We start from the raw sequence: 536432 nt of genomic DNA on the forward strand, positions 1-536432 counted from the left end.
GTTGATTTGTAACATATCAATGGATCTAAATTTAATTTGTATATTACGACAGGGGAATATTTCGAAAAGCGTATAACTGTAGTATTTTACTACATGTATAAGAATAAGTTCGGGATACTTTATAAAAAAAGTATGGACACAAGAGCAAACCGTTGTGGTGATTTGAATATGAAAAAGGAACAATGATTTTTTGGGTTTTTTTTTTAAATGTGATTATAAAAATTGTTAGCACGTGCTTACAGTGCTACGCAACTTGGGTTGTTCTAATGAAAACTGTGTTCAGTTCAGATCAGATTTCTTATGGGTTTTACAAATTAATACACAGTACGTACATGTAGTTACTTACACAAAAATGCTTTCTCTGGAGATTCATTCGGGATATGATGGTATCCCGAATGAATCACCAAAGAAAGCATTTTATTGTTCATAAAAAACTTTACATAATGAATAAAAATATGATGAAGGGATTTTAAATCACACAGAATAACTGATACATAATTATGTTGGAAGGAAACCGCGCAGTCCTACCGTGCGTTGAAAAGCGGAATGGCCAAGTTACCTCAATAAGTTGAGGTACGTACAACACTATGAAATAACTTTGAATCTTTCTTTTTAACTTCTTCGACGTCTAATAGCGCAGCAATCTGATTAAAATCAGATCCTCGATCCGCATTTTTTTTTTATTAATTGTCGCTACACAAGGATCTGATCATCAGTACTGCGAAGAGTAAAAAAGATTTTTAGTAAAAAGATTTTTTTTCTGAAACATTGCATGGGGCTTAAACATGAGAAGTATGAGAACTTACAGTGGAAGCAACTTTTAAGCTATAACATGTAATTCAAGTTCGTTTAAACCATGATTCGTGATCGAGCAAGTGCCAGCTAGAGTTCAACGAGATTTGTCATAGTTGCGGAGGGGGTTAGGTTGATTTTTATATAGAAAATTTAATTTGTCTCATTTTAAGGTCGTTACACCACTGTTTCTACAACTTTTCTTTTTATTTCCGCGTCATGTATTGTCGGTCGATAAACTCGTCAGAATTTTTTTAAATTTCAAAGCGAAAGTGACAGCACGAGGTACGCATTTCTACTTAATTGGGGTTTTCCAATCTGTGCTAAAAAAAAAAAAAGCTCAGAAAATTCCCAGCCAGACTTCAACAGAACAGCAAAAATGTAAGTTTGTTTGATTAATTCATATTTTCTTTGGCTCAGATTAAAAAAAGAAATACAGAGTCAAACAATAACATCTTTCATTTTCATTAGGTTGTCTGTTCAGAAGATATCTGAGTCAGTGTATGTTGGAATGTGTCTCAAGATAGGGACCCCACAACAGGTGGCCTCTAGGAGAGATACAGTGGACATTACAGAGATGTTGAGAAACAACGAAATGTTAAAGACACGGGAAACAGTGATGCTGAGTGGGAGTCAAAGAGAAGGACTCAGATTGAGTGAATCAGACAGAGACTACATGCGTTGGCCAAATGACCACCGAGTGATCTGGGACTTCTCTCAGTGTCAGTTTTACAACACACAAGAACACGCACTGATTCTCTGTGACAGTTCTGAGAGTCCACCAGGATTCATTTTACTATGGGTACCATTAGAAAACGCGAACGGAACCGTGATGTTAGCGTGTGTAAGGATGAATGGAATGCTTTATATATCAAGTTCAAAGTACAGAGAGGTCACGCGTCCTTTGATTAAGCCTGATTCTACCATTCATGGACCATGTAGTAGTGGATTACATGGCATATTAGAATACGATAACGCCCATTGTTTTGTCAGTGATTTCTGGCCTCCCTTTGCCATCTCGTGGGTAAACAGGTGTTCCGATTGGCCCCCACCTCATGTTGTCAGCGACATCGTCAGAAATGGATGTCACTTTGTAGCGATAGGACACAAACTAGGAAATCATACAGACAATGAATGGAGAATTTCTTTCTCTAGGGCGGAATACAAACTTGCGTACTCAATGAATCACACACAGTTTTTAACGTATGGAGTGCTGAAATTGTTCTTAAAAGAAATAATCAACAATGGATTAAGAGATGAAGATAAGCTACTGTGTTCCTATCACATAAAAACGGCTGTTTTCTGGGCTATTCAACAGAATGCTTTACCTCACTGGCATCCAAAAAATCTCCTGGAAGGTTTCTGGGTCTGCTTTAAACTTGTACTTAAATGGGTGTACGAGGGTGTGTGTCCAAACTTTTTTATTCCAGAAAACAACATGTTTTTGAGCAATATCTATGGTGAAGCACAAAAGAATTTATTCAAGCGACTGTATAAGTTATACGAGAAGGGTATAGCATTACTCTTTCACAGTCCCTCCATCAGGTCCTACATCATTAATGTTCTGTGTAATCCCAGACTCACAATTTGTACTAATGAACACACTCTGATCTCTGAGGTCGAATTTGATAAAGGAATATTTTGCCAGATTCGTGAATATGATTCACCAGCCACACTAGACCCACGGAAAGTTAATACATGCCTTCATGCGGTAGAACAGTTGATAGGTTTACCCCTGACACAGTATCACATTGTCATGTTACAGAAACTTTCAGCCACCATCCTTCAGCATACTTCATTTATATTACACAACATGCACACTAACACAAATTTTAACAAACAGTTGTATATTGTAGACAAAATATCCTGTCACTGGCTGAGGTTTGCAACCAAGATTGGATTTGTGTCTGACAAATTGTACTTTGCAATGTATTATTACAAGACATTCAGATACTGGGAAGCTTTGTCTGTTATAGATATCACAAAGGTCAAGTTAGCACAGCCATATCTGATGTATCAGATACGTGTAGACAGAGAGAGGTATACTGAGGCTGTAGGGGGGCAGTCCTTGTCTACAAAGATGAGACAAGCTGTAGCACAGAATATCGTACTTAACAATAATATCTTTTATATCGATGCATTAATACCAGAACAACAGTCTTGTAAACAAAACAGTTGGTTTTATTTGCACATTCCACCCCTCGTACTTTTGTATATGATAGAGTTATTGTGCTCTAGACACGTTGATACAATGAGAGCACAGAGAGCTTTAGATGATCTACAGGTCCTAGTCCACCATGATCAGGTGGGGTCAATACTCAGAGACATCTCTTGGGAGATCCTTGGAATCTGTCAACAGATCACAGGGAACCTCCAGGCTGCCCTGTACTCGTACCACCAGTCACTCAGACAATTTCCATACAATAAAATACGAACTGCTACCTTACAGAGAATTCAGGATCTACATTTATGAACTTACTAACACGTACATGTATACAGAGGCTGTATGGGGACAGTCCTTGTCTACAAAGATGAGACAAGCTGTAGCACAGAATATCAGACTTAACAATAATATCTTTTATATCGATGCATTAATACCAGAACAACATTCTAGTAAACAAAACAGTTGGTTTTATTTGAGCATTCCACCCCTCGTACTTTTGTATATGATAGAGTTATTGTGCTCTAGACACGTTGATACAATGAGAGCACAGAGAGCTTTAGATGATCTACAGGTCCTAGTCCACCATGATCAGGGGGAGTCAATACTCAGAGACATCTCTTGGGAGATCCTTGGAATCTGTCAACAGATCACAGGGAACCTCCAGGCTGCCCTGTACTCGTACCACCAGTCACTCAGACAATTTCCATGCAATAAAATACGAACTGCTACCTTACAGAGAATTCAGGATCTACATTTATGAACTTACTAACACGTACATGTATGAAAAGGAGTATGAAAGTCCTGCATGTCAAACACTGACATTGTTAATTGTGTTTGTTCTGGTTGGTTTTCTGTCGGTAAAGATTGTCATGTGTATGTGTAGGTGAGGGACTTTCCTTATGATTTGCATGACTTGTAGATATACGTGTATATTTATCTAAATTAAGTCAAATTTTATTTGTTATTTTAGTCAATATTGTGAATCTAACATCCCGGTTTTACAAAAAGGTGATCTGTACATGTTAAGTTTTTTTTTCAAAGTCGTTAAAATAAAAAGAATACTAGTATACGATATGAATATTTATTAAAATTCACGCTATATTTTAATTTTTTTTAGTTAATCTTGCATTTATTTCCTTTAAGTTCTGCTCTGACATCTGTGACTGCCCTAATCTACAAGTAAATTGATTTGCTCTAATGACAACTGTGTTCATGCAGGGCAGTTCTAAAGGTTCTACAAATGATTACACGGTAGCTTCAAATTTATAACTAAGTTACATATAACGTTATGAATTTTAAAAGAAATGCTTAAAGAATATCATAACACGAAAACAATTGGAAGGAAACCGCACAGTTTTACCATTATCGAGTTGTAAGGATAAATCGCCGGGTGACGTCAATATTTTGTCGAATTTTTTCGAAATAAACATTGAAAATAAAACTTTAAATCATATTCTCTCTTTAACCACCTCGATGTCTAATAGAGTAGTGCAATTATGTAAGTTAGGGTTTTAAACTCATGAAGCGACTGAAAATAAGGCATTGCCTTTTTTGTAATTTAGTAGCACATTTTTTGACAAAAAAAAATTTCCGTCATAAAAATTGCTACTTTAGAGATTTAAGACTTAGAGGATAATTTTATGGCTGTCGTAATGGTAAATTTAACACAAATAATTTTACAACCAATATAAATTGGTGACAAATTTTTTTAATTTTGTCTTTTCAAGACGATAATTATAATACCAAATTTTAAAAGATAAAATGTTTTGGTTTTTCTTTACTATGAATAATAGTGATAGTTTAACAAGGCATATTTTTAACTTTAGGGAGATCTAAAATAAAGTTGTGTGAAAATATTGGAAATAATTGAAAACGGAGCTTGTTACCCTGCCTTCCTTTTATGTCGAAACTCGTGAGTGAAAGAATTTTTTAGTCTAACAATTTTAACTTGTAGTTCACAACATTATCTGTGTTTGTAAAACAATGATTTTTGATAGGTAGCTTCTAATGATGTAAAAAAGGTTAAACAACAAGAAACAACTTTTTTACATTGCTCCCAAAAAACTTCAGGAGGCTGAATGGTCAACAAATTAACCATCTTCCTTAATTATGCATACTTCAATTAGCTAGTAAGGAACATTTTTTTTTCTTTTTACAAAAAGATAAGTTTTGCTAAACGTTGTTTTAAAGTGTACATTGACAAGCTGAATGAAAAAGAATGTAAATCGAATCGTGTATTTTAATTTACTGATTTCAAAGATAGTCGGGACTATTATAGCATGCCAAATTAACAAAAATGAGCTAATCATAGTTTCACAGTCGATAAACTCGGTTAAACGGATGTAAACTATAGTTTACGGACTGAAAACTAAAGTTAACGACAATATCTATATTTCACACCGGTAAACCATATTTGACGCAATCACCTATGTTTCAGAGGTGTAAACCTGTAATTAACACTGAGGATGCCATACATGGTTTATCTGGTAATATAGTTTCACAATTGTGAAATCATGATTAATAACTCTTAACCATAGTTAACGAATGTAAATTATAATTTACAGATGTGAATTTATATCTATTAGCAAAATCTATTGTTATTTGCCGACAGATAAACTTATATTATCATTCGAAAACTATAGTTAACAGCCGTTAAATATAGTTTTACAGATGAAACCTATAGTTAACGAATTTTTCGTAAACTATAGTTACCAGTCGATAAACCTAATTTATCAAATGTGAATTTATGTTAAGCTCATTTTTGTGAATTTGGCGTGCCATAGGCTATAAGCAGAAAACTTTTCTCCAAAGGCGTTATTAACCAATGGTATTTAGGGAAACAAAAATGATTTAATAAAAAGAGTGATGTTTATTCAGCTATCTTTAATGTTAATTATTAATAATAATGCTCAATTTTGTATTTTTTAAAAAGCAACACCGATTTACAACTGACGATGGATTACTTATGTGATGTAAAAAAAGTATATGGGCCAGGATCCAGGATCACGAAGCGGTCTTAAACTTAAGTCAAAACTTGTGCACTGTCTGATTGTCTAATGATTAATTACTTCGAAAAAAATAAAATAAAATTTAACTCTATATTACGTTAATTATAACAAATTTTAAGCGTAATAATAAACATAGTATTATGTTTAATTATGATTTTATGAATGATTGAAATTCGGAATCAAATCATAGAGTGCCAAATAGATAACATGGCAACAGGAAGTTCGAGACATCAGATTGAAGTATAAATGCAAGGAATACATGTACATATACCAGGTTAATATATATGATAATTATATTATAATGACCTATATTACATTTTTACTGTACTGAATGAAGATTCGTGACTATTACACCAAATAGAGCAACATATTTTAATTTCCCTATTGGCGAGGAGAACACCCTGTTATAGAAATACGAATAAAGAAGCACAACATGATTATATATCGTAAATAGTAGAAAGTTTTTGAAGGGCCATGCTACTGACATTACAAGGAAGATGTGAACCCCTATTGAAAACCAAATGGATATCCACGTACCTAGAAGTGCATATCTGTGAAAATATCACTTGGAAACAGGATGTAAAATAAATTCTTAAAGTTATTTATAGAAAGCAAGCCTCGATTTCTAATTTTTCTTCATCGACAAAGCAATTGAAACCAAGTTAATTAAAATTGATTATTTGAAAACAAAAGTTCCAAGGGACAGCATTCCAAAAAATGTAACATTTAAAAATTAATTCGGAGTTGGGAATAAATAAATGTATGTGAAAAATTATCAATATTCAAACTAGGTCAACTCTGCTTCCTGTACAATCTAATTAAAATTAGAACTTCCATCCGCTCCCCGGTTTTCGATATGTCGCGTGGAAGCGACATATCGAAAACCGGGGAGCGGATGGAAGTTCTAATTCTAATTAGATTGCTTCCTGTATATATATATGATTATTGAATAGCTGCAAAATGGCATTTCAATTGTTATATTCAAAGATATATCTACATAATCAAGAGACGTGAATTTTCAAATATCGATATCTGTGCATTAAGTCATGAAATTGAAATTGGTGATTTTGCTGGATGTATTCCCCGATTTACGGTACAACTGAAACGAATGGCATTGAATTGGATTCCATAAAATTATGTAACGTAATATTTTCAAACAACAAAGTATATGTAATACCCAAGCCTAAGCTTAAAAATCGATGTGAGAGAGAGGGGGAGAGAGACAGAGAGATTAATGCAGAGAGACAGACAGAATTGATTGCAAGTGCTGAACAATCATATGCCGTAATTTTTCCTTGCATGCTTGAAATAATCATAAACAAAAATTGTTCACAGAGTGACGTCAAATAAACATTTGATCTTAACAAAAGAAATTAAGTGCCTCAGTCTTTACAATGCGGTAAGATTTCAACAACATACGTGACATTTTTAAGCTACTCGCATCTTTTCCCTTTTGGTTTAAACTTATTTCAATGGTGACAAATTTAAAAAAAACCCAGCATTTTACTATTGTATTTTAGCAATATTGACTCATATGAAATGGAATAAACTGGAATAATGTGTACAGCGTATGTATAAACGATGAAGGAGTGTTTTTAAAATCAGTCAGGGTTATTTGAGGTTATTGGTACATTGGATAAACTAGAATCTATCATAGGATACAGTACATACGAGTAAATTTGGGAAAAGTTAAATAGTTCCTATTATACAAGATCTCACGATATATCCTGTTTGGGGTTCATCTTAAAATCAGCCAATGAAATTTTAGGTGATAATTCTGGCATGCGTATCGTTTTCACAGACTTAGATCGGGGTATGGTAAACGATTTCAAGACTAATGACTATCCTTGGTATTATGTTGTTTCCATGAATATGAAAGATATCTGATTTCAGAAACTTAAACAACAATTTTTGCAGGTAAAACTTAAATTAAATTAAAAAAAATTTTCATGCCTTGTACAAAGAACCTTGAAGAAAAAAATGACAATAACAAACCGTCAACCTTCTCAAAAATCCATAAAACGAAATACAAATTCAAAGCAGAGCAACACGGACCTCCAAAAAGATACAGGTAGGATCAGGTGCCTAGGAGGAGTGAGCATCCTCTGCTGACCGGTCACACCCACCGTGTGCTCTTTGTCGTAATCGGGAAAAAACGGAAAAGTTCATAGATAATTATTATACATCTATTCATGCTTGAAAGAAAAATTGCTTTAAATATTTTTATGATTCAATAGATCGCATTTTTACAAATTTATACGAAAAAATTACCATCTTAACAAACAATATTGTAGACTTTTTATTGTTGGTATTAATTGTTGAATATTTGTAATAGTTGGACAGGAAATGTTTTGTAAGGTTATATGATCGTCAATTTGATCATTTCTGAAAAATAAAGGCTGAATGACCAGCCAATCGTAGTTCACTATATGTAGGAGAAACAAGGTAAAAAGCTTATCAAAGGGAAAAAACCAAACGATTTAAGGCTAATATTTGGTATATAAAACAAATTACAAAAAACAAAATGGCAAAAGAGCCTCTTTACATGCGGAATAAATACAATTTAGTGGTACCAAAAAAGTAGATGGTTTGGAATTTTTTTAGTAATTGATAGTAATTGCACTATGTCTGACTAGGATTATTTCTTTACTGCATACTGTGGTTTCATCAATATTCGTTGAATACCAATTTTCGTGGATTTCGTTATTAAGTTGATCCATGAAATCAAATGTTCATTGAAATGCAATTTCTATTAACATTTTGTATTGCTGGGGTCATTGGCCACGGATCTACGTATCCTTGAAACTGTGATTTTCACTTTATCCACGATAATTGATACCCTTGAATATTAATGAAACTACAGTATGTCATATACAATTCATAATTGAAAATATAACATGTTTTAAAAATAATTTATGCAATAACACAATTCTAATAGAAATCTTTTTGCATCTTTTATTTTCAGTTTAAGATGGCTGTTCAGAAGATATCAGAGTCAGCGTATGTGGGAATGTGTCTCAAGATAGGGACATCGCTTCAGGTGGCCTCCAGGAGAGATATGGTAGACATAAAGGAGATGTTGAATAACAACGAAATGTTAAAACATAGTTCCAAGCTGATGATAAGTGGAAGTGAAAGAGAAAGTTTCAGACTAAATTCAGATATAGACATCATGCGCTGGCCAAATAACCACCGAGTGATCAGGGACTTCTCTGAGTGGCAGTTTTACAACACACAAGAGCTGGCAGTGATTCTCTGTGACAATTCTGAGAGTCCACCTGGGTTCACTTTACTTTGGCTACCATTAGAAAGAACTAGTCATGAAGTGATGTCAGCGTGTGTAAGGATGAATGGAGGTCTCTATATATTAAGTTCGAAGTACAGAGAGATAAGATGTTCTTTATCAAATATCGGTTCTACAATTCATGGACAATGTAGCAGTGGAATATTAGGTGGAACGGAATATGATATTGCCCATTGCTTTGTCAGTGATTTCTGGCCTCCGTCTGCCTCCTCGTGGATAGAGAGATGTCCCTCATGGCCCCACCTCATGTTGTCAACGACATTGTCAGAAACGGATGTCACTTTGTAGCAATAGGACACAAACTTGGAAACCATGCAGACAACGAATGGAGAATTTCTTTCTCTAGGGCAGAATACAAACTTGCCTACTCAATGAATCACACACAATTCTTAACGTATGGATTGCTGAAACTGTTCTTAAAAGAAATAATTAACAATAGATTAAGAGATGAAGATAAGCTCTTATGTTCCTATCACATGAAAACAGCTGTTTTCTGGGCGATTCAACAAAATGCACTGCCTCACTGGCGTCCACAGAATCTTTTGGTCGGTTTCTGGGTCTGTTTTAAACTTTTAATCAAATGGGTGTATGAGGGTGTGTGTCCTAATTTTGTTCATCCCAGAGAACAATATGTTTCTGAATAACATTTTTGGTGGAGCACAAACGACATTATTCAGACGACTATATAGAATGTATGAGAATGGCCTTACATTGTTGCTACTTAGTCCCTCCATCAGGTCCCATGTCATCAAAGCTCTTTGTAATACCAGGGTCAGAGTTTGTACTAATGAACATGCTCTAGTCTCTAAAGTTGAATTTGATAAGGAAATTTATATTGAAATACGGCATCATATTGCTCTAGACCCACATGGCCTTCATGAATGTATAAAGTACATACACACGATAGAACAACTTGTACGTTCACCTCTGACACAGTACCACACGGTTGTGTTACAGAAACTAACATCCCATATCCTTCGGAGTACTGCGTTTTCATTGCACAACATGCATACTCACTTAGATTATGAAAAACAGTTGTATATTGCAGACAAAATATGTTGTCACATTTTGAAATTAGCAGCTAAGTTTGGATTTGCTTCAGATACGCTATACTTTGCAATGTACCTTTACAAGACCCTCAGATTCATCGAAGCATTGTCTGTTGTAGATATGACAAAAGTCAAGCTTGCGCAGCCATACCTGTTTTATAATGAGGGTTTTGTAGAAAACAAAGAGAAGTATACTGAGGCTGTAGGGGGACAATCGTTGTCGTCAAAGTTGAGACAGGCTGTAGCAGGTGACATCAGACTCATCAACGGATTCTTTTATTTTCAAGAATTAATGCCAGAACAAAAGTCTAGTAAACAAGCCAATTGGGATACATTATATATCCCACCTTTCATATTGTTACTTTTGCTAGATTTTCTTTGCTCTAGACATGTCGAAACGATGAGAGCACAGAGAGCATTAGAAGATTTACAGGTCCTAGTGCACCATGATCAGGGGAGGGTAATATCTGTCAACAGATCTCGGGGGACCTCCAGGCTGCCCTATACTCCTTCCAACAGTCACTTACCCAATACCCACAAAATAGAATAGAAACTGCTACCAGAGAGAGAATTCGGGATTTACACTTGTCAACCTAAGTACTCAATGAAACTTGAAACGTCATGTTGGCATTTGCAAAAATCAATATTTAACTTTATTTTACCCATACTTTTTAAATTGTTGTCTCCCTGTTCCATCCACCCTGTCTTCTTTTCATATTGCTTTCAACAAAGTGTCCCTTGGAATTTCCAATTATGTAGATTTACAGAAGAGTTCAAACAATGTACCATAAATGTCATTATATGATCGCGATTATTTCTTTTTATTTACTTATACAGTACATATACATTTAACTGAAGACTATTTAGACTGATATACTTTACTTTAACAGTTAAATAGTACACAAGTAGCACGTTGTGGCTTATTTTGTAATTATGTGAATAAAATTATCTACCATTATAGCAACGACTATTCTCCGTCAACTATAAGGTACACGAAGTGAGAAAAATCAGACAATGACCTTGTGTTATGTGGGTCTTTGAAGACTTTGACCTTGATAAACATGTACATTGCTTGGTGCAATGTTGGAAGGAAGTGTCCAATTTCTTTTTTCAAAGTTCTTAAAACATTGCCTAAAACATGATCAATTGTAATCATTTTAACCGTCATTTGAACGTTTTTCCTCTGTTTTTGTTCTGAATATACCTTTGTAAGTCAAAAGGGCCGACAATTTGTCAGAAATAAAGTATTAACTTAGTAATTGCTTTTGAAGTTCGATTCTTAAATGTGTTGATATGTGTGAAACAGTCTAATATAGAATATCATGAATGAAACAATCTGATCTCAATTGTAATATCAGACTGATTTATAAGTTAATAATGTTCAAACTAGCCAAGGTAAACTTTAAGACTGCAATACCCAAGAAATAACACAACAGTGGTTAAAAAGTACATATGCTTGAACGAGTACAAGATCTTGAAGGTTGGACACCAAGGTAAGCGTTCAAAGCCACGCGTATTTACACATCATTTTCCCCAGTTTTATGTGATTAACAATAGATATTGTAATACTTTCATGTTAAATACTGAAATCTGATTGGTTTAGACGCAGTTCATAATCCGTTCTATTACCCACAGCGTTAGCAACGCACTAAGCAACGGGTAAAATGTTACATGCGCGAAAATTATGTCAATTTCAACTGTCACCCCTCCCCCCCAAACAGGCACTATTTATATAATGTTTCGTGGTTCAATTAAAAACGATAAAAATCAAAACGTAGAATTCGTCAACGAAGTATAGCTATGGAATTCCGCAATACTACCATTGTGGCCCTCGATAGCATGCGAGTCGTGTAATATAATTTAAGTCGCTATGGTAAAAAAAAAGTGAGAAACTAATCTTGTTATATAAGCTTATTACATGATATATCTTGTAATGAATAATCAGTACTGATACATGTGTTTTGTTCGGACTAGGTTAGACAGCATCTGGAAGTTGGGCGTTGTCGCTTTTCGGGCTATGGTTTACTAGTATATCAACCGATTGAGCTGATACCGACGAGATGAAAACATAAGAGTGATATGTTCAAGATACGTGTCACCGGCATGTTACATCTTGAAAACATTAGAATGATACTTTTTGTGTATCATCAGCATGTTACATATTGACGATATATATATGACATACCAGGGACGATATGTTTAGGGCGAGAAAATATATACCGTTTTAACCCCTATCCCCACCCCATGGCCACTACTAGCAACAGAAAAAGGGAGAGTGAGGTGCCCTGCGCTTAGTGTAGAAGAAGATTAATTTGCAAATTGCAATGCAACGTAGATTAAAATTTCCTTGAATCTTATATATGTAGTTGTTTTTTTTATCACGTCTTAATCATCGATTAACACCATTATATGTTCATGTATTTGCAAGGTATTATATTTTAAATTTTCCTCAAGGAAGTTCTTCAGATAGATGACAGGTACGTGCACCATAGGTGCGCCTTTACAAATTTGACTTTTCACTACTTATCTATAGTAAGATGACGAAGGAAGAAATATACGTGTCCTGAAATCACAGTATACACGCATCTCGAGAGTCAAATCCAGGTAGTGGTAAAATACATTTTAAAGGTAAGAAGTTTTTGAAAAATTGATCCTTTTTCGTTATTTTTTAAAAAAACCTTTAATATTGCATTGAAAGTCTTCTTTACATCATTTTGATGATCACTTATTACGTATGAGAACAATTTTTTTAAAACATTAAACCTTTCTAATGTATCAGTGATCGACGTTTCAGAGAACTATTTATTAAACTTTTTCTTTCCATTTATTGGGGCGAATCACTTGCTCGGCCCTTTGCATATTTGTATTGACAAGATAAACATTTTAATAAAAAACATTGTCTGAACTGAAAAAAACACCGGTAAACCACGCTATACAAACTAATGCTAATTTTCCGCCACTTTTTCTTTTTAAAGGTTTTATCAATGACTTAAGGGAGTCAATGCAATAAACGTAATTTTAGAAACAGATTAGGTTGGCAATCATCACTTCCTGGAGAGATTTTATTCGTACAAAATGGCCGAATAACCACGGTTGTAGCGAGTAACTAAATACCTTAATGATTTATTAATACTCACAAGGATATAATTTGAATTCAAAACACTTTACATCTAAGCATGGATGATTTTTCAGCTCATGGAAGAAAAACCAGTTCCGAAACCCAGAACCAAAGAGCAGATGGCGGGAGGGAGAGCAAAGAGAGTGATGCCGGAAGCAATGGTCTTTTCTCACAACTGGTCCTCTTTTCATGGTCGATCCCATCGGCGCAGGTCCTCTGAACCTTCCATCAAAAAAGAACACCTTCACGGAATCCGAAAATCCCAACTCCATACTCTTCCATCTTGTCCAGAGCACCCTAGTTACAGGTATGACCAGTACTGTCAGCAGTGTGAGGTACCGGCATGCCCCGGTTGTGTCACTTCCGGTTTACATAGAGGCCACGATGTGCAAAATATCTCCAACGTGTTCGATCTAATGAGAGAGATTGTGCAGAAGGACACACAGGAACTAGATATGTTCATCTCGCCGTTTTACGACACAGTTATGTCTGATATTGAAACGACGCACAAAATCGTGGTAGCCAAACACCAGGAGAGGAAGAAAATGATCGTAGAGGTAGGAAAAAATCTGCATAAAATCGTCGACAATATCACGCAGAGATACTTGAAAGATGAGAACGAAATGGAGGCGGATGACTTAAAGCAAATACAATCTTTGGAGATGAGGTTTCTAAGGCTGCGAAACCAAGTGCGCATGACCGTAGATGAAAACCACCAGATACTTACTAATAATGACTTTACTAAATTCATCGGCCAACTTCTCAATTACACGTCCAAAAACCAGCATTTCCGAGATGTTCCGGAAAGGTTTGAAATGGTTGTCGCGGATTTCAATCCATCAATCCCAGAAGAAGGCGAACTGTGTGAAATAATTGGAAGTCTGGGTATCACCAAGACGAAATCAATTGACCGATATCGATTACCAATTCTAAGGAAAATTACCGACAAGAGTCACAAAACTGCAAGCAGTTCACATTCTTACCATCTACTAGGAAAGATACGGACTGGATTCACCCGCACTGCACGAGTTTCGTGTTCTCAGGATGGAGACCAACTGTATGTGTGCGGCGATAGTAAAGTTATCAAACATTTTAGTAAGGAGAAATTCGAGCTTATCGAAGAAGTTCAAACCTTAACGGGAAACGAACCATTTGATATAACAGTCACGAAAGATGGAGTGCTGGTGTACACTGATTGGGAGGATGGTAGTATAAATATCGTGAAAGGTGGTAAGGTGGAGGGCCTGGTTAAACTGACAGAATGGAAACCCCAGGCCATCTGCTGCACCTACACCAACGAATTACTTGTCGCAATAAAAATGGCGGATCACACTCAGAGTAAGATTGTCCGTTACCATGACTGCAAAGTGACACAAGAAATCCAATACAACGATAGCAGAACCCCTCTGTACGCCAACCCAGCTTTTGTTGAGGAAAACAAAAACTGTGATATCATCGTTAGTGATTGGACTAATCAGGTGGTTGTCGTGGTAACGAGATTGGGCAAATTCCGGTTTTCTTATACCGGCAACTTACAGACCAGCAAAAATAAAAAGTTTAATCCGTTTGGTCTTGCCACCGATAGTCAGAGTCACATTTTGATCTCGGACTGTGATAATTTTGTGGTGCACCTTATAGATAAAAACGGTCAGTTTTTGCATTATATTGAGGGTTGTCATTTGCAATATCCATGGGGACTTTGTATTGACAAATCCGATGTATTGTTCGTGGCGGAATGCTACTCGAATGACGTCAAACGAATCCAGTCTCAGAAATAATGCTACGTTTGATTTCAATATAGATGATCTCTGGAATTTTGCAGCAACAGTGGTTAGCAGTATTTAGATTTCAAAAGCAATTACGTATGGATGTATGGTAAAATCAAAATGCGAAGACGTGCACGTGACCTTATGACTTCAAAAAATATCATATTTGATACATGTATATTAAATCCTTAAAAATTATTATAATGTGTTATGTTAGTCTTATATTAAACACTGCATAAAAACAGAAATGCCAATGCAAACAAAAACTAAGCCTTTATGTCATTTTGTTCATACAAAATTTAATTTGTATATGTTATCAAAGTCCCGTAATTGTCTTTGCCAGTTATCAAAATATTTTCTTACTATATTTATGTCCTAATGACTCATGAGGTTAAAATTATCTCAGACAGTTTGTGCAATTTTATCATTTTCGATTGAGTTGATGTGATTAAGTTTAGCAGCCATAAGGACCGGTCCGTAAATGATATTTTTTTTTAAAAACCAATGCAATGTGGTGCCTTGACCCGGATCATTTAACCGGAGGGATCACTTTTCCATATTCACAATCTAAGTTATTTTGATACTTAATATTTAATTGAAATTAAGGACGAATTTTATTTAATAATTGTAAAGAAACCGGGAAATATATAAAATCTAGACAAACACTGATCAAATGTTAGTAAAACAAACACGGAAATTATCAAGAAATATATTGCGAATGTTTATCAGGTGCCACTCAGCCATATTGAATTATGTTTTAACACACGATTCTCCACTCGCATACACACACTATTTTCATTGCGGGTTAGGTGTACTGCACTGGTACACTCGTATAACTGATTAATTAATTCAGTATGTTATAGATCTATAGTACTCTATTATTCATACATATGACGTCAATGTATTTAAAAAAAATACTGTACACCAATTTTTATTCGCGGCGACTTTATTTCGCAATTAACTGCCAATAAACTGGTTCGCGGCGACTAATGTTCGCGACCAAGCCTTATCCAGACCTGTAATGTTATAAAAACTATAGATAAAGGGTTGGTTCGCGGCGATAGATAGTCGCGAAGACATGGCTCTAGCTAATCTCGCGAAAATTTATCGCACGCGAATTAAAGTTTGTTTACAGCATAGTGTTGTTGTTTTGCTGGTAATGAGTAGGCCTACACATCAGATTGAGTTTCATCTTGTAGAAATTCGTCGAGCACACGAGCATATCCAGGTAGCAGGCTTACGTAAAGCCAATGTTAGACAAACGTGATCGCGATTTAATTGGACCAACGTCGGCAAATAACTTTAGCCGAATGCAATTTTGCTCATCGGTCCAACGTTGGTCCCACATGTTGGGCCAACATTTGCAAATTGTTACATTTTCCATTTTCTGACATTGGCCCAACGTACATATATGTTGCATACATGAACAAAATTTGTCCAATGTTGGTCAAATGTTGTAAATAATTGAATATATTGCAGGCACGCAGCCCCCCCCCCCCCTCCCACTTTTTTGCGCAGCAAAGATTTTTCTTAAATTTGGATACAAAAAAATGAATTAACATGGAGTTGCCCCCTCCCCCCCCACTTTTCTGTGACCATGTGAAAATTAAATTGGAAAGAATGAAATATAAACAGTGAAATTGGAGTGAAAAGAAGTATTCCTTTCTCCCCCGTTCCCACCCACGGATTAGGATTTTCAGGATTTTGGAAAGTGAAAGTAACCTTTCCCTTCATCTTTTTTTGTTGGCTTTTGTCTAGATTTTTTGGATGAGCCCCCCCCCCCCCCCCCCCCCCACACACACACTTTCAAAAACGATGCTACGTGCCTGTATTGTGAGTATACCATTTACATGTATACTGAAGCTTTAAAATGCTAGTAGTCTTGTTCTAAACAATAAGAATCTATCAAATTCAAAAATTCCCACATGTATAAACTAGATTTATGCAAAAATATCAATATCCGACAGAGAAACGAACGACAACTCTATATGGTATAGTTTCTTAGTTAATATTTTTATTAACTTTGAAACAACCCCTAAGGTGCAGCGAAACAAACTGCAACAGTCGTACGTCTTCGAGTTGAAGCTTTCGTACAAAATATTTGTCAAAGCACATCTAAACTTATCTGGTTTAAACTGCCTCAAATGGATGACTTGTGTAGAATAGGAGCTTTTACTATTCAACTTTTGCTGGTATATACGCAACAAACCCAAATCAAAACAAAAAACAGCTAGCGAAACATCGAACGACTTACTTTAAGGTTGTGTTGACCTTCGAACCTAAAGTTTACGTTGGTTAGGTGAGCTCACGCCACTACATTGAGAAATCAGGCGAGAAACATGTTTTTTTAGAACTGTGTACACGCTTAAGGTAAGCATTCGACGTATTAGGTGTTATGATTGTTAAATGATAGTAGAAAAGAACAATTAAGGCGGTTGTCTTGAGTTGACAGAGTTAGGTTAGTGCCATCAACAGAGGACGAGTGAGTTAACTGAGTGAATTAACGATACCGGGTACATTATCTGCATTTGTATGATATAAGACGATTATGTGTAAAATTACGTCGACTTAATTCATTTTTTAATCATTTGCACAAGTCTGTTAGTTGGTTCAAGTCTGTGTACTATCCAGCTATCGTTGGACTGGAATTGACGTAATGCGTACATGTAAATTCCACTCGCATGTACTTCATTAAAGTTTATATTCCATTCGCAATCAATTTTAAATGTATTTTTTTTATATAAAAATTTGTTAATGCGATGGGGAAGCGCAATAATGCATACTAAGTTTTCGGACCTTACAAAATAACTTTGACTCAGTTTGAGTGATCATTAATCAGCTGTTTATCATTTCAAAGATAAATGTATGGCATGACCCTCAGTCCATTAGGCTCGGTGTACTTAGGTCTATATAATAAAAATTAGATCTTAAATCCTCTCCAATAGAAACGAATAGAAGATCTAATTTTTATTGAAGCTGATCTAATATTGATTACATTGATGCTGACATGCCATTCTTTCAAAAAATCACCATCTTATAGTGATAGGCTAATTTATGAAATCAGTATCTTTATATCGCACATCTGCCACTCAAAATTCTGAATCTCTTATTATAAAATATTCATGTGCAGAAATTGTCATGAGTAAAGAAAAAAAGAGTGGAGAAGTGAGTTTTTTGCTGGGGGACACAAACGGGGAGGAAGTAGAAGAGGGCACCAGTCCAGAGGATGACCCACAGAGTGGTCCACTCGAGGACCACCATGAGGAGAGGCATGATAGCGTGCCCTCCATGATCAGTGCCAGCTCCTCCAGGGAGGACAGTAGTCAGGAACCAAAGCTCAAGTAAGTAACCGTTGTAGTCACTTTATTGTAAGTCACCGTTGTAGTCATTTCATTGTACTTAGAGATACTGTGTATAAATGCCAGAAAGTCCCTTACCTCAGTTGTTGTAGTTAGTACTGATTAATATATAAATGCAAGAAAATCGTGTAAAATAACCTTTGTACAATGTAGTTACTGATGTAAAAATAGAATTAAATCCCTTACTGCAGTCGTAATTACTGACCAAGTACTGTTATATAAACAAGTAAGTCCCTTAATTACTGCAGTCATATACTTATCAAGTACTGTTATATATATACTGTAAGTCCTTTACTGATACTGTTGTATATGTACAGAGTGTCTTACTGAGGTAGATTCTATGTATTAAATTTAGTAACCAAGAAATGTTATAGGTTCTATATACGAAAGTAAGTCTTTAACTGCAGTAGTAGTAGCAAGTAATGAAATACAGTTGAACTTTGGTATCTCGAACACCGATATCTCGAATACAATGGATATGTCAAAGTGATTTTATTTAGTCCCAAACACTTCAACTTTAAGTATTTTACTTTTGATATCTCGAATACTTGGATATATTGAAGTTTTTAACCAGTCCCATCTAGTTCGAGATAACGAGGTTTGACTGTACTGTAATTAACTAGATACTGTGTTGTATATACACACATATTCATTAGTTCATTTTATAAGTGGATAAAGAAAAAAAATCATTCCCTGCAGCAATTGATTGCTTAAGTTTGTTCATGTGTTATATTATCTAGTTTTTTTTTTTAGCAAACTAATATTGTAGATATTTGTCATTTGTGCATTAAGGAGTGTGTTTAAACTCCATGCACACTTTTTGTACATGCACAGCAAAAACTGAAGTTTCTGCTTTTTTCCTGAAAATGAAAGTAACTGTAGCTGTGTGTTCAATCTTTTGGGGAAAAAAATAGACAACAAATCAAAACATATGTTTGCTTCTTTTAAATCTTATTGCATCTGCTTTTATTAAGAAGTTAATATAATCATTGTGTTTGTAGCAAACATTTGATTTCAAGCTTGAGCTGTCTGACAGTGTGTTTGAAAGTTTATTTAACTCTGACATTGGTAGTCAACTTAGTTTACCGCTATTTTAGGATTATAGTAAACCAACAGCCAGTCTCTTTTAGGCTTATTAACTGTGGGCCAACTTAAAACAATTTTCTCATTTCCACAAAAATTTATCATTGTCAATCCACAAATCTAAAGTTGTTACAAGAATGGATATCAAGATCATATCAAGAAAACACGAATATAAAGCATCAGTGCAACTAGGGAGATTTCCCTCACAAAAGTGTGAAGGAGTGAATCATATTAAAGTGTGAATTATTTAAGAGAACAAGAAAAATTCAGTGAGTGTGCCAGCCAGGGCTCTTGGGAAGTAAATGTGTGAGATACATTAGGCAGTTGTTTACAGATGCATGCAAAAGCATGGCTTTGATTGGTGAGATTAATCCTTCATGAAAATGTGAAGAAACCAATCAAAATGGGGAATGCGTTATTGAGTTGGCCCCTGACCACGAAGCTTTTGTGAGACTTGATGGGGGGGGGGGGGGGGGGGGGTTTGCTCTGATATTTTTATTTCCCAAACATGTCAAAAAGTTCTTGCTTTTTTAAACATTTTTTTGGAATTAAGTTCTAGTTGTGATCTCACCATTAATTAATGCTTGTAGTTAACTATTTTACAGCATCAGGTATTGCTAATTTTGTTTTGCATTTGAATTTTGTGATAGTTTGACTCTGATATTCTACAGAATACAATATCATATTTTAAATAGGACAAGGTTTAAAGATGGCAATGTACTTGATACAATATATGCTACAGATATTTATGACATTAAGGTGAATCAAATAATTAATATCTGAATGATTTAATCAAACTCACCCCCTACACCCTAAAAATCTGCAAATATATTATTGAATTTTTGTTCTGGTTTTTGTTAATTTTAATTCATAGGATTTCATTTGTCAGATTTTGAAAATTTTCAAAATTATTGAAAATCTTATTCATTAACATGTATGCCAGATTTATTGATTTGTGAACATGAAATGATCATAATGATGCTTAATACTGCAAACTAAAATTTTTAATGAAGAAATTTTGTCTTAAATTTCTGATTTTTTTCCCTCTCAATCTGCTTCGAATGCCTTCATTTTAAGAAAGAAAAAAATTTGTGTTCTTTATTTTGAACTGTAGGGATACACAAAGTGACAATGACCCCCAACTTTTTTTTTTACCTTATCACTGATTCAATAAAGATTCCTATCGTATAGTCCATAATGATATGCACTCAGATTATTGAGTATAACCTTCACCCAGTAACTCAAACAAAAATACCCTGTATAATCTCTGGCATGTACGATGCATGTAATATCAAACTTTTTAAAACTTTATTCAGAGATAAGGGAATTAAAGCTCATTTCATATTTACAACTATTGATTTGATTTTGAAATCTTTGTCCTTCAACTTTTAGATCCCAGTACTTTACATGCATGCATGCATGCAATACTTGAAACTTTTTATTCATTGATAATAATTAAAACCACAGGTAAGCAGTTAATTGTGTTAATGGCAGGGGTAAGAGGTTGTTGGATGGGTGGGTGGTTATAATTTTAATCTTAAATACAGTAAAACACGCTTATAACAAAGTCCCAGGGACGGGCAATTTAACTTCGTTATAAGCGTAATTTGTTATAACCGTCAAGTTCACAACATGAAATAGAGACTTGGGGAATGAAATTCACTTCGCTGTAAGCGTAAATTCATTATAAGCCTGTTCGCTATTACCATGTTTTACTGTAAAGTTTTGGTATGTACAGGTAGCTAGATGTTTGTACCTGCAAATATTGAGGGGAAGGGGGATGGAATTTATCCTGACGAAATTGTATTCTGTAGAATGTTGAGTGAACCCTCACAATAGTCTGTTTTTTAAATAGATTTTTGTGTACTGAAAGTTGGACTGCACTGTCCCTTATGTGATGTTTTACTATTGCTTATAATCTTGATCCATTCTAACCAATCTATTATGATATAGGACCACACGTCTGAGTTTCAGTGAAATTTTACGCGGAGTTTCCTCCTTTGGAATCGATCCCTTAAAGTAAGAGTCCGAAACCATGTTTTCCCGGTTCTTGAGTTAAATTCTGTTATTAACTGGTTAAATTGGAGGAGGATTTTTTTATGTTGAGAGTTGTTACATGTTTACATAACAAAGTTGAAGAAATTTAAGGAATATGTGTGTTTCATTCCCACGTCATAAGCAAATATAGGCCAAGTTATGTGTGTAACGCAGTTATTATAGACATCTTGAGATGAAGCTGATAAAAAATTATATGACATCATAATTGATTTCAGTTTTTTTATTTCGCTGGTTTTTTTTAGTTTCAATGAAAAAAATAAGAGTACACAAGCATTTTATCAATTTCCACGAAAACGAAATCCGCATCATATGGTTTTGAATAGTGTTTTAGAAACATCAGATTACACAGATTCTAAGATACGTTTTTCCTGAAATCGGTGCACTTGGAAAGGTTTCAAATAAGATGTTTTCGTTTACATAATAGTTGTCCAAAATTTAGACTTTTGTTGCATTTTATTCTATTTTTAGATAGTTCATCAGCAATTAATAAAAGTGAATCATGATATTAATAGTGATTTTATTTTCGAACATTTTAAGCATAAATAACCGTAAATAACCCCCATAATAGTCACATATAAAATGTACATATTTTCACGAAATTGTTTACATTTCATCAAAATAAAAATTGGAAATCATGAACTTTGACCTTTTGTAGTTATAAAACGGGACGGGCAAAATTCATTTGAATTTCATGAGAAAAAAGACTTTTATTTAGTATAGTGAACAAAATGGTATGTAACTTTGGTACAACCTCTAAAAAATGCAAGCCGCAAACCTTACCTTAAGACATTTAATATGGTATCTTTTTACACTGTCTTTCTAAGACAGAACATTTTTGAAAATTAGGGTATTTGAATGATACTCGGGTAAACATCTGACATTTAGTTATATTCCTGGTTAAAAACTCTTGATGGTTAGAAGCACACTTGTTTCTATTTTGTTTGTTTTTGTGTAATATTCTTTGTTGACATTTCAACTCACATGTAAAACAAGTATTATTTAGATATACGCATGATGGCAATTTACAGATGGATTTTGGACCCATGCAATCCTATCTATACAATATAATTTCGACCCTGGGCCAAGGGCAGTTTTCTATTAATAATATTGATAAGTATAAAATAAACTAGAATTTTCTCACTTCTAGCCTTTCATCTATTGCCTTCAACACAACATATGTATTGAGTTTAAATACATGTATCTTACATGTGTACATAATAATATTATCATTAAACTATTAACATGATTTAAAAACTTTACTGTATTGATGGTATTTATGATAAATTGAAGGTATTTAATTAATGGATAATTAAAGATCCATTTATTTATTTTACAGCTATAATTTGAGTTACATATTAATTTGTTAGAATTCTAATGGTGACTCCTAACTTCAGTTATATGATGACTGTTTTTAATTAGAAATAAGGATATTCAATTCATTCAATAATAGACCATTTTGATTTATGTAAGAATTACCTGTACAAGGTATGCTCATAACAATTTTTTTTTTGTTAATTCTGATAATCATGATAATGTGATGTAATGTGAATAATATAATAGATCAATTTGTTATATTCAGTTGTATATTCTTACTGTATAACTTAATAGAATAATAGTCAAAAATAGTACCGGTAATATTAGCTAGTCCAACAAAAATGACAGCTAGGTCAATATTTTTTTTTAATATTGCCTGGCTAGGAATAATATCTAGAGACTCTCTCTAGTCTTTATAATCTATCAAAATAACATTAACAGCTAGAATGAATGCATTTTTATCATTTTCTCTGTCTGCCAAGTTTCTTTTCAAAGCATGGACATTTTATGTTTGGATGAGGGAATTTAGAAAATTTGGGGAGTGAGGGAACATAATCTGGGATATATATCTGACGTTACATATATATTCATTTTAATTTCTTTTTAGTCTCTCTGCATGACAGATTTTTGTTGACAACATTATATTCTCAACAATATAGATATAAGAATTTCATCTAGAAAATATTTTTGTATTTATCTTTCTCAGTAGACCTGATGAAATAGATCGAATTACATGTACAAGTTATTGCTTATCTACTTCGATCTCACATTCAGGAACTTAGGAATATGTTTATTAAATAGAAATATTCATGATTGTACCGATAATTAATGTTTCTGTAATTCTGTAATTAATGATTTTTGAATAAATAATAAAGTCATGTGTAAATAATTTTCATCAGGTATCAGCCCAGCAACTTTTCCCATGGAAAGCAAATTGGGCACAGGTAAACAATAAAAAATAAAACTCTATTTCGATTACCAAATTATATGACACAAAGTCAGCGTTTTATGTGCAATTTGTAAGTATTTTGATCATTCCATGCAGAGCAAGCCATATATAGAAAATGTATAAAATTAATGTAGTATTTCCTCTACTAACACTGAAATGTATGTGTGTTTGTATTTAATAAAGAGCATTTTAGATTATATGTTTTAGAATTATACTGCTTGTTGGAAATTACCCAAAAAATTAAATAACTTAATAAAATTATTAATTACCCCTGAAAACCCCCCTGAGGGTCTGGGATTGTGGCTTTACATGTTTGTATTTCAAGGTGATTGTTTCTGAATTGTTTTCATTTAAGGGTGTTATTTACTCAGGGTTTGAGTTCTCAAATTCCGATTGTTAAAAAGTTCAATGTAATGAGTAAAATTTGTTCTAAACACAAAAAGTATTTATGAAATAAATTATTATTGACAAAACATTCAATAGTTTTACTTTATTATGGAATTATGCTCAAACAAAAATTGACTTTTAGCCAAACAGAGGAAATTCGGACTAAATTTTGCAGATTTTGTTTTCTGCTAAAAGTTTTTTGGCAGTAGTCTAATATTAAAAGTTAGGATTTTATATTCAAGTCTACGTAATTTTACATATTTTCCGTTGGTTTTACCTCACTTATTCATTAAAATAATCTTATGGCACGAATAATAAAAATATTGAAAAATGCTTAAAATTAAACGATAAAAGTCATCATATCTCAAAATTTTGATCATTGACCTCATATAAATTGTATGCCAACAGAATAAGGTCAATATAAGTAGTTCAATATCATAAATGTTTTTGTTTTATCATCATTCAATTTTTTGTAAAATAGAATCAAAAAATGGGTAGGGATTGAAAACTGTTAGAGGAAATTCGGACTGAATTATTTTTTGAAATTGATGCTGAAATCTTAATGTTGTGTACTTATTTAGTGTCACTACCATTCATAAACTGTATCTTATTTTTAAAAGTGTTTAATTATTTGTAATATTTTTATATAATTAAGAAAATCTCAATCGTAGTGTAAAATTTTATGGGATTTTTCTTGATTTTTCAATAAATATTCAATGGCCATTAACTCAAAAAGTAGGTCATTGACCTACTTTTCTGAAAGTGAAAAATAACAATACAAGCAAAGGTCTATAACACACAATAGATGGTTTTTCATTATCATCAGTGGATTTTTTTTTCATTCTGAGTAAATGTCATCCTTAAACCAACATTTAAACAAATTAATAGATTCAAATGAATTTTTAATAAATTATTTCATTTGAATGGATTGTATAATGTCATACTGATAGTATAATTAAAGAAATACTCTATACATTGTTAATAAGAATATTAAATTATAAAAATAAATTTATACCAAAAATATTTTTTTTAAATGTATTCTAATAACATTAAAAAAACATAATATGTACATGTACTAACTATGCATGATTAAATAAGATTCATATTTAAGAAGTAAATGAAATAAAATAAAATTAAGTTTTTGAATATAAAATTTTTACATGCTAGCTAGCACTACATATAAATATAGATAACGAATAACTTTTAATTGATAATTTATACTAATTGGTGTGAGGGATGTAGTATGCTATTTTAAAATGTCAAAAAATCTGCAAAAATTAAAAATACTATGTGCTGTGAGGGAATTAATTTGCTTTTTTAATATGTCAAAAAATCTGTAAAAATTCAAAAACTTGAAAGCTTAATTTTAGATGCACACTAAGATATATTTTTTTTTAAATTTGATGGATTTAACCAATTTATTCCTCAAACATTATGCACGCATGGTTATAGAATTGATGGATATTATATACTCTTGATTTAGTGAATTATTGATATTCCCCTTTTTCTGTTTTGCTGTGATTACGGTACTTTAAAGCTATAAGGCTATATACTTTTTCTTATTATAAGTATATCAAAAAAATAATCTAAATTAATAGATTCATTTGATAATTTCCAATGTCTGAGCTGTTTTTTAAAGATGCTAGTCATAAGTGTAGGAAGATATATTACTGAATAAATTAAGCATAAAAAAAAAAAAAATGAAAAATTAGTATTTAAATAAATGTAATATTGATCCATACACAGGTCAAATATGTACGTACTCCAAAGGTAGGAATGATATATATTAGCAAATTAATATATATTTATTTTGCTTTTTGTGTGTCACAAAATTCATTCATGGAGGTGTATCATACTCTATCACATTCTTTATACATCGAATGTAATTAAGTAAAAAGTTGAGTCTAAACACCCCCCCCCACCCCCACCCCCCACCCCCACCCCCTCTTTTTTTGGATTTTTAAAGATTCCAACTTATACTAGAAATAATTGAATTTTTTATAAGCTTTGAAATCAATTCCTGAAAAACATAAATTTTTTTGGCATGGTTGCATGAAAGGATTTTTTTTTGGATGTCTTAGGATATGCACCTTTTAAAATTTTTGTCGTAAATTTTCCTGTCCTGACTCAAATGTTTAAAACTTAAAGTGATAGGTATATATAGGTTTATAGTATATAGTTTACTATTTTTTGAAGACTCCTAATAAAAACTATAGATTCGAACCTTTGAAATAATAGAAAAAAAAATTAACTAGACAGTAGTATTTATTTAAATTAATAAAGAAAAAAATGCCCTGCGAGCTACATAGTGACTCATTTTCTAGGTATATAGATGTAATGCTTGACTCTCACAATAGAAAAATGCATTGTATACTGTGATTTTCAAATTCACATAAACCAAAAAAGGGAGAACTGTTTAGATTTTGAGCATGGGATGTGTTTGTACTAACAGGACTATGTGTTTGGAAATGCTGTGAAAGATTATATAGCATTTGTTCATTTTGCTTGGCATGATTTGCATGGCAGAGTTTAATTTGCATGGCAATTGAGTCTGTAGTATTCTCACTTCATATGTGGTCTATTGTTTTACTTTAAATTTGAAATTTTTTAAAACTTGAATTATATATTTTGGAATTTTGGATATAACCCATTCTTGTTTTGATTTTCTAAAATTTTCTTATCATTTATAGATATAACCTATTAATAATTTATACTTTAAGTAGTCTATAAAAAGGATGTGATGAACAAACTATTAAATAACTGTTACAGCAGATCAATATTGTTTGGTTATAGATAATTTTACAAAAACTCAAATGGAGAAATTCATTCTAAATTTGGCATACTTTTTGATTGCAGACATTCCATGTCGGGGGCTAGTAACTTGGACAGCAGGGGACGGAGGATGAGCTACCACCCCAAGGATTTTTCGGTGGCCACCCCCGAGGAGTTTGTTAAGCGGTTCGGGGGCAAGAGTGTCATCAACAAAGTAAGACTGAGGGCGGCCCCACATATCACTGAAATAATATTTATTGCGCAATTGCTAAATGAGCCATAAATTTATAGTATCCTTTTTAAGGCCTGTATAAGGGCCATATGAGACAACGAACAGAAACAAGTTTTCAATTACTGAGTTGAAAGAAGGTTATCTATCTATATAAGGATGATAAATGTTGGAGATCTGAGGTATATTGAAGCACCTGTTACTGATTTATTGGATAAAGAATAAACAAAACTAAGAGAGGTTTGATACAAATCATGCAGTGGGGTTGAATATATACAGAATGCATCAATAGATAGCAACCCACTTCTTGTAAGATAAAATTTAAAACTATATACAGGTATTGATAAGAGTTCATTGACCATGATGATAAAGTGACATTTTGTCAAAAAATAAATAAGATCTGTAACTCCACCCTCTTGAGTTACAAACACACTACATTATTAACTGGTGTGAGCTTTTTTTTAAACTTAATAAATTAAATAAATAAATGATAAAATTACTTTTGATAGGTAGAAGATTTGTTCAGGCACCAATACATTTATGGTAGTTTTTCAAAAAGTGATGCATTTTAATTTACAATTTAATCCAGATACCATTCTAAACACCAAATGAACTAAGCCCCAAATGAACTAAATAATGCGGCACAATGATTTTGATTTACCTTCTACATTTCAATAGCTTTTGACATCTTCCTTACTTTTAAGGTATAACATATATGAAAGCAGCGAACAGATTTCCAGAAATAGAACAATGTGAAAAAATGCTTTATACAGATTAAATGTTTTAAATTTAGTAATGTTAATTAACATACAAGGTGAAAAATGGCATACGTATGTGACATATGATGTCTTTTTATTGACTCTTAGAAAAAAATCAAAACTCTATGTATGAATTTGTTAATTTAATTTGATAATTGTTAAATTATTATTTAATATACAACTATTTATACAGGTGCTGATTGCCAACAATGGAATTGCAGCCGTCAAATGCATGCGCTCGGTCAGACGATGGGCATATGAGATGTTCAGGAATGAGCGCGCCATTCGATTCGTCGTCATGGTGACACCAGAGGATCTCAAGGCTAATGCAGGTATATTATGTAGTGCTGTATATTATGCAGCTACTGCAGTGGATGTATTAAGATCTAGCTTAGTTAATACATGTACTTTAAACCAATCATTATAGTATTACGTGTCATTTTTGTGTTTTAGAATACATTCGACTGGCTGACCAGTATGTTCCAGTTCAGGGCGGTACTAACAATAACAACTACGCCAATGTAGAACTGATTCTAGATATCGCTAAAAGAACGCAAGTACAGGTACGGGATGATATGCACAATAGGCAATCAAGACACAAATTTTAATAAATATGGCCAAAATGATCTTCATGTAGTTTACTCATTGTCATAATATAAGGGATATATAAATCTGATTCTTGCTCAAAAACCTCTGTTAATTTGAGTCTTATTGAAATTGCACATTTGAAATCTGAAAAAAGAAATCAGCAGACTCTGAGAAAAAATATTATGAAGTTATAAATATAAGGATGTGTATTCATTTGATAAGATGTTGGTATATCAAGTTAAACTTTATAAAAATCAAAAACTCAGGTTCAATATTCAATGGCTCAATTGTTGATTAGGGATTTTTTTTTTTTACAGGCTGTATGGGCAGGCTGGGGCCATGCCTCAGAAAATCCCAAGTTACCAGAACTCCTACACAAGAATGGAATCATCTTTATTGGTAGGTCCATACTTATGACACAGAAATCTAGAATTTTGAATCAAATATTTTCCCTACCTTGAGTTGAGATGAAATGTTTCATTCAAGTTGTTCTTTGGCAGTGTGTATCAGCTGAGGATGAATTATCTCCCTTTTTATTATAACAGGTCCACCAGAGGGAGCTATGTGGGCCCTTGGAGACAAGATTGCATCCTCCATTGTGGCTCAGACTGCAGGAGTTCCCACAATGCCTTGGAGTGGATCAGGTATTTTAACTAGAATATTACCTTGTTTGAAAGACACATTAAGGAATAAAAGTAGAAACCACATACAATTATTCTGAATCATCATATCATATTGATACCAAAAATTAATATCTTTTAAATATGAAAAGCTGCAAATGCCTTCTACTTAATGCATGTAATGGTGAATAATTTTGATAACACAAATTCTTATCCATGTCATGAGATTAAAGTCAGACAATGTGATGATTTCACCCTAAAGATTTGAAGGATGCAATTTTTTTTTTGCACATGTAAAACTCAAAAATACTCATTCAAAAGATGTAGTTAATATATATTAACTGATAAGTACCAAGCATTACATTTTGCTCTGTGTGTATTTGGGAGGTGAACTTATTAAACTCATTTAATCGAGTTCAAATATGTGTTATTTTTAGGCCTGACCTTGAAGTATAACAAGGAGGACAATAAGCCACTGAGCGTGCCCTCTGACCTCTACAGGAAGGGCTGCGTGGAGGACGTAGACGAGGGACTGAAGTCAGCCAACAAGATCGGCTTCCCCGTCATGATCAAAGCCTCGGAGGGAGGCGGAGGGAAGGGCATCAGGAAGGCGGAGAATGCCGACGACTTCCTCAACCTCTTTAGACAGGTACATAAAGGCACAAAGCAGGGAGTCTTTATATTTATAGTTTTAAAGCAGATTTTCATTCGATTTGACTTTGAGCTTGAAATATTGCATAGTTACAAAGAAATGTAGAAAAATTATTGTAGTCCTCACAAATTAAAAAAAATTGATATTGATCAATTTTGGATGAATTTCCTAGCCTCTCCTGTCAGCTACATAATTATGTACAATACGTAGGTTATTAGATGAACCAGCATGTCTGGATTTATTTTGTTAGAGATTTCTACGACTTGAACTGGATTTGACCTTGATCTGAGTCTGCAATATTGTGTCAAAAGACAGTGAAGGAAAAAAAATATTTCTGATCAACATTTATTAGGCTGATGATGCCAAGTGACAATTATTAATTTTCTCTGAGTATGAAATTATTTACTAAAACCAATCTCGACCTTTGCAAGATTAATTAAACAACATGAAAAGTTTTTCCTGAATATTTGGATTCTTTTACTTGCTAGGTACAAGCTGAGGTGCCAGGGTCTCCCATCTTCATAATGAAGCTGGCCACACACGCCAGGCACTTGGAGGTCCAGATATTGGCGGATAACTACGGGAACGCCATCTCTCTGTTTGGGAGGGACTGCTCCATACAGAGGCGTCACCAGAAGATCATCGAGGAGGCGCCCGCCTCTGTAGCCACATCAGTGGTGTTTGACAAGATGGAACAGGTAAATCTGGCATAGCCACCTCACTGGTGAATGTGGCATAACCACCGCAAAGTTAAATGTGGTTTAGCCACCACAGTGGTGAATGTGGTTTAGCCACCGCAGCAGTGAATGTGGTTTAGCCACTTAGTTGTAATTGTGGTATAACCACTTCAGACTCCGAGTTAAATTTGGTTTAGCCACCTCGGTGGTAAATGTGGTTTAGCCACTTCAAAAGTAAATGTGGTATAAGCACTTCAGAGGTAAATGCGGTTAAGCCTTCTCACAGGTAAATGCGGTTAAGCCACCTAAATGGAGTTTGATAAGATGGTTTTGGTATTCACTATATATTTATTACATATGTTTGAATAGTGAATATCCTTTTGCTGAAACTTGAATATAAACAGGTATGTGATTACCTATTACACTTACATGTACTATGATATATTAACCATTATGATGAAGTAATCTAATAATAAAAAATATTTATTACCTTCATCCTAATGTGACGAATTTCATAGTAACAAAAATTCATAATAACAGTTCTTCATTTCTCAAAAAATTCCTCTTTCCCCAAAATAACTGTTACCAAAAGTATTTTTGTATTTGCAGATCTACTTGCATAATAAATATATTACATTTGTCCAGTAAATGGTCAGGAATCATTAAGATATAAAAAAAAAAGTAACTGCTAACATGTTGAATAATGAACTCCTCCACCAGGCTGCAGTGACCTTGGCTAAGATGGTGTGTTATGTCAGCGCCGGGACGGTGGAGTATCTCTACAACGAGGAGACGGAGACCTTTCACTTCCTGGAGCTCAATCCACGTCTCCAGGTGGAGCATCCGTGTACGGAGATGGTGGCCGATATCAATCTTCCTGCGGCTCAGCTCCAGGTAATGTTAACAGTTAAAAAACTTGATGTGTATAGCACTGGACAGATTCAATTTCAACTATTCAATATTTTGATATTCAAATGGTTCATACATGTTTTTAGAATAAATTCAAGTTCTTTTTAATGATTAATACATAAGAATTGTTTGATGTGAAAATCTGTATTTATCATTGCAGATTGCAATGGGTCTGCCCCTGTATCGCCTGAAGGACATCAGACAACTGTATGATGTGGACACCTGGGGCGACACGCCTATAGACTTCTCCAACCCGTCCATGCACCCACGCCCCCGGGGTCACGTTATAGCAGCCAGAATTACCAGCGAAAACCCTGATGAGGTCAGAATCTCTCTATGGAAGCTATATTTTCAAAATCAACAAAAAAAATGTTTAGTTTCTTCCTGAAAGACAAAACAAATGAAGATTTACCAGTCTATATACACATGTATTGCATAAGGCAGTCAGGAATTTTCTTTTTATTTCAGATCTCGCAAAGAGAAATATCTCAATATTATCATTCTGTATTTAACTTAAAATTTACTACTTTAAATTAATATTTTCGTTATCAATTCTGTGTTGGTGTAGTAGATGTAGTATAGATCATGATAGATATTAATATGCATGATGTTTTGAAGGGGAATTAATTTAGGTAAAGTTGCTCTCTGCCAAAACCACTAAAAAGAAGACACATTTAATGTGAAAAGTATTTTATTAAAACCATGTTTATAGTAAATGAATTGCCTTTCAGGGATTTAAGCCCAGTTCAGGCACAGTCCAGGAGTTGAACTTCCGTAGCAGTAAGAATGTGTGGGGCTACTTCAGTGTGGCTGCTACCGGGGGTCTACACGAGTACGCCGACTCTCAGTTTGGTCACTGCTTCTCCTGGGGCGAGGACAGAGAAGATGCTAGAGAGTGAGTACTAGAGCTCAAGACACAGAGTTGATCAAAATTATCGAAAATTCCTTATTTTACACGTCAAGTACTTAATTCCGCGATTCTGTTGTTTTAAATTAAGTTGTGAGAATAGAAAATTGCGATCACCAAATTTTGTTATAATTTTATGTATTTCAAAACTACCTGAAAAATAAAAGACTTCGGAATGCCTCTTGCGATTTTATGTGAATATTTATTCCTCACATTTGGTAAGGAATGGATATTAAAATAATGTAAACCAATTTACCCTTGTATGCTCAGAAGGACATTATTATGTTATTTGCTTGTAAGGAAACAGCGTGCAACAATTCATTTTCAAAATCAAATACTGTAGATAATGCAAAAAACAAAGATAAAAACAAAAACATTTAAGGACAGGTTCACTACAAGAAATATTGAGGTCGAAGGTATTTTAGAGAACCTCATAAATTTTACTCTCATGCAAAGTTAGTTAATAGTCCTTCTGGGTGTATGACATACTCAGTGGGGAATAAGAACAACCAACTTTCCGTTATTTGATTCACTTCAGCTCTAAAGGAATAGGAAAGATCCCCCCCCCTTAAAAAAATAAAAATTCACTGTAAGGATATCTGATATTCAACAGAAACTTGGTGGTTGCCCTGAAGGAGTTGTCTATCCGAGGAGACTTCAGGACCACGGTGGAGTACCTAATCAAGCTGTTTGAGACGGAGGAATACCAGAACAACAAGATAACAACTGGCTGGCTGGACAAGCTGATATCTGAAAACGTCCAGGCCGAGAAACCGGACGTCATGCTGGGCGTGATATCCGGCGCACTCCATATCGGAGATTACCAGATCCAGGACTGCTTCCAGACATTCCAGGCATCCCTGGAGAGAGGACAAATCCTGCCGGCCAACTCGCTGAAGAACCATGTGGATGTGGAGTTTATAAGTGAAGGGATCAAGTACAATGTCAAGGTCAGTATCTAGGGAAATGAAATGTTACAGTAAAACTCGTTTAGTACGAACACGGATATAGCGGATTCTCTGATATAGCGAAGTTTTTTTGAGTCCCCGGTAAAATTCTTATCAAATCTTTGCAAAATTTTACTGTTATAAAGAATTTGGATATAACGAATTAGCGGATATAGCAAATGATTTTGAGTCCCGTATAGGTGAATAATAACTAAATTGAACTTATTTATAACGAATTTCTTTACAGTTTAAAAAAGTTTGCACTACCATTAAACAAAATAGACTGTATGAATTTTTTTCGTTTAATTAAATTTACAATCCTATTATTAAAGGTATCAAAGTAATGTATTTTTATTTTAAGTCTCAGTTAGCAAAAATTACAGTCTGACGAAAGAAAACATTACATAGTGAATTCGCTATAAATATTATTACGAATTCATTATACAGATATAACGAATTACGGATATAACGCAGTAATTCCAGTGGTCCCTAGGACTTTGCCATAACCGAGTTTTACAGTTACTGTAATATTTAGAGAAATGAAATGTCAAGGTCAAAACCCAATACAATGTCAGGGAGGGTCGTGTGTCTAGAGAATGTTTACATGTAATGAAGTGTCAAGGTCAGAATTCAAATCAGTATCAAGGTCGTTTCGATATATAAAAATGTTATACAGTGTCAAGGTTAATATTCAGTACTATGTCAAGGTCTATGGGAAATACAAGGTCAGCCTGAATAGCATGTCAAAATTAATTTTGAAACTGAAAATGTTAATTGTCAAGATCATTTCAATGTTAAGATGAAATGAGGTAAAAAATTTCGTGCAAGCACTAAAAATTAATTTGTGAAGGAAAATCATTTTTTAAGGAGACAATTCATTTACAGTTTTGATGCTGATGATTTAACTGTTATATTGTAAGCAAGGAAAAAAGTTGACAGCAAAAAAAAAAAAGGAACTCATTCTGTAACAATGCATTGCAGGTGGTGAAAACAGGACCAAACAACTATTTCATTTGTATGAATGGCTCTATATTGGAAGTAGAGGCCCACAGGTAAGGAAGGAGAAAGATAGCAAAAAAGAGAAAGGAATGAAAGAGAGAAAGGAAAAATGTGTTAGAAAGAGTGTGTTATCACTTTTATTGAACTGTTTTTAACAATATTCATGATGTATCAACATGGATTTTGGATGTTGAAGCTGCAAGCGTTTCTGTACTAAGCTATTGTGTGTTTGGGTATCACAGACTAAGTGACGGGGGTCTCCTGATCTCGTTTGACGGCGCCAGCTACACGACCTACATGAAGGACCAGGTCAGTAGTTACAGGATCACCATCGGCAACAAGACCTGTGTACTCCACAAAGAGAACGACCCCACCAAACTCAGGTAACTTACCCCAAATAAACTCAGATAAATTACCCCAAATAAACTCGGGTAAATTACCCCAAATAAAGGGTAAATTACCCCAAATAAACTCAGGTAATTACCCCAAATAAACTCAGGTGAAACAAAAAAAACATGCATATACTAGGTACTTCCAAACTCGCTACCAAACCCATGTATAGTTCTTCAGGTAAAGTTATTCTCACCAAACTCACATAAAATCTTCGATATAAAGGTGGGAGAAATTCAGACACCCATCTTCAATGAAATGTTAACATGATTGTGCTTTTGCAGAATGCAGACCTGTAACTACTTTGATTAATCATTTCAGTTTGACAGAGAAAGAATTTAGTAGGACATTACTAATCAGCTACCATAAATAACATGCTTTTGTATTTTGGATCTGTAAGCAAATTTACATGTGGTTTGACATTTTGCCGTTTTAGGTCGCCCTCTGCCGGCAAGCTCTTGAACTACATGATTGATGATGGCGGCCATGTTTTTGCTGGAGACGTGTACGCCGAGATAGAGGTGATGAAGATGGTGATGGAACTCAGGGTCACAGAGAACGGATGGTAAAATTTACAGTAACAGTGTATTTCTTTCTTCAGTGTGGAAATAAATGATATGTTTTGGTTGGTTTTTTAAAGAAACTTTTAAAATATACTGTAAATGATTCTATGTGAAAGAAGTCATAGGAATAAAAAAATATGTAAAGTTTGATTTAAAAATATTTTCTTTTTCTGATATTCTTCTACACGTAAATCATATTACATGTATTAAAGAAATTTAAGTTATTTTTGTCAACAACCAAATTTTGAATGGCAAAAACTCTAGACTAGTTTTGAAAAAGCAGTGATAATAGGCACTGTAACAGTAATGCCTTTTGGTAATGGTGGTTTTTTTTCTGTGTATCTTATCTGTATGACTGTATTCTATGTGTTTCAGTGTCCATTACGTGAAGCGGCCAGGCGCGGTTCTGGACGGTGGCAGTGTGGTCGCTCACCTTGACCTTGACGACCCAAGCCGGGTACAGCAAGCCCAGAGCTTCACCGGGACCCTACCTCAGCCCCAGGCCCCACCCACACACGGGGAGAAGCTCCACCAGCTGTTCCAGAGTACCCGGGCTGAGCTAGAGAATATCTTGGCGGGGTATTCACTGCCTGAGCCATACTTCAGACCCAAGCTACAGGAGTCCATAGAGAGGCTGATGAAGTGTTTGAGGGACCCTGCACTCCCACTGCTAGAACTACAGGTATATAATTATACATGTATCTGCGCAGCTATTAAATCTTTTCTTATCACTGCACTATCTCAGTCAAATATCAATTTTTATTAAATTCCATTTGATTTATGCTTTCTTCTTGTACATATACGTGCATCAATGGGATACTGTAAACGTACTACATTTAGCTGTGTATTCTATTTAGCGCTTTTGGCGGTCTGCGGCTTCCGCTAAATCAAGTACATCGCTAAATGCCATGCACATGTGTTCAAGAATAGTCACATTCAGGAATACGCTAATTCAAATCTACGCCAACTTGTTCAAAAACTAATTTCCGCCAAATATCGTACACGCCAAATACATGTATTATATGTTTACAGTATTCTCTCTCTATTTCTCTTTCATTACCTCCTGCTGATGAAATTTTATGTTTTTTTAAGCTAAATTCTATCTAGTAAATTTAACTTTTTCCATGTTCTGTGCATACTTTAGAATCATTATTGTTTGTGGGAGACCAGTGTTTATAGCTTTCGTTGATAACCCCCTGCCGTTGAATTTACATTCCTATCAAAAAACATTTACAAGCATTTGTTTATTGACAATATTTATTAGGATTTTTTCTTTGTTTACACTACCAACGAAATTACCTCCTCAAGAACCAGGAAAATTTATGATACCCACAGTCTTTGACCCCCGCAAATAAAATTGATTTACAGTATCAGTGATTGAAAAAAAATGATCAATTTGATCATTAATAACTTAAAGATAGAATGGAAAAAAGTCATTAAGTTTGTCACCATAAATTTTGATACATGTAATACAAACTTATTTATGTTAGATGAAGGGTTATGTAAAGCTATAATTATAGCAATGACAAAAAGAAGTAATCAAATTGATGTTGACTAAAAACTGTTGATGTTTCCAGGATCTTGTGGCAATGATCTCGGGTAGAATTCCTTCACAAGTGGAGAAGGCCATCAAGAAGCAGATGCATTCATACGCCAGTAACATCACATCTGTCCTCAGCCAGTTCCCCAGTCAGCAGGTTTGTGCACATATATACTAAGCCATTAATTCAAATACTAAATAAAGTATGATTTTAATCCAATGTTTTAAATGTATTTAAGATGGATTTATAAAAGGAATCTATTCCCATTATATTTTACCTTCCATCGCTGTGGTTTCATCAACTTGAATATTTAATGGTGACAAATATTCTTGGATTTCAATGTGGAGTCATTCCACAAAATCAAATGAACATAACTTTATTAATAAGTATTCATTGACAATTTCAATTCCGTTAAAATGAAAAATTAAAATGTTTATTAAAAACAATAAATTGGATTTTTTGTAGATTGCCAACGTGATAGACAGCCACGCCGCCACACTGACTCGGAGAACAGAGAGAGAAAACTTCTTCATGACGACCCAGGGCATAGTGCAACTAGTTCAAAGGTCAGGGGTCAAAGTGACAATTCACATTTATTATATCCACATTTCTGTTCAAAACCTAATAGACAAACTTTTTAATTTAAGCTTTCTGTGCATTTATTTGCATGATAATAAACCATAGTTAATTTTGCTTTTTGATTAACATTGTTAATGTATAACAAAAGGTTAAATGTTCGACTTGCTTATAATTACATGATTGTTCAATATTGTGAAGATCATGTTTTCTGCACGAGATCTTGTAGAAAGTTTTTCTTTGTCAGTATTTTATTTTTTTTAATATTACCCATTTTTTTTGGTGGAGGGAGTCTTTGAAATGTTTTGGAGTCATTTTCTTTTGTCTGTAAATAAATGCATGTTTCATATTCTCTTCACAGTGGAACTAAGGGGTAATGCTAGTGGGTTGTGAGTAGAAGATTGTAGATTCACAAGACTGCAAGATTTTCATGACATAATTAATAATTACACGTTTTCTGTCACATGAAGATTTTTCTCACTCACAAATCTTTAAAATGACACCAAAAATTCAACTTTATAAACCTGCTCAGTTTTGAACTTTATTTTTTTAAAAACCACCTGATATTTTGCTGTTGATTTTAACTTGATCAGAAAAATAATTTTGATTCAATTATAAATGTTTGCTTACTAGAAAGAGTTCTTTTAATTATGTTATTCTCCATTTTTTTTTTTAAAAGTTAATTTTTTACATATTTGTAACAATTTATTTTTAACATTTAGGATGTTCAGGACCTAGGTCTGTAGGGTTAGGGGGTGGATGGGGATTGTCGAATCTTGCAGACTTGACTAAGAAAACTGTTTTGCACTATTAGTAAAACCTTCTGGCATTAACCCCTTTCTCACATATCTTCCTCTCCATGTGTATGTCGAATCACACTCTGTGATATGTATGTGTTGTGTGTCGTTAAGTATGCTTTTCATGTCACAATGTGATCAGTGTGTGTGAGCTATTTTCATTTCATATTCTACAATATGTGAGTTAGTATGATTGTATGTTTCACTTCATAAATTGATTAGTGTCAATTGGCTTTTGATCTACATTCTTTTTAGCTCACCGAGACGAAGTCAAGGAGAGCTTATGCTATACCCTCGGCGTCGGCGTCGGTGTCGGCGTCCGGACCTGGTTAAAGTTTTTGTTGCAGGTCCTGTATCTAAGCTATTACTTGTCCTGTCTTCACCAAACTTGCATGGATGATGCATCTGGACCTACTTATGGACTTGAAAGACTTGGATGCTGAATCTGGGTCCTAAATTTCAGATGCTGGAGGAGGTTAAGGTTGTTGGACCAGGTTAAAGTTTTTGTTGCAGGTGCCCTTTGATAGCAATAACTTAGTTACTGCTGGTCCGTACTTCACCAAACTTGCATGGATGGTGTGTCTTATGATACTGATGCACCAGACAGGTTTGAGTGCTGAATCTGAGCTCTAGGTTGCGGATGCTGGAGGAGGTTAAGGTTTTTGGAGCAGGTTAAAGTTTTTGTTGCAGGTGCCCATTGATAGCAATATCTAAGTTACTACTGGTCCTAACTTCACCAAACTTGTATGAATGATGCGTCTTATGATATTAATGCACCTGACAAGCTTGAATGCTGAATATGAGCAATAGGTTTCGGATGCTGGAAGAGGTTAAGGTTTTTAGAGCTGGTTAAAGTTTTTGTTGCAGTTGCCCTCTGATGATTATATCTTAGTTACTACTGGTCCTAACTTCACCAAACTTGTATGGATGGTGCGTCTTATGATACTGATGCACGTACCTGACAAGCTTGAATGCTGAATCTGAGCAATAGGTTTCGGATGCTGGAGGAGGTTAAGGTTTTAAAAGCTGGTTAAATAAAGTTTTTGAAACAGGTGCCCTCTGATGATGATATCTTAGTTATTACTTGTCCTTACTTCACCAGACTTCCATGGATGGTGTGTCTTATGATACTGATGCACCTGACAGGCTTGAATGCTGAGTGTGAGCCATAGGTTTCGGATGCTGGATAAAGTTAAGTTTTTTGGAACAGGTCACAAGTTTAATAGATGATAGTACTATTTCAAACTTGCATAGTTGATTTAACTGTAATATCAATGAATCGCAGAGGTAACTTCAGATGCAGAGCTTGATCTCCTTTATCAAGGATGCTAAAAAATAGTTCTTAGTTATTACAGGTCCTAACTTCACCAAACTTGAATGTATGGTGTGTCTTATGATACAGATGCACCTGACAGGCATGGATGCTGAATCTGAGCTATAAGTTACGGATGCTGGAGGAAGTAAAGGTTTTAATTGCTAGTGCCCTCTGATGATGATATCTTAGTTATTACTGGTCCAAACTTCACCAAACTTGCATGGATGATGCTTCTTATGATACCAATGCACCTGATGGGCTTGAATGCTGAATCTCAGCCATAGGTTTCGGATGCTGGATGAGGTTTAGTTTTTTGGAACAGGTCACATGTTTTATAGATGAAAGCTTGCATAGTTGATTTAACTTTATTATAAATTAAACGCAGAGGTTGCTTCAGATGCAGAGCCTGATCTCCATTATCAAGGATGCTAAAGAAATCTCCTACCTCACTCAAACCAGCTTGATAGATAAATGTGTTTGTTGATAAATAATATAACATGATTCCTATGATATTGTATGATATGAAACAATATTGTTTGATATGATATAATATGATATCATATGTTTTATTATAAAAAGTTATACGATATGATATGATATTGTATCAATTTTTTTGATATTTTATGATATGATATTGTATCATGATATTGTTATGTATAGTATTGTATATTATGATACAATATTGTATAATATTATATTGTATTTTTAATATATTATTTTATCACATGGTACAATTACATAAGATATTGCAAAATATTATATTGTATCCTATGATACAATATTGTATATTATATAATATTGTATCATACAATATTGTATAATATGATATTGGTTTCAGTAATATAGAATTACATCACATGAAATTGTATTATATGATATTGTAATATTATATAATATTGTATCATATGATAATGTATGATATGATATTGGTTTATATAATATATTATCATATCACATGAAATTGTATTATATGATATTGTAATATATATTATTGTGTCATATGATACTATATGTATAATATAATAATGTATTTTATAATATTTTACTTTATCACATAATATTGTATCATTTGATAAGATACAATGTTGGAATCAAATTATATTGTATTATATGATATAATATCATATAATGTATAAAATATGTTTCAGTGTCACTCAATACAATATCATACTATATTATACAATATAATATCATGTTTCAATGTTATGATGTATTATGTAATATGATATTGTAATATAATACTATATTGTATTATATTTTATGATATTGTATTATGTGATCAAATACAATTAGGTATAACACAATACAATGTCATCATACGTTACAATATCATATCTCATTATTGTTTATTACGGTATTTTATTGTATTATATGATATATATTATAAATATGACATGATGCAATATTTAATTTTATATCATTGAATTGATTAACATATGAACATATGATTATCATAAAAAAAATTATCAGATGATATACGATATTTTGTCAAAACAGAATCCATGAATATCCAAGATCATAAAGTATGATTTTCATATAAAATGATAAAGGTGGTCTTATGAAGGTGATGTCTCATAAGGGTGATGCTCCGTCTCGGTGAGCTTAGTAATCTATGATTACCTATGTTTTTGAACATGTGTTTTGTGTATGTGTCAACCATTTTGATATTCTGTGTTTTGTGCTTGAATGTGTGTGCCCCTTTTCTTATTTTCAATTGAATTATTTTTCTGAATCATTTTCACTTTTAAACTCCTCTATACTCATGAACAATACCATATGCCATTATACTTGAATGTCTTTCTAGTAAATGAAAACAAACCTTTCAAGTTAAACAAGACTTTGTAGAAAATTGCACAGTCCAGCTTGTTTTTAGCTCACCTGAACCGAAGGTTCAAGTGAGCTTTTCTGATCACCCGTTGTCCGTCCGTCCGTCCGTCCGTCTGTCTGTCTGTCTGTCCGTCCGTCTGTAAACTTTTCACATTTTCAACTTCTTCTCAAAAACCACTGGGCCAAATTTAACCAAATTTGGTACAAAGCATCCTTATGGAAAGGGGGTTATAAATTGTTAAAATAAAGGGCACAGCCCTTTTCAAAAGGGAGATAATTGCGAAACAGTAAGTTTAGGTGCATGTCTTTAAAAATCTTCTTCTCAAGAACCACGGCACCAGAAATGCCAATATTTACATAAAAGCTTGTATATATAGTGAAGATTCTAAATTGTAAAAATGGTGACCCTCGGACCAAAACTGGGGCCCCAGGCGGGGTTCAAAGTTTAACATAGAAATACATAGGAAAATGTTTAAAAAATCTTCTTCTCAAGAACCACTGCACCAGAAATGCCAATATTTACACAAAAGCTTTTATATGTAGTGAAGATTCTAAATTGTAAAAATGGTGACCCTCGGACCAAAACTGGGGCCCCAGGCGGGGTTCAAAGTTTAACATAGAACAACATATGGAAAATGTTTAAAAAATGTTCTTCTCAAGAACCACTGCACCAGAAATGCCAATATTTACACAAAAACTTGTATATATAGTGAAGATTCTAAATTGTAAAAATGGTGACCCTCGGACCAAAACTGGGGCCCCAGGCGGGGTTCAAAGTTTAACATAGAAATACATAGGAAAATGTTTTAAAATCTTCTTCTCAAGAACTATAGTGCAACTGTTTGGGATATTACTATGCATACATGTACATCCTTAAATAATGTAGATTAAAAAAATTGTAACTCCCGGACAATTGATGGGCACCAAGAGGGGTTCAAAATTTAAACATTTTAAAAAAACATAAAGGAAAAGTTTAAAAATTTTCTTCTCAAGAACTAGAATGTTTTAGTTTGTGGAATTTCTATGCATGCATCCTTCGCTTATGTAGATTCCTAATTGGTAAAATCGTGACCCCGGACCAATACTGGGGCCCCAAGATGGGGTCAAAATTTATTAAAGAAATATAAAGGTAACATGTTAAAAAAATCTTCTTCTCGAGAACTACAATGCTTCAATTTGTGAGATTACTATCATGCATACAACCTTGGATAATGAAGGTTCGACAGTTTTAAAATAGTGACCCCTGGACTAATACTAGAGACCCAAGATGGGTTTAAAGTTAAATGTAGAAGTACCGGTATATATGGAAAATGTTTAAAAATCTTTTTTTCGAGAACTACAATGCATCAATTTGTCAGATAACTACGTCAGCACCCTCAAATAGTGTAGATTCGAAATTATAAAAGCCGTGATCTCAATCTAATACTGGGGCCCCAAGAGGTGTTCAAAGTTTAGCATAAAAATATAGAGGGAAAATGTTGAAAAATCTTTTTCTAGGGAACTATAATGCTTCAGCTTGTGAGATAACTAGGCAAGCATCCTTAAATAATGTAGATTCCAAATAATTAAAACTTTAGCACTGGACTAATACTGTGGCCCCAAGAGGGGTTCAAAGTTTAACATAGAAAGATATATTGAAAATGTTTTTAAAAAGTTTTTCTCGAGAACTATAATGCTACAGTTTGTGAGATTACTATGCAAGGATCCTAAAATTGTGTAAACTCTAATGTAGTGGAACCAAGACTTATCTTTCTTGTGTTCTGTACAGTCTGAGAGTTATTCCTCTTGAAGTGGAACTCTGCTATGTTCAGTTTTTCAGGTTGTGTACGTGCGGTCCCACCACAGTGCTTCACATTTTCATTCCTATGTTACTATTTATGTTGTTCAAGCCAACCATAAACCTCGGACCATAACAGGGTCCCCAGAAAGGGGTTCAATGTTTAAAATAGAAAAAGCATATGCTACGAAATGTAATGTTACAAGGAACTGCTGTTCAGGTGAGCGATGTGGCCCATGGGCCTCTTGTTTTGTATATAAGTTTCTACTGTATATAGCGAAATATTCACTCCATTTTATTTTCGCCCTTGCGTCGGCTGTGCGAATTCAAATTTCTCATGATATCTCTCTTTAAATGCAACGAATTCAAGACGGGCGAAACTATTTGCAGTTTAAGAAGGGCGAAAAAATAACATAGGGTGAAAATATCCCCGTATACACCATATGTCTAGGTGGAGGAACTTGTATACAATCATAAACTTGTTTTCAAAACTCACAAGGTTTGACACTGCAAATTCCACTCTCATTTATTAAACGGATAAAATGACATTGCACATTATGCAATGTTCTCAACTTAAATATACGTGAAAATTAATATTTTATTCATCTATGGCAAGTGCTTTTGTTAACTAGACTAAGTATTATCATTAACCAGAATTTTCTCTGATCTCTAGGTATCGCAATGGGATCCGTGGTCACATGAAGAGTGTGGTCCAGGAACTTCTGAAGCAGTATGTCAGGGTAGAGGTCCAGTTCCAACATGGTAAGATGTCGCTGTCAAGCCAGGGATCACACAAATCTACAACTCTGTATAACTGTTAACTCAAGTTGTTAATGCTAAGGTTTATATTTGATCAGTCCCAATTAATGGTACATGTACTGGTGCATTGTAAGATTTGACTGGCCAGTAGTTACAGGGGTCAATATCTAAGCTCTTTAACTGTAAAGTTATATTGTAATCTCATAATTATTTGAAAACTTGATTAGTCGCCTAGCTGTGTTGGTTTAATGTGCACCTGTATATGGTAAGATGTTGATAACTATTTTTCGTTTTGTTTACTTAGGTCATTACGACAAGTGTATAGCACAGCTGATCTCTAAGACCAAGGACATGTCCGCTGTGGCGGGCAGCATCTTCTCCCACCTGGCCGTCCAGAACAAGAACCTGCTGGTCACCATGCTTATTGTAAGGCAACACTCTTTATTATATACCCATCAATTTTCCCTTCTTGATACTATCAATATTACAGATTGTGATCCGATTTTCCGGATCATCATACTGTGGGTTTCTGATTCCGCATCACCACTCCCTGAAACTGATGACATAGTACAAATTAAATAAAATCTGTATTTTAAAAGAGTTTATGAACCGCGAAGCGCCATATAAAAAAGCGTAAACTGTTTCAAACCATTTTAAATCGTATAAAACAAAAAAATATTGAATTCATTGCTTATAATTTATTTTTTTTACTCTTCCTTGTAGATTAAAACGGTTATTTGACCCTTAACATGCTTAAAATGACGTAAAATTGTACAAAATTCAAACGTAACGCCAGGCATATTGATACATTTTTGCCGTTAGTCTTGCTATGATGTTATATGACAATATCAAATTTGTAAACATGATATAATTCAGTGTAAAACCTGTTTCAAAATAAGACTAATTGTTGCATGTATTATACACATTGTGTGTGTTATAACTTGCCAATAGTTATTTCTCTGCAAGGAATGATAATGCTTGCTTATTTGAATTCTGTAGGACCACATGTGTAGGAAGGAAGCGGGTTTGACGGACGAGTTAGCCTCCATTCTGACCGAGCTTACCACACTGAACAATGCAGAGAATGCCAAAGTAGCCCTCAGGGCCAGACAAGTTCGTAGTGATACAAGTTCTTTTATTTCTAAAAAATAATACGACCTGATACTCTTACAGAATGATTTTTTATGAATTTTAACACAATACTTGGAATATAGATTTAAGAGAAAGAAATTGTCAATATTTATGAACGATCTGAAGAGTCTAAGAGTACCTTTAATGTAAAACTATTTCACTTTCCCAGTAATGTTGTCTCACTTCCATTTTTTAAATATTTAAGGTTTTCAACAACACTGTTTTATTAGCAAACCTTACCCCAGGAATCTTTAACATTTATTTATTATTAAGTATTCTTTGAAAACTATCTGTAAATATTTGAGATTCATTTGAATTTAAGTTTTAGTTTTTCTTTACATCAGAAGTTATAATTTTTTTCATTTGAAAGGTATTGACTGGTCTAAAACTTGATACCTATTAATTGCATGTTCTGAAACAAAACAAAAAGTTGATAAAACCATATTTCTTATGAATTTCTTCAATACTATCAGTACTTTGATTATTGAACAAAAGTTCCTTTCAGTACTTTCAGTGCTTTGATTTTCCAGGTGTTGATTGCCGCCCACACACCACCCTATGAACTGAGACACAATCAGATGGAGTCCATTTTCCTGTCTGCCATCGACATGTATGGACCAGAATTCAACCCAGAAAATCTTCAGGTGAATCAAATTTAAAAGATCTCTGTAAAGTGTAAAATATAGATTCACAAATTTGTATGGATTATAAATACTATGTATTTGTTTACGGTAAATTAAAAATAAATTTAAAAAAAATTATGATAAAATACAATATCAAGAATAAATTAAAAAGGGATAAAAACTACAAAATCAAAACTGAATAAGAAACTAATGAATTAAATTACAATATGTCAAGAATAAAGTTTACTTTTGTCAAAGGGAAATTGCTGGAAGTATTGGCAATTTCTTAAATTCAGATTATATTGTGTTTTCTGTATTTTATTGATACATGTTATGTAGATGGAGAAGACATATCTGGATTTCTTGTATGAAGTAATTTATTTTTCTCTAAATTATTCAATTTATTTGATTGTCTTTCCTATTCATATAGTTATGAATATAAAACATAAATTTTGAAATTATTTTGTTATTTGACATTTAGTTTTGCAGTTTTTTTTTTATTCGTATTCTTTTTCCTGTTCTTGTTCTTAATTATTTTAAGTTTGTTTATATATATATTAGATCTTTTTTATACTTCATTAAATATTTTGGGAGTTATTGGCTGATGTGTCTTAAGGTCATGGCAATCATTTGATCAATGCGATATAATTGAGAGATTGAAACTTATCAAATAATGTAAAATGACTTAATATGTGTTAAAGGTCATTTGAGTAAGCAACTGTGTGTTGAAATACAAAATCTGGAGAAATAATACATGTATTTATTATGGGTTTTTTTCCTCTCTCCAGAAAATAATCCATTCTGAGACTGCTATATATGACATCCTGCAGGAATTCTTCTGGCATTCCAATAACCTGGTCAGGTCCGCGGCCCTGGAGGTTAGCAGACTTATTGTAGATTATTTTAACTCTATTCCCCCTGAAGCATTTTACCCTTTACCCCCTAATGCCACGATATGACGCATTGGTCATTTCCCTAATGACGACTTATGACGCGTCCGTATAGAACCCCAATTTTCTTTGTTTATTTTACTTGTCTGAAGCAAAATTTAGTGGCAAATAACACCTAATAGTGTCTACCTTACACAGACGATTATACACAGTCAGGTTATGCAATGGTTTGACAGATATCACGTGATACACACACCTGTGAAGTTTTAAAAAAATGGCGGCATCGGACGATCATGACAGAGATTGGTTTAGATATTCTAGATGATTCTGTGTGTTTAAAATTACCCCCAAGTGGAAATAAACATGACCAATCCACTTCCTTTGAAGTTTATGACAGGAATTTGGTTGATTAGCAGTGAATTAGGGCTAATTCACGACACCTGCATGACAACAACAATGGCGGCCCCCAAACATCGGCACATGTGCATTGCGTCAGCCTGGGCATAATCTAACTTAAATTCAACACATTAACTGTGGATCTTTCCCAGTATTTTGTAGTTATACTGTTCCATAAAAGTATTTAAGAAATAAAACCCAATAGAAACTAATATACAATGCTGTATAATTTATGCTATACATCGGCGAAGGGGGGGGGGGGGTGCCAAAAAACGAAACTTGTCGAAGTCGGTAAATTATTAGCTCATACCTGGGTCTGAACTAAATGTTTTGAAATCCCCCTTTGAATAGTTTAATGTTTTGACTAAATTACAATAACTATTTTGAAATAAATATTGCTTTATACATGTAACTGTGCAGACAATAGATACAATAGTGTACAGGTATTTTTACCTGAATTTCTGTACCTTTACTACAGGTATCTGATATAATTTATATAAAAAATAATTATAAATGCAAAACTTAGAAAAATTCTGATTGCAGTGATACATGAACCATGATAGTTTGATAAAATATTACTCTAGGGATGAATTTCTATACTTTTGATTAAATCTTGATTGTTGGGTATTGGTCTCAATTCGCAAGATAAAACAAGAAACACATTATTCAAAACATGAAAAAATATTTTTGAACAAAAGTTGATCATATGTTAAAATTTCATTCATTAATTTTTATGTTTACAGTAATTTCTTTTAACGTACAGGTAAAATTACCTGAATAAACTCACCTAATTAATTTCTGTTAATTTATTTGTGTACTCTAAAGTTATAATGTTAAAGTTCAATCTTTTCCGATCACAGTGGTATATCATATGGCATGGTCAGACAATAATTCTTGTCAATAACTAGGGTAAAACAAGACCACTCAAACAGTGAAAAAAGCTTCAGGGGGAAGCTAAGAAAACCTTATAGGGAAATGACAAATGCGTCATATGGTGGCATCAGGGGGAAAAGAGTTAAAATTAAGCATTGTCGATTACTTAAGTCCGTAATCTTTCTATCTATGTAATTTCACCAAATTGCAGGCAGGAAATTTTGATTTGAAGCAGTACCTTTCTCTCAATTTTGCATTATTTCATTTTGAATTTAAGAATATTATACATTCCAGTTAATTATACGTATCCGCTTAAATTGCAAAAAAAAAACAAAAAAACCCCCAAATTTACTGACTCAAATTGTGATAAATTGCCAATTTACATTTATCTTGTTTTTAAAATTTGTTTTTAAAAATGCCAGTTTTCCTTAAAGTGATAATTTTTTTTTTTAAATTGTGACACAGAACCCCCCCCCCCCCCCTGAATATATTCATTTGAAAGTTTGACCTTGATGTATCAAGTTATCATTGTAATACCACAGGTGTATGTAAGACGGGCATATATTGCCTATGAAGTGAACTGTCTGCAGCACAGAGAACTGAATGGAGATATGTCCATGGTGGAATTCAAGTTCCTGTTGCCAAGATCACATCCTAACAGGTAAATATGGAACGCAATAGATTGCAAGAGAAGTGAGAAATTGTCAGTTCTCTTCATGTCAAAATGTCTCTTGAATGAAGCAGTGAGTCATGTTCAACATATTTTTGAAAAAGAAACTACTGTAATTTGTAGTCATCATCCTCATGTCTTTATGGTCAATGATACACTTTTTAAAAATCAAATTTTGGCATTAATTTAAAAATAAAGTCAGTCATTTCTTAAGGGATACAAATCTTTGGATTTCATTGTAATAACTGAATGAGAGATATTGAAAGACTTTGGAGATACATGTAGGTTTTGGATTGAATAGCTCATATTGAATAGAATTTTCAACATCCTTCACTCTGGTCTATTTGGTAGCTTTTAAGGACCAAACATCAGATTTAAAGATTATACTTGAAAAAAAGCTTGCTCTTGACCCTGACCTGAAATTATAAGGTCAAGGTTACATCATCAACAGATGACACAGTGTCGATCCCCTTCCGAAAGAGAAAAAAGGGACCAAGTGAAAGGGATTTATCAAATGTTCTCTGATAGTTTTAATGTTGTGTTTTACCTTGACTTCTCTAGCTAAGGTCAGTTAATAAAGGTCAAATCTTCATCAAGGTAGCGTTTATCTCCAAAATAAAGGCCCTGGCCCCGCCGTCACCAAGTTTCCTCAAATGAATACTCAGCTTCAAGTCTGAGTTTTGACCTCAAGTATGTGACTGTACATTTCTTTTGAGAATTTGAGTTGAGGACTGAGTTGAGGGATTGGAAAACTTGATGACGGTGGCACTAGGAGATATTATTCTACCTTTAACAACGGAAGTGTTTTTCATTCCCCAACATATTTGATTTTGACAGGATGATGGTGATGCGATACGACAGTCTTGACAAGATGTCAGGGGTGGTGGACTATGATGCCCACATTGACCAGCTGGATGAACCGCCCACCTGTCAGAGAATGGGCATCATGGCTTCCTTCAACTCAATGGAGGAGTTTGAAATGTGAGTCTAGTTCATCTAGTAATCTTTAGATTTATTTCAATCATAGTGAATATCACTGAGGTTCTCTGATCCTGTTTTGTGAACATGTATTAATTATGTTAACTTATGGTAGTGCTAAATCAATTATATTATTAATCATGGCCATTTTTAATTCCGATATGTCAATTTGGGAACTGATCTTCGCCACTTAATTTTTGCAAGCAATCATTTAGCCTAATACAGAAATTATCTCTGGTATAAACTGCTAGCAAATCATTCTTTAAAAAGTGTTATCAAACTTTATTTACAGTAATTTTGAGCAAATCATGAATTGTTTCACTGTGGACACAGACAGCCCACCCAGCAGTCCCACAATCCTTGCCAAGAGCCCAGCGGGCAATGAGGACTCCATATCTCTCCATGTCAGTTTACATAACAATGCTAACTGCTTTTGAGTATTGATTTATGTTGGCGATCTTGGATATATTACCTTATGTTCTGTACATCCAGCCCCAGTGTTAATTGCTGTATATCTCTCCATTTAATGCTGTATATCTCTCCATTTAATCATTATCGGAAAAGCTGTAAAAGAATTCTTTTCTAGGTTTAAAGTACTGAAGTAGTATTCATGCACACACTGTAAATTATGATGCTGTAAAAATAATACAGTATAAAATCAGTTCCATTATTGATATTTTGATTATTTTGCAAGTTGTCGTTTTTCCGATGTTACAGAGTACCTCAGAGTCGGACGAACCAATTCACATCATTAACGTAGGGATCAAATTCAGTAAGAAAGAAAAATACAGCGACAACGACTTGGCCGTCAGATTCCAGGATTTCTGTAAAGAACGGGTAAGGGCTCTAATCTGCATCTTGTTTGTGCTTATCACTATAATTGATGTTGCCTGTTTGGATATTAACGGAATGTTAATGAACTATTGTTTGTGCCTATTACAGGCCTACATGTAAAAGAGGTCAAATCAAAGTCTATGGAGTGCTTAAAATTTATATAATTATCTGGATCTTGTTTGATGTGCTTATTACTATCATTGATGTACTGTAAATTCCTAATTAAACGTGAGGAATACATATTCGCTAAAATCGCAAGAAGTATCCCTCGAGTATTTTAAAACTTCGCAATTATTTTCTGAGAGTTGATAACTAAAGGAAATATGGATAAATGTTCCACGTTCGCGATTTTATATTCTCGCTATTTGATTCAAACCAGCGGGATCGCGGAATTAAGTACTTGCATAAGATAAGGAACTTACAGTATTGATACTGTTTTGGAAATTTAATTTAATGGAATGTTAATTTACCATGAGATTCTTTACCAATTGTAGGAGGAGTATTTGAATGAAAAAGCTATCAGAAGAATTACATTTTTGGTGTACTGCAGGGTAAGTATTTGCTGCAATAAATTCTGTTGAATTGATAATAACTGTAAGCCAACATTTATTTGCCTGTGAGAAATATTTGCGATGTTTACTATACCCTTATCTTTACGAATATTTCTTACTGCAAACCATTCTTTGATGAATTGTTTAATATGAACACGAGTATGGAGAAGGCTTGGTCGCGAAAAATATTTGTCACGAAACATTTATCTTGAAGTTCGTTAATTGCAAAATAAAGTTGTTGCAAATAAAATTTGGTTTACAGTATTAAAATACAGTAACTGTAAAACCTAAATTGTTTCTTAACTCACGTCTGGAACATTTGCTCTGGTGGATGATCTTCTGTTTTACATGGATGACTATCAACATCCGAATATGTAAAATTTGATAATCATAATTATGGATTGTATTTCTGTTTTCCAGAGAAGTTCACCAAAGTATTTCACTTATCGTGCCAAGTTTAATGTGAGTACAAGACAAATTCTGATTTAAAAGGTTTTTTTTAAGAGTTTAAAAAGATTAAATAACCCTGTATTACGTTAAATTTATCATTAAAATGACCTTTTTAAAATCAGAAATGCACAAGAAATAGATAAATTAATGTTGATTGCACTATTTGAACTACATTTATCAGTAGCAAAAACCATAAGCACACTTCTTATCATAATTACATTCCTCTCAAACATTGTTAAAGTTTTGTTTTGTCGAGGACAGAGTTATAAAAGGATTTAAATCATATTGACCATATTAATATTATGTCTGTTTTAAATGAAAATAGTGTAAGAAATGCTCCGTGGATGTATAACACTGGATGCTTTGTTCCAGTTTGGAGAGGACCGGATTTATCGCCATCTGGAGCCGGCTCTCGCCTTCCAGCTGGAGATCAACCGGCTGAGGAACTTTGACCTGGAGGCCATCCAGACCAACAATTACAAGATGCATCTGTACCTGGGCAAGGCTAAGGTATGCAGTCCTTACTCTATCAGCTGTGTAAAGGAGAAAGTCCCTGCTGTATCAATAATTAACAGATTATCTGCCAGTGGGCAAAGTGAAAGGATCCAGTCCTCCCTCAATACATTTTAAAAAAGAGATTATTCTTTGCACTATGTAATTACCAGATATCTGATGTTCCTCATAAATAAATCTATTCTTCTCATATTTATTCCCTTTGAATCAATGCAATGTACAATGCCTTGACAAGCTAAACAACAAACATGTACTTAGACATCTTGTCCACCTCTGTTAACTGTAATAGGGGTGAAAATGCTTCACACAAAATTTACAACAGTTTGCATGATACAGAAAGGGTTTCTGGCACAGAAGTTGCATGCTTATTTTGTGTAATAGTACGCTGTATGATGTGTACCAGTACAAAACTAACAAAAGAAGTGGTCCTGATGTAGAAATCTGAACTTTAACCTCTACATTTAATAACAGGTAGCTGCCGGACAGGAAGTGACAGATTACAGATTCTTTGTCCGAGTCATCATCCGACACTCGGATCTGGTCACCAAGGTAACATTCTTAACATTTGACCAATGATGAGTGAGATGTGGTTTTTTCTTGTTATATAAAATCTACACTATTTTCCTGTTTTGTGTTGTATAGGAAGCGTCATTTGAGTACTTACAAAATGAGGCTGAGAGAACTCTCCTGGAGGCCCTGGATTCCCTGGAAGTGGCCTTCTCACATCCACTGGTAAGTGTGGCTCATTTATAGTACAGCATTAATTAACCACAATGGAGTAGAGATTTTGGTTGAAAGTTTGGCATATTGGACTCCACAGTTTTTATATTAGGTGTTGTTTGGACATGCATTTACATTTAAATGTAAGGTACATGTATGTACTACATGCCATTGATGTTGAAGAAGTTCCAATAATTCAGAGACTTTCCTATTTTTTAGTCTAAGAAGACAGACTGTAACCACATTTTCCTGAACTTTGCACCAACATTGACCATTCCAGAACCTGGCAAGGTAACAAAAAACAGGTGTACGCTATGCCCAGTCTGTACAATGATTTCATATAGATCTCGCTCCCAATTATTTGAATATAGATTTTTAGCTCACCGAGACGAAGTCAAGGAGAGCTTATGCTATACCCTCGGCGTCGGCGTCGGCGGTGGCGTCGGCGTCGGCGTCGGAGTCCGGACCTGGTTAAAGTTTTTGTTGCAGGTCCTGTATCTAAGCTATTACTTGTCCTATCTTCACCAAACTTGCATGGATGATGCATCTGGACCTACTTATGGACTTGAAAGACTTTGATGCTGAATCTGGGTCCTAAATTTCAGATGCTGGAGGAGGTTAAGGTTGTTGGACCAGGTTAATGTTTTTGTTGCAGGTGCCCTTTGATAGCAATATCTTGGTTACTGCTGGTCCGTACTTCACCAAACTTGCATGGATGATGTGCCTTATGATACTGATGCACCAGACAGGCTTGAGTGCTGAATCTGAGCTATATGTTTCGGATGCTGGAGGAGGTTAAGGTTTTTGGAGCAGGTTAAAGTTTTTGTTGCGGGTGCCCATTGATAGCAATATCTAAGTTACTACTGGTCCTAACTTCACCAAACTTGTATGGATGATGTGTCTTATGATACTGATGCACCTGACAAGCTTGAATGCTGAATCTGAGCAATAGGTTTCGGATGCTGGAAGAGGTTAAGGTTTTTAGAGCTGGTTAAAGTTTTTGATGCAGGTGCCCTCTGATGATTACATCTTAGTTACTATTGGTCCTAACTTCACCAAACTTGTATGGATGGTGCGTCTTATGATACTGATGCACCTGAGAAGCTTGAATGCTGAATCTGAGCAATAGGTTTCGGATGCTGGAGGAGGTTAAGGTTTTAAGAGCTGGTTAAATAAAGTTTTTGAAACAGGTGCCCTCTGATGATGATATCTTAGTTATTACTTGTCCTTACTTCACCAGACTTCCATGGATGGTGTGTCTTATGATACTGATGCACCTGACAGGCTTGAATGCTGAGTCTGGTTTCGGATGCTGGATAAAGTTAAGTTTTTAGGAACAGGTCACATGTTTAATAGATGATAGTACTATTTCAAACTTGCATAGTTGATTTAACTGTAATATGAATGAATCGCAGAGGTAGCTGCAGATGCAGAGCTTGATCTCCATTATCAAGGATGCTAAAAAATAAATCTTAGTTATTACAGGTCCTAACTTCACCAAACTTGAATGGATGGTGTGTCTTATGATACAGATGCACCTGACAGGCATGGATGCTGAATCTGAGCCATAGGTTGCAGATGCTGGAGGAAGTTAAGGTTTTAATTGCTAGTGCCCTCTGATGATGATATCTTAGTTATTACTGGTCCAAACTTCACCAAACTTGCATGGATGATGCGTCTTATGATACGAATGCACCTGATGGGCTTGAATGCTGAATCTGAGCCATAGGTTTCGGATGCTGGATGAGGTTTAGTTTTTTGGAACAGGTCACATGTTTTATAGATGATAGCTTGCATAGTTGATATAACTTTATTATAAATTAAATGCAGAGGTTGCTTCAGAAGCAGAGCCTGATCTCCATTATCAAGGATGCTAAAGGAATCTCCTACCTCACTCAAACCAGCTCGATAGATAGATGTGTTTGTTGATAAATGATATAACATGATTCCTATGATATAGTATTGTATGATATGAAACAATATTGTTTGATATGATACAATATGACATCATATGTTATATTATAAAAAGTTATACGTTACGATATGATATTGTATCAATTTTTTTGATATTTTATGATATGATATTGTATCATGATATTGTTATGTATAGTATTGTATATTATGATACAATATTGTATAATATTATATTGTATTTTTAATATATTATTTTATCACATGATACAATTACATAAGATTTTGCAAAATATTATATTGTATCCTATGATACAATATTGTATATTCTATAATATGGTATCATACAATATTGTATAATATGATATTGGTTTCAGTAATATAGAATTATATCACATTAAATTGTATTATATGATATTGTAATATTATATAATATTGTATCATACGATATTATATGATATGATATTGGTTTATATGATATATTTTTATATCACATGAAATTGTATTATATGATATTGTAATATATATTATTGTGTCATATGATACAATATGTATAATATAATAATGTATTTTATAATATTTTACTTTATCACATAATATTGTATCATTTGATAAGATACAGTGTTGGAATCAAATTATATTGTATTATATGATACAATATCATATAATGTATCAAATATGTTTCAGTGTCATTCAATACAATATCATACTATATTATACAATATAATATCATGTTTCATTGTTATGATGTATTATGTAATATGATATTGTAATATAATACTGTATTGTATTATATTTTATGATATTGTATTATGTGATCAAATACAATAAGGTATAACACAATACAATGTCATATCATACGTTACAATATCATATCTCATTATTGTTTATTACGGTATTTTATTGTATTATATGATATATATTATAAATATGACATGATGCAATATTTAATTTTATATCATTGTATTGATTAACATATGAACATGTTGTTATCATAAAAAAAAATTATCAGATGATATACGATATTTTGTCAAAACGGAATCCATGAATATCCAAGATCATAAAGTATGATTTTCATATAAAATGATAAAGGTGGTCTTATGAAGGTGATGTCTCATAAGGGTGATGCTCCGTCTCGGTGAGCTTAGTAATCTATGATTACCTATGTTTTGCCAATCTTTTCAAACTGATTGAATACATTATACAAAACTTGACAAGTTAACTTTATACAAATACGACTTACATGTCTACCCAAATGATGAAGAAACATTTGCTTCTCTCTTTTTTCACTTTGTCTTTACCTCTTCCCCCTTCTCTCTCTCTCTTTCTCTCTCTCTCTCTCTCTCTCTCTCTCTCTCTCTCTCTCTCTCTCTCTCTCTCTCTCTCTCTCTCTCTCAGAGACTGTATTATGTAACTGTTGGCAGCTGGAAGAAACAGTCAGAGCCATGGTGATGAGGTATGGCAGTCGTCTGATGAAAATGAGAGTGCTCAACGCAGAGCTGAAGTTTACCATCAAGTAAGTCTACAAGTTTCATTAAACTAATTAAAGCTAAACACCACTCATAAGTATAGGTATAAGTATAGGCACTGTCAAACAGATACCTGGTATATAAACCCTTCAATTTTGTTACCCCCGATTGCACACCTGAAACTCGGTGACTTGCGTGGAGTGTTCCTTTCGTTGTTTTTGGTTTTTCTGCATTTGATTCTTATTTTATGTGCATATTCTGTTTGTAAATAATGCGTTGACCTGTTTATTTGTTGTTAGCTCTGTCCTGGCTTGAGATTAGTGTGTAAAACTTGAAAATTTCATCGCGACCGAGTAACACTGCAAAGCAAGATGTAAGCCCACACAGATTATACCTCTACAGTGAAATACTTTAAACTGTTAAGAGGCCTGTGGTTTTATATAGGGGTTGTAGGGAAAGCCGTGCTGAAAGAGAAATATGGCGGACAGTGCCTATTTACAAGTAGTGTTCAGCTTTTAACTTATCCTTAAATTCAATAAATCATTCCTATCTTATGAATTTACTAATGTTTGCTAATTGAATTGCATTCTACATAAAGCTTGTATGAAATTTTCTTTACAGGTTTGCCTCCAGTGATACAAGCATTCCGATTCGTCTGTTTCTGACCAATGAGAGCGGATATTACTTAGACATGAGCATGTACAAAGAGGTCACAGATCAAAACACTGGACAGGTTGGTAACCTTTTACAGATGGTGCTTCTGTGTTGCACCTTATCATAAATGCTTTTACTTCAGTTAGTTTTGGGAAATTGTTGTGTGTTTGGCAAACTAACATTTTCTTTGTTTTTCATTTTTGGAGAAAATATTTCTAATCTTTCGTGCACTGGCACTATTGGTACATAACTTCTATCAAGCATGTTACTTCTTTTAGCTAAGTTTCAATAAAATGATATGAATTTAATCTCTTTTCTTTTTTGGTAAAAGTCTCACGTCCATGGGTCAATTAAAATGGATACAAGTCTTATTCCTACGGAATCCAATGTAAATAATTATAGACTGGAATTCTCTGTTGGCAAATATTGTGTGTTTTTTCTACACTGACAAATTCTCCATTATGTCTTATACAAAACAGGTGATGTTCCAAGCTTATGGTACAAAGCAGGGAGCCCTTCACGGTCTGCTGATCAGCACACCTTATCCCACCAAGGACCACCTCCAACTGAAGCGCTTCCAGGCTCAGTCAAGTGGAACCACATATGTCTACGATTTCCCAGGAATGTTCACTCAGGTACAGAATGCAAGCTAAACAAAAGTAAAATATTAATATACATTTTGAGCAGAAATTTTCAAGGTAGAAAATTAAAAGTTAAAAGTATAAAAATTCTATAATTATTTTAAAATATTTACATTTTTTTGAATGTTTCTGCTTGTGATAACACTATGTAACAATTTTGTACTATAGAGTCCAATAAATTCAAATGATGTATAATTGGGGTGCAAGCAAGGTTTGCTTATTTAAATTGAAATATTTAATTGTTACAATTGCTGAAAATTATATAAATATAAGTAATAAAGAATCATTCTTTTAATTTTAGGAGTTGATTTGGGCATGATCAAATCTATCATAATTATAAAGCCTTTGGACTTTATTGGATGTGAAGAATGATTCCTTATTCCTTAAATTAATTTACAGAAGCCATATTTGCTTTGGTTTTTATAGGCATTACAGAAGTTCTGGAAGGACCACAGAGAGGAGAATAAGATTCCTCCAGATGCCTTCAGCTGTATAGAACTGGTGCTTGACAAAGACAACAACCTGTGTAAACAGAACAGACTGCCAGGGGAAAATGAGGTCAGATTGTAAACTTATTACAGTAACTGTGTTATTACAGGCTGTAAGGGGAGAATGAGGTCAGACTGTAAACTTATTACAGTATCTGTGTTATTACAGGCTGTAAGAGGGGAATGAGGTCAGACCGTAAACTTATTATGAATAAAGGCTATAATAGAAGACAAAATAAAACATAACAGGCTTTGAATGGAGACTGAGGACATGCTGTAAACTCATTTTTGTGTATTATATAACATAGTGCATTTGGAGAATGAGATAATACTGCAAACTGTATATTATACTTTAACATGCTGTAATGGAAAAATTAGGGCATACTAAGTATTAATTCTAGACAGTGTACTTTCAATATTTTTAGCAAATAAAGTTAGGAGACAAATTTTGAGATATACACATATACTCACTTCTGAGTTTTTAGTGATGAAACTTTGACGAATTTTTATAAGCTTTATGTGTGCCTCCATTTTAGATTGGAATGGTAGCCTGGCAGATGACCTTGAAAACACCAGAATGTCCTGAAGGTCGTGACATCATTGTGATATCCAATGACATCACCTACAAGATTGGGTCATTTGGACCAGCAGAGGATCTTCTCTTCAAGGTCAGAAGTTCAATATATATGATTCAGTTTAGTAAAAATAAGAAATTTTCTCAAGGCTATGATCGGGTCATAGAGTGTGACGATTTAGGGTTAAATTATGTTGTTCTGAGACTGTCAATTATTTTTATAAATAATGTAAATGTATTTAGAAACTCACAACTGGATTTTGAAATTGAAAGGTAAATGACAATTGAATTGAAAGTCATTAAAAAAATTCATGGGAAAATTCAAGTAACGATTAGATTTGATATTTGGCCTATTAAGTGTGGCTGCCATTGTGTAGAAAACAATAAGTTTTGAAAAATTGTCATTAATTTTTCTGGCTTCAGAAAGCCTCAGAGAAAGCCAGAAGGGAGGGACTACCTCGTATCTTCGTGTCTGCTAATAGCGGGGCTCGGATTGGGCTGGCTGAGGAAATCAAACACTTGTTTAAAGTCGCCTGGAATGACCCCAGTGACATAGAGAAGGTGAGGGCATCAGAGGTTTAAGATAAGCTTGGTTTAATGTTACCTGAAATTTAGTATGTATTTGATTATTTTCAAAATTTAGGAACCTTTACTTTCTTTGATATAATGAATAACATTGTACATGTATTTACAGTTTTTTTTATTTAATATTATGTTTAGTTATAAAAATGCATTGTTTAAACACAATGTCCTTTAAACATTTGAAATACTTCATTAATTTGATTTTGCATAATGGATGAGTTGTGCTTATTTATTATGATATTGCAGGGTTTCAAATATCTTTACCTTACCCCAGTAGACTTTAAGAAAGTTAGTGCCATGAATTCCGTCCACGCTGAATTAATTGAAGATGAAGGAGAGCCACGATACAAGATCATTGACATAATTGGTAAGTTCTTATAGATGCATTCAGCAGCATTCTACATGAAATATGGACACCAAGACATTTTATGGTTTATTAATAAAATTTATGTATAATTATTTTGTATTCATAAGTGATTATAATAAACAAAAAGGAATTCGTTGTTAAATGTAGATTTTGCTGTTTAAATACATATAGGTCTATAACATACGAGATCTTGAAATTCTCAATCAATTATTATTTTATTAATGGTGTAATGTTTAAAAGCACTTTGGGTAACCATTCATGTATGACACTGATATTCCTTGTTGTTAGGTCGGGAGGAAGGTCTTGGGGTGGAAAATCTGAGAGGGTCTGGAATGATCGCTGGTGAATCGTCTATAGCTTACAACGAGATTGTCACCATCAACCTGGTCAGTAAGATAGTTACTTCCTGGGTCAAAGTTCTTGCAGGCTTGATCAAGAAGTAGGATGACCCTATATCCCATAAAATTCACTGAATGAACTTGAAAGTAAATGAACTGTATGCTTGGCTTTTTTAACTGAAGGAAATTTAGTTTATGTGGTGTTTATGTAGACATAAGTATGAAGTGGCATGTTGTATTTGTTTACATATTGTGTACAGTTTATTTTTGTTTTGTAGGTTACCTGTAGAGCTATAGGTATAGGGGCTTACCTGGTCAGACTTGGGCAGAGGACTATACAAGTAGAAAACTCTCACATCATCCTCACAGGAGCTGGTGCCCTTAATAAGGTAAACTTATAATAGTGATGATGATGATGATGATGATGATGATGATGATGATGGCAATTACAATTATGTAGAGGACATTTTTGTAGATGATTACCGTTTTTCTATTAACCTATGACCTAATGATGATAATCATTATGACATTGATAATCATGATAGCAGTTTTAGCAGTGATTTTGATGATCATGATGAAGATTTAAAATCATACAATAGGGAGGGCACATTGCTTTGCTGCTGTCTGTCTGTCTGTTGGTCAGTCGGTCGGTCCAACAACAGTTTCCTCTCATTTTCTTCACAGAGGAAGAACAAATTGAAATGAATTTTGGTATACAGGTTAATCATGATAATATCTAGCTCAAGTTTGATATTACATACGATTAAGCTATTTTCAACAGAGTTATGCCCCTTGGACATAAGAAAATTCTAGTTATTTTCAGTTTCTGCTCATTTTCTTCGCAAAGGAAGAACATAATGAACTGAAATTTGGTATACAGGTTTAATCAAGATAATATCTAGGTCAAGTTTGATAATACCAGAGACCTAAATAACAGAGATTGGCAACTGATCGAAATCTTGCGGTCCCTATTGTAAAGTATTCCCAGTTTAAATTAGTATATCTTTCTAATAAACAGTTATATCGAATTATAAACAGCATAAACCTATAAATAAAACATTCAAAATATTATATTTTAATGAGTTTATGTCATATAAACAATATTAAAAGAATTCTAGGAGGCAGTTGGCGTCCGAGATTTCGCCAATGTTTTATAGCTGGCCAATATGTTTTCTATAAATCTTATTTTTCCATTTTTTGTTTCAAATATGTCTAAAACCTTTGTACATTTTTCATAAAATAATTATATACTTTTGGTTTAAGGTCATTATCTGAGTTTACTAATATGTAGTTCTCAAAGTAAGATTGGTCCCGTAATATTTTTTCAACATCAAAACAAGCTAATGGCGGAATTGCCAATCTCTGTTATTTATGTCTCTGATATCAAACTATTTTCAACAGAGTAATGCCCCTTGGACGTAGAAAAATTCCAATTATTTGCATTTTCTATTCATTTTCTTTGCAGATGTTTCAATTATTTGCAGTTTCCATTCATTTTCTTCACAGATATTTCAAAAGGAGGGGGCATAAGTGTTTTATCAACACCTCTTGTTTGAACACTAACCACAATGGTATCTTGACACAAAATGCTATTTTGAAAAAAAAACTTTGGGTACTTGAACTGTATTACTTGTAATTTTAGGTGCTAGGGAAGGAGGTATACACCAGTAACAACCAACTGGGAGGCATTCAAATTATGTACACTAATGGAGTCACACATGATGTCACAGCTGATGACTTTGACGGAGTCTACAAGATCATACAGTGGCTGTCTTACATGCCTAAGGTAGGATAATATGTACCATCAGACAGTTAGCTAATTAGACAAGTATAGCTAAAATTAGACAACTACTGTAGTTATTAATGCAAAAGGGAAATATATAAAATTTATACTGTAGTAATGAAGAGGAAGAAATTAATATACTACATTTTCTTATTCAGTGTAAAGGTTCCCCATTACCAATATTGGAAACAGGAGATCCAATAGACAGAGAGGTGGAATTTGTCCCCACAAAGGCCCCTTATGACCCCAGGTGGATGTTGAATGGCAGGCAGAATCCAGGTATAGCAACCTTTTGGTTTTCGGAAATCAAGTTAAAAGCAATAAAATGGGTAATTCTCACTTGATGAATTATGGTATAGAAATATCTAGATTTCATGGTGTTGGAATGTTATGAACTTGTAACTGTAGATGACAAGAATTGCTGGCAGAAAGGTTTCTTTGACCACAAATCTTTCCACGAAATTCTACAACCTTGGGCACAAACTGTGGTCACAGGCAGAGCAAGGTTTGTCTCCCTTGATGGGAATTCTAATAATTATGTAATTTTATTCCAACAGTAAACCACCTGTTACATTAATTTGCGGTAACATTTTATGTACCAAATAGAATGATGACAAGCATAAATCCTGAATGAATTCTTAAAGCTCAAAAAATGAAATATGGATAATTTATGTGAGATTGGACTCGAGTATCGGAACATGTTGTTTGTTTGCTCAGGTTGGGAGGGATTCCTGTGGGTGTGATCTGTGTAGAGACCAGGACTGTGGAAATGACCATACCAGCTGACCCCGCTAACCTGGACTCAGAGACCAAGGTCAGTGTACTAAACTGTGCTAATACTTCAGTGTACTCATTAAGATACCAGGTTCAGTAGACTGGAACCAAATACAATCATATGCTAAATATTTTAGAATACAAAAGAAAACTTTAATTGCCGTGTTACCAGCATTTTTCAGGAATCCATTTACATTAAGTTCCAATGTATTTCAATTTTGGGTGAAAAAATATCAGCAAAAGCTACAATAACTATAGTTGTGTTGTCTGTGTTTAGTCAACAAAAAAAAAAGAAAAATCTTTGACTGTTTTGTGCAGGTGATACAACAGGCGGGCCAGGTGTGGTTCCCAGACTCCGCCTACAAGACGGCACAGGCTATTAAAGACTTCAACAGAGAAGAGCTCCCACTGATGATCTTTGCTAACTGGAGAGGTTTCTCTGGAGGCATGAAGGGTACAGAAATCTGTTTTTGATTTTGTAGACCAGATCTTTAAGTTTTTTGCCAAAATTATAGGTTTCATAGTTCTTTTTTGAAGATTTCAAAAAATTTTGGAAAAAGATTTGGAGGTGGTTGTCATTACAAATTTATAGTTTTTCTACTCCAGAATGAAACCTAATTAAATGCAAATATGAGACTCCTCGACAAGTTTGTGTATGGGTTATATGCTACACAGGTGACTGTTAATTAAAAGCCTATTGGCCTCTTGTTTTTTAAAGTACACTGAATTTAGACTAAGAATGCATGTTTGCCATCTATGAATGACATGATCTATATGCATATTACTGGTAAAATACAATACAATGTCATGTACATAATATTAATATTACTGTATTTTGAATCATTTGTACCTGCTTTTCAGACATGCATGACCAGGTGTTGAAGTTTGGTTCCTACATAGTGGATGCCCTCACAGAGTATAATCAACCAATCATGATTTACATTCCTCCCTATGCTGAGCTGAGGGGTGGGGCTTGGGTAGTTGTAGACCCCACCATTAACCCCACCCATATGGAAATGTATGCCGATGAACTCAGCAGGTATGAGAGTTAATATAATTCAAATATACTATGCTAAGAGGAGTATCGTAAATCCTGTAATTTTTGCAACGATCTAATTTTTCGCTTTTTGTGCGATTTATTGACATCGCAAATTATTGAATACCGGTACACAGAAATTATTTCCTTTTATATTTTCTATAAGAAACTTTTAAATTGCAGAAATTGACTGAGGCTACACATTTTGTCCATTTTCACAAATTTTGTGACGTATAAAATAAATGTATATACAGTTATTTCGGAAATCATTATTTGGAATATGTATGCCCGAATTTTAATAGTGTTCAAACTTCGAAGAGAACCCTAAACATTTTTCTGAATAAATTGACCATTATTAAATAATTTTTAATATATGGGAACAGTATTTAAAGAAAATATATTGATTTGCTATTTCTTTTTAAAAATAGAGATTTTTAATTTTCATTGAAATGTTTTACTTAGGGGAGGAGTCTTGGAACCAGAGGGAACAGTGGAAATAAAGTTCCGACGGAAAGATCTGGAGAAGACCATGCAGCGTCTGGATACAACTTGTATCCAGATAGTGGAAAAACTGACCAGTCCACAGCTGAATCCAGACGAGAAAGCTGAACTCCAGAAAAGATTGGCAGCCCGCCAAGAGAAGTTACTTCCCATGTACCACCAGGTGGCTATCCAGTTTGCAGATCTCCATGACACCCCAGGCCGAATGGAGGAGATGGGTGTTATTACCGTAAGTGTAAAGTCATGTGGAGTAGGGAATACGTTGGTTAATGATCATGAAAATATTAATGTGAGAATTAACTTTTCTTTTGAAGCACATTAGTTTTAAAAATGCCGACACAGAAAGTTGCACATAAAGAAAATTGTTAGTTCATTAATTACCAAGTAATGTCACGAATTTTAATATGAGCTCATATTTCTCTCTTCTTTAATGACATGAAGGACATCCTGAAATGGCATAGTAGCCGAGAGTTTTTCTACTGGCATCTGAAGCGAAGACTTCTGGAGAGGCAGCTGAAGAGGAAGATGAAGCCGGTCACCCACAATGTGGGGGAGGGAGAGCTCAACTCCATGTTACACCGCTGGTTTGTGGAGGATAGGGGCACCGTTAATGTAAGATCATTCTTCACATCACTACACATGTGTTTTTAGCTCACCTGAGCCAAAGGCTCAAGTGAGCTTTTCTGATCACAATTTGTCTGTTGTCTGTCGTCGTTGTCGTCGTCGTAAACTTTTCACATTTTCATCTTCTTCTCAAGAACCACTGGGCAGATTTTAACCAAATTTGGCACAAAGAACCACTAGGTGAAGGGGATTCAAGTTTGTTCAAATGAAGTGCCACACCCTCTTTAAAGGGGAGATAATTGAGAATTATTGAAAATTGGTTGGTATTTTTCAAAAATCTTCTTCTCAAAAACTATTCAGCCGGAAAAGCTTATACTTGTGTGAAGGCATCATCAGGTAGTGTAGATTCAAGTTTGTTCAAATCATGGTCCCCGAGGGTAGGGAGGGGCCACAAGAGGGGGATCAAGTTTTACATAGGAATATATAGAAAAAATCTTTTTCTCAAAAACTATCAGGCCAGAAAAGCTCAAATTAAAATGGGAGCATCCTTAGGTAGTATTGATTTAAGTTTGTTCAAATCATGGTCCCCGGGGGTAGGGTGGGGCCACAATTGGGGGATCAAGTTTTACATAGGAATATATAGAGAAAATCTTTAAAAATCTTCTTCTCAAAAACTATTTGGCCAGAGAAGCTCAAATTAAAATGGAAGTATCCTCAGATAGAGTAGATTCAAGTTTATTAAAATCATGGTCCCCGGGGGTAGGGTGGGGCCACAAGAAGGGGATCAAGTTCTACATAGGAAAATATAGAGAAAATCTTTAAAAATCTTCTTCTCAAAAACTATTAGGCCAGAAAAGCTCAAATTAAAATGGAAGCATCTTCAGGAAGTGTAGATTCAAGTTTGTTCAAATCATGGTCCCCGGGGGTAGGGAGGGGCCACAAGAGGGGGATCAAGTTTAACATAGGAGTATATAGAGAATTTTTTTAAAAAATCTTCTTCTCAAAAACTATTAGGCCAGAAAAGCTCAAACTTGATTGGAGGCATCCTCAGATAGAGTAGATTCAAGTTTATTCAAATCATGGTCCCCAGGGGTAGGGTGGGGCCACAAGAGGGGGATCAAGTTTTACATAGGAATATATAGAGAAAATCTTTAAAAATCTTCTTCTCAAAAACTATTAGGCCAGAAAAGCTCAAATTAAAATGGAAGCATTCTCAGGAAGTGTAGATTCAAGTTTGTTCAAATCATGATCCCCGGGGGTAGGGTGGGGCCACAATTAGGGGATCAAGTTTTACATAGGAATATATAGAGAAAATCTTTAAAAATCTTCTTCTCAAAAACTCTTAGGCCAAGAAAGCTCAAATTTGAGTGGAAGCATCCTCAGATAGTGTAGATTCAAGTTTGTTCAAATCATGGTCCCCGGGGATAGGGTGGGGCCACAATTGGGGGATCAATTTTTACATAGGAAGATATAGAGAAAATCTTTAAAAATATTCTGGGAAAGTTTTTGGTCCAAAACTCAGTACTTAGTGTGAAAGCACAGGTTATGCAGATTTATGTTTGATGAAACCATGATTCCCTAGAGAAAAGTGGGGCCACGAAATGGGAGGGGGGGGGGGTATATAGGAATAGAGAAAAATCTTCTTACAGTTACAACAACAAAAGGGGCTTGGTATTTACCAAAAAATAAGAGGTGGATAAAATTGGCAGATTTTTAATTTTTTTAGCAAGATCTACTGTACTGAATTGTCAGGATATTTTGATACTGTAATGCTAATTTGATCAGAATTAATGCAATTGTTGCTCAGGTGAGCGATGTGGCCCCTGGGCCTCTTGTTCTATTTGTGATATACTTTTTGCCTATTGTGTTCAACAATTACATGAAATGTAAATCTATAAAGTCAACATAAAAGAAACCTCCTTAAATAGGTGATATTTTATAATTGTTGTTTTTCAAATTGAAGTTTTAAAGACAGATGTTGGTTTTCATTTTAAATTTGTATATTTCTAAATGTTTTTATGAACATTTGCTTTAAAATCGAAAAATAAGCTTTTTTAAATATTGATATTAATAATCAAGATACACATTTTTAACTTGTAAGATTTCACTTTACATTTTTTGAAAGTAATGCTTTCTTTGAGGTTATTTGTTTATGTTTTTGCCAAACCATCACTTGTCATTTTGTATTTTAGGCCTACATGTGGGAGGATGATAAAGCCATGGTTCAATGGTTGACGGAACAGATCCGAGAGGACAGTATGGACAATGCCGTGTCAGACAACATCCGGTGTCTACAGAGAGAGCACGTCCTACAACAAGTCAGAAGGTCCGGCACTTTTACCCCAAAATATGTTCTCCTATCATTTATGTAATTTTAATTGCAAAATATGAAATTTCAAGTCGTATCTAAAAATTGTACAATACACATTTTTTTAATGTGCAGACATCATAAAAAAGATCTGTAATTAATCTGGTCTAATTGATAATCTTTCTGTTGACAGCTTGATACAAGACAATCCTGAGGTTGCTATGGACTCCATCGTCCACATAACACAACACATGACCCCGAGTCAAAGGTCAGAGGTAACAAGAATCTTAGCCAACATGGACACGTGATGCCGAGTCAGACCATAGTCATCAAGAACCATAACTCTGGACTTATCCATGAACAAATTTTGAATCATTATTTCTTGAATCCATTATTAACATTGTATATTCTTGTCTGAGACAGTTTCCATGGAAATGAAATCCATCATTGTTGACCATCTCATGAGTTCAAATTGTTGATGTTGTTTTTTTTTCAAATCATTTTAGAAATTAAATCCATTGATGCATAACATTGCATTTGTAGTTCTGTAAAAGACTATTAAGGACTTTTTCTTTAAGGGCATTTATAAGGATATTTATTATTAAATGTTTCAATTTCTACAAGATGCCATACAGGGTATATAAACGTGTATATAAAAAGACACGTATTTATGAAATAAGTGCTCAAGTTTATAATTCATATATTTTTTAACTATTGTTAAAATTTTCTGTAAATTTAAGAAGAAATTAATTAAATTATTGAACTTGTACACAGAGCTAATTTATGTTTTATCACAGTGATAATGTATTATGAGAATGATTATTTTATGTACATGTATATGTCTATATATACTGTATACTGTATTTATTCCATTATTTGATTTATTTTGTATATATATGTACATGAATATAAATCTTATGGAAAACATGAAGTATAGTTTGTGTTTTGAATTAAAATTGATTAGTTTAAGAAATATATTTTATTATTACCATTATTGATCACTTCTACAAGATAATGTACATGATAGTTGATCATTTTATATTTACACTATCCAGTGTCTTTGCCTGTGATAACACTAAGTATCGATTTTGTACTATATAACTCACAATACAAACGACGCCAAATCGAGGCGCCAGCGGGGTTTGTTTATTTATAATGAAATATTTAATCGTACGATGGCTTAAGATTATATAAATATAAGTAATAAGGAATCATTCTTTGAATATTCGGGCTTTATTAGATTTGATCACGCCCCGACAAAAATTATCACCTCATAATACTCCAAGAATGATTCCTTATTCCTTATATATATATGATAGTTAATCATTTAATGATACACTTAATTTAAAAAAAAAAACTACAGCATTTGATTTTGCAACATCCAAGAGACGCTCATCATTTTGGATAAATGAGAGGATCAAGAACAAACTGGGAGGAGTCCATGATGTAAGATTGGTAGGTGCACCTGACCAATGCTTGTAGAATTATTTAGAAAATTACCTTGTGATGAATTTGGCAGCACATTGTAGTCAAAATTGAGACATTAATATATAGTGAATTATGTTTATTATTAAATACTTCAAAATAAATCATAATATATACAAATTATTATTTATTTTCTAAAATTGGAATTTTAGGTTTACAATATTGATTAAATTAACGAATAAATTTGCTCTAAATTAAGATAAATATACACTGATTTACTGGGTAATACAAATCATAAGTGCATCTCCCCTTTAAACATACACAAGACAACTTTAGAGAAAACCAACTAGAACAAACACAATTAACAATGTCAGTGTTAAAATTTGACATACAAGAATTCCATACTGCTTGTCAGTAAGTTCATAAATGTAGATCCCGAATTCTCTGTCTTGTAGCAGTTTGTATTTCATTCTCTGGATCTTGTCTGAGTGACTGTTGGTATGAGAACAGGGCACCCTGGAGGTCCCCTGTGATCTGTTGACAGATCCCCAGGATCTCCCAGGAGATGTCTCTGAGGTGTACAGGTACTAACTGTCCCTGATCATGGTGGACTAGGACCTGTAGATCATCTAAAGCTCTCTGTGCTCTCATTGTGTCGACATGTCTAGAACACAAAAACTCTAGCATATACAACAGTACGTGGGGTGGAATATACAAGATAGGCTGATTGTTTTGGTTATTAGACTGTTGTTCTGGTATTAATTCACTGATATAGAAGATATCATTGTGAAGTTTGATATCCTGTGCTACAGCCTGTCTCATCTTTGTAGATAAGGACTGTCCCCCTACAGCCTCAGTATACCTCTCTCTGTCTACACGTCTCCTATACATCAGATATGGCTGTGCTAGCCTGACCTTTGTGATATCTATAACAGATAAAGCAGCCCTGTACCGGAGTGTCCTGTAATAATACATTGCAATGTATAACATGTCAGACACAAACCCAAACTTGGCTGCTAATTTCATCAAACGACAGGCTACCTTGTCTACAATAAACAACTGTTTGTTAGAACCTGTGTAAGTGTACATGTTGTGTAATATAAATGCAGTACACTGAAAGAAGGTGGCTGTAAATTTCTGTAACATGACAATGTGATACTGTGTCAGCCGCAAACCTAACAACTGTTCTACACTATGTAGATTCTTTTCACATTCATGTAAGCCCGATCTGCTTATTGAATCATATTGAAATATCTCGATGAAAATATCTTTATCAAATTCAACCTCAGAAATCGGAGTGTGTTCACCAGTACAAATTGTAAGTCTAGGATTACACAGAACATTAATGATGTAAGACGCTATGGAGGGACTGTGTAGCAGCAATGTTATGCCCTTCTCATACAATGAATATAGTCGCGTGAATAATGTCTTTTGTGCTTCGCCATAGATATTGCTCAGAAACATGTTGTTCTCTGGAATAAAAAAGTTAGGACACACTCCATCGTACACCCATTTAAGGAGAAGTTTAAAGCAGACCCAGAAACCGGCCAGAAGGTTTTGTGGACACCAGCAAGGTAGAGCAGTTTGTTGAATCGCCCAGAAAACAGTAGTTTTCATGTGATATGAACACAGTAGTTTATCTTCATCTCTCAATCCTTCATTAATTATTTCCTTTAAGAACAATTTCAGCAATCCATAAGTTAAAAATTGTGTGTGATTCATTGAACACACTAGTTTGTATTCCGCCTGTGAAAAAGAAATTCTCCATTCGTTGTCTGTATGATTTCCTAGTTTGTGCCCTATCGCTACAAAGTGACACCCATTTCTAATAATGTCGTTTACAACATGAAATGGGGGCCATGAGTGACACCTGCCTATCCATGAGGAGGCAGACGGAGGCCAGAAATCACTGACAAAGCAATGGGCAGTATCGTATTCCACATTACCTATTGATCCACTACCACATGGTCCGTGAGGTGAAGAACCAGGAAAAACTAAAGAACATGTAACCTCTCTGCACTTTGAACTTGATATATAGAGCATTCCATTCATCCTTACACACGCTGACAACACCATACTGTTCGTTATTTCTAATGGTAACCATAGTAAAGTGAATCCTGGTGGACTCTCAGAACTGTCACAGAGAATCAGTGCATGTTCTTGTGTGTTGTAAAACTGACACTGAGAGAAGTCCCAGATCACCCGGTGGTCATTTAGGCAATGCATGGTGTCTCTGTCTGATCCACTCAGTTTGAACCCTTCTCTATGACTCCCACTCAGCATCAGTGTGGTCGGTAACATCTCGCTGTTAATCAACATCTCTGCAATGTCCTGTATATCTCTCCTGGAGGCCACCTGTTGTGGAGTCCCTATCTTTAGACACATCCCCACATACACTGACTCGGATATCCTCTGAACAGCCATCTTACTGAAATTAAAAAAGACAAGTTTTTTGTACAATTATATATATAATGGTGTCATAATACAATCTTAATTGAAGTGTGCTGTTTAACAACATTTTACTTACTTTTGTTTTGTCCTGCCAAGAGTCCAATGCTGGGGATTTTTGTGTTCTATTTTTAGCCTTGGAAAAACCCGATACAAACCGAATATTTTTTCAAGTGCTCGGCCATTTCCGTCACCGCAAATATCGGAAAAGGGCAAGCGTGATCCGAATGGTTCTGCACCCCCAGGTAATGAGGTTCTTTTACTTTTTTCCATATGGAATAATTTTTCAAAGACACAATCATATAAGTACTATATTTGTAAACTCAAGAACGTAAAACTAATTATATAACCTTTCATAAAAAAAAAATCACAATCTCTGAAACGGGATACTATCAAAGGATTCATAGTATCAGAGAGTGATAACTTTTATTAAAGTATTTACAGTTGAATTTTTAAAAAAATTCGTAAAATACCCCGATATCACTGATAAGAATTTTGATAAAAGATGTGTTCCGCCATGTACTGTGAATGTCTAAATCCCGTGACATACTTTTGCAGGGGATCTCTACATATATACATGTATAAACACTGTTGGTCGTTCGATGTGTACTTCAAAACCTTATATGAAACGCAAAAAGAAATTGCATGGAATCGCTTTAAGAGAAAAAAAAAAGTAATGGTCTAACGGAATATCATTTGTCTGGAAAATCGTCAGTGCTTGTGCATGGACAGGACCGCGCATCACCCCCCCCCCCGCCCCCTTCTCTCTATCAACGCAGGTTATGTATTTTTCCGCAATGTCGCTTTGTTATGCATGGTAAGCTTCATATCCGGCATAAATCACAAAAGAATTTCGAAGCATTAGATGATTTTTAAAAAAATGATATAACTAGGCTTTTTAAAAAATTCATAAAGTTCGCTAACTGCATTACCTATACTCAATATACAGAATAACATTTCAAATGACATTGAAACATAACGTAAACGTCACGTCACCATGGTCAGGGTGAGCTTATTCTTTCTAACATAAATATGGACATGTAGCATGTAGTGTCTTAATATTTTTTTTTTATAAAACATTATGCTTGTATGTATGTGCGTGTACATGGCGTAGCACTCGTCTCTGAACGATATCTAAAAAAGCCAGTAAACTTTCATTAAACTCCCAGATGAAGCAGCTATAAAGTAAACTTGATATCACATCTCCCACAATGACATAGAAATATCCATTGATTTTGGTCAAAAGATAACGTAAAACCCCAGGATGTGCATGTATCTAGCCCGGACTCATTGGTGCTTTATTTAAACTCTGCAACAACAAAAAAAAGCCAAAAACATACAGTAATAATTTAATTGGTAAACATAAAAGTTGTTTATCTGAACTCTTCACATGGATTTTTCTTCATGATTTAAAAATCACTATTCACCAAACTGGAGAACGAGTTGACTAAAACGAACGCACCGGAACCGAATCAATTTGAAAGTAGAATTTCTGAATTCGAATCGTCTTCATGGGAAATCATTTGATTGATATCGCTACAATTAATGATATCATAATTATTATGGATTAAACTAATCTGCGTGTCTCGGTATGTATTAATAATTTTGTGTAGAACCTGTCGGAAAAGGCCCAGAGAGAGCCTGTATCATATCTTTGTGTTGGGTAACTAGAATTACCGAAATACCCGTGATTTACCGAAATGCCCTTCAAAAACACCGAAATGCCTCATTTGAGCACAAATATTTAACATCATAGTTTAAATCTAAGTGTTTAAATGTATTTCCCCAATTTTCAGTTTGATAAGAACGATAACTCTTGCATGAATTGCTTTTCACTCAAATAGAGGTGTGAAATTTTATTCCCAGAGTAAAATAACTAAGAATTAAAAATAACAGTTTATCAGCTTTTATTTTTTAATATCATATAATAATCATCAAAAATCCATATAGAGTGGAAGCAACTATAAAAATAGCAACTATTTTAAAGACGTAATTCCTATCAGAATTGCTCCTTTCTCTTGCACACCTATATAACACAAGTTCAAGTATTATAATGAATATACACTTATTCAAAAAATTAACTTTATATACAATTACTATCTATATAAAATACTAGACATACACTCTTTATGACGTAAAAATGGGCATTTTGGTGTTTTTGAAGGGTATTTCGGTGTTTTCACGGGGTATTTCGGTAAATCGCAGGTATTTCGGTAATTCTATGTACCGCTTTGTGTTGGCCTATGGACTCTAATGGAGGGGTTTGGATCGGGCATGGGGAAGAAATCAAACATCTGTTTAAAGTCACATAGAATGATGACAGCAATATAGAAAAGGTGAGGGCATCAGTGTCGTAGATCGGTTTAAGTTACTGAAAATCACAGATTTATAATAATTAAAACTATTGTGTAAATAGCTTAATCGATTTTAAAATGGAGGAACCCTTAACCCTAAATCTATCAAATGTGTATTTATAACCATCTTCTGTTTTGGTCTGATATTCATTAGCAGTGTATTAAGCTTTGTGTTTACAAGGTAATTTAAGAATATGATATGCTTTAATGATTTAAACTTTTCAATTTATTTTTGAATTTTTTTTTAAATATGGATAAGAAATGCTAATTTTTGCTTTTGTTTGCGGGGTTTTAAATATCTTTACCTGCCCCAAGTAGACTATAATAAAGTTAGTGCCATGAATTCCGTCCTCGTGAACTAATTGAAGATGAAGGAGAGCCACGATACAAGATCATTGATATAATTGGTGAGTTCTGATGGATGTACTCTACATGAAATATGGACAACAAGACATTTTGGACCATACTGGCGTGCGACCAGTTCTCGCCGAGTACCATTTCTTGCCAGTACACTGTGACGTCATTTTTTCGTCTATAATTTTATATGTTGATAAATTGACGTCACAATGTACTGGCGAGAAATGGTACTCGGCGAGAACTGGTTGCACGCCAGTGCTATTCACTGTAATAGGGGTGGAAAGGATTCTCACAAAATTTACTACAGATTCTATGATACGGGTAGGTTTCTGTCACAAAAGTTACATGCATTTTTTTGTGTAATAGTAAGCTTAAGGATGTGTACCAGTACAAAACTAACAGAAGAAGTCGATCTACATGTACTTTTAATAACAGGAAGCTGCTGGGCAGGAAATGGCGGATTACAGATTCTTAGACCGGGTCATCAGCCGACACTTGGATCTGGTCACCAAGGTAACATTCTCAACATTAGACCAATGATGAGTCAGATGTGGTTTTTTCTTGTTGACATGAAATCTATACTATTTTTCCCGTTTTGTGCCGTTTAGGAAGTGTCGTTTAAGTACTTACAAAATGAGGCTGAGAGAACTCTCCTAGAGGCCCTGGATTCCCTGGAAGTGGCCTTCTCACATCCACTGGTAAATGTGGCCCACATACTGTATACCAAATTTTATTCGGACAACTTTATTTTGCGATTAACCAGGAATAAACAGATTCGCGGCAACTAATTTTTGCGACCAAGCTTTATCTACATCCATGTTTATATAAACCCGAACTGTATGGACTTGTTCACTGAGAGAAATATTCATGACAACAATACTCCTCAGAATCTCACAAATTTTAAAGAACTATATATGATAAGAGTTAAATTTGGCCCCCATAATTCGCCATTTTTTAAGTGTTTCGGGTACAATAAAATGTTAACTAATGTTTTAGAAGAGTTGATATAAAATATATTTTTCATCTATTTATTTGATTTATTTGCACTCACTGGCAGTATATGACGTCAGAAGTGATGCCATTTCTATAATTCAATCAAAATCAGCCAAAAATTGACATTTTTCTTATCTATTTACGAATGGGAAATATAGAGCGCATGCTTGAACAAGGAAAATTTTTTTGTCACTTATTAGTCTTGGCTAGATACATCTCTGATTAAAATATGTTATTTGTTCAAGAATGCGCTCTATGTTTTCGAAAGGAAAAACTGCTTGAAAACAAGCTGTTTTACGCTAAAAATGCAAAAATGGCGGGAAAAGGTTGTCTTTACAATGTCATATTTCTAAATTGTGGGCACTTGAACCAAAATGAATATTATTTAAACACATCACATACATATCTGTACTAAGAAAACAAAGAATGATAGTAAAATGATGATGTTCATTTTAGGGGGCCATTTTAGGCCCTTATCATATATAGTCCTTTCTCGCAGGCGAATAGAAGTTGGGTTACTGTATATGACTAGTACACCAATAGTTAACTACACTTGAGTACAGGGATAGTTGAACATTTTGCATGTCCACAGATTTTATATTAGGTATTTTATGGATATGTATTTACATTTAAATGTAAGGTACTATATGTCAAAGATATTTAAGAAGATCTAGTAATTCAGAAACTTTTTTTATTTTTTAGTCTAAATAGACAGATAGTAACCAAATTTTCCTAAAAATTTGCACCAACACTGACCATTCCAGAGGCTCGCAGCCAAGGTAATAAAAAACAGGTGTACGCTATGCCCCGTATGTACAATCATACAGGTCTCACTCCCATATTTTTGTAGACTTTTGCCAATCTTTCGATAGTATGCAAATTACAAAACTGGACAAGTTTATACAAATATGACTTGCATGTCTACCCAAATGATGAAGAAACATTTTCTTCTCTCTTCTTTTAGTTTCTCTGTCTTTACCTTTTTCCATCCCCATGTCTCTCTCTGTCTCTCTCTGTCTCTCTCTCTCTCTCTCTCTCTCTGGTAAAGGGTGGGGTTGCTCTGAAGAGGTTTCACACTGAGTGGTTACGCTCAAGGATTATTTGTAGTTATCGCTCTAAGCAAGCCCAGAATGATTGCTAACGTTGTGTTTTATGGAATAACTTAAATTTATCGTGATTTCACTTTGTTATGTAGGTCCTGTCTTAATTAATGCCTTTTATAAACATTTGTGTAGTAAAGGCATTTTTAGCCAATATTCACATTACTAACAGTGCTTTCTTAACGCCTTTATGAACATTTGTCATGTTGTTAGTTAAATCATTTTTAGCCAATTTTCTTGGTATGGGCTAGGGATGGAAGACAGACTATAGAATTAAATTTTTTTCAAGACATGGCAAATGATCGGCTTCTCCCTCTCATCATTAAGTTTAGTTAAACTGCTCATCGTGAACGTACTGAGATCAAAAGAGTGCCCGACAATCGGAATACTGACAATCGGTGTGTAGTGTAGCGAATCATCGATAGCGAACATGTATTCGGGGCGAAAACTCAGTGCGACAAGTGATTGGAGCGAAACCAATCCTCTCTCTCTCTCTCTCTGAGACTGTATTGTGTTACTGTTGATAGCTGGAAGATCCATGGTGATGAGGTATTATGGCAGTCGTCTGATGAAAATGAGAGTGCTCAATGCAGAACTGAAGTTTACCATCAAGTAAGTCTACAAGTTTCAGTAAACTAGTAAAACTTATCATTAAATTCAATAAATCATTCCTATCTTGTGAATTTACTAATGTTTACCAAATGAATTGCATTCTACTTTAAGCTTGTAATAAAATTTTCTGTTCAGGATTGCCTCCAGTGGTACAAGCATTCCAAGGTGTAACATTAAAATGCACTTGGGTAATTGTTCATGTATGGCACAGTGATATTCCCTGTTGATAGGTCAGGAGGAAGGTCTTGGGGTGGAGAATCTAAGAGGGTCCGGAATGATCACCGGCAAATCGTCCATAGCTTACAACGACATCGTCACCATCAACCTGGTCAGTAAGATATTTACTTCCTGGGTCAAAGTTCTTGCATGCTTGATCAAGAAGTAGGATAACCCTAGATCGTATAAAATTCACTGAAAGAACTTGAAAATAAATGTTTGAAATGTATGCCTGCTTTTTATACCCTGCCCCAAAGGAGAAGGGGGTACTGTGGAATCATTAGATTTCGTGGTGGCTCAATTTTCGTGGAATTCATGGGTACCTCTCATCCACGAATTAACATCCCCCACGAATTAATAAATTAGAGCTATAAAGTCATATACCTCTTTGCATGTATACGAAAATACACGAAATTATGTCCCCCGAACCTGTAAAATTTAAGCAATCCACGAAAATTGGCCCCCACGAATTTTAATGATTCCACAGTGTACTGTTAATGATTCCACAATATACTGTTTTACCCTTGTGTGTCTGTCTGTCTGTAAACTTTTCACATTTTCAACATCCTCTCAAGAACCACTGGGCCAATTTCAACCAAACTTGGCACAAAGCATCCTTAGCATAAGGGGATTCAACGTTGTGAAAATTAAGGACCACACCTTTTTGCAAAGGGAGATAATTAGGAATTTATAAAAAAAATTGAGAAATTTTCAAAAATCTTCTTCTCACGAACCATAAAACCAGGAAAGCTGAAACTTGTGTGGAAGCATCCTCAGGTAGTGAAGATTCAAATTTGTGAAAATCATGACCCCCGGGGGTAGGTTGGCGCCAGAATTGGGGGTCGAAATTTTACATCGGAATATGTAGAGTAAATCTTTTAAAATCTTCTTCTCAGAAACTAATCGGCCAGGAAAGGTGAAACTTGTGTGGAAGCATCCTCATGTAGTATAAATTCAAAGTTGTAAAAATCATGATCCCCAGGAGTAGGGTGGGGCCACAATGGGGGGGGGGTCAAAGTTTAACATAGGAATATATATAGTAAATCTTAAAAAATCTTCTTCTCAGAAACTAATTAGCCAGGAAAGCTGAAACTTGTGTGGAAGCATCCTCAGGTAGTGTAGATTCAAAGTTGTGAAAAGCATGATCCTTGGGGGTAGAGTGGGGCCACAATGGGGAGTCAAAATTTAACATAGGAATATATAGAGTAAATTTTTAAAAATCTTCTTCTCAGAAACTAATCAGCCAGGAAAGCTGAAACTTGTGTGGAAGCATCCTCAGGTAGTGTAGATTCAAAGTTGTGAAAATAATGAAACTCTTGGGTGTAAGTTGGGCCCACAATGGATGGGGGGGGGGGGTTCAAAGTTTTACATAGGGATATGTAGAGTAAATCTTCTCAGAAACTTATCAGCCAGATGATTCTGTATAATTGTTAAGACTTTGGCCCCAGGACAATTCTTCGGCCTCCAAGAAGGTTCAGAGTTTGATGTAGGTTTATATCCCATATATAAACAATTGTTAAGGGTCTTTTTGAGAACTGCAATACTCAACATGTGATATAACTAAATATCATCCTGTTAGAAAAGGGATTAATGATTATCAACATAAGAATATCCAGGGGGAAAAATGGATTTTATTTATACAGGATCTACATGTATTATTGTACATTGTCCAGATAGTTTGTATTATGACTCCATTAAGCTGATTTAATCATACTATTGTTCCTCAGGTGAGCGATGTGGCCCATGGGCCTCTTGTAAACAATAGATTGGATTTTTTAGCTCACCGAGACGAAGTCAAGGGGAGCTTATGCTATACCCTCACCGTCGGCGTCCGGACCTGGTTAAAGTTTTTGTTGCAGATCCTGTATCTAAGCTATTACTTGTCCTACCTTCACCAAACTTGCATGGATGATACATCTGGACCTACTTGTTGACTTGAAAGACTTGGATGCTGAATCTGAGTCCTAAATTTCAGATGCTAGAGGAGGTTAAGGTTGTTGGACCAGGTTAAAGTTTTTGTTGCAGGTGCCCTTTGATAGCAATATGTAAGTTACTGTAGGTCCGTACTTCACCAAACTTGCATAGATGGTGTGTCGTATGATACTGATGCACCAGACAGGCTTGAGTGCTGAATCTGAGCTATAGGTATCGGATGCTGGAGGAGGTTAAGGTTTTTGGAGCAGGTTAAAGTTTTTGTTGCAGGTGCCCGCTGATAGCAATATCTAAGTTACTGCTGGTCCGTACTTCACCTAACTTGCATTGATGGTGTGTCTTATGATACTGATGCACCAGGCAGGCTTGGATGCTGAATTTTAGCTATAGGTTACAGATGCTGAAGGAGGTTAAGGTTTTTAGAGCTGGTAAAAGTTTTTGAAACAGGTACCCTCTGATGATTATATCTTAGTTACTACTTGTCCTAAGTTCACCAGACTTCCATGGATGGTGCATATTATGATACTGAAGCACCAGACAGGCTCACTAGATGAAAAATCAAGTTTCAGCAAAACTGAAACTATATGGAAACCTTGCTGAAACTTGAAGTTGAAGTTTCATGTATAGTTTCCGCAATGCGGAAACCATTATATCGATTCAGCAAGTATCCGTTAGGTTTCAGTCAGCAGAAACTTTAGTCTAAGATTCCTGATGGTTTCCGCAATGCGGAAACTAAATGTGAATCGTGTGAATAGTTGTGTAAATTATTATTATTATTGATATAATCAGTTTCAGAACATTTCCGCTAGGTTTCAGTATGCTGAAACTTTAAGTTAAGATTCCTGATGGTTTCCGCAATGCGGAAACTAAATTTGAATCATGTGAAAAGTTGTGTAAATTATTATGGAAATATCAATCAGTTTCAGAACATTTCTGCTAGGTTTCAGTATGCTGAAACTTTAAGTTAAGATTCCAAATGGTTTACGCATTGCTGAAACTATTACTAAAATTGATTTGAGTTTAATAGTGATATCATTTATTTTCAACAGGTTTAAGTTTAATTCTAGCCTAATGATAATGAATCCGTACATACTAAAATGTATAGTAAGGTTTCAGCGTGACTGAAACTATATGTATACATGTAACTATCTTCAAATGTGGCAAATAAGGCGATTAAGAACCTTAATAAGTAATTAATTGAATTTGAAAAGAAAAACTGATGTCTGATCTTGTTTAATGCATATAATGAAATCATTAATCTTAGGTACTCGGGCACGTGTATACATGTGTATACATTCTTTGTCCAGGTGACCTCCTCTGTGATTTTCCTGTATATTCTGTGTGGATTGCAGGGTTTTTTCTGTCAGGAGTGAACAAAAGACTGTTACATAACATATACACAGTACGAAGCGTGAGTTTATAACTGGAGCCCGGCGGGAATTTTTTTTCAATTTGTGTGTACCTGATCGAGTTAGTAAAACTGATAAGTAAATTATAATTATTTAGTAAAATAAATTAATATACCTATTTTGTAAGACGCCTTCTTAAATCATTTAGTTATCATTTGAATGAACCTTGATGTACAGTAACTAACTAAGCAAGCAAATTAAGGTAAAGTCGTTGTAAATTTTTACAAATCGTACCAAATATTCGTACAACCTGAAGTTTAGAGCTAATTCATTTCTTTTTTAATACCACGCCAACACATGTACACAGGATTTTTTTTTTTAATTCTACAGTTGATAATAACAAGTAAAACCCACTTGGAGTTTGAGTCTAATATAATAATTGTTTAATTATTTACATGCATTTCAGACTTTACTGCATGTATGACTGTATCATGATTCACTGGCGTCGGAAGCAAATTGAAAGTGGGGGGGGGGGGGGCTAGACTAATCCTCAGAAATATTGAGGAAAAACCCTAATTCCCAAAATCATGAAAATCCTAATCCGTGGGGGGGGGGGGGGGTTATACCTATACTATATACTTCCGAAAATAAATTTCCCTACCCAAACGTTTTTCCCCAAAATCATGAAATTCCAAATCCGTGTCGGGGAGGGGGGGGGGAGCTAGTATGCCTATTACTCCAACTTCTCAATCTTTCAAGGTAAATTTAGGAACAATGACATTTCCGGCGAGAAAAAGTGGGGGGAGGCTATATGCCTATTGGTTAAGTCTAACTTTGCACTAAGCCCCTAGCCCCCCCCCCCCCCCCGGTTCGACACTTCATGTATGTATGTGATTCGTGCATTTCTTTACTTTGTATTTACTTTCTGTACTGTAAAGACAGATATTGATACATGTTTATGAAACATGCACATGTTTCTGCTACAAGATATAATAAGCATTATTTATAATTTTACTGAAGTTATACGTTATATTACAAAATCAGTTTAAAATCCAGCACTAGCCATGTGGTGCACGTGATTTTAATCCCATTTTTAAAATTTGATTATACATTCGTATACATTTGATGTAGAAAGTATACCAAATAATTAAAATTATATTTTGTTTATATATCAGTCCGACGTGTACGTCTTACTTCCCGGCTTGTTTAACGCGTTTGTATTTTAATTTCATAAGTATTCTTAACGTACTGTTCATCGTATGACCAATCAGTGCACAGTTGTAAATTTACCGTACGGGTGAACGCTGTTAACCGGACCCCGTTAATTGATCGGCATCTAATTATATTTGTGATTTCTGTGTGTTCATGCAGAACCTGCTCTGTGATGAACATAATATTTTCACACCTCTATATTTTGAATAAGAATTTGACCGTGCTTAGAATCGCGGTGAAAATTGGACAAGTGAAGACTAACTTGTCAGTAAACTATATGTGGCTCTATCATATTTAGTTTGGCAAAATCATCAGTACATGTAAATAAAATATAGTTAAAGACAAAATCTGATACATATGTCTCATTAAAACTTGTTTAATTTCATTAGACATTTGTAAACAAACGGTCGGCCATTTTTTTTGGTTAATCACGTGTTACAAATACAATTGTAACAAACACACGCCAATACTTTGTTGTATTTAACCAGGAAATACTGACTCCGACAGTTCTTATTTAAAATAAATATACATGTAAAAAGTATACTATTCGGTAAGAAATGATAATTTTGATTAAACCTTATTCTTTTTAAACTATCCCAAGATGCACTTTTCCAAGATTTAGCGAGTTCTGATTGGTCAGTATTGGCGCACTTTATGATTCCGAGCGAAGGTTAAAATGGACAAGAAGGTGCTGTTGTAAAATGGAGAATTGAGAAGTATTAATAGCCTCTACAACAAGGAGATAATGCAGGAACGAAGAACTCATGTCAAGGTAACTTAATTCACAATATAGATACTCCCAATAACATTTTCAAGGCTCTAATTTATCTCTCATTTGTAAACGAGATCTCGCGCCATCAAATCAAGATGGCGTCATTTTTTCAAACTTGGTTCGGCGTTTTGATTTTTATTACCGTATCTCTTTTAAATATACGTTTTGACCAAGTTAACCATTAACCAACTTTATATGCATGATAATCGAGATTATCCACGGTATACACATATATAATTATATAAACGTCCCTTATATATGAAATTGAATGCTTGGTTGGTAAACAAGACGAACAATGAATCTTTCGCACATTATACAATTTACAAACTCTAAATGTAACGAAAAAAATTTATTAATTAAATCCGGAAAATGAAATCTTTCACGTTTTTCTTTTTCAGCATTGACAGCATACAAAGTCAATGTTTCCGGTGATTAGTTGCATCCTCTGTTCGGTGATTCGGGTGAATGTTTTGACCAGCTGGACGATGTGAACGCAAGGTATTGCTTTGAAATTGATTATTTTCACCATTAACTTATACATGTGTTGGATGTTTATAATTTACTGTAGTAATTTTTGGGAAATCCAGGTCTAAGTTCTTGAAAAGGAGGTTGATGGGGGGGGGGGGGGTGAAACACACTTATTGTTGATAAGTTTTTCCATTGTTCAACAAACAATAATTGAATCAAAATGAAAATAACATAGCCTCAAACATAAAATGAAACATTTTAGACCAGATACTACTGTAGTCATTATATGACATAGTTTAAACAGCAACTGGCAACTGCATAGTAGCTTCTGTATGCAGAATTTTATTCAGAATGCTTTTATTACATGTTAGGCTGAATGACTTATGTTTATTGTTTAACAATCTAAATGAAACTTTATTATTCTTGTTTAAGATAAATAGAACAGACATAAAGTACAGCCCAGTGAAAGGAACAAGTTCACCGCAAGAAGAAGAATTTTAATGCTACCACTGTCCAGAACTACTATTAAAGTCTGCTGTAGCCATGATGTGATCATATGAGTGCTTCACTGGTCTGGACAATGCTCGAAAGTCCCCCAAAAAGGCCTATTTCCATAAACTACGACTCAGGTTACATCAACAACAGCCAAGGACACTCCTTATTGATTCGAATGGACACATCTCTACGACCCGACTAAACCTCTGCAGAACAAGACTTTTTAACTGTAAAGTATTCTCATTTCAAAAAACCTATAAACTATAAAAGTACTTTTTAATATGATCAAATACCAGTATATTACAATGTCTGTCTGTAAGCTAGAATCTTAGAAAATCACATGGTTTTGACTTATTAAATGATTGATTAAACCTTGCAGATATTAACTTTCATTTTCTTAAATAATTTGTTATATTTGCATATATTGCATAAAATATTAGGCTCCATGTAACATATATCCTCACACCTCCAAGTTGATAAGTGTTAACTACTTTTTTTTCCATTTTCTTTGTTTAAACATTTATTGATAACTTAGTTTTTATTTGCAGCAATATATGAAAAATTAAGAAACCAATCTTAAATGTAAAAACACTGCATTAGGAGATGAATGCATGGGTCATAGAAATGATAAAATACACCAAACAATATTCAATTATGTCGTATATGAAAAAATATAAAGACAACATATACCCCATGTATTACAATTTTTATATAACAAAATTACTTGGATGGAAAGTTGTTTCCATGTGGGTTTTATTTTAATCTGTGTTATGTAACTAATATATAATTGGAATTAGCTTTTATATCATAAGTAAAATGCTGGTATTGATGAGAATTGTAAGGTGAATGATCTGTGTGATACTTTGTATTTTATACATTCATGCTACAAAAAGCAAGTACATGTACATGTAGTAATACTTGTCATATATAAACAATGTATATTTTACTTCATGTCTTGGATTTAAAAATATTAATGTAGGTAAAGTAGTGAAATGTAGGAAGGTAAACCGTGTGTAAAGAAGAATATTCATCAGGAATGAAGTGTGTTGCAATCAGCATAATTAATTAAATGTGTACATCATATTTTTGCACATGATTTGACAGACTGCTCCATTGTTAGCTTTTTATTGGCCAACAAGCTTTTCATATCTCCCTATGGGTCATCTATTAAATACTGACAGGCTTATGATATTAAAATCTGATCAGTTGGTACATCATGGGTGGAAATGAAAAGTTCACTTTGGACTTAATGGATTATCAAAAAAATGATATCAAATCCTGTTCTATTGTAAAACATTAGATTATATTACTAACAAAGAAAAGGTTTATCCCAACTTGTAAGTGGGTCACTTTGACCTCATTTTGGAATTTTTTGACATATTCAAATCAAATCTGGGTCATACCTCTATAGTCAACTACTATCTTGTAGTGTACATTTTTTTTTTAAAGATGGATACTTTAGACTTTTCAAAAATATTTTATGGTGTACATATTCATTGTAGTTCAAAACAAATTGAGACAAGTGTATCATGTTCATGTAACAGTGAAGTTTTCTTTGTTTATTCATGTACTTGCAGTTATTTTGTAAATTGCATTCATATTTTTAAAAAAGTAAGATCTTTGTTGCATTTTTAAAGGGAGATTTGATAGGCATTTAATCGAGATGAAAAAAATACAAATGTAAAGATTTCTATGGGAGTTTTTTTTCTTGTGCAATTTTATCATTTTTTAAATAAAAGTCCCTAATAAGGGAATTGCCATATGGATGTTCCTCCATTATTGTATCTTGGCTGTATTTTATTTATTATTGGAAACAATTTCAGATTTTTAAACAAAATAAATTTGGAACTGTTTGAAATTGTTTTTTTTTTACATAAAGTAGAAACCTTGCTCAGCTTTTGTGAAAGCAAAAATATAAAAAGTTTCAGTAAGTTTCAGTTGCGGAAACCCTTTGTAAACAATATGTTTCCCAATTGTATATGAAGGTTGAAACTATGCAGAAACTTCAAGTTTCAGTAAGTTTCCGTCGCGGAAACCATTTGTAAACAATATGTATCCCAAACGTATATGGAGATTGAAACTATGCAGAAACTTCAAGTTTCAGTAAGTTTCCGTTGCGGAAACCATTTGGATTCATGGACAGCCTAAGTTTCAGCACTGCGGAAACTTAATGAAACTTGAAGTTTCCGTGCTGAAACCTGTCGGAAACTTAAAGTAACCTTAAGTTTCCGCAGAGTTTCCAAAGGGTTTCCGCAGCGCTGAAACCAGATATTTCATCCAGTGGCTTGAATGCACCATCTGAGCCATAGGTTTTGGATGCTGGAGGAGGTTAAGGTTTTTAGAGCTGGTTAAAGTTTTTGAAACAGGTACCCTCTGATTATTATATCGTTAAGTATAGTTTTTACTTGTCCTAACTACACCAGACTTCCATGGATGGTGTGTCTTGTGATACTGATGCACCTGACGGGCTTGAATGCTGAGTCTGAGCCATAGGTTTCAGATGCTGGATATGGTTAAGTTTTTTGAAACAGGTCACATGTTTAATAGATAATAGTACTATTTGAAACTTGCATAGTTGATTAAACTGTAATATGAATGAATCACAGAGGAAGCTTCAGATGCAGAGCTTGATCTCCATTATCAAGGATGCTAAAAATATATCTTAGTTATTACAGGTCCTAACTTCACCAAACTTGAATGGATGGTGTGTCTTATGATACAGATGCACCTGACAGGCATGGATGTTGAATCTTAGCCATAGTTTGCAGATGCTGGAGCAGGTTAAGGTTTTAATTGCTAGTGCCCTCTGATGATGATATCTTAGTTATGACTGGTCTGAACTTCACCAAACTTGCATGGAGATGCGTCTTATGTATACTGATGCACCTGACAGGCTTGAATGCTGAATCTGAGTCATAGGTTTCGGATGCTGGATGAGGTTTAGTTTTTTGGGAACAGGTCACATGTTTTATAGCTGATAGCTTGCATAATTGATTTAACTATAATTTAAATGAAATGCAGAGGTTGCTTCAGATGCAGAGCCTGATCTCCATTATCAAGGATTGTAAAGAAATCTCCTACCTCACTCAAACCTGCTCGATAGATAGATGAGTTTGTTGATAAATGTTATAACATAATTCCTATGATATAGTATTGTATGGTATGAAACAATATTGTTTAATATGATACAATATAATATCATATGTAATATTATAAAAAGTTATATGATACGATATGATTGATACGATATGATATAGTATCAATTTTTTTGATATTTTATGTTATGATATTGTAACATGATATGTATAGAATTGTATATTATGATACAATATTGTTTGATATTATATTGTATTATTAATTTATTATTTTATCATATGATACTCTTACATAAGATATTGCAAAATATAATATTGTATCCTATGATAAAATATTGTATATTCTATAATATTGTATCATACGATATTGTATAATATGATATAAGTTTCTGAATTATAGAATTATATCACATGAAATTGTATAATATGATACTGAAATATTATATAATATCGTATGATACAATATTGTATAATATGATATTGGTTTACAATATGATATATTTATTTATCACATCACATGAAATTGTATGGTATGATATTGTAAAATATATTATTGTATCATATGATACATTGTGTATAATATAAAATTGTATTATATATTTTACAATATCACATAATATTGTATCATTTGATATGATACAATGTTGTATCAAATTATATTGTATCATATGATACAATATCATGTTATGTTTCAAAAATGATACAGTATCATGCCATATCATACTATATTATACAATATTATATCATATGATTCAATGTTATGATGTATTATGTAATATGATATTGTAATATAATACTATATTGTATATATATTATGATATTGTATTATGTGATCAAATACAATAGCGTATAACACAATACAATGTCATATCATACGCTACAATATCATATCTCATTGTTGTTTATTATGGTATTTTATTGTATTAATGATATATGTTGTAAATATGATAGGATGCAATATTTAATTTTATATTATTGTATTAATTTACATATGAACATATGATTATCATACAATTTTTTAACAGATGATATAACGATATTGTGTCAAAACAGAATCCATGAATATCCAAGATAATAAAATATGATTTTCATTTAATATGATAAAGGTGGTCTCATAAAGGTGAAGTCTCATAAGGGTGATGTCTCGTCTCGGTGAGCTTTGTAATCTGTGATTACCTATGTTTGTAGATTGCGAACATGATAGACAGCCACGCGGCCACACTGACTCGGAGAACAGAGAGAGAAAACTTCTTCATGACGACCCAGGGCATAGTGCAACTAGTTCAAAGGTCAGGGGTCAAAGTGACAATTCACGCTTATTATATCCACATTTCTGTTCAAAACCTAATAGACAAACTTTTTAATTTAAGCTTTCTGTGCATTTATTTGCATGATAATAAACCATAGTTAATTTTGCTTTTTGATTATTAATAACTTTGTTAATGCATAACAAAAGGTTAAATGTTTGATGTACTTATAATTACATGAATGTTCAATATTGTGTAGATCATGTTTTCTGCACGAAATCTTGTAGAAAGTTTTTCTCTGTCAGTATTTTATTTTTTTAATACCCATCTTTTTTTGTTGAGGGAGTCTTTGAAATGTTTTGGATGCATTTTCTTTTGTCTGTAAATAAATGCATGTTTCATATTCTCTTCACACTGGAACTAAGGGGTAATGCTAGTGGGTTGTGAGTAGAAGATTGTAGATTCACAAGACTGCAAGATTTTCTTGACATAATGATTACACATTTGCTCTCACATGAAGATTTGTCTCACTCACAGATCTTTAAAATGACACCAAAAATTCAACTTTATTAACCTGCTCAGTTTTGAATTTAATATTTCAAAAAACCACCTGATATTTGCTGTTGATTTTAACTTGACCAGAAAAATAATACTGATTGGGTTATAAATGTTTGTTAAAAAAAAAATCATTATATGATGTATGTTATTCTCCATTTTTAAAATAAATTAATCCATTACATATTTGTAACAATTTATTTTTAACATTTAGGTTGTTCAGGACCTAGGTCTGTAGGGGGTGGATGGGGGTAGTCAAATCTTGCAGACTTGACTGAGAAAACCTTCTGGCATTAACCCCTTTCTCACATATTTTCCTCTCCATGTGTATGTCGAATCACACTCTGTGATATGTATGTGCTGTGTGTCGTTAAGTATGCTTTTTATGTCACAATGTGATCAGTGTATATTATTAAGCTATTTTCATTTCATATTCTACAATAAGTGAGTTAGTATGACTGTATGTTTCACTTCATAAATTGATGAGTGTCAATTGGCTTTTGATCTACATTCTTTTTTTGAACATGTGTTTTGTGTATGTGTCAGCTATTTTGATATTCTGTGTTTTGTGCTTGAATGTGTGTGCCCCTTTTCCTATTTTCAATTGAATTATTTTTTTTGAATCTTTTTCACATTTAAACTCCTTAATACTCATGAACAACACCATGCCATCATACTTGCCTCTCTAGTAAATGCAAAAAAAAACCTCTCAAGTTAAAAAAAACTTTGTAGAAAATTGCACAGTTCAGCTTGCTTTAAATTTCCGCATATAATTTTCTACTGTATATAGGGAAATATTCACCCCTGTTTTATTTTTGCCCCATTTGCCCTGGTTGTCGGCCGTGCGAATTCAAATTTCTCATATCATATCTCAGTCTCTATTTATGCAACTGTGCCTGGGCAATTCAAGATTGGGCAAAACTATTTGCAATTTAGAAGGGCGAAAAATAACATAGGGTGAAAATATCCCCATATACAGCATATGTCTAGGTGGAGGGACTAATATACATGAACTTGTTTTCAAAACTCGCATGGTTTGACACTGCAGTTTCCAGTCTCATTTATTAAACGAATAAAATAGTGACACTGCACATGTATGCAATGTTCTTAACTTAAATAAACATAAATATTTATTCATTTATTGCAAGTGCTTTTGTTAACTAGACTAAGTATTATCATTAACCAGAATTTCCTCTGATCTCTAGGTACCGCAATGGGATCCGTGGTCACATGAAGAGCGTGGTCCAGGAACTTTTGAAGCAGTATGTCAGGGTGGAGGTCCAGTTCCAACATGGTAAGATGTCGCTGTCAAGCCAGGGATCACACAAATCTACAACTCTGTATAACTATTAACTCAACTTGTTAATGCTAAGGTTTATATTTGAACAGTCCCAATTAATGGTACATGTACTGGTGCATTGTAAGATTTGACTGTCCAGGAGTTACAGGGGTCAATATCAAAGCTCTTAAACTGTAAAGTTATATTGTAATCTCATAATTATTTGAAAACTTGAGAAGTCGCCTGTGTTGGTTTAATGTGCACCTGTATATGGTAAGATGTTGATAGCTATTTTTCGTTTTGTTTACTTAGGTCATTACGACAAGTGTATAGCACAGCTGATCTCTAAGACCAAGGACATGTCCGCTGTGGCGGGCAGCATCTTCTCCCACCTGGCCGTCCAGAACAAGAACCTGCTGGTCACCATGCTTATTGTAAGGCAACACTCTTTAATATATACCCATCAATTTTCCCTTCTTGATACTATCAATATTACAGAGTGTGATCCGATTTTCCGGATCATCATACTGTGGGTTTCTGATTCCGCATCACCACTCCCTGAGACTGATGACGTAGTACACATTAAATAAAATCTGTATTTTAAAAGAGTTTATAAACCGCGAAGCGCCATATAAAAAAGCGTTAAGTGTTTCAAACCATTTTATATCGTATAAAACAAATAAATATTGAATTCATTGCTAAGCCTTATAATATAATTTTTTTACTCTTCCTTGTAGATTAAAACGGTTATTTGACCCTTAACATGCTTAAAATGACGTAAAATTGTACAAAATTCAAACGTAACGCCAGGCATATTGATACATTTTTGCCGTTAGTCTTGCTATGAAGTTATATGACAATATCAAATTTGTAAACATGATATAATTCAGTGTAAAACCTGTTTCAAAATAAGACTAATTGTTGCATGTATTATACACATTGTGTGTGTTATAACTTGCCAATACCATATTTTTCGGGGCATATGTCGATGTGGGGCATAGGCCGAATTGCTAATTTTAAGACAAAATTCAAGAAAAATCCTTAGACTAGCCTAATTGGGGGATAAGCCGATTTTCAATCGATGAATACTATAGTGAAAGTATGACCGCTGATTAAGAAAGTCACCATATTAAGTATATACTTTCAGAATATCGATGTAGAAAGTCAAAAGAGTAATTAAAGTTATTAAATTTGCTTAACCCTTAGGCCGCTACGCGCGACTATTGTCACGCCGAAATTTAAGGTCCGCCACTGCTACGCTCGACTATTGTCGTTTTTCCGAGAGCGAGTTATCTAAGGTTTCCCCAAGCCTCGCTTTGAACAAAAACACGATGGCTATTGTTAGGATTGAAATTTGATTGGTCAATTGATGTTTTCGGAAGGTTTCTAGAGTTTTCAAGAGTTTAAAATAAAGGCTATAGAGCGGTAAACTTCCGAGAAATGTTTTGAATTTGTAGCCAAAATGGCGAACGTAGAATGAAGCGACGAGACGAAAGTTTTGAACTTTTTTCACAGTGATAGCAAAGACGTAAATACTTTTGATGGATTTAATCCTGCAGTACATAACTTAGAAGATGTTGAATTATTGATATATGTGTCTTTGATGGACTTTGTGCCAAGAAATGACCAAGAATTTGATGCCGATCTCGAGGTAGGCTGGTCGCGTGTTGATCGACCGCCATGGAATATCCCATTCACCAGAGAGGAAAAATTAAACACTAAAATGGAGGATTACGAACCTTTATCGTTTCTTAATTTTTTTTAATGATATGTTTATGGAAATTCTTATTTGATTGATCAACATCTTTACCGAGAGACGTGAGCAGTCCGAGAAAGTGAATCAGACCAACATTAAAAAACATTGATAAAGTGTTTGATGTATTTCTTTATTTTTCAGTTATTTTGACCTATTAATTGTTTACCCGATGTTCAAAAATGATATGAATAAAAATGAATCTAACAATGTATGACTTATTCATATACTAAGGAACTTTTACAGTCATTTGGGTTCTAAAATATGACAATTGAAGAATGGAACAATAAAAGGCATTGATTTTAATATTTGAACGTACCTAGATTAATAAATACAAGTTAAATGAAGAAAATGAGCATTGCATTGAAATCTTCAACATTTTCTCTTGCATTTAAATATTAGTTTGGTAACTGTAGCATAAATAGTTGCTGAGATATATGATTTTAAAACTCGATGGTCAATTACCATTAATTGTGATTAATTAATTCAGCAGTGGCGGCCATCTTGGCGAAAATTAATGCAGCTGCCTAAGGGTTAATATATATATATATACATAATATATATTTCAAGCAATTTTTAAAAATTAATCTGTGTTTTGTGGCTGTTTGGTCTCTTCCGTATTCGTCGGTGTATCGTTGTGTATCGTAATTTTACATAGACTAAGTGTAAATTTAATTGCAACACCAACCTCCGTGGTTCTGTCTGGTAGAACTAAGTATAATATTTTACCAAACCTTTTATATTTTATTAATACCTTATTGCTAAATCTTATTTAATCAAGTTATACTTTGAAAGCTACTTGTTAATACGGGGAGTGGCGTCCATTAGCTCAACACGTGGTTTCATATTCAAATAGAGTTATCCCCCGTAATCGCTATGAATGAGAAAACGAAATACCAAACATTTGTGTTCTTTCCATTAATTTATTAAGAAGTGACTTGTCGTTATGCAGAGAAGTTGTAATGTTAAAAACACAGTTAATGCAATGAAGTGTAACGGTGTTCACTAGGCTACGTGCCCCCAGGCTGTGTTTTAGTCACGGGTTTCACACCTTTGTATATACACACGACACCAGAATACCGTTATTTCATCCAACAGAAAATTAATTGTAAAAACACATAGCATTTTTATTCTACACCCAAGACCAGTGATTCCTACGAACGCAGACATGAAGAATTCACCAAAATTCTGTCATATTACATTCTACTCGGTTTCGTTTTCTTTTTTACTACGCAATAATAGTTTCCAGGGTTCATACACGAACGTGGGAAAAAAATTCTTTTGATTGGGATTGTAAAGAAATACCTCGTACAGTACTGTACATTTTATTACTCATGATGTCATTACAAAAATTATCAACGGGACAACTATCGAACAATAGTTCAAACGGATGAAAAAAAAACAACCCTCATAATAAATTGCTACAACAGTACAACGGATAAAAACAGTGGATTTTATATTTTACTGTTAATTTTTTTTAACTTTGAGTCTAAGAATAGCCGATCCCGGGGGATAGGCCAGGGCTCGCTCATCGGAGGAAAAAAATACCGGCCTATGCCCCGAAAAATACGGTAGTTATTTCTCTGCAAGGAATGATCATGCTTGCTTATTTGAATTCTGTAGGACCACATGTGTAGGAAGGAAGCGGGTTTGACGGACGAGTTAGCCTCCATTCTGACCGAGCTTACCACACTGAACAATGCAGAGAATGCCAAAGTAGCCCTCAGGGCCAGACAAGTTCGTAGTGATACAAGTTCTTTTATTTCAAAAAAATAAAACGACCTGATACTCTTACACAATGATATTTTATGAATTTTAACACAATACTTGGAATATAGATCTAAGAGAAAGAAATTGTCAATATTTATGAACGATCTGAAGAGTCTAAGAGTACCTTTAATGTAAAACTATTTCACTTTCCCAGTAATGTTGTCTCACTTCCATTCTTTAAATATTTAAAGTTTTCAACAACACTGTTTTATTAGCAAACCTTACCCTAGGAATCTTAAACATTTATTTAAGCATTCTTTGAAAACTATCTGTAAATATTTGAGATTCATTTGAATTTAAGTTTTAGTTTTTATTTACATCAGAAGTTATAATTTTTTTCATTTGAAAGGTATTGACTGGTCTAAAACTTGATACCTATTAATTGCATGTTCTGAAACAAAACAAAAAGTTGATAAAACCATTTATTATTTCTTTTGAATTTCTTCAATACTATCAGTACTTTGATTATTGAACAAAAGTTCCTTTCAGTACTTTCAGTTCTTTGATTTTCCAGGTGTTGATTGCCGCCCACACACCACCCTATGAACTGAGACACAATCAGATGGAGTCCATTTTCCTGTCTGCCATCGACATGTATGGACCAGAATTCAACCCAGAAAATCTTCAGGTGAATCAAATTTAAAAGATCTCTGTAAAGTGTAAATAAAGATTCACAAATTTGTATAGAATATAATTACTATGTATTTGTTTATGGTAAATTAAGAATAAAATTAATTACAAAAAAAAATATGAATTTAAAATACAAAATCAAGAATAAATTTAAAAAAGGATAAAAACTACAAAATCAAAACTGAATAAGAAACTAATGAATTAAATTTCAATATGTCAAGAATAAAGTTTACTTCTGTCAAAGGGAAATTGCTGGAAGTATTGGCAATTTCTTAAATTAAGATTATATTGTGTTTTCTGTATTTTATTGATACATGTTATGTAGATGGAGAAGACATATCTGGATTTCTTGTATGAAGTAATTTATTTTTCTCTAAATTATTCAATTTATTTGATTGTCTTTCCTATTCATACAGTTATGAATATAAAACATAAATTTTGAAATTATTTTGTTATTTGACATTTAGTTTTGCAGTTTTTTTTTTATTCGTATTCTTTTTCCTGTTCTTGTTCTTAATTATTTTAAGTTTGTTCATACAGTGCTGCTATCCTGAAAGTTGACAAGGATAGGATATGATAGAATGCAGGTTGCACGACACAGGATAGAAATATAAAAGTTAAGTTCTATCCTATCCTATCCTATCCTGCATCCTGTAGCCAATCAGATTCGAGTATAAATTTCAGAGTTATTTTGCGAAACGAAAATTGGCTTAACAATGTATTTTCAATGTCAATTTAATACGTTTTGAAAGTTAAACCATTTAAGAATAATTATTATATCAAGAACGCGGTGCATAACATTGATGCGCGCTAAAATGTCGGCGTGACATATTTGTCAATTTGTACGCAAGTACGGAGTTACTGCGAGAATTCGATGCAACATTTGACAACGTCAGAAATAGATTTCTGTATTTACTTCATTTAAAGTCTGCAAAGTAATAAAAGCTTGAATTTATAAACGACCAATGCGGCATTTTAAAAGATAAACATGTATACCAGAAACAGACATTGCTTCACGTTTCATATAATTTCTTCGATGCCCAATAACAGGGACACATATTTCTGTCCGATATTAACCTGAACATATCGAATTAATAAATGTTAGCTTGCTATAAATGTTTAAGAATTTATACTTTAAAAATAACTCCGAGTGGTTTAACTTTAAACGATATAAACTTCCTAAAGGAAATATTTATTTCCAGATCGTGTTTACAATTATCGCCGAACGAATCGCTCGAATAATGATAATTACCCTCAGTTATATGTGATAAGAAAATATTTGGATAAAAATATGTGCCAAAATAGTTCCTCAATAAGTGCATCGAAGTTATTTTCGTTTGTTATGCATAAATATAATAAAATCAAAAATGGAATCGCTTACCTGTTTGTTTACGTTATTTTGTCCATCCCGCGTACGATTTAATTCTACCGTAGCACAGGTAAGTGAGTTATCCCGTTCGAAGAATATTCGGTTTTAAGATTTAATAATTCAATTTGAGTACTACATTAATTGATAAAATCATTTTATTCTTAAATTTTGTTTCATTTAACTTGCATTCCTATATTTTGAGGGTATGGGATAGGATAGGATAGAGCTTATTTGCAGGATAGGATGCAGGATACAGGATATAGGATAGGATAGGATAGTTTTGTCAACTTTCACGATAGCAGCACTGTATATATATTAGATCTTTTTTATACTTCATGAAATATTTTGGGAGTTATTGGCTGATGTGTCTTAAGGTCATGGCAATCATTTGATCAATGCGATATAATTGAGAGATTGAAACTTATCAAATAATGTAAAATGACTTAATATGTGTTAAAGGTCATTTGAGTAAGCAACTGTGTGTTGAAATACAAAATCTGGAGAAATAATACATGGGTCATTATCAAAATATGCAGACTTTTTAAATATGTAAAACATGAGAAAATTATTGGTGAAAAAATTACTTTGATTGCAAAAAACACATTTAACAAACAATGAAGTATAACATCTAAAAATTTGCAAACACTGGAATCTACCATTTGGTTGATAATTAGACTAAAATTAAATGAACTGTGAAAATTTTGTCAGTGGTGTTACAGGCATATAGTATAGGAAAAAATTCTTAAATAAAATAAAATAATTCTTTTAAAATGATGGACATAAAGTTTATATCAACAAACTTCATTTAAAGTTATTAGAATTAGATAACAGAAAATATTTGACACATTTACATAGTGACCAACATAACATTTGAGACAAAGTCTTGATGTTACTCAACAAATTTTTAATTTGAGCATTAAAAAGAACACAACTGGATTTTTCTTTTAATGGAGCATAAAAAAGACATTATTGTAATTGCACTGGTGTTTTCAAATATACATGAATCATTGTCAGTTAATTTTATTTGGAGAAAAATGTGCACGTTACACCACTGATTATTATGTTTTACCACTGACTAAAAGTTACACCACTGACCTAGCGATAATAAATAAGAGATAAGCGTGTTAAATTTTGTAAAATAAACTAATTTCTATTTTTGATTGCATTTAAAACATGATAAATTTGATCTTAAATAAAAGTTTTCTTGCCTCCTTCTTTTATATTCTGAAGATAGACACACTGTTACACCACTTATAATCAGTGTTACACCACTGACACAAAAATGGCATGTAGATGTTTTTTTACATGAATTCACTCATTCTTTGATGTTATATTTTTTACTATTGGCATCCACACACTTTTATCCACTTTGTACCGAGTTCGAACTTTCTTCGGCTCATCAATCTCACAAACAACATCTTCAATACTATACCAGCTCATATCAATCATACACATTGGACAATAAAATTGAAATTTCTTCAATTTTCTCCAAAATCTATGCATACAATGCATATACACTTCCTCTTTGTCTATATATGTTTTTTGAAGCTCAGCTAGCATTTGTTACCTTTAAGTATTTGAAAGATTTTAGTAAAACATAATAGGGAATGTGAAATGTCAGTGGAATAACATATATTATTGTACACTATAAGTCATTAAAAAATTTGATTTTTTAATAAAAATATGATGTGGATAATTTCATTTCTTTATTAGAATAAATTTGTTTTTACTTTTATCTTTTAATCAAGTATTTAAATGGGTAAAACATAATTAGAGCATACAAAATGTCAATGGTGTTTCAAATAATGTCAATGGTGTAACAGGTCTCATTTTCCAGATTAAGAAAACACAATTGCAATTAAATAGTCAAGCTTTCTTTATTGTGACAGTGTCTAACTTGTAAAATTGATAAATAACAATTGTTCAAAATGCTCAAAATATAAATGAAATGGAAGAAAAAGTAAAACTAGATGCTGTCATTAGACAGTAATACCCGCACCATGTGTTTGCCCCTAAATAACACTGTTTTGTACCAGTTTAATTAAAAATGAAGGCTACATGCAAATTCCGGTAATACATTTAAAAATTATAATTTTCATAACTGAAGGATGAGATCCCTGCCCATATGATAATACACATCGTGACATGAGCAGCACTTTATGTGCAATTTGGGGTAAAACTGTTTGCAGTGAATTTTCAGTTAATCATTAATCTTAACATTTTATGTCATAGGAAGTATAATGGTCTATATAATTATTACAAACAAAATTAAAAATAAATTATGCCCCCTCCCCGTGGCGGTTGCCGGTTTTAGATTTGCTTCTGTGTGCCTACATGAACATCATCGTGTGCACAGATTTAGAGAAGGGGTGGGAGTGAGGGGTCCAGACCCCCCTCCCCATGAAAATTCGTGAATTACCAAAAATACACCTTGGACCCCAATGCTCTTACAGACATGTAAACGCTCTAACCCATTGCGCTTCAATGTTAGGTAACATTATTTGGGGGGTAAATATTTAATCAATATTCAACATACTTTATTGTTTATCTCAATAGGAAGTATACATGTACATCACAATATGCAGGTGTCCTGCACCACCTTAAAGCTGTTATTTACCTAATAAAATAGTGCAAGTGGATTTGAAGAATAGGTCATAAAAATACATGCATGTTACAAATGACTGATCTTTGTCTGAAGTTACGTACACAACACAGGTTTGCATGTCTCATTAGCGGGTACTAGTTTTACCCAGCTCTTCGATTAGATGGGTTCACGTGTATACATACATGGGTGTTGCTAAAACGCGGAACGGAAAATGGAACGGAAGGAAAACAGAAAATCTTATCTAATGTTATTTACCTCATAGATTTGTCAAGTATGCTAAAACAATATACTTTATGTACCTTTTTAATTTTTTTTGAAAGATTAGCAATATTAGATTATTTATTCAAGAATATTTATTTCCTCAAAATTAACAGTACATGCATTGACCACTATATTCTGTCCCAAAATATCCTCGATTCACTTTTTGCTGTATATTTATATATACCTCAGGGTTCAAGCGATTCTCTTTTAGAAGCATTAAACATTCTCATTATTCTTTCTTTAAAACGTCCTCTCTAGCTTATCAGCTGGTATAAATACATGGCTAAAAATAAAGAAGTCTACGGGGTTTTGCATTTTAACAGACCCGGATGATAGTGTTGAAAAATTGTGCAAGGTCTTCTGAGTGACTTCCAAATGGAGAAAAGATGTCAACATTTTCCATTATAAATCGTCCAAATGTGCTGCATGAATATTTTGGGATTGACAGACTATAGTCCCAATATATAATCGGAAAATCAAACTAGGCAACGTCTAGAGCTCTCTATTCGGATCATATGTATATAGCTGCTGGAATAATTTATTGTTTAAAACAACTGCATGCTTTGTAATGCAAACGTAAACAAAATTGCATTGCTAAAAATACTAGTTTCACAAATTACTAGTTTCACAAATTACCGGGTATTTTAATGTTTACTGTATTTTAATTTTTTAATGTCGTCAGTCCTACAGTTTTTTTCTTCCATCTCAATGATACTGTATCGTCTATATGATAAAAGATCGTCTAGAACACCGAAAATTCACAATTTTGATGTAAGTATATACATGTACATCATATTTGAAAATAATATAAAAATACTCAAAACACGCATAAAACGCTTTCACTAACTGCGTACGTTACGCTAATATGCCAGCAATACCATATAAGAGAAATAAGTAAAAAGTTATAGCTAATTTTCTCGTTTAATCATGTTAATGTTTCACAATTCGTATACATTTGATTTTTCCGTTTCGTACTCAACTAAAGCCGAATGAATACTGTGGAAGAATTAATTTTCGTGGTGGCCAATTTTCGTGGATTGCTTAAATTTTACAGGTTCGTGGGGACGTAATTTCGTGTATTCTCTTAAACCTACAGAGGAAATATGTCTTTATTTCCCTAATTTATTAATTCGTGGAGGATATTAATTCGTGGATGAGAGGTACCCACGAATTCCACGAAAATTGAGCCACCATGAAATCTAATGATTCCACAGTACAATGCTATAATTAATAGACATTCATATGAATATTAACAAGATAGCAACATGTTGATAATCATTCATTAGATATAAATAAAAGATACAAAGTAAATCGTTTCTGGCCAGTCTATACCCTTTTTAAGCGATAAAAGTGATGATATTTTCCATTCCGTTCCGTTTTCCGTTCCGCGTTTTAGCAACACCCATACATACATGTCTGTGTTTTCCGTATGCAGAAAAGGATTACGGTAGTTAAGATCAGCTAAAGGAATTCATTATTGTGTTTTAATTGGATTATCATTATGATGTTGACCAATTTAGGTAAGCATAATACATATAGTAGCAGTAGCACAATATAATAAGATGCCAGCATGGGATTCCTGCCAGCATACATACACATGTATATAAGTTCTACTTTCACTTTCTAAATGTAATCTCCCTTTGACAGCATACTGTATCATCATCTTTTAATATTTAAATAAGCTTATCATCGTTACCTATCCTATCGCATTTGTAAAGTTTCTGTCATTTTAGTTGCAAAAGTTATTTTTTTCATTTGTCAGACTGCATGCACTGTTGAGTTGACCCCATATTGACCCTGTATAAACAATTTCTTATTAAATTTGTGTATTACATATGTAAGTAAGTGTAGACACTTATATTTTTTATATGAGTAATAATAGGAAGGAAGGAGTATTTCTTTCTTAATGTATTATAATGCATCAAATACAATGTTGGTCATGACCTTATGGGACTGTTCTGACCCCACGAAACAGGAAAATACAAAATATCTTCTAAAGTCATTATGATGCATCAACTGGTGTAAAGTACATTAATGACCCCCGGGTGTTGTCTTTAAACCCCCCCCCCCCCCCCATCCCCCCCGCCTTTATGAAATAGGAAATGATATGATACACTGTATATTTTGTTAACTTCTGAGATCTGAGATCCTCATCCCTAAACCGTTTAATTTATTTTTGCTCTTTGTGTCATTGCGCGTAAAATTGTATTGTAAGATTATGCCCCCTTGGAGACACCCTGACATTTTAGAACTAGAAATAATAATGTATTTTATCTTATTCATATGTTATACAGTAGTGTTTGATCCATGTGGGTAATTCCTAGCCTAATGATGTCACTGCTTTGTTTAGGAGACTTTACAATTGCCCCAAATAGGTGAATACACATGGCAGTGATGCATATAACATTTTGTTTATAAATCTTAAAAATTGAATTAAGCAATTTCCAAAATGTTAATGTGAATCACGAGAGAAAAAGCAATCAAGAAATGATTTAAAATTTGCTACTGTACACATGTAAGAATGTATTAAGAAGACTGAATCTTTATAAGCAGGTTAGATTGCGGGGGGGGGGGGGGGGGATGAATGTGGAGTATAAACATTTATAATTTGAATCATTTATTGTTATTAATTAATTTTAACTTGTCAATGAATACTACTTATTGATCCCAAGGTAGGAATATGACCTCTGATCGTATCTCAATAGATCATTTGTCAATTATGCAAGGTGTAATGTAATTTTTTTTAAGAATAACATTTTTTACCAGTTTATAAAAGTTTTTAGACACCCAAATTATATTTTGATTTTAATAGATTATTCGACAAGGAAGGGGGGGGGGGGGAGAGAACAGTTTATATTTGAGTTTGTTTGGGAGTGGGAATTCCAAGTCATATATTTGACAATTTTTTAATGTAATTTAAAATAAGACTAAGCCATACAACAGTCATGAACATGAATAGTATAGAACAAAACACAAACTAATACATGTACATGTATTTATACATAGGAAGTATTACAAAACAGATGATTGATCTATATCTGGGTTCTTAAATTGCATCATATATCATGTACATATTATATTATTGTTTCTTTGTTCAAGGCATTTAAGATGGTATGTAGGTCATGATCCCAAGTGCTCTTCCTGAAATTATCAAATATCATAAAAACCATTGAGATCCCCACCTTAATCCAAAGATATTATTCCTCCTTAGGTCATGCAGGCGCATCAGATCATTATGGCATGTAAGTCATGACCCTAAGGGGTCATCCTGACCCCCTTAGAATCAGAAATTGTCAATTATCTTTAAATTATTGATGTTTGATGATCCTATCTCTATTTAATCTTTATTAATTATTAAGTCTCCTGAATGAAGTTTGGAGACTTATTGTTTTTGTACGGTTCTTAATACATGTATATATTCTTCATCTTCTTTTTCTTCTTTCCCGCTCTGAACTTGTTTCTCAGAGATGGCTGAACATAATTGTACAAAACTCTAGGATATGATAGGCCTGCAAATCTAGTTGTGCACCCTGGTTTGATTTTTCTCATTTTGGGTTAGACAACCACTTTTCGGGGGAGGGGGAGGGGGGGGAGGGGGGTGTCAAAAGGGTGTGGGGTCTAACATTGAACCTTGTAGGAAGAATCATAGACTCTATTGTAAATGGTAACTTGAATACGGACAAAGATAATAATATAAGGTTTTCATAATCATATATTGGCTGTTACTGGCAATATATAGGGTTTATTAGATCTGACCCCTGGGGTCATCCCCACCCCCAAGGAATTTGAAATTACCATATATCTCAGAAACTGTTATAATCATGACCCCTAAACCATATATATTCATGTTCCTGATGTCAAGGGGCATCAAATGTTATGTAGGTCATGGGCCCTGTGGGTGGTCCTGACGCCCTCAAACAGCAAGTCCCTTAATATCTTTAAAACAGTTGAGATCCCCACCCTTAAACCATATATATTCTCATTCCTTGTGTCAAGGGGCATCAAACGGTATGTAGGTCATGGGCCCCGGGGGTGGTCATGACCCCCCTTGAACAGGAAGTGCACGAATATCTCGAAAACGGTTGAGATCCCCACCCCTTAACCATATATATTCTTGATCCTTAAAGGGCATCAAAAGGTATGTACCGGTAGGTAATGGGCCTCAGGGTTAAATTTAATTTTTCAAAACCGTAATGCACATCTATGGAACAGTGCACATCTAACATTGAACCTTGTAGGAAGAATCATAGACTCTATTGTAAATGGTAACTTGAATACGGACAAAGATAATAATATAAGGTTTTCATAATCATATATTGGCTGTTACTGGCAATATATAGGGTTTATTAGATCTGACCCCTGGGGTCATCCCCACCCCCAAGGAATTTGAAATTACCATATATCTCAGAAACTGTTATAATCATGACCCCTAAACCATATATATTCATGTTCCTGATGTCAAGGGGCATCAAATGTTATGTAGGTCATGGGCCCTGTGGGTGGTCCTGATGCCCTCAAACAGCAAGTCCCTTAATATCTTTAAAACAGTTGAGATCCCCACCCTTAAACCATATATATTCTCATTCCTTGTGTCAAGGGGCATCAAACGGTATGTAGGTCATGGGCCCCGGGGGTGGTCATGACCCCCCTTGAACAGGAAGTGCACGAATATCTCGAAAACGGTTGAGATCCCCACCCCTTAACCATATATATTCTTGATCCTTAAAGGGCATCAAAAGGTATGTACCGGTAGGTAATGGGCCTCAGGGTTAAATTTAATTTTTCAAAACCGTAATGCACATCTATGGAACAGTTCCTTTCATATCCCAAGATATGATGTGTCTATCCATTAAATCATAAAAGGAGTTCTAGGATCTATGGTTTTTTTAAGTGATAAACGTCAATTTTCTGCTACATTTTGTCTCCCTGGATGAAATTTAAATTTTGAAAACCTTACTGCACATCTATAGAACAGTCCCTATCATATCCCAAGATATGATTGTCTATCCATTAAATCATAAGAGGAGCTCTTGGATCAATGTTTGTTTTTTTAGTGATAAACGTCAATTTTCTGCTACTATTTGACTCCCAGGATGAAATTTAAATTTTTAAAACCTTATTGCACATCTATAGGACAGCCCCAATTATATCCCAAGAGATGACGTAGCTACTCCAAAAGTTGTAAGAGGAGTTCTGGGAACCATATTTTTTTGGCCAAAAAACGTCATTTTTTGTTGCCCACTGATCCCCTTAATTAAAAAAAAAATTCTTGAACCTGATCATGCCTCAATATGACACCCCCAATCATATTCTAGAAGATCATTTGGCTACTGCTTAAAAAAATGACGTTTTTTAAACCAGTTTTTTTGTAAAAAAAACGTCATTTTTTAGCCATTAAATGACCCCCAGGACAAAATTGAAAATTCCGAAACCTTATTGCGCATCTATAGGATACCCTAAAACATATTCCAAAAGATGATTTGTCTACTTTTGAAAATGTAGGAGGAGTTCGAGGAAGAAGGTTTTTTGTGAAAAAACGTCATTTTTTACCAATTATTTGACCCCCAGGACTAACAGAGAATTTTTGAAACCTTTTTACAAAACAACATGATACCCAAAATCAAACTCCAAGAGTTCAGTTTGCTGGTTTATAAGATGTAAGAGCAGTTTGAGAAAGTAAAACGTGACAGACGGACGGACGGACAGGCGGACGGACGGACGGACGGACGGAACAGGGTAACAACAATATACCCGAACTTTCTTTAGAAAGTGCGGGTATAATAATTAAATAATGTCATGTGGTGTAACAGTTTTTTCAGTGGTGTAACAACAATTTTTGGTTACACCACTGACCGTTATACCACTGATGTATCCATAGTAAATGTAGCAGTATGACCCAAGAGAACAGATACTACACGAAGCTACATAGCCTATGTTATAATGTGATAAACATTCATCATTTATGTGAAAAACTTTTTTGTTCTTTCATAATAGAAAACCTTAAATAGCACGTTATCCCACTGACACAGTTTACATTGTATTTTTCGGAGCATACTAACATTTTCTGCCATATTTTCTATCACAATGATGTCATCACTGATACATTTATCTTTTTAGTAGCAGGGAATGATGTCACTATGATCTGGGGGATTCCAACTGTAGTACAATATTATTTACTTGATGTATTTTAAGATATTTTTATATAATTTGCCTTGTAACACCAATGACAAAAAATTTTTGTACAAGCATATATCTCATCAAATTCATTGTTTTTAAAAGAGAACTTGTTAAGGAGCATAGCAGAAATTAAAATATGAATGTTGTTTTGAAAATTAACGGCGATATTTGGAATAAAACATCAATATTATTGAAGATATTGTAGGTTAAAGACGTTGGAAAAATTTAATGACAACATAAATTCACTGAAATCTCATAACAAATAATATTTTTTTTATACTTTATTAATAAGCAGTAAAATTGTAGATTTATTTGTTCAACAATATGGGTTTAAGTTTCTAAAATCCAATGGTACTGTATATATTCCCCAGAACATTATTTTTCCCCCTTTAAATTGACACTGACACAAAAGGCTGCATATTTTGATAATGACCCACATGTATTTATTATGGGTTTTTTTCCTCTCTCCAGAAAATAATCCATTCTGAGACTGCTATATATGACATCCTGCAGGAATTCTTCTGGCATTCCAATAACCTGGTCAGGTCCGCGGCCCTGGAGGTAAGCAGACTTATTGTAGATTATTTTAAGCATTGTCAATTACTTAAGTCCGTAATCTTTCTATGTAATTTCACCAAATTGCAGGTAGGAAATTTTGATTTGAAGCACTACCTTTCTCTCAATTTTGCATTGTTTTATATTGAATTTAAGAATATTATACATTCCAGTTTACTATACATATCCGCTTAAATTGCCAAACCCCCCCCCCCCCCCCCCCCAAATTTACTGACTCAAATTGTAATAAATTGCCAATTTACATTTATCTTATAGCTTTTTTTCAATTATTTTTTTTAATAATCCCAGTTTTCCTTAAAGTGATAATTGTTTTTTTTTTTAATTGTGACACAGAACCCCCCCCCCCCCCCCCCCCCCCCCGAATATATTCATTTGAAAGTTTGACCTTGATGTATCAAGTTATCATTGTAATACTACAGGTGTATGTAAGACGGGCCTATATTGCCTATGAAGTGAACTGTCTGCAGCACAGAGAACTGAATGGAGATATGTCCATGGTGGAATTCAAGTTCCTGTTGCCAAGATCACATCCTAACAGGTAAATATGGATCGCGATAGATTGCAAGAGAAGTGAGAAATTGTCAGTTCTCTTCATGTCAAAATGTCTCTTGAATGAAGCAGTGAGTCATGTTCAACATATTTTTGAAAAGGAAACTACTGTAATTTGTACAGTCATCATCTTCATGTCTTTATGGTCAATGATACACTTTTTTAAAAATCAAATTTTGGCATTAATTTAAAAATAAAGTCAGTCATTTCTTAAGGGATACAAATCTTTGGATTTCATTGTAATAACTGAATGAGAGATATTGAAAGACTTTGGAGATACATGTTGGTTTTGGATTGAGTTGCTCGTGTTGAATAGAATTTTCATCATCCCTCACTCTGGTCCATTTGGTAGCTTTTAAGGACCAAACATCAGATTTAAAGATTACACTTGAAAAAAAGCTTGCTCTTGACCCTGACCTGAAATCTTAAGGTCAAGGTTACATCATCAACAGATGACACAGTGTTTATCCCCCTCCGAAAGAGAAAAAAGGGACCAAGTGAAAGGGATTTATCAAATGTTCTCTGTTTTAATGTTGTGTTTTACCTTGACTTCTCTAGCTAAGGTCAGTTAATAAAGGTCAAATCTTCATCAAGGCAGAGTTTATCTCCAAAATAAAGGCCCTGGCCCCGCCTTCACCAAGTTTCCTCAAGTGAATACTCAGCCTCAAGTCTGAGTTTTGACCTCAAGTATGTGACTGTACATTTCTTTTGAGAATTTGAGTTGAGGACTGAGTTGAGGGATTGGAAAATTTGATGAAGGAGGCACCAGGAGATATTATTCTACCTTTAACAACGGAAGTGTTTTTCATACCCCAACATATTTGATTTTGACAGGATGATGGTGATGCGATACGACAGTCTGGACAAGATGTCAGGGGTGGTGGACTATGATGCCCACATTGACCAGCTGGACGAACCGCCCACCTGTCAGAGAATGGGCATCATGGCTTACTTCAACTCAATGGAGGAGTTTGAAATGTGAGTCTAGTTCATCTAGTAATCTTTTGATTTATTTCAATCATAGTGAAAAAAATTACAGACTCGCTGAGGTTCTCTTTGATCCTGTTGTGTGAACATGTATTAATTATGTTTATGGCAGTTGTTAAACCAATTATATAATTATTCATGGTCATTTTTAATTCCGATATGGCAATTTGGGAACTGATCTTCTCCACTTAATTTTGGCAAGCAATCATTTAACCTAATACAGAAAATATCTCTGGTATAAACTGCTAGCAAATCTAATTTAAAAATGAGCAAATCATGAATTGTTTCACTGTGGACACAGACAGCCCACCCAGCAGTCCCACAATCCTTGCCAAGAGCCCGGCGGGCAACGAGGACTCCATATCTCTCCATGTCAGTCTACATAACACTGCTAACTGCTTTTGAGTATTGAATTATTTATGCAATTATCTTTGATGTATTATTTTATATAATTCTGTACATCCAGCCCCTGTGTTATTTGCTGTATACCTCTCCATTTAATCATTGTCGGAAAAGCTGTAAAAGAATTCTTTTTTAGGTTTAAAGTACTGAAGTAGTATTCATGCACACACTGTAAATTATGATGCCGTAAAAATAATACAGTATAAAATCAGTCCCATTGTTGATATTTTGATTATTTTGCAAGTTGTCGTTTTCCGATGTTACAGAGTACCTCAGAGTCGGACGAACCAATTCACATCATTAACGTAGGGATCAAGTTCAGTAAGAAAGAAAAATTACAGCGACAATGACTTGGCCGTCAGATTCCAGGATTTCTGTAAAGAACGGGTAAGGGCTCTAATCGGCATCTTGTTTGTGCCTATTATGGGCCTACATTTAAAAGAGGTCAAATCAAAGTCTATGGAGTGCTTAAAATTTATATAATTATCTGGATCTTGTTTGATGTGCTTATTACTATCATTGATGTATAGTAAATTCCTTATATTTTGCAAGTACTTAATTCCGCAATCCCGCTGGTTTGTATCAAATCGCAAGAATATAAAATCGCGAACATTGATATTTTCTCCTTAGTTCTTATAGTTTTCAACTCTCTAAAAATAATGACGAGATTTGAAAATCCGCGAAGGATGCTTTTGGCGATTTTATGCGGATATTAATTCCTCGCATATAATTAAGAATTTACAGTATACTGTTTTGGATATTTAATTTAATGGAATGTTAATTTACCATGAGATTCTTTAACAATTGTAGGAGGAGTATTTGAATGAAAAAGCTATCAGAAGAATCACATTTTTGGTGTACTGCAGGGTAGGTATTTGCTGTAATAAAATTTGTTGAATTGATAATAACTGTAAGTCAAGTTTTCTTTGCCTGTGAGAAATATTTGCGATGTTTACAATAGCCTTCACGAATTTTTTTTGCTGCAAACCATTCTTTGATGTATTATTCAATGTGAACACGGGTATGGAGAAGGCTTGGTCATGTAAAGTATTTGTCACGAAACGTTTATCTTTGTTTAATTGCAAAATAAAGTTGTCGCAAATAACATTTGGTTTACGCTATTAAATACTGTAAAACCCGAATTGTTTCTTAACTTTAACATTTCTTTTGTTTTACATGGATGACTATCAACATCCGAATATGTGAAATTTTATAATCATAATAATGAATTGTATTTCTGTTTTCCAGAGAAGTTCTCCAAAGTATTTCACTTATCGTGCCAAGTTTAATGTGAGTACATGTACAAGGCAAATTCTGATTTAAAAGGGTTTTTAAAGATGTTTAAAAAGATTAGATAACCCTGTATTATGTTAAATTTAGCAATAGAATGACCTTTTTAAAATCAGAAATGCACAAGAAATAGATAAATTTATGTTGAATGAACCATTTGAACTATCAGTAGCAAAAACCATAAGCAAACTTCTTATAATTACATACCTCTCATTTAATGTTAAATATTTTGTTTTCTCAAAGAGAGTTGAAAAAGGATTATAATTATATAGACCATATTTAATATTTTGTCTGTTTTGAATGAAATTAGTGTAAGAAATGCTCCGTGGATGTATAACACTGGAAGCTTTGTTCCAGTTTGGAGAGGACCGGATCTACCGTCATCTGGAGCCGGCTCTCGCCTTCCAGCTGGAGATCAATCGGCTGAGGAACTTTGACCTGGAGGCAATCCAGACCAACAACTACAAGATGCATCTGTACCTGGGCAAGGCCAAGGTATGCAGTCCTCACTCTATCAGCTGTGTAAAGGAGAAAGTCCCTGCTGTATCAATAAATAACAGATTTTCTGGGCAAAGTGAGAGGATCCAGTCCTCACTCTATATGTTGTAAAAATAAGATAGTCTTTGCCATATATAATTACCAGAATATCTGATTTTCCCCATAAAAAAATCGTTTCTTCTCATATTTATTCTCTTTGAATCAATGCAATGTACAATGCCTTGACAAGCTAAACAACATACATGTACTTAGACATCTTGTCCACCCCTGTTAACTGTAATAGGAATGAAAATGCTTCACACAAAATTTACAACAGTTTGCATGATACGCGAAGGGTTTCTGGCACAGAAGTTGCATGCTTTTTTGTGTAATAGTACGCTTCAGGATGTGTACCAGTATAAAACTAACAAAAGAAGTGGTCCTGATGTAGAAATCTGAACTTTAACCTTTACATTTAATAACAGGTAGCTGCCGGACAGGAAGTGACAGATTACAGATTCTTTGTCCAAGTCATCATCCGACACTCGGATCTGGTCACCAAGGTAACATTCTTAACATTTGACCAATGATGAGTGAGATGTGGTTTTTTCTTGTTATATAAAATCTGTACTATCTTTCCTGTTTTGTGCTGTATAGGAAGCGTCATTTGAGTACTTACAAAATGAGGCTGAGAGAACTCTCCTGGAGGCCCTGGATTCCCTGGAAGTGGCCTTCTCACATCCACTGGTAAGTGGGGCTCATTTCTAGTACAGCATTAGTTAACCACAATGGAGTAGATATTTTGGTTGAAAGTTTGGCATATTGGACTCCACAGTTTTTATATTTGGTGTTGTTTGGACATGCATTTACATTTAAATGTAAGGTACATGTATGTACTACATGCCATTGATGTTGAAGAAGTTCCAATAATTCAGAGACTTTCCTATTTTTTAGTCTAAGAAGACAAACTGTAACCACATTTTCCTGAACTTTGCACCAACATTGACCATTCCAGAACCTGGCAAGGTAACAAAAAACAGGTGTACGCTACGCCTAGTATGTACAATGATTTCATATAGATCTCACTCCCAATTATTTGAATATAGATTTTTTGCCAATCTTTTCAAACTGATTGAATACATTATACAAAACTGGACAAGTTTATACAAATACGACTTACATGTCTACCCAAATGATGAAGAAACATTTGCTTCTCTCTACTTTCACTTTGTCTTTACCTCTTCCCCCTTCCATCTCTCTCTCTCTCTCTTTCTCTCTCTCTCTCTCTCTCTCTCTCTCTCTCTCTCTCTCTCAGAGACTGTATTATGTAACTGTTGGCAGCTGGAAGAAACAGTCAGAGCCATGGTGATGAGGTATGGCAGTCGTCTGATGAAAATGAGAGTGCTCAACGCAGAGCTGAAGTTTACCATCAAGTAAGTCTACAAGTTTCATTAAACTAATTAAAGCTAAACACCACGCATAAGTATATAGGCACTGTCACACAGATACCTGGTATATAAACCCTTCGATTTCGTTACACCCGATTGCACACCTGAAACTCGGTGACTTGTGTGGAGTGTTCCTTTTGTTGTTTTTGGTTTTTCTGCATTTGATTCTTATTTTATGTGCATATTCTGTTTGTAAATAATGCGTTGACCTGTTTATTTGTTGTTAGTACTATCCTAGCTTGAGATTAGTGTGTAAAACTTGATAATTTCGTTGCGACTGAGTAACACGGCAAAGCAAGATGTAAGCCCACACAGATTATACCTCTACAGTGAAATACTTTAAACTATTAAGAGGCCTATGGTTTATATAGGGGTTGTAGGGAAAGCGGTGCTGAAAGAGAAATATGGTGGACAGTGCCCATTTACAAGCGGTGTTCAGCTTTAAACTTATCATTAAATTCAATAAATCATTCCTATCTTACAAATTTACTAATGTTTTCTTAATGAATTGCATTCTACATAAAGCTTGTATGAAATTTTCTTTTCAGGTTTGCCTCCAGTGATACAAGCATTCCAATTCGTCTGTTTCTGACCAATGAGAGTGGATATTACTTAGATATGAGCATGTATAAAGAGGTCACAGATCAAAACACTGGACAGGTTGGTAACCTTTTACAGATGGTGCTTCTGTGTTGCACTTTATCATAAATGCTTTTACTTCAGTAAGTTTTGGGAAATTGTTGTGTGTCAGGCAAACTAACATTTTCTTTGTTTTTCATTTTTGGGGAAAATATTTCTTATCTTTCGTGCACTGGCACTATTGGTACATAACTTCTATCAAGCATGTTACTTCTTTTAGTTAGTTTTCAATAAAATGATATGAATTTAATCTCTTTTCTTTTTTGGTAAAAGTCTCACGTCCATGGGTCAATTAAAATGGATACAAGTCATATTTCTACGGAATCCAATGTAAATAATAGACTGAAATTCTCTATTGGCAAATATTGTGTATTTATTCTACACTGACAAATTCTCCATTACATCTTATATAAAACAGGTGATGTTCCAAGCTTATGGTACAAAGCAGGGAGCCCTTCATGGTCTGCTGATAAGCATGCCTTATCCCACCAAGGACCACCTCCAACTGAAGCGCTTCCAGGCTCAATCAAGTGGAACCACATATGTTTACGATTTCCCAGGAATGTTCACTCAGGTACAGAATGCAAGCAAAAAAAAGTAAAAATATACATTTTAAGCAGAAATTTTCAAGGTAGGAAATTAAAAGTTTAAAGTAAAAAATTCTATAATTATTTTAAAATACTTCCATTTTTTAGCACACCTGAGCTGAAAGCTCAAGTGAGCTATTCTGATCACATTTTGTCTGTCGTCCATCTGTCTGTCCGTCTGTCTGTAAACTTTTCACATTTTCAACATCTTCTCAAGAACCACTGGGCCAATTTCAACCAAACTTGGCACAAAGCATCCTTAGCCTAAGGGGATTTAAAGTTGTGCTCAGGAAGTGTAGATACATCGTTGTGAAAATCATGACCCCCGGGGTAGGGTGGGGCCACAATGGGGGGTTGAAGTTTAGCATATGAATATATAGTAAGAGTAAATCTTTAAAAATCATCTTCTCAGAAACTAATTGGCCAGGAAAGCTGAAACTTGTGTGAAGGCATCCTCAGGTAGTGTAGATACAAAATTGTGAAAATCATGACCCCCGGGGGTAGGGTGGGGCTACAATGGGGGAGGGGGTCGAAATTTTACATAAGAATATACAGAGTAAATCTTTAAAAATCTTCTTCTCAGAAACTAATCAGCCAGCAAAGATGAATCTTGTGTGAAGCATCCTCAGGTAGTGTAGATTCAAAGTTTTGAAAATCATGACCCCTGGGGGTAGGTTTGGGCCACAATGGGGGGTCAAAGTTTAACATAGGAATATATAGAGTAAATCTTTAAAAATCTTCTTCTCAGAAACTAATCAGCCAGGAAAGCTGAAACTTGTGTGAAAGCATCCTCAGGTAGTGTAGATTCAAAGTTGTGAAAATCATGATCCCCAGGGGTAGGGTGGGGCCACAGTGGGGGGGGGGGGGTCAAAGTTTTACAAAGGAATATATAGGGTAAATCTTTAAAAATCTTCTTCTCAGAAACTAATCAGCCAGATGATTCTTTATAATTGTTAAGACTTTGGCCCCAGGACAATTCTTTGGCCTCACAAGAAGGTTCAGAGTTTGATGTACGTTTATATCCCATATATAAACTATTGTTAAGGATATTTTTGAGAACTGCAATACTCAACATATGATATGACTATAAAATCATCCTGTTAGAAAAGGGACTAATGATTATAAACATAAGAATATCCAGGGGGAAAATGGATTTTATTTATACAGGATCTACATGTATTATTGTACATTGTCCAGATAGTTTGTATTATGACTCCATTAAGCTGATTTTATCATACCTATTGTTCCTCAGGTGAGCGATGTGGCCCATGGGCCTCTTGTTTCAATATCTCTGCCTGTGATAACACTATGTAACGATTTTGTACTATAGAGTCTAATAAATTCAAATGACGTACAATTGGGGTGCAAGCAGGGTTTACTAATTATGATTCCTTATTCCTTAAATTAATTTACAGAAGCCGTATTTGCTTTGGTTTTTATAGGCATTACAGAAGTTCTGGAAGGACCACAGAGAGGAGAATAAGATTCCCCCAGATGCCTTCAGCTGTATAGAACTGGTGCTTGACAAAGACAACAACCTGTGTAAACAGAACAGACTGCCAGGGGAAAATGAGGTCAGATTGTAAACTTATTACAGTAACTGTGTTATTACAGGCTGTAAGGGGAGAATGAGGTCAGACTGTAAACGTTTTATGAATAAAGGCTGTAATAGAAATCAAAATAAAACATATAACAGGCTTTGAATGGAGACTGAGGACATGCTGTAAACTCATTTTTGTGTATTATATTACATAGTGTATTTGGAGAATGAGATAATACTGCAAACTGTATATCATACTTTAACATGCTATAATGGAAAAATTAGGGCATACTAAGTATTAATTCTAGACAGTGTACTTTCAATATTTTTAGCAAATAAAGTTAGGAGACAAATTTTGAGATATACACATACATGTATACTCACTTCTGAGTTTTTAATGATGAAACTTTGACAAATTTTTATAAGCTTTATGCGTGCCTCCATTTTAGATTGGAATGGTAGCCTGGCAGATGACCTTGAAAACACCAGAATGTCCTGAAGGTCGTGACATCATTGTGATATCCAATGACATCACCTACAAGATTGGGTCATTTGGACCAGCAGAAGATCTTCTCTTCAAGGTCAGAAGTTCATTATATATGATTCAGTTTAGTAAAAATAAGAAATTTTCTCAAGGCTATGATCGGGTCATAGAGTGTGACAATTTAGGGTTAAATTATGTTGTTCTGAGACTGTCAATTATTTTTATAAATAATGTAAATGTATTTAGAAACTCCCAACTGGATTTTGAAATTGAAAGGTAAATGACAATTGAATTGAAAGTCATTAAAAAAATTCATGGGAAAATTCAAGTAACGATTAGATTTGATACTTGGCCTATATTAAGTGTGGCTGCCATTGTGTAGAAAACAATAAGTTTTGAAAAATTGTCATTAATTTTTCTGGCTTCAGAAAGCCTCATAGAAAGCCAGAAGGGAGGGACTACCTCGAATCTTCGTGTCTGCTAATAGTGGGGCTCGGATCGGGCTGGCTGAGGAAATCAAACACTTGTTTAAAGTCGCCTGGAATGACCCCAGCGACATAGAGAAGGTGAAGGCATCAGAGGTTTAAGATGAGCTTGGTTTAATGTTACCTTAAATTTAGTATGTATTTGATTATTTTCAAAATTTAGGAACCTTTACTTTCTTTGATATAATGGATAACATTGTACATGTATTTGCAGTTTTTTATTTGATATTATGTTTAGTTATAAAAATGCATTGTTTAAACAAAATGTCCTTTAAACATTTGAAATACTTCATTCATTTGATTTTGCATTATGGATGAGTTGTGCTTATTTATTATGATATTGCAGGGTTTCAAATATCTTTACCTGACCCCAGTAGACTTTAAGAAAGTTAGTGCCATGAATTCCGTCCACGCTGAATTAATTGAAGATGAAGGAGAGCCACGATACAAGATCATTGACATAATTGGTAAGTTCTTATAGATGCATTCAGCAGCATTCTACATGAAATATGGACACCAAGACATTTTATGGTTTATTAATAAAATTTATGTATAATTATTTTGTATTCATAAGTGATTATAATAAACAAAAAGGAATTCGTCGTTAAATGTACATTTTGCTGTTTAAATACATTTAGGTCTATAACATACGAGATCTTGAACTTCTCAATCAATTATTATTTTATTAATGGTGTAATGTTTTAAAAGCACTTTGGGTAACCATTCATGTATGACACAGTGATATTCCTTGTTGTTAGGTCGGGAGGAAGGTCTTGGGGTGGAAAGTCTGAGAGGGTCCGGAATGATCGCCGGTGAATCGTCTATAGCTTACAACGAAATTGTCACCATCAACCTGGTCAGTAAGATAGTTACTTCTTGGGTCAAAGTTCTTGCATGCTTGATCAAGAAGTAGGATGACCCTATATCCCATAAAATTCACTGAATGAACTTGAAAGTAAATGAACTGTATGCTTGGTTTTTTTAATTGAAGGAAATTTAATTTTTGTGATGTTTACATGTATGTAGACATAAGTATGAAGTGGCATGTTGTATTTGTTTACATATTGTGTACAGTTAATTTTTGTTTTGTAGGTTACCTGTAGAGCTATAGGTATAGGGGCTTACCTGGTCAGACTTGGGCAGAGGACTATACAAGTAGAAAACTCTCACATCATCCTCACAGGGGCTGGTGCCCTTAATAAGGTAAACTTATAATAGTGATGATGATGATGATGATGGCAATTACAATTATGTAGAGGACATTTTTGTTGATGATGATTACTGTTTTTCTATTAACCTATGACCTAATGATGATAATCATTATAATGATAATTAATAATCATGATAGCAGTTTTAGCAGTGATTTTGATGATCATGATGAAGATTTAAAATCATACAATAGGGAGGGCACATTGATTTGCTGCTGTCTGTCTGTCTGTTGGTCGTTCGGTTGGTCCAACAACAGTTTCCTCTCATTTTCTTCACAGAGGAAGAACATATTGAAATGAATTTTGGTATACAGGTTAATCATGATAATATCTAGGTCAAGTTTGATATTACATACGATCAAGCTATTTTCAACAGAGTTATGCCCCTTGGACATAGAAAAATTCTAGTTATTTTCAGTTTCTGCTCATTTTCTTCGCAAAGGAAGAACAGAATGAACTGAAATTTGGTATACAGGTTAATCAAGATAATATCTAGGTCAAGTTTGATAATACCAGAGACCTAAATAACAGAGATTGGCAACTGATCGAAATCTTGCGGTCCCTATTGTAAAGTATTCCCAGTTTGAATTAGTATATCTTTCTAATAAACAATTATATCGTATTATAAACAGCTTAAACCTATAACTAAAACATTCAAAATATTATATTTTAATGAGTTTATGTCATATAAACAATATTAAAAGAATTTTAGGAGGCAGTTGGCGTCCGAGATTTCGCTGATGTTTTATAGCTGGCCAATATGTTTTCTATAAATCTTATTTTTCCATTTTTTGTTTCAAATATGTCTAAAACCTTTGTACATTTTTCATAAAATAATTATATACTTTTGGTTTAAGGTCATTATCTGAGTTTACTAATATGTAGTTCTCAAAGTAAGATTGGTCCCGTAATATTTTTTCAACATCAAAACAAGTTAATGGCGGAATTGCCAATCTCTGTTATTTATGTCTCTGATATCGAACTATTTTCAACAGAGTAATGCCCCTTGGACGTAGAAAAATTCCAATTATTTGCATTTTCTATTCATTTTCTTTGCAGATGTTTCAATTATTTGCAGTTTCCATTCATTTTCTTCACATATTTCAAAAGGAGGGGGCATAAGTGTTTTATCAACACCTCTTGTTTGAACACTAGCCACAATGGTATCTTGACACAAAATGCTATTTTGAAAAAAAAACTTTGGGTACTTGAACTGTATTACTTGTAATTTTAGGTGCTAGGGAAGGAGGTATACACCAGTAACAACCAACTGGGAGGCATTCAAATTATGTACACTAATGGAGTCACACATGATGTCACAGCTGATGACTTTGACGGAGTCTACAAGATCATACAGTGGCTGTCTTACATGCCTAAGGTAGGATAATATGTACCATCAGACAGTAAGCTAATTAGACAAGTATAGCTAAAATTAGACAACTACTGTAGTTATTAATGCAAAAGGGAAATATATATAATTTATACTGTAGTAATGAAGAGGAAGAAATTAATATACTACATTTTTCTTATTCAGTGTAAAGGTTCCCCATTACCAATATTGGAAACAGGAGATCCTATAGACAGAGAGGTGGAATTTGTCCCCACAAAGGCCCCTTATGACCCCAGGTGGATGTTGAACGGCAGGCAGAATCCAGGTATAGCAACCTTTTGGTTTTCGGAAATAAAGTTAAAAGCAATTAAAAGGGTAATTCTCACTTGATGAATTATGTTTTAGAAATATCTAGATTTCATGGTGTTGGAATATTATGAACTTGTAACTGTAGATGACAAGAATTGCTGGCAGAAAGGTTTCTTTGACCACAAATCTTTCCACGAAATTCTACAACCTTGGGCACAAACTGTGGTTACAGGCAGAGCAAGGTTTGTCTCCCTTGATAGGAAATTTAATAATTATGTAATTTTATTCCCATAGTAAACCACCTGTTACATTAATTTGCGGTAACATTTTATGTACCAAATAGAATGATAACAAGCATAAATCCTGAATAAATTCTTAAAGCTCAAAAAATGAAATATGGATAATTTATGTGAGATTGGACTCGAGTATCGGAACATGTTGTTTGTTTGCTCAGGTTGGGAGGGATTCCTGTGGGTGTGATCTGTGTAGAGACCAGGACTGTGGAAATGACCATACCAGCTGACCCCGCTAACCTGGACTCAGAGACCAAGGTCAGTGTACTAAACTGTGCTAATACTTCAGTGTACTCATTAAGATACCAGGTTCAGTAGACTGGAACCAAATACAATCATATGCTAAATATTTTAGAATACAAAAGAAAACTTTAATTGCCGTGTTACCAGCATTTTTCAGGAATCCATTTACATTAAGTTCCAATGTATTTCAATTTTGGGTGAAAAAATATCAGCAAAAGCTACAATAACTATAGTTGTGTCGTCTGTGTTTAGTCAACAAAAAAAAAAAGAAAAATCTTTGACTGTTTTGTGCAGGTGATACAACAGGCGGGCCAGGTGTGGTTCCCAGATTCCGCCTACAAGACGGCACAGGCTATTAAAGACTTCAACAGAGAAGAGCTCCCACTGATGATCTTTGCTAACTGGAGAGGTTTCTCTGGAGGCATGAAGGGTACAGAAATCTGTTTTTGATTTTGTAGACCAGATCTTTAAGTTTTTTGCCAAAATTATAGGTTTCATAGTTCTTTTCTGAAGATTTCAAAGAATTTTGGAAAAAGATTTGGAGGTGGTTGTCATTACAAATTTATAGTTTTTCTGCTCCAGAATGAAACCTAATTAAATGCAAATATGAGACTCCTCGACAAGTTTGTGTATGGGTTATATGCTACACAGGTGACTGTTAATTAAAAGCCTATTGGCCTCTTGTTTTTTAAAGTACACTGAATTTAGACTAAGAATGCATGTTTGCCATCTATGAATGACATGATCTATATGCATATTACTGGTAAAATACAATACAATGTCATGTACATAATATTAATATTACTGTATTTTGAATCATTTGTACCTGCTTTTCAGACATGCATGACCAGGTGTTGAAGTTTGGTTCCTACATAGTGGATGCCCTCACAGAGTATAATCAACCAATCATGATTTACATTCCTCCCTATGCTGAGCTGAGGGGTGGGGCTTGGGTAGTTGTAGACCCCACCATTAACCCCACCCATATGGAAATGTACGCCGATGAACTCAGCAGGTATGAGAGTTAATATAATTCAAATATACTATGCTAAGAGGAGTATCGTAAATCCTGTAATTTTTGCAACGATCTGATTTTTCGCTTTTTGTACGATTTATTGACATCGCAAATTATTGAATACCGGTACACAGAAATTATTTCCTTTAATATTTTCTATAAGAAACTTTTAAATTGCAGAAATTGACTGAGGCTACACATTTTGTCCATTTTCACAAATTTTGTGACGTAAAAAAATAAATGTATATACAGTTATTTCGGAAATCATTATTTGGAATATGTATGCCCGAATTTTAATAGTGTTCAAACTTCGAAGAGAACCGTAAACATTTTTCTGAATAAATTGACCATTATTAAATAATTTTTAATATATGGGAACAGTATTTAAAGAAAATATATTGATTTGCTATTTCTTTTTAAAAATAGAGATTTTTATTTTTCATTGAAATGTTTTACTTAGGGGAGGAGTCTTGGAACCAGAGGGAACAGTGGAAATAAAGTTCCGACGGAAAGATCTGGAGAAGACCATGCAGCGTCTGGATACAACTTGTATCCAGATAGTGGAGAAACTGACCAGTCCACAGCTGAATCCAGACGAGAAAGCTGAACTCCAGAAAAGATTGGCAGCCCGCCAAGAGAAGTTACTTCCCATGTACCACCAGGTGGCTATCCAGTTTGCAGATCTCCATGACACCCCAGGCCGAATGGAGGAGACTGGTGTTATTACTGTAAGTGTAAAGTCATGTGGAGTAGGGAATACGTTGGTTAATGATCATGAAAATATTAATGTGAGAATTAACTTTTCTTTTGAAGCACATTAGTTTTAAAAATGCCGACACAGAAAGTTGCACATAAAGAAAATTGTTAGTTCATTAATTACCAAGTAATGTCACGAATTGAGCTCATATTTCTCTCTTCTTTAATGACATGAAGGACATCCTGAAATGGCATAGTAGCCGAGAGTTTTTCTACTGGCATCTGAAGCGAAGACTTCTGGAGAGGCAGCTGAAGAGGAAGATGAAGCCGGTCACCCACAATGTGGGGGAGGGAGAGCTCAACTCCATGTTACACGGCTGGTTTGTGGAGGATAGGGGCACGGTTAATGTAAGATCATTCTTCACATCACTACACATGTGTTTTAAGCTCACCTGAGCCAAAGGCTCAAGTGAGCTTTTCTGATCACAATTTGTCTGTTGTCTGTCGTCGTTGTCGTCGTCGTAAACTTTTCACATTTTCATCTTCTTCTCAAGAACCACTGTGCAGATTTTAACCAAATTTGGCACAAAGCACCACTAGGTGAAGGGGATTCAAGTTTGTTCAAATGAAGTGCCACGCCCTCTTTAAAGGGGAGATAATTGAGAATTATTGAAAATTTATTGGTATTTTTCAAAAATCTTCTTCTCAAAAACTATTCGGCCGGAAAAGCTTATACTTGTGTGAAGGCATCATCAGGTAGTGTAGATTCAAGTTTGTTCAAATCATGGTCCCCGAGGGTAGGGAGGGGCCACAAGAGGGGGATCAAGTTTTACATAGGAATATATAGAAAAAATCTTTTTCTCAAAAACTATCAGGCCAGAAAAGCTCAAATTAAAATGGGAGCATCCTCAGGTAGTATTGATTTAAGTTTGTTCAAATCATGGTCCCCGGGGGTAGGGTCGGGCCACAATTGGGGGATCAAGTTTTACATAGGAATATATAGAGAAAATCTTTAAAAATCTTCTTCTCAAAAACTATTTGGCCAGAGAAGCTCAAATTAAAATGGAAGTATCCTCAGATAGAGTAGATTCAAGTTTATTAAAATCATGGTCCCCGGGGGTAGGGTGGGGCCACAAGAAGGGGATCAAGTTCTACATAGGAATATATAGAGAAAATCTTTAAAAATCTTCTTCTCAAAAACTATTAGGCCAGAAAAGCTCAAATTAAAATGGAAGCATCCTCAGGAAGTGTAGATTCAAGTTTGTTCAAATCATGGTCCCCGGGGGTAGGGAGGGGCCACAAGAGGGGGATCAAGTTTAACATAGGAGTATATAGAGAAAATTTTTTAAAAATCTTGTTCTCAAAAACTATTAGGCCAGAAAAGCTCAAACTTCATTGGAGGCATCCTCAGATAGAGTAGATTCAAGTTTATTCAAATCATGGTCCCCAGGGGTAGGGTGGGGCCACAAGAGGGGGATCAAGTTTTACATAGGAATATATAGAGAAACTCTTTAAAAATCTTGTTCTCAAAAACTAATAGGCCAGAAAAGCTCAAATTAAAATGGAAGCATCCTCAGGAAGTGTAGATTCAAGTTTGTTCAAATCATGATCCCCGGGGGTAGGGTGGGGCCACAATTAGGGGATCAATTTTTACATAGGAAGATATAGAGAAAATCTTTAAAAATATTCTGGGAAAGTTTTTGGTCCAAAACTCAGTACTTAGTGTGAAAGCACAGGTTATGCAGATTTATGTTTGATGAAACCATGATTCCCTAGAGAAAAGTGGGGCCACGAAATGGGAGGGGGGGGGGTATATAGGAATAGAGAAAAATCTTCTTACAGTTACAACAACAAAAGGGGCTTGGTATTTACCAAAAAATAAGAGGTGGATAAAATTGGCAGATTTTTAATTTTTTTTAGCAAGATCTACTGTACTGAATTGTCAGGATATTTTGATACTGTAATGCTAATTTGATCAGAATTAATGCAATTGTTGCTCAGGTGAGCGATGTGGCCCCTGGGCCTCTTGTTCTATTTGTGATATACTTTTTGCCTATTGTGTTCAACAATTACATGAAATGTAAATCTATAAAGTCAACATAAAAGAAACCTCCTTAAATAGGTGATATTTTATAATTGTTGTTTTTCAAATTGAAGTTTTAAAGACAGATGTTGGTTTTCATTTTAAATTTGTATATTTCTAAATGTTTTTATGAACATTTGCTTTAAAATCGAAAAATAAGCTTTTTTAAATATTGATATTAATAATCAAGATACACATTTTTAACTTGTAAGATTTCACTTTACATTTTTTGAAAGTAATGCTTTCTTTGAGTTTATTTGTTTATGTTTTTGCCAAACCATCACTTGTCATTTTGTATTTTAGGCCTACATGTGGGAGGATGATAAAGCCATGGTTCAATGGTTGACGGAACAGATCAGAGAGGACAGTATGGACAATGCCGTGTCAGACAACATCCGGTGTCTACAGAGAGAGCACGTCCTACAACAAGTCAGAAGGTCCGGCACTTTTACCCCAAAATATGTTCTCCTATCATTTATGTAATTTTAATTGCAAAATATGAAATTTCAAGTCGTATCTAAAAATTGTACAATACACATTTTTTTAATGTGCAGACATCATGAAAAAGATCTGTAATTAATCTGGTCTAATTGATAATCTTTCTGTTGACAGCTTGATACAAGACAATCCTGAGGTTGCTATGGACTCCATCGTCCACATAACACAACACATGACCCCGAGTCAAAGGTCAGAGGTAACAAGAATCTTAGCCAACATGGACACGTGATGCCGAGTCAGACCATAGTCATCAAGAACCATAACTCTGGACTTATCCATGAACAAATTTCTGAGACAGTTTCCATGGAAATGAAATCCATCATTGTTGACCATCTCATGAGTTCAAATTGTTGATGTTGTTTTTTTTTCAAATCATTTTAGAAATTAAATCCATTGATACATAACATTGCATTTGTAGTTCTGTAAAAGACTATGAAGGACTTTTTCTTTAAGGGCATTTATAAGGATATTTATTATTAAATGTTTCAATTTCTACAAGATGCCATACAGGGTATATAAACGTGTATATAAAAAGACACGTATTTATGAAATAAGTGCTCAAGTTTATAATTCATATATTTTTTAACTATTGTTAAAATTTTCTGTAAATTTAAGAAGAAATTAATTAAATTATTGAACTTGTACACAGAGCTAATTTATGTTTTATCACAGTGATAATGTATTATGAGAATGATTATTTTATGTACATATATATGTCTATATATACTGTATACTGTATTTATTCCATTATTTGATTTATTTTGTATATACATGTACATGAATATAAATCTTATGGAAAACATGAAGTATAGTTTGTGTTTTAAAACAAAATTGATAAGTTTAAGAAATATATTTTATTATTACCATTATTGATCACTTCTACAAAATAATGTACATGATAGTTGATCATTTTATATTTACACTATCCAGTGTCTTTGCCTGTGATAACACTAAGTATCGATTTTGTACTATATAACTCACAATACAAACGACGCCAAATCGAGGCGCCAGCGGGGTTTGTTTATTTATAATGAAATATTTAATCGTACGATGGCTTAAGATTATATAAATATAAGTAATAAGGAATCATTCTTTGAATATTCGGGCTTTATTAGATTTGATCACGCCCCGACAAAAACTAGAACTGTCCTAATGGGACTAATACCCCCGCTAGGCTAATTTCAAATGGGATAAATAATTGAATTGAATAATAATTAAGGTTTGGAACACAACACATACAAAAAAAAAATTCTAGAATTGTAAAAAAAATAGTTAACAAAGAAAAATTAAAATCAAAATTGTCAGAATTTCACTGTAAATACATATCTATAACAGTTATACATTTACAAATGTATGTATTTGATGATATATTTTTTTAATTTAATTGATTTAAAGAAAAACCAACAAAATGACAATAACCCCTCCCTTTGCAGTGAATAGAAATACCGGTAGCCAAGCAATGCTCTTCTGTTGAGAAAACTTTCAATATCTTTCTAATAAGAGTCTTGACAGATGCAATTAGTTGTTTCAAATTTTCCTCACTTTCTCCTATGGCACAATTGAACTCCATATCAGAAAATTGATCCCATAGGACTATGATTTTCTTTGATGAGCTTGTTAAATTTAATAAACTCCCAAAACATTACCATAATTACCATACTATGTAAAAATATGTAAAAAAGAAAATTAATATTACAAACAATTTTAAAATTGCCAAAACACTACAATCATATCAGTAATTTTGAATTTCATTTAAATTAATGCCCAATAGGGTCACTTCATCAAATTACTTGACAAATAAATTTAAACAACCTCTACAAATAGTTTAACTTCTTTATTAATAATTATATTATTTATTTCCTTATAATGATAGACCTTTTGGTTTACATGAAACAGTTTTAAAATAGCCCCAAAACCATCACCCATTTTACAGATTATCAATTTCCCCTAAACACATGCTCCATCTGAACCATGGCTCAGATAATGGCTCCCTTGGGACAAATGAATTCAGCCACACTTGTCTTTGATGTTCTCATTAGCTCCTAAGAATTTATCATTGACAAACAAAATCTTTGCATTGTCAGTTGATAGAATACTTATAAAAAATAATTTTTTTTATTAATTAAGACGTAAAGACAAAAAACTCCATCTGGATGTATTTATATAAATATATTTTAGAGTGTTTTCTATTAATTAATTAATAAAATCTGTAAGGATTACCTCCCTTACTTTTCAACATTAGTGTACAATATATAGAATAAGGAAAATGAAAACTGTCATAAAATCATTAAATCTTGTCTGATCTTAAAAAAAAATTGCAGGTGCACATCTTCAGATGGTGTTCAACATATGTACAAATTTTCAAACTGTTCCATGCAGTAATAAAAAATTCTATAGGGGGGACAAAGTTGCGTCTACAGACAGACGGACAGACGGACAGGGTGAAACCAATATACCCCCCTAAACTTCGTTTGCGGGGGTATAATTATCACCTCATAATACTATCATAGTGTCATTTTGACCCTCAAATATATTTTTCTATTTTTGCTCATTTCAAAATGTATTTTATATTTTTAATTATATTGACCAGATAAGATAAATTATTTGCAAATCGTGTCAACGCAGATTTACATAGAGAAAAAGCCTTAAGCCATTCGACAGTATTTTTCGTAAAAAGTTGTGAAATCAATTAGTGCCATTTTAAGTAATCAAAAGTAAGTTATTTAGTTTCATCTGTCGAAGGATTCCTGTTTTCTTAATTACGTAATAGTCATTGTAATGCAAAGCCCTCGTGTCAATCCGTTTCTTTGATGTCGAGAATGAGTTAATCTTCTCTCACGGCTTTTTAGGAACAATTAATGGCAAGAATAACTCAACACCAGGACAGGGGACGCTATAGGGTTTTTGTCCGATCACTTTTGCGACGGACATCAACCAATAAACATATAATTTTACATTGCCTCCTGTCCTGTGTTTCAGGTATGTAGATTTTATTTGTTCTTTGTATTTTTAATTTTTATCACATTTATAGAAAACTGGTTATGCTGCTGAACTTTTTAGTAATGATTTAATATCATCAAATTGTAACAATCCTTGTTATTGCATGCATTACTCACCTATGGCAAAAATTTCAACGTTCACACAAAACTTCACTTCATTTAGAACTAACAACTGGACCTACTTGTGAACTTTTCACTCTACTAACCCTTCCACTTTGCCCTCACAATTGGAACATTCAGACTCCTGAAGACATTTCATCAGTTCATGTTACCACCTCATATTACATTCTACATTACCTGCACATTCAATGCACTGATTTTACCATCACTAACAAGCACACCAACCGCTCCATTGATGTTCCAACTACCATCTTGATCTCACCATTTACTGCTAGAAAAATTCATAACATCCTTCAGCATCCATACACAGCATATTTCCTGTTGTCGCACCACCAATATTTCCAAATTTTGTAACAGCCATCTAATCTTCCTTGCAACATCTTGGCATGACTTACTTGTGTAGATAAGTGTTTGAGTAATTGCGAATTTTTTTTTCAGTGTTTCAATTTTAGTGTTCATTGTACCTATGTTTTGGGTTTGTGCATTCTTATTTTTGTGGCACTATTGTATTAACTTCTGTTGTACATATTACTTCATTCTTTTTATCCAAGTTTTTTTTTCTCATTACCTGAACAGTGTATATTTCATTTTTATTTTTGAGGACAAAAATTTTTCTGACCAAGAGGGAATTATCATAGTGTCATTTTGACCCTCAAATATATTTTTCTATTTTTGCTCATTTCAAAATGTATTTTATATTTTTAATTATATTGACCAGATAAGATATATTATTTGCAAATCGTGTCAACGCAGATTTACATAGAGAAAAAGCCTTAAGCCATTCGACAGTATTTTTCGTAAAAAGTTGTGAAATCAATTAGTGCCATTTTAAGTAATCAAAAGTAAGTTATTTAGTTTCATCTGTCGAAGGATTCCTGTTTTCTTAATTACGTAATAGTCATTGTAATGCAAAGCCCTCGTGTCAATCCGTTTCTTTGATGTCGAGAATGAGTTAATCTTCTCTCACGGCTTTTTAGGAACAATTAATGGCAAGAATAACTCAACACCAGGACAGGGGACGCTATAGGGTTTTTGTCCGATCACTTTTGCGACGGACATCAACCAATAAACATATAATTTTACATTGCCTCCTGTCCTGTGTTTCAGGTATGTAGATTTTATTTGTTCTTTGTATTTTTAATTTTTATCACATTTATAGAAAACTGGTTATGCTGCTGAACTTTTTAGTAATGATTTAATATCATCAAATTGTGTCATGAGAATTTTGCATTTAGCTGTATTATTTTTAAATTACCAGTAAGGTTTATCTCACTTAGGTAATGTGTAAGAATCAAGTAACAACATTTTTCTATTTAGCTTACTCTATATATTTTTGATTAGAAACTGATTTTTAAGTTTAAGCACTTTTCGGATATTGTATATCCGCCATATACAGGTTTTACATTTAGTTATGTAAACACTACATTTTGTGCAAACGCGCAGTCCATCTTGCTGTTTTTCCTATTTATTCGTTACAAAAAGAAATATGCAGAAAGTATCAATGTAAGTGAACTTGTCCGGTGATACTGAACATCTGATCAGGCTTTACTTGTTTTATGTTGATTGTAAGTTAAGGTATAATTTAGTACTTGTGCACTCATGCTCAATGTTTAGATAATGCGAGTTAAGATAATAGATGTGTTAAGCTTAACCATAGTCAGTGTTTGTATATAGTAGATTAGGTTTTGCAATGATGTTTGTCATCTTTGTTAGCTCCCCCTTTTTGGATAAATCCGGAAGTTAGGGTTTTGTATTGTTGCCCTCTGTAAGCAAGGCCCCCCCCCTTTCTGTGTGAAACCGGAAGTCACTATAATCCGAGTTGTAAACAATCACACGTGCATTTTCTATTTTTGGTCTGTTCCTTTCAAGTCCCTCTCTAGCCAAGCAAATATATTATTAGCTAATTTCCCCCATTAGAATGTAATTACACACTTTGAATTTGATCATTTATTTTTATAATAAAGATGTATAGTAGACATATTATTGTACCTGTGTAATGAATTGTGTGTTTATATAATGATGTTTAATTAACACATGAACATGAATCTGTGGCATTGTTATGCACTTTCATTTTGATTTTACAGTGTACCATTGTTTTTATATCTTTTATTATAATTATATTTGACAACACTTTTGCGACGGACATCAACCAATAAACATATAATTTTACATTGCCTCCTGTCCTGTGTTTCAGGTTGAATATTATTAGTTATCACCAGAGCCCCAATCACACGGTGATAATACTCAAAGAATGATTCCTTATTCCTTATATATATATGATAGTTAATCATTTAATGATACACTTAATTTAAAAAAAAACTACAGCATTTGATTTTGCAACATCCAAGAGACGCTCATCATTTTGGATAAATGAGAGGATCAAGAACAAACTGGGAGGAGTCCATGATGTAAGATTGGTAGGTGCACCTGACCAATGCTTGTAGAATTATTTAGAAAATTACCTTGTGATGAATTTGGCAGCACATTGTAGTCAAAATTGAGACATTAATATATAGTGAATTATGTTTATTATTAAATACTTCAAAATAAATCATAATATATACAAATTATTATTTATTTTCTAAAATTGGAATTTTAGGTTTACAATATTGATTAAATTAACGAATAAATTTGCTCTAAATTAAGATAAATATACACTGATTTACTGGGTAATACAGATCATAAGTGCATCTCCCCTTTATACATACACAAGACAACTTTAGAGAAAACCAACTAGAACAAACACAATTAACAATGTCAGTGTTAAAATTTGACATACAAGAATTCCATACTGCTTGTCAGTAAGTTCATAAATGTAGATCCCGAATTCTCTGTCTGGTAGCAGTTTGTATTTCATTCTCTGGATACTGTCTTAGTGACTGGTGGTATGAGAACAGGGCACCCTGGAGGTCCCCAGTGATCTGTTGACAGATCCCCAGGTTCTCCCAGGAGATGTCTCTGAGAAATACAGGTACTAACTGTCCCTGATCATGGTTGACTAGGACCTGTAGATCATCTAAAGCTCTATGTGCTCTCATTGTGTCGACATGTCTAGAGCACAAAACCTCTAGCATATACAACAGTACGTGGGGTGGGATATACAAGATAGGCTGATTGTTTTGGTTACTAGACTGTTGTTCTGGTATTAATTCATCGATATTATTGATTCTATTGTAAAGTTTGATATACTGTGCTACAGCCTGTCTCATCTTTGTAGACAAGGACTGCCCCCCTACAACCTCAATATACCTCTCTCTGTCTACGTGACTCCTATACATCAGATATGGCTGTGCTAACTTGACCTTTATGATATCTATAGCAGATAAAGCATCCCTGTATCGGAATGTCTTGTAATAATACAATGCAGTGTATAACATGTTAGATACAAACCCAAACTTGGCTGATAATTTCACCAAACGACAGGCTACCTTGTCTACAATATACAACTGTTTGTTAGAACCTGTGTAAGTGTACATGCTGTGTAATATAAATGCAGTACACTGAAGGATGGTGGCTGTAAGATTCTGTAACATGACAATGTGATACTGTGTCAGCGGTAAACCTAACAACTGTTCTACCCTGTGTAGATATATTTCACATGTATGTATGTCCAATGTGCTTATTGAATCATTTTCATATACCTCTCTGAAAATATCTTCATCAACTTCAACCTCAGAGATCAGAGTGTGCTCATCAGTACAAATTGTGAGTCTGGGATTACACAGAACATTAGTGATGTAGGAACTGATGGAGGGACTGTGTAGCAGCAATGCTAGGCCATTCTCATACAATCTATATAGTCGCGTGAATAATGCCTTTTGTGCTTCACCATAGATATTGCTCAAAAACATGTTATTCTCTGGAATAAAAAAATTGGGACACACTCCCTCATACACCCATTTAAGGAGAAGTTTAAAGCAGACCCAGAAACCGTCCATGAGATTTTGTGGACACCAGCGAGGTAGAGCATTTTGTTGAATCGCCCAGAAAACAGTCGTTTTCATGTGATAGGAACACAGTAGTTTATCTTCATCTCGCAATCCTTCATTAATTATTTCCTTTAAGAACAATTTGAGTAATCCATAAGTTAAGAATTGTGTGTGATTCATTGAACACACAAGTTTGTATTCCGCCTGTGAAAAAGAAACTCTCCATTCGTTGTCTGTATGATTTCCTAGTTTGTGTCCTATCGCTACAAAGTGACACCCATTTCTAATAATGTCATTTACAACATGAGGTGGGGGCCATGAGTGACACCTGCCTATCCATGAGGAGGCAGACGGAGGCCAGAAATCACTGACAAAGCAATGGGCAGTATCGTATTCCACATTACCATATGATCCACTACCACATGGTCCGTGAGGCGAAGAACCAGGAAAAACTAAAGAACATGTGACCTCTCTGTACTTTGAACTTGATATATACAGCATTCCATTCATCCTTACACACGCTGACGCCACTCTACTGTTCGTTATTTCTAATGGTAACCATAGTAAAGTGAATCCTGGTGGACTCTCAGAACTGTCACAGAGAATCAGTGCATGTTCTTGTGTGTTGTAAAACTGACACTGAGAGAAGTCCCAGATCACTCGGTGGTTATTTGGCCAATACATGTAGTCTGTGTCTGATCCACTCAGTCTGAACCCTTCTCTACGACTCCCACTCAGCATCGCTGTGATCGGTTTATTTAACATTTCGTTGTTATCCAACATCTCCTTAATGTCCTTTATATCTCTCCTGGAGGCCACCTGTTGTTGGGTCCCTATCTTGAGACAAATCCCCACATACACTGACTCGGATATCCTCTGAACAGCCATCTTACTGAAATGAAAGGACAAGTTACTTGTACAATTCCATATGTCTGTTTTAATCGTGTCATAACACAATTTTAATAATATTAACATAAGTGTTATGTTTAACAATATTTTACTTACTTTTGTTTTGCCCTTCTAGAGTCAATTGCTGGGGATTTTTGTATTTTATTTTTAGCCTTGGAAAAACCCGATACATATTAAATAATTATTAAACAGATTTTACACAAGTACTTGCAATTGGAGACGGGACTGTCCCCTCCCCGGTTCCTATCCCCAGGCTCTTTGACTTTTTTTCCACATGAAATTGTTTTCAAAGACACAATCATGTAAGTATGTTTATATTTGTAAACACAAGAATATAACGTAAAAATACCTTTTATATAAAAAAAAAATCTCACTCTCTGAAACAGGATTTATAGGATACTATTAATAGATTTATAGTATCAGAGAGTGATATCGTTTAAAAAATTATTTTAAGTTGAAATTAAAAAAAAAATCGTAAAATACCCCGATATCACTGATAAAGATATACGTTCCGTCGTGTATTGTAAATGTCTAAATCCCGTGACATACACATATCTTTTTGCAGTGGGTCTCTACGTATGTGCACACTGCATGTTTGTCTTTTGATACAAGGCTTGATATGAAACGCATAAAGAAATCGCATGAAATCGGGTAACAAGAAAAAAATACTGTCTAACGGAATATCGCTGGAAATCGTCAGTGCTTGTGGACTGGACCGTGCACTACCCCCCCCCCCCCCCCACACACACTTTTCTCTCAAATAACGCGGTTTATGTATTTTTTCTACAATGTCGCTACTTTCCTATCCCGCATGAATCACCAAAGATTGAATTTCAAAGCATATTGATATTACTTTTAAATGAAACAGATATACAAAAGATCAAGATAGATTACACATCTTATGTAATATTACTTAAGCATAATGTATGTATTAATACTAATATATATCATTTACTTAATAAAGCACCTATAGTGAATTATTCAGTACTAAGCACAACTTGAATATAACGAACTCGTCTAGGGGGACTAGGGGTTCCATTGCCCGGGGGGGGGGGGGGGGGGGTCATCTCTACTACACAGAGACAGCTATCTTTTTTTTTTTTAAATTTAGATTTTTTGCACATTACAGTAAACTACAAGAGCTCCACATTACTTGTTTTTCGCAAAACATATAAATTGCCTATCAGACATCACACATTACCTGTAACCATGTACATTTGTATACATTATTAAAATTTTCCTCCTTCTCATACTGAATTTTACCTAAAATAAACGTTGCTTTGCTTTTAAAGTATGCAGAGTTAGGATAACTAACTTAAGTGTAAACATAAAGAACGAAATACATGAAATTTCAATAAGTTACACGTTAGAGTAAGCCTTTACAGTGAAATATTTACATCTTTTCCCCTGATTTCTTCCGGAAACTTATAGATATGGAAACAGCCAGACTGAAATCTACATGCCCCGTTATATATCGATTGGTCGAAATCTACAGCGACTTAAGCTGGCAGGACTGAAATTGACACGCCCTCTTTATCGATTGGTCGAAACCTACGGCGACCTAAGAAAAATCACGGACAGCACGAAATAATCCTGATGATGTCAGATTCATAGTCTCATATGAGACAATTCATGTAATTTCATGATGTTAGAGTCAGCGCCGTCCTCTGTCCCCTGTCTCCAGGTACAGAGACTTAGCGGTAAGACAGACGGGAAAAATGATGAAAACTTTGACAATCTGAATACATACTTATAAAAAATATCTTACAAATATCTTTATATAAACTTAACTATGTGGCATATCTCTGCCCCTTGTGTACAAGTTATTTTTCTATCAAATATGTCGACATGCAAGATAATTATGTTGACATGCAAGATAATAATGTCAACAAGCAACATAACTATGTTGACATGCAAGAAAATTGCAATCAGATAAGAATTATACGAAATCTCATAAAATCTCAAATATCGCCCACTTGTGACATCCAAGATGCTAGATTCTACCTTTTTATGTCAACATGCAACTTATTTATGTTAACATGCAAGATAAATATGCTGACATGCAACTTATTTATGTCGACATACCACTTATTTATGTCAACATGATACTTACGTATGTTGACATGCAAGATAAATATGTTGACATGCAACTTAGTTATGTTTACATGCAAGATAAATATGTTGACATGCAACTTATAAGTTGTATGTCAACATAACTAAGTTGCATATCAACATAAATATGTTGCATGTCAACATATTTATCTTTCATGTTAACATAACTAAGATGCATGTCGACATAAATAAGTTGCATGTCGACATAAAGCAGTTGCATGTTAACATAAATAAGTTGCATGTTTACATCAATAGGTAGCGTATCTAGCATCTTGGATGTCTCATATTGGCGATATTTGAGACTTTGTATAATTCTTATTTGATTGCAGTTTTCTTGCATGTCAACATCTTTATCTTGCATGTCGACATAATTGATAGAAAAATAACTTAAACACAAGGGGCAGAGCTATGCCACCATACTTAACACACCATTGTGTGTATGTAAATGTTGTCCGTATTATAAAGGCGTAGTACTGAAACGCTCCCACTGGCATTATTTAGCTATATATAGAGGGTGAACCCTTTAATTCAGTCGGCAGAGCGTTGGTTTTTAAAATGAAGGATCCCGAGTTCAGCCCAGTTTCTGTCATCCCTCCTCTTCTATTCCAAAAAATTGTGGATATTTTTAGATTTCAACAAAGCAGATGGTAGCTACAGACAAGTCTTTCAAATCTTTTCATCATTTTTTAAAATTTTTCCCGCTTTCGCAAAAGTGAGGATAATTAATCTCGGTTTGTCAATCTGTATGTCCGTCTGTCCGTTGTCAGTCCGTCTGTGTGTTTTTAAATTCATTAAAAAAAAACCGCCCCCACGTTTAATTCTGAACAAGAATAAAAAAGGAAGACTTCATTGGCTTCGAGTGGAGCTTTTGCAGTGAACTTTCATAAAACTCTTAGCTAAAGTGAAACTTGATATCATAACTCACAGTCATTGTGAGTTGTGTGATATCAGCAAAATTAACAAGATTGTTTATGCCACTGAATGGAATAGACAGTTCTATTGACTTTGGTCAAACGATAAAACCCGAGATCTCCCCCCCCCCCCACCCCCCCCCAAAAAAAAAACAACTCAAAAAACAAACACACAGACTCATCGGTGCATTATTTAAACTCTACAACAACAAAATCATATAAATTAATTATTTAAAATGAAAGTTCTAATAACTCTTGCCTTCACACTTCATAGGATTTTTCATCATGGTTAAAAAAAAAACCCATTGATTCCTAAGTGATTCACCAAACTGAAGAATGAGTTGACTAAAACGAACGCACCGGAATTAAGTTGAAGTTGAAAGTAAAAGTAGAATCGTCGCATGGGAAATCATTTGATTGAAATCGATATGTCATCATTATAATGGTTTTTAAGCTATAGTTAATAATATGTGTGCGACGGTATGTACTAATGACGATGTATACTTCCCCGAAACCAGTATGCCTTCTTCAGTTTCGTTTTTATGTGTAACGGTTATTTTGCATAGTTACAGTACAGATTATCATTAAAACAAATAACTTATTATCGTTATATTGACAGATGTCATACGGACCCGGTTTAACGATATGTGATGACCAGAGAGAGGCCTGGTCATGGTAAGAATTCTTTCTAACAGATTATGGACATTGACTTCGTATATATTTACCAGTAATGCTGTATATTTTTCATTTAATGCCTGGGTGCTAACTTATTCCCACTTTTAACACACAGAAAGAATAAATGACAAATTCGAATGGTAGCCTGGCAGATGACCTTGAGGAAACCATAATGTCCTGAAGATTATTGCATCACTGTGACATCATTTAGATGTCCAGTGACATCACCTACAAGATCGGGTCATCTGGACTGGCAGAGGATCCTTTCTTCATGGTCAGGTATTTCTTCATACAATGAACATGTAAGTATTCATCTGTTGTTTAGAAGGTGTTTTTTTTTTTTAATTCCGTCAATGCTGAAGTTGCATGCATGCTTTTTTTTTGTAATACTGTGGAATAATCATTGTTCATGGGGGACCAATGTCAGTAGCTTTCGTGGTTAACCCTTGCCCATGAATTTACATCCCCACGAACTTATATACAATCATATGTTTTATATGAACTAAAATTGTCCTGATTATGCTACCAACGAAATTACGTCCCCTTGAACCAGGAAAGTTTTGGCTACTAATGAACATTGACCTCCCACGAATAAAAATGATTCCACAGTAGTATGCTTCAAGATGTGTACTACCAGTACGCGGGTAGGTTAAGGCAAATCCGAGTTAAATGACCGTCGATATTGTGATAAATTTAAACATTGTTTATTTTAATTTATGAAAAATGTGATGAATATTAATATCAAGTGAATGTGTTCGCCATGATATAATTTTTCTACTTCGTAATCCAGTCGATCTTTGAAGCTGTCGTGCCATGGTATCACGTGACAGTTAAAAAAAGATAATTTTTTTACCTTAACAAAAAATCAAAAAGTGTAACACTACCCCGAAGTTCATTTGTATGTTTGTTTAATCAGCAATTAGCTCATTTTTATTAGTTCTACTGCTAGAACCCTATTGTTTATCACATAAAATAAATATTGTCATTATTTATCAGAAGCCTCCTCGACTTAATCAATTTCATTGAAAATACTACATATTTTTTATTAAAAGCAACGAAACACGGGATTCTAGCAGCACTGTTCAAGTAGTTTAAGTCATATGCTTTTGATAATTGTCTCATTCAACTTTCATAATATTCGGGGTAGTGTTACACTTTTGCCTTTTTTGTACACACTGACAGAGGAAAGGCCGGTCAATTTTAGGACAAATAAATGTCTGTCTACTTACCTTATAACACTTGCTAAATAAATAAAATGTCCATGCCCGTATTATCCTGATTATATCCAAACTGACATTCATCTAAATCTTGAGTTACAGTATGATCTAAGTCTTATTTCGGCATTGTTTACACTGCATTCCAATGATTTGTCTCCAGACATGATCTTCTCTATTAAACATACATGCATATGTGACGTCATCAATGATAATTATTTGTAATAAAGAAAAATCAAAGATATATTCAGTAAGTCTAGAAGAGTTTCTAGTGACATTTTACGCCTGTAGTTTTTATGATTTAGATCAGAGAAAAAGTAAAAATTTACATGTTTATAAACTATTATATACATGTACTAATTAAAATATGACATCATACTGCTTATTGTGAAGTCATATCGACCAGAGGAATTTTTTACTCAATCAATCGCTGTGAGCCCGTGATGTGAAAGAAGTCATACAAATAAAAAGTTGTAAAGTTTGATTTAAAAATGTTTTCTTTTTCTGGTATTCTTCTACATGTACATGTAATTCAATGACATATTTTGTGTTAAAGAAATACTCATCAATTTTTGTCAACAACCCAAGCTTGAATGGCCAAAACTCTAGACTAGTTTTTAAAAAAGCAGTGATAATAGTCACTTGTAACACCTTTTGGTAATGGTGGTTTTTACTATTAATACTCAGTATCTTAATATTCTAATGGTGTACATTATGTGTGTTACAGTGTCCATTACGTGAAGCGGCCAGGCGCGGTTCTGGACGGTGGCAGTGTGGTCGCTCACCTTGACGACCCAAGCCGGGTACAGCAAGCCCAGAGCTTTACCGGGACCCTACCACAGCCCCAGGCCCCACCCACACACGGGAGAAGCTCCACCAACTGTTCCAGAGTACCAGGGCCGAGCTAGGGAATATCTTGGCGGGGTATTCACTGCCAGAGCCTTACTTCAGACCCAAGCTACAGGAGTCCATAGAGAGGCTGATGAAGTGTTTGAGGGACCCTGCTCTCCCACTGCTAGAACTACAGGTACACATATCTACCCGGCTATTAAATCTTTTTCTCCTCTCTGCACTGTCCCAATCAAATATCAATATTTTGTTAAATTGCATTTGATTTATGCTTTCTATTTGACAGTGTACAGGTACATGTATCAAAGGGATATTCTCTCTAAGTCTGTATTTTTCTCTCTTTCTTTACCGCCAACCAATCAAATGTTATTATTATTTGGCTAAATTCTATCTAAATTAAACTATTTACATGTACCGTGGATTCTGTTGAGTCATTATTGTTCATGAGGGATCAATGTTTGTGGCTTTCATGGGTAACCCTTACCCAGGAATCTACATCTCCACGAACATATATACAAGCATTTGTTTAATATGCGGAATACACTACCAACAAAAGTACCTCCCCACGAACCAGGAAAATTTTGGCTATCCACAAACTTTGACCCCCATGAATAACAATGACTCCACAGTATCAGTGATGGAAATGACATATGATTTGATTGTTAATTGAAGAAAATATGAATTTTGATATATTTCAAACAGTAAAAGTTAGATGTAGGGTTATGTAATTAAAAGAAATGATTCTAGCAATGACAGAAATAAGTTTAATTAGTAATCATACTGATGTTGACTAAAGAATTGTTGATGTTTTCAGGATCTTGTGGCAATGATCTCGGGTAGAATTCCTCCACAAGTGGAGAAGGCCATCAAGAAAGAGATGCATTCATACGCCAGTAACATCACCTCTGTCCTCAGCCAGTTCCCCAGTCAGCAGGTTAGTACACATACAGTAAAACACGATTATAGTGAACATGCTTTTAATGCATTGACGCTTAGGCTAAATAAAATTGAAATTACGGTTCTCAGGCCCGCGCGCATCCGTTTTGAGGGTGCCGCATTGCAAATTTTATTGCATTTTCAATAAAATAAAAAGTTGATAATGCGGAGAACTATCCGGAAAAAAAAAGTTTCCGCTTTCGTTTGCATATGACTGCCGTCATGAGAAAAGGGCCCTTATCTTTTGACGTCACAATGCTCAGAAAACGACGTCAAAGTTGCGGCTTTGAAAACACAGTTTTTTAATTTTCTGTTTCTATTTTTTTTTCTGCGTCTGTGTTGTGTTTTCTGAATAACTAGAATCTGGCCTTGTTTTAATACCGCGATTAATATTTTTTCAGTCAAATATTACCTGTTGATTTAAAAAATAAATATTTGTGAAATAAAATATACACATGTAACGTCAATATCTACACATTTCGAACGTGTAAATATTGCACAAAAGTTGATGATGAGACGTCATAAAATTGCTATTTTTGCATCCGCTATGAAACTTAAACACCACATTTTACATTCTAGTGTGTGATGAAAATATTCTCTAACTGGGAAATCACTTTTTTATAAATCATTGTTAAAAACCAAAAACCCGTCTCACATACGCTGTTAATTGAATACGCAACTGGTCGTGGAATTCCGATGATAACTTATAAAGTAATCTGAGTAAAATTATATAACTTTAGTTAGCATGAGCAATACATGTATGATTTAATAAATTAAAAAAAATCCTACACTGCACACTCGTTGTTGATAAGAGGTGTTGAAGGCTGAGACATACCGAATCGATGCAGAGCAGTATTGTTCAAATCTAACAGTTATCTGTGCAGTAATTACTGTGAAACAATACAAGTCAAATATTTCAAATCATAAGTTTGGAAGTTCAGCTCACGGGAGACGATTCTACACTTTTTGAATTAGTAGGAAGGTATAGTGCCACTGCCAACATACAAAATAAATTCTCGCATATTCTATTACAATTTAAGAATTTGCAATCAAATTTTGAAATTATTTAACGAATTAAAAAGCTATAATAAACGAATTAGAAGAGTTTGAGAAATATTCTGACACCGTAAAAATCTACTCTGATATATCGCATTTGATTTCATGGAAAAATCTGATTCTTAGTGACATTTTCATGTAAAGTGCCTTTGATGAAACAACATAAAAGTATGTTTACATATACGAATGAAAAAGTTGTTTATTATTTGAGCGCAACATATTTTGTTTTCTTGTGCAATTTAACAACCCAAATCCACATGTTGTGTGTACTTTCTTAGCTAACTAACATGTAAAAAACAAGTCATATAATGCCTGAAAACTCACCACATTTTCATGGAATTATAGCATTTTATATGATTATATTCATCTCAAATCAGTTACGTTCATGATTCAAAATTAAACAGATTTGTAAACGCAATCAATATATTTTCTGTAATACGTTTCATATCAAGTCGATAAAATTGCCGTTTTATAAATTAATTCATGTTATCGATAAATATAAACACTACATGTGCGACATTTATAACATGCATGGCCGTACAATTCACGTTCATAGATAATGGTTTATCATCTTTTCTTTTTTATGCAAGAAACAAATTTCGATAATAGTCAATGTGTATAAATGTGTGTTTGTTACAATGTACAGCAATGAAAATAATCCGAGAATCGCGATATTTCTTAAAACTTTGGAATACCGTATGCAACTGGCATCATTTAATTTGTCATTTTGTTTAAAATCGATAATCACTTGGCCGATATTTTTATTCAATGAGAGAGAGAGAGAGAGAGAGAGAGAGATTCATTAATCGTGTAACATCGATAATAAGAAATTTTGATTTAGTCAATATGTAAAAATGTTCTTACTGAGTATAAACTATGTCTATCGGCACTGTACAATCAATAAATACAAACTAATTGACATAATTTAAGCAGAAGTCTTATAGAAATTTACTTGCAATCTTACATTTTGAAATCAAAAGTGAAAATGCTTAAATATTTCAACGATTATGGTTTTAAAAAAATCGTTTCACAAAAATACAACGGTATGCGTGAACTTACAAAGCGATTGAATAGAAGTGTAGATTCAGCACGTGGGGTGCCTTTTGCATGTATTTTGTTGGTCTGCCGTATTTGATACAATTAATTAAGTATTTTATTGTTTATATTTACATCTTTTATTTAATAAATTAATGAATTGAATTGATCGTAAAAAGTAAGCAAAGATCATTAAATTATTGTTAATGTACACCAGAACGATAGATGAAAGCTGTAGCCAAAGCGTCTTATATGGGAATTTGAGTTTGGCATCATCAGGATTATATACCATATATCAGTTTTTTTTCGAGTGTATCCAACTTCCGCTTTGTTTGCAACAATTTCCGAATCGCAGAAAATATATCAGCGTAAATTTGATACAAAGTTTTGTTCTTATAATTTAGTTCTTTCTTTTCTTATGAAGTAAACAGGTATGTTAAAGTACAATGAACTGTGATCTGTAAGTTTAAGGGTGGATATTGCGGGATCGGAGGACAAGCGCGAGATAACAGGTATATAAGCCTCGTAATTTATTTAATAATCCATTGACAAGCTTATTAAAATGGTCGCTTTTCTTGCGTAAACTGATGTCTAATTATACCTGAGCTACTGGTATATGTTACGGTACATGATCTATTTATTTATGACTGTTTGCGTCTCTGAAAATAGTTATCGGTAATTATTTAACATTAAGGAAATCGAGGAAATGGTTTTATAGTCCAATTTTTTTTTTATTATTAAGAGCGGCAAATGATACTTTTACCCTCCTTCCTCACAAATTTAAACAATCTTGAATATTATAATATTTCCACTATGACTTTGAAATAGTAAAAAAAAGGTTATATACAGTTCTAAGTTCTGAATCGCGGAAAAAACATGACGCGGAAAAAAAACCTGATATACGGTAGTTCGTGCAATCAGTGATTTTTCTTAGGTTTCTGAAAATTTCGACCGATCGGTAAACTGCATGGTTGGGACTGGACCGAGTTGACTTCAGACCTTTCTTTTTCTGTACAGCTGTGAATTACAATCAATTTTCGTATAAGAAATAGAGGGAATCATACTTAGTGGATGTAAATTTTAATCTACAAATATAAGATGCCATTTTTGTTAAAATCTTTTTTTCTCAAATCAACTGTCTACATTCTTGTAGTTGTAATTACTTTTCAGTGAGACAGTCAAAGCCGATTTTTTCCATCGGTAATTTTATAAGAATTAAGTGTTGATAACGAACGTATAAAAAAGAAGAGAAATCATGACAATAATTTAATACCATACCATCCGAGTTTCAAAAACAGCTATAATTGATTTTAAACTTGCTTCAGAACTATGAAGATACTTAAAAAGTAATATCAGTAAATATGTGATAAAAATTTACGTGCCAAAGGTTAATTAAAAAGAATAAATATTTTTCTTTTTGAAAATAAGAAAAAATTCGGGTATGCAATTTTACAATGCCCCGAAATTGGGAAAATAGGCATCGAATTTGACAATCTTTTTGTTTGTTACATGTTTGCTTAATTTGCTTAAATAACTTTGATTTATTTAAAGGTTGGGGAGAAGTTTGATATTTGTTTTCCTTAGATATCCTTTATCTCTATTTATCTTATGTGCGGGGTGGGGGGGGGGGGGGGGGGGGGGGGGTTAGTGTGCAGAACTTTAACTATATCCAGATATTTAAAATTTTTTGATCGACCTCTTTCGCTAAAATTGTAAAAACTGTAGAGTGGTAGAAAATTATAAATTAATTCTACTTCATTTCAAACAATTCAAGACGATAAAAGGAAGTATAGAAGAAAAATATTAGTGCCAAAAAAAATTTGACGTTCGTGACGTCGTGACGTTTTCGACGAGCTACGTCAAAGTCGTGTTAACATATCTTACCAAAATTGTCATATAATGCTTAAAACACACAAGATCTTGGATATCTTAGTATATTTGTATTCAGAAAGAGTTGACTTATCAGAATTTACAAAAAAGTGAGTTCGTGAAATTTTGACCTTAAGGGCCCTTTTCTCGTGACGGCAGTCATATAGTTTTACTTTCGTTTCTAATACGCAGCTTCCGGTTTAGTCTTAATCATTAAGTCGCTTATTTTCGTAAGTAAAAACTTTATGATCCAAACCTCCCGATGATATAGACGATACGAGTGCGGGACGGTTCGCCCCTAAAGACCTTTCGCGCTGAGACGTTTCGCCCCGAGATGTTTCGCGCCTATTAATTATGTGGTAACAGTAAATTGATATCAGCATGGAGAGCCTCCAAATAATGAGTTATAACACCTTAGGGTAATTAGAAATTTGATGAGACACATAATTATGATTGCTTGATTTAGATGTTTTGCGGCTTTTAATTATGTGGTAACAGTAAATTGATATTAACCTACCATTGAGAGCCTCCAAATAAGTTTTAACACCTTTGGCTAATCAAATTATTCTAATATATGATTATAATTATATATATTAACATCGGATTATATAAATAGTCTAGGAGTCAATTTTTTTATGATGAATTACGATATATTTGATATTACTATTTACTCATTATATTTACTCAAATTATAATATTTTGTATAAATGAAATAATATTTCCTTCACAATGATTTAGAGATAACACCTGGATAAAACAACAAAACTAGGCAAAATAAATATTCTGTTTTTATTTCATTGTTTTCAACTGCAAACATGAATACATAACACATACATAAACAATATCGTATACAAACATGAATAAGTAAGTTATCTCAACACAAACACAATGTTTCACAGAATCACAGTACATCACAGTACATCACATCACACCTCAAACGTCGAACACACCAGCGTAGATAGATCCGCAGACCTTCAGGAAATGGGACGCGGTGATGATGTTCTCCATGTATCTGGCTGCCGCATCTTCAATCTTCTTCTGCGTGGTGGTCACTATCTGCCTCACGTTCCTCTCCAGGTCACATGCGGCGATCCTTGTCTTCACCAACTCTGCTTCCCTCAGCAGCAGGGGGATCAGGTGATATAAAGGGGGTATAATAATCTAACGGGAGATTTGTAACTTAAATGAAGATGAATTCCATTCAATTATAAGTTATAATATCTTGAATCATGATTGATTTACGTGTACATTGCAAACAAACATTACACACAAATATTAGCTAATGTACATGGGAAATGATAAAAAAGATATCAATAAATGCATTGAATTTATCACAATATTAATTTAAAGCAATATGAGCTGCAATTTTCACGGTGAAATTTTCCTACCAAAAATGTTATTTTCTAATAAAATGACAAAAATATCTTCGTTTATAAATTTCTGTTAGCCATACTTTTGTGGAAATGCCGAGCAAAATTGAATTATTGTCGCCCTGTACAAAAATTTATCTGCTGTATATTCCTTAGAAGAGAAATCATTCTACTGACAAAAATTAATGATTTATTCAAATCTTATTTATCATAAAAGTTTAAGTTACACACAGACTTATCAAACTAGCAGGTTTTTGCAGCAAAATTAAATTATAAAAAAAAATACAGCTCATATTGCTTTAACAATAACTTATAACAAATTTATATTACTTACCAGACATTCTCAGATGAATCTTTCAACTTCAACACTGAATTGATGATGATGAAAATGGAGAAGGGATCTTCGCATATGTAGCCGCTAGTTCTCATAATTAACACCCGTCTCATAATTAATTTCTCCTCCTTAGCTTGACATGAAGAGCCTCCAAATTAGTTATAATATCTTAATTAGAAAACCGATTCAGACACTTAATAGTGATTGCTAAACAAATATAATTATATTTGAACGTGGATAGGATAATCGCTTTTTACATTATTAAAATTATCAGTGAATGTACCACATTAAACATGATCATTTGTAAAAGTCAATTTTAATTACATGCATATATATATATAATATTTGCCTGAAAACATCGCAATATACATAATAAATAATATAGGTGCGAAACGTCTCAGCGCGAAAGGTCTTTAGGAGCGAAACGTCTCAGTGCGAAACGTCAATAGGGGCGAAACGTCCCGTTCCCGACGATACTAGTAAAAATGGGGTCGATGGAAATTTTGGACTTAAAACAAATCAAAATGTCTGCTGTTTCGATTTGTATCCGCCATGGAACCCTGTTAATTCTACCGTGGACTATAATTGAGAGTTTTTCCGATGGATGTTTTTTTGATAAACCTGTACGAGGGCGTGAAATCGATAAAATTCGATTGGGAAAGTTGGACCTCCCCAGAAAAATTACTTGGTGCCTTCGTTTCTTTGTCAGTTGGCAAACACAAGAACAGTTTGGACGCCGCGATTTTAACCATTATAAACTTGCGGGGTTTAACGATAACTGCTGTGTATTCAGGACTTTCTTCTTAACTGTGAAGAAATGTGGTCCCAGTAACTGTCGGATATGATTGGTTGCATAATGATATCTCTAGCCAGTTACACAACATTCCTGATCCAGTGCCAGGTATTTTAGAGTAAACATCATATATGTCATTTTACTTTTTGTAAAGTGGATTGGTATTTCTTTATTTTTAAATGACTGTCATTTATTAAAGGAGAAGAAGGACACTACAAGGAGTTCAGTGAGGTTTTTGAACCAATACTACAGAGGAACACTGTCTTTCTTTATCATCAAAATGAGCACAATCAACTGCAAGCAGACATGGAATTCCATTTAGTCTATCTGCTCAGACTGCAAAACAGTGAAACAAATGGAAACCTGCATAGATTGCCAGAAACCCAAAGTCTTTTAAGTTATATAGTGCTACTAAACTTGGTGCCCAAGAAAGTACCTTGCTTACAAAAAATCATTGAACTTTATCAGTTTTCATGTTGATCTGAACTTCAGGAATTAAAACCTGATAATCCTGAGAAAGCACCCTCAATATGCGCCCCAATGTAGAAAGATTATATGAGATCAAATTTAGCCTGTGCATCTCCAATTGAGACCCCCTACTACATGTACAGCTCTGGTGTATTTCCCCCAATATGCTATCACTGTTGGACACAAGACACAGATACAGAAGAAGGACAGTATCCAATATGTCAGGATTGTGTTGTTTCACAACGACAGCTTTGTAAAAACGGAAGGATGTTCAAAGCTCCAGAGCAAAGAAGCATAAAAAATGAAAAACAGTTCACTTATAAAAGAATAGATGTTTTTTCATTTGTTCTAAATATTAAATATCATTGTTGTACTTTGAAAGTTGAACTGTATTTTCAATCATACATTGGGGTTTTTATCTGTTAAAATATTTCATAGCTATCATTTTTAAATAATAAAACACCTGCTTGAATAAAGAGAATCTTGTTTTTTTTAATTTTAGGTAGTTAATTTCTTTCCCAAATAAAAAAAAAAGCCTCCCTCATCTGTTTTTTTACCAATAAAAAAGAAAAAAAAAAGCCTCCCTCCCTCATCTAATTTTGGAAAATTTGGCCTGAGAACCAGAGAATTAATTTTATGTGGCCTTATAGGAAAGTGATTTTCATTCCCTGTTGTTCTAAACAGTCATATTGTGTGTCTAAGGGATATAACAAATTATGTTTACAACGAAGCAAAATTGCCCATCCCTGGCACTTCATAAGTTTGTTTTACTGTATATACTAAGGTATAAATTCAAATATTATCTGAAGAAAGAATCCAATGTTTTAAATGTATTGAAGATGGATTTATAGGAATCTATTCCAATTATAGTTTACTTTCAACTGCTGTGGTTAAATCAATATTTTTCTTGGATTTCAATGTGGAGTCATTCCACAAAATCAAATAAACATACATGTAATTTATAAACAATTTAATTTTGACTTTGTTTAAATCAGATTAAACTGTTTATTATAAACAATAAATTGGATTTTTTGTAGATTGCAAACGTGATAGACAGCCATGCCGCCACATTAACTCGGAGAACAGAGAGGGAGAACTTCTTCATGAAGACCCAGGGCATAGTGCAACTAGTTCAAAGGTCAGGGGGTCAAAGTGACAATTCAAGCTTATTATATCCACATTTCTGTTCAAAACCTAAAAGACTAAGTTTTTATTTAAGCTTTCTGTGCATTTATTTGCATGAAAATAAACCAAAGTTAACTTAGCTTTTTGATTAACATTTTTAACTTCCGTTTGTACAACAAACGTTAATTGTTTCGGTGTGTTTACATGTACGATATTGTATAGAACATGTTTTCTGCACGAGATCTTGTAGAAAGTTTTTCTCAGTATTTAAATTTTTTAGTACCCATCTTTTTTGTGGAGGGAATATTTGAAATGTTTTGGACACAATTTGTTTTGTTTGTAAATGAATGCATGTTTCATATTCTCTTCACAGTGGAACTAAGGGGTAATGCTAGTGGGTTGTGAGTAGCAGATTATAGAGGCACAAGACTGCAAGATTTTTTCTGATACTTAACATTTTCTCTCACATTAAGATTTATCTCGCTCACAAATCTTTTAAACTACGCCAAAAATTCAACCTTATTAACATGTTTCAATTTTGAATTTTTTTTCAACCATATGAAATTGTGCAGTTGATTTTAACATGTCGATCAGAAACTTAATTTTGATTTGGTTATAAATCCTTGCATATATAAGAAATTCTGTGTATTAAACTCCAATTTTAAACCACTCACATATTTGTAACATATTATTGTTAACATTTAAGATGTTCAGGAACTAGGTCAATAGGGTTAGGGAGTGGGTGGAGTTGTCAAATCTTGCAGACTTGATTAATGATACTGTTTTGCACTATTGGTAAAACCTTCTGGCATTAACCCCTTTCTCACATATTTTCCTCTCAATGTGTATGTCAATTCACACTCTAGCTATGATGTGCATCATATGTATGTTCTGTGTGTTTCATTACACACTCGTGTGTGTGTTGTTGTGTGTATTTTTGATGTCATTGTGACCAATCTGCGTTTGTAGTTTTCATTACATACCGTACTGTATACAGGGTTATTTTTGCCCTGTGTAATTTTCGCCCTCCTACAGTTGCAAACAGTTTCGCCCCATTTTGAATTTGCCCAGACACAGTATGTTTAAAGAGAAATAATTTGAAACAGTGGAATTCGCCTGCTGACAACAAGGGTGAAAGGGGCGAAAATAAAATGGGGCCGAAAATTTCTCTGTATACAGTTTTCTACAGTAAGTGAGTTTGTGTGTGTCCCAGTCTGTTTCATTTCCTACATTCATTTGATGTGTGTCAATTGGTTTTTCATGTGTGTTCTGTGTATGTGTCAGCAATTTTGATATTCTGTATTTTATTTTAATTTGATGTGTGTCCCTTTTCTCATTTTTTAACTGAGTTATTTTTCTGAATCTTTACTCCTATAAACTCATGCTTCTGTAAAACAATATCAATCGATCCAGACCATCATCCATAGTCCCTCTAGATCAAAACAAACCTCAAGTTGAACACCTTTGTAGAAAATTGCACATTCCAGCTGCTTTTCTGTATATTATTTATCATGGTGGAGGGACTTGTACATGAACTTCGTTGTTTTAAAAACTCATCTGACTTTTATCTTTTTCTCCAACATGGTTTGTCATGGCAAATTGAACTTTCATTTCATTCAAGGAATAAAATAGTGACACTGCACATGTTTGCAATGTTCTGAACTTCAATGTACATGCATATTTATTCATTTATGACAAAGAGCCTTGTAAATAAGTTTTATCATTAACTAGAATTTCCTTTGATCTCTAGATATCGCAATGGGATCCGTGGTCACATGAAGAGTGTGGTCCAGGAACTTCTGAAGCAGTATGTCAGAGTTGAGGTCCAGTTCCAACATGGTAAGATGTCACTATCAATCAAGGGATCACACAAATCTCAAACTCTGTAACTAATTAACTCAAGTTGTTCATGCTAGGGTTTATATTCTTAAACAATCCTCAATGATGGTACATATGTACCGGTACATGATAAGATTTGACTGGCCAGGAATTACAGGAATCAAAATTAAATCTCTGTAACCCCAACCTTATTGTAAATCACATATTTGAAAACTTCATTAGTCGCCTGTGTTCGTATGTGTATATACAGTGTATGTAATGTAAGATTTACAGGATTTACACTAGTCTGCTATAGTACTCTTTAATGCAGTGTTATCTCATATTGGAAAAGTACATCTTTCATCCCAAAGTATAGTTAAAAATTCATGATGATTTCCAATTTAAATTTCTTCTTTAATTTTAGACCATTGCACATTGTTATACATGTATATCAATGGAATCAATAAACATTTATAATTTTTAAAATAATGCATATTAAATATTGTTTGTATGTGCAAAAAGTCTTTGATAGAGATCAAATTGAAGATGTTGAACTAATAGTAACCTGTTCCACTTTAACAGATCATGTATTTGAAATTGTCATGTTTGATTTAATTTCCATGTTTAACTATAATTTTTGCTTTGTTGACACAGGTCACTATGACAAGTGTATAGCACAGCTGATCTCCAAGACCAAGGACATGTCTGCCGTGGCGGGCAGCATCTTCTCTCACCTGGCCGTCCAGAACAAGAACCTGCTGGTCACCATGCTCATTGTAAGGCCACACTCTGTATCTGACTCACTGTTTATACTTCAAGAATAAGGAATCATTCTTTGAGTATTATGAGGTGATAATTTCGGTCAGGGCGTCATCAAATCCAATGAAGCCCAAAGGGCTTTATGAGAGATTTGGTCACGCCCCGATTGAAATTATCGCCTCATAATATTCAATGAATGATTCCTTATTACTTATATTTATATATAATTTTCAGCAATTGTATATTAATTAAATATTTGAATATAAATAAGCAAACTCCGCTTGTGCCCCAATTATACGGCATTTGTATTTACTGGATTGTATAATACAAAATTAATACATAGTGTTATCACAGGCAAAGACACTGACAAATGTAAAATAATACATAATTATAAAACATATTCAGTAGTTGGCTGTATTTTTCAACCACAATTATATCCAATAATAAACAAATATGAATGTTATATTATCTCTTCATGGTAACACTCTGCAATTGATGATAATGCTTTTTAACTTGGTTCCTATAGGACCACATGTGTAGAAAGGAAGCAGGTTTGACGGATGAGTTAGCCTCCATTCTGACCGAGTTGACCACACTGAACAATGCCGAGAACGCCAGAGTGGCCCTCAGGGCCAGACAGGTCTGTAGTGATACGGGTTCTTTTATTTCTAAAAATTAATACCACCGGCTACTCTTATACAATGATTTTAATTTAATTTGACCAGATACTGTGAAATCATCAATTTTATTTTTAACTTATTAATAAGGATCCTCGACACCCCGTGAATTCTACTTTTTATGACAGTACGTCACAACATGGCGATTTTAGCGCATTGTGAAATACATGTAGTTTATATCGCCATAATTTGTTGTCTATCTCGGTGGCGCAATGGGTGTTGTTTCGGTCTACCAACACGCAGGTCCCGAGTTCGAATACAGCAGGGATTTTTAATTTCATGGAGAGCGGTAAAATTTAAAAAGTTGATTTTTCCTAAAAAGAATTGGAAATATTTTTGGTCATTTTCAAGTCGAACACATGCTTAAAGTCCATATCTTTAAGTAATTTAGAAGAATGGACTTGAACTTTCCCCAGGTGTGTGGAGGACTCTTAAGGATCCTGATTGACTTTGAGAGTATATGTGACCTGAAAGTTTATTTCCCCTCAAAATTGGCTGACTTTCATTCTTTTATCTTTTTGATATTCAAGAAAAATGCCTTGTCGGCAAATTTTGTTCATGGGGAATTGGATTTTTTATGAAAATAGATGAATGTCATGAACTAAGATTTATTTGAATAAAATAATAATTCATGTGGGAATATATAGACCAGTCTATTACTTACTCTCTATAAATTGCATGTTATCCAAAAAAAAAAAGAAAACCCATAATATAATTACTTTTTACTTCTTTCAAAACTATCGGTACTTTGATTACTGATCAAAAGTTCCTTTCAGTACTCCTAGTACTTTGATTATTCAGGTGTTGATTGCCGCCCACACACCACCGTATGAATTGAGACACAACCAGATGGAGTCCATTTTCCTGTCCACCATTGATATGTATGGTCCAAAATTCAACCCAGAAAATATACAGGTGAATGAAATTGAAAAGATTCCAATCTCTATATATTATTTAATATATGAAAAATAGATTCATATAATTATGAATAATCAATGATTGTCATGTATTTTTCTACTGTAAATGATCTGTTGCTTTTTAAAAAGATGTGGTCATGATTTTAGTCAAATTTTATTTTTCTAAAATTATTATTGTTTAGTTACAATGCTTTAGTAATGCATTTCTAATGGGTAACCAAAATTTGAGTGTCAGTTGTAGAGTTATAAGCAAGACACAGAGCTCTCAATTCTTTGTCATGTAAACAAGGCTTGTGCCTTGTTATTGTTTACAATAGTTCAATATACCGTTAAAATCTCTTTTTCAAGCTGATTTTTCTATTTGCTAATTCGTTTTCAACATAAATAAACATGCAGTTCCCTGTGGTTGTCACTTTCATTTTAGGTTTTAACCTGGAATTTTCTCTTCAGCTTTCAAAATGTAAACAAAAACATATGACCTGAGCTTTGTTTACATAACAAAGAGTTAGCTATGTATCTCACTTATAACTCAACCACTAACACTCAAATTTTGGTTTTGACTATTAGAAATGCCATACTTCTGAAGCATTGTAAACATTACAAACTGATAACTAACTTTGACCAAATTCGTGACCACGCCCCTTTAGAAGAGTATGTAAAAAGTTTTTATTATGAAAAACTAAAATATATTAATACGAAATTTGTATATAATCAAAAGAATTTGCATGAACCAAATAATTAAAACATAAAGAACATTCAAAGTTAACTTCTGTCAAAGGAAAATTGCAGAACATTTTCTAAATTTACGAACACTTTATAAGGATTATCTTGTGTTTTGCACCTTATTGAATATATGTTATTGTGTAGATGGAGAAAAAATATCTGGATTTCTTGTATGAAGTAATTCATTTTTTCTTTATTCAATTCATTAAATTCTTTCCTACTTAAATATCGTTTATTAATGAAAACAACATTAATTTTTTGAAATTACTGGTATTATTAGCCTTTTTTTAAATTAAGTTTTTGTGTTCTTTTTTCCTGTTCTTGTTCTTAATTATTTTTACATTATATAAATTTTCTTTACATTTTACAACAATTTTGGGGTGATATTGGTTGATTTAGTTTTAAAGTCATAACAATCATATATTATAAAAGTAAATGATTTTAAAGAGGAACTTTACAAACAATGTGAAATATTACTAAATGCTTTTAGAAATGTCATATCATGCAGTTGTAATACAGATAAAGTAATGAAATTGCTTTTTTTTTATATTTCAGAAAATCATCCATTCGGAGACTGCTATATATGACATCCTGCAAGAATTCTTCTGGCATTCCAATAACCTAGTCAGGTCCGCAGCCCTGGAGGTAAGCAGACTTATTGTAGATTCCTTATTTTTAAACGTCAAGTACTTAATTCCACAATCCCATGATTTTTTAGGACCAGATGTGAAGCATAATTCATTTTCTCTCTCTCTTTTTTCTCTCTCCCTCTTTCACCTCTCTCTCTCCCTCTCTTTCACCTCTCTCCCTCTCTTTCACCCTCTCTCTCTCTCTCTCTCTCTCTCTCTCTCTCTCTCTCTCTCTTAGAGACTGTATTATGTTACTGTTGACATAAAGATTGTACTTAATGTACTACATTACAGGTGTATGTTAGGAGAGCCTACATTGCCTATGAAGTGAACTGTCTGCAGCACAGAGAACTGAATGGAGATATGTCTATGGTGGAATTCAACTTCCTGCTGCCTAGATCACATCCCAACAGGTGAAGATACATTTATCTTAGATTACAAAAGAAATGATTTTTTTAAAAATATATATTATGAATTTAAAAATTCTAAGTGTATGGAGATCAAAGATATGGTTATATAATGTTGACTCCACCATCGTTTGATTTTGACAGGATGATGGTGATGCGCTACGACAATCTCGACAAGATGTCGGGGATGGTTGACTATGACGCCCACATAGACCAGCTGGATGAGCCGCCCACCTGTCAGAGGATGGGCATCATGGCCTCCTTCAACTCCATGGAGGAGTTTGAAATGTGAGTTTAGTTCATCTGTTCTTTTGATTTATTCCATTTATTGTGCTAAAAAGTTTTAAAAAACACAGAGGTTTGAATGGATCCGTTTGTTTAATATGTTTATGGTACTGTCAGTCAAGTATAATATGCATCACTTCTTTGATCTGAAATGGCCAGTCGAGAACTGATATGAATAAGATATAATTTCGGTGATGAACAAGTAGTCATTTAGTACTTTATTTTACACATATTAAGTAACCGCTAATCCATGATAATAATATATCCATAAGCTTTTCCAGGTTGCTCGCAAATTTTATATTTTAATCCCATCTGCACTCGTACAATATTGGTATAATATTGGTACTTATTTACAGTACATTAATTATTGTCTTATTATAACAATTTTTAAATTTAAATTTTTATTTTTTTATTTTAGCAATTTTGAACAGATCATGAACTGTTTCAATGTGGACACAGACAGCCCACCCAGCAGTCCCACAATCCTTGCCAAGAGCCCGGCGGGCAACGAGGACTCCATATCTCTCCATGTCAGTATTTAAAACATCGTTTACTGCTCATGAGAACAAAGTACACAATGTATTTTAAAATACAATGTGTAGGATTATAAACTTAAGTGTACAATCAGACTCTGTTTATTTTCTATATCTCTCCAGTTTATCATAATCTTAAAGCTTGAAAACAATTTTTTTTATACATTTTAAGTAGGGAATTATGTAATATATATAGTGTAAAAATAGGATATGGTATAAAATCAGCCATATTGTTAATGTTTTGATAACTTATTAATTTTTTTCATGAAAACGAACAACCAATATATTATTGGAGCCCCTACTAAGAAATAGCAAAAACCTTAATATATGAATTAAATAATAATGGTTGAGATATTGAGTTTGTTGTCATTTGCTGCTGTTACAGAGTACCTCAGAGTCGGACGAACCAATTCACAACATCAACGTAGGGATCAAATTCAGTAAGAAAGAGAAATACAGCGAAAACGACCTGGCCGTCAGATTCCAGGATTTCTGTAAAGAACGGGTAAGGGCTCTAATCTGGATCTTGTTTGTGTTTATTACAGGCCTACATGTGAAAGAGGTCAAATCAAAGTCTATTAAGTGCTTTAAATTTATACAGCAGAGGCTTATTCAGCAGAGCTAGCACTGACTCACAAGTGTGTACCAAAGTTTGTGTAACAGGTATACTACATACTAATCTAGGGAATTTTGGCAGGCACTCATGAGCGCCCTCTCTGCTGAACATGCCTCTGTATTTCACTATATTAATGCGTATATTTACAAAGGGTATATTCAATCGTAGTAGTCTTTGTGTACACTGTATATTACAGTATATTTTTAAGAAATGAACAGCAAGTTGAAAAGTTCACGGGGATATGAACTTGGTTGATCATGTGATTAAATCCTGTGAAGCCTTTAGAGAAAGGCAACTCAGTCCGAATATTTAAAATTACCATGTTTTTATGTTTACAATAATGCAATAGTCAAACGATAAGCATGTGTGGTAATCATTGTGAAGTCATTGAAAAGTTCATACAGAATTGAACGTTTGTCACTTTTCGTTATTCCATAGAGTTATATATGGAAACATATTAATTTTGCAAATGTAAATATTATGAAAATGATTACGAATCTGTGTTTTATGATTTTGATATAAAAGTAAATGTGATTCTTATCAGTGAGAGAAAGAACATTACTAGTATTTATTATTAATTTTATAATTGGATTAAATAGGCATTAAAGGATCTGTCATTGATGGATAATGTTTGGATAATAATTGAATGTAAATAAACCATGAGATTCCTTAATAATTGTAGGAGGAGTATTTGAATGAAAAAGCCATCAGAAAAATCACATTTTTGGTGTACTGCAGGGTAGGTACAGGTATTTGCTGCAATGTGTTGAATTGATAATTATTTTTTAGATGTAACTCAAAGTGTTTCTTAACTTGAATATTTGCTCTGGTGGATAATCTTTTGTTTAACATGGATGACAGTCAACATCAAATATGTTAAATTTGATAATCATAATAATATATTAAGGTTTGTATTTCTATTTCCAGAGAACTTCACCGAAGTATTTCACTTATCGTGCCAAGTTTAATGTGAGTACATGGCAAATTCTGATTAAAAATTTTTTTTCAAGATGTTTAAAAAGATTAAATAACCCTGTATCATTATTATGTCCGTTATGAATGAAAATAGTGTAAGAAATGCTCTTTGGAGTTATAACACTGATTGCTTTATTCCAGTTTGGAGAGGACCGGATCTACCGTCATCTGGAGCCGGCTCTTGCCTTCCAGCTGGAGATCAATCGGCTGAGAAACTTTGACCTGGAGGCCATCCAGACCAACAACTACAAGATGCACCTGTACCTGGGCAAGGCTAAGGTATGCAGTCCTCACTCTATCAGCTGTGTAAAGGAGATAGTCCTTGCTGTATCTATAACAAATTATCTGGGCAGGGCTAAAGTAAGTAGTCCTCACTCTTATTGGCTGTAAAAAGCATAGTCCTTGCTTTATCTAAATACCAGATTATCTGATTTTCCCCATCAAAAATCTACAGTGTAGGTTCTGGATTCTTCTCGTATATTAATTCTCTTTGAATCAGGTCATAATTTTACCAATACAATGCATAATGCCTTGACAAAACTTTAACATCTTGTCCCCCTCCATTCACTGTAATAAGGTGAAAATGGTTTACACAAAATTTACAACAGATGAGTTTGCATGATACACAAAGGGTATCTGGCACAGAAGTTGCATGCTTTTTTCTTTTAATAGTACACTTCAGGATGCGTACCTGTACAAAACGAACAAAAGAAGTGGACCTGATGTAATAATATGAACTTTAATCTCTACTTTTTATAACAGGTAGCTGCCGGACAGGAAGTGACGGATTACAGATTCTTTGTACGGGTCATCATCCGACACTCTGATCTGGTCACCAAGGTAACATTCTCAACATTTGATCAAAGATGAGTTAGACATAGTTCTTTCTTGTTGACGTGAAATCTAAACTTTTTTTCCTGTTTTGTCCTGTTTAGGAAGCGTCGTTTTAGTACTTACAAAATGAGGCAGAGAGAACTCTCCTGGAGGCCCTGGATTCCCTGGAAGTGGCCTTCTCACATCCACTGGTAAGTGGGGCTCATTTATATGACCAGTACGCTGCTCCATTAGTTAACCACAACTGAGTAGAGGTTTAGTGGAAAATTTTGCATATCAACAGTTTTATATTAGGTATAGTAGTATGGATAAGCATTTACATATAAATGTAAGGTACTACATGCCATTGATATTTAAGAAGTTCCAATAATTCAGATACTTTCTTATTGTTTAGTCCAAGAAGACAGATTGTAACCACATTTTCCTGAATTTTGCACCGACACTGACCAGAACCTGGCAAGGTAACAAAACAGGTGTACTCTATGCTAAGTATGTACAATGACATCATACAGGTCTCACTCCCGACCATATAAATGTAGATATTTTGCCAGTCTTTTGAAATTAATAGATTGCATAATACAAATCTGGGCAAGTTTATACAAATATGACTTGCATGCCTCATGAATGTCTACCCAAATGATGATGAAACATATGCTGGTCTCTTCTTTCATTTTCTTTGTCTTGACCCCTCCCCATCTTTTTCTCTCTCTGTCTCTCTGTCTCTCTCTCTCTCTCTCTCTCTCTTTCTCTTTGAGACTGTACTGTTTTACTGTTGACAGCTGGAAGAAACAGTCAGAGCCATGGTGATGAGGTATGGCAGTCGTCTGATGAAAATGAGAGTGCTCAATGCAGAGCTGAAGTTTACCATCAAGTAAGTCTACAAGATTCTTTAAATTCGTTATTAAACTCATCATTAAATTCAATAAATCATTCCTATCTTATGAATTTACTAATGTTTGCTTAATGAATTGCATTCTACATTTAACTCGTTATAAAATTTTCTGTTCAGGTTTGCCTCAAGTGATACAAGCATTCCGATTCGTCTGTATCTGACCAATGAGAGCGGGTATTACTTAGACATGAGCATGTACAAAGAGGTCACTGATCAAAACACAGGACAGGTTGGTAACCTTTTAAAGATGGAGCTTCTGTGTTGCACCTTATCATAAATGCTTTTACTTTTTTTTTAATCAATAAGGTTTGGGAAATTGTTGTGTGCCGGGGAAACTAACATTTTCTGTTTTAAGTTTTTGGGAAAATATTTCTAATCTTTTGTGTACTAGCACTGTTGGTACATAACTACTATCAAGCATGTTACTTCTTGTAGACAAGTTTCAATGAAATGATATAAATCTAATCTCTTTTCTTTTTTGGTAAAAGTCTCACATTCATGGGTCAATTAAAATGGATACAAGTCTTATTCCTTCGGAATCCAATGTAAATAATAGATTGAAATTTTCTATTGTCAAATATTGAGTGTTTATTCTACACTGAGAAATTCTCCATAATGTCTTATATAAAAACAGGTGATGTTCCAAGCTTACGGTACGAAACAGGGAGCCCTTCACGGTCTGCTGATCAGCACGCCTTATCCCACCAAGGACCACCTCCAGCTGAAGCAATTCCAGGCCCAGTCAAGTGGAACCACATATGTCTATGATTTCCCAGGAATGTTCACTCAGGTACAGAATGCAAGCAAAACAAAATTATGAAAGTGTACAACTAATTATAAGAAATGGACTGGAAAAATTAACAAATTCATTATTTTACATTTTTTGCCCTCTTTATCTCTGGATATAGCTGATTTTTAAAAAACCGATTCATTAAACAGGACCTCTGTTGCACTTGTTGGAAAAACATTTTAAGCAGAAATTTTCAGGGAAGGAAATTAAAAGTTTAAAAATAAGAATTCTATTTTAAAATTGATTTACAGAAGCCCTATTTTGCTTTGGTTTTGTAGGCATTACAGAAGTTCTGGAAGGACCACAGAGAGGAGAATAAGATTCCTCCAGATGCCTTCAGCTGTATAGAACTGGTGCTTGACAAAGACAACAATCTGTGTAAACAGAACCGGCTGCCAGGGGAGAATGAGGTCAGACTGTAAACTTATTACTGTGTTATTACAGGCTGTAAGCCAAAGGGGAGATTGAGGTCAGACTGTAAACTTATTACTGTGTTATTACAGGATGTAAGGAGAAAATGAGATCAGACTGTATTAATATATTAATATGTTAAGGCTGTAAGGAGAGAATGAGGTAGCACTGTAAACTTTTTACTCTGTTATTACAGGCTGTAAGGAGAGAATGAGGTCAGACTGTAAACTTATTACTGTGTTATTACAGGCTGCAAGGAGAAACTGAGGTCAGACTGTAAACTTATTATTGTGTTATTACAGGCTGTAAGGGGAGAATGAGGTCAGATTGTATTAATATATTAATATGTAACAGGCTGTAAGGAGAGAAAGAGGTCAGACTGTAAACTTCTTATGAATAACAGGCTGTAATAGAAGACAAAATAAAACATATAACAGGCTGTAAGGAGAGAATGGGGACATTGTGAATTAAACTATAACATGCTGTAATGGGAAAATCAGGTCATACTGAGAATTTATTCTAGACAGTGTACATGTACTATCAACATTTTAACCAAATGTAGTTAGGAGAAAAATTTTGAGAAGGATGGATACTGACTTCAGAGTTTTCAATGATGAAACTTTGACAAATTTTTATAAGCTTTATGTGTGCCTCCATTTCAGATTGGAATGGTAGCCTGGCAGATGACCTTGAAGACACCAGAATGTCCTGAAGGTCGTGACATCATTGTGATATCCAATGACATCACCTACAAGATTGGGTCATTTGGACCAGCAGAGGATCTTCTCTTCAAGGTCAGAAGTTCATCATGGTATCTGATTCAGTTTTGTAGGAATAAGAAATTTTCTCAAGATTTTTAACAGGTCTGAGAATGTCATTAATATTGATAAAATGTCATAGAGTCTGAAGATTTGGGGTTAATGATTTTGGTCTGAGACTATCAATGACTTTTATCTCGTACAGTCATGTGTTTTGAAACTCATGATTTGATTTTGAAATTGAAAGATGAATGACAATAAGATTGAAAGTCATAAAACAAATTAATTGGAAATTCAAATAATGGTTAGATTTGATACTTGGCCTATTAAATGTGGTTACAATTGTGTAGAAAACAATAAGTTAAAAAAATTGTCTTTAATTTATTTTTTTGCTGCAGAAAGCCTCAGAGAAAGCTAGAAGAGAGGGACTGCCTCGTATCTTTGTGTCAGCCAATAGCGGGGCTCGGATCGGGCTTGCCGAGGAAATCAAACACCTGTTTAATGTTGCATGGATCGACCCCAGCGACATAGAGAAGGTGAGGGCATCATTGGCTCAAGATAAGCTTGGTTTAATGTTACCTTAAATTTAGTAACATATTTTTGAAGTGTATTGAATTTTGTGTTTAGTTATAAAAATGCATTTCTTAAACACAGTGTCCTTTAATTTAAAAACATTTGAAATGCATCATGAATTTATTTCTGAATTATGAATGAGTTTTGCTTATTTATTATTGCAGGGTTTCAAATATCTTTACCTTACCCCAGTAGACTTTAAGAAAGTTAGTGCCATGAATTCCGTCCACGCCGAATTAATTGAAGATGAAGGAGAGCCACGATACAAGATCATTGACATAATTGGTAAGTTCTAATGGATGCTTTCTACATGAGATATCGACAATAAGACATTTAATGGTTAACTTTATAAAGAAATGTATATTTTGTGATTATTATACACAAAGGCAATTTGGTGTTACATGTACCTTTTGCTGTTTATAGGTGTATAGCATAATGTATCTCTGTTTATAGGTCGGGAGGAAGGTCTTGGGGTGGAGAATCTGAGAGGGTCTGGAATGATCGCCGGTGAATCCTCCATAGCCTACAACGAGATCGTCACCATCAACCTGGTCAGTAAGATAATTACTTCCTGGGTCAAAGTTCATGCATGCTTGATCCAGAAGTAGGAGGCCCCTATATTCAATAACATTCATTGAATGAACTTGAAAATAAATGTTTGAATTGTATGCTTGCTTTTCATATTAACTGAAGCAAATTTTATATTTTGTTATGTTTATGTATACGTTAGTATGAAATGGCTTTTTGTATTTATTTACATATTGTATACAGTTAATGCCTGTTTTGTAGGTTACCTGTAGAGCTATAGGTATAGGGGCTTACCTGGTCAGACTTGGGCAGAGGACTATACAAGTAGAAAACTCCCACATCATCCTCACAGGGGCAGGTGCTCTCAATAAGGTAAACTAATGATGATGATGATGATGATAATCTTGATAGTTATAACAATGATGATGATGAAAATTATAACAATGATGATGTAGATGACAATTTTGATGATGATGATGATGATTGATGATTACAGTTCTCCTATTAAATTACAACGATGATTATGACATTTGATAATGATAGTATTTTTAATAGTGATTATGTTAATAACAATGTTGTTGTTGTTGTCGTAATTGATGTTGTTGTCATCGTTGTTGACGTTGTTGTTGATGATAGTTATAACAATGATGTAGAAAACAATTTTGTTGCTGATCATCATGATGATGATTACAGTTCTCCTATTAACTAACTAATTAAAATGATGTCATCGTTGTTGTTGTTGTTGTTGTTGTTGTCGTTGTTGTTGTTGATGATGATGATGATGATGATGATGATGATGATGATGATGACATATTTGATGATTCTGAGTTTTGAGAAAGAAGAAAAAGAAAAATTAATGTTTTATTCTCAATATTAAGTTTACATTTACATCTATTTGTCGCAACTCTTTTGCTGTAGAACTGTTGGCCTGGATATAAAGTTCAGCCATTTAATGCTCTGAAGATTTAAGATCATACATGGTTCTTTTCAACAGTAACCACAATGTTATCATGACACAAAATGCTGTTTTGAAAAACACTTTGTGTACTTAAATAAAAGTTGTATTTCTTCTAATTTCAGGTGCTAGGGAAGGAGGTATACACCAGTAACAATCAACTGGGAGGCATTCAAATCATGTACACTAATGGAGTCACGCATGATGTCACAGTTGATGACTTTGATGGGGTCTACAAGATCATACAGTGGCTGTCCTATATGCCTAAGGTAGGATAATATGTGCCACCTGGCAGTAAGCTAATAAAACAACAGTAGCTATTAATGCAAAAGGGAAATGTAATTTATACAGCAGTAATGGCGAGGAAGAAATTAATATACTAGATTTTCTTGTTCAGTGTAAAGGTTCCCCATTACCAATACTGGAAACAGGAGATCCTATAGACAGAGAGGTGGAATTTGTCCCCACCAAGGCCCCTTATGACCCCAGGTGGATGTTGAATGGCAGGCAGAGTCCAGGTATAGCAACCTTTTGGTTTTCAAAAATCAAGTTAAAAGCGATAAAAGGGGTAATACTAATTTGATGAATTATAATGGTTTAGAAATATCTAGATTTCAAGAATTTAGAATGTTGGTGTTGGAATATTATGGACTTGTAATTGTAGATGACAAGAATTGCTGGCAGAAAGGTTTCTTTGACCATAAATCTTTCCATGAAATTCTACAACCTTGGGCTCAAACTGTGGTCACAGGCAGAGCAAGGTTTGTCTCCCTTGATTTGGAAGTTTATGTAATTTTATTACTATAGTAAACCACGTAAATTTGCTGTAACATTTTATGTACCAAATAGAATGATGACTAGCTGAAATTCTTAATGAATTCTTAATAAAGTTGAAAATTTCAAATATGAATATCAATATGAGATTGGACTAGAGTACTGGAACATGTTGTTTGTTGGTCAGGTTGGGAGGAATTCCTGTGGGTGTGATATGTGTAGAGACCACGACGGTGGAAATGACCATACCAGCTGACCCCGCTAACCTGGACTCAGAGACCAAGGTTAGCCTACTAAAACTGTGCTTATACTTTAGTGTACTCATTAAGAGACCAGGTTCCGTAAACCAGAACCAAATACTTACAATCTTATGCTAAATATTGAAGAATCCAAAAGAAAACGTTAATTGCCATGTTACCAGCATTTTTCTGGAATCCATTTAGTTCCAATTTATTTCAATTTTGGGTGAAAAAATATCAGCAAATTACTATAGTTGTGTGGTCTGTGTTTAGTCAACAAAAAGAAAAGAAAATCATTAAATGTTTTTGTGCAGGTGATACAACAGGCAGGCCAGGTGTGGTCCCAGACTCCGCCTACAAGACAGCACAGGCTATTAAGGACTTCAACAGAGAAGAGCTCCCACTGATGATCTTTTCTAACTGGAGAGGTTTCTCTGGAGGAATGAAAGGTATGTGTGCATGGAAATCTGTTTGTTGTTGATTTTTTTAACATGATATTTGATATGATTACACGTATATTGCATTGCTTGCGTATCAAATTTTATAAAAGTACACAGAATTAAGACTAAGAATGCATGTTTGCCATCCATGAATGACATGATCTACATGCACATTACTGGTATAATGCAATATATAATTAATAATACATGTAAAATTTTAAATCATTTGTACCTGCTTTTCAGACATGCATGACCAAGTGTTGAAGTTTGGTTCCTACATAGTGGACGCCCTCACGGAGTATAATCAACCAATCATGATCTACATTCCTCCCTACGCCGAGCTGAGGGGCGGGGCCTGGGTCGTTGTAGACCCCACCATTAACCCCACCCACATGGAAATGTACCATGATGAACTCAGCAGGTAAAAGAGTTTAGATAATTCAAAAATACTATGCTAAGAGGAAGTATAGTATATCCAGTAATTTTCTTGATGATCTAATTTTTCACTTCTTGCTTGATTTCTTTGACATTGCAAATTATTGAATAGTATTATGCAGAAATTATATCCTATATTATTTTCAATAAGAAACTTTTTAAATCGCATAAATTGACTGACGCTTCACATTTTGTCCATTTTCTCAAATTTTGTGACAGGCAAAAAGAAACGGATAATTGGGAAATCATTATTTGGAATATGTATGCCAGAGTTTCAAATAGTGTTCAAACTTTAAAGAAAACCGCAAAAATGCTCTTAATAAATTGACCATTATTACATTAATTTCTAATAGTAGTCTTGGAACCAGAAGGTACAGTGGAAATAAAGTTCCGGCGGAAAGATCTGGAGAAGACCATGCAGCGTCTGTATAAGACCTGTATCCAGATAGTGGAGAAACTGACCAGTCCACAGCTGAATCCAGACGAGAAAGCTGAACTCCAGAAAAGATTGGCAGCCCGCCAAGAGAAGTTACTTCCCATGTACCACCAGGTGGCTATCCAGTTTGCAGATCTCCATGACACCCCAGGCCGAATGGAGGAGATGGGTGTTATTACCGTAAGTGTCAAGTCATTGTAATAAAGAATACATTCAGATTGATAAATGTTAATGTGAATACTTTTCTTTTGAAGCACATTTTGTTTAAAAAATTCTAACATGAAAATTTCCATGTTTAAGGTCACACATAAAAAAAATTGTTACGGTAGTTCATTAAAGTCATGAATTTTGGTATGATATTTTAATATTTCTCTCTTCTTTAATGACAAAAAGGACATCTTGAAATGGCAAAGTAGCCGAGAGTTTTTTTACTGGCATCTGAAGCGAAGACTTCTGGAGAGGCAGATGAAGAGGAAGATGAAGCCGGTCACCCACAATGTGGGGGAGGGGGAGCTCAACTCCATGTTACACCGCTGGTTTGTGGAGGATAGGGGCACTGTTAATGTAAGATAATTCTTCACATCACTACACACGTGTTTTTCTATTAGTTAATATACGTTTTGCCAATTGTGTTCAACATTTAAATAAAATTTATATCTATGAACTTAAAAGAAACCTCCTTAAATACCCCGGTAGGTGATATTTTATAATTGTTGTGTTTCAAATTGAAGTTAAAAGACAGCTGTTGGTTTTCATTTTAATTTTTTTTTATCTATAAATATTGTTTATGATCATTTGCTTTAAAATTGAAAAAATAAACTAGATGCATCTGCGATTGACTTATATGCTTTCTTTGAGTTTTTTGTTAATGTTTTTGCCAAACCATCACTTGCCATTTTGTACTTTAGGCTTACATGTGGGAAGATGATAAAGCCATGGTTCAATGGTTGATGGAACAGATCCGAGAGGACAGTATGGACAATGCCGTGTCAGACAACATCCGGTGTCTACAGAGAGAGCACGTCCTACAACAAGTCAGAAGGTCCGGCACTTTTACCCCAAAATATGTTCTCCTATATTTTATTTATATTCTTGTTGTCTTCCCATTAAAAAATCAGTAATGAACAATTTTTAGATATTTCTTGAAATTTCATCTTTTACATTTATTATAGATCTGTAACTAATGGGCAGGCTTAATAAAGTTTGCAAGATTTGAATTATGTACAGTACGTGTTTCTCAAAATGTTTGCTTTCTCATCATGTTATGAGATGTATTTTTAAAACCCTCTTTTTTGGTATGAAAGAGAAAATATATCATTCTGTGTCTGAATCTTTTGAAGAAAAAAGTGAAGACAGTTTAAATTGAATAAAAAGTAATTTAAGTAAAAATCTTTCTGTTGACAGCTTGATACAAGACAATCCTGAGGTTGCTATGGACTCCATCGTCCACATTACACAACACATGACCCCGAGTCAAAGGTCAGAGGTCACACGAATCCTAGCCAACATGGACACGTGATGCCGAGTCAGACCATAGTCATCAAGAACCATAACTCTTGACATATCCGTGAACAAATTTGAATCATTATATTATTGAATCCATTATTAACATTGTACATGTATATTCTTGTCTAAGGCAGTTTCCATGGAAATGAAATCCATCAATGCGGACCATCTCATGAGTCAAAATTGTAGATAATTTATCAAATCATTGATTATTATTTATTAATACAATAAAGTAATTTTATAAAGGACTTACATATAGGAACATTTTCTGAGGGCATTTAAGGATATTTATTGATAAATGTTTCAATATCTGTATAATGTCATACAGGGTATATTAACATCTATTTAAATACACATGTATTTGTTTAATAAGTGCTCAAGTTCATAGTTCATGCACATGTATTTATTGATTAGTGTTACAGATTGCTGTAAATGAAATTAGAAATTAACTTATTGAATTTGTGTACAGAGCTAATTATTTTTTTTATCACAATGATGGTGTATTTTGAAAATGGTGATTTTATTTACATGTTTATATATACTGCTTTTGTTCCATTATTTTATTTACTCTGCATATACATTTACATTAATATAAACTTTATGAAAACCATGACATATAGTTTGTGTTTTAAATTAATCATTTATTACTTCAAAACATGTATACCAGTATTACGCCATCAATAGTGTAAATGGTTGTTTATGGTAGAGTTAGTTCAAGGAAATTCAACATGTATAAACTGTATTTGATTGTGCATCATTTAGTAGGCGCACAGCGTATTATCTTGATTATGTTGGATAAATGAGAGTGGTCAAGAACAAGTTGACAGAAGTCCTGATTGGCAGACACAGGATTGTGTGTAAAATGATACATTTATACTCTGTCCCAAGATATCCTGGATTCACATTTTGCTTAATTACTCAATATTTATAAATACCTCAGGGTTTAAACGATGTTCATTCAAAAGTATGAAAAATTTCCAAGATTTCTCAGTTGCTTGTCAGGTTTCAATACAAGGCTAAAAAATGTAATGTCTACGGGGATTTTGTATTGCAGTAAGCCCGGATGATAACGTTGAAAAATAGCGCGAGATATTCCGAGTGATTCCGAATGGAGAAAAGATGTAAACATTCCCCATTATAAATTTCCGTAAGAAATCTATTTTCGATCCTGTGATTGTTTTCGAGTGAAAAATGATAATGTGTCAATGAAAATATCTTGGAAAATTTCCCTTTTATCGAATTTAATTGCACTTCTTTCACAGGTATGTATATTTTTATTAAAAATCGATCAAATGTGCTGCATAAATATCTTGGGACAGACTTTAGCAGAAAACTTTATTTCACTATTCATAATTGAGACACTTCATATTGTATCATCTGTTTATTTTTTAAATAATCAAGACATAATTGAAAATGTACAAATTACTTTGTTGTAAAAAAAAGGGGTTTAGGTATAAAGAAAATGTATCACGTTCATGAATTTCAACAAAATCAATTACTAGAATGACAGGTGAAAAACACATTTATCTGCATGTTCAGGGGCAGGTTACCAATATTAACAAAAATAAGAGAAAAATACATGTATCTACATGATAAATACTAATTATAGTTATTGTACCAAAATATACCCCCTTACACTCATCCCCACCACGCACACGAAGACGCCAAGTTCAAAACCTCCATTTCACAAATTTGTCAATGTTAAACACTTTGACATACAAGGGTATTTTTTATATACTTGCCGATAGGATTATAAATGTAGATCCTGAATTCTCTGTAAGGTAGCAGTTTGTATTCTATTGAGTGGATATTGTCTGAGTGACTGTTGGTATGAGTACAGTGCAGCCTGGAGGTTCCCTGTGATTTGTTGACAGATCCCCAGGATCTCCCAGATAATGTCTCCGAGGCCTACATCTATTAACTCCCCCTGATCATTGTGGACTAGGACCTGTAGATCATCTAAAGCTCTCTGTGCTCTCATTGTGTCAACATGTCTAGAGTACAAAAACTCTAACATGTACAACAGTACGAGGGGTGGAATAAACAATGCAGGCAAACTGTAACAGTTGTGTATACTAGACTGTTGTTCCGGTATTAATTCATTGATATAAAAGATATCATTGTCAAGTTTGATATTCTGTGCTACAGTCTGTCTCATCTTTGTAGACAAGGACTGTCCCCCTACAGCCTCAATATACCTCTCTCTGTCTACACTTCTCCCATACATCAAATATGGCTGTGCTAACTTGACCTTTGTGATATCTATACAAAATAAAGCTTCCCTGTATCTGAATGTCTTGTAATAATGCATTGCAATGTACAACATGTCGGACACATACCCAAACTTGGCTGCTATTTTCAGCAAATGGGAGGATAGTTTGTCAACAATATACAACTGTTTGTTAGAGCCTATGTTAGTGTACAAGTTGTGTAATATAAATGCAGTACGCTTAAGGATGGTGACTGTAAGTTTCTGTAACATGACAATGTGATACTGTGTCAGGGGTAAACTTATCAACTGTTCTATCTTCTGTAGGTAGATTGTACACATCCATAGGTCAGGTGGGGCTATTGCATCACTCCCACATATCTCCATAAAAACAGTTTTATCAAATTCAACCTCAGAGATCAGAGTGTGTTCATCAGTACAAATCGTGAGTCTGGGATTACACAGAACATTAATGATGTAGGACCTGATGGAGGGACTGTGTAACAGCAACGCTAGGCCATTCTTATACAATGTATACAGTCGCGTGAATAATGTCTGTTGTGCTTCACCATAGATATTGCTCAAAAACATGTTATTCTCTGGAATAAAAAAGTTAGGACACACTCCCTCGTACACCCATTTAAGGAGAAGTTTAAAGCAGACCCAGAAACCTGCCAGGAGATTTTGTGGACACCAGTGAAGAAGTGTATTTTGTTGAATCGCCCAGAAAACGGTCGTTTTCATGTGATACGAGCACAGAAGTTTATCTTCATCTCTCAATCCTTTGTTAATTATTTCCTTTAAGAACAATTTCAGCAAACCATACGTTAAGAATTGTGTGTGATTCATTGAATACACAAGTTTGTATTCAGCCTGTGAAAAAGAAATTCTCCATTCGTTGTCTGTATGATTTCCTATTTTGGGTCCTATAGCTACAAAGTGACACCCATTTCTAATGATGTCGCTGACAACATGAGGTGAGGGCCATGCGTGACACCTATCTATCCATGAGGAAGCAGACGGAGGCCAGAAATCACTGATAAAGCAAATAGCATGATCGTATTCTAATACACCATTTAATTGGCCACTGCTACATGGTCCGTGTGGTGTAGAACCAGGCAAATCAAAAAGATGCATGACCTCTCTGTACTTTGAACTTGATATATAGAGCATTCCATTCATCCTTACACACGCTGACATCACTCCATGACTAGTTCTTTCTAATGGTAACCATAGTAAAGTGAATCCTGGTGGACTCTCAGAACTGTCACAGAGAATCAGTGTGTGTTCTTGTGTGTTGTAAAACTGTACCTGAGAGAAATCCCAGATCACTCGGTGTTTATTTGGCCAAATCATGTAGTCAAAGTCTGATCCACTCAGCCTGAGTCCTTCTCTACGACTCCCACTCAGCATCATTCTGACCGGATGATTTAACATCTCGTTGTTTCTCAACATCTCGAGAATGTCCTCTATATCTCTCCTGGAGGCCACCTGTTGTGGAGTTCCTATCTTTAGACACATCCCCACATACACTGACTCGGATATCCTCTGAACAGCCATCTTACTGAAATGAAAAGGACAAGTTACTTGTACAATTCCATATGTCTGTTCTAATAGTGTCATAACACAATTTTAATAATATTAACATAAGTGTTCTGTTTAACAATATTTTACTTACTTTTGTTTTGCCCTTCTAGAGTCAATTGCTGGGAATTTTTATACCCGCACTTTCTAAAGAAAGTTCGGGTATATTGTTGTTACCCTGTTCCGTCCGTCCGTCCGTCCGTCCGTCCGTCCGTCCGTCTGTCACGTTTTACTTTCTCAAACTGCTCTTACATCTTATAAACCAGCAAACTGAACTCTTGGAGTTTGATTTGGGGTATCATGTTGTTTTGTAAAAAGGTTTCAAAAATTCTCTGTTAGTCCTGGGGGTCAAATAATTGGTAAAAAATGACTTTTTCACAAAAAAACTTCTTCCTCGAACTCCTCCTACATTTTCAAAAGTAGACAAATCATCTTTTGGAATATGTTTTAGGGTATCCTATAGATGCGCAATAAGGTTTCAGAATTTTCAATTTTGTCCTGGGGGTCATTTAATGGCTAAAAAATGACGTTTTTTTTTTTACAAAAAAACTGGTTTAAAAAACGTCATTATTTTTAAGCAGTAGCCAAATGATCTTCTAGAATATGATTGGGGGTGTCATATTGAGGCATGATCAGGTTCCAGAATTTTTTTTTTAATTAAGGGGATCAGTGGGCAACAAAAAATGACGTTTTTTGGCAATAAAAATATGGTTCCCAGAACTCCTCTTACAACTTTTGGAGTAGCTACGTCATCTCTTTGGATATAATTGGGGCTGTCCTATAGATGTGCAATAAGGTTTTAAAAATTTAAATTTCATCCTGGGAGTCAAATAGTAGCAGAAAATTGACGTTTATCACTAAAAAAACAAACATTGATCCAAGAGCTACTCTTATGATTTAATGGATAGACAATCATATCTTGGGATATGATAGGGACTGTTCTATAGATGTGCAGTAAGGTTTTCAAAATTTAAATTTCATCCAGGGAGTCAAAATGTAGCAGAAAATTGACGTTTATCACTTAAAAAAAACATAGATCCTAGAACTCCTTTTATGATTTAATGGATAGACACATCATATCTTGGGATATGAAAGGAACTGTTCCATAGATGTGCATTACGGTTTTGAAAAATTAAATTTAACCCTGAGGCCCATTACCTACCGGTATATACCTTTTGATGCCCTTTAAGGATCAAGAATATATATGGTTAAGGGGTGGGGATCTCAACCGTTTTCGAGATATTCGTGCACTTCCTGTTCAAGGGGGGTCATGACCACCCCCGGGGCCCATGACCTACATACCGTTTGATGCCCCTTGACACAAGGAACAAGAATATATATGGTTTAAGGGTGGGGATCTCAACTGTTTTGAAGATATTAAGGGACTTGCTGTTTGAGGGCGTCAGGACCACCCACAGGGCCCATGACCTACATAACATTTGATGCCCCTTGACATCAGAAACATGAATATATATGGTTTAGGGGTCATGATTATAACAGTTTCTGAGATATATGGTAATTTCAAATTCCTGGGGGGTGGGGATGACCCCAGGGGTCAGATCTAATAAACCCTATATATTGCCAGTAACAGCCAATATATGATTATGAAAACCCTTTTATTATTATCTTTGTCCATTTTCAAGTTACCATTTACAATAAAGTCTATGATTCTTCCTACAAGGTTCAATGTTAGACCCCACACCCTTTTGACCCCCCCCCCCCCCCCCCCCCCCCCCGAAAAGTGGTTGTCTAACCCAAAATGAGAAAAATCAAACCAGGGTGTACAACTAGATTTGCAGGCCTATCATATCCTAGAGTTTTGTACAATTATGTTCAGCCATCTCTGAGAAACAAGTTCAGAGCGGGAAAGAAGACAAAGAAGATGAAGAATATATACATGTATTAAGAACCGTACAAAAACAATAAGTCTCCAAACTTCATTCAGGAGACTTAATAATTAATAAAGATTAAATAGAGATAGGATCATCAAACATCAATAATTTAAAGATAATTGACAATTTCTGATTCTAAGGGGGTCAGGATGACCCCTTAGGGTCATGACTTAATACATGCCATAATGATCTGATGCGCCTGCATGACCTAAGGAGGAATAATATCTTTGGATTAAGGTGGGGATCTCAATGGTTTTTATGATATTTGATAATTTCAGGAAGAGCACTTGGGATCATGACCTACATACCATCTTAAATGTCTTGAACAAAGAAACAATAATATAATATGTACATGATGATTCAATTTAAGAACCCAGATATAGATCAATCATCTGTTTTGTAATACTTCCTATGTATATATACATGTACATGTATTAGTTTGTGTTTTGTTCTATACTATTCATGTTCATGACTGTAGTATGGCTTAGTCTTATTTTAAATTACATTAAAAAATTGTCAAATATATGACTTGGAACCCCCACTCCCAAACAAACTCAAATATAAACTGTTCTCTCCCCCCCCCCCCCCCTCCTTCCTTGTCGAATAATCTATTAAAATCAAAATATAATTTGGGTGTCTAAAAACTTTTATAAACTGGTAAAAAATGTTATTCTTAAAAAAAATTACATTACACCTTGCATAATTGACAAATGATCTATTGAGATACGATCAGAGGTCATATTTCTACCTTGGGATCAATAAGTAGTATTCATTGACAAGTTAAAATTAATTAATAACAATAAATGATTCAAATTATAAATGTTTATACTCCACATTCATCCCCCCCCAATCTAACCTGCTTATAAAGATTCAGTCTTCTTAATACATTCTTACATGTGTACAGTAGCAAATTTTAAATCATTTCTTGATTGCTTTTTCTCTCGTGATTCACATTAACATTTTGGAAATTGCTTAATTCAATTTTTAAGATTTATAAACAAAATGTTATATGCATCACTGCCATGTGTATTCACCTATTTGGGGCAATTGTAAAGTCTCCTAAACAAAGCAGTGACATCATTAGGCTAGGAATTACCCACATGGATCAAACACTACTGTATAACATATGAATAAGATAAAATACATTATTATTTCTAGTTCTAAAATGTCAGGGTGTCTCCAAGGGGGCATAATCTTACAATACAATTTTACGCGCAATGACACAAAGAGCAAAAATAAATTAAACGGTTTAGGGATGAGGATCTCAGATCTCAGAAGTTAACAAAATATACAGTGTATCATATCATTTCCTATTTCATAAAGGCGGGGGGATGGGGGGGGGGGGGGGTTAAAGACAACACCTGGGGGTCATTAATGTACTTTACACCAGTTGATGCATCATAATGACTTTAGAAGATATTTTGTATTTTCCTGTTTCGTGGGGTCAGAACAGTCCCATAAGGTCATGACCTACATTGTATTTGATGCATTATAATACATTAAGAAAGAAATACTCCTTCCTTCCTATTATTACTCATATAAAAAATATAAGTGTCTACACTTACTTACATATGTAATACACAAATTTAATAAGAAATTGTTTATACAGGGTCAATATGGGGTCAACTCAACAGTGCATGCAGTTTGACAAATGAAAAAAATAACTTTTGCAACTAAAATGACAGAAACTTTACAAATGCGATAGGATAGGTAATGATGATAAGCTTATTTAAATATTAAAAGATGATGATACAGTATGCTGTCAAAGGGAGATTACATTTAGAAAGTGAAAGTAGAACTTAATATATATACATGTGTATGTATGCTGGCAGGAATCCCATGCTGGCATCTTATTATATTGTGCTACTGCTACTACATGTATTATGCTTACCTAAATTGGTCAACATCATAATGATAATCCAATTAAAACACAATAATGAATTCCTTTAGCTGATCTTAACTACCGTAATCCTTTTCTGCATACGGAAAACACAGACATGTATGTATGGGTGTTGCTAAAACGCGGAACGGAAAACGGAACGGAATGGAAAATTTCATCACGTTTATCGCTTAAAAAGGGTATAGACTGGCCAGAAACGATTTACTTTGTATCTTTTATTTATATCTAATGAATGATTATCAACATGTTGCTATCTTATTAATATTCATATGAATGTCTATCAATTATAGCATTGTATTCATTCGGCTTTAGTTGAGTACGAAACGGAAAAATCAAATGTATACGAATTGTGAAACATTAACATGATTAAACGAGCAAATTAGCTATAACTTTTTACTTATTTCTCTTACATGGTATTGCTGGCATATTAGCGTAACGTACGCAGTTAGTGAAAGCGTTTTATGCGTGTTTTGAGTATTTTTATATTATTTTCAAATATGATGTACATGTATATACTTACATCAAAATTGAATTTTCGGTGTTCTAGACGATCTTTTATCATACAGACGATACAGTATCATTGAGATGGAAGAAAAAAACTGTAGGACTGACGACATTAAAAAATTAAAATACAGTAAACATTAAAATACCCGGTAATTTGTGAAACTAGTAATTTGTGAAACTAGTATTTTTAGCAATGCAATTTTGTTTACGTTTGCATTACAAAGCATGCAGTTGTTTATTCCAGCAGCTATATACATATGATCCGAATAGAGAGTTCTAGACGTTGCCTGGTTTGATTTTCCGATTATATATATTGGGACTATAGTCTGTCGATCCCAAAATATTCATGCAGCACATTTGGACGATTTATAATGGAAAATGTTGACATCTTTTCTCCATTTGGAAGTCACTCAGAAGACCTTGCACAATTTTTCAACACTATCATCCGGGTCTGTTAAAATGCAAAACCCCGTAGACTTCTTTATTTTTAGCCGTGTATTTATACCAGCTGATAAGCTAGAGAGGACGTTTTAAAGAAAGAATAATGAGAATGTTTAATGCTTCTAAAAGAGAATCGCTTGAACCCTGAGGTATATATAAATACATGTATACAGCAAAAAGTGAATCGATGATATTTTGGGACAGAATATAGTGGTCAATGCATGTACTGTTAATTTTGAGGAAATAAATATTCTTGAATAAATAATCTAATATTGCTAATCTTTCAAAAAAAATTAAAAAGGTACATAAAGTATATCGTTTTAGCATACTTAACAAATCTATGAGGTAAATAACATTAGATAAGATTTTCCGTTTTCCTTCCGTTCCGTTTTCCGTTCCGCGTTTTAGCAACACCCATGTATGTATACACGTGAACCCATCTAATCGAAGAGCTGGGTAAAACTAGTACCCGCTAATGAGACATGCAAACCTGTGTTCTGTACGTAACTCCAGACAAAGATCAGTCATTTGTAACATGCATGTATTTTTATGACCTATTCTTCAAATCCACTTGCACTATTTTATTAGGTAAATAACAGCTTTAAGGTGGTGCAGGACACCTGCATATTGTGATGTACATGTATACTTCCTATTGAGATAAACAATAAAGTATGTCGAATATTGATTAAATATTTACCCCCCAAATAATGTTACCTAACATTGAAGCGCAATGGGTTAGAGCGTTTACATGTCTGTAAGAGCATTGGGGTCCAAGGTGTATTTTTGGTAATTTACGAATTTTCATGGGGAGGGGGGGGGGGGGGGGGGTCTGGACCCCTCACTCCCACCCCTTCTCTAAATCTGTGCACACGATGATGTTCATGTAGGCACACAGAAGCAAATCTAAAACCGGCAACCGCCACGGGGAGGGGGCATAATTTAATTTTTAATTTTTTTGTAATAATTATATAGACCATTATACTTCCTATGACATAAAATGTTAAGATTATTGATTAACTGAAAATTCACTGCAAACAGTTCTACCCCAAATTGCACATAAAGTGCTGCTCATGTCACGATGTGTATTATCATATGGGCAGGGATCTCATCCTTCAGTTATGAAAATTATAATTTTTAAATGTATTACCGGAGTTTGCATGTAGCCTTCATTTTTAATTAAACTGGTACAAAACAGTGTTATTTAGGGGCAAACACATGGTGCGGGTATTACTGTCTAATGACAGCATCTAGTTGTATTTTATTTTTAGCCTTGGAAAAACCCGATACATATTAAATAATTATTAAACAGATTTTACACAGGTAAACATCACAGGTACTTGCATTTGGAGACAGGACTGTCCCCTCCCCCGTTCCTATCCCCAGGTTCTTTGACTTTTTTCCACATGAAATTGTTTTCAAAGACACATTGACAATCAATGAAAGTATGTCTATATTTGTAAACACAAGAATATAACGTAAAACTAACCTTTTTTTATAAAACAAAATCTCACTCTCTGAAACAGGATTTATAGGATACTATTAAATGATTTATAGTACTGTGGTTTCATTAATTTTCGTGGGTATCAAATTTCGTGGATTTTCTGAAATCCACAGTTTCAAGGATACGTAATTTCGTGGCCAATGCAAATATCAATACAAAATGTTAGTTGAAATTGAACTTCAATGAACATTCAATTTCGTGGATCAACTTAACAACGAAATCCACGACAATTGGTATTCCACGAATATTGATGAAACCACAGTATCAGAGAGTTATAAAAAAAAAATTGTAAAATACCCCGATATCACTGATAAAGATACGTTCCGTCATGTATTATGAATGTCTAAATCCCGTGACATACAAATGCCTTTTTGCAGTGGGTCTCTACATATGTGCACACTGTTTGTCTTCTTATGTGTCATCATGCAAGGCTTGATATGAAATGCAAAAAGAAATCGCATGAAATCGGGTAACGAGAAAAAAAAAATGATCTAACGCAATATCATTTGTCTGGAAATCGTCAGTGATTGTGGACATGACCCCCCCCCCCCCCCCCCCCACAACCACACACAAACACACACACAATAACGCGGTTTGTGTATTTTTCTGCAATGTCGCTAATTTTCTATCCTGCATGAATCACCAAAGATTGAATTTCAAATCATTTTTTATTGTTTAATTGATATTACTTTTAAATGAAAGAGATAATCAAAAGATCAAGATAGACTACTACATATCTTATGTAATATTACTTAAGCATAATGTTTGCTGAATGCAGTACCTATACTCAATATACAGAATAACTTATCAACTGACATTGAAATATTACGTAAAAAATCAAAGCACAGTCACCTGACGTTATATATGTATTAATAAAAATATAAATCATTTACTTAATAAAGTACCTTGTGAATTATTCCGTACTAAGCATAACTCTAATATAACGAACTCGCCTAGGGGGTCTATGTGTTCCATGACCCGAGGGGTCATCTCTACAACACAGAAACAGCTATGTTTTATTTTAATTTGGATTTTATGCACATTACAGTAAACTACATGAGCTCCACATTGCTTGCTTTTCGCAAAACATATACATTGTCTAATCAGACATCACACATTACCTGTAACCATGCATGCATTATTAAAATTTTCCTCCTTCTCATACTGAACCTAAAATTAATAAACGTTGCTATGCTTTAAAAGTATGCAGAATTAAAAAAAACCTAACTTAATTAAGTTTAAACATAAAGAATGAAATACACGAAATTTCAATACGTTACAAGTTAGAGTAAGCCTTTACAATGAAATATTGACATCTTTTCATAGAAACAGCCCCGTTTATCAATTAGACAAAATCTACAGCGGCTGAAACTGACAAGAAACTGACAAGACTGAAATTGACACGCCCTCTTTATCGATTGGTCGAAACCTACGGCGACCTAAGAAAATCACGGACTGCACGAAATAATCATGATGATGTCAGATTCAGGGTCTCATAGGGGACAATTCATGTAATTTCAATTATACATGTTAGAGTCAGCGCCGTCGTCTGTCCCCTGTCTCCACGTACAGAGACTTAGCGGCAAGACAGACGGGAAAAATGATGAAAACTTTGACAATCTAAATACATACGTATTTTAAAAATATCTTACAAGTATCTTTATATAAACTAAATACACCATAGTGTGTATGTAAAGGTTGTCCGTATATAAAGGCGTAGTACTGAAACGCTCCCACTGGCATTAATTAGGTATATAGTGGGTTAACCCTTTAGCTCAGTCGGCAGAGCGTTGGTTTTAAAATGAATTTTAAGGGTCCTGAGTCCGAGCCTAGTTTCTGTCATCCCTCCTCCTTTATTAGAAAACCTTGTAGATATTGTTATGATTTCAACAAAGCAGATAATAGTAGCTACAGACAAGTCTTTCAAATCTTTTCATCATTTTAAAAAAATACATTTTTCCCGCTTTCACAGAAGTGGGGATAATTAATCTCGGTTTGTCCATCTGTATGTCCGTCTGTCCGTTGTTAGTCCGTCTGTGTGTTATTTAATTCATTTAAAAACCGCCCCATCCCACGTTTAATTCTGAACAATAATCTAAAAAGCCTTCATTGGCTTCAAGCGGAGCTTTTGCAGTGAACTTTCATAAAACTGCTCGCTAAAGTGAAACTTGATACCACAACTCACAGTCATTGTGAGTTGTGTGATATCAGCAAAATTAACAAGATTGTTTATGCCATTGAATGGAATAGACAGTTCTATTGACTTAAGCCAAACGATAAAACCCCCTTAAAACACCCAAATATCAAACACACAGACTCCCGGTACATTATTTAAACTCTACAACAACAAAATCATATAGTTATAATTAATTACTCAAAATGAAAGTTGTGTAAACTCTTGCCTTAACACGTCATAGGATTTTTCTTCATGGTTAAAAACCCCCCATTGATTCCTTGCTTCACAAAACTGAAGAATGAGTTGACTAAACGAACTCACCGGAATTAACGAGGCCGGGTCTAATTTGTTCTGCCCTAGATTTTTAAATGAAATTTTTTACATGAATTTCTAATTATATAATTATGTTTTAAGACTAGAGCCGAGCTCGGTGCAAGCAACGAGGAGGTCTTCTGTTATAGCTTCAAGCCAAGATTGGATTGTCAATCAGCCTTAATAAAACCACCCCTTCTCCTTACACTTGTTAGGATCTGACAGGTATTGATAGTAGGTCATCTTACATAGAAGTTATCTTCGCACGACCATAACTTCTGTCCTATCAGGGCTTTAGAAAATGAATTGGAACGCTTCAGAAGTTGATAGACAAGTTAATTCATGCCTGTATTTTTTATGTAACTTCCAACTGCCTATTATTGTAGAGCTAATCCTCTCATAAAACAGATAAAGGCATGTATGTGATAAATTGGGGTTATATTTTGATTGTATGCTAATGAAGAGGTCATGTGAAGATGACCTCTTATGGATTCCTATCAGACCCTGACGAATGTAAGGAGAAGGGGGGTATCTAGCGTTTTAAAACTACAAACATTTTTTTATACCACTGCAGATTGGTAGTAAACTATATACATTAATTTGTGAAACATAAACAAATCGTGTTGAAAACTCTACGTGTGTATTAATATATGATGACTGTATGCATATAAGGAGGAATTTGAATCGGGACAGGTAAGGATACAGTCTTTTATCTGAATTTTTTGGGGGCAGTGATAATAGTTATAGTGAGTTTTAGCTAAAAGACCTAAAAAAAAAAATTTAGAAAAGAGAAACGACTCTGTTCAGTCACAACCTGCTTTGAGAAAAATGAAAGAGTTTGCAGGGTTTTTTTCAGTCATAAAGCTGCAACAATGAGAATAGAGGTCATATACGTGAAGCATTGTATTATATATTTTAAAATGTTTTAAGTGTTAATTCCCTATTATCTAGGTTATGATAACTTAAAAACACACATCATAAATTTATGTGTATTTAATTATTCCGACCAGAAAATCAAAGCGATTAATATGTCTATGTACAACTGATGACAGGATACAAACTAAGCCTTTCTCATAGTGTCATGAACATAAAATCCACTGCAATGATTCATGAAAAACAGTGTTTTTATGTTTCATAAGCATTTCGATTCCCTGTACTCATACTTACACCTGTACTGTTAAGACATGGAATAGTTTATGTAAAATGCAGTGTTAAAATTAAAAGATTGAAACGAACACAAACTGTAAATGAACGTGGACGCCCTCCCCAACCCGAGGATCGTTTTACGAGAGGTGCTCAGTTGGGGGGGGGGGGGGGTAACTCTCCGTATAATGTTTGGCCATGCAGCCACTCAGCGTTATTTTTAAAAGGATGAACATAATTTATAGGAAATCCTGACGAGCAAATAAAAGGAGATTCTCAAATCTTCAAAATCTTAATCCGTGAGGGAGGTACATGTCTTTGTAGTGGTTGTGAAACACAACTCTAACTTCTATTAATTTTAATACAATTTCGCTTTAAATATGCCAATACTTTTTTTTAGCCTTCATCTAAAAAGTGTGTGTGGAGAAGCGGTGTATAATGTCCCAGAATTTAATTTTCTAAATGTAAGTTTTAGGGATATTTTGATTGCAGGATAAGTCGGGGGGGGGGGGGGGGGGGGGGGTCGGAGGGGGAGGAGGGCAGAGCTCCCACTGGATTAAAAATCCTTTTTGCCACTTTATTGCGGCACGAAGATCGACCTATGTTTTAAAATTATTTCTATCATAACACATATACATTTTACTAACTTGTTTTTCATGTACTTGAATGTATATTTGCACTCTCCTCATTGACATGTGTATTTGTATCACTTGATGTTTTCTAAATAAAGATACTGAAATTCTGCAGATCTTAGTTAGAGAGAACAAAGGCACTTTTAATGCAATGAAACAAAAATTTATGGATTCATACACATAAATAAGAAGATGGAGTGAAAGTCACAAATACATTATTTCTCCTGTTCGTTACTATTTCAGAGTGGCTACAATTTTACGATCTCTGATTTTGAAAAAGTCAGATGTAAAATATTCTGCTGGGTTTTAAGTCGATTATGTGTAACTTTGAGAAGTGCATCTTTTTTCGGAGACAAATATGTTGCTAATTTGTTAAGTCAAGTGAATTATGTTGTAAGATGTTTCAAAGAAATAAGGAAACTGTCGACATTTGTAGTATTCTGATGATTTCTATGACAACCAACAGTATTGCAAAACGTATTTTATTAACTTTTAAACATGAGAACAAATACATGTGTAATTATTATAAATTTAAGATCTTTGGCGTAAAAACGTTTAACAGCAATGAGTTCGTTTTTACAATGAAGCAAATGATCATACAGGAAAACCACAAAAGTGATCAAGTGCTAGCTATAGAATCAAAACAAACCTTGTTTAAAAATTCATGTGAAATATTTTTTGAAATGGTCTTTACTATTTTTTTAAACACTTTTTAGCTCACCTGAGCTGAAAGCTCAAGTGAGCTATTCTGATCGCATTTTGTCCGTCCTCCGTCTATCCGTCCGTCTGTCCGTCCGTCCGCCCGTCTGTCCGTCTGTAAACGTTTTTACATTTTGAACTTCTTCTCTAAAACCACTTATCTAATTTCAACCAAATTTGGCCCAAAGCATCCCTATGGTAGCACAAATATAAAATGCTGAAATGAAAGACCTATCTTCATTCAAAGCTGAGAAAACCTCGAAACTGTAGAAAAAGGGGGGTGCATTTTTTAAAATCTTCTTCCCAAGAACTACTGAGGCAAATTCAACGTAATTTAGCATGGATAATCCTTATGGGAAGGAAAATATAAATTGCAAAAATTATGGGTTAATTCTGTTTCAAATCTGAGTTATTGCGAAAATAATAAGAAAGAAAAGGCGTGTTTCAAGCAATTTATAGCATCCATGAGCCTTGGTAAAATGGGTAAGCATGACCAGGCCAGGGCAAAACAAAAGATTGACAGTTATTAATCTGCCAATCAATTAAAATTTCAAGATATTTACTGGCCAGTATATTTGTATACGCTGTAAATATTGCTTCAAAATAATGCGTAATTGGAATTGACGATTGCCGATCTACCCCGGCTTTTATTTTGCCTCGGCCCGGGTTTGCTTACCCATTTTACCAAGACTCGTATTCCATAATTCTAAAACGAGGTTCTTTGTTTAAAGCAGCCATGACACTATATGATAAACGGGTCGATCTGACAATGATGAATTTGTTTGTTGTGCAATAGTTCGTGTACGAAGGGAATCTTTGAAACATGCAAAATACATTGGTGATGGTTTTGTGAGGTAAATTGAGGCTAAATACTGTATTTCAATGCGTTGACAGTTTTCACATATGACGGTGGTGTTAGCTTGTTGTGATTTCGTTTCGTTTTCATTTATGCTTTGCGTTAACCTGGGAACTGTCGCTTTTATTTCCTGATTTTTACGTATCAAATCGAACAGAGACTTCGGTAAATCAAACAGTTTACTGTTTACCTGCGCAAATAAAGCAACATCTGATGTATTAAGAAAGAACTAAAATGCAATTCATTTAGGCTATCGGTAATTCGGTATCATCTTTTGCATAATGGTAAAATAATGCAATATGTTTTGTTGAGATGCTCGGCATTTTCTCGAGTTTATTCAGTTTAAATAGAGTTTAATATCGCTGACGGAAATATGTAGGTATATACATGTATATGATTCATTTTGAAAAATAAATTGTGTTCTTTATTTGTTATAGTGAATGCTTCTTGTGTTTAATTGTTTACAGTTTCTATTTACTTACCATATTTGAGTGTTAAGCTTCGTATTATAAGCAAGATACAGAGATTTGCTCACAATTTTATGTTTGTACACAGAGCTGAGGCCTTTCATTTTTTTTCATTTTAAATGCCGAATACGAAATACCAAGTTAAAAATATTAAGCTGAATGTAATAAACTCATGTGAACAAAATATGACTCAAACCTAGCAAATTTGGAGCTCATCTTGCTTATAATTCTACGATTGACGCTGAAAATTTGGTTGATCATTAGAAATTCTATATGAATTAGAGTATGTTAAATATTTGTACACAAAAAAATTAAATAATGATATGCTGTATATAACTACTTTTGGGGCCCCCTCTTTATACAATGAATAATGTGAAATGTGAGTTAATAAAAACGACATCGTTAAAACAGTTTCCATATTTCTGGCACATTTCTGTTGCGTGGATGAAAAGAATTATCGCTATTCCTAAGAAAATATTACAGCGGAAAATTATCCTGGTTTGTATCCATTTGTTATTTTTGAATAAAAATGAAAATGATGGGTGGGCCATAGTAAATTAGAGTGATGTGCCTGTCGATACGGTAACATTGATTTTGATAGCTCTTTAACATGTCACGTGACAACATTTTTCATTCCAGTGTATTCATCAATCAAGTGTGAGTAAAGTTATAAAAGTCACGAGTTTACGCAGGTAAACAACATTCATATAATTATAATGGAGAAGACAAACTAAATTGTTGAATATGTTTAATTTGAGAAATTGAGCGCATTGAGGTGCAATTTTCTTCTTCACATATATACATGTAGGATTTTTTTGATAAAATACAATAACTATTATATTTAAACAAAAATACAATAACTAGTAAGTAGTTGAGGAAGAAAATGTACCTATATGTTCTCATATATTTTGATCGATTTATTAAGTTGGGGAGGGGGGCAGAACGAAAAAACATAGGTTAGAAGTTATATAACACTGTACCCCTACCAAATATTTAGTTCTATATCTTGCGTAGGATTTTCTTATTCTGTGTAAAAACAGTATTTCATGAAGGTACAATGTCAAAGATTACGTGTATGCAAAAATAAGTATAAAATTCGAATACTTTACTATATTTTTTTTTGTTATTCTACCGAGGGCCATATGGCACAATATCTTTTAAACGCCCATTGTTGCTCAGGTGAGCGATGTGGCCCCATGGGCCTCTTGTTTTATTTACACTCTATCGTTTAATTAAATCAGTTGAAAATGAAGAAACTTTAATGGCATAGAATTAAAACAGTTCTTGTATTTGCGACTAAAATAAAAACATTTTATAAGACGCGAATCGCGCATGTATATATTTGATTTCGGGTAGGGATACATCTTTTCACTCTGTTACATTTATGTAGATTTGTTTTCTAAATCATTTAATATACAGTTGACAAGATAGGAAGTCAAGGTGGTAAATTGTTACACCGGCTTTAAAATATAGATTTCTAAATATACATGTAATAATAAGAAAGGGTCTTTGCTTAAAGGTAACAGCTCATTTGTCCCCGCTGCTTCATGCTAGAAGATAAAACGTATATATGTCACTAAAACCCTCGTCATAAACTGGGGAGCAATCAAGAGCAAAATATTTCTGTTTACAGAATATTTTCGAATCAACACTATCAATTACTGTGTTCTATGAATTACCACCATGAATTTTAATTTTTCTCTATAGTATACGTCAATAGTTATCTTAATACAAAGTCGTTTTTTATTTAACTATTGTATACTGTAAATTGAGAGATGAATCGTATTTAACTAATATAAATGTAATAGTTTATCATTAAAATATTTATCAAGAATTATCAATGTTAGTTTTATATTAATAAAAAGGAAATTTGTGGGTTATTTTAAAATTACTGATTGATATTGCAATATAAGATACCTTTCATTTAATCTGAGTAATATTAATGTTTTTAGAGTATTGTTAGGCTAACTGGGGTGTTTGAGACCTAGTTCAAATTCCTGACTAGAGATCAAAGTCAAAATATATCTTCTTTATTTACTTAGCTTTACCTACGACTATACTATTTAAAATTAGAAAACATGTACATAAAAAAAACTTTAGATACTGGTATTTTTTATCTTATTCCGTCCTTATGAATAATTTAGAACAAAAAAGTGGCAATTTTACTTGCTAAATTAATTGTATTAAATTCGACTATTCGGAGAACGGAAAAGGAAATCAACACTGTTTCCGGTTTGGTGTAAGACGGATTTGAAATATGACCGCGTTATTTCCGAGATCGCTATACTTAGACTGACTGTGATACTGGTGCAGAGATACGGATTTGTTTGAAATCCGAAGTTTATTTCCCTCACAGACCTGTTAAGTATTTATGTATATATCTATAGAAAGAATGGTCACGATTTGAGTTAAATTTGTCAAGTTTTTATTTCAATTTTTAATGCTTATCAAATGATTATCTTCTGATTCCTAAGCTCAATCTAAATTTAAACACCATTGTTTTGTTTCAATAAAAATACAGAAAGCTGTTTCTATATTAACAGCTTCTTGGTCTTGTTTAACAAATCTAGGGAAAATCTCAAATATATATGCATCAATAGGTAAATAAATGATGGAAAAGACGAGTGTTTTTATTCCTTTAAAAAAAATTATCTCGACAAATTAGAATATATTTCGTACAACGTATTTTAGGGCATATCATTCAATTTAATGAATTTGAGTCCAATTTCAGGAGTAAAAAATTGCCATACATTTATATCGTTTCTTAAAATGCGAGGAATTACTATGAAATATAAAAATTGTGTTTTATCAGGTTTATCCTTACTGTATACTGAGAGATACACGGTTAGAAAATGAAAACTCCGAAGAACTAACTTATGATTGTCGAACAAATGTGTGCAAATAAGATGTCAAGTGGTTCAGTGCCATTTTAAATTGTAAGGAGAAAGGCACAAGAGATTAAGCATGATATAAAGATGGCGTATATGTATAAACTGTGCGTGTTTAATCTTGACGTTATGTTTTGAACGTTACCGTGCGCCGTTGTGACAAAACCTGTTGTTTTCAAAAAGGGGTAACAAAAATACCGTTTCATCAAATGGACTAAAACTTCGCATATCAATAACATAAGTGTTGGTGCACAGATTAATCTGTTAATTATGACTTTCATGAAAAATATATGCCGATAGACAGCCACATTGTCTTCGTATTTTTGATTGGCCCTCGTACACCATAGTGTGTATGTTAAGGTTGTCCGTATATAAAGGCTCAGTACTGCCACGCTCCAACTGGCATTAGCTTGTGGGTTAACCCTTTAGCTACGTCGACAGAGCGTTGGTTTTTAAAATGAAGGGTCACGAGTCCGGGCCTAGTTTCTGTCATCTCTCCTCTTCTATTACAAAACCTTGTAGATATTTTTCTGATTTCAACAAAGCAGATGGTACCTACAGACAAGTCTTTCAAATCTTTTCATCATTTTTTTGTATTTGCCCCGCTTTCAGAGAGGTGAGGGTAATTAATCTCGGTTTTTCCATCTGTATGTCTGTCTGTCCGTTGTCTGTTCGTCTGTGTGTTATTTAATTAATTAAAAAACCGCCCCCACGTTTAATTCTGAACAATAATAAAAAAAAAAAGCCTTCAATGGCTTCGAGCGGAACTTTTGCAGTGAAATTTCATAAAACATCTAGCACAGTCATTGTGAGTTGTGTGATATCAGCAAAATTAACAAGATTGTTTATGCCATTGAATGGAATAGACAGTTCTATTGGCTTTGATCAAACGATTAAACCTCAGACACCCCCCCCCCCCAAAAAAAAAAAACCACCCCAAAAAACACACACAGACTCATCGGTACATTATTTAAACTCTACAACAATAAAATCATATAATTCTAATTAATTATTTAAAATGAAAGTTGTCTAAACCCTTGCTTTAACACTTCATTGGATTTTTCTTCATGGTTAAAAAAACCCATTCATTCCTTCCTTCACCAAACTGAGGAATGAGTTTACTAAAACGCTGAAAATATTTACTAAAATGTTTAGGCGGGTTAAGAAAACGTGACAGAGCTTGCTGAACCCTCTTCACGTTTTCAACTCGAGCCCAAATATAGCTTATACTTCGAGACATTTATGTTTATTCCACAATATAATAAAAATTTTACGCATCGAACGAGCTATTTTCAACAAATTTCGCTGAATATCTGCAGTTGAAACTATCACGCCATGGCGTCAACAAACAAAAAGATGACGTCACAATACAAATGAAACGCTGTGTGATAGCGTGCTTACTCGTTCTGTACTCGGCCTCGTTAAGTTGAAGTTGAAAGTAGACCTAGAATCGTCGCATGGGAAATCATTTGAATGAAATCGCTATACTTAACGATGTCATGATTATAATGGTTTTTAAGCTATAATATGTGTATGACGGTATGTACTAATGTGTATTTCCCCGGCACATGCCGTCTTCAGTATCGTTTTGATGTGTAACGGTTATTTTGCATAGAGTGCTATTTCTCGGTATATTATGTATAGTTGCAGTACAGATTATCATTAACCCTTTAACGCCCATAGACGCCTTTTGACGCCTTTTGGTAGTTATTGATAATAAAATGCTGGCGTTTTGTTAATAACTGATCTGTAGCAAAACGGTTTGTATTTTTTGAAAGTAAAATAGAAAATAAACATTTTTTACTCTTATCATTTTTTTGTACGACGTCTAGAAATTACCGAAAACTTGGATTGCATATCGTATTTTCGAACAGAAATCTCAAAAACTCGCTCTGGGTCGACTGATTCTGTGCTAAGTTCCGTCGGTCGTTCTTTTGTTTTAAAACTGTTTATCAAAATTTGAAAGCTTGAAATTTTTGCTACATTTGTCTCTACAAGCATTTCGACATAAAAATAAGTGTTAATGTGTTATTTGTTTATGGGAATTTCGGTGTTTTAGAAGTCGAACAAAAATGACGCCATTTTCCGGTTGACATATACACGCTGTATAAACAATCTACGCATTTTATATTAAATTGACAATAACGCAGATTAATCCAGTAAATGTGATACTACTTTTTAAATTTAGAATATTTGATATAAAAATAAAATATTTAATTTAAAATTCTGTACTAAAATTCATTAAAATTTGCTTTGAGTCAGACCGTGCCTGCGAGTACAAAGCGCGACATTATTCCACCTGAATCAAGTCAAGTTTTTGTTTTTCCTAAATAAAAGCAAGAGATAAAAAAACGATCTTGGGGTTTTTTCTACAAAAAGAATATAGAAGATATTCAGTATATGACTTTGTATGACAATTCATGAAAGTATAGGAATTGCAGGGTAAATCAATATATTGCAGTATATAGTTATATATGTACATTTTTATTTTTGATTTTGGGGATTTGCAATGAAACAAATGGTTCTGCAAAAATGTTTATTTCAAAATTGTTTTTATTAATTCCAATGTTTATAAAAGGAATATCATTTTTGTTTATCAACTGCACAATGACCACATCATTTTACACCTGCCGAGTTGTCCGAATGACTTAGCTCCCTTGGCCTGGTTGCTATGACTTTCATGTAAACAGCGCGAAAATTTATCGACATAATGGACGAAAGCGCGGACAGTGACTCGGACGGTTCCCTCTCTGATGGATCAGACAGCAATGTAAACGTTTCAGATAACGAGGGATTCTCATCTGACACCGACAGTGAATCCGATTCACAGGAAACACAATCATCGCTGTGCACATTGGACAGTCAGTTGAGCGATATTGGTGACGATTTTTGGTCTAGTGACCTTCATGATGTGGAAATAGCGGAGTTTGGAGAAGATCATGACCCATGTCATACTCTTGATCCCAAAGATCACGTGTACCGGTATTTCCAGCTAATGCTGCCATCAGCCATATTCGGGAAGATAGCCGAGGAAACCAACAAATATGCAGCACAGACGGCGGAAAGTACAGGGCAGCCCGACCCTGACTGGGTTCCAACAGATGAAACTGAAGTCAGGGCATACTTTGGTCTATGGATACTTATGGGTATAAACCAATTACCAGATATCCATATGTACTGGTCTGATAACAAATACATTGGTAAGTATTTTAAAAATTATTTACTGAATTGTATAATATGTATTCATAAGTAGATATTATAAGAATGAAATTGACATGTTTGTGATTTAGCTCTCATGTCATAGGAACCGGGGGGGGGGGGGGGGGGGGGGGGGTTGGCATAGCCCCCTCACTTTTTTCAAAGTTAGACATAGCATGATATAGACATAACATAACCATAATTTCATAATTTTTTTTTCTCAAAATTTCTATTATAAGTCTAGTCCCCCCGCCCCTGCATGGAGAGAGAGAAAGAGAGAGCAAGAGAGAGAGAAAGAGGTCAGTCTACATTCTCTGTCCACCTCTCAATTCAGATAATATAAAGAACAAAAGCAAATCAGTTTATGTATATGCACAAACAATCATATTTTATATATATCAACACACTGATATTATAGCGAGCGCAGCTCGCCGGCGCACAGCGCCGGCGAGCAAAGCGAGCTCTAAGAACCAGTGTGCGCGGGAAAAAGAACGAGCTAAACCTACAGTTCATCAAACAAAATTTTTTGTCTACGTCCCATAATGCTCTCTAATGTTTTCACCCGTGGTGCTATGCCAAAAATGGCCGACTTTTAACTCGTAATTTACAGTGACTTAAAGTTTGAAGACACGTTTTGAGTACCGCATATGCTTTGGCGAGACTCACATGCTTCCATACCTCCGTAATGAGTCGAGAAACGTAAACAAAGACGAACAAAGTTATGGATGACGTCACAGTGCACTCGCGCTATATTTCCCGCGATAAATTTAGAGGTGGATCAAACATCTGTAATGCGTGTACTAGCTATTTCAGTACAGACTGCGATACCTGCCTCATTGACGTATGATTTGTTTTTAATTCTTTTTAATATAGAGATTTTATGTATATATATTAGCAAGAGCCATACTTTACTGTCATATCGATCCATTTTTAAGCTAATTGTGCATGAATGAGTAGGGAGGAAATAAACAATAGGACATTTTGAAATAAATCAAAAAGGAATAAAATAAAAAAATAAAAAGTTAAAAAAATTATGTAGATAAGGGATATAGTCAGACCATTAAATCTAAAAGTGGGAAATTACACATCTACAAACAGGTACCGGGCTCGCGCTCTCTCTCTCTCTCTCTCTCTCTCTCTCTCTCTCTCTCTCTCTCTCTCTGGGAAGTGGGTTGCGCTGTATGTATCATAACCATTAAAATTAGTAACTTTGGCATACTTATTGTAGAGCAATATACTCTCTCAAAAATTCTTTGACGTTCGTTGATACCTAAATAAAACTATAAGTTGACAATGATGCAAGGTATGTGTATAATTCTTGCTGCGCTCGCCAGAATGGTAGCACCGTAAAACATATTATTATGAAGATTGTATTCATTATGTTCTAATAGAGTTACCTAGTAAACAAATTTATCTGAATTACTGTGATTTTTCTAATTTGTATAGGAAACCAAGGTTTTAAAGACTGCATGACAAGAAATAGATTTACCATGCTGTCTCGTTATTTACATGTAAATGACAACAGTACACAGGGAGCTCCTGGGTCTCCACAGTATGACAGGTACATACTTTCTTTCAGTTTATGTGATTCTGTTGAGCGAGTGAACTTGGCTTGTTTGAAATCATTCATTTTAGTATGTCAAGCATTCGTTTGAGAACCTTGACCAGATAACAGTGAAAGATTGACTGGACAGGTGTACTACACATACTATATTTTTTACACTCTCATAATAACAGTATTGCAATATCATAATATTATTTGGTTTGTTTTTCTAGACTGCATAAGATTCGACCCCTCATAATGTCAACAAGGGAAGCATTCAAAAAATATTATAAACCAGGAAAATGCCAAAGTATTGATGAGGGAATGGTGAGATACAAGGGTCACCATTTTGCTCGACAATATACTCCATGCAAGCCAATAAAAAGGGGTCTAAAGGTATTGATAATTTGAATTTACACCCAAAGAAATGTTTATATATAATTTATTTACAATTCTTCAGTTTTTTATATTATATGTAAGGCTTATTTTGATTGTCAAATCAAACATGAATTTGAAATTTTAAAATCAGTGTAGCTCTTTATTAGTGTGTGCCTGTTCATAAACCATGCATAATAAGTCAAACAATTAGAATATATGATCAAAAATTATTGAAATTACTAATTTGCAACAATAGTATTAAATACTCTGATTAAGAGTTTGAAATATATCTGATGATTATGTACTCTCTCTCTTTCTCTCTCTCTCTATTATAAGTCTCTCTCTCTCTCTCTCTGTCTCTCTCTCTCTCTCAATAAATAAATAAATAAACCTGATTTCATACTCCATCCAGATACATACATGGAAGACAGTTTTCATATTAAATATATAATTTTTAAAAACTTTTTTCTGTAATTTAATATAATGTTGAATTTCATTAGATATAGATGCGCTGTGAGCCAAATGGCTACACCCATGATTATCGGCTCTACCTTGGAAAATTTGATGAGATGCGAGGACAAAGCTTGGGAGAGAGAGTTGTGAAACATTTGTGCAAGGACATTAAATGGAAAGGTCATCATGTGTTTTTTGACAGGTTTGTATAAATTGTATTACAATACACGTATCCTTTCTTTGTTTGCTTACCAGGATTGATATCTAGCTTTCTTGCAAAAAAATAATTTTGTTTTTGAACTATTTTACAACGTACTATATTACAAATTGCAGATTTTTCACTTCAATTCCTTTGGTCCAGTGCCTGGAAAATTATGGAATATATGCATGTGGGACCATCAAGGCAAACAGGAGGGGATTTCCCACTGAACTGAAAAACCCTAATTTTTAACGTTGGGATGCCAAGCAAGTGCAGCATGAAAACATGGTGATTACTGTGTGGAATGATAATAAACCAGTAAGATTTTGTTTATCCTTGTATATACTGTACCAGTATATTTTTGATCAATTTTTTATCACAATAGGTTATGCAACTGCTTATAATGCAGAGGGTTTTAACACCTTCGTTATATGTATAGGCATGAACTTGATACATCTCTCTGTGTGTTCAACTTGGTAACAATGAGCATTAACTCTGACACAGGTTTCTTGTACTTTATAGGAAAACTGGAATAAAATTATATGACATAAATGCATGCTTTTTCAGGTACATGTCTTGTCCACTACATCAAACCCATTTGGGGATGAACCCGCCATTCGACACAGGAGGGGTGGTGATCTTTTAGTTCTTCAGCGTCCTCCTCCAATACAACATTTCCAGCAGAACTACTCCGGAGTGGACCGCTCCCAACAGTACAGATCAAAGAATCCTGTCGGAAGACCCTCAAAGAAATTCTGGAAGTACTTTATGAATTTCATATTTGAAATCTCTATTATCAACAGCTTCCTTCTGTGGTTGAACACTCCGGGTACAGCAAAGCCTACTATGCACTATTCCTTGAATGACTTCTCCCTGGATATTGCACAATGCTTGATTGGGGACTTCTCAAGTCGTAAAAGATTACGAAAAGTCCAGCCACATGGTCCTTCGGTTTCCAGGGCAGGTATTTCAAGACACGCGAATGTTAAACTTGGTGAAAAAAAGAGGCGATGCAGATGGTGCAGTTCTCAAGGTCAAAGACATGAAACTATATTTGGTTGTAATATTTGCAACATCTACTTGTGTAGAGGTGCCTGTTTTCAAATGTACCACATTCACAATCAATTACCTCATGATTAGTTGTACATGCCTTAGGTTTACATGATTTTGTATAATCACAGTTTTGTATGTGTATTCAGCTATACTTCTGTGTATACACTGTATGTAATTGTAACTAACAGAAACTTGAATGCGCCCCCCCCCCCACTTTTTTGCAAAGTTAGACGTAACCATTGGGCACATAGCATCATAGAGGATTCAGCCCGTGCCCCCCCCCCCCCCCAACTTTTTCTTGGAGGAAAGATAATTGTTTCGAAATTTACCTTGAAAAGATGAGATATTGCCAAATTGGAGTCACAGGTATACTAGCACTAGCTCCCCCCCCCCCAAACGGTTTATTTAGGAATTTCAAGTTATGTGGAGAAAAATTTTTGGTAGGTGAGAATTTTTTTTTTGGAAGTAAATACATGTAAACCCCCCCCCCCCCCCCCAGATTAGGATTTTCATGATTTTGGGAATAAAGTTTTGTTTTTTTTTGCTTGTCAAGATTTCTGAGGATTACTCTAGCCCCCCCCCCCCCGCCCCCCCCCCCCCCCACTTTCAATTTGCTTCGGAAGCCACTGATTTATTTGTACCAAACCTTTCAATGTGTTTCTTTACATCATGTTTTTAGTAATTTATTCAGTAACCATAACAAATAAAATTTATGTTTTGAAGATCCTTTTTGGATAATTTTTCTTGGCTAATTTTACACTAACATTGTAAGTTATTGCTTTACTTTTCACAATCTGATATGCATGTGTGTGTAATGACCATTTTTTGGTTTTATTTATTGTATACAGGGTAATTGTTGTCCCATGTTATTTTTACAATTATTCACTTGCAAACAGTTTCGCTCCATCTTAAATTCGCCCAGACATAATTGTGTTCAAAGAGAGATATTTCAAATATTGGAATTCCCCCAGTTTTAAATTTGACTGCTGACACCAAGGGCGAAAGGGTAGAAAATTGAATAGGAAATATTTCCCTGTATACAGTAGTACTTGGTTTTAGAAATGAAAGTAAAATCTTTAGACAGAAACCCTTTGTGTATCAGTGTACTAAATTAGAATGCAAATAAAAATTATGTAAATTTGTTGACGCAAGTACATATGCAATTTACATGTTTGTCAATGATGATGTCTTTATGACTGTCATTGTGTTATATTCATTTTTCTAAGAATTAAACATTGAAATTTGTACTCTATCAATTATTCATTAACCATGATTACTGATTACAAAATTCTTAAATTTCAAACAGATTGTTGTTTTTTTCATTTAAAATTAAACTGAAACTAGATGCACCATAAGCAAGCTCACAAACAACACCCCACCCCTGCAACAACACAATCTAAAAGTCGTCTTGTAAAATAAAACTGTTACAGTTTCTCCTAAGAAGGATAAAGGCAACACAAACAACTTTTTCTGTCAGTGACCTTGAACTCTATGAAATGGCCTTGAGTCAAAGGTCATGCCACTTTTTGTGATCATAAGCAATCTTTGTGTGAAGTATGAACTACCAATGATTCTCCCTAGCAAAGATATGCCCCTGACTCAAATTATGAATTTGTTTTATTTTGTTAATGACCCTGAACTGTACAAAATGACCTTGAGTCAAGGGTAATGTCACTTATTTGAGTCATAACAATATTTGTGTGAAGTATAATCTACTAGTGATTCTCCTTAGCAAAGATATGCCCCTGACTCAAATTATGAATTTGTTTTATTTTGTTAATGACCCTGAACTGTACAAAATGACCTTGAGTCAAGGGTAATGTCACTTATTTGAGTCATAACAATATTTGTGTGAAGTATAATCTACTAGTGATTCTCAATAGCAAAGATATGCCCCTGACTCAAATTTTGAACTTATTTTGTCAGTGACCTTGAACTGTACACAATGACCTTGAGTCAAGGGTCATGTCACTTATTTTGGTAATAACAATCTCTATGTGAAGTATGAACTTCCAGTGATTTTCCATAGTAAAGATATGTACCTGACACAAATTACGAACTTATATTGTCAGTGACCTTGAACATGACCAAATAACCTTGAGTCAAAGGTCATGTCAAATATTTTTGTCATAACAATATTTGTGTGATGTATAAACTTCCAGTGATTCTTGATAAGAAAGATATTGGCCAGACACGATTGCACAGACAAACAGGCGGACCAGTTGATTTACAAGTAACTCCCTAATCTTTTTTTTTTGGGGGGGGGAGGGGGAGGTGTTCGAATTAAAGTATTACATATGTACCAGATTGAAGTTGTCTTAGTTAAAGTCTAAACTGACTCGTGTAAACAGGGTATAATTAAAATTTCCTACTTTATTAAAGTTATTTTGCAATTTGAATATATTATATGGACACAAGTGAGAAAAAATAGCCTTCGTTTCTATTTAAGCACGTCTTTAGTTGCTATGGCAACGGAGACGTCATGCAACTTTGCATAATTGGATACTTTAACATTTTACCTTTCAGAATATATATATATGTTACATTATGTAAAAGTAACTAGAAAACATAAAAAAATTGACCTGAAAATTAGTTGTCAGTTTTTAATAAAAATTCTTAAATGTCCGGTAGTTAAAGGGTTAAAACAAATAATTAATATCGTTATATTGACAGATGTCCTACGGACCCGGTTTAACAATATGTGATGACCTGAGAGAGGCCTGGCCATGGTAAGATTATTCTTTCGAACAGATTATGGACATTGACTTCATATATATACTAGTGCCACTATATTTTTTTTCATTTAATGCCTGGGTGCTACCTTATCCCCACTTTAAACACACAGAAAGAATAAATGACAAATATGAATGGTAGCCTGGCAGATGAACTTGAGGAAACCATAATGTCCTGAAGGTTATTACATCACTGACATCATTTTGATGTCCAGTGACATCACAAGATCGGGTCATTTAGACTGGCAGAGGATCTTTTCTTCATGGTCAGGTATTTTTTAATACAATGAACATATTAGTATTCATCTGTTTTGAAGGGGGTTTTTTTTTGCCGGAGGGAGTATATGACTTGATTTCGTCAATGCGGGATAATCATTGTTCGTGGGGTACTAATGTTAGTAGCTTTCGTGGGTTACCCTTGCCCATGAATTTACATCCAAACGAACTTATATACAATCATATGTTTTATATGAATTAAAATTGTCCTGATTACGCTACCAACGAAATTTCGTCCCCATGAACCAGGAAAGTTTTGGCTACTAATGAACATTGACCCCACCGAGTAAAAAATGATTCCACAGTAGTCTGCTTAAGGATGTGTACCAGTACAAAACTAAAACAAGGAGTGGATCTACTTTCAATAACAGGTCGCTGCTGGTCAGGAGGTCTTAAGAAATCTCTCAAGTAATCCTCAACTTCTCGTGCATTAATCTCAAAATCTCAAAACGTTCCATATGCCACTTACAGTAAAACCTGCTTATTAAAATTGGTTGTATATTTATTAATGGGGATTTTTATAAAAAGGATAACGTTTGGTATGCAGTGTTCTGCAATGCCACTTTCCTTCATATTCGGATGAACCAATAAGAAAATGTTTTATTACTTTAAATAACCCCATACTTTATTCAATATTTTGTCTCCTTATTTTTGAAATGTGGATTATTTTGCACAGTGGGTTGTAACAGAGAAATGGGAAAACAAACACGATTATATCCATGATAATTTCTTTGAATTTCATGACACGATATAAAAATGAACATGGAAGTTTTTTAACCCTTGAGATTAGGCCCGAAATTATTTAAATTCATTAATACCCATAAAATACACAACAGGATCAAGAGACATTCTAGCGTGTCTGTATTGTCATCTATTGGTGTAAATACATTCGAGTTGTTTTCATTAATTTTGCAAAAAAGGTCCGAGAAGCTGCTATTGTAGAAACAGAGTATTTTACTTGAAAACAGAAGCTGACATTGCAATTTTTAATGATGATTTTCATCAGTAGTAAAGCAATTAAACTATTAGAAATAGAAATGTAAAATTTTGACAGGTTTTGCTCAAATTGTGGCCATCCTCTTTACAAATATAAACATAGAGTATATATCGTGATATTCATACATCGAGTTTTATGAGCATACAATTTTTTTTTTGAAACTAGTATTACAATCAGTCGAAAGAGTTTGGCGAGAGCTACAGATCTACAGCTAGATCGAGGGAAGATCTATCCTCTACCCAGCCCCTCAGGAAATACTAGTTTAAAGCCTCATATCTGATTTCGGGGTAGGGTACATCATTCCACTCCGTTACATATATGTAGATTTGTTTTCTATATCATTTATACAGTTGACAAAGATAGGAAGTCAAGGTGGTACATTGTTACACCGGCTTTAAAATATAAATTTCTATATTTAGTAATAAAAAAGGGTCTTTGCTAAAAGGTAACAGCTTATCTGTCCCCGATACTTCATGCTAGAAGATACATGTATAACGTAAATATTTCACTACAATCCTCGTCATAAACCGGGGAGCAATCAAAAGCAAAATATTTTTGTTTACAGAATATTTTCGAATCAAAACTATCAATTACTGTGTTCTATGAATTACCACTATAAATTTTAATTGTTCTCTATAGTATATGTCAATGGGTTTCTTAATACAAAGTCGTTTTTTATTTAACTATTGTATAGCCTACGGTATGTTGAGAGATGAATCTTTTTTAATTAATATAAATGTAATACTTTATCATCAAAATGTTCATCAAGAATTATCAATGTTAGTTTTATATTAATGTAAAGGAAATTTGTGTTGTTTTTTTTTAAATTACTGATTAATATTGCAATATAAGATACCTCTCATTTAATCTTAGTTATATACATGTTTTGAGGGTCTTGTTAGGCTAATTGGTGTATTTAAGACCTAGCTCAAATTCCTGACTAGAGATCAAAGTCAAAATATATCTTCATTTATTTAGCTTTACCTACGACCACACTATTTAAAATTTTAAAAAAGCAACATGTACATAAAAGCACTTTAGATACTGGTATTTTTTGTTTATCTTATTCCGTCCTTATGATTAATTTAGAACAAAAAGTGGCAGTTTCACTTGCAAAATTAATTGTATTAAATTCGACTATTCAGAGAAACAGAAAAGGATAATAACATTGTTTCCGGCTTAATGTAAGACGGATTTGAAATATGACCGCGTTATTTCCGAGATCGCTATACTTAGACTGACTGTGAAACTGGAGCAGAGATACGGATTTGTATGAAATCCGAAGTTTATTTCCCTGACAGACACGCTATAAAGTATTTATGTATATATTTATAGGAAGAATGGTCACGATTTGAGTTAAAATTGTCAAGTTTTTATTCCAATTTTAAATGCTTATCAAATCATTATCCTCTGAATCTAAAGCTTAATCTAATTTAAACACCAGCTGTTTCGTTTCAATAAAAATACAGAACACTGTTTCTATAGTAACAGCTTTTTGGTCTTGTTTAACAAATCTAGGGGGGGGAAATTCAAATATATATGCATTAAAATTATATAAATGATAGAAAAGTCGAGTGTTTTTTCCTCTAAAAATAACTATCTAGACAAGATAAAATATATTAATCGTACAATGTATTTTAGGGCATATCATTCAATTTAATGAATTTGAGTCCAATTCCACGTGTAAAAAATTGACATATTTTTATATTGTTTCTTAAAAGGCTAGGAATTACTGTGTAATAAAATTGTGTTTGTTTTGCTACTGAACAGACATGCCTGTAATCACGAATTCCCCTTCTTTTTAAGGGATCTCCGTCAGCCACAGGGGCTAAATACTTTTTATAAATAAAAAACATCATATCAATTGCCTGATTTTCCAACTCTTGTGAAAAGAAAAGATACGAGGTCTCTTAAATTTTTTGATTCAAGTTTTCTTAGAAAAGGGGGGGGGGGGACAAATAATCTCGGGTTTGATTTTAAGCACATTTGTATTTTTTATGCACACAGACTCTCGTGCTTTTGTGGATTGCTGTATTCTTTGTTTTGCTACTTAATTGTTTAGCAAGTATTGTTTTGAAGATGTATTTTCCTAAAAGTTTGTTTTAAACTCAAATCCTGCAATTAGTGGTGCGTAATTTTGGTAGTAAAAATCATATCGATACTGGATACAAGAAATCCTATTGGCAGAGAGGTTATATTTGTACCAACAAAGACCCCTAATGGTCCCAGATTGATATTGAATGGCAGGCAGAATCAAGGTATAACAACTTTTTTGTTTTTAAATATCAAGTTAAATTGGGACAAGGAAAATATTAATTTCAGAAACTATTTCAGATTAATCCTATTCTAGTGTTCAAGATTTTAAAATGTTAGTATTAAATTATAATGGACTTGTAATCAAATAATTGCAGATGACAAAAATTTCTGGCAGATAACTTTCTTTGACCACAAATCTTATCACAAAATTCTGCAACGCAAGGCTCAAGCGGTTGCCACAGGCCGTTTATCTCCACTTAGACACAATTTATATTATAATAATACTTTAGTGAAGTAATTGCTACATCAATTGCTATAATTCCATTCTATGTAGAATGTAAATGAATGTCTAACATTAATTTCTGTAATCAATTTTTATGTCTGCAGCAAACTATTAGACAGTGTTATTGAGTTTATTGGCTGTTACATTGTATGATCCATTTAGATCAGATGTGGTTCCTTGACTCCGCCTACAAGACGGTACAAACTATTAACCCCCTTCCCCGCAGTAACGCACTTTAACGCATATACCGTTGCCCCACAATCACGCATTTTGACGCATATACCTTTTCCCCGCAATCACGCACTTTAACGCACTTTTCGTTGTTGACTGTTACGGCTCCGATAACACGTAACTAATTGTTTTATTTATCAAAATATTTTGATGGTATCATTGCAAAAGATAAATATAATAAAGTTATGTCATTAAATATCAAAATCTTTGGTAGATAATCTTTTTTTTAATTCTTGAAATGTCAAAGTTGCCCGATTATTTCGCAAGCTTTGCACGACAAAATGTTTAATGGCGGCAAGTGAAATTATTTTGATTAAATTAAACCTCCCATGTACAAAGTGTCATATTACACAGCGATGGGGTAAACGATGTGCTACCGATACGTTTTTAAAATAAAATGGCGTGGATGCCGGCCGGAAACCCACAGTAATCGGACGGTGACTGAGGTCATCGGTCACATCAGTAGAAGTCATCAGAAGAAAATAAGTTGTATTAAAATTCTGCGATGTATCCACCGATGTTCCATCGCTTCTCATCGGCAATACATCATTAACACATCATTTAAGAATCGGCCGAGGTGTGGCCGATTATTGTCCGGTGCCCTTTGAGTCTGAGGTTAAAGGTGTTTAACAAACATCGGCCGATTATCGACCTAACATTTGCCCATAGTCGGCCGATGTTCTGCTGATATACGAACGATATACGAACGTTGTTCACCAATTTACGAACTATGCTAAATACATTAGCCGATTACAGCTTGAATATCCGTATATGTTTAGCAATGCAGCAATGGACCTTTGTTGTGCTTGTACGAGTTGTTGCTGCAACATGGCTAATCTCAGATGTCACGGTGCCAAAGCAATTATAGTATATTGACCATGAAAGGTTTGGTAATTACTTTATAATTCTTCGGCTGACCATTATCCGGGCATCCTACAATGTATGTAAGATGTATGTAAGATGACTGGATAATTATCGTATTATGTTTGATTTACTGTCCGGCCACCAGTCAAGCAATGTAGGATGATCGGTAAAGACTGTCCGATGTTTGTCCGATTTCCAGCCGGTAATCGGTGTTACGCCGGTCAAAAAATTCCTTTAGACTCACGTTATATTATCGACGGGAGTATGCACGGCCTCTGCACGATGCATGTTGCTGTGACAGATGTGTTCACGACTACTTGTCCGATGAGGACTGATGTTGGGGCATCGCTCACATCACCGATTACCACCAGTCTGCTATAGAGTAATGTGACTGAGGCATAAGACAAATGAGAAACAAATCCTTGAGTTACTTCTCAATAGAGATTGTTAAAGAATATATAAATACAGCCACTAAAAACATAACAATGCAGAGAAAATGTATGGTTTTAGAAGGTTTTACATTTTTATTTTCGATTCAAATTAGCTGTTTTAAGATGGTACTTATAATACTAGCGGGTATGATTAATACACATTGCAGGAAAAAGCGGCATGTGTTAATAATATATATATATATATATAGAGAGAGAGAGAGAGAGAGAGAGAGAGAGAGAGAGAGAGAGAGAGAGAGAGAGAGAGAGAGCTTATCAATTAGTCCATGAAATCGATCAGCGAAGAATCAGTATTCTTGACAATTTTTTTTAAATCATTACTTAAAATATGATTACTGGAACATGATCAATCTGTATATAATTATTATTAATGTTTTGCGTTATTTAAACACATTGAATAAAGGATGATTTTCATATGAGAAAGAAATTTACAATTATTAACAAATTACAATTATAACGTATTACTATTTTTAGAGTATTGGATATCAGTTAATCAGAGAGTTAGGAATTATTCAATCATATAATAAAAACTATTATTTTTTATCATGTAACACAAAAATGGCCCCACTTTTCTTGTTTGTCAATCGTGGAAACTTTTTTAAGCGTGCACAATTTCATTCCAAAAACGACCTTGCCGCTTTCTGTACCTCTCGGTTGGATAGAAATGCTTTGGTCGTCCATCCAATTTATTTTTAGATCGGGATCGGAGTTGCAGACCTGAAGCTTCACTTGATCGACAAACCCCCCCCCCCCCCCCTAGCGCTTTATTTAGGTTTACAATACTGTAATATGGTTTTAATATATTTTTTTGCATGTTTTGTTACCTGCTTTTAAGTTTTAAATTGATAAATTTCAAGAATCGACCTTTCATATGGATTGCTCTCTATGTAAGAAATATAAATAAAATTGTAAAATAAAGTCTAAATATTCATTAAACTCCCATTACTTTTCAAATATAATTGTAGGACTTTACATATTAATGTGATCTAATGTAAACTAAAAATACCTCCGTGTTCTAAACACAAATTTTTTGATAACCTATCTTACACCATCTCTATTTTAGTACTATATGTAATTTGTTTGTTTCGTCAGTTTGTTTCAAAGGGTGGACATAAAAGACATAATAGGCTATAGGAAGGAGAAGTAAACAATGGTCGATATGTCTTTTGACTGTTTCGAATATATTAATTGGTATTACTTTTCTTTAAAAAGAAAAGATAATGTAAATGCAGACGGCATTTTGCCTTAATGTTGCTCAGTAACTATTCGTTTAGGACACAACCAGCGATTGGAATTTATAGTGTTTAAATTTGTTTAACGGCTTTAATTCTACACATTAAAATTATTATTGTAGTGCAGTACTATAGGTTGATAATTTAGAAAAATATTAACTCGAGAATTCTCAGGAAGAATGAAAAATACTTGCATTAAGAAAACCTTGTTTTTGATGGTTATCTTTATTATTCAAGAAATAAACTTCTCCGGGATATGAACTTGGTTGGTCACGTGATCAAAACTTCTGAGAAGGCAAAACTTAAATGGTCATGTGATTAACTGTCATGAAAACCTAGGAGCTTTTCATAAGATTTGACAAAGTACCAAGTTCGTATCCCAGTATATGTTTGAGATAGGCAAATTGTTTAGAATTATCTACACAGCAGTTTTTATCGTATTTTATTGTACACAAAACTCTAACGGTCAAACGATTTTTAAGCTCCTGTGGTTATCATTGTTAAACAAATCATTTTTATAATTACATGTGCATGTATATTGTGTTTATTTATTTTTAATATTTGCATTTCAATTTATCTAAAAGTGTACTAAATGTATCTCTAAGAATACATGTAGTACATGTTTGTTATCTATGTATGACGTAGTTAACATGCAGGATTTGATTACAGAATTTGATTCGCTAATGAGTTGTTCAGTGTGAATTAATTATTAAATTCATCTATATTTACTTTCCAGATATTCATGACTAGGTGTTAAAATGTGGCTCCTATATGCAACGCCCTCACGGAGTATATTCAACCAATTATGATCTACATTCATGCCTATGCTGACTGAGGGGCGGAGCCTGAGCTGTTGCAGAACATACGATTAGCCCCGTCCACATCGAAATGTGCGCCGATAAACTCAATAGTTAATAGAGATCGGTGTCAAAATTCGAATGAATGAAAAATTCTTGGCTATGAGAAAGTAATTTGAGTACCATTTGTATATTAGTAGTCAAAATAACATTCAATTGCAAACTTGAGGAAAATCTTCAATTTTATCTTGAAAGAATGACTATTACTTATTATTATTTCCATGACGGTTGATCAAAATTTTTGTCACAAATTTGTTAATATGCGGTTAATATGTAACATTTTTATTTGTGTCAGTCATTTTTACGATTTTGATAAAATCTAATAGAAAACAATACAGAATATAATTTCAGCGCAATGTATTTTTTACGAATTGCATTTGATCGTGCGTAATTCCAGAAAAAAAATTGTCATGATAATTAACAAATAAACAGTATTTGGAAATAGTATTAAGTGTAAATACCTATGCACCAGGATTTGCTAACTTTTAAATTCCTGTCATGAGGTAGATATTGTTATTTTTCATTGCTATCTTCTAATTCACCCATTGAAACGAACAAAATATATTTATAAACTAAAACTCAAAGCACCGATATAAAGGAACAGCTCGCCAAAGCGAGTGCAACGGTTTTTATCATATCATATACAGTTACAATCAACACATTGTTTTCAAAAATTTAACATACTACAATATAAAAGTATTGCCATCAATATCTCCAGTACAACAAACAGGGTGAATTGGAAGGGGTCTGTTGCATGATATGCAGCGAAATCTCGAATAACTTCTACTACTTTAAGCAAGAATCGAAGGAAACTTTCGATATGCCTGAGTAACTTACATATTAACCAATTGGGGATTAAATATAAATAAGCATTTACCCAGGAAACTTTCGATAAGTAACTTATATAACCAATCGGAGATTGGATATAGATATAAACAACAACATTCAAACACGCGTAACTTGTACTGTTTATATTTTTATAAATCTTTTACTTAGGGGAAGAGTTTTGGAACCAGAAGGAACAGTGAAAATATAGTTCCGACCGAATAAACTTAAAAAAAACCCATGCAGTGTATCTGTATCCAGATAGTGGAGAAACTGACCAGTCCCCAGCTGAATCCAGACAAAAAAATCTGAATACAAGAACATATTACCATCCGCCAAGAGAAGTTACTTCTCATATACCAACAGGTGGCTATTCAGTTCGCAGATCTCCTTGACACCCCAGGCCAAATGCTGGAGATTTGCGTTATTACCGTAAGTCTCAAGTCATGTGGAATAGGTATTGCATTAATTTAACCTTAATGGAAATATTAACGTGAACACTTTTCTTTTGAGGCTCATTCGTTTAAACAATTCGAACACATATATTTCCAAGTGTATGGTCACACAATCATAAAAAAGTTGTTAGTCCATTAAAGTCAGGAATTGTACATGTAATATGAGCTCATTTATTTCTTTTTCAAAAACATAAAGGACATTATGATATGGCATTGTAGCCAAAATATTTTTTTATTTACCGGCATCTAAGACGAATACTTCTGGAGAGGCAGCTTAAAGAGGAAGATGAAGCCGGTCACCCACAATGTGGGTGAGGGGGAGCTCAACTCCATGTTATACCGCTGGTTTGTGGGCGACATAGGCACTGCTTATTTAAGACAATTCTTCACATCAGATTCTAAACATTTGTTTTTCTATTAGTTAATTTACTGTAAATCAACTTTTGATTCGCCGCAAATTTATTTTGCAAACTGTTAGAGATATCTGGTTTGCAGTTACTAAATTCCACGTTCAATCTTCATCCGTGTCGTTAATTACATATATCCCGTATAACAAAGCTCATTGGCGGTGAGAATTATTTGCGACGACGAGGCTCATTGTAAACCTCGTGAACATTTAATGCTCTTGAAAAAAAGTTGGTTAACAGTACTTTTCACCCATTGTGTCCATTGTATAAATTAAATGTGCATGTATAAAATAAGAAAAGATAAACTTCTTAAATATTGGAGGAAGAGATGTGATATCTTATGATCGTATTTGACAAATTGAAGTTGAAAAAAAGCTTTTGATTTTTATTTTATTTCTTTTTATCTTGAAAATACTTTGATGACCAATTGCTTTAAGATTAAAAAAAATAAACTAGATGAATCTACATTTAACTTATATTGGTATTAGTCATCAAGATGCGCATTTTCAACTTATCTAATTTTCCTTTACATTGAATATAATCCTTTCTTTTTTTTGTCTACGTTTTTGTTAAAACATTAATTTTTCAGTTTTGTATTTGAGGCCTACATGTGGGAGGATAAAATAGTCATGGTTCAATGGTTGACGAAACAGATCCGAGAGGACAGTATAGACAATGCTGTGTCAGACAACATCCGGTGTCTACAGAGAGAACGTCCTACAGCAAGACAGAAGGTCAGACACTTCTACCCCAAAAACATATTCTCTTATATTTTAGACATATTCATGTTGTCTGCCAATTTAACATGTGAAGTGTAAAATATTTAGATATAGCCTAAAAAATTAAATGTTTTGCATTCATTATAGATATATAAATAATAAATTATATGAATAAATGTCGCAAGGTCTTGTATGAATAAATAAATCTGGTACTGATTTCAGCTATTCACTGGTTCTTTATTTCGAGGATTGTATATTATTAAATAAAACCTATTAGTACAAACATACTCACACTCACATTCAGTTAAACGCAACATCACACAGTATTTTAGAATATTTGAATAGAATGAATTAAAAGTAATTTACAATTAATATATTTCAATTACAAGGTAAATGGAAGCTTATCAGGTGTCCAGAAGTAAGAGTTTACAAACTATATAAAATATCTTGCACACTTCACTGTTTCTACCATGAAGATAAAAGCCGTGGGGTTGGGGAATTTGCGGGATTTACGCTATTTATAGTGGGTTAGAAAAGTCATGCATATTAATGAATTCAGTCGTAAATTTCTATTGGTCAGCTGTAATATAGTAGTAAAGAATAAACACGTGGTCAACATACACCCGTAAACAAAATTCTCACGTGACTAACCAAAACTCATTCATAAGTTCACTCATTTACCTCTCATACACGCTCGATTGGCAATGCGCGCCAAATATAAATACGCAAAATATAAAACCTTTATATGACAACCGCGACAGTTATAAAGTTTATAAGATTTGTATTGTGTACTGTGTTTCTCATAATGTTTGCGTTGATATCATGTTATCATAAATATTTCTAAAACCTTTTTTTTTGGTATTAAGATAAAAAATATATAATTCAGTGTCACAATGAATCTTTGGATGAAAAAAGTGAGGATTGTTGGAATAAAAAGTAATTAACGAGGTTAAAATCTTGCTTTCGACAGCTTGATACAAGATAATCCTAAGGTTGCTATGGACTCTATCGTGCACGTTACACAACACAGGACCCCGAGTCAAAGGTAAGAGGTTACACGAATCTTAGCCAAGATGGACACGTGATGCAGAGTCGGATTGTAGTCATCGAGAACCACAACTCTTGCCATATTCACCAGCACATTTTGAAGCATCGTTTTAATTAATCCATTATTAATTATGGAGGGTAATCGTGTTCAAAAATCCAGACATGTAAACTTGTAAATCCGAATATGCAATCGTGTTGATGTGTGAGCCTGGGCATGAATATGTGTAATTCTGATCGTGTAACCTATAAAACTCGGGCATAAACACGTGTAAGATTTGACTCAGTTCCTTTGCATGATGCACATTTTGCAACTTTATTGTTTACATTAGTTAATTAAACCTTCAACTCTGCACACTTTCAATCCGTAGTTTCTGCATTTGTAACTTCAGGCTCGGCAATAGCACATCTGACAGGATACAAATTGACAAATGTAAAGTCTACAAGTTTGTCGAATTTTGACATGACCTTATATGGAAACAGTGACGTCACTGATAGAAAAAGGCTAGCTGCAGGTAAAGGCATGCCGTAATCGCCGGAATAGGGACGGAATAAATTAAAAAAAAATATTAGGTAAGCCTATAATCATATTATCTCTGGATAACAACATTTCATAGAGTATTATTTTCGGAAAATTAAATTATGAGATTGGTGTAAATTTTATCAAGAGAATGTATAAAAGATGCGAGTAAAGAATTCGATCGGCTTCAGATATCCTCTTAGAACTGAAAAAAATTACATTTAATGACTTTGTTTGAATACACGTGAATAAAGATATATACGCATTTTTATTCATAGGCGTCTGAACCGAGAGGGTGGGGGGGGGGGGGGCTAGGGGGGACTTAGCCCCCCCCACCCACTTTTTGCCAAGCTAGACCTAACCATTAGGAACATAGCAACAGGGAGGATTCACCCCCCCCCCCACTTTTTCCTCGCAACAAACAAAATTGTTCCTTAAAAGACCTTAAAGAGAATGAAATATTAATAGTGATATTGAAAATTAGAGTCATAGTAGGTATACTAGCACCCCCCACCACCACCACCACCACGGATTAGGAATTTTATGATGGGGGGGGGGGGGGATTGGGCAGGTAAGATTGGAGTTATTGGTATACCCTCCCCCACGGATTAGAATTTTCATGATTATGGGAATTCTTGTCAATATTGTTCATGATTAGTTTAGCCCCCCCCCCCCCTTCAATTTGCTTCCGACGCCACTGTTATTAGAGTACATGCAACAAATTGTTAAAGTATAGGCCTCGGCTGAATTAAGAAAATATCTCCAAATGCATCCTTATTGCTACCACAAAGTTGTGACAAGACCCCCCCCCCCCCCTCCCCCACGCGAAAAATTACACGGGGTCCGTCAGCTGAGTTGCAAAGTTATCGATAAGAAAAACAAACTATTTAAAGACATTGGTTTTGAGATTGTGATTACCCGGTAATATGAGACATAAGAAGCGACACCCTCTTTAAAAAAAATGAATAAAAATTCCAAAGATAAGGTTAACTGTCGTGAAATTAAAATGTGTATAAATTATTTTTGAAATGTTTCTTTGCATTGTCGGCAATACATAGGAAAAAAAGCCTATCATGCAGGTAAAATTTGACATTTTTTAAAAATTATTTTAAGCAATTATTACGGGATTGAGTATGACGTCCTGAATGTCGGTTCAATACAGACTCAATTTTCTGGAGAGCTAGTATAATACAGCTTTACAGCCACTTGTGAATGTTATTGTAAAGAGTGGAAATTAAATGTTAATATAGATAAAACAAAAGTATTAATTTTTTCCAAAGGACGAATGTGTAAAAGAGTTTTTTATTTTAACGATAGAGTTTTAGAAATTGTTAAAGAATTTAAGTACCTTGACATTATATTCTCAAGAACTGGCTCTTTTTTAAAAGCCAAAAAACATTTATGTGACCAAGCCCAAAAAGCAATGTATGGTGTCATTAGAAAAATTAGACAATTAATCTACCAGTTACATGTCAGTTAGAACTCTTTGATAAAATGGTTGTACCTGTATTGCTGTATGGTTGCGAAGTATGGGGTTTTGAAAAACTTGATAGTATTGAACGTGTTCACCTAAAGTTTTTAAAGCACATTTTATGTTTAAAAAGTAGTACTCCAAACTATATGGTTTACGGAGAAACAGGTCGTTTTCCTTTATCTGTAATTGTATTTACTAGAATGGTATCATACTGGTGTAAATTAATTTCTAGGACTTATTCTAGCATTACAAATATAATATACCGGTACTTGTTGAATCAGACTGAAAATACAACCAGTACTAACCCTTGGATTGATTGTATTCGTCATGTTTTTAACTCATGTGGTATATCAAATGTTTGGCAAAGTCAGTTTTTAAATATTGTTAACCAAAAGTGGGTTTCAACGGCAGTTAAACAGAGATTATAAGATCAATTTATTCAAAAGTGACATGCTGATATAAATAATTCATCAAAAGGAGTAATATATAAAATTTTTAAAACAAATTTTGGATATGAAAAATATTTAGATATTTTACCCCTGAAATTCAGAAAAATTCTTGGTAAATTTCGTACTTCAAATCACCATCTACCAGTTGAACTGGGAAGATGGGAGGGTATCCCATTAAATGAAAGATTTTGTCCTCTCTGTAATACAAAACGTATAGCCGATGAATTTCATTATATTTTAGAATGTGATGCAATATCACAAGTCCGGAACAAGTTTATAGACAAAAAATTTTCAGCTAGACCTAATGTGTTAAAATTTTCGTATCTTATGACAACGTTTAACATGAAATTGCTGAGAAAATTGTGCATTTTTATAACAAAGATATACGAGGTAGTCTGTCCTCCATGAGTTTCACTTTGTATAACTTTTCCTAACTCTATAACCTTTATATTAATATATGTTTACCTCTGACCAATTTATATGTAGATTTTAATGATATTTTTGTCCTCATGTACCATATGTTTGAAATGGTTTTGAGCGAATAAATGAACTTGAACTTGAACTTGAACTAGCTGCAGGTCTGTAGCTCCCTGTCTAAAAATACAGATGGACGATCTTTGAGCTACAGTGCCTCCAATAGTAAAACTTCAATTTACGGCGCGCAAAAAATATGCGCTAGTTTTTTTTAATTATTATTGAAGATTGTGTTATTATTTATCTTTCACTTACACAACAACAAAAGGTATATATACATGTAAAGTAACATAAATTTTTCCGCGAAAAATTACCAAATCCTTGCAGGTCGTTTATTCTAACTACATGTAATTCAGAAAAATAACAAGAGTAAAAATTAAATGGGGTACTCTATATGCAATGTTTTTGCCCAAAAATGACTAAGTTCAACAGCTGATATTTTTATAAATTATCAGAAATCAAAATCCTAGCAATTTGCATACTTCTGATATATATGTATAAATGATCTGCAAAATCTTGAAAACTGTTCGAGGAGTTATCGGTACAATAAGGGTACCTTTTGACAGCCACTCACCCGTCTGCAATTTTTACTATTTCAATAATCGGAAACCCGGTTAAAAATTCACTCTCAAAATTCTTAGAATTCAGAAGCAATTGAGTTACATGGGACCTCACGGCGGTCTTCGAACCCCATGCCGCTCAAAATATATTTACCCCCTTAGGGAATTTCTTGATCCGTCTCATTTCTAGAAAAGAGTACGCATTTACTTATATTCCAGTTTAAATTACATGTCAATTTTTTTTAGAGATATAAGATATTAGGCATTGCCTTTTATAATACCATGAGAATTATATTACGGAAATTAGCGCATTCGTCACATCGGCAACGATTTTTTTCTACATGAACCTCTTCCGGTTTGGTCCAGTTTCAATCATACCTCAATTTTTTTTAGCTCACCTGAGCCAAAGGCTCAAGTCAGCTTTTCTGATCACAATTTGTCCGTTGTCTGTCGTCGTTGTCGTTGTCGTTGTCGTCGTCGTCGTTGTAAACTTTTCACATTTTCATCTTCTTCTCAAGAACCACTGGGCAGATTTCAACCAAATTTGGCACAAAGCACCACTAGGTGAAGGGGATTCAAGTTTGTTCAAATGAAGGGCCACGCCCTTTTTAAAGGGAAGATAATTGAGAATTATTGAAAAATTGTTGGTATTTTTCAAAAATCTTCTTCTGAAAAACTATTAGGCCGGTAAAGCTTAAACTTGTGTGGAGGCATCAACAGGTAGTGTAGATTCAAGTTTGTTCAAATCATGGTCCCCGGGGGTAGGGTGGGGCCACAATTGGGGGATCAAGTTTTACATAGGAATATATAGAGAAAATCTTTAAAAATCTTCTTCTCAAAAACTATTAGGCCAGAAAAGCTCAAATTAAAATGGAAGCATCCTCAGGAAGTGTAGATTCAAGTTTGTTCAAATCATGGTCCCCGGGGGTAGGGTGGGGCCACAATTGGGGGATCAAGTTTTACATAGGAATATATAGAGAAAATCTTTAAAAAAATTTCTTTTTAAAAACTATTAGGCCAGAAAAGCTCAAAATAAAATGGAAGCATCCTCAGAAAGTGTTGATTCAAGTTTGTTCAAACCATGGTCCCCGGGGGTAGGGTGGGGCCACAATTGGGGGATCAAGTTTTACATAGGAATATATAGAGAAAATCTTTTAAAATGTTCTTCTCAAAAACTATTAGGCCAGGAAAGCTCAACTTTGAGTGGAGGCATCATCAGGTAAGGTAGATTCAAGTTTGTTCAAATCATGGTCCCCGGGGGTAGGGTGAGGCCACAATTGGGTAATCAAGTTTTACAATCTTTAAAAATATTCTGGGAAAGTTTTCAGTCCAAAACTCAGTACTTAGTGTGAAAGCACAGGTTATGAAATTAAAGGTAGATTTAAGTTTGATGAAACCATGATTCCCTAGAGAATAGTGGGGCCACGAAATGGGGAGGGGGGGGGGTTATAGGAATAGAGAAAAATCTTCTTACAGGTACAACAACAAAAGGGGCTTGGTATTTACCAAAAAATAAAAGGTGGATAAAAATTGGCAGATTTTCAATTTTTTTTAGCAAGATCTACTGTACTCAGTTGTCAAGATATTTTGATACTGTAATGCTAATTTGATCAGAATTAAGGCAATTGTTGCTCAGGTGAGCGATGTGGCCCCTGTGCCTCTTGTTTTCTTTTCTAAAAATAATACCCGTGTTTTCGATAGAAAAGGTGTCGTTCATTAAAAGCTTATTGCAACAGTTTAGCTAAATATTATGTTTATTTTTCTTTCATTCCGGTCCGGCGGTTACGGCATGCCTTTTCCCGCAGCAAGGCAGTTGCCATATAAGGTCATGTCAAAATTCGACAAACTTGTAGACTTTACATTTGTCAATTTGTATCATGTCAGATGTGCTATTGCCGAGCCCGAAGTTACAAACGCAGAAACTACGGATTGAGAGTGTGCAAAGTTGAAGGTTTAATTAACTAATGTAAACAATAAAGTTGCAAAATGTGCATCATGCGAAGGACCTGAGTCAAATCTTACACGTGTTTATGCCCGAGTTTTATAGGTTACACGATCAGAATTACACATATTCATGCTCAGGCTCACACATCAACACGATTGCATATTCGGATTTACAAGTTTACATGTCTGGATTTTTGAACACGATTACCCTCCATAATTAATATTGCATATGCTTGTCTAAGACAATTTTCATGAAAATGAAATCCATCACTGTTGATCGTATGATAAAGAAAAATTGTTGAAGCTTTTTTTAAACTCATTTATAAAAAAAAAATCCATTTGAAAACTTTAGAATTTGTGTTGGCTCAGTTTTAAGGGTTTTTATGGGTAGACTTCCGCCACGAATATACATCCTCGATGACAACAATTCTAAAAAGATGTGTCCTTCGTGCTGAAACTGAAAACTAGGTCATCCATGAAATTACATTCCTACAAATTAGCAAAAAAAAAAAAAAACAGAAAGAAAGAAAGAGAAAACAAACAAAAAACACAACCTATTAAAATCACCCCCCTCCCCAAATATAATTTTTCAGCTTCACACATTATTATGAGCATTAGTAATCTTATGTCTACATATTTTGGATAGACTTGTTACTATTTTTAATTTTTCTTCGTGATTTTTATAAATTACAAAATTGGTCCCACGATATTTGAGACCATGTAAGATAAAGAAAGACAACTCTTAAACATGATCTTTCGTACCAAGATTTTTGCAATAATTCAGAGTTCCCTTTAATTGTTCAATTTCATTCAATTTCTTTTCTTCTTCCCATTAACCAACAAATATTGTTTATATTTCCAGATTTTTGTGTGATTTTGCCCAGCAGTTTGCTTCAAAAGAATTTTTCATGTTTTAGATTCATTTTATGTAGATTCCAATAAAAAATCATACAGACTTCATTCATGATTATTTTATCTATCATTTCCAAAACTTAATAACATTTAACTTTCATAAGAAATTTAAAACAGAAGTATTTAATTTTTTTTTTAAATGGGGTTATCTGGAACCAGACTGATACTTTAAAAATTTTCTAGAAAATTGTATAATGAGGTCATATATTGTTTGAATACTGTGCCTAGTATTAGTAGCAAATGCATGCAACGAAAATCTCCTACACTCATTTGGTGTAGACATCCACCTTAAAGGTAGCTTAAAGACGACCTTTTAGCCACTCTTTAAGCTATATAAACTGCTTCAAGGTGGTTTAAAGCGGGTTTAAAACGGGCTTAAAGAAAGCGTAAAAATTGCATAACGGTTCTCTAAGGCAGCTTAAACACTATTGTAAAGCACTCGTCAACACACTTTTAAGGACAACGTATTGGTCCTTAGCGCCCAAACTTATTTTAGCCACCTGTATGCCATTTAAAAGACTTTTTGTTTAAATATAGTGCTTACTTTACAAACAAAATTTATTAACGTAATGACAATTTAATCAATTGTGATCAGTGGACAAATATGATTTAAGCTGCTCGGTATAATTTTACGTTAAATTTCATGACCCCTTTTAAACGATGATTATGTCAAGCATAGTTATAATAAAAATCATTGCATTAGTTTCCCATGTTAATTAAGCCATATTTCCGTGAAAAAAAAATAATGTAAACAAAATCTTTTGAAAGTAAACGTCACAAAAGGTTATTGCATTACTTCGCCTTATATTAAGATTCGCCCCTGACGTCTAGGCAACTATGATTGTATTACGACAATGGCATCGCTATAAATAAATGTCATAATGTTTTGGCATATCAAAAATAAACCTGTGTACATTTTGTTCGTTGGTGTTTCTGAAGTTTGCTATGTTAACAATCAAGGCATAAACTGCGGGTTAAATAAACCAAATCATTCGGGGGGGGGGGGGGGGCAGACGAGTTCTTTTTTCTAAACATTAACATGATGCAGACTGGTTTGTTTTTTTCTATATTACTAAAAGATAATTTCATTTACTTAGAATATTTTTAAATTTGAAAGGAGACCGATTCTGTTGGTGTAAATATGCGAAGGTCTATAACTCTCTCAGAATTGAATTTATTGACAGTAATTTATTGACAATAATTTGTTACTGTAATAACCAAAAAATTGGACCATGCAGGTTCAAAGGTCTAGACACACTACATAGCGATTCTAACAAGAAATATTTCTTCTACATAAACATGTAAGGTAGTTCAGTAAATAATATATTATGACGAAAGTTTCCATGGTTAGAGAGGTTTAGCAAGCCAACGTGTACGCGTACGTATACATGTGGAAAGGAAATTATGTGCATTACGTCATCAGTTTGTCTAATGGCTAATTTCTACACGTATGTACCCGAAAGACCATACTTGTAAATTGCAAAGTACCCCTAAGGTCGAACTTGTAGCTTCTGTTTGCCTGTTGGCTATTTATTTTAACATATACGTTAACTGTTCTTAAGCCTGAATATTTAGTGGGATTACTGATATCTACACTCAAATATTTTCAATAAAATTGAATATGTCATTGGAGTTTTAATACACGTATCTCTTTCTCCATAACATGCAATGGCTCTGCTATTTTATTAATCTGTGTTTAATTAAAATATACATAATTTATATAAACAATGATGTATAAGATTAACAGATGCAGAATTCTCAATTTTCGACTGTGACCAAAATCTTCAACTTAGTAGGAGAGGATATCTAGAATTATATTAAAACATTTACACGTACAGGTACACTTTACAACTGCTAAACAAGAAAAGTAATGAGAGCTGATAGGCGTAGGTCTAACTTGTAACCTACACGTGCAAGTACACCTACACGTTAGTCTGCTAAACCTCTCTATTCTAAGGCAAAAAAAGTATCAACACGATTTTTGCTCTGAAAAAAAAAATTAAATACCCACGACGAGTATCGAACCTGAAACCCTCCGTTTACTAGCATCAGCTCAAATAGCTTTAACCACAACTTTACGTCTAAAATATCACATATACCGATAATACCAATTGAAATGTATCCGAATTTTTTTTTCTAGACTCTATACACTCCATAACTAATTACAGTACCTGCAACGTTATTTTTTACAAAATAAATAATAGGAGAGTATTCGCGCACGGTAGAATTAACGCACGATAGAATAGTATACACGCACGATACGATAGGATTGATACATTAGGAAAAGATACACGATTTCATGATAAAGGTATAATCACTTTAAACGATAAATCTGATAATTGCAGATTTGAGAAAGAACAAGCACGAATCAAAATGTACGCATGATTTCATGTTATTAATAAATGCCAAGTTGTTAATCATTGGTGCATCATTTATAGAATGTATAAACAATATCAGTTAAAAGTTATTAACATAAATGATGAGATTCGATAATCAATAAATTATCTGTATTGCTAAAATTGTTTCCATTACCAAACACCTAAGGTATTCGCAGAAAACACTTCAGCCAGAGATCAATTCCCACAGAAAAAAGCAGTTTCCAATAAAATGCAACTCTTGTTCTAAATAAGTATAAAATTCATCATCAAGACATTTATTGAGGTACATTATTAACCAATATTTATTAAAAGTTATGACAAACTAGGTTAACGAATTAAGAGGTCAAGCACAGGTTTTTAAAAAGAAAACCAATTGGTTCATGCGATGTTCATTCAACAGTATGAAAAAATATTAAGATTTCCCCGATGAAACGCCACCTCTAGGTTGTAAGTTTTAATTTGCAGCTAAAAATAAATTAAATTTCTTACGCGCTGTCCTTGGTTTTTCTTAGGTTGCTGAACGTTTCAACACTTCGATGAAATGGGCGTGTATGTTTCAGTCTTGTCAGTTTCTGCTGAGCTATGTATTTACTTACACAATAAAATCCTTTCTTTGGGAATTCATTCGGGATATAAAGGTAGCAACATTGGAGAAAAAAATACATCGTGTGAATCATTAAAGAAAGCATTTTATTTTTTATATTAGCATCTTTCTTTTAACTAATTAATAAATTGATTATTAAAAGTTAGTAAAATTCACTAAATTATTGTTAATGTACATGAATACGTTAGCTAAAAGAAACAGCCAAATCGTCCCCTGTGAGACTTTGAGTTTGACATCATCATGATTATTTTGTGCTGTCCGATTTTTTATAGGTCGCCGTTGGCTTCGAGCAATCGATTATCAGGGCGTGTCAATTTCAGTTCTGTCAATTTCTTTTCCGTTTCAGCCGTTGTAGATTTCGCCCAATCGATAAACGGGGTGTGTAAATTTAAGTCTGCCTGTTTCTATAGAGCTACGAATTAACTGTGAGTTTCTATATATAAGAAATAGAGGAAACGATACTTGGTAGATGTAAATATAATCATTTTAAGTAAGAAATAAAGGAAATCATACATGGTGGATGTTAATATATTCATAAGCCAGTGTTAAACAGTTACATATATCCTTGATCGCTTCTTTGTTGATGTAACATTACCTACGGAATCAATCTATACTGTTATCAATGTGATAGCTATCAATGCAATATCGAGTCATTACTAAAGTATGTATTCACGTAAATGACATGTACTGTAGAGAAGTCTAATTTAACTGAAATCGTAAAATACTACTATTTCCCACTCCTCAAACGTGAAACATATTCAAAATGAAAAAAAATACATATCACGCGGTAAACAAACAGACAATCATCGTACACAAGGTGTGCTCCTCCACGCTAATCAAAGAATCGGTGTTTGGTGGATCGGTAAACAATGGTCATTTTATGCGCTTCCTGTTACCTTTTGTTATTTAAGATAAAGTTTTAACGTTATAAATTTAATTTATTTTTCATTATTCTGACCTGACAATAGAGAATGTACGAAGACAGCCTTTAGCTTCAAAGTTTGATTACAATCCGAGCGATATTATATATTTTAGCAGAGTAGTTATAAATTGAAAATAGAAAAGCGATTTATTAGAAAATATGAAATAAAAATAAGTATTTGTGTTATAGTTGATTGATGTGAATTAGTTTAAACGCATCTATATTTTTGACATATTTTTGGTTATTTTTTAATTTCACTTCTTTGGAGACTTGTCTAGAATATATAGTCTACAACAATACAATGAAATTCCCTATGGATAAAAAGGCACTATGAAAAACCCAAAAACTATTTATCATTTTCAAGATGAACATTTTAGTTGTTATAGATTGTTTCTTAATTATCGATTTGTTATAAACAGCAACATATGTTCACACCTAGGGAGATAACGCCTTTTTTATCGTTGCTATTTGACAAAACGGATTTAAGATAGAAATTACTGAACGGTCAATGAAACTTATTTGAAACGGGCTTTTTGAGCTACTGCAGGCAATTTTATATACTTGTACTTGTAATTGAGTAACACTTCAACATATTTTGGGATTTTGATTGTCACATGTATTCTTTTTAATATTCTCTTATTCCAACTGGATTGTTAAATTATACCCGTTTAACAAGCATTCAACGAGTCAACAAATTTAAGCCAATATATAGTAATCTTTTTATTCAAAACATTTTCAAGCATTTCACTTATGAACAATTAGAATAGTTTTAAAAATGAATGTATTTATCAAGAATTCAACTGCGTTGACTTTCATGCATAATTTTATTTAATTTTTTTTTTTTTAATTTTGTCCAGCGATCAGAATGGTTTTAAATTACATGTAATTTACAGTCGATAAGACTTTTACTTATACGGTCAATGACTTTCAGGATACTGGGATGATTTGCTCTGAAGCTGAATAAATGTTACGTCCCCCTCGGGATTGGTTTTGTTGTACTTCTTTAAACCAGCTGTATTTTCCTTCTTTCTTATTCGACTTCGCAAGTATTCTGTTAGATTTCTCTTTTTCTCTTCAATGTCATCTCTATAGTCATCTAGGTCATCTAACAACTGCAATATAGAATAGAATCGCCCATTGTTTTGTTCGTTTGAATCGTTACTATCGTTATCATTTCTTTCGTCTTCTTCTCCGCTAGATTTTTGAGTTATTTTATTGCCTCGTTTAGAAATGTGTTCTTTATTCTTTTTACTGTCTTCCTTATCGTCATCGTTTTTTGTCTTTTCATTGTCGTTATTTGTGATACTGTTTTCTTCTCCTTCCCGCTTATCTTCTTGTATCCAGTGTTTTGCCCAATTCAGAAAGAGAAGTTTTTCTGTTCCTATTTTAACTAAAAATATATCTTCGAACAATTCTATCATTCTTAGTTTGTAATATTTCTGATAAGCGTTTCTATCTTGGTGTACACCAGAAAATGTTTGGGACATAACTGCAACTAAAGCATTGAATAAATGAATGAAAGAAAGAATTACATATATAACAAACAATGTATATGCAAGCCAAGGAATTCTAGACTTGTTTAATATACCGATATCATTCAGACCTACTCCAAGGTTAAACATTGTAAGAAACGAGTTTCCGAATGTCTTAAACTCTTCCACACCCGTGCCACGGTAAAGCATATCCATAATTGCTGTAAAGGAAGTCAACAAAAAAAGAAAAACTAACGCAAAGGGAAGAAAATCTTCAAAAACCCCGGATTTAATCATGTATGTAAAAGAAACGAGACTTTTGTTAAAAGGAGTAAAATAAAGCAAGAAATACCAACCACCTATCAGTGCCAGAACTAAATGATAGTCCCAATGTATTTCAAGATATATAAGAATGGATTCCATGAGTACTCCGATTGCAATGAACAGCAAACAAATAATATAGTCAAGATTATGCCACATTAATCCAATATTAAATCCTTTTTCAGCTGTACATCGTCTAACTAACCTCAATATGCACCAAACAGCGAATATAAAGTATGTTATTCAAACCGCAAAATTTATCGAAACCAATGCCTTTGATGACTCGCCTACTTCACAATGTGATGAAGTGTTTTGTGAACAAAAAAAATAGCCTGGTTTTTTCCATCGTCGATATAGTAAATAAAAGTATAAATATGAAATGTGCTAGCATCCAAACTAGAAGAATTGCTCTGTAAGCCAGCCATTTCCTATGCAAGATAAATTGTACTAGCTGATGATTGAGGATCTGAAATGCTTCTTTATGAGAACATTTTGAGTCAAAGAGACTCTCTAATATTGTTCTTTTCTGTTCGTGGTCATTTGCTTGTTTTTTCGCTTTTTTAAAACTACTTGAGCATATAGAATTGTTTGAAGAGCCATTTTCTGCGTCTAAAGGGTGATTTTGCTTGTCTTCAGAATTCTCTTCTTTCTGTGCAGGGCACATACTTATTCTTGTATAGCTTATCAATCGGTCAAATTCAATTACATCGTATTTTCGAATGTCAAGCAGACCATCTTTGATATTTGTAAAGCGATAAATATTTTGAGTGTTAATAAAAAAAATCAAAAAGCTCACTAACGCCAAGTTTGGCAGATAAATGTAGAGGAGTCAATCCAGAACTGTTTTCCATTTTCTTCCAAAAATAACTATCTACTGGATTTTTGAATGCACGTTGAGATTCACAGATGTAATCTTGAAAGACTTCGGACCAAATATATTCAAAAGTTGGTCTGATGTGTTGCATTTTCTCCGGATAAATATCGGCATATTTGATCAAAGAGTGAAAAACATTGTCACCGTCTCTGTTTCTTTTCCATACATCAACCTCTGTTAGAAGATATTTAATGATTTGAAAGTCTTTGTTTCTGCATGCTAGGGCAGCAACACTAAATGGCAGCTGTCCAATTAAAACTGTATTTTTGAACTTGTTACACACTGCACATGTTTTTAACAGCTTTTTGGAGAATTTATCTTCATTTGCGGTTTTAAGAATTATTTCGACAGCCTTGATGTTTCCTTTTACTATAGCTACATGTAAAAGTGTTTGACCTTTGTATTTTGTTTCTTTTCCTCTCTTTTCCATTATACCTTTAGGATGCTTACTTAAGTATTATTTGATAAATTCGTGGGTATTTTTGAACTTTAACGCTATGTGCAACAATGTTTCTCCTTTGTTTTTCGCTTTGTGCCTTCCATTTAGTTGATCTATTTCAGCCAAATGAATCATCGATATAAGTTCATTCAGATGCTCAACGATTGCATTCTCGTTTTCAAATTTTAGTACATTCTCTAATTTCTTAATTTCCTTTTCAATCTTCTCGTTGAAACCAGTATCTGCATTTAATATTTTTAATTCAACGATATAAACTAGTTAATATTTAGCTGCATCTATGTTAATCCTTCTTCCTTAAATTGTTGTTTATCTACCTTGAATAACCTTGCAGATATATTTAGCGGTTTATTACACATCATAATAAGATAAACACGGATCAGTTTAACTTAAGAAAGGTTCTTCTTTTTGAAAAAAAAAACATTTCTACCTTAAGCATTTGACACGCAAAAGTACTGGCATACCACTAATGCAAATTGGCAATAAATTATCAAATTCGATTAAAATATATATTCGAAAGTCTAATGAGGAACTGGTTCATGACAGTTATTATCTTGTAAACACAAATCCTTCGTAACGACATCAAATATAAACGTACCTATACTCATCCTTTTACGACCATTAGGTAAACAATTAATACAATCCGTAATTAAATCATTTTTGGCAGCTGGTTTTGTATGTTAGCCATGAGATTTTTGTTTACAATCAGCCTCCATTACCTCTATCTCGTTTCTCTGTATTGCTGTTACTAAGGCATATATGTCTGTAATAAATACTTCAGTAAATGTAACGTTTTTGTCTAGTATCATTAACGTAACTATTCTTACTTTTATATGAAAAAAGAGAATCAAACCAAATGTTATTTTTTAATATGAAACGATTTCCGTTAAAATTATGTTCATATATATGTTTAAAACACGCCACAGAGAAATTGTATTATATACTATATGTTATGTTTGCCACATGTAAGTTTTACCTCTAATGCCTGTTTTATTGAGAAATTTTTAAACCAAATTGATGAAATGATCTAAAAATAAAAAGCATGATTTGATTTCATACAATGCCAGATGGTTGTACTGGGTCTACTGTTATTTACACATAAATTAGAAATGGTGTAATCTATGACCCATTATTGTCTGAAAATGTTTTAAACGCAAAATGTAGAACTAATTTAATCAAATTGGTAGAGATAAAAAAAAACGTATTAAACTAACTGATTTTTTTTTCAACTTTGAAGACTGTTTTCTTTGATAATTTTTCTTCTTGCAATCAATTAACCTTATGGCTTTCCGTGCGCTTATTTGCTTGTCATCTCGATACCGTAATTGAACAAAACATATTGTATTGAGCACCGTTCACTTTGGCAATGAAAAAGCCACTGCCAAATTATTAGAGTCTTACTCGTTCATGTGTTTCTATTTCACAAATGGATAACTTTGGCAACAACCATATAAAAAAAATTGCTGAGAAAATGGATTTTATTAATTTAGGTTCATAGACATGCTCCTCGTTTCTTAAGTGATTATCACTATTAATATCAATTCTTTGTTTTTTTTAAACACTACTGTCAAAAACAAAGAAAAAGGTTTTGTACTGTTTTGGGTACGTTAAGGCAGCTAAGGTTTCAAAAAAAGATTTTCTAGATTTGTTAAATTATATTTTTAAAAATAACTCATATTCAATCACTTACCTTTCTGTAGTACGATAAATAGCAATTGTTTTATAAAATAGTTCAAAATAAAATATGTTGACAGGGCTCGTGATTTTCAAACAATTTTAAGAGAACAAAGGTAAACACATTCTTGTCAAAAATTATAAAATGGAAAAATTTCCATCAAAATGCTTCATGAATAATTCATTTCCAACATATACCAAGGTGAATAATGTAGAACATATTTGTAACGGATATTATAGAAAATCTTACATCTGTTTTTCCATTTGAAATTGTTGAAACAAGTATCACACAGCTACAATTCGCGAATGGCGTTTGCATTGCAAAATATTTATAGTCTTTTTAAATGCCATCGTAAGCCTATTTAGTGCGTTTTCAGGTAGATTTCTGTCTATAAATAATTATGGTAAAAGCTATAGCATCGTTTGAATAGGGAAAACAAAGCTACATAAACATATTTGTACAAAATATAAGTATCTGTTTTTATGAGCTCTCTATTCATCTTAAGGATTATCTAGTGTAACTGACAGAAAAAATAAAAAGAAAAGTGATTCAAATTTTGCAGCAATTGTCCTAAACACTACGTCAAAAGATTAATAATTGTCCCAATAAAAAATCCAGGTTTGCGAATTAAACACATACATGTACTTACATCGATTTATACAACTTCTTCATTCGTTTAAAACTTTAGAAAAAACGGGATAAACAGTCAGCATTTTATAAACTCTTATCTGAGAGTTCACCAAAGCGTTTTGTATAACAATGATTACAATTTAAACCATGATGGGAGTCAACGGGTATTGATTATATCCTTAACTCCTTCAGAATTGTTCCCATAAAAAGATACATAAGATATTTTGTTGAATACGCACTGTTTTTGTTCAGCACATTTATCTGAAGATCAACAATTAGCTTCCCTGTTCTATTATTTAAACTCAAATTATGTTTTGTGTAGCGAGTATTAAAAAAAAAGACTGTGCTTTTATCTTATAAACATATATATATTAAGGCATTCTGTTCGTAAGATAAAATGTATTTTGTTTCTCAATTACCAGCCGCCAGAAATAAAAACCCGTTAGGTACATGTTGAAAACTATTTTCATTGTTGAATCACCAACATTTTTTTTTTCAAAGTACACACATAGTTTTCTCGTGCACATGTCCAACATGTCAACCTAGCTCATATAACATGGACTTACATGTGTAACAAGAGACTAACATGGAACTGGCTTACATCAAGATGATATGTTTGGATCTTTATCTTTGGTGACCTTTGGCAAGGAAGTTGTTAAAAAAGACCTAAGCTAATTTACTCTAATAAATATTTGGTTTACACGACCATCAACAAATATATGTATAGCCTTGTCTAATTAGAAAATTTCATTGAATACATTTAAAACAAAAATACAATATAGGCTAGGGGTATCTTAGAACTTTTGATGAATTATCTTGTCATCAACATTTCGACGCTGACATATGTGCAATTAAAAAAAGGTCACTACTACTAAATACTGCTAAAGAATTCCAAATCTGTTCTCTACAAAGACAGATAGTATATAAATCCTAGTGCTTATTACGTTGATTCACACGGTACACAATTAAAACGCGAAAGATTTAAAGCTCATATAGTTGCTTTATGAGCTTTAGTCGAAAGAGCTACTGTATTGCTGTTTCTGAATATGTTTTATTTATTTTGTCGATTTTTAAAAGCTTACGAAAATTAAAATCACGAAATTAAAGTACTTTTATGTTAATTTTGTTTGAAAAACATGTAGTTTTTAAGTATTTTCTTTAATGCAATTTAAAATATGTGAGTATTAAAAGACGGAAAACTAGTACTTGCACACAGTATTGCAGATACAAATGTAAATTTATCCGCAATCAATAAAACATAATGTTAAAGAATAAAAACTAAATATCAATATAATTTAGAACTTTAATTGTTTAAACACCATAACACTTTTTCCTGTTTAAGTGTGTGTAGTTAACCCCAGCGATCGGGGCGTTTGCTTGTATTTAAAAGAGACAGATCTATTTTAACAAGAGCTTGGACTTTGGGTAGTTGTGTCAAACAGTTTTGTGACGTAGGCCTATGCATTTAATTGCTGGCCGCTCAGCCAAGACTCTTTGAAATCAACAAGATTTGTCCGGATTTTAAGCTTAGACTACACAATCTGTGTATATTTCACTCGAAACCAGCGTCATTTTTAACTTGGTTTAACGCAAAATATAAAGAAAATATATAGATAATTATAATTACGTCATACCGAAAGTCCAAGCTCTTCTTAAAATGGATTTATATGATCCATTCTCGCCTCAGGTGCAGATTACTGTTTGGTAATTGGTTTCTTTACTAATAATAAAATTAAAATTGATTGTTAATAGGTATATATACTTTTTTCATGCATATATTAGGTACAATTGAGTTATTTTCATTTGAAAATATTGATGTGTGCGAAGCCAGGATCGGACATCAAATTTTACCCTATTGTAATGGTAACTTAGGATTATTGCTTATTAGCTATTAAAGATTATTTAATGAAGAACAAATTATTCATCAAAACTATATTCGCAAAAAATAATGGTATACCTTGTAGGCCCAAATACATCAAATTTGTGTCCCGCAAAAAAGACGGTTATACGGTATTTAAAAGAATTCTGGCAAGTTGGTCATTAAAATCAGATAACATCACTCATATACTGCATTGTACAATTTACTAACGGTTATGTCTGCTAACATCTTCTGTTTTTCTGAGAGCATGTTAAATGAATGTATGAATAAACACAATACATTGATTTTAAGTCTACTAAATGTAGATCGAAAGATAGAGGATTCGTGAAAAAAGGAAATGATGGATACTCAACATAATGACGAAAGATCAATTTACAAATCAAATACAGATTCAAATTTTTTTTAAAACACGTTTTCAAAGAGCATCAGATAAATAATATGAAAATTTATGGCAAATACAGCGCTATTTTGTTTGTTTTTTTTAATTTACTGTGCAGCAAGTATATGTGACGAATTCTATCGTTTAACCGGGTCTGCAGGACGATAAAACATTCTATTTAGTTTACATTTAATTTTCATTTGATATTGAAATGATTTGGAGTGTACGTAGTATTGCAAAACCATGGGAATGATTACATCTCCAGATTCTACGCTCCATGCATATCCCTCACCCGTATTAATAAATTGGACTATGTAGAGTTAGTATTCAATATAAAATGATCAGTTTTTATCAAGTATCTTTTATTCTCCTTAAAGTAATTTGACCCTTGAAAACTGTGATACTGTGACCATTGGGATGCTATGAACTGACTATGAACTGAATATGGTATGACTGGATTATGCTAGTAAGGTGGGTTTATACACTAAGTCATTTTGTGAAGAATAGTTTTGTGATAATACATTTGAAAAGTATTAGATAATGTTTTGTTGAATATAAAATGTTTAATATACATGTATGTGTCTTCAACGTGATTGAAAACTGTTGTATTGTATACTCAAATGATTTTAAAGTAAACACAGTTTTTAGTTTACATTTAATTTTCATTTGATATTTAAATGATTTGGAGTGTACGTAGTATTGCAAAACCATGGGAATGATTACATCTCCAGATTCTACGCTCCATGCATATCCCTCACCCGTATTAATAAATTGGACTATGTAGAGTTAGTATTCAATATAAAATGATCAGTTTTTATCAAGTATCTTTTATTCTCCTTAAAGTAATTTGACCCTTGAAAACTGTGATACTGTGACCATTGGGATGCTATGAACTGACTATGAACTGAATATGGTATGACTGGATTATGCTAGTAAGGTGGGTTTATACACTAAGTCATTTTGTGAAGAATAGTTTTGTGATAATACATTTGAAAAGTATTAGATAATGTTTTGTTGAATATAAAATGTTTAATATACATGTATGTGTCTTCAACGTGATTGAAAACTGTTGTATTGTATACTCAAATGATTTTAAAGTAAACACAGTTTTTTAGTTTACATTTAATTTTCATTTGATATTGAAATGATTTGGAGTGTACGTAGTATTGCAAAACCATGGGAATGATTACATCTCCAGATTCTACGCTCCATGCATATCCCTCACCCGTATTAATAAATTGGACTATGTAGAGTTAGTATTCAATATAAAATGATCAGTTTTTATCAAGTATCTTTTATTCTCCTTAAAGTAATTTGACCCTTGAAAACTGTGATACTGTGACCATTGGGATGCTATGAACTGACTATGAACTGAATATGGTATGACTGGATTATGCTAGTAAGGTGGGTTTATACACTAAGTCATTTTGTGAAGAATAGTTTTGTGATAATACATTTGAAAAGTATTAGATAATGTTTTGTTGAATATAAAATGTTTAATATACATGTATGTGTCTTCAACGTGATTGAAAACTGTTGTATTGTATACTCAAATGATTTTAAAGTAAACACAGTTTTTTAGGATATAAAAATAATTCTTAAAAAAGTTTACTAAATGATAACAAACAATGTTTACAAAATGTTTCTTTTAAACGTATTGTGATCATCACTTAATTTTTTTTTTAGAAAATGTTATAATGACGTTATAAAACCACACAGATTTCCGCTTTAATAACGTTTTTGAAATTAAAATGGCAACATTTCAATAAATTTACGTTTTAAAACGTTATGAAAACGTTGTGTTATCTCCGGACAGGTGACTATACAGTTTGCAGATCCTAATGACACTCTACAAAGGGGGGATGGGAGCTCAACTTAATGTTACACCGCTAGTTTATGGAGGACAAGGACATTGTCGATGTAAGAGAATCCTAAAATATTATTAGTAATATGCTCGATGTAAGATAATCATCTTAAATATTAGAAATATGTTCTTTTAATAGTTAACCTATCTATTATACCGTGTAAACATACATCTATAAAGTTAAAAAAAAAATGTCTGAAAAAATTGGAAAAAAGAGGTTGCATTTTTTCTAGATGTCTATTAAGCTTAAGTTCACTTGTCAGATTTCAAGCTACATGTACGATAAACTAGTTGTTAAGTTCTCTATGCCTTTTAAATCTACATTTATTCTGAACATCTTTTTTGACTCGGGTCGCTTTAGACCAACACGTGGAAGGCCATGCTTCATTGGTTGACAGAACAGATCCGAGAGGACAGTATAAACAATGCTGTGAAACTATGTTTAGCTCATTTTTGTGAATTTGGCGTGCCATAGATATCACTGATAAAGATACATTCCGTCAGGTATTGTGAATGTCTAAATCCCGTGACATACAACTGTCCTTTTGCAGTGGGTCTCTACGTATGTGCACACTGTTTGTCTTTTGATGTGTCATCATGCAAGGCTTGAGATGAAATGCATAAAGAAATCGCATGAAATCGGGTAACGAGAAAAAAAAAATAATGGTCTAACGCAATATCGTTTGTCTGGAAATCGTCAGTGCTTGTGGACTGGACCGTGCACTACCCCCTCCCTCACCCCCCCCCCCCCCCCCCCCCCACACACACACACACACTTTTCTCTCAAATAACGCGGTTTATGTATTTTTTCTACAATGTCGCTACTTTCCTATCCTGCATGAATCACCAAAGATTGAATTTCAAAGCATTTTTTTTTTTGTTTAATTGATATTACTTTTAAATGAAACAGATATTTAAAAGATCAAAATAGACTACACATCTTATGTAATATTACTTAAGCATAATGTTTGCTGAATGCAGTACCTATACTCAAAACATATAAATTGCTAATCAGACATCACACATTACCTGTAACAATTTTCCTCCTTCTCATACTGAACCTAAAATAAACGTTGCTTTGCTTCAAAAGTATGCAGAGTAAGGATTACATCTTTTCCATTTATTTCTTCCAGAAAATTATAGTTAATTCATTGTTCTATAGAAACAGCAAGACTGAAATCTACACGCTCCGTTTATCGATTGGTCGAAATCTACAACGGCTGAAACTGACAAGAAAATGACAGGACTGAAATTGACACGCCCTGTTTATCGATTGGTTGAAACCTAAGGCAAAAATAATTATGATGATGTCAGATTCAGAGTCTCATAGGAGACAATTCATGTAATTTCAATTATACATGTTGGAGTAAGCCCTGTCTTCACATACAGAGACTTAGCGGTAAGACAGACGGGAAAAATGATGAAAACTTTGACAATCTGAATACATGCGGAGATTTTGCAGTGAACTATCACCATGCAAAATTCACTGTTCAATTATAACTTTATTTTGGACTTTATTTTTAAAATTGAACATCTGTTTTGTAATGTTTTCTCATGGTTTATTTCTTACAAAGTTACTTATTTATTTAGTGATTGACCCTTTTCGGACTCTATGTGATTTCAAAGAGACAGAGTGCCATGTCTCGAGGACTGTTAATATCTTAAAACAACATTGTGTAATTATCATGCAGTTATTTATTTCTTGGACCTCAAAGACTCTGTGAACCTTTCACTTTGCTTACTTATGTCATCACCTGTCAATTTATACTCATTGTTCAGATTCTTATGAATAGTTATGTAAAATTGTCAATCGGCAGTCTGGAATACGGCGGCCAGCCCCGGCCACGTCCGACTCCGAGTGAGTGAGTGAGTGACCCAGAGTCTTGAGTCCGGAGGCCACTACTGGCCATATCCGACTTGTTTGTAAAATGTCTGTCTGTTAAATTGTTATAATGTTGCCATCGTTGAGTCTCGTCCATGTGGAATCCTGCATCAATTGCCTGTTTAATTCTCTGGAACTGTATACTGGTGGACCTTCGGGAATACGGCAAACCTACCCTTCGTTTACGGCCTACAACGCGCCACAACCTGATACCTTATACCCTTTACGCCAACATTCCCTCACCCGGGGTCACAGAACTTTCATAAAACACCGATCTAAAGTGAAACTTAATATCACAATTCACAGACATTGTGTGATATCAGCAAAATTAACAAAATTGTTTATGCCATTAAATGGAATAGACAGTTTTATTGACTTTGGTCAAACGATAAAACCTAAGACTCCCCCCTCCCCCCCCCCCAAAAAAAAAAACAAAAAACACCCTAAAAACAAACACACAGACCCATCGGTGCGTTATTTAAACTCTACATTGCCTTAACACTTCATAGGAGTTTTCTTCATGGTTAAAAACTTGATTCACCAAACTGAAGAATGAGTTGACTAAAACGAACGCACCGGAATTAAGTTGAAGTTGAAAGTAGAACTATCTCTAATCGTCGCATGGGAACTCATTTGATTGAAATCGCTATAATTAACGATGACATGATTATAATGGATATTTGTACGACGGTATGTACTAATGATGATGTGTACTTTCCCGTAACATAAACCTATTTCAGTATCGTTTTGATGGGTAACGGCAGAGACATAAATAATGTTATTTATATCTCTGGTAACGGTTATTTTGCATAGAGCGCTATTTCTCGGTATATTGGGCGCGCTTGATTAAGCTTATTTTGGTGTACACAACGTTATAATCCGGGCTTATTAATGGCTGATGCAATACAAAATCTCTGTAGACTTTCAATTTTGGGATGTGTATTGAAATCTGAAGCGGTAGAGGGGGCGTTTCAAAACAGGTAATCTGGACATTTTTCATTTTAGATGATGAACGTAGTTTGAGCACAAAGGTATTTACTATTATTGAAATATCAAGCAAAAAGTGATGGAAGCAAAAACTTGGGACAGAGTATAACAGATTATGGACATTGACTATATTGTATACACCAGTAATACTATAATTTTTTCATTTAATGCCTGGGTGGTACCTTTATATTCCCACTTTTAACACACAGAAAGAATACAAAACAAATTGGAATGGTAGCCTGGGAGATGACATTGACAAAACCATAATGTCCTGAAGGTTATGACATCACTGTGACATTATTTAGATGTCCAGTGACATCACCTACAAGATCGGGTCACTGGACTGGCAGAGGATCCTTTCTTTCATGGTCAGGTATTTCTTCATACAATAAACATGGAAGTATTCATCTGTTTTTGAGGGGTTTTTTGGGGGGAGGGGGTATATATTCTGTCAATGCTGAAGTTGCATGCTTTTTACATGTAATACTCTGGGATTATCATTGTTTGTGGGGTACCAATGTTAGTAGCTTTCGTGGGTTACCTTTGCCCATGAATTCACATCCTCATGAACTTAAATACATTCATATGTTTTTTAATAATTAAAATTGTCCCGATAATTATGCTACCAACAAAATTACGTTCCCTTGAACCAGAAAAGTTTTGGCTACTAATAATCATTGACCCCCCCCCCCCCCCCCACCCCCACGGATAAAAAATAATTCCACAGTAGTATGCTTCAGGATGTGTACCAGTACAAAACTAACAAAAGAAATGGTCGTACTTTTAATAACAGGTCGCTGCTGGGCAGGAAATGATGGATTACAGATTCTTTGACTGGGTCATCGTCTGATACCCGGATCTGGTCACCAAGGTAACATTCTGAACATTAGACCAATGATGAGTCAAACGTGGTTCTTTCATGTTAACATGAAATCTATACTACTTTTCCTGTTTTGTGCTGTTTAGGAAGCGTCGTTTGAGTACTTAGAAAATGAGGCTGAGAGAACTCTCCTGGAGGCCCTGGATTCCCTGGAAGTGGCCTTCTCACATCCACTGGTAAGTTTTATTTGGGACAACTTTATTTTTCAATTAACCAGGAATGAACAGATTAGCGGCAACTAATTTCGCGACCAAGCTTTATCTACATCCATGTTTATATTAAATACTAACAGTAAGGACTTGTTCACTGAGAGAAATATTCATGACAACAATGCTTACAAGAATCTCGCAAATTTTAAAATTTCTTGCACGCGAATAGACGTTGGGTTACTGTATATGACTAGTACACCATTAGTTAACTACACTTGAGTAGAGGGATAATTGAAAAATTTGCATATCTGCAGTTTTATAATTCATTATTAGGTATTGTGTGGACATGCATTTACATTTCTTAATAAATGTAAGGTACGTACTACCTGTCATTGATATTGAAGAAGTTTCATTAATTCAGAGACTTTTTTTTTGTCTAAGAAGACCTAATGAATTGCATACTATATTAAGCTTGTTATAAAGTTTTCTATTCAGGTTTACCTCCAGTGATACAAGCATTCCCATTCGTCTGTATCTGACCAATGAGAGCGAGTATTAAGTACATGTACTTGGACATGAGCATGTACAAAGAGGTCACAGATCAAAACGCTTGGCAGGTAGGTAAACTTTTACAGATGGAGCTTCTGTGTTGCACCTGATCATGAATGTTTTTACTTTTTTTTTTATCAATAAGATTTAATGAAATTGTTGTTTGCCAGGGAAACTAGCATTTCTTTGTTTTTGGTTTTTCTTGGAAAATATTTCTTATCTTTGTGTACTGGCACTGTTGGTAAATAACTACATGTATCAAGGATGTTACTTTTTGTAGACAAGATTTGATGAAATGATATGAATCCAATCTCTTTTCTTTTTTGGTAAAAGTCTCACATCCATGGGTCAATTAAAATGGATACTAGTGTTATTCCTATGGAATCCAATGTAAATAATAGACTGAAATTCTCTATTGGCAGATATTGTGTGTTTATTCTACTCTGAGACATTCTCCATTATGTCTTATATAAAACAGGTGATGTTCCAAGCTTATGGTACAAAGCAGGGAGCCCTTCACGGTCTGCTGATCAGCACGCCTTATCCCACCAAGGACCACCTCCGACTGAAGCGCTTCCAGGCTTAGTCAAGTGGAACCACATATGTCTACGATTTCCCAGGAATGTTCACTCAGGTACAGAATGCAAGCAAAAGTAAAAATATACATTTTAAGCACAGGTGCTTGTGGACTGGACTGTGCACTACCCTCCCCCCCCCCTTTTCTATTTGTTTTCAGAATTTTTTTTTTTAATTTCTTTTATAAGTTATCATTAACAACCCCTTATATATGTCTCCAGTCGAAAAATAACAGAAATATCACGACTCTGTGGCATTTTATATTCACACTCGTTTCCCCTATATATAAAAAGCAACTCCCGTTTGTTTACATTGAGGTACCACCTGGGAAATTAAAACGATTACTATATAAAAAATTGCTATACCTTTGGCAGGTCTAGGCAATCTCCGTTTTTGGAGGATAGCTCAATTTCAAGATGGCTGCTGATTTTTACCATATATGGAAAGTCACTTTGCATTGTGGGTGAAATTATCCTCCATTTTTGGAGGATAGCATGGGTATATTTCAAAGGCTTCGTGCATATCATTAATGAGAAAATGCAAGCACCAGACCATATGGGAATTAAAGTTAAGGAAATAAACTAATGATTGTATGCGGCGATTTGAAATTCTATGTATAGTATTTTCACAATATGCTTTGAAAGTGTGTACTTCCTGTGTTCAGTTTTACAAATGACATAGACTATTTACATCTGTTTTATTTAATAAAAATCACAAAATAGTGATGTTTATTCCTCATTAAAGCAATTAATATTAGATATCTTGATCTGCTATATTGTACATGTACAAAGTAAATGTTTGCATATACCTTAGGAACTGTGTAGCAAGACTTATTCTAATTAATTCACAGGTTATAAAGTATCATTTAAATTTAATCCCTTCACACAAAAAGACATTGTTGAATTTCATTAATCAAAATGATAACATTTATAGATATCAATTATCCTGAATATTGAAAAAAATGTGAGAGTCTTCACATAAGATATTTTTCTTTAAAATCAGCCCTGCAATTATTTAAACTTAAATATCTATTAAATATTATCAATAAAAATAATTATTGATAGCTAAATAAGGTGATGTTTTTATTGTATAATAATTATATTTCATTCATAGTTAACTCCCTTTGTAAAAACAGAGTTAATTGCCCTTCATCTGAAAAGATCCACTAGGGGGCGCAAACATCTATCCTCCAATTTTGGAGGATAAAATCTATCCTCCAAAAACAGAGGTTGCCTAGACCTGTTTGGTGTCATCTATTTTTCTCACTTCCACACATATCCTTCTATCTGAAAACTGATATAAATTTGCACGCTGAACCGTAATCTATTCAATTAATAAACATTTGTCACTCGCGACCACGATATTTTGAAACGTTCCAAGTAGTAAGTTACACAGCGACACCAATGCTTAGAACGATAACTTTTCCTGGGTTCCGAATGTTATTGACCCAATGGTAACGCACGAGAGGCCCGAAAAAGTTCGGGAAAAAGTTTTGTCTCAAAATATTACAACTTCAAGGCTATGATCGGGTCATAGAGTGTGAAGATTTAGGGTTAAATTATGTTGTTCTGAGACTGTCAATTATTTTCATCTCATTTATATATTAAGAAACTCACAACTGGATTTTGAAATTGAAAGGTAAATGACAATTAAATTGAAAGTCGTCAAAAAATTTCATAGGGAAATTCAAGTAGTGGTTAGATTTGATACTTGGCCTATTAAGTGTGGCTACCTTTGTGTAGAAAACAATAAGTTTTGAAAATTTGTCATTAATTTTTTTTTGGAGTCAGAAAGCCTCAGAGAAAGCCAGAAGGGGGGAACTATCTCGAATCTTCGTGTCTGCTAATAGCAGGGCTCGGATCGGGCTGGCTGAGGAAATTAAACACTTGTTTAAAGTCGCCTAGAATGACCCCAGCGACAAATAGAAGGTGAGGGCATCAGTGGCTCAAGATAAGCTTGGTTTAATGTTATCTTAAATTTAGTATGTACTACATGTATTTGATTATTTTCAAAATTTAGAGCCTTAACTTTCTTTGATATACATGTACATGTCAGTGTATTTAACTTTATGTTTAGTTATAAAAATGCATTGTTTAAACACAATGTCCTTTAAAACATTTGAAATGCTTCATTAATTTAATTTTGCATTATGGATGAGTTGTGCTAATTATTATGATATTGCAGGGTTTCAAATATCTTTACCTTACCCCAGTAGACTTTAAGAAAGTTAGTGCCATGAATTCCGTCCACGCGGAATTAATTGAAGTCGAAGGAGAGCCACGATACAAGATCATCGACATAATTGGTAAGTTCTAATAGATGCATTTAGCAGCATTCTACATGAAATATGGACACCAAGACATTTTATGGTTTATTAATAAAATTTAATATGTATATTTTGTATGCATAACTGATTATTATAAACAAAAGCAATTGTTTAATGCACCTTTTGTTGTTAACACATGTAGTTCTATAACATACGAGATCTTCTCAATCAATTATTTATTAAAGGTGTAACATTTAAAAGCACTATGGGTAACCATTCATGTATGGCACAGTGATATTCCTTGTTGTTAGGTCGGGAGGAAGGTCTTGGGGTGGAAAATCTGAGAGAGTCCGGAATGATTGCCGGCGAATCGTCTATAGCTTACAACGAGATTGTCACCATCAACCTGGTCAGTAAGATAGTTACTTCCTGGGTCAAAGTTCTTGCATGCTTGATCAAGAAGTAGGATGACCCTATATCCCATAAAATTGACTGAATGAACTTGAAAGTAAATGAACTGTATGCTTGGTTTTTTTAACTGAAGGAAATTTAGTTTATGCGATGTTTATGTAGACATAAGTATGAAGTGGCATGTTGTATTTGTTTACATATTCTGTACAGTTAATTTTTGTTTTGTAGGTTACATGTAGAGCTACAGGTATAGGGGCTTACCTGGTCAGACTTGGGCAGAGAACTATACAAGTAGAAAACTCTCACATCATCCTCACAGGGGCTGGTGCCCTTAATAAGGTAAACTTATAATAGTGATGATGATGATGATGATGATGTTGATGATGATGATGATGGCAATTACAATTATGTAGAGGACATTTTGTGATGATGATTACTGTTTTTCTATTAACATAGATGACCTTATGATGATAATCATCATGACAATTGATAATCATAATAGTAGTGTTAGCAGTGATGATGATGATCATGATGAAGATTTAAATTCATACAATAGGGAAGGCAGATTGATTTGCTGCCGTCTGTGTGTCTGTTGGTCCATCAGTTGGTCCACCAACAGTTTCCGCTCATTTTCTTTGCAGAGGATGAACATATTGTAATGAAATTTGGTATACAGGTTTATCATGATAATATCTAGATCAAATTTCATATTGGGTACGATCAAGCAATTTTCGACAGAGTAATGCCCCTTTGAAGTAGAAAAATTCCAATTGTTTGCAGTTTCCTTTCATTTTCTTTGCAGATGTTTCAATTATTTGCAGTTTCTATTCATTTTCTTCACAGATGTTTCGAAAGGAGGGGGCATAAGTGTTTTATCAACATCTTTTGTTTGAACAGTAGTTACAATGATATCCTGACACAAAATGCTGTTTTAAAAAACACTTTAGGTATTTGAATTGTATTTCTTGTAATTTCAGGTGCTAGGGAAGGAGGTATACACCAGTAACAACCAACTGGGAGGCATTCAGATTATGTACACTAATGGGGTCACACATGATGTCACAGCTGATGACTTTGACGGAGTCTACAAGATCATACAGTGGCTGTCTTACTTACATGCCTATTAAAGGTAGGCTAATATGTGCCATCAGACAGTAAGCTAGTAAGTATAGCTAAAATCAGGCAACTACGTACTGTAGTTATTAATGCAAAAGGGAAATGTAATTTATACTGTAGTAATGAAGAAGAAGAAATAAATATCTTACATTTTTTTATTCAGTGTAAAGGTTCCCCATTACCAATACTGGAAACAGGAGATCCTATAGACAGAGAGGTGGAATTTGTCCCCACAAAGGCCCCTTATGACCTCAGGTGGATGTTGAACAGCAGGCAGAATCCAGGTATAGCAACCTTTTGGTTTTCGGAAATCAAGTTAAAAGCGATAAAAAGGGTAATTCTCACTTGATGAGTTATGGTTTAGAAATATATAGATTTCATGGTGTTGGAATATTATGAACTTGTAACTGTAGATGACAAGAATTGCTGGCAGAAAGGTTTCTTTGACCACAAATATTTCCACGAAATTCTACAACTTTGGGCACAAACTGTGGTTACAGGCAGAGCAAGGTTTGTCTCCCTTGATAGGAAATTTAATAATTATGTAATTTTATTCCAACAGTAAACCACCTGTTACAATAATTTGTGGTAACATTTTAAGTAGCAAATAAAATGATGACTAGCAAAAATTTTGAATGAATTCTTAAAGCTCGAAAAATGAATATGAATAATTTATATGAGAATGGACTCGAGTATTGGAACATGTTGTTTGCTTGGTCAGGTTGGGAGGGATTCCTGTGGGTGTGATCTGTGTAGAGACCAGGACGGTGGAAATGACCATACCAGCTGACCCCGCTAACCTGGACTCAGAGACCAAGGTCAGTCTACTAAACTGTGCTAATACTTCAGTGTACTCATTTAGGAGATACCAGGTTCAATAAACTGGAGCCAAATACAATCATATGCTAAATATTCTAGAATACAAAACAAAACTTTAATTGCCATGTTACCAGCATTTTTCAGGAATCCATTTACATGAAGTTCCAATTTATTTTAATTTTGGGTGAAAAAATATCAGCAAAAGCTACAATATCTATAGTTGTGTCATCTGTGTTTAGTCAACAAAAAGAAAGGAAAATCTTTGAATGTTTTGTGCAGGTAATACAACAGGCGGGCGGGCTAGGTGTGGTTCCCAGACTCCGCCTACAAGACAGCACAGGCTATTAAGGACTTCAACAGAGAAGAGCTTCCACTGATGATCTTTGCTAACTGTAGAGGTTTCTCTGGAGGAATGAAGGGTACAGAAATCTGTTTGTTCTTGATTTTTTTTATCATATTCGATATGATTACATGTATATTGCATTGCTTGCATTTCAATTTTTTTTAAAAGTACATTATTGTACACTGAATGCAAGTTTACCATCTATGAATGACAAGATCTATATGCACATTACTGGTATAATGCAATACAAAATAAATAATATTATTTTGAATCATTTGTGCCTGCTTTTCAGACATGCATGACCAGGTGTTGAAGTTTGGTTCCTACATAGTGGATGCTCTCACAGAGTATAATCAACCAATCATGATCGACATTCCTCCCTATGCTGAGCTGAGGGGTGGGGCCTGGGTAGTTGTAGACCCCACCATTAACCCTACCCATATGGAAATGTACGCCGATGAACTCAGCAGTAAGAGAGTTAGTATAATTCAAAAATACTATGCTAAGAGGAGTATCGTATAACCAGTTATTTTTGCAATGAACTAATTTTTCGCTTTTTGTGTAATTGTTTTGACATCGCAAATTATTGAATACACAGAAATTATATCCTATATTATTTTCTGAAAGAAACTTTTTAAATTGCATAAATTGTTTGAGGCTACACAATTTGTCCATTTCCACAAAAAAAGAAATAAATACATAGTTATTCGGAAATCATTATTTTGAATATATGCCAGAGTTTTAGTAGTGTTTAAACTTTGAATAGAATTGCAAACATTTTTCATAATAAATTGACCATTATTCAATATTTTCTAATATTTTGGGAACAGTATATATTGAAAATATATTGATTTGCTATTTCTTAAAATAGAGATTTTTATTTTTCATTGAAATGTTTTACTTAGGGGAGGAGTCTTAGAACCAGAGGAAACAGTGGAAATAAAGTTCCGGCGGAAAGATCTGGAGAAGACCATGCAGCGTCTGGATAAAACCTGTATCCAAATAGTGGAGAAACTGACCAGTCCACAGCTGAATCCAGACGAGAAAGCTGAACTCCAGAAAAGATTGGCAGCCCGCCAAGAGAAGTTACTTCCCATGTACCACCAGGTGGCTATCCAGTTTGCAGATCTCCATGACACCCCAGGCCGAATGGAGGAGATGGGTGTTATTACCGTTAAGTGTAAATTCATGTGGAATAGGGAATATGTTGGTTATTAATAATGAAAATATTTTGAAGCTCATTTGTGTAAAAATTTCTAAAACAGAAATTTCCATGTTTAAAGTCGCACATACATTTTTTTTAGTGCATTAATTAAAGTCATAAATTTTAATATGAGCTCATATTTCTCTCTTCTTTGATGACATAAAGGACATCCTGAAATGGCATAGTAGCCGAGAGTTTTTCTACTGGCATCTGAAGCGAAGACTCCTGGAGAGGCAGCTGAAGAGGAAGATGAAGCCGGTCACCCACAATGTGGGGGAGGGAGAGCTCAACTCCATGTTACACCGCTGGTTTGTGGAGGATAGGGGCACTGTTAATGTAAGATCATTCTTCACATCACTACACTTGTGTTTTTCTATTTGTGATATACTTTGTGCCTATTGTGTTCAACAATTACATGAAATGTAAATCTATGAAGTCAACATAAAACCTCCTTAAATAGGTGATATTTTATAATTGTTGTCTTTCAAATTGAAGTTGAAAGACAGATGTTGGTGTTCATTTTAAATTTGTATATCTCTAAATGTTTTTATGAACATTTGCTTTAAAATTGAAATATAAGCATTTTTAAATATTGATCATCAAGATACACATTTTTAACTTGTAAGATTTCACTTTACATTTTTTAAAAGTAATGCTTTCTTTGAGTTTATTTGTTTGTTTGCCAAACCATCACTTGCCATTTTGTATTTTAGGCCTACATGTGGGAGGATGATAAAGCCATGGTTCAATGGTTGACTGAACAGATCCAAGAGGACAGTATGGACAATGCCGTGTCAGACAACATGCGGTGTCTACAGAGAGAGCACGTCCTACAACAAGTCAGAAGGTCCGGCACTTTTACCGCAAAATATGTTATCATTTACTGTAGATTCCTTATTTTATGCGAGTACTAAATTCCACGATTTAACGATTCTTCATCAAATCGCAAGAACATAAAATCGCGAATGGCGAAATTTTATCATAGTTTCATGTAGTTTACATGTGTCAGAATATTAAAAGCAAGATTTTTGAATTCGTGAGACGAGCTTCTCGCGATTTTACGCTGATATTAGTTACTCGCGTTTAATTAGGAATTTACAGTATGTAATTTTACTTGCTAAATATGAAATTTCAAGTTATATCTAAAAATTGTACAATACACATTTTTTTAATGGTCAGAGAACATAAAAAAAGATCTGTAATTAATCTGGCCAAATTGATCATCTTTCTGTTGACAGCTTGATACAAGACAATCCTGAGGTTGCTATGGACTCCATCGTCCACATTACACAACACATGACCCCAAGTCAAAGGTCAGAGGTCACAAGAATCTTAGCCAACATGGACACGTGATGCCGAGTCGGACCATAGTCATCAAGAACCATAACTCTTGACATATCCATGAACAAATTTTAAATCATTATTTCTTGAATCCATTATTAACATTGTATATTCTTGTCTGAGAAAGTTTCCATGGAAATGAAATCCATCACTGTGGACCATCTCATGAGTTAAAATTGTTGATGTTGTTTTTTTCAAATCATTTTAGAAATCAAATCCATTGATCCATAACATTGCATTTGAAGTTCTGTAAAAGACTAAGGACTTTTTCTTTAAGGGCATTTATAAGGATATTTATTATTAAATGTTTCAATTTCTACAGGATGCCATACAGGGTATATAAACGTGTATATATATAGACACGTATTTATAAAATAAGTGCTCAAGTTTATAATTCATATATTTTTTAACTATTGTTAAAATTTTCTGTAAATTTAAGTAGAAATTAATTTAATTATTGAACTTGTACACAGAGCTAATTTATGTTTTATCGCAGTGATAATGTATTGTGAGAATGGTTATTTTATGTACATGTATATGTCTATATATACTGTATACTGTATTTATTCCATTATTTGATTCATTTTGTATATACATGTACATGAATATAAATCTTATGGAAAACATGAAGTATAGTTTGTGTTTTAAATCAAAATTGATAAGTTTAAGAAATATATTTTATTTACATTCTTGATCACTTCTACAATATATTGTACATGATAGTAATCATTTAATGATGCACTTAATTTAAAAAAAACCCTACAACATTTGATTTTGCATCGTCCAAGAGACGCTCATCTTATGATCTTGAATATGTTGGATAAATGAGAGGATCAAGAACAAACTGGGAAGAATCCAGGATGTAAGATTGGTTGGTGCACCTGACCAATGCTTATAGAATTATTTAAAAAATTACATTGTAATGAATTAGGCCGCACATTGTAGTCAAAATTGAGACTTTAATATTTATATATAGTGAATTATGTTTATTATTAAATACTTCAAAATAAATCATAACATATACAAATTATCCTTTTTTTAAACTGAAATTTTAGGTTTACAATATTGATTAAATTAACAAATAAGTTTGCACAAAGTTTAGATAAATATACACTTATTTACTGGGTTATACGAACCATAAATAACTCCCCTTCCTTACACATAAACAAGTCAAGTTAGTGAAAACGAACGAAACCAAACACAATTAACAATGTCAGTGTTTGACTACAAGAATTCTATACTACTTAATTGTCAGTGAGTTCATAAATGTAGATCCTGAATTCTCTGTCTGGTAGCAGTTTGTATTTTATTGAGTGGATATTGTCTGAGTGACTGTTGGTATGAGAACAGGGCAGCCTGGAGGTCCCCTGTGATCTGTTGACAGATCCCCAGGATCTCCCAGGAGATGTCTCTGAGGTGTACAGGTACTAACTGTCCCTGATCATGGTGGACTAGGACCTTTAGATCATCTAAAGCTCTCTGTGCTTTCATTGTGTCGACATGTCTAGAGCACAGAAACTCTAGCATATACAACAGTACCAGGGGTGGAATATACAAGGAAGGCTTATTGTTTGACTGTACTTGTTCTGGTATTATAAATTCATCGATATAAAAGATATCATTGTCAAGTTTGATATCTTTTGCTACAGCCTGTCTCATCTTCGTAGACAAGGACTGTCCCCCTACAGCCTCAGTATACCTCTCTATGTCTACACTCCTATACATCAGATATGGCTGTGCTAACTTGACTTTTGTTAAATCTATAACTGATAAAGCATCCCTGTACCGGAATGTCTTGTAATAATACATCGCAATGTATAACATATCAGACACAAACCCAAACTTTGCTGATAATTTCATCAAACGACAGGCTACTTTGTTTACAATATACAACTGTTTGTTAGAACCTGTGTAAGTGTACATGCTGTGTAATATAAATGCAGTACGCTGAAGGATGGTGGCTGTTAGTTTCTGTAACGTGACAATGTGATACTGTGTCAGCGGTAAACCTAACAACTGTTCTACCGTATGTAGAGATATTTCACACCTATGTAGGTCCCATTTGCTTAATGCATCATTTGCATATACCTCTTTGAAAATATCTCTATCAACATCAACCTCAGAGATCAGAGTATGTTCATCAGTACAAATTGTAAGTCTAGGATTACAAAGAACATTAATGATGTAGGACCTGATGGAGGGACTGTGTAACAGCAATGGTATGCCATTCTCATACAATCTATATAGTCGTGTGAATAATGCCTTTTGTGCTTCACCATAGATATTGCTCAAAAACATGTTATTCTCTGGAATAAAAAAGTTGGGACACACTCCCTCATACACCCATTTAATGAGAAGTTTAAAGCAGACCCAGAAACCGGTCAGAAGGTTTTGTGGACAACAGCGAGGTAGAACATTTTGTTGAATCGCCCAGAAAACGGTAGTTTTCATGTGATAGGAACACAGTAGTTTATCTTCATCTCTCAATCCTTCATTAATTATTTCCTTTAAAAACAATTTGAGTAATCCATAAGTTAAAAATTGTGTGTGATTCATTGAACACACAAGTTTGTATTCCGCCTGAGAAAAGGAAATTCTCCATTCGTTGTCTGTATGATTTCCTAGTTTGTGTCCTATCGCTACAAAGTGACATCCATTTCTAACAATATCGTTTACAACATGAGGTGGGGGCCATGAGTGACACCTATCTATCCATGAGGAGGCAGACGGGGGCCAGAAATCACTGACAAAGCAATGGGCATTATCGTATTCCACATTACCTATTGATCCACTACCACATGGTCCGTGAGGTGAAGAACCAGGAACAACTAAAGAACATGTCACCTCTCTGTACTTTGAACTTGATATATAAAGCATTCCATTCATCCTTACACACGCTGACGCCACTCTACTGTTCGTTATTTCTAATGGTAACCATAGTAAAGTGAATCCTGGTGGACTCTCAGAACTGTCACAGAGAATCAGTGCATGTTCTTGTGTGTTGTAAAACTGACACTGAGAGAAGTCCCAGATCACTCGGTGGTCATTTGGCCAATGCATGTGGTCCATGTCTGATCCACTCAGTCTGAACCCTTCTCTATGACTCCCACTCAGCACCACTGTAGTCTCGTTATTTAACATTTGGTTGTTTCTCAACATCTCCATAATGTCCACTATATCTCTCCTGTAAGTCACCTGTTGTGGAGTCCCTATCTTTAGACACATCCCCACATACACTGACTCGGATATATTCTGAACAGCCATCTTGAACTGAAATTAAAAGGACAAGTTTTAATTGTCCGATTCTATTTGTCTTTTTTGATCGTGTCATAATACAATCTTAATATAAGTGTTATGTTTAACAACATTTTACTTACTTTTGTTTTGCCCTGTTAAGAGTCCATTGCTGGGGATTTTTGTGTTTTATTTTTAGCCTTGGAAAAACCCGATAGATATCAACAAATTTATAATGAGAGACCCCCCCCCCCTTTCCCAGGTTCCGTACCCTCTGGTTCTTTTACTACTTTTTTTTTCATAAACATAAAGTATATTGCCATATATAACGAACACGACTACAACTAATTTACGGTTGTAACAAAGTAACTTTGCAACCCTGCTGTAAAAATTTAAACGTCTTTTGTTATTCAATAATGTATTAAACAAATATTTTTAATTGAAGATACATGAAATTTTAATATCAATATACTGTCAATTTCATAATTTAAGCAAATTCTTAATTTCGCGATCGACCGTGTTGCATCAAACTGCATATTTATAAATATGAAAAAGCTAATGCCAATTTTTTAAACATAGTTTCGTTTTGTTTTCATCTGTTCGAAAAATTAAAGCAATAATCTAAAATTAGATGAAATTGACGCAAGTTTATGTGGAGAAAAAATTCTCACGTTCGATTAGGAATCTGTTAATAAAATACTAAAATTTAAATATCATACAGAATATTTTTAATACATGTAATTGATCATAATGTGCATCAACAGTTTTATTCGCATATTTTGTAAAATGTTGGCGACATTGATATTTCATCCTTTGATTACTTGAAGTACCATCAGCTGATTGTATAACAAATTTTCTATAAGATTTCTCTCTTATTTGTTATAAACGTATATAATGAATTGTGGATCAAACAAAGTTTGTCAATTGAAATTTGTAAAAAAAACAAGTTTTTCAGCTGATTTTATTTACGAGTAAAATATATAACGTCAGGTGCTAGTGATTCAATTCACTCTTCTTTCAAAGTCGGAACGACATCCATAATTAAAACTGCCAACACTTCAAGAACATACACAAAATGTATATATATATCCCATCAATGAAGAGAAAACAATGTTTGAAAGTCACATACAGGTGGACACATGTTTTATTAAAAATCAATAAAATCATCGAATATCATTTTATCTCAAAATAGCTTGACAAAATTTATTTTCAACATATGACCCTTTATCAGGTGCATGAGCTTTCTTGCGAAGTAAAAAAAAAATACATTGTACATGTACATGTATTACATAGGGCATTAAGAATACCTACTGAGCATGACAAAATAATACATGTAATACTTGTTTTATAAAGAAAGTTTGTTTCTTCATGAAAGCAAAATATTCATGGGTAAATTTCCTCCAGAAAACATTCAAGGGTCTCTCATTTCACATTCTGATTTAATAATAAATCAAACTCCAATCCCCCTACCTTAAAAAAAATACATGAGTAGAACTGAAAATGAAAATGTCTGGTGTAAAAAAAAATCCCCCATGGATAGAATATGTCTTGAAGAACTGGTTTCTGTCAGTCAGAAACAATAACTAATGGAGCACTTTTTCCAGATATTAATTTGAGTCTATATTCCGGCTTGTTCCGTCACTTTATCGGTACGCACTTTAGACTGCTGGCTGTAACGTTCCCTAGCTTGGTCTTCATTACATTGCCCTGCCATTCTGCTATACTTTTCTCATTCACTCTCAAATCCACCTGCAATAGACGTTCAAACTTTAAAAATTACCTAGAATTTTTACATAATTTTTATACAAATATTTACATCTATCAAGTATGATTCCCTCTATTTCTTCCATAAACTAATAGTTAATTCATAGCTTTAGAGAAACACGCCCGTTTATGGATTGGTCGAAATCTACAGCGGCTGAAACTGACAGGAATGAAGTCGACACTCCCTGTTTATCAATTGGTGACGTAAGAAAAATCACGGTTTGCACGAAATAATCATGATGATGTCTGACTCTGTCTCAAAGGAGACAATTTGGCTGTTTCTTTTAGCTAATGTACTTATACAGCAATTTAGTGTATTTTACTTACTTTTTTAAATCAATTTATTAATTGGTTAAAAGATAAACTAAATATAAACAATCGAATGCTTTCTTTGATGATTCATGCGGGTGCTGAAGGTAAAGATCATTGCAAATTAATTCCCATAACTCGCATCTTTTTTCTGCAATGTCGCTACCTTCATGTCCCACATGAATCACCAAAAAACCCATTTTATAGTTTAAATAAATACTGAATGGTTTGACAGATGCACACAATAGACACCCTGCTTCCTCATTACTGGTATATTGTAACACACCTGTAGTTTCTCCCAGATTTTCTTCTTGGGTTTGAGTTCCTCCTCTGGTTTTCCCTGCTTATGTCCCTCAAACATCACTCTGTCCCCTGGAGTGCTACCTTGAGGGGGGTCTAGGGGTTCCACGGCCCGGGGGTCATCTCTACAATGCAGAGACAGAGAACTTTACTCTAAAGTTAAAGCTTATGCACATTACCGTAAACCACATGTGGTTGCACACTTAAGGTGAATTCATGTTAACAGCAAGGTTAGTTTTCTTTTCTCTAGTCTTCAAAGTGGTTAACATATTACAGTAAGTAATTATTCTATATCTTTAATTATACAAGTATCAAATCACTTTTTCTCCTTGCAACTATATACTATAAAAATTCATAATAACCGGAACTCAGGCACATGAAATAGCTCACACTGAGGCACACATGAAATGACTTACACTGACTGAGGCACACATGAAATGACTTACACTGACTGAGGCACACATGAAATGACTTACACTGACTGAGGCACACATGAAATAACTCACACTGACTGAGGCACACATGAAATGACTTACACTGACTGAGGCACACATGAAATGACTTACACTGACTGAGGCACACATGAAATGACTTACACTGACTGAGGCACACATGAAATAACTCACACTGACTGAGGCACACATGAAATGACTTACACTGACTGAGGCACACATGAAATGACTTACACTGAGGCACACATGAGCATGGCCTGTGACACCACACCCCTCATCTTGACAGCTTTCAGGTTACACAGGAACACCCCCATTCTGTTCTGTAGATCCTCCATGGGGTAGAGCCCCGCCAATCCACTGACCACGGTCCGCGGTTCACCCTCCCCCACGTCAACTGTCTCCACGTACAGTGACTCAGCGTCAGGGTGCTACAAAGAAATTAAAAGATTTAGTTAATATTCTTTATTAAGTACATAGGTCATTTTACTTTTAGTTGCTGTTGTAGAATACTTAGTATGTAAACTGGTAAAATCTTAAGGGATGGTTATGAAGCTCTTTAGGAATACGAAATACATGTATATCATGATGATGCAAATTTCTTATGCTTAAGTGTATGCAGTTCTTTGGAGTAATTGAACTGGATTGATGCATTTATTGTTGAGTTATCTGACCAGATTCTTTTTAAAAGCACATCACTGTACAAATTGATTATTTTAAAGAAAACTTCTTTAGCAGTTGCGTGTTAGAGAAATTCAAACTTTCATTAAAAATCTATATCTTTTAAATTAATGTATATAACTGCAAAACTTAAAATTGCTTTACTCCTGCTTGCAATTACAGAAAACACAATCAAAAACATGTTACCTTCAAAATCAAAAATATAAGTAATTGGCATGAACAATACACAACAGATGGCTACCAACAAGTCTTTCATGTTCCTGTAAACCAACTATTATTCGCAACGACTTCATTTCGCGATGTACCTCAAAATGAAGTGGTTTGCGGCGACTAATTTAGCAACCAAGTCTTTTCCACATCTTTTTTTTTTTTCGAACTCGAATTAAGGTTGGTTTACAGTATTTCCTCACCTTTTTGACGTCCAATATTTTGCCGACTCGTAGATCTAACAGAGAGGGAACCAGTTCATCGGAGCCGCCCGCTTCACCTCCCTGCTGACCGGGCTTCTCTAAAATAAGGATAAAGGTAGTATTAGAAACCAGTTTAGAAATCATATGATATCAGCAGTTTTAATAACAATTTTGTATCCCTAGATACTGCACTGATTAAATTATAGATATATTTGAACAGGGATAATATAATTCAGATTTTCTTCATTAAATTGATAATTTTCATGAACTTTTTCATTTTTCTAAGAGGACCAACCAATTCATGATCATTATGAAAAAGAGAAAAAATTCAATCTCTTTCTGTTGTTAAAATTTATTTGGAATTTTTAAACTTAAAAATATGTACTCTTTACATTGTACTTCACTATAAGCATGCGTTTTAAAATAAGTTATTTCCCTTACTTTTCTTCTCCACTGGATAAGCCTGGGCCACTAGTTTTTTGTTCTCTGCCGATTCAAACTCTTTCCTGATTGGTTCCAGCAGCTCATTTAAATATCTCTCCACGGAGGCCTTCAGATCCCCTGGATGTACCTCCTGTTATAAACAACAAAATTTAAAATCCTTATAATTTATCCATGTACATTGTATATACATGCATACATATTACAAAACATTATGCCACCCAGAAAAATCAGCATATGATATCACATGTGCGAAATTCACATTTTAAGGACAGACGACACGTTCCTCAATTTTATATAACTTTTTCCAGGAGTTTGTTGATGGTTTACTACTATTTTGACAAGCTTTCTTGCAAAAAATTAGGGTACCTTTAGTTACCAGGCATTTCTGCAAAATACTAGAGTATGCAATTTCCTATATAATCTTCTTGAAATTACACTTGAATTGCTGATATAAAAATAAATACATATACAGCACAGCAAAATTCACTATATTGGAACTCTATCTCGGCCGGGGCGGGGCTTTGAACTCACAACCTCTAGAACCTATCAGGCTTGGGGTAATGCTAAATGTAATGGTAATGCATTGCAATGCATTACATGTTTTCAAAGTAATGCTAATAATGTGTAATGCCACAAAATTAGCGTTATAAGTATCTACGGTATATTTAGTTTTTAATAACCGCAACGTTATTCCATAATTTGTTTTCTGTTATATATGCATGTACTTCTGTGTGTCTATTTCATACCTGACATTGAACCACGTCAAATGTCTATATATCAATTTACTTATGTAATATGTTCATATAATGCCACAAGATGATTAAATATTGAGCAAATAAAGAATGAATCTTGTATAAGTCATTGAATTTGAACCTGATGCTGAACATGAACCTGTAAATATGTTAAAGAGTGTTTTATATTTGAAACATTTGCAAAAACTCTTTATTAAGCTTTAAGTTTTAAAAACAAAGTAATGGTAACGATAATGCATGACTTAACTCAGTAATGATAATTTAATGCATTACTTCAAGAAAATCAAGTAATGGTAATCATTTATGATAATTTAGTGCCCAAATTCATGAAGTAATGGTTATGCAGTGCATTACTTTACAATGTAATTCACCACAAGCCTGGAACCTATACCGTAATACGCTTCTGGCAGTGAGCGGCCACGGTTCTAACCACTCGGCCATCTAGACAGGTAACCACATCCAATAAAATTGTAATCATTTTAAAAAATAATCATTAAATTAATATTTTTAATTGGAACTCTTTATTACAAGTAGAAACAAAAAAAAATTCTCGAGGAACGTGTCGTCTGACCTTAAATGTTGATATCAATTTAATGAAAATTTTGATGATTCTACACATCAATATAAAGTTGAACACAAATATCTTGAACACAAATATCTTGAATACAATGGATATCTATATTAGCAGTGATTTGTAAGTCCCAGCCACTTATTTTTAAAGTATTTTAACCTCAATATCTCTTATCTCAAATACTCCAATATCTTGAAGATTTTAAACAGTCCCATCAAGTTCAGATAACGAAGTTTAACTTTAGTTTTATAAGTGATAATTTTATTATACACATATCTATGTCTATCATGTCTGCAATAAAGATAATTTGTCAAAAAAAAGAAAAAAGTCTGGTATGTTTTAACTGTTACCTCTTTTGCAAATGCCTGCTCTAGTTCATCATAAGTTGCATACATGGAGTCGCCTCCAAACTCAGGCACTCTCTTTACAAGGAAACCTACAAGAAGTAATGGGATGAAATGGCTTTTTACAGAAAGACGCTAGAAACAACAAAGCAGACTATTTCATAAAATCTTTAAATACTTCTGTTGTTCTTTTACCTAATGTCTGGCTTGCAATTAAATAATGACATAATAAAAACACACTAGGTGATGAATATCTCTCTATTATGAACGTTAGGCATTTTCTTGAGTCTGCAACAAATTAACTGCTGAAAAAATACTCAGTAAATGTTAACACTTACAATGTTAAAGGGAAAGTTTTCAATACCATAAAAAGTGTTTTTTTGAAAAAGATAAGGTTCAAATTTGTTAAAAAAAATATTAGCTTGGTTTATTATTATTCCTATCTACTCTTCCTAACATTATTTTACATTTGTACATTAATTAATCTTTTAGTTTCGTACTTCATGGTTTGTGAGAAATAACACACATGCCTGCAGCTGGCAGTGCTTAAAAAACAAACTGCAAAATATTTATGACCCCCTTACCCTCTTTCCCTCGTAGTGGGAACAGCACGTGCTGACAGAAGGACAGGACGCCATTGTCTTTCACATTGCCAGGCTCACAGAAAGCCTTCTTCAGCTTCTTCTTCAGACCAAGGGGGAATCTAATAAATCAATCTTGGAATCCTCCACCGACGAACTCATTTTGTCTCCAGTCAAACCTGGAACTGTTTAAAAGAATTCAAAATAAACGTCATTCTAAAATATTTCAATTTGTATATTTTTTTTATAAAAAAAAATATCAAAGTCACCTACTGTAGATTTTTGAGTGTGGTGTTTACATGTAAATGACTGAATATATAAAGGGACTTCATCATTTTGAAAATAGGACATATTGTTGACATTTTGAAATATTAACGTTAAATGATGTTTAATATAAAAATATTAAGTTGACTTGTGCTTCCTAGTCTGTGAAAAAGATAAAACTGGTGTTCCAATATCCTTGTTCGTTAATTGGGATTACCATAGTATTTTTAATTTAACATGGAATATTTACCCATGGGGTTCATGAGGTGAATTCTCTTTGTATAACCCAAATGGGGGAGATACTAGAAAGAACAGAAGCAAAGAACATTTTAATATTCATGTATCAGTACAGTGCATCAAGAATTCTTAATTGGGAGTTCTTAACTTTTTTAGATTAATGTCATTTGCCAATAAAATTATAATTTGAGCAAGTTAAAATAAATTTCAAATGATGAAAGAAACATGAAATCTTAACAACAGTATTGGATATAAAATTTTAATATATAGATAATTCTTTGGAAAGTACCTTTTCAGCAAATGTGAAAATTTTTCTCTGATCGACACCACCAAACTGAGCATCCACTTTTAAATATTCTTCATCCAAAGCCTAGAACAAAGAACTAATAATCAGAAAAAGTTAGCTTGCAGATCACCAAATAGCATATCGGCACGTTATCTATCCCCCCCCCCCCAACTCTTAATTGATAAAGTAAAGTATTACTAAATAAAATATTTAAATTCATGTATAGACCAAATTGTTACTTTTCAACTTTTACAACTACATAAAAAATTACATCTTTATTTTAGCTTTAATAAATACACTCAGACTGTACATTTCAGTAAAAAACAGTGTTATGAAAATAGGTAATTCTAAATTCCAAAGTAAGGAGAACATATACATGTATGACCTAAAATACAGAATTTTACTTCACATTCATCATGTTCACATACCCATAAAATATTTATTTGTAAACAGATTTACCAAATTGATATGGATTTAAAAAATGCCCCCCTAACCTAACTAATAATATATATATAACCAAAGGAATCAAATTTTTATTATAGTACATGATTCCCACTCAACTGAAACTGAAATAAATATTTGCAGGTAAATGTAAACCACTATGGTCTGGGGAGATTCATATCAATTGAACAGTCATGTAGATCTGTACAAAGGGGCTGTACCTGAAGTGGTCAGTTAGGAAGAGTACCAGTGCATGTACCTGTATATTGTTACCGTACCTGGAGCCCTGGGTACAGGAGACCACTCAGCAGGGGATTCCCCACCTGCTTGACCACCTCGGCACCCGCTTTCTTGGCATCGTGTTCCGTAACCATTGACGACAGCCGGTAAACATCCAGAGTGTACTCTCTGCCAATCAGAAAAATTCACATTGCAAGTCCCGCCCACTTGTCTATCCATACAGTCTACACGTGCATAACAGTTCTGTTTCTACAGCTCAGAAATACTGATAATCATTACTGAGATATTCCATGCTGAAGTAAAGTACATTTGTACAATACATCACATAGACTTAAAGGTCAGAATCAACAATTCAGGTCAGATTCAGATTGAATCTGAAAAATTTTGAAGATGTGATTAATACTAAACAGAATTTCCAAATATAGTAGACATTTGCTGCTCAACATTATTAAATTGTTTAGTTTTATTGTTCATGACGTATATAAGAGATTTCACTGAGAATTGTTTATAACAAGAAACACAGTAAATCAGAAAACAGGTGTAAATGGCTGCTCTCACTTGCTGAGCTGGTAGTCTGATCCTTTGACAAACTTGAGTTTCTCCAGGGGGACTCCTATAGATTTGAGCATGGCTTTGATCGCTCTCTCGTAATACTGAACTCGCAAAGCCAGGAGGTCCCAGGGGGCCTTCATGTTGTCTAGATAAGCATGTAAATCCGCAAACAGAATGGTCACCTGATGGAAAAGATAAAGGTACCACATGAAGTTGGATATATTTATTGATTACAACAAATCAATGGGGATATACTATCCATGTTTAGATGTGTTGGTCACCATGACCGCTGAGTGTTAATATAAAGGCATTTATCTGAAAGAGATTTTAAAGGACAATTTTTACATTCTACCAAAATGGTGACTGAGAGATAAATCCAACAAAAAACCCTAAAAGATTTTAAAAAGTGAGCGATAAAACTTATCAATGTAGGCAGTGCAAAGGACATTACATGTATCATGCAAATTATGTAGTTCAGACAATACAAAAGACAAAATATAAGTTTTTGGAAAACACCAATTGTTACAATTGAGCTAGATTTCTATGGTAAAGGACCCGAGTTCAAACCCAAGAGAGGCAATATCTGTTTTTGTTAACATTCAATTAGCACCCCTTGGTTCCTTGAATGTACCTTGCATCCTGCCCTGAGGAAGTCGGCTATCTTGGACATGGGAACAAAGTAGGCCAAGTATGGCTTCCCGGTGGTGGCGGTCCCCCAGTACACTTTGACATCCTGTTCCTTCAGAATTGTCTTTAGTTTGTCCTCACCTATTATTTCCTACAATAGAAAAAATAAAATACATTAAAAAAGAGCACCAATAGAGATTTGGTAATGGTTTAAACTTTTTTTTTACAAGTTTTATTGACAAAGACAAAGACAGCAGAAAAAGATACAAATGATACAAGTACACATATCTCACAATGTAATAGCTTGTCTCTCAAAGAAAAAGAACATAATGTAGGCCTATATATTATGCATATAACTCTTTACAAATGTACCTGTATACTACTTAAAAAAGGAACTTAGTGAGAATAAGATAAAAGAAAAGTGTTTATGTGCGAGTTGGGGGGGGGGGGGGGTAGTACATTATATAACCTATTGAATCAGGTAAATATAGCTAGTATACCATAATAATATGTCACATATTTTTTGCCAGTGCCTTTCAAACTCTGATAATCTACAATTTTTAAGCAAAATATATTTCTCCACGGATATTCTGCTTTTCATTATATTATCGAGTGCACCAAAATTCAGCTTTGGAACTTCTTTATATCTACTTACAAATATGTATTGTTTTATTATTAGAATTAAACTTAAAACACTTCATTTTTATCAATTGTTGCAGTCAGTTTGCTATCAAAAGTGAACGTGTGGTTCATGTTGTGATTAACATGTTTATGTATTATTATTGCACTCATATCATCCCGATTGTTGTATGGTTTGTCCCTTTGACATTAACTATGGCTTTCTAGAATCCATTAAAAATGTTTATCCCCTTTGTTTATGCAAAATGTGAATGGAATTAGTTTAATACCATTTAAGCAAGGGTGTATGGGCATTGTATACTTGTATTATCCCAATGCACATGCAGCTGTATATGTTGGTGATGTTTGAAATTCAAGATTTTATGCAGTTTGGATGGGAGTCTTTAGGTTCAAGAATGATTATAGGAGCCAAATAGTTAAAATGATTGATTAACATTACATGTAATGTGATTTGCCTTTGTTATTGTGGTAAAATAAAGTCAACAGTAAAATTCTTCTAACAATTGACATGATGAATTTGTTTGCTTATTTTCTTAAGTTTTGAGATGATCATGACCTTATGATACAGGATTTCAATAGCTGATGTTTTACATTTCTATCAAGCAAATGTATAATCATCAGGGCAAGGCCAACTAATCACACACTAGGAACAGCTCTAAATAAAAATAGGGTACTTTACATAAAACCATTTTAACATGACGTTGGACTTAGGAGGACGTAACTATCTATTTTTTGCGTTAAAGCAAGTAAAAAATTACACTTGTTTCAAGCAAAATATGCACCGATTGCATAGTCCTAACTCAAAAGCCAGGCAGATCTTGTTGATTTCAAAGAGCCATGGATGAGTGGCAGCAATGAAATAGACAGGCCTATTTCAAATTGCTGTTTGACACAGCTACCCAGTTACAAACATAGTTTGTGTACTTTGAAAAAATTATTTTTAAAAAATGATTTCTTAGAATGGTTGGCATGGTAACCACTTTTTGCAGATATCAACCCAAATAATGATACATTTTCATTTTTAAATTTAAATAAATGTAAATGTTTTGCTCCCAAAAGATAAAATAAACAATAAAGTCACCTATGATAGAATTTCTGTATTTGTATCTGAGAAAATTCGGAATTTTTGGTCATTTTTATTCTGACATATCCCTTGTATACTAAAATACACACTTTTAAAATCTATATGATATGAAAGGTAAAAGTATAATTTTTAAGAACATGCAAGTCTTTTTGAAAACCTACCTTGGAATATCTAGATATATCTAACTGAAATTGTTGTAAAATTGGGTATTTTCTTCATTTTGAAAAACCACGAAATTCGACATTTTAAAACTTCAATTTGCTCTTTATACTCGAGGTAATGAAATAATATCTTAACTATTCTTAGTTTTGGGGTATTTTTAAACCATTAAAATTCAATTTAAAAGATAAACACAACTTGTATTAAAATTAAATATGGGTATTAAAAATGCTATGAATTACTGCTTTCAATTTAATTTAAAATTGTTGTATTTAGTATTGGTCAAAAGATATCTATTAAATTCAAATGTTTTACCTTAACTATTGTATATTGTACATTGCAAGATGAATATTATTGAATTAGTATAAATATAAAAGTTTATCATTAAAATGTTTATTAAGAATTATCAATGTTGGATTTATATTAATGTAAAGAAAATTTATTTGTGTGTTTTTTTTACATTACCGATTAATATTGAAATATAAGAAACGTCTCATTTTATCTTAGTTATATAAATGCATTTAGGGTCCTATTAACCAACGATTTTAGGCCAACTAAAATGTTGAAGACGTCGCTCAAATCCCTGACTAGAGATCAAAGTAAAAATATATCTACATTTATTTAGCTTTAATTACGACCATACAATTAATTGAAAAACATGTACCTAAAATAACTTTATTTATTGATATTGTAGTAGATGTGTTTTTAATTAAAAGTTATAAATAAAATATAAATGTAAATAAATAAAAAGTTTATCAAATGAAAATAAAATAAATTCTAATTCTTTCTTCTACTAACAAGGTATTCAGTTAGAGCCTTCCACCCCTTTAGATCCACACACACACTCAAACATTTTACATTCATTGGTTGATACTGAAAATTCTCGGGTTTTATTGGTCAAGAGTTTTCATTGTCTTGTGAACTGTATTCAGGCAGAACACTCTCAGAATTTAAACAGAGAAGTTTATTTTGTCATTCCTTTTATTCTGAAGACTTGAAGACATCCAGACAATGTAAGTTTCTATTTTAACCATTTACTAATATTATAGAAAATTGGAGTTTATATTATGAAATATCAGGATTAAGAATTTAGAAGAAATTACTTTGTAAATATTGTATATATCAGATGTTGTATTTTTTCATTGTGTCAGATGTAGATAAATCTGATGGACAAGCATTTGTAATACAGCTTAATATATAATAGTAAATATTTCTAAGGAAATATTAAAGTGTTTTATATTGTGAATAGGAAATATATGTAAGGAACATGTATTTAGATATATATTTAATATTCAGATCAATTAACATCAGTTATTGAAGATATTGAACGGTTTGGAACCGGACTCAATTCCATAAATTGGTATGCTTTATAATTGTGTATTTTAATATTCTACTGTAAAAGAAAGACAACTTTTGTATGTTAAAATTGATAAGAGTTATTTCCCTTAATTGTGTCTTTCTGATCTTGGACTGAATATATGTATGTGGGAAATATGTATATTTCAATGGAAATGTATTTTTAAAGATAATTCTATTGTAATAATATATTAATGTATTTTATGACTTGATATTATACAATTATGTTATATTTATTTTATCATAATATATTACAGAGTATAAAAATATATAACACCATTAAAGAAATTTGGAGAAAGGATTGTCTTATTATTGCTGGAAAATCCCGTTACAAAAATGGCGCCCAACGTAAAGAACCCGGGAAACAGCTCCTCTACGACATATCCGGAAATATCCGAAGCCAGAGTTTGGCTTACACATCCGGTAAAGCACTTCAGTGACACTGATCAGTGAGTAACCAACTCGAATTTGTTTATACTTTTGTGCACAAACTACCGTTAGCGACCACAGGCCTTCTATATTCTTTGGATAAACAACGTTGGATGTATAGTAAACTTTATTTACTTCAACTGTATTTATTTATCATTTGTTTAAGATAGTAACGTACGTACGGAAAAACAATTGAAGTTGAAAACAGATTGTAAATATCGATCAGCTGATCCATTATTTTTTGCTTTGGTATCATTTATCAATTATCTTGTTTAGTTAGTGTTAGTAGTATCAAAAAAAGTATCATATTTATTTATGTTTCTAATTAACTAATATTTAATTACTTTCACTGACTTTACAGACTTTGACTTACGAGACTTGGTTTAGTTGTACAGTCTGGGTTTGAGGAAATTCAAGTTAAATTAGTTTGGTGTTTGATTTGATTTCTAGTCGTTCCGGCCTTTCCCTCGTTCGGTCCTTGATAAATTCGGACCCTAGTAGGTTCGGCCCCAAGTAGTTTGACCCTTAGTCGTTTCGGCCTGAGTTTAATTATTTGTGTATTAATAAGTGTTTGAATACTTATTACTCTTAGACATTCTTATTTGTATTTAGAGTGTATTAATAAGTCGCTGAAATACTCTTAGACATTCTTAGCCAATTTTTGGAACTCTATTTAGTGTTTGAATATTTATTTATTATTCTTAGACATTCTTAGCCTATTTTCGGAATTTTCATAAATAAAAAATTATAGCAGGTTAAATAATTATGATGTAGACAACTCTCTAAACCCAGGTAAATAATCAAAAGAGAATTAAGTTAATCAAAAACTTTTTTATTTGAATTATGACACTGACGCCAATTATCGTCTCATCATTTACACACGTTTTACCGGTAACGAATATTTGCCAGTATCGAATAATTTTTAGAAAAATCATTGGTGAAAAACGCAGTTAAGATTTTTTAAAATAATCCAAGCTATTTAATTATAATACAGAAATAAATATTCTATCGGTGTGTGGAGTTGTTTGACATTTGCATGATTATTTACCGTATTATTTACAAATTAAAAAGGTGACCCAGATATGAACTGCCGGAAATGCAAGCCAGAAAAAACGAAAGTGTGAAAACAATTAAACCTAACTATGAGAATAAGTTTGTTATTGAACCCTTTTTAGTGGATAATTAGTAATTGTAATCCATTAAATGATATTATGCATCATATCAAAAAATAATTGAAATTTGAATGAAATTACGACTTCAGATAGAACCATGAGTAGTTTTCCTAGTATCGGTTCATTTCGACAGAAGTATTATTTGGCTGGATATATTGATAGATATACGGGAAAAACAAAGGCAAATGGCAACTACTTATCATTAATTACTATTATAAAGTGTTTTCATGAAAATTCAATTTCATAAAGTAACGCAAAATGAAAACTGTTCAAGTCCAATTTCAATTTGACGGGAAAACGGTACGATAAAAATAACGATCATGTTATTTGTTTAAATTACATATTTCCACACTTATTTTTCCTTCTTCATTAATAAGTCTATTGACATGTACCTCTAGTGCAATTTTGAAATTAATCCGCCCCAAAATTTTCGGTCAGAAGTGATAGAGGGCGCTTGATTCGATACTATAGTCTGTCCCAAGATATTAATGCTGCATATTTGAACGATTTTTAATAAAAATACACATACCTGTGACTGAAGTGCAATTAAAATCGATGAAAGGGAAAATTCCCAAGATAACTTCATTCCCACATTATCATTTTTCTCTCGTAAAAATTCACAGGAACGAAAACAGATTTCCTACGGAGATTTATAATGGGGAATGTTGACATCTTTTCTCCATTCGGAAATACTCGGGACACCTCGCGCAATTTTTCAACGTTATCATCCGGGCGTCTTCATCTCCTTGGCAATGGAAAAACCTCGTAGACTTTTTATTTTTAGCCGTGTACTGATACCCGACAAGCTAGAGGGGGCGTTTCAAAGGGGAAATCTTCGGATTTTTTCATACTATTGAATGAACATCGTCTGAACCAAGAGGTATTTATAAATATTGAATAATTTAAGAAAATATGCGGCAAAAATATCTTGGGACAGACTATAGAAAACGTATTCGAAACTACATTGTAGGAAAATGGAGGGGGTGTTGAAATTACTATCTCCGAAATATTTTCGAACTCTGTTGACTCTGATCTGCCTTATTATAATCTCATCATTAAATTTGTACCCTTTGGTAAATGGTCGATTAATTACCTTAATTGACGGAAACTTTGATGTCGAAGATAGGGGACACACACCATTTCCAAAAACATCAACACAGAAATTACTGTGACAAACACATTTATTAAAACAACAGTAATTAATAAGTCAGGCCGAAACGACTAGGTATCTAAGGCCGAATCTCGCTAGGGCCGAATCTTGCTAGGGCCAAACATATTTAGGGCCGAGCGTAGAAAAGGCCGAAACGACTTGCTACCTTTGAGATTTACATTGGTTTATCATTTAGTGGTACATCAAGTGAACATTTAGTGTTTATATATTATTTAAGCACTCAATACAGCAAAAAAAAAACCAAGTACACAGTGTCTGGTCAAACCTTTGTCTGTCTGAGGTGTCCCAATTAGTATATTGTGTATTACTAACAGAGATTTTTCTTAAATACTAGAAACAACCTTAAAAAAAAATATTCTATAAATTAACAATCAAATACTTTCAATTAAAGCGGTATTGAACAACGCGTCGGTTTCATTGCACAGTGCTACGCGACAATTTTCGTGTTGTGTTATTTGTATATTGTCTTATGCTTGTGTTGAGTGAGTTGACAAACTATCTATTTCATGATTTTGTGTTTGATATTATTTGTCATCATGGCTCAGAGTGAATTAGATGACTTGGCACAAACACTAGAGGCATTAGATGTTAAGCCTGATAGTGGTAATCCAGAAGAATTTAAAAAGTGGGTTTTGACATATGCAGAGTCATTGAATAGAGAGTCACACAGGGAGTCTAGAGACCCTAATACTGGACAAATGGTACAAAACCCAGTCCAATCCAATCCCCCTGTCAATCCCTCAGTCCCATCCCATGGCCCATCCCCACCCAATCCTGGTCTATCTACTCATGATTCTACTCACAATTCTCCAACCCCTATTCCCCTTAGTGGTGTTCCAAAACTTGTATTGTTTTCAGGTGATAGAAAGGGTGAGATTTTGTTTGATCAGTGGAGATATGAAGTAGAATGCCTCCAAACGGATGGTTATTCAGAGAATGTTATCTGTTTAGCTATTCGTAGGTCTTTAAGAGGTCCAGCAGGGAGAGTTTTAATGAGACTTGGACCAACTGCAACTGTAGATGAAATCATGTATAAATTAGACAGCATCTATGGTACAGTGGAGGAGAAAGAGACATTAATGGCAAATTGTTATAGTGCAAGACAACAGGAAAGTGAAGACATTTCAGCATGGGGATGTAGTTTAGAGGATCTAGAGGATTTATTGAGTAAGGCAATAATACAAGGATTGGTAAATCCAGATGATGAAAATGACATGCTTAGGAATATGTTTTGGAGTGGAATGAAATCTAGTCTAAAATATATTGCAGGTCATCTGTATGACAAATACACAGATTTTGATGGATTGAGACGAGCAATGAGAATATTAGAGGAAGATAAGGAGAAAAGAAAATCAGATTCTGATAAACCAGTTCCTGCCAAAAGAACCACAGTAGAAAAGGACAAGGAGGAAACTGAGGAACTGAGGACAATTGTAAACAGATTATCCACTGAATTAGAGGAAATGAGGAAAGAAAGAGAATATGGTCAATATAGAGGAAGAACAATGACAAGAGGACACTACAGTCAGAGATACAGAGCCCCAACTAGATTCCGAGGACAATCAAGCAGTTATAGATTCCAAGCACCTCAAAGTACTGGTTTCTATAATTCCAATTCACAGGGTACAAGATTCCATGATCCTAGCCAAACAGCAACTGATGATGTTGTATGTTGGAGATGCGGACAGAAAGGTCACTTGCAGATAGGCTGTAGAGTTAGAGTTGATCATCTGAGAGGAAATTTAAACGGACGTCGACCGTCGGCGAGAGGCAGACGACAGGTCGAAGAATACAGAGCCTCAAATATCAACCAAAACTAATTGGCGAATCAGCAGAAACAGAAGTGATGATTTCAGAAATAAAGGCCAAAGCCCTAAATGATACAGGATCTACTATTTCCACAATATCAGAATCATTCTATGACAACTATCTTCAGGACAAATCAATTCAGCCAATCAAGGATTTCATTAACATAGAATGCGCAGATGGAAATTCACTCACTTATTTGGGTTACATTGAAACAGATATTAAACCAGTTGGAATACCAAACTGTGAAGCTTTACCATGTTTGTTCCTGATAGTACCAGACTCAAACTATAGCAGAACAGTTCCAATACTATTGGGGACAAATATTATCAACCTGTTTCTCAGTAATGCACATCAACAGAATGGAGAGAAATTTTTACAACAAACAGCATTACAAACACCATGGTTTCTAGCTTTTAGGAGTTTGCAGCTTAGGGAGAAAGAACTCATAAAACAGAATTGTAAAATCAGCAGAACAGAGAAAAATTATTATTCCTCCAAATAGTCAAGTAGTAATCAGAGGATATGCAGACAGAGAAATTCCGTATCAATCAACATGTGCACTTCTACAATCAACTAAGTTCTCAAGAATTCCTAGTGATTTGGACATTGAACCATCTGTTGTCATGTTTCGATACAAAGACAAACAGGAAATACCTGTGAACATCAGCAATTTAACAACAAGAACAGTTATAGTCAATCCAACGGAAATACTTTGTGAGCTTCATCCAGTGTCAATTATTGATACTCCTCATACATGTAGCATACAACCAGAAGAGATTGCACACTTGTAAGATGTCAAAATTCCTTATGATGAATTAGATTTTGTACAACAACAAAAAGTCATGACCTTATTGAAAGGGTATCAGGATATATTTTCCAAAGGAGAAACAGATATTGGATTTAATGACTTGGTGAAACACAGAATTGAATTAATAGATGAAACACCATTTAAACAGAGAACTAGAAGAATTCCTGAAGAAATCAGAAATCATTTACAGATGTTATTAGATGCAAACATTATAAGGAGGTCGAGTTCACCATTTTCAAGCAACGTGGTCATAGTGAGGAAAAAGGACAACAAGCTAAGAATGTGCATAGATTATAGACAACTAAATCAAAGAACAAAGAAGGATGCATATGCCTTATCACGTATAGAAGAGATTCTCAACGCATTATCTGGCAACAAATATTTCTCCATACTAGACATGAAATCAGGTTATCACCAAGTTGAATTGTTAGAAGAACATAAGGAGCGTACAGCGTTTACTGTTGGCCCTTTAGGCTTTTACGAGTTTAACAGACTTCCTTTTGGATTATCAAACAGTCCTGCAACCTATCAAAGATTGATGGAGAGTTGTCCAGGAGACTTACATTTCAATATTTGCTTCATATTTCTAGATGATTTGATCATATTTTCCAAATCTTATGATGAACATATGCATAGATTGCAACTTGTGTTTGACAAACTAAGAGAATCAGGACTGAAATTGTCTCCAAAGAAATGCAACTTATTCATGAAAAAGGTTAAGTATGTAGGTCATATTGTTTCGGAAGCGGGTATTGAGACAGACCCGGATAAGGTGCAGAAAGTTATAGATTGGTCTACACCTACTACACCAGAAGAAATCAGAAAATTTGTTGGATTCATTGGGTATTACAGGAGATTTATCCCTAATTTCAGCAAAATATCCAAGCCACTTACAGAAATGATGCCCAAAGTGAGCAGCACTAAAGATAAGAAAAACAAACAGAAAAAAAAAGAATTCAGATGGGATAAAGAGCAACAAGACGCCTTTGAAAACTTAAAGAAACTTCTAACTACACCACCTATTCTATGATTTGCAGACTACGAGCTACCTTTTGAACTGCATACAGATGCTAGTAAGCTAGGACTAGGAGCAGTATTGTACCAAGAACAGCATGGATACAAAAGAGTCATCAGTTATGCAAGCCGCACGTTAAGTCCAACTGAAAAAAATTATCCAGCTCACAAGTTAGAATATTTCTAGCGTTAAAGTGGGCAATTACTGAAAAATTTAATGATTATCTGTATGGACATAAATTTACAGTTTTAACTGACAATAACCCACTAACATATGTTTTGACAACAGCACGACTTGACGCTGCAGGACATAGATGGCTGGCCGCATTATCTGCTTATGATTTCAATATTATTTACAGGCCAGGAAAGCAGAATCAGGACGCGGATAGTTTATCAAGAATACCTGATATTAATAATGATTTTCAATCTATTTGTAGGGATTCCTTTCAAGCTGTATGCCAAGCAGTACATGCAGAATCATTGATCACATCTTTATCCTTAGATTCCAGAATCATAGACCAGAATTTACCCGACCTGAAAATCATCAATCAAGAAATTGATTGGCAACAAGAACAGAGTGCAGATCCAACTCTAAAAACATGGATTCATTATGTAAAATGCAAACAAAAACCTAGACTTGAAGATTTAGCATTTGGGTATGACTCACTAACATTAGTTAAAAATTTCAGTAAACTTCATTCAGTTAAGAATGTTCTTTACAGGGAAGCAACAATTTCAGAAAAAGTGATTAACCAATTAGTCATTCCAAGGAAATATAAGGACAAAGTTTTAACAGAACTTCATGAAAAATTTGGTCATCCTGGACGAGAAAGAACGGCATCTCTGATCAAAGATAGATTCTACTGGGTAGGAATGAACCAAGATATTGACAATTGGATCAAAAACTGTAATCGATGTGTTCACAGAAAATCAACCAATCAGAAAGCTCCATTAGTCAACATTACTTCAATTTATCCATTAGAGTTAGTTTGTATAGATTTCTTGACATTGGAAAAGAGCAAGGGAGGTTACCAGCATGTCTTAGTTATGACAGATCATTATACTCGGTTTGCTCAAGCTATCCCTACTAAAAACATGACAGCAAAAACTACTGCGGAAGCATTATTCAACAATTTTATCAATTATTATGGAATTCCAACAAGAATACATTCGGAACAGGGAGCCAATTTTGAGAGCCAAATTATCAAAGAGCTATGTCTTATTACAGGAATGAGAAAATCTAGGACAACATCATATCACGCAATGGGAAACGGGCAATGCGAAAGATACAATAGAACTTTATTAAACATGTTAGGTACATTAAAACCAGAACAGAAGCAGAATTGGAAATTGCATATCAATCCTCTCGTTCATGCTTATAATTGTACTAGAAATGAATCAACGGGTGTATCACCTTACTTCCTAATGTTTGGGAGAAACCCAAGATTGGCTATTGATGAAGAATTTGGTTTACAAAAGACAGAGTGGAAATCAACATCAAAATACATCAACAACCTGAAAGAGAACATGAAGTCAGCTTATGAGTTAGTGACAAGAAACATGAAGAAATCACAAGAGAAACAGAAAGAAGGGTATGATCAGAGAGTTAGAGGAGCAGAAATAAGAGCAGGTGGTAGAGTATTGGTCAAGATTGTATCATTTGACGGGAAACATAAAATCTCAGATAAATGGGAAGAAGAACCATATTTAGTACTAGACCAACCAGATCCATCAATCCCAGTATTCCAAATCCAAAAAGAAACATCTAAAGGAAAGATCAGAACTTTACACAGAAATTTACTTCTCCCAATAGGACACCTAGAATCAAACAAAACTGTAGAAGAATTAGACACAGAGATTCTAAAACTCAAACCTAAGCCTAAACCGAGGACTAGGAATAGAGTTAGGAATATCAGAGATACTCAGAACGACACACTCAAGAGTATTGATTCAGAAGAAGAAAGTAGCTCCGATGATGATATAGAAATGGTACCATTACAAAGAGTTCCGACACGATACATCACACATGATGTGTTAGAGAAGGAAGATGTAGATGTACACAGATATAATGAGAATATGGAGATAATACAGCATCATGATGCAGATGACAGAGCAGAGAGAGTAGATGACATAGCAGAGAGAGTAGATGACAGAGCAGAGAGAGCAGAGGAACTGGCACAAATTCCTCAACAGCAGCAACAACCACAGGATGCTGCGCCAGAGAGAGAGAATAGTATTATAGAGGAAGAAGAAGAAAGACCATTACCAAGGAGAAGTACAAGGGAGAAGAGAAAGCCGAATTGGATGAAGGAATATGTGCTAACACAGCAACATACAAGTACACAAGACTGGGTGAAAAAGTGTGAATTTCTTCACAATTTGAAAGAATGTCAGGAGATGAAAAAGTATGAGAGTGAAATTGTAAAAACAATGCTTGATGTTTTAAAGAATACTTAACTTGTTTTTATTGACTTATATTTCAGTTGATGTTGCAGTCGTAGAATGCAGATTAACCGTACCTGTATATATGTGTGTAAGTTCCCATTAGTTAAATGACAGGGGCGTCATTTTCTAATTGGGGGGAGTTTGTAGTAGATGTGTTTTTAATTAAAAGTTATAAATAAAAATAAAATATAAATGTAAATAAATAAAAAGTTTATGAAATGAAAATAAAATAAATTCTAATTCTTTCTTCTTCTAACAAGGTATTCAGTTAGAGCCTTCCACCCCTTTAGATCCACACACACACTCAAACATTTTACATTCATTGGTTGATACTGAAAATTCTCGGGTTTTATTGGTCAAAAGTTTTCATTGTCTTGTGAACAATATTCAGGCAGAACACTCTCAGAATTTAAACAGAGAAGTTTATTTTGTCATTCCTTTTATTCTGAAGACTTGAAGACATCCAGACAATGTAAGTTTTTATTTTAACCATTTACTAATATTATAGAAAATTGGAGTTTATATTATGAAATATCAGGATTAAGAATTTAGAAGAAATTACTTTGTAAATATTGTATATATCAGATGTAGATAAATCTGATAAGTAAAGTTGTATTTTTTCATTGTGCCAGATGTAGATAAATCTGATGGACAAGCATTTGTAATACAGCTTAATATATAATAGTAAATATTTCTAAGGAAATATTAAAGTGTTTTATATTGTGAATAGGAAATATATGTAAGGAACATGTATTTAGATATATATTTAATATTCAGATCAATTAACATCAGTTATTGAAGATATTGAACGGTTTGGAACCGGACTCAATTCCATAAATTGGTATGCTTTATAATTGTGTATTTTAATATTCTACTGTAAAAGAAAGACAACTTTTGTATGTTAAAATTGATAAGAGTTATTTCCCTTAATTGTGTCTTTCTGATCTTGAACTGAATATATGTATGTGGGAAATATGTATATTTCAATGGAAATGTATTTTTAAAGATAATTCTATTGTAATAATATATTAATGTATTTTATGACTTGATATTATACAATTATGTTATATTTATTTTATCATAATATATTACAGAGTATAAAAATATATAACACCATTAAAGAAATTTGGAGAAAGGATTGTCTTATTATTGCTGGGAAATCCCGTTACAATATTTTTATCTTATTCTGTCCTTATGAATACTTTTTTGAGCAATAAACGTGACAATTTTACTTATTAAATTAATTGTTTTAAATTCGACTTTCCGAAGAAAAACACAAAAATGTTAACATTGTTTCCCGCTTGGTGTAGGTCGATTCTGAAATACTGCCGCGTTATTTCCGAGATCGCTATACTTAGACTGACTGTGATACTGGTGCAGAGATACTGATCTTCTTGAAATCCGAAGTTTTTTTTCCCTGACAGACATGCTATAAAGTATTCATGTATATATTTATAGGAAGAATGGTCACGATTTGAGTTAAAATTGACATGTTTTTATTTCAATTTTAAATGATTATCAAATGATTATCCTCTGATTCTAAAGCTCAATCCAAATTTAAACACCAGCTGTTTTGTTTCAATTAAACTACAGAACACTGTTTCCATAGTAACAGCTTCTTGGACTTGATTAACAAATCTAGGGTAATATCAAATATATATGCTTCAAAAGGTGAATAAATGATAGAAAATTCGAGTGTTTTTATTCCTCTAAAATAATTATTTAGGCAAGTTAAAATATATTTCGTACAATGTATTTTAGGGCATATCATTCAATTAAATGATTATGAGTCCAATTTCATTAGTAAAAAATTGCCATATATTTATATCGTTTCTTAAAAGGCGAGGTATTAATATGAAATTTAGTTGTGTTTGTTTTCCTCCTTTTATTAGAGAAAAAACAACACATTAATTGCCTGATTTTCCCCCTCTTGTGAAAAAAAAAAATGAGGTCTCTTGAATTTTTGTTTTGAGTTTTTTTTAAAGGGGGGGACGAATTATCCCGGGTTTGATTTTAAACAAGTTTGTAACTTTGATGCACACAGACTCTCGTTCTTTCGTGGATTGTTATGTTTTTTGTTTTGATACTTCATTGTTTAGAAAGTATTGTTTTAAAGGATGAATGAAATTAATGAAATTAACGAATTCTTGAAATGAAATATGAATATGATGTGATCATCATGGATTGAGATATCTGTTTGCTCTGTCAGGTTGGGGGATATGTATGTGGTGTGATGTGTAGAGAACAGGACGGTGGAAATGAAATTTGTATAACAATATATCCTAATCAAAGCTCTGTTACTAATACTTTAATATCTTAGGCAAGTTTTTCTGCTGTTGACTTGATTGAATTCACTTGTTTAACATTTGTTATTGGTCGTGCGTATTATGAACCCCCCCCCCCATTTTATTTTAATTTTTGTTATACAACAGGTGGCCCAGGTATGGTTCCTGTCTCCGCCTACAAGACGGTACAAGCTATTGAGGACTTCGACAGAGAAGAACTCCCACTGACAGTTGCCAACTGGTAAGAATTCTCAGGAAGAATGAAAGATACATACACTAAGAAAACCTTTTTTATGTTTAGCTTTATTATTCAAGAAATAAACTTCTCCTAGACATGAACTTAGTTGGTCACGTGATCAAAATGTCTGAGAAGTCAAAACTTAATGGTCATGTGATTAAATCTAATGAAGACCTAGAGGCTTTTCAAAAGATTTGACGAAGTACCAAGTTCATATCCCAGTATATATTTGAGAAAGGCAAATTGTTCAGAATTATTTACACAGCAGTTTTAACCGTACTTTATTGTACACAAAAATCTAACTTTCAAACGATTTTAAGCTCCTTCGGGTATCATTGTTAAAAATCATTTATATAATTACATGTTTATGCATATTGTATTTATTTATTTTTAATATTTGCATTTTAATGTATATAAAAGTTTACTAGATGCATCACTAAGAATACGTGTAGTACATGTTTTGTATCTATGTATAACATAGTAAACATGGATGATTTGATTGAAGAATTTGATTTGCTAGTGGATTGTTGACTGTGAATGAACTATTTTAATTCATCTATATTTACTTTCCAGATATTCATGACCAGATGTTAAGATGTGGCTCCTATATGCTAGACACCCTCACGGAGAATATTCAACCAATTATGATCTACATTCATGCCTACGCTGACTGAGTGGCGGGGCCTGAGCTTTTGCAGATCCCACAATTAGCCCCATCCACATCGAAATGTGTGCCATAAAAACCCCAGCAGTTAATGGAGATTGGTGTCAAAATTCGAATGAATGAAAAATTCTTTGCTATGAGAAAGTAATTTGAGTACCATTTGTATATTAGTGCTCAAAATAGCATTCAAATTTGAGGAAAATATTCAATCTTATCTTGAAAGAATGACTGTTACTGATTATTATTTCCATTACGGTTGATCCATATTTTTGTCACAAATTTGTAAATATGGGTTTAATATGTAACATTTTTATTTGTGTCAATCATTTTTACGATTTTGATAAATTCTAATAGAAAACAATACAGAATATAATTTCAGCACAACGTATTTTTTACAAATTGCATGTGATCGTGTGTAATTCCACAAAAATGTCCGTCATGAAAATTAACAAATGTACAGTATTTGGAAATAGTATTAAGTGTAAATACATATGCACCATGATTTGCCAACTTTTAAATTCCTGTCATGAGGTAACGATTGTGACTTTTCATTGCTATATTCTAATTCACCCATTGAAACGTACAAAATATATTTATAAACTAAAACTCAAAGCACCGATATAAAGGAACAGCTCGCCAAAGCGAGTGCAACAGTTTTTATCATATCATATACAGTTACACTCAACACTTTGTTTTCAAAAATTTAACATACTACAATATAAAAGTATTGCAATCAATATCTCCAGTACAACAAACAGGGTGAATTGGAAGGGGTCTGTTGCATGATATGCAGCGAAATCTCGAATAACTTCTACTACTTTGAGCAAGAATCGAAGGAAACTTTCGATATGCCTGAGTAACTTATACAAGCAATCGGAGATTGGATATAGATATAAAAAACAACATTCAAACACGCGTAACTTGTACTGTTTATATTTTTATAAATCTTTTACTTAGGGGAAGAGTTTTGGAACCAGAAGGAACAGTGAAAATATAGTTCCGACCGAATAAACTGAAAAAAAAACAATGCAGTGTATCTGTATCCAGATAGTGGAGAAACTGACCAGTCCCCAGCTGAATCCAGATAAAAAATCTGAATACAAGAACATATTACCATCCGCCAAGAGAAATTACTTCTCATATACCAACAGGTGGCTATTCAGTTCGCAGATCTCCTTGACACCCCAGGCCAAATGCTGGAGATGGGCGTTATTACCGTAAGTCTCAAGTCATGTGGAATAGGTATTGCATTAATTTAACCTTAAAGGAAATATTAACGTGAACACTTTTCTTTTGAGGCTCATTCGTTTAAACAATTCGAACACATATATTTCCAAGTGTATGGTCACACAATCATGAAAAAGTTGTTAGTCCATTAAAGTCAGGAATTGTACATGTAATATGAGCTCATCTATTTCTTTTTCAAAAACATAAAGGACATTATGATATGGCATTGTAGCCAAAGTATTTTTTTATTTACCGGCATCTAAGACGAATACTTCTGGAGAGGCAGCTTAAAGAGGAAGATGAAGCCGGTCACCCACAATATGGGTGAGGGGGAGCTCAACTCCATGTTACACCGCTGGTTTGTGGGCGACATAGGCACTGCTTGTTTAAGACAATTCTTCACATCAGATTCTAAACATTTGTTTTTCTATTATTTAATATACTGTAAATCAACTTTTTATTCGCCGAAAATTTATTTTGCAACTGTTAGAAATATCTGGTTTGCAGTTACTAAATTCCACGTTCAATCTTCATCCGTGTCGTTAATTACATATATCCCGTATAACAAAGCTCATTGGCGGTGAGAATTATTTGCGACGACGAGGCTCATTGTAAACCTCGTGAACATTTAATGCACTTAAAAAAAATGGTTAACAGTACTACTTTTCACCCATTGTGTCCATTGTATAAATTAAATGTGCATGTATAAAATAAGAAAAGATAAACTTCTTAAATATTGGAGGAAGAGATGTGATATCTTATACTCGTATTTGACAAATTGAAGTTGAAAAAAAGCTATTGATTTTTATTTTATTTCTTTTTATTTTGAAAGTACTTTGATGACCAATTGCTTTAAGATTAAAAAAAATAAACTAGATGAATCTACATTTAACTTAAATTGGTATTGGTCATCAAGATGCGCATTTTCAACTTATCTAATTTTCCTTTACATTGAATATAATCCTTTCTTTTTTTTTGTCTACGTTTTTGTTAAAACATTAATTTTTCAGTTTTGTATTTGAGGCCTACATGTGGGAGGATAAAATAGTCATGGTTCAATGGTTGACGAAACAGATCTGAGAGGACAGTATAGACAATGCTGTGTCAGACAACATCCGGTGTCTACAGAGAGAGAACGTCCTACAGCAAGACAGAAGGTCAGACACTTCTACCCCAAAACATATTCTCTTATATTTTAGACATATTCATGTTGTCTGCCAATTTAACATGTGAAGTGTAAAATATTTAGATATAGCCTAAAAAGTAAATGTTTTGCATTCATTATAGATATATAAATAATAAATAATATGAATAAATGTCGCAGGGTCTTGTATGAATAAATTAATCTGGTACTGATTTCAGCTATTCACTGGTTCTTTATTTCGAGGATTGTATATTATTAAATAAAACCTATTAGTACAAACATACTCACACTCACATTCAGTTAAACGCAACATCGCACAGTATTTTAGAATATTTGAATAGAATGAATTAAAAGTAATTTACAATTAATATATTTCAATTACAAGGTAAATGGAAGCTTATCAGGTGTCCAGAAGTAAGAGTTTACAAACTATATAAAATATCTTGCACACTTCACTGTTTCTACCATGAAGATAAAAGCCGTGGGGTTGGGGAATTTGCGGGATTTACGCTATTTATAGTGGGTTAGTAAAGTCATGCATATTAATGAATTCAGTCGTAAATTTCTATTGGTCAGCTGTAATATAGTAGTAAAGAATAAACACGTGGTCAACATACACCCGTAAACAAAATTCTCACGTGACTAACCAAAACTCATTCATAAGTTCACTCATTTACCTCTCATACACGCTCGATTGGCAATGCGCGCCAAATATAAATACGCAAAATATAAAACCTTTATATGACAACCGCGACAGTTATAAAGTTTATAAGATTTGTATTGTGTACTGTGTTTCTCATAATGTTTGCGTTGATATCATGTTATCATAAATATTTCTAAAACCTTTTTTTTTTGGTATTAAGATAAAAAATATATAATTCAGTGTCACAATGAATCTTTGGATGAAAAAAGTGAGGATTGTTCGAATAAAAAGTAATTAACGAGGTTAAAATCTTGCTTTCGACAGCTTGATACAAGATAATCCTAAGGTTGCTATGGATTCTATCGTGCACGTTACACAACACAGGACCCCGAGTCAAAGGTAAGAGGTTACACGAATCTTAGCCAAGATGGACACGTGATGCAGAGTCGGATTGTAGTCATCGAGAACCACAACTCTTGCCATATTCACCAGCACATTTTGAAGCATCGTTTTAATTAATCCATTATTAATTATGGAGGGTAATCGTGTTCAAAAATCCAGACATGTAAACTTGTAAATCCGAATATGCAATCGTGTTGATGTGTGAGCCTGGGCATGAATATGTGTAATTCTGATCGTGTAACGTATAAAACTCGGGCATAAACACGTGTAAGATTTGACTCAGTTCCTTTGCATGATGCACATTTTGCAACTTTATTGTTTACATTAGTTAATTAAACCTTCAACTCTGCACACTTTCAATCTGTAGTTTCTGCATTTGTAACTTCAGGCTCGGCAATAGCACATCTGACAGGATACAAATTGACAAATGTAAAGTCTACAAGTTTGTCGAATTTTGACATGACCTTATATGGAAACAGTGACGTCACTGATAGAAAAAGGCTAGCTGCAGGTAAAGGCATGCCGTAATCGCCGGAATAGGGACGGTATAAATAAAAAAAAAATATTAGGTAAGCCTATAATCATATTATCTCTGGATAACAACATTTCATAGAGTATTATTTTCGGAAAATTAAATTATGAGATTGGTGTAAATTTTATCAAGAGAATGTATAAAAGATGCGAGTAAAGAATTCGATCGGCTTCAGATATCCTCTTAGAACTGAAAAAAATTACATTTAATGACTTTGTTTGAATACACGTGAATAAAGATATATACGCATTTTTATTCATAGGCGTCTGAACCGAGAGGGTGGGGGGGGGCTAGGGGGGACTTAGCCCCCCCCCACCCACTTTTTGCCAAGCTAGACCTAACCATTAGGAACATAGCAACAGGGAGGATTCACCCCCCCCCCCACTTTTTCCTCGCAACAAACAAAATTGTTCCTTAAAAGACCTTAAAGAGAATGAAATATTAATAGTGATATTGAAAATTAGAGTCATAGTAGGTATACTAGCACCCCCCACCACCACCACCACGGATTAGGAATTTTATGATGGGGGGGGGGGGATTGGGCAGGTAAGATTGGAGTTATTGGTATACCCTCCCCCACGGATTAGAATTTTCATGATTATGGGAATTCTTGTCAATATTGTTCATGATTAGTTTAGCCCCCCCCCCCTTCAATTTGCTTCCGACGCCACTGTTATTAGAGTACATGCAACAAATTGTTAAAGTATAGGCCTCGGCTGAATTAAGAAAATATCTCCAAATGCATCCTTATTGCTACCACAAAGTTGTGACAAGACCCCCCCCCCCCTCCCCCACGCGAAAAATTACACGGGGTCCGTCAGCTGAGTTGCAAAGTTATCGATAAGAAAAACAAACTATTTAAAGACATTGGTTTTGAGATTGTGATTACCCGGTAATATGAGACATAAGAAGCGACACCCTCTTTAAAAAAAATGAATAAAAATTCCAAAGATAAGGTTAACTGTCGTGAAATTAAAATGTGTATAAATTATTTTTGAAATGTTTCTTTGCACTGTCGGCAATACATAGGAAAAAAAGCCTATCATGCAGGTAAAATTTGACATTTTTTAAAAATTATTTTAAGCAATTATTACGGGATTGAGTATGACGTCCTGAATGTCGGTTCAATACAGACTCAATTTTCTGGAGAGCTAGTATAATACAGCTTTACAGCCACTTGTGAATGTTATTGTAAAGAGTGGAAATTAAATGTTAATATAGATAAAACAAAAGTATTAATTTTTTCCAAAGGACGAATGTGTAAAAGAGTTTTTTATTTTAACGATAGAGTTTTAGAAATTGTTAAAGAATTTAAGTACCTTGGCATTATATTCTCAAGAACTGGCTCTTTTTTAAAAGCCAAAAAACATTTATGTGACCAAGCCCAAAAAGCAATGTATGGTGTCATTAGAAAAATTAGACAATTAATCTACCAGTTACATGTCAGTTAGAACTCTTTGATAAAATGGTTGTACCTGTATTGCTGTATGGTTGCGAAGTATGGGGTTTTGAAAAACTTGATAGTATTGAACGTGTTCACCTAAAGTTTTTAAAGCACATTTTATGTTTAAAAAGTAGTACTCCAAACTATATGGTTTACGGAGAAACAGGTCGTTTTCCTTTATCTGTAATTGTATTTACTAGAATGGTATCATACTGGTGTAAATTAATTTCTAGGACTTATTCTAGCATTACAAATATAATATACCGGTACTTGTTGAATCAGACTGAAAATACAACCAGTACTAACCCTTGGATTGATTGTATTCGTCATGTTTTTAACTCATGTGGTATATCAAATGTTTGGCAAAGTCAGTTTTTAAATATTGTTAACCAAAAATGGGTTTCAACGGCAGTTAAACAGAGATTATAAGATCAATTTATTCAAAAGTGGCATGCTGATATAAATAATTCATCAAAAGGAGTAATATATAAAATTTTTAAAACAAATTTTGGATATGAAAAATATTTAGATATTTTACCCCTGAAATTCAGAAAAATTCTTGGTAAATTTCGTACTTCAAATCACCATCTACCAGTTGAACTGGGAAGATGGGAGGGTATCCCATTAAATGAAAGATTTTGTCCTCTCTGTAATACAAAACGTATAGCCGATGAATTTCATTATATTTTAGAATGTGATGCAATATCACAAGTCCGGAACAAGTTTATAGACAAAAAATTTTCAGCTAGACCTAATGTGTTAAAATTTTCGTATCTTATGACAACGTTTAACATGAAATTGCTGAGAAAATTGTGCATTTTTATAACAAAGATATACGAGGTAGTCTGTCCTCCATGAGTTTCACTTTGTATAACTTTTCCTAACTCTATAACCTTTATATTAATATATGTTTACCTCTGACCAATTTATATGTAGATTTTAATGATATTTTTGTCCTCATGTACCATATGTTTGAAATGGTTTTGAGCGAATAAATGAACTTGAACTTGAACTTGAACTAGCTGCAGGTCTGTAGCTCCCTGTCTAAAAATACAGATGGACGATCTTTGAGCTACAGTGCCTCCAATAGTAAAACTTCAATTTACGGCGCGCAAAAAATATGCGCTAGTTTTTTTTAATTATTATTGAAGATTGTGTTATTATTTATCTTTCACTTACACAACAACAAAAAGTATAAATACATGTAAAGTAACATAAATTTTTCCGCGAAAAATTACCAAATCCTTGCAGGTCGTTTATTCTAACTACATGTAATTCAGAAAAATAACAAGAGTAAAAATTAAATGGGGTACTCTATATGCAATGTTTTTGCCCAAAAATGACTAAGTTCAACAGCTGATATTTTTATAAATTATCAGAAATCAAAATCCTAGCAATTTGCATACTTCTGATATATATGTATAAATGATCTGCAAAATCTTGAAAACTGTTCGAGGAGTTATCGGTACAATAAGGGTACCTTTTGACAGCCACTCGCCCGTCTGCAATTTTTACTATTTCAATAATCGGAAACCCGGTTAAAAATTCACTCTCAAAATTCTTAGAATTCAGAAGCAATTGAGTTACATGGGACCTCACGGCGGTCTTCGAACCCCATGCCGCTCAAAATATATTTACCCACTTAGGGAATTTCTTGATCCGTCTCATTTCTAGAAAAGAGTACGCATTTACTTATATTCCAGTTTAAATTACATGTCAATTTTTTTTAGAGATATAAGATATTAGGCATTGCCTTTTATAATACCATGAGAATTATATTACGGAAATTAGCTCATTCGTCACATCGGCAACGATTTTTTTTCTACATGAACCTCTTCCGGTTTGGTCCAGTTTCAATCATACCTCAATTTTTTTAGCTCACCTGAGCCAAAGGCTCAAGTGAGCTTTTCTGATCACAATTTGTCCGTTGTCTGTCGTCGTTGTCGTTGTCGTTGTCGTCGTTGTAAACTTTTCACATTTTCATCTTCTCAAGAACCACTGGGCAGATTTCAACCAAATTTGGCACAAAGCACCACTAGGTGAAGGGGATTCAAGTTTGTTCAAATGAAGGGCCACGCCCTTTTTAAAGGGGAGATACTTGAGAATTATTGAAAATTTGTTGGTATTTTTCAAAAATCTTCTTCTCAAAAACTATTAGGCCGGTAAAGCTTAAACTTGTGCGGAGGCATCATCAGGTAGTGTAGATTCAAGTTTGTTCAAATCATGGTCCCCGGGGGGTAGGGTGGGGCCACAATTGGGGGATCAAGTTTTACATAGGAATATATAGTGAACATCTTTTAAAACATTTCTTTTAAAAACTATTAGGCCAGGAAAGCTCAACTTTGAGTGGAGGCATTATCAGGTAAGGTAGATTCAAGTTTTACAATCTTTAAAAATATTCTGGGAAAGTGTTCAGTCCAAAACTCAGTACTTAGTGTGAAAGCACAGGTTATGAAATTAAAGGTAGATTTAAGTTTGATGAAACCATGATTCCCTAGAGAATAGTGGGGCCACGAAATGGGGAGGGGGGTTATAGGAATAGAGAAAAATCTTCTTACAGGTACAACAACAAAAGGGGCTTGGTATTTACCAAAAAATAAAAGGTGGATAAAAATTGGCAGATTTTCAATTTTTTTTAGCAAGATCTACTATACTCAGTTGTCAAGATATTTTGATACTGTAATGCTAATTTGATCAGAATTAAGGCAATTGTTGCTCAGGTGAGCGATGTGGACCCTGGGCCTCTTGTTTTCTTTTCTACAAATAATACCCGTGTTTTCGATAGAAAAGGTGTCGTTCATTAAAAGCTTATTGCAACAGTTTAGCTGAATATTATGTTTATTTTTCTTTCATTCCGGTCCGGCGGTTACGGCATGCCTTTTCCCGCAGCAAGGCAGTTGCCATATAAGGTCATGTCAAAATTCGACAAACTTGTAGACTTTACATTTGTCAATTTGTATCATGTCAGATGTGCTATTGCCGAGCCCGAAGTTACAAACGCAGAAACTACGGATTGAGAGTGTGCAAAGTTGAAGGTTTAATTAACTAATGTAAACAAAAAAGTTGCAAAATGTGCATCATGCAAAGGACCTGAGTCAACTCTTACACGTGTTTATGCCCGAGGTTTATAGGTTACACGATCAGAATTACACATATTCATGCTCAGGCTCACACATCAACACGATTGCATATTCGGATTTACAAGTTTACATGTCTGGATTTTTGAACACGATTACCCTCCATAATTAATATTGCATATGCTTGTCTAAGACAATTTTCATGAAAATGAAATCCATCACTGTTGATCGTATGATAAAGAAAAATTGTTGAAGCTTTTTTTAAACTCATTTATAAAAAAAAATCCATTTGAAAACTTTAGATTTTGTGTTGGCTCAGTTTTAAGGGTTTTTATGGGTAGACTTCCGCCACGAATATACATCCTCGATGACAACAATTCTAAAAAGATGTGTCCTTCGTGCTGAAACTGAAAACTAGGTCATCCATGAAATTACATTCCTACAAATTAGCAACACATTACATTCCTACAAATTACAAAAAAAAAAAAACAGAAAGAAAGAAAGAGAAAACAAACAAAAAACACAACCTATAAAAATCATCCCCCTCCCCAAATATAATTTTTCAGCTTCACACATTATTATGAGCATTAGTAATCTTATGTCTACATATTTTGGATAGACTTGTTACTATTTTTAATTTTTCTGCGTGATTTTTATAAATTAAAAAATTGGTCCCACGATATTTGAGACCATGTAAGATAAAGAAAGACAACTCTTAAACATGATCTTTCGTACCAAGATTTTTGCAATAATTCAGAGTTCCCTTTAATTGTTCAATTTCATTCAATTTCTTTTCTTCTTCCCATTAACCAACAAATATTGTTTATATTTCCAGATTTTTGTGTGATTTTGCCCAGCAGTTTGCTTCAAAAGAATTTTTCATATTTTAGATTCATTTTATGTAGATTCCAATAAAAAATCATACAGACTTCATTCATGATTATTTTATCTATCATTTCCAAAACTTAATAACATTTAACTTTCATAAGAAATTTTAAACAGAAGTATTTAATTTTTTTTTTTAAATGGGGTTATCTGGAACCAGACTGATACTTTAAAAATTTTCTAGAAAATTGTATAATGAGGTCATATATTGTTTGAATACTGTGCCTAGTATTAGTAGCAAATGCATGCAACGAAAATCTCCTACACTCATTTGGTGTAGACATCCACCTTAAAGCTTAAAGACGACCTTTTAGCCACTATTTAAGCTATATAAACTGCTTCAAGGTGGCTTAAAGCGGGTTTAAAACGGGCTTAAAGAAAGCGTAAAAATTGCATAACGGTTCTCTAAGGCAGCTTAAACACTATTGTAAAGCACTCGTCAACACACTTTTAAGGACAACGTATTGGTCCTTAGCGCCCAAACTTATTTTAGCCACCTTTATGCCATTTAAAAGACTTTTTGTTTAAATATAGTGCTTACTTTACAAACAAAATTTATTAACGTAATGACAATTTAATCAATTGTGATCAGTGGACAAATATGATTTAAGCTGCTCGGTATAATTTTACGTTAAATTTCATGACCCCTTTTAAACGATGATTATGTCAAGCATAGTTATAATAAAAATCATTGCATTAGTTTCCCCTGTTTATTAAGCCATATTTCCGTGAAAAAAAAAATGTAAAAAAAATCTTTTTAAAGTAAACGTCACAAAAGGTTATTGCATTATTTCGCCTTATATTAAGATTCGCCCCTGACGTCTAGGCAACTATGATTGTATTACGACTATGGCATCGCTATAAATAAATGTCATAATGTTTTGGCATATCAAAAATAAACCTGTGTACATTTTGTTCGTTGGTGTTTCTGAAGTTTGCTATGTTAACAATCAAGGCATAAACTGCGGGTTAAATAAACCAAATCATTCGGGGGGGGGGGGGGGCAGACGAGTTCTTTTTCTAAACATTAACATGATGCAGACTGGTTTGTTTTTTCTATATTAATAAAAGATAATTTCATTTACTTAGAATATTTTTAAATTTGAGAGGAGACCGATTCTGTTGGTGTAAATATGCGAAGGTCTATAACTCTCTCAGAATTGAATTTATTGACAGTAATTTATTGACAATAATTTGTTACTGTAATAACCAAAAAATTGGACCATGCAGGTTCAAAGGTCTAGACACACTACACAGCGATTTTAACAAGAAATATTTCTTCTACATAAACATGTAAGGTAGTTCAGTAAATAATATATTATGACGAAAGTTTCCATGGTTAGAGAGGTTTAGCAAGCCAACGTGTACGCGTACGTATACGTGTGGAAAGGAAATTATGTGCATTACGTCATCAGTTTGTGTAATGGCTAATTTCTACACGTATGTACCCGAAAGAACATACTTGTAAATTGCAAAGTACCCCTAAGGTCGAACTTGTAGCTTCTGTTTCCCTGTTGGCTATTTATTTTAACATATACGTTAACTGTTCTTAAGCCTGAATATTTAGTGGGATTACTGATATCTACACTCAAATATTTTCAATAAAATTGAATATGTCATTGGAGTTTTAATACACGTATCTCTTTCTCCATAACATGCAATGGCTCTGTTATTTTATTAATCTGTGTTTAATTAAAATATACATAATTTATATAAACAATGATGTATAAGATTAACAGATGCAGAATTCTCAATTTTCGACTGTGACCAAAATCTTCAACTTAGTAGGAGAGGATATCTAGAATTATATTAAAACATTTACACGTACAGGTACACTTTACAACTGCTAAACAAGAAAAGTAATGAGAGCTGATAGGCGTAGGTCTAACTTGTAACCTACACGTGCAAGTACACCTACACGTTAGTCTGCTAAACCTCTCTATTCTAAGGCAAAAAAAGTATCAAAACGATTTTTGCTCTGAAAAAAAAAATTAAATACCCACGACGAGTATCGAACCTGAAACCCTCCGTTTACTAGCATCAGCTCAAATAGCTTTAACCACAACTTTACGTCTAATATATCACATATACCGATAATACCAATTGAATAGTATCCGAATTTTTTTTTCTAGACTCTATACACTCCATAACTAATTACAGTACCTGCAACGTTATTTTTTACAAAATAAATAATAGGAGAGTATTCGCGCACGGTAGAATTAACGCACGATAGAACAGTATACACGCACGATACGATAGGATTGATACATAAGGAAAAGATACACGATTTCATGATAAAGGTATAATCACTTTAAACGATAAATCTGATAATTGCAGATTTGGGAAAGAACAAGCACGAATCAAAATGTACGCATGATTTCATGTTATTAATAAATGCCAAGTTGTTAATCATTGGTGCATCATTTATAGAATGTATAAACATTATCAGTTAAAAGTTATTAACATAAATGATGAGATTCGATAATCAATAAATTATCTGTATTGCTAATCGCAGAAAACACTTCAGCCAGAGATCAAATCCCACAGAAAAAAAGCAGTTTCCAATAAAATGCAACTCTTGTTCTAAATAAGTATAAAATTCATCATAAATACATTTAGTGAGGTACATTATTAACCAATATTTATTAAAAGTTATGACAAACTAGGTTAAAGAATTAAGAGGTCAAGCACAGGTTTTTAAAAAGAAAACCAATTGGTTCATGCGATGTTCATTCAACAGTATGAAATAATATTAAGATTTCCCCGATGAAACGCCACCTCTAGGTTGTAAGGTTTTAATTTGCAGCTAAAAATAATTTAAATTTATTACGCGCTGTCCGTGGTTTTTCTTAGGTTGCTGAAGGTTTCAACACTTCGATGAAATGGGCTTGTATGTTTCAGTCTTGTCAGTTTCTGCTGAGCTATGTATTTACTTACACAATAAAATGCTTTCTTTGGGAATTCATTCGGGATATAAAGGTAGCAACATTGCAGAAAAAAATACGTGTAAATCATTAAAGAAAGCATTTTATTTTTTATATTAGCATCTTTCTTTTAACTAATTAATAAATTGATTATTAAAAGTTAGTAAAATTCACTAAATTATTGTTAATGTACATGAGTACGTTAGCTAAAAGAAACAGCCAAATCGTCTCCTGTGAGACTTTGAGTCTGACATTATCATGATTATTTTGTGCTGTCCGATTTTTCTTAGGTCGCCGTTGGCTTCGAGCAATCGATTATCAGGGCGTGTCAATTTCAGTTCTGTCAATTTCTTTTCCGTTTCAGCCGTTGTAGATTTCGACCAATCGATAAACGGGGTGTGTAAATTTAAGTCTGCCTCTTTCTATAGAGCTACGAATTAACTGTGAGTTTCTATATATAAGAAATAGAGGAAACGATACTTGGTAGATGTAAATATAATCATTTTAAGTAAGAAATAAAGGAAATCATACATGGTGGATGTAAATATATTCATAAGCCAGCGTTAAACAGTTACATATATCCTTGATCGCTTCTTTGTTGATGTAACATTACCTACGGAACCAATCTATACTGCTATCAATGTGATAGCTATCGAGTTATTACTAAGTATGTATTCACGTAAATGACATGTACTGTAGAGAAGTCTAATTTAACTGAAATCGTAAAATACTACTATTTCCCACTCCTCAAACGTGAAACAAATTCAAAATGAACAAAAATACATATCACGCGGTAAACAAACAGACAATCATCGTACACAAGGTGTGCTCCTCCACGCTAATCAAAGAATCGGTGTTTGGTGGATCGGTAAACAATGGTCATTTTATGCGCTTCCTGTTACCTTTTGTAATTTAAGATAAAGATTTAACGTTATCAAATTAAAATAAATTTATTTTTCAGTATTCAGACAATAGTGACTGTACAAAGACAGCCGTTAGCTTGAGTTTGAAAGTTTGATTACAATCCAAGCGATATTATATATTTTAGCCGAGTAGTTGAAAATTGAATTAAATTGAAAATAGTAAAGCGATTTATTAGAAAATATGATATAAAAATAAGTATTTGTTTTAAAGTTGATTGATGTGAACTAGTTTAAACGCATCTATATTTTTGACATATTTTTGGTTATTTTTTAATTTCACTTCTTTGGAGACGTGTCTAGAATATATAGTCTACAAAAATATTATGAAATTCCCTATGGATAAAAAGGCACTATGAAAAAACCCAAAAACTATTAATCATTTTCAAGATGAACATTTTAATTGTTATAGATTGTTTCTTAATCATCAATTTGTTATAAACAGCAACATATGTTCAAACCAAGAGATATAACCCATTTCTATCGTTGCTATGTGACAAAACGGATTTAAAATAGAAATTACTGAACGGCCAATGAAACTTATTTGAAACTTGGCTTATGAGCTACTGCAAGCAACTTTATGTACTTGAACTTGTAATCGTGTAACACTACAACATATGTTGGTGTTTTGGATTGTCACATGTATTCTTTTTAATATTTTTCTATTCCGACTGAATAGTTAAAAACCCGTTTAACAAGAATTCAACGAGTCAACAAATGTAAGCCAATTTCTTGTAAGCTTTTTATTCAAAACATTTTCAAGCATTTCACATAAGAAAAATTAAAATAGTTTTAAAAATGAATGTATTTATCAATAAATCAACTGCGTTGACTTCCATGCATAATTTTAAAACAAATGTCCAGCAAACAGAATGGTTTATAATTACATGTAATTTACAGTAGATAAGACGTTTACTAATACAGTTAATGGCTTTCAGGATACTGGGATGATTTGCTCTGAAGCTGAATAAATGTTACGTCCCCCTCGGGATTGGTTTTGTTGTACTTCTTTAAACCAGCTGTATTTTCCTTCTTTCTTATTCGACTAATTCTCTTTTTCTCATCAATGTCATCTCTATAGTCATCTAGGTCATCTAACAACTGCAATATAGAATAGAATCGCCCATTGTATTGTTCGTTTGAATCGTTACTATCGTTATCATTTCTTTCGTCTTCTTCTCCGCTAGATTTTTGAGTTATTTTATTGCCTCGTTTAGAAATGTGTTCTTTTGTCTTTTTACTGTCTTCCTTATCGTCATCGTTTTTCGTCTTTTCATTGTCGTTATTTGTGATACTGTTTTCTTCTCCTTCCCGCTTATCTTCTTGTATCCAGTGTTTTGCCCAATTCAGAAAAAGAAGTTTTTCTGTTCCTCTTTTAACTAAAAATATATCTTCGAACAATTCTATCATTCTTAGTTTGTTATATTTCTGATAAGCGTTTACTATCTTGGTGTACACCAGAAAATGTTTGGGACATAACTGCAACTAAAGCATTGAATAAATGAATGAAAGAAAGAATTACATACATAACAAACAATGTATATGCAAGCCACGGAATTCTAGACTTGTTTAATATACTGATATCATTCAGACCTACTCCAAGGTTAAACATTGTAAGAAACGAGTTCCGAATGTATTAAACTCTTCCACACCCGTGCCACGGTAAAGCATATCCATAATTGCTGTAAATGAAGTCAATAGAAAAAGAAAAACTAACGCAAAGGGAAGAAAATCTTCAAAAAATCCGGATTTAATCATGTATGTAAAAGAAACGAGACTTTTGTTAAAAGGAGTAAAATAAAGCAAGAAATACCAACCACCTATCAGTGCCAGAACTAAATGATAGTCCCAATGTATTTCAAGATATATAAGAATGGATTCCATGAGTACTCCGATTGCAATGAACAGCAAACAAATAATATAGTCAAGATTATGCCACATTAATTCAATATTAAATCCTTTCTCAGCTGTACATCGTCTAACTAACCTCAATATGCACAAAACAGCGAATATAAAGTATGTTATTCCAACCGCAAAATTTATCGAAACCAATGCCTTTGATGACTCGCCTACTTCACAATGTGATGAAGTGTTTTTTGAACAAAAAAATAGCCTGGTTTTTTCCACCGTCGATATAGTAAATAAAAGTATAAATATGAAATGTGCTAGCATCCAAACTAGAAGAATTGCTCTGTAAGCCAGCCATTTCCTATGCAAGATGAATTGTACTAGCTGATGATTAAGGATCTGAAATGCTTCTTTATGAGAACATTTTGAGTCAAAGAGACTCTCTAATATTGTTATTTTCTGTTCGTGGTCATTTGTTTGTTTTTTTGCTTTTTTAAAACTACTTGAGCATATAGAATTGTTTATCTACTTTGAATAACCTTGCAGATATATTTAGCGGTTTATTACACTTCATAATAAGATAAACACGGATCAGTTTAACTTAAGAAAGGTTCTTTTTGAAAAAAAAACATTTCTACCTTAAGCATCCGACACGTAAAAGTACTGACATACCACTAATGAAAATTGGCAATAAATTATCAAATTCTATTAAAATATATATTCGAAAGTCTAATGAGTAACTCGTTCATGACAGTTATTATCATGTAAACACAAATCCTTCGTAACGACATCAAATATAAACGTACCTATATTATCCTTTTACGACCATTAGGTAAACAATTAATACAATCCGTAATTAAATCATTTTGGCAGCTGGTTTTGTATGTTAGCTATGAGAGTTTTTGTTTACAATCAGCCTCCGTTGCCTCCATTCTCGTTTCTCTGTCTTGCTGTTACTAAGGCATATATGTCTGTAATAAATACTTCAGTAAAGGTAACGCTTTGTCTAGTATCATTAACGTAACTATTCTTACTTTTATATGAAAAAAGAGCATCAAACCAAATGTTATTTTTTAATATGAAACGGTTTCCGTTAAAATTATGTTCATATATATGTTTAAAACACGCCACAGAGAAATTGTATTATATACTATATGTTATGTTTGCCACATGTAAGTTTTACCTCTAATGCCTGTTTTATGCAGAAGATTTTTAAACCAAATTGATGAAATGATCTAAAAATAAAAAGCATAATTTGATTTCATACACAATGCCAGATGGTTGTACTGGGTCTACTGTTATTTACACATAAATTAGAAATGGTGTAATCTATGACCCATTATTGTCTGAAAATGTTGAAAACGCAAAATGTAGAACTAATTTAATCAAAGCGATAAATAAAAAGTATAAACTAATTGAATTTTTTTCCAACTTTGAAGACTGTTTTCTTTGTTAATTTTTCGTCATCTAGATACCATATTTGAACAAAACATATTGTATTGAGTACCGTTGACTTTGGCAATGAAAAAAGCCACTGCCAAATTATTAGTGTCTTACTCGTTTATGTGTTTCTATTTCACAAATGGATAAATTTGGCAACAACCATATAAAAAAATGGCTGAGTAAATGGATTTTCTTAATTTAGGTTCATAGATATGCGTCACTGCTCCTCGTACCTTTAAGTAATTATCACTATTAATATCAATTCTTTGTTTTTAAACACTACTGTCAAAAACAAAGAAAAAGGTTTCCTACTGTTTTTGGGTACGTTAAGGCAGCTAAGGTTTCAAAGAAATATTTTCTAGATTTGTTAAATTATATTTTAAAAAATAACTCATATTCAATCACTTACCTTTCTGTAGTACAAAAATCAAATAATTCAATTGATAGATAGCAATATAATATGTTGACAGGGCTCGTTATTTTCAAACAATTTTAAGAGAACAAAGGTAAACACATTCTTGTCAAAAATTATAAAATGGAAAAATTTCCATCAAAATGCTACATGAATAATTCATTTCCAACATATACCAAGGTGAATAATGTAGAACATATTTGTAACGGATATTATAAAAAATCTTACATCTGGTTTTTCCATTTGAAATTTTTGAAACAATTATCACACAACTACAATTCGCGAACTTTTTTGGCGTTTGCATTGCAAAATATTTATAGTCTTTTTAATTGCCATCGTAGGCCTATTTAGTGCGTTTTCAGGTAGATTTCCGTCTATAAATAATTATGGTAAAAGCTAAAGCATCGCTTGAATAGGGAAAACAAAGCTACATAAACATATTTGTACAAAATATAATTATCTGTTTTTATGAGCTCTCTATTCATCTTAAGAATTATCTAGTGTAACTGACAGCAAAAAAGAAAAAGAAAAGTGATACAAATTTTGCAGCAATTGTCCTATACACTACCTCAAAAGATTAATAATTGTTCCAATAAAAAATCCAGGTTTGCGAATTAAACACATACATGTACTTACATCGATTTATACAACTTCTTCATTCGTTTAAAGCTTTAGAAAAAACGGGATAAAAAGTCAGCATTTTATATACTCTTATCTGAGAGCTCACCAAAGCGTTTGGTAAAACAATGATTACAATTTAAACCATGACGGGAGTCAATGGGTATTGATTATATCCTTAACTCCTTCAGACTTGTTCCCATAAAAAGATACATAAGATATTTTGTTGAATACGCACCGTTTTTGTTCAGCACATTTATCTGAAGATCAACAATTAGCTGCCCTGTTCTATTATTTAAACTCAAATGATGTTTTGTGTAGCGAGTATTTAAAAAAAAAGACTGTGCTTTTATGTTATAAACATATATATATATTAAGGCATTCTGTTCGTAAGATAAAATGTATTGTGTTTCTCAGTTACCAGCCGCCAGAAATAAAAACCCGTTAGGTACATGTTGAAAACTATGTTCATTGTTGAATCACCAATTTTTTTTACAAAGTACACACATAGTTTTCTCGTGCACATGCACAATTTAATTTTTTTTTACAATTTTCAAAAGCTTAGATTTATAAATCCTTTACAAAAAGAAATAAAGTTATTGTCTAGCCTAGTATGGAATTCTCTCCCCATAACGTGGATGCCATATGTATTTAACTGGCAGGGTCCCGTATTTTTATATGAAAAGAAATTTGGTTTACGATATCATTAGAATAAATAGTAAACCTTATTCAACCTAGCTCATATAACATGGACTTACATGTGTAACAAGAGACTAACATGGAACTGGCTAACATTAAGATGACCTGGTTTGGATCTTAGTCTTTGGTGACCTTTGGCAAGGAAGTTGTTAAAAAAGATCTAAGCTAATTTACTCTAATAAATATTTGGTTTACACGACCATCAACAAATATATGTATAGCCTTGTCTAATTAGAACATTTCATTGAATACATTTGAAACAAGAACTTTTTATCAATTATCTTGTCGTCAACATTTCGACACTGAAATATGTGCAATTAAAAAGGGTCACTATTTACTGAATACTGCTAAAGAATTCTATATCTGTTCTCAACAAAGGCAGATAGTATATAAATCCTAGTGCTTATTACGTTGATTCACACGGTACGCAATTAAAACGCGAAAGATTTAAAGCTCATATAGTTGCTTTATGAGCTTTAGTCGAAAGAGCTACTGTATTGCTGGTTCTGAATATGTTTTATTTATTTTGTCGATTTTTAAAACCTTACAAGAATTAAAATCACGAAATTAAAGTACTTCTAAGTTAATTTTGTTTAAAAAAACCATGTAGTTTTTAAGTATTTTCTTTAATGCAATTTAAAATATGTGAATATTAAAAGACGGAGAACTGGTACTTGCACACAGTATTACAGATACAAATGTACATTTACCCACAATCAATAAAAAATAATGTTAAAGAATAAAAACTAAATATCAATATAATTTAGAACTTCAATTGTTTAAACACCATAACACTTTTTCCTGTTTAAGTGTGTGTAGTTAACCCCAGCGATCGGGGCGTTTGCTTGTATTTAAAAGAGACAGATCTATTTTAACAAGAGCTTGGACTTTGGGTAGTTGTGTCAAACATTTTTGTTACGTAGGCCTGTGCATTTAATTGCTGGCCACTCAGCTATGGCTCTTTGAAATCAACAAGATTTTTCTGAATTTTAAGTTTAGACTACACAATCTGTGTATATTTCACTCGATATCAGCGTCATTTTTGACTTGGTTTAACGCAAAATATAGAGAAAATATATAGATAATTATAATTACGTCATACCGAAAGTCTAAGTTCTTCTTAAAATTGATTTATGTGATCCATTCTCGCCTCAGGTGCAGATTACTGTTTGGTTATTGGTTTCTTTACTAATAATAAAATTAGAATTGATTGTTAATAGGTATACTTTTTTCATGCATATATTAGGTACTATTGAGTTATTTCTGTTGAAAATATTGATGTGTGCGAAGCCAGGATCGGACATCAAATTTTACCCTATTGTAATGGTAACTTAGGATTATTGCTGATTAGCTATTAAAGATTATTTAATGAAGAAAAAATGGTTCATCAAAACAATATTCGCAAATAATAATGGTATACCTTGTAGGCCCAAATACGTCAAATTTCTGTTCTGCAACAAAGACGGTTATACGGTATTTAAAAGAATTCTGGCAAGTTGGTCATTAAAATCAGATACATGTAACATCACTCATATACTGCATTGTACAATTTACCAACGGTTATGTCTGCTAACATCTTCTGTTTTTCTGAGAGCATGTTAAATGAATGAATGAATAAACACAATAGACTGATTTTAAATCTACTAAGTGTAGATTAAAAGATAGAGAATTCGTGAAAAAATGAAATGATGCATACTCAACAAAATGACAAAATATCAATTCACAAATCCAATATAAAGGACGAGTGCACTTATGGGCCCCGGTAAAAAGTGAAAAAATAAAGAATCAAATTAAGCATACTTTTTCCCCTAACATTATCTATTGATATCTATTCCATAAGAAATAACAAGTTTTAGCGCTGAAAATATTCTTTATAAAAAGCACGAAGCTTTAAAACATCGTAGGGGTCAGCAGACATTCTTGATTTTGTATAGTAAATCGAGGACAGGCAATCATTTAAAAGCCTTTGTTTACTGTCAGCCTAACCGAGTATGACCGTGTGGAAAAGACAAAATACGCATTATATATTTAAAAAACTCCTGTGAAAGTAAAAAGTTTGTACTCGGTTAGGCTGGTACCTAAAAAATGAAAAACGTATGAAAATTGCAAGGTTTTTCCTATAGCAAGCGAAAGCTATTACCTGCGTGACCCAAGTTTGAACTCACGCATGGAATAAATTATTTCAAACAATCACGTGGTTTCTATCCAGGTAAACGTTTGTCAAATGTGCTCACTGTAAAACATTGACACGTTTTAGATTGCTTTCCATCATCTTTGTATGGTCAGGAATGTTTGTTTGTCACTATGGAAATATGCAACTTCAAAGCTTCATTCGATTTTTTTTCAGACGTAAAATAATACATAAAGTATAATTCAGCAAACGCGCCAATCGATCCACCAACAGAGCAATGTTGATTTCAATGTCTCCTCCCTTTTTAAATAGACACAATTCAAGTAGGTTCGGTTCGATTTTTCCGGATTTAGATTATTTATAGGCATTTAAAAATCCTCAATTTTTTACATTGTATGCTAATTTTGGTAAAATTAAGCGTGCATATAAATCAGAAGTATCCATGAGTGTTTAACTATTACGAGAAAAAAGCAATTTGTTGATATTTTCTACATATAAACGGCACTAAAAAAGGGCCCATTCTCTATAGCTTAAGTGCACTTGTTCTTTTAAATTAAAAAAAAAACCACGTTTTAAAAGAGCATCAGATAAATTATATGAAAATTTATGGCAAATAAAGCGGTATTTTTTTTTTTTTTTTATTTACTGTGCAGCAAGTATATGTGACGAATACTATCTTTAAACCGGGTCCGTAGGAGGATGAAACATTCTATTTAGTTTACATCATATTTTTATTTGATGTTTAAATGATTTGGAGTGTACGTAGTATTGCAAAACCATGGGAATGATTACATCTCCATATTCTACGCTCCATGCATTCCCCTCACCCGTATCAATAAATTGGTCTATGTGGAATTAGTATTCAATATAAAATTATCAGTTTTTATCAAGTATCTTTTATTCTCCTCAAAGTATTTTGACGCTTGAAAACTGTGATACTGTGACCATTGGGATGCTATGAACTGACTATGAACTGAATATGATATGACTGGATTATGCTAGTAAGGTGGGTTTATACACTAATTCCTTTTGTGAAGAATAGTTTTCTGATAATACATTTGAAAAGTATTAAAACTGAACTTTATTTATTTTACAACGATTGATAAACAAGTTCTACAACTTATATTAATATCTCTCGTTGGCACGGATGTTAGCGCGAGGGGGTCATTGGAGTGGGAAGATGCCGAAGTACCCGGAGAGAACCCACGTGTCCAAGTGGGCGACCGCCTTACCCTATCACATACAACCACTGTCGATCACGGGGATCGAACTCTGGTCGCAGCGGTGAAAAGCGAGTGCATTGTCCACTACGCTACTTGCTCACCTGAAAAGTATTAGACAATGTTTTGTTGAATATGAAATGTTTAATATACATGTATGTGTCTTCAACATGATATGGAAACTGTTGTATTGTATACTCAAATGATTTTAAAGTAAACACAGTTTTTTAGGATATAAAAATAATTCTAAAAAAAGTTTACTAAATGATAACAAACAATGTTTGCAGAATGTTTCTTTTAAACATATTGTGAACATCTCTTAAAAAATATTTTAGAAAATGTTAGTATGACGTTATAAAACCCCACAGATTTACGCTGTAATAACGTTTTTGGCAACATTTCAATAAGTTTACGTTTTTAAAACGTTATAAAAACGCTTTGTTATATCCGGGCAGGTGGTTAGACAGTTTGTAGATCCTAATGACACTCTACCCACAAAGTGGGGAATGGGAGCTTCACTTCATGTTGCACCGCTGTTTTTATGGAAGATATGGATACTGTCGATTAAAGATAATCCTAAAATATTATTAGTAATATGCTCTTATTGTGTCCAACATGTAAATATTATAGCATTGAATCATGATTTTTTGAAGTATACACTCTCATAACTGCAGCGGTGTGTGCATGCAAATTGAGTAACGCGCGTTAGCGCGTTATGAAAATTTGTATGCACACACCGCTGCAGTTATGAGAGTGTATAATTCAAAAAATCATGATTTAATGCTTATATTTACATTTTTTAACTTCTTGCCTCGTCTGCAAATGTGATTCATACCTTAAAATTCCTATCTTATCCTAAGGGTAAGTTAATATTAATGGAAGAGCCACAGTAACAGCCACCAGCGTGAACTTTGATTTTCGCTTGTGACGTTGCAGTTTACAGCGGTCAACGTTTGTGACGTCATAATAAAATTCGTCAATTTGACCTTTGACTACTTGTTGCATTTAGAGGCATTTGAAGATCACAGAATTTAATGGAAAAACACAGTAGAATGTAAATATACATCTATAAAAAAAATGGGGGAAAAAAAGAGGTGGCATTTTTTTAGATGTCTTTTAAGCTTAAGTCCACTTGTCAGATTTCAAGCTACATGTACGATAAACTAGTTGTTAAGTTATCTATGCCTTTTAAATCTACATTTATTCTGAACATCTTTTTTGACTCGGGTCGCTTTAGACCAACATGTGGAAGGCCATGCTTCATTGGTTGACAGAACAGATCCGAGAGAACAGTATAAACAATGCTGTGAAACTATGTTTAGCTCCTTTTTGTGAATTTGGCGTGCCATAGATATCACTGATAAAGATACATTCCGTCAGGTATTGTGAATGTCTAAATCCCGTGATATACAAATGCCCTTTTGCAGTGAGTCTCTACGTATGTGCACACTGTTTGTCTTTTGATGTGTCATCGTGCAAGGCTTGATATGAAATGCATAAAGAAATCGCATGAAATCGGGTAACGAGAAAAAAAAAATAATGGTCTAACGCAATATTGTTTGTCTGGAAATCGTCAGTGCTTGTGGACTGGACCGTGCACTACCCCCTCCCTCACCCCCCCCCCCCCCACACACACACACTTTTCTCTCAAATAACGCGGTTTATGTATTTTTCTGCAATGTCGCTACTTTCCTATCCTGCATGAATCACCAACGATTGAATTTCAAAGCATTTTTTTATTGTTTAATTGATATTACTTTTAAATGAAACAGATATTTAAAAGATCAAAATAGACTACACATCTTATGTAATATTACTTAATAAGCATAATGTTTGCTGAATGCAGTACCTACATGTATACTCAATATACAGAATAACTTATCAACTGACATTGAAATATTACGTAAACAATCAAAGCACAGCCATAAAAATATATATCATTTACTTAATAATGCACCTTGTGAATTAATAAGTACTAAGCACAACTTGAATATAACGAACTCGTCTAGGGGTCCCATGGCCCGGGGGGTCATCTCTACAACACAGAGACAGCTATCTTTTTTTTAATTCAGATTTTATGCACATTGCAGTAAACAAAATGATTTCCACATTACTTGCTTTTCGCAAAACATATAAATTGCTAATCAGACATCACACATTACCTGTAACCATGTATGCATTATTAAAATTTTCCTCCTTCTCATACTGAACCTGAAATAAACGTTGCTATGCTTCAAAAGTATGCAGAATTAAAATGAAGCGGTTTTATATTATGCACAATGAATATGACTTATTACGTTATTACGTTACGATACATTTCCTAAGAATGATCGAAAGGAATGTAGATCGTGACGTCAAAGTTAACTATGACGTCATATCGTATGAAGTTTCTACATATCGCTGTGAAATATGCATTAATATGTTTTACGGTGCTACCGTTCTGGCGAGCGCAGCAAGAATTACACATAACTTGCATCATTGTCAACTTACAGTTTTATTTAGGTATCAACGAACGTCAAAGAATTTTTGAGAGAATATTGCTCTACAATAAGTATGCCAAAGGTACTAATTACATACAGCGTAACCCCCTACCCAGAGAGAGAGAGAGAGAGAGAGAGAGAGAGAGAGAGAGAGAGAGAGAGAGAGAGAGAGAGAGAGAGAGAGAGGGGGGGACCGGTACCTGTTTGTAGGTGTGTAATTTCCCACTTTTAAATTTAATGGTCTGACTATATGCAATATCTACATTCCTGCCTACTGTACAAGCATGCACAATTAGCTTAAAAATGGATCGATATGACAGTAAAGTATAACTCTTGCTAGTATATATACATAAAATCTCTATATCAAAAAAATAAAAACAAATCATATGTCAATGAGGCAGGTATCGCAGTCTATACTGAAATAGGCAGTACACTCATTACAGATGTTTGATCCACCTCTAAATTTATCGCGGGAAATATAGCGCGAGTGCACTGTGACGTCATCCATGACTTTGTTCGTCTTTGTTTACGTTTCTCGACTCAATACGGAGGTATGGAAGCTTGTAACAATTTTTTTGAGTCTCGCCAAAGCATATGCAGTACTCAAAACGTGTATTCAAACTTTAAGTCACCGTAAATCACGAGTTAAAAGTCGGCCATTTTTGGCATAGCACCACGGGTGAAAACATTAGAGAGCATTATGGGACGTAGACAAAAAATTTTGTTTGATGAACTGTAGGTTTAGCTCGTTCTTTTTCCCGCGCACACTGGTTCTTAGAGCTCGCTGCGCTCGCTATTAAAATTTTCCTCCTTCTCATACTGAACCTAAAATGAACGTTGCTTTGCTTCAAAAGTTTGCAGAGTAAGGATAACTAACTTAAGTTTAAACATAAAGAATGAAATACATGAAATTTCAATAAGTTACATGTTAGAGTAAACCTTTATAATGAAATATTTACATCTTTTATAGCGAGCTCTACCGGCAAGGCGTGTGTGAATAGAAAATTCGGACTATAAAGAATAGTTGCACATTCATTCAACGGATTTTTTTTGCGTCAGTAAATCGGACCTGTAATGCCTTGTTTTAATCGTCCCAGTAATTCCCTGTAAATATGGTTTCCCATTTCACACTCTCACGAGAACAATATAAAAGACTTTGTTTTGCCTCGGACTAGAATGTCGTGACGTCATTGGATGAAACGCGTCACGTGGCTGCCTTACAAATTTCTTTAAAAGGCAAGCGTTAAAATTTATAGGGCAACATGGCGGACGTAACGTTATTTGAACTGATTTTCTACACAAACGTTTGTTTACATATCAAACTTTAGGTACTCGACAAAACAAAACACTTAATATGTTTTACGGTGCGACCGTTGGGGCGAGCACAGCATGTGATCAAACAATGAATTATAATAAATTTAATAAAATAAAATTAACAACGTGAAATTTGAATGCCAAAAAATAAAACATACCTATTTTTCAGTAAATTTTCATTATTCATAGTTTATAAGATTTGTTATAATTTATTTATTTATATGTAGAACAATAGTTTAATCTCAGATACAATGTTGTTAAATAATAAAGGATTTTAATATATAAATATTCATTGCACTGCATCTCCTCTTTTAAAGTGATTGTGATTATGATTGATTGATTGATTTCCCCCCTTTTTTTTTGCAGTAGACATTTTTTCTTAAACTTACATATAAAACTTGACTCATCATAGGGCTCCCCCCATGCTAAATTTTTTTTCATTTTGTCAATTTATACATAGAAAATCGACTTACCATGGATTTGCCCCTCCACTTAAAAAAATAATTAATGTTTAATTTTATTTTTAATTTACGCTTAAAAAATATTTGCTTATCATGTTAAAAGAACATAGTGTTGTCCCCCCCCCCCCCCACCCCCCCCCGCATGTAATAAATGGAAGTGAAAATAAAGAAACCATTGAACTGCTAAAGAGCTGAAGGATTAGAATTTTCATGATTTATTTTTCTTTTTGCTTGCAAAGATTTTTTGGATGAGGCTGCCATCCACCCACCCACCCCCTTTAGAAAAAGGCGCTGCTACGTATAACGTTACGTTTCAGGAAATTACCGTAATTATAGTGAATAAAATATTTGTGAGCATTCATCCAAATTAGTGCAATTTACAACTGTTTCCTGTATCTGAAGAAATGTCCTTATTCGTCAGCTGTTCTTTATCTTAGCCTTTGCAAGATTTTGAGAGGATTTTGGTCATTTCAGCAGATTTACAATAACTTCATTTAGAGTAATTTCCCCTTATCAGTGCTTATTGTGACGTCAAAGCTGACGTTGGTTAAGTGTCGTCTTACTCTTAAAACTCCCCTGAGAAATAAAAGTATGCGAAGTATACTGTTTTATTTACTTAAAAAGCATGATGTTCTTAAAATTACACATCTTATAAGCTTTTCAAAGGTTTTACTTTGATTCTCGGGAGAACGTGATGTTGGAACGTGAGGTTGGAAACCATTGGTACTATGAATTGTGGGTCAAAATTTACTGACTCCGAAAAAATATATCGGATCAATGTGTAAACGTTTGTGACGTCACACGATTATTTTTGATTGAAAGTGTACTGAGGTGAACTTTAGAGGTAACATTGACTGTATGTCGCTTACATCGTTATTGTTTTTACTGTCTAAATTTGTCTTGCTGATTCTCGTGAGAGTGTGAAGTGATAAAAATTGCCATGATTACAGGGAACTACTGGGACGATTAAAACGATGCATTACTGGTCCGATTTACTGACGCCAAAAAAATCCGTTGAATGAATGTGCAACTAGTCCGAATTTTCTATTCACACACGCCTTGCCGGTAGAGCTCGCTTCGCGCCGGCGCTGCGCGCCGGCGAGCTGCGCTCGCTATTAGGTTTGTTACTGACTGTTTAAAGAAATTTGTGGGGTCGGTAAAGTCCATAGAAGGCGAGGCGAAGCCACTGTTTAAAGAAATTTGTGGGTCGGTAAAGTCCATAGAAGGCGAGGCGAAGCCTCGCCCTTCTATGGACTTTACCGACCCCACAAATTTCTTTAAACAGTCAGTAACAAACGCTAATAAGTAATAGTACATCATGCATTGCAAATAAAATAATTCCATTACATAAGACAAACAGAGTGTTGTTCCTTCGAGTGACGTCACAATTGATTTCTTGCACATTGATCCCACAGAATTTTTCGGCGTCAGTAAATTTCGACCCACAATGCAATTTATCAATGTCGGACGTCTCACTAGACTTGATTCCTTCTCGCGAATCAAATTAAAACTTTTGAGAAACAGATAAATTGTGTAATTTCAATAATATCATGCTTTTTAGGTAAAAAAAAAACCCCCAGTATATTTCACTTAGTTTTTTTTCCAGGGATTTCAAAGAGACAGACGACACTTGACCGACCAATCTCTCACCAGACGGCGCGTTCCCGCAAGCCTCACTGTGTTGACAATCGGCAATCCTCGGCTGATTCCGCTACGCTCCATACAAACGTTAATGTCGAGTGCGCGAGACATCCGAGTAGTTCCGAGTGCTGTGTTGAAGCACAGCGTAATACGCCCTGTGGTGAGAGAATGTTGACCGACGTGAACTTTGACGTCACAATAAGGGGAAATTACTCTAAGTAGTTATGTATATCTGCTGAAATATAAATACCAAAATCTTCTCAAAATCTTGCAAAGCTAACGAATGGGGACATCTTTTTTTTTTAATAGGAAACAGTTGTAAGTTGCTCTCATTTGGATAAATGCTCACAATTATTTTATTCACTATATATTTACAGTAATTAATTTCAGGAACTGTTTTAAAAGGGGGCGCGCAGCATGATTCAAAAATCATTTACAAGCAAAATGAAAAAGAAATTCTCAAAATCAGGGAAATTCTAATCCGGGTGAGAAATTGGTGAGTATGTAGTATGCATTTAGCTCTTTAACTGCATGCTCAATGGTATCTTTATTTTCACATTTATTACATCCTCCCGGGGGGGGGGGGGGGGGGGGGGGGGGGGGGGGGGGGGGGGGGGGGGGGGGGGGGGGGGGGGGGGGGGGGGGGGTCAAAAACCGTTTTTCTTATATGAATCAGCAAATTTTTTTATACGTAAATTAAATTGTTTTTTTTATACAGGGGGGGGGGGGGGGGGGGGGGCTCCTATGATAAGTCAATTTTTTTATATGTAAGTTTAAGAAAAATGTCTGCTGCAAGGAAAGAGGAAATATACTGCAATAAACATTCTGTTAAAATCTTTATTATTCAACAACATTGTATCTGAGATAAATTCTATTTAATAAATAAACAATCTTATAAATTATGAATAATGAAAATTTACTTGAAAAAATAGGCATGTTTATATTTATTTTGCATTCAAATTCATTTACGTTACTTTGATACTTTTATTTTCATTGATTTATCATAATTCATTATTTGATCACATGCTGCGCTCGCCCCAACGATCGCACCGTAAAACATATTATTTATTTTTTCCAAAAAATTATAGTTAATTCATAGTTCTATAGAAACAGCCAGACTGAAATCTACACGCTCCATTTATCGATTGGTCGAAATCTACAACGGCTGAAACTGACAAGAAAATGACAGGACTGAAATTGACACCCCTGTTTATCGATTGGTTGAAACCTAAGGCAAAAATAATCCTGATGATGTCGGAGACAATTCATGTAATTTCAATTATACATGTTGGAGTAAGCCCTGTCTTCACATACAGAGACTTAGCGGTAAGACAGACGGGAAAAATGATGAAAACTTTGACAATCTGAATACATGCGGAGATTTTGCAGTGAACTATCACCATGCAAAATTCACTGTTCAATTATAACTTTATTTTGGACATTACTTTTAAAATTGAACATCTGTTTTGTAATGTTTTATCATGGTTTATTTCTTACAAAGTTACTTATTTATTTAGTGATTGACACTTTTCGGACTCTATCTGATTTCAAAGAGACAGAGTGCCATGTCTCAAGGACTGTTAATCTCTTAAAACAACATTGTGTAATTATCATGCAGTTTTTCATTTCTTGGACCTCAGATACTCGTTGAGTTTATTTAATTATTTTATATCTGTGAACCTTCCACTTAGCTTACTTATGTCATCACCTGTCAATTTATACTCATTGTTCAGATTCTTATAAATAGTTGTGTACAATTGTCAATCGGCAGTCTGGAATACGGCGGCCAGCCCCGGCCACGTCCGACTCTCTCAGAGTCTTGAGTCCGGAGGCCACTACTGGCCATATCGGAATTGTTTGTAACATGTCTGTCTGTTAAATTGTTATAATGTTGCCATCGTTGAGTCTCGTCCAATACATGTGGAATTCTGCATCAATTGCCTGTTTAATTCTCTGGAACTGTATACTGGTGGACCTTCGGGAATACGGCAAACCTACCCTTTGTTTTTACCCTACGGCCTACAACGCGCCACAACCTGATACCTTATACCCTTTACGCCAACATTCCCTCACCCGGTTCGTACTGCACACGACCGATGCAGATCCAGAAGATTTCCCTAGCACCATAAAATCTACGCGGTCACAGAACTTTCATAAAACTCCGATCTAAAGTGAAACTTGATATCAAAATTCACAGTCATTGTGTGATATCAGCAAAATTAACAAGATTGTTTATGCCATTCCCCCAAAAAAAAAAAAAAAAAAAAAAAAAAAAACCCACCCTAAAAACAAACACACAGACTTAGCGGTGCATTATTTAAACTCTACAACAACAAAATCATATAATTATAATTAATTGTTTAAAATGAAAGTTGTCTAAACTCTTGGCTTAACACTTCATAGGAGTTTTCAACTTGATTCACCAAACTGAAGAATGAGTTGACTAAAACGAACGCACCGGAATTAAGTTGAAGTTGAAAGTAGAACTATCTCTAATCGTCGCATGGGAACTCATTTGATTGAAATCGCTATAATTAACGACGACATGATTATAATGGATATTTGTACGACGGTATGTACTAATGATGATGTGTACTTTCCCGTAATATATTCCCTTTTCAGTATCGTTTTGATGGATAACGGTTATATTGCATAGAGCGCCATTTCTCGGTATATTGGGCGCGCTTGATTAAGCTTAACTTGGTGTACACCTACATTTTTTGTATTGTATATCAAGTCCACTTCAGTGGTGTAGTGTACATGGTGTAGGGAAGTTAAGAATGAATACGATGGAAAAGGGTGCAGTTTTAACAAGGAATCTGCTATTCTGCTATAATTTAATAAGTTTTTTTGTGATATAAATGCAATAAAATAAACACACATTTTAAATTTAATGGCTTTCATACAAACGACAACTTTTATGCGACTTCTAATCCGTTACATTACTTAAAATCATTTTCCAAGTTTCCATCATTAAACATTCGTCCGCCATATTGGTTTCAGTGCTACACCCAACAACAAATGCCCCTGACTCGGTGTAAAAAAGTATACACCTAAATGCTACACCTTTGCACTTGATTTACAAAAGTGTACAGGGTGTACACCTTTTGGTAAAATCAAGCGCGCCCATTATGTATACAGTACAGATTATCATTAAAACAAATAATTCATTACCGTTATCATGGTTATATTGACAAATGTTCTACGGAACCAGTTTAACGATATGGGATGACATGAGAAAGGCCTGGTCATAGTAAGATTATTCTTTCTACTGGTGTGCGACCAGTTCTCGCCGAGTACCATTTCTCGCCAGTACATTGTGACATCATTTTTTGTCTATAATTTTATGTGTTGATAAAATGACGTCACAATGTACTGGCGAGAAATGGTACTCGACGGAAACAGGTAGCACGCCAGTATAGTCTGTCCCAAGTTATTGCTTCCATCAATTTTTGATGATTTTTAATAAAAATACACATACCTGTGAAAGAAATACAATAGAAATCGATGAAAGGGAGTATATCCAAGATATCTTTGTTGGACAATTATCCCTTTTCACTCATAAAATTTCACAGGAACAAAAACAATTTTCTTACGGAGATTCATAATAAGAAATGTTTACATCTTTTCTCCATTCGGAAATACTCGGGATACCTCGCACAATTTTATAACGTTATCATCCGGGCTTATCAATGGCTGATGCAATGCAAAATCTCCGTAGACTTTCAATTTTGGGATGTGTATTGAAACCTGAAGCGGTAGAGGGGGCGTTTCAAAACAGGTAATCTGGACATTTTTCATTTTAGATGATGAACGTAGTTTGAGCACAAAGGTATTTACTATTATTGAAATATCAAGCAAAAAGTGGTGGAAGCAAAAACCTGGGACAGAGTATAACAGATTATGGACATTGACTGTATTGTATACACCAGTAATACTATAATTTTTCTCATATAATGCCTGGGTGCTACCTTTAAATTCACACTTTTAACTCACAGAAAGAATACCGGTACACAACAAATTGGAATGGTAGCCTGGAAGATGACTTTGACAAAACCATAATGTCCTGAAGGTTATGACATCACTGTGACATTATTTAGATGTCCAGTGACATCACCTACAAGATCGGGTCATCTGGACTGGCAGAGGATCCTTTCTTCATGGTCAGGTATTTCTTCATACAATGAACATGCAAGTATTCATCTGTTTTGGAGGGGTTTTTTTTTGGGGGGGAGGGGGTATATGAGTTAATTCCGTCAATGCTGAAGTTGCATGCTTTTTACATGTAATACTCTGGGATTATCATTTTTCGTGGGGTACCAATGTAAGTAGCTTTCGTGGGTTACCCTTGCCCATGAATTCACATCCTCATGAACTTAAATACATTCATATGGTTTTTAATAATTAAAATTGTCCCGATAATTATGCTACCAACAAAATTACGTTCCCTTGAACCAGAAAAGTTTTGGCTACTAATAAACATTGACCCCCCCCCCCCCCACCCCCCCAGGATAAAAAATGATTCCACAGTAGGATGCTTCAGGATGTGTACCAGTACAAAACTAACAAAAGAAATGGTCGTACTTTTAATAACAGGTCGCTGCTGGGCAGGAAATGATGGATTACAGATTCTTTGACTGGGTCATCGTCCGATAACCGGATCTGGTCACCAAGGTAACATTCTCAACATTGGACTAATGGTTGAGTCAGACGTGGTTCTTTCTTGTTGATGTGAATTCTACACTACTTTTCCTGTTTGTTGCTGTGTAGGAAGCGTTGTTTGAGTACTTTTAAAATGAGGCTGAGAGAACTCTCCTGGAGGCCCTGAAAGTGGCCTTCTCACATCCACTGGTAAGTTTTATTTCATACTGATGACCAGCTTTATTTGCGACAACTTTACTTTTCGATTAACCAGGAATAAACAGATCCGCGGCAACTAATTTTCGCGACCAAGCTTTATCTACATCCATGTTTATATTAAACCTTAACTGTAAGGACTTGTTCACAGTGAGAAATATTCATGACAGCAATGCTCTTTGGAATCTTGCGAAAATTTCTCACCAGGGAATAAAAGTTGGGTTACTGTATATGACTAGTACACCATTAGTTAACTACACTTGAGTAGAGGGATTGTTGAAAAAATTTGCATATCTGCAGATTTTATATTTATAAGTATTGTATAGACATGCATTTACATTTCTTTTAAATAAATGTAAGGTACGTACAGCCTGTCATTGATATTGAAGAAGTTTCATTATTTCAGAGACTTTTTTATCTTATTTTTTGTCTAAGAAGACCTAATGAATTGCATACTATATTAAGCTTATTATAAAGTTTTCTATTCAGGTTTACCTCCAGTGATACAAGCATTCCAATTCGTCTGTTTCTGACCAATGAGAGTGGATATTACTTAGACATGAGCATGTATAAAGAGGTCACAGATCAAAACACCGGACAGGTTGGTAACCTTTTACAGAAGGAGCTTCTGTGTTGCACCTGATCATGAATGTTTTTACTTTTTTTTAATCAATAAGTTTTAATGAAATTGTTGTTTGCCAGGGAAACTAGCATTTCTTTGTTTTTGGTTTTCTGGGAAAATATTTCTTATCTTTGTGTACTGGCACTGTTGGTAAATAACTACTACATGTATCAAGGATGTGACTTTTCTTGTGGACAAGATTTTATGAAATGATATGAATCTAATCTCTTTTCTTTTTTGGTAAAAGTCTCACGTCCATGGGTCAATTAAAATGGATACTAGTGTTATTCCTATGGAATCCAATGTAGATAATGGACTGAAATTCTCTATTGGCAAATATTGTGTGTTTATTCTACTCTGAGACATTCTCCATTATGTCTTATACAAAACAGGTGATGTTCCAAGCTTATGGTACAAAGCAGGGAGCCCTTCACGGTCTGCTCAGATTAGCATGCCTTATCCCACCAAGGACCACCTCTAACTGAAGCGCTTCCAGGCTTAGTCAAGTGGAACCACATATGTCTACGATTTCCCAGGAATGTTCACTCAGGTACAGAATGCAAGCAAAACAAAAGTAAAAATATACATTTTAAGCACAGGTGCTTGTGGACTGGACTGTGCACTACCCCCCCCCCCCCCCCCCCTTTTCTATTTGTTTTCAGAATTTTTTTTTTAATTTCTTTTATTAGTTATCGTTAACAACCCCTTATATATGTCTCCAGGTGAAAAATAACAGAAATGTTACGACTCTTTGGCATTTTATATCCACACTCGTTTTCCCTATATATAAAAAGCAACTCCCGTTTGTTTACATTGAGGTACCACCTGGGAAATTAAAACGATTACTATATAAAAAATCGCTATACCTTTGGTGTCATCTATTTTTCTCACTTCCACACATATCCTTCTATCTGAAAACTGATATAAATTTGCACTCTGAACCGTAATCTATTCAATTAATAAACATTTGTCACTCGCGACCACGATATTTTGAAACATTCCAAGTAGTAAGTTACACAGCGACACCAATGCTAAGAACGATAACTTTTCCTGGGTTCCGAATGTTATTGACTCAATGGTAACGCACGAGAGGCCCGAAAAAGTTCGGGAAAAAGTTTTGTCTCAAAATATTACAACTTCAAGGCTATGATCGGGTCATAGAGTGTGAAGATTTAGGTTAAATTATGTTGTTCTGAGACTGTCAATTATTTTCATCTCATTAATATATTAAGAAACTCACAACTGGATTTTGAAATTGAAAGGTAAATGACAATTAAATTGAAAGTCGTCAAAAAATTTCATAGGGAAATTCAAGTAGTGGTTAGATTTGATACTTGGCCTATTAAGTGTGGCTACCATTGTGTAGAAAACAATAAGTTTTGAAAAATTGTCATTAATTTTTTTTTGGAGTCAGAAAGCCTCAGAGAAAGCCAGAAGGGAGGGACTACCTCGAATCTTCGTGTCTGCTAATAGTGGGGCTCGGATCGGGCTGGCTGAGGAAATCAAACACTTGTTTAAAGTTGCCTAGAATGACCCCAGCGACATAGAGAAGGTGAGGGCATCAGTGGCTCAAGATAAGCTTGGTTTAATGTTATCTTAAATTTAGTATGTACATGTATTTGATTATTTTCAAAATTTAGAGCCTTAACTTTCTTTGATATACATGTACATGTCAGTGTATTTAACTTTATGTTTAGTTATAAAAATGCATTGTTTAAACACAATGTCCTTTAAAACATTTGAAATGCTTCATTAATTTAATTTTGCATTATGGATGTGTTGTGCTTATTTATTATGATATTGCAGGGTTTCAAATATCTTTACCTTACCCCAGTAGACTTTAAGAAAGTTAGTGCCATGAATTCCGTCCACGCGGAATTAATTGAAGTCGAAGGAGAGCCACGATACAAGATCATCGACATAATTGGTAAGTTCTAATAGATGCATTTAGCAGCATTCTACATGAAATATGGACACCAAGACATTTTATGGTTTATTAATAAAATTTGATATGTATATTTTGTATGCATAACTGATTATTATAAACAAATTAAGCAATTGTTTAATGCACCTTTTGTTGTTAATACATGTAGTTCTATAACATACGAGATCTTCTCAATCAATTATTTATTAAAGGTGTATCATTTAAAAGCACTATGGGTAACCATTCATGTATGGCACAGTGATATTCCTTGTTGTTAGGTCGGGAGGAAGGTCTTGGGGTGGAAAATCTGAGAGAGTCCGGAATGATTGCCGGCGAATCGTCTATAGCTTACAACGAGATTGTCACCATCAACCTGGTCAGTAAGATAATTACTTCCTGGGTCAAAGTTCTTGCATGCTTGATCAAGAAGTAGGATGACCCTATATCCCATAAAATTCACTGAATGAACTTGAAAGTAAATGATCTGTATGCTTGGTTTTTAGCTCACCGAGACGAAGTCAAGGAGAGCTTATGCTATACCCTCGGCGTCGGCGGTGGCGTCGGCGTCGGCGCCGGCGTCGGCGTCCGGACCTGGTTAAAGTTTTTGTTGCAGGTCCTGTATCTAAGCTATTACTTGTCCTATCTTCACCAAACTTGAATGGATGATGCATCTGGACCTACGTATGGACTTGAAAGACTTGGATGCTGAATCTGGGTCCTAAATTTCAGATGCTGGAGGAGGTTAAGGTTGTTGGACCAGGTTAATGTTTTTGTTGCAGGTGCCCTTTGATAGCAATATCTTAGTTACTGCTGGTCCGTACTTCACCAAACTTGCATGGATGGTGTGCCTTAGGATACTGATGCACCAGACAGGCTTGAGTGCTGAATCTGAGCTATATGTTTCGGATGCTGGAGGAGGTTAAGGTTTTTGGAGCAGGTTAAAGTTTTTGTTGCGGGTGCCCATTGATAGCAATATCTAAGTTACTACTGGTCCTAACTTCACCAAACTTGTATGGATGATGTGTCTTATGATACTGATGCACCTGACAAGCTTGAATGCTGAATCTGAGCAATAGGTTTCGGATGCTGGAAGAGGTTAAGGTTTTTAGAGCTGGTTAAAGTTTTTGTTGCAGGTGCCCTCTAATGATTATATCTTAGATACTACTGGTCCTAACTTCTCCAAATTTGTATGGATGGTGCGTCTTATGATACTGATGCACCTGACAAGCTTGAATGCTGAACCTGAGCAATAGGTTTCGGATGCTGGAGGAGGTTAAGGTTTTAAGAGCTGGTTAAATAAAGTTTTTGAAACAGGTGCCCTCTGATGATGATATCTTAGTTATTACTTGTCCTTACTTCACCAGACTTCCATGGATGGTGTGTCTTATGATACTGATGCACCTGACAGGCTTGAATGCTGAGTCTGGTTTCGGATGCTGGATAAAGTTAAGTTTTTAGGAACAGGTCACATGTTTAATAGATGATAGTACTATTTCAAACTTGCATAGTTGATTTAACTGTAATATGAATGAATCGCAGAGGTAGCTGCAGATGCAGAGCTTGATCTCCATTATCAAGGATGCTAAAAAATAAATCTTAGTTATTACAGGTCCTAACTTCACCAAACTTGAATGGATGGTGTGTCTTATGATACTGATGCACCTGACACGCATGGATGCTGAATCTGAGCCATAGGTTGCAGATGCTGGAGGAAGTTAAGGTTTTAATTGCTAGTGCCCTCTGATGATGATATCTTAGTTATTACTGGTCCAAACTTCACCAAACTTGCATGGATGATGCGTCTTATGATACCAATGCACCTGATGGGCTTGAATGCTGAATCTGAGCCATAGGTTTCGGATGCTGGATGAGGTTTAGTTTTTTGGAACAGGTCACATGTTTTATAGATGATAGTTTGCATAGTTGATTTAACTTTATTATAAATTAAATGCAGAGGTTGCTTCAGATGCAGAGCCTGATCTCCATTATCAAGGATGCTAAAGGAATCTCCTACCTCACTCAAACCAGCTCGATAGATAGATGTGTTTGTTGATAAATGATATAACATGATTCCTATGATATAGTATTGTATGATATGAAACAATATTGTTTGATATGATACAATATGATATCATATGTTATATTATAAAAAGTTATACGATACGATATGATATTGTATCAATTTTTTTGATATTTTATGATATGATATTGTATCATGATATTGTTATGTATAGTATTGTATATTATGATACAATATTGTACAATATTATATTGTATTTTTAATATATTATTTTATCACATGATACAATTACATAAGATTTTGCAAAATATTATATTGTATCCTATGATACAATATTGTATATTCTATAATATGGTATCATACAATATTGTATAATATGATATTGGTTTCAGTAATATAGAATTATATCACATGAAATTGTATTATATGATATTGTAATATTATATATTGTTATATTCAGTAGTATATTCTCACTATATAACTCTATATAGACGAATAGTCAATAATTGTAATATCAGCTCGTCTGAAAAATATTGACCGGTCAATATTTTTTTAGATATTGACCGGCTAGGAATAATATCTAGAGAACATTCCCTCTATTTCAAATAATCGCCTCTGATTTGTTAGTTCGTAAACGGTGACGTAAATAATTCTTCGCGACTCCAAAACAAGATGACGTCATAATAGACAGTCAGTCAAGGCAAGTAAACAACGAACGCGCAATGCGACGGTTTGTTATCATAACGGATATAAGGATTTGCGAATTACTGTGAAGTAAAATCAGGTAGAACACGTGTCTGATAATTCTTACGGTCGGCGGAATATCACAAGTGACTGTTTGATGCTGAGGATATTTTGGAAATGAACTTTGCACAAAATTGAATTCGTGAATTCTTTGTTGAGCTGAGAAAATTACGGCGATCTGTTTTCAATTAATTTCTTAAATTTTGGTTTGTTTCTTCATATAACAAAACAAATGTTGACTGTGTTTTCGGGCAACATTGATTATATTAGCCCCCTTGGGACGAAAATATTGCCCTCCGCTTCGCGTCGGGCAATATTTCGTCCCTCGCGGGCTAATATAATCAATGTTGCCCTTAACCTCAGTCAATATTTGTATAATATTGTATCATACGATATTATATGATATGATATTGGTTTATATGATATATTTTCATATCACATGAAATTGTATTATATGATATTGTAATATATATTATTGTGTCATATGATACAATATGTATAATATAATAATGTATTTTATAATATTTTACTTTATCACATAATATTGTATCATTTGATAAGATACAGTGTTGGAATCAAATTATATTGTATTATATGATATAATATCATATAATGTATCAAATATGTTTCAGTGTCATTCAATACAATATCATACTATATTATACAATATAATATCATGTTTCAGTGTTATGATGTATTATGTAATATGATATTGTAATATATTACTATATTGTATTATATTTTATGATATTGTATTATGTGATCAAATACAATAAGGTATAACACAATACAATGTCATATCATACGTTACAATATCATATCTCATTATTGTTTATTACGGTATTTTATTGTATTATATGATATATATTATAAATATGACATGATGCAATATTTAATTTTATATCATTGTATTGATTAACATATGAACATATGATTATCATAAAAAAAAATTTATCAGATGATATACGATATTTTGTCAAAACAGAATCCATGAATATCCAAGATCATAAAGTATGATTTTCATATAAAATGATAAAGGTGGTCTTATGAAGGTGATGTCTCATAAGGGTGATGCTCCGTCTCGGTGAGCTTAGTAATCTATGATTACCTATGTTTTTAACTGAAGGAAATTTAGTTTATGCGATGTTTATGTAGTCATAAGTATGAAGTGGCACGTTTTATTTGTTTACATATTCTATACAGTTAATTTTTGTTTTGTATGTTACCTGTAGAGCTATAGGTATAGGGGCTTACCTGGTCAGACTTGGGCAGAGGACTATACAAGTAGAAAACTCTCACATCATCCTCACAGGGGCTGGTGCCCTTAATAAGGTAAACTTATAATAGTGATGATGATGATGGTGATGTTGATGATGATGATGGCAATTACAATTATGTAGAGGACATTTTGTGATGATGATTACTGTTTTTCTATTAACATAGATGACCTTATGATGATAATCATCATGACAATTGATAATCATAATAGTAGTGTTAGCAGTGATGATGATGATCATGATGAAGATTTAAAATCATACAATAGGGAAGGCACATTGATTTGCTGCCGTCTGTCTGTCTGTTGGTCCATCAGTTGGTCCACCAACAGTTTCCGCTCATTTTCTTTGCAGAGGATGAACATATTGTAATGAAATTTGGTATACAGATTTATCATGATAATATCTAGATCAAATTTCATATTGGGTACGATCAAGCAATTTTCGACAGAGTAATGCCCCTTTGAAGTAGAAAAATTCCAATTGTTTGCAGTTTCCTTTCATTTTCTTTGCAGATGTTTCAATTATTTGCAGTTTCTATTCATTTTCTTCACAGATGTTTCAAAAGGAGGGGGCATAAGTGTTTTATCAACATCTTTTGTTTGAACAGTAGTTACAATGATATCCTGACACAAAATGCTGTTTTAAAAAACACTTTAGGTATTTGAATTGTATTTCTTGTAATTTCAGGTGCTAGGGAAGGAGGTATACACCAGTAACAACCAACTGGGAGGCATTCAGATTATGTACTCTAATGGGGTCACACATGATGTCACAGCTGATGACTTTGACGGAGTCTACAAGATCATACAGTGGCTGTCTTACTTACATGCCTAAGGTAGGCTAATATGTGCCATCAGACAGTAAGCTAATGAGTATAGCTAAAATCAGGCAACTACGTACTGTAGTTATTAATGCAAAAGGGCAATGTAATTTATACTGTAGTAATGAAGAAGAAGAAATAAATATCTTACATTTTCTTATTCAGTGTAAAGGTTCCCCATTACCAATATTGGAAACAGGAGATCCTACAGACAGAGAGGTGGAATTTGTCCCCACAAAGGCCCCTTATGACCCCAGGTGGATGTTGAACGGCAGGCAGAATCCAGGTATAGTAACCTTTTGGTTTTTGGAGATCAAGTTAAAAGCAATAAAAGAGGTTATTCTTACTTGATGAATTATGGTTTAGAAATATATAGATTTCATGGTGTTGGAATATTATGAACTTGTAACTGTAGATGACAAGAATTGCTGGCAGAAAGGTTTCTTTGACCACAAATCTGTCCACAAAATTCTACAACCTTGGGCACAAACTGTGGTTACAGGCAGAGCAAGGTTTGTCTCCCTTGATAGGAAATTTAATAATTATGTAATTTTATTCCAACAGTAAACCACCTGTTACAATAATTTGTGGTAACATTTTAAGTAGCAAATAAAATGATGACTAGCAAAAATTTTAAATGAATTCTTAAAGCATCATGAAATATGAATAATTTATATGAGAATGGACTCGAGTATTGGAACATGTTGTTTGCTTGGTCAGGTTGGGAGGGATTCCTGTGGGTGTGATCTGTGTAGAGACCAGGACTGTGGAAATGACCATACCAGCTGACCCCGCTAACCTGGACTCAGAGACCAAGGTCAGTCTACTAAACTGTGCTAATACTTCAGTGTACTCATTAAGATACCAGGTTCAGTAGACTGGAACCAAATACAATCATATGCTAAACATTCTACAATACAAAAGAAAACTTTAATTGCTGTGTTACCAGCATTTTTCAGGAATCCATTTACATGAAGTTCCAATGTATTTCAATTTTGGGTGAAAAAATATCGGCAAAAGCTACAATAACTATAGTTGTGTCGTCTGTGTTTAGTCAACAAAAAGAAAATAAAATCTTTGAATGTTTTGTGCAATGAATACAACAGGTGGGCCATGCGTGGTTCCCAGACTCCGCCTACAAGACGGCACAGGCTATTAAGGACTTCAACGGAGAAGAGCTCCCACTGATGATCTTTGCTAAATGGAGAGGTTTCTCTGGAGGAATGAAGGGTACAGAATCTGTTGTTGATTTTGTAGACCAGGCCCTGAGATTATAAAATTTTCTTGAGTACGATCTCGTACTCCAAATCGTACTCCATGCTCCAAATCATACTCGTACTCAAGGTATTGAGGTTATAAAGTTTTTTCATACTCATACCCGTACTCCGGCTGAGTACAAAACGGCGATTTTCTGAGTAAGCTTCGAAACTTTCTCAGTCGTACTCAAGACATTTAATCTAAATAAAATGCAGTGCAAACATATAATATTGTTCATATTGTAACGTTGCGGTGTTATATGCTATGATTTAATCATATATACATGTATATGAATTAAAATGGAAAGTTTTTACCACTTTATTAATGACACATCTACATGTAGATGTAATGGAGGTGAATTTAAGAGTAAGGGGGAACTGCAACCAAGATTATCAATATAACTTTTAGATAGTTTGCTTCATTAATTAATGTACATATACATGTAAATCTACGTACAAAACACTATCGTTGAATAGCTCGATTTTTTAAGAATTCTTTTTTTAGTCAAATACGACCCATACACCCCATCATTTAAAACAAAGAAATCAATGTACATGTATCGTTATTACGGTAATCAATTTCAATCAGATGTACTTGCCGGGTCCCTTTTTTGATTATAGTGAAAATGTAGGTTAGTTCTAAACATTACAAAGGATGGGGGATGCATAAAAGTCAAACACTTTCTATTACTTACTTATTAATCAATTATCATTTATGTTGCATGCCACAAAACTTGGAAAGGGAAATATTTTATAGAATAAGCGGTAAATCAGTGGCGGAGTAAAGGAGGTTGCACCTGGCGCCCCCCACAGCCCTAAAAAAAATTGACCAAATAAAGTTAAATCATACTCCTTCTGGCAAAGAAAATGTACAACTTGCGAATCTTAATTATCTTTTTTTTAACTTGGGGGATTTCTCTACATTAGACTGATTTCAATGGTGCAATATGAAGAAAAGGCGTGTGTTAAATAGTGTAACTAAAAAAAACCCAGAAAAAAAACATTTTGGTTACGCTGTCCTTGTGTTCAAATATGACCAGTCACCCATATACCCACCTTTAAGTAATTGGTTATACTAACTAGTGTTTTAACGACTCTTCCATTGTTATTATAATATAAGCTGATATATATAGTTATCTTTAATTAAAACTTCATCAATTCACATTGTCCCATTGAACTTGATTTTTAAACTGATTAATTTACAGTCATTCGAAAAAAAAAAAAAAAAAAAAAAAGGATATGTTTCTTGGATTTCTACAAGACAGAGGAATTTGATGACTGTAGGTCTTAAATCTACAAACCTTTAAAAATTGTAAATAATTTTATAACTTTAGGTATACCGGTAATCACAAGAAGAAATATCTCAAACATCTATTTGAAGACTTCTTTTTACCCTACAAAATCTCTAGAATCCTGGAGGACTTTGCCCTGGACCATCTGGAGGCTCCAGACTCCCTGTCTTATACTGACGCCCCGTCTAACTTCAAATTCTGGATCTACCCCTGGAACTAAATATTTTTAAGAGGAGTTGGTGTTGGTGTGTGTGAGTGGAAGGGGGGTCGAATTCTACTTCCTGTGGTTTATCTATACGATTGTTTGTTTGGTTTTTTTTTAAATTTTCATAAAACAGCTACTGTCTGCATGTGAAAAATATTGGCTTAAAAATCGCCTTTCCTCTGTAGTGTCAAAAACGCTGTGAAATTTAGAGTAATTTTGAACAAAGTTTATTTCTTTTTATCTCGAAATATCCAGATCATTATAAAGATGATAAAAACCTATTTTGAAAGTTAAAAAAAAGCAATCTTACTGGGAAATATAGAAAGTAATCAAGAATCAGCAGTAAGTAATTAAAACGCAGGTTAAAGGGCATTAGATGTAAACAAAAACTTTTAAGATAAGATTTCAAATTTTCAAGTTTTGTATTGGCAATATTTTTAGAATTATGAAGTGCATATTTGGCTTCCTAGGTGACCATACATACTACATGTAGCTGTAGGGATCTAGATGTGTTCTTTGTCTAATATAGCCCGCAACTTCTTTTTAATTTTACTGCAGGAAGGTAGAGTATCCATTCCGAACCATCTACCAGTATTTGATTTTTATTTTTCAAATATCAAAGAAATTTTACCATGGAACATCACCTACCTTACAGTCTTTATTATTTAGTCTGAATGAAAACATCTAGAGCATAGACATGTCTAAGTATACGTAAGGTGAAATGCATTGTTTGGCTTAACATTTGATTATAAACGCTCGAATATAAGGATGGTGGGTCCCGGTGACCCCATAGTCTTAAGAATTATATTAGTATCTTTCTACAAATGACTATTTTACAATGACATTTGGTGTTATGACATCAAATTTTGTTCTTAAATACACAGTTATGGAAAAACATTAAGTATGATCGATGTATATATTCTGCTTGAAAATTCGGGTAATTTACAGTTAATTAAAAGCTTGTTTATGTAAAAGAAAAAGATAACACTTAAATTAATCATAACCCGCATGATAGAAGCTAGAATTTATGAGAGAGAGAGAGAGAGAGAGAGAGAGAGAGAGAGAGAGAGAGAGAGAGATTTGAAGGGGATTATTGTTATTCTATGCAATCGATTGAAAATACATGTACTACTTATGATTAAATAGCTTCTTTGCATTTTCATGTGAGAGATTTTTCTCTATATAGCTTAGCTCTGGGAATATTCATCTCTTAAATTGTTTTATTTTATTAGCAAGTAACTATTTAGATAATTCATATAGTTATTCCTTTTTTATCTAAAGTAACCAAATATTTATATGTCAAATATATCAAAATTAACACATGTATTTCAAATTTTAAAGATAAAAAGGAAAAGGCTTGCTCAAAAATATCAATGGAAATAAAAATGACACAGTACGTGTATGTATAAATTCTAAACACACATTTTCAAGCCTTGACTAAGTGAGAAAAACTTGAACCATCAATAAAACCCCACAAAAAAGGGTTACAGCAACTTTAGTAACAGATTCCTTGAACATGTTGTTTCGGTTTAACGTGGTCCTCATATTGGAAATTTCAAAAATATTTCAATTAGTGAATTTTCTTAAACTCTCGTGCACATTCCCAAAAATATTGAAATGAAAAACTTAACATGTGTCCTTGGCTTTTGGCATATGTTCATTGATGCAATTCCAATCCCCACCCCACCCCTTCAAGATATTAATTTTTTTTCTTCTCACAATAATTTTAAAAGGCAAATATAGTATGTTGCAATTAAATTGGAATACCCATGAAATTTCCTTAGTGTATACTATATGAGTGTGAAAATAAACGGATCTTCTCAGTATTTTTTTGTGATTTTCCCAAGTATATGTTTCTATTTTTGAATTAAACTCTTCCCTGTTTTTCCTAATACAGGAACTTCTCACTAAATATCTTAAGAGATATCCACTTGGGGGCAGTGACTTTCCAGTTTTGTATTGGTGTCGTTTATGACCTTTTCCAGCATGTAAAATATCAAAATCTTTTAAAAGCCAGGAAAACTTAAGATATATCGAACTAAATTCTATGTTGAAATACTCTCTTCATATCCGTGTAAATTCTTTCTTTTATATTAATATCGTTCCTTACAACATAACTCTACTTGATCATTACATGCATGAATCACTATCTAAGTCTCATGAGAGAGAGAGAGAGAGAGAGAGAGAGAGAGAGAGAGAGAGAGAGAGAGGAGAGAGAGAGAGAGATTTGACATAAAAGTGACATAAACGCAATTTGTTGATAATTTTACCAATTACACTGGATTTATCGTGTTGTTGCTCAAAAATTCATAAGTTATAGATGCAGACACATCTCCATGCTTGCAGATGAAGAAGGTTTTATGTACATGTAAATGTGTTACATTTTGTTGATAAATAATTAATCTGAATACATGTACAGTTTGCCTACATGCCAGGACTATTTACATGAAGTACCGTTCTCTGTCTTTCCCCAGAGACGTAAAATTTCATCGATCGGCTTTTGGAGCATACTCCAAATAGTACTCAGCAGAGAACGTACTACAAAACGTTTATAACCTCGGTTTTTAGAGTCGTAATAAATGGAGCACATACTCGGAGTACGGAGTATGAGTTGGAGTACGAGTATGGAAAAAGTTTTATAACCTTGGGGCCTGATCTTTAATTTTTTTCACCAGAATTATAGGTTTCATAGTTCTTTTTGAAAGATTTCAGGCAGGGAGGTGGTTGTCATTACAAATTAATAATTTTTCTACTCAGAATGAAACCTAACTAAATGCAAATATGATACTCCTTGACAAATTTGTATATGGTTTATATGCTACTCAGGTGACTGTTAATTAAAAGCCTATTGGCCTCTTGTTTTTTAAAGTACACTGAATTTAGACTAAGAATGCATGTTTGCCATCTATTAATGACATGATCTATATGTATATTACTGGTATAATACAATACTATATAAATAGTGCCTGTTTGGGAGGGTAACAGTTGAAATTGACACCCCAAAAAAACCATTGTCAACCGACGCGAAGCGGAGGTTGACAATGGTTTTCAAGGGGTGTCAATTTCAACTGTTATCCTCCCAAACAGGCACTATTTATTTTGTTATACTGAATGTCTTAATTTTTAAGAAAATTGTACTGCTTTTATATAGGAATAACGTGAATTCTACAGCGAACCGTACGCGCATAATTTTCGCGCATGTAACATTTTTTAATGTTACCCGTTGCTAAGTGCGTTGCTAACGCTGAGGGTAATAGAAAATATTATTAACTGCGTCTTAACCAATCAGATTTCAGTATTTAACATGAAAGTATAACAAAAAATAATATTACATTTGTATCTGCTTTTTAGACATGCATGACCAGGTGTTTAAGTTTGGTTCCTACATAGTGGATGCCCTCACAGAGTATAATCAACCAATCATGATCTACATTCCTCCCTATGTTGAGCTGAGGGGTGGGGCCTGGGTAGTTGTAGACCCCACCATTAACCCCACCCATATGGAAATGTACGCCGATGAACTCAGCAGGTATGGGAGTTAGTATAATTCAAAAATACTATGCTAAGAGGAGTATCGTTAATCCAGTAAATAAATTTTTGCAATGATCTAACTTTTCGCTTTTTGTGCGATTTTTTGACATCACAAATTATTGAATACACAGAAATCATATCCTATATTATTATCTATGGGAAACTTTTTAAATTGCAGAAATTGACTGAGGCTACACATTTTGTCCATTTTCACAAAGAAACATTATACAGTTATTGGGAAATATTTATTTTGAATATGTATGCCAGAGTTTTAATAGTGTTCAAACTTTGAAGAGAACCGTAAACATTTTTCTGAGAATTGACCATTATTAAATAATTTCTAATATTTGGAAACAGTATTTAGTGAAAATATATTGATTTGCTATTTCTTTCTAAAAAAAGAGATTTTTATTTTTAATTGAACTGTTTTACTTAGGGGAGGAGTCTTGGAACCAGAGGGAACAGTGGAAATAAAGTTCCGACGGAAAGATCTGGAAAAGACCATGCAGCGTCTGGATAAGACCTGTATCCAGATAGTGGAGAAACTGACCAGTCCACAGCTGAATCCAGACGAGAAAGCTGAACTCCAGAAAAGATTGGCAGCCCGCCACCAGGTGGCTATCCAGTTTGCAGATCTCCATGACACCCCAGGCCGAATGGAGGAGATGGGTGTTATTACCGTAAGTGTAAATTCATGTGGAGTAGGGAATATGTTGATAGATAATAGTGGAAATATTAATGTGAGAATTAACTTTTCTTTTGAAGCACATTTGTTTTAAAAATGCTGACACAGAAATTTCCATGTTTAAAGTTGCACATAAAGAAAATTGATAGTTCATTAATTACCAGGTAATGTCATGGATTTTAATATGAGCTCATATTTTTCTCTTCTTTAATGACATGAAGGACATCCTGAAATGGCATAGTAGCCAAGAGTTTTTCTACTGGCATCTGAAGCGAAGACTGCTGGAGAGGCAGCTGAAAAGGAAGATGAAACCGGTCACCCACAATGTGGGGGAGGGAGAGCTCAACTCCATGTTACACCGCTGGTTTGTGGAGGATAGGGGCACCGTTAATGTAAGATCATTCTTCACATCACTACACTTGTGTTTTTCTATTAGTGATATACTTTTTGCCTATTGTGATCAACAATTAAATAAAATGTAAATCTATAAAGTCAACATAAAAGAAACCTCCTTAAATAGGTGATATTTTATAATTGTTGTCTTTCAAATTGAAGTTGAAAGACAGATGTTGGTTTTCATTTTAAATTTGTATATCTCTAAATGTTTTTATGAACATTTGCTTTAAAATTGAAAAATAAGCATTTTTAAATATTGATATTAATCATCAAGATACACATTTTTAACTTGTAAGATTTCACTTTACATTTTTTAAAAGTAATGCTTTCTTTGAGTTTATTTGTTTATTTGTTTGCCAAACCATCACTTGCCATTTTGTATTTTAGGCCTACATGTGGGAGGATGATAAAGCCATGGTTCAGTGGTTGACGGAACAGATCCGAGAGGACAGTATGGACAATACCGTGTCAGACAACATCCGGTGTCTACAGAGAGAGCACGCCCTACAACAAGTCAGAAGGTCCGGCACTTTTACCGCAAAATATGTTATCATTTACTGTAGATTCCTTATTTCACGCGAGTACTAAATTCCACGATTTAACGATTCTTCATCAAATCGCAAGAACATAAAATCGCTAATGGCGCAATTTTATCAGAATATTAAAAGCGAGATTTTTGAATTCGTGAGACGAGCTTCTCGCGATTTTACGCTGATATTAGTTACTCGCGTTTAATTAGGAATTTACAGTATGTAATTTTACTTGCTAAATATGAAATTTCAAGTTATATCTAAAAATTGTACAATACACATTTTTTTAATGGTCAGAGAACATAAAAAAAGATCTGTAATTAATCTGGCCAAATTGATCATCTTTCTGTTGACAGCTTGATTCAAGACAATCCTGAGGTAGCTATGGACTCCATCGTCCACATAACACAACACATGACCCCAAGTCAAAGGTCAGAGGTCACAAGAATATTAGCCAACATGGACACGTGATGCCGAGTCGGACCATAGTCATCAAGAACCATAACTCTTGACATATCCATGAACAAATTTTGAATAATTATTTCTTGAATCCATTATTGATATTGTATATTCTTGTCTGAGACAGTTTCCATGGAAATGAAATCCATCACTGTGGACCAACTCATGAGTTCAAATTGTTGATGTTGTTTTTTTCAAATCATTTTAGAAATTAAATCCATTGATCCATAACATTGCATTTGTAGTTCTGTAAAAGACTATGGACTTTTTCTTTAAGGGCATTTATAAGGATATTTATTATTAAATGTTTCAATTTCTACAAGATGTCATACAGGGTATATAAACGTGTATATATATATAGACACGTATTTATAAAATTAGTGCTCAAGTTTATAATTCATATATTTTTTAACTATTGTTAAATTTTTCTGTAAATTTAAGTAGAAATTAATTTAATTATTGAACTTGTACTCAGAGCTAATTTATGTTTTATCACAGTGATAATGTATTGTGAGAATGATTATTTTATGTACATGTATATGTCTATATATACTGTATACTGTATTTATTCCATTATTTGATTCATTTTGTATATACATGTACATGAATATAAATCTTATGAAAAACATGAAGTATAGTTTGTGTTTTAAATCAAAATTGATAAGTTTAAGAAATATATTTTATTATTTACATTGTTGATCACTTCTACAAGATATTGTACATGATAGTTGATTATTTTATGATAACAATTTGGGAAAAGTCCAGGATGTAAGATTGGGAGGCGCACCTGTCCGATGCTTGTAGAATTATTTAAAAAATTACATTGTGATGAATTGGGCCGCACATTGTATTCAAAATTGAGACATTTATATATAGAGAATTATGTTTATTACTAAAAACTATCATAACATATACAAGTTATTTTTTTTTTAAATTGGAATTTAGGTTTACAATATTGATTAAATTAACAAATATTAAATTTGCTTTAAATTTAGATAAATATACACTTATTTACTGGGTTATACAAATCATAAGTGCACCCCCCCCCCCCTTTACACATACACAAGACAACTTTAGAGAAAACCAACCAGAACAAACACAATTAACAATGTCAGTGTTTGACATACAGGAATTTCATACTTCTTAATTGTCAGTGAGTTCATAAATGTAGATCCTGAATCCTCTGTCTAGTAGCGGTTTGTATTTTATTGTGTGGATATTGTCTGAGTGACTGGTGGTATGAGTACAGGGCAGCCTGGAGGTTCCCTGTGATCTGTTGACAGATCCCCAGGATCTCCCAGGAGATGTCTCTGAGCTCTACATCTATTAGCTCTACAGGTACTGACTGTCCCTGATCATGGTGGACTAGGACTTGTAGATCATCTAAAGCTCTCTGTGCTCTCATTGTGTCGACATGTCTAGAGCACAATAACTCTAGCATATACAACAGTACGTGGGGTGGGATATACAATGCAGGCTCATTGTTTTGTTCACTAGACTGTTGTTCTGGTATCAATTCATTGATATAAAAGATTTCATTGTCAAGTTTGATATCCTGTGCTACAGCTTGTCTCATCTTCGTAGACAAGGACTGCCCCCCTACAGCCTCAATATACCTCTCTCTGTCTACGTGACTCCTATACATCAGATATGGCTGTGCTAACTTGACCTTTATGATATCTATAACAGATAAAGCATCCCTGTACCGGAATGTCTTGTAATAATACAATGCAGTGTATAACATGTTAGATACAAACCCAAACTTGGCTGATAATTTCACCAAACGACAGGCTACTTTGTCTACAATATACAACTGTTTGTTAGAACCTGTGTAAGTGTACATGCTGTGTAATATAAATGCAGTACACTGAAGGATGGTGGCTGTAAGTTTCTGTAACATGACAATGTGATACTGTGTCAGCGGTAAACCTAACAACTGTTCTACCCTGTGTAGATATATTTCACATGTATGTAGGTCAATGTTGCCTATTGCATTCTTTTCATATATCTCTCCGAAAATATCTTCATCAACTTCAACCTCAGAGATCAGAGTATGTTCATCAGTACAAATAGTAAGTCTAGGATTACACAGAACATTAGTGATGTAGGAACTGATGGAGGGACTGTGTAGCAGCAATGCTAGGCCATTCTCATACAATCTATATAGTCGCGTGAATAATGCCTTTTGTGCTTCACCATAGATATTGCTCAAAAACATGTTATTCTCTGGAATAAAAAAATTGGGACACACTCCCTCATACACCCATTTAAGGAGAAGTTTAAAGCAGACCCAGAAACCGTCCATGAGATTTTGTGGACACCAGCGAGGTAGAGCATTTTGTTGAATCGCCCAGAAAACAGTCGTTTTCATGTGATAGGAACACAGTAGTTTATCTTCATCTCGCAATCCTTTGTTAATTATTTCCTTTAAGAACAATTTGAGTAATCCATAAGTTAAGAATTGTGTGTGATTCATTGAACACACAAGTTTGTATTCCGCCTGTGAAAAAGAAATTCTCCATTCGTTGTCTGTATGATTTCCTAGTTTGTGTCCTATCGCTACAAAGTGACACCCATTTCTAATAATGTCATTTACAACATGAGGTGGGGGCCATGAGTGACACCTGCCTATCCATGAGGAGGCAGACGGAGGCCAGAAATCACTGACAAAGCAATGGGCAGTATCGTATTCCACATTACCATATGATCCACTACCACATGGTCCGTGAGGCGAAGAACCAGGCATAACTAAAGAACATGTGACCTCTCTGTACTTTGAACTTGATATATAGAACCCTCCATTCATCCTTACACACGCTGACATCACTCCATGACTAGTTCTTTCTAATGGTAACCATAGTAAAGTGAATCCTGGTGGACTCTCAGAACTGTCACAGAGAATCAGTGCGTGTTCTTGTGTGATGTAAAACTGACACTGAGAGAAGTCCCAGATCACTCGGTGGTTATTTGGCCAATACATGTAGTCTGTGTCTGATCCACTCAGTCTGAACCCTTCTCTACGACTCCCACTCAGCATCCCTGTGATCGGTTTATTTAACATCTCGTTGTTAATCAACATCTCCCTACTGTCCACTATATCTCTCCTGGAGGCCACCTGTTGTGGAGTCCCTATCTTTAGACACATCCCCACATACACTGACTCGGATATATTCTGAACAGCCATCTTTAACTGAAATTAAAAGGACAAGTTAATTGTCCGATGCTATTTGTCTTTTTTGATCGTGTCATAATACAATCTTAATATAAGTGTTCTGTTTAACAACATTTTACTTACTTTTGTTTTGCCCTGTTAAGAGTCCATTGCTGGGGATTTTTGTGTTTTATTTTTAGCCTTGGAAAAACCCGATAGATATCAACAAATTTATAATGAGAGACCCCCCCCCCCTTTCCCAGGTTCCGTACCCCCTGGTTCTTTTTTTACATGAAATACTTTTCAAAGACATAAGCATATAGTATTATATTTGTAAACTCCAGAATATAACGTAAAACTAACCTTTCATAATGTATTTTTACACTTTCTGAAACTATGCTTTATAGTATACTATGTTATAATATCAGAGAGTGCTTACTTTTATAAAAGTATTTGAAGTTGAAATTTAAATAAAAAATCGTAAAATGCCCCGGTATCACTGATAAAAAAATATGTTTTTTTCATGTATTGTGAATGTCTTAATCCCCGTGACATACAAATGTCCTTTTGCAGGGGATCTCTACATATGTGCACACTGTCTGTCTTTTTATGTGTCATTCAAAACTTGATATGAAACGCATAAAGAAATTGCATGAAATCGGTTTACGAGAAAAAATATTGCTTCATGCAACGGAATATCATTTGTCTGGAAATCCTCAGTGCTTGTGGACAGGACCGTGCACACCCCCCCCCCCCCACAACACACACACACCCACACGTTTATATCATTTAACGCGGGTTATATATTTTTCCGCATTGTCACTTACTTTGCTAACCCCGAATCACCAAAGAATTTCAAAGCATTTTCTTTTATTGTTTAATGATCTTAGTTTTAAATGAAACAATTATTCAAAAGATCAATTAATCTTATGTAATATGACTTAATGTTTGCAAAATGTACTTATACTCAATATACAGGAAAACTTTTCAACTGACAATGACATATAACATAAGCAATCAAAGCAGACGCACTTGGCGTTATATTTGTATTTTATAAAATAAAAACATATATACTATTTACCAATTAAAGAAACTTGTGAATTTTTAAGTAGAAGAAAAACTCGAATATAACGAACTCGGATGTAGCAAATTTACGGTCATAACGAATTTTCCTTCATATCCCAGCAAAATTCTTGCATAAACATAAAGCAAATTATCATATATAACTATATATTTACATTTTCCAGTGTCTTTGCCTGTGATAACACTACGTATCGATTTTGTACTATAAAACCCATAATACAAATGACACCAAATTGAGGCGCCAGCGGGGTTTGTTTATTTACATTTTTATATTTAATCGTACGATGGCTTAAAACTATAGATATATATTATATATAAAATATAAGTAATAAGGAATTCTTTGAATATTATGAGGTGATAATTTCGGTCGGGGCGTGATCAAATCTATCATAAAGCCCTTCGGGCTTTATTGGATTTGATCACGCCCCGACCGAAATTATCACCTCATAATACTCAAAGAATGATTCCTTATTCCTTATGTATGACTATATATGACTAGAACTAATTTACGGTTGTAACAAAGTAACTTTGCGACCCTGCTGTAAAAATTTAAACGTCTTTCATAATTCAATAATTTATGAAACAAATATTTTTAATTGAAGATACATGAAATTTTAATATCAATATACTGGCAATTTCTCAATTTAAACGAATTCTTAATTTCGCGATCTACCGTGTTGCATCAAACTGCATGAATATGAGTAAGTGAATGCCAATTTTTTTAAACATAATTTCATTTTGTTTACATCTGTTCGAAAAATTAAAGCAATAATCTAAAATTAAATGAAATTGACGCAAGTTTATGTGGAGAAAAATTCTCACGTTCGTTTAGGAATCTGTTAATAAAATACTAAAATTCAAATATCATACAGAATATTTTTAATACATGTAATTGATCATAATGTGCATCAACAGTTTTATTCGCATATTTTGTAAAATGTTGGCGACATTGATATTTCATCCTTTGATTACTTGAAGTACTTTCAGCTGATTGTATAACAAATTTTCTATAAGATTTCTCTCTTATTTGTTATGAACGTATATAATGAATTGTGGGTGAAACAAAGTTTGTCAATTGAAATTTGTAAAAAAAAACAAGTTTTTCAGCTGAATTTATTTACGAGTAAAATATATAACGTCAGGTGCTAGTGATTCAATTCACTCTTCTTTCAAAGTCGGAACGACATCCATAATTAAAACTGCCAACACTTCAAGAACATACACAAGATGTATATATATCCCATTAATGAAGAGAAAACAATGTTTGAACGTCACATACAGGTGGACACATGTTTTATTAAAAATCAATAAAATCATCGAATATCATTTTATCTCAAAATAGCTTGACAAAATTTATTTTCAACGTATGACCCTTTATCAGGTGCATGAACTTTCTTGCGAAGTAAAAAAAAATACATTGTACATGTATTACATAGGGCATTAAAAATACCTACTGAGCATGACAAAATAATACATGTAATACTTGTTTTATAAAGAAAGTTTGTTTCTTCATGAAAGCAAAATATTCATGGGTAAATTTCCTCCAGAAAACATTCAAGGGTCTCTCATTTCACATTCTGATTCAATAATAAATCAAACTCCAATCCCCCTACCTTAAAAGAAATACATGAGTAGAACTGAAAATGAAAATGTCTGGTGTAAAAAAAAATCCCCCATGGATAGAATATGTCTTGAAGAACTGGTTTCTGTCAGTCAGAAACAATAAATAATGGAACACTTTTTCCAGATATTAATTTGAGTCTATATTCAGGCTTGTTCCGTCACTTTATCGGTACGCACTTTAGACTGCTGGCTGTAACGTTCCCTAGCTTGGTCTTCATTACATTGCCCTGCCATTCTGCTATACTTTTCTCATTCACTCTCAAATCCACCTGCAATAGACGTTCAAACTTTAAAAATTACCTAGAATTTTTACATAATTTTTATACAAATATTTACATCTATCAAGTATGATTCCCTCTATTTCTTCCATAAACTAATAGTTAATTCATATCTTTAGAGAAACACGCCCGTTTATGGATTGGTCGAAATCTACAGCGGCTGAAACTGACAGGAATGAAGTCGACACTCCCTGTTTATCAATTGGTGACGTAAGAAAAATCACGGTTTGCACGAAATAATCATGATGATGTCTGACTCTGTCTCAAAGGAGACAATTTGGCTGTTTCTTTTAGCTAATGTACTTATACAGCAATTTAGTGTATTTTACTTACTTTTTAAAATCAATTTATTAATTGGTTAAAAGATAAACTAAATATAAACAATCGAATGCTTTCTTTGATGATTCATGCGGGTGCTGAAGGTAAAGATCACTGCAAATTAATTCCCATAACTCGCATCTTTTTTCTGCAATGTCGCTACCTTCATGTCCCACGTGAATCACCAAAAAAACCATTTTATAGTTTAAATAAATACTAAATGGTTTGACAGATGCACACAATAGACACCCTGCTACCTCATCACTGGTATATTGTAACACACCTGTAGTTTCTCCCAGATTTTCTTCTTGGGTTTGAGTTTCTCCTCTGGTTTTCCCTGCTCATGTCCCTCAAACATCACTCTGTCCCCTGGGGTGCTACCTTGAGGGGGGTCTAGGGGTTCCACGGCCCGGGGGTCATCTCTACAATGCAGAGACAGAAAACTGTATGCTGAAGTTAAAGCTTATGCACATTACAGTAAACCACATGTGGTTGCACACTTAGGTGAATTCACGTTTACAGCAAGGTTAGTTTTCTTTACTCTAGTCTTCAAAGTGGTTAACATATTACAGTAAGTAATTATTCTATATCTTTAGTTATACAAGTATCAAATCACATTTTCTCCTTGCAACTATATATACTATAAAAATTCATAATAACCGGAACTCAGGCACATGAAATAGCTCACACTGAGGCACACATGAAATGACTTACACTGACTGAGGCACACATGAAATGACTTACACTGACTGAGGCACACATGAAATGACTTACACTGACTGAGGCACACATGAAATAACTCACACTGACTGAGGCACACATGAAATGACTTACACTGAGGCACACATGAGCATGGCCTGTGACACCACGCCTCTCATCTTGACAGCCTTCAGGTTACACAGGAACACCCCCATTCTGTTCTGTAGATCCTCCATGGGGTAGAGCCCCGCCAATCCACTGACCACGGTCCGCGGTTCACCCTCCCCCACGTCAACTGTCTCCATGTACAGTGACTCAGCGTCAGGGTGCTACAAAGAAATTAAAAGATTTAGTTAATATTCTTTATTAAGTACATAGGTCATTTTACTTTTAGTTGCTGTTGTAGAATACTTAGTATGTAAATTGGTAAAATCTTAAGGGATGGTTATGAAGCTCTTTAGGAATACGAAATACATGTATATCATGATGATGCAAATTTCTTATGCTTAAGTGTATGCAGTTCTTTGGAGTAATTGAACTGGATTTATGCATTTATTGTTGAGTTATCTGACCAGATTCTTTTTAAAAGCACATCACTGTACAAATTGATTATTTTAAAGAAAACTTCTTTAGCAGTTGCGTGTTAGAGAAATTCAAACTTTCATTAAAAATCTATATCTTTTAAATTAATGTATATAACTGCAAAACTTAAAATTGCTTTACTCCTGCTTGCAATTACAGAAAACACAATCAAAAACATGTTACCTTCAAAATCAAAAATATAAGTAATTGGCATGAACAATACACAACAGATGGCTACCAACGATGTACCTCAAAATGAAGTGGTTTGCGGCGACTAATTTCGCGACCAAGTCTTTTCCACATCTTTTTTTTTCGAACTCGAATTAAGGTTGGTTTACAGTATTTCCTCACCTTTTTGACGTCCAATATTTTGCCGACTCGTAGATCTAACAGAGAGGGAACCTGTTCATCGGAGCCGCCCGCTTCACCTCCCTGCTGACCGGGCTTCTCTAAAATAAGGATAAAGGTAGTATTAGAAACCAGTTTAGAAATCAAATGATATCAGCAATTTTAATAACAATTTTGTATCCCTAGATACTGCACTGATTAAATTATAGATATATTTGAACAGGGATAATATAATTCAGATTTTCTTCATTAAATTGATAATTTTTATGAACTTTTTCATTTTTCTAAGAGGACCAACCAATTCATGATCATTATGAAAAAGAAAAAAAATTCAATCTCTTTCTGTTGTTAAAATTTATTTGGAATTTTTAAACTTAAAAATATGTACTCTTTACATTGTACTTGACTATAAGCATGCGTTTTAAAATAAGTTATTTCCCTTACTTTTCTTCTCCACTGGATAAGCCTGGGCCACTAGTTTTCTGTTCTCTGCCGATTCAAACTCTTTCCTGATTGGTTCTAGCAGCTCATTTAAATATCTCTCCACGGAGGCCTTCAGATCCCCTGGATGTACCTCCTGTTATAAACAACAAAATTTAAAATCCTTATAATTTATCCATGCATACATATTACAAAACATTATGCCACCCAGGAAAATCAGCATATGATATCACATGTGCGAAATTCACATTTTAAGGACAGACGACACGTTCCTCAATTTTATATAACTTTTTCCAGGAGTTTGTTGATGGTTTACTACTATTTTGACAAGCTTTCTTGCAAAAAATTAGGGTACCTTTAGTTACCAGGCATTTCTGCAAAATACTAGAGTATGCAATTTCCTATATAATCGTCTTGAAATTACACTTGAATTGCTGATATAAAAATAAATACATATACAGCACAGCAAAATTCACTATATTGGAACTCTATCTCGACCGGGGCGGGGCTTTGAACTCACAACCTCTAGAACCTATCAGGCTTGGGGTAATGCTAAATGTAATGGTAATGCATTGCAATGCATTACATGTTTTCAAAGTAATGCTAATAATGTGTAATGCCACAAAATTAGCGTTATAAGTATCTACGGTATATTTAGTTTTTAATAACCGCAACGTTATTCCATAATTTGTTTTCTGTTATATATGCATGTACTTCTGTGTGTCTATTTCATACCTGACATTGAACCATGTCAAATGTCTATATATCAATTTACTTATGTAATATGTTCATATAATGCCACAAGATGATTAAATTTTGAGCAAATAAAGAATGAATCTTGTATAAGTCATTGAATTTGAACCTGATGCTGAACATGAACCTGTAAATATGTTAAAGAGTGTTTTATATTTGAAACATTTGCAAAAACTCTTTATTAAGCTTTAATTTTTAAAAACAAAGTAATGGTAACGATAATGCATGACTTAACTCAGTAATGATAATTTAATGCATTACTTCAAGAAAATCAAGTAATGGTAATCATTTATGATAATTTAGTGCCCAAATTCATGAAGTAATGGTTATGCAGTGCATTACTTTACAATGTAATTCACCCCAAGCCTGGAACCTATACCGTAATACGCTTCTGGCAGTGAGCGGCCACGGTTCTAACCACTCGGCCATCTAGACAGGTAACCACATCCAATAAAATTGTAATCATTTTAAAAAATAATCATTAAATTAATATTTTTAATTGGAACTCTTTATTACAAGTAGAAACAAAAAAAAATTCTCGAGGAACGTGTCGTCTGACCTTAAATGTTGATATCAATTTAATGAAAATTTTGATGATTCTACACATCAATATAAAGTTGAACACAAATATCTTGAACACAAATATCTTGAATACAATGGATATCTATATTAGCAGTGATTTGTAAGTCCCAACCACTTATTTTTAAAGTATTTTAACCTCAATATCTCTTATCTCAAATACTCCAATATCTTGAAGATTTTAAACAGTCCCATCAAGTTCAGATAACGAAGTTTAACTTTAGTTTTATAAGTGATAATTTTATTATACACATATCTATGTCTATCATGTCTGCAATAAAGATAATTTGTCAAAAAAAAGAAAAAAGTCTGGTATATTTTAACTGTTACCTCTTTTGCAAATGCCTGCTCTAGTTCATCATAAGTTGCATACATGGAGTCGCCTCCAAACTCAGGCACTCTCTTTACAAGGAAACCTACAAGAAGTAATGGGATGAAGATGGCTTTCTACAGAAAGACGCTAGAAACAACAAAGCAGACTATTTCATAAAATCTTTAAATACTTCTGTTGTTCTTTTACCTAATGTCTGGCTTGCAATTAAATAATGACATAATAAAAACACACTAGGTGATGAATATCTCTCTATTATGAACGTTAGGCATTTTCTTGAGTCCGCAACAAATTAACTGCTGAAAAAATACTCAGTAAATGTTAACACTTACAAACTTAAAGGGAAAGTTTTCAATACCATAAAAAGTGATTTTTTGAAAAAGTTAAGGTTCATATTTGTTAAAAAAAAATATTAGCTTGGTTTATTATTATTCCTATCTACTCTTTCTAACATAATCTTGCATTTGTACATTAATTAATCTTTTAGTTTCGTATTTCATGGTTTTGTCAGAAATAACACACATGCCTGCAGCTGGCAGTGCTTAAAAAACAAACTGCAAAATATCTATGACCCCCTTACCCTCTTTCCCTCGGAGTGGGAACAGCACGTGCTGACAGAAGGACAGGACGCCATTGTCTTTCACATTGCCCGGCTCACAGAAAGCCTTCTTCAGCTTCTTCTTCAGAGCAGAGGGGGAATCTAATAAGTCAATCTTGGAATCCTCCACCGACGAACTCATTTTGTCTCCAGTCAAACCAGGAACTGTTTAAAAGAATTCAAAATAAACGTCATTCTAAAATATTTCAATTTGTACATTTTTTTTATAAAAAAAAAAAAAAAAATCAAAGTCACCTACTGTAGATTTTTGAGTGTGGTGTTTACATGTAAATGACTGAATATATATAAAGGGACTTCATCATTTTGAAAATAGAACAAATGTTTGACATTTTTAAATATTAACTTTAAATGATGTTTAATATAAAAATATTAAGTTGACTTGTGCTTCCTAGTCTGTGAAAAAGATAAAACTGGTGTTCCAATATCCTTGTTCGTTAATTGGAATTACCGTAGTATTTTTAATTTAACATGGAATATTTGCCCATGGGGTTCATGAGGTGAATTCTCTTTGTGTAACCCGAATGGGGGAGATACTACAGAAAAATAGAACCAAAGAACATTTTAATATTCATGTATCAGTACAGTGTATCAAGATTTCTTAATTGGGAATTCTTAACTTTTTTAGATTAATGTCATTTGCCAATAAAATTATAATTCGAGTAAGTAAAAATTTCAAAAGACGAAAGAAACATAGAATCTTAACAACAGTATTGGTTACAGACTACAGCATTTAAAAATGTAATATATATATATATATATATATATATATATATATATATATATATATATATATATATATATATATATATATATATGGAAATTACCTTTTCAACAAATGTGAAAATTTTTTTCTGATCCACACCACCAAACTGAGCATCCACTATCCAAAGCCTAGAATCAAAGTACTGATAATCAGAAAAGTTAGCTTGCAGATCATCAAGTAGCATATTGGCATGATATCCCTCCAACCCAACTCTTAATTGATAAATGAATGTAAATAAATATTTAAACTCATGGTTAGACCAAATTGTTAGTTTTCAGCTTTTACAACTGCATGAAAAATTTCAGCTTTATCTTAGCTTATAGAAATATTTTTCAGTAAGAAACAGTGTTATGAAAATAGGTTATTCTAAATTCCAAAGTAAGGAGAAGATATTATACATGTATGACCTAAAATACAGAATTTTACTCCACATATATCATGTTCATATACCCATAAAATATTTATTTGTAAACAGCAGTGTTTCCAAAATGAAATGGATTTAAAAAATGCCCCCCTAACCTAACTAATAATATATATATATATTAACCAAAGGAATCAAATTTTTATTATAGTACATGATCCCCACTCAACTGAAACTGAAATAAATATTTGCATGTAAATGTAAAAAACTATGGTCAGGGGAGGTCCATATCAATTAAACAGTCATGTAGATCTGTAAAAAGGGGCCGTACCTGAATTGGTCGGTTAGGAAGAGTACCTGTCTATGTACCTGTCTATTGTTACCGTACCTGGAGCCCTGGGTACAGGAGACCACTCAGCAGGGGATTCCCCACCTGCTTGACCACCTCAGCGCCCGCTTTCTTGGCATCGTGTTCCGTAACCATTGACGACAGGCGGTAAACATCCAGAGTGTACTCTCTGCCAATCAGAAAAATTCACATTGCAAGTCCTGCCCACTTGTCTATCCATACAGTCTACATGTGCATAACAATTCTGTTTTTACAACTCAGAAATACTGATAATCATTACTGAAATATTCCATGCTGAAGTAAAGTACAATACATCACATAGACTTAAAGGTCAGAATCAACCATTCAGGTTAGATTCAGATTAAATTTGAAAAATTTCGAAGATTTGATGCATGAAAAACTGATTTTTAAATTATAGTAGACATTTATTGCCTAATATTAATAAATTGCTCATGCGGTTCTATTGTTAATGATGTATCTAAGATATTTAACTGAGAATTGTTTATAACAGTAAATCAGAAAACAGGTGTAAATGGCTGCTCTCACTTGCTGAGCTGGTAGTCTGATCCTTTGACAAACTTGAGTTTCTCCAGGGGAACTCCAATAGATTTGAGCATGGCTTTGATCGCTCTCTCATAATACTGAACTCGCAAAGCCAGGAGGTCCCAGGGGGCCTTCATGTTGTCTAGATAAGCATGTAAATCCACAAACAGAATGGTCACCTGATGAAAAAGATAAAGGTACCACATGAAGTTGGATATATTTATTGATTACAACAAATCAATGGGATATATACTATCCATGTTTAGATGTGTTGGTCACCATGACCACTTAGTGTTAACATAAAGGCATTTATCTGAAAGAGATTTCAAAGGACAATTTTTACATTCTACCAAAATGGTGACTGAGATATAAATCCAACAAAAAACCCTAAAAGATTTTAAAAAGTGAGCGATAAAACTTATCAATGTAGGCAGTGCAAAGGACATTACATGTATCATGCAAATTATGTAGTTCAGACAATACAAGAGACAAAATATAAGTTTTTGGAAAACACCAATTGTTACAATTGAGCTAGATTTCTATGGTAAAGGACCCGAGTTCAAACCCAAGAGAGGCAATATCTGTTTTTGTAAACATTCATTTAGCACCCCTTGGTTCATTGAATGTACCTCGCATCCTGCCCTGAGGAAGTCGGCTATCTTGGACATGGGAACAAGGTAGGCCAAGTATGGCTTCCCGGTGGTGGCGGTCCCCCAGTACACTTTGACATCCTGTTCCTTCAGAATTGTCTTCAGTTTGTCCTCACCTATTATTTCCTACAATATAAAAAATAAAATACATTAAAGAAGAGCACCAATAGAGATTTGGTAATGGTTTAAACTTTTTTTTTACAAGATTTATTGACAAAGACAAAGACAGCAGAAAAAGATACAAATGATACAAGTACACATATCTCACAATGTAATAGCTTGTCTCTCAAAGAAAAAGAACATAATGTAGGCCTATATATTATGCATATAACTTTTTACAAATGTACCTGTATACTACTTAAAAAAGGAAGTTAGTGAGAATAAGATAAAAGAAAAGTGTTTATGCGCGAGTTGGGGTGGGTGGGGGGGGGGGGGGGGGTAGTACATTATATAACCTATTGAATCTGGTAAATATAGCTAGTACACCATAATAATATGTCACATATTTTTTTGCCAGTGCCTTTCAAACTCTGATAATCTACAGTTTTTAAGCAAAATATATTTCTCCACGGATATTCTGTTTTTCATTATATTATCGAGTGCACCAAAATTCAGCTTTGGAACTTCTTTATATCTACTTACAAATATGTATTGTTTTATTATTAGAATTAAACTTAAAACACTTCATTTTTATCAATTGTTGCAGTCAGTTTGCTATCAATAGTGAACGTGTGGTTCATGTTGTGATTAACATGTTTATGTATTATTATTGCACTCATATCATCCCGATTGTTGTATGGTTTGTCCCTTTGACATTAACTATGGCTATCTAGAATCCATTAAAAATGTTTATCCCCTTTGTTTATGCAAAATGTGAATGGAATTAGTTTAATACCATTTAAGCAATTTTATGCAGTTTGGATGGAAGTCTTTAAGTTCAAGAATGATTATAGGAGCCAAATAGTTAAAATGATTGATTAACATTACATGTAATGTGATTTGCCTTTGTTATTGTGGTAAAATAAAGTCAACAGTAAAATTGTTCTAACAATTTACATGATGTATTTGTTTGCTTATTTTCTTAAGTTTTGAGATGATCATGACCTTATGATACAGGATTTCAATAGCTGATATTTTACATTTCTATCAAGCAAATGTATAATCATCAGGGCAAGGCCAACTAATCACACACTAGGAACAGCTCTAAATAAAAATAGGGTACTTTACATAAAACCATTTTAACATGACGTTGGACTTAGGAGGACGTAACTATCTATTTTTTGCGTTAAAGCAAGTAAAAAATTACACTTGTTTCAAGCAAAATATGCACCGATTGCATAGTCCTAACTCAAAAGCCAGGCAGATCTTGTTGATTTCAAAGAGCCATGGATGAGTGGCAGCAATGAAATAGACAGGCCTATTTCAAATTGCTGTTTGACACAGCTACCCAGTTACAAACATAGTTTGTGTACTTTGAAAAAATTATTTTTAAAAAATGATTTCTTAGAATGGTTGGCATGGTAACCACTTTTTGCAGATATCAACCCAAATAATGATACATTTTCATTATTAAATTTAAATAAATGTAAATGTTTTGCTCCCAAAAGATAAAATAAACAATAAATAAGCCACCTATGATATAATTTCTGTATTTGTATCTGAGAAAATTCGGAATTTTGAGTCATTTTCATTCTGACATATCCCTTGTATACTAAAATACACACTTTTAAAATCTATATGATATGAAAGGTAAAAGTATAATTTTTAAGAACATGCAAGTCTTTTTGAAAACCTACCTTGGAATATCTAGATATATTTAACTGAAATTGTTGTAAAATTGGGTTTTTTCTTCATTTTGAAAAACCACGAAATTCGACATTTTAAAACTTCAATTTGCTCTTTATACTCGAGGTAATGAAATAATATCTTAACTATTTTTAGTATTGTGGTATTTTTAAACCATTAAATTCAATTTAAAAGATAAACACAACTTGTATTAAAATTAAATATGGGAGTTAAAAATGCTATGAATTACTGCTTTCAATTTAATTCAAAATTGTTTTATTTAGTATTGGTCAAAAGATATCTATTAAATTCAAATGTTTTACCTTAACTTTTGTATATTGTACATTGCAAGATGAATATTATTGAATTAGTATAGATATAAAAGTTTATCATTAAAATGTTTATTAAGAATTATCAATGTTGGATTTATATTAATGTAAAGAAAATTTAGGTGTGTGGTTTTTTTTTTAAATTACCGATTAATATTGAAATATAAGAAACGTCTCATTTTATCTTAGTTATATAAATGTATTTAGGGTCCTGTTAACCAACGATTTTAGGCCAACTAGAATGTTGAAGACGTCGCTCAAATCCCTGACTAGAGATCAAAGTAAAAATATATCTACATTTATTTAGTTTTAATTACGACCTTACAATTAATTGAAAAACATGTACCTAAAATAACTTTATATATTGATAATTTTATCTTATTCTGTCCTTATGAATACTTTTTTGAGCAATAAACGTGACAATTTTACTTATTAAATTAATTGTTTTAAATTCGACTTTCCGCAGAAAAACACAAAAATGTTAACATTGTTTCCCGCTTGGTGTAGGTCGATTCTGAAAAACTGCCGCGTTGTTTCCGAGATCGCTATACTTAGACTGACTGTGATACTGGTGCAGAGATACTGATCTTCTTGAAATCCGATTTTTTTTTCCCTGACAGACATGCTATAAAGTATTCATATATATATTTATAGGAAGAATGGTCACGATTTGAGTTAAAATTGACATGTTTTTATTTCAATTTTAAATGATTATCAAATGATTATCCTCTGATTCTAAAGCTCAATCCAAATTTAAACACCAGCTGTTTTGTTTCAATTAAACTACAGAACACTGTTTCCATAGTTACAGCTTCTTGGACTTGATTAACAAATCTAGGATAAATCTCAAATATATATGCTTCAAAAGGTGAATAAATGATAGAAAAGTCGAGTGTTTTTATTCCTCTAAAATAATTATTTAGGCAAGTTAAAATCCATTTCGTACAATGTATTTTAGGGCATATCATTCAATTAAATGATTATGAGTCCAATTTCAGGAGTAAAAAATTGCCATATATTTATATCGTTTCTTAAAAGGCGAGGTATTAATATGAAATTTAGTTGTGTTTGTTTTCCTCCTTTTTTTTTAGAGAAAAAACAACACATTAATTGCCTGATTTTCCCCTTCTTGTGAAAAAAAAAATGAGGTCTCTTGAATTTTTGATTTGAGTTTTTTTAAAGGGGGGGGGGGACGAATTATCCCAGGTTTGATTTTAAACAAGTTTGTAACTTTGATGCACACAGACTCTCGTTCTTTCGTGGATTGTTATGTTTTTTGTTTTGATACTTCATTGTTTAGAAAGTATTGTTTTAAAGGATGAATGGAATTAATGAAATTAACGAATTCTTGAAATGAAATATGAATATGATGTGATCATCATGGATTGAGATATCTGTTTGCTCTGTCAGGTTGGGGGATATGTATGTGGTGTGATGTGTAGAGAACAGGACGGTGGAAATGAAATTTGTATAACAATATATCCTAATCAAAGCTCTGTTACTAATACTTTAATATCTTAGGCAAGTTTTTCTGCTGTTGACTTGATTGAATTTACTTGTTTAACATTTGTTATTGATCGTGCGTATTATGACCCCCCCCCCCCCCATTTTATTTTAATTTTTGTTATACAGGTATGGTTCCTGTCTCCGCCTACAAGACGGTACAAGCTATTGAGGACTTCGACAGAGAAGAACTCCCACTGACAGTTGCCAACTGGTAAGAATGAAAGATACATACACTAAGAAAACCTTTTTTATGTTTAGCTTTATTATTCAAGAAATAAACTTCTCCTAGACATGAACTTGGTTGGTCACGTGATCAAAATGTCTGAGAAGTCAAAACTTAATGGTCATGTGATTAAATCTAATGAAGACCTGGAGGCTTTTCAAAAGATTTGACGAAGTACCAAGTTCATATCCCAGTATATATTTGAGAAAGGCAAATTGTTCAGAATTATTTACACAGCAGTTTTAACCGTACTTTATTGTACACAAAAATCTAACGTTCAAACGATTTTAAGCTCCTGCGGGTATCATTGTTAAAAAAACATTTATATAATTACATGTTTATGCATATTGTATTTATTTAAGCATTGAATCATTATTTTTTGAAAGATATAGTCTCATAACTGCAGCGGTGTGTGCATACAAATTGAGTAACGCGCGCTAGTGCTTATATTTACATTTTTTTAACTTCTTGCCTTGTCTGCAAATGTTATTTATAGGTAAAAATTTCTGTTTTATCCTAAGGGTAAGTTCAAATTAATGTAAGAGCCACTGTAACAGCCACAAGCGTGAACTTTGATTCTCGCTTGTGACGTTGCATTTTACAGCGTTCAACGTTTGTGACGTCATAATAAAACTCGTCATTTTAACCTTTGAGTACCTTGTGTGTGTTATGGTCTTATAACTGCAGTACCTTTTCACACACTTTACATGCAAAAAATATTTGGAATGTAAATATTTATTTTTAATATTTGCATTTTAATGTATCTAAAAGTATACTAGATGCATCACTAAGAATACATGTAGTACATGTTTTGTATCTATGTATAACATAGTAAACATGGAGGATTTGATTGAAGAATTTGATTTGCTAGTGGATTGTTGATTGTGAATGAATTATTAAATTAATATATATTTACTTTCTAGATATTCATGACCAGATGTTAAAATGTGGCTCCTATATGCAAGACGCCCTCACGTAGTATGTTTAACCAATTATGATCTACATTCATGCCTACGCTGACTGAGTGGCGGGGCCTGAGCTGTTGCAGATCCCACAATTAGCCCCATCCACATCGAAATGTGCGCCATAAAAACCCCAGCAGTTAATGAAGATTTGTGTCAACATTCGAATGCATGAAAAATTCTTTGCTATGAGAAAATAATTTGAGTAATTTTGGTATATAAGTGCTCAAAATAGCATTCAAATTTGAGGAAAATCTTCAATTTTATTATGAAAGAATGACTATTACTGATTATTATTTCCATGACGGTTGAAACACATTTTTGCACAAATTTGTAAATATGGGCTTAATATGTAATATTTTTATTTGTGTCAGTCATTTTTACGATTAATTCTAAAAGAAAACAATACAGAATATAATTTCAGCACAACGTATTTTTTACAAATTGCATGTGATCGTGCGTAATTCCAGAAAAAATGTCCGTCATGAAAATTAACAAATATACAGTATTTGGAAATAGTATTAACGAATTACATATGCACCATGATTTGCTAACTTTTAAATTCCTGTCATGAGGTAAAGATTATGACTTTTCATTGCTTTATTCTAATTCACCCATTGACACGTACAAAATATATATATATATAAACTAAAACTTAAAACACCAATATAAAGGAACAGCTCGCCAAAGCGAGTGCAACAGTCTTTATCATTTCGTATACATGTACAATCAACCCTTTGTTTTCCAAAATTTAATATTCTAAAATTTAAAAGTATTACCATCAATACCTCCAGTACAACAAACCGGGTGAATTAAAAGGGGTCTGTTGCACGATATGCAGCGAAATCTCGAATAACTTCTACTACTTTAAGCAAGAATCGAAGGAAACTTTCGATATGACTGAGTAACTTACATAACCAATTGGGGATTGAATATAAATATAAACAACAACATTCAACCACGCGTAACTTTTATCGTTTATAACTTTATAAATCTTTTAATTAGAGGAGGAGTCTTGGAACCAGAGGGAACAGTGGAAATAAAGTTCAGGCGGAAAGATCTGGAGAAGACCATGCAGTGTATCTGTATCCAGATAGTGGATGACTGACCAGTTCCCAGCTGAATCCAGACAAAAAATCTGAATTCAAGAAGAGATTACCATCCGCCAAGAGAAGTTACTTCCCATGTACCTTTAGGTGGGTATCCAGTTTGCAGATCTCCATGACACCACAGGCCGAATGCTAGAGATGGGTGTTACATGTATTACCGTAAGTCTCACTTCATGTGGAACAGGGATTGCATTGCTTTAACTTTAATGGAAAAAATAACATTAACACTTTTCGTTTGTGGCTCATTCGTTTAAACAATTCGAACACAGATATGTTTAAAGTGTATGGTCACCAGGGATGGGGTAATGGTAATTTGTAATGGTAATTGAGTGTAATTAATTACAAATTTTGATGTAATTGGAAGTAATGTGTAATTGGCCACATTTTCAATTACATGTAATGGTAATTTAATTAATTACTTTCAAAAAAGGCATGTAATTCCAATTACTTTTCAATTACTTTCAATTACACACTGATGGACATATAAATATTAAGCTGTCCACTTCCAATTTTTCCCCACACAATGGTACATTAGGTCAAGTTCGAAGAGTAGTTAAAAAGCATTGAACTATTATTATATATATATCATACTAAATATTTTTCAAAATGGATTTTTTCAATGATTCAATATCTAATGATAAGTTTCCCAACTTTAATTAAGTACATGTATTTTATGATTTGTTTGATCTCTTTTTTTCTTAAAAAATACTTATTTCCCTTCTTTTTAGAATAATTAGTGTGTCAATTATCATTGAGTTAGTTTAAAACATCACTGTTTAATTTACAAACAAAATCAGTGTTATCGAAATTATAAAAACTATCAAGTCATGCTTTGTAATTAATAGTCTAAAATACACAGAGCTAAATGTATGGCTTCAAATGTGTTTAAGTTTTTGATGCCTTACATGTCCACAGGGTGTGTTCCCTTATTGCTAACATTTTGATAATTAGGTAGAGAACAACAGGTGTTAATTGTATTTTGATAACAATTATAGTCTGCCCTCTACCCGAGATTAACCTATACTTTGGCATTGTATTTACAAAAGAAAAAAAATAGTGTATAAAAATGCAAAGGAGAAAGTTTTTATATATTAGTTTTGCATGCAAGAAATACTTTAGTTGACATGGTAGGTGTAGGTTAAGGGATATGACTTAAATGTTTATTGAATATCAGGGTGTATGGGACACCGCCACAGTGTGACTACCAGTACCTGCGTTTTAAAATTAACAATAAAAACCAGATATATATTTTTTCTCTCCAAAAATTGTAACTAATTATCAGAATAGTTAGCAAATTCTCAAACAGTGAAATTATTTTGATTATGAGTAAATTTTATTCATTTTATAAATGTTTATGTGTTGTATATAAATCATGGTTTTAGTAAATGTTGATGAAAATGTAATTTGTAATTTAATTAATTACATCTGCAAAGTAATTGTAATTTAATTAATTACATTTGAAAACTCTTGTAATGGTAATGGTAATTTAATTGAAGAATTTAAGCAAGTAATTGTAATTTAATTAATTACTTTCCATTGTAATTGACCCCATCCCTGATGGTCACACAATTATAAAAAAGTTGTTAGTCCATTAAAGTCATGAATTGTACATGTAATATGAGCTCATTTATCTCTTTTTTAAAAAAACATTAAGGACATTCTGATATGACATAGTAGCCGAAATATTTTTTATTTACCGGCATCTGAAGCAAATACTTCTGGAGAGGCAGCTTAAAGAGGAAGATGAAGTCGGTCACCCACAATGTGGGGGATGGGGAGCTCAACTCCATATTACACCGCTGGTTTGTGGGCGACAGAGGCACTGCTTATGTAAAATAATTCTTCACAACACATTCTAAACATTTTTGTTTTTATTAGTTAATATACTGTAAACCAACTTTTTATTCGCCGCAAATTTATTTTGCAAACTGTTAGAGATATCTGGTTTGCAGTTACTAAATTCCACGTTCAATCTTCATCCGTGTCGTTAATTACATATATCCCGTATAACAAAGCTCATTGGCGGTGAGAATTATTTGCGACGACGAGGCTCATTGTAAACCTCGTGAACATTTAAAGCACTTGAAAAAAAGTTGGTTAACAGTACTTTTCACCCATTGTGTCCATTGTATAAATTAAATGTGCATGTATAAAATAAGAAAAGATAAACTTCTTAAATATTTGAGGAAGATATGTGATATCTTATACTCGTATTTGACAAATTGAAGTTGAAAAAAAAGCCTTTGATTTTTATTTTATTTCTTTTTATCTTGAAAATACTTTGATGACCAATTGCTTTAAGATTAAAAAAAATAAACTAGATGAATCTACATTTAACTTAAATTGGTATTGGTCATCAAGATGCGCATTTTCAACTGATCTAACTTTCCTTTACATTGAATATAATCCTTTCTTTTTTTGTCTACGTTTTTGTTAAAACATTAATTTTTCAGTTTTGTATTTGAGGCCTACATGTGGGAGGATAAAATAGTCATGGTTCAATGGTTGACGAAACAGATCCGAGAGGACAGTATGGACAATGCTGTGTCAGACAACATCCGGTGTCTACAGAGAGAGAACGTCCTACAGCAAGACAGAAGGTCAGACACTTTTACCCCAAAAACATATTCTCTTATATTTTAGACATATTCATGTTGTCTGCCAATTTAACATGTGTAGTGTAAAATATTTAGATATAGCCTAAAAAATTAAATGTTTTGCATTCATTATATAAATAATAAATAATATGAATAAATATCGCAGGGTCTTGTATGAATAAATAAATCTGGTACTGATTTCAGCTATTCACTGGTTCTTTATTTCGAGGATTGTATATTATTAAATAAAACCTATTAGTACAAACATACACACACTCACATTCAGTTAAACGCAACATCGCACTGTATTTTAGAATATTTGAATAAAATGAATTAAAAGTAATTTACAATTAATATATTTCAATTACAAGGTAAATGGAAGCTTATCAGGTGTCCAGAAGTAAGAGTTTACAAACTATATAAAATATCTTGCACACTTCACTGTTTCTACCATGAAGATAAAAGCCGTGGGGTTGGGGAATTTGCGGGATTTACGCTATTTATAGTGGGTTAGTAAAGTCATGCATATTAATGAATTCAGTCGTAAATTTCTATTGGTCAGCTGTAATATAGTAGTAAAGAATAAACACGTGGTCAACATACACTCGTAAACAAAATCCTCACGTGATTAACCAAAACTCATTCATACGTTCACTCATTCACTTCTCATACACGCTCGATTGGCAATGCGCGCCAAATATAAATACGCAAAATATAAAACCTTTATATGACAACCGCGACAGTTATAAAGTTTATAAGATTTGAATTGTGTACTGTGTTTCTCAGAATGTTTGCGTGGATATCATGTTATCATACATATTTCTAAACCCTTCTTTTTGGTATGAAGATAAAAAATATATAATTCAGTGTCACAATGAATCTTTGGAAGAAAAAAAAGAGGATAGTTCGAATACAAAGTAATTCACTGAGTTAAAATCTTGCTTTCGACAGCATGATACAAGATAATCCTAAGGTTGCTATGGACTCTATCGTCTACGTTACACAACACAATTACCCCGAGGCAAAGGTCAGAGGTTACACGAATCTTAGCCAAGATGGACACGTGATGCAGAGTCGGATTGTAGTCATCGAGAACCACAACTCTTGCCATATTCACCAGCACATTTTGAAGCATCGTTTTTATTAATCCATTATTAATATTGCATATGCTTGTCTAAGACAATTTTCATTAAAATGAAATCCATCACTGTTGATCGTATGATAAAGAAAAATTGTTGAAGCTTTTTTTAAACTCATTTATAAAAAAAAATCCATTTGAAAACTTTAGAATTTGTGTTGGCTCAGTTTTAAGGGTTTTTATGGGTAGACTTCCGCCACGAATAAACATCCTCGATGACAACAATTCTAAAAAGATGTGTCCTTCGTGCTGGAACTGAAAACTAGGTCATCCATGAAATTACATTCCTACAAATTAGCAAAAAAAAACCAGAAAGAAAGAAAGAGAAAACAAACAAAAAACACAACCTATAAAAATCATCCCCCTCCCCAAATATAATTTTTCAGTTTCACACATTATTATGAGCATTAGTAATCTTATGTCTACATATTTTGGATAGACTTGTTCCTATTTTTAATTTTTCTTCGTGATTTTTATAAATTACAAAATTGGTCCCACGATATTTGAGACCATGTAAGATAAAGAAAGACAACTCTTAAACATGATCTTTCGTACCAAGATTTTTGCAATAATTCAGAGTTCCCTTTAATTGTTCAATTTCATTCAATTTCTTTTCTTCTTCCCATTAACCAACAAATATTGTTTATATTTCCAGATTTTTGTGTGATTTTGCCCAGCAGTTTGCTTCAAAAGAATTTTTCATATTTTAGTTTCATTTTTATCTAGATTCCAATAAAAAATCATACAGACTTCATTCATGATTATTTTATCTATCATTTCCAAAACTTAATAACATTTAACTTTCATAAGAAAAATGGGGTTATCTGGAACCAGACTGATACTTTAAAATTTTTCTAGAAAATTGTATAATGAGGTCATATATTATTTGAATACTGTGCCTAGTATTAGTAGCAAATGCATGCAACGAAAATCTCCTACACTCATTTGGTGTAGACATCCACCTTAAAGATAGCTTAAAGACGACCTTTTAGCCACTCTTTAAGCTATATAAACTGCTTCAAGGTGGTTTAAAGCGGGTTTAAAACGGGCTTAAAGAAAGCGTAAAAATTGCATAACGGTTCTCTAAGGCAGCTTAAACACTATTGTAAAGCCCTCGTCAACACACTTTTAAGGACAACGTATTGGTCCTTAGCGCCCAAACTTATTTTAGCCACCTTTATGCCATTTAAAAGACTTTTTGTTTTAATATAGTGCTTACTTTACAAACAAAATTTATTAACGTAATGACAATTTAATCAATTGTGATCAGTGGACAAATATGATTTAAGCTGCTCGGTATAATTTTACGTTAAATTTCTTGACCCCTTTTAAACGATGATTATGTCAAGCATAGTTATAATAAAAATCATCGCATTAGTTTCCCCTGTTAATTAAGCCATATTTCCGTGAAAAAAAAATAATGTAAAAAAAATCTTTTGAAAGTAAACGTCACAAAAGGTTATTGCATTATTTCGCCTTATATTAAGATTCGCCCCTGACGTCTAGGCAACTATGATTGTATTACGACTATGGCATCGCTATAAATAAATGTCATAATGTTTTGGCAAATCAAAAATAAACCTGTGTACATTTTGTTCGTTGGTGTTTCTGAAGTTTGCTATGTTAACAATCAAGGCATAAACTGCGGGTTAAATAAACCAAATCATTCGGGGGGGGGGGGGGGGGGGCAGACGAGTTCTTTTTTTAAACATTAACATGATGCAGACTGGTTTGTTTATTTCTATATTAATAAAAGATAATTTTATTTACTTAGAATATTTCAAATTTGAAAGGAGACCGATTCTATTGGTGTAAATATGCGAAGGTCTATAACTCTCTCAGAATTGAATTTATTGACAGTAATTTATTGACAATCATTTGTTACTGTAATAACCGAAAAATTGGACCATGCATGTTCAAAGGTCTAGACACACTACACAGCGATTTTAACAAGAGATATTTCTTCTGCATAAACATGTAAGGTAGTTCAGTAAATAATATATTATGACGAAAGTTTCCATGGTTAGAGAGGTTTAGCAAGCCAACGTGTACGCGTACGTATACGTGTGGAAAGGAAATTATGTGCATTACGTCATCAGTTTGTCTAATGGCTAATTTCTACACGTATGTACCCGAAAGAACATACTTGTAAATTGCAAAGTACCCCTAAGGTCGAACTTGTAGCTTCTGTTTCCCTTTTGGCTATTTATTTTAACATATACGTTAACTGTTCTTAAGCCTGAATATTAAGTGGGATTACTGATATCTACACTCAAATATTTTCAATAAAATTGAATATGTCATTGGAGTTTTAATACACGTATCTCTTTCTCCATAACATGCAATGGCTCTGTTATTTTATTAATCTGTGTTAAATTAAAATATACATAATTTATATAAACAATGATGTATAAGATTAACAGATGCAGAATTCTCAATTTTCGACTGTGACCAAAATCTTCAACTTAGTAGGAGAGGATATCTATAATTATATTAAAACATTTACACGTACAGGTACACTTTACAACTGCTAAACAAGAAAAGTAATGAGAGCTGATAGGCGTAGGTCTAACTTGTAACCTACACGTGCAAGTACACCTACACGTAAGTCTGCTAAACCTCTCTATTCTAAGGCAAAAAAAGTATCAAAACGATTTTTGCTCTGAAAAAAAAAAATTAAATACCCACGACGAGTATCGAACCTGAAACCCTCCGTTTACTAGCATCAGCTCAAATAGCTTTAACCACAACTTTACGTCTAATATATCACATATACCGATAATACCAATTGAATAGTATCCGAATTTTTTTTTCTAGACTCTATACACTCCATAACTAATTACAGTACCTGCAACGTTATTTTTTACAAAATAACTAATAGGAGAGTATTCGCGCACGGTAGAATTAACGCACGATAGAACAGTATACACGCACGATACGATAGGATTGATACATTAGGAAAAGATACACGATTTCATGATAAAGGTATAATCACTTCAAACGATAAATCTGATAATTGCAGATTTGAGAAAGAACAAGCACGAATCAAAATGTACGCATGATTTCATGTTATTAATAAATGCCAAGTTGTTAATCATTGGTGCATCATTTATAGAATGTATTAACATTATCAGTTAAAAGTTATTAACATAAATGATGAGATTCGATAATCAATAAATTATCTGTATTGCTAAAATTGTTTCCATTACCAAACACCTAAGGTATTCGCAGAAAACACTTCAGCTAGAGATCAAATCCCACAGAAAAAAAGCAGTTTCCAATTAAATGCAACACTTGTTCTAAATAAGTATAAAATTCATCATAAATACATTTAGTGAGGTACATTATTAACCAATATTTATTAAAAGTTATGACAAACTAGGTTAAAGAATTAAGAGGTCAAGCACAGATTTTTAAAAAGAAAACCAATTGGTTCATGCGATGTTCATTCAACAGTATGAAAATATTAAGATTTCCCCGATGAAACGCCACCTCTAGGTTGTAAGGTTTTAATTTGCAGCTAAAAATAAATTAAATTTATTACGCGCTGTCCGTGGTTTTTCTTAGGTTGCTGAAGGTTTCAACACTTCGATGAAATGGGCTTGTATGTTTCAGTCTTGTCAGTTTCTGCTGAGCTATGTATTTACTTATACAATAAAATCCTTTCTTTGGGAATTCATTCGGGATATAAAGGTAGCAACATTGCAGAAAAAAATACATCATGTGAATCATTAAAGAAAGCATTTTATTTTTTATATTAGCATCTTTCTTTTAACTAATTAATAAATTGATTATTAAAAGTTAGTAAAATTCACTAAATTATTGTTAATGTACATGAGTACGTTAGCTAAAAGAAACAGCCAAATCGTCTCCTGTGAGACTTTGAGTCTGACATCATCATGATTATTTTGTGCTGTCCGATTTTTCTTAGGTCGCCGTTGGCTTCGAGCAATCGATTATCAGGGCGTGTCAATTTCAGTTCTGTCAATTTCTTTTCCGTTTCAGCCGTTGTAGATTTCGACCAATCGATAAACGGGGTGTGTAAATTTAAGTCTGCCTGTTTCTATAGAGCTACGAATTAACTGTGAGTTTATATATATAAGAAATAGAGGAAACGATACTTGGTAGATGTAAATATAATCATTTTAAGTAAGAAATAAAGGAAATCATACCTGGTGGATGTAAATATATTCATAAGCCAGTGTTAAACAGTTACATATATCCTTGATCGCTTCTTTGTTGATGGAACATTACCTACGGAACCAATCTATACTGTTATCAATGTGATAGCTATCAATGCAATATCGAGTCATTACTAAAGTATGTATTCACGTAAATGACATGTACTGTAGAGAAGTCTAATTTAACTGAAATCGTAAAATACTACTATTTCCCACTCCTCAAACGTGAAACATATTCAAAATGAAAAAAATACATATCACGCGGTAAACAACCAGACAATCATCGTACACAAGGTGTGCTCCTCCACGCTAATTAAAGAATTGGTGTTTGGTGGATCGGTAAACAATGGTCATTTTATGCGCTTCCTGTTACCTTTTGTAATTTAAGATAAAGATTTAACGTTATAAAATTAAAATAAATTTATTTTTCAGTATTCAGACAAAAGTGACTGTACAAAGACAGCCGTTAGCTTGAGTTTGAAAGTTTGATTACAATCCAAGCGATATTATATATTTTAGCAGAGTAGTTGAAAATTGAATTAAATTGAAAATAGTAAAGCGATTTATTAGAAAATATGATATAAAAATAAGTATTTGTGTTAAAGTTGATTGATGTGAACTAGTTTAAACGCATCTATATTTTTGACATGTTTTTGGTTATTTTTTAATTTCACTTCTTTGGAGACTTGTCTAGTATATATAGTCTATAAAAAATATTATGAAATTCCCTATGGATAAAAAGGCACTATGAAAAAACCCAAAAACTATTAATCATTTTCAAGATGAACATTTTAATTGTTTTAGATTGTTTCTTAATTATCAATTTGTTATAAACAGCAACATATGTTCAAACCAAGAGATATAACCCATTTTCTATCGTTGCTACGTGACAAAACGGATTTAAAATAGAAGTCATTGAACGGTCAATGAAACTTATTTGAAACTTGGCTTATGAGCTACTGCAAGCAACTTTATTTACTTGAACTTGTAATTGTGTAACACTACAACATATGTTGGTGTTTTGGATTGTCACATGTATTCTTTTTAATATTTTTCTATTCCGACTGAATAGTTAAAAACCCGTTTAACAAGAATTCAACGAGTCAACAAATTTAAGCCAATTTCTTATAAGCTTTTTATTCAAAACATTTTCAAGCATTTCACATAAGAAAAATTAAAATAGTTTTAAAAATGAATGTATTTATCAATAAATCAACTGCGTTGACTTTCATGCATAATTTTAAAACAAATGTCCAGCAAACAGAATGGTTTATAATTACATGTAATTTACAGCAGATAAGACGTTTACTAATACAGTCAATGGCTTTCAGGATACTGGGATGATTTGCTCTGAAGCTGAATAAATGTTACGTCCTTCTCGGGATTGGTTTTGTTGTACTTCTTTAAACCAGCTGTATTTTTCTTCTTTCTTATTCGACTTCGCAAATATTCTGTTAGATAACTCACACCGTAGTTGGACTTTTTCTCTTCAATGTCATCTCTATAGTCATCTAGGTCATCTAACAACTGCAATATAGAATAGAATCGCCCATTGTTTTGTTCGTTTGAATCGTTACTATCGTTATCATTTCTTTCGTCTTCTTCTCCGCTAGATTTTTGAGTTATTTTATTGCCTCGTTTAGAAATGTGTTCTTTTTTCTTTTTACTGTCTTCCTTATCGTCATCGTTTTTCGTCTTTTCATTGTCGTTATTTGTGATACTGTTTTCTTCTCCTTCCCGCTTATCTTCTTGTATCCAGTGTTTTGCCCAATTCAGAAAAAGAAGTTTTTCTGTTCCTATTTTAACTTAAAATATATCTTCGAACAATTCTATCATTCTTAGTTTGTTATATTTCTGATAAGCGTTTCTATCTTGGTGTACACCAGAAAATGTTTGGGACATAACTGCAACTAAAGCATTGAATAAATGAATGAAAGAAAGAATTACATATATAACAAACAATGTATATGCAAGCCAAGGAATTCTAGACTTGTTTAAAATACTTATATCATTCAGACCTACTCCAAGGTTAAACATTGTAAGAAACGAGTTTCCGAAAGTATTAAACTCTTCCACACCCGTGCCACGGTAAAGCATATCCATAATTGCTGTAAATGAAGTCAATAGAAAAAGAAAAACTAACGCAAAGGGAAGAAAATCTTCAAAAAATCCGGATTTAATCATGTATGTAAATGAAACGAGACTTTTGTTAAAAGGAGTAAAATAAAGCAAGAAATACCAACCACCTATCAGTGCCAGAACTAAATGATAGTCCCAATGTATTTCAAGATATATAAGAATGGATTCCATGAGTACTCCGATTGCAATGAACAGCAAACAAATAATATAGTCAAGATTATGCCACATTAATCCAATATTAAATCCTTTCTCAGCTGTACATCGTCTAACTAACCTCAATATGCACAAAACAGCGAATATAAAGTATGTAATTCCAACCGCAAAATTTATCGAAACCAATGCCTTTGATGACTCGCCTACTTCACAATGTGATGAAGTGTTTTGTGAACAAAAAATAGCCTGGTTTTTTCCATCGTCGATATAGTAAATAAAAGTATAAATATGAAATGTGCTAGCATCCAAACTAGAAGAATTGCTCTGTAAGCCAGCCATTTCCTATGCAAGATAAATTGTACTAGCTGATGATTAAGGATCTGAAATGCTTCTTTATGAGAACATTTTGAGTCAAAGAGACTCTCTAATATTGTTATTTTCTGTTCGTGGTCATTTGTTTGTTTTTTCGCTTTTTTAAAACTACTTGAGCATATAGAATTGTTTGAAGAGCCATTGTCTGCGTCTAAAGGGTGATTTTGCTTGTCTTCAGAATTCTCTTCTTTCTGTGCAGGGCACATACTTATTCTTGTATAGCTTATCAATCGGTCAAATTCAGTTACATCGTATTTTCGAATGTCAAACAGACCATCTTTGATATTTGGAAAGCGATAAATATTTTGAGTGTTAATAATAAAATCAAAAAGCTCACTAACGCCAAGTTTGGCAGATAAATGTAGAGGAGTCAATCCAGAACTGTTTTCCATTTTCTTCCAAAAATAACTATCTACTGGATTTTTGAATGCACGTTGAGATTCACAGATGTAATCTTGAAAGACTTCCGACCAAATATATTCAAAAGTTGGTCTGATGTGTTGCATTTTCTCCGGATAAATGTCGGCATATTTGATCAAAGAGTGAAAAACAGTGTCACCGTCTCTGTTTCTTTTCCATACATCAACCTCTGTTAGAAGATATTTAATGATTTGAAAGTCTTTGTGTTTGCATGCTAGGGCAGCAACACTAAATGGCAGCTGTCCAATTAAAACTGTATTTTTGAACTTTTTACCCACTGCACATGTTTTTAACAGCTTTTTGGATAATTTATGTTCATTTGCGGTTTTAAGAATTATTTCGACAGCCTTGATGTTTCCTTTTACTATTGCTACATGTAAAGGTGTTTGACCTTTGTATTTTTTTTCTTTTCCTCTCTTTTCCTTTACACCTTTAGGATGCTTACTTAAGTATTCTTTGATAAATTCGTGGGTATTTTTGAATTTTAACGCTATGTGTAACAATGTTTCTCCTTTGTTTTTCGCTTTGAGCCTTCCATTTAGTTGATCTATTTCACCCAAATGAATCATCGATATAAGTTCATTCAGATGCTCAACGATTGCATTCTCGTTTCCAAATTTTAGTACATTCTCTAATTTCTTAATGTCCTTTTCAATCTTCTCGTCGAAACCAGTATCTGCAAAAATATTTTTAATTCAACGATATAAACCAGTTAATATTTAGCTGCATCTATGTAAATCCTTCTTCCTTAAATTGTTGTTTATCTACCTTGAATAACCTTGCAGATATATTTAGCGGTTTATTACATATCATAATAAGATAAACACGGATCAGTTTAACTTAAGAAAGGTTCTTCTTTTTGAAAAAAGACAAAACATTTCTACCTTAAGCATTTGACACGCAAAAGTACTGACATACCACTAATGAAAATTGGCAATAAATTATCAAATTCTATTAAAATATATATTCGAAAGTCTAATGAGGAACTCGTTCATGACAGGTATTCTCATGTAAACACAAATCCTTCGTAACGACATTAAATATAAACGTACCTATACTCATCCTTTTACGACCATTAGGTAAACAATTAATACAATCCGTGATTAAATCATTTTGGCAGCTGGTTTTGTATGTTCGCCATGAGAGTTTTTGTTTACAATCAGCCTCCGTTGCCTCCATTCTCGTTTCTCTGTCTTGCTGTTACTAAGGCATATATGTCTGTAATAAATACTTCAGTAAAGGTAACGCTTTGTCTAGTATCATTAACGTAACTGTTCTTACTTTTATATGAAAAAAGAGAATCAAACCAAATGTTATTTTTTTAATATGAAACGATTTCCGTTAAAATTATGTTCATATATATGTTTAAAACACGCCACAGAGAAATTGTATTATATACTATATGTTATGTTTGCCACATGTAAGTTTTACCTCTAATGCCTGTTTTATGCAGAAGATTTTTAAACCAAATTGATGAAATGATCTAAAAATAAAAAGCATAATTTGATTTCATACACAATGCCAGATGGTTGTACTGGGTCTACTGTTATTTACACATAAATTAGAAATGGTGTAATCTATGACCCATTATTGTCTGAAAATGTTTAAAACGCAAAATGTAGAACTAATTTAATCAAAGCGATAAATAAAAAGTATAAACTAATTGAATTTTTTTTCAACTTTGAAGACTGTTTTCTTTCTTAATTTTTCGTCATCTAGATACCGTAATTGAACAAAACGTATTGTACTGAGCACCGTTCACTTTGGCAATGAAAAAAGCCACTGCCAAATTATTAGAGTCTTACTCGTTCATGTGTTTCTATTTCACAAATGGATAACTTTGGCAACAACCATATAAAAAAATGGCTGAGTAAATAGATTTTATTAATTTAGGTTCATAGATATGCGTCACTGCTCCTCGTACCTTTAAGTGATTATCACTATTAATATCAATTCTTTGTTTTTAAACACTACTGTCAAAAACAAAGAAAAAGGTTTCGTACTGTTTTGGGTACGATAAGGCAGCTAAGGTTTCAAAGAAAGATTCTCTAGATTTGTTAAATTATATTTTAAAAAATAACTCATATTCAATCACTTACCTTTCTGTAGTACAAAAATCAAATAATTCAATTGATAAATAGCAATTGTTTTCTAAAATAGTTCAAAATATAATATGCTGACATGGCTCGTTATTTTCAAACAATTTTAAGAGAACAAAGGTAAACACCTTTTTGTCAAAAATTATAAAATGGAAAAATTTCCATCAAAATGCTTCATGAATAATTCATTTCCAACATATACCAAGGTGAATAATGTAGAACATATTTGTAACGGATATTATAGAAAATCTTACATCTGTTTTTTCCATTTCAAATTTTTGAAACAATTATCACACAACTACAATTCGCGAACTTTTTTGGCGTTTGCATTGCAAAATATTTATAGTCTTTTTAGTTGCCATCGTAGGCCTATTTAGTGCGTTTTCAGGTAGATTTCCGTCTATAAATAATTATGGTAAAAGCTATAGCATCGTTTGAATAGGGAAAACAAAGCTACATAAACATATTTGTACAAAATATAACTATCTGTTTTAATGAGCTCTCTATTCATCTTAAGAATTATCTAGTGTAACTGACAGCAAAAAAAAAAAAGAAAAGTGATTCAAATTTCGCAGCAATTGTCCTATACACTACCTCAAAAGATTAATAATTGTTCCAATAAAAAGTCCAGGTTTGCGAATTAAACACATACATGTACTTACATCGATTTATACAACTTCTTCGTTCGTTTAAAGCTTTAGAAAAAACGGGATAAAAAGTCAGCATTTCATATACTCTAATCCGAGAGCTCACCAAAGCGTTTGGTAAAACAATGATTACAATTTAAACCATGATGGGAGTCAATGGGTATTGATTATATCCTTAACTCCTTCAGAATTGTTCCCATAAAAAGATACATAAGATATTTTGTTGAATACGCACCGTTTTTGTTCAGCACATTTATCTGAAGATCAACAATTAGCTGCCCTGTTCTATTATTTAAACTCAAATGATGTTTTGTGTAGCGAGTATTTAAAAAAAAAGACTGTGCTTTTATGTTATAAACATATATATATTAAGGCATTCTGTTCGTAAGATAAAATGTATTGTGTTTCTCAGTTACCAGCCGCCAGAAATAAAAACCCGTTAGGTATATGTTGAAAACTATGTTCGTTGTTGAATCACCAAATTTTTTTTTACAAAGTACACACATAGTTTTCTCGTGCACATGTCCAATTTAATTTTTTTTTTTTACAATTTTCAAAAGCTTAGATTTATAAATTCTTTATAAAAAGAAGTAAAGTTATTGTCTAGCCTAGTATGGAATTCTCTCCCCATAATGTGGATGCCATATGTATTTAACTGGCAGGGTCCCGTATTTTTATATGAAAAGAAATTTGGTTTACGATTTCATTAGAATAAATAGTAAACCTTATTTAACCTAGCTCATATAACATGGGCTTACATGTGTAACAAGAGACTAACATGGGACTGGCTAACATCAAGGTGACCATGTTTGGATCCTTATCTTTGGCATGACCTTTGGCAAGGAAGTTGGCAAATAAGATCTAAGCTATTTTACTCTAATAAATATTTGGTTTACACGACCTTCAACAAATATATGTATAGCCTTGTCTAATTAGAAAATTTCATTAAATACATTTAAAACAAAAATACAATATAGGCGAGGGGTATCTTAGAACTTTTGATCAATTATCTTGTCATCAACATTTCGACACTGACATATGTGCAATTAAAAAAGGTCACTACTACTAAATACTGCTAAAGAATTCTAAATCTGTTATCTACAAAGGCAGATAGTATATAAATCCTAGTGCTTATTACGTTGATTCACGCGGTACGCAATTAAAACGCAAAAGATTTAAAGCTCATATAGTTGCTTTTTGAGCTTTAGTCGAAAGAGCTACTGTATTGCTGGTTCTGAATATGTTTTATTTAATTATTTTGTCGATTTTTAAAAGCTTACGGAAATTAAAATCACGAAATTAAAGTACTTTTATGTTAATTTTGTTTGAAAAACATGTAGTTTTTAAGTATTTTCTTTAATGCAATTTAAAATATGTGAGTATTAAAAGACGGAAAACTAGTACTTGCACACAGTATTGCAGATACAAATGTAAATTTATCTGCAATCAATAAAACATAATGTTAAAGAATAAAAACTAAATATCAATATAATTTAGAACTTTAATTGTTTAAACACCATAACACTTTTTCCTGTTTAAGTGTGTGTAGTTAACCCCAGCGATCGGGGCGTTTGCTTGTATTTAAAAGAGACAGATCTATTTTAACAAGAGCTTGGACTTTGGGTAGTTGTGTCAAACAGTTTTGTGACGTAGGCCTGTGCATTTAATTGCTGGCCGCTCAGCCAAGACTCTTTGAAATCAACAAGATTTGTCCGGATTTTAAGCTTAGACTACACAATCTGTGTATATTTCACTCGAAACCAGCGTCATTTTTAACTTGGTTTAACGCAAAATATAAAGAAAATATATAGATAATTATAATTACGTCATACCGAAAGTCCAAGCTCTTCTTAAAATGGATTTATATGATCCATTCTCGCCTCAGGTGCAGATTACTGTTTGGTAATTGGTTTCTTTACTAATAATAAAATTAAAATTGATTGTTAATAGGTATATATACTTTTTTCATGCATATATTAGGTACTATTGAGTTATTTTCATTTGAAAATATTGATGTGTGCGAAGCCAGGATCGGACATCAAATTTTACCCTATTGTAATGGTAACTTAGGATTATTGCTTATTAGCTATTAAAGATTATTTAATGAAGAACAAATTATTCATCAAAACTATATTCGCAAAAAATAATGGTATACCTTGTAGGCCCAAATACGTCAAATTTGTGTCCCGCAAAAAAGACGGTTATACGGTATTTAAAAGAATTCTGGCAAGTTGGTCATTAAAATCAGATAACATCACTCATATACTGCATTGTACAATTTACTAACGGTTATGTCTGCTAACATCTTCTGTTTTTCTGAGAGCATGTTAGATGAATGTATGAATAAACACAATACATTGATTTTAAGTCTACTAAATGTAGATCGAAAGATAGAGGATTCGTGAAAAAAGGAAATGATGGATACTCAACATAATGACGAAAGATCAATTTACAAATCAAATACAGATTCAAATTTTTTTAAAACACGTTTTAAAAGAGCATCAGATAAATAATATGAAAATTTATGGCAAATACCGCGCTATTTTGTTTGTTTTTTTTATTTACTGTGCAGCAAGTATATGTGACGAATTCTATCGTTTAACCGGGTCTGCAGGACGATAAAACATTCTATTTAGTTTACATTTAATTTTCATTTGATATTTAAATGATTTGGAGTGTACGTAGTATTGCAAAACCATGGGAATGATTACATCTCCAGATTCTACGCTCCATGCATATCCCTCACCCGTATTAATAAATTGGACTATGTAGAGTTAGTATTCAATATAAAATGATCAGTTTTTATCAAGTATCTTTTATTCTCCTTAAAGTAATTTGACCCTTGAAAACTGTGATACTGTGACCATTGGGATGCTATGAACTGACTATGAACTGAATATGGTATGACTGGATTATGCTAGTAAGGTGGGTTTATACACTAAGTCATTTTGTGAAGAATAGTTTTGTGATAATACATTTGAAAAGTATTAGATAATGTTTTGTTGAATATAAAATGTTTAATATACATGTATGTGTCTTCAACGTGATTGAAAACTGTTGTATTGTATACTCAAATGATTTTAAAGTAAACACAGTTTTTTAGGATATAAAAATAATTCTTAAAAAAGTTTACTAAATGATAACAAACAATGTTTACAAAATGTTTCTTTTAAACGTATTGTGATCATCACTTAATTTTTTTTTTAGAAAATGTTATAATGACGTTATAAAACCACACAGATTTCCGCTTTGATAACGTTTTTGAAATTAAAATGGCAACATTTCAATAAATTTACGTTTTAAAACGTTATGAAAACGTTGTGTTATTTCCGGACAGGTGACTATACAGTTTGCAGATCCTAATGACACTCTACAAAGGGGGGATGGGAGCTCAACTTAATGTTACACCGCTAGTTTATGGAAGACAGGGACATTGTCGATGTAAGATAATCTTCTTAAATATTAGAAATATGTTCTTTTAATAGTTAACCTATCTATTATATCGTGTCCACCGTGTAAACATACATCTATAAAGTTAAAAAAAAATGTCTGAAAAAATTGGGGAAAAGAGGTGGCATTTTTTCTAGATGTCTATTAAGCTTAAGTTCACTTGTCAGATTTCACGCTACGATAAACTTGTTGTTAAGTTCTCTATGCCTTTTAAATCTACATTTATTCTGAACATCTTTTTTGACTCTGGTCGCTTTAGACCAACACGTGGAAGGCCATGCTTCATTGGTTGACAGAACAGATCCGAGAGGACAGTATAAACAATGCTGTGAAACTATGTTTAGCTCCTTTTTGTGAATTTGGCGTGCCATAGATATCACTGATAAATATACGTTCCGTCAGGTATTGTGAATGTCTAAATCTCGTGACATACAAATGTCCTTTGCAGTGGGTCTCTACGTATGTGCACACTGTTTGTCTTTTGATGTGTCATCATGCAAGGCTTGATATGAAATGCATAAAGAAATCGCATGAAATCGGGTAACGAGAAAAAAAAATAATGGTCTAACGCAATATCGTTTGTCTGGAAATCGTCAGTGCTTGTGGACTGGACCGTGCACTACTCCCCCCTCCCCCCCCCCCACACTTTTCTCTCAAATAACGCGGTTTATGTATTTTTCTGCAATGTCGCTACTTTCCTATCCTGCATGAATCACTAACGATTGAATTTCAAAGCATTTTTTTATTGTTTAATTGATATTACTTTTAAATGAAACAAAAAATCAAGATAAACTACACATCTTATGTAATATTACTTAAGCATAATGTTTGCTGAATGCAGTACCTATACTCAATATACAGAATAACTGAGCAAATTTTTTTTATACGTAAATTAAATTCTTTTTTTAAACAGGGGGAGGGGGGGGGACTCTATGATAAGTCGATTTTTTATATGTAAGTTTAAGAAAAATGTCTGCTGCAAGGAAAGAGGAAATAAACTCTCAGATACAATGTTGTAAAAATCTTTATTATTCAACAACATTGTATCTGAGATAAATTCTATTTAAATAAATAAACAATCTTATAAATTAAGAATAATGAAAATTTACTAGAAAAAATAGGCATGTTTATATTTTATTTTGCATTAAAATTCATTTACGTTACTTTTATTTTTATTGATTTATCATAATTCATTATTTGATCACATGCTGCGCTCGCCCAAACGGTCGCACCGTAAAACATATTATTTATTTCTTCCAGAAAATTATAGTTAATTCATAGTTCTATAGAAACAGCAATACTGAAATCTACACGCTCCGTTTATCGATTGGTCGAAATCTACAACGGCTGAAACTGACAAGAAAATGACAGGACTGAAATTGACACGCCCTGTTTATCGATTGGTTGAAACCTAAGGCGACCTAAAAAAAAATCACGGACTGTACGAAATAATCATGATGATGTCAGATTCAGAGTCTCATAGGAGATAATTCATGTAATTTCAATTATACATGTTGGAGTAAGCCCTGTCTTTACATACAGAGACTTAGCGGTAAGACAGACAAATGATGAAAACTTTGACAATCTGAATACATGCGGAGATTTTGCAGTGAACTATCACCATGCAAAATTCACTGTTCAATTATAACTTTATTTTGGACTTTACTTTTAAAATTGAACATCTGTTTTGTAATGTTTTCTCATGGTTTATTTCTTACAAAGTTACTTATTTATTTAGTGATTGACCCTTTTCGGACTCTATGTGATTTCAAAGAAACAGAGTGCCATGTCTCGAGGACTGTTAATCTCTTAAAACAACATTGTGTAATTATCATGCAGTTTTTTATTTCTTGGACCTCAAAGACTCTGTGAACCTTTCACTTTGCTTACTTATGTCATCACCTGTCAATTTATACTCATTGTTCAGATTCTTATGAATAGTTATGTACAATTGTCAATCGGCAGTCTGGAATACGGCGGCCAGCCTCGGCCACGTCCGACTCACCCAGAGTCTTGAGTCCGGAGGCCACTACTGGCCATATCCGTCTTGTTTGTAAAATGTCTGTCTGTTAAATTGTTATAATGTTGCCATCGTTGAGTCTCGTCCATGTGGAATCCTGCATCAATTGCCTGTTTAATTCTCTTGAACTGTATACTGGTGGACCTTCGGGAATACGGCAAACCTACCCTTCGTTTACGGCCTACAACGCGCCACAACCTGATACCTTATACCCTTTACGCCAACATTCCCTCATCCGGTTTGTACTGCACACGACCGATGCAGATCCAGATGATTTCCCTAGCACCGTAAAATCTACGCGGTCACAGAACTTTCATAAAACACCGATCTAAAGTGAAACTTAATATCACAATTCACAGACATTGTGTGATATCAGCAAAATTAACAAAATTGTTTATGCCATTAAATGGAATAGACAGTTTTATTGACTTTGGTCAAACGATAAAACCTAAGACCCCCCCCCAAAAAAAAAACAAAAAAAAAACAAAAAAAAAAACACCCTAAAAACAAACAAACAGACCCATCGGTGCGTTATTTAAACTCTACAACAACAAAATCATATAATTATAATTAATTGTTTAAAATGAAAGTTGTCTAAACTCTTGCCTTAACACTTCATAGGAGTTTTCTTCATGGTTAAAAACTTGATTCCCCAAACTGAAGAATGAGTTGACTAAAACGAACGCACCGGAATTAAGTTGAAGTTGAAAGTAGAACTATCTCTAATCGTCGCATGGGAACTCATTTGATTGAAATCGCTATAATTAACGATGGCATGATTATAATGGATATTTGTACGACGGTATGTACTAATGATGATGTGTACTTTCCCGTAACATAAACCTATTTCAGTATCGTTTTGATGGGTAATGGCAGAGACATAAATAATGTTATTTATATCTCTGGTAACAGTTATTTTGCATAGAGCGCTATTTCTCGGTATATTGGGCGCGCTTGATTAAGCTTAACTTGGTGTACACAACGTTATAATCCGGGCTTATTAATGGCTGATGCAATACAAAATCTCTGTAGACTTTCAATTTTGGGATGTGTATTGAAACCTGAAGCGGTAGAGGGTGCGTTTCAAAACAGGTAATCTGGACATTTTTCATTTTAGATGATGAACGTAGTTTGAGCACAAAGGTATTAACTATTATTGAAATATCAAGCAAAAAGTGATGGAAGCAAAAACTTGGGACAGAGTATAACAGATTATGGACATTGACTATATTGTATACACCAGTAATACTATAATTTTTTCATTTAATGCCTGGGTGGTACCTTTATATTCCCACTTTTAACACACAGAAAGAATACAAAACAAATTGGAATGGTAGCCTGGGAGATGACATTGACAAAACCATAATGTCCTGAAGGTTATGACATCACTGTGACATCATTTAGATGTCCAGTGACAGCACAAGATCGAGTCACTGGACTGGCAGAGGATCCTTTCTTTCATGTACAGGTATTTCTTCATACAATGAACATGTAAGTATTCATCTGTTTTTGAGGGGTTTTTTGGGGGGAGGGGGTATATATTCTGTCAATGCTGAAGTTGCATGCTTTTTACATGTAATACTCTGGGATTATCATTGTTTGTGGGGTACCAATGTTAGTAGCTTTCGTGGGTTACCTTTGCCCATGAATTCACATCCTCATGAACTTAAATACATTCATATGTTTTTTAATAATTAAAATTGTCCCGATAATTATGCTACCAACAAAATTACGTTCCCTTGAACCAGAAAAGTTTTGGCTACTAATAATCATTGACCCCCCCCCCCCGGATAAAAAATGATTCCACAGTAGTATGCTTCAGGATGTGTACCAGTACAAAACTAACAAAAGAAATGGTCGTACTTTTAATAACAGGTCGCTGCTGGGCAGGAAATGATGGATTACAGATTCTTTGACTGGGTCATCGTCTGATACCCGGATCTGGTCACCAAGGTAACATTCTGAACATTAGACCAATGATGAGTCAAACGTGGTTCTTTCATGTTAACATGAAATCTATACTACTTTTCCTGTTTTGTGCTGTTTAGGAAGCGTCGTTTGAGTACTTATACAAAATGAGGCTGAGAGAACTCTCCTGGAGGCCCTGGATTCCCTGGAAGTGGCCTTCTCACATCCACTGGTAAGTTTTATTTGGGACAACTTTATTTTTCAATTAACCAGGAATGAACAGATTAGCGGCAACTAATTTCGCGACCAAGCTTTATCTACATCCATGTTTATATTAAATACTAACAGTAAGGACTTGTTCACTGAGAGAAATATTCATGACAACAATGCTTACAAGAATCTCGCAAATTTTAAAATTTCTTGCACGCGAATAGACGTTGGGTTACTGTATATGACTAGTACACCATTAGTTAACTACACTTGAGTAGAGGGATAATTGAAAAATTTGCATATCTGCAGTTTTATAATTCATTATTAGGTATTGTGTGGACATGCATTTACATTTCTTAATAAATGTAAGGTACGTACAACCTGTCATTGATATTGAAGAAGTTTCATTAATTCAGAGACTTTTTTTTTGTCTAAGAAGATCTAATGAATTGCATACTATATTAAGCTTGTTATAAAGTTTTCTATTCAGGTTTACCTCCAGCAATACAAGCATTCCCATTCGTCTGTATCTGACCAATGAGAGCGAGTATTGATTACTTGGACATGAGCATGTACAAAGAGGTCACAGATCAAAACACTTGGCAAGTAGGTAAACTTGTACATATGGAGCTTCTGTGTTGCACCTGATCATGAATGTTTTTACTTTTTTTTAATCAATAAGTTTTAATGAAATTGTTGTTTGCCAGGGAAACTAGCATTTCTTTGTTTTTGGTTTTCTGGGATAATAGTTCTTATCTTTGTGTACTGGCACTGTTGGTAAATAACTACTACATGTATCAAGGATGTTACTTCTTGTAGACAAGATTAGATGAAATGATCTGAATCCAATCTCTTTTCTTTTTTGGTAAAAGTCTCACATCCATGGGTCAATTAAAATGGATACTAGTGTTATTCCTATGGAATCCAATGTAAATAATAGACTGAAATTCTCTATTGGCAAATATTGTGTGTTTATTCTACTCTGAGACATTCTCCATTATGTCTTATACAAAACAGGTGATGTTCCAAGCTTATGGTACAAAGCAGGGAGCCCTTCAAGGTCTGCTCAGATCAGCATGCCTTATCCCACCAAGGACCACCTCTAACTGAAGCGCTTCCAGGCTTAGTCAAGTGGAACCACATATGTCTACGATTTCCCAGGAATGTTCACTCAGGTACAGAATGCAAGCAAAACAAAAGTAAAAATATACATTTTAAGCACAGGTGCTTATTGACTGGACTGTGCACTACCCCCCCCCCCCCCCACCCCCCTTTCTATTTTTTGTTCAAAATTTTTTTTTTTAATTTCTTTTATTAGGTATCACTAACAACCCCTTATATATGTCTCCAGTCGAAAAATAACAGAAATATCACGACTCTGTGGCATTTTATATTAATTCACACTCGTTTTCCCTATATATAAAAAGAGAGAAGGTAAGCAACTCCCGTTTGTTTACATTGAGGGAAATTAAAACGATTACTATATCAAAAATCGCTATACCTTTGGTGTCATCTATTTTTCTCACTTCCACACATATCCTTTTATCTAAAAACTGATATATAGGGAAAACGTCATAATAGCAATGTTTCACAACATCACATGCACCTTGACGTCGTATTGACTTCTTTTTAATTTCACTGCGGGAAGGTAGAGTATCCATTCCGAACCATCTACCAGTATTTGATTTTTATTTTCCAAATATGAAAGAAATTTTAGCATGGAACATCACCTACCTTACGATCTTTATTATTTATTTTGAATTAAAACATCGAGAGCATAGACATGTCTAAGTATACGTAAGGTGAAATGCATTGTTTGGCTTAACATTTGATTATAAACGCTCGAATATAAGGATGGTGGGTCCCGGTGACCCCATAGTCTTAAGAATTATATTAGTAATCTTTCTACAAATGAATATTTAAAAATAAAATTTGGTGTTATGACATCAAATTTTGTTCTTAAATACACAGTTATGGAAAAACATTAAGTATGATCGACGTATATATTCTGCTTGAGAATTCAGGTAATTTACAGTTAATTAAAAGCTTGTTTATGTAAAAGAAAAAGATAACACTTAAATTAATCATAACCCGCATGATAGATGCTAGAATTTATGAGAGAGAGAGAGAGAGAGAGAGAGAGAGAGAGAGAGAGAGAGAGAGAGATTTGAAGGGGATTATTGATAATATTCTATGCAATGGATTGAAAATACATGTACTACTTGTGATAATTAAAATAGCTTCTTTGCATTTTCATGTGAGAGATTTTTCTCTATATAGCTTAGCTGTGAGAATATTCATCTCTTATATTGTTTTATTTTATTAGCAAGTAACTATTTAGATAATTCAAATAGTTATTCCTTTTTTATCTAAAGTAACCAAATATTTATATAACATTTTTGAATAAGTTTTCTCGTTATGTCACAAATGAGATAATTTTATTACTATGCCCTGAAAATTGCTGAATCACACCGGAAACAGTTATATTGCCCTCCCGGAAACAGTTATATTTCACAGGAAAAAGTTATATTGCCCTCCCGAAACTGTAATATCACCATCGCGTGCAAGAATTCTGCATATTAATTACGTCGGGTTCGAAATTCAACGAGCCAGTTGCTAAGCAAACGTAAACAGATCCGCAAATTTTAAACATGTCAGGCCAACATCTGCGGTTTGTTCATCTTAATTCATATGATCTCGATAGTTTAATTGATTAAAAAAATTCGGCAAATACGACAAAAGTGATAAACTCAAGCGTGAGTGTTTTAAAACATTTGCCTCTGCCTTGTGAATTAAATAAATATGTTGATAACCCGAGTTTGATTTGTTTAAAAATGTTATATAACATATATTACATGTCATCTCGGGCGACAATACCAGAATATGTGTCCCTCGATGACAGGAAAGCCCTGGAGTATTATGTCGCCCTCTGCCTTCGGCAACGGGCGACATAACACTCCAGGGCTTTCCTGTCACCTCGGGTCAAATATTCTGGTATGTCGCCCTCGAAGCCATGTAATATATGTATAATGTCAAATGCATCAAAATTAACATATGTATTTCGAATTTTAAAGATGAAAAGGAAAAGGCTTGCTCACAAATATCAATTGACGTTACTTAAGGTAGTTCTATACTCGGCACTAAATGGGCTCAATCATTAAAAGCTTAGCTTTAAATGATAAATATACATTCAAGCAATACATATACAAAAGAAAATATGTATGTTTACATGCTAGTTTGTTTGTTATCACCTCTCAGACGGGTGTACCCCCTTGCGAAAATTATTGACAATTATGATATTTGACAGATGTCCGTTCTTCCTAAAAATAATTACCAATTTTGGGAATATTAGAACTGAACATACAAAATAGAGTATAAATATTTATTTAAGACATATCTCATCAATAATTTTGCGCAATTTTTTGTAAGTTAGTACGCTTTATGGACCTGATGTATCAAAATAGAATACAAAAAATGCAATGCTAGTATCGCGTTTGGTAATTTTTTTTTACTATTTTATGGACTCAAACTTAAATTCATGGTGTTTATTCTATAGATTGACATCTTAGAAAAAAGATTTGGTAAAATAAATTATATGTTGACGGAACTTGTAGTAAAAGAAAAATTCGAGGGGGGGGGGTCAAAACCAAGAAGATATAAGCATACGTAAAATCCTGGTTAATCAGAAACTTCGTTTTTCATTTTACTTTAACAGAATCGAGTTTCTCAACATAAATCATTTCTATCTCTCATAGAATACACATATTACCATTCTAATTGCTTATTATTGCCATTGTTTACAACAGCGATGTAGAGCAAAATCAATACCGGGTATCAAAAACACTTTGTAAAAGTCGAACCAATATTGTAAAATCCGTATTATGACGTAGTGCGATACTCGGACTACTTTAAGATTAAAAATGACACAGTACGTGTATATATAAATTCTAAACACACATTTTCAAGCCTTGACTAAGTGATTAAAACTTGAACCATCAATAAAACCCCACAAAATGGGTTACAGCAACTTTAGTACACGGTTTCCTCGAACATGTTGTTTCGGTTTAACGTGGTCCTCATATTGGAAATTTCAAAAATATTTCAATTAGTGAATGTTCTTAAACTCTCTTAAACTCTCGTGCACATTCCCAAAAATATTGAAATGAGAAACTTTACATGTGTCCTTGACTTTTGGCATATGTTCATTGATGCAATTCCAACCCCCATGCCATGCCACCCCTTCAAGATATTAGATGTTTTTTTCTCACAAGAATTTTAAAAGGCAAATATAGTATGTTGCAATTAAATTGGAATACCCATATAATTTCCTTAGTGTATACTATATGAGTGTGAAAATAAACGGATCTTCTCAGTATTTTTGTGATTTTCCCAAGTATATGTTTCTATTTTTGAGTTAAACTCTTCCCTGTTTTTCCTAATACAGGAACTGCTCACTAAATATCTTAAGAGATATCCACTTGGGGGCAGTGACTTTCCAGTTTTGTATTGGCGTCGTTTCTGACCTTTTCCTGGCATGTAAAATATCAAAATCGTTAAAAAGCCAGGAAAACTTTAATAAGATATATCGACAAAATTCTATGTTGAAATACTCTCTTCATATCCGTGTAAATTCTTACTTCTTTCTTTTATATTCCTATCGTTCCTTACAACATAATTATACTTAATCATCACATGCATGAGAGAGAGAGAGAGAGAGAGAGAGAGAGAGAGAGAGAGAGAGAGATTTGACAAACACAATTTGTTGATAATTTTACCAATTACACTGGATTTATCGTCTTTGTTGCTCAAAAATTCATAAGTTATAGATGCAGACACATCTCCATGCTTGCAGATGAAGAAGGTAATATGTACATATAAATAATGTGTTACATTTTGTTGATAAATAATTAATCTGAATACATGTACAGTTTGCCTACATGCCAGGACTATTTACATGAATTACCGTTCTCTGTCTTTCCTCGGAGATGTAAAATTTCATCGATCGGTTTTTGGAGCATACTCCAAATAGAACTCAGCAGAGAACGTACTCCAAAACTTTTATAACCTCAGTTTTTAGAGTCGTACTCAGTGGAGCACATACTCGGAGTACTGGGTACGAGTTGGAGTACGAGTATGGAAAAAGTTTTATAACCTCGGGGCCTGATCTTTAATTTTTTTTCACCAAAATTATAGGTTTCATAGTTCTTTTTGAAAGATTTCAGGCAGGGAGGTGGTTGTCATTACAAATTTATAATTTTTCTACTCAGAATGAAACCTAACTAAATGCAAATATGAGACTCCTCGACAAGTTTGTGTATGGTTTATATGCTACTCAGGTGACTGTTAATTAAAAGCCTATTGGCCTCTTGTTTATTAAAGTACACTGAATTTAGACTAAGAATGCATGTTTGCCATCTATGAATGACATGATCTATATGTAAATTACTGGTATAATACAATACAAAATAATATTACAGTATTTTGAATCATTTGTACCTGCTTTTCAGACATGCATGACCAAGTGTTATAATCAACCAATCATGATCTACATTCCTCCCTATGCTGAGCTGAGGGGTGGGGCCTGGGTAGTTGTAGACCCCACCATTAACCCCACCCATATGGAAATGTACGCCGATGAACTCAGCAGGTATGAGAGTTAGTATAATTCAAAAATACTATGGTAAGAGGAGTATCGTAAATCTTGTAATTTTTGCAACGATCTAATTTTTCGCTTTTTGTGTGATTTATTGACATCGCAAATATTTAATATAACACAGAAATTATATTCTTTAATATTTTCTATAAGAAACTTTTTAGATTGCAGAAATTGACTGAGGCTACACATTTTGTCCCTTTTCACAAATTTTGTGACACGCAAAAAGAAATGTATATACAGTTATTGGGAAATCATTATTTCGAATATGTATGCCAGAGTTTTAATAGTGTTCAAACTTCGAAGAGAACCGTAAACTTTTTTCTGAATAAATTGACCATTATTAAATAATTTTTAATATTTGGGAACAGTATTTAGTGAAAATATATTGATTTGCTATTTCTTTTTAAAAATAGAGATTTTTATTTTTCATTGAAATGTTTTACTAAGGGGAGGAGTCTTGGAACCAGAGGGAACAGTGGAAATAAAGTTCCGGCGGAAAGATCCGGAGAAGACCATGCAGCGTCTGGATAAGACCTGTATCCAGATAGTGGAGAAATTGACCAGTCCACAGCTGAATCCAGACGAGAAAGCTGAACTCCAGAAAGATTGGCAGCCCGCCAAGAGAAGTTACTTCCCATGTACCACCAGGTGGCTATCCAGTTTGCAGATCTCCATGACAGCCCAGGCCGAATGGAGGAGACTGGTGTTATTACCGTAAGTGTAAAGTCATGTGGAGTAGGGAATATGTTGATAGATAATAGTGGAAATATTAATGTGAGAACTTTTTTTTGAAGCACATTTGTTTTAAAAATGCTGACACAGAAATGTCCATGTTTAAAGTTGCACATAAAGAAAATTGATAGTTCATTAATTACCAGGTAATGTCATGGATTTTAATATGAGCTCATATTTTTCTCTTCTTTAATGACATGAAGGACATCCTGAAATGGCATAGTAGCCGAGAGTTTTTCTACTGGCATCTGAAGCGAAGACTGCTGGAGAGGCAGCTGAAGAGGAAGATGAAACCGGTCACCCACAATGTGGGGGAGGGAGAGCTCAACTCCATGTTACACCGCTGGTTTGTGGAGGATAGGGGCACCGTTAATGTAAGATCATTCTTCACATCACTACACATGTGTTTTTCTACTAGTGATATACTGTGTGCCTATTGTGTTCAACAATTAAATAAAATGTAAATCTATGAAGTCAACATTAAACCTTCTTAAATAGGTGATATTTTATAATTGTTGTCTTTCAAATTGAGGTTGAAAGACATATGTTGGTTTTCATTTTAAAGGACTAAGTGCGCTTTTATGCATTTTTTGCCCCCAAAATCAAAGTTTTAGAGAGAGCTTTAAATAAAAGGTGAAAGATAGTTAAAATCATATTGGAAATAAAGGTGTAAAAGGTTATCACCACAGTGACGTCATAATTTAGAAATGACGTCATGAAGATTGCATTATTTTGATAAATTGATGTTTTGTAGCAAAATATGGGTGTTTTCCGATGGTTTTTCGACTGGGAAACATCGAGCGCAGGCTTGCTCAAGTACCATTTTTTAGTATATTGTGTATAACTATCTGAATAAAAACATATCTTAAAATCACACTTGAGCAGACCTGCGCTCTATACTTCCGAATGCAAAATATAGAGCAAAAATGAGAATATTTTCATTTGTTTGCAAATTTGAGGGAATTGGGCCATTTAGGTGACGTCATAGATACACAGCAAATGAGCAATGATGACTTAAATCATTATTAAAGTTATAGGCATCCTCTATACAATGATTTGAGAAGATTTTATTTTAATACGATACTATTTAAAAATTGGTTGAAATCGGGGGCAGATATTTGACCATACCGCACATAGTCCTTTGTATATCTCTAAATGTTTTTATGAACATTTGCTTTAAAATTAAAAAATAAGCATTTTTAAATATTGATACATGTATTAATCATCAAGATACACATTTTTAACTTGTAAGATTTCACTTTACATTTTTTATAAGTAATGCTTTCTTTGAGTTTATGTTTTTGCCAAACCATCACTTGCCATTTTGTATTTTAGGCCTACATGTGGGAGGATGATAAAGCCATGGTTCAATGGTTGACGGAACAGATCCGAGAGGACAGTATGGACAATACCGTGTCAGACAACATCCGGTGTCTACAGAGAGAGCACGTCCTACAACAAGTCAGAAGGTCAGACTCTTTTACCCCAAAATATGTTCTCCTATCATTTACTGTAGATTCCTTATTTTACGCGAGTACTTAATTCCACGATTTAACGATTCTTCATCAAATCGCAAGAACATAAAATCGCGAATGGCGAAATTTTATCATACATGTAGTTTCGTGTAGTTTATATGTGTCAGAATATTAAAAGCGAGATTTTTGAATTCGTGAGACGAGCTTCTCGCGATTTTACGCTGATATTAGTTCCTCGCGTTTAATTAGGAATTTACAGTATGTAATTTTACTTGCTAAATATGAAATTTAAAGTTATATCTAAAAATTGTACAATACACATTTTTTTAATGGTCAGACAACATAAAAAAAAATCTGAAATTAATCTGGCCGAATTGATCATCTTTCTGTTGACAGCTTGATACAAGACAATCTTGAGGTTGCTATGGACTCCATCGTCCACATAACACAACACATGACCCCAAGTCAAAGGTCAGAGGTCACAAGAATCTTAGCCAACATGCATACGTGATGCCGAGTCGGACCATAGTCATCAAGAACCATAACTCTTGACATATCCATGAACAAATTTTGAATCATTATTTCTTATATCCATTATTAACATTGTATATTCTTGTCTGAGACAGTTTCCATGGAAATGAAATCCATCACTGTGGACCATCTCATGAGTTAAAATTGTTGATGTTGTTTTTTTTCAAATAATTTTAGAAATTAAATCCATTGATCCATAACATTGCATTTGTAGTTCAGTAAAAGACTAAGGACTTTTTCTTTAAGGGCATTTATAAGGATATTTATTATTAAATGTTTCAATTTCTACAAGATGCCATACAGGGTATATAAACGTGTATATATAAAGACACGTATTTATAAAATAAGTGCTCAAGTTTATAATTCATATATTTTTTAACTATTGTTAAAATTTTCTCTAAATTTAACAAGAAATTAATAAACTTAATATTGAACTTGTACACAAGGCTAATTTATGTTTTATCGCAGTGATAATGTATTGTGAGAATGATTATTTTATGTACATGTATATGTCTATATATACTGTATACTGTATTTATTCCATTATTTGATTTATTTTGTATATACATGTACATGAATATAAATCTTATGAAAACCATGAAGTATGGTTTTGTTTTAAATTTAAAGTTTAGTTTAAGAAACATGTGTTATTATTAAATTTAGAGCCTTAACTTTCTTTGATATACATGTACATGTCAGTGTATTTAACTTTATGTTTAGTTATAAAAATGCATTGTTTAAACACAATGTCCTTTAAAACATTTGAAATGCTTCATTAATTTAATTTTGCATTATGGATGTGTTGTGCTAATTTATTATGATATTGCAGGGTTTCAAATATCTTTACCTTACCCCAGTAGACTTTAAGAAAGTTAATGCCATGAATTCCGTCCACGCGGAATTAATTGAAGTCGAAGGAGAGCCACGATACAAGATCATCGACATAATTGGTAAGTTCTAATAGATGCATTTAGCAGCATTCTACATGAAATATGGACACCAAGACATTTTATGGTTTATTAATAAAATTTGATATGTATATTTTGTATGCATAACTGATTATTATAAACAAATTAAGCAATTGTTTAATGCACCTTTTGTTGTTAATACATGTAGTTCTATAACATACGAGATCTTCTCAATCAATTATTTATTAAAGGTGTATCATTTAAAAGCACTATGGGTAACCATTCATGTATGGCACAGTGATATTCCTTGTTGTTAGGTCGGGAGGAAGGTCTTGGGGTGGAAAATCTGAGAGAGTCCGGAATGATTGCCGGCGAATCGTCTATAGCTTACAACGAGATTGTCACCATCAACCTGGTCAGTAAGATAATTACTTCCTGGGTCAAAGTTCTTGCATGCTTGATCAAGAAGTAGGATGACCCTATATCCCATAAAATTCACTGAATGAACTTGAAAGTAAATGATCTGTATGCTTGGTTTTTAGCTCACCGAGACGAAGTCAAGGAGAGCTTATGCTATACCCTCGGCGTCGGCGGTGGCGTCGGCGTCGGCGCCGGCGTCGGCGTCCGGACCTGGTTAAAGTTTTTGTTGCAGGTCCTGTATCTAAGCTATTACTTGTCCTATCTTCACCAAACTTGCATGGATGATGCATCTGGACCTACGTATGGACTTGAAAGACTTGGATGCTGAATCTGGGTCCTAAATTTCAGATGCTGGAGGAGGTTAAGGTTGTTGGACCAGGTTAATGTTTTTGTTGCAGGTGCCCTTTGATAGCAATATCTTAGTTACTGCTGGTCCGTACTTCACCAAACTTGCATGGATGGTGTGCCTTATGATACTGATGCACCAGACAGGCTTGAGTGCTGAATCTGAGCTATATGTTTCGGATGCTGGAGGAGGTTAAGGTTTTTGGAGCAGGTTAAAGTTTTTGTTGCGGGTGCCCATTGATAGCAATATCTAAGTTTCTACTGGTCCTAACTTCACCAAACTTGTATGGATGATGTGTCTTATGATACTGATGCACCTGACAAGCTTGAATGCTGAATCTGAGCAATAGGTTTCGGATGCTGGAAGAGGTTAAGGTTTTTAGAGCTGGTTAAAGTTTTTGTTGCAGGTGCCCTCTGATGATTATATCTTAGTTACTACTGGTCCTAACTTCACCAAACTTGTATGGATGGTGCGTCTTATGATACTGATGCACCTGACAAGCTTGAATGCTGAACCTGAGCAATAGGTTTCGGATGCTGGAGGAGGTTAAGGTTTTAAGAGCTGGTTAAATAAAGTTTTTGAAACAGGTGCCCTCTGATGATGATATCTTAGTTATTACTTGTCCTTACTTCACCAGACTTCCATGGATGGTGTGTCTTATGATACTGATGCACCTGACAGGCTTGAATGCTGAGTCTTGTTTCGGATGCTGGATAAAGATAAGTTTTTAGGAACAGGTCACATGTTTAATAGATGATAGTACTATTTCAAACTTGCATAGTTGATTTAACTGTAATATGAATGAATCGCAGAGGTAGCTGCAGATGCAGAGCTTGATCTCCATTATCAAGGATGCTAAAAAATAAATCTCAGTTATTACAGGTCCTAACTTCACCAAACTTGAATGGATGGTGTGTCTTATGATACTGATGCACCTGACACGCATGGATGCTGAATCTGAGCCATAGGTTGCAGATGCTGGAGGAAGTTAAGGTTTTAATTGCTAGTGCCCTCTGATGATGATATCTTAGTTATTACTGGTCCAAACTTCACCAAACTTGCATGGATGATGCGTCTTATGATACCAATGCACCTGATGGGCTTGAATGCTGAATCTGAGCCATAGGTTTCGGATGCTGGATGAGGTTTAGTTTTTTGGAACAGGTCACATGTTTTATAGATGATAGCTTGCATAGTTGATTTAACTTTATTATAAATGAAATGCAGAGGTTGCTTCAGATGCAGAGCCTGATCTCCATTATCAAGGATGCTAAAGGAATCTCCTACCTCACTAAAACCAGCTCGATAGATAGATGTGTTTGTTGATGAATGATATAACATGATTCCTATGATATAGTATTGTATGATATGAAACAATATTGTTTGATATGATACAATATGATATCATATGTTATATTATAAAAAGTAATACGATACGATATGATATTGTATCAATTTTTTTGATATTTTATGATATGATATTGTATCATGATATTGTTATGTATAGTATTGTATATTATGATACAATATTGTATAATATTATATTGTATTTTTAATATATTATTTTATCACATGATACAATTACATAAGATTTTGCAAAATATTATATTGTATCCTATGATACAATATTGTATATTCTATAATATGGTATCATACAATATTGTATAATATGATATTGGTTTCAGTAATATAGAATTATATCACATGAAATTGTATTATATGATATTGTTATATTATATAATATTGTATCATACGATATTATATGATATGATATTGGTTTATATGATATATTTTCATATCACATGAAATTGTATTATATGATATTGTAATATATATTATTGTGTCATATGATACAATATGTATAATATAATAATGTATTTTATAATATTTTACTTTATCACATAATATTGTATCATTTGATAAGATACAGTGTTGGAATCAAATTATATTGTATTATATGATATAATATCATATAATGTATCAAATATGTTTCAGTGTCATTCAATACAATATCATGCTATATTATACAATATAATATCATGTTTCAGTGTTATGATGTATTATGTAATATGATATTGTAATATATTACTATATTGTATTACATTTTATGATATTGTATTATGTGATCAAATACAATAAGGTATAACACAATACAATGTCATATCATACGTTACAATATCATATCTCATTATTGTTTATTACGGTATTTTATTGTATTATATGATATATATTATAAATATGACATGATGCAATATTTAATTTTATATCATTGTATTGATTAACATATGAACATATGATTATCATAAAAAAAAATTATCAGATGATATACGATATTTTGTCAAAACAGAATCCATGAATATCCAAGATCATAAAGTATGATTTTCATATAAAATGATAAAGGTGGTCTTATGAAGGTGATGTCTCATAAGGGTGATGCTCCGTCTCGGTGAGCTTAGTAATCTATGATTACCTATGTTTTTAACTGAAGGAAATTTAGTTTATGCGATGTTTATGTAGACATAAGTATGAAGTGGCACGTTTTATTTGTTTACATATTCTATACAGTTAATTTTTGTTTTGTATGTTACCTGTAGAGCTATAGGTATAGGGGCTTACCTGGTCAGACTTGGGCAGAGGACTATACAAGTAGAAAACTCTCACATCATCCTCACAGGGGCTGGTGCCCTTAATAAGGTAAACTTATAATAGTGATGATGATGATGGTGATGTTGATGATGATGATGGCAATTACAATTATGTAGAGGACATTTTTGTGATGATGATTACTGTTTTTCTATTAACATAGATGACCTTATGATGATAATCATCATGACAATTGATAATCATAATAGTAGTGTTAGCAGTGATGATGATGATCATGATGAAGATTTAAAATCATACAATAGGGAAGGCACATTGATTTGCTGCCGTCTGTCTGTCTGTTGGTCCGTCAGTTGGTCCACCAACAGTTTCCGCTCATTTTCTTTGCAGAGGATGAACATATTGTAATGAAATTTGGTATACAGATTTATCATGATAATATCTAGATCAAATTTCATATTGGGTATGATCAAGCAATTTTCGCCAGAGTAATGCCCCTTTGAAGTAGAAAAATTCCAATTGTTTGCAGTTTCCTTTCATTTTCTTTGCAGATGTTTCAATTATTTGCAGTTTCTATTCATTTTCTTCACAGATGTTTCAAAAGGAGGGGGCATAAGTGTTTTATCAACATCTTTTGTTTGAACAGTAGTTACAATGATATCCTGACACAAAATGCTGTTTTAAAAAACACTTTAGGTATTTGAATTGTATTTCTTGTAATTTCAGGTGCTAGGGAAGGAGGTATACACCAGTAACAACCAACTGGGAGGCATTCAGATTATGTACTCTAATGGGGTCACACATGATGTCACAGCTGATGACTTTGACGGAGTCTACAAGATCATACAGTGGCTGTCTTACTTACATGCCTAAGGTAGGGTAATATGTGCCATCAGACAGTAAGCTAATGAGTATAGCTAAAATCAGGCAACTACGTACTGTAGTTATTAATGCAAAAGGGCAATGTAATTTATACTGTAGTAATGAAGAAGAAGAAATAAATATCTTACATTTTCTTATTCAGTGTAAAGGTTCCCCATTACCAATATTGGAAACAGGAGATCCTATAGACAGAGAGGTGGAATTTGTCCCCACAAAGGCCCCTTATGACCCCAGGTGGATGTTGAACGGCAGGCAGAATCCAGGTATAGCAACCTTTTGGTTTTCGGAGATCAAGTTAAAAGCAATAAAAGGGGTAATTCTTACTTGATGAATTATGGTTTAGAAATATATAGATTTCATGGTGTTGGAATATTATGAACTTGTAACTGTAGATGACAAGAATTGCTGGCAGAAAGGTTTCTTTGACCACAAATCTGTCCACAAAATTCTACAACCTTGGGCACAAACTGTGGTTACAGGCAGAGCAAGGTTTGTCTCCCTTGATAGGAAATTTAATAATTATGTAATTTTATTCCAACAGTAAACCACCTGTTACAATAATTTGTGGTAACATTTTAAGTAGCAAATAAAATGATGACTAGCAAAAATTTTGAATGAATTCTTAAAGCATCATGAAATATGAATAATTTATATGAGAATGGACTCGAGTATTGGAACATGTTGTTTGCTTGGTCAGGTTGGGAGGGATTCCTGTGGGTGTGATCTGTGTAGAGACCAGGACTGTGGAAATGACCATACCAGCTGACCCCGCTAACCTGGACTCAGAGACCAAGGTCAGTCTACTAAACTGTGCTAATACTTTAGTGTACTCATTAAGATACCAGGTTCAGTAGACTGGAACCAAATACAATCATATGCTAAACATTCTACAATACAAAAGAAAACTTTAATTGCCGTGTTACCAGCATTTTTCAGGAATCCATTTACATGAAGTTCCAATGTATTTCAATTTTGGGTGAAAAAATATCGGCAAAAGCTACAATAACTATAGTTGTGTCGTCTGTGTTTAGTCAACAAAAAGAAAATAAAATCTTTGAATGTTTTGTGCAATGAATACAACAGGCGGGCCAGGTGTGGTTCCCAGACTCCGCCTACAAGACGGCACAGGCTATGAAGGACTTCAACGGAGAAGAGCTCCCACTGATGATCTTTGCTAAATGGAGAGGTTTCTCTGGAGGAATGAAGGGTACAGAATCTGTTGTTGATTTTGTAGACCAGGCCCTGAGATTATAAAACTTTCTTGAGTACGATCTCGTACTCCAAATCGTACTCCATGCTCCAAATCATACTCGTACTCAAGGTATTGAGGTTATAAAATTTTTTCATACTCATACTCGTACTCCGGCTGAGTACAAAACGGCGATTTTCTGAGTAAGCTTCGAAGCTTTCTCAGTCGTACTCAAGACATTTAATCTAAATAAAATGCAGTGCAAACATATAATATTGTTCATATTGTAACGTTGCGGTGTTATATGTTATGATTTAATCATATATACAATCATGTATATGAATTAAAATGGAAAGTTTTTACCACTTTATTAATGACACATCTACATGTAGATGTAATGGAGGTGAATTTAAGAGTAAGGGGGAACTGCAACCAAGATTATCAATATAACTTTTAGATAGTTTGCTTCATTAATTAATGTACATATACATGTAAATCTACGTACAAAACACTATCGTTGAATAGCTCGATTTTTTAAGAATTCTGTTTTTAGTCTAATACGACCCATACACCCCATCATTTAAAATAAAGAAATCAATGTACATGTATCGTTATTACGGTAATCAATTTCAATCAGATGTACTTGCCGGGTCCCTTTTTTGATTATAGTGAAAATGTAGGTTAGTTTTAAACATTACAAAGGATGGGGGATGCATAAAAGTCTAACACATTCTATTACTTACTTATTAATCAATTATCATTTATGTTGCATGCCACAAAACTTGGAAAGGGAAACATTTTATAGAATAAGCGGTAAATCAGTGGCGGAGTAAAGGAGGTCGCCCCCGGCGCCCCCCACAGCCCTAAAAAAATTGACCAAATAAAGTTAAATCATACTCCTTCTGGCAAAGAAAATGTACAACTTGCGAATCTTAATTATCTTTTTTTTTTTTAACTTGGGGGATTTCTCTACATTAGACTGATTTCAATGGTGCAATATGAAGAAAAGGCGTGTGTTCAATGGTGTAACTAAAAAAAAACCAGAAAAAAAAACATTTTGGTTACGCTGTCCTTGTGTTCAAATATGACCAGTCACCCATATACCCACCTTTAAGTAATTGGTTATACTAACTAGTGTTTTAACGACTCTTCCATTGTTATTATAATATAAGCTGATATATATAGTTATCTTTAATTAAAACTTCATTAATTCACATTGTCCCATTGAACTTGATTTTTAAACTGATTAATTTACAGTCATTCGAAAAAAAAAATATAAAAGGATATGTTTCTTGGATTTCTACAAGACAGAGGAATTTGATGACTGTAGGTCTTAAATCTACAAACCTTTAAAAATTGTAAATAATTTTATAACTTTAGGTATACCGGTAATCACAAGAAGAAATATCTCAAACGTCTATTTGAAGACTTCTTTTTACCCTACAAAATCTCTAGAATCCTGGAGGACTTTGACCTGGACCATCTGGAGGCTCCAGACTTCCTGTCTTATACTGACGCCCCGTCTAACTTCAAATTCTGGATCTACCCCTGGAACTAAATATTTTTAAGAGGAGTTGGTGTTGGTGTGTGTGAGTGGGGGGGGGGGGTCGAATTCTACTTCCTGTGGTTTATCTATACGATTGTTTGTTTGGTTTTTTTTTAATTTCATAGAACAGCTACTGTCTGCATGTGAAAAATATTGGCTTATAAATCGCCTTTCCTCTGTAGTGTCAAAAACGCTGTGAAATTTAGAGTAATTTTGAACAAGGTTTATTTCTTTTTATCTCGAAATATCGAGATCATTATAAAGATGATAAAAACCTATTTTGAAAGTTAAAAAAAAGCAATCTTACTGGGAAATATAGAAAGTAATCAAGAATCAGCAGTAAGTAATTAAACGCAGGTTAAAGGGCATTAGATGTAAACAAAAACTTTTAAGATAAGATTTCAAATTTTCAAGTTTTGTATTGGCAATATTTTTAGAATTATGAAGTGCATATTTGGCTTCCTAGGTGACCATACATACTACATGTAGCTGTAGAGATCTAGATGTGTTCTTTGTCTAATATAGCCCGCAACTTCTTTTTAATTTTACTGCGGGAAGGTAGAGTATCCATTCCGAACCATCTACCAGTATTTGATTTTTATTTTTCAAATATCAAAGAAATTTTACCATGGAACATCACCTACCTTACGGTCTTTATTATTTATTTTGAATTAAAACATCTAGAGCATAGACATGTCTAAGTATACGTAAGGTGAAATGCATTGTTTGGCTTAACATTTGATTATAAACGCTCGAATATAAGGACGGTGGGTCCCGGTGACCCCATAGTCTTAAGAATTATATTAGTATCTTTCTACAAATGACTTTTTTACAATGACATTTGGTGTTATGACATCAAATTTTGTTCTTAAATACACAGTTATGGAAAAACATTAAGTATGATCGATGTATATATTCTGCTTGAAAATTCGGGTAATTTACAGTTAATTAAAAGCTTGTTTATGTAAAAGAAAAAGATAACACTTAAATTAATCATAACCCGCATGATAGAAGCTAGAATTTATGAGAGAGAGAGAGAGAGAAAGAGAGAGAGAGAAAGAGAGAGAGATTTGAAGGGGATTATTGTTATTCTATGCAATCGATTGAAAATACATGTACTACTTGTGATTAAATAGCTTCTTTGCATTTTCATGTGAGAGATTTTTCTCCATATAGCTTAGCTCTGGGAATATTCATCTCTTAAATTGTTTTATTTTATTAGCAAGTAACTATTTAGATAATTCATATAGTTATTCCTTTTTTATCTAAAGTAACCAAATATTTATATGTCAAATGAATCAAAATTAACACATGTATTTCGAATTTTAAAGATAAAAAGGAAAAGGCTTGCTCAAAAATATCAATGGAAATAAAAATGACACAGTACGTGTATGTATAAATTCTAAACACACATTTTCAAGCCTTGACTAAGTGAGAAAAACTTGAACCATCAATAAAACCCCACAAAAAAGGGTTACAGCAACTTTAGTAACAGATTCCTTGAACATGTTGTTTCGGTTTAACGTGGTCCTCGTATTGGAAATTTCAAAAATATTTCAATTAGTTAATTTTCTTAAACTCTCGTGCACATTCCCAAAAATATTGAAATGAAAAACTTGACATGTGTCCTTGGCTTTTGGCATATGTTCATTGATGCAATTCCAATCCCCACCCCACCCCTTCAAGATATTAAATTTTTTTTTCTCACAATAATTTTAAAAGGCAAATATAGTATGTTGCAATTAAATTGGAATACCCATGAAATTTCCTTAGTGTATACTATATGAGTGTGAAAATAAACGGATCTTCTAGGTATTTTTTTGTGATTTTCCCAAGTATATGTTTCTATTTTTGAATTAAACTCTTCCCTGTTTTTCCTAATACAGGAACTTCTCACTAAATATCTTAAGAGATATCCACTTGGGGGCAGTGACTTTCCAGTTTTGTATTGGTGTCGTTTATGACCTTTTCCGGCATGTAAAATATCAAAATTGTTTAAAAGCCAGGAAAACTTAAGATATATCGAACTAAATTCTATGTTGAAATACTCTCTTCATATCCGTGTAAATTCTTTCTTTTATATTAATATCGTTCCTTACAACATAACTATACTTGATCATTACATGCATGAATCACTATCTAAGTCTCATGAGAGAGAGAGAGAGAGAGGAGAGAGAGAGAGAGAGAGATTTGACATAAAAGTGACATAAACGCAATTTGTTGATAATTTTACCAATTACACTGGATTTATCGTGTTGTTGCTAAAAAATTCATAAGTTATAGATGCAGACACATCTCCATGCTTGCAGATGAAGAAGGTTTTATGTACATGTAAATGTGTTACATTTTGTTGATAAATAATTAATCTGAATACATGTACAGTTTGCCTACATGCCAGGACTATTTACATGAAGTACCGTTCTCTGTCTTTCCCCCGAGACGTAAAATTTCATCGATCGGCTTTTGGAGCATACTCCAAATAGTACTCAGCAGAGAACGTACTCCAAAACTTTTATAACCTCGGTTTTTAGAGTCGTAATAAGTGGAGCACATACTCGGAGTACGGAGTATGAGTTGGAGTACGAGTATGGAAAAAGTTTTATAACCTCGGGGCCTGATCTTTAATTTTTTTCACCAGAATTATAGGTTTCATAGTTCTTTTTGAAAGATTTCAGGCAGGGAGGTGGTTGTCATTACAAATTAATAATTTTTCTACTCAGAATGAAACCTAACTAAATGCAAATATGATACTCCTTGACAAGTTTGTGTATGGTTTATATGCTACTCAGGTGACTGTTAATTAAAAGCCTATTGGCCTCTTGTTTTTTAAAGTACACTGAATTTAGACTAAGAATGCATGTTTGCCATCTATGAATGACATGATCTATATGTATATTACTGGTATAATACAATACAAAATAATATTACATTTGTATCTGCTTTTTAGACATGCATGACCAGGTGTTGAAGTTTGGTTCCTACATAGTGGATGCCCTCACAGAGTATAATCAACCAATCATGATCTACATATGTACATTCCTCCCTATGTTGAGCTGAGGGGTGGGGCCTGGGTAGATGTAGACCCCACCATTAACCCCACCCATATGGAAATGTACGCCGATGAACTCAGCAGGTATGAGAGTTAGTATAATTCAAAAATACTATGCTAAGAGGAGTATCGTTAATCCAGTAAATAAATTTTTGCAATGATCTAATTTTTCGCTTTTTGTGCGATTTTTTGACATCACAAATTATTGAATACACAGAAATCATATCCTATATTATTATCTATGGGAAACTTTTTAAATTGCAGAAATTGACTGAGGCTACACATTTTGTCCATTTTCACAAAGAAACATTATACAGTTATTGGGAAATATTTATTTTGAATATGTATGCCAGAGTTTTAATAGTGTTCAAACTTTGAAGAGAACCGTAAACATTTTTCTGAGAATTGACCATTATTAAATAATTTCTAATATTTGGAAACAGTATTTAGTGAAAATATATTGATTTGCTATTTCTTTCTAAAAAAAGAGATTTTTATTTTTAATTGAACTGTTTTACTTAGGGGAGGAGTCTTGGAACCAGAGGGAACAGTGGAAATAAAGTTCCGACGGAAAGATCTGGAAAAGACCATGCAGCGTCTGGATAAGACCTGTAACCAGATAGTGGAGAAACTGACCAGTCCACAGCTAAATCCAGACGAGAAAGCTGAACTCCAGAAAAGATTGGCAGCCCGCCAAGAGAAGTTACTTCCCATGTACCACCAGGTGGCTATCCAGTTTGCAGATCTCCATGACACCCCAGGCCGAATGGAGGAGATGGGTGTTATTACCGTAAGTGTAAAGTCATGTGGAGTAGGGAATACGTTGATAGATAATAATGGAAATATTAATGTGAGAACTTTTCTTTTGAAGCACATTTGTTTTAAAAATGCAGACACAGAAATTTCCATGTTTAAAGTCGCAAATAAAGAAAATTGTTAGTTCATTAATTACCATGTAATGTCATGAATTTTAATATGAGGTCATATTTCTCTCTTCTTTAATGACATGAAGGACATCCTGAAATGGCATAGTAGCCGAGAGTTTTTCTACTGGCATCTGAAGCGAAGACTGCTGGAGAGGCAGCTGAAGAGGAAGATGAAACCGGTCACCCACAATGTGGGGGAGGGAGAGCTCAACTCCATGTTACACCGCTGGTTTGTGGAGGATAGGGGCACCGTTAATGTAAGATCATTCTTCACATCATTACACTTGTGTTTTTCTTTTAGTGATATACTTTTTGCCTATTGTGTTCAACAATTAAATAAAATGTGAATCTATGAAGTTAAGAAACCTCCTTAATTAGCTAGATGATATTTTATAATTGTTGTCTTTCAAATTGAAGTTGAAAGACAGATGTTGGTTTTCATTTTAAATTTGTATATCTCTAAATGTTTTTATGAACATTTGCTTTAAAATTGAAAAATAAGCATTTTTAAATATTGATATTAATCATCAAGATACACATTTTTAACTTGTAAGATTTCACTTTACATTTTTTTAAAGTAATGCTTTCTTTGAGTTTATTTGTTTATGTGTTTGCCAAACCATCACTTCCCATTTTGTATTTTAGGCCTACATGTGGGAGGATGATAAAGCCATGGTTCAATGGTTGACGGAACAGATCCGAGAGGACAGTATGGACAATGCCGTGTCAGACAACATCCGGTGTCTACAGAGAGAGCACGTCCTACAACAAGTCAGAAGGTCCGGCACTTTTACCCCAAAATATGTTCTCCTATCATTTATGTAATATTACTTGCAAAATATGAAATTTCAAGTTGTATCTAAAAATTGTATAATACACTTTTTTTTAAAGGGCAGACAACAAAAAAATAAGATCTGTAATTAACCTGGCCTAATTGATCATCTTTCTGTTGACAGTTTGATACAAGACAATCCTGAGGTTGCTATGGACTCCATCGTCCACATAACACAACACATGACCCGAGTCAAAGGTCAGAGGTCACAAGAATCTTAGCCAACATGGACACGTGATGCTGAGTCGGACTATAGTCATCAAGAACCATAACTCTTGACATATCCATGAACAAATTTTGAATCATTATTTTTTGAATCCATTATTAACATTGTATATTCTTGTCTGAGACAGTTTCCATGGAAATGAAATCCATCACTGTGGACCATCTCATGAGTTAAACTTGTTGATGTTGTTTTATTCAAATCATTTTAGAAATTAAATCCATTGATCCATAACATTGAATTTGTAGTTCAGTAAAAGACTATTAAAGACTTTTTCTTTAAGGGCATTTATAGGGATATTTATTATTAAATGTTTCAATTTCTACAATATGCCATACAGGGTATATAAACGTGTATATATATAGACACGTATTTATAAAATAAGTGCTCAAGTTTATAATTCATATATTTTTAGCTCACCTGAGCTGAAAGCTCAAGTAAGCTTTTCTGATCACCCGTCGTCCGTCTGTCCGTCCGTCCGTCCGTCTGTCTGTCCGTCTGTAAACTTTTTACATTTTGATCTTCTTCTCTAAAACCACTTGGTCAAATTTAACCAAATTTGGCACAAATCATCCTTATAAGAAGGTGAATATTAATTGCAAAAATAAACGGCCAGATTGTATTCAAAGCGGAGAAAACTTCGAAACTGTAAAAAAGGGGGGTGCATTTTAAAAAATCTTCTTCTCAAGAACTAGTGAGGTAAGCTTAACGTAATTTAGCATAAATCATCCTTAGGGAAAGGAAAATATAAATTGCAAAAATTATAGGCGAATTCTGTTCCAAATTTGAGATAATTGCGAAAATACTAATAAAGAATGGCTCGTTATTCCATATATCGTAGACTGGCAATTCATTGCGATAGACTGGTCTTATGACAGGCATCGCCAGTCTACCGCATCTCGAAAACGAGGTTCTTTGTTTGAAGCTGGCAGTTTGTTGTGCAACAGTTCACATGCGAATATAATCTATGAAACATGGAAATAACATTGGTGCTGATTATTGTGAAGTAAATTGAGGTTAGATATTTCAACGCGTTGTCATTTTCACTTGTGAGGGTGGTTTAGCTTGTTTTGATTTTTTCGTTTCATTTTGCTTTTTAACTTGGGAAACAATCGCCTTGTATTTGGAACGTAGACTTCGGTAAATAGGCAGTTGATTGTTTACCTGCGAAAATGATAAAATCTGATGCATTAACAACGTACTAAAGTGCATTTCCCTCTGTTTTTATTGTTTATTAATTTTTAATTGTGTCAACAAGGATCAAACAAGGGAGCAACTTTGGTTGAAATAATCGATTTTTGATCGGTAACTTCGCCGGAATTTCTTTCGAAAGAGAATTTAAAGAAGCCATGTATTCCGAGTTCATAATCGTGTAAATTAAATCCAAAGACAATAAAAAGATGTTTATGAATTTGAAAAGACGTTATCACAGTCTCAGTTAAACCCTGTTGTGATTAATCACCGCGACTGTCTTATGTTTAGAGGTTAAAAATACGGGTGATGCAAACACATATACCGTGCATTGAAAATTACAATCGATAATCATTACATTTCTTGTTGATACTACAATTAGAAGGTTACTTGTAATTATTTAATAAATCTGCCAAATTTATGCAAAACCGTTTGTTTACAGTTATGTTCAAAACTAAAAACTGTTGTAATTGGGTCATAGGGTAGGACTAATTTCTCTAAAATACACAGTGCATAAACTGATTTTGTGTCACCTGGCTAACTCAATTACAAAACATTTTATCTATATAATGTATGAATGCATTAAAAAAATGAAATGAAACAAATTGGATAAGTTTTTAAAAGTTGCCTATCATTCTACGACTGACGCTGAAATGTTTGTTGATCATTGGAATTGTCTTGATAAACATTATATACTTGTGTAGAGAAAAATCAAAAGGATGATGTGCTATAACTGCTTTCTAGGGTCCTTTCTCATTTGATAAATTATTTGAAATCTGCAACAATTTTGGTATTTTTCAAACGAGTAAATAAAAACTTCTTTTAAACAGTTCTGACACATTATAATTATGAGGATATCCGTGCATTATCATTATTTTAAAGAAAATATTGCAGCAGAAAATCTTCTTGGTTTGTAGCCGTTTGTTGTTTTTGAGGGAATATGAAATAATTAATGGGCCTTAGTACAGAACTGATACCTGTATGCCTGACAATACATTAAATTATACATGTATAGCTTTTAAACACATCATGTGACAACATTTTCCAGTCAAGTGTTTTCATCGATCAAGTGAGTAAGGATATAAAACGTCACACAAGTTTACATCAGGTAAACAATTCTTTAAGGAAAGACCAATTAAGTTTTTTACTGTAGCCTTAGCAACTTTTGCCACAGAGTTCTAACACTGCGTACTGCCTTCCAGACTAGCTGGCGATTCTCTGTCTGTCAATCTTTGTTAACTTTCACATATGAGATATCAGCTGTGAAAATGAAATGTATCTTCTCTGCATGGTATATTCATAGAGCTTGGCATCTTAAATAAACACACTAAAAATATTCACTTAGATGTGGAAAATGAGAATTACACTAATTTAAGTTCGATATTTTTTTTCTTAAGTATCAATATACCAAACAAGAAATATTGCAGGTAAATGGTAGTTACCTTTTCCAGTATTTTCATCATATAAAATAAATATGCATTGCATGGCCTCTAAGACAACATATTAATGAAATAAAATATTGGCATCCTTTAATTGTGTAGAATCAAAATGTTCAAATTATGATTACACACAATGAGGTAGGCCTACAATGGGTGCTGATTTTTTAACTGATATACGTCTTAGGAAATGTATGATTTTTTTTATCTTAAATGAGCTAATACTGTTCACATATGTGCAAAAACTGTAGGAAATAATATACTGGTGTTATATATAATTAATATATCACAATACATTTTCACCCCTACCCCTTTATAAAATATTGAGTTTTAGGTCAGAAAATTATCATGGTACTTAACTTTGCTAAATATTAAATTTTACTGTTCTTAATTATTTAAGGACACACGAGACGTTCCTCAATTTTATATAATTTTCCTTGATAAATTATTCCTTATTTATTAAAATTTAAACCTGTTAATTCGCAAATATTCAAGGTTTATTACCAGGCTATTTTTAGAGCTATAATATTTAGAATTTTCCTTAAAATAGCATGCAAAATGCATTTGAATGCTTATAAATAAAGTCATTGTATATATTTTCAATTGAACACTTTATATCTAAATAAAAAAGTATCATATAACAGGAAAATATAATTATGGAATTACTTGGTGGAAATCTTCACATTGAGGAAATAGGAAAAAATAGAAAATAATGGAAGATAGGTCGCGTCTGACCGTAAAGTGTGTTAGGTCAATGTAGTTCGCTATTGTTGCTCAGGTGAGCGATGTGGCCCATGGGCCTCTTGTTTAACTATTGTTAAAATTTTCTGTAAATTTAAGAAGAAATTAATTAAATTATTGAACTTGTACACAGAGCTAATTTATGTTTTATCACAGTGATAATGTATTATGAGAATGATTATTTTATGTTCAATGTATATGTCTATATATACTGTATACTGTATTTATTCCATTATTTGATTCATTTTGTATATACATGTACATGAATATAAATCTTATGGAAAACATGAAGTATAGTTTGTTTTTTAAATCAAAATTGATAAGTTTAAGAAATATATTTTATTTACATTCTTGATCACTTCTACAAGATATTGTACATGATAGTTGGTCATTTTATGATAGACTTAATTCAAAGAAAACCTACAACATTTGATTTTGCATCGTCCAAGAGACGCTCATCTTATGATCATGAATATGTTGGATAAATGAGAGGATCAAGAACAAACTGGGAATAGTCAGGATGTAAGATTGGGAGGGGCACCTGACCAATGCTTGTAGAATTATAATAGAATACATTGTGGTTAGTTAGGCAGCACACTGTATTCAAAATTGAGACATTAATATTTATATATAGTGAATTATGTTTATTATTAAATACTTCAAAATAAATCATAACATATACAAATTAATTTTTTTTTCTAAAATTGGAATTTTAGGTTTACAATATTGATAAAATTAACGAATAAATTTGCTCTAAATTAACTAAAGATAAATATACACTTATCCACTGGTTTATACAAATCATAAGTGCATCTCCCCTTTAAACATACTCAAGACAACTTTAGTGAAAACCAACTAGAAAAAACACAATTAACAATGTCAGTGTTTGACAAACAAGAATTCCATACTGCTTGTCAGTGAGTTCATAAATGTAGATCCTGAATTCTCTGTCTGGTAGCAGTTTGTATTTTATTTTGTGGATATTGTCCGAGTGACTGTTGGTATGAGTACAGGGCAGCCTGGAGGTTCCCTGTGATCTGTTGGCAGATCCCCAGGATCTCCCAGGAGATGTCTCTGAGGTCTACAGGTACTAACTCCCCCATATCATGGTGGACTAGGACCTGTAGATCATCTAAAGTTCTTTGTGCTCTCATTGTGTCGACATGTCTAGAGCACAATAACTCTAGCATATACAACAGTACCAAGGGTGGAATATACAAGATATGCTCATTGTTTTGTTTATTAGACTGTTGTTCTGGTATTAATTCACTGATATAGAAGATATCATTGTGAAGTTTGATATCCTGTGCTACAGCCTGTCTCATCTTTGTAGATAAGGACTGTCCCCCTACAGCCTCAGTATACCTCTCTCTGTCTACACGTCTCCTATACATCAGATATGGCTGTGCTAGCCTGACCTTTGTGATATCTATAACAGATAAAGCATCCCTGTACCGGAGTGTCCTGTAATAATACATTGCAATGTATAACATGTCAGACACAAACCCAAACTTGGCTGCTAATTTCATCAAACGACAGGCTACCTTGTCTACAATAAACAACTGTTTGTTAGAACCTGTGTAAGTGTACATGTTGTGTAATATAAATGCAGTACACTGAAAGAAGGTGGCTGTAAATTTCTGTAACATGACAATGTGATACTGTGTCAGCCGCAAACCTAACAACTGTTCTACACTATGTAGATTCTTTTCACATTCATGTAAGCCCGATCTGCTTATTGAATCATATTGAAATATCTCGATGAAAATATCTTTATCAAATTCAACCTCAGAAATCGGAGTGTGTTCACCAGTACAAATTGTAAGTCTAGGATTACACAGAACATTAATGATGTAAGACGCTATGGAGGGACTGTGTAGCAGCAATGTTATGCCCTTCTCATACAATGAATATAGTCGCGTGAATAATGTCTTTTGTGCTTCGCCATAGATATTGCTCAGAAACATGTTGTTCTCTGGAATAAAAAAGTTAGGACACACTCCATCGTACACCCATTTAAGGAGAAGTTTAAAGCAGACCCAGAAACCGGCCAGAAGGTTTTGTGGACACCAGCAAGGTAGAGCAGTTTGTTGAATCGCCCAGAAAACAGTAGTTTTCATGTGATATGAACACAGTAGTTTATCTTCATCTCTCAATCCTTCATTAATTATTTCCTTTAAGAACAATTTCAGCAATCCATAAGTTAAAAATTGTGTGTGATTCATTGAACACACTAGTTTGTATTCCGCCTGTGAAAAAGAAATTCTCCATTCGTTGTCTGTATGATTTCCTAGTCTGTGCCCTATCGCTACAAAGTGACACCCATTTCTAATAATGTCGTTTACAACATGAAATGGGGGCCATGAGTGACACCTGCCTATCCATGAGGAGGCAGGCGGAGGCCAGAAATCACTGACAAAGCAATGGGCAGTATCGTATTCCACACTACCATATATCCCACTACCACATGGTCCGTGAGGTGAAGAACCAGGAAAAACTAAAGAACATGTGACCTCTCTGCACTTTGAACTTGATATATAGAGCATTCCATTCATCCTTACACACGCTGACAACACCACACTGTTCGCTGTTTCTAATGGTAACCATAGTAAAGTGAATCCTGGTGGACTCTCAGAACTGTCACAGAGAATCAGTGCATGTTCTTGTGTGTTGTAAAACTGACACTGAGAGAAGTCCCAGATCACTCGGTGGTTATTGGGCCAATACATGACGTCTCTGTCTGATCCACTCAGTCTGAACCCTTCTCTTTGACTCCCACTCAGCATCACTGTGAACGGTTTATTTAACATTTCGTTGTTTCTCAACATCTCTACAATGTCCCGTATGTCTCTCCTGTAAGTCACCTCTTGTGGGGTCCCTATCTTGAGACACATCCCCACATACACTGACTCGGATATATTCTGAACAGCCATCTTTAACTGAAATTAAAAGGACAAGTTAATTGTCCGATGCTATTTGTCTTTTTTGATCGTGTCATAATACAATCTTAATATAAGTGTTATGTTTAACAACATTTTACTTACTTTTGTTTTGCCCTGTTAAGAGTCCATTGCTGGGGATTTTTGTGTTTTATTTTTAGCCTTGGAAAAACCCGATAGATATCAACAAATTTATAATGAGAGACCCCCCACCCCCTTTCCCAGGTTCCGTACCCTCTGGTTCTTTTACTACTTTTTTTTTCATAAACATAAAGTATATTGCCATATATAACGAACACGACTACAACTAATTTACGGTTGTAACAAAGTAACTTTGCAACCCTGCTGTAAAAATTTAAACGTCTTTTGTTATTCAATAATGTATTAAACAAATATTTTTAATTGAAGATACATGAAATTTTAATATCAATATACTGTCAATTTCATAACTTAAGCAAATTCTTAATTTCGCGATCGACCGTGTTGCATCAAACTGCATGAATATGAGTAAGTGAATGCCAATTTTTTTAAACATAATTTCATTTTGTTTACATCTGTTCGAAAAATTAAAGCAATAATCTAAAATTAAATGAAATTGACGCAAGTTTATGTGGAGAAAAAATTCTCACGTTCGTTTAGGAATCTGTTAATAAAATACTAAAATTCAAATATCATACAGAATATTTTTAATACATGTAATTGATCATAATGTGCATGAACAGTTTTATTCGCATATTTTGTAAAATGTTGGCGACATTGATATTTCATCCTTTGATTACTTGAAGTACTTTCAGCTGATTGTATAACAAATTTTCTATAAGATTTCTCTCTTATTTGTTATGAACGTATATAATGAATTGTGGGTGAAACAAAGTTTGTCAATTGAAATTTGTAAAAAAAACAAGTTTTTCAGCTGAATTTATTTACGAGTAAAATATATAACGTCAGGTGCTAGTGATTCAATTCACTCTTCTTTCAAAGTCGGAACGACATCCATAATTAAAACTGCCAACACTTCAAGAACATACACAAGATGTATATATATCCCATTAATGAAGAGAAAACAATGTTTGAACGTCACATACAGGTGGACACATGTTTTATTAAAAATCAATAAAATCATCGAATATCATTTTATCTCAAAATAGCTTGACAAAATTTATTTTCAACGTATGACCATTTATCAGGTGCATGAACTTTCTTGCGAAGTAAAAAAAAATACATTGTACATGTATTACATAGGGCATTAAAAATACCTACTGAGCATGACAAAATAATACATGTAATACTTGTTTTATAAAGAAAGTTTGTTTCTTCATGAAAGCAAAATATTCATGGGTAAATTTCCTCCAGAAAACATTCAAGGGTCTCTCATTTCACATTCTGATTCAATAATAAATCAAACTCCAATCCCCCTACCTTAAAAAAAATACATGAGTAGAACTGAAAATGAAAATGTCTGGTGTAAAAAAAAATCCCCCATGGATAGAATATGTCTTGAAGAACTGGTTTCTGTCAGTCAGAAACAATAAATAATGGAGCACTTTTTCCAGATATTAATTTGAGTCTATATTCAGGCTTGTTCCGTCACTTTATCGGTACGCACTTTAGACTGCTGGCTGTAACGTTCCCTAGCTTGGTCTTCATTACATTGCCTTGCCATTCTGCTATACTTTTCTCATTCACTCTCAAATCCACCTGCAATAGACGTTCAAACTTTAAAAATTACCTAGAATTTTTACATAATTTTTATACAAATATTTACATCTATCAAGTATGATTCCCTCTATTTCTTCCATAAACTAATAGTTAATTCATAGCTTTAGAGAAACACGCCCGTTTATGGATTGGTCGAAATCTACAGCGGCTGAAACTGACAGGAATGAAGTCGACACTCCCTGTTTATCAATTGGTGACGTAAGAAAAATCACGGTTTGCACGAAATAATCATGATGATGTCTGACTCTGTCTCAAAGGAGACAATTTGGCTGTTTCTTTTAGCTAATGTACTTATACAGCAATTTAGTGTATTTTACTTACTTTTTAAAATCAATTTATTAATTGGTTAAAAGATAAACTAAATATAAACAATCGAATGCTTTCTTTGATGATTCATGCGGGTGCTGAAGGTAAAGATCACTGCAAATTAATTCCCATAACTCGCATCTTTTTTCTGCAATGTCGCTACCTTCATGTCCCACGTGAATCACCAAAAAAACCATTTTATAGTTTAAATAAATACTAAATGGTTTGACAGATGCACACAATAGACACCCTGCTACCTCATCACTGGTATATTGTAACACACCTGTAGTTTCTCCCAGATTTTCTTCTTGGGTTTGAGTTCCTCCTCTGGTTTTCCCTCCTCATGTCCCTCAAACATCACTCTGTCCCCTGGAGTGCTACCTAGAGGGGGGTCTAGGGGTTCCACGGCCCGGGGGTCATCTCTACAATGCAGAGACAGAGAACTTTACTCTAAAGTTAAAGCTTATGCACATTACAGTAAACCACATGTGGTTGCACACTTAAGGTGAATTCATGTTAACCGGAAGGTTAGTTTTCTTTTCTGTAGTCTTCAAAGTGGTTAACATATAACAATAAGTAATTATTCTATATCTTTAATTATACAGGTATCAAATCACTTTTTCTCCTTGCAACTATATACTAAAAAAATTCATAATAACCGGAACTCAGGCACATGAAATGACTTACACTGACTGAGGCACACATAAAATGACTTACACTGACTGAGGCACACATGAAATAACTCACACTGACTGAGGCACACATGAAATGACTTACACTGAGGCACACATGAGCATGGCCTGTGACACCACGCCCCTCATCTTGACAGCCTTCAGGTTACACAGGAACACCCCCATTCTGTTCTGTAGATCCTCCATGGGGTAGAGCCCCGCCAATCCACTAACCACGGTCCGCGGTTCACCCTCCCCCACGTCAACTGTTTCCACGTACAGTGACTCAGCGTCAGGGTGCTACAAAGAAATTAAAAGATTTAGTTAATATTCTTTATTAAGTACATAGGTCATTTTACTTTTAGTTGCTGTTGTAGAATACTTACTAGTATGTAAACTGGTAAAATCTTAAGGGATGGTTATGAAGCTCTTTAGGAATACGAAATATATCATAATGATGCAAATTTCTTATGCTTAAGTGTATGCAGTTAACGTTCTTTGGAGTAATTGAACTCGATTTATGCATTTATTGTGGAGTAATCTAACCAGATTCTTTTTAAAAACACATCACTGTACAAACTGGTTATTTTAAAGAAAACTTCTTTAGCAGTTGGGTTTTAGAGAAATTCAAACTTTCATTAAAAATCTATATCTTTAATGTATATCACTGCAATTACAGAAAACACAATCAAAAACATGTTACCTTCAAAATCAAAAATATAAGTAATTGGCATGAACAATACACAACAGATGGCTACCAACAAATCTTTCATGTTCCTGTAAACCAACTATTATACGCGATGACTTCATTTCGCGATGTACCTCAAAATGAAGTGGTTTGCGGCGACTAATTTCGCGACCAAGTATTTTTTTTTTCGAACTCGAATTAAGGTTGGTTTACAGTGTTTCCTCACCTTTTTGACGTCCAATATTTTGCCGACTCGTAGATCTAACAGAGAGGGAACCAGTTCATCAGAGCCGCCCGCTTCACCTCCCTGCTGACCGGGCTTCTCTAAAATAAGGATAAAGGTAGTATTAGAAACCAGTTTAGAAATCATATGATATCAGCAGTTTTAATAACAATTTTGTATCCCTAGATACTGCACTGATTAAATTATAGATATATTTGAACAGGGATAATATAATTCAGATTTTCTTCATTAAATTGATAATTTTTATGAACTTTTTCATTTTTCTAAGAGGACCAACCAATTCATGATCATTATGAAAAAGAAAAGAAAAATTCAATCTCTTTCTGTTGTTAAAATTTATTTGGAATTTTTAAACTTAAAAATATGTACTCTTTATATTGTACTTGACTATAAGCATGCGTTTTAAAATAAGTTATTTCCCTTACTTTTCTTCTCCACTGGGTAAGCCTGGGCCACTAGTTTTTTGTTCTCTGCCGATTCAAACTCTTTCCTGATTGGTTCCAGCAGCTCATTTAAATATCTCTCCACGGAGGCCTTAAGATCCCCTGGATGTACCTCCTGTTATAAACAACAAAATTTAAAATTCTTATAATTTATCCATGTACATTGTATATACATGCATACATATTACAAAACATTATGCCACCCAGGAAAATCAGCATATGATATCACATGTGCGAAATTCACATTTTAAGGACAGACGACACGTTCCTCAATTTTATATAACTTTTTCCAGGAGTTTGTTGATGGTTTACTACTATTTTGACAAGCTTTCTTGCAAAAAATTAGGGTACCTTTAGTTACGAGGCATATCTGCAAAATACTAGAGTATGCAATTTCCTGTATAATCTTCTTGAAATTACACTTGAATTGCTGATATAAAAATAAATACATATACAGCACAGCAAAATTCACTATATTGGAACTCTATCTCGGCCGGGGCGGGGCTTTGAACTCACAACCTCTAGAACCTATCAGGCTTGGGGTAATGCTAAATGTAATGGTAATGCATTGCAATGCCTTACATGTTTTCAAAGTAATGCTAATAATGTGTAATGCCACAAAATTAGCGTTATAAGTATCTACGGTATATTTAGTTTTTAATAACCGCAACGTTATTCCATAATTTGTTTTCTGTTATATATGCATGTACTTCTGTGTGTCTATTTCATACCTGACATTGAACCACGTCAAATGTCTATATATCAATTTACTTATGTTATATGTTCATATAATGCCACAAGATGATTAAATATTGAGCAAATAAAGAATGAATCTTGTATAAGTCATTGAATTTGAACCTGATGCTGAACATGAACCTGTAGATATGTTAAAGAGTGTTTTATATTTGAAACATTTGCAAAAACTCTTTATTAAGCTTTAATTTTTAAAAACAAAGTAATGGTAACGATAATGCATGACTTAACTCATGTAATGATAATGTAATGCATTACTTCAAAAAAATTAGGTAATGGTAATCATTTATGATAATTTAGTGCCCAAATTCATGAAGTAATGGTTATGCAGTGCATTACTTTACAATGTAATTCACCCCAAGCCTGGAACCTATACGCTTCTGGCAGTGAGTGGCCACGGTTCTAATCACTCGGCCATCTAGACAGGTAACCACATCCAACCAAATTGTAATCATTTTAAAAAATAATCATAAAATTAATATTTTTAATTGGAACTCTTTATTACAAGTAGAAACAAAAAAAATTCTTGAGGAACGTGTCTTCTGACCTTAAATGTTGAAAATTCTGATGATTCTACACATCAAATTAAAGTTGAACTTCGACTTCTTGAACACAAATATCTTGAATACAATGGATATCTATATTAGCAGTGATTTGTAATTCACAACCACTTATTTTTTAAGTATTTTAACCTCAATATCTCTTATCTCAAATACTCGAATATCTTGAAGATTTTAAACAGTCCCATCAAGTTCAGATAACGAAGTTTAACTTTAGTTTTATAAGTCACTGTGATAATTTTATTATACACATATCTATGTCTATCATGTCTGCAATAAAGATAATTTGTCAAAAAAAAGAAAAAAGTCTGGTATGTTTTAACTGTTACCTCTTTTGCAAATGCCTGCTCTAGTTCATCATAAGTTGCATACATGGAGTCGCCTCCAAACTCAGGCACTCTCTTTACAAGGAAACCTACAAGAAGTAATGGGATTAAGATGGCTTTCTACAGCAAGATACTAGAAACAACAAAGCGGACTATTTCATAATATCAGTAAATACTTCTGTTTTTCTTTCAACCAAATGCTTGGCTTGCAATTAAATAATGACATAATAAAAACACACTAGGTGATGAATATCTCTCTATTATGAACGTTAGGCATTTTCTTGAGTCCGCAACAAATTAACTGCTGAAAAAATACTCAGTAAATGTTAACACTTACAAACTTAAAGGGAAAGTTTTCAATACCATAAAAAGTGATTTTTTGAAAAAGTTAAGGTTCATATTTGTTAAAAAAATATTAGCTTGGTTTATTATTATTCCTATCTACTCTTTCTAACATTATTTTACATTTGTACATTAATTAATCTTTTAGTTTCGTTCTTCATGGTTTGTCAGAAATAACACACATGCCTGCAGCTGGCAGTGCTTAAAAAACAAACTGCAAAATATTTATGACCCCCTTACCCTCTTTCCCTCGGAGTGGGAACAGCACGTGCTGACAGAAGGACAGGACGCCATTGTCTTTCACATTGCCAGGCTCACAGAAAGCCTTCTTCAGCTTCTTCTTCAGAGCAGAGGGGGAATCTAATAAATCAATCTTGGAATCCTCCACCGACGAACTCATTTTGTCTCCAGTCAAACCTGGAACTGTTTAAAAGAATTCAAAATAAACGTCATTCTAAAATATTTCAATTTGTATATTTTTTTTTATAAAAAAAAAAATCAAAGTCACCTACTGTAGATTTTTGAGTGTGGTGTTTACATGTAAATGACTGAATATATAAAGGGACTTCATCATTTTGAAAATAGGACATATTGTTGACATTTTGAAATATTAACGTTAAATGATGTTTAATATAAAAATATTAAGTTGACTTGTGCTTCCTAGTCTGTGAAAAAGATAAAACTGGTGTTCCAATATCCTTGTTCGTTAATTGGAATTACCATAGTATTTTTAATTTAACATGGAATATTTACCCATGGGGTTCATGAGGTGAATTCTCTTTGTATAACCCAAATGGGGGAGATACTAGAAAGAACAGAACCAAAGAACATTTTAATATTCATGTATCAGTACAGTGTATCAAGAATTCTTAATTGGGAGTTCTTAACTTTTTTAGATCAATGTCATTTGCCAATAAAATTATAATTTGAGCAAGTTAAAATAAATTTCAAATGATGAAAGAAACATGAAATCTTAACAACAGTATTGGATATAAAATTTTAATATATAGATAATTCTTTGGAAAGTACCTTTTCAGCAAATGTGAAAATTTTTCTCTGATCGACACCACCAAACTGAGCATCCACTTTTAAATATTCTTCATCCAAAGCCTAGAACAAAGAACTAATAATCAGAAAAAGTTAGCTTGCAGATCACCAAATAGCATATCGGCACGTTATCTATCCCCCCCCCCCCCCCCCCCAACTCTTAATTGATAAAGTAAAGTATTACTAAATAAAATATTTAAATTCATGTATAGACCAAATTGTTACTTTTCAACTTTTACAACTACATAAAAAATTACATCTTTATTTTAGCTTTAATAAATACACTCAGACTGTACATTTCAGTAAAAAACAGTGTTATGAAAATAGGTAATTCTAAATTCCAAAGTAAGGAGAACATATACATGTATGACCTAAAATACAGAATTTTACTTCACATTCATCATGTTCACATACCCATAAAATATTTATTTGTAAACAGATTTACCAAATTGATATGGATTTAAAAAATGCCCCCTAACCTAACTAATAATATATATATAACCAAAGGAATCAAATTTTTATTATAGTACATGATTCCCACTCAACTGAAACTGAAATAAATATTTGCATGTTAATGTAAACCACTATGGTCTGGGGAGATTCATATCAATTGAACAGTCATGTAGATCTGTACAAAGGGGCTGTACCTGAAGTGGTCGGTTAGGAAGAGTACCAGTGCATGTACCTGTATATTGTTACCGTACCTGGAGCCCTGGGTACAGGAGACCACTCAGCAGGGGATTCCCCACCTGCTTGACCACCTCGGCACCCGCTTTCTTGGCATCGTGTTCCGTAACCATTGACGACAGCCGGTAAACATCCAGAGTGTACTCTCTGCCAATCAGAAAAATTCACATTGCAAGTCCCGCCCACTTGTCTATCCATACAGTCTACACGTGCATAACAGTTCTGTTTCTACAGCTCAGAAATACTGATAATCATTACTGAGATATTCCATGCTGAAGTAAAGTACATTTGTACAATACATCACATAGACTTAAAGGTCAGAATCAACAATTCAGGTCAGATTCAGATTGAATCTGAAAAATTTTGAAGATGTGATTAATACTAAACAGAATTTCCAAATATAGTAGACATTTGCTGCTCAACATTATTAAATTGTTTAGTTTTATTGTTCATGATGTATATAAGAGATTTCACTGAGAATTGTTTATAACAAGAAACACAGTAAATCAGAAAACAGGTGTAAATGGCTGCTCTCACTTGCTGAGCTGGTAGTCTGATCCTTTGACAAACTTGAGTTTCTCCAGGGGAACTCCTATAGATTTGAGCATGGCTTTGATCGCTCTCTCGTAATACTGAACTCGCAAAGCCAGGAGGTCCCAGGGGGCCTTCATGTTGTCTAGATAAGCATGTAAATCCGCAAACAGAATGGTCACCTGATGGAAAAGATAAAGGTACCACATGAAGTTGGATATATTTATTGATTACAACAAATCAATGGGGATATACTATCCATGTTTAGATGTGTTGGTCACCAAGACCACTGAGTGTTACATGTAATATAAAGGCATTAATCTGAGAGAGATTTTAAAGGACTGTTTTTACATACTACCAAAATGGTAACTGAGAGATAAATCCAACAAAAAACCCTGAAAGGTTTAAAAAAGTGAGTGAAAAAACTTATCAATGTGGGCAGTGCAAATGACATTACATGTATCATGCTAGTTATGTAATTCAAACAATACAAGAGACAAAATATAAGTTTTTGGAAAACACGAATTGTTACAATTGAGCTAGATTTCTATGGTAAAGGACCTGAGTTCAAACCCAAAAGAGGCAATATCTGTTTCTGTTAACATTCAATTAGCACCTCCTTGGTTCCTTGAATGTACCTCACATCCTGCCCTGAGGAAGTCGGCTATCTTGGACATAGGAACAAAGTAGGCCACATGTGGCTTCCCGGTGGTGGCGGTCCCCCAGTACACCTTGACATCTCGCTCCTTCAGAATTGTCTTTAGTTTGTCCTCACCGATTATTTCCTACAATATAAAAAAATAGAATACATTAAAAAAGAGCACCAAAGGAGATTTGGTAATGGTTTAAACTTGTTAAAGAGTCATTAATCACCTATGCCGATGCGATTTAATTAGACAATATGCAATGTTAGCAAATGCACTTCATGTGACAACAAAGTACACAAGACATCACAAAAATGCATCAAGTATTATGTTTGACATTGTTGTCAATATATGATATAAAATTATTAAGAAATACTCTCAAACTATTTCTTCTTTGATTTAAAGAATATTGTTTTCCAGCCATATTTTTGCTCTGGGACATCTTAACATATTGCAGCATTATTTTCAAATGTTATAGTACCGTACACAAAATTTACATGTTCTTGCAATTCCTTCGTGTTATACAAATTTAATTCTAACATGTCTAACTTCTTCTTAATTCATCATGATAAAAAATCAAAGTATATTTTTTATGGCAAGAAAATTAAGTCCAAATTCGTTCCCCCCTTTTTCGTGTATTCCTACTTCATCCTACCTGAAGGTTCCTCTTTATGAGATTCAGTTTCTCCTCTGGTGAAACAGAGATTGACACAGACTCCATCTTATTTGACAAATCCTTCACATCCATGTCTTACTGCCAAAAAATAAAAAAATAAAATAAAAATTGAGTAAAATCAAACTGAACAGAAACCACACTGACAAACAGGCATCAATTTAAAACCTAAAACATAAGGCGTATATTGAGTGTTTTTTTTTTTTTTAAATACTTTTTAAAAAACTTACTGCTTGGTTTGTTGACTTCAATTATTTTTTTGTTTTTTACAAATCTATATTAAGGAATTTTGTCATCCATTTATCAAAGCTGACATTTTAAAAATCTAATACCAAATATCTATTTCAGCTTACTGGTCTACTAGCTGACTTAATATATTGTAATTTATAAACTTGCTTTTCTTCCTGTTTGTGAAATAATAACAACATGTGCCCCTCAGGGCAAAATGTGTCTGTGCCATCAAATAATGATACGCAATACATGTACTAACAAACATCATCTACGTGCACCTGGACTTATGCATCTACTTACCAGTACATTAATTACAACATACGGTACTAGCATTGTCCATTTACAGTACAATATGACACTTTGTGTATTACTGTTGTATTAGTAATTCATATTAAGTTAATTAGAGTGATGAATTAATTGGCATCAAGTCAATATGACTGCATGGCAGGCATTCAAAATTATTTACATTTACATGCAGTTATAAAATGTATGTACATAATAACATTCATACATTTTGAAATGTAGCATGTAAGGTCTGTACACATATCTATAGCATCAAAATAAATTCTAGATGGTCATCATATTAAACTACTTCCATTAATTGTCATGTATAACACAATAATTATATCAACATTTCCTTGTACATAATATATTGTATTGTCTATTCCAAGATATTTATGCAGCACATTTGGACGATTTTAATAAAATTACACATAATCATGTACACATTAAGAAGTATAAAAGGCTATTAAGTAATAAATAATTCAATGAAACCTCTATTGCATAAAGAGGTATAGCGCCTTTTCCCATTATTTCGCCTACACCTGTGTTTGGACGGAAATTACCTGTTACTAAAAATAGCTTCAGGTACCTCGCTGTCGCAATATGATTTTTGAAACTTGGATACACTGTACTGATTTTATAACGGTGTCTGTAACAATTGATTTGTCTTAAATTTGGGAAACTTTGTGTATAACAGTAGTTGATATTCTGAACCGTGATAAGTTCAAGCAAAGCAATGGATCTAAATGTAAATAGAGTACATGTACAGTGTTAGTGAAGAGAACTGTTTATATTGTACGTGTGTACTTATACATGTCATACTCAGATTGAATTAAACAGAATAATTTTTTTTAAAAACCAGAAGATTAGATACGTGTAACTTAATCTCTCTATTCTGTTTATGTTTCAATTTAAGTAAAAAAAAATTACTACTTAGTGGATTTGCTCCAATGACCACAAAATCAAAAAGACCTACGGCTCCGCGTTACCACTAGGCCACGCATCTAACATTTTCAACAGATGCATTTTCAATATATATGGCTATAAATATGATTGTACATGTATTAGAAAAACATTAATTGAAATATTTGACTAATTTTCAGTACGATGACCATGTTAAACCAAAACTAATTAAATGTAAACATGTACTACAATACCTGTAGAACATAATTCTAATCGGATGTCTTTGGTTTAGAGTGGTTCAAATTGTCAAATATCCAATTTTTTATTGTATACTGACTATTTTCCTGTATCTCCCTAACAAAACCTGAATATTTTAATGATGTCGTGTAAGATAATTAAGACTCTTAGAGCATGTATTTTGCGTTTCTTTGGATATATATTTAAACTAAATATTGTATAATATTGAAAAACGTCTGATGTTTGCAAAAGGCTATATTTCAGGCCAAATTGTATATTAAGTGCGCTATACCTCTTTGGTTCATGTAGATGACCCAGATATATTACTTTGTTTAATTTCTAATATTATAAGTACAATGTAGTTAGTTTATAGTATACTCCCATTTCTTATAAATTGGACTGTTAATAGGGCATTGATTCTAATACTATTATCTTTCCACAAAAAATAAAACAGAAAATGATACCGCAGTGACTAGATATTGATACTCAGAACACTGCAGAAGGCATAGGTTTTTTTTTTTTTACCTCTGGTATCAAAAAGTGAATGGCTGTTCGTTCGCCCTAAAACGCGTTCGCCCTTGACGCCGTTCGCCCTAGTTTTCGTTCGCCCTACGTCCGTTCGCCCTTGACGCCGTTCGCACTGGGTCCGTTCGCCTTAATTTTATATAGGATTAATTTATTTATATATTTCTGTGTATTCTGGTGAATTTAAACATTTTGAAAGATAGATATATAATTAATGAAAACAATACCACCCTTTCCACTTCTACATAATAATCATCATTTGACTGACGGTGACATTATATTGTTACGAAAACTTGTTAATTGAATTATTTTATTTTTTTAATGTTACTATATTTTATGTTGTTTTCCCTTGGACTGAAACGTCACATTTTCATTGGTTTAAACATAGCACGTGATTGCCTCATATATCTCTATATTTGTTCTGTGAGAATTAATATTAGGCAATATGGCCGTCATTGGTCGACGCTTCGCTTACACATTTCGACATTTCATAGTATTTAACTGCAGAGAAAAGGGAGAAATCATTTAAAATTGAATAGCAACAAAACATTGTAAGTAAACATGGGTGAAGCAAAGATTTTTAAAAAGTATTTGAAATGTGAGATTGAAAATTTTGAAGAGTTTAAATGAGTTAAATTGGACGAGATGTTAGGCATCTTGTACATGGCTGTGCCATGATCATCGCTATTTGTGAATAAATATGTCGCTTAATAGTTCTCGGGAAAACAAAACACTTATTAGGTTAGTTACTGACTCACTACGGAAATATATTGGGTTGATCAATCTCATAGACGGCTCGGCTTCGCCTCGCCATCTATGAGATTGATCAACCCAATATATTTCCGTAGTGAGTCAGTAACTAACCTAATAAGTAATATTCCTCTGTTTGTATTTTCTGTTTATTTTGTAATTATTTTCAAATTTACCTCATAATATAACCATATCATAATTATGAAGTAAGATGTCGTCCGGCAACTCTGGTTCAGCGTTTAGTGATCTAAAAAATATACAAGAGCTCGGAATTCTCTAATGAATAAGCTATTGACATTACGTTATGTACACATAATAGATGAACATTTACTGTTATGGGGGGGGGGGGGGATGATTCTTTGACAAATACTCAAAACGCTGAAATTTTCCAAGACGGTACGGAGAGTTGCTTTTAAACTTTCACTACAATCAATAAATAGGCTAGATAAATTGATAAAATAAATAAGTGAATACTCACATACTAACTTATTTAATTTTTTTAATACAAGTTTTCCTACAATTAAAGTTCTCTATGTTAATTTTTTTTGTTATACCTATCCTATCGATTTATCAAGGAATTTTAGTCAAATATAAATATAGTATATTATTAATATGTAACTGTATTTAATTAGAGCATAACATAAGACAGTGGATTTTATTGTGGATTTAACACTTTATAAGTTTATACTGGTACTAGTATCTATTAACAAAACTTAATAATTCCTCTCAGTATTTATTGATTTTTCACTTATTTTTTTTATTTTTTTTGGGGGGGGGGGGGGGTAAGTAATAAATCCTACACAAATAATTTTGATTTACTTTTATATTTCTTACATACCAGTATTGCATAGGCGGTGCTGCCAACCTTCACAAGCATCACAGCATGTTGTTTAGGTCTTACTTCTCTGCAACATGAGATGCACGGGGGGTTGACCTCTGCCATGGTTGACAGTAGTTTGATACAGTTTCATGTTCCATCTCCGTATATATCTCATTTAGAAATCAAAGGATTGTGTTTTAAAAGTAAATTCTTCAAAGATAGAATAGGTGATAATCATCTGCTGAGCTTCTGAATGACCCAATTAAAGTCTCAAATTCTTTAATTGTTTAAAAAAACACCAAGCGAATCATTATAAAAACAAGAAGACGGTTATCGACAATTTACGGCAATAAATCTAACAATTATACCAATTACGTCTTTTTTTTTTATGAAAGAAAAACATAGAATATACGAATAATTAATAAAAGTTAACAAGTTTTAAGTTAAAAGTTAATAAAATAACTTATAATATACTTTATTTATAAACAAGGAGCGAACGAGGTTTAAGGCGAACGAGAATTTGGGCGAACGGTAATAAGAGCGAACGGACGTAGAGCGAACGGACTAAGGCGAACATGTAGATAGGGCGAACGCACCCGATACCTCAAAAAGTCAAATTGAATAAAATACAACATTAATCAAAATAAAATCTTTTGTTCTATATACTTTGGAAGGCCTTAATTGAAAAAATTCAGAACTTTACCTTTGCTGTTTCAAAAATGTTTCAAAGTGCCCAGAAAGTTGAAAATATTACTGAAATATGGTATGTTGACAAGGTTTCATCATCCCGACCCACGTTATTGAGCAAAACCAGATTTCGATATGTCGTAAAAAGCTTTACTCTTACTATAGATTAAATGAAGATCAAATAAATCGAACAATGAATTGTTGTAGATTATATATTCAGAACTTTTAGAAAAGTGCATTTTATTTTAATTTTTACTGTAGTTTAGATTCATGAGTTATTTGATATGTTTTACGACAACCAGAAGTAAACAAGATCGCTTCAAAGTCCAATGCCAAATCCTGGAGGATAAAATTATAGGTAATATTACATGGGCCTTGCATAAAGGATGTTTAGATTTTCGACAAAGCTAGCACATTTTCAAATAAAGAAAAATCTTTAATTTATAGAATTTCCAATAAACGTAAGTGCAATCTTTTTTCGTCTTTTCCATGGATACAGTATGCGATACATGCGTAGTAACGTAAAGAAAGTATAGAAACTGTTTACTCTTATAATGGCTAGACTACGCTCAAATATGTAGAACATAAATTCATAATCAAATAACTATGGACCATTTCATTTATAATAGTTTGTTCAGCTGTGGCGTAGTCATGAGGCTAAGAGAGAAAGGGGAGCATAATAAATATAATTGTACTAAATAGCACACGACTTGAAGGGCCAGGGGTGGGGGTGGCACTAAAGATAAAGCTTTACTGGGGTGCGACTAGTTCTCGCCGAGTACCATATCTCGCCAGTACATTGTGACATCATTTTTCGTCTATAATTTTATGTGTTGTTAAAATGATGTCACAATGTACTGGCGAGATATGGTACTCGGCGAGAACTGGTCGCACGCCAGTATAGTATAAAATAGCAAAAGGAATGCATATTGTAAAATGCGCTATGCGCCTGGCTGGTATTCCAAAAAATGTTAAGGCAATAAAGTTAGCTGGGAAAAAAATTACATCAATTCTTGGCAAGATTCACATTAGGCTGAAATTTTTGTACTGAGTACTTAGTAATGTGAGTCTGATATGTCTCATCTGAATCTTAGATCCATTCCACACATGCATAACGAGAACAAAGATTATACATGTATGCATACTTCTCAAATTTTTTTTTAGCTAGTTGCTATGTGAACAACCTAATTCAGTACTCTTTGAGGGGAGAAATCATGGTTTTTACTATTTAATAAATTTCAATTTATGTTACTATGTAAAAATGCATGAATTCCTATATTTTATGTTTTAATTTCTTCAATCCTTTTATCAATCAATCGTTAATTAATATTCTTTTTAGTGGGACCAAATACAGTTTAATATTAAATAAATTAATGTAGATTTTTGCTGGATTCTCAAATTTGTTTTCTCCCTGAAATATTTGCTGTGTTAATATTTTACAGGGGCTGTACACCATGGAGAACTGGAAGAGCTGGCCTATCTGGTTCCTGTTGTTTGCCTATGTGTTCTTTGTCAGTACGCTCTTCCTGAACTTTCTACAGCTTCTGAGCCTCATCATTTGGCCATTTGACAAAACCCTGTACAGGAAAGTCAACTACTACCTGGCGTATGCCTCGTGGTGTCGTAAGTACATTGGTTACATACATCTAACTTGTGTAGCGCAACCGAGCCTGCGGTCTTGTTTTTCCACTATTGTCTATAAAATATGATCCATTTCTTTTCTCCTTTAATTTTCTTTGGTAGCTTAAAATATAAGTCTATTTACAAATTTATTCTGTTTTCACATATTAACAATTTACACAAACATAGGTCACTTTCTAACTCTGACTCTCGATTTACTCCCTCACTCATGCTTTCACCCATATATACATATACATACATGCTAGTATCCAGCAACTTCTTGGTAGCTGCTGGTCAATGATTACATAATGTACATATACACAATTTTATTGACAAACAAACCACTCTCTACACTTGTTTGAAGTCCCTGCATTGTTCTCAAGGAGATAACATATGAGGATTCAGCTCAATGCAGTATGCACATATGTCAATGCTTCAAACAGGAATTCAGTTTTAGTTTACTATAGATAATAATGTTTTCTTGGTTAAATTTTTCAAATTTTCAGTTTAATTTCATCACAGTTATTTAGTTATAGTGAAAGTTTAATTTAAGTTTGACATACTATGAAAATGTCTCTCTACGGGAACAGTCTACATATATTAACAATATTATTAGTATGATTAATAACTATTAGTACTGAGTTGTAGTGCGAGTAGAGCGAGTGCTAGCGAGCGTTCGCCATTATCCATTTTGCAGACATAAGACATCTTGGCGAGCACTTGCGAGCGGCCGCTCTACTGAACAAGCCGCCGGACTTTTTAAAATATCGTTGGATTTATTTTTGTTGGGTCAGAGTTCACAAGTGTTGGACAATGGTGGGCAGGGTGTGAGTGTGTGTTACACATGGATCCCGAGGAAAGGAGGCACCTGGCCCGAGAACACATGATGGTCATTATGAACCACAAGTACGAGATTGACTGGCTCATGGCCTGGATCCTGGCCGAGAGAATCCGGATGCTGGGGGTGAGGACTAGATTTTGTAATACACTCCATGCATGGCTACTGTGATTATTGATTGCTGCCAATTATGTAATACAATGTGTAATACACTCTGTAGCTATAATCCGGATGCTGGGGGTGAGGACTAGATTTTGTAATACACTCCATGGTTACTGTGATTATTGATTGCTGCCAATCATGTAATACACTGTGTAGGTATAATTGCATTGAATGATGTTATACACTTCATAGTTGTAGTTTTTGGTACCTAATCAATTATGTGATAAATTTGTAATTAAAATTTTGCCATCTTAAGTCAATTTCTGTATGTTGTACTCACAGGGTATAAATGGAAGTTTACTTACAAGATAGATACATACGTGAGAATTGCTAGCTGAGATTGGATGTTTAACAGTCAAATGAATGTACATGTACATAGAAATTTAGCTGGAGATTCAATCACAATTATATCATGATATTTTTTTTTTAAAAATTTCTTTATTTTAGAATTTCTTTTTATTTACAATTCACATTTGGGAAAAGGTATTTATCAAATGATTGCCTCATATGCTCAATTTTTAATCATAAAACCCACAAAACCTGTAAAAAGGCAGATAAAGTTGATTGAGAAATGACTAATCTGTAAGAGTTCTCTTTTGTCATGTGGTTGTTCTCACTTAATTAACCAAGATTTTGAAATGATGTGATTTTAGACAACAAAGATCTATGGGAAGAAAGTCCTCCAGCTGATTCCTCTGATTGGCTGGGCCTGGTGGTTCACAGAGTCGCTGTTCCTGAAGAGGGACTGGACCAAGGATAAACAGATTATCCAGGAGGGAGTCCGGACAGCCGTGGAGTATCCAGACAACTACTGGGTCACTGTAAGAACAACAACTGGGTCACTGTAAGAACTACTACTGGGTCACTAGGTCACTGTAAGAACAACAACTGGGTCACTGTAAGAACAACTACTGGGTCACTGTAAGAGCAACTACTTGGTCACTGTAAGAACAACTACTGGGTCACTGTAAAAACAACAACTGGGTCACTGTAAGAACAACTACTGGGTCATTGTAAGATCAACTACTGGGTCATGTAAAAACTACTACTTGGTCATTGTAAGAACAACTACTAGGTCACTGTAAGAACAACTACTGGGTCACTGTAAGAACATCTACTGGGTCACTGTAAAAACTACTACAGGTTCACTGAGAACTACTACTGGGTCACTAGGTAACTGTAAGAACAACTACTGGGTCACTATAAAAACTACTACTGGTCAGGGTTGGCAAAAAAGCGGGAAATACTCATATTACCCAGGACGGTGGGAAATACTGGTACTGTAAAACGAGAAAATTTGGCGCATACTTATTTTAGCGCAAATGCAAGTGCCAGTAGATTTGCGCAATTATATTTTAGCGCATGCATCTTTTCTTTAAAAAAGAAAACAAAAAATGTTGTTGTTTGATAAAAGATCACGCCCAAAATTTAGTTCTGTGTTCACTCAAGCACGTGAACACAACGACTTTGATTTCTATCTCGCATGCACGGTAAACTGTCGTTGAGAACAATACACTTACTTTTGTGTAAATCGTCAGTAGATAGATATGAAAACTTCATTTATTGGCGATGATGTGTAATTTTTGTTGGTAAACAAATTTGAGTTATCCGACTTTGAATTTAACCTGTCGACTTAGATAACACTAGAAGAGTCCCGAAACTAAAAGTGAAATCAAATGCTACATTTACCATGAGTTTCAATCACCATGAGAGAATCTTTTTCACAGTAATTTTACATAAAAAAACACAAAAATTGGTATCGTCTTGTTATCTTTATATCCACTAATCAGAGATCAATAAAATTATGATCAATCATGTATTGTCAGCGTTAACGAACGCAACGCTTAATCACATTTTCACCTCGAGACGCTAAATGGAAATGGCATGGGGAGAAGCCCAATTTTCAAGGTGCTAATGAGAGATATTAAAAAGCAATTAAAACTGAATTAATCAATCCATGTTTAGGCACTTATTCTGATAACCCTTAACGTTTACCCGTGGAATTGTTTAAACAAACAGAACCGACAGCATCTGATATTTAAATTAACACTTCAATATAGCCTTAAAAATTGACTGACGTTATTGTTTTGCAACTTGAAGAAATTTAATACATATAAAAAATCGTTGGTGCACTATTAATTTTAGCGCTCAGAGGTAGTTGCGCCAAAGGCGCTAAAATTTGTAGTGCGCCATATTTTCTCGTTTTACAGTAATTCCCGGGAATTACTGGTATTTCCCGGGAAATACTGGGACATAAAGTACAACTACATATTATAGTACTTCATACTTAGACATTAGTCTTAATCAAATCTGTAGGGATGTAGACAATAGTACACCTTGTCAGCTTTTTGACATTTTATAATGTTCTTTGATTTTAACAAGTTTGACTGCCCAGTAATGCATTGGTTATCTTCTTATGAATACTCAACATGGTTCATTCATTGACAAGATTGTTATTTGTTTTTAAGACTAGTCAGGTATAGGTGAATCTATACAGTTATCATAAACATAATATGAAAAGTTCCATTTTCTGTTTATTTGGTGAATGTGAAAATGGTGCAAGAAAATTGAATGTGAAAAATAAAGTGTGACTGGGTCACTACCTTAGTATGCAACACACCTAAGAAGAAGCCAATCAGCCCCACTCATAGTATATATCTCCCCAAAACAGGAGCACAAAACTGTCAAGTGTCATTTATTATAACAACATGTGTGATTATTTAATTGTTACTTGTAACACTTACAGTAATTATAACAGTTTATTTTGTGCTTTGAATTATAAATCTGTAACACAGAAAACTTGAAGTTCAAAAAGCTGGACTAAAATTTGTACTTTAGCAGCTATAGAAGTCTTTGGGAATAGGTGATTGGTGAATTTAAGATTCATAAACTGGCAGTGAAATGGGAAAGTGGGATAAATTGGTTTTTGATGCTTATTGTTAATATCTTTTATCATAAACATATGTTTTGCATTGAAAAAATTAAAGAAATAAAGATTATAAATTTGTATTTCCCAGTATTTCCCAGATTAGTGAAAAACAGTAGTATTGACCGTGACGGGAAATACCGGTATTTACCACCGGTAATTCCCAGCACTGGTATTTCCCGGCCAACCCTGCTACTGGTTCACTGAGAACTACTACTGGGTCACTAGGTAACTGTAAGAACAACTACTGGGTCACTGTAAAAACTACTACTGGGTCACTGAGAACTACTACTGGGTCACTAGGTCACTGTAAGAACTACTACTTGGTCACTGTTAGAGCTATTATTGATCTTTACAAAGAAATATAACAAACTTGAAATTATTGATAACATTTGGGTATGAAGTGTTATCTAAATGTTAGAGGACTTATTGGTGTGTTATTGATGTGGAAAGCTTGATGAACCCCATTCTGTTTGAAGTTCTTGATCAATCATAGTTTCATAGATGCAATCACATGTAGAATGAAGTACGTACACTGAATGTAAATGAGGCCAAACATATGATGGTTTTGTTAAACATTGCTTCAATTAGTCAAATGAAGCAGCATTGATCACTTTTATTGTAATATTGAAAAACACTCAATTTGAAGTTTTAGAAAATATGAAATTAAACAGATTTATTTCCCTTTTCAAGTATTGCAATTGAAAAAATGAAATTCCTTTCTGTGTTATACATGTATATTGAAATTGAAACTTTTGGCCATAGAATCGAATGATAAATTTATCCTTGCCTAAAATTATAATTGACCATTTTCTTTTTGCTAGCTTTTACTGTTCCCTGAAGGAACCAGACTGACAAACCAGAAACTGGAAAACAGCCACATTGTGGCCAAAGAGAAAGGCTACCCAATAATGAAGCACCACCTGCTGCCCAGACCAAAGGGGTTTGCCTACTCCATTCAGGAACTCAAAGGAAAATGTAGGAAAATAATACTGTAGATTCCAATTTATTATTAATAAATGCAAGATATATTTCCATGTAAAATTTTGAGAGGCACACCTCATAAATTTTAAAATCTCGCTTTTAATTTTTTTGATAAATGTAAACTACATGAAACATACTATGATAAAAATATGGCATTCGCGATTTTATATTCTCACTATTTTATGGAAAACACGGGAATCGCAATTGCATAAAACAAGGAATATACAGCACATGGAATTTAACAGAATTTTTATTGAATGGGTACAGTATTTCTTTACATGTATAATTCGGGGATGAAGGAAGGGACTATAGAAATCCGTAATCCTTTTATATACCTATCACACTTGATGATTAGATTACTGACGTTTTTTTACCCTTTTTTTATAGTAAATGCGGTGTATGATGCTACAGTTGTGTTTGATGACGGCTACCCCTCTCTGATGGATGTACTTCATGGCAAGAAGATCATGAGTAGAATCCGAGCCAGGTATGTCATACAATTGATCTTCAGATACTGTTGACTCTTTATTATAGGTGATTCAACAGTTTTTTATCAAATCGCAAGAAAATGATATTAACAAAATTAAAATTATTTCTCAGTACATATGTATAACATGAATAAATACAACTGAAGGATTTTAAATTAGTATATCATCTTACATACTTTGGAATTATTAAATTTTGTAGTGGCTCAATTATCATGGAATTCGTGGGTACCTCTAATCCACTAATTAACATCCTCGACGAATTAATAAATTAGGGTAATAAAGTCATATTTCAGTTATAGGTTTAAGAGAATACACAAAATTACGTCCTCACAAATCTGTAAAATTTTAGCAGTCCACGAAAATTGGCCCCTACAAAATTTAATGATTCCACAGTAATATCGACAATTTTTTGCGATATATAACTATACTCATTTTATGTCTAACAGTATTTATCATTGACAAAACCTTTTACCATGATATCATTAGGGAGAGTTTATTCTTGAATCTCTAGTAAATTGAATGTATGTTTCATCAGTTACCTTTGAATTTAAATCGATTAATATCCGTGATCTTCCTGAATGCTGTAGGAGGTATGAGGTCAAAGATTTGCCGGACTCTGAGGAGGAGTTGTCCGAATGGCTGAGGAATTTGTTTAAAGAAAAGGTATTTACATGTACAGTCAAACTTGTATTAAGCAGTCACCTGCCGGAGGCACCCAAAGTGACCTCTTAACAGAGGTGACCTTTGAATAGAGACTTGTGAATTTGCCAACATCAAATCCATTTTTAGAACGATTATTCAGTTTTATTTCAATTATATACTTGATATTTAGCATAATGTATCAAAATGATAGATAAAGTAATTGATTTGATGTTTTTATAGTATCTATTATATTTACAAATAAGTAGAAATACATTAAAATGCATTGTGCCTGCAATTTTTATATTTCTTTAAATTATTCAAAAAAGTCATTACGTGGTAAAACCTTGTCACCGACATTTTCACAACTACAACACTAATACTATTTTCATGAGTACCGTATATATAGAAAACAAACACTTTTAATACAAATCAACAATTACATTTTTAACCGACCGTATCTGAACTCAAAATCATATTATTAAATCAAGCAATTTTCTCTTGCCTCGCCGCGGACATTTTTGACACCTGTATAGCATTCATGTTTATAAAACAAACATATTGTTAATACTTGTTTAAACAATTCACTTGATTCCCATTCGTATCTGATCTGCCAATTATGTATTATAAATACATCGATTAATTTGGTTTCTCTCGCCTCAAGCGTATAATTATTGTTTACATTTATACCCGACATTCGGAAGCCATGTTTAAAATCCCCGGGTGTAAATCATGTGACCGGCCAAGATTGCCGCCTAATGCATGTCGACTGTACAGTTTCGGATCAAAATACGATGACCGCTGACCGCGTGAGACAGGTGACCGCTTTTTAGAGGGCAATTATATAGGATTTTTCATCGGGAGGAAATAAAATAACCGCATACGAAAGGTGACTGCTTAATAGGGGTGACCGCTACGGCAGTTTTGACTGTATATTAATAATAGAATTACTTACAATAATATTATAAAATTATAATTATGAAATTACAAAATGTGTTTTGTCAATGCTAGCATCTCAGACAGTGTTTTCGTAGACAATGTGTAAGTCCTGTGGATGACACCATATCCTCTAGCTTCAAAAAGAAATAAATTCTATTAGAATATTGATATGAAAATAAACCATTTATCCATTTACTTGGTTTGTAGGATGATGTAGTTGAAAAGTTTTACCAAACCAAAGAATTAGACAGACCAGGATTTCGAATACCAAAACGCTACAATGACCTAGTCATGCATATATTCTGGATCATTGTGACTCTTGTGCCATTGCTGTTTTACCTAGTCAATGTTTTATTCTATGGAAGTCTTCTTCATAAAGCTGTGATAGTCTTAGTCTTTGTTTTAGGTAAGTCCTAATAAAAGGAAAGATGTTGCTTTTTTTATTAGTCCCCTACCGGTTTTCACCGGTAGGGGACGTGTATTGCTTATGCAATACTCTCAGAATGCTTGTTTTCATTTGCCATTTTTTTTCTTCAGTTTTTAAAAAAATTTTACCCCAACCAATATGGAAATTTTGGCAATACCTAATATGTTTATTAAAAGAAAAAACATTGCAAAAAACCTAGTAACCATCTAATATATTACTAAAACTTTATATGATAATCCTCAGAGTTGAATCTTGTACATGAAACAGTACATGCATTTGATTTTTGATAGAAAAATTGAAACACGTGATATTCACCTAGTACATGTATGCTTTATTTGTGTAAATTATCACTGGAATTGTTTGTTTTCTTTCAGTAAATTTATTAGCCAAATTTATGATTGGATTCACTCAGCTAGAGAAAGGCTCAGCGTATGGAAAAGTTATCACCAAAAAGAAGGCGGAATAGAGAAGGTGGGAGCCAGCTACGAGAAGAAGAGAGTTCAACACAGGCTACCATGTCCCCCTTTTACATGTTAACCTTTAGAATGGATTATTTTGCTTAGTGCCTCTTATTTATACCAAATACCTGCCAATTTACATACCACAGATACTTGTTAATGCTTTGTTTAGCAGGGTGTTTATTCAAGAATATTCCTCAAACGTACAGTACCAGTTCTACAAATGTACATTACAAATTTTTTTTTTTTTAATTTTATGAATGAAAAGATATAGTTATAAATATCTATATCAAAGGCTGTTTTTAATATTTTTTGTATCTATTGCAGTCACTTTTTATTTTTAGAATATGATATTTAGTTTGGTAGTTTATCCAACATAAAAATCATAATAAATAAACATGACACATGGTTATCCCTGATTTAAGGATCACATTTAATTTAACAGCTACCTTAGTTGATTGAGTATGACGTACGTTTGGGAAAATTTTAATCTGTAAACTCTTTTAACCTAGGTTATATGAGTTTAGAATATCCAGGGTAACTTCAGTTAAATATAGTTATAGCCAAGTCGTTGGGACCAGTGGATTTACATGTACTTCTTTGTATCATTCTGTAATTCGGCATATCCGCTTAACAAATTCATAATACCAGTAATCGATAAACAATAAAGCGAATTTGTTATATTCATGTTATCTTCCAAAGACTACAATTTAATGCTAAATAAAAATACATTCTTTGAATCATTTGATTGTTAACTGAAGGATGTGTGTGGAAATAAATTCATTCAAACTATTTTGTCAATTAGTATTGCTTACTTTAATTTGAAAATATTTAGAAATTTGTTACAAAGGTTTGAAACTGTGCTATTTTTCACCTCTATGGCTGTAACAAGACTCAAAATCAATTTGTTATAACTGTAAATTTTGCTATTTCCGAATTTGTTATAATCTTTAAATTTTGCAAGGATTTGTTAAGAATTTTGCTGGAGACTCAACAAAACTTCACTGTATATCCGATATTTTGCTTTATCTGTGTTCACAGTAATTAAAATTTAAAGAGTTTTAATTACTATATTGAGTATTAAATTCATTTTTTGATTTCAATATTTTTGTCATGTAATCAATGAAATGAAATAATTTGTCCTCAGAACATGAGTAATTAATTATACGTGTATTTGTATTCAGTATAGTAATATTAAGTTGTTGATGCAAATCAATTTTTAAGATAACCAATACATATTATTTTCAATATAAGCTAATTTGTTTGCCAATCAAATAATACATCAAATTGAACTTATTATCACTTCACTGGAGAACTATTAACATGTTAGTTTATATAGGATCCATCAGGAATATATCAATAGTTTATAGAGATTAATTTTAAAAGTGTAACTATTAAGATTATTACTAAAATGTTTTCCTTATTATGTAATGACTTAAAAAAAGTGTGTTGGAAATATCAAATCTTGGTGATTTTTTTTCCAACTTATGTATCCATGTTAATTCCATGTGTATGTATGTCTGTGTGTGATTTTGTATTTAATTTGTGATATTATAATAATACAAATGCTGAGTTGCAAGATTTTACAGTATAGTTTCTTCAATCTCTTATCATATTATAATGTACATATATTGTGGATTCATTAGAATTCGTTGTGACTGAATTTTCGTGGTAATCAAGGGTAGCTTTTATTCTCAATGAAAACAAATTTAGAAAGAGTTATCTTTGTTTCTGAACTTACAATTAAACCTGCAAGAATAAACAACAAACTGCCAAACCCTAAAAATTGGCCCCTGCGAATTTAAATAATTCCACACTATTAGAATGACACGTTCTTTTTCCAAAGCTGTGAGAGCTTTATATAGAGCAATCACTGGTTATGATTTTTACTGAATCAGATATGACAAAAAAAAACTTGCTAAAGTTTGTAGTACATGTATATTAATACATCACATGTATGAAGTAAAACTACCTTGAACTCTTTATTAAAGAAAGAGATACCGGTAATACTCATTCACAGGAATGTTTAGATGACAATTTTTCATTTAATTGTAATGATGATAGCGTTTCCTAATTCTATTTTTTTTTACTGATGTGACACAAGAATTATGTAGTTAACATTAAGACACGAGGTAAAACTACCACAAATGACACCCTTGTTTAAGAGCCACTTGAATGACAAGGGATTATTAAAGATAATTTCTAATGCATATTTTTACAAGTTTGATTCTTTAAAAGCAAATTAAGAATTTGTATTCAAGGAGGCTGGGTGGTCAACAAAATAACCATCTGATCTTACTATTTTAAATTTTATTTGATGATTTTTTGTAAGTATAAGGTTTTGTTACATGAAATAATTAAATTCCATATATTTATTGATAATCTTTTAAATGTGTGTATTTTCCTGTATTTTGATATAAAGAGCTCTCCTTCTTAAGAAGATCAATACAGTTTAAAAGTGGCCACGACCATCGAGCTCTCTTAAATATTCAATGAAATGATGAACATGATCAAAACTACATATATATTCAGATGAATACCTTTATTCAAAATCTAGTTTTGAAAGTAATTGTAAAACGAAATGTTTGCTTAAACTAAGATCATGTTTTCTTGGTCCAATTTTCAGCAATATGTTTTGCCACTCTCATTATGTTTTATCTAAATTCAAATATGTATGGATTTTTTTAACATCAAAAACTTTTGAAAGATGATTATTATAAACCGAGTTTATCCCATTTTCTGTTTAAAATGGAATCGGATAATGCTTTTACATAAACATCTACCATTGTAAAAAAAAAAAACCCAACAAAGTATTACCCTTTTCCACCGTTAAGCTTTGCAAGTTTTAAAGATATAGTCCTCAACATTACATTACTTTATTTTTTTTTAAATAATGCTTTGTTTTGCATTGTCTTATATTTTTACTACAAACTGGTTATGTGACCTTTTACAGGTTTTGTATAACAGCAGATGCTAATCAGTAGGAATTTTTAAAAAAATTGTTTTATCATAGTTTTACATATTCAAGGAGTCTTATCAAAATCGAAATGAATAGATTAAAGGATATGTCGGAAGCCACAGCCAATGTGTACGGTCCTCTCCCATTTGTGAGGTCTTCAGACATGGGCTTGCGATCATGGTTATTTAATGTATGTGAAGAATGAATAAGTTGGAATTTTCCAAGAGAAGGCTGTTAATTACCTTAAGTTTGTACCAAATTGTTGCAGAAATTAGAGACATCCGATATCAGTCAAATGAAAATGGGAATTAACTTGTACATGTATCAGTCTCATTTGTTTTCTTTGGGAATTAAAATAATTTTCGTGGAGATTTCATTTGTTAATTTTATTTGTTCAGTTGACTAAACTTACATGGAAATTGTGATTTTTGGATAAATCCTAGAATCTATATTTAACTAGAGGAAGTAGAGTGATACAACAATCTTTTGGCATTTGTTTAATACAATCAAATAACACCAGTATTTGTTAGCTGGATTTAACGTAAATATGAATCTTAAATCTATGTGATATACATGTAATTAATTCAGTCATTAAACACATGTACAGACAGGAAAATGGAATCAATCCTGTCATACATACAGTCATGCTGTAAAATCAGTTAAACAAATACCATCCATACGTTTCTTTTTTATTAAATACTCTTTGTTTTATTTTGTTCGTGTTACATATTGATGAGATAATTATATTGATTAATTCATTGAATTTCTGTAAAGAGAAAGAACTTTTATTAATAATTATATCAACGGTAATTTTTCATAAAATGGTCAAAGGGAATTTTAAAGATACTTTTTCTCTCAAATGTTGCCTTATGATTATAAGGCAAGATTTAATATATACATGTAGCTTTATTGGTTCTTACAGTTACTGTACACAACAAATTGGTGATACGTTTCAGATTGGCAGCCATCGCTTGCGGTTTTACAGGTAACCTTATAGTTAATTGTCGATGGCCCTCGTCCGCCGACCGATGATAATTTTTTAGTTTTCATTTTTAACCAAGCGAGCCAATCTTGTCTCGATTAAATGTGAAACATCTGTCGGGAATGAGGAATACATGTATATATTGTGAAATCTTTTATTATCCAGTCCCCTGGGAGCTTTGATTTTGATAGCTGCTGGGCCGTAGCTCCCAGTCTAAAAAAAAATGGAATGGACGACCTGGGTCGTCGATCCGAATTTTTGTCAGACCGGAAGCTACAGGCCTGCTTTTGATTATTATTAAAATAAATGTAAATGTTGTTAGTTGGAAATCATTTAAAGTATTTTACTCCTGGGAATCTGCAGCAGATAATCTGAGTGCATTGTTATAATAAGCAACTAGACCCTTTACCAAAAGTGTGACATTTCGGGACCCAGGCTTAGTGGTTCTAGTGTTAGAAAGGTGCCATTTGGTATATAGACTATGCATATATTTCAACTGTGCATCTGTTCTAGCAGACAGCCTGAGTGCAAAGTTAGGATAAATATGGTAGCTTTAAGTTTATCACAAATGTGAAATGTATGTACTTCAATCTGTACACATAAGACAATTTATGGATTAGTAAAGAAACTATACAAAATTATGTGTGCTACATGTATAAACAATGTAACAACATAATGCTACTTAAGTCTTTTAAATAAAGAATTTAGAACGATACATAGATAGCTTAAACTTAGCAGAGTTAAATTCTGCTTGATTATAAGGGGACAAACTTCCGCCAGAGTTCGTTTGTACCAAACTTCCGCCAGAGTTCGTTTGTACCAACCACTCTGTGTGCGGAGACGCAGAGGACTATGGGTAGTATGTATAAGGGGATACCTATTACGGGCTATGAGGACGATAGCAAGTTTATTGTCTCTCGAGACAGCAACCAATTCCCGAGGCGAAGCCAATAGGTGACACATTTTTATTTGTTATACTTTCATGTTAAATACTGAAATCTGATTGGTTTAGACGCAGTTCATAATTTTTTCTATTACCCTCAGCGTTAGCAACGCACTTAGCAAAGGGTAACATTAAAAATTGTTACATGCGCGAAAATTATGCGCGTACGGTTCGCCGTAGAATTCACGTTATTCCTATGTAAAAGCAGTTAAGTTTTCTTTAAAATTAAGACATTCAGTATAACAAAATAAATAGTGCCTGTTTGGGAGGATAACAGTTGAAATTGACACCCCTCGAAAACCATTGTCAACCTTTGCTTCGCGTCGGTTGACAATGGTTTTCTCGGGGTGTCAATTTCAACTGTTACCCTCCCAAACAGGCACTATTTATATAAGGTAGTTTGATAACGATTTTAGGTTGTTTTACTTGTTAACTAGATTTGTTGTGTTTCATCTGAAGCTTATTTTCTGGTAGCGTCAAATATTGTTCTACTATCATATAGTACGTAGTACTTGAATAGTGTCTTTGTTTCTCAAAATATACTCAAAAAGTAATATATTCGAGTAAATAGTCGTCAAAAACCATCAAATTTATCCATGGAAAGAACTAAATCGTCCAAACAAATACTTAGAACTTTTGAATAAATATCTACTACTTCTTCCGAACAAATAATTTTTGCTCGAAGAAATCTATCATTTCGTCCCAGGTAATACAGTGAGGTCGCCTTTACCGAATCACTAAGTAAATTCGCGTTGATAGTACGTAACCAAGCCCGAGTTAAATTCATTATACAACATTGTTTTATTGTACCATACTTGACTCATAACATACAGACGTGCAGCTACCTCCCAAGATGTTCCAGTATATATTTTACTACATTTTGTAAAAATTACATTTATCGGGTCTTATTCTAAATATTGTTAAAGGTCACTGTTTTGTTTCATTATTAATGTTCACTATAAGATCTTTCATTTTTAAGATATTAATAGGGTTGCAACTTTTTTTAAAAAATCTCTTGATGTATATAGATAAGAAAAAAATATTACGGGAGTATGCTTTTTAAGAAAAGACAAAATGTCTATAAGAACAATTAAAAAATAAAGCGTCTTGATAATAACCATAAAGCATCACACGGAAAACAAAACATTAATTAGTCACATGAAATATATTATACATTTATTGCATTTGGCGTACGCGTTGCCCTCGGGAAATATCAGACAGTTTCACGATCCCGTCCGAACCTTGGCTTCATTTTCATATTTATTTTAGTCGATGGAGCTGATTCGTTGAATTATTTACGACTTTGATGAAGTGTGTAAGATTTACAAAGATTTTAAAATATGAACATGTAGGATACATAAAGACTTATTATACAGCTTGAATACAGCGCACTGACGGAGTATTTATTTGCATGCATAAGCTTTGGATTATGGGTAATGGACGGTTAAGAGTTATCTTAAACCGATGGTGAAATATACATTCAAAACACGGAATCAATCTTTGCATACTGCATTTTTTCTGTATGATACTAACTTTAAACCTACATATTTGCTGTAGAATAGTCACACACAGATGAAATTAAAGTATGTGGATGTTATTTTTCAGGTGTGGGCACGCCCGATATGTGTATAAGCAAATGCGGTGGTGGGGGTTAACAATTGTAGAAAAACAATCACAGTAGTTCGAAAAAAATGTGTCTAGAAGCGACCGGAAAGTAAAAATATACACTTAAAAAAATACCTTTTTAAATTATGTGAAATTTATCAATATTGGATGGGGTGAATATCATCCGCTATTTTTCCATAAATTCTGCATAAAGTCGAATGGAATTTTTTTTTGAACAGAACGGGTGGTGTAAAGGGCATGATCCCAGCAGTGGTAGAATTAATTACGTTTTCGGAGTTGATTTTTATCAACTCTCCTATGCAGTTACTCTGGCGAACCGAAAGTGAAACAGTGTTTGGACCTAAGCACAAATCATCACCGCTTACAAGACTTAGATCTTGAAAATAGTAGATGAATTCGGTGTACTGTATGCTGAACAATTAATTTTCAAGGAAACGTATTTATGAATACCTTTAAAATAGTCAGGTTTTGAATAGTACGAACAATATAGATATTTTTTGTAGTCGTATGTATTCCTACGCCAGAGTTCAATTTAGTCTCGTTCAACCAGACGCTCGGCTGTATCCGTAAAGAGTCTCTCTTGGTAATAGGAGATTGAACGAGACTAGGGTTCAATATTGCTTGGATCCAGACATGTGTACAATTTTTAGAGAAATATTTCAATTACTGATTCATAGTTTGATGGAATTAATTCTATCTTTTAATATTGCACAACATGATTCATATGGTGTTGTCTCGAAATTCTTGTCGGAAAAGTTTGAGAATTCATATTTAAAAAATGTGCGTAATTGAAATACAGATTAGAATCTACTTGCCATGCAAAATAACATATCGTTGCTTTTAAAATTAATAATAATCGATAAATTCAACTCCCGTCCGTACTTCAATACTTTGATTTCCTATTGTGTTTATCTGTGAGTATTCAGGTTAAAGTCTAGTTACCGTGGTGAAAACTTCAAAAGAATAGTTCAGTGCTGCTACTATAATTGCATCAATAAGTTGTACAATGGATCATGATTAAACAAAATTGTATGATACGTTACTTCTGATATTGTTTTCAATGTTCATTACTAAACAATGACATATTTAATAATGTCACGAAAATCGCGTAACTTATGTTGTTTAAGAACAAAAGCTACTTATATGTTTTAGCTATTGATTGTTTATATGGAAAAGACAGTGTTTATGTTATTAAAATATGTCCACATAGAATACGTCACTAACTAGTTTCTTGTTGAGATCCTAAAATAAACCGAAACTAAACAACAACCCCCATTTTTTTTTTTGGAATAATCACTTTTCACTGGCAGACAACTGCGCTGACAGTAGAAATAACAACAAACCTTTGTTTCTGAAATAAATGAATAGCATAGGATGCATGCATACAACTATATGCAGCAATGTGAAAAGATACACTGTATTTTACGTTTATTAAACGACTAATTCACAGTAGTAATTGTTGACGTTGCGTATGTGAAACACGACGTCATGATTTTCCTATTGAAAAAGCATCACTGTAAATGGGCAAAAAACTCTACTTAAAATAAGTGTATAGCCATAAAATTTTAGATTTGAGAACTTTAAGATGTGTTTAATTCAATTATGTAAAAATCATATGTAACATTGTAAAACATATGTACCATACGTAACATTCCAAAACAATGCGGCATCCAATGAAACCGCATCAGGTTTTGCGGTACACACTGCTTTTACGCAGCTGTGGCGTTCCATAATAGAATGTGTTTTGATATCCAGTATATACATGTATATAACGTTTGTATATAATCGCTATGAATGTAGATGAAAAATTATGATAGGATAACCCAAGTAAATTACAGTTCGAGATATTCGAACTTTAGCACATGCTCGAAAAGTTAATCAATGAAATAATTTAAAAAAAAATACTAAAAATATGTTATGTTTTAACACAAATACAGAAATAATTTTTGGAGGTACAGTCGACAAAAAGGAATAAACTGTGTTTGAAATGAACACTTATATCACCAGTATGTTAACCTCCTAAGTCGAATGATCCTCTAAATCCGCGCATAAGAGTTTATGATTCGCTGCCCATCTCACGATCAGAAACACTTGACTTGTACAATGATATGACTTTTAACAACTGTGGGATATCAATCTTTCCAGAAATTAAATCCAGAAAAAAAAAGAAACAGAATCTTATAGAAACGGCATATTAAGTATGTATTCATTTAAATCAAATTTTATTTTTAATATAGGTTTGAAGAACCATGCTGTTTAAAATACATCTTAATATATCTCGTTGGGTCCCACCAATATAATTTCTTGTTCGTCGGACATTCAATGAAAAAAGGTACGAGCGGGCGAGCGATTAAATGATTAAATTATTATATTTTTTTTAGCCAAATTTTTTAGGCGGTAAACACAAATGAATTTGTGCAGACGGTTATACTTTTTCTACTTGTTTCTGATTTATAAATAAAAACTGTTGAAAATATGAAAAATAGAGAAGAATAAAAATAGAACAGAAAGCAGCGCAAAATATGATTTTCCTCGGAGGAATAAATCTTCATATCTCCCTCACCATCATGCAATACATTATTTATTATGCCGAACCACAGGTGATAATATAGAATACACTGCACTAGGTTTTAATCGTTTTTCAACTCTAGTTAAAGGCCGAACATTTTTACCAGGTCGGGGAAACTACCTTATATGGATCATGTGGATATTGTTGTCATAGCGCAGAGCGATGCGTACCGTGAACAACTGACCAATCAGGGAATAAAAAGCACCACATGTGATTTACTACATGTTTACGTTTTTACAATAAACACATGGTTTAGACTAATTTACGACTTGATTTCAAATGACTGCGGGAACGTCAATAAAAAAAAAGATTAAATTGTTTTGTAAAAAATGCAAAGATTAGGTATATGTACTAATAAAGGTTTTTCATGCTCACATTAACAAACATTGCCGATTTTCCATGTTAATTAGTACGTTGAAAGTATTCACAAGTCATTATAATTTTATTCCAGTATTTGATTTTCGTAAATTTTGTGTTTTCGCTGTTTGTTAACTAGAATTTAAAACTGAATTCATTTTGTACATGTTTGTTGTTGTATGACATTTATATAACACAATAGTAATAATTAATACGCATGTACATTGATCATTGTACACATGTTGTGCATTTATAAGTAGTATGTTTGTCAAATACTAGCATAAAATAACATGTAACGTACATAGTGAACAATATTTACATGTATTTACATAGTTTAATCTTTGTACATGTACATACTCGCGTAATTCGATAATGTATAATATTGTATTGTACTATATACCTATGACATACACATGTCACTATAATAAAATATTTACTTACTTACTCGCTGTAATGGAATGCTATAAACACGCATCTCGTAACCATTTACACTTGGCCACATAAGGGCTTTTGAATGGCTAACAATGTGCGAACACATCCGAATGCTTAGGACCATGCATGTGAAATTCACCTAAAATCTGTATTTACTGAGAAATCAGCGCTGGCAGTAATGCTTTTGTCAACAAATTGCCTTATACAATGCAGTTTTTTTTAATGATTTTATTTGAAATTACATACAAATTGCTTGAGGTAATACCTCCGCAGAGGCCCTCTTTGTATACCTTACCTGGGGTGCCAGGGGCCCCCTGGATCGGTATTTATGTAGCAAAAAAAAAATAAAAAATGAAGATACCTTATACATATATATTTTTACAAAATAAAGTTAATAAAGTGAAGTAATATAATTATAATCATAGTAGATCATACACATATCTAACTTAACAGTGCGAATTTATCATTTTTTCTTATATAAAGATTTATTGAAAAAAAAATATATGAAAACAATTTTAAGTCATAATTTAAATGCAATTTACGAATATACATGTAATAGGAATTGACAATTGTGAATATAGAAAATATAAAATGCGGTACTATGCGGTAGGACTTGCTTCTGCAGTCACAGTTCTTTTTGTCCTATACCGCATGAAAGTACGAGAGCCAGGTCGCCCTCTAGTTCATTATATTCTAATACTGATAATACAATATTATTTTTTGGTTTTTTTATTATTATATATTGTTATTACTATTTCATATTTTACAATTTACAGCCTTTCAGAAAGAGTTATAAGTATACAGTAATCAAAATTGACAGTTTGTGCTTGCTGCTTTACAAGGAAAAAGCTTGCAAGCGATGACCTTAAAAATAAAATTAGGCCTTCATTTGTGACATTGTCTTCTATCAATTTACATTTCATTTTGTATTTAAAATTTTTACATGCAATGAAGGATATTACATTGTTTAAAACTACATTGCTTTGGTTTCCATTTTAAATAAAACCCGAAACAAGATGCTTCCAAGCAATATTAATTTTAAGTATAGCAGAAACCCTTTTCCAGATGTTTTTTATAAGTATACAGTCGAAAACCATATGTTTTGTATTTTCAATTTCTCGACAATACGTACAATATTTATCAATATTTTTATTCCATTTGCTAAGGTATAGATTATTTGGCAACAGATTGTGCAATAATTTAAAATTAAATTCAGCGATGCTTTTATCATTAATTTTTACAATTTTTTCATCATATATTTTTCTCCAACACAATGAGTTTATGTCGCTAAATTCATTTTTCCATTTACTCTCCATGATAGGTTTTTTGGATTTGTCATCAAGTAGTATTTTGTAGAAGAAACCAGATTTCGTTTTACCGATATCTTTTATTTCTCCTTGTAATTTAAAATGAAATTCGTTTTTGATATTTATATATCTCCTCCTGCTTGTATCATTATGTATTTTAGAGTGAAAAACGTTTTTTAGTGTTAGATATTCACAAAGATAATTTCTTTTCGATTTTAATATAGTAGCTATTTCATTGAGCGATTTAAAACCATTATCATTCACAAGGTCTTTCACATAATGAAAGCCGCTTTCGAACCAGTTCTGAAAATATAAAACTTTTCCCTTGTATTTAAAGTTTACGTTAAACCAAATATTCTGCCGTAATATTTCGTCCACAGTATCAATGCTTTTTGGAGTTTTGGAGTTTTGCATTCATTAAATGCAGTACATACCTCTTTGTAGAATTGTGGAAGTCCTTTCAGACTATTAAAATCAGAAGTGTTTGTTACATTTTATTCTACAATATATTCGATTTTCATCTTATGATTTGCTAAACATGCATTTAAAAATTTACTTAAATTACTCTTATTTTGTGTAAGTTTTGAAATCCAAGCTGCTTTAGTAGCTTTAATTTTGATTTCTGGGTCAATTATTCCTATACCCCCCTCTTTTATCTCGCGAATTAATGTGTGCCTTTTGATGCGGTCACGATTGCCCAATAAATGAAAAATTAGTTTATTTAATTTTTTAATGTAATCATTTCCCGGATTTTCTAAAACCGTTGCAGTGAAAATGATTTTTGATAGAATAATCGAATTTACAATTTGACATTTACCGAAGATAGTAAGCTTTCGACATCTCCACGAATCCAGTATTTTTCCAAATTCCGTTAATTTACATATCCAATTTTTTTCGTTACATATATTTTTGTTCAGTCCAACATATATACCTAAGCATTTTAAAGTATCTTTATTTATTCTTACTTGATATACGTGTGTTTGGCGATCTAATCTTTCTTTAAGAGGTCCTAAAATGATGCATTCCGTTTTAGTCATATTTAAATTTGTGCCCGACATTTTGCCAAAATTTTTTAAAATGTTAAGCGTATTTCCAATGATAATTGATCTTCCAATGTAAATGTACTATCATCAGCATGTTGTATACATTTAATTCCTTTTTCTAGCGAATTAATTTTGAACCCTTTTATATCTCCACAATTCTGTATTTTTAGATTCAATATTTCCATTACGAATAAAAGTAATAAGGCTGATACTGGACAACCCTGTCTTATTCCACGTGTCATTCTACATTTCCGTGACAGCCAGCCATTGTTTTTTACATAAAAACATGGGTTTTTGTAAAGTATTTGTATCCACTTTATAAAGTTCGGCCCGAAATTGAATTTTTGTAGTGTTTTAAATAGGAAATTCCATTCAACCGAATCGAAGGCTTTTTGAAAATCAGCGAAAAATAATATGCCATCTTTGTTATTATTTTCACAGTACTCTAGAATATCTAATATAAGTCTAGAATTATTACCTATAAATCTACTTTTGATATACCCTGTTTGGTTTTCAATTATAAATATTATCCATTACTTTTTGTAGTCTTTTAGCAAAGACACAAGCTATGACCTTGTAATCTATATTAGTTAAACTGATAAGTCTGTAGTTTTCTATTTTTTCTGGAGAACCTTTTTTATATATAAGTAATAAAATTGAGCATTTTTGTGTTGTGGAAAGTTCACCTTCTTTGAAAGAATGTATCAGAGCATTGCAAAAATATATTTTTAAGTGTTTCCAAAACATTTTATAAAATTCTACTGGTATACCGTCATTGCCTGGAGATTTATTTTGTTTCATATTGTAAACTGCCTCGGCACATATATTCTTTTAAAGTGGGAAAAATTTCAATTATTTCGTTTTCTTTATCTGATATTTTGTTTTCAAGATTTATTTCACTTAAGTAGTTTTCAATATGCGCATCTGGGACGCGTCTGCTCGAATAGAGATCATCATAAAATATGTAAAGTTGTTTTAAGATTTCATCTGTTTTAGTGTATATATGTCATTTATTATCTACCTTATTGATTACATTATGAGATTGGTGTTTATTTTCAAGCCTAAGAAAGTAGGACGTATTTCTTTCCTCTTCATCGATCCACTTTGCTCTCGATCTGATCTGTGCGCCTTTCGCTTTATATTTGTATAATTCGTCTAACTCGTTTTCTAATTCTCTCTTCTTTTTGACATTAATTTGTGCATAATCAGAACTTTCAATACAATGCAGTTGATGAAACCAAATTTTTACCATTGTAAAACAAGTGTTTGTAAATGTGTGCATGGAAATAGTAGAAAATGATGTCAATATTGTTTTAAGAGTGCAAAATGCTTGAAAAAATAAATTATGCAGTTCCAAAAGCAATTAGAAAAACTTGCATTTTCTAAACGTAGTTTTTTGATCTCACCTGAACCGAAGGTTCAAGTGAGCTTTTCTGATCGCCTGTTTTTCGTCGTTCGTCCGTCTGTGTGTCTGTCCGTCCGTCTGTCTGTAAACTTTTTACATTTTTGACTTCTTCTCTATAATCACTGGGCCAAATTAACCAAACTTGGTACAAAGCATCTCTATGGGAGGGGAATTCTAAATTGTTAAAAAAAAGGCGTTTTTAAAGGGAGATAATCATGAAACAGTGTAAATAGGGCGGGTGTCTTAAAAAATCTTCTTCTCAAGAACCACTATACCAAAAATGCCAATATTTACACCATAGCTTGTATATATAGTGAAGATTCTAAATTATTAAAATCGTGACCCCCGGACCAATACTGGGGCCCCAAGAGGGGTTCAAAGTTTAACATATAAATATAGAGAAAATGCTTACAAATCTACTTCTCAATAACTACAATGCTACAATTTGTGATATTACTATGCAAACAGCCTCAGGTTGTGTAGATTCTAAATTGTTAAAACAATGACCTCCTGACCAATATTGGGGCCCAAAGATGGGTTCAAACTTTAATATAGAAATATAGAGAAAATGTTTAAAATATTTACTTCTCAAGAACTGCAATGCTACAATTTGTGAAATTACTATAGAAGCATCCTAAGATAGTGTAGATTCTAAATTGTTTAAATCGTGACACCTGAACTAATACTGGGTCCCAAAGAGGGGTTTAAAGTTTAACATAGAATTATATAGAGAAAATGTTTAACAATCTTTTTCTCAAGAACTACAATGCTTCTATTTATGATATTACTTTGCAAGCATCCTCAGGTTGTGTAGATTCCAAATTGTTAATACCGTAAACCCCAGATCAATACTGGGTCCTCAATAGGTGTTCAAATTTCAAAATTCAAACACATATAGAAATTGTTTGAATACAATTTGTGAGATTATCATGCAAGCAATCTAAGATAGTGCACTAGAAGATTCTAAATTGTTAAAACCGTGACCCCCAGACCAATACTGTAGGTCCCCAAGATGGGTCTAAAGTTAAGCATAGAAGTATATAAGTAAAATCTTCTTCTCAAGAAATACAATGCTTAGTTTGGTTATTGTACCTGTATTTAATTAATAGATGTATTAGCATCCTAATATCTTCTTATCCTCATACATGTATCAAGGTCACAGTGACCTTTTTCACTGTCTTAATACGTTGAGGCCTAGGATAATAAGATTCGCCAGTTGATGCATCTTAGATCTTAAAATATCTTAGATATCTAATTATATGATGTCCAAAAAACTAGGTTTTTTTTATTTTTTGAAAATATTGTCAAATTTGGAATATAGAAGGTTAGAGAGTTTTTAAAACTAATTAAAAGTTTCATATTTAAACATTTCGAAAAAGACTGATAAAGAAATATTGTTCAGGTGAGCGATGTGGCCCATGGGCCTCTTGTTTGTAGTAACCCATGATGCATTTTAACTCAGGAATGCCATTCAGCTGGTTGCTCAGTTTGTTCAATACGTCGGTGCCTTATTTAGTATGTAAATTTATTCCGACGTTACAGAAAATAGTTTTCCTGACCTGTTTACCGGGAGGTAAATCTCAGGTGAGGGCGGGGCTTAATTTTTAGAGGTGTGAAAACTTCCAGGGCTTGCAGTCTACCTGTGGTCGTGAGCGCTGCTAATCTCTATAAACAGGAAGCAAATTAATACACAGAAAATGAACAATTGGTTAAAATTGTTCTTAGTTGGATTAACTTATTGTTCTAAATGTTTAGATGAAACCGTTTTATAACAGAAATGAATCTAATCTTACTACATCAAAGTCTTTGTTGTACGAATTTTCTCTATATACACGTGTGTAAAGCACAAGTGAAGATCGAAATGATGTAAATTATCCCTGATTAAATGTTTAAAACTATATATCAGTACATTGTGTTTAGCACTTGACATTCTTTAATATTTACATTTGGTGTATGGTCCCCCTTATGTTTGCCTAATGGAAATCATCAATAAGAATATCAATGTCTATTTTTGGATGTCGTCAAAATGCACATTTACCGTCTATTTGTGTCTTAAGGACTTTGTTGACAGTCATGCAAATGATTTTCAGGTACGTCCTTGAGTTAAATCACGTGCCAACTTATTTTGTTACATAATAATCGCTTTAAACACAATGAGCGATGTTAATGTCAGTGTTAAAGATTTCGCCGTGAGACACAAGGTTTAAAATCATGTTAGCGGTATTTCTCCTGACGCTATTATGGCACCACTCTGAATCTGGTTTAGCGCCTACTTGGGATTCATGTGGATGCTACTGGGAATCATGGAAAGCATGGTCGCAATGTTCAGCATCTTGTGGTGGTGGACACAGGTACAGATCAAGAAGAGTTTGGCACAGGGATGTTCCTGAATGTGATGGTTTTACAAAATGTGCAAGTAATGACATGGGGGGTGATTATGATTATGCTTGCAATGCAATTTGCTATCACGGTACCTATTCAAGTGGAAGCTGCCGCTGTCAAACAGGGTGGAATGGACGTTGTTGTAGCAATCGTATGTATTATATTTAATCTCAATAAGTAGACAGTTTAAGTTCCCCAAGTCAATAAGTATTTTTCATTCTACTTGAAAAAAAAATCATACTTTTTAAAGGAACTTAGACACGATTTGAGATCAACATTTTATTGTATATTTTTTATGTATAAATTGGTTTACTTAATTGCGAATTTTGAATGATTGACTAAAATTTGAATGCTAAAAGTCGAGTTATATGTAGGATAGTCACAAGATACGACTTTTGTGGACTGTTCACGACAGCCTATCATAAAGTTTTCACGATGCTAAATGCTGCTAGCGCCTTTCGTGCAACAGGAATTTTCCCTTTCAATCCCTCAATAATATCTGAAGAGGTGTTTGGACAATCTGCAGTTTCTCATTTACCAACTCAAGAAGGCGACTTTAAACCGAAAGAAACTAAGTCATCTGATCAAGAATCCACCGACATTGATATTGAAGCTAAATCAGATCTGAAGTCTACTTCTGCTTATTGCACAGTTCCGTGCGCATCAGGTGATTTTCTTTCTAGTCTTCTAAAGGTTCCCTCATTTGAAAAGCAGAGAAAGTTACCTACTACATGTAACAAAAAAATCTCGAAGAATCACATCAGCACGTTGTCTTACAACATATGAAGTCATTAAGGAAAACGAGGACAAAGAAAGCAAAAAAGAGCAAAAGAGAATTGAGAAGGAAAATTGTAAGAAATTGCGAGTCATAAAGAAACTGAACAAAAAGTATGGAAAATCAGAGAAGCTAAAAAGGAAAAAGGGAAGGATAAAGCAGAAGCAGAGGAGGAAAAGGAAGTTGATTTTTGTAACTATGTCATAGATATTACTATGATAATGAGTCTGCTCTGACCAGGGGTGTAATGGATGGTTTCATGAGTCTTGAATTTGTTGTTTTGGAAAAAGGGGTCTATGCATTCAAATGTGATGCTCACAAAACTGTTTAATGTCAGAACTTTATTTTTGTTTAACAGAAAAATTTGTATTTAAAAGTTAATTTATCTGGTAACTCAATTATTTTGAATATAATTGAGCATCTTTATTATATACACTTGAAATTTATCGTTGTAATGTAACGTGCAAGGGGGTCACTGCCTGTGATCCCCGCGGGCCCGTACCCGAGATAGAATCGGATAACCCTGATTGCTGCCAATATTTACAAGTGCAGACTTTAATCACCGCTCCTGCACACATATAGGGACTCAACGTTACGCAGGCAGGGATGACCACACACCCACGCAACTGAACAGGTACCAACGTTAACGCAAGCAGGGATGACCGCACACTTGCGCCAACAACGCAACCTAACGCAAGCAGGGAGTGCCGCACACTTGTGCTAGAAAGGCCAGAACACCAGCAGGGATGAGCACACACTACTGCTCCGCCGCAACTACCACCAATACAAGCAGGGATGACCGCACACTTGTATTAATGCGATACAAAGCAGGGATGACCGCACACTCTGTATCGTAGGTTAAATCACACGAAGGTTAGAAAGAGCAGGGATGTCCGCACACTCAATCTAGCCGTACCTGTCTAAGATTAACCACAAACAGTCGTTCCTCTTCACGCAATTGACACTGCCCCTATATATGTGCCGGCCTAGAATAATTTGTGGTATCTAAAAACGCGAAATCAAAAATAAACAAACTAACCCAACCTAATCCAAAACTACATATGCACAACACCTTAGTTACATTAAATATTTATTATTGTATAAAAATAATTAGCAAACTCATTCGTCATTATTAGGAACATTAATTAAATCATCAAAAATCAATAAATCAAAGGGGAATAACTCTTGCTATAAAGAACATTAAGAAGCTGCCCGCTTCAGTAATATCAAAGTGGTCAGCAGAGTTTAGCTAAGTAACCTTCTTAGACCTAAGATACTATCTACAGAATGTACTCTAAGGAGCAATAAAAAAAATTCAAATCTATTTCCCTAAATACTTTGAAAATTATTATATTAAATGTGCCATTTTATGAATAATTACATTAGTTCAAAATAATTTTTATACATTGCATGATTACTTCTTTGGTTGCGATATGATCAATTTTCATTGTCTATAGCCATCGATGACTTCATCCATCTTGTGTCGAAAATGGCCGGTGTACCATACGAAATGCTCATGAAAATGAAAGCTAAAAACCGTAAAAAGGTTGATAATACACCATTTTAAAAACGGATTTGGTATTTTCTACAAATTGCATAGAAGGAAAAGATAACAAATAATTATGATGTTTAATTTTGTAGCAAAGGCATTTAATTTACGTGCATACGATTTTCAAAACTATAAAACCATTAGCACACACATTAGTCATAAAAATCACCTGCATGTGTTGGCGTGACGGCCTAGGTATATTGAATATATTATGTTCAACTCCTTAACAATTATCTTTGACTGCATTAAAAGTGTTCACAAGTCTTAAAAAACAAACATATCAATGACATTCTGTAGTTGAACGGTTGTCCCAGTTACCCCATCATATAGGGGTAACTGGAACAATAAGAAACAAATATAAACTTTATCAATTGAGAACAAATCAAAACTTTACTACCGATTTCTAACAAAAATGCAGAACAGTTTAATTCATTTATGAAATATGAAAATTCATACATCATTTTTGAGTAGTTTGAAATTTCATCGAAAAGTGTCCCACTTACCCCGATTTCCCCTATAAGAGAGATACATAAGTAATTATTCATTGTTATGTAAACAACGTTCGAGTCTTATATTTGTTTACAAATATTTTAAAATATGGAATAACCATTTCTTTGACAAAATGAAACGTGGCAAAAAGATACACTGATTCAATGTGTTTATAAATAATACCGATATTATCAGTAGAATAAGGCAAAATTTTATAGAAACTTATACCAATAAAACAAATGTAAACAATAACACGGCTCAAGCTTTGTTTACAACTTTCAAACTCTGAATTTTGCTTAAAACTCAATATTCGACTTTCAAATTTTTTAAAAGCGCTAAGATTAAGAATAAAATGTTGAGCTAAAATCGTGCATACGTCCCTTTAAGAAATCAACAGCGGTATCATCGCTATGAAGACGAATCATCATATATGTAGAAAAATCCTCTGTAGTTTTGGATTATTTTTATCGCTTTTGAGGGGGTAGGGAGGAGGAGGGCTCCCCTCAACCTTGACAACCTTGACAAATAAATAAAAATATCCCTCGTATCTTAAAATATTTGATCTATTTGTGTATGTAGCTTAAATGGTAACAATATACTCCTGTCAGAGGGCGTTGTTGTTCAGGTGATTGATGCATCCAATCTGTCTCTTGTTGGGAAATTTCTAACTTAAAAGTTGGCAATTCCAACTTTGAAAGTCGAAAATTCCAAACCTAAAGTTTGAAATTATAACTTTTAAGTTGAAAAAAAAATCAACTTTAAAGAAGGAAATTCCAAGATTTAAGTTGGAAATTTCAGACACCGGCAAACACTGCAAGCTCTAAGGACAACGCATGGGCGAAGAGAAAATTAGAACTACTGCTCCCTTTGACATACTGAAAATTCTGTCGTAAGGGGTCTACAATTCCGTGCGAATTGCAAATAGCTACAAATGTCATGTTTTTCTGAGAACAGGTAAAAACGTACTTTAAGAACGTTATACATTTGAGAGATAAATAAACATTCTGCTGATTCTAGTTGTTTTCAGCTTTTTTCAAAGTGTTCGGAGAATTAAACCACATTTTCGTATTTTCTCAAATCTGTTTGTTTGCACTAAAATACGTTTGGTCTAAACGCCGTTCGCCCTTATTTCCGTTCGCCAAGAGTCCATTTGCTAAAAGTTTGTTCACCTAAGATATGTCCATCATGAATTTTCAAATTGAAATTTCAAATTGAAAATGTATTGTGTGTAAATGCAACATCAAATAAATAAAAATAAAACAGCAAGTAATGAATTAACACAATCATAATCGTAAGACAAGACAGATAATTATATAACTAGCATCATGGCCTACTCAAAATATGTTACTGATATTGAGAAAGTTCTTTTAGATAAAATTACGGCTATTAAATTATTTTTTTTCAGATCAAAAGTCATGTTAATTGAGCTCATCTCCTTAATGGGTCTATTTCATATAACGCCCTTTTTTCTTTTCTTTTTTACAAATATCACACGAACATAAAGAAATAAACTATCCATAATTACATCTTTAAAATTAATAATCACAAAGCAGTTACTAAAAATAAACACTTTACCGTACTATCGTTGAATAGAACCGAATTAACTTTTTTAGTGAAACAATTGTACACCGGGTTACTTTTGTTCCGTGTAATTTTCGCCTTTATACATTTGTAAACAGGTTTTTGCCCCGTCTTTATTTGCCCAAAACAGTTGTTTTTGAATGAATAGAGATAATTTGAGCCACACGAATTCGCCCAGTCTTAAGTTCGCTCGCTGACAACGAGGGCGAAAGGGGCGAAACTATAACGGGAGCAAATATTTCCCTGTAAATAGTATTCTGCATTTAATATCCACGGTATAACGTTAACTGTAAAGATGAAAATTATGAAAAGCATTTGAAATAAAAAAAAATGTTCTACATGTAATTTATTCATAAATGCAAACAATACACATGTTTGGATCAAATAAGATATACAAAGGTTGAACGATAAATATTGCGACGAGGATCTGAAAATTCGAGATGATATTAAGGTTTCTGCATCAAGAAATCAACATAGTCCACATCGGTATAACGGCGAATTCAACGAAAACATGAAAGGCTTTGTGTACCATGTTGAGAGACCGGGACAGCTTTTACGGCAAACGAAGTGAAAGATGAAATGAAGGTAGCTGCATGTTTGTCAATTAATGGTCCAACTACATATGGTGCATTGAAAAATTTAGTACAGCCGGACTTACAAAAAAAAACCACGAAGATTTGGCGAGACAGTGCTGTTTGGGCATTACCTGCCTATACCGATGGTTATATCAGAGAGATTTAAATTCAATCAGCGAAACCATAAAGAGGGTAAAAGTGTGAAATCATGAACTTGAGACTGTCAACCCATTGTGAATTTGAAGTGTTTATACCGGAAGCCCTCAGGAATAATATGGTTTGTAGACTGCGATCAGAAACAGTATAAAAAAGTTGTTATATGAAGCGGATCTGGATTTCGACAAATCGGTTCAGACAGCTTATGCTATGGAAACAAAAAAAACCCCCAAAACTCTGACTTTTTTTGAGTTCTGAAACAGTAGTGCATAATATGGAAGCCACAATATCAGTGAACAAATCTAAAAACAGGAAGACTCTAGTCAGGTTCCCAAACCCCTCTGTTTTTATACCCGCACTTTCTAAAGAAAGTTCGGGTATATTGTTGTTACCCTGTTCCGTCCGTCCGTCCGTCCGTCCGTCTGTCACGTTTTACTTTCTCAAACTGCTCTTACATCTAATAAACCAGCAAACTGAACTCTTGGAGTTTGATTTGGGGTATCATGTTGTTTTGTAAAAAGGTTTCAAAAATTTTCTGTTAGTCCTGGGGGTCAAATAATTGGTAAAAAATGACGTTTTTTTTTTCTCACAAAAAACCTTCTTCCTCGAACTCCTCCTACATTTTCAACAGTAGACAAATCATCTTTTTGAATATGTTTAAGAGTATCCTATAGATGCGCAATAAGGTTTCGGATTTTTCAATTTTATCCTAGGGTCATTTAATGGCTGAAAAATGACGTTTTTATTACAAAAAACTGGTTTCAAAAACGTCATTTTTTTTGGCAGTAGCCAAATGATCTTCTAGAATATGATTGGGGGTGTCATATTGAGGTGTGATCAGGTTCCAGAATTTTTTTTTATTAAGGGGATCAGTGGGCAACAAAAAATGACGGTTTTTTTGGCAAAAATAGTATGGTTCCCAGAACTCCTCTTACAAATTTTGGAGTAGCTACGTCATCTCTTGGGATATAATTGGGGCTGTCCTATAGATGTGCAATAAGGTTTTAAAGATTTAAATTTCATCCAGGGAGTCAAAAAGTAGCAGAAAATTGACGTTTATCACTTAAAAAAACCGTTTTCGAGATATTCGTGCACTTCCTGTTCGAGGGGGGGGGTCATGACCACCCCCGGGGCCCATGACCTACATACCGTTTGATGCCCCTTGACACAAGGAACAAGAATATATATGGTTTAAGGGTGGGGATCTCAACTGTTTTGAAGATATTAAGGGACTTGCTGTTTGAGGGGGTCAGGACCATCCACAGGGCCCATGACCTACATAACATTTGATGCCCCTTGACATCAGAAACATGAATATATATGGTTTAGGGGACATGATTATAACAGTTTCTGATATATGGTAATTTCCAATTCCTGGGGGGTGGGATTGACCCCAGGGGTCAGATCTAATAAACCCTATATATTGCCAGTGACAGTCAATATATGATAATAAAAACCCTATATTATTATCTTTGTCCGTTTTCAAGTTACCATTTACAATAGAGTCTACGATTCTTCCTACAAGGTTCAATGTTAGACCCCACACCCTTTTGACACCCCCCACCCCCCCACCCCCCGAAAAGTGGTTGTCTAAACCAATATTAGAAAAATCAAACCAGGGTGCACAACTAACTAGATATGCAGGCCTATCATATCCAAGAGTTTTGTACAATTTTGTTCAGCCATCTCTGAGAAATAAGTTCAGAGCGGGAAAGAAGAGAAAGAAGAAGACGAAGAATAATAATACATGTATTAAGAACCATACAAAAACATTAAGTCTCCAAATTTCATTCGGGAGACTTGATAATAAAGATTAAATAGAGATAGGATCATCAAACATCAATAATTTAAAGATAATTGACAATTTCTGATTCTAAGGGGGTCAGGATGACCCCTTAGGGTCATGACTTACTTGCCATAATGATCTGATGAGCCATGACCTAAGGAGGAATAATATCTTTGGATTAAGGTGGGGATGTCAATGGTTTTTATGATATTTGATAATTTCAGGAAGAACACTTGGGATCATGACCTACATACCATCTGAAATGCCTTGAACAAAGAAACAATAATATAATATGTACATGATATATGATTCAATTTAAGAACCCAGATATAGATCAATCATCTATGCTTTGTAATACTTCCTATGTATACATGTATTAGTTTGTGTTTTGTTCTATACTATTCATGTTCATGATTGTACGTAGTATGGCTTAGTCTTATTTTAATAACATTAAAATATTGTCAAATATATAACTTGGAACCCCCAACCCCAAACAAACTCAAATATAAACTGTTCCCCCCCCCCTTAATTGTCTAATGATCTATTAAAATCAAAATATAATTTGGGTGTCTAAAAACTTTTAAAAATTGGTAAAAAAATGCGCGGGTAGGTAAAGGCAACTCCGAATTTAATGACCGTCAAAATTATGATCAATTTAAAAACTGTTTATTTTATGAAAACAGTGCTGAATATTCATACCAAGTGAATGTGTTCACCAAGATTTTATTTTTCTACGTCGGAATCGACTCGATCTTTGAAGCTGCCGTACCATGGTATCACGTGACAGTTAAAAATAGATTACTTTTTTACCTTAACAAAAAATCAAAAAGTGTAACACTACCCCGAAGTTCATTTGTATGTTTGCTACAATAATTCGATCGGCAATTAGTTCATGTTTATTAGTATTACTGCTAGAATCCTATTGTTAATCGCATAAGATAAATATTGTAAATATTTATCGAAAAACCTCTCAACTTCTATAATTTCATTGAAAATACTACGTACTTTTCGTTTAAAACAACAAGCACAGGATTCTAGCAGCACTTTTCAAGTAGTTTAGGTCATATACCGTTGATATTTACCAAAGTCATTTTTCATAATATCCGGGGTAGTGTTACACTTTTGCCTTTTTTTGTACACACTGGCAGAGGAAAGGCTGGTCAAGCCATATAAATGTCGATCTGCTTACCTTATAACACTCGATGATAAAACAAAATATCCATGCCTGTATTATCCTGATTATATCCTAACTGACACTCATCTAAATCTTAGGTATCTGTATTAACTATGTCTTATTTCGGCATTGTTTACACTGCATTCCGATGATTTGTCTCCCGACATGATCTTCTCTATTAAACATGCTTGTGACGTCATCAATGATAATTATACGTAATAGAGAGAAATCGAAGATATATTCAGTTAGAAGAGTTTCTAGTGATATTTTATGCCTGTAGTTTTTATAATTTAAACTAGAGATAAAGTTAAAATCGACAAGTTTCTGAGTAAAATATGACATCATGGTGCTTATTGTGACGTCATATCGATCAGAGGAATTTGATCGCTGAAAGTTGCCTTATCATACCCGCGTGTTATTCTTAAAAAGATTACATTACACCTTGCATAATTGACAAATGATCTTTTGAGATATGATCAGAGGTCATTTTTCTACCTTGGGATCAATAACTAATTAATAACAATAAATGATTCAAATTATAAATATTTATGCTCCACATTCACCCCCCCCCCCCCCCCCAAATCTAACCTGGTTCTAAAGATTCAGTCTTCTTAATACATTCTTACATGCGTGCTGTAGCAAAATTTTAAATCATTTCTTGATTGCTTTTTCTCTCCTGATGCACATTAACACTTTGGAAATTGCTTAATTCAATTTTTAAGATTAATAAACAAAATGTTATATGCATATGTATTCGCCTATTTGGGGCAATTGTAATTAAAGTCTCCTAGGAATTACCCACATGGATCAAACACTATTGTAACATATGAATAAGATAAAATACTTTATTAGTTCTAGTTCTAGAATGTCAGGGTGTCTCCAAGGAGGCATACTCTATATACAATTTTACACGCAATGACACAAAAAGCAAGAATAAATTATATGGTTAAGGGATGAGGATCTCAGATCTCAGAATTAAGTTAACAAAATATACAGTGTATCATCATTTCCTATTTCATAAAGGCAGGAGGGGTGGGGGTTAAACACAACACCTGGGGGTCATTAATGTTCTTTACACCATTTGATGCATCATAATGACATTAGAAGATATTTTGTATTTTCCTGATCGCTTCATGACCAGAAAAGTCCCATAAGGTCATGACCTACATTGTATTTGATGCATTATAATACATTAAGAAAGAAATACTCCTTCCTTCCTATTATAACTCATATAAAAAAGATAAGTGTCTAGTACACTTACTTACATGTAATACACAAATTTAATACGAAATTGTTTCTACAGGGTCAATATGGGGTCAACTCAATAGTGCAAGTCTGACAAATGAAAAAAATAACTTTTGCAACTAAAATGACAGAAACTTTACAAATGCGATAGGATATGTACCGATGATAAGCTTATTTAAATATCAAAAAATGATGATACAGTATGCTGTCAAAGGGAGATCACATTTAGAAAGTGAAAGTAGAACGTATGTATGCTGGCATCTCAATATATTGTGCTACTGCTACTACATGTATTATGCTTACCTATATTGGTCAGCATCATAATGATAATCCAATTAAACCACAATAATGAATTCCTTTAGCTGATCTTAACTAATCCTTTTCTGCATATAGAAAACACAGACATGTATGTATACACGTGAACCCATCTAATCGAAGAGCTGGGTAAAACTAGCACCCGCTAATGAGACCTGCAGACCTGTGTTGTGTACGTAACAAAAATCAGTTATTTGTAACATGCATGTATTTTTATGACCTATTCTTCAAATCCACTTGCATTTTTTTATTAGGTAAATAACAGCTTTAAGGTGGTGCAGAACACCTGCATATTGTGATGTATACTTCTTATTGAGAAAAACAATAAAGTATATTAAATATTAACTAAATATTTACCCCCCAAATAATGTTACCTAACATTGAAGCGCAATGGGTTAGAGCGTTTACATGTCTGTAAGAACATTGGGGTCCAAGGTGTATTTTTGGTAATTTTACAATTGATATAAATGAATTTTTATTGGGGGGGGGGGTCTGGACCCCTCACTCCCACCCCTTCTCTAAATCTGTGCACACGATGATGTACATGTAGGCACACAGAAGCAAATCTAACACCGGCAACCGCCACGGGGAGGGGGCATAATTTAATTTTGTTTGTAATAATTATATAGACCGTTATACTTTCTATGACATGAAATGTTAAGATTATTGATTAACTGAAAATTCACTGCAAACAGTTCAACCCCAAATTGCACATAAAGTGCTGCTCATGTGTATTATCATATGGGAAGGGATCACATCCTTCAGTTATGAAAATTATAATTTTTATAAATGTATTACAGGAGCTTGCATGTGGCCTTTATTTTTAATTAAACTGGTACAAAATAGTGTTATTTAGGGGCAAACACTTGGTGCAGGTATTACTGTCTAATGACAGCTAGCATCTAGTTATTATTGTATATTACAACACTTTCTACACTGTTAGCACAATGAGAATAACAAGGTATAAGTTCACAGATAAGCGACTTTCCATAACCTGTTGGAAGGAGTGTCATCACATCAGATTTTGTTATAGCACGAAGACACTCAATTTGTTTAGACTTCAAATAGCACACAAAAGTTACAAATTTCATGTTGTAATTAACAACAGCCAACTTTTCTTTTAAGATAAAATCTATTGTGTTCTAAAAGGGAAAAAATTCTAATTATTTCATCGATCATACACATTAATTCTGTTCAACTGTAGATGACGAGCAAATTCGGATAAAAGAAGTCGGATTTTTAATTAAATACGAATGCACTACCAGTTTGCTTGGTACCAATAGAAAGGAAAAATATTAAGCTTTCAAACTCTGCATTGCTAAAAATTAGTTCACACCTAGAACTTTTGTTATCGACCTCGTACTCATCTGGGGGGCTTGCGTCACATATTTGTTTACATGTAAATAATGTACACTTAAAAATGATGAGCGGTTGTCATTTCACTAAATGTTCTTTAATATATTCACTGAACACTAATGGATCGATTGCACCTAATTTTTTTTTTAAATTCAAATTGGTCAAAAATTGAAAATTTTGTCGTACCATGTGAATCTTCGGCTAAACTTACCATGCGTCCATGCGGAATTAAAGATGGCGTCGGCTGCTGCCTGACCCCAATAATAAAAACAGAGGGGTCTCGGGAACCTGACTAGACGCCCTCAGGTCGGAATAAAATGAACGACTTTAATCTATAGATTCATCTAGAAAAATGTTTGGTAACTCCCATAATGCTCTCTAATGCTTTCTCCCGTAGTGCTATGCCAAAAATGGCTGATATTTAACTCGTAAAGTACGGTAACTTGAGGTTTGAAAACACGTTTTGAGTATCGCACAAGCTTTGGTGAGACCCAAGTGATTTTTTACATACTTCTATTCCTTCATATTAAATTGAGATACGTAAACAAATAAATGCAGATTTTAACGCATGGCGTCATAGTGATTTCCCGCTATATTTCCCGCGATAAATTTACAGATGGATCAAACATCTGTAATTTGTGTTCTCGCTTTTTCAGTATAAACTGTGTTACCTGCCTCAGATTATTAGTTTTTAATTTTTGGGGCGCTTAATTAGATTGAGAGAGTATATATATATATATATATATATATATATATATATATATATATATATAGAGAGAGAGAGAGAGAGAGAGAGAGAGAGAGAGAGAGATACACACACAAGAAAGATCTATACTTTACGGCATATCGATCCAGTTTTAGATATTGCGTATTGTCAATTCATTAATTGGGAAATTACACACCTACAAATTGGGTCAGAGGCATGGATACAAAATATGTATTTAGCATGCAAAAATAAACAAAATAAAAAAAATTCCAAAAATTATTGAACCAGTTATTTAATTTGAACCAGGAAAAAAAGTCAGATAAAAACACGATACAAAAGAAAAATAATACTGTATATATCGTTTACACATTTGATCAATTTTAAGGACTGATCAATTCTCTCCAAAAGTAAACTTAAGGTAGCTCCATACTCGTAAAATTCTCTGAGGAAAGTTGAAAAACTGAACTGATTTCGACTTAATAGACTTAAATGTCATCAATTGTTAGAAAAAATATATATGTCATCACACTTTTTGAGATGCCAGATAAACATAAACTAAAGCATATTTTAGCATTAGAAAAATGTATTTTTTTTTTGTTAAAAGTAAAATCTTGTAGGCAGAAATTTGTTTTTCTTCTTTAATTGTAATGCTAACTTTATCAGAAAGCTAAAATTACAAAAATATTTTAAAATTAATCGTTGGAATAAGAAAAAATATAGCATTTAGACAAACAACTGAGAGAAAAGTCAGAAAAAGAGTTATTTCCCCTTTGCATAGATAAAATATATAAAAATTTGGAAATTTAGTATAAAATTAAGTGCGAAAATATCTTGAACCTACCAATAATTAATATTCCAATTACATCCATGTGATTATATTCACATAAAATAAATAAAACTATCTTGAACAATTTTTAAAGAATTCAAAGTTTTACAAAAAAGTGTGACGTCACAGAACACTGGATTTACTTTAAGAACGATTTTAGGGGGAAGCAAGTTTAGGTAATGTATTTTGTACGAGTTTTTAAGGCGTCGAGCTAATGCACCACCTTTTAAATGCGCACAAGAAAAAAGTTCCTTAAGTATTAAAGGTATTACAAAATTTTTACACCATTTATTCAACTACATTGTGTACAAAAAATCCAACTTTGCCTCCCTGGTTATTGACAACTCATTTCATTATTATAAATTTGCCTAATCAAGAATGGCGGATGAATACAATAAGGTGTAAACATTAATTAAATATTATTTTAGTTTATAATTTTAGTTTAAAATTTGATATGTAAATTTATTTGTTATCGGTGCCCGATAACAAATAAATTTACATATACAATTTTATTTCTATCGGGCACGGTCTCCAATTAAAATGTAGGCGATAAACTAAAATAATATTTAATTAATGTTTACACCTTATTGTATTCATCCGCCATTCTTCAAAATGAATGTAAACGATAAACGTATCTAGTATTTTTTTGCAATAGATAAACACGATAATGCTGTCAGTTTGGTCGAACATTTTAAATAGCACGTGTTGTGGATTTGTTTGTAAACAACCATAGGTAATCTTGTTTCAAACGGGAATTGAAATAAATAAAAGCATGTTTTATTATTATAATTAGGGACACACTGTAAATGTATTCAAATTATGAACCTTGAAAATTGTTCAAAGACTGTTTAAAGCAGGAAGAAAAAAATGTAATTTATCTTTGAAATTTGAAATTTCTTAGATTTTTGCAACCATGACGAGTTATTGTATTATAAACGCATTACAACCTAATTTATAAGGAAATATATTGATTTTTGTTTTTAAAGCACACAAAACATAAATCATTTTCTTTTTTTATTATCCCCTCGCGCAACTTGTTGCGAAGGGGATATAGCATCGCTACCGTGCGTGTGTGTGTTCGTATGTGTGTGTATGTATGTATGTATATGTGTGTGTGTGTGCACTCCATTTCAGTTTTCTAGTAAATTAATAAAAAGCCTTCCAATACACTTTCTTCAACCTTTGCACAAATATGCTTCATTGTAAAAGATTAAAATAAATGCAATGTCATATTAATTTGTCAAATTTTTATGCAAAAACTTAGATAAAATTACACCATTGTAAAGGAGGGGGGGGGCATACATTATGACAAAATTCGTTCAAAACTAAAAAATATTTATCATAGATTGCACACTTCTGTAAGATAACAAATAAAAAATGTATGTGCCTTTCCAAACCATTACTACTATTACAAATTATTATTTCATTAAATCAATGTCATAATCAATTTTGCATACGAGTTATCAATCGAAATTTCTTAGTAAAAGTTATCAATCTTCCGCTTCACTTCTTTGAAACCAAACTGAAAGTAAGGAATTCAAATCAACAACTTGATTTTTTTTTTATTTAGATCTAGTACAGGTAAAGAAAATGTAGTTTTTGCAGTAATGGAGGATTAGTAGAATGCGGTATTCTCATTAACATTACTATATATTGCTAAATAATGCAACCCTGCACACAATAACTCATGTCGCGAGGGGATACTCCGCTAAGCGGTGCCCTTTTTCTAAAATGTATTATTTGATATACGCAACTATTAGTACAAAAAATCAAATTATTGATATAATTTTATAAATCTTTATAAAAGAAAATGTCAGCTCGACGCCTTTGTGGCCGTTCCGGCCTTTGATTTTAAACTTAGAAATTCTCTCTCTCTCTCTCTCTCTCTCTCTCTCTCTCTCTCTCTCTCTCTCTCTTTCACCCCATCCACACACATACACACACACAAACACACATTCTTTGATGTTAGTTGATAATTGTCAAAATATCACAAAGTTGACAATGATGCAAGATATCTGTGTAATTCTTGTTTATATGAGGCCGAGAGCGTTATTCATGTTTCACTGCATTCAGGTATTTCATACACCCAAACGTGTTATCTTTGACGAAAAGAAGTGCCGAGACGCGTTTTAAACAAAAATGATGTGACAGCCACTGCACTGGCAAGGAATATCCATGCAATGAGCGACAAAGCAAGACTGACTGAAATCCAGGCACATATACCTCAAAAATCCTCGATGATTGTAGACCGTTTTCCTGTGTATGTTATAACATCGCACACGCGCAAACCACACACTGTGGCAGATCGAGCAATGTCGCATGCATTTTAAAAACGGAACGTTTTTGTAGAAACCGATGGAAACGATGCTACTTTGTTACTTTCTTGGATTTACTATCAGTTAGCTACTGTGTTGGATGTAGTGCCGCCGGGGTTTTCAAAAATTAAAAATGCAGCCGATATGCACTCTGTATGAACAACACACGTGTTTGATGTGCATGCGAAATTCCGGTAAGACAGCACTATCTGTGCAAAAGTATACGGGTACCTTGGAAATTCTTTCTACAAATAAAGTGTTACTTTGAGTTTTATTGATTGTTGTTTCCTTTATTCTCTGCAACCGACCGTAACTTGCTCAACCGGTATATACCGGTATACCCCAGTGGCACTAGAGGAGCGATCGAAACTAATATGGCGATCAAAAGCTTTTATGAACTCATGTCAGCTTTAAAGGATGATAGGCAACCAACCTTTTGTAAAGCGCACACAGTGCCTTACATCATTAAAGAACAAATGGAAATGGAATTTAGGGCATTTGTTGAACAAGGATTTTAAAACCAACTAAGCGCAATTCCTGGGCAGCACCTATTGTTGTAGTTCATACAGCGGTCAACTTTGATTTGCTTGACTACAAAATGACAATTAGAGGTATTAGTGAAGAACTATACCCACTGTCGAACACGGAAGACGTGTTCGCTTGCATAATGGAGTGTAGCATACAGAAGGAATTTTGTTTAAAGCCAATAATAATGCACCCAGACCAACGGGAGTTGAAAGCCTTTCTGGGATAATTTAACTACTTTGAGGCTTCATTTCCTAGCTAAGTACGGAGTTACAGCCGCTTTATCTGTCATTTAAAAAAAAAAACCTTAAATCAAACAATAATAAAAAAAAACACCCCCCCCCAAAAAAAAAGTAAAAAAAGAAAAAAAGAAACACCAATAACAATATGCATGGAACTGACCTGCTGACTGTCAAAAGGGTTTTAATCAAAGCAGAAAAATGATATTTGGGAGCAAGCTTTTTCTGTTTTACGATAAAGCAAAACCTTTTGGATTATTATCTGACTCTTTTTTTTTTTTTTTTACATGTAATTGGGGCGGTGATATACATGTAGCATATAATGAAGGATGGTTCAGAAAAACCCATAGCTTTTGCATCCTGAACCTTCAGAGGGTTCGATGTTCATGGCCATTTTTAGACTGTATCGATCTTCTATAGAAGAAATCTTGCTTACTTATCCTCTTTGCGCCTGATGGCGCATAAGGCTGTAACCAGGGACCTTCAGAGACCATGGTTTTTAACAATTCTCCCCATTTCTCCCCAGGTCTTTCCAGTGTTTTTGAACTCGGTGGTAAGAGTTTCTCTCCAAGTTTCCTTTGGTCTTCTCCTCTGGCGTTTTCCGTCATATGAAGTCCATTTTAACGCTTTTATCTGAATGTAATTGGTGTCGCTTCTTACTGTATGATCAAACCATCATAATCTTCTTTGTTTATCTGGGTCATGATATAGAAAAAGAGCTCTGTATAAAATATAGAAAAATACATTGAATGAAAAGGCAAAATATGTGGACTAAATTAAAAGTTCATAGCTAAACTAACTAGATGCTGTCATTAGACAGTAATACCCGCACCATGTGTTTGCCCCTACAAAACACTGTTTTGTACCAGTTTAATTAAAAATGAGGCTGTATGCAAACTCCGGTAATACAATTAAAATTTATAATTTTCATAACTGAAGGATGAGATCCCTTCCCATATGATAATACACATCGTGACATGAGCAGCACTTTATGTGCAATTTGGGGTAGAACTGTTTGCAGTGAATTTTCAGTTAATCAATAATCGTAACATTTTATGTCATAGAAAGTATAATGGTCTATATAATGATTACAAACAAAATAAACAATTAAATTATGCCCCCTCCCAGTGGCGGTTGCCGGTTTTAGATTTGCGTCTGTGTGCCTACATGAACATCATCGTGTGCACAGATTTAGAGAAGGGGTGGGAGTGAGGGGTCCAGACCCCCCCCCCCCCCCCCCTCCCCATGAAAATTCATTTATATCAGTTGTAAAATTACCAAAAATACACCTTGAACCCTAATGCTCTTACAGACATGTAAACGCTCTAACCCATTGCGCTTCAATGTTAGGTAACATTATTTGGGGGGTAAATATTTAATTAATATTTAATATACTTTATTGTTTATCTCAATAGAAAGTAAACATGTACATCACAATATGCAGGTGTCCTGCACCACCTTAAAGCTGTTATTTACCTAATAAAATAGTGCAAGTGGATTTGAAGAATAGGTCATAAAAATACATGCATGTTACTAATGAATGATCTTTGTCTGAAGTAACGTACACAACACAGGTCTGCATGTCTCATTAGCGGGTACTAGTTTTACCCAGCTCTTCGATTAGATGGGTTCACGTGTTTACATACATGGGTGTTGCTAAAACGCGGAACGGAAAACGGAAGGGAAAGCGGAACGGAAGGGAAAACGGAAAATCTTATCTAATGTTATTTACCTCATAGATTTGTTAATCATGCTAAAACGATATACTTTGTGTACCTTTTTAATATTTTTTTTAAAGATTAGCAATATTAGATTATTTATTCAAGAATATTTATTTCCTCAAAATTAACAGTACATGCATTGACCACTATATTCTGTCCCAAAATATCCTCGATTCATTCTCATTATTCGTTCTTTAAAAACGTCCTCTCTAGCTTATCAGCTGGCATAAATACATGGCTAAAAATAAAGAAGTCTACGGGGTTTTGCATTTCAACAGACCCGGATGATAGTGTTGAAAAATTGTGCAAGGTCTTCTGAGTGACTTCCAAATGAAGAAAAGATGTCAACATTTCCAATTATAAATCGCCCAAATGTGCTGCATGAATATTTTGGGATCGACAGACCCAATATATATAATCGGAAAATCAAACCAGGCAATGTGTAGAGCTCTGTATTCGGATCATATGTATATAGCTGCTGGAATAAACAACTGCTTAGTAATGCAAACGAAACAAAATTGCATTGCTAAAAATACTAGTTTCACAAATTACTAGTTTTACAAATTACCAGGTATTTTAATGTTTACTGTATTTTAATTTTTAATGTCGTCAGTCCTACGGGTTTTTTTCTTCCATCTCAATGATACTGTATCGTCTGTATGATAAAAGATCGTCTAGAACACCGAAAATTCAATTTTGATGTAAGTATATACATGTACATCATATTTGAAATATAAAAATACTCATAACACGCATAAAACGCTTTCACTAACTGCGTACGTTACGCTGATATGCCAGCAATACCATATAAGAAAAATAAGTAAAAAGTTATAGCTAATTTGCTCGTTTAATCATGTTAATGTTTCACAATTCGTATACATTTGATTTTTCCGTTTCGTACTCAACTAAAGCCGAATTAATACAATGTTATAATTGATAGACATTCATATGAATTTTAATAAGATAACAACATGTTGATAATCATTCATTATATATAAATAAAAAATACAAAGTACAAAGTAAATCGTTTCTGGCCAGTCTATACCCTTTTTAAGCGATAAACGTGATGATATTTTCCATTCCGTTCCGCTTCCCGTTCCGTTTTCCGTTCCGCGTTTTAGCAACACCCATACATACATGTCTGTGTTTTCCGTATGCATGAAAGGATTTGTTAAGATCAGCTAAAGGAATTCATTATTGTGTTTTAATTGGATTATCATTATGATGTTGACCAATTTAGGTAAGCATAATACATGTAGTAGCAGTAGCACAATATAATGAGATGCCAGCATACATATATAAGTTCTACTTTCACTTTCTAAATGTGATCTCCCTTTGACAACATACTGTATCATCATCTTTTAATGTTTAAATAAGCTTATCATCGTTACCTATCATATCGCATTTGTAAAGTTTCTGTCATTTTAGTTGCAAAATTTATTTTTTTCATTTGTCAGACTGCATGCACTATTGAGTTGACCCCATATTGACCCTGTATAAACAATTTCTTATTAAATTTGTGTATTACATGTAAGAAGGTGTAGACACTTATCATTTTTATATGAGTTATAATAGGAAGGAAGGAGTATTTCTTTCTTAATGTATTATAATGCATCAAATACAATGTAGGTCATGACCTTATGGGACTGTTCTGACCCCACGAAACAGGAAAATACAAAATATCTTCTATTGTCATTATGATGCATCTAATGGTGTAAAGTACATTAATGACCCCCAGGTGTTGTCTTTAACCCCCCCCCCCCCCCCCGCCTTTATGAAATAGGAAATGATATGATACACTGTTGTTAACTTCTGAGATCTGAGATATCCTCATCCCTAAACTATATAATTTATTTTTGGTCTTTGTGTCATTGCGCGTAAAATTGTATATAGATCATATGCCCCCTTGAAGACACCCTGACATTTTAGAACTAGAAATAATAATGTATTTTATCTTATTCATATCTTAATTCTACAGTAGTGTTTGATCCATGTGGGTAATTCCTAGCCTAATGATGTCACTGCTTTGTTAAGGAGACTTTAAAATTGCCCCAAATAGGCGAATACACATGGAAGTGATGCATATAACATTTTGTTTATAAATCTTAAAAATTGAATTAAGCAATTTCCAAAATGTTAATGTGAATCACAAGAGAAAAAGCAATCAAGAAATGTTTTAAAATTTGCTACTGTACACATGTAAGAATGTATTAAGAAGACTGATTCTTTATAACCAGGTTAGATTAGGGGGGGGATGAATGTGGAGTATAAACATTTATAATTTGAATCATTTATTGTTATTAATTTTAACTTGTCAATGAATACTACTTATTGATCCCAAGGTAGAAATATGACCTCTGATCATATCTCAATAGATCATTTGTCAATTATGCAAGGTGTAATATAATTTTTTTTTAAGAATAACATTTTTTACCAGTTCATAAAAGTGTTTAGACACCCAAATTATATTTTGATTTTAATAGATCATTCGACAAGGGAGGGGGGGGGGGGGGAGAACAGTTTATATTTGAGTTTGTTTGGGAGTGGGGGTTCCAAGTCATATATTTGACAATTTTTTAATGTAATTTAAAATAAGACTAAGCCATACTACAGTCATGAACATGAATAGTATAGAACAAAACACAAACTGATACATGTACATGTATATATACATAGGACGTATTACAAAACAGATGATTGATCTACATGTATATCTGGGTTCTTAAATTGAATCATATATCATGTACATATTATATTATTGTTTCTTTGTTCAAGGCATTTCAGATGGTATGTAGGTCATGATCCCAAGTGCTCTTCCTGAAATTATTAAATATCATAAAAACCATTGAGATCCCCACCTTAATCCAAAGATATTATTCCTCCTTAGGTCATGCAGGCGCATCAGATCATTATGGCATGTAAGTCATGACCTTAAGGGGTCATCCTGACCCCCTTAGAATCAGAAATTGTCAATTATCTTTAAATTATTGATGTTTGATGATCCTATCTCTATTTAATCTTTATTATTAAGTCTCCTGAATGAAATTTGGAGACTTATTGTTTTTGTACGGTTCTTAATACATGTATAATTATTCTTCATCTTCTTTTTCTTCTTTTCTGCTCTGAACTTGTTTCTCAGAGATGACTGAACAGAATTGTACAAAACTCTAGGATATGATAGGCCTGCATATCTAGTTGTGCACCCTGGTTTGATTTTTCTCATTTTGGGTTAGACAGCCACTTTTAGGGGGAGGGGGTGTCAAAAGGGTGGGGGTCTAACATTGAACATTGTAGGATGAAACGTAGACTGTATAGTAAATGGTAACTTGAAAACGGACAAAGATAATAATATAGGGTTTTCAAAATCATATATTGGCTGTTACTGGCAATATATAGGGTTTATTAGATCTGACCCCTGGGGTCATCCCCACCCCCCAGGAATTTGAAATTACAATATATCTCAGAAACTGTTATAATCATGACCCCTAAACCATATATATATTCATGTTTCTGATGTCAAGGGGCATCAAATGTTATGTAGGTCATGGGCCCTGTGGGTGGTCCTGACCCCCTCAAACAGCAAGTCCCTTAATATCTTCAAAACAGTTGAGATCCCCACCCTTAAACCATATATATTCTTGTTCCTTGTGTCAAGGGGCATCAAACGGTATGTAGGTCATGGGCCCCGGGGGTGGTCATGACCCCCCTTGAACAGGAAGTGCACGAATATCTTGAAAACGGTTGAGATACCCACCCCTTAACCATATATATTCTTGATCCTTAAAGGGCATCAAAAGGTATGTACCGGTAGGTAATGGGCCTCAGGGTTAAATTTAATTTTTCAAAACCGTAATGCACATCTATGGAACAGTTCCTATCATATCCCAAGATATGATGTGTCTATCCATTAAATCATAAAACGAGTTCTAGGATCTATGTTTTTTTGAAGTGATAAACGTCAATTTTCTGCTACTTTTTGACTCCCTGGATGAAATTTAAATTTTTAAAACCTTACTGCATATCTATAGAACAGTACCTATCATATTCCAAGATATGATTGTCTATCCATTAAATCATAAGAGGAGCTCTTGGATCAATGTTTTTTTTAGTGATAAACGTCAATTTTCTGCTACTATTTGACTCCCTGGATGAAATTTAAATTTTTAAAACCTTATTGCACATCTATCGGACAGCCCCAATTATATCCCAAAAGATGACGTAGCTACTCCAAAAGTTGTAAGAGGAGTTCTGGGAACCATATTTTTTGGAAAAAAAACGTCATTTTTTGTTGCCCACTGATCCCCTTAATAAAAAAAAAATTCTGGAACCTGATCACGCCTCAATATGACACCCCCAATCATATTTTAGAAGATCATTTGGCTACTGCCAAAAAAAAGACGTTTTTTAAACCATTTTTGTTTTGTAAAAAAACGTCATTTTTCAGCCATTAAATGACCCCTAGGACAAAATTGAAAATTCCGAAACCTTATTGCGCATCTATAAGATACCCTAAAACATATTCCAAAAGATGATTTGTCTACTGTTGAAAATGTAGGAGGAGTTCGAGGAAGAAGGTTTTTTGTGAAAAAACGTCATTTTTTTACCAATTATTTGACCCCCAGGACTAACAGAGAATTTTTGAAACCTTTTTACAAAACAACATGATACCCCAAATAAAACTCCAAGAGTTCAGTTTGCTGGTTTATAAGATGTAAGAGCAGTTTGAGAAAGAAAAACGTGACAGACGGACGGACGGACGGACGGACAGACGGACGGACGGACAGAACAGGGTAACAACAATATACCCGAACTTTCTTTAGAAAGTGCGGGTATAATTATATCAATAAAGTTGTAGGAAGATCAGATGGTTGAACATCCAGCCTTCTTAAGTGAAACGGAGAGGCGCTATGCCCAACCAAAAAAGTACTTATTTGAACGCATGTTTACGTTAGTGACTGATCACAAGTCTCCATCCTGGGACCTAAGAGAGGAATTCTTCCCTTAGGATCGGCAAGAATGCAACGATGGGAATTGATCTTGGGTGTAATTAGTATGATATTCAGTACAAATCATCTGAGCAACATGTGAACTGTGATTCGTTCTCCCGGTCGCCACTTCTGGACAATTCAGAAGAAGAGGAGACATTTAAAGGAGTATTTTGCCTGTATTTAGGCTCACAAGTCTCGAGTCAAGAGATAGCTACGGATACAAGAGAAGACTTGATTTTGTCGAGGGTATTTAGTTAAACTCTAGTGGAGTTGTCAACCCGCGTAACTAGTACAGATATGCAGCACTTCTTTGACAGGAGGAATAAGCCTACCTTTTAACAAGGAGTGATTATGTGGGGTATGCGAGTTGTCGTTCCTGAGCAGTATTGACTGTTACTGGAGCTGCATGAAGAACATTAAGGCAAGTTTCGCGCAGAGTCGTTAGCCTGTGGATATATTTGGTGGCCTTATCTAGACCGGGCAATTGAGGACATGATTGAAAGGTGTTTAGCTTGTGCATCAACTAAGAGCACTCTTAAGGAGAGTACCTTGAATCCGTTAATAAAGGTTTAACGACCAAGTCATCATAACATATCTACATGTATTTTGCAGAATATAAGAGGCAGTCCTTTCTTGTTATTGTGGACAGCTTTTCTAAATGCTACATAGTTGGAAGTCATACCTGTTAAAATTACCACAAGTAACAACACAATAGAAAAATGCGGACATGGTCTGCTACAGCTGGGATACCGGAAGTTTTAGCAAGTTACAATGGGCCACAGTTCACATCGGCAAATTTTAAGGACTTCGGGAAGCATGATGGAATCAAGCATACCCTTGTGGCACCCTATCATCCTCAGTCAAATGAATTGGAGGAGAGAGGAGTGCAGTTTCTCAAGACAAGCACTGAAAAGGCAGGTCTTTGATGGACCCAAATGGTCTCTTCAGCAAAGACATGCAAATATTTGGTTGAGGTATCGTGTAACACCACACAACGCCGCTGGGACGACTACAGCAGAACAGTTTCTCAAGCACCAGCTACGTACCTGATTAAGTTGCATCAACCCTAATCAACCAGATCATTTGGAGTGAAAACAACAGAAAATGAAGGAAAAGCATGATGGGGAAGACTTCAAATTGAGAGATTTTCAGAAGGAGGACCTAGTCAAAGTAACAAAAATGGAAATAGGTATCTGGGCTAATTCATAGGCGATTAGGACTATTGGTTTTTCTGGTGGGAGTTGGAAAGAGAATTTGAATGCAGATAATGTTATGCAGATCATCTTTTAGCATCGTTTGCAACCTTATTGGAGCACGACCCTACATTACAACCGCTGAATTTGTCATGGCCTTCCATAAAGAAACCTTCAGAGTGACTTCCCGCTACCTTTAGCGTGTTCAGAAAAACCTGGGGAAGAATCTGGTAAACCAAGTGTGGAGGAAGCCCAATACAAGTTTGAGAAACCATCTGCAGAGTCAGGAAACGAGAAACCAGATTGAATCATACCAGTGAGATACCTAAGTGTTGTTATCCAGTCTGAATTAGAACGCCAACCCAAAAATTGAACTTGTAATTTTGTTGTTGTTGTATATTGCAAGAAATATGACAATAAAAGTGAAATAAAGGCTCGTTTGTTTGATCTGTACGATTTGTTTAAACTTATTTCATTTGTTTTTTACCTATGTATTTTTTTCTTTTCGTCCTATTTTAAGTAAAAATGGAGGAGTGTACTGTTTAATTATGTTCGCTTGGGTTCGGTGTACAATATATACCGTCGAACGTTCTGCGTGATAGAACCTTTATGACATCATAATTGATTCGAAAAATCTCTCTCCCGTACTCTACGGATTCAAAATGACATCAAAATTGTCATTTTCAATATAGAAAATGAAACAGTTTCTTGACATTCTATATAAAATCAAAAAGTAATATCGATACCTATATGTATACAATTTGACATCATTTTAAAGAGAAGGCCAAGAGCTTGTTTAATGCCGATTTTGGCTGTAGAGGTTCTAAATAGATTTTATTGGTCAAAAAATGGACAAGACTTTTGCTTCAATGTTTTGTCATATTTCAGATTCAAATGGGATTCATGTAACTGTTATTAGGGTACTAGGTCGGATTTTTCTGTTAATTGTGGGAGAGGAATCAGGAAAAGATCCAGATGGGTTTGGTTTACTGATGTTCCAGGATGTAATAAATTGATATGTATATTTTTAGATGGAGGATTTCTTTGTCAAAGAGGATTGTTTGTGAAGTGTTGTAGTTACTGTGGGTATTTTGCTATATGTTTTGCAAATAATCAGATTCATATTGCATGAAAGCTTTTCCATTTCTTTCAAATATATAGAAATAACATGCGGACACCCGGGATTGATAAGATATGGATATATTGAGGGATCATCGTATATATACAACAGTGTTATTACTTATCGATGTAATACACACTACACGTTGACTGCAGGCTCGACAACAAGAAAATGTCAACTAAATTCTATTTGGAGTGGAGTTACACCACGATGTGCATGTAAGAAACAATAAACTATCTACAAGGCATCATTGTAAGCAGATATTTGACATTTCAAAATGACATACATTTTGTAATTATAGGTTTCAGTTCAATAGTATTCCTTATTATGAATTTGATATATAATTATCTCGTGCAAAAAAATGTTCAGTATCTCTTGCGTTGTCCTCAAAATAGTCAAGATTAAAAGTCTTTTATACTAAAAATGTTTTAGATATTTTATTTCCAAAACATCAATTTCATTAATTCTTTTAATATTATTTATATTTTTACACAGTTATGAATTCATGCCAGAGCAATCCATGCCAAAATCAAGGAACCTGTCAGAATATAATTGATAGTTACAAATGTGTTTGTAGTAGAAGCTTCACTGGAGCACACTGTGAGACAGGCAAGGAATTTAATGTAGGGCGGTATGAAGTGCGAATTTAAAGAATGGGTTTGATCGGAGATGCATCTTTCAACTTGTTAGCGAGCATAATTATTTAAAAAAAAAATATAAGTATTTATTTAGCCGTATTAATGAAAATAAATTTTGCTCTGCAATTTCTTGTTGTTGCTTTTACTGCAATTTTATACACCATTTTTATTATTACTCCTCGCAAAATATTGCCAAATATTTCCTGTCCCTTTGTAATAAATTCTCCCTTTAAATCTTCTACCTTTATATCTAAATTTTCAATAAATCGATTATTTTTCATGCATTAAGATTTATTTGAAAACCCTTAAAGAAAGTGGGCGCTTAAGATGTACATTCGGCAGGAATCTGGGCGCACAAGGAGAGTGAAAATTTCATCAATTAATTTTGAATATTTTTCGAATTATAACCGTTATTAGGTTTCTGTTGGATGTGGAATAAGTGGAAAAATATTAGAAATGCTAAAGGTTTTATCATAATATGGGTCTAAATATAGCAACACGATGCAATTCGTGCAAAATCCTACTTACTTACAACTGTTTTTAAATGATTTTGTTGTCTCTGGGTCTTCTCTCCACAGATTTGAAACGTGTAAAGATAACATATTTCAACATTAAAATTGTCGCTTTTTAAAAAAAAGGTGGAGGGATGACCCAGAGATGACTAATTATGTACTTTTTCAAATTATTTTTTGAAGGATAAAAAACAAAGTCCATTGATATGACAATGTTGTTTCAAACAGTACTTTATAGAGCATATTGACAAGTCTCGCATGGCTCAGTGGTTTCGTTCTGGATTAGTGAATACAAACATTCAGTGTTTTGGGTTCAAATCCAACTGGTGGTCTTTTTAAACAAATTTAAACTTTTTTGTTTTAAATGTTTGTCATTATAACATGATGTTGAATTATAATATGCCGGTATATTTTAATTTGTTGTTATTGATTTCTAGATCTGCTGAATGAACACTATTTTCTTTTCTTATTACTAGCTTTTTTTAGGATATACACACTATAACTTCATTAAAATATGTTTGCATTAACATTTTCAACTAGTTATCGGTTTACCTCTCATTGCCATGTTTTGAAAGCTTGTGAATTTTTTAATAACCGGAATAGCCATGTACTTCGACTCTCAACATAATATATTTTTGTTGAAACCTGTACATAGCCTTTCGAGGTTGTAGACATTTAAATCCCAATTGATTCGTGTCGAGGATTCCTGCAAACTTACAATCTTGTGCGCTCACTTTCTTTGTAATTTAAATATCCTATAGACATCCAACCTCCAGTAATGAGCGGATGTCAAAGCAACATGACAAGGTGGACATCAAAGCTTATGACACATATCAACTGGACAGCGCCAACTTTTTATGACCCTGTCGGAAGACCAATAAAAATATCTTCAAATTATCCTACAAATAGTTACGAATTTCCTTGGGGAGATTTCGTCGTACATTATCTTGCTCTTAAACCTTCCAACGGCATGCGGACAACATGTGTGTTCAGCTGGAAAATACGACGTAAGCTCTTTAGCACAAAACTGCTTTATGTAAAAAAAAAAACCATTTGATTAAAAAAAATATATATCAACTTTTTTATCTTTGAGAAAAAATTTTCAGCTGAAAATTTGCGGTATTTTCCTTCAATTATGACAGCTTACCCTTGTAAACTCCTGTCGTTACCTCAAAATGGAGCACTGGTATGTAATGGATGGAGTAAAGACTATGGACACTTTTGTTTGGTTTTCTGCGGCCCCCAGTACAGTTTAGATATACAGTCCAGTCATCGTCAGTGGCACGTCTGTGGTGCAAGTGGAAAATGGATACCACAGGAGAGGTTGCCGAATTGCACAGGTATTTATGGTCTAAATATTACTTTGCTCTAGTTAGGTTTCCAGTTATATCATACAAGTGATAATTTAACAGTGTACCTGGAGAACTGCAGAGTCAAGTAGGAAAAGTTATATGTATATTGCTCGGGCTTTTCGGAAACATTTATATCTCACAATTTTTTTCTCCATATTTTGTACCCCTTGTTCTTAATTGCCTGTTGTGAAGAAAACATAAATAGTTTCTCGAAATAAAAATGTCAAATTGCAGGACAATGTCTGCGATTTGTTCAAAATTTTTATATTTATATATTTTGGTGGCAATTTAGAAAAAAATATTGTTTTTTTTATTTCTGTAGCATGATTTAACAAAACCGCTAAATATAGTTAGTTTATCAATATTAACACAAAGAACTGCATAAAAAGACGATTATACCATACAGTTTGCCTCTTCGTTAATACACTATTGAAAATACACAGTGTAGTCACTTTATATGATTAGTTAAAAAGATTCAAGAAGTTCCCGCAATTAGATTGATTCATCATTTGATAGATTAGATTACTTTGATATAAACACTCGTTAGGGTCTGACAGGTATCGACAGGAGGTCATCTTCACACGAAATTCACTTCTACAACTTATCATCCACAAAAATATTATGGCTTTTATACTTTGGTGGCAATTTAGAAAAAAATATTGCTTTTTTTATTTAACAAAACCGCTAAACTTCCTACTTATAGAAACACAATTTTCATTTTCTCATCACATGTATCTTATTTAACAGGTTAGTTGATGCATACGTTTTAGTCTCTTTAAATCCGATAAGGTTTGAAGTCAACACGTAAAATCCATTCCTCCGGTCGTGTCGGTAATTGACAAAGTGTTTGTTTTGAAAGTTCCTAGTTCTAATAAACCTTTCTGTGATGCTAGCCCACTTCATAAAGAACTATATATGATATTACTCAAATTTGGCCCCCATAATTCGCTATTTTTAAAATGATTCAGGTACATTAATTTGTTTTGTTATTTAATAAAAGTGTTGACACGAAATATGTTTTTCACCTATTTATTTGATCTATATGCACCCACTGGCAGTATATGACGTCAGAAGTGACTATATTTTATTTTATAATTCATTCAAAATCAGTCAAAAATGGATATTTTGCTTATCTTTTTTCGAAAGGGAAATTTAGAGCGACTCTTTGAACAAGAATGAATTTTTTGTCACTAATAAGTATTGGAGAGATACATCTTTGGTGAAAATATTTTGTTTGTTCAAGCAGTCGCTCAATGTTTCCTGAAAGAAAAACTGCTTCAAAACAAGCCATTTTCTGCTAAAAATGAGAAAATGGTGGGAAAAGGTTAACTTTATGATGTCATATTTTTAAATTGTGGCCACTAAAATCAAAATGAAAATTATGAAAAAAATTCAAATGTATATTTGTACAAATAAAACAGAATTACAGTAAAATGACAATGTTCATTTAAAGGGGCCATTTTAGCTCAAACCATATATAGTCCTTTGAGCAACGTTGTTGACAACCTAGATGTATTTATTTAAAATTGTAACTTCACTTAAAACGTTTTTAAAAAAAATTACTTTTATATTTTATTATCTAACGTAGACATTATCCATTTAAATTCGTATTAGTATTTAAATTTATAAGTGTATTTTGAAATTTGCAGGTACCTTCATGACAAGTAAAACAGATGATGACCGATTCAGGTTTGCCAACTGCTCCTCTGCTGATGAAATTCGGAAAATGCAAGACACTTATATAGCAAAATTACAAACCTCTGGATATGGATATTTCTGTAGACAGTTTCGAGAGCTTTGTCGTCCAGAGAATGTCGATGTAACATGTGAATAAATCAACCGACAAGTCATGCAAGCTTTGAACGCAATATATATTTTTATTTAGCAGTGTACCATACCTGCAATTAAATGTAATTTTTATATTGGTTGCAATTTCATTTATATGTAAAGCAACCGTATAAAGTGTCATTATCGCCCAAGGTGTTACGTTTTTTAGGTTACCTGAGTAAACTCAGGTGACCTATTGCTGTCCGTTTTCGTCCGTCGTCGTGCGTCTTGCGTTAACAATTTACATTTTTAACTTCTTCTTAAAAACTATGCTGATTGTTACCATTTTTTGTGATGCATCTCTATGGTAAGAAAAATTTAAATTTTGAAATCCATGGCTCTACCATCCCCGATGCGCAACATGTGAGGCAAAAAGTGCAAAAAGGCTAAATTTTCAAAAATCTTCTTCTCTACTTCAACACATGTGAGGAAAAAACTTGTTGCATAGTTATGATGTCCATGAAGCTCTCCACAAAAATTGTAAAATTTATGGCCACTGGGTCAGGGGTTCAGGCTCTAGAGTGGGGCCAATATGGCCATATAGTTAAAATGTATTACTGTGGTTTCATCAATATCCGCTGAATACCAATTTTCGTGGATTTCGTTGTTTAGTTGATCCACGAAATTAAATGTTCATTGAAGTGCAATTTTTATTAACATTTTGTATTGATAGGGTCATTGGCCACGAATTTACGTATCCTTGAAACTGTGATTTTCACTTTATCCACGAAAATTGATGCCCTTGAAAATTAATGAAACCACAGTAAATCTTAGAAAATCTTCTTCTCTACTCCCAGATATATTTGTTAAAAACTAAATGCTTGATTATAATGTCCATGAAGCCCTCTACCAAAATTGTGAAATTCATGACCCCTTGGTCAGGGGTTCAGGCTCTAGAGTGGGGCCAATATGGCCATATAGTAAAAATGAATTAAATCTTAGAAAATCTTCTTCTCTACTGCCATATCTATTTGTTAAAAACTAAATACATTATTATGATGTCCATGAGGCCCTCAGGGGTTCAGGCTCTGGGGTGGGGCCAATTTAGCCATATAGTAAAAATGTATTAAATCTAAGAAAATCTTCTTCTCTAGTTCCAAATATATTTGTTAAAAACTGGTTGCATAGTTATGATGTCCATGAGGCCCTCTACCAAAATTGTGAAATTCACGACCCCTTGGTCAGGGGTTCAGGCTCTAGGGTGGGGCCAATATGGCCATATAGTAAAAATGTATTAAATCTTATAAAATCTTCTTTACTCCAATATATACATGTATGTGTTAAAAAGTAAATGCATGATTATGATGTCCATGAAGCCATCTACTAAAATTGTGAAGTTCATGACCCCTTGGTTTGGGATCCAGGCTTTAGGGTGGGGCCACTATGTCCATATAGTAAAAATGTATTAAATCTTATAAAATCTTCTTCTCTACTCCCACACATGTGAGCAAAAAACTGAATAAATGGTTATGATGTCCACTCACTCCTCTTACTAAATTGTGAAATTCATGGCCCCTGGGTCAGAGGTTCAGGACATGGGGTTGGGTTGGGGGCAATATAGTGTTTATGCATATTATGTTTAAAAATATTCTTCTTGATTTTGTAGACCAGATCTCTAAGTTTTTCGCCAATATTATAGTTTTCATAGTTCTTTTTGAAAGGTTTCAGGCAGGGAGGTGGTCGTCATTACAAATTTATAATTTTTCTACTCCAAAATGAACCTAATTAATTCTATGCATATATGAGACTCCTCGACAAGTTTGCGTATTATTATTATTCATATTATTAGGGTCTTCCGTTTCCAACGGAAGACCCTCTTGTTTTTCTTCGGTTTCTTTTTATTTTTATTTTTTTATTTTTTTTCTGACTCCTTCTCGGCTTTATATCTCAAAAAGTTTTTGGAAATTTTCATTTTTTTGAACAAAATAAGACAATACACCAGTCTTATAGAACTTGCCATGGTGAATTCAAATCTGTAATCCGTTTGAAAATCGGACGATGCATTACAGAGATATTGGGGTTTAAAATTTGATTTTTCCGGAAATTTTGATTCCGCGTCCTTGGTTTAAAAAATAGCATAATGTTCAAAGTAAAATTAATTCGTACCAAAAATAATTGTTAAGTCGTACTTGAACACATTCGGATTTTTTTTGGTCAAGTCGTTCTTGAAATCAGAAAGGTTTTTGTTAATTCGTACTTAAAATCATTCGGATTTTGTTAAGTCGATTTTTTCATCTTTTTATTTTAGTTACTCTTGTTGTTGGTTTAAGAGCTCTGCTTCTTACAGGAAATTCCGGCTTTACTTCCGACATTAACGGAAGACCCACTCGTTGCTTTGCAACGAGCTTTGCTCTAGTTATTAATATCATTATTATTATATTGACTTATATAGCGCAAAATATACATGTAGTTTATATGCGCTGTACACTGTGTTAATAAAAGTTGTATGCTTATAAATGCTATGTAAGAGATACTTTAAAAAATATTAGAATAGTGATGCTAAACAACAGCAGCTTATCTAAGGCATAATTAAAGGATGAACAGGATATGTACATACGTAGTCTTTACATATTACTCGTCTATGTTTTATATTCACACTTGAACAACAGTGTTTTGAGGGTCTTCCGGAACGCTCCGTGTGTTTCAAGCTTACGAAGTTCTAAAGGTAGTTCATTCCACAGTTGGGCACCTAGAATGTTTATAGCTTTTGCGCCGAATTTATTTGATGACCTCTTCCCTACCAGTTTCCATTTGTCAGATGATGATCTCATTGTCCTGTGTGGGTTATATGCTACTCAGGTGACTGTTAAGGCCAATTGGCCTCTTGTTTTTCTTTGCAATGTGAGTTATCACAACACAACCAAGCGGTTTCTAGATAAATACTTTGCGCGATTTTTGTTTATATTAAGGAATCATATAGTTTTTTCAATGCAGCAACCTAGCTATTTGTAAAGAAAAACACTAACCGTGTTTGTGTAACAGAAGACTTACACGTTTTACCTCTGTGTTTCTGTATTATAAGTCGATAAATGGCCAATACCTTTTGCTAAACATTTTACATAGCTTAGCTGAGCATTGTATACATTAAAATTGAGAATAAAGAATCAGCTCAAAATGTGACCACATGCATTTTTTAAGGTTGAGGTAAATGCATGTTTCTGTTGATTGGTATATTAAAATAGGTTGAGTGCATCATATTACTTTATTGCAAAACACACTCAAAATAGATAAAAGCACAAGAACATTGATAAGATGAATGAACACTTCTAACAAGAATAACGCCCGTTGAAGTGACAATTTTCATCTTTTTTTGCAAGTGGTTCAAAACAATATGTTTACATCCACTGAGTATGATTCCCTCTATTTCTTACGGAAACTCATGGCAGTTCATAGCTTTTAGAAATTGAAAAGCAGTGTCCTGAGTAAAATAGATTAAAAAAATTGACTGACACTACGTACGTATTTACATTTATATTCATATTTTTAATACATTAAAAAGTATTTTTACAAAAAAAAAAAAAGCGATGCATGCAGTAAAAAAATGAGTACCTTCAATTAGAGCATATTAATGGATTTAAAACAACGCGACAATTATTGACCAATGCGTCAACGAAAAGTTTGATTCCTTTTGTATCTGATGCTGTACCAAAATTCAGATGCCGTTCCCCGGATAAGAGAATAATGACTGCTAAAGTTTACCACCGTTTGTACACATAATTTGTTTACATTATAATTTCTCGGTGTTTTGGCCATTCTAAATGCGTGACAAGGCAAAATAATAAAAAGAAACAGAAGAAAATCAACATAGGAATAAAATAAGGCAAATAATGAATGCTAAAACAATTTAACCAAAGAGAAGAGACACGTTCTTTATGCGAGTCGCACACTTACTTTGTCCGCCATATTGAATTGCGCAATTACATGTGTACAAATTAACCGGTGCCTAACCTCAATGTAGAGAGTGCGCGAACAGAAATGTGGGAATGGTACCAGACTAAACGACACCTCGGCCCCAGGAAACTTCGGCCCAGACGGGTTGGCCCAAAATTTGAGACACCTCGGCTCACGTAATAGACATCTCGGTTAAAGCAGAATTAAAACAAAAATATTTGATTCAAATATTTTTATTTTATTAACATAAATATATATATATATATATATATATATATATATATTATATATATATATATATATATATATATATATATATATATATATATATATATACACATATATACATATATATATATATATATATATATATATATATATATATATATATATATATATATATATATATATATATATATATAATAGGAATATTACATATCAAATACTTGTAAAAGAAATTAAAATGATATAGAAAAATTGAGACAATTAAGTGCTTATTGTTAAGCAATCAAAAAAGTAAAATTATGAAAATGACCACAATTGGGTATATCACTCTAACTATTTATAGAATCGGTAGGACAAACAAAGTGGTGCCTTTAAGCAAAATAGATCCTATACTTTCAGAGTCTATTATATACATTTATTGGGACATTTTAAATCAGAATGCTTGACACATGCCAGGGGGGAGTATTTGCAGTTTTAAAAGCAAGTGTCAAAATTGAATCATCATTTGAAGGAAAGAATTTGATGTACACTCTTTCCAAAACTGTGAAATTCCCTACTTTTACTTCATTTTCTTCAGAGTTTTTCAATACAGATGCATTTTGCTGGAAAACGAATCTGACTTTACACCGCGGAATTTTTACATGAGAGAGACATTTCGAGAGGTCCCTCGTTGCTTAACGAAAATTAGGGCCGGAGCTATGAACCCTAACGTTATTGTAATAGGATCCATTTTATGATAATTACATTAATGCATATTATTTATATATCATCATCACAACATCTTCATCCATTTTTATCTATATTTTATATGTACATATTTAGAAACAGACTACTATCCCTATAACTCCCTGTCTTTTATGCACCTATCAAGTAATCATTACTTAATTACCTATTGTAGTGGCTTCTGATATTTTATAGCCTTAAGTCATTTCATCTGTATGGTCACTTTCATACATGTGAATAGGATCAGGTGGTTTACTATAGTCAATAGTATGTTCTTATAATATTTTCCCGCTTTAACTGAGTAGCCTTTGTGACAGGATTCTTATAGGAGAAAGACCTGTTTTCTTCAAGAGACAATTTATCTTATTTATTTATTTGTCCAACATTTTGGAAGAAGTCCGTTATAGTAAGTGTTTTATTTTTGGTATTCTTGAACTTTAATTAATAATTCAATAGATAACAATATTTTATGTTAATTGTTACATTTGGCTAATTCTATTATCTGAGGTTAGAATATCTTATTTATGAAAGAATGTATTTTGTCAAGTATCCCAGCAATTCATAGTTTTGAAATCTTAGCTATAATATTCTATTTCTAATATATATGAAATGTTAGTTATTGTTACCATATTAAATACTTTTAGTTAGAGAGTGTCATCATCAGAGTATTTAGCAGCTAAGTATGTGATTGTGAAACCTTGTTCCATAAACAGGTGATCGTTGCAAAGTTATATTTTTATGTTTATTATATGTATCTTGATATAATGTAATCTACAAATGAGCTACATTGAAAGTTTATGTTTTTATATGATTAAATGATACAAACCGGACACATAAGTTCTGGATTCACTACATATCTTTTGACATTGTATTTGTAATAAAAAGATTAAAAAAAACCTGTCAGCTGGGATTTAAATTAGTGGCAAAATGATGTAATACATGTATGTACAATATTAGAAAAGATTACATTGTCAGTATCGCTTTATAGCACATTCTTGAAATAAATGCATTGAATATTAAAGTATTTGATGAGTGCACAATGTTTACAAAATTAATTCTCTTCACACTTTATGTTTATTCTATTTTAGTTTCCAGAACATGACATTAATGAATGTTTTTTTTTAAATTGAATGCATAAGAATTAGGGTAGAACCTTATTCTGCCTTTTTACCAACTCACACCATCTTTACAAGATTTATGAAGCCAACCACAGAAGAATTTGTTCTATACACATCGTTTATAACATTCTAATTTATGTTACATGAAAAAGGTGTGGGCTCTTAAAATGTTACTGGATGAATTGTTTCAACATTAAATGTTCACATAATGAATACCAGCAAACATTTTATTGAGTGCACTTATTTTCTATTTTTTCTTTTCATCTGTTTTTATACAACATACTTATATACATAGTATGTGTAACATTTTTGGAAACAGCTATATTTATTTAATTGAAATTTAGCATTACTATTTTATACAATTTTTTAAAATATAATCTTTTGTATACAAACAGAATAAAAGTACTCAGTTACAATGGGAAATAGACATAATATATATAAAAGTGTCTGATAAATGTATTATGTCTTGTTCATGAACAGAAGAAATTGACAGAAAAATGATCAGTTTTAGCCATCAAATATAAATATAACTAGACACGATCTCGTTGCGAGCAACGAGGAGGTCTTCCGTCCGATATTTAGAAGTAAATATGACATCATCGACTTTGATTTTCGACAACAAAACATGATATGGAAAAAGGAGTGAAGTACTTATGCTTCATTGCATCGCTTTTTATAAGTTCTATTGCATTGCTTTTTTTAAATGCTTGCATTTCCTCCAATCAAGAATGAAAAGATTAATTTTGTTTACATCTGGTCCCTAAAAACCCTAATTGTTTAACGCAAGAGAAAATCATTATATTGTTAGGATATAGAAACGTATTATACCTTATCTAGCATTAATAACCTTTCACAAAATGGCTCTCATTAAAGGGCTATATATAAATACTTTTAGAGCCCTTTTTTCCCCTAATTTAAGGGGCCAGTCCCTTTTTCTTGGAATCAAATGAAAGGACATTTAATTCTGAAAACATTTTGTCAACAAGTGTTTAAAAATTCGTTACCGTTCTGGAGATATATGAGAAAGAAGGTTTAAGGGGCCGATCCCTTATCTCCTTATAGGGGCCGTTTAACGAAATTTTGAAGGTTGCATATTGTTTAGAACATTAATTTGTACAACTTTTCTTCTGTGTTGCATAACAAAATATTTTTCCTTTCTGATATTTGGGTGATCGAAATTTTAGACTTTTGGCCCCTAAAAACCCTTAATTACGTAATACATGACAAAATCATTACACTGCTTGAATACATAACTGTGAGATAAACATATTTGCTTCTATAACATTTCAAAAATTATCTCTCAGTAAAGGGCTACAGATGAAAGACTTTAGAGCCCTTTGGTTCCCTAAATTTAGGGGCCAGCCCCTTTTTCTTGATATCAAATGAAAGGTCTTGTACATATAAACATTTTTTGCATTACATGTGTTAACAAAATATTTTTCAGAAAAGAGATAAACTAAGAAAACCATAAAAAATTAAGGCGTTTTTTCCATCTCAATTTTCGGGACCAGGCGAGCTTTAACGCCTTTTGAGGATGACAAATTTGAATGCCAAATTGCACATCTACAATCTCTTGTCTACAATCCCTGAAAAGTTGAACTCAATATCTTTTACCGTTTAGGAGGAGATCCCTGGACAAGCCGACCCTCTGAAAATCGCTAAAACGTCATTTTCTCAAGAACGGAAATGACGTCATCAAAATAAAAAAATGTATATTAAGTTCGGATTAATATCTATTAGATCTGAAAATTTCACGAAAATCAGTTCAGCCATTTCCGAGGAATCGCCTGCACAAATTTTGTAAGAAAAAAAAAAATAATAATAATAGGGAAAAAGAAACCGAACGAAAACAATAAGGTCTTCCGTTGGAAAACGGAAGACCTTAAATATTTTTTAAAAAACATTGTTTAATCTAAATTGAAAGAAGAATTAAACTATTCCATTATTCAAATGTTTGGAAACAAATCCATTGAACTTTTTGCTGTTTATATCTAAAATTGCTGTACATTATATCCTATTGATCCCTATAATGTATCACTTTAGTTTCTTGAACAGCATGTCTATTACTTTTTTTCTCAGAATGATGTATACAGGGTAATTTATTTATTTTCATTATATTAAACTAGATACAAATAGGCCTTCTGCAACCTTTTCATTGTTGAAATGGTATGGAGTTTTTGAAACGAGTCTAGTGATTAGTTTTTTATTACCTTTCATATTAAACATAAAATCTAATCTTAAATTGCTGTACATTATATCCTATCCATTTGATATATCACTTATTTTTATGTTGAACCGCATGTCTATTAGTTTTATCATTTTTTATAGAATATATATATATATATAACTAGACACGATCTCGTTGCGAGCAACGAGGAGGTCTTCCGTCTGATTTTTGATTTTGAGATATATGTTCGATCTTGATTTTGCTATTTAACAGCTAAAAATGATTTAGAATAGAAAAACAGGGTCTACATTCTAAGGGCCAGATACTATTTTGTTTCAGGGATAAGAGTTTTGTTCAACAACTGTTTAGAAACTCGTCACCGTTCTAGAGATATCTGAGAAAAATAAAGTTTTAGGGGCCAGTCCCTTATCTCCTTATTGGAGCCGCTGAACTAAATTTTGAAGGTTGCATTTTGTAAAGTACATCAATTTGAGCATCTTTTCATCTATACTGCATTTCAAAATATTTTCCTTTTTTAGATATAAGTGGTCATAGTTTCTGGACTCTTGACCCCTAAAAAATCCTTATTACATAACACATGAATAAATCATTACATTACTTGGATACATAACTGTGAGATAAACATATTTGCTTCTATAGCCTTTCATTAAATTTCCCTCAGTAAAGAGCTACTGATGAAAGATTTTAGAGCCCTTTAGTTCCCTAATTTGAGGGGCCAGCCCGTTTTTCTTGATATGAAATAAATCATTTAAATCTCAACACATTTTGTTCAACAACTGTTTAAAAATTTGTTACCGTTCTTGAGATATATAGGAAAGAACGTTTTAGGGGCTGATCCCTTAACTCCTTATAAGGGCCGTTTAACAAAATTTTGAAAATTGCATATTATTAAGTACATCATTCTTAGTATCTTTTCTTCTATACATTTCAAAATATTTTTCCTTTCTGATATATTGGTAATCAAAATTCTGGAATGTTGGCCCCTAAAAACCCCTAATTACATAACACATGATAAATCATTACATTGCTTGGATACATAACTGTTAAATAAACATATTTGCTTCTATAACTGTTCACAAAATATCCCTCAGTAAAGGGCTACAGATGAAAGACTTTAGAGCCCTTTGGTCCCCTAATTTTAGGGGCCAGCCCCTTTATCTTGATATTAAATGAAAGGTCTTGTAAATATATACTTTTTTGCATTACATGTGTTAACAAAATATTTTTCAGAAAAGAGATAAACTAAGAAAACCGTGAAAATTACGACGTTTGTCGAGCTTTAACGCCTTTTGAGCATGACAAATATGAACATCTTTATGCACATCTACAATCTCTTGTCTACAATCCCTGAAAGTTTGAACTCAATATCTTTTACTGTTTAGGGGAAGATCCCTGGACAAGCCGACCCTCTGAAAATCGCTAAAACGTCATTTTCTCAAGAACGGAAATGACATAATCAAAATTAAAAAAATGTATATTAAGTTCGGATTAATATCTATTAGATCTGAAATTTTCACGAAAATCGGTTGGAAAACAGAAGACCTTAATAAAAAGAAACATTACAATCACTATAAGGTCATCCGTTGGAAACGGAAGACCTTAAAACATTACAGTGTCTTACACATATAAATCTTAATGTTAAAGCTGCTTGGTCCGATTTTCAATCAAATAATTTACGCTTTTAAACGATGATTATGCTAAGTATATGTGCAATAATATATGTTGCAGTAGTTTTCCCGGTCAATTAAGCTATACGGTAATAGTCGATGAAAAAAAAATTATGTAGATTTGAAACTCGTTGAATCCGGATATTGTGTATTCCAGAATGCTGTCCAATCCGACAACATTATACAGCCCCTTGACATTTTCCTCTCGTTTTTGTTTAAAAAATGTTGTGCAATCCGGATCCTGTCTATTCTGTAAACCGGCGCGATGAAAAAAAACCCTGACTGCTGATAATTAGTAAGAGTTATCTCCCGTAGTCCGGCCACTTATCGATCGATCGGCCTTCTGCGAGATAGTTAATGCTCAATTAACTTATCGAACAATTTTTCTGTCGTTGCTATTGATTTAAACAACTGTGAATATAAGTCCAAACTAGCAACGGATTTCAGTTTATACCGTTAAGTTTTGTTATATAAAATACGCATTTTTTGGCCAAAATTAGATAATAGTTCACCCCATTTTTTTCAGGCCTTGAATCAGGATACTGCGGGGTTAAGACTGTCAATATCGTTTGTTACCCCCTTGTATGGCTAGTATTGGCTACACGAACAAAGTTGCATATTTTTCTGTTAAAATGCTTCATTTTTTTTTATTCTCATTTATATTTCGCCATTGGGCATTTCAGCCACCTGTTGACTTGTTAATGTTTGTTTAACAATTTCCGGTAAAGCATGCACTTTTCAGGTTTATCGGATGTTTTAAATATTTCAAATAGCGATGATTTGATCGAAAAAAGTATTTTTATCGTATGTATTTCGTTATGGATTTATTGCCTGGGTTTTCAAAAAAAAAAAAAAAATGAAAATTGATACCGTAAATAAAATCGATGAAATATAATATATTTCAGAAGAACTGAAAATTTTGCAATCAAGACCTACTGCATTTAATACTATCGTTAATGTGCAACAATGTCCTCTAAATCGGACGTTGCCTAATCCGGCCATTTTTTTTAGAACAACCTCCGCCGGAGTAGACAAGTTTTGCTGTACAATGTACAAATTTATTTTTAAAATAAACGACATAAAAGGGATTCAAGTTATTTCGCCTCGTAATTAAACTGGCTCCTTACGTAGCTAGTATGATTGTGTTACGACTTTGACATATGTCCTTTTTATATGATCTATCATAACATAAAATATTCAGCATGACTATTAAAAAAACAAAATTAAAGCATTGTACATTTGTTGATTATTAGTTTTAAGTTTACGCTGTTTATTATCGATGCTAAACATGCAGGATGAATACACCCAAATATTCGGAGGATAAAATTAAAACGCTTTTTATGAATATATTTCAACTTTTACTAACTACACCATGCTTAATTCATGCTCTCTCTCTCTCTCTCTCTCATAAAAAAATCCAATATTTTGTTAGCCAAATGAATTGCAGATTGCAAATACTTAAGATGTGCGATTGGAATAATCATGTTGTGAATATCGCGCTTTTTTTTTTGTTGAAATGGGTAGTGTATTCCATTAAATTCTCAGCAGCAAAATGTCAGAAATGGACATATGTATTTATACATGAATGTATATACATTTCAACTCGTACGACTGTAAAACGTTGTATTATAATCATTGATGACATTTTTTTCTTTTTCTTTTTTTGAACTGTGATTTAAATCAATAGTTTGATACATTGTTAAACAAAATAATTGAAAATTGAAATGATTTAAAAACGAATCAATGTGTGATAACGTGTACATGTAAACAGAAGAAGCATGTGTCCTAGACCACAGCAAATCGGTTGTCCACTTGCGCGGCGTCTCCCCGCCCGTGTTTTGTAAATGTACATTGTACATTTAACGTGATGGATTTGAAATGTTTTCAGTTTGATAACTGAATTTTATTTTTCCACAATATCTCATGACAAAGAAAAGATAACAATGCACGCATTTTTTCATTGACAGTCATACATGTACTATCTATTTATTTTTAACTAAGAGGCCAAAACAGCATTACTTCGTAGGTAATGACATGATCTTCTCTCATTTACTCTTTGAATATCGTTAAAATCGGAATTCGTTGTGTTTGCAGCTACATAAATAAACCCATGAGTGCATTACAGCAGGGCGCAGATTTTGTGTATTGGATAACGGTTGACCGCTCGGTAGTCAAGCCGCGACCTATTTCCTAGATCGTGGGCAAGGGATCGGATTCAAACAATTGTTTACATACATGCAGCTCGGAATCCAGCTAGATTTTAAATGCGACTCAAATGCATTGCAAAGAAGCAGTTCTTTTACTCATAACGTGTTTCCCTAGAAAAGAATTAAAGTGTTTAAACACTTATTGAATGTAAGATGGTAGTAGGTATAATCTTTTTTATTTACTATTAAATAAAGTCGTTAAAATCGGAACTTTTGAGTTTGCAGCTACATAAATAAACCCATGTGTGCATTACAGCAAGACGCAAACCTTGTGTATTAGGTAACGGCAGACCGCTCGCTAGTCAAGCCGCGACCTATTTTCTCGGCCGCGGGCAAGGGATCGGATACGTAATTGTTCACACACACAGCTCGAAATTTAAATGCGACTCAAATGCATTGCATAGAAGAGGTTCTTTTATTTATAATGTGTTTTACTAGAAAATAACTTAAATGTCCAAATAATTTCCGTGATGTAAACTGGTACCCTTTATGTCCGTTATACGCACAAATACCCCGTTTATTTGCCAAATAAAACGCAAATACATGGTAACAAGTCTAGCTTTTTACACACATATAACGCAATACCCGAACAAAATATTTTTGTAACGACATTAATAAGATCATAATGAAAAACTTTTGCAGCGACAGCCATATTGAAATCTTTACCGCTTTTGAGTTATGAAGCGATAACTTTCAAGAACTCTATGTCCCTCATTCGAGGAGCCAGCCCCTTTTTCTTGATGTCAAATGAAAGATCTTTTAAACATAAATCTTTTTTGTTCTACATGTCTTAACGAAATATTTCCAGGAAAAAAAATAAACTAAGAAAACCATGCAAAATCACAACGCTTTTTATATCCCATTTTTGAGCCCTACCGAGCTTCGGCGCTTTTCGCGCTGAAAAATTAAAATTACCCTATTACATATCTACATTCTTTTGACTATCATTCCTGAAATTTTGAACTCAATATCTTTTTTAGTTTATGAGAACCTTCGTGGACAAGCCGACCCTTTAAAAATCGTAAAATTGCTAATATCTCTAAACCGGAAGTGACGTCGACATTAAAAAAAATTTCCAATAAGATTCAGAGAAATATGTATCAGATCTGAAAGTTTCATGTAAATCGGCCGAGTAGTTTCTGAGAAATCGTGTACACAAAATATGTAAGAAAAAAAAAGAATAGGGAAAAAGAAACCGAACGAAAACAATAAGGTCTTCCGTTGGAAAACGGAAGACCTTAATTATATACAATTTCAATAATTTATTTTTCATTTTTACAAAATTCATTAAAAGAGATTTCTTACAACCTGTGTATTTTTTTTTCAATTTACATAATGCAGTGTATTAATTGTATGTAGTTGCGTAGATTTATACATGTACCTTAATATTCACCAGGTACATGTACCAGCCTACTATATTTGATAATGCACTTCTTTCATGCATTTTTTATGCCTTATATTCATTGTTATATGTATAATTAAAATACTTTGAAAACTTTTCTTAATTTATTTATCTTAATAAGATTAAGAAACGGACTACAGTCAATGCACGTTTTCAAGAGTTGTCTGTCTTGGGGAAAACAATGAATGCTTCCAAGTGTTCATGACCCTGCATATTGAATAGGCTGTGAGGTGTGTCATGTTTGATTTCATTACTTATGCTGTGCAAACCAACAATGTTATTTTCGAATGGAAAGTTTTCTAGGTCGTTGATATTCATAGAAAATAAAAAAGGGGAAAGGTTTCTCCTTACCTTACACCTACGTTACATTAAAAAAAATCGAGGAAATTCCAATTAGTTTTACCAATGACTTTTTACCTATGTACATGTTTTTAATATATCTAACACATTTTCCGTTAATTCTATTCAAAATAAGCATACTCCACAACCACTCCTCCATACACCATCGAACGCCTGTTTTAAATCGATAAAAGCACAAAATAATTTCTTTTATTTCTTTTCATAAAAATATCACAAGAAATTGTGTTGTCAAAATATGATCTAAAGTTGAATAGTTTTTTCTAAACCCAGCTTGGTTTTCATTAATAAGATTTGTCTCAGTTACGTATGCATCCCGACAATTGGATAAATACTAGTGAACAGTTTACCTAAACAACTTGAATGAGATATAGGGAGGTAATTATTCGGCTGATAAGAAAACCCCTCATTTTTATAAATTGGATTGATAATACTGATTAGCCACTCATCTGGAACGAACTCACTACAGAAAGTAATATTAAAAAACTTCTTATAAAAATAGAAAGAGTCGATGAGATGTGTTCATTTACAATAAATTTATACCCAGTGGATTTATAATTTTTAAGTTTCTTAACTGCCACAACTATTTCTTCGTCCGAAATTTTACCGTTAAGAATATCGTCATGCGTACATGTATCAGTCAAACCATTTACTATAAAATAAGGGTTATCAATATTAGATACATCATTTTCACAACCCTCGTTCATATCGTTTAAAAAATGAAACATGTCGTCAATGCTAACAGCACTTTTATCATCTCGACTTGATCCATTTAAATTTATCCAGTAGTCTTTCGGGTTTGTATCTTCAGAACGCAAGTTGACAAGTTTTTAAGTGGTATCATTCTTATAATCTTTGGTACAATAATCCATTGTTCTGTTGAATTGCTTACCTAGTGCCTTCAATTTTTTTTTTATTGTTTGTTGAATCATTTCTATTATAAAGTCGTTTTGCTAAAGGCAATTTCCTTCTTGCTGTTCTACAAACCCGATTAAACCACGGCTTATTAAATTTGTCGTTAACAAAATTCTTTGAATGTTTACTCATGCCGAACGTCTCTCTGGCTGTGTTGACAAATACAGTGCATATATCTTTTGCTATTTTGGAAATGTTCTCTTTACTAAGATTATTGATACAAGAGGAAAGACCATTAAGTTCATTTTCATTTACACACTGCTGACATCTTAATATTACTGCAAAAATCGTCTGCTTTGTCCGCACACCATAGTTTTACGCTTGGTTGGTTTTTACCTGTGATGCTATTTTTAGAGTCATTAATACAAAAGGTTAATGAGAAAGAAATAGGGTTGTGTAATACCTAGAACAGGTCGCAGAAATGGTTGATATTAAAGGTTTCTAAAATGCCAAAAATTGGCACTGCCTAAAACATAGTCTAGAGTGTTACTATCTTTACAGGTGGTGCGAAAGACATTTTTATCGTTACAAACTCTGCTATTCACAATATAAATATCATTATTCTTACAGAACTCAACAAGCGTTTAACCCAAGTTTTTTTATTGTATGGTCTTGTACAATTTTATCTATAGGAATTTGATAATTATTAAAAACAGAGGAGCGGGTGGCGACCTCTTGTTGAGTTTGACAATAAGTTACATGTGCTATAAGATCATCAGGAGTATCGTAGTACTGCATCTTACCAGCGCTGGCGTTGAAGTCGTTGAACAAATATACATATTTACAGTTACTTTCTACGTTAATTATCTCTTGTTCAATTTCTGAAAAACAATCAGAGGAGGAGTATCTGCTCCCTTCGGGTGGAATGTACACTAACCTACATACCGCATCTCTACATATATTAAGCAATGTTTTGCTTAATTTAAACAAAAAAATAATAAATTTACAATCTGTTTCCAATATTTTTACATCTTTTACAATAGTATCTAATATAGCTAAAATTAAACCACCAGATCGTCTGTTAGAAAGTTTGTTTATTTTTCTTGTAAGTGACGTAACAGGGTATTTGAATATTGTCCGAATCATCAGTTTTTGTTTCTGAGAATCCGATAATGTCATAGTTTGCAATAAAATCACAGAATTCGGGGATATTTAGCTTTTTTGGACACCGCATACGTTAAGCAAGAGAAATTTCAGAGACGTGTAGTTGTTAGTTCGCGAGAATTGTTCTCCTGCGTTTCCTATCCAATTCGGACGGGGGTTGATCCTTCACGCTGACGTTTAAAAGCCTGTCGGTCGTCTTTAGTCGGGTTTTGCGGGGTGTACTGTCGCTTTTCGTTTGATTGTTGGCAGCTCGCGTCCGAGCTGGCGTGAGCGTTTGAGCTGACCTAGGCACGGATCGTACCGGAGGGATATATTCCTGTCATTCCTGTTCCGGACTAGTTTTACTTTTCGGTGGTCTTTCTTCCTTCTCTTTTCCTCAATTTCAGGGGGAAATTGTTTATTGACCAAAACGTTGGATTTATGGAGCCTCTGGGGGCACATGTACGGATGAATTCTCTATCCTTGAGATAGGTAAATTTGGCGACAGTATTTCTTGGTCTGGAACAGTACTCCTTCCATTTTATCCATTCTGGTGACCCTGTCGAAAGGAACTTTGTAATCTATTTTATACTTTTTTGGATAAATTCTTGTACGACAGCTTCGGTATCTTTATGTCTCTTCCGGGATTCCAGAAAATATCAAAGTGTTGCGCATTGAACGAGCCTTTAGGTCTATCATTGAATTTTATATATTTTCACTAACTTCTTTTATTGACACAATCTCTTTTTCCATGCTTCTCTGGTTCTGAATACACTGGTCTGTGAGTGTCTTACTGTCTGTCATCATTTTTGTGTTTCTTTCTGTTGACTCTTTCACGGTATCGAAGACGTCTCCGAGGGCTGTAATGTTTCTGTCTAAGTTTTTCACCTTTTCGACCTCTTCATCCAAGGTACGTACCTACTCGGGATTTTAACGATATCACTAAGGCTTATAGCTCATTAAATAATGCCATTTTCTGTTCAATTGCAAAGAGTCTAGAATCAAGGGAGTCACTTTTGAGTTCTATATTTGTGAGATTGGAGATCATTTGATTTAATTAAAAGTGAATAGATGTCAAGGTGATTTGCCTTTCGTCGAACTGACTGACCTTTTCGTTGTCATTGACATTTGCCTATTCGGTCTAACCAGTTAATATCAAACAGCTCTATCACAGAATTGTAGATGTTTCACTCATGTTGGTTTGTTGACTTTACAGTAAGAATATCAGTAAACGGCTCGTCAGAAACCAATCACACTAATAATACAAAAACAGATTCACAAGTTGGTCTATACGAGGCACAAACAGGTGAGTCGAGCTCATGATATCATTCAGAGACGGTTCACAACAATTATTTTAGCTCACCTGATATGAAAGCTCAAGTGAGCTTTTCTGATCACTTTTTGTCCAGCACCCGTCTGTCTGTCTGTCTGTCTGCTTACCTGTCCGTCTATCTGTCTGTCTGTCAGTCCGTCTGTAAACCTTTTACATTTTCGACTTCACCCGAACCATTGGTCCAATTTCAACGAAACTTATTAAAAAGCATTCCTAGGTGAAGGGGATTCAGGTTTGTTGAGTGAAGGGCAACGCCCTCTTTCAAAGAAAGATAATTAAGAATTATTAAATAATTGTTGGTATCATTAAAAAATCTCCCTAAAAACCAATTGGCTAGAAAATCTGTAATTTGTACGAAAGCATCATCTGGTAGTGTAGATTCAAGTTTGTTCAATTAATAAACATAGGTTTCGGATGCTGAAGGCGGTTAAGGTTTAAGAGCTGGTTAAAGTTTTTAGAGCAGGTGCCCTCTGATGATTATATCTTAAGTATTACTGATTACAAAGGATAGCATTTTGAATTCACCAAAACTCAAATGTTTTAATCTATTGTTATACTTATATGGTGTTACTTATCTGCAAGCATTTTGACATATTGTTAATTCTTTAAAATTGTTTCGACTTTGGCCCCTGGACAATTATTGGGCTTCGCAAGTTTGATTTAAGTTTATATCCCATTTGATTTAGATTTTCTTGAGAACTGTAATTAGGGCACCGCAAGGATTTGCAGGTGCCCTAAAGTAATCACTCTGTCTGTCCGTCCTTCTGTCACGCTTCCGTCAACAAATATTTTGTTTTTTTCTAATAACTTATTTTAATGGTTGCCCAATCAAGTTCAAATTTGGTATGGTAGTTCAGTAGGCAGAAATACATATTTTGATGCTAAGTTTGGTTCTCTATGTCTTCTGTTTTGGAGCTGGGGTGGTGGGGTCCTTAACTATGCATAAGAATGAATGGGCAAAGAGAGATAACTGCTGAGAATGTCACCATTGTATACTTGGAAGGCTGTGCAATATTTGTCCTTTGGGATTAATTAACCTTCCACAGGAAGAAAATCCTAAGCTTTATCTGTCACATTGAGATTAATTACTGCACTGCCTGTGTCTGCAAATGAACTTTGTTTTGAAGTTAAGGTCAATTTTGAATGATGTGTTGTATTGTGTACATTCTTTGAAATATGAATGTAAAATATATAATATTCATACTTTATTTTGGTTAAAATACCGTACACAATGATTTATGATAATTTTATTGAATTCTAAAATCAAGATATATATTAAGATATCCTTTTTCACTATTTTATTTTTTAATTATTTATTTAATTTTTTTCTGCCTTAATGTTGTTAATTTTAATTTTAACAGGTAATCAGATAATAACCCTATTCTGTCATTTCTGGAAAAAAAAATCTTATTGTAAATTTAGAAGAAAAGGATGAGAGAGCAGAACAATTACCCCCCTGGGATTAATTATCTTGCCTGCTGCAGAAAATTTAGAGGCTTATCTCTATCTGTCATATGAAGATTAATGAACACCTTTGTCTGCAACTGATGTTTGTTTTGAAGTTGAGGTCAACCCTGGGTGATACAATGTATTTGCATTCACTGAAGGCTTGCATTTTATAAAACACCTGTTTAAATCTTTTTTAAATACACATTTAATTTAGTTTTTTTATAAGACATGAGGTTATCCCTGTTTTATGCAGATACAAGGTTACTATTTAGAGTTTTTGGACATTCAGGAATTATCTTGAAATTTTAAAAATACAGTTGTTATTTTTTTCATTTTCATATTTCTTTTTTTAAATGTATTCAAATTAAACTCTCATTCCATGAGCTGCACCCTTATATTTTTACCCCTCAGTTTAACACTTTAATTGTTGGATGAAAATCATATCCAACTACAAATCATGAGATCCTATATATTGCAGTTCTTTACATCTTATGCCGGGCATTTATTTTTCATCATTGTTAATATAAAGAGGATGGAATTCAAAGGTTTTTTCACTTCTCAATATTAATTGTCATAGCGGGGCTCTTCCTGACTGGTCAGTTTTCTAGTTCTTCATATGTAAATGACTATAAAATCATACTGTGACAAAAATGGCTCAATGATAAACAGAATGCCTAGGGGGATAACTGATCTAACTGAATTACGACATCCGGTTTTCACGTCCATCATTACTCGGTAGAGTTTGTGTTTCTGTCAAATTTTAAAGGTATGTCCACTGATTGCATCTCAGCTGCACTTTACATTTATACATCTATGTGTTCTTTACTAATTTCTAAATGAAAAAAAGATATATGGTAAATAAAAAAGTGTTATTGATGGACCGAATTTTCTCGAATTAGTGAGACCTGGGTTTTAAAATTGTTTTGATATGCTATGATATTTAACAAAAAGTTAAACATTATGTGTAATCTTTGTGATCTTATATACCGTAAATGTTTTCCTAAATTATGATGTTGGTTCTACAATGATATTAATATTGTTGTTTTTATTCAGTTCAGTATTAGTCAATGTTATACACCCTGTCAGTTTTTAAAGAGTTTAACAATAAGTATGGTAATACGTTTGTTGAATTCAGATATGACTTCTTAACAAAATTTACACAGTTTTCATAACCTAATTTTAGGCACATTAAAAGATGACAGTGCATACCTCTGATGCTGACACTTGTCATTTGAAAAAAAGAGGTGTGTTTGATAGACAATACTAACATCTGGATTATTATTCCATGTAATAGAAAATCAAGTCATTGAACGAATGCAAACATTTATAGCTCAGTCTCGAGTTATTTATCATTAAGAGTCCGATTTATGTGCTTGGATTTGTGTAGTTAACACCTCCTCATACTGTCTGCACTGTGAGCAATTTAATAGATTGGTAAAATATTATTAATTTTAACTTTACACAAATAAGGTAAATCAAATAACATTTATTTTGTGGGATTAAAAACCCTAAATTGTTATTTCAGAGAAATATTATTGAGGTTTATCGCAAAACCCCATGGGGTTTGTATAGGGTTTTAAGTTGGGTATATTTTCCAAACTAAAACCCCATGGGGTTGGAACTTTTAAGATCAATTATCTCAAAATGTTTCCAATTTTTTTTTCTTCATAACTTTATTAAGAATAAAAAACTTCATAGTTTGGTACCAATCTTTGGTCGATAGTATGTTTTGAGAAGGGTGTGTAATGCCGCAAAAATGTCCATTCTGGAGTTGTCCGTCCAACTTGTATTGACATTGTTGGGTGTGTACTTTGCAAAACAAAATGGAAAACCTCATATTTATTGCTTTTTTCTCTTTTGAAAACAATTTTGGTCCAGTTTGGGCAAAAGCTAGTTCAAGAAATGTTTCAATTGTTTGTCCTCCGATGTACAAACTGGCCTTTCACCCCTCTGAAGAGTAGTAGCGCTGACCTAGAAAAAGCATTAGGATCTATATGACCAACTGACTGACGGACGGGTCAATGATATTATAACTCTCCTAATTTGTTGCAAATTGTTGGGTGGAGTTTGATAAAAGTTAATGTTAAAAATCAAATTTAAAAACAACTATGGATGTAGTCTCCAAATAGAGTAATGAATTTAGATGGTAATTTTAGGTAAGGATTTTTTGTAACGATTTCATTGAACTGAAACGTGTCTATTAGTGAGGTTTTTTAATTTAATGCTGTATTTCTACTTAATCGCTGGAAAATATTGCTAAGCAATTTTATATATTTTTGATCACTTTTTGTCCGGCGTCCCTCTGTCGGTCTGTCCGTAAACACTCTTCTACAGAACCAGTGGGTCATTTTTACTAAACTTTGCACAAAGGATCCTTACGTAAAAGGGATTCAAGTTTGTTAAAATAAAGAGCCACGCTCTGTTTCAAGGGGGGGGGGTAATTAAAAATCATTGAAAATTTGTTGGTATTTTGCAAAAATCTTATTCTCAAAAACCCTTTGTCCAGAAAAGCTGAAACTTGTGTGGAAGCATCCTTGGGTAGGTAAGATTCAAATTTGTTCAAATCATTACCCCCGGGGGTAGAATAGGTCCACAATGGGGGACAACTTCTTACATAGGAATATATAGAGAAAAATCTAAACATCTTTTCAGAAACCGGTCGGCTAGAAAAGTTGTTACCCATGTGGAAGCATCCTCAGCTAGGGAAGATTCAAGTTTATTCAAACCATGATCCCCGGATGTAGGGTGTAGGGTAGGATCTATTATACGACGTTGTTCAGATAATATTTATAAGCCTCCATAAAGCTGATTCTTTTATGTCCTTTGTTGCCCAGTTGAGCGATGTGACCCATGGGCCTGTTGTTTAAAAGTTCCGTTTTAGCTCACTTGAGCTGAAAGCTCAAGTGAGCTATTCTGATCATAATTTGTCTGTCGTCTGTCCCTCTGTCTGTCTGTAAACTTTTCACATTTTCAACATCTTCTCATTTAAGAACCACTGGACCAACTTCAACTAAACTTAAAACAAAGCATCCTTAAGCTAAGGGAATTCAAAGTTGTGAAAATTAAGGATCACGCCGTATTGCAAAAGGAAATAATTAGGAATTATTGAAAATTTTCAGGAAATATTAAAAAATCTTCTTCTCACGGACCATCAGGCCAGGAAAGCTGTAGCTGGCTTGGCCATTCAAATGATTCAAGTCTTTAATACTGGTGAAGAGTTTATTTACTGTTGGTTCTTCAACGTAAGAACTGTAAACAATACAACATTTATTAGTAATTACATAACAACCATACATTAATTTCATTCACTAATCAATGTAAGTAAATGATCAAAATCAATTCTGGTAGCAAAGAAAATATTATATAGATATTTCACCGAAACATGTAAACAAACCTGGCGCTTTACCTTACTTTACTGTACAAAGGGGAATTCTCAGTTACTAATGACACAAAATTCTAAGGGTGCAACAAATAATTCCACCAGTAGATATTTAGGTAGTAAATGAAAACTATTTGATCAAAATACAGTACTGAAATATTGATACAAAATACTAAGGGGCCAATCATTATCAAAGTAACGTAAATACTCATGGGTCAAAATGGCGACATGTATAAATCCACCCTAGCAATACTTGTACGTAAATGCTCTAAAAACAGAGTAATCGTTATATCTACATTAAATATATGTATATAAACAAGATCAAGGACGTTAACGTTAAAGTAGGCATAAGTACATACAGTGGTTGCAACGTTATTGTTGACAAACGACACGCACGATTCTGATACACGAACGATCACGCACGATACATGAACAAAAACGATAAAACACGCAACCGAACGATTCTACAGCATTAAACACGCAATATCAAAATTAATTTTTAAGATTAGAATTAAGATTAGAAACGGATTGCTTTAATTTGTATTGCTTTATGTTTCTGTTTTATTGAAAAGCGGCATATATAGTAGCCATGCACTGTTTTATATTTTACGAGTGAACAATTTTACACATGCATATAAAAAAAATATAGGATTCATACACAAATTTATTTTTGTCTCCATTACGAATAAAAACTTAAGTGTAAATAAAATGAAGATAATACATAAACTACACGAAAATATTTACCTATGAGTTGACTGTTTATGTAATCAATTTCCCTTACGTACGATTTGATTATGCGGGATAGAGGTAAAATTGTTACCTTCTTTCCTAGAATTTCGATTTTACACATCCAATATTTTCATTATTTACAGTACATAATTGATTTATTATTATTTATTATAAATTTTAAAGCGTCTAATTAATTTTATTTCAAACAAATGATTACACATTGTACCAGATAGGAATGTGCATCGTATTCTCATTTGAAAGAAAAACGTTGGGAATAATCGTTTAGTTTAAAACGGGGAATGGTTAAGCTTGGCCGCTTTCATTCAACTTGTCGCTCTTGCTAATAAAATTAAAATTATGTGTCAAGACACAATGGATGCTTAATATAGGCTGATTATAAAATTATGCAAAACTAACTCGACCGAACAAAGGATTAAATGAGCTGTGGAAATACTTACTAAATGTATTTAACGACGAAAGAGAGAATTAATGTTAATAACTGTCAATGTTCTTCTATAAAAAAAGTTTTAAATTCACATTGTTTTACAAAAACTACTTGTTGTTTTAACAATAAATCCTGACATTTCGTAAAAAAAGTTACAAAGCGAAAAAACCGCACGATCACGCACGAACACGCACGGTAGAAAACGCAAACTAATTTTCCTGATACACGCACGATTCCGCACGTTACACGAACGACCACCCACGTTACACGAACTATTTAACACGATTGGTTTGTCAACAGTAACGTTGTTACCACTGTATGCATATAATTGTAAAATACCTTGTTCTCCTGACCAAGTCGCTAAACGTTACAATTCGTTAATCGTTCTCGTCAAACCATGTGCACAGAGAAGCTGGGCGGAAGTTACATAATACACTAAGTTTTACCGGACCCAAAAATAGAAAAAATTGCCCATCCGGAATTAATTACATAAAATCATGTACACATGCAATAGACAAATTGTAAATAAAGGTTATTTAAACATTTGAAGATTTGAAGAAATAGCAACATTTACAAAAGCTGAAACTTCCTCGGGTAATGTAGATTAGAATGTTGTGAAAATCATGATTCTTGGGGGTAGGGTGGGCCACATAGGGGGTCAATTTTTACATCGGAATAATCGGAGTAAATCTTTAAAAATCTTCTTCTCAGAAAACCATCAGCCAGGAAAGCTGAAACTTCTGTGGAAGCATCCTCGGGCAGTGTAAATTCATTCAAAGTTGTTAAAATCATGACCTACGGGAGCAGGGTGTGGCCACAATAGGGGGTAGACTTTTTACATATGAATATATAGAGTAAATATTTAAAAATCTTCTTATAAAGAACCGTTTGGCAAGGAAACTTATGTGGAAGCATTCTTAGCTGGCGTAATTTCAAGGTTGTGAAAATCATGACCCTCGGGAGTAGGGTGGGGCCATAATTGGGGGACAGATTTTTACATAAGAATATATAGAGTAAATCTTTAAAATTCTTTTCTCAAGAACCATTTGGGCAGGAAAGCTGAAACTTGTTTGGAGGCATCGTCAGGTAGTGAAAATTCAAGTTTATGTAACTCATGATTCCCGGGAGGAGAGGGGTAGGATGGGGTCACAAGGAGGAGGAGGAGAACTAGGATAGTGTATTTAGATAGTGTAGATTCAAATTTGTTCAAATCACAATCTTCAGGAGTAGTGTGAGGCCACATTGGGGTTTTAGTTGTACAAAGGAGAATATTTTAATTATTCACAAAAACTGAAATGTATTCCTATATGCTTTTACTTTTATGCAAGCATTTTAATATGTTGCTGATTCTTTAAAATTGTTTAGACTTCGGCCCCTGGACTATTATTGGGCCTCTCAAGAGGTACAAAGTTTTATGTAGGTCTATATCCTGTATATAAACAATTATTAAAGGCCGGGGCCCAGGTATAAATAGCAGCCAATCACAAAATGAATGGGAAATTAAATTTTCTCTGCAGCTTTCAGTTCAGAGAGAATATTTTAAAATTAATTCATTAACGCATTATTCAATAATAAAGAATTCTAATTTTTGGGTTGAAAGTATCTACCAAGGCAGTTATCAATTGACATTAAAATTTTTACAAACAAATTATTGTTAAAAGATAATACATCTTATAAAGTTCTGAAGCAGCTCAAAATTTTGAATTCTAAACTAGTGGTTGACATTGGAGGCGGAGATAACCACTGTTTTGTTAACACAGGAAGTGGCTGTAGCCATGTGCTCTGTAGATTACTAATCACAGCATGAGAAATGTATCGGCAAAAATATTTTACCTTAGCATTAATTAAAAATTAATCCTTCAAATGAATAATACTGTTGGTGTGATAATAATTGAAATTTATTTAAAACCTAAAATCAAAATAATCACATTGCTTTTAGTTCCGAATAAAAATCTTTATGAGTTCGCAATAAAGATGCACAATTTCCCATCCGTAGTCAATAGTGCGAGTTAATTTCTATGCAATACTTTCTATTTTATTAATACTGATGATAATCTGGGTTATGTTTGATCTCTCCCACAAATTCCTGTGTCAAAATTTAAATCAAGCTATTGATCTTTCCTTCCATTGGTGTGAGCTACTTTACTTTAATTTGCACATTCCACTAGCCACCATAATTTTGTATGTGATGCACGAACAATACAAGCAATGCTGACATTTTTCAATCTTCAGTCTCCCGAAACTTATCACAAAGTCATTAAAATGTGGGTCAATGCCCTAAGAACTTTGTAAACCCGTTCTTGTTTTCCTCAACAGGGACTTCATTAAAATCCCAACTCAGTGTCAAAAGCTAACGATATGTTTCTCCACGACTTTTAGTTACTTCCAAAGCTAAAATATACATTTCTCCTAGCTTATTGTGATGTTTTGCTATTTCCCTCCATTTCACTCTTGTTCCTAGTTCCCACCACAGGATGATAAATATGGGGTAAATAAGGGGTTTGCTTGTAAAAGCAAATGAAAGTTTTTTAAACGTTGTATTTGAGTTCTCAACAGCCAGCTGTTAATTAGTGTTCATATTTTCTTCTCACATCCCAATACCGATCTACTGGGGTTTTAATCAGTTGAATGAAAAATATCCCTAGAGAACCTCTGATTATTCTTTGTAAGCTTTATCATTTTGGTGGGGAAACTGCTAATTATTACTTGGATCAAGTTTCATGCATGAAATCATTGTTGTTTCAGGGATGCCAAAATTGAAATTTTATCATCTTCACACATATATGTTACAACATAAGTTTAAACATTTATCAAAATCCCTCTTTATAAAACTTTATACAGCCCCTCTTAATAGATTGAGTTTTCCCTAGTATATAAACAAAGCGGACTGATTCGCATGCAGTGTTTACTCTTATTCAGCATCACCGACAGTGATAGTGATAGCCCCGCCTTTTCTTCAAGGCTTAATTGTCTACCAGGTGGCAGAAAATCTACGTCGATCCCGGCCTTTAAGGATATTTTTGAGAACTGCAATGTTGAATGTGTATGACTATAAAATCATCCTGTTAGAAAAGGGACTTGATTATAAATATTACAATATCCAGGGGGGGGGATAATTTTGTGTGTACAGGATCTATATGAATCATACCACATTGTTCCGATATTTTGTATTATAACTCCATGAAGCTGATTTTATCATGTTTAGAGTTGCTCAGGTGAGCAATGTGGCCCGTGGGCCTCTTGTTTTTATCAGGTATCAGGGTGTCGTCTTAAACATTTAATTTTAGTGCAAGATACATCATTCTTTTTTAGCACAAATGATGTATCAACAGTTTAGCTGATCGCCAGAATTATTGCACGATGATGTGGTCCATTCTGTTCATATCGGGATATATTACAGCTTTTTGTCAATCAGTGGTAAGTTTTTCTTAAAGACATTTAAACAATTAAATACTTTCTTTGGTAATTTATGCGGGATAGACGCTTATTGCAAAAAACCCAAATACATACAGGTAGCCGGCATGCACGGTTTATTTTATTATGTCATTTTTTTCTGCAATCGTCGCCTTCTTCACAGCCTGCATGAATCACGAAAGAAAAAAAAACCGCATTTTATTGTTCTAATTTACATTTTTGTTTAACAAATTAGTGACTTGATGGTATAAATTATGTAAAAGGAACTAAATCGTTGTTAATATACATCAGTAAGATCACGCGAAGTCGTCATACTTGTATCACATGATTATGGTTATTTTGTGCAATCCATGATTTTTCTTAGGTTTGTAAAGGTTTCGACTGATCGACAAACTGGTTAAATTGGATCATGTAGATTTAAGACCTGTCTGATTATATATAACTATGAATCACAGTCGGTTTTCTTAAGAAAGCGAGGTAGTTAGTTGTAAATATATACGAGTAGTAATTAAAAAAACAATGTAAAAAATAACAGAAACGTGATTAAGATTAAAACATTCTTATTTCATTAAGTCTATTTTAAACCATTTGTTTTTTAAAACAGATGTTGCAAGATTGCAGCTTTGAAAAGCTAGGGTATACATTTCTGACATGTTGGGATCCCGTTGCTAATAAACTGCATCATGATAAACCACGGACTGGAAGTATTTGTGAACTGCCGCCAAGGGCTGACAATATATCAGAAATGGTGGAATGTACATCAATAGGATGGTCAAAAAGTAAGGAGAAACAATATCGTATGCATATTTTTAGTCTATATCAATGCCTCTATGAAAGTCCTTTGTTCTATTATTCTTAATTTGACTTATTTTCTTACCTGATAAACCCCGTAATCTATCATCTGAAAAAAAATTGAAAGTCGATTGGGATTTTGCTTTGACAGATAAATCATACGCTTAATCTAATGTATAATTAAAGTTTATTCCAAATATATTATTTACACTTATGTGGGCATTGGAAATCTGCGATGTTCAATTTTCTGTATTATGAACACTCGGCCTATTTACGACACATGAGCACAAATATAACGCACAATATTCAATTTGTCCGCACCGCTTGGTGTGTCATAAGACCGACGACATCAAAAAAAATAATCATCCAATGCTTAAATAACTTAACAACTAATTTCTACAATACCACTTGTCTACGATCTTTTATATATCGGTTAGCGTTATAATTAAGGTCTTCCGTTTCCAACGGAAGACCTTATTGTTTTCGTTCGGTTTCTTTTTCCCTATTCTTCTTATTATTATTTTTCTTTTTTTTTCTTACAAATTTTGTGTACAGGATTTCTCAAAAACTACTCGACCGATTTACACGAAACTTTCAGATTTGATAAATAGTGGTCTGAACCTTATTGGAAATTTTTTTACCGATGACGTCACTTCCGGTTTTGAGTTATTCACAATTTAACGATTTTCAGAGGGTCGGCTTGTCCAGGGGTAAACTCCTAAACGATTTAAGATATTGAGTTCAAAATTTCAGGGATTGTAGACAAAAGATTGTAGATCTGACATAAGGTATATATATTTTCCTGTGACCAAAAGCGCCGAAGCTCGCCTGAGCTCGAAAATCACGGTTAAAAAAGCGTCGTGATTTTTCGTGTTTTTCTTTCAATATCTCTTTCCTTGATTGTATTTAATTATAACATGTAGAACAAAAAATCTTTATAAAGTCCAGAGCGTTTATGGGACATCAAGAAAAAGGGGCTGATCCTTCAAATAAGCGGCTGAGGGGGCTCTAAAGTCTTTTAATGATAACTTTTTACTGTGAAATATTTTGTGATACGTTATAGAAGCAATTATATTCATTCTTACGTTATTCACCTACACATGGCAATTATTTACTCTTTAATTACGTAATTAGGGATTTTAAGGGGCCAGGAGTCCAAAACTTTGATGCTCAATATCTCAAAATGGAGGCAAATTTTGAAAAGCAATATTGAACAAAAGATGCTCAAAATATTGAGCTTAACATTATGCATCCATTATTTTTTGTTATGCGATCCCTAAAAGGAGTTACAGGGTCGCCCCCTAAAACGATCCTCTCAAAATATCCCGAGAACGGTACAAAATTTGTAAACACTTGATGAACAAAATGTGTTTGAATTGATTAGAGCTTTCATTTGAAATCATGAAAAAGGGGCTGACCCTTCAAATAAGGGGCTGAGGGGGCTCTAAAGTCTTTTATTGATATCTTTTCACCGTGAAATATTTTGTGATACGTTATAGAAGCAATTATGTTTATTCTAACGTTATTCACCTACACATGGCAATCATTTACTTCTATAATACATAATAAAGGGATTTAAGGGGCCAGAAATAAAAAAAATTGATGCTCAATATCTCAAAATGGAGGAAAATTTTGAAAAGCAATATTGAACAAAAGATGCTCAAAATATTGAGCTTAACAATATGCAACCATAATTTCTTTGTTATTCGGTCCCTAAAAGGAGTTACATGGTCGGCCCCTAAAACGACCCTCTCAAGATATCTCGAGAACGGTACAAAATTTGTAAACACTTGTTGAAAAAATTGTGTTTGAATTGACAAGAACATTCTTATAAAATCAAGAAAAATGGACTGGCCCTTCAAATAAGGGACTGAGGGGGCTCTAAAGTCTTTTAATGATAACTTTTTACTGTGAAATATTTTGTGATACGTTAAAGAGGCAATTAAGTTTATTCTAAGGTTATTTATCTATACATGGCAATCATTTCCTCCTATGTTATGTAATTAGGGATTTTAAGGGGCCAGAAGTCCAACACTTTGATCTTCAATATCTCGAAATAGAGGAAAATTCTGGAAAGCAGTATTTAACAAAAGATGCTCAAAAAAATGTGCTAAACAATGTACAACCATATATTGTTTGTTATCTGGACCCTAAAAAGAGTTTTAGGACTGGATATCAAGATATCAAAACGATTTTTCCCAGATATCTCAAAAATGGTAACTAATTTCTAAACACTTATTAGCGGTACACAAAAATACCTTTTAACAAAAATGAATGAAAAGGATCTGATCCCTCAAATAAGGGACACCAAAGGGATAGATAGTCTTTCACCCATTACACTCATAGATTCCGCCTCCTTTTCCGGATAAGCTTCGTTGACGAAGATCAATTTAAGGTCATTCCTTATTCTAAAAATCGGACGGAAGACCTCCTCGTTGCTCGCAACGAGATCGTGTCTAGTTATTCTTCTTTTCATAAAATGACAATATTAATAATTCGATATTAATGTTTATCATGCATTATATCATTATTTTTTTACGTTGTCGTTATATTAACTGACAATTTCACTGGTCAATTCAAAAATATCATTTGACGGTACTCATTAATGCGACAACATAAAAAAGAAATGCTCAATTAACATCACTTACAATAAGTGATTTTTTTTTTCTTTTCAAGCTAATCAGATTCCAGGTTTCTCAATTTTAATCAGACATAAGCGATCATGGAGTGGTTTTGTCGACTTCCTGAAACGTGGTGTTCGTGCTATCGGATGTTTCTTTATCGGTTGCAATCGTTATCATCGACCACGTAAGTCTCAATTTTGCTGATAATACAAGAATTTTCAAATTATTATACGAGTATATGGATTTCTGTATGTTTGTATGTAATTTATAATACTATTGTAAGAGATGTACTAGGAACATGAATCACCAGTTTTTTGTTTACTTACAGACTTCCTTCCTCTTTTTGGCTCACCTGAGCTGAAAGCTCAAGAGCTATTCTTATCACATTTTGTCAGTCGTTCGTTCGTCTGTCTGTTCGTCTGTCTGTCTGTAAACTTTTCACATTTTCAAAATCTTCTCAAGAACCACTGAACCAATTTCAACCAAACTAGGCAAAAAATATCCTTATTCTTAGGGAATTCAAAGTTGTGAAAATTCAGGACTACGCTTTTTTGCAACGGGAAATAATTAGGAATTATTTAAAATTTTTGAGAAGTTTTCAAAAATCTTCTTCTCCCAAACAATTAGGCAAGGAAAGCTGAAACTTTTGTGGAAGCATCTTAGGTAGTGTAACTTCAACGTCATGAAAATCATTACCCCCAGGGGTAGGGTAGGGCAACATTGGGGGTCGAGTTAATCTTTAAAAATATTCTTCTTAGAAAGCAATCAGCCAGGAAAGCTGAAACATATGTAAAAGCCTCCTAAGATAGTTTAGATTCAAAGATGTGAAAATCATGACCCCTGGGGGTACGATGGAGTCACAATGGGTGGGGGCGACTTTTTATAAAGGAATATATAAAGTAAATTTGTAAAAATCTTCTTCTTAAAAACCATTTAACCAGGAAAGTTAAACCACTGTGGAAGCATCACTAGGTAGCGTAGATTCAATGGTTGTGAAAATCATGACCTTTGGAAGTAGGGTGGGGCCACAAGGGGGGGTCAAATTTTTACATAGGAATATAAAGAGTAAATCTTTAAAAATCTTCATCTCAAGAAAACTGAAACTTATATGGAAGCATCCTCAGGTGGTGTAGATTCAAGGTTGTGAAAATCATGACTCCCGAGAGTAGGGGGGAGCCACAATGGGGGTTGAATTTTTACATAGGAATATATAGACCAAATCTTTAAAATTCTTCTTCTCAGAAACCATTTGGCCAGGAAAGTTAAAACATGCACGGAAGCATTCTCAGGTAGTGTAGATTCGAAGTTGTGAAAATCATGACCCCTGTGGGTAGGGTAAGGCCACAATGGGGGTTGCAATTTTTCATATGAATATATAGAGTAAATCTTTAAAAATCTTCTTAAGAATCAGTTGGACAGGAAACTGAAACTTTTGTGGAAGCAATCTCAGGTAGTGTAGATTTAAAGCTTTGAAAATCACGACTCTCGTGGTTAGGGTGAGGCCACAATAGGTGGGGTTGCATTTTTACATATAAATATATAGAGTAAATCTTTAAAATCTTCTTATCAGAAAATTTAACCAGGAAAGCTGTGGAAGCATCCTCAGGTAGTTGAGATTCAAAGTTGTGAAAATTATGATCCTCGAGCTCGGGGGTAGAGTCGGGAAACAAAGGGGGGGGGAGTCGACTTTTTACATAGGAATATATCTAGTAAATCTTTGAAAATCTTCTTCGACGAAACCATTAGGACAGGAAAGCTGAAACTTGTGTGGAAGCATCCTCAGGTAATATAAATTCAAAGCTGTGAAAATCATGACCCCTGGGGAGGTGGGGGGGGGTAGGGTCGGGCCAGAATGTTGGGGGGGGGGGGTGGGTGGCTCGAGTAATTCTTTTAAATTGTTCGTCTCAAGAACCATTTGGGCAGTAAAGCTGACACTTGTTTGGAAGCATTTTCAGGTAGTGAAAATTCAATTTTATTCAAATCATGACTCCCGAGGGGTAGGATGAAATCACAAGGGGGGGGGGGACTCATTTTTACATAAGAATATATAGAAAAATATTTTTGAATCTTCTTTTTAAAAAAAAAATATTTGCCTAGAAAAGCTGTGACTATAGTGAAAGCAACTTCAGATAGCGTAGATTCAAATTCGTTCAAATCACAATATCTACGAGTAGGATGGGGCCACATTGGGGATTCAGTCGTACAAAGGAAAACCTTTTAATTATTCACAAAAACTGAAATGTTATCATATCTATGCTTTTACTTATATGCAAGCATTTTTATATATTGCTAATTCTTTAAAATTGTTTAGACTTTGGTCCCTGGACGATTATTGGGTTTCACAAGGGGTTCAGAGTTTGATGTAGGTTTATATCCTGTATATAAACAATTGTAAACGATCTTTTTGAGAACTGCAATGCTGAATGTGTATGACTATAAAATCATCCTGTTAGAAAAGGGACTTGATTATAATTGTAAGAATATCTAGGGGAAACAATTTTTTTTGTACAGGATCAACATGTATTATACCACATTGTTCAGATATTTTGTATTATGACTCCATGAAGCTGATTTTATTATGCTTAGTGTTGCTCAGGTGAGCGATGTGGCCCGTGTGCCTCTTATTATAATTATAGGCGATACTACTCCACCGTCAATGCGCGGTGTTTGTCCCAGAGACATAATTGTATTTGCTGATGAATTCCAAGTGAACACAAAAGTAACGTGGACGGAAAACAAAGCTTTTGATGAGAAGGACGGCTACGTAGAGTAATAAACTATATTTTACATTTTATAAAAACGATAGGGTATTTATTGATTTTATTAAGAGGTTTTTAGAACATGAAAATATTGCCATATTTCTGAGAATTTTGCAAAAGGAGGTAAAATGTTAAAAAACACCAAATTGAGCTTTAAAATAATAGTATTTCTATTAATAATTGTGATATTTAGATTATGCACTCGAGCCTTATTTCTTTTTGTTGCAATGAACTGGAAAAAAACCCAGTGAATGGGTATTTAGTGCGTCGTATTTCTTAATTTTCTTCATTATGTTAAATTGTATTATAATTTTTATCACTGATCCAAATAAGATTTTTAGATAAAAGACGGTTTTGAAAGCCCCCATTCTCCTTCCCTGTTTTTTGTGTGTATACATTGATACATCTTTTATTCATTTAGACGTAGGACATAATTTATTCATTGTTTTGAAATGCGCAACATTAAAAACGTTAGTGTTTGCATACTTATTTGCAGATTCTAATAAATCTTTTAAACAAACGTTATCAGAGGCAAAGTATATATTTAGTTTACTTGCCCTAAACTTTCCGCCATGACTTAATTATTCGAACCGCATTCCTGGGCATCCCGTTCTGGAAAGTAATTTCCATTAAAACATAAATCGCATCAAATTGTTCAATTTTATTCATTCACTTTTTTGTATTAACCTAAGATTAAAGGTATCTGCCCGCGATACATGATGAACTCGTCCTTCACTTTTTGCCAAGACGCTAATTAGTCAACCTGCGTTATTTAGTGACCTCGTTCTGGAAAGTTCTATCCCATTTGCTCACCAGAGGTTGTACTTCGCAAGCGCTGTTTAAATCAAATCTAAAATCGCACACTCAAAAAACGAATTCACGTTTTTTTTTATCATTTAACGTTTGGCAAATTTTAACTTCTTTCTATGTGCAATATAAGCAAGTTTCTAGTAAATATAATACTCGTCACGTTATCATTCAATATAATACATGTATACCTACATTTGCAAATATGCTTCCTTATTTGAACCTACAGAATACCGAAAACGTTTAATTCTCTATAAACGTTTTCGTAACGTCACAATGATAACTGCACGCGCTTATCGCTTGTCGCTCAGATTATTGTAAACATAAAATCTCGGTAATTTTTATAGTTGTAAATGATTTGTCTTTTTTAAACGTAAATATAAGTAATAAACAGTTATGTTAAAAAGTTCACTGGGATATGAAGGTTGGTACGTAGTCAAATCTACTGAGAAGCCCTTTTGGGCTTCACGGGATTTAAGCACGTGACCAACCAATTTCATATCCCGGGGAACTTTTTAAATTCCTGTTTATTTATTTGTTCTTTGCACAGGGGCCAAACCCGTTTTAACATTAGTTTCAATGTAATCATAAATAAAGAAAGGGGTCGAACTCTGACACAAATAAAAAACTACCAGCTCGCTTCAAAAGCCTAATAAATCAATTATTTTTTAACACACTCGCATTAAGCATGTATTTTTCGGAAAAGTAATGTCTTAGATACACTCATTCCGAATTGCAAGTTGATGGGTCTTAAAATAACGGAGATATACGTCATTATTCTCTCGAAGTCGCCAGTTTATTTTTACTCGGACATTTACTGGTCCAGGGCTCACGATGGGATTTTGCCTCTGACAACAGCAGTATTGCAACAAGTCGAGAAACCTTCTCACTAATCTTTGAAAATCTTACATCAAATGCACGCTACTTACATACAAAAACTCCGATAAAATTCCTTAAATACTCTCCATACTGAACTTTTATTCTGCAATCACATTGACTTCTGACAGGGCCAGCCATTTTGACGTCTTCGATAAAGACTGATTCTGATTGGACCATCAACAATATTAACCAATGAAATTGAGTTAAACATTAGCTATCACAATGGCCGGTCTGGTCAGAAGTTGATGTGGCTGCAGAATAAAAGTTCAGTTTGGAGAGTATTTAAGGAATTTTATCGGAATTTAAGGATGTAAGTAGCATGCGCTTGATATGAGATTTTCAAAGATTAGTGCGAAGGTTTCTCGACTTGTTGCAATACTGCTGTTGTCAGAGGCAAAATCCAATCGTGAGCCCTGGACCGGTAAATGTCCGAGTAAAAATAAACTGGCGACTTCGAGAGAATAATGACGTATGTCTCCGTTATTTTAAGACCCATCAACTTGAAATTCGGCATGAGTGTATCCAAGACATTACTTTTCCGAAAAATACATGCTTATTGCGAGTGTTTTAAAAATTAATTGATTCATTAGGCTTTTGAAGCGAGCTGGTAGTTTTTTATTTGTGTCAGAGTTCGACCCCTTTCTTTATCTATGGTTACATTGAAACTAATGTTAAAACGGGCTTGGCCCCTGTGGTTCTTTGCAAGCATATACATTGTATTTTGATGCAAACTCCCACTGATTTCGATCTGCAAAAGCGTTTCCACCAGTTGACTTTTATTATTGGTATTTCGGGCTAGTTTATCGAAAATGACTGTAGGTTTTTGATTAATTTCACAAAAATTATAGCTAACTGACATCATCTCACATGTGTCGAAATATCAAATGTATAAGCAGTTATACTGGTGCAGGCGTTTTGTGGTTTATTGGCAAAAAGTCTTAATTTATAATATAGCTATAGTAAAAAATAACATTTTAAACAGGAATTTTAAATACGACTTGACAATTAAGATTTTCGGTTCTTTTTTGCAAAAATTAATTCAAATCAACAATTTGAAATTTGTTTTGGATTAAGATCCCGTAAAGGTAATAAACAAACGGTTTTTTATAGTATTAAAGAGTTAAAAGATTATTTAAAGAAAAAAATGAAGGTGAAAGGAGCTTAATTTTATTCCATTTTTATCGAAATATTGATACGATATTGATTTTACATTGTCAACATTGACGATAATTGTTTGCCGTTTACATCGTCAACATCGTCGACAGCTCAATGTTGACGATGTTGAACCGATATTGAGTTAACATCGTCGACATAGCCCATATATCTTTAACGTTAACATCGTCGATATTGCAACGTCGACGATGTTGAATCGATATTGAGTTTACATCGTCGACATTGCCGATATATCTTAAAAGCTAACATCGTCGACATCGCAACGTGGACGATGTTGAACAAATATCAAGTTAACATTGTCCACATTGACAACAATTTTTCGACGCTGTCATCGTCGATGTCGTAAACTTCGCAATGTTTATGACATTGAGAAGATATTGAGTTTATATTGTCTACATCGCGGATATTTTTTTATGTAGTCCTTTCCAATGCGATGTCAACGATGTAAACAGGAAAAAAGGCACACGATGTGGACACAATGTCTTCTCGATGTTGGTCAAAATTGCGATATCGACAATGTCGACGATGTAAACAGGATATAAGAGGTACGATTTAGGCACGATGTGTACACGATGTTGATCAACATTGCGATATCGACGATGTCGACCGTGTAAACAGGATATAAGAGGTACGGTGTCTACACGATGTCTACACAATGTTGATCAACACTGCGATGTCAATGAGGTAAACAAGAAAGAAAGCACACGATGTAGACACAATGTCGACTCGATGTTGGTAAACATTATGATGTCGACAATGTCGACGATGTAAACAGGATATAAGAGGTACGATGTAGACACGATGTTGACTCAACATTGTGATGTCGAGGATGTAAACAAAAAATAAGGCACAGGATGTAAACACGATGTCGACTCGATGTTGATCAACATAACAATATCGAAAATGTATACAGGATATAGAAGGTACGCTGCAAATGCATATTTAATAATTATGCTAAAATGTTATTAACACAATGTCGTCTCGATGTTGGCCAACATTGCGAAGTCGACAATATTGATAAAACACCGTGCATTGGAATGCCTCGAATGTTCATTTTGATTCAACTGCCCACAATTTAGAAATATGACATTGTAAAGACAACCTTTTCCCTCCATTTTTAGCTCACCTGTGCTGAAAGATCAAGTGAGCTATTCTGATCACATTTTGTTTGTCGTCCATCTGTCAGTAAACGTTTTACATTTTCAACATCATCTCAAGAACTACTGGGCCAATTTCAACCAAACTCGACACAAAGCATTCTTAGCCTAAGGGGATTAAAAGTTGTAAAAATTAAGGACCACACCTCTTTGCAAAGGGAGATAATTTGGAATTTATGAAAATTTTCGAGAAATTTTCAAAAATCTTCTTCTCACGAACCATAAGATCAGGAAAGCTTACACTTGTGTGGAAGAATCCTCGGGTAGTGTAGATTTAAAGTTGTGAAAATCATGATCCCTGGGGGTAGGGTGGGGCCACAATTGGGGGGGGGGGAAGTTTTACAATGATTATATTGAGTAAATCTTTAAAATTCTTCTTCTCAGAAACTGATCAGGCAGGAAAGCTGAAACTTGTGTGAAAGCATCCTCAGGTAGTGTAGATTCAAAGTTGTGAAAATCATGACCCCCAGGGTAGGGTGGGGCCACAATGGGGGGTCAAAGTTTTACATAAGAATTTATGGAGTAAATCTTTAAAAATCTTCTTCTCAGAAACTAATCAGTAATGAAACCTGAAACTTGTTTGGAAGCATCCTCAGGTAGTGTATATTCAAAGTTGTGAAAATCTTGACCCCTGGGGGTAGGTTGGGGCCACAATGGGAGGTCGCAGTTTTATATAGGAATATGTAGAGTAAATCTTTAAAAATCTTCTTCTTAGAAACTAATCAGCCAGGAAAGCTGAAGCTTGTGTGGAACCACCCTCAGGTAGTGTAGATTCAAAGTTGTGAAAACCATGACCCCTGGGGTAGGGTGGGGCACAATGGAGGGTCGAAGTTTTACATAGGAATATATATAGTGAATCTTTAAAAATCTTCTTCTCAGAAACTAATCAGCCAAGAAAGCTGAAACTTGTGTGGAAGTATCCTCAGGTAGTGTAGATTTAAAGTTGTAAAAATAATGATCCCTGGGGGTAGAGCGGGTTCATGTGGGGATGTTAAAGTTATACATTGAATATATAGAGTAAATCTTTAAAATTCTTCTTCTCGGAAACTAATAAGCCAGATGACCCTTTATAATTGTTAATACTTTTGGCTCCAGGACAATTCTTCGACCTCACAAGAAGGTTCAGAGTTTGATATAGCTTTATATCCCATATACAAACAATTGTTAAGGTTCTTTTTGAGAACTGCAATACTCAACATGTGATATGACAATAAAATCATCCTGTTAGAAAAGGGATTAATGATTATAAACATAAGAATATCCAGAGGGAAAATGGATTTCATTTATACATGATCTACATGTATTATTGTACATTGTCCACATAGTTTGTATCATGACTCCATTAAGCTAATTTTATCATGCCTATTGTTCATCAGGTGAGCGATGTGGCCCATGGGCCTCTTATTGCATATTTAGCATAAAATAGCTTGTTTTCAAGCAGTTTTTCTTACAGGAAACAAAGAGCGCATGCTTGAACAAACAAATATTTTAATCATAGATGTATCAAGCCAAGGCTTATAATTAACCAAAACATTTTCTCTGTTCAAGCATGCGCTTTATATTTTCCATTCATATACAGATAAGAAAAATGTCAATTTTCGACTGATTTTGATTGAATTATAGAAATAGCTTCACGTTTGACATCATATACTGCCGGCAAGTGCAAATAAATCAAATAAATAGGGGAAAGTATATTTTACATCAACTCTTCTAAAATATAACATAACACTTTATTGTACCAGAAACACTTTAAAAATGAAGAACTATGGGGGCCAAATCTAACTCTAATCATATATAGTTCTTCAGAAGAGAATTTTACCACATGCATATTCTTATATAATGCATTTTTATCCACAGTATTTCATGATGTGAGGGGATGCTCTGCTGAGCAGGGCCTTTGTTTCAAAAATATGCTTTTATCGATCATTTAAATTGATAGCAAGATCATCATGCCTGTATAAAATACAATTTCCAAGTGCACTGCTATTATTTATAATTGCAATCAAACCTTTCAAATTGAATTTATGATATTGTTGACCAAAAAAAAAAACATACATGTATAACATGTTTTGTGTACGGTTTAAATCATTTATCAACACTTAAGGATGACGGTACGGTTACTCAGAATAAAAAAAAAATCCACTGATGATAATGAAAATCCATCTATTGTATGTAATAGACCTTTGTTTGTACTGTTATTTTTCACTTTCAAATAAGTAGGTCAATGGCCTTTTTTTTTTTAAGTTAATGACCATTGAATGCTTTGTAAAAGAAATTAAGGAAAAAAAAACCTTAAAATTTTACTCTACGATTGACATTTCCTTAGTTGTGAAATTATAACAAATAATTTAAATGTATAAAAGAATGAAGTACAGTTTATAATTGGCAGTGACACTAAACAGAAAGATGTTTTATAACTCAATATGGTCAGGATATCGTTTCATATGACCTTTAATATTACAGTCCTGCCTAAATAAAATATAATAACGGAAAACAAAATCTGCAAATTTAGTCAGAATTTCTTCTGTTTTACTATAAGTTATTTTTAGCCTTATTCCATAGTAATAATCTATTTATTGTTATGTCATTAAAAGTTCATTTTATAAATACTTTTTGTATTTGTGAAATTTTGATTATTGAACTTTATAACAATCTGATTTTGACAACTCAACGACATCCTTTATGATTTAAACAGAACAAAGCTGATACGAGGAAAGAAACCAGGACATCATTTCCAAGATGAAACAAATATCGCTTACATTGCTAAAGATGATGCTGGAAACATGAACTCATGTTCATTTAATGTAAATGTGAAAGGTAACATAAACGTCGAATAAATTTAATTTGCATAATAAGTCTGCCGTTGGGTGTCAGATTAAAATTTTTGAACACATTTCAACAGTGATCAGATGTCCAAGAATTCCGCATGTCAATGATGGGTACTATCATTGTTATCCAGTAAGTGATGATACGGTTTATGGAAGCGTTTGCAGATTTGGCTGTTATGGTGGTCATAGCTTGACGGGAGGGAAATCAGAAGTAACTTGTACAAAATCAGGAAAATGGTCGGGTGCATTACCTAAATGTCAAAGTAATTTTCAAATCTTAGTTTTTATATGAAGCGACAAATTAACAGGCACATTTTACGAAATTCTTAAACTTCTTGTAAGAACGCTTTTTGTAGAGCACACCTGTCCTGTTCTCCTACGTACAGATTTATTGTTGCAATTTACTTGCACAAATGGAAATGAATTTAGAAGTATATGCACATACAGTTGTCCTTATGGTTATGAAATTAAAAGTGGAATGTCACGTGTCCGTGTTTGTACACAAGGCGGATGGTGGAGTGGCTCTGTTCCTTCTTGTATTGGTAAGTGTTTCCTATGATTTTTAGAGTCAAAAGGAAATACATGGATATATATGGACGTTTTCTTGCTATTTTGCGCATTGTGACTTGTTACTCAATTAAATGTTGAACTGGTTGGCGAAACTGTAATCTTTTCTTAAAGGTTTATACTAAAATTAACATTTAGTACTAATGCATGCGCCATGAGCACAGTTATACATAAACGTCATCACGCGTTTTGAGTATATATGTCATTGTAATATTAATTGAAACGTTTAAACTTGCATAATCAATTTGATATGGACCAATGGAAAATAATCGTTTAACTATATTTTTTCTTAAATAAAAAAGATTTTTTGACAAAGTTACTGGGACTATATATAAAGTCGCGGAGGCGATCTAAATAGCATGCAATTATGGTTGTTCCATGTATGCTTCATACCCCTGACTAAGAGCGTATATAATGACTTTATAGCGAGGATACACAATATATCATACAAACAGACACCAGTTTGAATATATAAATATAAGGTGGTCAATTTGTCTGCAACGCTTGGTGTGGTACATGTATAGGCCCGACGACATTCAAAAATAAGCATTCAATACTTAAGGAGGATGTGCGGCCATCTTGTACATTTGAGGATAAGAATGTAAATATTTCTTATAATATTTTCTCAACAAATGGTTGTAGAGAGGACACCAATGAACCCCCATTAAATTTTTCCGATTTTTTAATCTTTAAAATAAGTCTGTAGCTGCGCAGTTCGACAGCATAAAAAGGCATTGTCCTGTTCTTGTATGCATACTTTTAAACAAAACGACATGTAGAACTTCATGTTTATTGCTATTATATCTTTTGCCAACATTTTTTGCCAGTTTCTGGTAGAAACAAGCCAGTTCAAGAAATGTTTAAATTCTTATCCTCAAATGTACAAGGTGCCCGCACATCCCCCTGAAGTAATGATTAACACATTTTGCGCAAAATCCCCAATTTTTTAATAAATGAATAATTTGTATTATATTCTATTTATTTCGTTTTTATACATTAATGTATTTATTTTAAAACAGATATTGATCCTCCACAAATTGCAATGTGTCCAGGAACTGTTTACGGTTACGCTGACAGAAATTCTCTGGAGGGTAGTGTAGTGTGGACAGAACCATATGCAATAGACAACAATGACAAAACAATTACGATTACAAAGACGGGATTAGTTGCCCCAAACAGAAAGATTCGGGCTGGAATATACCAGGTGACATATAATGCAGTTGACTCGACAGGGAATAAAGCGGTTCCATGTGTAATCAACGTGGTCATAAAAGGTAAAAGAAAACAGGTGTGTTACAAGAAATATGTTTCAAAACTTGTATTGCCATTGTTTTGTATTTTATTTGTAGTCATTAAATGTCCGGAAATTTACCCAACCCCATTTCAGTCTATAACTTGCCCACTGGGGACAAGATATGGTAGTATTTGTAATATATCATGTGAAGAAGGATCGAATTTAAACGGCAATGACATTGTTGTTTGTGAAAGAAGGACAGAAGAACAGTTTGGATATTGGACTTGGGAAGATAACCGGTCGTCCTGTCAAGGTATGATTATTTCTAAGATTCATTCTAAATTACAATTTATGTTCAATCTCATATTAACAGTTTTCCTATAACTTTGTATTCAGTTTTAAACAGATGTGGTAAAATTCCAAACCCACCAAACAACGGAGCGCTAGCTTGTGATATATGGCTAGGAGGTCAATTCTGCCAAACGTTTTGCAAAGATGGGTATGATGTTTCACCAGGGAGAAACTTTGAGGAAATGTTGATTTGTGATGATAGTGGCAAATGGTTTCCGCATAATTCTCTGCCTCTGCCCGATTGTTCAAGTATACATGTTTCTGCAAGTTTAAGTATTTTTTCATCCATTATCAAATTTGTAAATATGCATAATATTTACATAATATATGCATAATGTTACATTTCAGAGTCTTCATTTGCAAAGCAAGGCATCTATAGAATGGCTGTTTCGTATTATTTTGAGGGAGATTGTTCTAATGCCGAAATCGTGCAAAATATAAAAAAACAGTTTATCAAAATACTTAATTCATCGTTGTATGAAGAAGCGTGTTCTTTGTATACGGATGATTGCAATATCAAAAATGTGCAGGTAATAACGAATTAAATGGTACATTGACGCATTTAATGTAGATTGTATCCCTAGTTTAGATGACTGATAAATTTTTTTAATAATTTGATATAGGTATTATGCGGAGAAACCAGTCATAAACGATCTGTGGGAATGAGGGTTGAATTTGATATTATTTTTGGACTTAGCAATACATCAAATGAAACCTTCAAGCAAGCACAACAGAAATTTTATGATTCATTAAGGCAGAATCAAATGCACGGTAAACTTGATAATTTAATAAACACAACTGAACAGATGGTTGCACAGACGATACAACATATGAAAATAATACTAGACTGCCCGGATAACACGGTTGAGACTCTTCGGACGTTTTCCTGTGGTTTGTATTATTTATTTTTATTTCTGATTTAATTATTAATTCTTCTAATGAATATAAATAAAAGTATTAGAAAACTTAATTTAATCAATTATTTGATTTTGCTATTTTCAGTGGAATGTAGTCCAGGGACATTTTACAATCATGAAAGTCGCACGTGTCCGCAGTGTCAAAGGGGATACTACCAAAACCAAAGTGGACAGGATTTCTGCATACCATGTCCTGGAAATAAAACTACAAAATCAATTGGCTCTAAAAGTGTAACAAATTGTACTGGTAATATTCTATATGCATGGTGTGTGCATGTTTATCGACATTAACAGAATATAGAGAAGATATATATTGAATACATTAATTTGTTTTTTCATAGATGCTTGTGAACCTGGTTATTGGTCAGCGGATGGTACTCCAGTGTGTTCCTTATGTCCAATTGGGACTTTCTCCAATAGCTTAGGATTGACAAATTGCACACAGTGCAAACACTCGAGGTCAACTGAAATCGAGGGCGCTGTTGATGAGTCGTTCTGTCAAGGTGTTTGAAAATTCTTTTGTGATAAAATTACAAACAATTTCTTAGATGAAGGTTCTATACCTTTTTGTTTTTCTTTTCCATCAGAATTTGACCTTTGGTTAACGGACAGAACGAGCATGGCTTATACACAGTTCCATACTCAGATGTCTTACAACGTTTTTTTAACATCTTTGTGGTTTCAAAAAGACAACTCTTCAGAAATATTCATTATTTCTGTGAAAAATGCTCGAAACGAATCGGAAATTGAAATTTGGATTAATACAAATATTTCACTGTCTACAAAAAGGTGAGATAAAGCTCGTTTTGATCATATCAGGAAAAATATCTTAAGATTTGGGCAAAAGAACAATTTACTTTTATTTATTTACAGAAATTCCGATATCCATGCACAATGGAAACAAAATGGGTGGCATTTCCTGATTTTAAGCGTCAATGACACGGAACTGGAACTATATATTGACAACGAATTGATAATCACAACTGATTCTGAGTTTCTGCTTGAAAACAACAATACTTATGAATGTAATTTGCAAGGTTTGTAAGATAAAATCAAAGAACAAAAAAGATTTGAATTTGAATACTTTCCGAATAAAGTTGCATTGAATTCTAATATTCTTCAATTCTGTAAGCTTGATTGTTTTCACATCTAGGCAAAGCAAAAGTATCCCAGTTAAACATATGGTCTATTAACTCCACAAATCTCAAAGCTGCTTTGTCAGATGTAACGACAGATAAAAAATTGTGCAGTCTACAAAGTACAGGCGACATACTTTCTTGGAGAACATTCGAGAATATTAACCTTGAAAACACGTTCAAAAACATACCAAGTAGCTGTGACGGTAAATATACATAACTGCTGAACTTGAATACTTTTAAAGAAGAGTGATATTATGGACCATGCCTTTTAAATCTTGCAATGCAACTCTTAAATTTTGTTTTAGACATTGATAGTTGTAAATTGGACCCATGTACACACGGAATCTGTAAAGACACCTCAGATGGTTTTGAGTGCAAATGCCATGCTGGATTTTATGGCAAAACGTGCGATTGGAATACGGATGACTGTATAGGCAATGCATGCGAAAATAATTCAACTTGTGAAGATGGCATTTTAAACTACACTTGCAACTGCAGTTGTGGATTTAAAGGCATTCTTTGTGAAATAGCAATTGGTAATATTTTAAGTCGATACTTCTTTAACATGTATTCTTTTTTGGTTATTTACGTCATGCAATGTACATGAATGCGTACTCATTATTTTTTTAAGTAAATGGAGAATGGGGTAGTTGGAACAGTTGGTCACCTTGTTCAGAGACATGTGGAAATGGTACTCAGAAGAGAACAAGAGTTTGCAACGATCCTGAGCCAGATAATGGAGGTTTGGAATGTTCTGGCAATTCAACAGATGTCAAAACGTGTATAATGGATGAATGTCGAGGTGAATTAATCAACATACATGAATATACAATTGCGCATTGAATATAATCAATATCTGAAATAACTTACTGTCATTCTATGAATTATTTATTATCTTAGTTTGTGGAAATTTGACCGTTACTGACCAGGTAATTTTGAATTGTGAAAATATATCGGATGACATCAACTGCACCATCTCCTGTGAAAAAGGTTATGGGTTCGACCATACAATTAAACCCTTTTACTTGTGTGGGGAGTCTACATATCATGTTTGGGACTTTAAAACTTCTGATAATCCTGATGGAAAACTGCCCCAGTGTATAGGTACGCATTCTATTAAAATGGTAAATAAAATTAAGTAATATCTTATCAGATGAATTAGTTTTTATATAATTTTTTATGTTTTGTTCACATATTTTTGCAGAAGAGGAAGATAGCGAAAAAATGACATTTATATATTCTGCATCGTACGTTGACCTAGTTTGCGACAGTGACGAAAAGGCTAAAGATACACAAGATATTATTATGAAGAAAATAAATATTCAATCTGCACAGATAGAATGTATTCTTAATGGTACATGCACTTTGGAACAGGCACACATTACACAATGTATTAATCGATCGGAAAGGGAAATAAGGAATAAAACAGCTGGATTTGAATTGAAAGTTGGATGCAATTCTAGAATCTGTAAGTTACCATAACAATTAAATTTAACGAAGTTAATATGCCGACGAATATAAATTTCAGTTAAATGTTTTATTTTGGCATTTTGAATTATATTATGTATACAAGTATATCTCTCCATAGACAGCAGTGAAGGTTGTTATTACATCCTCAAGAATGCGTTGGGAATGCTTCTTGTTCAGACTAACTCAAACAATTTTAGCACCGAAATTCATGGAAATACATACAATCTTTCAATGTCATCTGTGCGGTTGGTAACAGATTTAAGATGCCCTATTGGGTCAGTGTCGACGGATATCCACTGTGGTAAAGTATCACATCCCACGTGAATAATGCAGTATCCTACATTTTGTGTTCATTATTCTAAATTTTGTTGTTCAATGTATTTGAATAAAAATATAAATCAATTGTATTAGTTGAATGCTCCTATGGACGATACTACACAGACGACGAATGCGTCAAATGTGATTTTGGAACTTATCAGGACGAAACTGGAAAGTCATTTTGTAAGAAATGCCCTGAAGGGACAACGACACCTGGAAGAGAATCTCGTTCAGTCAGGGATTGTTCGCTTTTCTTAAAAGATAATACAAAAGGTGACTTAGAAGAACTTACAATTTTTATGTGGGTTTTAATGCTTTTTAAAAAAAAATATATAAAATAACATTGCTTTGTGAAATTCATTTACTTAAAAAGTTTTTCTCACAGAACGCCTCATCGTCGTTTTTGCTGTGCTGTTCACGGTCATTGCTATTGGCTTTCTGTTAATGATAACCATTGCCATAAAGAAAAGGTTGTAAGTATTACAATATAACAGAAACGCGGTAGTAATAATAATATTGTGTTACAATGCAGGCATTATTAGAATTTGATGAGGCAATGAATGCCAAGACATTCTTATTATCAATTTTTAAAATTATATCAATGATTGCCATTTCCTTTTATACAGAACAAATGAATATGACGTCAGAAAGCCTGTCTACAGCGAAATGTATGGTCCATTTCAATTTTTCATGTTAATGTCTGTAATTGTATGTTTGATCAGTTATAAAGCTAGTTTTATTTTTATTTTTTCAAAGGGAGATGCATCAGAAGTACTCAAAGACGGACGTGTACAATTAAGGTGGAATAACATGTCGTCATAAAATGGCTGACCTCTGATCGAAACGACAATTTGTTTGATTAAAAGGATTTTATCAACAGCAACATATAACTTTGATTCCCACAGGGCTTTTGTTGTAACTTTCTGAATTGATTTTTTTAGATACTCATTTTTTATCCCCATTTTGTAAATTTTTTGCTTATTTAACATATGTATAGTTTATTTATTATTATATCTTTCATAATCAAATAACTTACACTTAATTTGAGTGATTTTTTTCAGGTGTGTTATTCAACCTTAGGCTTTAATACGTTCTCGAATAAAGTAGACAAATATATTTATTTAGACATGTGACTAATCTATTTTCAAAAATCCTAAATGATATTATTTTCATTATTTTCTTGGTTTGTTCTCTTATTTGGTTCGCAATTGAAAACGTTTTTTTTTTTTTAAATTTAGTGTAGATTGCGTTTTGTCATTTGTTTGAATTTTTGTACTTTTCTCCCACCATTGTATAGAAACATGATATAAGAAAAAAATACACAAATATAAAGATTAGAATAATGTAAAGAAAACAATATTTTTACATCTCTTTACTGGAATAAGTATAATTGAAATTTCTATTAAATTATTAATAAAAATGTTAACAGTCAGAGCTAATCACCATTTTTCCAGTAGTTTTTACAAGAGTGTAAATACAATTCTTTCAAAGGAACCTACCTGTTAAGGTAAATAATGCACTCATATCTAATTTGGGAACCGTTACCGTTTTGGTTAATAATATTTTAAACATTTCTTTGCAAAATTCAATAGCTTTCATGAAACTGCTTCTGTATTTGGAATTTGTGCTTGTATCTTTAAATCTTGCTCCTATATTTGGATCATTAAGATCAATTATTGTTATAATTCCTGCTTTAAAAAAGAAATTTGAATTTTCAAATGAATATGTTTTATATGCCTTGTGTTGATTTTAGTGAGCAGAATGTACCTTGTAATGAGTTTAAAAAAACATATGTCTTTGTTAAGTTGAAGCGTTGGTGAATAAACGAGGCTGAACAAATTTATATCTTTTTGGTAAATTTTAGACCATATCTACATAACGTATTCCGAGTAAAACATGTGCATCAATTATACCATTCCTTTTGGAAGTCATAAAACGTGTTTTTCCCACCTTCAGACCATACAAAAACCCAACTGCCTATTGATATCCTAAAAATATGATAATATGTGTATGTAACTGCGAAGCTCAATTAGTTCATTATATAAGAGTTAAAATATAAACTCCATTATTATTTTTTATATATGTTTATTTTTAAGAACAGTTTTCTTTTCCTGTTTTTTTTAAATTATCTAAAAGATGACAAAACAAGACACCACAAAAATGTCTAACCAATCAAAATTTTTTATCCACCAAGTAAGATTTCCTGTATCATTTTACGGAAATTAATTGCAATTTATAGCTCTGTAGAAACTGACATGACTTAAATCTCAATTTACATTCATGAATGGGTCGAAACCTTTAGCAATCTAAAAAAATTATGAATTGCAAGAAATATTCATGATGTCAGATTCAAGTTCCCATTAATGATGATTTGGCTGTTTCTTTTATCTAACTTATTAATGTACAGTAACAATAATTTAGTTAATTTTCCTGACTTTTTTTCCGACCAATTGGTTACTAGTAATTTGGTATTAAAGAGATGTAAACTTAAACAATAATCAGAAAAATTTCATTTGATCTCAAATGAATACAAAGAAATGCAATATCATATATTTTTATTGGAAAATAAACTGTCAAAACTCATTATTGTAAATTAATTTAAACAGCTTTATTTTTCTTTTTAATTATGTCTTAACACATTGAAAAAAACATCAAAGAATGATGATGAACACTTCCTTATAGTTCCATCATTTTTATGCATTATCAGATTTAATTTGTATAAAATAGTCTTTAGAATACAGTGAATATGTGGGTAGGGATGGCAGGGTAACCTCAAGAGCTAAAACCACAAGAGTCGACCCGTCAAACCCATGTCGCCAGGTGGTTCAATATGTAGCAGAAGTCCATGCTGGACTGAAATTAAAGAAGATGGGTGAATAATGCGGGTAAACTGCCTATATGAGGATAGATAAGATAATATAAGATCAAAATACGAACAAACCTCATTTTTCTTTTTCTAAGTTATTGCAAACAATATATATTTACCATAACATCGATTTATAACCCTTAAATATGTTTAATACCTTGAATAGGTTGATTTAAACTGGGTATGCTTGTCAAAACCTCGAAATAGAGTCATTCTTAGATCTTTAATGCCTTTCCTTTCAAACTGTGGGTCGGAGTTCAATTTATTGTCTTTGTCTATATCTATACATATGAATTAAGGCATTTTTCAAATAAACTACAAAATGCCTGCACCAGAGTACATGCTTACATGTGTGATGATGTCCGTAAGATATAATTGAATTTTATTTAATGAGTTATTATTGTGAAATTAATCAAAAACCTACTTTCATTTTCGATAAAAAAAAAGACCAAAAAAAGCAAAAATGAGAGTAAGGTGGTGGGCACGCTTTGGCGGATCCAAGTCATGAATAGTCTCGATCGAAATGTATACTTGCAATGAATTGATATCAAACGATTACGCAAAGAGTTAATATATTATCTGTGAGCCTATTTAGAGAATACAATAAAAAGAGTAAATTCGTGTCTTTAGTGGGCGATTTTAGTTTTGATTCTCATTCGCTTGCAAAGCACGACCTCTGGTGAGAGAAAGGGATAGAACTTTCCAGAACGGGGTAACCAACAACGCCGATTGACTAATTAACAAAAAGTGTAGGACGAGTTCATCATGCACTGCGGGCAGATACCTTAGATTGGACTTCGATTAACGCAAAAAGTTGATAAATAAAATGAAATATTAACAATTTTAGTATTAATGGAAAGAACTTTCCAGAACGGGGTCCCAGACACGGGCTGAATGATTGGCATCATGGCGGAAAGTGTAGGGCTAGTAAACCATCGGGCAAATACATATAGTAGGTAAATTGTTTATTAAAGTGACATGTGTTTATTATGTACAATTGTGCCGTATGATACAAATTTTAGAGCAACTACTTGTACATGAATATTGGGCACCCGGCCCATTGGGCCTACAAGTCACCTTTGCTAATATTAACAATTATGGTTCATCATGCATTATACAAGGTGTATACATTATTAACTTATCTTCGGGTTATGGTACATATTAAATTACAATGTTGCATCAAATTGAATATCCTCAGATAAATAAATTTTCTAAAAAGAAATTGTCTCCGAATTCGGAATGCTTTTACGACGAATTTTGATAACTGTCTAAATTTATGGCTCATTAAATAGGTAAACACATATTGCCTATAAAGATTCAATAGTGTTGGTGATAACAGCTGATCTCCAAGGATCTCAATGCAACATTGGTTTTAAAACGGACAGTCAAACACGAAGTGTAGTTCATTTTCGATGACAAAGAGTACACAATCACTCATTTAGAGGTTCCCCTAAGTATCGTCCTGACTCGATTCTTAATGGTAGGATCCCTGCTCTAAGTTGAGCCATGTGTGACCTTTCCGCTTTGCTCGGGTTAAGCGTTATTTTCTAAGCCGAAATCGGTGTTGAAAGTCTTGTGCGTCCGCAATTTTGGCACGTTCCCCAATGAGTCTTTCAGTATTTCCGAGTAGAAATTAGTAAGATGTGATTCCACCAAGCCCAAATCAATAGTGCGTTTGGTGTCGTAATATTGCCCTAGTCCAGTCTGGTTCATACTGTGTCTCACTTCACTGCACCAGTTATCACGGATCTATCATAGTCCAGATTAAAGGCCATCTTTGTTATTCGGTCATCCTCAAAACATATCAGCTTGTTCCAGTATTTTAACATGAGAACCAACGTCGCAAGTGACTCGGAAGCCAGCCTACGTCACCGTTAAGGAACAAAATTAGTGTAAATCTGAAGCAAATAGATAATAATGCATAACCTAACGTGTTTTAATTTAATTCTTTTTTATAATACGACCGATAGGTTGTATACCTTAGACATGAATTTGTAAACATTAATTGTAAGGCGAGTTAACCATCGGGCAAATACATATACTTGTATGTGCTTTGAATCTGACAACTTTGGTTTAAAATATGCATGCAAATGGATAATAATGCATAACCTAGCGTGTTTTAATTTTATACTTTTTTATACCATGACAGATTGGTTGTAAACCTTAAACTTGAATTTGTAAATAGTTATGATTAATGAACAATTTAATGTTTCTACGTCTAAATGGATAAATGATGTATGCATAAAGTGGGGAAGTTTAATGGGAATGTCCCTTCCCCTCCAGATTGTTTTTCAAAACAGTCTTTTCTATCAAATTCTTATTAGGGACATTATTTAATTAAAATGGACCTAAAGAACCAAAATGGAGAGAGAGAGAGACACTAAATACCCATTCACTGGTTTTGAAATAAATAGTTACAATAAAAACAAGTTTATTTTTTTCAGTCAGCTGCAACAAACAGGGTTTGTATATATCATCCATTTCAGTTTAGGTTTTTCATCCTTGTCCGCTCCTCTAAATATTCAACAATGCAGTTTATTTTTCATTTCAATTTTAAAGAATAAGATAAAAAAAAAATCTCAATATTAAACATTATATCATAATAATGTGTAAAGTGTTAATAACCGCGCTTGCTCGGACTATCATCTAGTAAGGAATAAAGGAAATCCAACCGATTTCAATCAATCAAAACGTGGAGAGATGACCCACTATTCTTTTGAAATGTCATTTGGTATCCCAGCAATTAAACGTTTTAGAAAAATAATGCAAATCCGTAAATTTGTGACCGAAATCGCATATAGCATTATGGAGCTTGTTGTGACTGAGATGGCTCAATATTCCAAACTGAATATTGTAGGAAATTGTCCTTTTGTAAACTTTTATCATTACATTATCAAGTATATTTAGTTGAAAGAAATTAAATTTGAAATGTAATTTCGACTAAACCAAATGGACATTTGCGCTATCTTACTCCCCCATCTTCTTTAAAAAAATCAATTAGCTGTGTGAACATTCACACTACTATGTTAAATGGTTGTGAGAACTTTAAATTTGTAAAGAAACTCGTTATAAAAGTGTTTCGTTAATATTCACCTCTAAGAGACTCATTTCGCTATATCCGTAAGTTCGTTATAACCGTAAAATTTTGCAAAGATTAAAATTGTACCGGGGACTTAAAAACTTCGAGAATTCGCTATAGCTGTGTTCGTACTAAACAAGTTTTACTGTATCAACCTGAGAGAGAGAGAGAGAGAGAGAGAGAGAGAGAGAGAGAGAGAGAGAGTTTGTGTAATAGAAATATTTGATTTCTTTTTTATATACTGTGTATCTCTTCTCGAATAATCTTTTACTATATTATAATTCTATGAATGTCATTTTTTTTATCAATGAGATGTCCATAATGTCAAATATAAGCTGAGGTATATGAGCTCAGTAACAATCAGACTTACATATCCATGTATTCGTCTCAAAAATGTTTGTATACAATGTACATGTGCTATGCATGAAAACGTTAACTAGAAATGAATCAATATGTATTAAAATAAAAAAAATAAACCATATCTCCGACAAATAAGAATGATTCTATAAAAAAAATTAAATCCTGAGAAAACTGTTTTATGAATATCGTCAGGGAACATTACCCTAAAATTCTGACCTTGATGTAATTTGAAGTTTTTTCCATTATAAGCTTGAAATCTTAAGAAAAATAATCTGCTATTGAGAAAATGAATGTTGATGTATGCATGTACAATGTACGTGTGGATCAGGTAGTGAATAATAATAACAAACCAGGTCTGTTCAAGCCTGTGCCCCCTAAATATTATCTAGCCCTATGTTATATGGTCTCAAGCGACTGAGTCTGACCACCTGATTTATGTAATATTTTACAGGTTGGGGTTTAATTTTATGAAGTCTGACTGCATAATATTCAACACATCAAATATATTAATCATATTAATTCAATGCACATACAAACGTACAAATCTTTTTGAATTTATAAATAAAATGAAAGGTATTATGATACCAAATTGTTTTATTAAATTCCAGTAAGGTAAAGCAATTATGACGCAAACATGTACTTTCTTTTACAATATTCTACACTTGTGTACCTTGGGACTCCACCCCAACCCTTTCAAATGCAATTGTAATGAGCATAGGCGTCGGAACCGGGGGGGGGGGGTGTTAGCCCCCCCCCCACTTTTTTTGCAAATGTAGACCTACCCATTGGGCACAAAGCATCATAGAGGGTTGAGCCCCCCCCCCCCACTTTTTATCGCCGGAAATATAGTTGTTCCTAAATTGACCTTGAAAGATTGAGAGAGTTGGAGTAATAGGCCTACCCCCCCCCCCCCCCCCCACGGATTAGGAATTTCATGATTTAGGGGAAAAAAATTTGGTAGGTTATATTTTTTTTGGATAGGTATACTCCCCCCCCCCCCCCCCCCTCCCCTACGGATTAGGATTTTCATGATTTTGGGAAATAGTTTTTTTTCGCAATATTTCTGAGGATAAGTCTAGCCCCCCCCCCCCCCCCACTTTCAATTTGCTTCCGACGCCAGTGATGAGTGGATGCCATATAATAGTTTGTTAGTTCAATAGCAAAAAAATAAATCGAAAGAGTGTTATAGATATCTACTTTAAAAACAGATCCAGCAAAATGAATTATTTTAGCTTCAACAATTAAATGACGTGCAGCACACAATGTTATACTTGTAGTCACCATGCAAACATGCATGCGCTTTGATTACAGCATTTTACAATTGTGTACCCCTGGAACCCGACCTATTTTAAATGCACTGTTTACAGTGTCTGGTGTGTAGTTTAATACATAAAAAGAAATACATGTACAGAAAAATAAGGAATAAAATATTAAAACAGCGGTGATGTGCAAAACAAACACATGGATACGTGTAGATACTCTGGACTGAAAACAGCAAATGTTTTGGGAAGAAAAGCTCAACACGACATATTCTGTATTGAAACATACCTTTATAATCTCTCAAACGATTATTCAGCTGCATTTTTCACTCCCAACGTCTTGCAGGCCATGCATCGTATGAAAATGCTGACACACCGCAACCAAAACAAGGCTAGTGAAAGTGCTCATTCGACGCGGTAGACAGACATCTCGGCCCTACGACACCTTGGCCCTGACAGGTCGACCCAAAATTATTGACACGTCGGCCCATGTAAAGTAATATTTTTTTAAAATTGAGAGTTGCTATACTTGATGGCTTATGAGTGTTCCTAAAATTCATGAATTGATTATTGATAATTACATGTACCAATAGTTAGAGGGATGTCTCTTTACAGGTTTCAAAAGCAGTATTCAATTAAACCAAATTAAACCTCCGTCCTATTTTTGCTCCGGCTAGAGACGACTTAACATCAAACACACAAAACTTAGACATAAGTGTATCTTAAACTTCGACCTTTTCAGGAGAAATATTATCGAAAGCCCTTATTGCCAATGCGGATTACCAGAAGATTCTTATCATTTGTTTTTTGGTTGTTAAAATTATACCAATGCACGAAATGAATTGTTTTCAAAACTTAAATCAAATTAACATTATTAATTGTTATTTACTTTTGTGGGGAGATGAATATCTGAGTGTCAATTTAAACCAACATATTTTTTTAGCTGTTCAAAGATTTATAAGAGATTGTGGCAGATTCTTGTAATTTCAATTTTACTGCCTAGACCAAATTCAACAGAACTGTTTATACATGTACGTTTGTTCAAAAACTTAACTATATTAGTAATATCCATTTCTATGTACTTTCCATTCTACTACTATACAGTTGTAAATTGTTATACTTGGTAAGAACCTCGTAAGTTGTAAGAACTTGTGTTCGAACCATTTGTATATGTTTATGCAATAAAATATGTTTAAACCATCTTGTTGAAATTGGTATGCAATATGTAGGCCCCTAATGTTAAGTACATGAGAATCAGAAGTAAAATGCGAACCTTGCAACAAATTTCAAGTTACAGACAGGAGGTTAAATAACACGAAAAGAAAGTGAATGGGACATAGTAAACTATACACTGTTAAGTTTCTGACATGTGATTGTGCAACATGCATACGGTACGGAAGGTCAACTGTGAGGGAATTAGCTGTAGAAATTTTTACACGTTCTGACTAGTAATTTTTTCTAAGAAATTGCTGATTGATCTAATAGGAGTTAAATTAAGGTATTTGTGCTAAATGGGAACTGAGGGAATTATAGTTACAAGTTCCGAAGACGCGCATCCTTGACTTCTATCTTTCTTTTTCTTTCTTTCTTTCTTTCATTCTTTCATTCATGATAAATATACAACACATAGGGGGAAATAGTTTCAGGCAACAGTATATTGAGAATTGGAAGATAAATGACAAATAAAACGTCTATCGTATCCTACGTAAATATACATGTACCTGTAATGGCGTGTTGTTTCTATGACGATATTGAAAATCTGTTATGGGTTGAAATTCACTTGAAGAATAAATATGGACTTCGGTATTTCATATCGTTTCATAATTAAGTCTGCTCTTACATGTAATTGAATCCTTTGAGGCTAATTATCACCCGTGACACGCGTTCGAGACTCAAAAGGAGAGTGCTGCATCGTCTTGTTTGTTTGAGGTAATTGATCCATAATAGCCCCAGATTCAATGAATCTGCGATCATAACAGATATGTATGGACTTAATACTTAGTATACTTGGGCATAATTTTCATATTCAAGTATCAATATGTAACAGTGGAGTGTGTCCTAATTAATGACCTTTCCCTTTTCTTGAAGAGTTGACCCCTTCGCTTTTTACCATAGAAATTAATTCTAGAAAAAATCTATACGTTATAAAAATTATCTTCATTAGTTTTTGTATTTCTAATGATAAAATACATCTTTCTCACAAAGCATTTATATTTTTATTTTAAAAAATGTGCCTGTTCCTATAGCCCATGATGCAATCTTAATCAATTAATTACATTAAATATTTTTGAAAATGTCTCTCGGTAAACCTTTTTTTACTCTAAAATGCTTTTTATTAATATCAATGTATTAAATACATGATTGATATTCAAGGTTAGAAAAATTAGGTCCTATTATGGATCGGATACCTTAACTATTAACACTTCCATTTCTACGTACTTTCCATTCTAATTAAACTACTACACAGTTGTAAATTGGTATACTTGGTAAGAACCTGGTAAGCTGTTAGAACTTTTCTTCAAACCATTTGTATAAGTTTATGCAATAAAATATGTTCAAACAAAACAAGAAGATATTATTGACCATTTCTATTACAATATTATTTCCTTGTATTTAAAAAGAACAAATAAAATTAATTTCAATGTCATCAAAAAATTTAGCCATAGAAAGTGGACACAATAGAAATATTTTGCGTAATAAAAGAATATGAGAATTTTGCAGATCGAAAACTTCAAGAGTTTATGACACACTCAAAGGTTATAATTAGCATGATAATCGTAATCAAATCCTAATTATCACCCGTGATACGCGTTTGAGACTCTAAAGGAGAGTACCGCATCCTCCTGTTTGTTTAACGATAAGCACTTAATAGTCTTCCTTTTTTTCATTAATCCACTTTCTTTTTTCATTGATATATAATATTTTACCCAAATGTACATTTAAATAAAAATAATTTAATACATTCCTTTTTGCTTGTGCCGAAATGTCTTTTAAGTAAACCGAGGTATCTTTAATCTTGGGCCGACCCGTCTGGACCGAGGTGTCATTGGGCCGAGATGCCTGGGGGCCGAAGTGTCGTTGGGCGGACCTGTCTGACATTCGTTGACGCGGATGGTAAGCAAACGTCAATGCATTTTAAGAAATAAAAGTCTTAATTCACAGATTTTTTATTCAATATCGTTTAAAATTTAAATGATTATTTAAAACAATTAATTGATAAATTTTAGCAGCGATCGCTTTACTAAATCAATATAAGGTAATAGATAAAAAACATGATTAATGAGCAGAGCTAACATTATGAAAGGTCACGTGATATTCAAAAGCTGAAATTTATGTGAGGCCTTCACCTAGCTGCGTGAGTTTTCAATATATTTTTAGAATAAGGTCTTACATGTAGCCGACGCCATACTTTTCATACGCATTACGAAGGCTCTAAATAAGGCCTGCACGAAAAAAGAAAAACGTAAGTGTTTTTATCTATTTTCTCTTAGTGTTTTGTGTCAAGGATTGGATTGAACTCAATACATTAATACTTTTCATTGCAACTTTAACAACCATAATTTCCACTGCCGTAATGTTTGAATTCACGTTCATGCAGTTTATGCATTCATTATAAAATGCACTTTAATATGGAGTCGGTATTTACCTGATCAATCGTTATTTATGTTAGGCGAATTTTATTAATAAGGGCTCATGAGACACATAGCGTTACAGAAAAACATTTCTTTGCCGAATTCTTTAAACCTGTTTAAGCTTACCTTCACGAAAACTTCTTCCGTTTTTCCTTTTGTCCAAGAACCTTGTTGTTAATCTTAATGAAACGTTGCACAAAAAAATCCTTAGGTACACAAAACACCTTAGCTTAAAGGAATTTGGGTGTGTAAAAATCATACAAATGGAAATGATTTAATGAAACGTTTATTGAAAATCTTCAAAAATCTTGTCCAAAAAAGCATTCCGATGTGCACTCAGGTGAAGTGAATCAGGTTTGTCAAAATACTGAATATTTGCCAAACCGACCGTCTGATTTGAACAAAGGAACATATATAACAAAACATTCTTTTCCCAAACCATCGAGTCAGAAAAGCTGAAACCTTTATGAAAACATACTCATGATGTTTTGAAACAGGTTTTCTCAAATCATGATGCTACTAGTATCTGAAGATAGGATCGGACGACAACTGAGAGTCAAACTTTATGTACTTATTTAATACTTGTTAAGGTCGGACGACACGTTCCTCAATTTCCAGGAATTTGTTATTGATTTACTACTACTTCGACAAGCTTTCTTGCAAAAAGTATGGTACCTTAGCAGGCATTTGTGCAATATACTAGAGAATGCATTTTCCTGTATAATTTTATTGAAAATACACTTGAATTGCTGAATAAAAAAAAATTGGCATATGAATATATACAATTTGAAATTTAATCATTTCAAAAGTGATAATAAATAATAACTAGAGCAAAGCTCGTTGCAAAGCAACGAGTGGGTCTTCCGTTAATGTCAGAAGTAAAGCTGGAAGTTCCTGTAAGAAGCAAAGCTCTTAAACCAATAACAAGAGTAACTTAAATAAAAAGATGAAAAAACCGAATTATTCTTGGTACGACTTAACAAAATACGAATGATTTAAAGTACGACTTAACAAAAACCTCTCCGATTTCAAGAACAACTTAACAAAAAAATCCGAATGTGTTACAGTACGACTTAACAATTATTTATGGTAATAGTTAATTTTACTTTTAACATTACGTTATTTTTTAAACCAAGGACGCAGAATCAAAATTTCCGGAAAAATCAATTTTTAACCCCGATATCTCTGTAATGCATCGTCCGATTTTAAAACAGCTTTCAGTGTTAGATTAAGCTTATTAAGCTCTACAAAACACATATTCATTTTTAACCGGGTTTTCCAACGGAAAAATCCGGTTATTAAAATGGTGAAAATGGCACCGGGTGGGCGGGCGGGCGGGTGGGCGGCTGCCAAAAGGGTACCCTCATTGTACGGATAACTCCTCCTACAGTTTTCAAGATAGGAAGTTGTTCTTTTGCAGATCAATTGTACATATATCAGAGGTGTGCATATTGCAAGGATTTTGATTTCCGATAATTTATCGAAAAAATACCAGGTTTTGAACTTAGTCATTTTTTGGCAAAATATTGCATATAGGGTACCCTCATTGTACGGATAACTCCTCCTACAGTTTTTAAGATAGGAAGTTGTTCTTTTGCAGATCAATTGTTCATATATCAGAGGTGTGCATATTGCTAGGATTTTGATTTCTGATAATTTATGAAAAAAAACCCAGCTTTTGAACTTAGTCATTTTTTGGCAAAATGTTGCATATAGGGTACCCTCATTGTACGGATAACTCCTCCTACAATTCTCAAGATAGGAAGTTGTTCTTTTGCAGATCAATTGTACATATATCAGAGGTGTGCATATTGCTAGGATTTTGATTTCTGTTAATTTATAAAAAAAATACCAGCTTTTGAACTTAGTCATTTTTTGGCAAAATATTGCATATAGGGTACCCTCATTGTATGGATAACTCCTCCTACAGTTCTCAAGATAGGAAGTTGTTCTTTTGCAGATCAATTGTACATATATTAGAGGTGTGCATATTGCTAGGATTTTGATTTCTAATAATTTATGAAAAAAATACTAGCTTTTGAACTTAGTCATTTTTTGGCAAAATATTGCATATAGGGTACCCTCATTGTACGGATAACTCCTCCTACAGTTTTTAGGATAGGAAGTTGTTCTTTTGCAGATCAATTGTTCATATATCAGAGGTGTGCATATTGCTAGGATTTTGATTTCTGTTAATTGATGAAAAAAAAACCAGCTTTTGAAATTAGTCATTTTTTGGCAAAATGTTGCATATAGGGTACCCTCATTGTACGGATATCTCCTCCTACAATTCTCAAGATAGGAAGTTGTTCTTTTGCAGATCAATTGTACATATATCAGAGGTGTGCATATTGCTAGGATTTTGATTTTTGATAATTTATGAAAAAAATACCAGCTTTTGAACTTAGTCATTTTTTGGCAAAATATTGCATATAGGGTACCCTCATTGTACGGATAACTCCTCCTACAGTTTTTAAGATAGGAAGTTGTTCTTTTGCAGATCAATTGTTCATATATCAGAGGTGTGCATATTGCTAGGATTTTGATTTCTGATAATTTATGAAAAAAATACCAGCTTTTGAAATTAGTCATTTTTTGGCAAAATGTTGCATATAGGGTACTCCATTTCACTGGATACGTGTTGATAGGATTATGGATACAGTTCACATAAAAGAAAACCCGGTTTGCTGTCACATTGACAGCTTTTCTCTGGTTGATTTGATAAGAAAATTCATTTTTTTGACAAATTTGTTTCACTTCCGGTTTCGACTGGAAGTGACGGATTTTCATTTCCAGCCTTATTACAGAGGCAAAACGATCAATATATAAGCTCGAAAATTTTCAACTTTCTATCTTAAAGCGTTTCTGAAAAAAGCCGCGGTCAAAATGACTTTTTGAAATTATTAAAAATGACGTAACGTAATAAAGGAAGTGACGTTGCTCTAGAAACTTTAACATCTTTGAGCCATTATAATTTCATATTATCTCTGAAAGTTTCATAAAAATCAGTCAAAAACTTTTTGAGTTATGAAAACGAAAAGAAGTCAGAAAAAAAGGAAAAAGTATAATAACTAGAGCAAAGCTCGTTGTAAAGCAACGAGTGGGTCTTCCGTTAATGTCGGAAGTAAAGCCGGATGTTCCTGTAAGAAGCAAAGCTCTTAAACCAACAACAAGAGTAACTAAAATAAACAAATTGAAAAAATCGAATTATTCTTGGTATGACTTAACAAAATCCGAATGATTTTAAGTACGACTTAACAAAAACTTCTCCGATTTCAAGAACAACTTAACAAAAAAATCCGAATGTGTTACAGTACGACTTAACAATTATTTTTGGTACGAATTAATTTTACTTTGAACATTACGCTATTTTTAAACCAAAGACGCGGAATCAAAATTTCCGGAAAAATCAATTTTTAAACCCCGATATCTCTGTAATGCATCGTCCGATTATCAAACGGATTTCAGATTTGAATTCACCATGGCAAGTTCTATAAGACTGTAGTATTGTTTTATTTTGTTCAAAAAAATGAAAATTTCCAAAAATTGGAACTGCTTCCGGTTTTGAGCAAAATTGATAAACAAAATTTTAAACCACCCAGTACATTATAGAATTGATACATCTATCATCAGTAAAAAATTCAAAGCGATATCTTTAAAGTTTACGGAGATTTCTTCCGGACAATATCACTTTTTTTAAATTTAAAAATGGTTGCCAAATTTAAACGGAAGTGATGTAAATGCTGAAACTTTAACATCTTTGAGGCACGGCAACTTTACAAAAGCTCTGAAAATTTCATTGAAATCGGATAAAAACGTTTTGAGATATAAAGCCGAGAAGGAGTCAGAAAAAAAATAAAAAATAAAACTAGACACGATCTCGTTGCGAGCAACGAGGCGGTCTTCCGTCTGATTTTTGAATTTGAGATATATTTTCGATCTTGATTTTGCTATTTAACAGCTAAACATGATTTAGAATAGAAAAACGGGGTATACATTCTAAGGGCCAGATACTATTTTGTTTTAGGGATAAGAGCTTTGTTCAACAAGTGTTTATAAATTCGTCACCGTTCTTGAGATATCTGAAAAAAAAAAATTTAGGGGCCAGTCCCTTACCTCCTTTTTGAAGCCGCTGAACCAAATATTGAATGTTGCATTTTGTAAAGTACATCATTTTGAGCATCTTTTCTTCTACACTGCATTTCAAAATATATTGCTTTTCGAGATATAGGTGGTCATAGTTTATGGACTCTTGACGCCTAAAAAATCCTTATTCCATAACACATGAATAAATCATAACATTACTTGGATACATAACTGTAAGATAAAGATATTTGCTGCTATAGCCTTTCATTAATTTTCCCTCAGTAAAGAGCTACAGATGAAAATTGTTAGATCCCTTTAGTTCCCTAATTTTAGGGGCCAGCCCCTTTTATTTTAATGTCAAATAAAAGGTCATTTAAATCTCAACACATTTTGTTCAACAACTGTTTAGAAATGCGTTACCGTTCTTGAGATATATGGGAAAGAACGTTTAAGGGGCCGATTCCTTAACTCCTAATAGGGGCCGTTTGAAAATTGCATATAATTTCGTACATCAGTCTGAGTATCTTTTCTTCTTTACTGCATTTTAAAATATTTTTCCTTTCTCAGATATTGGTGATCAAAATTCTATAATTTTGGCCCCTAAAAACCCCTTATTATGTAACACATGATAAAATCATTACATTGCTTGGATACATAACTGTAAGATAAACATATTTGCTTCTATAACCGTTCACAAAATATCCCTCAGTAAAGGGCTACAGATAAAAAACTTTAGAGCCCTTTGGTCCCCTAATTTGAGGGGCCAGCCCCATTTTCTTGTTATCAAATTAAAGGTCATTTCAATTTAAACCCATTTTGTGCAATTCTGTTGCCGTTCTTGAGATATATGGGAAAGAATATTTTAGGGGCCGATCCCTTAACTCCTTATAGGGGCCGTTAAAAGAAATTTTGAAAATTGCATATGATTTAATACATCATTCTGACCATCTTTTCTTCTATACTGCATTTCAAAATATTTTTCCTTTCGGAGATAAATGTGATCAACATTCTGGACTTTTGGCCCCTAAAAACCCCTAATTACGTAACACATGATAAAATCATTACATTGCTTGGATACATAACTGTAAGATCAACATATTTGATTCTATAACTGTTCACAAAATATCCCTCAGGAAAGGGCTACATATGAAAGACTTTAGAGCCCTTTGGTCCCCTAATTTGAGGGGCCATCCCCTTTTTCTTGATATCAAATAAAAGGTCTTGTAAATATAAACCTTTTTTGCGTTACATATGTTAACAAAATATTTTTCAGAAAAAAGATAAACTAAGAAAACAATGAAAAATTACGACGTTTTTTTAGTCTCAATTTTCGGGACCTGGCGAGCTTTAACGTTGTTGGAGCATGACAAATATAAATGCCAAATAGCACATTTATAATTTCTTGTCTACAATCCTTGAAAGTTTGAACTCAATATCTTTTACCGTTTAGGAGGAGATCCCTGGACAAGCGGACCCTCTGAAAACCGCTAAAACGTCATTATCTCAAGAACGGAAGTGACGTCATCAAAATTAAAAAATATGTATTTAGATCAAATAAATATCTATCGGATCTGAAAGTTTCATGAAAATCGATTGAGCCATCTCCGAGAAATCGCCTGCACAAAAATGCGTAAGAAAAAAAAAACAAGAACTAGAGCAAAGCTCGTTGCAAAGCAACGAGTGGGTCTTCCGTTAGTGCCGAGAGTAAAGCTTGAAGTTCCTGTAAGAAGCAGAGTTCTAAAACCAACTACAAGGGAAAATTAAAAAAAAATATCGAATAATTCTTAGTACGACTTAACTATATCTGAATGATTTCAAGAACGAATTAACAAAATCCTTTACAATTTCGAGAACGACTTAATAAAAAAACCCGAATGTGTTCAAGAACGAATTAACAATTTCCGAATTCTTTTAGGTACGAGTTAGTTTTACTTTGAACATAACACTTTTTTCTTAACCAAGAACGTGGAATCGAAATTTCCGGAAAACTCAATTTTTAAATCCCAAGAATGTTTGGCTTTGCATCGTCCGATTTTAAAACGGATTTCAGTTTTTAATTAAGCTTAATAAAACCTTCTTTGTTGATTTATAATTAATAGCAAATTATTGGTAAGAAAAGAGTTATTTTAAAAGACTTAATAGCCCTTTTCTTCCCTAATTTGAGGGGTCAGCCCCTTTTTCTTGATATCAAATAAAAGGTCTTGCTAATATAAACATATTTTGTTCTACAAGTATTCGTGAATTATAAACCGTTATCGAGATATCTAAACAGCTGTGTTTTAGGGGCCGACCCTATAACCCCTTACCGGGGCCACTAACAACAACATTTTTGGCATCATATTGTTAAGAACATTATTTTGAACAACTTTTGTTCTACATTGTTTTTCAAAATATTTCTCCTTTTTCAAATATCAATGATCAAAGTTTTGAATTCTGGCCCCTCGAAACCCCTAATTACGTAATATATGACTTAGGTATGGTAATGTATAGATGAACAGCCGTACAATGAATATTTTTGCTTGTATAATTAATAACAAATTATTATTCAGTAAAGAGTTATTATAAGAAGATGTTAGACCCCTCTTGACCCCTGATTTGAGGGGCCAGCCCCTTTTTCTTGATATCAAATTAAAGGTCTCGCCAATATAAACATATTTTGTTCAACAAATGTTCACGAAATGTTAACCGTTCTTAAGATATCTGTACACATGTGTTTTAGGGGCCGGCCCTTCATCTCCTAAATGGGGTCATAAACAAAAAGAATTTTTGGTAGCATATTGTACAGAACATTATTTTGAGCAACTTTTGTTCTACAATGCTTTTCAAAATATTTCTCCTTTTTCAGATATTAATCATCAAAGTTTTGAACTTTTGGCCCCTTGAAACCCCTAATTACGCAACATATGACTAAAGTATGGTACTGTATAGATAAACAGCTGTACAATGAACATTTCTGCTTCTATAATTAATAACAAATTATTATTCAGTAAAGCGTTATGGTAAGAAGACTTTACAACCCCCTTGGCCCCTAATTTGAGGGGCCAGCCGCTTTTTCTTGATATCAAATGAAAGCTCGTGAAAATTGAAACAACTCTTGCATTACATGTTTTAACAAAATAGTTATGCATCAAAAGGTATAACGGATAATGTGCAAAAATTTCGTTAACAAATTTGATGCTAATTTTCAGGTTCAGGCGAGCTTTAAGGCCTTGAGCAATTTTCATAATTGAAAGCATGGGGGTACATCTACAGACATTCATCCACAATCCCTGAAAATGTCAAGCTTCTATCTTGATTAGTTTCGGAGTAGAAGCGTGGACAAAATGACCCTTAAAAAATTATAAAATCGTCAATATCTGAAACCGGAAGTGACGTCAACAAAAAATTTAACTAAAAACATTTATCCCCTCCGATGTCCTATAAGTCCGGAAAATTTCGTGCAAATCGGGCGAATAGTTTTCGAGAAATAAAGCTTTAAAGAAAGCAGAAAAAGAATGTTAAGAATAATAATAATAGAAAGAAACAGAAGAAAAACTAGAGCAAAGCTCGTTGCAAAGCAACGAGTGGGTCTTCCGATAATGTCGAAGGTAAAGCTAAAACTTGCTCTAAGAAGCAGAGTTCTTAAACCAATAAACATAAGTAAATAAAACAAAAAGAAAAAAATTGAATTATTTTTGGTACAAGTTCACAAAATGATTCTAGGTACGAATTAGCAATAACATTATCAATTTCAAGAACGACTTAGCAAATACAAATCCGAATGTGTTTAAGTACGATTTAACAATTATCGAAATAGTTTAGGTACGAGTTAATTAAACTATGAACATAACACTATTTTCTTTACCAAGAATGTGAAATCAAAATTTCCAGAAAAGTCAATTTTCAAACACCTATATCTTTGTAATGCATCGGCCGATTTTAAAACGGATTTCAGTTTTACATTAAACTTAATAAGCTTTTATTTTTGCTTTTATGATTTATAACAAATTATCGCTTTAAAAAAGGTTACTATAAAAAGACTTTGTAGCCCTCCTGGCCCCTAATTTGAGGGGTCAGTCCTTTCTCTTGATAACAAATTAAAGATCTCGCAAAAATAAACATATTTTGTTCAACAAGTGTTCACGAATTGTTAACCGTTATAGAGATATCAGAACAACTGTGTTTTAAGGGGCGACCCTTCAACTCCTTACTGGGGCCACCAACGAAATTTTTTTAGGTATCACATTGTTAACAACATTATTTTCAGCAACTTTTGTAATACAATGTTTTTCAAAATATTTCTCCTTTTCAAGATAATATTGATCAAAGTTTTGGACTTCTGGCCCCTTGAAACCCCTAATTATGTAACATATGACTTGAGTATGGTCCAATATAGATGAACAGCTGTAAAATGAACATTTTTGCTTCTATAATTGATAACAAATTATTTTTCAGTATAGAGTTATTATATAGAGACTTTAGAGCGCTCTTGGCCCCTAATTTGAGGGGCCAGTCCCTTTTTCTTAATATTAAATAAAAGATCTTATAAATATAAACATATTTTGTTTAAAGTGTTCAGAAATTGTTGACCGATTTGGAGATATCTGAACAGCAGTGTTTTAGGGGCCGACCCTTAAACTCCTTACTGGGGCCACAAACCATAAATTTTAAGGTACCATGTTCTAAAGAACATTATTTTAAGGAACTTTTGTTCAACATTGCCTTTCAAAATATTTCTCCTTTTCAAGATATTAATGATCAAAGTTTTGGTCTTCTGGCCCCTTGAAACCCCTAATTACGTAACAAATGTTTAAAATAAGGTACTGTGTAGATAAACAGCTGTACAATGAACATTTTTGCTTCTATAATTAATGACAAAGTATTGCTCAGTAAAGAGTTAAAATTAAGACTTTAGAGCCCTTCTGGTCCCTAACTAAAGGGGCCAGCCCCTTTTTATTAAAACAAAACAAAAGCTCGTGTAAATCTTAACAACTTTTGCTTTACATGTTTTAACAAATTATCTACAGGTTAAAAGATATTTTGCAAAACGTGTAAAAATTTTGCCAAACATTTTGTTGCCAATTTTTGACCTCGGGCGAGCTTCAGCGCCGTGCGCATTTTCCACAATGTCAAATACAGAGGATCATCTACAGCCCTTTATCTACATATTCCTGAAAGTTTCACTTTTCTATACCCTTTACTTTCGGAGGAGTTACGTAGACAAAATGGTCCTTAAAAATTCACAAAATCTTCAAAATCTCAAACCGGAAGTGACGTCTTCAGCTCAAAATTTTATATTCGCAAGCACGTTGTATGATCTATCAGTCCTGTAAATTTGGTGAAAATCGACTAAATAGTTTTAGAGTTATAGCTCTCGAAAAATATCAGAGGAAAAATATGGAATAATAATAAAAAGAAACCGTAGAATAACAAGAGGGTCTTCCGTTGGAAACGGAAGACCCTAACAAGAGGGTCTTCCGTTGGAAACGGAAGACCCTAATAATAATAGGGAAAAAGAAACAAAGCAATAACAATAAGGTCTTCCGTTGGAAACGGAAGACCCTAATAAAAAGAAACCGAAGAAAAACAAGAGGGTCTTCCGTTGGAAACGGAAAACCCTAATAAAAAGAAACCGAAGAATAACAAGAGGGTCTTCCGTTAAAAACGGAAGACCCTAATAAGTTTATTAAGGTCTTCCGTTTCCAACGGAAGACCTTTCTATTATTGTGCTGGTTAAGATTATTCTTATTTTTCTTTTAAGGGTTTTCCGTTTTCAACGGAAAACCCTTCTGTTATTCTACTGTTTCTTATTATTAAGGTCTTCCGTTTTCCAACGGAAGACCTTATTGTTTTCGTTCGGTTTCTTTTTCCCTATTATCATTAAGGTCTTCCGTTTCCAACGGAAGACCCTCTTGTTATTCTTCGGTTTCTTTTTAGGGTCTTCCGTTTCCAACGGAAGACCCCTTTTGTTATTCTTTGGTTTCTTTTTATTAGGGTCTTCCGTTTTCAACGGAAGACCCTCTTGTTATTCTTCGGTTTCTTTTTATTATTATACTTTTTCTTTTTTTTTCTGACTCTTTTTCGGCTTCATAACTCAAAAAGTTTTTAATCGATTTTTATGAAACTCTCAGAGATAATGTGAAATTGAAATGCCTCAAAGATATTAAAATTTCTATAGCAATATCACTTCCGTTTTTACGTTACGTCATTTTTAAAAATTTCAAAAAGTCATTTTGTCCGCGGCTTTTTTCAAAAACGCTTCAAGATAGAAAGTTGAAAATTTTCGAGCTTATATATTGATCGTTTTGCCTCTGTAATAAGGCTCGAAATGGAAATCCGTCACTTCCGGTCGAAACCGGAAGTAAATCAAATTTTTCGAAAATTTGAATTTTTTGATCAAATAAAAAAAGGATATGTATTATGTAGAGCTTAATAAGCTGAATCTAACACTGAAAACCATTTTTAAATCGGATGATGCATTACAGAGATATTGGGGTTTAAACATTGATTTTTCCGGAAATTTTGATTCCACGTTCTTGGTTTAAAAAATAGCATAAAGTTAAAAGTTAAATTAACTCGTACCAAAAATAATTGTTAAGTCGTACTTGAACACATTCGGATTTTTTTGGTTAAGTCGTACTTCAAATCGGAAAAGTTTTTGTTAAGTCGTACTTAAAATCATTCGTATTTTGTTAGGTCGTACCAGGAATAATTCGATTTTTTTCATCTTTTTTTTTTAGTTACTCTTGTTATTGGTATAAGAGCTCTGCTACTTACAGGAACTTCAAGCTTTACTTCCGACATAAACGGAAGACCCACTCGTTGCTTTGCAACGAGCTTTGCTCTAGTTATTTTTTTTTCTTTTTCTTTTTTTTCTGACTCCTTTTCGGCTTCATAACTCAAAAAGTTTTCAACTTATTTAAAGGAAATTTTCAGGGATTATGTGCAATTATAATGCCTCAAGGATGTTAAAGTTTCCATAACAACGTCACTTCCGTTTTGACGTTACGTCATTTTTAAACTTTAAAAAAAGTAATTTTGTCCGCGACATTTCTCAAAAATGCTTTAAGATAGAGTCTTGAAATTTTCTGTGGTTATGAATTTGGCAATTTACATGTGCATTAAGGCTGGAAATAAAAATCCGTCCCTTCCGGTCGAAACCGGAAGTGAAACAAATTTTTCGAAAAAATGTATTTTCTGATCAAATCAAAAATGAATATGTGTTTTATAGAGCTTATCAAGCTGAATCTAACACTGAAATCCATTTTAAAATCGGACATTGCATTAAAGAGATATCGGGGTTTAAAAATTGATTTTTCCGGAAATTTTGTTTCCGCGTCCTTGGTTTAAAAAATAGTGTAATGTTCAAAGTAAAGTTAACTCGTACCAAAAATAGTTGTTAAGTCGTACTTGAACACATTCGGATTTTTTTTGTTAAGTCGCTCTTGAAATCAAGAAGGGTTTTGTTAAGTCGTACTTAAAATCATTCGGATTTTGTTAAGTCGTACCAGGAATAATTCGATTTTTTCATCTTTTTATTTTAGTTACTCTTGTTATTGGTTCAAGAGCTCTGCTTCTTACGGGAACTTCCAGCTTTACTTCCGCCATTAACGGAAGACCCACTCGTTGCTTTGCAACGAGCTATGCTCTAGTTATTATTATTTTTTTCTTTTTCTTTTTTTTCTGACTCCTTTTCGGCTTCATAACTCAAAAAGTTTTGACCTTATTTAAAGGAATCTTTTGGGGATTATGTGCAATTATAATGCCTCAAAGATGTTAAAGTTTCCATAACAACGTCACCTCAGTTTTGACGTTACATCATTTTTAAACTTTATAAAAAGTCATTTTGTCCGCGACATTTCTCAAAAACGCTCTTAGATAGAGTCTTGAAATTTTCTGTGGTTATGAATTTGGCAATTTACATGTGCATTAAGGCTGGAAATAAAAATCCGTCGCTTCCGGTCGAAACCGGAAGTGAAACAATTTTTTCGAAAAAATGAATTTTCTGATCAAATCAAAAATGAATATATGTTTTATAAAGCTAATCAAGCTGAATCTAACACTGAAATCCGTTTTAAAATCGGACAATGCAATAAAGAGATATCGGGGTTTAAAAATTGATTTTTCCGGAAATTTTGTTTCCGCGTCATTGGTTTAAAAAATAGCGTAATGTTCAAAGTAAAGTTAACTCGTACCAAAAATAATTGTAAAGTCGAACTTGAACACATTCGGAATTTTTTTTGTTAAGTCGTTCTTGAAATCAGGAAGGTTTTTGTTAAGTCGTACTTAAAATCATTCGGATTTTGTTAAGGACGTTGGATCCTGCGATCAAAAGTCTCTAAGTTTTTTTCTAAAGTATTTTTTTAATATCTACACACATATCTTAACCAAAATTCAAAACAAAATTTTGGGGTCTATATGCTCCTTTCGGTGCTACGGTGTATTTAATTTGACCTTTCTGCACTGAAAGTGCAAATTGCACATAAATCGCTTTTCCCTCTATATTTTTTTATCAAAATGAACCATGGTATCAAATACAAATTTACATTATTTAGAATTAATAAAATTAAAATTATCATAATGAAAAAGTTTGCAATTTCTTCACCTTATTGATATTTTGACCTTTTTGCACTGAAAAAATACTATTTTTATTCATAAACGATTCAACATGCAATTAAGTAATTCAAAAGTCTCAAACTTTTTCTCAAATTATGACAGACTTGTCAAAAGAACCTTAAATATTCAGAAAATAAAACCAAAAGTATGTGTCTATAATGTAAATTTTGAGATATGGCATTAAATAAGCTAATTTTAGGGGAAAATTGGAGTTGATTTTGTCTTTACTTTTATGAAATATCACTTAAAAATGCCAATATATGTCGATAGAAGTATTGAAATATTGTTGAAATATGTTTTTTTAAACAATACGAAGATATCCCAATGCATAAACTATCTGAAAATTTGGTCTGCACGGAAAATAAGAAAGCTATAATCAGGGTACTCTAAAACAACCGAGTTATGAAAAATTGTCATTTTCTTCTTAAAAACCCTCCGCCACAAAATATAGTCCCTTACTACACTTTCTAAATATGAAATTTTTTCTTCACTATTTTATTCAATAGAGTTAATTTGGCATTGTAAAAAAGGAATTTACATGTAGAATTCATATATGACACAGAATTTCTAGACTAGATGTGACACAAAATGGCTACCCAAAATCAGAGGATCGAACCTCTTTAAGTCGTACCAGGGATAATTCGATTTTTTCATCTTGTTATTTTAGTTACTCTTGTTATTGGTTCAAGAGCTCTGCTTCTTACAGGAACTTCCAGCTTTACTTCCGACATTAACGGAAGACCCACTCGTTGCTTTGCAACGAGCTTTGCTCTAGTTTTTCTTGTTTTTTTTTTCTTACGCATTTTTGTGCAGGCTGGCTCAATCGATTTTCATGAAACTCTTAGATCCGATAGATTTTTTGTTTGAACTAAATACATATTTTTTTATTTTGATGACGTCACTTCCGTTCTTGAGATAATGACGTTTTAGCGATTTTCAAAGGGTCGGCTTGTCCAGGGATCTCCTCCTAAACGGTAAAAGATATTGAGTTCAAACTTTCAGGAATTGTAGACAAGAGATTATAGATGTGCTATTCGGCATTCATATTTGTCATGCTCAAACGGCGTTAAAGCTCGCCTGGTCCCGAAAATTGAGACTAAAAAATCGTCGTAATTTTTCATGGTTTTCTTAGTTTATCTCTTTTCTGAAAAATATTTTGCTAACACATGTAAATCAAAAAAGTTTATATTTACAAGACCTTTCATTTGATATCAAGAAAAAGGGGCTGGCCCGTCAAATTAGGGAACCGAAGGGCTCTGAAGTCTTTTATCTGTAGCCCTTTACTGAGGGATATTTTGTAAACGGTTATACAAGCAAATATGTTGATCTTACAGTTATGTATTAAAGCAATGTAATGATTTTATCATGTGTTACGTAATTAGGGGTTTTTAGGGGCCAAAAGTCCAGAATTTTGATCACATTTATCTCCGAAAGGAAAAATATTTTGAAATGCAGTATAGAAGAAAAGATGCTCAGAATGATGTATTAAATATTAATCATATGCAATTTTCAAAATTTCGTTAAACGGCCCATATAAGGAGTTTAGGGATCGGCCCCTAAAATGTTCTTTCCCATATATCTCAAGAACGGTAACGAATTTCTAAACAGTTGTTGAACAAAATGTGTTCAGATTTAAATGACCTTTTATTTGATATCAAGAAAAAGGGGCTGGCCCCTAAAATTAGGGGTCCAAATGGCTTTAAAGTCTTTTATTTGTAGCCCTTTACTGAGGAATAGTTTGTGATATGATTTGCTCAAAATGATGTACTTTACAAAATGCAACCTTCAAAATTTGGTTCAGCGGCTCCAATAAGAAGATTAGGGATTGGCCCCCAAAACTTTTTTTTCTCAGATATCTGAAGAACGGTGAAACATTTCAAAGCATTTGTTGAACAAAGCTCTTATCCCTGAAACAAAATAGTATCTGGCCCTTAGAATGTAGACCCTGTCTTTCTATTCTAAATCATGTTTAGCTGTTAAATAGCAAAATCAAGATCGAACATATATCTCAAATTCTAAAATCAGACGGAAGACCTTCTCGTTGCTCGCAACGAGATCGTGTCTAGTTATTTTTTTCCCGCAAATTTTGTGCAGGCCATTTCTCATACATTTGTTGTCTGATTGTTATGAAACTTTCAGGGTATGTAGACAATGTTAAGGTCTAGGGACGTTTTTTTCAAATTTTTAAAATTTACTTCCGGTTAGGAGTTATTGCCCTTTAATTGAAAATTGGGGGATCTTTTGTCCAGAGTTGATCTCGGGAACTACAACAGATAGTTGCATGAAATTTAGCAGAATTGTTGGTAACATTTTATAGTTTGGCTGGCATGAAAATTTTGGCAAAATGTTTTTTAGTTTTTAAGCTATTTGCCGTTAAAGTTTAAGGTTTGGGGGGGGGGTCTGAAATTTTGTTGTTTTTTGTATAATAACCTTTAAACTAAAAAATATTTTGTTAATACATATAGAAGAAAAGTTGTTTAGAATAACGAGAGCTTTCATTTGAAATTAAGAAAAAAGGGCTGGCCCCTATAATTAAGGGTCAGCAGCTCATACACGTATTTTTCTGATAGCAAAAATCGTTATCATTTTATGAAAAAAAATTAATTCAGTTATTGTTAATATAATAAATAATGTCATTTGGTATCAAATTTAAAAAGTTCTGTGCCCTATTTTTTTCAAATTTCATAAAACAAATATGTGTGAATCGTACATGAACGAGTTAATTTGTCTACATAGACACACAAGCGAACAAATGTCGTTTTAAGGCCCAGGCATTTACTGCATTACATTGTGTTGCGTCTTAGATAAATTGTTGTGATTCAATTTCATTTTTTTCATCTATATCATTTATGAATTCAATGAACACACATTATTTAAACGTTCTATGTGCAACTATTTGTCGGGGCGCCCCTGTTTGTAACCCCCGCGCGCGTGTAAACAGTAACGAACGGCATTGTAACAAGAAAAGAGAGAGCTGTAATGCAGAAGAGAAGTTGTGTATTCTTTCGGTGTACACATGCATTTTCAATTTACTGTGGAACATATGAACATGCACAGGGAACAATACTACATATTTGTATAAGGAGGGATATATTCTCGTGTGAATCGTTTACGAGGAAATTCTGACAGCCACACTTCTGTCGACGATCAGCCGTTGATAAGCTACGAGTAATAAAGGAGAAAAGATGGACATTAAAGTGTGTGATTTATGTGGATGTTACTGAAGAAGGTGAGGCTTTTACTCCTTCTAAAGTTTCTTGTTAACTGGTTAAAATTTAGCCTATAGTAAAGATGTACATGTATTAAGTACGTGCACACTGTTAGATGTTTTTGTTATGGTATGGGTGTTTGTTTACTAACGTGTAATTTTTACATGTTTACTGGATGTTTAGACTCTCTCGAGGTTCATGGGGAACTGGAAAGGGTAACTGAATTTATCTATTTAAAAAAATAACAGATTGTGAATTTTCAACTCAAAATTCAAAGCAGGGTCTAATTAGAAACATATCATATATTCTTGTGCGGAAGACTCCAAATGTAGTCATGAATACCCTGTAGACATAACCAAGTAAATAAAATTGTATACTTCAGACTTCAGAGTTAAAACATGACTTTAATATCTTTATGATGCCGATCATTGTATCATTAGAGAGGTTTAGCAGAGCAACGGGTACCCGGTACATGTACTTGTACATGTAGGTTACAAGTTAGAACTATGCGTACCATTCTACCAGTTCACATAATTTTTCTTGTTTAGCAGTTATGATGTGTACTTAAATTGTCCTTGTTAATGTTTTAAATGTAATTTTTTATTCTCTTTTTTAATCTGACTACTGGCAGTACTGGCGTGCGAGCAGTTCTCGCCGAGGACCATTTCTCGCTGGTGCACTGTTATATCATATTTTCGTATATAATTGTATGTGTTGATAAAATGACATAACAGTGCACTGGTGAGAAATGGTACTCGGCGAGAACAGATCGCACGCCAATATTGATTAATTACAGACAAAAACTGAAGGTTGCGAGTGTTATTTTTTATTGAACAACATTGTTTAAAATAATTCTTTATATATGTGACGGTCAGACCGGTTTGAATACCAGTGCCAGATAGCTCAGTTGGTAGAGCACCTGACTAGAGATTCAGGGGGCCCAGGTTCAAATCCCGGTTTGGTCCTTCATTATTTCTCCCATCCTGTTACAATATTGGTGTTGTGACCAACCCCTGGAACTAAAAGGTTATCTCCTGCCAGGGGTGATCTTTGAGGATGAAGATCATTTAAGGGGGGAGGAATGTGACGGTCAGACTGGTTTGAATACCGGTGCCAGATACATGTAGCTCAGTTGGTAGAGCACTTGACTAGAGATTCAGAGGGCCAGGTTCGAATCCCAGTTTGTTCCGTCGTGATTTCTCCCATCTTTTACATATACATGTATATCAGATATATGACAGATGATTAAGGGTCATCACATGTTTTGCAAGATGCAAAAAGTGTTAAAAACCTTTACTTTACAACACAATACATTTAAGGATGTCGTTTACTCAGAATGAAAAAAAATCCACTGATGATAATGAAAAATCATCTATTGTATGTTATAGACCTTTGATTGTAGTGCTGTTTCTCACTTTCAGAAAAGTAGGTCAATGACCTACTTTTTGAGTTAATGGCCATTGAATATTTTTTGAAAAATCAAGAAAAATTCCGTAAAATTTTACACTACGATTGAGATTTTGTTAATTGTTAAAATATTACAAATAATAAAACACTTTAAAAAATAAAATACAGTTTATGAATGGTAGTGGCACTAAATAGATACAATGCATGAAGATTTCAGCAACAATTTTTACAAATATTCTAGTCCGAATTTCCTCTATCAGTTTTCAAATTCAGACCCATTATTGATCCGATTTTACAAAAAATTGAATGATGATAAAACAAAAACATTTATAGTATTGAACTACTTATATTGACCTTATTCTGTTGGCATAAAATTTATATGAGGTCAATGATCAAAATTTTGAGATATGGTGTCTTTTGTCGTTTTTAAGCATTTTTCAATATTCGTGAAAGTCATGAAATAAGATTATTTAAATGAATAAGTGAGGTTAAAACTAATAGAAAATATGCAAAATTATATATACTAAAATATAAAATCTTAACTTTCAATAGTAGAGTACTATCAAAAAAAATTTAGCAGAAAACAAAATCTGCAAAATTTAGTCCGAATTTCCTCTGTTTGGCTAAACGTCTATTTTTGTTTGAGCCTAATTTCATCATATAGTAAAGATATCGATTGTTTTGTCAATAATAATTCATTTCATAAATACTTTTTGTGTTTAGAACAAATTTACTCATTAAATTGAATTTTATAACAATCCGAATTTGAGAACTCAAACCCTGAGTAAACAACACCCTTAAGTGAATATTTTTGTTTCTTGTTATTATTTGGTGTGGTTTTCTTGACAGTGTCGCATAAACAATTTACCCGCTCCTAAAACACAAACTTTCTTTTTGTAGATTCAGCTTACCGCTGATTGGCTGCTGTTGCAGCAGACAAATAAGATATGCACGCACAAAACACAATGAACTTATCAGAGAATGAGTTGAGTTTATTTCAACTGTTGGAATTTGGGTATTTTTTTTAAAATGTATACTTGTGACAAAACATATATGTAGTACAAACAGCTGTAGCTTTATGAAGAAAATTTTGGTTAGACCATATATACCTATCATGCAAGTAAATGATATTTACAAAAAACTTGCAATTTATGGCGCACGAAATATACGCTAGTTTTATAAAGATTGACATACATGTAATGTACCACATTCTGTGAAAAATAATCTATTAAAAATTCTTCATTAAGTTTAATCATACATGTTTTATGCTTATTACACATAGTATTGTTTTTAAAACATGTAATTTATAAGAAAATAAACAAAAACCCTCGCTAAATTTATTTGCAAAAAAAAACCCCACAGTAATATTGATAAAAAATGGTATACCAGAAGCTAATACAAGTACATGTACTTTGACCGTGTTCAGTGGGTAATATTCCTATTATTGACTGTTGCACTACAAGTACGGTAATAAACTCTCTCTCTCTCTCTCTCTCTCACTCTCTCTCTCTCAATTTGATTTATACCTGTGAAATTTTTTTAATATTATACTATGACTTGATATGCAAATTTTTTATCTTGTACTGCCTAAATGTTATGTCATGTATTGGGATATGTCATACTTATTACACTGCATGGTCAGTGTATTTTTTCCAGAAATACTATGCATATGTTAACGTAAACACAGCTATTACTAGTACATGTATGTAAACACAGCTAATTATTATTTTTTTTATTTCAGCTCAAAACAGACTCTTGTTACCACATGGCTTTTACCGGTACCTGATGATTCTTGTGGGTCAGCTCCTGAGATTAACCTGTCACCTCTATCCACATGCATATTCCTTGTGTTCTACAGACTATTTACCGGTAATTCAAATTAAATCCGATAATGCATGAACAATAATGGAACTTGAAGAAGGCATCATGCCATGTTGTGGTTTGTGTTTGATAAGAAATTATGAAAACAAAATTAAGGCTGTTTTAAGAAATTCAAAATTGCTGTGAAAATTTGTTTTTCAATAAAAGTATGCAATTATGTTTCCTTTATTTTTTATTTCATAAAGATATTTAGATGTGTTTACATAATTGAAAAATCACCCCCCCCCCCTTCTATTTAATTGTCTGCATTAAGATTACATGTAGGATATGTAAATGTACATTTGACTTTGAAATAACATCTGCTATGATAATTACTTTTGAAATGAACAAGAAACAACCTATTTCTACCTTTCTAAGGTATATATGCATAAAAAAGGTAGAAAAACATGTCAAATTTGAACATTTTTCATTGAAATCAACTCTGTCTCCAGCTACCTGGGTGTGTTTGAATTTAATTCTAATTTAAGGCAGATGTCTAACTTGTAGGTTGTATCTTACTGTTTAGCATGGTTAGAAGGAGACTAGAAATCAGAATAGATTAGATATTCACTAAATATGATTGTTAGCTTACTTTTTCATGAAAACAAGAAATCACAAGCAGGACAACTGTCTATTTGTTAATTAAAATAGTACAAATCATACAATAAACAAATAAAGATCAAAATTTAGAATCATTGATGATTGTTTTCAAATATGTGTGAGAAATGACTCGAGGAAATTGCCACAAGTTTCATAAAATTAGGTAAAACATTTCAAACCATGACATTTTATGAAAATCAAAAGATTGGGGGGGGGGGGGGGTGGGGGGTATACATGTAAGGGTATTTTTAAGTGATGTGAAGCCTTTATCATGATTATATCATGTAGACGTATGTTGTATTGAATAAGGTTTCTTTTTCAAGGTGGTTGAACAACAGTTGACCTCTAAAAGGTCAGGTAAAGATGTTTTACTATGGAGAACCCTGTAAATCTGTGTTTACTAAAGGAAATTAGAAATGGTGGGTTCACTTAAATGGCCATATTTTTATTAAACCTCAATGGAATTGGCAATATGTGGTATTCTTTTTCTCAGAATTGCATTAGCTTTCTTATTCTAAGACAAACCGTCTTTTCATAAAAATGTTAGTGTACTAAGTTAAAGGTACGATGAAGAGTTTCGGATAAAGTACCGTCAATATTTTTGTAAAATTGAGAGTGACTGTACTTGAAGGTTTATCATTGTTGCGTAGATTCATAAAATGAATTTTAATGATTATCAATAGTTAGAGGGATGTCTCTTGTTGGAATTGGTAAGCAATATTAAGGCCCCTAATTTTAAGTACATGAGAAGCAGAAATAAATTGTGAAACTTGCCGCTATGACAGATGTGTTGACTTTACAGTGAAATTGAAGGTTACAAACGGGAGGTTATATAACATGAAATGTAGGTGAATGGGATATTATATGCCTATTTAGTACTAGTATTTACTGGGTATGAGGACAATAGCAAGTTTATTGTCCCCCAAGACAGCAACTATTTAATGAGGCAAAGCCAAAGGAAAAAGTTGCTGTGGAGTGGGACAATAAACTTGCTATTGTCCGAATAGTCAGTTAATTGGTATTTCATTATACAGAAGAAAACTTTATTTGTCAGCGATGCAGAATTTCTTGATGATAAACAAATTAGAGTTAAATCAAACTTTGTATTGAATGCGGCGATCTTATTAGGTCAGAGGTGTTCCGAGTTTAAGGTGATATGGGACACTTCCATGTTGTGACGTATTGTTTATCGAAATAAACAATAAAATAAAGTGTAATTATATAAGTACATGTAGTTTCTTTTAAAAAATGGTCACCTAACTCCTTAGCGCATTGGGTTAGAGGGTTTACTAGGAACCTGTAAGTCATGAGTTCGAATTCCGCTGGGTTTTTTTTTTTTTTTTACAATTTTTACCTTTTCAAATATTTTTAAAAGCTATTTTTTTGTTAAATATTGTAAAATTTGAAAATTCTAAACCGGTGAAAATTTTTCAATTATACAGTACTTTAATCCACATTAATATCGACAGATGTCCCATACCACCTTAAAAAGGAGGGAAATCAAATTCTGCTGATGAATGATTTTGATGACTATTCACCATGGGCAGATAGCATGGATACTATTTTAAATTAGATAAAAAGGCATGTTTATGCGGGCGCCTTCTAGTGATCAATTTGTCTGTCTGTCCATCCGAGATGGCTTGACAGGAGCATAGCTTCTCCACCCTTGACCCAATCTGGCTCATACCTCAACCACAGGGTTCCTTTGGTTGAAGGATGTGCAATGACCTTGAACCATGTTTTTAGGTATAAGGTTAAGGTCATAGCAGAATTATATATATAAAATCCTTGTCTGGGGCATATCTTTTTTCCCTTTGGTCCAATCTGGCTAATACTCACAGAGTGTCTCTATGGTTAAACGATGTGCAGTGACATTGCATGAAATTTCTAGGTAACGGGTGAAGATCATATCGGATAATGCAAAAATCCTTTTTTGAGAGCATATATAATTTCTATTAACCCCTATTTGGCTCAGACTTCACATAAGCAGAGCTTTTGAGGAAAGGGTGTGTAGTGACCTTGAACCTATTTTCAGTGAAAAGAAATTGTGAAGGTCATAGCAGAATTATATTTTAAAAAATCCTTGTCCGGAGTATATCTTCTCTCTCTTTGCTCCATTCAGCCTCATACTTCACCCACATGATGCCTTTGATCAAAATATATGCCACGACCTCGAATGATATTTGTAGATGAAGAGTCAAGGTCATATCAGATCACACAAAAATCCATATTTTAAAAGCATAGATATACTCTCCTTTTAGCCCCTATTTGGTTATTATTTTACCTGTACAGAGTTTATTGGTTAATGGCGTGCAGTGACTTTGAACCAAGTCTGTCAATGTGAAGGTCATAGCAGATCTTTTTAAAATTAGTTTTAGACAGTAGATTATTTTCCAAATATGCTTAATCTTGGTCAGATTGAACAAAAATGCATGTATGTTAGGGGGAATGAAATTGAATTAAAAGTTCTATGCCAGCTCGAAAAATTTCAAGTTATAGGTCAAGGTCAAAGCAGAATTCTCTGAAATAACATAAGCGGGGCCCTTTGAAATGTTCACCATTTCAATGTTGTCAGGTTCATAGTAATTTTACATAGAAAATATTCACAGAGGTACAGTATAGTAAACTTTACATCGATAAGTTTCTGACAATTAATGACGCAACGAGCACACAGTACGAAAGGTCAACCCTTTGAAAAGCAGTGAAAAGGAAAAGTTGCTCAAAATTATGTTTTAAACAAAATTGATTTTTTACGTTAATTTTAATTTTGCATTCTGGGTTAAGAAAAAAGATGTTAGTTCAAGGTAAAGTTAACTTGTACCTAAAATGAAGTCAAATTTGTTAAGTCGTACTTAACTTACTGGTTTTTTTTGTTAAGACGTTCTTGAAATGGTTAAGGGTTTTTGGTTAAGTCGTACTTAAAACCAATCGGATTATGTTAAGTTGAACCAAGAATCATTCGATTTTTTTTTATCTTTTTGTACTTAGGTTTCTTTGTTACTAGATTAAGAACTCGTACTTCTAGCTTTGCTTTCGACATTAGCGGAAAACCAACTCGTTGCTTTGCAACGAGCTTTGCTCTAGTATTTTTTTCCTTCCTAGACGCGAACTTTGAGCCTTCATATCGTGCTCATTTCTGAACGGTTTTTGCTCAAATTTTCATGGCTAATGGACTTTACAAAACACTATCTTCATCAATTCATAAAAGTTAGAATTCCTTTTCCGGTAACGAGTTTTCCCCTTTTAAATTTTTTTAGGGCCTTTGGTTTCCAGACAAAGGCTCCGAGACTATGATAGCAGGGAATGGGAATCCAACGAATTTGAATAGTAGAGACATTGTAGTGGTGCACATTAGTTTTTGTTTTTAGATTACGTTTTTTATTTAGGAAAAGGTAGGGGGTCAAAAAACAGGATTCCAAAAAGTGCAAAAATTAAGACATATTTTCCTTTATATCTTTTTAACGAAAAATATTTGGTAAGACATGTAGAATAAAAGTTGTGCAGAATATCAAGGGCTTTCATTTAACACCAATAAAAAAGGGCTGGCCCCTTAAATTAAGGGCCAATAGCCCCTAAACGTTTTTGCTTAATAACTCAAAAACGGTTAGGATTTTGATATGGCTTTCGCTGGAAAAGTTGTTTGTTGGGATCTCATAAAGGTCGTAACAATGTTATTTTGTAAGTGATTTGTGTAGTATGAGTGTAAAAAGCTTTACATGTTGACATGTACCTGTTTTCATTTGACAAGTTAACGAAAGTCTTTGTGCGTACAACTGGCATAAAGTTGCCGCAGAAAGTATGCTGGTTTATGCAGAAGGCATTAATTCATAAGAATTTTTTTTGTTGTTGGAGTATAAGCTTTTCCTTTAGGAGTTAAAGTCATTGTTGTTAAGTTCTTATAGTGCACAATCATTAAAAGCGGCAATTGGAAAACAAAACATTCTTTTTCTTTTCCAGTAAACCACAAAATATGGAATTAAAAAACTCTATGCATTACATTTTAGTTATTAACTCCATGCATTTAAAATCTACCTTGAATCAGAGCTGCATGTGTGTGTGTACCATTACGTAAGCTCTCCCTTGCCCGCGGCCGAGAAAATCGGTTACCATGCTCGCGGCTGGACTACCTAGCGGTCAGCGGTTATCTAATACACGAGAGTTGCGTCTCTCATATATGAGTTTATTTAGCCGCGAACTCAAGAATTGTTTTAGTTTTGATTACACGAAATCTTTTGTGGATTAAACGGTTGGATGTCAAGTAAGAAATAGTTCATTTAATTAATAAAAGCAATGTCATTCTCTAGAGCAATAATAGACATAAATCATTTGTGGGGTTTAAGTTTAAAATATATAACTTCTATTTGATAGAGTAAGGTCATTATACTGCAAACTTTTCAAATCTTCCTTGGTTCTGAGCTGTGCGTTTCTGTGCGTTGTACCTTTACGTAATCTTTTCTTCGCCCACGGCCGAGGAGATCAGCCACGGCTGCATTACATAGCGGTAAGCGGTTATTTAATACACAAGATTCGCACACCGCGACTTACACTTACATGCATATGAACGTGTTTGAGTTAATATAGCCGTATATACAAGAACTGTTTTGATTTTATGTTATAAAAGTTTGTCCTACTTGTATATACATGTATATTTAATTAAATATTTGAGTGTAAATGAATATTAATGAACGATATTACTCCAAATCGGAAAAATCGTTAGACATAAACTAATGGTTCGTTTGTTTAGGTAAAGTACTTTAAAAACTGTACAATTAATGTTTTAAATCAACACCCCCCCCCCCCCCCCTCAAATATTAAACCTTTAAATGATGATCATCCCTCGCACATGGCTGAGGAGATCCGGCGCGAGTGGATAAGTGATCCGCCGTCGGTTCGTGTTCTTCTACATGTACCTTATGACGCGTTTATGTTTCATATTTTGCACGGACACAACTATATTTTATTATGTTTTCAACTATTATATTGGTTTAAGATGAAAAGATAAATTTATTTTACTTGTACAGTTGATTAAGCATTGATTTATACGATAGCGTACAAGGTAGTTTAAACATGAAATCAAATTATAATCAAAGTTCCATGTTTGCGGTAGGTGCTAGCACGATAAAGGAATGCCCTGAATTGAGGCATTCGATGATTATTTTAAAAAATATTCACATGAGTTTAAACAATTTTAGATTCTATCGGTCACATATTAATCACTTCTGTAGTTTCATTGTGGAAGCGAACTCATTGCTGCCCCCCCCCCCCCTCCCCCACTCCTCCCGCCCCGCTGACAGGTGCTCGCGCTGGATTTTTTTTTTAATTGGAGAAAAGATAGCAAGATCTGTCGAAAATCATTTTTGGTGGTTTCTTCTTATGTGTAACATTTTGTTTCACTTTCCCACCCCTTTGTTTATTCGGCCAGTCTGTGTTAATTCAATTGCCGCATGCGACCGAGAATCTTGTGTCGTTTCAGCGCACACAGCTCAGAACATTTACAGCCCCAGGTCATCAATTGTTATGCAATTGAGTAACAGTTGGAAGGGTGATTTTACTACATAAAATAATAAAATCATAATATAATCTATTTGAATTGAGTACCATGCGTATAGATTCCCATAATAATGAAATTTTTAATTCCTTTCTATGTTTACATTTAATTCTGTTCAAATAATTAATACATTTTCTATCATTTAAATTGTGTGCTTCATCAAATACTGATTCCGATTACCTTGATGTCATTAATTTTCCATTGGCTTTTGACAAAAGAGAGACGCCTGACCATCCAATGAAAACAAATACACAGAGTTTGATTGACAGGTTCAGCCAGGTGCAGGTCTCACCCGATGTCCGAGGTTATGTGTGCTGTTTGTACACAGCCGAATGGTCTCAGTAAGAGTTATCAGTAGGAGTTATCGATGTAAATAAATAATAAAAATACATGCTTATCATAACATGATCGTGCAAGTTAAAGTTGATTTAGGTTTGTTCCAATAGAAATCATGTTTCACTAACTGTATTTTATATTTTTTTGTATAGCGAATTTTAATATTGTTTCAGTACTGAAACAATCAGTACTGAAACATCGCATGAAAACGTTAAATATACATGTACTCTGTAACTAGTCGTCTTTTAATACATATACCTTTCTTTTGTTTGTTAAAAATTCGTTCAATTTTGTTAAAGTAATGTAAAACACGGGCGCCATTTTGAAACAATTAACTAGTCAGAGAGTTCCGAATGAAATCTGATGGACGTTTCATACGGTTCTCGCACGCTTTGCCCGAAACGCTAAACGGTTTACATGAAACTCTAAAAGGTTTACACGAAACGTTTCTCGCACGTAGGCCGCACGCTTTTTTGGTGTAGTAGTACGTTTTAGGGTCTGTAAATTTTGTCAGCACGCAATTCTAAACTTGCACATAGTTTTAATATAGAAGTTATCTTTGAGAAAAGGTTACGTGTTTTGTAGGCGGGTTTAGTTTAAAAAAGAAATACACTTCCTGACATGAATCACGAGTACATACTGTTTATAACAATGCTTGCTACCCTTTGAAAATTTAACTCGCCATTAAACATCTCATTTTTTAAAGAATGTTTGAAACGATTACATAAACTCTGCTCGACAAATAGTTTTCCTAAAATATTTTCTTCCTTTCTTTTTTCAAAACACGTTTTATATACAGGCTTTCAATCACAACACGTTTTTATAACAAAAGCAGAACTGAAAGTATAGTCATTATAATCGTTTGACACCATATAACATATATTTTCAACTCGCAGCACCAACGGAAGACCTACTTGGGGCTTTGCCACGAGCTCTGCTCTAGTGTTCGATATATTATCAAGCCGTTGAAAATTGGAAAAATTATTATCTTTTTTGGAGGAACGTGTCGTCTGACCTTAAGGTAATAAGTGATCGATTTTAATTATTACGTGATGCTATGGCAGGACAGCTTCAACGAGCGACTCGATTGCGAAATAGAAGTATAATGCCTTGGTGAACACATTTCCTTGATACAGTATCCGCAACGTTATTTTTTACAATCCTATCCTATCGTATCGTGTATCAATCCTATCGTATCGTGCGTGTATACTGTTCTAACGTAAGTTAATCCTATCCTATCGTGCGTGTATACTGTTCTATCGTGCGTTAATCCTATCCAATCGTGCGTTAATCCTATCCTATCGTGCGTTAATCCTATCAGGTTTATCGTTCAATTTTAACAGTTTTCCCGTTTATTCTATCGTGTTAATCGTTTCTTACTTTTCATAAACAAGTAAAGAAGAGGGGGAATAAGATGGCGCAAATGCCCATTCGGTTTAGTAGTGAAATACAATTTTGAATTTATTTTTCCCCAATTAAATGTATTCAAATATATTATAATTCAACTTTACAAAAGCAAAATTTCTAACTATAGTCAGTTTTTAATATATTTAACAAAAAATAAGAAAAAAATATTGTCGGAAATTTTGGTGGTATCGAACCCGTAACATAAAAACCCTAGATATATTAGGTTAGCTTATGCCAGGTACTCTAACCACTGAGCCATTTCAGACACAACAAAGTGGGCTTTTTAAATATTATGTGTGACTAAGGCCACAACTACCGGATTTGTATTATTTTTTCAAATCGTTCAATTGTTGGGATACAAAGTGATATTTTTAATGTAGAGTGGGTCATCTCTCCACGTTTTTGTTGATTGAAATCGGTTTGTTTTCCAATAGACCTAAATTAGAATATGAGAAAAAATATGGAGCACAGACCCACTCTATAAAAGAAAATGCATTGAAGTTCTTAAAAATGACAGTATTTGCAGGTTTTGATACGTATACGCCTGTTTGAGTCAACATATTCCAAGTATTGAACATACCTTTAGGTTAAAAATCAATGATTCGTTAAATGTATATTGTTTTAAATGATTTTTAAAAAACCCATCAGATTTATTGATACTTTAATTTTTCAGTAGCCTGTCCGACCGCGTATGGGCATTTCACCATGTTCACAGGCCTTATCCAACCATCTTCTTTATTTTAAAATTGCAAGTCGTTCAGTGCGCCGAATACGAAAATTTATTGAACAAGAATTGTAAAATCCTTTCCAGCATTCTATTATGATTCTAATTCATTAATGTTTTAGATCAAAATTAACCAATATTACATTTAAATCATATCTGTAAGCAATCAATCGAAGTTCTTAGGAACAAGGTAACATATTTACCAGTATATCGAATTTATTAAATCGTACGCGGAGTGTATACTTGCGTAAACTTTAATTTTTATGCAAGATAATTTGTGTTTTATGCAACATGTTTTACAGAAACAATTAATTATGTATTTATGATATACTTTATATTTAATTAAAACCAGAGTTGTATATAAATTAAACCCGTTAATTTTTTGTGTGATAGTTGAAATTGGGCTGATATGTTCTCGGCAATCGGCTAGGGTGTGTGGTAATAAAAACAATTGTCGTGTCGTGTTTTTGACTACGATTGTATAGGGGAATTCTATAACTCGCTTGCAGTAGGAGGACCCCTTTTTGCAATGTCCAGTCCAAAAGGTTTAAGACAATTGCACTGAAAATCAGAAATTAGAACAGGGAAGCCCTTAGAAAATTATAAGATGACGTTTAATCTGTAAGTTTTACATTTTAGTCTGTAAATTTTACACTTTAATCTGTAAAATTTACACTTTAATCTGTTAAATTCACACTTTAATCTGTAAATTTTACACTTTAATCTGTTAATTTCACACTTTAATCTGTAAAATTCACACTTTTATCTGTACAATTCACACTTTAATCTGTCAATTTTACACTTTAATCTGTAAATTTCACACTTTAATCTGTAAATTTCACACTTTAATCTGTAAAATTCCCACTTTAAAGTGTAAGATTCCCACTTTAATCTGTACATTTCACACCTTAATCTGTAAAATTTACACTTTAATCTGTAAAATTTACACATTAATCTGTAAATTTTACACTTTTATCTGTAAAATTCACTCTTTATTTGAAATTTTACACTTTAATCTGTATATTTTACACTTTAATCTGTAAATTTCACACTTTTATCTGTAAAATATACACTCTAATCTGTAAATTTTACACCTAAATCTTTTTTAATCAATCTTTATTCTTACGTGTTCTTGCTCAAATTCTGCCATAATCAGTTTATTCCTGAAGATCGTTTAAAGCAATTATCATGAAAATCGTTTATCCTTTCCTATCGTGTATCAATCCTATCCTACCGTGCGTGTATACTGTTCTATCGGGCGTTAATCCTATTCTATCGTGCGTGTATACTGTTCTATCGTGCGTTAATGCTATATTATCGTGCGTTAATCCTATCCTATCGTTTATCTTGTAAAAAAATAACGTTGCAGATTCTGTACTTGTGAAAGGAGCATTAGATATACCGAAAGTTTCAAAAATACATTCCTGTTTTTGAGGAATTGAAAAACCGTCGCGACTCGTGACCATCAGCGAACAACAACCCCCTCCCCCCTAAAAACATAAAGATAAACAATTGTTGGACTTTCTGACAGCGTTTCAAGCTGAACGAAGAGGAAAGTAAATTATCGAAATATTTAAACAAAAAACAAAATGCAAAACATTGATACTCTCAACATACTCTTGCAAGAAAATATTTGTCAATACCATGTACATCAATGCCATCTGAAAGGATAATTTCTACGACAGGCATCATTGTCAGCAAACTTCAAAGCGGATTATCATCAGTCGTTATAGATCAGATACTATTATTGAACAAAAACAGAAAACGAAAGGACTGGTAAATTAATGATTGTGGCAATACAGCATAACTATAGAAAAATATGTGTCCATGATATTTAATGCATGTTTATTCATTATTTTCTCATTTTTATTATAAAATGTTCTCACTAAACATTAGCATACTAACAAATTAACATACTTTGAATCTTCTTGCACGTAAAAACATAAAAAAAAAAGATATGTTTCCATAAAAGTAATTTCTAGTACGATTAACTGGTTAAACGGCCAGAGCGCCATTCAATTAATCAATTACCAATTGTGTAACTAATAGCCATACCTAATATACATGTATATATTAGTGTGATAAGTGCATCTGTGTAACACGAAAGCTGACATGAATTTTTTTAAAGGATTTGGTTGCCATATAACTTTCGATCGCTCCTCAACTGATACTGGCGTATATATAACGGTCTCGAAAGTGACAGTAGCTTGCTTTCCGTTCCAGACATTCAGGTTGCACGGATTTCTAAATGCATGAACTATATATTGACAGTAATTTTTTAGGGCTAATTGTATTCGGTACGTCGACGCGCTCGCGCAACAAATTTTGATTGTAATTTATATTATCGATTATACGATTTTATTATCATCTGGCACGATGTTTCAGTCTGCTAGAATGAGTAGTGAATAACGATGTAATTGAGGCACAAAGTAGTAAATAATCCTGATACCAATGAAATTGTTTTAAACTAGGCACTTGATGTCCTTTTCAAAAGAAAACTATTAGAAACATTGAGTATATGAGAATGTAGAGATGATTATTGAATGAGAGAAAATTCTGTTTTGATACTGTGGATTTTGTTTGTTTGATGTGTGTAACATAATTGTACGTTTTTGACAACAAACTTTATGTTATTTTCATAAAATGCTAAATACCACTAGAAATCAGCTTAGTTTATTTTATCACGAGAGCATTGGGGGGAGGGAAGCACAGACGCTAGCTGATGTTAAAAATATTTCTTGCAATAATGAGATAATTCTCTGTACTATAATAATTATTATAATAGTACAGAAAATTATCATATTATTAAAATAAAATATTTCAATGTCAGACATCTGTGCCCTGAACCACCATCCACGCGGAAAAATCGTACAAAACCTTGATAAGTATTGATAGATCAAATAATAGGCTACAAGTTTAAGGCTGGAGAGGAAAATATAATATTATTTGATTACCCTGTGCACATATGTATATTAGTACCTTGTATTATTATTTAAAATGGTACGAATTCTCCCTTGATAAATTACAATATATCGGGAATAGGTGCGGGAGAAATTGGAGTTATAGAGAAATGTATGTACAAGCCATGGGCCTTCTTGTCATAAACCTTAGTATGATATTAATGCTCAGACGACGATTAGCCGTGTGTTAAAAACATATATTTGATATCATTAACAATAAGGACAGTTTGGGCAAATCACTTAGCTATACATGTAAATTTACATGCCGGACGGCCCCATACCCCACTTTATAATGTAAAGGCCAGTTGGGCTATTCCGGATTTTCGTAATGTTTGCTTGTAAGAGTTTTCGTTCCTGTGGGACGATATGCAAACTTCCGATTAGGCTACAAAGCGAAGAAAACATGGGAAAATATTATTGTTGTGTCACAAAATGTCACAATTTTAGTGGCAGGGTTGGTTCATTTGGAAGGCATGTAACTTTACATAAACTTCCTAAAGAAGTGTACACAAGACGTGCGTGGATTCGCTTGATCAGTAGAAAAAACTGGAAGCCAAGTAGCTGTACTCGTGTGTGCTCAGATCATTTCAAAGACGGCGTCGGGCCAACTACCCAGGACTACCCAGGACAGAAATAAAATACCGAGCGAAAACTTCCCTAAAAAACAAAACCAAAAAGATTCCCGTAAGAAGGGATCCACTCAAGAGAATATGCAGAGACCCAGAACGTGCAGACAGTTCAATTATTACTACAGACAAAGCAGGGATATTGAATCACCATTCGTGAGTACTACACTGTACATGTAGCATTCAGTTGCTTTCTAATACTGTGAAAAAATAATGGACTCATAGATTGACAACCAAAATCATTATGATGTATGAGAAACATAAACACATATTTATTGTTTATATGAAGTGTTTATAGGCATCTATTTTAATAAACGGTATGGGGCCCATGCACCACCCCTTCCCTTCTTAGTTTATTAATTACACTGAGTTGGTTAACATAGAAGAATGTTTACTCTATCAGAATATCTCCTGGATGTTTTATATGATTGGACATATAATGTGATTGTTTTAGCTGACCGAGTTAAAGGACTGATCTGCTGAAACGGTTTTATATTAAATTTGTAGGTTATCTGCTAGTGAATTGGTTGATTTGACAGCATATGAAGAACCCAGTGGATCAGAAAATATGTCCAAAGAGACCCAAACCTTTTCAGTCCTTAGTTTCTGTTGGAATAGATACCAGCCTAACGGAGTTTATGATTGAGTCCCTACAACATTCGAATGAGTTGATGATGTTTTACACAGGAATGACTGACAGTGTTACTTTTCCGCAGTATTTTATTCGCTAGTAGAAAAAGGAGCAGACAAGCTGTTAACAGAGGTTTTGGGAACAATGAATAACAATAAATTAGGTCGTAAAAGAAAACTGAGAAGGGTAGATGAATTTTTGTTAGTGATTGTCACATTAAAAATCATCATTGTATATATTTAGTTTCGTATTTTAATTTAACCACATATCCCGTGGTGAGCCCCTTAGTGTTTTAGTTGTACGTATTTGTAAATACCCTTATTGAACCTCAGTTCACTGGACCTTAAACCCGCCAGTCCGTGCAGTGTCAGTTTGGACGCGGCAGTCCAGAGGGAAGGACATAATAATAATTTTCTCGTGACAAACCATCCAGTACCTATGCATGTTGTCATTTTAAATAGCTGTGTGCTGACTCTGGGGTGAACCTGGTACCGGCTTTTTCTGAGGTGAGGTTTATTAATTGTCAATTTTATCGTCATTTCGTTCATTACTGTTCTAAAACACCCAGTCATGGTATTCCAATCGTTTTTATGTTTATTGGTTACTTTGAATTTAAATGTCTATGTTTAGATACACGTGTTTGAATCAGTTATAAGTATGGCGGACTATTATGGTCATAGCCTTTTGTAGTAATGAGTAGGATTATGCAACACTGCATTTAACAGGTCGAGACCACTAGATTTTGTGACGTCGGCATAAATTTGCATATTTATTTCTAGTGCACAATGATAAAGTCACCAATAAACAATTATGCCGGTTTTTTTTATTTATCAAAATCTATTTGTACTTGTATGCGCATGTTTGCTAGTCCTTTGATATTTATTATTTTTTGAAGCGACAATTGATCAGCTAAAACAACAGTATTTATCAATGTGAGCATGGAACAAAGTGAATGGTACATAATCTTTCCACTTTTACCTTCCAAAGTAAAAATGAAGATGTACAAATATTCCGGCAAGCAATATTGCGTATAAAACAAGCAAAAACCACGTGCATTTGTTGAATCGTAAACACGTTGTAGACCATCATGCTTTGCAAATCATTCACTGGATTGAAGAATCTGTTTGACGTAAATATTGTCACATGTTCTTTAGTGGTATCCATATACGGTAGTGTACCCGACCTGTTTAAGTAATTATGAGTTAGTATTTTGTGAGTGTAAAAGCTAATATGCTTTATAGTTAGTCTTCTTTAAGACTGTATATCAGTATTTTGTGTGTAATAAGCGTCTATGCTAAGTGTGTCATTCATGACCGTATGGCCTGTAAGTAAAGTATGGTGCGTATTGGTGTAATAGCCACAGTTGCTTTTGTCATGTACTTAATGTGTTTTGTACTATGTTGGCGCAGGTCCCTTTTTCTAGCCAGTGTGAAACCACTTCATCGATGGTATAGTACCCGCAACGTTATTTTTTACAATCCTATCCTATCGTATCGTGTATCAATCCTATCGTATCGTGCGTGTATACTGTTCTATCGTGCGGTAATTCTATCCTATCGTGCGTGTATACTGTTCTATCGTGCGTCAATCCTATCCTATCGTGCGTTAATCATATCAGGTTTATCTTTTAATTTCAACAATTCTTCCGTTTATCCTATCGTGTTAATTGTTTCGTGCCTTTTCATAAGCAAGTAAATTTATTACCAAGTTGCAACTCGTTCGGTGCGCCGTATACGAATATTTATCGAACAAGAATTGTAAAAACCTATCCAACATTTCGTCAGGATACTTATTTTTAAATTTTTTAGATCAAAATTAACCAATATCATATGTAAATCATATTTGTTAACATTGAAAATGAAAAACGAAGTTCTTAGGAACAAGGTAACATATTTACCTGTATATCGAATATATTCAATCGTACGCAGAGTATATACCTGCGTAAACATTAACTTTAATGCAATATAATTTTGATGCATCATATTTTACAGAAACAAAACTATTTATGATAAAATTTATATTTAATTAAAACCCGAGTTGTATTTTGAACCCGTTATTTTCCGTGTGATATTTGATTTCAGGCTGAAATGTTCTCGGCAATCAACCAGGGTGTGTGGTAATGAAAACAATGTTAACAAATCGTACGCGGAATGTGTATTTGCGTAAATGTTTATTTAACTTGACTGTAATAATTCGTTTTTAATGCATCATTTTCTTATACAGAAAGAAATTTACTTAT

General features: G+C 33.5%; 21 protein-coding genes, 7 long non-coding RNA genes and 2 pseudogenes across 65 annotated transcripts; 17 read left to right on the top strand and 13 right to left on the bottom strand.

Moving 5' to 3' along the window:
- The first annotated feature begins 1056 nt into the window (after positions 1–1056).
- LOC117691423 (uncharacterized) lies at positions 1057–4183 on the top strand. Its single transcript, XM_066072148.1, has 2 exons — positions 1057–1173; positions 1264–4183. Coding segments are annotated over exons 1-2 (2004 nt in total). The 5' UTR covers positions 1057–1171; the 3' UTR covers positions 3266–4183.
- Positions 4184–12851: 8668 nt separating this feature from the next.
- Positions 12852–15355, top strand: LOC105343325 (tripartite motif-containing protein 2). Its single transcript, XM_011450644.4, has 2 exons — positions 12852–12945; positions 13510–15355. The coding sequence occupies exon 2, from the start codon at positions 13513–13515 to the stop codon at positions 15211–15213; it is 1701 nt and encodes a 566-aa protein (XP_011448946.3). The 5' UTR covers positions 12852–12945; positions 13510–13512; the 3' UTR covers positions 15214–15355.
- A 2093-nt stretch (positions 15356–17448) lies between these two features.
- LOC105343342 (acetyl-CoA carboxylase) lies at positions 17449–67497 on the top strand. Of its 13 annotated transcripts, none has more exons than XM_066071067.1 (57): positions 17449–17571; positions 18332–18542; positions 23915–23959; positions 26098–26121; positions 27208–27337; positions 28304–28442; positions 28564–28673; positions 29016–29097; positions 29244–29342; positions 29756–29967; positions 30459–30668; positions 31368–31541; positions 31717–31878; positions 32288–32451; positions 33077–33413; positions 34392–34462; positions 34652–34792; positions 35236–35364; positions 35738–36044; positions 36940–37059; positions 37369–37469; positions 37841–37852; positions 43869–43957; positions 44259–44380; positions 44954–45067; positions 45616–45729; positions 46497–46586; positions 48410–48528; positions 49375–49518; positions 49808–49919; positions 50233–50352; positions 50844–50900; positions 51321–51362; positions 51723–51860; positions 52335–52412; positions 52506–52595; positions 52803–52874; positions 55919–56010; positions 56585–56696; positions 56949–57005; positions 57097–57252; positions 57685–57816; positions 58283–58414; positions 58744–58881; positions 59149–59269; positions 59558–59655; positions 59886–59996; positions 61250–61393; positions 61549–61669; positions 61799–61895; positions 62108–62204; positions 62483–62618; positions 63026–63203; positions 63663–63930; positions 64143–64313; positions 66458–66591; positions 66767–67497. In XM_066071067.1, exons 2-57 carry the CDS (start codon positions 18340–18342, stop codon positions 66879–66881), a joined length of 7083 nt encoding a protein of 2360 aa, XP_065927139.1. In that variant the 5' UTR covers positions 17449–17571; positions 18332–18339; the 3' UTR covers positions 66882–67497. The 13 variants fall into 13 exon arrangements, with proteins under 13 accessions (XP_065927139.1, XP_065927148.1, XP_065927141.1 ...); XM_066071076.1 differs by having other exon boundaries at positions 66458–66583; positions 66767–67439; XM_066071068.1 differs by lacking the exon at positions 17449–17571 and adding an exon at positions 17591–17714.
- Positions 67498–68191: 694 nt separating this feature from the next.
- LOC117680500 (uncharacterized) lies at positions 68192–70785 on the bottom strand. Of its 2 annotated transcripts, XM_066071080.1 has the most exons (3): positions 70526–70785; positions 69945–70426; positions 68831–68959 (listed from the first exon to the last, which is right to left on the bottom strand). In XM_066071080.1, exons 1-3 carry the CDS (start codon positions 70717–70719, stop codon positions 68925–68927), a joined length of 711 nt encoding a protein of 236 aa, XP_065927152.1. In that variant the 5' UTR covers positions 70720–70785; the 3' UTR covers positions 68831–68924. The 2 variants fall into 2 exon arrangements, with proteins under 2 accessions (XP_034333414.2, XP_065927152.1); XM_034477523.2 differs by having other exon boundaries at positions 68192–70426; positions 70526–70734.
- Positions 70786–72664: 1879 nt separating this feature from the next.
- Positions 72665–120992, top strand: LOC105326240 (acetyl-CoA carboxylase). The gene is given in 42 exon segments (XM_066071081.1): positions 72665–72782; positions 73593–73670; positions 73766–73855; positions 74853–74929; positions 75778–75862; positions 75998–76190; positions 86590–86690; positions 88409–88497; positions 88795–88916; positions 91859–91972; positions 92520–92633; positions 103519–103608; positions 104043–104161; positions 105007–105154; positions 105430–105531; positions 105828–105890; positions 105892–105948; positions 106372–106428; positions 106810–106851; positions 107209–107346; positions 107814–107891; positions 107986–108075; positions 108283–108354; positions 108670–108761; positions 109325–109436; positions 109834–109989; positions 111445–111576; positions 111992–112123; positions 112455–112592; positions 112858–112978; positions 113270–113367; positions 113604–113714; positions 114954–115097; positions 115254–115374; positions 115504–115600; positions 115813–115909; positions 116189–116324; positions 116732–116909; positions 117370–117637; positions 117843–118013; positions 119992–120125; positions 120301–120992. Coding segments are annotated over 37 exon segments (4203 nt in total). The 5' UTR covers positions 72665–72782; positions 73593–73670; positions 73766–73855; positions 74853–74929; positions 75778–75862; positions 75998–76136; the 3' UTR covers positions 120416–120992.
- On the top strand, positions 81099–83252 carry LOC136271315 (uncharacterized). Its single transcript, XR_010709230.1, has 3 exons — positions 81099–81343; positions 81742–81841; positions 82244–83252. It is a non-coding gene; the product is annotated as an uncharacterized lncRNA (long non-coding RNA).
- Positions 120993–125942: 4950 nt separating the features above from the next.
- Positions 125943–128753, bottom strand: LOC105336423 (uncharacterized). 2 transcript variants are annotated; one of them, XM_066071083.1, is made up of 2 exons: positions 128627–128753; positions 125943–128126 (listed from the first exon to the last, which is right to left on the bottom strand). In XM_066071083.1, the coding sequence occupies exon 2, from the start codon at positions 128120–128122 to the stop codon at positions 126113–126115; it is 2010 nt and encodes a 669-aa protein (XP_065927155.1). In that variant the 5' UTR covers positions 128123–128126; positions 128627–128753; the 3' UTR covers positions 125943–126112. The 2 variants fall into 2 exon arrangements, with proteins under 2 accessions (XP_065927155.1, XP_065927154.1); XM_066071082.1 differs by lacking the exon at positions 128627–128753 and adding an exon at positions 128240–128386.
- Positions 128754–131503: 2750 nt separating this feature from the next.
- LOC105319331 (acetyl-CoA carboxylase-like) lies at positions 131504–233365 on the top strand (annotated as a pseudogene).
- On the bottom strand, positions 139575–140699 carry LOC109617917 (uncharacterized). The gene is made up of 2 exons (XR_002198935.3): positions 140505–140699; positions 139575–139979 (listed from the first exon to the last, which is right to left on the bottom strand). It is a non-coding gene; the product is annotated as an uncharacterized lncRNA (long non-coding RNA).
- On the top strand, positions 182490–187306 carry LOC117692010 (piggyBac transposable element-derived protein 4-like). The gene is made up of 6 exons (XM_066072295.1): positions 182490–183204; positions 184649–184763; positions 184979–185141; positions 185624–185778; positions 185910–186093; positions 186343–187306. Exons 1-4 carry the CDS (start codon positions 182715–182717, stop codon positions 185627–185629), a joined length of 774 nt encoding a protein of 257 aa, XP_065928367.1. The 5' UTR covers positions 182490–182714; the 3' UTR covers positions 185630–185778; positions 185910–186093; positions 186343–187306.
- On the top strand, positions 189497–193582 carry LOC117691447 (uncharacterized). Its single transcript, XR_010709533.1, has 4 exons — positions 189497–189557; positions 189674–189831; positions 192978–193091; positions 193535–193582. It is a non-coding gene; the product is annotated as an uncharacterized lncRNA (long non-coding RNA).
- Positions 211485–277417, bottom strand: LOC117691445 (transient receptor potential cation channel subfamily V member 1-like). The gene is made up of 4 exons (XM_066071322.1): positions 276755–277417; positions 214415–214579; positions 213282–214040; positions 211485–212724 (listed from the first exon to the last, which is right to left on the bottom strand). The coding sequence occupies exons 3-4, from the start codon at positions 213787–213789 to the stop codon at positions 211610–211612; spliced, it is 1623 nt and encodes a 540-aa protein (XP_065927394.1). The 5' UTR covers positions 213790–214040; positions 214415–214579; positions 276755–277417; the 3' UTR covers positions 211485–211609.
- LOC117691427 (acetyl-CoA carboxylase-like) lies at positions 222659–358316 on the top strand. 12 transcript variants are annotated; one of them, XM_066071095.1, is made up of 20 exons: positions 222659–222815; positions 223322–223485; positions 223906–223983; positions 292761–292841; positions 293337–293448; positions 293862–294019; positions 294884–295021; positions 295276–295396; positions 295672–295769; positions 299390–299489; positions 300122–300269; positions 300420–300540; positions 300670–300766; positions 300975–301071; positions 301361–301484; positions 306359–306536; positions 306975–307218; positions 355919–356089; positions 357051–357184; positions 357587–358316. In XM_066071095.1, exons 11-20 carry the CDS (start codon positions 300186–300188, stop codon positions 357699–357701), a joined length of 1365 nt encoding a protein of 454 aa, XP_065927167.1. In that variant the 5' UTR covers positions 222659–222815; positions 223322–223485; positions 223906–223983; positions 292761–292841; positions 293337–293448; positions 293862–294019; positions 294884–295021; positions 295276–295396; positions 295672–295769; positions 299390–299489; positions 300122–300185; the 3' UTR covers positions 357702–358316. The 12 variants fall into 12 exon arrangements, with proteins under 12 accessions (XP_065927167.1, XP_065927166.1, XP_065927165.1 ...); XM_066071094.1 differs by having other exon boundaries at positions 223322–223480; XM_066071087.1 differs by lacking the exons at positions 222659–222815; positions 223322–223485; positions 223906–223983 and adding exons at positions 290408–290562; positions 291989–292181; positions 292587–292664.
- LOC105348142 (acetyl-CoA carboxylase 1) lies at positions 227451–229343 on the top strand. Its single transcript, XM_066071105.1, has 5 exons — positions 227451–227571; positions 227778–227941; positions 228172–228282; positions 228921–229072; positions 229223–229343. Exons 2-4 carry the CDS (start codon positions 227888–227890, stop codon positions 229068–229070), a joined length of 315 nt encoding a protein of 104 aa, XP_065927177.1. The 5' UTR covers positions 227451–227571; positions 227778–227887; the 3' UTR covers positions 229071–229072; positions 229223–229343.
- On the bottom strand, positions 234008–236215 carry LOC105338230 (uncharacterized). Its single transcript, XM_034477522.2, has 2 exons — positions 236144–236215; positions 234008–236036 (listed from the first exon to the last, which is right to left on the bottom strand). The coding sequence occupies exon 2, from the start codon at positions 236028–236030 to the stop codon at positions 234027–234029; it is 2004 nt and encodes a 667-aa protein (XP_034333413.2). The 5' UTR covers positions 236031–236036; positions 236144–236215; the 3' UTR covers positions 234008–234026.
- On the bottom strand, positions 237127–245407 carry LOC136271503 (tyrosine--tRNA ligase, cytoplasmic-like). The gene is given in 13 exon segments (XM_066071629.1): positions 237127–237749; positions 238360–238498; positions 239060–239253; positions 239914–240011; positions 240355–240487; positions 242031–242116; positions 242609–242719; positions 242722–242790; positions 243120–243171; positions 243396–243476; positions 244112–244241; positions 244632–244807; positions 245257–245407. Coding segments are annotated over 13 exon segments (1419 nt in total). The 5' UTR covers positions 245296–245407; the 3' UTR covers positions 237127–237638.
- LOC136271352 (uncharacterized) lies at positions 247865–249173 on the top strand. The gene is made up of 3 exons (XR_010709287.1): positions 247865–248147; positions 248431–248494; positions 248748–249173. It is a non-coding gene; the product is annotated as an uncharacterized lncRNA (long non-coding RNA).
- Positions 262482–269916, top strand: LOC109617845 (uncharacterized). The gene is made up of 3 exons (XR_010709823.1): positions 262482–262909; positions 263864–263938; positions 269830–269916. It is a non-coding gene; the product is annotated as an uncharacterized lncRNA (long non-coding RNA).
- On the bottom strand, positions 274648–275133 carry LOC136271883 (cylicin-1-like). Its single transcript, XM_066072460.1, has one exon. It carries the CDS (start codon positions 275131–275133, stop codon positions 274648–274650), a length of 486 nt encoding a protein of 161 aa, XP_065928532.1.
- Positions 309279–311989, bottom strand: LOC117691426 (uncharacterized). Its single transcript, XM_034477526.2, has 2 exons — positions 311904–311989; positions 309279–311798 (listed from the first exon to the last, which is right to left on the bottom strand). The coding sequence occupies exon 2, from the start codon at positions 311790–311792 to the stop codon at positions 309768–309770; it is 2025 nt and encodes a 674-aa protein (XP_034333417.2). The 5' UTR covers positions 311793–311798; positions 311904–311989; the 3' UTR covers positions 309279–309767.
- On the bottom strand, positions 314119–324817 carry LOC117691977 (tyrosine--tRNA ligase, cytoplasmic-like). Its single transcript, XM_066071324.1, has 13 exons — positions 324755–324817; positions 322059–322205; positions 321433–321608; positions 320926–321055; positions 320238–320318; positions 319895–319946; positions 319375–319557; positions 318794–318879; positions 317135–317267; positions 316694–316791; positions 315896–316089; positions 315345–315483; positions 314119–314734 (listed from the first exon to the last, which is right to left on the bottom strand). Exons 1-13 carry the CDS (start codon positions 324815–324817, stop codon positions 314624–314626), a joined length of 1593 nt encoding a protein of 530 aa, XP_065927396.1. The 3' UTR covers positions 314119–314623.
- On the bottom strand, positions 337067–342248 carry LOC117691429 (uncharacterized). Of its 9 annotated transcripts, XM_034477530.2 has the most exons (5): positions 341755–341858; positions 340425–340476; positions 340046–340211; positions 338915–339669; positions 337067–337436 (listed from the first exon to the last, which is right to left on the bottom strand). In XM_034477530.2, the coding sequence occupies exons 3-5, from the start codon at positions 340170–340172 to the stop codon at positions 337227–337229; spliced, it is 1092 nt and encodes a 363-aa protein (XP_034333421.2). In that variant the 5' UTR covers positions 340173–340211; positions 340425–340476; positions 341755–341858; the 3' UTR covers positions 337067–337226. The 9 variants fall into 9 exon arrangements, 1 of the variants encoding a protein (XP_034333421.2); XR_010709419.1 differs by lacking the exon at positions 337067–337436 and having other exon boundaries at positions 337518–339669; positions 340046–340196; positions 341755–341882; XR_010709420.1 differs by lacking the exon at positions 337067–337436 and having other exon boundaries at positions 337518–339669; positions 340046–340196; positions 341687–341780.
- Positions 347871–356040, top strand: LOC117691438 (acetyl-CoA carboxylase 1). Of its 2 annotated transcripts, none has more exons than XM_066071104.1 (10): positions 347871–348011; positions 348518–348700; positions 349085–349162; positions 349258–349349; positions 349806–349933; positions 350345–350502; positions 354835–354974; positions 355431–355697; positions 355862–355881; positions 355922–356040. In XM_066071104.1, the coding sequence occupies exons 6-9, from the start codon at positions 350491–350493 to the stop codon at positions 355863–355865; spliced, it is 423 nt and encodes a 140-aa protein (XP_065927176.1). In that variant the 5' UTR covers positions 347871–348011; positions 348518–348700; positions 349085–349162; positions 349258–349349; positions 349806–349933; positions 350345–350490; the 3' UTR covers positions 355866–355881; positions 355922–356040. The 2 variants fall into 2 exon arrangements, with proteins under 2 accessions (XP_065927176.1, XP_065927175.1); XM_066071103.1 differs by having other exon boundaries at positions 349818–349933.
- A 209-nt stretch (positions 358317–358525) lies between the features above and the next one.
- On the top strand, positions 358526–374302 carry LOC117691428 (acetyl-CoA carboxylase-like; annotated as a pseudogene).
- Positions 374303–374373: 71 nt separating this feature from the next.
- Positions 374374–377136, bottom strand: LOC105319315 (uncharacterized). Its single transcript, XM_011416815.4, has 2 exons — positions 377056–377136; positions 374374–376950 (listed from the first exon to the last, which is right to left on the bottom strand). The coding sequence occupies exon 2, from the start codon at positions 376942–376944 to the stop codon at positions 374935–374937; it is 2010 nt and encodes a 669-aa protein (XP_011415117.2). The 5' UTR covers positions 376945–376950; positions 377056–377136; the 3' UTR covers positions 374374–374934.
- A 709-nt stretch (positions 377137–377845) lies between these two features.
- LOC117691431 (tyrosine--tRNA ligase, cytoplasmic-like) lies at positions 377846–391189 on the bottom strand. 2 transcript variants are annotated; one of them, XM_066071084.1, is made up of 14 exons: positions 391036–391189; positions 386567–386665; positions 385906–386052; positions 385274–385449; positions 384754–384883; positions 384032–384112; positions 383756–383807; positions 383243–383425; positions 382664–382749; positions 381004–381136; positions 380561–380658; positions 379753–379946; positions 379259–379397; positions 377846–378648 (listed from the first exon to the last, which is right to left on the bottom strand). In XM_066071084.1, the coding sequence occupies exons 2-14, from the start codon at positions 386657–386659 to the stop codon at positions 378538–378540; spliced, it is 1623 nt and encodes a 540-aa protein (XP_065927156.1). In that variant the 5' UTR covers positions 386660–386665; positions 391036–391189; the 3' UTR covers positions 377846–378537. The 2 variants fall into 2 exon arrangements, with proteins under 2 accessions (XP_065927156.1, XP_065927157.1); XM_066071085.1 differs by lacking the exon at positions 391036–391189 and adding an exon at positions 386815–386959.
- A 39-nt stretch (positions 391190–391228) lies between these two features.
- On the top strand, positions 391229–402086 carry LOC105336603 (1-acyl-sn-glycerol-3-phosphate acyltransferase delta). Of its 3 annotated transcripts, none has more exons than XM_066071100.1 (9): positions 391229–391373; positions 392460–392642; positions 393434–393603; positions 394293–394460; positions 397390–397543; positions 397937–398036; positions 398625–398700; positions 399823–400021; positions 400417–402086. In XM_066071100.1, exons 2-9 carry the CDS (start codon positions 392474–392476, stop codon positions 400506–400508), a joined length of 1128 nt encoding a protein of 375 aa, XP_065927172.1. In that variant the 5' UTR covers positions 391229–391373; positions 392460–392473; the 3' UTR covers positions 400509–402086. The 3 variants fall into 3 exon arrangements, with proteins under 3 accessions (XP_065927172.1, XP_065927171.1, XP_065927174.1); XM_066071099.1 differs by having other exon boundaries at positions 391291–391377; positions 392462–392642; XM_066071102.1 differs by having other exon boundaries at positions 391368–391480; positions 392462–392642.
- Positions 402087–416260: 14174 nt separating this feature from the next.
- Positions 416261–445561, top strand: LOC136271631 (uncharacterized). The gene is made up of 6 exons (XR_010709572.1): positions 416261–416656; positions 441181–441357; positions 441635–441748; positions 443051–443296; positions 443432–443629; positions 445291–445561. It is a non-coding gene; the product is annotated as an uncharacterized lncRNA (long non-coding RNA).
- Positions 445562–475486: 29925 nt separating this feature from the next.
- LOC136271742 (sushi, von Willebrand factor type A, EGF and pentraxin domain-containing protein 1-like) lies at positions 475487–492802 on the top strand. The gene is made up of 24 exons (XM_066072172.1): positions 475487–475593; positions 478046–478178; positions 484880–485001; positions 485087–485275; positions 485369–485554; positions 486599–486853; positions 486929–487126; positions 487210–487413; positions 487513–487694; positions 487788–488055; positions 488167–488328; positions 488423–488584; positions 488669–488870; positions 488955–489118; positions 489235–489423; positions 489526–489756; positions 489852–490022; positions 490121–490324; positions 490425–490688; positions 490809–490991; positions 491102–491281; positions 491394–491481; positions 491635–491676; positions 491765–492802. Exons 2-24 carry the CDS (start codon positions 478066–478068, stop codon positions 491805–491807), a joined length of 4002 nt encoding a protein of 1333 aa, XP_065928244.1. The 5' UTR covers positions 475487–475593; positions 478046–478065; the 3' UTR covers positions 491808–492802.
- Positions 492803–493546: 744 nt separating this feature from the next.
- On the bottom strand, positions 493547–498984 carry LOC136271735 (uncharacterized). The gene is made up of 2 exons (XR_010709694.1): positions 498862–498984; positions 493547–493861 (listed from the first exon to the last, which is right to left on the bottom strand). It is a non-coding gene; the product is annotated as an uncharacterized lncRNA (long non-coding RNA).
- Between the last annotated feature and the right edge of the window lie 37448 nt (positions 498985–536432).

This window comes from Magallana gigas, chromosome 9 (genome assembly GCF_963853765.1).
Source record: "Magallana gigas chromosome 9, xbMagGiga1.1, whole genome shotgun sequence".
Lineage (NCBI taxonomy): Eukaryota > Metazoa > Mollusca > Bivalvia > Ostreida > Ostreidae > Magallana > Magallana gigas.

What these genes read in the sequence shown, in the direction of transcription:
- LOC105319315 (XM_011416815.4), bottom strand. Translation starts at nt 376,944, where the DNA reads ATGGCTGTTCAGAATATATCCGAGTCAGTGTATGTGGGGATGTGTCTC.
- LOC105348142 (XM_066071105.1), top strand. Translation starts at nt 227,888, where the DNA reads ATGATTGCCGGCGAATCGTCTATAGCTTACAACGAGATTGTCACCATC. An exon ending in AGATTGTCACCATCAACCTG is followed by an intron (nt 227,942 to 228,171) that starts GTCAGTAAGATA and finishes TTTGTTTTGTAG; the next exon opens with GTTACATGTAGAGCTACAGG. An exon ending in GGGCTGGTGCCCTTAATAAG is followed by an intron (nt 228,283 to 228,920) that starts GTAAACTTATAA and finishes TTGTAATTTCAG; the next exon opens with GTGCTAGGGAAGGAGGTATA.
- LOC117691426 (XM_034477526.2), bottom strand. Translation starts at nt 311,792, where the DNA reads ATGGCTGTTCAGAATATATCCGAGTCAGTGTATGTGGGGATGTGTCTA.
- LOC136271883 (XM_066072460.1), bottom strand. Translation starts at nt 275,133, where the DNA reads ATGATAGAATTGTTCGAAGATATATTTTTAGTTAAAAGAGGAACAGAA.
- LOC117691427 (XM_066071095.1), top strand. Translation starts at nt 300,186, where the DNA reads ATGGGGTCACACATGATGTCACAGCTGATGACTTTGACGGAGTCTACA. An exon ending in GAACGGCAGGCAGAATCCAG is followed by an intron (nt 300,541 to 300,669) that starts GTATAGTAACCT and finishes TTGTAACTGTAG; the next exon opens with ATGACAAGAATTGCTGGCAG. An exon ending in TTTCTCTGGAGGAATGAAGG is followed by an intron (nt 301,485 to 306,358) that starts GTACAGAATCTG and finishes TCTGCTTTTTAG; the next exon opens with ACATGCATGACCAGGTGTTT.
- LOC105336423 (XM_066071083.1), bottom strand. Translation starts at nt 128,122, where the DNA reads ATGGCTGTTCAGAGGATATCCGAGTCAGTGTATGTGGGGATTTGTCTC.
- LOC117691977 (XM_066071324.1), bottom strand. Translation starts at nt 324,817, where the DNA reads ATGTCTGTCAGGGAAAAAAAAATCGGATTTCAAGAAGATCAGTATCTC. An exon ending in ATCTCTGCACCAGTATCACA is followed by an intron (nt 322,206 to 324,754) that starts GTCAGTCTAAGT and finishes TTTATATTGTAG; the next exon opens with GAAATAATAGGTGAGGACAA. An exon ending in CCCACTCCGAGGGAAAGAGG is followed by an intron (nt 318,880 to 319,374) that starts GTAAGGGGGTCA and finishes TACTTCTTGTAG; the next exon opens with GTTTCCTTGTAAAGAGAGTG.
- LOC136271742 (XM_066072172.1), top strand. Translation starts at nt 478,066, where the DNA reads ATGCGCGGTGTTTGTCCCAGAGACATAATTGTATTTGCTGATGAATTC. An exon ending in TGCATTACCTAAATGTCAAA is followed by an intron (nt 485,276 to 485,368) that starts GTAATTTTCAAA and finishes CGCTTTTTGTAG; the next exon opens with AGCACACCTGTCCTGTTCTC. An exon ending in GTCGACGGATATCCACTGTG is followed by an intron (nt 490,992 to 491,101) that starts GTAAAGTATCAC and finishes CAATTGTATTAG; the next exon opens with TTGAATGCTCCTATGGACGA.
- LOC117691445 (XM_066071322.1), bottom strand. Translation starts at nt 213,789, where the DNA reads ATGGAAAAGAGAGGAAAAGAAACAAAATACAAAGGTCAAACACTTTTA. An exon ending in ATCTGCCAAACTTGGCGTTA is followed by an intron (nt 212,725 to 213,281) that starts GTGAGCTTTTTG and finishes CGGTTTGAATAA; the next exon opens with CATACTTTATATTCGCTGTT.
- LOC105338230 (XM_034477522.2), bottom strand. Translation starts at nt 236,030, where the DNA reads ATGGCTGTTCAGAATATATCCGAGTCAGTGTATGTGGGGATGTGTCTA.
- LOC117692010 (XM_066072295.1), top strand. Translation starts at nt 182,715, where the DNA reads ATGGACGAAAGCGCGGACAGTGACTCGGACGGTTCCCTCTCTGATGGA. An exon ending in GTCTGATAACAAATACATTG is followed by an intron (nt 183,205 to 184,648) that starts GTAAGTATTTTA and finishes TAATTTGTATAG; the next exon opens with GAAACCAAGGTTTTAAAGAC. An exon ending in GGGTCTCCACAGTATGACAG is followed by an intron (nt 184,764 to 184,978) that starts GTACATACTTTC and finishes TTGTTTTTCTAG; the next exon opens with ACTGCATAAGATTCGACCCC.
- LOC117691429 (XM_034477530.2), bottom strand. Translation starts at nt 340,172, where the DNA reads ATGGAGGCAACGGAGGCTGATTGTAAACAAAAACTCTCATGGCGAACA. An exon ending in TCGTAAAAGGATGAGTATAG is followed by an intron (nt 339,670 to 340,045) that starts GTACGTTTATAT and finishes ATATTTTTGCAG; the next exon opens with ATACTGGTTTCGACGAGAAG. An exon ending in ATTTATCTGCCAAACTTGGC is followed by an intron (nt 337,437 to 338,914) that starts GTTAGTGAGCTT and finishes TCTATATTGCAG; the next exon opens with TTGTTAGATGACCTAGATGA.
- LOC105343342 (XM_066071067.1), top strand. Translation starts at nt 18,340, where the DNA reads ATGAGTAAAGAAAAAAAGAGTGGAGAAGTGAGTTTTTTGCTGGGGGAC. An exon ending in TCCCACTGCTAGAACTACAG is followed by an intron (nt 36,045 to 36,939) that starts GTATATAATTAT and finishes TGATGTTTCCAG; the next exon opens with GATCTTGTGGCAATGATCTC. An exon ending in AGGAGATGGGTGTTATTACC is followed by an intron (nt 63,931 to 64,142) that starts GTAAGTGTAAAG and finishes AATGACATGAAG; the next exon opens with GACATCCTGAAATGGCATAG.
- LOC117691431 (XM_066071084.1), bottom strand. Translation starts at nt 386,659, where the DNA reads ATGGATGTGAAGGATTTGTCAAATAAGATGGAGTCTGTGTCAATCTCT. An exon ending in TCACCTCATGAACCCCATGG is followed by an intron (nt 383,426 to 383,755) that starts GTAAATATTCCA and finishes TCTTTTAAACAG; the next exon opens with TTCCAGGTTTGACTGGAGAC. An exon ending in CCCACTCCGAGGGAAAGAGG is followed by an intron (nt 382,750 to 383,242) that starts GTAAGGGGGTCA and finishes TACTTCTTGTAG; the next exon opens with GTTTCCTTGTAAAGAGAGTG.
- LOC117680500 (XM_034477523.2), bottom strand. Translation starts at nt 70,719, where the DNA reads ATGGAAAAAAGTAAAAGAACCTCATTACCTGGGGGTGCAGAACCATTC. An exon ending in CTTGGCAGGACAAAACAAAA is followed by an intron (nt 70,427 to 70,525) that starts GTAAGTAAAATG and finishes TTTTAATTTCAG; the next exon opens with TAAGATGGCTGTTCAGAGGA.
- LOC105343325 (XM_011450644.4), top strand. Translation starts at nt 13,513, where the DNA reads ATGGAAGAAAAACCAGTTCCGAAACCCAGAACCAAAGAGCAGATGGCG.
- LOC105336603 (XM_066071100.1), top strand. Translation starts at nt 392,474, where the DNA reads ATGGAGAACTGGAAGAGCTGGCCTATCTGGTTCCTGTTGTTTGCCTAT. An exon ending in ATGAGTAGAATCCGAGCCAG is followed by an intron (nt 398,037 to 398,624) that starts GTATGTCATACA and finishes TGAATGCTGTAG; the next exon opens with GAGGTATGAGGTCAAAGATT. An exon ending in AGTCTTAGTCTTTGTTTTAG is followed by an intron (nt 400,022 to 400,416) that starts GTAAGTCCTAAT and finishes GTTTTCTTTCAG; the next exon opens with TAAATTTATTAGCCAAATTT.
- LOC117691438 (XM_066071104.1), top strand. An exon ending in TACGCCGATGAACTCAGCAG is followed by an intron (nt 354,975 to 355,430) that starts GTATGAGAGTTA and finishes TGTTTTACTAAG; the next exon opens with GGGAGGAGTCTTGGAACCAG.